The following is a 576,716-nucleotide window of genomic DNA, read 5'->3' as shown; positions in this document are numbered from 1 at the left end:
ATCTCTTCATAAAAGATATAAAGCCCGGACTGAAAAATATAAATCTCGTCTTTATTGTACTGGAGATAGGTAAGTGGGGGTCCCTTGGAACCATCGCATTCATTGTTTCCCTCCCTCGGTCTCGCCTCTCCCGCCTCCCCTTCTTCCTATCTCCTTTTTCTAGCTCAGAAACTGTGTTGTGTGAGTTTGGGACACGTGGTTACTTTTCAGGGAAAGGGTTGGCAGTCCCACTGGTGGTGTACTCCACCCTTTTTTTTGTTTAAACTATTTTTAAATAGACTCATTCCAGATTTTTAGTTGTCTTCTGATTTTTTTATTTTAGTATTTTTCTGCCATCATTTCCAAAGCTTTTAAAACTCCATAATAACTTCCTAATCATATTTACAGGAGACAGTAAATTATGGTGACAGATTGTATTTATTGGGTCACTCTTTCCGGGTATGTCTCATCTGCTTGCTTGCCTTTTCTCTCTTTTTTTGGCTGTTTCCTGACAGGGCGTGTTACCAAAACCAAAGATGGACATGAAGTCAGGGCGTGCAAAGTAGCTGACAAGACAGGAAGCATCACCATCTCTGTGTGGGATGAGCTTGGCAGCCTCATCCAGCCAGGTGATATTATTCGGTTGACCAAAGGGTACGTAATGCAAAATAAGGATGATGTCAGGCTGAACTCAGTCTGGCTTGTTTGCTCTTGAAACAGCTTGTCTGCTACTTGGAAAGGCAGGGTTCCCGAACACGGACTAGGTAAAATCAGCACTGAAGCAGCTATGACTGCCATCTCTTTTGGGGGGAAAAGGGCAACAGTAACAGGAATTCTTTTCTTGCAAGGCTGTCATTAAAGTGGGAACAGAAAAGTGGTTGTGCTTTCTCTGAACTGGGTTTGCTTCAATTAATATACTGTACATAGGAAGAATTATTGGGCTGGCTCATCCCTTCGCCACATCTAACCCACAAATGACTGCTGACTGACAATACTTCTTCAAAGTTGTTCCAATCCCCTAATGCTTGATCCCTTTAACAGGAGGAGAAGCCAAGAGTGGCAAGCGGAAAGCGGGCCCCTGTGCCACTTCATCTCTTGGGAAAACACCTCTCCCTTCTGTGCTTACTCCCATGAACTAGATCGAGAGATCGGCTCCTGAGGGTAAGCGGCAGGCATAGGAAGGGGTTCACGCTTTCCACTAGTCTGCCCTCCCTCTCTGTCACACACAGTGCTTTGTATATGATTGGAACTGGCCCAGATATAAACAAAAGTGTTGTCTCTGGCTTGCTGTATAACAGTGGAGCCTTTCTTAACCACATGTTGGCCTTGACTGACCTCTTAAAGGGGCCTTCCCCAACCTGGTGACTCCCAGTTTTCCAACTAATATGACCACGGATCGAATTGGCTGCAGGTGGTGACACTTTGATGGAAGGGGGGGGGCGACTTAAGAAAATAGGTGACCTGCCCAGTTTTCTTGATAGTTTCTGGCCCATTTTGTAAAAGTGGATTGACTTAAGGGGTTTCTATAATAGAGAAACAAAAGCTATTCACTTCCTTTCTGTCCTTCCTCTTCAAGAACCAAGTTGAACATTGCAGTGGTAGAGCTCAGACTTGCGAAATGCTCAGAACTTGTGAAATAAAGAGATATCCAGATAGCAGAGTTTAAGTGACCTGATCTAATCTGGAAAAAAAAAATCCACAGTCAGATTTGTATGGGAGGCTGCTAGGAAATCTTAGTGCCAGAAAGCAAGGAATCCTATTTATATTTATTCGTCTTATGGGAAGAAAGCAGTGGAAATAACTTTGGTATTGTTGCCAAGGAAACAACATGGCATGTCATAAAATCGGCAAGAGTCAAGCTTGATCTAAGGGAGAGTTCACTTCTTTAAAAGACTGTCATAACTCTGAGCATGAGGATGAATCAGAACTGCTCTGCGTTCATATCTTCTCTGTTGATAGAGTAGTTTAGGTGGAAGATAGTTTTTGACTTCCCTATAACTGAAGCAGTTCTCTGCAGATGCAGGGAGATAAGAAGGCATTTGGTGGTATTGCTAATGTTCTGAACACTTCCAACTTCCTGAGCTTTTTAAAAAAGATCATGATAATTCATTTTATTTGCATGACTTCCCAGTAAAGACCAACTCCTGAAAGCAGCCTTTGGACAAAACCTGCTTGATTGTACTTCTCTGACCCTAACTTGTAAATTGTGGATCACACTGCTGGTTTTAAATTTACACCTCATTTTTTAGTATGTGAGTTTGCAGTAGGGTTTATTATGGAGTTTCCTGTCTTCAGGAAAATGGACCCTGTAAGGCCGCGACCCCTTAATACAGTTCCTCGTGTTGTGGTGACCCCCAACCATAAGTCTAGCACCAATTCGCCCAACAGAACTTTGGACTGATTGGCAGGAAGGTCAGAGAGACGCCCCCACTGTAAATGCCAGATTGGTCGGATTGTAAAAATATGTTCAAAGATGCCAGAATAGAAGCTTTAGTTCCTACTACCATGAGAAATTTGTCTTTTCCCAGGGTCTCAAGTGACCCCTGTGAAATGGTCATTCGACCCCCAAAGGGGTCCCAACCCCAAGGTTGAGAACCACTGCTGTAAGGTGAAATTTTCCAGATTGTTTTTTTTTAAACAAATAAGGGCAATGCTTTGGTGTCTTTACACAAACTGTAAATGCATTGCCGGTTAGTATAAAAAAACAAGGACTTAAGCTATATTACGTCACATTGCTGTTACCTTGACCTTCAATGACTTTTTATAATTAATTGTTTGAACTTTATTTTTTAAATGTTAGAAATTGAAAACACAACATATATCCTGGTCAAATTGCATCAGCTATGAATTTTTTGAGAAGAATTTATGAACACAATAGGATGGCTCTTCTTACATAATACTTGTAATGATGACGTATTTTGAGTAGAAAAAATACTTTAAAAAAGTAGAAAATCAGTGATGTGTCAGTGAAGAAATAACAACTCTGGTTCCCGTTTGCACCACTGTTCTACTAAAGCCTTTGGTCAGTTTTGCACAGTTATTCTTATGTAATTGGAGGAAAGGGTTTTAAGGAATTGCTGATGGGTATTGTATTGGCACCCCCCCATGCTCTGGATCATTTTTTCCTTCTCTTAAATCCAATTCAGCAGTCAGCTCGTTATTAAGACTTGTCCCTGGCTGCCCATTCAATTAGAATGGTCTAATACATTTTTCCTGAGGTGTTTTCTCTTTGCATATTAGACTACAATTATCCACTAGTGAGATTCATGCAATAAGTAGTTTGGAGTTAAACTGAGATGATTTGTCTTCAGATCTTTTTGTATATCAAGTTCATAATGTCCTGCTCAAGACATAAGACTATCCCTTCCAGTATAATTGGCTTTATAATCCTGCAACTGCAATGAAATAGAATAACCCTACATCAATTTCCACATTTAGCGTTCCTTGGACAGAGGCATGTGATTTATTCCGAATGAGGCTGGAACATATTCTTTGACTTAAAAGACAGTCATGGCCGCTTACTTAAGAACAGTAATGCAAGACATGTTTCTGTATCACTGGGCAACCAGATTTAACCCTTCGGCTAACTTGTAAGCCTTTCAAAGGGCAACTTGGTGCAATACCATATTAAGAGTTGCTTTCTTACATGCATTTTAGCAGAACTCGTATATAACTCGCCCAAAGAGATGGATAACTTCTTTGAAGACTCAACACTTTGGCCACCTGTGCAAAAGTTTTAGAAGCGATATTAATTTTTATAAGCATACCATATCTTTCTCCCCTTTCTATCAGTCTCAACGAAATGAGCTATTTTGTTGACTTATGAGTCTCAAGGGCCAAACGGAGGCATAAAGTGGAATGCAAATTTCAGTTTTTAGTTCTTTAACTTGATAAAATGAAGTTACCCAATCGGTTCTTAATTACAACCAAAGTACAGAAGTCAGCCATTGATATAAGGCAAATCCAAGTTTAATGTTTCAGTACTTTAAGTGTATTTTTATTGCATTGATGATGTGATAGCATATCATGAGGGATGGCTTATATTTTATCCTGATAAAACTTGTACCGTCACCCGATTCTCTTCTAGCGTGTCTAATGGAGAATGTCTTTAATCAGAATAGAGATGAAAGAGACCTTGGGAGGTCTTCTAGTCGTATCCTCTGCTTAAGCAGGAGGTCCTATACCATTTCAGACAGGTGGCTGTCTAGTCTTTTCTTTAAAACACTCCAGTGATGAAGAACCCACAACTACTGATGGCAAGTTGTTCCACTGGTTAATTGACCTCATTGTTAGGAAGTTTCTTCTTAATTCCAGATTGTGCCTCTCCTTGTTTAATTTCTATCCATTCCATAATGCTGCTTGTGTTTGTTTGCTTAGGTATGCCTCTCTGTGGAAAGGATGCCTTACGCTTTATACCGGAAGGGGAGGTGACCTGCAAAAAATTGGGGAGTGAGTATCTCATTTTGCACATAATCTGTTCATTGGTTGAAGCCTGATAGGTAAGGCAAAATCCAGGCCTTAAGGGAAACAGTCTGCCATTTATTACTCCTCTGTGGTATTGATCCAACATTATTTGCTTTTATTCTGCCTGAAAATGGGATGGGGGAATATAGAGCTTGGGAACTTCAACTTCAATAGCTAAGAAATGGCATCTTGATCAGTTTTTTTCTATCCAGCATAATTCCTGTCTTTTGAGTATAGTTGTAAGCAGGTAAGTTTAGCCATTTGTTAGGTTAAGACATTGTCACTTTCAAGGACTTGCAGCATGAAAATCTGAAGTCCTCTATTTATCCACAGGCCAGGTACGGTAGAGGCAGCCGCAATGCGAGCTTCCACATCCTACTCTGGTATTGAGCTCCACTCTGCCTGGAGGAGCCAGCCTCTCTAGGGGTGTAAAGGTAAATTTCCCCCTCTATAGGTTCTAATTAAGGTCTCTCAGATCTACTGTGTCCTGAATCAGACTGTTGGCTTGTCTTGCATTTATCCACCTTGTGTAGGCTGTTCTTCGAGACCTGTAGTAAAACTTTAAAAGCAAAGAACTGGACCTGTTCAGTTTTTTTTCTTTTTTACTTTAGTGGCTGGTTCATCTCGACATGAATGATGATGGGAGCATTAGTTGATCATCAGAGGTTTAACCCTGTACTGAAGATGTATTGAAAATGTTCCTTTCTCCTTGCATTGTGTCAAAATGCAAGGGGAGAATTCTTGGCATTCCGCTTTCTGTGAATTGGGCTAGCTATGTATATTCAATAAAAGAGGATGAATGTGCTAGTGACCCCCATTCAAACTGCTCAATGATTGGTCCATAATTCATCTTCCAGTCATTCTGTCATAATCATGCATTGTGAACCAGGCTAGATAGGAATATTTAGGGAATCGTTCTAATAGTTGAAATATTAAGTGGCCTCTGTGTGAATATATTCATAGTCTAAATTAGGCAATGTGACCTCTGATTATTCACAGGACATTACCTTCCATTAGATCTGCTTCCATTTTTTTTTAAATTAAAGCAAAAAAAAATAAATCCAAATGCTGTTTTGGATTTAGAGAAGATTAGTATATATTTTTAAAAGAGATGGCTATCTGATTTTAGTTTGGAGAGGCTAAGTGACTTTACAGCACTCTCTTAAGAAGTTTATGGAGTCAGCATATTTCCCCCAACAATCTGGGTCTTCATTTTACCAATCTTGGAAGGATGGAAGGCTGAGCCAACTTTGAACCATTCAGAATCAAACTGCTGGCAGCTGCCAGTCAGCAGACGTAGTTTGCAATACTGCATTCTAACCACTAAGCCACCATGGATGTTGTCATAAAAGGAAAAAAAGTGGCCACAAGAAGTTTTGTTAGAAAATAAGCATTGCAATGGAAACAGCATAGGGTGGGTATTTTAGCAAAAACAGGGCTGATTGCCTGATCGTCTGGATTTAGAGAAGATTAGTACAGTATACATTTCTAAAAAAGACAGCTATCTGATTTTAGTTTGGGGAGGCTAAGTGATGCCAGAGATTGAAATACATTTGTTTTGGATTCTGCTGAGCGCATTGTCACTTAATAGATTCTACCTCGCAGTAGACTCGGACCCAAAATACAATTGTTCGGTAGAAGAGGTTTTAACGTGCAACTTAATATGCAGAATTTTGGGGTGCACTTACATATTTTTGGAATGTTAACTTGATCTTAAAACACTTCTCTTTGGAACTTGTTGCACACTAGCTTTACTGTGTCTTCTGTGTATGGCAAGTTTTGGTACAAATGAGGCATTCATGACTCAGTGGAATCTCCCTCTCAGGGAAACGTACAAAGGGTTGTAGCCTTGGTGTGTATGCTTCCGCAGAAATGATTAGAATGTTAAATACACAGGCATCTACAACAGAAGGAAGTGGGATCTTAGAATTGCAACCTTAGAAGCCAGTCCCATGGTTTGTAGAAGACTTAGTTTTTTCGGGGCCTAAACTTTGGATAAGCTAAGACATCGAATTTGAGGACTGTATTTCTCATTTGTGGTCTTGTAGCCCTTTCTGGCTGCCTCTGAGGTTTATTACCGGAAACTGGATAGAAGTTGCATAAATAGTTGCAGCAAGAAACTTCATTCTCTCATAAGTTTGTTTTTCTGTACAGGTTCTGCATGGTGTATTCAGAAGTGCCCAACTTCAGTGAACCCAATTCAGATCACCCTGGGCAGCCGAATAAAGTGGTAGGTTTGTCACATGCAGCTCCATATATATTTGCATCTCCATGGGAGATGCATGGGAAGAATGGGCTTTTAAATGACTGGGGGTGGAGCGGAATATAACTTTTTCAAAAATGTTTGTTTTCTTAATACTTCCCCCCCTTTTGCATTTCTTTTTCAAGGCACAAGGTGAGCAGGCTAATAATTCCATTCTGTCAGCTAATTCGGGTACTTGTACTTTTGGTCCAACTGGTAAGTAAATGTATGGGAAGTAGGAGAAAGCATGGAATGGCTATTTGGGAAGATGCTTTCGTTTAAATTGTGGTTGATTTTAAAAAGCAAAGCTAAGAAACTACAATTAGCTTTGGCTTGATCCTGGATTAACCATAATTATTAAAGCCAAATTTGATGATGATGATGATGATAATAATAATAATAATTTATTAGATTTGTATACCCCCCCCCCTCTGAAGACTCCGAAGATTCAAACTTAAACAGCAAGTTGACTTTACCTTCCTAGCTCTGGACTCGTCACTAATAATGACCCCAAAATCATTGACTGAGATGGGAAGCTATAGAAATGAAATAAAATAAATTAAAATAATAAATCCAAATGTTTGCTAGACAAATCTCGGAGGAGTATTCAATGCTCATTGTCCAGTCACATTTTGGTAATATCAGTGTCAGTTTACCTCTTCAATTCCACAATTTCATTTCACAAATAGGTTATGGACAGACCAGGTATCTTGATTCCTTCAGTATAGCTCCATATACACAAACCATTTTATCGGGGCAACTTGCTGGGGAGAACATATAGGGAACTGAGTTTAAAGAACCTCAAGTTCCTGATCAGAGGACGCAACCCAATTTATTTAACTGAAAGCTTGAATCAATAAAAAAAGTTTCTTACTGCATAATCTTTGTAAGGAAATTGTTCCCGGTAAGTTAACATCCAGTAAAGATTTTGCACCATCGTGTTAACAACTTTTAAAATGTGTGAACTTCAACTCCCAGAATATCCCAGCCATTGTCTTCAAGCCCCCACATTTTAAAAATTGCTGAGGTTAGAAAACAGACTTAGATGGTGATATGCTATGTTAACTTCTTTTAATTAATTTTAGTGCCTGTTTATAGATTTAGCAGGAATTACCTGCATTACACAGAATCTCTCCCAAGATCCTGCTATGTCATTAGGACCGCTTGTTTTTCTGGTGCATTGATTACCATTGCATGGCAAGTGGTCTCTTGGGGCCTTGTGGTCTCCACTGGTGATTTCTCCAGCTCTTGGCAACTTCATGCTCCCTAGTTAGGAAGTGGCTCTTTTGAGCATTGGCAGTCTCCACTGCTAAAGAAATGTGGCTTGAGAAAGTAAAAAGTTTTGATGGCAGTTTTAAAAAAAACGTTTTCTTTTTTTTTCTTTTCAGGAAATGGTTTGCCGACTGGATCAGAGTTGAGTGGATTGTCCAATGCTTATAATCATGCCCCCACCTATGCAGGTTCTGGGAGGTCTGGTGGACGGGCCCCCGCTCCTCTCGCCCCTGTGTTGTCTAACAATGCTCGTCCCTTACAAAGCACAATGAGTAATGGGAGGGACCCCCGCAGAGCCTCCAAAAGATGACGAAACCAAACTCCACCCTGCCCGTTTAGCCTCGTTAGCCTACTTGAACACTTGCTGCACTTTAATTTTGGTTTACTGTGAAAACATTCGTTCTTTCTGATTCTCGCCCTTCCATTGTCCAGACGTTCTCACTTCTCTGCCCCCCCACCCCGACTGGCCCGCGCCCCGATTCAAAATTCAGTGAAGCTACTGATCATGCGTCATCACCTCAGAAAGAAAACGTGTGGAAATATAGAAGCCTGTTTGAAAATAGATGTCCTTGTTAAATATTAGTTGACGTTTTCCAAAAGGTGGCCCAGTTTTGGCTGAAGAAGTTATTTTTACTTTGGGTTTAGTTTGTGTGATGCAGCCTTAAGATGTTTGCTATTTCCTTTCTGCTCCTGAGACTGACACACATCCCACTTGGTGGGAGCTTGTGATAATTGGGGTGGGTGGGGGTGGAGGTGCCGAGGGGTAGGAAGAAATTCCATCTAACAAGCCAGTTCTCAATTAAAAAAATTCTTAACAATAAGTGCAGATATCACTGTCCAAGCTGGTTGACTTGTTATTTGGTTGGGGTTGATCTCATAGCAAGAGTGACATGTGTCTTGTCAAAAAAACAACAACCAACATACACTGATAAGAATCCAATTTACATAAATGGAAACCCCAGACTTTTTCCAGATATACTGCCTTTGAAAAATGCCACAAATCTCTCAAACATATTTTTTTAAAAATTACCCTTCTCAGCGATTTGAAGGTTTTTTTCATATTTAAAAGTAGGTTATTTTGTGCTATAGATCTTTTCTTGGTGTCCCTATTCCCAGCTCGTATGTAATCTGGAAACAACCTTTGCCAGTTGATTCTGCAGATTGCTGCTTTAGAGGAGCCCTGCTGATCTCAAGTGGCAAGTAGTGGTTTTCAAGATGGTTTACGTGCAGGGAAGAGAAGAAAGGAAAGATTTCCTGTACACAGCCAAAAGAGTGTTGCACTGTTTCCGTCCCACTTGGCCATGAGAATATTTAATCTCAAGTCTTCCAAATTATGCAGGACTGTTCTCAAGAGGTAAATAATTAAAACAGTTGTGGCACACCATTCTTTTTATAGGTGAATTGTGAGGGATGCAGTATATAAGAAAGGGCAAGGGCTGATGTCTCAACAGCATGATGTTTTCATCCTTTTTGCAAAAGAGGATTCTTCGGATACCTTGAGCCTCCTAAGTAAGCAGCATAAATCTCGCCCTGGCAGCTGCAGTGGAATGCTACAAAGAAAAGGTGGCTGTGATCAACGGCAACATTTTCTTTTTATGATAACCATCAATTCTTAAGTGCCTGTTTAAACCAGGGGTCTCCAACCTTGGCAACTTTAAGCCTGATAGACTTCAACTCCCAGAATTCCCCAGCCAGCTTTGCTTTAAAGCTGCCAAGCTTTGGAGACTCCTATGTTAAACCAATGCTTTTGCAGTTCTTAACTTTATGTGATTTTCTGTGTGAAAAAAGAGTTGACCCTAACTCAATTGAAATTTTCAGGTTGCTGTGTTTGGGAAAGCAGAATAACACTGGCACTAATGCTAACGTTTATGGTTAAAACCATTTTGTAATTATTCCTGGTAGCGATAAAACTATCCAGTCTTAAGATTATGATTTGGAATATATCGAAATAAGATGTCTTATTTTGATATATTCCAATAATCATAAGATTATTGAATTCTATAGGATGACTGAATTTTCCACCCTTTTACCTTTTGGATGAAGTTTTCATAATTAGATTTGCACTAAGTGTATTTTAAGAAAGAAATAAACCTTCATGGGTTGTTTTTTTAAAACTTGTTTAAGAAAAACAGTTGGAAGCAATGACTTCTGTTTGTCCAGATTTACATGGACATAAACATAATTTCTAAATATAGAGGATGTAGGTATATACTAAACTTTATAACACATTTTGGAAGCATTTTTAAGCATTTCCCGCTGTCCTTTTTTAAAAATGGTAATGTCATGTTAAATAACAATAGTAGATGCTTATTGAAAGCTTCAATAGTATATGAACCGATTGGAAGGAAACATGGTAGATCTCTTTGAAATGCCCCAGCATACATACTATTTTATGTAATTTTGGATCTTGCATCTTGAAATGGAGAATGCCCATGACAATGTTTTAAGAATCTGATATGTTTCGTGAATAAAATCTAGTACTTGCAGATTTTCAATATCTTCACACCTTGTACAGTCATGTCTTAATATTTTGATAAGTGGAGGTATTGTGGAAAACAGTTCTTCCAATAGCTGCAAAAAAGAAATTGGAGGGTTGTTTTTCATAAGTTTAGGTGTGAATTGGAAAGTAGCTTCCTGCTCCTATAGAACTCTGCATTGTCTCTTTAAAAACCAAGCTTTAGGGTTTAACCAAAGCTTTAAACCAAGCTTTGCCCACTAATGTTGGCCCCTGTGAGTAGAAAAGGTAAATCTAATTCTGATAATATCTGCTGGTTCTCAAACCTTAGTGCATTGGGTTAACCAAAATTGGCTGATACAATATATGTTAAAGTAAATTGAACATTTGGCTTATGTAGTTTATGAGCCCTAATTGATAGCCTAAATACATTCCAGTATGATGAGAAGTTAAAGAACCAAGCATAATTTATTGGTTTTCATGGGCCACTTAAAACTGTTCTTAATTCTAAAGTAATAGCAATAGCACTTAGACTTATAACACTTTACAGCCCTCTCTAAGCAGTTTACAGTCAGTATATTGTCCCCAACAATCTGGGTCCTTATTTTGCCTATCTTGCGAGGATGGAAGGCTGAGTCAACCTTGAGCCTGGTGAGATTTGAACTGCCAAACTGCTGGTAGCCAGCAGTCAGCAGAAGTAGCCTGCAGTACTATAGCCTAACCATTATGCCACTGCAGCTCATATAATCCTATCTTTAAGATGTGATTAAATGAGCTGTGGTGGAACAGTTAAACCACCATCTTTATCCTGTCAAGTTATAATAAGACAAAAATAGCCTTGACTAAAGATGTTAGAAAAACATGAACGTTAAGAGATGTTTTTGTGTGATTTGAATATTGGGTGGTCATTCTATAAGTACAGTGCTGCCTCTACCTACAAACGCCTCAAGTTATGAACTTTTCTATAAGAACCGTGTGTTCAAGATTTTTTTGCCTCTTCTCAAGAACCATTTTCCACTTACATACTCGAGCCTCCGAAACTAACCGGAAAAGGCGGGGAGAACCCTCTGTGGGGCCTCTCTAGGAATCTACCCTCCATGTGTTTTCCCCAATTGCACACATTATTTGCTTTTTCATTGATTCCTATGGGAAAAATTGCTGCTTCTTACAAACTTTTCTACTTAAGAACCTGGTCAAGGAACAAATTAAGTTCATAAGTAGAGGTATCATTGTATGTACAGTGTTCCCTCGATTTCCGCGAGTTCAAACTTCGCGGAAAATCTATACCAGTTTTTCAAAAATATTAATTAAAAAATACTTTGCGGGTTTTCCCCCTATACCACGGTTTTTCCCACCTGATGACGTCATATATCATTGCCAAACTTTCGTCCGCCTTTAATAAATATTTTTTTTAATAAACTTTAATAAACATGGTGAGTAATGATCTGAATGGTTGCTAAGGGAATGGAAAATTGCAATTTAGGGGTTTAAAGTGTTAAGGGAAGGCTTGTGATACTGTTCATAGCCAAAAATAGTGTATTTACTTCAGCATCTCTACTTCGCGGAAATTCGACTTTCGTGGGCGGTCTTGGAACGCATCCCCCGCGAAAAGCGAGGGAACACTGTACATTCTTCAATATCACTGTAAGGACTTGATTGGCAGGTTTGTTTTAATCCTGCTTTGGAGTTTACTGTTTTTTCTTCTGTGTTTATTTCAAAATAGCTGAAGATCATAAGTTTTTAACAATCGAAAGGTTTCAAAGGGTATGGAGGATTACATGTTACCCACTGTACATAGGAGCCAAAGTCTTTTTCAGTCAGTCCCACTAAGTACTGCTGTGAAAAAAAAAGTGAGGTATTAGCTGTGAGCTGGTTGGTTTGTCCATCTCATGTATATTTCCCCCTACTCATCATCACTGCGATGATTATCCACTTCTGTTAACAAAATAGTAACATCAATTATTAATTTACATTTTCTTTCCTCAAACTCGTCCCACTGACTGCTGCAAAAAATTGGATGGGCAAAGCGATATATACATAAATAATGATATTCAAGCATCTTTGCAAATGCCATAAGATGACTGGATCCCTTAGCTCTTGGACATTCTCACATACCTGGAAAGTCTTGGAGCTGTGGAGTAAGTTATTCAATCCTGATTCAAAAAATCTGGTGCAAAATGTGATTAAATTATGTGCCTAAGAAAGCTTGGAAGTAAAAAAATGGATCTTGTTTTTTTGTTACTTAAGCATTAAGCTATCTTGGCATTTGCTACTTTAAGCATTTAAACTGGTTCTAGTATGAATGTGTTATAATAGCTGGCCATATGTAGCTGATCTTGGTTGATTTTAAAAGGTGAATGGCACTTCGTTCTTTGGGGCCATCAGAAATATCTAGGATGGTAGACTAGATGGAGAAGTTAAATTCTGGAAGAAGGCATTGATGCATAGCAGGTATTTGGACCAACCCCACACCATCAATTTAGTTCACTTGCTTTGAGGGTGGGTGAAACTTTGCACAGCAGTTTTCACCTTTTTCCTATGAAGATCAGATTTAATTGTGAATAGCTGGTGTGTACCCCAGTGCAACAGTGAGAACAAGATTTAATTTGCACAGCTGAAATCAACACAAGGTTATCAGGATCTCTATTAAGGGTGATGTTGCATGAGATCTTCAGAAAGCCACTGGCAGGCCCATTATGTAGGTGTTTCTCGATACTTAGAATTAAGGCAATACAATCTCAATATTACCGCCGTGGAGCAGCAGCATGTAAGTTTTGAAATGTAGATCCAAGAATATGAAATCTTATTCTGAAACCAATTTTTATTCACATGAAAATTGATTTTTGGCCTTTAAAACGAAAAAGAGCAGGGGATTCTGAATATGGGGCAAAAACAATTCTAATGCCAGGGTACGTGGACATTATTGGCGATCTTAATGCTCCCTCTAGTGGTGGTAACTTGCATGTTGCTGCTATACTTGTAGACTCATTCTACCATTGCAGGTCCAATGAATCAATTCAGCTGGTAAAAGTTTCCCATCATTCCTTGCTCTTTCTGGGAAAAAAACCATCCTAATTTTCCATGCTATATTTTTTAAAATTAATTACTATTCAACAGGAAATGAGATTGGAGCAGGAGCGAATGAACTGTTTAAAGGTTGAGTGGTAAGAGAATCAAAAGTCATAATTTTTTCTCACTTTTGGAAATTTGTCATTCCTTTTGTCCTTGATTTGCAGAATCTCGATAGAAAGCTGAGTCAACTGTCAATCAGTTAGGGTTGAACTGGCTGTGTGGGAAGAGTTAGCTTGCAATACTGCATTCTAACCACTGTGCCACCCAGTCTCCTTAGCTTTCATTTTTAATAATCTTTATTGTCCAATGTGCAGGATTGCAACAACAGGAAAGGAGGATAGCAGAATAAACCACCTGAATTTTTATTTTTATTTTCACTATCATTTTTAATTAGTTTTAAAGTATTTTTAAAATGTTTTAAAAGTAACCTTCCCTGCAATCCACTTTCCATCAAATCAGCTATTGAAAACTGACATAGAAACATAGATATTTATTTTCCAGATGCATGTTACTCTTTGGACATTTTGAATTCATGTACATTTTGTTTGAGATGAAGAAAAACAAAGCTTGAAAGATTAGGATTAGTTCTTTTGTTACCTTGCCAAATAGCCTTTTGTAATTTAGGGAGTAAATATTTGACGATTCTGGATTGCTATGTGATAATGGTTACCTTGTAAGCCTTTGGGACCCTTTGGGACCCTGGATGTTTGCAGGTGGCTACTTTTGTGAAATGATCAAAACAATGTGCTCTCATGACATAATCTCTGTCCATTTTGAAATTATATGCCATGATGTATATTTACAAAGCTGTGGAGCTTGCATTACAATGGTGGTAGTGGCTTCAAGTTAGTCATGACTCCTAGCAACTGTCTGGATAATCTCTGCAGTTTTCTAGCAATGTTTTCCAGAAGTGGTTTGCCTTTGTCTTCTTCCTAGGGCCGAGAGAGTGTGACTGGCAGGACTAGAACTCACAATCTCTTGAGCAGTGATGGTGAACCTTTTTTCCCTTGGGTGCCAAAAGTGCATGCAATTGTGCTATTGCACATGCAAGAGTACCAACACCCATAATTCAATGCCTGGGGAAGTTGAAAACAGCTCCCCCCCCCCCGAGGCCTTCTGGAGGCCAAAATTGGCCTGTTCCCCAACTTTTGGTGGGCCCAGTAGGCTCATGTTTCACCCTCCTCACGCTCCAAAGGCTTCCCTGGAGCAGGGGGAGAGTAAAAATGCCCTCCTTCATCCCCCCAAGTTTTCATCCCCCCAAAAACAATCTCCCAGAGCCTCTGTGTGAGCAAAAAATCAGCTGGCCAGCACACATATGCACGTTGGAGCTGAGCTAGGGCAATGGCTTGCATGCCAGCAGATATGGCTCCATGTGCCACCTGTGGCACCCGTGCCACAGGTTCACCATCACTGCATCTTGCATTTTTTCTTCTGGTGCCTTAACCACTAGATCAACCTGCTTTAATCAAACTGCATGATCTCACTCTCCCAACCAGTGCTACTGCTTGAGACAAGATACTCTCTTTTGCAGTATTCCATGTGCATACAAGAATTTTCAATGCCATGCCATTTTTATAGGCAAATCCTCATGTTACCACTTTTGGTTTCCTTTTTTCCATTTATAGGAAATGAAAGAAGATTTAATGGGCCATAAAATATAAACTACAAGGCAGAGATGGTGATAAATGGTTGCAAAACCTTAGTGTATTAGCTGCACCAAAGGCACAAATAAATGAAAAAGATTAAAAAGTTCATAATGTAAAAATATTAACCATAAATATAAATGCGTTTTCAGGAACTTCACAAATACATGGGAAATGTATTAACCAATTTGAAAGTTGTAAAATATTCAAAGATAACTGTTAATATGAAATTGCAAAGAAACATTGAGCTGGATTAAGATTTAGTCAGGCTTGAAGGAACCCACTGAAATCAGCTATGATTAAATTAATTTCATTTGATCTATTCTTTAAGCATCACAGAATCTCGATCTAATCTGTAATAAAGAGGGCGATGCTAGGCCAATGATTAAGATAAAAGTTCTTAAAAATGCTGAATATTTACATTATAAAATTTGGCTCATTTAATTTAGTGAAACTCTTAACCAAGTATAAAAAAATACTGGGCGGGGGGAGATAAAGATATTGAGTGATGGGACAAATCTTCCCACTGATTATTCACGCACCCATGCAGAAGACCAAGTGTAGCAGGGGTGGATTCTTCATGGTTTGGACTGGTTTGCCCAAACTGGTAGCGACCCACTAGTGACCTCATGATGATGTCACTAACCCGGTTTGGTGGGTGCCAATCCATGAGCGCTGCCATCTCTTTTTCTGATTTTTTTTTCTTCTGAGCATGTGCAGAAGCTGAGTTTCTGGTACTGTGCATGCGGTCGCCATCTTGTTTTTGGCTTTTTAAGAAAATCAGATTTTTTTGGCACAGTGCATGTCTGCCTCCATGTGGCATGGGAAGAAGCAAACCAGCAGTGAGGTAGGTTAGAACCCAGTCCAGCTGGGGGCGGGGGGAAGAGGGTGGCCTGGCTGGAAGCTTTCCAGGTGGCCCCATCCCACCGCCAGCCAGCATCTTCTAGTTTACATATGGTATGATTGTGTTGCATGGTTTTAAGGTTGGGTTTTAGATGTTTTTAATATTAGATTTGTTACACTGTTATTATTTTGTTGTGAGCTGCTCTGAGTCTACGGAGAGGGGCGGCATGCAAATCTAATAAATTGTTGTTATTATTATTATTGTTATTATTGTTATTATTATTATTATTATTATTATTATTACTGTTTTGCTTTGCTTGGCTTTGCTTTATTTTATTTTATTATTTTATTTTATTATTTTATTTTATTATTTTATTTTATTTATTTTATTTATTTTATTTATTTTATTTATTTTATTTATTTTATTTATTTTATTTATTTTATTTATTTTATTTATTTTATTTATTTTATTTATTTTATTTATTTTATTTATTTTATTTATTTTATTTATTTTATTTATTTTATTTATTTTATTTATTTTATTTATTTTATTTATTTTATTTATTTTATTTATTTTATTTTATTTATTTTATTTTATTTTATTTTATTTTATTTTATTTTATTTATTTTAATTATTATTTATTAAATTAAGAATGGGGAGAGAAGATATCCCGGATAGAAGCTTTCTGGGCCCACAGCCTCCTCCCACAGCCAGCCACCATCTTCCGAAGGCTGTGGGGATGGGGTGAGGAAGAGGGCAGCCCAGCTAGAAACTTTCCAGGTGGCCCTTCCCCGCTGCCAGCCAGTGTCTCCCAAAGGCTGTGGGGAAGAGTGGAGGACCCATGCGCCTCTTCCATGCTTTCATCCAGGGCATTTCACGGAGGGATACTTTTCCATGGCCACATAGTTGTGTGGGACATTTAAACATGCATCCAGGCAGGCAATTCAAGCACCAGAAGGGGGAAGGTCTCGGCCCTTTGCTTTGATGTTCATGCAAGGAGAGCAGGGAAAAAAGTGGTCCCCTGGTGTGTATGTGATAGGGACAGGGCATTTCTCTTCCCAGCCTTTCAGGAGGCTGCCTCCACCCCCTGCCCCTGTCATATAATGACAAGTTTAATAAGAAAGTGATCTGGCGTCATTGCATAACTTCAAAATACTACAACACCAATATTTACTTCCCAAATATTAAAGAGAAACCGCAAGGATAAACCCATGGCTGCTGATTCCAGGTTTCCTTCAAACAGCCAGGCTTTGAAGGGGAGATTCTTGCAATTACAAGGAGATGAGAGATCGGTGAGGAAAAGCAAGTATTTTTGCTTTGGGGTCAAAAAGTGAGAAAGTTGAATCTGACCTTGCCACAGGTTGGGATCAAGGGGTGAGGTAATCTGAAAACTGAAAGAACAGGAGGGAGATCCCCCCTTTCTCCTCCCCATCTCTTGCTTTTTTAACCTCTCCCCACTCTGTCCAGGTTGGAGGGAAGAAACGAGAAGGCAGAGAAAGTAGGGGAATAGGGATGAAGGGGGGGGATGGATGGATGGATGGATGGACGGACGGACAGACAGACCAACCGACCAGGCAGTCCAGATCAGCTGGTGGTGAAGGAGAACATCTATAAATGGGAATGAGAGGGGCTGAGTGCTGGAAGGTGAAAGTGGGATGTTGACATCCTCAGGGTCCCAGCACTGAAGCTCCCTTTAGGGGGGAAGCAAAGGAGACCCTCTAGAGCAGAGGTCTTCAAACTCTGCAACTTTAAGACTTGTGAACTTCAGCTCCCAGAATTCTCCAGCCAACTTAGGCAACCCTAATCCTAACCCTTGATGTGAGTGACATCAAGTTGGCCATGCCCACCCAGTCACATGACCAACCAGCCCCGTCCACTGAGTTACATGACCTCAAAGCCACTTGCACTCAGTTATCTGACTGCCAAACCACTCCCACCCAGTCACATGACAGTAGTCCCACCCTGTCATATGACTGTCAAGTACTCCCACCTGGTCACATGACCAAGCCATTCCCACAAAATTTAGTCATGGCCACAAAATTAAGCCACACCCACAGAGTGATAGTAAACATTTTTGAAACTCACCCCTGAAGTGTAGGCTTCATGAAAGTTTTCCTTGTAAGGGGAAGTTAAGATTGCAGTATCGTTTAGTTTCTTGTAGAAAAAGTTCCTGTAGAAGCAAGGGAAGGCTGTTGCACTGCTGTTTTAGACAGAGACTTATTTTTTGCCAGGGAAACTCTGGGAAAAACTAATGGCTGGCAATTAAGATGGACATAAATGGATTTGGCTGTTGCAATCCTAGAACAATATATAGACTGGCAAAATTGTGTTGGGTAGCTCAGTACTCATATCTCTGAAGGCATGCTTGTAGAGTCCAGAGAAGATTGCTGAAGAGTCTTGTTGGGTGTGATTTTTGTATTTATTATTAAAGTTCTACACTACATCTTAACAAGGCGACCTCTACATAGCTTATGATTATACAATGCAGAGGTGGATGCTGAAAATGTAAAGAGCAGACACATTGCTGGAAACATTCTCCCTAATAATTCTATTTCTGTCTTTGTTTCTAATCTAGGAAGTGACATTTCCCACCTCACTCTCACTCTCTCCAATATTATAGCTTATTGAAAATACTTGTGGTGCACAATATTAAGTAGAGAGACATGTTTAATTGCATTGTACATTCTCTTAGCAGTTGCTCTTATTTTGAAAAAGAATGAAGTTAAGTACTTGCCGTGTCTAGGCATAAATCGCCTTGATAACTCCTGCTAAAGAATATGGCTGGGAAATCTAAACTAGATGTCTTATTTAATATAGGCAGCAAAGATTGATATGGTCTTTTGCACCAAATTCCTCTCATTACAAACAATAAAAACAATAAAAACCTGGCATCTGTTTATTTGAAGACCAAAGAAAGCACAGGGAACATCAGTCAGATAGCCTCAATTCAAGCTCAATGTGGCTGATTATCTTTCTTGGGCATGTTTCAAAAATGGTTTGTCTTTGTTTTTTCTTCTTCTAAAGATGGTTTGACTTTCCTGTTCCCAGTCCTGAAATTCCTTAGAATTTTTTCATTCTTAGTACTACTCAGTAAAGACCCCCACTTATCCTCCCTGAGTCCTTTGCGATTGGGCGGCATAGAAGTCGAAGTAATGAAATAATAAATAAATAAATCCTAGTCCTGCTGAAATTAGCCAAGATCTCTGGCTGAAGTCACCTGCCAAACCAAGCTTGTTTTTAAAAATGGCTTGCTAAATGAATGATAGATAATGGGAATATTGTAGCTTCCAAAAAGGAAATCAAAAGTTCTAACAAATTTCTTCTTGCTTCCCCCTCTGATGCAATAGAATGTGGGGTTAATTTAACTGGCTGTCCAATGTTTTGAACGCAGAACATTGTTTTCATATCAAGTGGATCCCACAGCAATAGGTTGTATGGCATCTAAACTATCATGTATTGGTGAGAAAGGAAGAAATGATGAAATCAAGATCAGGAAGTTGAAATAAGGCACTGTCAACAATAGCTCCATCTCCAGGTTTTCCTGCTCAGTTCAGGCAGATGATAGACAGGAATAGAGATCCCAAATTTGCTTTCTGGAAAGAAATGATGGCTATAAAGGAACAAAATCCAGTTCTGTCTTACTCTTTAGGCAAGTTCCATATAGCTGTAGAGACATCAGCAATGCTGTTTTAAATGCCTGTCTTTCTCATTTGATGCAGTATGCTTCTATATTTTTAGCATCTATCCAGGGGTGGTATTCACTTACTTTCCCTACTGATTCGCAAATGTGAGCACCCATGTATGCATGCTTGCTTCGGTTACATGTGTGTGCCTTCTGCACATGTGTGTAGTCTTCTGTACATTCACTTTGCTTGCATGCACAACTTGCACTCAAGCTCATAGCTTCAAAATATATCTAAATAGGACAGCATAGCCCCAGGGCAGATGAACCGATCCAAACCAGCTGAATACCACCTCTGCATTTGTCTTCAGAAAGCTGCCTTTTATCATTATGAAAGCGGAGTCTGCGACAGAAATCCAGTAATTTGGATGATCTAGCTGACATCTCAGTACCAATTGGTTCAGGGTTATTTTTACAATGCAGTTGTAGCACAGATGGGCCTTTGGAAAACCTTGTGGGATTTAACTCTTGCCGTCATCAAGAACATTGGTGAGTGCCAAGATCAAGGAGTGCAAATGAATAAGTGAGAATTTTTGTTCCCGTAATTAATAGAAGCAATATCTGTATCTTGTCTAATTGCAGAAATGCTTCTCTGCATGGTTTAACAGATGCCTTGGTGAATGTAATGAAAAGCAAGAATAGGAAAATTCTAATTTGGAAATATCAAATTCTCACCACAGAGAAGTTTAGGAGTTGGGCTATTTGAGGAACCCCAAGCATATTTTTGCACCCTGTCCCTAATATATAAATAAAATTTACTTCCCAGTTTCAGAAAAGAATGTTATTTAATGCAGCAGCTTGCAACAAATTGTCCCTTTCAGGCCCTAGGGCATATAAAACAAATTCTCCTTTTACAGATGTTCAAAGTTCCCTGTGAACATCACTCTCAACTTCATGGCGCTGGATGTGAGGAATGATGGAAAGAATGCTTACAAGATATCTTGATCCATTGCTTTGAGTTAATATCCATGTGTGTGTAAATACTGTTTCAGGGAGACGTGGGATCATGATTTATTTTGAATTGTGAGTGGTGCAGTGACCTAGAGGTTGAGCTCTTACCTTACAATCCAGGAGGCTGCGAGTTTGAGCCTAGGTAGCCTAGTTCAAGCCTCTGTGTGCAAAGAAAAAATATCTGCTGTGAGCTCTGCATAGGCATCAGGAAGGGCATCTATCCAGTAAATGCTCAGCTTCATTCAGTTGCCCTGATTCCATCCCGATGCAAGGGATTACACGCAGTGGTTCTCAACCTGGGGGCTGGGACCCATTTGGGGATTGGACAACCATTTCACAGGGGTCATCTAAAACCATTGGAAAAGACAAATTTCCCACGGTGTTAGGAACTAAAGATTCTATTCTATTCTATTCTATTCTATTCTGGAACATATGTTTACAATCCGACCAATCAGGCATTTACAGTGAGTGTGTCCCTCTGACCTTCCTGCCAATCATCTTAAAGCTCTGTTGGGAGAATTGGCACTAGACTTATGGTTGGTGGTCACCATAACACGAGGGGTTGTGTCATTAGAAAGGTTGAAAACCACTGGATTATAGGGTTGTTAAAAAGAGAAGAAAAAAAAGATTTATTTTGAATTAGTTGAAGAACCTTGGATTTACCAAGCACTATTCTTTTACAATGGAGGCATGGGTGTTAGTAAGTCATTAGTGGAATTCTTTGAGAAAATTTCAATACAGTCCAGAGCATAATCTGGTATGAGCCAATCAATGATATTGTTAGCTGACTGAAGATAATGCAAAGAAATGCCTTGGCTCTGAGTCCACCCAACACTAAGTCCTGGAGTAAAAAATAAAAATGCCATGCAAAATAGAAATAGAATATAGTCAGAATGTCTACTCCATATATGTTGGCATGAAAGGAAACTTTGAATGAAAGTTGTTACAAACCATCCTGCCATTACTCTGTTGCATTTAAAAGCCTGTAGATATGAACTGCTGGCATTTTAGTATTGGGGGAAAAATCCAGCTCTCTGGAAAACTTGAGCCAGTTGTTCCCTTTATCAGGGAAAAAGATCACCCATAGACTTTACAGAGCCATAGTTTTGCAAAGAAAGCTCCAGATTTGCTTTGGTTTCAGATAAATGTATTGATTGATTGATTGATTGATTCATTCATTCATTCAATTTTTATGCCGCCCTTCTCCTTAGACTCAGGGCGGCTTACAACATGTTAGCAATAGCACTTTTTAACAGAGCCAGCATATTGCCCCCACAACCCGGGTCCTCATTTTATCCACTTCGGAAGGATGGAAGGCTGAGTCAAACTTGAGCCGGTGATGAGATTTGAACTGCTGATCTACAGATCTACAGTCAGCTTCAGTGGCCTGCAGTACAACACTCTACCTGCTGCGCCACTCCGGCTCATTATATAAATTGCATTTTCTAAGCCAGTGGTTCCCAACTTTTTTTGGTCATGCCCCCACCTAAGCATCTCTAAAATCCTGGGGCCTCCCCTCCCCCAATGTATAATTCTTATTATTCAAAAAGTGAACTACTAGTTCAGCCTAACTAGATTTAAACAAGGTTCCAATTGCCCCCATTAAAAATGAAATTGCCACCCTATGGGATGTGGGCCCCACGTTGGGAACCAGGACTCTAAGCGGTTTACAGAGCATATTGCCCCCACGAATCTGGGTCCTCATTTTACCTACCTTGGAAAGGTGGAAGGCTGAGTCAACTTTAAGCCAGTCAGGATCAAACTCACCACAGCTCATCTTAAGCCTGTCTTGGTTTTTTAGGGTGACAGCTGCCTCTTGCCTCTCCCAATAATTTGCCCTGTGTTTGAAACAAATTCCAGATCAAGCTGGAGCTCAACAGTTTGGTTTTTTAAAATGTGGGTGGGAAAAGGAAAAGTAGACTTTTCATAGTAGGCACTATGTTGGGAAGATCCCAAGGGAATAGCTGGAGCTTAGACTTACACATGATTAAAGATAGTGGCAAGCGTCCCTTCCTCTCAGAAATTCTCAATCCACCAATTTCTTTCGGAAATACCTTTAATACATTATTCCCTGGGTGCTATTACGTCTTGATATATCAGAAAACTAATGGGGTCTAGAGAACATTACATTTTTACCGTGCAGTGGAGAGGGAAAAGTTTTGACAAATTGATCCAGCTAAAATAGTTTTCAGCCTGGTGTGTAAGCTCCATTTAGGTGGCAAGTGCTTTGCCGTCTTCAAGGAGACACCGGCCTTCCAGGTGGATGGCACCTAGCATTAGTGTGCGCTGACCACCTTTCTCTCTTTTGCAATTTTTATGTGGCAAGAAAAAAAAGTAAATGCAAAGGGGGAGGTAGGTCACAAATGGAAAATGTCTTTTATCTGAATCTCTCCATCAAAATTAGATTATCAGATGATTACATGAGAAATATGGTTGTCTGGAAGTACTTACATATTACATCTTAGAGGGGCATGGATGCTGTTTCCCCTTTATTCAGAAGTCTGAAAATGCAAAACACACTTGTTCATTCATTCACACATACATATATATGCAGTAATGGGCAGCCAAAATTTATACTGCCACACTTTGGGTGTGGCTTGTTTTGTGGGTGTGGCTTAATGGTCATGTGACTGGGCAGGAGTGGCTTGGCAGCCATGTGACCAGGTGGAAGTGGCTCGAATGATCATCATCGTTCAAGTGAACTGTTAAGTCCTCGACTTACAGCCTTACCAGTGTCGCTTGCTGGGGTGACAATTTGCTTCGCGTTTCCTAACCAGGCAACCTGCTGCTTGCAAAATGATGTTTGAGACCTCTGATTTTTAACAGGTAGACTTTAATTTGTGTGCTTATATGGCATTGTGTTCATTATTAGTCTGGAGAAACAATGAAGCACGTTAAGAGAAGTATTTAGGGGTAGTGATTTCTGACAGTCTCAAAATGGGTGAGCAGTGTGGTCGGGCGGTAGGAAAAGCAAGTAGGATGCTTGGCTGCATAGCTAGAGGTATAACAAGCAGGAAGAGGGAGATTGTGATCCCCTTATATAGAGCGCTGGTGAGACCACATTTGGAATACTGTGTTCAGTTCTGGAGACCTCACCTACAAAAAGATATTGACAAAACTGAACAGGTCCAAAGACGGGCTACAAGAATGGTGGAAGGTCTTAAGCATAAAACGTATCAGGAAAGACTTAATGAACTCAATCTGTATAGTCTGGAGGACAGAAGGGAAAGGGGGGACATGATCGAAACATTTAAATATGTTAAAGGGTTAAATAAGGTTCAGGAGGGAAGTGTTTTTAATAGGAAAGTGAACATAAGAACAAGGGGACACAATCTGAAGTTAGTTGGGGGAAAGATCAAAAGCAACGTGAGAAAATATTATTTCACTGAAAGAGTAGTAGATCCTTGGAACAAACTTCCAGCAGACGTGATTGGTAAATCCACAGTAACTGAATCTAAACATGCCTGGGATAAACATATATCCATCCTAAGATAAAACACAGGAAATAGTATAAGGGCAGACTAGATGGACCATGAGGTCTTTTTCTGCCGTCAGTCTTCTATGTTTCTATGTTTCTAAGGCCAAGGAGAAATCTGAGAGACAATCTACATGATGACTTTGACAAATTTATTGATGCCAATTGTGCTCAAAAGTGGGGGGAAAGCTCTGATGCTTTTTTCCAAAGTTGATTGCCTTCCAGGGGCAACCATGATAGCTTTGGTGAATGCACCAAAATCCATAAGATCATCATAATGCCCCTTTAGATTTCCCCACACTTGGAGACTGTCAGCCCTATAGAGTAGACTACGAAACAAATGTCATATTTGTCTAAAAATGTTGTCTGATCCTTGCCTTGGTAACAGTTCATTCTCCTTCCAGGCTATTTCCTCTCCTTCTACAGGAACTGGTCAGAACGCTGATAAGATAAAGTTCATTCCACTCCAGGCTTCAAATGTTATATTTTATATGGTTTCTTAACGCCTTTCCATCTATTCTTATTAATGTATAAGTTGCACTGTATTCAGTGCACATTATTCATGGCAAAGTGTATACAAGGTTGCCTGCACACATCACATCTATGAGATTTCCTGCCAGCCCACTCAACCCCAACAATTTACCAGAGGCCTGTTTCTTAATTCTATTTTAGAAATAAGCTGTCAAATGCCTGACAACCTGATTATTTTTCTGGGATACTAAACTGTTCTCTGCACTCCAATTTATACAAGTGTAGCTGGAGAGGTCACTATTTATGTTGACAAGTTAGCATGAATGTTAGGAAAGCAAATGCCACTAATCAATGCAGGCTTTCAGAATCCACCTTGTCAATGAGTATTTTTCTGTTCTAATAATTAAGGGAACGTTTTTTTCCCTAGGCTTTGTTTCAGCAAAATAGTAACATTTTAAGAAGTCACTTGGTAGTGGTGTCCTGCAAAATTCCACCTGTTATTGTATTTAATACATTTTCGTATCATTATTCAAATAGGTGTACAAAGCTGAAAAATGGTTTAATTTAAACTCATAGATAAAAAGCATGATGTGATTAATCTGGTCAGGAAAGGCTCCAGAAGTTGCATACACATAACATTTGATTGGATTGGATTGGATTTGATTGGATTTGTATGCCGCCCCTCTCCGCAGACTCAGGGCGGCTAACAACAGTAGTAAACAGCATATGACAATCCAATATAAACAGTTAAAAACCCCTATTGTAAAACCAAACATACATACAGACATACCATGCATAAAATTGTAAAGGCCTAGGGCAGGGGTCCCCAAACTTTTTACACAGGGGGCCAGTTCACTGTCCCTCAGACTGTTGGAGGGCCGGACTATAAAAAAAACTATGAACAAATCCCTATGCACACTGCACATACCTTGTTTTAATGTAAAAAACAAAATGGGAACGTACTATTTGGGGGGGGGAAAGAAGTCTGAGATTCATATATGTTTATGTTTTGTTTTTAATTTTCTTTTGTTAACATCTGATTGGTTATACAAGGTTTTCTTGGTTTATAGAAAAATATATAAAAATATTTATAGAAAAATATATAAAGAAAGAAGAAAGCACTTTGGCATAATGGTTAAGTTAGAAATATAATTGGTGTTGTACTTTTAGAAGGAACATTAAGGAGGGAATTTAATTAAAAGAAAAGTATGTACCTGGATCACAACATTAGAAAAAAAAACTTTTGCAACTTTTTTGATGATTGATATTAGTTACTGACAAAATACTGCATTTTATTCAGGGAAAATTAGATGGTACATTGTATTGTTTGAATGTACGATGAGAGAATTTTTTAAAAAAATTTACACCGCCCCCCCCAAAAAGTCCTTCCTTCCTCCACCCCTCAATTCATTTCATTCTTCCTTCCTTCCTTGTTCCCTCCATTTCTTCTTCTTTCCCTCCCTCCCTCCTTTCCACTTCTCTCTTCCCTCTCCCTTTTTTTCCTTCTGTCTCATTTGTTTTGTTTCCCTCTCCCTCGTTCTTTCCCTCCATCATTTTCTCATTTTTCTCTTTCTCTCTCTCACATTCCCTCCCCCTCACTTGTTTTCTCTCCCTCTCTCTCATGCTTTCCTTCTCTCTCTCTCTCCTTTTCTTCTCTCTTCCTTCCTCTCTTCTTTTTTTTTCTGCCCTGCAACGCGCCGCGAGCCAGTCGGCTGCAAGCAGAAGCTCCAAGACAGTGGCACCAACGTCGGGTCGCAGTACATTGCTGGCGCTGCGCTGGGCCTGGGCACAGGGCTGGCACTGGCCCGCTGGCTGGGCCGGGACGGAGGTGCCAGCCCCATGTCCAGCGCAGCGCCAGCAATGTACGTAACACATCAAGCCGCCGGCGCCGGTGCCTTGCAGCCAACCGCCCCACCGCCGCCTTACGGCTACTGCTTAGTGCCCCCCCCGCTCGACCCACATTTGGCGGCGCCACCTTCGCGGCTTGCCCTGCTGCCCCGCGCCCGCCAGAGCTGCCCAGTGCAGCCGAAGCCCGGGGCGGAGTAGGCGGCGGTGGCTGCTTCAGGCCCGCCCCCAAGCTGAGCTTCCTTTGGCTTCCTTCGATGCAAAGCTGCAAAGCTCACCTGCCGCCTCGAAGGAAGCCAAAGGAAGCTCAGCTCAACGAGGACCGGCTGTTGGTCTCTTGAAGCTGCAGCCGCCGCCGCCCACCAAGGAGATCCCTTCGCCCGAACGGAGGCGGCGGCGGCGAGCTCAAGGAACCAAGAGCCGGTCTTTCTCCGCGCTGAATTGTTGCAGCTTCTGAGGCCACCTCCGCCTCCACCAAGGGACCAACAGCCGGTCCTTTTCGGACCGAGGCCGCCCACCGAGGAGATCCCTTCGCCTGGAGGCGGATGCGGCCTCAGAAGCTGCAACAATTCAGCGCGGAGAAAGACCGGTTCTTGGTTCCTTGAGCTCGCCGCCGCCGCCTCCGTTCGGTTTTTTTTTGCACCGGTGAGGGAGAGAGAGAGCGGGAGAGTGCTGCTTTTTTGCTTCTTCACTGCCCGCGGGGAGCCTGGAAGCCCTGCAAGAGCGTCTGGAGGGGGCAGTAAACAAGACCGGCTCTTGAGCCCGCCACCGCCGGTCTTGTTTACTGCCCCCTCCAGACGCTCTTGCAGGGCTTCCAGGCTCCCCGCGGGCAGCGAAGAAGCAAAAAAGCAGCACTCTCCCGCTCTCTCTCTCCCTCTCTTTCTTGCGTTATTTCTCTCTCACACTCCCTTTCTATGTCTCCCTCTTTCTCTCTCTCTCTCTCTCCCTCTCCGCAGCAGACCCCCCACACGCCAAAAGTGCCCAAGCGCGCGCAAACCTCACCGGTACAAAAAAAAAAAAGCAAAAAAGCGGCACTGGAGGGACAAAGACGGTCTGCAGCTGAGCGTCTGGAGGAGGAGGAGGCGGAAAGCCAGGGGGCGGGGAGGAAAGCAATTGGCCAATTTCTTTCTCAGAGGAACTGTTGCTGCTCTGCCATAGGGTGCTTTCCTCCCCGCCCTCCTGGCTTTCCTCTTCCTTGCCGCCGCCAGACGCTCGGCAGCAGAGTGGAGAGGACATTCGGAACTTAGTATATTATAGATGGTAAAATCTCGTACGCTGCCACGGGCCGGGTAAATGACCTCAGCGGGCCGCATCCGGCCCGCGGGCCGTAGTTTGGGGACCGCTGGCCTAGGGGGAAAGAGTATCTCAATTCCCCCATGCCTGGCGGCAGAGGTGGGTTTTAAGAAGCTTACGAAATACAAGGAGGGTGGGAGCAAGTCTAATCTCTGGGGGGAGTTGGTTCCAGAGGGTCGGGGCCACCACAGAGAAGGCTCTTCCCCTGGGTCCCGCCAAGCGACATGCTAAAGTGGGTTAGTTTGGGGGCGACTTCATATAAACCCAGGCTATATGATTGAATAACTGTAACCCATATAGTGGATTAATTTAGTTTCAAGCACATTTCTGTGAGTGTGGCCAAAGTATAACAAATACAACTTCAGCATAGGCTAATCACATATATTTAATGCTGGCATAAGCAAAGGTGTTTGAACGTTGGACATGCAACTCCTTTAGAAAAGGGGCTTTGCAGTCCACAAGTACACATATGAAGCTCCTTCTTAAGCTAGCCACATCTTTTTCTTGGCTCATGTGCCTGCTTCCTGGCACTTTCTGCAAGTTTAGACACACTCCCCCTCCCCCTATCAGAGCTGGTTTATTTTTCTGAAGAGAACTATTTCATGCACACTTCTATTCAGCTAAAAGAAACATTTCTAGCAAGATTTGCAGACCCCTGGAAACTCTTTTGCCTTGTACTCCCAACTGTACCTTACAGAAATGGAAAGTAGAACGCTCCATCCACTGTCTTGTACAATAAATTTTTCAAGACAAAAATTGAAGAAAAGTTGACGATACAAACTGAAGTTGAGGGATTGATATTCCTTCTGTCGTGCAAAGGAAGCTCTGGGAATATGAATTGCTCTCATACCTCGCACTTTCCTCTTCTTTCCTTTCTGTTTTGCAGTGATTGATGCATTGGGCTTTCTTTTTTCATTAAAAAAAGTTATCTTTCTTCTTTTATGCATCTTCAGTTGTTTGGCTCTTCTTGGATTGCCTTCTCTTGCATACTTTGTCTTTGTTTTTCTAACTAGGGTAGTTCTTGCCCTCTAGTTTTGCCTTAGGCACTGTACTGTTATTTGAATCTCTAACATAAAATATTTGATCCTTGTTACGAAAACAAGGATACTCTTTACAAGTAACCATTGATTTATCCTAACTAATATAACACTAGGTTATCAGTGAATTAGAATTAATTAACAATACAAAGAGGACACGGTGGTTCAGTGGCTAAGACACTGAACTTGTCAATCAGAAAGGTTGGCAGTTCGAATCCCTAGCGCCACCTAACAGAGTGACCTCTTGTTAGTTGCTCCAAATTTTTGCCAACCTAGCAGTTTGAAAGCATGTAAAATGCGAGTGGAAAAATAGGGACCACCTTGGTGGGAAGCTAACAGTGTTCCGTGCGCCTTTGGCATTTAGTCATGCTGACCGCATGACTACGAAATCATCATCCAATAGCGCTGGTTCTTTGGCTTAGAAATGGAGATGCGCATCGCCCCCTAGAGTTGGGAACGACTAGCATGTATGTGTGAGGGGAACCTTTACCTTTAACATCACAATAAGTAAATGTGGCCTTACATTAATTGGAAATTGAGGACAAAAATGAGAACTTAGCTCATTACATTATAAATAATAAACATTATTATTTTCAGAGCAAATAATTACGTGTTGTACGGACACCCATATCTGTAAAACAGATCTGTAAAACTGATTCTCAAATTCTCTTGCACTACATACCGTGTCTATTATTCTATAGTGTGTATATTGTAGAGTTGATCAACCTGCCTTAGTGTCTGCTTCCTTAGTATTGTAGCCTGTTTTACTATATTTTTGCAGGATCTTACTATGCCTTGAAGGAAATATTCAAGAGATCAAAATCTATTCCTTTAGAATAATTCTTTTTTTAAAAAATTGGCTGGTTTCAATGATGGGAAAAACTTCACCATGTAGAATGGTTTCTCATTCAAATATGTTCTTTACAAAAAGAATCTCGCTTGGGAATGCTGAAATATTACAGGAATTCTGCTGATATTTCTGGATGTCTGGGCTGTTGGCCAGCATGGTTGTCATCATACATGGTTTCATCACTGTAGGGTAATATTAACTTACATTATTCCTTTATTGACATTGCACATCGACTATTTAAAAAAATATACTGTAAAATAATAATATAAAAATAAAAACTTTGACCACTAGGTAAGTGGTCAAAACGAAGTGACTGTAACAAAAGTAGCCATGACTCACAATATATTTTTTAAGAGTAAGAAATGTATATTTCACGATACACTGCATTATTTTGAATTTTTCTTTCTTTTTTATTGACCAAAGAGTTTTACCATAACTTATGACAAGGAGTCAGTGTTATGGCCCAGAGGCTAGTGTTGTTGTTATTGAACCTTGAATGATCATGGCTTGTGACAATTTAATAATAATAATAACAGCAGAATTGGAAGGGACCTTGGAGGTCTTCTAGTCTAACCCCCTGCTTAGACAGAAAACCATACACTACTTCAGACAAATGGTTGTGAAACATCTTCTTAAAAACTTGTAGTGTTGGAGCATTCACAGTTTCTGGAGGCAAGCCATTCCACTGATCAATTGTTCTAACTGTCAGGAATTTTCTCCTTAGTTCTAAGTTGCTTCTCTCCTTGATTAGTTTCCACCCATTACTTCTTGTCCTACCCTCAGGTGTTTTGGAGAATAGCTTGACTCCCTCTGCTTTGTGGCAACCCCTGAGATATTGGAACACTGCTATCATGTCTCCCCTAGTCCTTTTTTTCATTAATCCAGATATACCCAGTTTATGCAACCATTCTTCATGTTTTAGCCTCCGGTCCCCTAATCATCTTTGTTGCTCTTTTCTGCACTTTTTCTAGATTCTCATCCCTTTTTAAGTTTGAGACTTTTGTGTGACCCCGCTGTCTCAAAAATATTTGCCTTTTTCTGTTAAGAAGACACCTCCCCCCCTCAGGAATCACGTGGATTTTTAAAGCAAGCATGAAAGAGTTACTGCAGCCCTAAAAACCCAATACAAGACATTTATCAAGAGCTATTTCTCTTTGGTACCATGAACACATCGCAGGTATGCCTCTTCCCTGCAAATCTTATTCTGATCTAGACTTATAATGGCATGGGTGGGGGGAAGAGGAAATTCAAGCCATAATTTTCATCTTTGGCTTAGTACAATAAGTGCGCTATATACACTCAGAGTAAACAGTTCAATTTGGCAGAGGAAAAAAGAGTGCCTCAAACCTGCTATTCGAATGTCTTAAAGCACTCAGAAAATGCTACTATCACTGCATCACGTAGGTTATAAACTGAAGTGGAAGATACCTACTTCTCAAATAACTTACCAACTGCCTGGCTTGTAAAAGGCTGGGCCGGGTTTTTAAAATTTTGTTTTGCTTGCTTGAGCTTTTTAAAGTATAAACACTTTTTGACTAGTATGATTCAATTGCTCCAAAACCTATTTCTAGACCAGCTTCTGTGGTTAAGGACAGAGAGCACATTTGGGGGTATACTCACAAAATGGAGACCATGGGCAATTATTAAACAGTTGGCATGGGGATCATTGGCAGTCATAGAGTATTCAGTTATCATAAGGGGACTTAGTAACTTGTAGAGAGGGAAGGGAAAGGAGGGGAGAGAGGGAGGGAGGAAAGAAGGAAGGAAGGAAGGAGGGAGAAAAAAAAAGAGAGAATAGAATAGAATAGAATTTTATTGGCCGTGTGATTGGACACACAAGGAATTTGTCTTGGTGCATACTGTATGCTCTCAGCATACATAAAAGAAAAAGATACATTTGTCACTTAATGATTATCATAGGGGTCAAATAAGAATGAAGAAACAATCAGTATTAATAAAAATCTTAGGATACAAGCAACAAGTTACAGTCATACAGTCCTAAGTGGGAGGAAAAGGATGATAGGAATGATGAAAAGAAACCTAGTGGATTGTTTGTAAATGTATACTTTTTACGGATAAGTTTAATGAAATGTGGGACTCATTTATACGAAATACACTAGGTTTAAAAAAATGATAATTTATAAGTGGTGTGAGAGATATACATACAGATATATGTGAGTGATTTGAAATATATAGCTATTATTATTATTTTTGTTGTTGTTGTTGTTGTTATTATTATTATTATTATTATTATTATTATTACTACTACTATTTATTAGACTTGTATGCCGCCCCTCTCCTCTCTGTTACACACACCATGCGCACACAAATGTATATATAAAATAATATGCAAGTTTTATGCACACATAAAAAACAGATATGAATACAAATTCAAGATGCAAGTTATACAATAAAACCAATCTTGGAGTAAGATGTAACCAGGCAGGGGACACACCAGACTATGAAGGAGGTGAAACAAAGGATTTATTTCAGCATCATTGCTTTTTAAATACACATTAACTCTGTGATTAAAAGCCTTCAGAGAATTGATATCTATGCGCCTAAATTAACTGATAGACATCTCCCAATTCTACTTTACGCTGACAGTGCAATTCTTCTCTCCTTGTCTTCGATAGGCATGAAGCCGGCACTAAGAACCCTGGCATCCTCCTGCAATGGGGAACAATTAGTTATCGAGTATGATAAATCTTAAGTTTTAGTTTTCCCCACAAAAGACAAAGGCATAAGTGGATAATTGATTCTCATGAATTAGTGCAAGTTTAATGTTTTAAATACTTGGGCATAGCGTTTCAGGTCTCTAGGAAATTAATAGCCTGGATAAATTATGCCACTTCTACTGCCCCAAAGCGAACACTAGCAGTAACTATATTTTATAGGCAACAGGAAGGCAAATTATATCCTCACAGCAATCAAACTGTTTATGACTAAAAATAATAGCCCAAGTAGTACATGGCATACAGCTTAGTCCTTATACAAATCTAAGAATGTGTCATACCATTCAACTGAATTTCCTTACAACTTCATTCGATGCCCCCAATGCAGTCTTGAGGATTTTAACCACAGGGCTCATATTTGATCCTACAGGCCGGATTCCTCTGCTGTTTTCAGACAGCTGCCAATCTTATGCCTATATAGAAAACTTGGCCTCTCTCTTGAATATTTAGATTGATTAACCCTTGAGAAGGCCAAATCAATAGTAAAAGAAAGAATCAGGGCTATCAATAGCCAAAATGATATCATCAATACTTCTATTGCCAAATGTTAGTTGGCTGCAAGACCTCTAGTGCAGGGCTTCTATACCAATCCTAAACAATTATAGATGGGCCATTTCCAGAGACTGTTTTGAAAGGAGATTTCAGTACCATTGCAGAAAAATTTCAGAGGACTCCTTATTCATGGAGAGTTTGCCCTTTTGGATCCAGGGAGATAGAAACATGCTGTCAAGAAAAACAATTATTATTATTATTATTATTATTATTATTATTATTATTATTATTATTATTATTATTATGTCAATACAACACAGCAAATGAGATCACTATGCTGGATTTTGTGTTTCATCACCAGTCGGGTGCTTCCCAAGCACCTAGGACTGCGTGATGTAGCGGTGAATTATATTTGCCAATCCCAGTAAAGCGGCCTTTTGCAATTGACAGATGGAGATTTTGTCAATTCCGATGGTTTTCAAATGTCCGCTGAGATCCTTTGGCACTGCTCCCAGAGTGTCAAGTACCACTGGGACCAGCGGCCGGTTAGGTCCCACAGAGTTGGCCTTCTCCAGGTCCTGTCGACTAAACAATGTCATCTGGCGGTACCTAGGGGAAGAGCCTTCTCTGTGGCGGCCCCGACCCTCTGGAACCAGCTCCCCCCAGGGATCAGGACTGCCCCCACTCTCCTTGCCTTTCGTAAACTTCTTAAAACCCACCTCTGTCGTCAGGCATGGGAGAACTGAGACATCCCCTCCCCTTGCCTATGTAGCTGTATGTATGATATGTTTGTGTGTATGCTTTTTTATATATTGGGGTTTTTAAGGCTTTTTAATGTAAAATTGTTATTTTAAACTTTAATATTAGATTTGTTGCTGTATATTGTTTTTATCATTGCTGTGAGCCGCCCCGAGTCTGCGGAGAGGGGCGGCATACAAGTCTAATAAATAATAATAATAATAATAATAATAATAATAATAATAATAATAATAATAATAATAGAAACATAGAAACATAGAAGACTGACGGCAGAAAAAGACCCCATGGTCCATCTAGTCTGCCCTTTTACTATTTCCTGTATTTTATCTTACAATGGATATATGTTTATCCCAGGCATGTTTAAATTCGGTTACTGTGGATTTACCAACCACGTCTGCTGGAAGTTTGTTCCAAGGATCTACTACTCTTTCAGTAAAATAATACTTTCTCATGTTGCCTTTGATCTTTCCCCCAACTAACTTCAGATTGTGTCCCCTTGTTCTTGTGTTCACTTTCCTGTTAAAAACACTTCCCTCCTGAACCCTATTTAACCCTTTAACATATTTAAATGTTTCGATCATGTCCCCCCTTTTCCTTCTGTCTTCCAGACTATACAGATTGAGTTCATTAAGTCTTTCCTGATACGTTTTATACTTCAGACCTTCCACCATTCTTGTAGCCCGTCTTTGGACCCGTTCAATTTTGTCAATATCTTTTTGTAGGTGAGGTCTCCAGAACTGAACACAGTACTCCAAATGTGGTCTCACCAGCGCTCTATATAAGGGGATCACAATCTCCCTCTTCCTGCTTGTTATACCTCTAGCTATGCAGCCAAGCATCCTACTTGCCTTTCCTACCGCCCGACCACACTGCTCACCCATTTTGAGACTGTCAGAAATCACTACCCCTAAATCCTTCTCTTCTGAAGTTTTTGCTAACACAGAATTGCCAATGCAATACTCAGATTTAGGATTCCTTTTCCCCAAGTGCATTATTTTACATTTGGAAACATTAAACTGCAGTTTCCATTGCTTTGACCATTTATCTAGTAACGCTAAATCATTTACCATATTACAGACCCCTCCAGGAATATCAACCCTATTGCACACTTTAGAGTCATCGGCAAATAGGCAAACCTTCCCTACCAAACCTTCCCCTATGTCACTCACAAACATATTAAAAAGAATAGGACCCAGAACAGACCCTTGTGGCACACCGCTTGTAACCTGTCTCTGCTCAGAATACTCGCCATTAACAATAACTCTCTGATGTCTATGCTTCAGCCAGCTTGAAATCCACTGAACTATCCAGGGATTAAGTCCAATCTTCACTAATTTATCTATCAGCTCTTTATGTGGAACCGTATCAAAGGCTTTGCTGAAGTCCAGATAGGCAATATCCACGGCACCACCTTGATCCAACACCTTTGTGACATAGTCAAAGAACTCAATGAGATTAGTCTGACACGATTTGCCTTCAGTAAAGCCATGCTGATTTGGGTCCAATAAGTTATTGTTTTTTAGATGCTGATTTATCCTCTTTTTGAGTAGAGTCTCCATCATTTTAACTACAACTGATGTCAAGCTAACTGGCCTGTAGTTCCCAGCTTCTTCTCTACTGCCCTTCTTGTGGATAGGCACAACACTGGCCATTCTCCAATCCTCAGGAACATCTCCTGTTAACAGGGATTGGTTAAACAAATCAGTCAGGGGGGTAGCAATGACAGATCTGAGTTCTTTAAGAACTCTGGGATGGATGCCATCTGGACCCATTGCCTTATTTATCTTTAATCTTTCAAGTTCTTCTAAGACATCGGCTTCTAAGATCACTGGAGCTGAATCCGTACAGCTGGAAGCAATGCTATATCCCTCTATAGTATTATTTTGTAAGGTGTCCTTTGAGAAAACTGAACAGAAGTAGCTATTGAAATGGTCAGCGATCTCCTTATTCCCGTTAATGCATGTATTATTCCCGGTACTAAGCTTTGTGATGCTGCAGTTTTTCTTCTTCCTATCACTAATATATCTGAAGAAGGTTTTATCCCCCTTCTTTACAGATTTTGCTATTTCTTCCTCTTTTGAGGCTTTAGCAGCATATATTATCTGTTTCGCCTCCTTCTGTCTCATTTTATACACCTCTCTATCAGCTATACTTCCAGACTCTTTATACCAGGGGTCTCCAACCGCCGGTCCGCGGACCGGGACCGGGCCGTTGGGGGTTTTCAGCCGGTCCGCGGCGCCAGGGCCCCCTCGGCCTTTCCGCGCTGCCCACCGCCCGCCCGATTTGCCCCCTCTGCTCCTCTGCCACCTCCTGCCTTTCACCGCAGCTCCTCCCGCACCCGGAACGCACGCCCTGCCCGCCTCACATTTGCCGAGAGGACTTTCGCCCCGGGCTCTCAGCAAGGGGGCTGCATGAGAGGCGGGGCCGGCGGAAGGTGATATTCAATGTCGGGGGCGCACGGGCGGTTTTGCGCGCGCTCCCTATCTCCCTGCTAGCCCACTCGGAATACTGTATTCAAAATAAGAAAAGCCTTCGCCGGCAAAGGCTTTTCTTATTTTGAATACGTATTCCGAGTGGGCTAGCAGGGAGATAGGGAGCGCGCGCAAAACCGCCCGTGCGCCCCCGACATTGAATATCACCTTCCGCCGGCCCCGCCTCTCATGCAAACCCCCTTGCTGAGAGCCCGGGGCGAAAGTCCTCTCGGCAAATGTGAGGCGGGCAGGGCGTGCGCGCGTCACCGCTGAGAAGAACGGAGAGAGAACGAGAGTGAGTGAAAGCAACAGACAGCAAGATAGAGAGAAAGTGAGAAAGAGAGAGTGAGAGAAAGGGGGGGAGAGAAAGAGATAGCAAGAGAGAGAGAACAAGAGAGAGAAAGAGCGTGAGAAACAAAACAAGAGAGAAAGAGTGAGAGAGAGAGAAAGCAAAAGAGACAGAAAGAAAACAAGAGAGAGAAAGTGAGAAGAAGAGAGAGAAAGAGGGGGAGAGAGAGAGAAAGAGAGAGGGGGGAGAGAGAGAAAGAGAGGGAGAAAGAGAGGGAAAGGGGGGAGAGATAGCAAGAGAGGGAGAGAGAAAGAGAGAGGGAAAGGGGGAGAGAGGGGGGAGAGAAAGAGGAGATAAAGGAAGAGGAGAGAGAGAAAGGAAGAGAAAGAAAGAAAGAGGGATAGAAAGAGAGAGAGAGTGAGAGATGCTCAGTGAGCCTTTCTTTGAAGTTGCCTTTCTTTCTTTCTTTCTTTCTTTCTTTCTTGCTCTTTTTCTTTCTCTCTTTTACCTTTCCTTCCTCTATTTCTTTTCTTTCTCCTTCCTACCTTCTTCCCTCCCTCCCTCCAGTCCTTCCTCTCTTACTCTCCCCTTTCATAAGTTTCCTTGCTTCCTTCCTCTGTTCCTGTCCCTTCCCTCTTTCCTTCTTCCTTCCTTCCTTCCTTCCTTCCTTCCTTTCCTCCCTTCCTTTCCTCCCTCCATTTCTTGCTTTCCTTTTCCTTCCTCCCTTCTTTCCTCCCTCATTCCCTTCTTTCACTCCTTCCTCTCTTACTCTCCCCTTTCACACCTTTCTTTGCTTCTTTGCACCCTTCTTCTGTTCCTGTACCTTCCCTCTTTCCTTCCTTCCTTCCCACCCTCCGTCCATTCATTCACCCATTCCTCTCTTGATCGCCCCTTTTACGGCGCCGCTGACAGCTCTCTCCCCCCCCCCACCGGGCCATGGAAAACTGGTCTAGCTGAAAGCCGGTCCCGGTCCCCTGGTTGGGGACCTCTGCTTTATACCTCCTATAGGCAGCCTTTTTTTCATTGACTATAGCCCTTACATCATTGCTAAACCATAGCGGTTTCTTCTTCCTTTTACCTTTAGTTACTTGCTTTACATAAAGTCTTGTGGCTTTTAAGATGGCCTTTTTTAATACAGTCCACTGGGTGCTCGCTCCTGCCATTTTATCCCTCCCCTTTAATTCATTATTTAAATATTCCCCCATTGCATTAAAATTTGTTTTTCTGAAATCCAATACTTTGGTTGCAGTATAGGATTGCTCACAATCAGTTTTTACATCAAACCACAAACATAGATGGTCGCTGCAACCTAAATTTTCTCCCACCCTGACCTCTGAAACCCGATTCCCATTTGTAAAAACTAAATCTAGAATATTCTCCCCTCTAGTTGGTGTCTTAACTAGCTGTGCCATAGCTGCTCCTGTAAAGGCCTCTACTATATTCTTACTTTTGCATGTAAGGGCACTGGGGATATTCCAGTCAACATCAGGCATGTTGAAATCACCCATAACCACAATATCTCCCTTTACTGCCATTAGGGTAATCTCATCCACCATCTTGTTGTCATGTTCCTCAGATTGCCCTGGAGGCCTATAGATCACCCCAATTCTAATGACAGAACCGTCTTTATTTTGCATGCAAATCCAGAGGGTCTCCAGATCTTTACATGTATTTTGAATTAGTATTGTTTTTAGACTTTCTTTAACATAAATGGCTACTCCACCTCCCCTTCTCTCTATTCTATCCTTCCTATATAGTGTATATCCTGGTATGGATATTTCCCATTCATTGGAATCCTTAAACCATGTCTCAGTTATGGCAACCAGATCCAAATTATCTCTAGATATTATGGCCATTAACTCACAGAGCTTGTTGCTCAAGCTTCGAGCATTCGTGCACATTACCCGAAGAACATTATTTTCATTATTAGTTTGCCCCTTATCATCAACAACTACATCTATTTTATTTTCAGCTCCCTTTTCATAAGCTTCCAGAAACTGATGTATCCTCATTGGTCGGGGACAGAAATCCTCCACATCTGGTACATCTCTGTCCCCTTTACCTAGTTTAAATGCCTGTCCAAAAAAGCTCTGAATTCCTCACCGAGCACCTGGGTACCTCTGTATAATAATAATAATAATAATACTTTCACTGGCTTATGCCAGAGTTGTTGCAGCTTGATTTTTAGATCTTTGTATTTCACTAATTTCTTTAGCCGCTTCTCCTCAATTCTGTTGTCCCCTGGGATTGCGATGTCGATGATCCATACTTTCTTTTTCTCCACAATCAGGATGTCTGGTGTGTTATGCTTCAGAATTCGGTCAGTCTGAAGTCAGAAGTCCCACAGTAGTTTTGCTTGCTCATTTTCGACCACTTTTCCGGGCTTATGATCCCACCAGTCCTTTGCCACTGGTAGATGGCACAAGTTCTTTGCCACTGGTAGTTCCGGCACAAGTTCCAGTGGATCATCTGTGCCACAACATCATGTCTTTTTGCAGCAGCTGAGTATGTGACCGGTTGTTTCATCTGTTTCTTTACAGATTATTATTATTATTATTATTATTGTTGTTGTTGTTGTTATTATTATTATTATTATTATTATTATTATTATTATTATTATTATTAAGATTTGTATGCCGCCCCTCTCTGTAGAATATTGTAAGTTTACCATATGGATGGCAAAGGAAACAAAGCTGTTACAGAAATTTGGTAGTCCTGCTAGAAATACTTTGAAACCTCCTCCCAGAGGGGAGCAACCAAAACAGACCACGAAGTGGGTGCGTGGGGTCTCTAGCAATGCTTTCAGCGCTAGGCACATAGCACTTATAAGCAGTATCCTGAATAACATGAAGGGAGCTTCCTATAATCTCCTCAGCTGTCCTTACCACTCTCTTTATGGACCTTCTATCTGAGGCACTGCTACCACCAAACCAAAACGTGATTCAGATTGTTAAAATGCTCTGTTTGCCTCTGTAAAAAGTGGCCAGGAGAAAGATGTGTTTTCCTCATCCAACACAAGAAATGCAGACACTGGTTTGCGTGCTTCACTAAGGATGACGTATGGAGAGACCACATTATACTTAAATATTATTGACTATTGTTATGTCCTGCCCAGAGATTTATGGAAGTACAGTACGCTTGGAGACTAGTTGTTATTGGGTGAACCCCGGTTACTGTGATTGGTTAGTTAATCGTCAGAGCAAGGGCGGCAAATGCTCTGTCACCCAATTGGTTGTTACCTCAGCCGGTGAGAGTATATAAACACTGTCATCTGTTATGGCCTCTGTTCTTCATCTCCGTACGTCTTTCCGACATACTGAATAAAGTCTGTTATTACCGATACTTGCCTCCGACCATTTCAACTATCTTTGCAGCTTTTTTTTAAAAAAAGGATAATACTTTATTGTACACAGTATACACATACGATGAAAGTCACATGATGCCCAAAGACCAGTCCAAACACACATAACAATCCCCCCCCCAAAAAACACACTATGCCCCACCCACCACAAATTCCCCACCCTGAACCATAACTACACAACAGACCAAGTAATACTGTCCAACAGTATCCTTGATACTATTTATTTATTTATTTATTCATTCATTCATTCATTCATTCATTCATTCATTCATTCATTCATTCATTTATTGGATTTGTATGCCGCCCCTCTCCGCAGACTCGGGGCGGCTAACAACAGCAATAAAACAGTATATAACAAAATCCAATACTAAAAACAGATACTGAGTGGAGTATGACCTTGCCAGCGCTTTCTAAATTCTACACCATATAGCCAAATACTTATATCTTCATCAAGTTCCACAATGGTGGAAAACCATTTAGCTGAATAGGGTATCATCTTACTGTTTTCTTTGTCCCTAGTCATGAGTTGTAGCAAAGTAGTTCTCATAATAAAGACATATGATGCAGGGATGGGTTATAACTTACCTCACTGCCAGTTCGCTTCCTCCAGCGCTATGGGTGCGCATGTGCAGTGCTGAAAATTTGCAAAAAATTCTTCCCCCCCCCCCAAAAAAATCTGAAAACAAGATGGCAGTGCACGCACAATGCTGGAAACTTGGCTTCTATGCATGCACAGAAGAAAAACATCAGCAACACCCCCCCCAAAAAAAAGATGTCTTAGTCCATGGACCAGCACCGACAGAACCTGTTCCAAGATGTCACCAGAGGTTTGTTACCAATTCTATAGAACCAGATTGAACCCATTTCTGTTGTGATGAGTGCATCCAGAGATGGGCTACTGCCTGGACAGGGGGAATGCAGTGAGGTAGTGAAAATGGAGCTCCACCCCAGAGCCCCCAATTTGCACTGAAAGATGTTGAAAGAAAATGCAGGGCGTCCTGCATAAGCCACGCCCCACAGTGTGGTAGAATTTTTGGTAGCCTTTCACTGAGTGCATCCTATATGTTTCTTCTGCTTTCTGACTTCTACCTGATTTCAGGACATGTGCTATAACCATAATAATGAGAAGGAATTAGAGTTGCTGTTAACAGACGCTTCCTGAGGGGTTGCCAAGACATTAGCTGATTCCTGCTACACTGCCAGGCCTCTTTAGAACTTAAATGAGTCTTTGAAATTGTAACATTTCTGTGTAGAGAGTAGTAATTGTGAAAGACTGAAAAACATTCTATATTGAGCAAATCAGTCAATTTTCTTTTTCTTTTTACTGATTGGAAAATTGTTTTGCATTTTCTTCTGTCACAATTATTACAGGCTCGGTGTGCATTAAGTTTAGCTCTCTGATTGCTTTGGAAAAATCAATGCAGAATTTCTCATCTGGCCCTGAAAAGGAACTACAGGTATACAGTGGGAAATGGAGATAGTATGGGTTGATTTTTAATTCTTCCTGGCTTCAGTTGCTTTTGCATTTTATTTGTTTTCTTCTTTCTATTTACAGTTTGTGTCAGTACTGCGTACTGCACCGGTTGGGCTTGTCAATATATGAACTAACCAGCAATGTATGTTTGGGGGAAATAGTATAATGTTACTTTAAGAGCTACGGCTGCAATTAGCCATATAAGGGAGACAGATACGTTGCTCTTTATTGGATTGTAATGTATTATTGGTTGTTGGTGGCTATTGTGATTAGTCTTGCTAATGCTTGCTATTGCTGTGTGCTACATTTTGCTGTGTGCTTAATACTGCTGTGTGCTAATAATATAATATATTGCTGTGTGTGTGAGATGGTCTATATACTTTCTGTGTGCTTAATATTGATCCATGTATTATATTATGGTATTATGTAGAACTGTGTGTAATATTAATGGTTAGTGCTGTATGTTTAAAGCTGTATATGACTGCTTGATTTGGATGTGAATGTAGCTGACTCTGTGTGTGTGTGTGTGTGTGTGTGTGTGTGTGTGTATATATATATATATATATATATATATATATATATATATATATATATATATTTCTTTATTCATTTATTTATTTATTTATTTATTTTATTTTATTTTATTTGATTTGTATGCCACCCCTCTCCGTAGACTCCATAGATATGCTGGTTAGTTTATTTTATACATTGTAAATAATATTTATACTGTACTATCTTGGTCTGTATTATTGGCTGAATAACCACCACTGCCACATATACTCTGTTTGAAGTTTGGTATTCTAACATTGCTTTTAATCCCAGTGTGTAATGCTAACAGTTTGTTACCTTAATAGTGGTTTAGGCAAAGGTAGAATCCAGGTGAGTGCAAGAAAAGATCGACAATGGTGGCACAATGGTTAGAATGCAGTACTGCGGCTACTTCTGCTGACTGTTGGTTGCCTGCAATTTGGCAAATTGATTCTCACTGGCTCAAGGTTGACTCAGCCTTCCATCCTTCAGAGGTGAGTAAAATGAGGATTCAGATTGTTGGGGGCAATATGCTGACTCTGTAAACCACTAAGAGGGTTGTGAAGCACTCTGAAGCAGTATACAAGTCTAAATGCTGTTGCTATTCTGGTGATCCAACTACAGTGATACCTCGTCTTACGAACTTAATTGATTCCTGGACGAGGTTTGTAAGGTGAAAAGTTTGTAAGATGAAACAATGTTTCCCATAGGAATCAATGGAAAAGCGATTAATGCGTGCAAGCCCCAAACTCACCCCTTTTGCCAGCCGAAGCACCCATTTTTGTGCTGCTGGGATTCCCCTGCGGCTCCCCTCCATGGGAAACCCAACTCCGGACTTCCATTTTTTTGTGATGCTGCAGGGGAGTCCCATGGAGGGGAGCCTCAGGAGAATCCTGGCAGCACAAAAACGGGCCCTTTGCTGGCAACAGAAGTCCAGAGGCGGGGCATCCCAGTGGCGGTGGCTTGGGTTTGTAAGGTGAAAATAGTTTGGAAGAAGAGACAAAAAATTCTTAAACCCCGGGTTTGTATCTCGAAAAGTTTGTATGATGAAGGGTTTGTAAGACGAGGTATCACTGTATATGCAATCGAATCTTGCTACATCAGTGTTCTTTCCATGATTGCCACACTTCCATTTCAAGGAGTTGTTCTTTCCAAAACTGACAAGCTATGGTTGGAAAGAAATCTTAAGTAAGTAGACACTTTGCATTTCAGCTTGTGCACTGCTCAAAAGAAGGGGAGATTTTTGACCTCTGGAAATGATCTCTGTGCAAATCAAAAATATTATTGAATGAGTGAGCTAGCTGCAACTGGACCCTTTACAGGCTGGCTCATCCCCAGCAAGGGGAGATTTCCCCCCTCCCTCTTCAGCTTCCTCAGAATTAAACAGCTCATTAACTCTCATCTATCTTATTTCTGCTTGCTTCACTTGAAGCGACTTGTTTTAAAATGGGAATAAATCCAGAAAAAGTTAGAATTCTGATGGATTGATCTCAGAAAGGTTGGAGTGATGGAAAAGCTGGTCATCTGAAAATGCCACATGCTGTTTGTCATCAAGAGTGGGGACAGAATGACATTCACATTCGTTGTGCATAGACTTCAGTAGCTCTTGTGCCTCTGCCTGCACCACTTGTTTGGAGCTGGTTTGGAAAAGGAAAAAAAACCACAGCCAAATTAAGTGGGACTCACCCCACCCAGGTCCCTCTGAATGGGTCTCCCTACATAGCCTCCGCCCTGAACTACGCTAGTGATCGCTCACCCAAAAGGAGCTCACCTTCCAATGTCTTCCAAGTGCCACTCTTTCCTGCATGAGTGAGCTGGGGGCATGAATAGCACTTTTCCCTTTACCTGCATGCTGTTACTGACTCTGCACACACACACACACCAAGACCAACAAGACACTGCTACCCTGGGCCACGACACACTACTTGTGAAGACCCGGTAACAGTATGCAGGTAGAGGGGAAGAGCTTTTTGCGCCCCCAGTTCATTTACTGCAGAAAAAGTGGGTGCTTGGAAGAGCTCCAAGGGTGGGCCCTTTTGGGTGGGTGATCACTGATGTAGTTTATCAGGGAGGCTATGTAGTGAACAAAAAAGCTCCACAGAGAATTATTAAAACTGCCCAGAACATCATTGGGCTCCAGCTACCCACCCTGGATGACATTTTCACATCTCGCTGTTCTAGGAAGGTGCATACCATTCTCAAAGACTCTTCTCATTCTGCTTACAATCTTTTTGAACTGTTGCCTTCTGGCAGAAGATACAGAACAACTAGAACTCGGACCACGCGTTTCCTGAATAGTTTTTATCCCAGAGCTATTCTCGCACTTAACAATGAACTAAAGGGTCACCATCAGTGAACTGTTGGACAATATTACTCGGTTTGTCATGTAGATGGTTGAGTGGTTTAGGGTGGGGAATTTGTAGTGGGTGGGACATTTTATTCTATTTTTTAATTCTATTTTTAATTCTATTTTTAAATTTACCTATTCTAATTTTATGTATGGTGGGACTGGTCTCTGAGTGTCACACGACTTTCGTTGCCAATGACAATTCATTGTTTTGACAATGACAATAAATGTATTATTATTATTATGTAGGGAGACCTGTTCAGAGGGACCTGAGTGGTGTGAGTCCCTCCTAATCTGGCTGTGTTTTTTTCCTTTCCAGACCAGCTTCAAGCAAGCAGCATAGGCAGCACGCAAGAGCTGTTGAAGTTTGTGCACAGCTTGCTTGGAGTTGTTCTGGAAAGGAAAAATAATAACCAAATTAGGCACGACTCACCCCATCCAGGTCCCTCCAAATGGGTCTCCCTATGTAGCCTCCCTGCTGAACTACACCAGTGATTGACCACCCAAAAGGAGCCCACCCTCCGATCTCTTTGGAACAGCTGCAAGAACAGGCAGGCTGGGGCTTCTCTTCCTCTCCACTGAAGGCTTGGGGCTGTACCAGAAGTCCTTTCATGTGGGGAGACAGGGAAGCCTGCTTCTTTTCCTTTCTGCACCCAGGTAGCAACCGGTGATGCCAGGTAGTAGTGACTTGTTGGTTTTGGTGTGTGTGTGTGTGCAGAGACGGTAGCAGCATGCAGGTAGAGGGGAAGTGTTTTTCGCGCCCCCAGCTTGTTCCCATAGAAAAGAGTGGGTGCTCAGAAGAGATTGGCTTGCTCTTGCGCTACCACCTGCTCTGCTTTTTGGAGCTGGTCTGGAAAAGTAAAAATGCAACCACGTTAGGCAGGACTCACCCCATCCAGGTCCCTCTGAATGGGTCTCCTTATGGTAGCCTCCCCGCTGAACTACGTGATCCAACAGTGATCGCCCACCCAAAAGGAACCTGCCCTCTGACCTCTTCCAAGCGGCATGCGATGACTGAGGAAATTCCAAACGTATGGCCTAGACTGGACTCCTCCCTGCTGGAGGCTGCCATTCTCCAGCCAGCGGCAACATTCTCTGTCCCACCAGCTGTGTGGGTCCCCAGCACTGTGGCAATTGCCATTGTGCTTGGGCCATAATTTCCCTCCCTCCCCATCAGAGATCTTTTTCCTTTCCAGACCAATTCCAAGCAAGCGGTGCACAAACTTCAGCAGTTCTTGCACTCCTCTCTGTACCCAGGTAGTTGCTATTGGCCCCAGGTGGCAGTGTTTTGTTGATCTTGGGGTGGCGTGAAGAGCCTGCTGGTAGAGGGGAAGGTGTTTTTGTGCCCCTAACTTGTTCGTGCGGGAAAGAGTAGGTGCCCAGAAGAGATCAGAGGGTGGGCTCCTCTTGGGTGGCTAATCACTGGCGTAGTTCAGAGGGGATGCTATGTAGGGAGATCCATTTGGACCTGGGTGGGGGCAAGTCCCACCTAATTCAGCTGTGTTTTTTTCCTTTCCAGACTAGCTCCAAGCAAGAGAAGCAGGTGATGGCACAAGAGTTGCTGAAGTTTGTGCACTGCTTGCTTGGGGCTGGTCTGGAAAGGAAAAAAGGCTCTGGTGGGGAAGGATGGAAATAATGGCCAAAGGAAGGCAGCAATGGCCACAGCCAAGGGTGGACTACTGCCCAGACGTGGAGGAACGCAGTGGGATAGCGAAAATGGAGCTCCACCCCAGAGTACCCAATTTGCACTGAGAGATGTTGAAAGAAAATGCAGGGCGTCCTGCATAAGCCACGCCCACAGTGTGGTAGTAAAAATTTTGGTAGCCCTTCATTGGCACAGCCCTGGGGACTCATGTGGCCAGTGGACCAAGTCATAAAGCTCTGCTTTAGGTGGTGGTGCTGAGAACCCTGCTGCTGGCTGCGGAACGGCAGCTCCCAGCGAGGAGGAGCCCAGCAATGGGGACATCTGCACAGGCAGTCCACCACCCCTGCCCTGCCCTCACCACTGCTGGTCCATTGGTGCTCCGAACCACCTGGGGCTGTGCAAGAAGCTCACATGGGCAGGGTGGGAAGGAAGCCTCGGCTTACCTTGCTCTGCTCTCTGAGGAAGTGACTCCAAACCAGCATGCTCTGGAAACAAGATCATTTTCCTGGAGCATGCATGTGCAATGGACAACTGCTCTTCTGGTTTTTGGCATGCTCATGCAAATGAAAACCTGCTGGCTGGGACTGCAGAACATGGAAGAGCAACAGGCAATGGCTCCACGTGCCAGGAGAAATGACTCTGCATGCCACTTCCGGCACACATGCCATAGGTTTGCCATCATGGCTATATAAGGATCCAGACTTAACACAGATTAAATAAAATGTACCAATGAGGTTATTTGATTTCTATCCCTAATAGGTGTTGTGATTCAGCCTGAGGCTCCTCAGGGAACGGCTGGAACTCTGCCGGATCCATGCTCAGAGGGGGGGGGACGATGAACAGGAGGGGGAGGACCAGGCAGAAGAGGAAGAGGAGGAGGGAGAGCAGCCTGAGACCCCCACGGGGGGGGGGGCTCTCCCCAGCGAGTAGCCTGGATTCATTAGATGAAGACGCCCAGGCTATCATAGATATGAGGCAGAGACGGGCAGCCCAAAGAAGGGGCCAATTAGCAAGGTATTTCCATCCCTGAATTGGTAACAGCTGGGTTTGGGTGTGGTTCTCCTCAGCAGGGTTGAAAAGGCAGGCCCGCCCTTACTGTATTGTGGAGAGTTATCAATTGGGAGTCCTGTGACCTTGCTTCGATCCTCGGCGTCTCTGATCTTGGCTTGTGGCCTAGAAGTCTGGAAGACTTGGGGGAGGCGTGGGTTTTATTACCTCCAGTGTTGTTTTTGCCAGCAAGAATCCTGTTTTATTGCCTGGCCATCGTGAAACCTCTGTGAACCTTCATAAAGTTCCTGTCTGTAAGAACAGTTTTTGTTACCTGTGTTTGCTTTCAAATATATAAACTGCCTTTGCTTTTTACCAGTGTGTCTGGATACTCTGTTTAAGGCGTCTGGGGGGACCCAGACAGAACAATAGGGAACAGACAATCCTGGAAAGAGCTGTTTTCTTTTTCCAACTATTAACCACAAAATCCTTTTTCCGGGAATCCCATTTTCACCAGGGGTGTATGACAGTTTTCTCCTCTTTTTTTCTTTAAAGCCACTATGAAGTAGTGGTTAAAGCATCAGACTAGAAACCAGGAGACCATGAAATCTAGTTCTGTCTTAGGCATAAAGCCAGCCAGGTGACCTTGGGCCAATCATTCTCCCTCAGCCCTAGGAAGAAGGCAAATGGCAAACCCCTTCTGAAAACTTATCAAGGAAACTTCAGGGACTTGTCCAGGCAATTGCCGCTCGAAGGCACCAAGCAACAATCTACAAAAACAAAACAAACAAACAAACCAAAGAGAAAAAAAATACTCCTCACTTCCTTATCCCGTATCTTGATGGAAGAAATATTTCTGTGCTTACATGCCCCAAAGCAGATGTTATCCACATAGATGTGTTTTTAAACTCAGAATCAGATGTCAAACTGTCTATCTCTGAATGTGAGCTGTCTGGGAGGCAAGGACAGGTAGGTTTGGGCAGAGTCAGGTTTACTCTGATTTGTTTACAAATGTTACAAAAGACCCCTATTGTAACGTCTCCTCTCAGTTGCCATCTTAGATAAAAACAATAGATACCAAAGAATTTATCCTAATGACTAGGGTGTTCCTCGCATTTATTTTTAAAAACAGAAACTAGGTAATATCTAGCAGGTCACCCCCACCATTTTCACTCCCTGCTCCTTCATAAAGCAATTTCAAACTAGCTGCAAACATTTTTGCTAATCTCAACATGCAAATAACATGCAGGAAAACCATGAAGTAATTTCTATTCCCTATCTATTTGACCAATGGTAATGTGGGGGGAAAAAATCACTGTCCTACTCTTTGGACCGGAAGAACAAAAATGTCCTAACTCGACACAGACAAAATGAAATAAACAAACCCCCTTCCTGTATATGCTGGTGCCATTTGTTTGTAACCATTGCTGCTATCGCCATTCTGTTCTTTGCACCAGCTGTCCATGCTCATCATAGAACAGGGAGGCGATGGCGCTGATGTTCATGGGACTGAAGTTCTTTTTTGGTGCGTTCAAGAAGGGGAGAGTGGTAGTTTTCACCACAAGAAGCCTGCAGCCATCACCTCTTTTTTGGCTTCTTCCAACAAGGGGGGGTGAACAAATGTGGGCTGACAGTGAGATGAGTAGTGGCTCAGCCCTGGGTTGCCTTCCCTGGCAGCCAGCCACAGGAGAAGGTAAGGTTGTGGTTAGCTCTGGCCCAGCTCCTGCCCCAAGGACTGTGGATGTGGGGGAGACATCCACATGCTGCAGGCCTGTTTTGCCCCCGGTGGAATCTGATGATGAAGGCTCCTCTGACCAAGAAGACATGAGTGACAGGGAGGAGGAGAGTGTGGCAGACAGCTCAGAAGGAGATCAATTATCTAGCTCCTCCTTGGATTTGGAACAAGAGTTAATGATACAGCCACGCATGCGGAGAGCGATGCATAGGCAACAACAACTGAGAGATTATTATCAAAGAAAATGAGGCCACCTGTGGTTGGGTGGGGCTGTGGTAATTAGTGAGGCTGCTATAAATAGCAGCCTGTGGGTTTGGCCATTGTGGAGGATTATCTTATCATTGTGTTTCGTGACTGCTTTACTGACTTTGACCTTTTGTGTTCTGATTTTTCCCCGCTTTGAAACTAAACCAGAGCAAAGTGTGTTTCACTTTGTGAAAGAAGAAGGACTGTGAATTGCCTCACAGCTGCAAGTTAAGTATCACAGAACTGATAAGGGACTTGTACAAATTACCAGTTTGTTTGGAGACAAGTGCTCTTTGCTATACCAAAAGAGGGCTTAGTTTAAGTGACTTTTCATTATAAAGAACATTGTTTTGAATTTTCAAATGTGTGTGTGTCTGAAATTTGTACCTGTGAATTTTTGGGAGAAGTCTACCACAGAGCCCGACAGAATGGGTATGGTGTGTTTCCTGACCCTGCCAAGGTGGATGGCAAGTGGGCGATGGCTCTGGGGCAAGTCTAGAGCTAGGAAATTGAACATTCCCCAACCCAGCTGAGGTGAGTGCTGAGCAGGTGGAGACCCCAGGGCCACAGGGAATGAAGGGCGAGTGAGCAGCAAGCTTATTTTTGGTGAGCTGAGCAGAGTGGGCGAGGTGCGGAATTGACTGGCGAGGTGATTAGCTGGGCTGCATGGCAAAGGCAATATAGACAGGGCAGGGATGGGCCAGGTGAGTGAGCATTGAGCGGGCGAGCAGGCAGTCAAATGAGCGGTGAGCAGACAGGCAAGGGAAGCGAGCCACAAGCGAGCAGGCAGGATGGGTGGGGTGGGGCCACCTATAGGTGGTATTTACTGCTTTGGTGACCCAGTCCAAATTGCTGCTACCGGTTCATGTGAACCGGTCCAAACCAGCTGAATACCACCTCTGTTTCTAACCCCTGCTCCATGGAAGAGACATATCCTAAACAATGCACAATGTTGTAAGAACAAGATATTAAATCTTCCTGGAGATGGTGGAGAGAATAATTGGCTGTTTGGGATCCAGTAACCAGACGCTGAGACGAGGAAAGATTTTCTGCCAATAAGAAAACAGATAACAAACATTTTATGTGGCAATTAATGGCAAAAAGCCAGCCTTACTGCCATTCCAAATACACTGCAGCAGATCCAAAAATAAATCAGTTCAGCTCTCCAAAATAATCCTCTTCATGGGTTCAGACACATCCAAATAATCCAAACAGTATTAAAACTTTACATGGAAATGTTCAATACCAGCAACTAAAAATCTGGGGTAAATGTTAAAAATAATAGAAGTTGTTTGAAAGGTTAGATTTACACCAGTGTCCCTCCACCTTAAAGTTGCTAAGGTGGAGAAGTTGAAGCCTATACATCTTAAAACTGCTGAGTTTGAGAAACACTGATTTAAACATTTATTGGAGAACCGGTATGTTGCAGTGATGAAGTTGTAGGATTAGAAGTGGGAAGGTCTAAGGTTCAAGTCTATTCTCTACTATAGAAGTCAGCTCTGCCTATCTCACATTGTTGTTATGGGGATAAAATGAAGGGAGATTCTCACATAAACTTCTTTAAGATCTTGGAAGAAAAATTATCATCTATATATGTTATACTTAAAAATAATAAATGTATTAAAGGTTGGATTTATTTAGTTTACTAAAATAATAAATGTATAAAAGGTTGGATTTATTTAGTTTACTAAAATTTCCTTTAATTAATTTAATTGTAATCTTTTTAAAATGTCAATACTACATATATGCAGCATTTCCCACCGACATTCAAATGTATTGAGCCATCTTAATGGCTTACAGAATTTATGATGTTGCAATTTGGGGCTGCGCAAATGTGTTTGGATTACCAAACTTTCACCCTTTGACTACATGGACAACCATTTAAGTATTATAAAATTCATGATTTTCCAAAGCTTGCACACTATACCATCTTAGTAGTATGGACAGCACATTCATGTTGATCCTGAACAATGTTTCTAAGGAGCTACCAGTTAACCTCACCAGTATATCTCAGGTGCATTTATCAAGTTGAGCAAACAGTATGGAATATGTTGAGAAATATGTTTAATTAAAAGCTTAACTACACTATACTTTTGACATATGCCGCTTTCGAAGAGCTTAAAGCTCAGGGAGAGGGCTGAGCATGTTTTTAGCCAATGCACATTTTATCTTCCATGGCAGCCTTGTGAGGGAGGCCAAAGAGATATGAGCTGAAATTTGTGATAGCTTTTAAAAAAAAACAGAATAAAGGTTTAAATCTGGGTTTTTCCAAACTTTGTCTGACAGTCTGGCTCCTGAATCAGAAAAGTTTCATAATGTTTCATATAACTGACCTAATATGCTTGCTTCTGTTTGGATTATTTCAATTGCATTCACAGATGATTGTCCAAGAGTATCAATCTCCCCATAAATAAAATAACTAAAACAGGACTACAAATAATGATAATGGCTGCATGCAAAATTTGGTTGATTATGATAGAGACTTTCGTGCATTGGAAATAATTTGGATTGACTCTGCACAATACCTTTAATCAGGTCAGTTACTGATCCAGTTTATACCCATTTTATGTACATAAACAGTTAAACCTATGTACATTACAAATACATACTTGACAAATAAAATGAAACAAACAAACAAATAAATAAAATGTTAAAATTTGTGGAGGGGCTGACTTGTGAGATCTGAAAACCCATGGATGGTTCAATATACTGTGCACATTCAGTAGCCAAGATAACCAAGTTATAGGAATGTGGTCATAGTGTCTTTTGTCTTAGACTTATTTAAAGGAACCCACTGATCTTCTTAATCAATTTTATTATCACAGCTATTTCGCTTTACTGGCATCTATCATTACTGTGTTTTATGTTGCACCTGCCAGTGACAAAGCATCAAAGGAAAGGAAATTTGTATCCATTCTTTCCCAAAAAAGCTCCCACAGAAGGACATCACTTGCTCAACACAGCACAGATCATAATGAGAGAAATGTATGGACTGTTGATACTGTTAGTTAGCTCTATAATAATTCTGCTGAAATAAATGGGCATCATAGGATTTTGCAAAGTGCATTGCTCTCTCCTTCTCAATAAAGAGAGCTTAAATGCATTATGTGGTACCGCACCCAGCAGATGGCAGTGTTGTCCCATGGAGTGAACATCTAGCCAATTTCCTTCTCTGCCTTGCTCCTCTCCGATGTCAAAGCCCATACTGTATGCATATGTATCCAGTGGGTTTCACACGTCTGAGAAGAATTTGATTTTTCTGAGCAGTTTTTATGACAATATCATTATTTCTTTGCAGCTACAAATTAACTGTCTGTTTCAATATGCGCTGCTTGTCCCATCCCTTCAGGGACCTGCTTGTCAGTTCTGCAGGCTTCCAGTTTTATGAGTTTGACACGGCACCAGTGAGAATTGCGAAGGATTCCTTAAATTCCTTAACGGCATGCCATTCGAGACAATGAGTCACCATCACCCTTTCAGGGCATGAATCCAGCAAGGGTGGCTGCTGCCATTGATTTCCAGCAATTACGTTCAAGCCCAGTCATGCTTGCCAACGTATTTTTAATTAAGACGACAGTGAGGTATCCTACTTACTCCATTCCTGCTTTTGTTTACCTGTGGTAGCCAGATGCAGACTAAAATAAAGCAAAAGAACTAAAAGATAAGATGGTTTCTCATATCCTTACACCAAAAATCCAGTACAGTGATACCTCGTCTCACAAACGCCTCATCATACAAACTTTTTGAGATACAAACCCGGGGTTTAAGATTTTTTTTGCCTCTTCTTACAAACTATTTTCACCTTACAAACCCACCTCCGCCGCTGGGATGCCCCACCTCCAGACTTCCATTGGCCAGCGAAGCACCCGTTTTTGCACCATGGGAAACCCTCCTTCAGACTTCCGTGTTTTTGTGATGCTGCAGGGGAATCCCAGCAGTGGAAAAACGGGTGCTTCACTGGCAATGGAAGTCTGGAGGTGGGGTTTCCCAGCGAGGGGAGCCTCAGTGTAATCGCAGCATCACAAAAACACAGAGGTCTGGAGGTGGAGTTTCGAGGACTTCCATGTTTTTATGATGCTGCGATTTCACTGATGCTCCCTTCGCTGGGAAACCCCACTTCTGGACTTCCGTTGCCAGCGAAGTGCTTGTTTTTGCAATGCTTGGATTCCCCTGCTGGGATTCCCCTGCAGCATCGCAAAAACACAGAAGTCTGGATGTGGGGTTTCCCATGGAGGGGAGCCTCAGGGGAATCCCAGCAGTGCAAAAACGGGTGATTCGGCTGGCAAAAGGGGTGAATTTTGGGCTTGCACGCATTAATTGCTTTCCCATTGATTCCTATGGGAAACATTGTTTCATCTTACAAACCTTTCACCTTAAGAACCTCGTCACGGAACCAATTAAGTTTGTAAGATAAGGTATCACTGTACTTTAAAGCTGAGCCTCCTGCCAAGGTTAAGAAAAGTCTATTTGAGCTGCCAGTATCAAGAGGAAACTTGCACATGAAATGATCTCTCTTGTGCCCTAAGTAAAATATCAGTTCTCTCACTCCATATTACCCTGTTGACTTTTTTTTAGTTGTGATGAATTGGCGTAAGATCAGAAAGCCTGAGTTCTAGTCCTGCTTTATGCATTAAAGCCAGATGGGTGACTTGGGCCAGCCACTCTCTCTTAGCCCTAGGAACAAGGAGGCAAGGGCAAACCACTTCCTAAAACCTTACAAAGAAAATTGCAGGGACTTGTCTAGGCAGTCACTAGCATTCACTACCTGGCATGAAGGCACAGACACACAAAATCTAGCCAAAGAAAGTCTGTGAGATGGTGCATTCAGGTGGACCACTTTCCAAATTCTGGATTACTTACAGCAGCAAGAAGACCCCTCTGACCAATTTGTTTAACAGCAATAGCACCAGAGGTGGGCTGCTAAGGTGGAACTGTGACGTGTGCTTGCCTCCATGGCTCTGACTGCTAGTGGAGTTCAGCACAATTATGCTACTGCACCTGTGCAGGTAGCAAAATCACACACAGAGACGCAGGTGCAAAAAACCATGCCAAAACACGGGTGCACCTGTGCCTTCACACGTGATTTTGCTACCTGCACAGGTACAGTAGCATAATTGCGCTGGACTCCGCTAGCACTCAGAGCCACGGAGGTGAGCACACATCACTGTTCCACTTTAGCAGCCCATCTCTGAATAGCACTTAGACTTACATACCACTTCACAGTGCTTCACAGCCCTCTCTAAGCAGTTTAGAGAGTCAGCCTGTTGCCCCCAACAATCTAGGTCCTTATTTGATCACTTTGGAAGGATGGAAGGCTGAGTCAGCCTTGAGGCTGGTGAGATTCCTTCTGCCAAACTGCTGGCAGATAATGATCAGCAGAAGTAGCCTGCAGTACTACATTCTTCTAACTATTGCATCACTGTGGCTCTTAATGCTAAGAATTCATCACTAAAAGGTAGAACAGACGATGTAAGGACATTTGTGTCTAGAATTATCATTGCTAAGCAAGGCAGTTGTTGAGTCACACCAGTGATGGGCTACCAATTTTTTTACTGCCACACTGTGGGCGTGGCTTATGCATTTTGTTTCAACATCTTTCAGTGCAAATTGGGTGCTCTGGGGTGGAGCTCCAAATTTTGCTACCGGAACTGTGTTCCTGACCGTTCCTGTAGGAGCCCATCACTGAATCACACCCAATTTTGTGATATTTTCCCATGGTTGTTAAGTATATAGTCTATATGGTATATGGTATTTAAACAAATCTGGCTTCCCCTATCCAACTTTGCTTGTGGGAAGCAATCTGGGAAGGTCACAAATAGTGATCACATGACTCCAGGATGCTGCAACAAATATAAGTACATGCTAGTTACCAAGAACCAGAAGTTTGATCACCTGATTGTGGAAATACCATGACAATTCTAAGTGTGACAACTGGTTTCAATCACAGTTGTAAGTCGCTCATGTAAATAAGTCATGTCTGCAGGAGAGGGTTTGGCTAGTCTACAATAAAGAAGAGGTCATGAGGGGACTAGAGGGGACATTATATTAATATTCCAGTATTTGAGAGATTTCCACAAAGACGAGGGGGTCATCTTATTTTCCAAAGCACCAGAAGGCAGGACAAGAAACAATGGATGGAAACAAATCAAGGAGAGAACGAACCCTGGAATTACAGAGAAACTTCCTAACAGTGAGGACAATTAACCAGTGGAACAGCTTGCCTCCAGAAGTTGTGGGTGCTTCATTACTGGAGCTTTTTAAGAAGAGATCGTGAACCTATGGCACGGTGCCTCATGTGGCACGTGGAGCCATATCTGCTGGCACTGGAGCCATTGCCCTAGTTCAGCTCCATTGTGCATGTATTTTCTGGCCAGCTGATTTTTGGCTCACCCAGAGGCTCTGGGAGGGCATTTTTGCCTTCCAAAGAGCCTCCAGAGGGATGGGGGAGGGCATTTTTACCCTCCTTTGGCTCCAGGGAAGCCTTTGGGGCCTGGGGAGGGCGAAACATGAGGCTACTGGGCCCACCAGAAGTTGGCAAACAGGCCATTTCCAGCCTCCAGAGGGCCTCCAGGGGGCGGAAAAGCTGTTTTTGCCCTCCCCAGGCATTGAATTATGGGTGTGGGCACTCGTGCATGCGTGATAGCAGGCACACATGCTCTTTGGGCACCTGAGGGAAAAAAAGGTTCGCCATCACTGATATAGGGTCTCCAGCTTGAGCAAGAGTTATACCAGACGGCCTCCAAAATCCGTTCTAGTTCTAATCTGATGGATGGATTGACCGACCTTTTTCAGTTCTGTTGTAACTTTAAAACAAATGCTAAATGAATGGTTGTAAGTTGAGGACTATCTACATCTGATTATGGATCTTCCCTCTGTGCATTGAGGTTGTCCTCTATACTCTTACAAAAAAGGAGAGAGAAGGGCAGAAAAACAAACCCAGAGGGCAAATTTGGCACTTTTTTTTTGCAGGGACAGTTTTGAGCAGGTGAAAGTCAAATTTTCTCTTTAAAAAGAGCACCCAAAACTTTTCACAGAGAACAGCCAAAGTGCAATCCTCCAGCAACTGGAGGGGCCCCAAAAGTCAAAGGCATTCAAAGCCCCTTCACCCTTTTCTGCGTATAGCATGTAGCAACTGTAGGCCACTTCCTGAGTTCATTCTTCCAGAATCCTGCTGTCATTTGTCTGCACCCGTGGATCAGACCATTCTAATTGGTTAACAGACAGTATTTTGTTTACAAGGCAGCTTTCTCTATACATGGATTTCCTTTTTTTGTCTCAGGGTGTTAGCCATCCAGTTGCAATTTTGCTGAGTGCTGGAGCATCTATCACCAGACAAACTGTTCAAGCTATATTAACAGTAAGTCTCCCTTGAGTTGAGCTGGACTACCAGACATTGCCTGGTGCAGCTTTCTTGGCTATAAATGGAACAACTTGGCAGTGTCTTTTTCCTATTTTCCCACTGAATCTAAAGCCCAGGAATTTCTCCCTTCTGAGTACAAACCATGCCTGATCTTGTTTAGTGTTTCTGAAATTGGATGTGTTCACTTTGAGGCTGCCACCTGCTGTGACAATTTATAGGCTGATAGATTGTCTTATTTCACGTAATAGCTTTGTGCGTGTTTCTTCTGTTTTTGTCTCTCTTCAGAGGCTGGAGCACAGGCCTAGTTCCCATCTTCCCTTGCTAGAGTATGAGAGACTGGCTGTTGTCTGGTGATGCCCTGCACAAATAATTGCCTGTAGCAATGGGAGCTCCTCCTCTTCCTCTCTCCCTCCCTTCCTTTGAATTTGGGCAATAAATAAATAAATAAATAAATATATATATATATAAATAAATAAATAAATAAATAAATAAATAAATAAATAAATAAATAATAAGCAAGCAAGCAAACAAACAAACAAACAAAAATAATAAATAAATAAATAAATAATAAATAAATAGTAAAAATAAATAAACAAACAAACAAACAAGTAAACAAACAAATGAACAAACAAATAAATAAATAAACAAAGAAAGAAAGAAAGAAAGAAAGAAAAAGAAGAGCTGTATGAACATCCTGTTCCTCAAGAGAATTAAAAATCCCACTGTCACTCCTATAGTAGCGTCATGTTGCTTGAAAAATGGTTTCTGAAATATATTTTCAGACATGTGGAAAGGACCACCTTGGAATTTGGAATGAGACTAGCTTTGGGAACAGACCACCTTCTGATCTGCAAATCTTTCAGGTGGCTTTGTAATGGAGACACTGTCAAATTATTTCAGCATCCCTGACTGTTAACTGGCCCGTTATAAATCACTGCGTTTTTGCAGGCCAATGATTTGGTCCAGAAATGAATAATCTCACAATGTGTTCCCATGGAAACTCAGGCCTTGCCCACCCTTAGACCCTTGAGATTCCTGATGGGATTTGTTCATGAAAAGAAGCCCAATTCCTCTGAAGATGAGTAAGGTTGAAAGGGTTAATGAAGTAAATATGCCAAAAAGGAGAAAAATCAGGTAGGCAGGTTAAAACTACCCAGCTCAACGCAGGGTAACAAAGCAGGTCCCCCCACCCCCCGGGAAGGTTTTTCATACTTACTAATCCAGAACCTGACTAAATCAGATCAAAATCAGGATTGTTGCCACTGGAAAAGGATGGCTGAGCTCAACAGGTACTGATTCAAACTCCTGAGTTCAAGCCCTGACATATTTTTGGCAGAGGCGACTTTCACATCTAATAGACTTGCTTATTGCTATCAAAATATCTGTCCACTGGCTGAGCCCTTAATGAGAGCTGACTTGTGTGGTTTTCCTGAACTATAGAAATGACTGCAGATTCTGTCCATGTATTGTTCCTGGCATTCATGACATTGGCAGCAAGTGACATAAGCCACGTAGGCGGGAGCTTTGCCCGGGCTTGCTGCTGTGAACAAACACAATATGATGGTTGCTTGCAAAGAAGACTTCACGGTCCCTGTGCCTCTTTTCATGGCTAGGCAATCCCATGTGGCTGGACTAATTTGTAATATGCTTCTGATGGCTATTTCTGAATTTATGCTTGCATGCACGTGTTCATCAGCTGCTATAGTACCTAATGAAGCTGGATATTTGGTTTATTTTTGGAACCTGCATAATTATTGCTAGCATCCAGTTTACTAAGTCTGAAAAACTGGAACTTCTCCAGCTTTTGGGAGTTATGCTTGAGACGGGAAAGAAGCCCAGTGCAGGAACATAACCTGGAGTCAAATAGTGGAAACCTAGAGCTAGGAATTTAAAAGACAGTAAGATGACTTGGGACCTAATTCGAAACTTTCTGTGTTTTCAAGGAATTAAGGATTGGTTGCACTAACTTATTTTATACCAGGGTGAAGACCTACAATTCTTGGTGTTGCCTCTTGATTTTTCTTTTTTTTCTTTTTATGTATGTATGTATGCATGTGTATATATATATATATATGCATGTATGTATGTGTGTGTGTGTGTGTGTGTGTATATATATGTGTGTGTGTGTGTATATATATATGTGTGTGTGTGTGTGTGTGTGTGTGTGTTTTCCTAGATTTTCACGGGTACAGGTATGACGGTCTTGGTATATTCGGGTTTCTTCCGTGTAGGATTTGGAAATTTCTGGCGACGTTTCGATGAGGTCCCACTCATCATCTTCAGGCTGGTGTTTCTGTACTTGTTCTAAGGCGAACACTGCGACACCTAAGCTGCCTTCCTTCTATAAATACTGGTGGCTGGGTGTGGTTTGATGGCTCAGCAATTGCCTGCTGTGTAGAAACTTCCTGGTGAGTCAGTGGGGTAACATCTGGGATCGTTGATGTCTGGTAGGCGGGAGGTATCATCCCGCTTGTTCATATGAATATGAACAAGCGGGATGATACCTCCCGCCTACCAGACATCTGGAAACCAGCCCTCAAACATAACCCAGCCATAAAAACAGAAACTAGACTCAGAACACATATTGCAAAACAATCAAGTAGCCTGCAAGCTCCAACTACTCAGGATATCACGCCTAATCAACAACCATTAACTAATCAGCATACTTCAGCTACATCAACGACCCCAGATGTTACCCCACTGACTCACCAGGAAGTTTCTACACAACAGGCAATTGCTGAGCCATCAAACCACACCCAGCCACCAGTATTTATAGAAGGAAGTCTGCTTAGGTCTCGCAGTGTTCGCCTTAGAACAAGGAGAGAAACACCAGCCTGAAGATGATGAGTGGGACCTCATCGAAACATCGCCAGAAATTTCAAAATCCTACACGGGAAGAAACCCGAATATACCAAGACCGTCATATATATATTTTACAACAGCACGAAGCTTGGAAACTTCAGCCTGATGATGGTGGATGTGATTTCACCGAAACGTCGCATAAACATGCAAAATATTACACAGGGCAAAACCCGAACTCAGAACAATCTACATATATATATATATATATATATATATATATATATATATATATATATATACACACACACACACACACACACACACACACACACACATATACACACACACACAAAACATTGCATAACATTCAAACATACAGTGGGAGGAATTATGATTATTTTGGTTATATAGCTCAAGATCAGTCCATGAAATTTTTGTACACTTCTAATAGAAATATTTTCAAATATAGTTATATTTTATATCTTATACCTATTTCTTCTTTATATATATCTACTTTCTGGTCTATTTTTTGTACACGTCATATATCTCTTTTATGGATATATTTTCCATTTCTATATACATTCATTTACAGATATTCCTTTTCCATGATTTCACTGATTTCAGCAGTTTACAGTTTACAATTTCATTGTCATTTGGTATATCATTATGTTTCCATTTTGATGTATATACAATCCTAGCTGCTGTTAGTAAGTGAATTATTAAATACTATAATTCTTTTACATAGCTTACAGATTTAATTCCTATTTTAAAAGTTTCTGGTTTCCAATCTATATATTATTTTGTTATTTCTTCCATCATTTTTCTAATCCTGGTCCAAACTTTTTTCGCTTTTTCACATGTCCACCATTGATGATAATATGTACCATTTGCTTTTTGGCATTTCCAACATATTGGCAATATTTTATTAGACATTTTTGAAAGCCGGGCTGGAGGGAGATGCCATCTGTAAAACATCTTGCATTGGTTTTCTCTATATGACGTGGCTACTGTTAATTTCAAATTTGTTGGCCACATTTTTTCCCCTTTTGACTTATATTATGACCCAAATTTTGTGCCAATCTGATCATGGTTTCTTTAACTGTTTCTTCTTCCATTTTGTAAAATACTAAAAATTTATTAAGTTTACTGATTAATTCATAATTCCTTGATATCATAATCTTGCCCATTTCTTGATGTTCTGTTTGAAACTTATATTGTTTCCTATCCATGTTATATCTATTTTGTATCTGAATGTATGTGTACCAATCTAAAATTATATCTTGTTCTAATTCTTGCCTAGTTTTTAATAATCCCTTTTCAGTTAAAAGATCTCTGTATCTTGTTATTTTTGCTAGATTTGTTAAAGTTGGTTTTTTTTATTGCTTCTACTGTTGATAGCCAATTTGGGATTTTGTATAGTGTTTGTTTTCAATTTTTATCTAAGTATGTAGTAGGGCTACAGTTGTTAAGTAGAGGACTTCCATAAGGATGCATGGTTTAGTAAATTTGGGGATCACCCACTTAAGTCATTTTTTAACTATTATGTCTAATCTTTGGTCCATTTCTGCATCCTTTCATGATTTCCATAGAACTTAAAAATAAACAGACTATTACACGATTTGGAACACTTGGTAAAAAACATTAGAAAATAGAAAAATCATACATAAAGGTTACTTAAAGATACTATATATCTCTATGAGTATAGATACAATTAAAAGTCAATAGGCATTGAGTATATACATGATTAATAATTACATAGTACACAGAAATAGTGATTTATATAATTAGAATGAAAAATTTGAAATAATCACTATGTAAATATGAATGATACCGATACTGGAATGCTGTAAAGAGTGGAAATGTGGTGTAAATGGTGAAACATGTTTAATAAAAATATATTTTTTTAAATTGCATGAAGGAAATTCATATGTGTTATTTGTCAAATAATTTATGTTTTTGTTCATATGTGTGTGTATGTACAGTATGTGTGTATGTGTATATACACACACATGTTATAATGTATAATATGGATTTTTGTGCACTCCTTTTTCTGTGTGTGCATTCCTCCCTAATATTCTATACCATTCTGTGTACATTTTGTGAGTTGTGAACTGCATCATGAAAGATTTGAAAGCGGTAGATTCTAACATATTGGGTTTAGCCATCCATTTTAGAAATATGAATTGAAACAATTTGCATCAAAATGTGAACTGAATGAATTTCTCATTCAGTCTTCTTTCATTTAATTCCCAATACTTTTAAAATGTAGATATTAGAGACTGAATTTAAGACACGCTCCTAGGAAAGGATGTGCCCCATTGTTGAGGATAAATTGCTAAATCTTCATATCTTGACGGTAGCATTTCTGTATTTATAGAATTTTGTCCCTGTCTCTAGAGCTTTATGCTCCAAATAACATACTTTAAAAGACTCACTTATCTGTTGCAACCCATTGATTGGTCCTCACAGTACATGATTTTGGGATGGATTGGAACAGGTAATATTCAGTCTTTAGGTTTCATTTGCAGCTTTGATTGTGTAGAGCTTTCCCACCCTCCAGATGTGTTAGACTACAATTTATGATAAATGGCTACCTTGGGAATTATAGTCTGCTTGGAGAGCAGCAGGCTGAAGAATGTTGTTCTTGTAAATAGAAACTGCTGACTGAACACATTTCCCATAACCATTTGGGGAGGGTGGCAGTGGGATAAGAAGATACTATTATAAATATGCTCTACTTTGTGGGATAGAGAAACCACACCTTCTCTAGGTAGTTAGACCACCCAGGAAACAGACATTTCAATGATATAGGTGTTCTTCAAAGCTAAGAAGCAAGCATAAATAGCACTGAATGAAAGCAAGATAGGGAAGCATGCGGATAATGACACAATTTCTTGATCCAATTATCCACTTATGCAAAACAAAGTGATCTAGGGTGCTTAATGTGTGAGATTCAGCATATCTGTGCTCCTTTTCTACACAGTCATGAACTTCTTGTGTGGCCAAATCTCACTCCTTCAGCCTCCATTTCCTATTTACAATGCAGAAGTAGTACTACACTGTGAAGAGTAACATAATAGAACTTAAGGGCTGTGTTTCAAAATCCTTTGTATGTGGGAAAATGCTCTAAAGTAGGCATGTCCAACCAATGGCCCTGGATATCTAGTAATGCGGTCCACAATATAATCAAATATATAAAAATCAAAGGAACTTTGTTGTTTATAATCATTAAATATACTGTATTATATATTGGGTATTTTGGTTTTATAATAAGGGTTTTTAGTTGTTTTATTAATTGGATTGTTACATGCTGCTTTTTTTATCATTGTTGTTAGCCGCCCCGAGTCTACGGAGAGGGGCAGCATACAAATCCAATAAATAAATAATAAATAAATAAATTATTTTATATGCGGCCCAAGTCAATTCCCCTTCACTCAATGAGACACTGGTAAGCCAAAAGTTGGACAACCATGTTTTAAATGCTTCAGTTTAAGTTTTTCCTTTGATTCAATCATGTCCAGTTCTCAGAAACTGAGTGGATAAGGCCCTGCAGTTTTTTCTTGGCAAATGTACACACACACACACACACACACACACACACACACAGAGTGACATAAACTTTGTATATAAACCTTGTATACAGTGAGGGGCTCCCACGGGTACGGTCAGATACGCAGTACCGGTAGCAAAATTTTGATTTCTTTTTTTCCTTTCTGGGCTCCGGGTATGTTTTTCCTATTGCAGTAAATGAGTTTGAATGTGTATAATTTTAGAAGAGCTCTGTGTGTGTGTGTGTGTGTGTACATACACTTTATATAGTAGATAATCAGGGATGGGCTACTGCCTGGATGGGGGAGAACGCAGTGGGATACGAAAATGGAGCTCCACCCCAGAGCACCCAATGCAAAAGCCATGCCCACAAGGTGGTAGTAAAAATTTTGGTAGTCCATCACTGCTTGTATATAAATGGCAATTGAGCAAAATAATATAGTCTCCTTCAATTCAAATGGAAGCTGATCAGCCAGTTAATAAATTCACATATCCAGTGTCTGCCCATCCTTGGATGTAGCAGGGATCAGCTATATTAAATCATTTTGAATCGCTGTATATAATAGTCAATAGGGTAAAATCTGGTCTTCTGCTTGTCTTTTCTCTATAGTTACATAGGCATGTTCATTGTGCCCTGGGGATTGTATGACATTTTTCTTACAATAACGTGGAAGGGCAATGTATTTAATCTGGCTACCAGAAAGCTCTACAATGCCCACTGAAAGAATGTTCATTAGATGGTTTGCACAGAAGGTAGCTTGTTAACCCTCTCATTCCTCAGGGGAAGGAACTGAGCTTGCTGGTCAATATGCAATACCCCAACCTCATTTCACTTCTGGTCTGGGGAGATGGTCAGTGATTGGGTTTAAACCCAAGATTGCAGGTGTCTTGCTCAATTCCTTTTTCCTGGAGTGAGGTAACTATATTTTGGAAAACTAGAATAGTGGCTAGAGACTGAGCAGAAAGGGCTGTATAAGCCAGACCTCCAAAGGCGAACTATTGCCTCAAACCAAAACATGCTAGTTTCCACATCTATTGCAGAATACATTTCACAGCAAAGAAAGCAGAAAATAGCTCTCAAGAATTTAGACTGAAAGCATTTCAGGCCTTCCATCATTTCCAGATCTGCAAACAGTGTACCTGTTGAATTACAAATGCTTCACGCTTTCGTGAATGTTGTGATATTGCCCCAGAGACTATTCATTTATTGATTGTTGATTTTAATACCTGCTGTTGATTCATATGTCAGCACAAATAAAAAGTAGCACAGCAGCGTGAAAGCAACTCAAACAACGAATTTGTGACTGAAATGTCTGAAAAATATAGAGTCTCACTGTCATTGGAAAGATTATATAGGATTGGTATCAAGTGGAGCCCTTCAGTGAGAGGCCTTAATAACTGAAGTCTACTGCTTTTTCCTGTCAGCTGCTTCCCTCAGCCTACAGCACAGAGAAGGGATCCTTAATGTCAGGGATGGCTCCACGGTTAACACTTAAACTTTCAGGAGAAACCCAGGAATCTGGGAGGACAGAGCAAAGCAGATGTATATCAAAACCAAAAATGTACCATGGAGGAAAGCAGCAGCGAGAGAAATTCGCAGGATAAAAAGGCTGAATTGTGTTTGAAATTATATGTTGCTCAGATGCAGAAGCAATCCATTACTGAAAAAAAATGCACTAAGCAGTCACCTTGTGAATGTGTATGTGGTGGTGTACTTGCCCAAGAGCCAAACAAGGCCACTTTGAGATTCAGAGGGGTGTAGTGGTGGAGTTGTTGAACATGAAGCAGACAGTGTTCCAAGTTCTTGTCCACCATCAGCCATGGAAACTTACTGGGTGACTTGGCCCAGTCATTCTCTCATCTCAGCCTACCTCACAAGAGGATCATTGTAGGGGAAGGGAGTGCCTTGCAGAAACTGACCTGAGCTCCTAGAAGAAACCAAATAAATAACAAGTGAATCACAAAACTACTGTCAACATTGCTATGGCATAAAGGCAAAGGTGGGATTCACTTAGTTTAATAACTGGTTCACACAGAATTGAAATGTGAGTGTGCACGCAGGCTTGCTTCGTATAAATGGCCTGTGCACATGAGCGCTGTGTCAAAAACATGGCGATTGTAAAGGGCAGCCATTCGTGGCTCTACTGGAATGCTCTGGTGGCGAGAGTGTGTGTGTGTGCACATGTGTGTGGATGGCATGCGTGAGGCTGAAGCGTGTGCACCATTTCTCCAATTTTTGGCATTTCCTTGCTTCTGTGCATGCACGGAGAGAAGGAAATGTCAACCAACTGAAAAGTGGTGCCTCCCCCACCAGCTTCGGCCGCACAGCTGTGCTTCAAGAACGTGGAGAAGGGCCAGCCAGTAGTGCCTCCCACGGGAGGGCAAACCAAAGATAGCAGTAACGGAGCCCAGCAGCTCAGGCCATGGCGATGGGGTGGGCGAGTGAGTCATCCCATTGCCGCGGTCTGAGATGCCTGCTGCAGCGCGGGATAGCATAGTGGAACTTGGGCAGGCTGCCATTGTTGCTTCGCTCAGCATTTCGTTGCTTCCACGGTGGAAGCAAGAAAATGCCAAGTGAAGCTCCAGCAACAGCGGGCCAGTCAGGTGGTATTTACCGGTTCTCTGAACTATTCAAAATTTCCGCTACTGGTTCTCCAGAATTGGACAGAACCTGCTGAAACCCACCTCTGCATTGGGTTGACTATTATGCCTTGTTATCGAATACATTCTTTTTTCTTAATTGTGGCTGGTTGGTGTGTTTCTAGTTTCAGGGAGTCTTTTACCTAAATAAATATGCCAACAGTCTTTTGACCAGGTTAGTCAGAAAAAAACTAAAATAAAACCCACTCAACCTCAATTTGTAAATTAGCTATAGTCACAAAGAAGGATTGATTAACATAGAATATACTACTTAGATCAGGTCATAAGGTTTGTCCTGTAGGACAGAAATCTGATTTCTAAGCTGAATTGTTGATCCCTGCATTATCGCAGTCAGACTTGTTAGGAAATACGTTCAAAATATGCACCGAGCTTTGGGGTCAATGGAAAAATTCAGTGACCTGTTCCTCTCCTCCACAGTTTGGTGTGTGATTCATAAATATGAACTTAGGAAATCAAAAATGTAAGAAGGATATGGAGCTCTTGCCTCCTAATCAGGAGGTTGTGAATTCGATCCTAGGTAGAGTCAGATGTAGGGTCTGCTACTTGTGCAGGTTGTTTGGCTAGCTAGAGGATCCGCAAGATCACTTCCAACTCTATTAATCTGTTAAATTATACAAATCTGTTGAACACTGAACAATCATCTTTAATTACCCAACTTTGGGGGCTATGGACATATTGGGTGATTTGAAAATATGCTATAAATGTTCTCTGAAAAAGATAAGTTGTGAGAAAAGGAATGTCCACTTTCACAAAATGTTTTGGGTCCATAGATACTTGTTGGGAATTCTAATGGGATTCATTTAGACAATAATTTCTTCCTACCCAAATATGCATTTTCAGATACTGTCTAGGGAGTTTTACTTATTTATTTTTTTATTGTGACTTTTAAATAAAAATAGTGTTTTTGCAATTAAAAAATAAAAAGGTAAGTAGATAAATAAAATGTGCACCATTTAGCTACCTGAGATTTTGACTCCTAAATTTATGTACATTGCTATTTTAGCTACCCCTGGTGAAAGAGGCATTAATTAAAAACTCCTGGGATTTCTAAATCTTGTAAATAAAATAGCACTTCAAGTTAGTCCAGGATTATATATTTTATGTGCTTTAGACTCACACTTGTTGCAGGCTTTTGAAGAAAAGCCATTCTTTAGATAATAGATAAAGAAGTGTTGCCAAAAATATACACAGCAGCAGCAAAATGCTCCCAGACTTTGAGATACTTGATTGAAAGATTCAGTTACTAACTGAAATGGATACGGGCAGGGTATTTTGGAATTACATTTCTCCTACTGCTCTGGAACAGATTTCAAAGACTGCTCTTTTGAGAAGCAGGTCAATTGAAATTCTAAATAGAGAAAAATGTTTGTTAGTTTCACACAGAAACACAATCATATGTCACACATGCTACAAATTGCTGAAATATTTTTTTTAAAAAATATGTTTGGCTGACCTTTCCAGTGACTTTTATCCCATTTCTACTCTCTTCTTCAATTTAATTCTCACTCACTCCCCCCACCATTCTTCTGTTTTATGACATAGCAAAAAACTATAAATAGCCAAAATAAAGTTTTCTACTGGAATCTATGACAGATTTGAATTGCTTATTTTTTCTCCAAATAAAAACAACATGCCGGTTTGGCCTAGTGGTTAAGGCATTTGTGTGGAAAGCATGCACATGTACCCACTGCTCACGTAAATGGAGTGTGCATACGTGCGTTCACCTGCTGCTTGAGCAAGTGAGGATGTACATGCGTGCTTGAGCAAGTGAGGATGTACATGCACATACTCTTGCCCGCCGTTTCTGAGGCCTGGTTGCAAACACCTCATAGCCTGCTAGTGGACTGTGGCCCAAAGGTTGGAGACTCCTGTCCTAGCTCCAGTATGCCCATCCAGCCACCCCCTCTTTGTTCTCTGCCTGCCAACAATTTACCTCCTTGCAGCAAACAGCAGCAGAGCCTGATTAGCACAAACCACTAATTATCTGCCTCCTGACACTGAGCTGATTGTTTGAAGTTGCCAAGCTCACCTGCTAAAATGAAAGTGGAACCAAAGCTGCGTGGAGGCAAATTGCTGCAGGGAGAGGCAAAGGCTGAAACTGGCTGTTTGTTTTTTTGCTACAAGGAGGTAATTCAATAACTATAAATGTCTACAGAAAGTTCAAATTAGACTTATTTTTAAAGACTGCTTTATTATTGTTCTAGACAAATAACAAAATTAAGAAGCTTTTTAAAATAAATGTTTGATCTGAAAAAGCCCAGTGCTATTGTAACTTCTTTTAAATAGCAGAGAATACTTCCAGAAAGCCAGATCAATTTTAGAGATCTATAAAAGTATAATCTAAAATGTCCTGTTTTAGTATTAAGTATTAGTATTAGGATAAGGCAGCTGAGCTAAATCCTGACTTAGTCATGTTTGAAGTAGATCTATTTAAATAATTGGGAGGAGTTAGTGTGATTACATTTAAGAAAACTTCCTGGGATTATTTTATTTTATTTATTTATTTATTGGATTTGTATGCCGCCCCTCTCTGGAGACTCAGGGCGGCTAACAGCAATAATAAGACAGCATGTAATAGTAATCCAATACTAAAAACAATTAAAAACCCATTATTATAAAAACCAAACATACATACAGACATACCACGCATAAAATTGTAAAGACCTAGGGGGAAAGAGTATCTCAATTCCCCCATGCCTGGCGGCAGAGGTGGGTTTTAAGTAGCTTACGAAAGGCAAGGAGGGTGGGGGCATTCTAATCTCTGGGGGGAGTTGGTTCCAGAGGGCTGGGGCCGCCACAGAGAAGGCTCTTCCCCTGGGTCCCATCAAGCAGCATTGTTTAGTTGACGGGACCCGGAGAAGACCCACTCTGTGGGACCTAACTGGTCGCTGGGATTCGTGCATTAATATACTGCCATAATGTACATTTCTCCAATTCTTTGCTATTTCTATGGGCCAGATACATATACACAGAAATACACAGCAAACAGTGTATATCCTCTGTGCTTTTTGCTGTTTGGCAAATTGCTAGAAGGCAGAGGCCTTTTTTCCTTGTTTTCCTCCCCCAAAACTAAGGTGCTTCTTATATTCTGAAAAATACGGTGTGTGTATGTGTGCGTATGCACACGCACACACACACACGAGAAGAAGTGATAGACATTACGATCTCCAGAACATTTAAAAATTTTGGTGCATATACACCAAAGACAAAATCCTTGTGTGCCCAATCACACTTAGCCAATAAAGAATTTTATTTTATTCTATTCTAGTGGAAGGATAAATGGATTGATTGAGATTGAGTGCAGAAAAGATGGAGATTATTCAGTTTTCATTTGATGTATGGGCACTGTACCTTTACACCAGTGTTTTTCATTGCTGGCAATATTATAATGGGTGAATGTCAACTTGCAGAATTTCTGGAATAATTCTAATTGATACTGGCTGGGAAATTATGGGAGTTCATATTTCATCTGTCTTAACATTACCAAAACAAAAATTAATTTAAAATATTTTTTGGAGTTTTTCTCAGCTAGGACAACAATGTATGTGGATAAAATGGGGTGAGACAAAAAGACACCCGAGGTTTGCCAATCCTACATCCACTTAGAACTCCAAAGCTCCAACAGAACATATTCTTCTTTGATGAAGTACTGTAAAAAGCTTAACATTAAATCAGTTTTAGATTATGTCACTTAATATATTTTCCCCCAAATAGTTATGTTTAGAAAGATTGAATTCCATTTTTTCTAAAAAAAATATTGCCTTATTTTGCTTTGAGATCAGGATCTGAGATGAGTCAGACAACAGTCCACAGGAGAAACTTTGTTACACTTGGTCAGACATTCCTATTTAGCCTGACTGTTTTAACAGTAGCTCCTGAGGATATTGGTCAAAAGTCTTTCATTTAAAGCTACATAATGCTTTAAACTGGACATGTCAGAGACTGACTGTAGGACTTTTTGAATGCAAATTGTGTACTCTGACTCCAGAGCCACACTCTCTTTTAACTTATACTCTCGAGAGAGGCAAAAAACCAAATTGTTCTTCTACCACCAACCTGTAATATACAGAATATAGATTATATTCAGGTAATTCAGGGGTGGGCAGCAGGCAGGACCGGGTGGAACGCAGTTCCACTGGCAGAAATGAAGATGTGTGCACAGTTCCAGCTGATCGGTGGCTGTCACTTCCTGGATTACTGGTCTTGGCTGGTCTCTCCTTTTTCCCCCTGCTGCTGCTACTGCGTCTGCACTCCTTGCTTTTTTCCTCTTTCCTCCTTCCTGGCCTTGGACAAGCTTCCCTCTCTCCTGCCCGGCTCCCCTCCAGCCTCACAGGGACACCTCCTGCCTGAGGTGCAAGCAGAAGGTGTGGGTGGAAGTGGTGCTGGCAGCATTTATGCTTCTGGCAGTACCCATTCGCCTAACTACCCAGCCTGAGGTGGGGGCGCAACTCAGGAAGGAGAGCGTGGGAAACACGAAGCAAATTGTCACCCCAGCGAGCAACATTGGTAAGGTTGTAAGTCGAGGACTTAACAGTTCACTTGAACGATGATGATTGTTCAAGCCACTGGTCACATGGCTGGCAAGTCACTCCTACCCAGACATGTGACCAGTGAGCCACACCCACAAAATAAGCCACACCCACAGTGTGGCAATAAAAACTTTGGCTGCCCATTACTGTTGTGGTTAGCTCTGGGCCAGGTCCTGCCCCAAGCAATGTGGAGGTGGATGTGGGGGAGACATCCACATGCCGCAGGCCTGTTTTGCTTCCAGTAGAATCTGTCTCCTTTGACCAAGGAAGCGTGAGTGACAGGGAAGAGGAGAGTTTGGCAGACAGCCCAGGAGGAGATCAATCATCTGCATCATCCCTGGATTCTGAACAAGAATTAATGACACATCCACGCATGCGTAGAGTGATGCATAGGAGACAACAACTGAAGGATTATTATAAGAGAAAATGAGGCCACTTGTGGTTGGGTGGGGCTGCTGTAATTAGTGCTACAGATAAAAGTGCAGCCTGGTGTGTAAGCCTCATGGCAGTTTATCTGATTCATTGTTTCATCAAGATCGTGGTTTTTTGCTGTTCAGGATTGTGTGTGTGGACTCTCTGGACTTTAGAATTGGACTCAATTTCCCAGTTATTGGGTGAGCAATTGGATTGCATTTAACCTGTGCCTTGTGTGTACCAGAAAATCCCTTTGACATTTAAAAAGGGAGCTGTTTCTGTTTTTCTGTTTATAAAAACTTTTGGGTTTTCCTTTTATCGTGTGGTGTGTGTCTTCCTGGACTAATTACCCTGTAATTACGGGCGGTGGAAACACGCGGGCAGAACAGTTACTAGGTAATCCCATAACCTCTCCACATTTGAGGGGTTTGAACTGGGATCCCCCTTTTAAAAAACAATATTGTACTATCATTTTGTATCAGGGTATGTGTATATTTCTTCTCCTCCTGCCTCTCTCTCTCCATGTTACATGGCCTGTTTTCTTTTAAATAAAGCTTGCTTTTATTTATTTCTTATGAGAAAAATCTATGTTCCTACAAAGGAGTCGATGGCGGGAAGGACTAAATTCACTAATTTATTTATTTATTTATTTGAACTTCTAGGCTGCCCTTCTCTGTAGATTAGTTATTATTGGTTGCATTATATAATTTGCTTCTTGTATTAATTTCCAAGAAAACAAAAGAAATTATGGAAGCCCTATCTTAAACCTTGGGATTAGTAGGACAATGCTGGGTGAGACATCCAATCCAATGCCCCAAGGCCAGAAGTAAAGCGAGGATATGTAGATTCAGAAGATTTCTGAAAAAGTAGATTGGAGACGTCTAGCCATTCACTCTTTTGGCTCAGTCATCTTGCTACAGAGGTAGGAGAGAGGGAGAAAAAATCCTTAACATCCCAAAAAGGATAACTCTTATTCTTGGGCAATGGGATAGGGTAATAATCTATTTGCTGTGTAGTTATTTATGGAAAGGCTATTTTGTACGCAGAGCATTAAATTAAGTTGGAAGAGAAAATGGAAAGATCCCTTGGGCAAAAGACAAAATGAGTTTTTGGAGCATTCTATAGATCATGGTGATATATCTGGAGATATTCTGTATGCCTAATGTTAGCTGTCCTCCAAGAGGTTGTCCTTCAGACAAGTTGTATTTACTTTTTTAAGACCAAAGAGACTTTGTATCCGGTGATAATCAGTCTGGTTCAAGACTAAAGAAATACAACTTGATTCTGGTCTTTGTCCAGTGTTCACAACAAATAAACCAGGATGTTGAGTTAATAAATCTCTATCACTAAAATACCATCTGTTCAACAGAGATGTAGAAGAATAGTTTTTCTTAAGATTGAGCCAATCTTTGGTCTTAGGGCAATGTTATTTCTTATTCACTTTTCTTTCTTAAAACTATTTTTATTATCTTTAATTCCTTTTTTCTTGGTCCCTAAATGAATAATGTTTATAATTCAGATCTTGATACCTTTCTCCTTTAGTATATTCTTCAGATTGACTTTCGAATACTTATTACAACTATCATTAAGAGACATAAAGCTGTTTATTCTTAAGTATAATTTGATCAGCTTCCAGGAACATAGACTGACCAGTACTACTGTAATGGTGCAACCAAATCTTGAATTAATTCACATCTTAAGCGCAGGCTCCATCACCCCATGAGTTTGTGATTGCTTTTATCATTCTGTTGCAGATATAACGAAATTTCCTAATAGCAAACTGTAAGATAGGCCATTATCGTATTATTTCTATATAGCAGATGAGAAACTTGGGAGTTAAAGAGATAATTTCTGGGGGTTCTAGAGAGCCTTTAGGAGGATAAATGATTAATCTATTCCATAATTTACTGGCTGAACCATTGTACTATAGCATTCTTTTCTATAGATGCAAAATAAGCAACAGAAGTGGAATTAGAGTTTGACAGCTGGATAGCAGGATCCTTGTTTGCAGAAAGACATGGGGCTGGATGGACTTTAATTCTAATGCTCTTTTTCGTTGTTTGTGTTGGAAAGGACCCTGTGGGTCTTCTAGTCCAACCACCTGTTGGTGCAGAAGAACCTACACCATCCCAGACATATGGCAGTACAATATCTTCTTGAAGGTCTCCAGTGTTGGAATATTCACAACCTCTGCAGGCAGACCATTCCACCGGTTGATTGCTCTCACCGTCAGAAAGTTCTTCCTTATTTCCAGATTGAATCTCTCCGTGGTCAGCTTCCATCCATTGCTTCTGGTCTGGCCCTCTGGTACCCTGGAAAACAGCATGACCCCCTCCTCTACGTGGCAACCTCTCAAGTACCTGTTTACTGCTATCCTGTCCCTCCTGGCCCTCTTTACTATCCATGCTCAATTCCTGCAACCTTTCCTCATATGCTTTGGTTTCCATTCCCTTTAACATTCTAGTTGCTCTCTTCTGTACTTTTTCCAGAGTTTCAACGTCTTTTTTGTAGTGTGGAGCCCAAAATTGAATTTAGTATTCCAGGTGTGGTTTGACTAGGGCATTACAGAGTGGTATTATTACCTCCTTAGTCCTAGATTGCACCTCTCTGTTGATGCAGCTCAAGATTGAGCTTTTTATTTTTATTTTCTTCTCAAAATAGTAGACCAGTTGGAGAAAATGATGTTTGGTGTACACGAGCCTTTTCATTCGGCAGTGTATCTCCTTAATCAAATTGAGAGATATGCATTTGTTTTCAAAAAGAAAAATGGAAGGAAATGGAATGCATTCAGTTCAGTTTTAATGTATTCCAAAATAAAGACATTGAGCAACTAATGGACACAGTCTCATTTCTTATCTCACTCATAGCCATTGATCACTCATTGGAGCATGGCAAACTTTCTTTGTATATTAACTTAGCTCCTAGAGCTCCAGCATTCCCTAGGAAACCAGTTATCAGGAATCTGAATCAATGCAACTTCTTAAAAAATGGTTAATTGGACTAATTTCCAATTTCGTCCCCTGTCCAATTGTCTCTCATTTATCTCATATATCTTTTCTTCCTTTCATATATCTTCTCCTCTATTTTTATATCTTTTTTCTACCCTTTTCTTTATATATATTACTACATGTCTATTTTCTTCAATATGTATTATGTATTGGACAAATAAATAAATAAAAATAAATAAAATATTGCTGTGTGCAGGCTAGCAGAGACCTCCAAACTAATAAAATGTCCTACAGGACTAGTTTGAATTAGCTCCTGGGCTAGTCTTATTAGGCAGCAGAAGGTGAAGAGTTGGCTCAGTCTGTAGTTTTCTACAGCTGCCTGGTAGGTTTGGTCTGAATTAAGCCCTCTTGCCCAGCACAACAAAACCAGTCTTCCACTGCTCAGTCAAAAGTCGCTGAAGTACCAATGAATATATTTTGAGATTCCCCAGATAATCATAATTAGGAAAAAAATCTTCTGGGAAGAAATTGTGACTCATAGTTTATGTTCCCTGGTGTGTTGCTATGGAAAAGAAAATCTGCCAACAGTCACACACATATTAATCCTTGATTTAAAAGAAAGATAAATAGCCAAACTTCACTTGAGCCAAAGCACAAACTAACTTTGTGTCAGCAGTGGAATGTAGCATCTTGTTAAACTGAAGAAATAAATAATGCTGGAAAAGCTTGGGCCAATAACAGACAAAACTTTTAAGGGGATAGTTATTATGTTACGTGAAGTGGGTGCACCAGGGGAAAGGGGGATAGAGTGAACTGGCAAGCGGTGGACAAAATAGCACAACTTTTTAAATGTGCATTCAAAGTGTTTCCACGTAGAGGTTAACTTACCTTTCAGCCTTGTTTGCATACTATTTATATTAATGATTAATCTCTGTGTCAACACAAAATAAAGCTGAGGAGGGGCAATGCTAATCCAAATGAGCATCCTGGTCAATTGTCAGTTTTCACACCAACACTGCAAACATGAACAAAAACTCCCCAAGAGGCTGAATACCTTGAAAGACATTGGAAACTGCTAAAGCATTAAGCTGAAGAGAGAGAACCTCTGACTCACAAACCAACTTATCCACCTCTCCAGTCAAACTCTTATTCACCCCCCACCCCTTTTCTCCTCTCTGCCCAGGTCCCGAGTAAAAAGCCATGTTTGCAATGACACCAAAGGCTCTGATTCCTTTGTCTGTTACTAGGACTGGTGCTAGCTGTAAAAATGGCTTCCAGAAAGTTGACGCTTGAGCCCACGTTCAATGGTGAGCACTTCAATGCCAGTTGAAGAGCAGGCCCTCAACTCTTCTTCACTTTATTTATTTTAAAAAATATATCTTTATTAGTTATTATTATTATTTATTAGATTTGTATGTCGCCCCTCTTCGAAGACTCGGGGCGGCTCAGAACAATAAAAACAATATTATAGCAAAACAAATCTAATATTAAAAGAAGCATATAAAACCCTATCATATATTTAAAACCAAACAGCACATTCATACCAAACATGAAACAAAATATAAAGAAGCCTGGGAGGAAAGGTGTCTCAACTCCCCCATGCCTGGCGGTATAAGTGAGTCTTGAGTAATTTACGAAAGACAAGGAGAGTGGGGGCAGTTCTAATCTCTGGGGGAAGTTGATTCCATAGGGCCAGGGCCGCCACAGAGAAGGCTCTTCCCCTGGGGCCCGCCAAATGACATTGTTTAGTCGACGGGACCCAGAGAAGGCCAACTCTGTGGGACCTTATCGGTCGCTGGGATTCGTGCAGTAGTAGGCAGTTCCAGGGGTACTCTGGTCCAATGCCATTTAGGGCATTAAAGGTCATAACCAACACTTTGAATTGTGACCGGAAATTGATCGGCAGCCAATGCAGACCACGGAGTGTTATAAAAACGTGGGCGAATCTGGGAAGCCCCACGATGGCTCTCGTGGCTGCATTCTGCACGATCTGAAGTTTCCAAACAATTTTCAAAGGTAGCCCCATGTAGAGAACATTGCAGTAATCAATCCTCGAGGTGATGAGGGCATGAGCGACTGTGAACAATGACTCCCTGTCCAAATAGGTGCACCAGGCGAACCTGGGCAAACGCACCCCTCGCCACAGCCGAAAGATGATGTTCCAATGTCAGCTGTGGATCGAGGGGGACATCCATGTTGCAAACCCTCTCTGAGGGGGTCAATAGTTAGCCCCCCAGAGTAATGGACAGACAGATGGAATTGTCCTTGGGAGGCAAAACCCACAGCCACTCCGTCTTGTCTGGGTTGAGTTTGAGTTTGTTGACACCCATCCAGGCCCCAACAGCCTCCAGGCACAGGCACATCACTTCCACTGCTTCATTGACTGGACATGGGGTGGAGATGTATAACTGGATATCATCGGCGTATTGATGATACCTCACCCCATGCCCTTGGATGATCTCACCCAGCGGTTTCATGTAGATATTGAAGAGCAGGGGGGAGAGGACCGACCCCTGAGGCACCCCACAAGGGAGAAACCTAGGGGTCAACCTCTGACCCCCCACTAACACCGACTGTGACCGACCGGAGAGGTAGGAGGAGAACCACTGGAGAACAGTGCCTCCCACTCCCAACCCCTCCAGACGGCGCAGAAGGATACCATGGTCAATGGTATCAAAAGCCGCTGAGAGGTCAAGAAGCACCAGGACAGAGGACAAGCCCCTGTCCCGGGCCCACCAGAGATCATCCATCAACGCGACCAAAACAGTTTCTGTGCTGTAGCTGGGCCTGAATCCAGACTGCTGAGGACCTAGATAATCGGCTTCTTCCAAGGACCGCACACACAGCAAACGAGATCACTATGCTGGATTTTGTATTTCATCACCAGTCGGGCGCTTCCCAAGCACCTAAGACTGCGTGATGTAGCGGCGAATTATGTTTGCCGATCCCAGTAAAGCAGCCTTTTGCAATTGACAGATGGAGATTTTGTCAATTCTTTTGGTTTTCAAATGTTCGCTGAGATCCTTTGGCACTGCGCCCAGCGTGCCAAGTACCACTGGGACCACTTTCACTGGCTTATGCCAAAGTCGTTGCAGCTCGATTTTTAGATCTTCGTATTTCACTAATTTCTCTAGCTACTTCTCTTCAATTATGCTGCCTCCTGGGATTGCAATGTCGATGATCCATACTTTCTTTTTCTCCACAATCAGGATGTCTGAGGTGTTATGCTTCAGAATTCGGTTAGTCTGAAGTCGGAAGTCCCACAGTAGTTTAGCTTGCTCATTTTCGACCACTTTTTCAGGCTTATGATCCCACCAGTTCTTTGCCACTGGGAAATGGTAGTTCTGGCACAAGTTCCAGTGGATCATCTGTGCCACAGCATCATGTCTATGCTTGTAGTCAGTCTGTGCGATCCTTTTGCAGCAGCTGAATATGTGATTGTTTCATCTGTTTCTTTACAGAGTCTGCACTTTGAATCGTCTGTTGATTTTTCAATTCTGGCTTTGACAGCATTTGTTCTGAAGGCCTGTTCTTGTGACACCAGTATCAGTCCTTCTGTCTCCTTTTTGAGTGTTCCACTTGTAAGCCATGACCAGGTCTTTTCTTTATCCACTTTGCCTTCAATCATCATCATATTATTATTATTATTATTATTATTATTATTATTATTATTATTATTATTATTATTATTAAAGATGCCCAACCTGCTAATGAGCAGGTTGTAGTTGGGTTGGGAGGATTGCTATTCCATTTCTTCTGCTTGTGGTGGGGGTGGTTCTCTCTGGTGGATTCCCCAAGGTTGCCAACATATCAGAAATAACTTCTTCAGTTAGAGGAAATTCTCTTCTCCAAGAAAATATCCTTCCTTGGGAGGAGATAGAGCTGAGACAACTCATCCTTTCTTAGAACAACCTTTAAACTCCAGTTTGGCTTTTAGCCTTGTAAATAGATATGGAATAAACTACTCAATGTGATCTAAAAGGCAAACTTTCAGGTTAGAATTAAGGAGATGAGGCTCCAAAGCAGAATCCCTGGTGCCAAATTTGAGGCCAGCCCCTTTACTTCTCTGCTCAAAGATCTTAAAAGACGTGTGTAATTGTTGTAGCAGCAAAAGCAACAGTGATGATATAAGAGCGTCATAGGAGAAGAACATGAAGATACAATTCAGTATGAATATCCCTGTAAAATTCTTCACACACATTCTTAGGTTTTCACCTGCTTTGGCTGGTGCCTCAGCAACACCACCTGTCTCCATTGTGCCAAGCGTCTCACTAGGTGAAGTCTTGTCTGAGGGCACCAAGTGACTTTCAGACCGCAGGCACATTCCAGTGTGTAACCCATCTGGGCTTGTGCATTAGGGCACATTTGAAGGAAGGTGAAAGTTGCCCTAGAGAACTGGTTCATTGCAGGCAACACTCTGGTCATTGTTCCATGTATTACAAATTACTTTCAGGGAGAGGAAGAGGTGTGTGCAGGATTTCCTGCTTCAAGTGCCAAAATCACTTGGCCGACTATTGTTGTTATGCACCCTGGCTTGGTGTTTGTTATGCTGCCTTAAGTGACAAAAAGTCTTCACCTGGGGGACTGGTTAGTTGGCAGTGTGAATGGTTGGCACTGCTGCTTCAAGTGCCAGGTTACGGAGAGGGCAAGGGTGTGTGTGCGTGCTAGGGTACTAAAAGGGTTTCGCAAAACCTTTAAGCCAGCTCCTGTGGAAGATCCATATTGTTGCCTGCAATGATTGAGAACTCAGATAGGAACAACTGGCTATTCAGCCCAAGGGAATTGAGCAGGGCTGCCTTCCAAATAATCTGGTTCTTGGAGACAATATGTTGGATTCCACTTCCTGGAGGACTGGGTTCACAAAGATAGCTTGAGAGAGCTTAATCTCAGACAGGATACTGTAAATGGTGCCCTTAAAGGGTCACATCCCATAATGAAAATGAGAATGAATGATTGTTTTCCTCCAATAGTTTCTTTCCTGGGGAGGGGGGAAGATATGGAAGAGATATGAACATTTTTTTTAAAAAAAACACACTTGTTTGGAACAAAACAATAGAAAGATGTCAGATGGGGATAAATTTAGCACGCAGAAAATACATGTAAAGATTTCTTCGCTGCAATTTATTCACCCACAATGTGGAAATAAAACTTCTTGGGAGTCCCTAGGAGGAACTAACGTTAGGAAAAGTTTCTGCCCATTCAAGAGTAGATGTAAACCAGCTGTGGATTTCTCCCAGTTTGGCCCAGTTCTAAGAACCTGTAGCGCCGGTGGTGAGAGGCTCCGCCCACCTGCCCAGGAGGTTTCTGCCCATTCATGCGCACACCTGTAGCAAAGGTTTTTAGAACTCACTGCTGATCTAAATTCTCTGTTCAGCACCTTCTTTTACATTAGTCTGAAATTCAGCAGTATCAAGAGTATCAGATCAGGAGCAAGCGATCCTCCCTGCCTCATGACCTAGTCAGGCAGGGGATTCCTCTACCGCTACTACTGGAGTGCTGCGTGCCTAGCAAAAGTACTCTGATGTTCTCCTCGCCGTCTCTGTTAAAATGTTTACAGGAATGGTTTGATGATCAAACAGACATTCCTTATTGGTACCGGTAGTGTTTATTCCTCTTTGTTATTCTAACACTGTCCCTAGCTAATCCATGCTGTACAAAATCTGTTAGGATTTGTCACCCATTGCCTTGAGGGTGAGAGGCAGGAAGGAACTGGCCACGAGGATTACAGATTCCATTGTAAGTTCTGGAACTCAAGGACAGATGGAAGACTGTCCATTTAAGCAACGAGGAAAAGTCCAGTCTGGTGAATTCATTCATAGTGACCCTTAGATCAATAAATTACCTTTTGTCAGGACAGATTTCAGCAACAGCAGAAGTTACAGTGATTATGTAAGAACACAGGAGGACAGAGAGATCAGTATGGATATCCCTGCAAAACTTCTCACCTGTTACTCATACTTTAAGGTGTCCATACTCTCTGGAGCTTTACACTGAGATTCTAGAGCAGAGTTTCATAACCTTTATGCCATCACACCTTCCTTTAGTGTAAACCTTAATGTACACCTTTCCTCTAAATATCCAAACACCAAAATAAACAAAAATGAACAATGAAAACAATACAATGAAACTTTTCGAAAGATAGATTTATTGTAACAACCTGCAACTAGAAGGTCCCTCACACCTCCCCTAGATTCTATCTATACCTTCCCAAGGGAGACAAGCCTCACAGTTTGGGAAATCCTGATCCAGAGGCACTTATCTGGGAGCTAGACCTAATCCTATGAGTGGTCTTGAGAGATAATGCAGAAATAAATGCATTGTCAAAAATCTTTCTTCCTAGAAAGGACTTTGTAAAAGGTTTTGTCCCTTAATCTGTATTTTGAGTGCTGTTGAATGGGAAAGGGCAGAAGAGTACTGGAAAAAAAGCATTTTTTTGGCGACTGAATTAATATCTTTTACTTTCATGGGCTAAGGAAACATTAACTTAAAAATCCACTCTCATATCATTGATATTTGTAATGAAGTGTGCTGTCTCTGATAGAACCTTTAAAATATCCCTGCTACTCCAAACCATCACTTCTTCAGTCCAGCCTTTACCTTCTTTCTCAGTGTGACCAATCGTGGGCTTTCTAGAAAGCCAAAGGCAAGGCAGGAAGGCACGAGGATAATCTGAGTATGGTCTATTCAGAGATCTTCTACCTTCTTCATACTTGAGTAAGCAATTTAAGAAGGGAGATGAAAATGTATGCAGCCTTTGTAGTGATGTTAGTGAAAAGAGCCAAGGCAATCTTCCCTGTCCTTCAAGATGCATTGTTATCAGAAAATTGGTTTAAAATATGACACTCTTCCATTTTATGCAGCCTTTTCATCCAGGTCATGGGTCTAAAATGAAGTTTCTATGTATGCTTGAAACTGGAATACACAAATGTATTTTTAAAAACTGCAATTGCTGCTCATCCTTTCTTGTAATTAAATTAGTGCTAGGATTAAATCAATTTTAAAAAAGCAAGCTCCAGGACTGAGATTTTTAGTAGTGCAGACTGGGACCTTATTTCTGTACCACAATCAACTATGTTTTGCTGACATAACTAAACATTTTATTCTGTTAGTGAAATGTACATAGGGATTAGGGAGGGGTGGATTTTAGTGATACAGAAGCCCATAAGAACCAAAGATGATTTTATAGAGTTCTAATCAAAGCTAATTTTGTGTCCTTACCAGAGGTTTCACCTCTGGCACTGGTATACATATTGATCACACACTGGAAAGGGGTAGTTGAATTGAACAAGAGTCATATATGTTTTTTCCTATTTTATCTACAGTATGTAGATATATATGTATTGTTTGATTCTCAGCTTGCCCATGCTGTTCTGCTCTCTGCAGGTATCTTCAGCTGATGCATATGTCTGCACTGTTGGGCTTTGAACTATTTTCTTTTATTCTTTTGATACCTAGCAACAAAAACAAAACAAAACAAAACAAGAAAAAGGTAATTCCAAGGAAATGAATTGTTGGATTTGCGCTTGTCCAAAGTGTCTTCTTTTTCTTCCTTATCTCTATAAAATTATTACAGAGAAGGTGCTGATAACCCAGTAAGAGTTCACACCCTACCAAACTTTAGAATAGAATAGAATAGAACAGAACAGAATAGAATTCTTTATTGGCCAAGTGTGATTGGACACACAAGGAATTTGTCTTGGTGCATATGCTCTCAGTGTACATAAAAGAAAATATAGATTTGTCAAGAATCATGTGGTACAACACTTAATGATTGTCATAGGGGTCAAATAAGCAATGAAGAAACAATAAATATTAATAAAAATCTTAGGATACAAGCAACAAGTTACAGTCATACAGTTCTAAGTGGGAGGAAATGGGTGATAGGAATGATGAGAAAAAACAAGTAGAAATAGAAGTGCAGACTTAGAAAAATTAGATAACGTTGAGGGAATTATTTGTTTAGTAGAGTGATAGCGTTTGGGGGAAAAACTGTTCTTGTGTCTAGTTGTCTTGGTGTGCAGAGCTCTGTAGCAACGTTTTGAGGGTAGGAGTTGAAACAGTTTATGTCCAGGATGTGAGGGGTCAGTAAATATTTTCACAGCCCTCTTTTTGACTCGTGCAGTGTACAGGTGCTCAATGGAAGGCAGGTTGGCAGCAATAGTTTTTTCTGTAGTTCTGATTATCCTCTGAAGTCTGTGTCGGTCTTGCTGGGTTGCAGAACCAAACCAGACAGTTATAGAGGTGCAGATGACAGACTCATTGATTCCTCTGTAGAACTGTATCAGCAGCTCCTTGGGCAGTTTGAGCTTTACTTTCCAATGCGTTGATTCCATAACTGTAATGCCAGTGCATCAGAAAACAAAAATGATACGAAATGCCTCAAGTTCTTAAGAATGAATGCAGAAAGCCTTATTTTTGCCTTCTTTCCCCAAATCTAGTGATTAGTTACCCCTTGCTCCCTAGAGAAAGCATGTTGTTCCTTTCATCTCTTTGCTACTTCATAAAAACATAGAAGTTATCTTGGTGACGTTCCCATTCTGTATGATTGAGAAGAGTTCAGTATTGATCTGTATCTACCTTATCTTGAAGTCACAAGCTATAACTCAGCCTTAGGATAAGGTGTATTGAAGTCTGGCTGAAATCAGAAGGTTTAAGAATGTGCATCTCTGTCTATATAATAATATTTGTTAAAGTGTACAGGCACTAATACAAACTAAGTGAAATATTAAAAAGGAAAAAGCAAAGAAGAAAAAAATGGAAAACAAACGAAAACAATATAGTAAAGAAAAAAGTGAAGAATTTTTAAAAATGCCTGCAGATATGGTTAAGATCAAGGGACATGAGTCTGTGTAGTCACTGAAAGAAGATTGAGCTAGGAAAGACTGTTGTTTCTTAATGTTGTTTCTCCGTTTATGAAATACTGAAAATGTTCTCTGTGAAGGAGAAAGAATTCCCCCCGTCACACGTGTAACAGAAATGTTGTTTTGGACTGCCAACCTGAGAGACCAGTTTGGCAACTTGGCTCTAGTTTGACGTTGACATTTTTAATTTTAAATGGGCAGAACACCAGGTAGCATTTTGTGGTTATTGTTGTTTCATGAAATGTAAGGAATTATTATAGGCTTGAAAGAGAGTGTTTCATTCAAGTGTCTATGAAATGCCCAATAAAATAGGTCTGTTGACTGCCATTTCTCCGATGGCGGCATTGCTTGATTTTAAGCTTGCAAGTACATAAACAATGCAGGCATAGCTGAGAGTGAAATACAAACATGATTTTCAATTCCCCAACAAGTGCTGCTGGATGTTGACAGCTATCCCATGAAGGTTAAACATATGTGCTTTGCCCTGTCAGTAAAATTAAGTCTTCTAAAGACTATGTGGTACTCTCTACGACACTAGTGCATCTGTGAGAATAAACAGAACATCCACTTCAATACATTTCTGCCCGAAGATCTCCATAAGGTACTGTATTTAGAAGTCTGGTGCAACATAATAAAAAATGCGGATTGAACAATCACATGTATCAGAACAGGCAAAGTGCTTCGGAGAGTTACCTTTGAGAAGCAGGGCTGTGATTGCTAAAGCAAGCTCATTTTTCTCTCCTTTTCTTCCTTAGTGAAGAGGCAAAGGGGAAAAAAGGCATTAAAATCTCAGCTATGCTGCATTGTAATAGGAAAATGGGTAATGGAGTCTCAATGCCTTGCTTTAGAGCTGTATTTCTCAATCTTGGCAATTCTAAGATATGTGGACTTTAACTTCCAGAGTTCCCCAGCCAGCATGCAGTTGAAGTCCACATATCTTAGAATTGCCAAGGTTGAGAAACACTGCTTTTAGAGAATGCAGGATGGTAAATGGAACCCTGTACTTTAACCACAAAACAATTCTTTGGAGTAGTTTAAGCAGAGAAAACAGTGATTGGCACACTGTCAGAATCATGATTGAGCAAAAGACTTGCACTGCACCGTGTCTCATGAGGCTTTGTTTTTCTTTCTGTGAAAAGGAGCTAGAGAAATATTTTAACAGTGATAGAACTGGGGGTGGGGAAATAGAGGAAGCTTAACTAATTTCTACTTGCTTTCTCCCCACCTCCCATTTAAATTTCATTAGAAAAACCCCACAAGGAAAGACAAAAATGACAATGTACATCCTCTATCTGCTATTTTTGGTCTAAAGGTCATTCTTCTGAATCCTTCCTTCCTTCCTCCCCCCCCCTTTCCGCCCTCTCTCCCTCCTTATACTCAAATTCCTAAGTCAATTATATAACATATAAAGTGTTTTTATCTCATTCTCTATAAGTTCCTTTAGATAACTAGTTCTGATGTTTTGAAACAAGATAAGTACTGTATTTCTTCATTAATCCATTTACTTTGTGCTACACCCCATTCAGGCTTCTATAATCCCTAATCATGTCTAACTCTCTTCTGTTTTTTCTAAGCTTAAAGGTTCCAAATATTCTAGCCTTTCTTCATAAAGAGTTTGAGACAGTCAATTGCTTTGTCTTTTTATACACATTTTCCAGTTCCATTACACTTTCTTCAAATATGACAACTAGAACTGTATGCAGCATTAAAAATGTGAATAGAGCTAAGAAATTTTGATCAGAATATTTCTCTCCTCCTCCTTCTCTCCAGACATTCAACTCATATTGGGGATTCTCAATGGCTAATATTGAATTAAAAACAAATACAAAAATACCCAAATGAAAAACCTAATACATCAGAGGACATCAGTCATTCTCTTAACTTGATGGAGCAGGTTAACATTTTGGGCCAATGCTTAGAGAAAGAGTCAAGTTTTCAAAGCCTTATGAAAGATTAGGAGTGTCAAGATCATTCTTTTGGGGTGTGTGTGTGTGCAGGGAGAATGCTGTTCCATTGGAGAACCACTGCAATAGAGAAGGCCCCTTCTCTAGATCTCTGTTTCAGAGAGGAGATTAGAAGCATGCCCACTCTGTTGGAGCAATCAATTTCCTAGTATTTTTTAGCATGAAATTAGCAAAGCATGGAATTTGTCAGCTGATTGCATTAGACATCCCTTAAGAATTAAGAAATCTGTCTGAAGTTCAACCCTATGCTCTAACTTTGGCTATAGTGATGTTCTGTCTGGACAATTTGATGGCTGCAACCTTTGAGAAATACTTGCAGCCTATACAAACACTGGGACAGGCCAGTTTTGCAAATCAGCCCTCTTAGTAAACATCTTCACTGACCTCTGTACAAAATCTATGCAATACCTTCCAATATGTTAGAAGGTAACTAAGACCCCATCAGTAGATATGTGAAAGTAGGAGGCTTTTCTCTCTCTCTCTCCACTGTGCATCTTTTCAAAAATTGCCAAATTGACCATTCCTCCAAGATATTCTTCAGGAGCTGTTCACAATAATTGTTTTTACCTACTCTTGATTCATTTGGCATTGTCCACAAACTTGGCTAGCTCACTGCTTGCTCTCAAAGCAAGATAACTTTAAAACAAGTTAAACAGGCTCCTGAGGGGCTCCACTTTTTCCTTTCTTCCATTGAGAAAATTCCTCATTTATTCTTACTCTTTGCTTTTTGCTTAACCAATCAGCTATTTATAAAAGGCTGACAATTTTGTTCCCTGATTGTTCTGTTTACTTAAAGCTTTGCACAAGACACAGATTCTGAAAAAAGTGAGTATAAGATGTCACTTCCATCCATGTGCTTTTGACACTCTCTCTTACAAACCCAGGGAAGCTTGAATAAAAATAATAAATCTCAGAAAAAATATGCATCTGGAAAACAGCAGCACACTAGACACCTCAAAACTCCGAAGAAACTGGGGTTGTCTTGACAACCAAAAGCTGATGTTATTTGCATTTTGTTGTTTTTAAAAACAGCATAGAAAAAAAAATGTATTTAATGTCTACTTCTACATTGGATGTTTTTCTTCCCTTGTTTTGCAATAACTTTGTCAGACAAATACAATGTAACTCAGTTTGCTTTTTATTTAACTGGACACATCTGTAGTTAGTAACAGGCATCAATATTAAATCAAATGAAGGCAAATGTGTGATTATATTGCAGTTATTTCTATTGATTGTAACTCTCATAATATTGAAATTATTTAAAAAAAGTTTAACTGTCAAAAAAATTTCCTCCTTGGAAATAAACTGTGATCAACATCCAGTGACACATTAAATGATTTTATGAGATACTTCATTTGGAATTGCTTACTAACATAGATATAGTCTCTTAAAAACTTTTTGAAATAAAATTGCAGCTTTAAATATATTGGGGGAAACCCACAAATTGCTAGTGCACTTTATGCAAATGTTATCAATATTAAAATGGGAATATTATTATGTAATGTATATGTATATATATATAGATAGATTGATACACAATTGTCAGGCACTTATATATTTCTGGATTATACTTCTGATTAAGAGGAATGAAAAATTCAAATAGAATGAATACATGTTGTAGGAATGCACTTTCACTTCTGAATAGTTTGGTCACAATGCCTTACATATGCAGAAATTCTAGCTTCTACATGACTGTGAAATCTACTATGTATTGCAGGATGCCCAAGGTGGTGGATGCAACATCCCCATCCTGTCCAGTGGGACATTTTCACATGCAAAACCCTCCTGAAATGAAACATCACTGCCCATAGGCAGAGTTGATATTTGTTTTACACAGAAGAAATCCATGCAGAATCACACTCATTGCCTTTTATCACTCAAATCAATATTTTTATAAAATCTCCAACAAAAATGCCAATGTGGCATCAAATCATCTGATATCACCAGCTAAAAATTGAATAATTTGTTCCATTTTTAGAACTGTTTTCATATGTCTAATCCAAGCACATATTCTACACATTACATGGAACATTCATACCACACAGAAATGACCAGGTGATGTTAATAATCCTTTGTGCTTCTGATGAATATTAAAAATAAAAGAAAGATTATTAAAATGATAGTATGATGGGCACTCCCAATATTCAATAGGATTATTTCATACTGTTGGACAATTCCTAGATGATCTATATATATTCCACATTTGGGCATTAATCTGTGTGGCTATGCACACTTAAACACCCATAGCAAACAAAGAAGGTAAGGTTCGTATTGCTGATGGGAACTGTGATCTTTTTTTGTAACATACACTTACATGGATACACTTTTCAAAACAGTATTCTCTTTAACACTGTGCAGACCCAGAATAGAAATGTATCTTCCCTGGATAATATATTTGGGCTACTTAAGTATGTATCCTACTATCCTAGCTCCTCTCTTATTTTATTATATATTCTTTGAACTTTCATTTTGACCATCTTGCGATATACCAAGCCATCTCTCACCCTACACTCTTAAATACAGTAGTTTGGTGCATAGATCACTATTTGATCATTTATTTCTATGAACTACTTAGATTACAATATATATATATCCCTCTATCTCCCTTTGGCCATTTAAAACATAATTGTTTTTATTATTAAGCAAATAATGTTTTTCTTTATTCTTTTAAATGTATTCTCTCTTAAAATAAATCTAACATAAAACATATATATCTATATACATTAATGATCAACTTAAGGCTGCATGGAACAGAAGCAAGTAAGTTATCCTAAGCACCTAGACAGACATTCCATTGTAGGTTTGCTCGGTCTGCTACCCCACCCATCACCTACGTTGCCTTCCATAATAGTTGTGAAGCAACATGGCACCTCACAGGAACAGCCCGGCTTTCCTGAAAGGGAAGCAATTTGCTATGCTTGGGGAGAACCACGAGGGGATTCTTTTGTATCAGAATATCCCTGCTGACTTAGGATATGGTACCATCTGACCTGGGACATACAGGGTGCATGTATGGAAGAAGGAATGCTCCTTGTTCCTTTGCTCATGCAGCATGCCAGTCTTGGCACATGAGCAAAACAGTACATGCAACATTCTCAACTAGGATCTCCTCCTCATTTGGAATATTATGTTGGAACTAGGTGAGGAAGTAAGAGATCCTATTGGCCTGCATGTGTGTGTGTGTTCCTCAACATATTTTGCCCTATGTCAGTTGGGGATAACATAGAAGATATTCTCCCATCAATCCCAATCACTGACTATTCTGATTGGGTCTAATGAGAGTTGTAGACCATCAGGTTCTGCAGTGAACACACACTCCCTAACCATACCATGTTATTTTCAATTTAGACACTAAGACAAGATATGCATCTTACTGATGTCACAGTTTTATGTCTAGACATGTATCTTATTGCTTCACTTATTGCTTTTTCCTCCCAATTGGGGGGGGGATGCTGTTCCATGATGGGAAGGTACACATGGGGGGGGGAATCTACAATAAATCTTAACATATATTACCTTTGATTACTACTATTACTTCATTACTACACTATGGCTGTAATCTTACATGTAGTCATCTGAAGGTAAGCCCAAGCAGACTTGGTGGGATTTACTTCAGAAGATAAGCTATAAGACTGCAATGTACAGGTAGTCCTCAACCTACGACCATTATTGAGGCCAAAATTTCTGTTGCTAAGCGAGAAAGTTGCTAAACTGAGTTTTGCCACACTTACACCTTTCTGCCCACAGTTGTTAAGTGATTCACTGCAGTTAAGTTAGTAAACACAGTTAAGTGAATCTGGCTTCCCCATTAACTTTTGCTTGTCAAGAGGTTGCAAAAAGTGGCCACATGACCCCAGGACACTGCAACCGTCATAATTAAGAATCAGTTGCCAAACATTTGAATTTTGATCCTGATCACGAGGATCCTGCAACGATTGTAAGTGTGAAAGACGGTCATAAGTCACTTTTTTCAGTGCTGTTACAACTTTGAATGGTCACTAAATGAACTCTTGTAACTCGAGGACTACATGTAGCTTCACAAGAGCTTAATTTCATTTTATTTGAAAGGACAAAACAAATCTAAAATTCATTTTGCAAGAAGCTGAGGTGAATAAAGAAATGTTCTCAACATCAGTTAAAACAAAATAGGCTGATGCAGACACTTTTAGGCAGAAAACTCAACTGCCTAATTGTTCTGTATCAACAGTTATTAATTAACTAAGGGGCCGAATAGCGATAAGGAAGCAAAAATCCCATTTTCATTTTTGTTGAGGTACAGCCACCTCACAGTAATTTGTTTCTCAAATCAATTGTATATGCTAAAAATATCTTTTCCAGTGCATCTGCACATAGTGTGTATAAAGTATATTGTCACAAGCTGTACTTTTCAGTAATTCACTGCTGCATTTTCAGTATCAGCTCTTGTCACATGAACTTCACTCTTACTTTGTGCTGGGATAGTCACAGCACATCAAGAATGGAAATTACAAACTTTGAGAATTCCATAGGTTAGGAAAAGGTGATGAATTGCATAGATGGGAAAGAGTTTAGCTTATAATTGGATTGCAACTTAAAAAGCAGTTAGTAGGAGAAAGTTAACAGGCAAAGAGGATACGGCAATGGATTTCACAGTTCTCTCCAAAAGAGACAGTTTCTCCAAGCCAAGCAGAATGCAGGAAAGTGTCTTTTCAATGCAGGCTCACAGTCTAGATTGAAGAAAACATGGAATCTGTGTTTGAAAAAATAAGATCATTCTTGCACCATTTAATAGTCATGCCTTCTCCACTGAGAGCTGATTGTAGATGGGGATGAGGGTCATGTATCTTTGCCAATCTTCAATAACTCTAACTATGAAATTACAAGGAAAATGGACAAGGAAAAGCTATTTTTCTCTTCCCAAAATACTAGAACCAAATTGAATATATCGGAAGACTCAGGACTGACCAAAGGACTGGGGTTTTTTTGTTTTTGTTTTTACACAACCCATAATTACACTTTGGAATTCAGTACCATGAGATGCAGTGCTGGTTACCAGCTTGCTTGGCTTAAAAAAAAGGAAAAAAAGGTTGGATCAATTCTTGGGGATCAAGGAATTGATGGCAGTGTGATCTCCCTGAATCTGCTGGGAGGCAAACAGACAAATGAGCTTCCTTATGCAGTAGGTTGGCCAGAGAACATTCTGCTGGTCTAGACTGGGCAAAGGGGTCTGATCAAGCAGGGCACTGCTTATATTCTTAACTACAGTTTAAATGAGACTGTGTAGTGCCTTTTATCAAATGGCCTAATTGTCTTGGGACACTTTTATAAAAACACATTTTAGGTAAAGTGAAGAAGCATTAGAAAGTAGGAAGAAGATTGAGGTGGTGATGGAAAGAGGTTAGAACTGCTCAGGAAATGCCAAGAAATCTGCTTTTGTGTTGTTTGGAGAACAGCCCTACTTTTGACTGTGGGAGTCAATTCTAACGGTGTGAACAAAACAGTTTTGTAAGGAAATCTATGCTTTAAAACCCACAATTCCACTGTGATGCACTATTAGACCCCACATTTATAGTATACCAGACATATTCTGGTCACTGATATAGTTAAAAATATCATTTGTGGAAAGGACACAGGCAATTTACGCTGTTTGGTTTACGTGGAGGACAGCTGCTTGATTGGATTCTTCAGAATATTCCATTTCTTCACTGGTTGGCTTGTTTCTTTCCTCAAAAAGTTCTTGTCGGATTTCTAATGAAGCTCTATAGTCATCATTTTCTTCAACAATTGCAAGCTCAATGTTGTTGTTGATCATCACCTCTCCTTCGCTCCCCGACTCTCTTTCCAAGGAATCAGCAAAGGCTTTTCCTTCTTCCACTGGAGAAATAGAAGAGGCTGGATCTAAAATAAAGGTGGTCTCTTCACTGGCTGCATGCTCACTGCCGGACGCTTCCGCTGGCTTATCTTCCACTTCTATAGATGTGTCTCCATCACGGACTTTCTTCACATTGAATGTCAGGGGAGAGACCTTGAAAGATGAGCTTTTTGATGAAGAAGACTTCTGATGGTTAGGGGTGAAAGACTTCTTGATCTTCTCTCTCCGTTCAGGTGAGACAATCTTGGTGCCGATCTTGTTCATCTTCTTTTCAATGTTTTGGCGGGAAAATGCTTTCTTCAGGCTGTCAACCTTTTTAAGGCTTGATCTCTTGATTTTCTCAGCTCTGGTCTCCTCTATTTTCTCATCCATGCTGTCTTCTGCAAGGTCATCATGGGGCATCTCATCCTCTGAGGATAATTCCACAGTATGCAAGGTTTCTTCCAAGGTTTTGTTCTCATCGACAGGCTCTTCCTTCCCATCAGTAATACTGGGAACAGGCTCTTTCACAAATACGCTGGCAGGGATTTCATTTTCTTCCTGTAAAGAGTTGATATGTGTTTATTCAAGCTTCACAAGACATAGACTTGATAAACAAGGCACAGCCCTGAATAACATCAATATTTTTTTCTTTGGGATAATGAGGTAAAGGAAGTTGTTTTTGTGCCACAGTATATTCAACCAGTAACAATCACTTACTTCCTATGGAATTGTTCTTTTATACTGCGTAAAAGTAATGAGTTTATGAGCTGTCATCTACTATTAGAATAAAATACATTTTAGACAACATTGCTATTAGAGAATAGTGCAGTTGTAATCGTGCCAATTTCTTAACATTATTAAAAACAGGATGCAGGATCACTTCCAATTTCCCTTTCACCCCCTTTCTTCTGAAACAGAAATCCTCTCCTGTTAGGTTGAACTTCAATCAACAATATGTCAGTATAAATGTTCAACAGTTACCCAAAATTCCTTGCTTAACGCAGGATATGAAATGAACAGATGGGGTTGGTGGACATGAGTTAAGCACTTGGGAACATTGTTTCCCATTCTCTTAGTACTAGATCCAACTTGCCATACTTTTCTGATATACATTCAGGATTACTTTTCTACCAAGGCATTATTCCCCAAAGAAATAATTCAGAATGGTACAAATTGCTCTTGATTTTTGCTTCTGCAACAGATGTAGCATTGACTTGCCAAATTGAGTGTCAGAATTTAGAACTTGCTTAAAATAAGTGCATTTTTTTGACCGGAGAAGTATAATCTTTACTTTGAGATATGTGGGCTTGTGTCAAATGAATTTCCTTATGTACTTTTTCAGATTAACTGGTTTTCCTTTCCCAGACCTGCATTGTTCAAAATAGGTTGCAAACAGAACTTCGATCTCAAAACTAATTATAAGTAGTTATGCATCTGAATTTTATAAAGACAAAACATTGATTTATCAGAACATCAATATTATACATAGAACTTTCTCCAGTTCTGGCTCTTTAGTTATTTTGGACTACAACCTTCTATCTGGCATGGGCTGCATCAACATGTGGTATTTTATTTATTTTATTTATTAGATTTGTATGCCACCCCTCTCCGTAGACTAGGTATTGATAGGTGACAGTCATCAAGGACTGAAATTGCCCTCCCAGAATAGTACTGTCTATACACATCTGGAAGGTACCATCTTCTATCATCCACATGTCCCTGTTGAAGACAACCAAAAGTAAAACTGAATACCAACATCATTTTTAAATATGTGCAGATCTCAAGGAGAGCTATCCCAACCTTTTTTGTACCAGGGATCAATTTAGGGAAAAACAATTTTTCCTCAGAGTGGCAGTGGCTGTTTCTTATGCTATCTAGATCCAGTGCAGGCACAGATAAAGGTTCACTCATTTGCATGGCCCAGTTCCTAACAGGTTCTTTGTGGCCCAGGGGTTGGAAGAAATCATAGGGGTAGGCCAATACTATTTATCTCTTCCCACCCATTTGTCAGATTATTATTGATGGTGCTTTTTTGTATTTTGCAATTCTATTTGAGGCTAATCAATGGCCATAAACAAATTTTCCTTTACTTATAATTAGAACATAAAGAGTCTATCTCCAATAATTTAAAGAGAAAAGAAGATAAACACCATATGAATTTGACCTTGAAACATTTGCATTCTCTTCTAATTTTTGCCACATTCGACACAATAAAACTGGGCATATTAATTTATTCTTTGTTTCTTGGGGTTTTTTTCTTTATAGTTTCAAGATGAAAAAAAAGGTGAGTAACACTCTGTTGTCATCAGCTCCTTGAAGATTCTAAATTAGCCAACCACTGTTGAAAATTTTTGTGGCAGAATACAATGGAATCAATTTAGGCTTAACAATAATGGAACCTTGAACAATTTAGAATATTCCTGTACATATATTGGGAGAGTTATGGATACTTGTGCCAAGATGCGAATATGAGTTGGGCATGCAGAACAATCCAGAACAGAAAAAAACATAGAAATATAAAACTTAAGTGCAATCACTGAATAATGATGGAGGATGGTTGAATTGCACGTTTTTTATTAATCAACATCCTCAAATTTCCTCAATATTTTTACAGTGTTCTTATACAAAAAGAGTTGAGTTTATGGGGATCTTTTTAAAACTACATCTTGAGTTGAGATTAGCATTATTCCAAAGGCTCAATATTTCTATGAGAATAACCTTGGTTTTGGGAATGAATGTTTATTGGGGAAAAGATAAATAAAGTTGTCCACAGGATAACATGCTCTATTTTTCTTTAAATTGAGTATTATAGAAGCAAAGCCCCTCACCAAGCAACAAAATAATTATTAAACTAGTTCTGCAGTACAGATAAAACTTCTAAAATGTTGAAAATGAAAGATGATACAGAATCAAAATGGGAGGAAGCCATTTTGAGCCTTCTTATGTTTGGAAGGAATTGTGGCAAAATAGAATATAAGAAATAAAAGGTGTATAATGGCTCTTCTTTTCCACTTAGGAATTCAAGCAGGGCAATCACATAAAAAAATAATAATAAGTGTACTGTATTTTGAAACTCTCTGCCACAAGGAAGGTTCAAAAGAAAGCTGGCTTTTACCAAGGCCAGATGTATTAAAACTGTGATACTGATTTGGAGAAAATTCTGCCACTGTTAAGGAGAAACGAAGCTATAAATGGAAAGAGATGATAAATGTGAAGAGGAAATATACTACTTTTACCAAGGCCCCTGAAGGCAGGACAAGAAGCAATGGATGGAAACCAATTAAAGAGAGAATCAACCTAGAACTAAGGAGAAATCTCCTGAAAGAACAATCAATCAGTAGAACAACTTGCCTCCAGAAGTTGTGTGAGCTCCCTCACTGGAGGCTTTTAATAAGAAGAGACTGAAATGGTACAAAGTTCCCTGCTTGAGTAGGGGATTGGACTAGAAGACCTCAAGGATCTCTTCCATCTCAGTTATTCAGCAAAAGATTTCAGAGTAGTAATGCTTCACTAGTGTGGCATGAAAAGTAACCAGAGGAAGTTTTTAACTTACGACCACAATTAAGTCCAAAATTGATGTTGCTAAGTGAGAAATTTGTTAAGTCAGTTTTGCCCCATTTTACATTTTTCTTGCCCCATTTGTTAAGTGAATCACTTTAGCTGTTAAATTAGTAATACAGATGTTAAGTGAATCTGGTTTCCTTATCTGACTTTTGCTTGTCAGAAAGTCACAAATGGGGATTGCGTGACCCTGGGACGCTGCAACTATCATAATAAATCAGTTGTCAAGCAGCTGACTGTAAATCACATAATCATAGGATTGCTGCAATGGTCATTAGTGAAAAATAGTCATGTCACTTTTTCAGTGCTGTTGTAAGTTTGAACAGTCACTAAGTGAAGACTACCTGTATAATTTCTGCAGCCCAAGGAAAGAAAAACATGCTAGAAGTATTTTCCACCAAATAAATGGACTACAAAAGAGCGAAGTTCTCATCTTGTTCATCTGCTTTTATGTAAACCTAGTTCTGCATGGCACATTACATCAACGACCTAATGTTAGGGCTTGCACAGCTTTGGAGCCTAGAATTTTCCAGCAAGTTTAAGGCTATTTTTGAAGTTGCTACCTACATTATCTGCTCATTCCTGTAGACTTCTGTCACTCTCTTGGCTTCTGTTCATTTCCAACCAGATAATGCTCAACAGATAAAACTCCCACTTCATGTTGTTAGGGAAAGAACACGGAGAGAGTATCTTTTGACCTAGAACAAGATAGGTATGCCAAGCAAAATGTTGCAATTACTTTATTCTGTTCCCTGGGAGAAACTAATCGCAAAATGCAGGAAGTTATAATGTTGCATTTGCCTGTTAGATAGTACAGTTCCCTTGCCAAAAATGGTTTCTAGGAAGAAAGGTCACTGCCTCAGCTATCTCAGGGTGAGCATCTTGAATTTATTGCATCTTGTGCTTGGTTAAGCAGTTGGGCCTTTTCAGATAAAGCTGGTGAAAATGCCAGGTCGGAATTTCAAATACGTATATGCGATACACTGTAAAAGTTTTGGAACTTCTTTCATGAAACACAGTTTTTCCCAAGCAAAGAAGAAACATCACCTATTGTTCTGAGGAGCTGCTTTTCCCATAATCTGCTGGTTTCTTAAGCAACTTGCTGGGAAACAGGAATGTGTAGTTCTGTTTTCAGAAGCAAAGAAACAGAGGACCCCCAAAACAGCCATTTGGATGGCCCTGGCACTGTATTTGTTTTTCTGTTTATATTTATATTCGTGAATTCAGAACTACTGTATATAAATACCACTCCTGAGGAATCCCTGCTCCTTCCTCCAGTCGTAGTGGATTGTAAGAAGTTTTGAGAAAATTATTCTAGGAAGCTCATTCCATTATTATAGTTAAATGTGCTTGCTTCTTGTGCCAGGTGAGTTGAGAGTATGAATAGTTTGCCCATGTGTGAAGAATGCCTCTTGACATCACTGAAGAACTAAGAGAAGTCTACTAGAGAAGATGAATAATGATTCTGCGGAGTGTTGATGGGGCTTTAGATCTAGGACATCTGAAAGGAACCATGCCTGGAAAATTTTCTTCATAGAAACTCCAGATATTTCTGGAATGTGTTGGACTGTCTGACATATTTACAATTTTTATTGGAAATTTATTGTAAAGCTGGAGCTTATGCTGCAATCTCAGGAGGAGATTACAAGGGGATGCAGCCTACTACCTCTGTAATGCCTTCAAGTAACACACATATTTTCCTGGGGCTTCATAGTATTTCTCTGGGGTGTCGCAGCCAGGTACAACGATCATGTTGATCCTGGATCCAAACCACCTTTCCCACTTGGGATCCAAATACTATGTATCTTTGGTTTGCACCTATGGTTTAATATTTGGAAGTTTATGGGCTCTGAGCATAGTTATTTCACTTGGCAGTCATTAAGAACAGCTGTTAAGGGAAATATCTTCCACAAAATTTTCAACCCTGTTTTAAAACATACTGTGGCTGTGAATTATGTTTGTTAACTATATGACTCAAAAATAAGTGCTAAAAGCATATTTTTAATTTTCCTGTCAGCTCTCCAGCCGTGAACACCTGATCTTCTTGTGAAACAGAACCCCGGGCACTCATTTATTTTATGTTTAGAGAAGGGAAAACATGGGGTTTTCTCTTTCATTTTATTTCCTTACTTAAATTACGGAACGGCAAAACGATTGCCTTTTTTTTTCTATTTGAGAAAACCTGTTTCACTTTGGGACAGATTTGGGGAAACGAGCAATTAGCAGGATTTTCTACCGCTTTTACATGCCTCATCCAAGCATCTGTACAATTTGGCATCTCTTCCATGTTCTCTCATCTGCCCTGCAATTTGGAAAAAGTAAGAAATAGTATTGGTTCTTTTTTTAAACTTCTCCCTACAATGGTATCAGTATAAATGAGAGAAAAATAGATGAAAGGAAAAGAATCAAGGATCTTCCTGATTCCTTAAGGATTTTGCCAGTTATTACACCCATCTTAGAAAGGGGACTCTAATTTATCTGCCTCCTAAAATTGCCATTGTGTTTTGCCCTGAGGTGGTTTTAATTTAAGGAAATTCAAAATGGCTGTCACTCTTAAAATGTCTCCCTTCTCTGCTTTTCTCTGAGGTTTGCCATTAAAATGAGCAAGCCATTGAATAAATTCTAATTCAAATATGAATCATATGTTGCTTATGATCCTGGAAACCCAATATTTTTGGTCAAAGTAGACAACTACTATTAGAATTAGCTGAACAAACTACAAAACATAAATTTCAAATTTTCTTGTATACTAAACTTATATGAAATAAGTTTTTAAAAACTAGTTAAGATACCGCAGTGGAATTCTCTCTGTGTTCTAGTTTTAAGATACTTCAATACTATTATTTTTTTATGGTTATTATATTATGGATATTTTACATAAAGCTGTACAATTGCAGTGATTTAAAAATGTAATTAATAAATAAATGGATAACTAAATAAAAAGAACACGACGTATCTTTTTTTAAAATATTGTTTAGCAGAAAGCCGGATTCAACAAACCATTATCCAAGCAAGTAAAATTTAGTATTGTGGCATTCTCCACTTACAAAATATTGCAATACCACAATATAGTTTGTACCTCTGAATCCCAGGAAAAATAATGCATTTGGATGGATGCAAAACCAACTATGATTTCTTCCATAAACTGCTATTATTGTCATCAATATTAGGCTAATTCCATTTAAAACATGTTGGTTGTTCATATCAGGCATCTGATATGAACAAGCGAAAAGTATAGTAAGGTATAGTATAGTATAATATAGTATAGTATAGTATAGTATAGCATAGCATAGCATAGCATAGCATAGAATTTTATTGGCCAAGTGTGATTGGACACACAAGGAATTCGTGTTGGTGAATCTCTAAGCTTGAAATTCATTCATTTCCATGATATGAATCTTCTCCTGGCGGTTCATGCAATTCCCAGAGAATTATCCACACAAGCAAATAATATATTGCAGGGTCAAAAATGACCAAGGATAAGCATTCTCAAAAAAAACCCCCTTCCTATTTATATAAAATGGCCCTGGAGAGAGAATGAGAGAGCATGATATGATGGCTGCTTTGCTCAAGCTGTAGGCATTTTACAAGAAAACATTCCAGGGGTGAAATGCTCCCTGTTTGCTTGTGCCTGTTGGTTGTAAGAGAACCGGCCGTGAAGGGAGCATGAGGCCCTGTCCACCGGCCCAAATGCCGCCATTTGAATTATTTTGTGTTTTGCGCATGCACAAAGACTTTTGCGCCTGTGCAGAGGGTAAAAGTAACCAAATGGCGGTGTCTGGACAGGAGGGCGGAGCCTTGTGCTCCCTTTGCGACTGGCTCCCCTCCAAGAGACAGGCACGAGCAAAAGGGGAGCATTTCTCCCCTGGAACATTTTGCCCCTAATCAAAAGGCTTGAGAGCAAATTCTTCAAACTAAAACCAAACTGATTTCAAATGAGGATTTTTTTAAAAAATCCCATCAACCTTTAGATTAAAAAAAAAATAGAATATCAATTGCCTATTTATTCAGACTGAAAATAAAGGTTATTCCAATTAGTTGAGTTAAATATTAGTGACTACTTAGGATACATTTACATAAATAATACATAAAGGCAGATGTGTGTGTAGGGGGTGATTCACAGCGAAGGCTTTTTTTTTAATGTTCCAAATTATTAGCCATAATTAAATCAGAAGGAAGCTACACATACTGAAAAGCACTGAAAATATTTTTTCCATTTCCAGATTTAATACGGTACGCTTCCATTTTCTAATTCAGTAGTGGAAGTACATTTGAATTAGTACTGATTTTAGAAGGGGGGGGGGAAGAGGTTTTAATGGTCCTAATGGTTCGTGCCCATAATGAATCTTCGCTCAGAAAGCATTTGTGAATTCTTCTTACTACCTCCCAGAGGAAAAAAGCCAATGTGTCAAAAAGTTCCGCAGTTGCAGCGTTGTAATAATATGTGCAAATTGGTGCACTGCGAGAAGATTTAATGGTCTTGTATGCTATATTATCAATTTCTTTCAGAGTCCATTATAATTTTCTGCATCTTTACCTTCCTAACTCACTTTGTCTTGATTTTTGAGCATGCAGGTGTTTCGTCAAACCTTGTTTCATTCCAATTCCAAGCACCAAATACTGTACAGTGAAACAATTGAATTTCTGCTATTTTCTTCCCTTCTTGCGTGTTTCATTCAAAGAGCAAACATTTTAAAACTGCCATATTTGGAATAGTCCTCATTATGGTTAGACTGTCCCTATCATTGGTTTACTGGTAAATTTCTGTTCCCCCATATTTTTCAAATATTTGCCCATTGTGGATCACCTCCTAAATTTGTTCATCTACTGAGTGATATACGATGGGCAGAATAATGTTTCTTTTGCATCACAAATGGGGAAAAATAATAATAATACCACTTACATGATCCGCTCAAAGCAGGAAGGAATGATGCCAAAGCTTAAAAAGGCTTTGCAAACAGTCAATTCTCGGCTGCTAGCATTTCCAACACCTCCCGCAGCCAGAGACGAAAGAAAAAGAGGATAAGCGGAAACAATCCAGAAAATCAAAACAAAAGAAAAGTGGGGGGCTTTTGAGGTTTTATCTATTTAAAACAGAGATTCTCTCTTTCTAGTTTATGGCCTGGGTGTCCAATTATAAAGAGGGCACTTTTCTGTTTGATGGCAATTCAAGTCAAGAACCATAAGAAGGCAAAGCAGAGACTATCATGAGACACCTGGGCAGTAGATGGGCAGTAGATGGGCAGTAGATCATCATGATGACATGTACTGTACTGATGACTGAATGATTTTGAAGCATGAGTACGTGTACACAAGCCCACATGTAATCTATCTGGGCAAACAAATACACAATTCTTTTTTTTTAGCATGGTTTTAGGGTGAATTAGGTTTTTAGGTGTTTAAGGTAAATTAGGACAATTGACCAATGCATGAAGAATATATCTTTCTCATGGTATAAACTTTGGCAGCATAACAAGAGTTTTTGCCTTTAGTAAGTTGACAACATTTCTGTCCGTGTATGTAAAGACAGCTAATCCCACCGCTAGACATGGTGAGTCATCCTATTCAATAGAGAGGGAAGAAATGCAAGGGCAAGAGCCATTCTGGAAGAAAAAATGGAAAACAGCCAGCTGTTCCCTAGCACAAAATCTGAGAATTGCAAAATAGGGTGCCCACTGCACGATAGGAAAGTTGTTAAGCTTAAACTGAAGAAGAAACAAGAAGGAAGAGAGTGGGACGGTTCCATTCTTCAGAGGACAGTTAACTGTAGGAAGGGGCTCTGGGAAGCTTCAGCCTAGGCTGAGCTAGCCCAGGGAACAGAGGTGAGTTCCTCCCGATTTGCCTGAACCAGCAGCAACCCTCTGGTGATGTCCCAATGATGTCACAGAACTGGTTCGGTCAGTGCCGATCCGTGAGCACCGCCATCTTTTTTTGGTATTTTTTTTAAATTAAAAACTGCATCTTGTTTTCAGCTTTTTTTTAGGGTGGGGGGATTTTTTTTTATTTTTGGGAATGTGGGGGAGGGGATTTTCCCCCCTGGGTTTCTTTTCTTCTGCACCTGTGCAGAAGCTGAGTTTCTGACACTGTGAATGAGGTTGCCATCTTGTTTTTGGCTTTTTTGGGGTGTGTATGTGTTGGATTTTGCATACGCATGACCACGTGGTGCCAGAGGATGTGAACTGACAGCAAGGTAAGTTAGAACCTACCCCTGCCCGGGAGGGAGCCTAAGAGCAGGTTAGGACAATGTCCCACCACTATATTCAACTCCTCCTGCCTGTCTCAAGGTTTTGATTATCTCTTCACCTCATTCTGAAAGCTTAGGCTGAAGTACTGGGAGGGGTTCTCCTTTCTCATCTTATGTTTAATATCCCACTCAGAAGAGCTAAAAAGAAGTGATTGTGACAGTCTTCTGCATCCTGTATTAAACGAGCCATAATAGCTCTCTGAAGATCTCTCCGAATGAGTTACATTAATCCAAAAGAAAAAGAGGAGGTGGGGGCTCCTAACAATCCTGACTGATCTCTGAAACTCAACAGCATTGGCTCTGTTTAAAATCTGGAGAGCTGACTACATGGGAATCCCAGCACTGCAGACAATGGGGAGATCCAGAAAACCTCTGGGAAGAAAGCAATGACAAGCTATTTAGGTAACAAGGCCAAAAAGATAATATGGATCCAGTCAACAGGAGGAAGACTCACATATTTCCTTAACATATCATAATAAGCTTCAAATATTTGTCAATAGGCCTATTTCACTAAGAGCAGAGGAAGGTTCCTCCTAGTTTGGACCGGATCACCCAAACTGGTAGTGACCTGTTGGTGACGGCAAGATGCCATCATGGAACCAGTTTGATCAGTGCTGGTCCGTGGGTGCCACCATCTTTTTAAAAAAAATTGATTTATTTTTATTTTATTTTCTTCTGAGCATGTGCAGAAGCTGAGTTTCTGGCACTCTACATGCAGTCGCCATTTTGTTTTCGGCTTTTAAATCCCCCTCCCCAGATTTTTCAACACTGGGAGGAAGCGAACTGACAATGAGTTAAATTAGAACTCACCCCTGACTAAGAGCCTTCAGTGATACCCCACAGTAAAATTTTGCACTTGGACTCAGGAACAGCCCTCGCTGTTTCAAAAATATGTGGATCATTTTCTCACTTATTCTGTGTCTCATGAAGGAATATTCCTCCTTATAAGTAGATGCGGAAAGATAACAGAAGCTTGCATATAGTCAGGAAAAGGCAGATTTGAATTCTCTTAACTTCCAGATGCCTGCGTCAAAACAGTGAGAAATAACAAGCTTAAATCCACTCCTTTGTATATCTCATAATCTCAACATTTCACCGACCACCAGCAGTAAATTCTAACCACACGAACTAACTAGAGGAGTGGCTCCTTACAAGCACGAAATGTATGCATATTTATTTCCACATCCATTTGTTGCTAAACAAGGGCCTTGGAGGAACACACAGTCTCGCATTTAATGAGCTTGCTTTTTTTTCAAAAAAATCAAGAGCTAAACTGAAACCGCACACTAAGCAGACACAGGTTCTTTGTCCTCGCCTGCAGAGTTTAGAACTGTTTAGAGAGGAGAAAAAGTGTCAGTTATTTGTCGGATATTTCAAAGGGACTCCGAAATGAAACTGCAATGTGCTAGATGTATTTGCTTTTAGCATTTCTTCTCTGCCTCCCTTTCGTTTTCTTTCTTTATAGGTATCAGACAGTGGTCTAAATAACTTAATAGACGTTTCAAACTAGATTTAGGTAACAGAGATTATTGTAAGAATTTTGGTCTGGGGATGACCTTTAGACAAAGAGAACAGGAAGGGGAAGGGATTGGAACATTATAGCAATGTTTATCATTTTTTCTGGGGTGTGGCAGGACTGTTCCTTGGACAGACTAAGAAGAGAAAACTGTAAACTCTGGGAACCAAATAGATCAGCCACTCCCGTAATTTTCGCATGTATCATGAGATGTCAAAAAATGGCTTATCTATCTATGGGTGCTAACATACTCATGCGTATGCTCAAATGCCAGAACAATTCTGACATGGTACAGGAGCGTAAAGTTTCAAAAACATGCTTAGCCACTTGAGGCCCTACTTGGCTATATGGGTCTGTCCCAGGGGCAGATTCCCATACCTGCTGCTACCGATGCACTGCACTTCTCCTATGTGTGTGTGCTTGCATTCCAGCATATATTTACCTCTGCACATGCCCAGGAAGCAAAATCTTGCAAGGGGATGCACTCAAATTTTGGCAATTTTTTTGCTTCCAAGCATGTGCAGAAGCAAAAAATCACCGAAATCTCTCTCTCATGCATGTCCCCTTGCAAGATTTTGCACAGAAGCAAAACCACACTGGGATGCACACACATGCACGTAGAAGTGAAGCTGCATGCGCACCTAACTTGTGCGCCATCCTTATTCATGCCGGTAGCAACCCAATACTGGTCTGTTCTGATCCCAATCTTACAAAATGCCCCAAGACAGTAGCAAAGCAGGGATATCGCTTATATCCAGAAGAGGCTTAGAAGAAAGGAAGAGCAGCAGGAGGTGGATCTTCTCTCTTGCATCTCCATTCCCCATGATGGAGCCATTTCACCTTCCAGAAAGGTTTCAAACCACAAGTCATGGAGTGCTGCAACAGCTGGAGCGTGATTCTGTATTTCTTATCATATAAAGCTCATCCCAAATGCTGAACTTTCATACAGTCTCAGCACACATTATGCAACCAGCCAAAGGCACTCCCAGAGTTGGCCAAATGATGAGAATTTTACTCTGCCCCTTTTATTCCAGATATACAGTGATATCTCATCTTACAAACCCCTCGTCATACAAACTTTTCAAGATACAAACCCGGGGTTTAAGATTTTTTTGCCTCTTCTTCCAAACTATTTTCACCTTACAAACCCAAGCCGCTGCCACTGAGAAACCCCGCCTCCAGACTTCTGTTGCCAGCGAAGCGCCCATTTTTGCGCTGCTGGGATTCCCCTGCAGCATCACAAAAACATGGAAGTTCAGAGGTGGGGTTTCCCATGGAGGGGAGCCTCAGGGGAATCCCAGCAGCGCAAAAATGGGCACTTCAGCTGGCAAAAGGGGTGAATTTTGGGCTTGCACGCATTAATCGCTTTTTCATTGATTCCTATGGGAAACATTGTTTCGTCTTACAAACTTTTCACCTTACAAACCTCGTCCCAGAACCAATTAAGTTCGTAATACAAGGTATCACCTACAGTACATCTGAGGTTTCATAACACACAGGAAAACCAAGGAGGTTAGGCTAGGCTACAAGTCCAGTGGTGGGATTCAGACGGTTCACATCAGTTAGAACAAACTGCTTGTTAAATTACCCACCCCCTGCTATCAAAGTGGATACTGGGAGCGGCAACGGAGAAACGGGTAATGGAGCAGCCAGTGTGAGGGAAGAAGAAGGCCGCTTTCCTTTTTTCTTCTCCCTGCTCCTCCTCCTCTCATGCCAGCTGCTATGTTACCTGTTTCTTCATTGCAGTACAACGCAGCCCCCAGGATCCACTTTGATAGCCGGGGGGTGGGGTGGGGGGAATTTAACAACCGGTTCACCCAGTGTCGGGCTGGCTGGGCGGGAGGCTTGTCCCATGTATGCGGTGGAGATGGAGATGGGGATGGGTCATGCCTCCCCCACCAGCCAGCCTTGCCCTGGTCGAACCAATTGTTACATTATTTGAATCCCACCATTGGCTACAACTTGAAGCAAAATCAAGCAACAGCAGATAATAGAATAACAGAGTTGGAAAGGACATGGAGATCTTCTAGTCCAATCCCCTGTTCAAGCAAGAAATTGTATACCATTCCAGACAGGTGGCTGTCCCTTTGTCATAATTTTTGATTCAAATAATTTTCCTTATCTCTCCTATCAATCAAAATACTGTAGATCTCTATTTTCTGGATTTAAAACAAAACAAAGCAGTAGGAAATTGTGGACATTCTGGCTGGTTCTTCCTATCCTTTTAAAAAAGTTTATATAGAATAGTGAAAATGTATAGTTTGCCCTGTTTTTGCCCAGCAAAAAAAGAAAAGAAAAGATTATCCTCTTTCTTTGGTTTTAGATGAGAAAACAGGGTGAGGAGAACAATGAAAAAGCAAGGTGGAGGCTCTTCCTTCCAGGATGAATGGAGAAGAGATTAGCATGTCAGCACACCAAACATTTTCTGCAAGGCCCTCTTGATATATTTAAAGAATTGCCATCTAATGGAACACGAGTTGTTAAACGTGAAAACAAATGTAAGCTAGGCACACATCAAATCTGCATAAAACCTTCCAAATTCCCTCCTCTTTTCAGAGCTAAGCGGAATGTCTCGTAAACTTGATTCAAATTTAGATTCTATGTAATCCAGACTACTGCTAAAAAAGGGGATGGTATGCAAACCGCTGATCCTGTTAAAAAAAGCCACCAAGTTGGGTTTTATAAGCAGATCTTTTAGCACAGCTGAGTTTCTCAAAAGACTTCTAAAAAAAGTAGAGTGCCTGGGCATACGTCCATTCATTTCCTTTGCAGCAGAAATGGGAAAAAAACTTTTCCCCCCTCTCAGAGCTGCTGATTCGGCTGCTCTTTTTCTTTTTCTCCCTCTGTTTCTCCAACACGAGATCCATGTTTCCAGAGATAGATCAAAGTTATCAAAGGTCTGAATATCAAAAGCGACGTGAGAAAATATTATTTTACTGAAAGAGTAGTAGATCCTTGGAACAAACTCCCAGCAGACGTGGTTGGTAAATCCACAGTAAATGAATTTAAACATGCCTGGGATAAACATATATCCATTCTAAGATAAAATACAGGAAATACCGTAGTATAAGGGCAGACTAGATGGACCATGAGGTCTTTTTCTGCCGTCAGTCTTCTATGTTTCTATGTACTGTAGGACTTTTCTAATTAAGTTGAAAGAAACACGACTCTGCAGGCCATATACTGTACTATATATTTCAATATAAGTACCTGAATGGGGCTGCAAAAATCCAGTCATTAAAGTAAAGACTAAAGGTTTTTGTCTACCTCTAGTCCTTCTATAGGGCTGCAGATCATCAACTTTATTCTATAAAGCATCTTTGTAAACTGAGGTCCAGTAGTCTATAGTAGGTCAGGCTCAGCCTGCTAGATCCTTCCAGTTTCCGTTGCCAACTATCAAGATATCGCCATGGCAACAGTTCTGTCTGCTGCTTTCTTTCTTTAAGAGTCTCAGGTGTTTCCATGAGCACTGGTATTTACATAAAAGAGTACATACAGGAAGGAGTTTTATTTGGATCGCAATTTTCTAAATTTATTTTAAAGCTGCAACTCAATTGTGAGATGACACAGTCTGGATCAGTATTATTAAACAATAATTATTAAATTAATTAACAATAAACACTGTTGTAGTAGTTAGTTAAATTATGAACTAAACATAGTTAGTTATTAACTAACATGAACATGTTTTTATAGTGTTTATATTGTTTTTAACATGTGGTTGGTCATTAAGACTTGATAGTATGGAATTGATCAAGCTGGCTAGAGCCACGTTTACGAGACAGGCCACCATATAAATTGATCTAATAAACAAATTTAACAATATAAAATAGTTAATTTGGGTTTATAAATAACATAAACTGTGAACTGCTTTATAACCATAAAATTAATTAGAAGACTTCATTTTTAAATTCCAACCTTCTTTTCAAACTGCTTTTAAAGTGGCTATCCCTGAAATACTTCCAGAAACCGAGGGTGGCCCTTTCAGCAACACCCAAAAAGTGCAGTAAAGCTGCACACCTGCTGGAGATCAAAAGCACTGTGCCTCTCATTTGCAATGTGTGTTTGGGAAACAGATTGCAAACTGTTTTAAAGTGAAACCAGATGGACAGTGCTTTACATTAAAGTTGCTTCCCTGCCACCCACCCGCTTGCATAATATGCCAAGACATTAAGGCCACACAACAGTTTGCATTTGAAGGAGTAAAAGTGCCTGAATGCACCTGTAGCACCCCCCTCAATGCCTTTAAGCACCTTAAGAACCTTTTCAAAATCGCTTAACCCAGTGATGACGAACCTATGGCACTGGTGCCACAGGTGGCACACGGAGCCATATCTGCTGGCATGCAAACCGTTGCCCTAGCTCAGCTCCAATGTGCATATGAGTACCGGCCATCTGATTTTTGGCTCACACAGAGGCTCTGGGAGGGCATTTTTGGCTTCAAGAGCACCCCCGGGGGATGGGGGAGGGCATTCTTACCCTCCCTTGGCTCCAGGGAAGCCTTTAGATTTGGAGCCTGGGGAGGGCAAAACATGAGCCTACTGGGCCCACAAGAAGTGGGGAAACAGGCTGTTTTGGTCCTCCAGAGGGCCTCTGGGGGGCGGGGGAAACTGTTTTCGCCCTCCCCAGGCATTGAATTATGGGTGTGGGCATTTTTGCATGTGCGATAGTGCAAGCCCACGCTCTTTTGGCACCTGAGAGAAAAAAGGTTCGCCATCACTGTCTTAACCTCTCTATCTTCTAGAGCAGTGTTTCCCAACCTTGGCAACTTGAAGATATCTAGACTCCAACTCCCAGAATTCCCCAGCCAGCATTTGCTGGCTGGGGAATTCTGGGAGTTGAAGTCCAAATATCTTCAAGATTGGGAAACACTGTTCTAGAGTTACGGAATACCTGCTTCTGGAAAGCTTTTAAGAGAAAAAGGCTCAATCTTTTAAAAAACGAAAGCAAGATATTCCCCATGTACTAAATCCTACTTCAGAATTAAATGAACTTAAAACAGCTCAAATGAATCTCCCAGCATACTCTCTCTTTTCTACCCACTGGGGCAGATAAAACAAAATGCTGTTTATCTGATGCAGTGAGACTCTGCATGTTCAATAAAGCAACTTGGCATAGGCACTTCCTCTAAAAGCTATGCATCCTAGAAGAAAATGTCATATGAGGAAACAAATACAGACACTGGCATTGCTCTGAGCTAGAAAATGTGTATCCATGTGATTACATTCTAACACAAACTGTGTTGAGTGGTTGTTGTGTGTGAGCAGCGATGTAGAAATTGAACAACATCCACTGGGTAGAGGAAGAAGCATTTTCAGCACAAACATGTCTTTCAGTGTTCATGCTGTTGGTACAATTGGACTGATCAGGAGTTGCTTGTGAAGTTTTATTTTATGGCAGCTTGGAAAATTCTGATATGGAATGGAGGTGAAAAATGATCGTTTATTAATTTCCTTGCTGACTAATCACCAGCTAGATGGCGAGAATGCTGTTTTTCAGGGGGAAAAATATGAATCTAGTGGATTTATAATTGTGGACAATGAAGTCATTCTTCCCATTTCCTGATATGTGGCCAAGAAATCACACAAAAAAACAGCCAAATCAAGTAGCGGGGTTGAAGCAATTCTCGTAGGTGGTCTTTGGTTAATGGCCATTATTCAGTGGCTGTCAAAACTTGCAGTGGGGCTAAATGATGCTGAGTATGACCGTTCCTTGAAGTTCTGGTTGTTGCAATGGCCTGAGGTCATGTTATCACTATTTGATATCTACCCTCCGAGCTTTCCACAAACAAAATCAATGGGGAAGCCAGTAGGAAGTCAGAATTTGTGGTCATATGAGGTGCTGGCTTAACAATCTGCTGTGATTTGCCTAATGAGGGTAATTTGGGACTGCTGGAACTTCTGTCATTAAGCAGCATGGTTAGGTGTCATTGTGTTTTACAGAATTTCTAGTCCCAATTATCATTGTTGAGCAAGGAGTATCTATATGAGGACACATTGCAACAATCAGGGTTGTTTAGCTTTTGGTGGGGAGATCAGATAGATCTGCATAAAATTATACCTGGCATGGAAAAAGTATACATGGGCACCTTTCTTCCTCTTTAGCGGCTTTAGTACTAGTATGAAATCTTCAATTTCAAGAACAGTTAGCTTTTTCATTTCGAATTGCTGGCAAATATGAGCAGGATGGTATTCTTGCATTAAGGAGCTGCTTCTGGAATTCTTGTGTCTATCTAATAGACTTTTTGTCAGAACAGAACATTGGGTCTGATTATCTTTTAGTTCGGTGGTTCTCAAAGTGTGATTTGGGCTCCTTGGGGGTCCCTGAGACCTTTTATTTGGGGGGGGAGGTTCCTGCAAAATTAAATTAGTGCATTTAAAAATGCATCAGTTTTAATTTCTAACAGCAAATATCAATAGGTAAACACACACACCAATCACAGCTCTCTGAAGTCCTTGATATTTTTAAGAATGTAAAGATGTCCTGAGACAAAATGTTTGAAAACCGCTGCTTTAGTTTGATCTGGAAAGCTTTTTACCATCTTATAAATTAATGGGCATTGCAGAAATAAAAATGTGTTTTCTCTGTAGCAGATCACTGATTTCATAAATGCAACATGCTATAGGTTTTTTTATACAAAGCACGAAAGTTAAAAAATGATACCTTCATTTTTTCCAGTGTTATCTTCATTTTAGATGTCAAAAGGTTTTTGCAGCCATTTGGATACAAATGGCTTTTTGAGTGTTTAAGGTTGCCAATCCCTGATTTACCTAGTTATTAAAATGATTATGATTTAACTTTATAAGTTCATTCCTATTTTGCTTTTTTCCCTTTGGCTTTTTAGAGTGGGATAAAAATACTTTGAATGAATAAATGAAGCACAGAAACTCCATAAGAAATGGGAGCTCAATACATTGTTTGGTGATTCTGTAAAATGGATATCTGACATATTCCATCGTATTGTAGTTTCTTCAGCAATAGTTTGACATTTTGAGATGCTGGATGGGCTCAACAAAGAGATAATAATAGATTATTTTGGTGACTAATGAAACAACTGGCCCCAAATGGAGACATTAAGGGACGCTGTCCTCTCTTTTGGACCTGTTACCTGATGTCCTTCAAATGCATTGAAAATACAGCTCTCCATGTTCTTGGACAAATAAAGAACTGCAAGCTATAAATTCTGGGAGCTGTAGTTTTAACACTAAGTTGTTGGAGGGTGCCAAATTGAATAAAGTCCTGTGGAATCATTTGTGCTTTCTGAGTTTGGTTGTTTGCTTTAGACCAACTAGGTAACATCTTCAGTGATAGTTGGATAAAGTTCTGTTTAAGTAATCTTATGACAAAAAGACACCCACAAATACATTTTCTGAAGTACTACTAATTGTGACTATTTCAAAGATGATAGCTGTAAACTGTGTAGCTTTTCACATTTATATACATAGAACAGATAGTGACTTGCATTATGCTTTGAGATAAAACTGTTCTTCATCCATGAAAATGAAAAAAAAAGTGGTTTATTCTATTTCTTAAAAATGTGTAATTATTATTTACTAGATTTGTATGCAGCCCTTCTTTGAAGACTGGGGGTGGTAATGCTGGATGTAATTCTAGAGAGATTCAACCAATCACCAAACCCTATGCATTCTTCTTTGGAAGTAAGCCCATTGACTTCAAGTCAAATATGTTCCAAGTATACTCTTGATTGTAGTTTCCCTCTGGTACTTCTCACTGCTAGGAGAATGTCAAGAATCCTAAGCATGCCCCTCCAACCCACTGAGAGCAAGACACCCATTGCAATCTCTCTGGCAACCTGCTTGAAGTATCAGTGCTGGATAATCGGAAAAGAAAGTGTGAATCACCCCCTTTTTTGAGTTGAAATGAGAATCGGTGCCCAATGTATAAGCTGAAGGAAAGCTGCTTTATCATTTAAGTACCATATAACTAGATTTGGAAATTACCATCCCTGCTTTTCCTGGAAAGATTACACAAAAGAACAGCTGTAAAATGGCTTGTCTTCCCATTTTAATGACTTCAATTAATTAATTGCTTTGTTTCAAGCAGTTGGCTACCTTCCAAACAATTTTAAAAAGTTCCTTGCCTTGAAAATCCATAATCAACTGTTTGGATTGATTTACAATTTCCAGCATGACTTCTGACAGAAAGAGTGAAATATATTGAACTTTCTAACATTCTAAAATAGAGCTGAGGCTGGCATATTATAGATGCTTATTAGGTCTGTCCTTACTTCCGAAGATATTAGGAAGAATTGCTCTGGACCCTGTAATTGCTCTCTTCATCCAACCAGTCCCACTTTTTCAGGCTTTCCTCTGGCTCTGAAAAAATAAGTTGCAGGTACTTGAAGGATTCAAAAGTAGCTGCAGTTTTTTCAGGCTTCTGCAGAACCTGAAAAAATATGGAGCTCACTGAATAAAGAGCAGTGGTATCGTGCTCTGCTCATTCTTCTATGAAATACTGTACTCATCTGAAACATTTTGAATGCATGCACCACCCTACAATTCATGTTCTTAAAAAAATCTTTAGTGCTGGAGCATCCACAAACTCTGGAGGCAAGTAGAGGTGTTGGACAATGGCATGATATTGGCTTTGTTCCAGCTGTTCTGCCCAAGAGCTCACCTGGCCAATCCCACCCCTGCAGCTGTTCATACCAATTTGCTTGTTGTCTCCTGACTATATTTTGTCTAACTTGCTTTATTAGACATGCCAGATGCTGGGAGACAGCGAGCCCTTGCCAGAAAAAGAGGCGTCTCTCATAGAGTTTGACTCCAGTATATACAGTAGGTGAAAAAGCATCGCTCTGTTTATGCAACACAAATCACCAAATGAATTGAAACAAGTTGTGGGCAACGATCAGGCAGATTGCTGGATGACTGGCAACAGAAGATCATGGATGCCATAAGGACAAACCACAACCCCTGTCTGCTGCCCTCAAGTGCCATCCTCTTACTTCATTGGAATTTAAACATGCAATTGTTATATCGTCTGGCTTCTTTACATGGAATGGAAAAAAGAGATTGATGTAAATGTAGAGATGCTACACAGACCTCAACATTATTCTGTCCAGAAGATTTTAATATAAACACAATGCATGTGTTCCTTAATGATGAGATAATTAATTTGTCCTTTTTTTAAATTTAAGGATGCTCTTGTTCAAGGATGAATAACAGAACAGGTAAAGGGAATGGGAACATAGCTTTTGGAGCATTTTCATTCTCAAAGTTAAATAAAAGAGGCACCATCTGTAACCCATCAGAAGTTTAGACAAGGTTCCCAAGCTTTTTAAAAAATGTTTTCCAGCCTGCTTTGCTCTCACCCACCATAATTAATAATAATAATAATAATAATAATAATAATAATAATAATAATAATAACTACACCTGTATCCTTCCTCCCTTACTTATCTTGTTTTGGTCACCCTATGAAACCCCAATCGATACTTTAGTCCAATATTAAGGGATGCTGAGCATTATAACTTATGCATACCTGAAAGCCCAGCAGTTACTCAATCCTGATTTATTTATTTACTGGATAGCTCTAAATAGTAGCAATTTTGTTTGGCAATTTTGTTTGGCTAATGGCTAAAAAAGGGAATAAGGCCCACTCTGTTCAGTAGATTATTTTTAACATGCGAAGAATCAAACACCCCTTTAAAAAATTCAAACTAAGATGAAAGATGGCATAAGGAGAAGGAAAACTTTTAGGAGGGGCACTCCTGTAGTGCTTTTATTTACTGTTCAGTTAATCAGACAATGTTGCTTAACATTATAATTAGCAACATTAAATTGCAGCCACAGGTCCAAGATGTTTTACTTCAGATATACAGTATATGATAGAAACTTTGGGTTTCATCAACAGACATAGAAGTTATAGAAGGAAGGATAATGCATAGAAATACTATTGCAAAACTTTTAAAAACAACAATTTAGAAGAACAGAAAGAGTTAGAATCATCATCACAATGAAGATGTCAAATATTTATATCCTAAGAACAACCTTCTGTGTACTTTAAAGCCCCAAATAGACAGATTAATGTCAACAGTAAAAAAGGGAGGCATGAAATTTAAACTCCAATCATGAGTTAAGGAAGAAAATATTTAATAAAGAGGAAGAAAACACTGCCAATCTTTTAAACTGGGCCTTATTTTCCATGTAAAATTACAACCTAGCACAGCTTGAAAGCTTGGATTTGATTGCTGATCTTATTTCTATGGAAGGTGGGGCAGATACTTTAGGAAGTAAGTCTATCTTTATTTTGTGTTACCCATTTGATGAAGAGATTGCATTGCCATACATGAAAAATACAAAGTGATTTAAAAAACACAAAAAACCTTTACTAGAAAACAAATGCAGGGGCAGTGATTCATTTACTTATGCAATTGAGAAGATGCTAATCAAATATCAATCCCCAGCAAAGTAATTTGGGAGTAAATTCCACTGAGTCCAGACAGACATACTTTGGCTTCAATACACCAGGCAGTTGTTGTTGCCTGTGGTTGGTGTTGCTGGATGTGGAAAAAGGAATCATTTTAGAGGAGAATCCAGCCGGAAGTATTTGCCAACAGCTAGGCTGGGTGGGGCTGCAGCAGTTACTAATAATTTTTTCCAGAGCCTATAAATGCAGCTCTTGATGGAATTTGGGAGCCTAGATTTATGTTGATTCATATACTGTATATATTTTTCAGTTTCGGCATAATGAATTTCAGCAAGGCTTCAAAATCTTCCAATTTATTAGATATTTTGAGCATGTTCCATGTATAAAGTTGTCAGCAAGGGGAAAATAATACTCAAAACATACTAAAAATGAAAGAATCAATAATATGCAATGAGGGGAAAGTGTGAGAGCTGCACTGATTGCAATAGGGGTAATCCTTGACTTGCAACATTTGTTTAGTGTCCGTTCAAAATTACAACAGCATTGGAAAAAAGTGACTTATGACCATTTTTCACACTTACAACCATTGCAAGCATCTCCGTGGTCATCTGATAAAAATTCAGACACTCGGTAACTGGCTCATATTTATGACTGTTGAGGTCCTGGGAACATGTAAATCATCTTTTGCAAGCAAAGTCAATGGGAAAGCTAGATTCACTTAACCACCATGTAGGGCAGTGTTTCCCAACCTTGGCACCTTGAAGAGATCTGGACTTCAACTCCCAGAATTCCCCAGCCAGCATTTGCTGGCTGGGGAATTCTGGGAGTTGAAGTCCAAATATCTTCAAGTTGCCAAGGTTGGGAAACACTGATGTAGGGTACTAACTTAGAAACTGCAGTGATTCACTTAACTGTGGTAAGAAAGGTTGTAAAAATCAAGCAAAATTCATTTCATCAATCTAAATATTGGGCTGAATTGTAACTTAGAGACAACTTTTGATTAAGTTGGTAGAAACATAGAAGATTGACGGCAGAAAACGACCTCAGGGTCTATCTAGTCTGCCCTTATACCATTTCCTGTATTTTATCTTAGGATGGATATATGTTTATCCCAGGCATGTTTAAATTCAGTTACTGTGGATTTACCAACCACGTCTGCTGGAAGTTTGTTCCAAGCATCTACTACTCTTTCAGCAAAATAATATTTTGTCACGTTGCTTCTGATCTTTCCCCCAACTAACCTCAGATTGTGCCCCCTTGTTCTTGTAGTCCACTTTTCCCCACAAGGAAGAAGAAGGTATCCCCCCCCCCCCACACACTTTGTGCCACGTTTAATTCGCAACAACTCTACTTTTTCAAAAACTCAACAGGAAGGATAATTTCTTTGGGCCCGTCCCAAACCCACCACTCCTCAAAACCTTCAACCCCCCTCCCTCTCCAAATCGCGCATACTGACCTGGAAGATGAGCACCTTGAAGTGGTTGCGGCGCAAGAGCTGCGCGTGGTTGTGCTCCAAGCGCTTCACCTGGGCGCACTGGCGGTCCATGCGGTCGCGCACCTCGCGCGTGTTGGCGCTGACCTTGCGCGACTTCTCCAGCAGCTTGGCCACCGTGTTGCTGGTGGACGTGTGGTTCTTGCACAGCTTGCTCAGGTCGCTCTGGATGCCCTTGACCGAGCCCTCCAGGTCGATCTGCCGCTGCTCCATCTTCTGCTGCTTCTCCTGCACCGAGTCCAGCATGTTCACCAGCTTGTCCAGGAGGGTCAGCACCGTGATGGCGTTGACTTGCGAGCTGTCCCGTATGGCCTCGCCCGGCACGGGAGGCAACAAGCTGGGGCTGCGGCTGCCCGAAGGCACCGGGCTGGGATTGCTGGCATCCAGAGGCCCGTCGGAGTTGGGGGAAACGTAGGCGCTGCTCTTCTCCGCTTGCACACCGTCCTCCCCCATCGCGGCGAGGCTAGAGTCGTTGGGCCGCTGCGATCAGCTCCCTCTTTCGGGTGTCTTCTGGAGGGCAGCAATGCAAACTGCCCCGGCGCCGAGCTCCTCTTTGCAGTAGCCGAAAACTTCAGCAAAGCTCGGCGTGGGCCCCGCCCTTTCCGATCCCCGGATTCTGAAACCTGGAAGGCTTCAAAGCCCGGAGTTCGTCGCCTGCAGGTTTAAATTTTCTCCCCTCCGTCCCTCCCTCGCTCTTTCCTCCTCGCCCTCTTTTCTTTACGGGAGGAATGTCATATTTCACTCATGAGTTCACTGGCAAAGGCGGGGGCAAAAAAAAGGGAGGGGGACACAAAACAACAAAATCACAGGCCTGGCTCGCCGCCTCAACCCGCCATTGGTTAAGGGCAGCCGAGTAAACTTTCGGGCGGGCTGCTCTGCTGAGGAGGCAGCGCGAGGGATCCCCTCCCAGTGTTCCCTTTCTGGTGTGTGTGTGGATTTTTTTTAAAAAACGACTTTATAGAAAGGATTGTTTGCGTTTGCCCTTTCTCTGGCAGAAAGCAAGGAAATGGCCGAGGGAAAGTACAACCCGAGAACATATTATTTGTGTGGAAAAACGAGAAGGACTTATTTCGAATTGGGAACTCAACTGCGGCCCTTGCCTGAGGTGTGTGTGTGTGTGTGTGTGTGTGTGTGTAGAGGATCATCATTCACCTGCTCAGGTTGATTACATTCTGAAAGTAGGCAAAGAAAAGTAAGCAAAGCAGGAAAAGAAAAACCTTGGGGGGGGGGGAATACCAATGCCAGCCTTTCAATTTGGACAAATGCACCCCGACTTGACTAAAAGCATTCATATCTTTATAGATCAAGGTCCCCAGGCCTGCTAGCAGAGCCAGGTTTTCAAGCCTTTCTGAAAGGCTAGGAGGGTCAGGGCAGTGCAGATCTCCTGGGGCATTTGGTTCCAGAGAGCAGGAGCCGCTACAGAGAAGGCCCTACCATGCGGCCTTGTCACCAATCGACATTGTCTGGCTGACAGGACCTGGAGAAGGCCAACCCTGTGGGCCCTAATTAGTTTCTGGGAGGTATAGTTAAGCAAACCACCCTAAACTGATTGAGGCCTACTCTTGCACCTGGCTAATTCAAGCATCCTATTAGAAGTCTCCATCGTACTAAATCAGGAGTATTGCCTTTGTTAGAGGCAGACGTTTAAATGTGATAGGGATTCAGCTGAAGGTTGAGAATCCTGAAGAATTCAAGGAGTCAGTGGGATTTGTCTTTAAAGTTGATCTGGATTGAAACAGTTCAGAAGACTTGTAGTAAAAGCAATACTGTATACTCTTAATCTGCCACCACAATTTTAGTGGCTATCTGGATTTTGTAGTTCACACAGTTTAGCCTAATGAAGGGCTCACAAGAGCGTACTCACTAAATAGAGTAGAATTGTGTTTGCTGTGTTGTCTATTTTATCTGGTCCAATAAATCCCTGGTACACTCAGTGTGGTACCTTTACCTGATCAGTTGAATGAAAGTGGACTGCACCTTGAATTATTCCTATTTCAAATTTCTGTATATTTCTGTTCTGGAATAAATCGGTTGGCAAATTGGAAAGGAGTAGATCTTTTGAAAAGGCTGTTGGAATTAACTGGGAGTTACTTCAGTTCTTATAAACAGACAGAATAGCTGACAAATTATTGGTGGAATTAAATTCCCAAAGGAATGTACTGCAGCATCTCCAGGATTCCTACAGAAACCTTAATTTCTTTGAAGGAAACAAACAGGAGCTATAATTTTACCAAATTGGGGATTCAGAAGTCCAAATCACCACTATATGGCACTTCAGATAGAAAATTCCTACTCTATGCTGTCACATGGCGGTCAGTTGATATATTTTGCAGGTAGATATGCTGCATTTGGTACAACTTTTATTTATTTATTACATTTGTTTATTTATTATTTGGACTTATATGCCACCCCAGTCTTTGGAGAGGGGCGGCATATAAGTCCAAATAATAAACAAACAAACAAATTTTCTAATTATCTTATTTGTTGAGGAAATTGTAGATTACAGGTGATACAGGTAGTTCTCAATTTATAACTGAAATTGAGCCTGGAATTATGGTTATAGATCATGTTGGTTACAAGTAAAGGTCAAGTAAAGTTTTTTGTGGTAAAAATCATTGTTTTCCTGTAAATGCAGGACAATTGTTAAGCGGTCAAAATATGATCATATACCTGGCCATCAGAACTTTGAATCTGGTTCATAAATACCTTTTGGGAGGTGGTGTAACATTGAAGAGCCACTAAGTAACCAGTTGTAAATCAAGGACTATAACTTTTTATAAGTTATATCTTGCTGGAAACCCGTTGAAGGGCAGATAGTACTGTAATAAATAAATATACATAGCTTGTATTTCCTCTGATAACAACTGCATACTGTATGTCTTGTGCATGGAAAATCATGCAGGTGTTTATGTTTTCCTATGCACAACTTGTACTACCACTTGAAGATAACCTAGATTCTCTCTGGGCTCTTAGGTTAATAAATTTGTGCATTTAAATTATTTTGAGCTGTTTTATAGGGTAGAAATCCCTTTAAAAATGATTTAAAAAGTAGGAATGTAGAGATTTATTTCCTTGCCCACCTTTTTGTCTTTTGGCAATTGCATATATTGAGTTTTTATTTCTTTCTTTCAGAAATGTGCATGTAGTTGAACTATATCTAGTCAGTGCACTGGTTGATAAACAGAATCAAAATGCTTGATTTTTGCATGGTGTGAATATTTTAGGAATATTTTAGGAATACCTTGACTGATAGTATTTTTCTACAGCTTTTACAAAACAATTGCTTCTTTTATGGCTACTACTATTGCTGGTAATGGAGATAAATCTGACATCTGCCTGCTTATTTTTAGAAGCACATTATTAAAAGTCTTTCTTAAAGAGTGGCTTTTAAACAATTGAAAAATCTTAATATTAGTTTTGCTGACTAATCTCCAAAATATTTGAAGATGGCAATGTATATCTTTATAACATTAAATGCTTCTTTGCATGAGGCAATAAGTTGATGGCATTCTTGATGTCAAAGCTGTTCTGCTTGTTTTTGCAGATTTCTACAAAGGAATGTAGGTCTAGTTTTGTTTGTTGTTTATTTGATGCTTGGGGCCTCTGAGTTGTCCTGGCAATTCCTCCAGGGGGACTTTTTAAAGTGGAAACTTAATGAAAAAGTGTTCTTCCTCCTGAATATTTTCTCAAGTATATATATGCAGCAGGGGGGGGGAACTTTGTTACTTCCATTAGTGAACTATGAAATTATGCTTAAACTATTTTAAGTTCTGCTTCTTATTTGCAATCATGATAGACATTTTAAATAAAATTTAGCTTCTAGCTTGGAAGGCACCGTCATGGGTTATTCATTTGTGAAGGTTCACTCCCTTGGGCCTTGCTCAGAGAACTTATATTTGAATTAGAGAACAATTAATTTGAGTCTTAAAAAGTATTAAGAAATCATGCTGAGAATGATTTTTTAAAAAATGAATCATCTGGTTGGAAGACATGATTTAAGCTGTTGAGTCCAACCCTCTTTCTTCCCAGCTAAAATTCCTTAATAGGGTGCTGTCCAGCCTTTTATTTTGCTCAGAAAAAGAAACTATCTTTGTTTCTGAGGTACTCAAAATGGAATCAGAAATCTGTTTTCCTGTAACTAAAAACCACTGTTCTGGATTCTTCTTTGAAAGGTAGAACCAGCCTTAATCTTCTGAGACGCTATTCAGTTCTTTGAAAAATGCACTTCATGCCCATTTCCCCCCAAAACACTTATCAAAAAGTGAGACATAGCTAATTCTCTCCATCTCCGCCCTACTGTATATAAAATACACACACAGGTGTGTGTATATTAAGGGAAATGCAGAAAGGGAGGAAAATTGCTTGCAAAATATATACATTAAGGAAAAGATACACTTTAGAGTGCACATTTTGGAAGCTTTTCAACATATTGCAGAAGTTTTCACATGGATTTTTGCCCCCTAATGTGGAAAGAAGCTGAAATGGATTCAAGGATGGAAAAATGTCAAACCGATTCAAAGTGACATTGATATACATAATTATTTTTGCTGAAAATATCTACGTGCAAACTGAAGTAACTTTCTCTTGAGTAAATGTACTGCAGAAAAGTTGCATTCCAGAAAACTTCTGCTTCCTAGAAAGACCTGAGATAATAAATCAGCTCCATCATCAGCACAAAAGAAATATTCTGTGAGTTTTGTTTAAGGATCATGGAGGATTTTATTTGGTTTAAAAATAGACTGACTTAGTTTGTACTTCCTTGGCTGCTATACAGATTGGGACACAGTGATTCTTTGAAGTTTCAAGTTTTGTGAAGCAGTTGCTGGTTAAAAAAACTGTGTAAAAAGTAGTATATGTTAGGACATCTGTTTTTAAATGCTTGCATTAGATACAATCTTTGTAGGGGTTCCTCCCCTAAAACAATGCATAATGCGGTATAAAGTTTATGACAAGTCATGTAAAAATTTTAAATGGGCAAGTTATAGACTGAAGTATAAATTCCTAGGTTTTAATTCATTGAATGTAGAACAAGGGAATGTTTGTATTTCTCATCAGGCAGTAAAGCCTATTCTATTTATTCCTGCACTAACTAGACTGAAGAATAAACATGCCAAAAATATGATATATTATTAACCATGTGCAGAACATTTAAAATCTTCCTAAACTTTCTGCAAAAAGAAAGAAAGAAAGAAAGAGAGAAAGAGAGAGAGAAAGAGAGAAAGAAAGAAAGAAAGAAATGTTGATTTGTTTAAAGGAAGAACATCTTGAATGGATGTCATGCATGTTTCTGATTCTATTAGGCATGAGTTCAAGCTTGGGAGTAGCTTGCTCATCTTGCAGAGTTCTCATATCTTTTTAGGCATCTTAATCCATTTTTTCTTACTTAATCAACATATCACCAGTTGGGGAGAGAAAGCCTATAAATGTACATTGCGATACTTTGTAGGCTTTATGGCTTTATTATTTTTATTTTTCTGTTTATTTGTTGAAAAAGAGCCTAGGGCAATTTATATTTACTGTATTTAAACATTTTTATTTTGCATGTATTAAAAATAATAATACCCTAGGCAAGATAGGAAATCAGTCCAAGGAACAATAAAGACAGACTGTACAGAACAATAACAATAAAAATGAGAGACTTCCATAGGTCTACTTCAACTAAAATGTTTACTCAATATTGAGTAAAGATAGTCACTTTAAGATGGCCCAAAAGTATGTCAGCATCATTTGCCATATCCATTTGTCTGTGTGGAATTTTAAAAAAGGTGGGAAGAATTTCTGCCATTGAGAGAAACATCATTGGTTGCTGTTTTATGTGGAGTGGGCTGGGAAAGAAGGTGAATGATGAACGAATAGTTGGGAGTCATAACTTTAGCCATTTATGAAAAATTAATTGACAAGGTGGGTGGTATTGTTCAGTTCCTTCTGCTTTACCCACACATTGGATTGGACTGCAGCCCCTCCCCACCTGCAGGTGATTGGTGGGCAATATTTATCCTTTTCTCTCTTTCTCTGTGTCTCTCATGTTTTGCTTTTGCTCACTTGCAATTCTCCTTCGTCTCACTGTCACTTCCTTGCTTGATCTTTCCTCCATCTGTGTCTTTCTTGATCTCGCTTGTTTGTTCACTGTTTCTCTCTTTCCAAAACCAGCTGACTGGGCTGCTGACTGATCATGTGGGTAGACTCCCTTTTTCTCTTATCCCCCTCCAGGATTTCTGGCCCAGTAATTGGTCCTCTTTGACACTCCCATCATAATCAGAATGGCAATCAAAAGCAGCACCGTCACTTATTCTGCAAAAGGGAAGAAGTATGTGCCTCTTATTCAGGTTCTTGAGTGCAGGGAAACTTTGGATGCAACCATGTATCAAATGAGGAAGAAAAATATAATTTGCACAGGGAGCCAGACCCTGAACATATTATCATCAAGTCTCCAGCAAAGTACAGGGTTTGTGCTGGGAAAAGTTAGATAATATCACTTTAAGATCAGCTGAATATAAAATTAAGTGGCCTCCCCTATAACTTGTGAAGGAGATGAAATCCTGAGATCATACCTTGAAAAAACCTAGCAAGGCGCCTTCCAGAAATACCTAGAGGCAGGGGTGGGTTCCTACCCACTGCGCTGCGAATTCACTTCCTCACACACAGTGTGAGTGCACCTTGTGAGCGCGTGCACATTTATGTGTGTGCACATGCACAGTGCCAAAATCCCCCCCCTCAAAATGCCAAAAACAAGATGGCGACCGCATGCACAGTGCTGGAAACTCAGCTCAGAAGGAATAAAAAAATTAAAAAAGATGGTGGCACCCACAGAGCAGCAACAACTGAATTGAGTCAGTGATGTCATAATGACATCACCAGTGGATTGCTACTAGTTCAGGCAAACTGGTCCGAACTGGGAGGAACCCACCCCTACCTAGGGGGATATATGAATGAGCCCTTAGTGTAGCAAAAAGTAAATTCCAGGTTTAGGATTGTTGGGAACAGAATTAGAGATAATATTTCTGAGCCCGTATCTGTACACAAGACTTTGGTATGCTGTTGCAACTCAGAAAGGAGTTTTGATTCAATTCTAGATTCATTGAGCTATCCCTTGCATCCACACAGAGGGGTATCAAAAAGATCAAAAGAACAGCAATGATCATAGATGACAAATGTAAATAAGGAGCAGGACTTTGGTTAGATGGTTGCAGGCATCATGTTGACTTTTTAACTCTTTCATATAGGCATTACTTTGTTGTGAGCCGCCCCGAGTCTTCGGAGAGGGGCGGCATACAAATCTAATAAATAATAATAATAATAATAATAATAATAATAATAATAATAATAATAATAATTACTACTACTACTACTACTACTACTACTACTACTACTACATCTGTGATCAACAGTAGAAACAACACAAGGGGAAGATGTAAGATTAGTTAACCAGGAACTTAGTGAGAGTGTGCTTTTGGTATCTGATGATGTTATCTGATAGACATGTTACTAGTATTGGGTTGCTACCGGTATGGATGAGGATGGGTAGTGAAAGTTGCACTGCGCATGCAGCTTCTGTTCTCCTGCATGCATGTGTGCACGTTCCAGCATGTTTTTGTTTCTGCGTATGTGCAGGAAGAAAAATCTCATGAGAGGACACACGTGTGAGATTTTGGTGATTTTTTTGCTTCTGTAAAAGCCAAAATCTCATGCGCATGCATGTTCCCTTGCTAGATTTTGCTTCCTGTGCATGCTCAGAAGCAAAAACACACTAGGATGTGCACAGCGCACCGGTAGCAGCAGTAATGGGAATCTGCCCCTGCATGTTACCTAGTTACATGTTGTGGCCCACCAGTAGTGCATGAAGCTAATAGTTGATTCCAACAGTAAAGAGGCTAATGTGATGCGCCAGCTGCCTGTACAAATGGCACCTGAGTCAGACAATTAGGCTGGAGAAGACTCGGTGCCAGAGGTGGAGATTCAACCAGTGCATGTGTATGATGGTGACTGTTTTTATCTTTATGGGGTTTCATTTTACAATGCTTTAGTTTAGAAATGTTTGACTTCTTTTATCTTTGTCTCTATTTTATTGTATTTTTATCACTGTTGTAACCTGCCCTGAGTCCTTTGGGGTTGAGCAGCATAGAAGACGAATAAATAAATAAACCACCAGAATCTCCCATCAGGGAATGAGGAAGAAGAGAAGGAGCCTATTCTCAATGCATGGGCACACAGCTGCCAAAAGTTTTACTACTTGAAATCAGGAAAAAACAATATCCCCCAAAATTTCAATATCCAATAACTCATATAACAACAGCTGCAAGGATAGGTTATGCGCAATTTTGGAAAAATAACGCAGTACCATCAGAAAACTTAATTATGGATAAAATTTATAGGTGTGCAGAAATGGACAGGCTGACAATGGAGATCAAAGGATTAAATAATGCAGAATACTACAAAATCTGGAACAAATGGTATAATTGGGCTGAAAATAAAAGTAATGTTCTCCAATGGGAAAGGATGTACGAAAAACGTAATTACAAAAGATAATGAATATTATAAAATAGATACAATGTAAGAGATTGGATATAGATCTGTGTAAAATTATTGTGATGTTTTAAAAATGAAAAAAAAAAGGAATAAAACTTTTTTTTTTTAAAAAAGGCAGGAATGGTTCCTCAGGAGGTGGTCTCCTCAGGAGTAAGGCTTGGGCTAAATAGCCACTCTCCTAGCCTATTTAAGGGATGACGAGGAAGGAAGCAATTTGCAGGAAACAATGTTCATGTTCTTTTGAGTCTTGAAAATGAAAGGCCAGGCGAAATATTCGCCTGGACGAAAATTGCCGATGGCGGGAACCAACTCGGCTCCCCCATCAGCTGAGGGGCGTTCCCCGCGATAGCGCGGGAACGCCCCTGAGCAATCAGCGGCCGCTCGGGCATTCTGGGAAAGCCGAGGGGCGGGGCATGTGCCCTTTATCAGGGCTTGCTTGTCCCCCCCGGCTTCCCTTGCTGACGAGCTCGCCGCAAAACGGAGCTCGCCTCCTTCGTTGGATCGCCGCTCATTCTTCATTGCCGGCAGCGCGCAGGACGGCGCCTACAGGAACTTCGAAGATTCCCCTTTTTCCCGCCCGGTTTGCTTGCTTGGGGAAAGGGGGAGGGGGTCAGATGGCTAGCGTGGGCTGACGGCCCCAACACCCCCTCCCCAACCTTGTGTTTGTAGCGGCGGGGCACGCAGGGGCTTTTACCGGCTTGCCTGTTGGGAGCGCGGCTTCAGGGACTGTGGGTCCGCCCGGGCAGGTTAGCAAGGGCTCTGACGGCCCAGCTGGCAACGCGCCAGAGCGTTTCGGTGCCGGGCAACTAAGGCGAGCGCTGAGGAGCGAGCAGCGGCAACGGGGAGGCCTTTTTTCCCCCTTCCCCCACGTGGTTTGTGTTCCGCGTGCAGGGCGGCGCTGGGGGGGGGGGCTGCCACGTTGGGAGGCTGCCGTGAAGTAAGACTTTAAATTTATAATTGTATTAGCAGCATTTTGGAAACTTTCAAAGCCATCACCTCATGTTAAGTTGCAACTTACCTAGAAGAATGATTTCCCAAGTATGCAAATGAGCTGTTGCATTCAGTAAATAAGTTGTCAGATATATTAAAGTAGGTAAATGTTATCATGATGGGGAAACTGGCACGTGCGCCATAGGTGACACTCAGAGCCATATCTGAAGGCACATGAGGCATTTAATACATGTAACTTTTTCAAGGCTTAAATAAGATTCAGGAGGGAAGCATTTTAATAGGAAAGTGAACTGAGGTTGGTTGAAGGAAAGATCGGAAGCAATGTGAGAAATATTATTTTACTGAAAGAATAGTAGATGCTTGGAACAAACTTCCAGCAGACATGGCTGGTAAATCCATAGTAACTGAATTTAAAGATGCCTGGGATAAACATATATCCATCCTAAAATGCCTTAATTTATTTAAGTTGGTTTACTTGATTTGATTGAGCATAAAATGGTGGAATTGAAATGTTTCAATCTTGTAAAGTTAAGTACATGTATACTTGAATTGCTTAAAAAAAAAAATGGACAAACTAAAACGATTTAATTTATTTAAGCAGGTAAACTTGAATTGATTGAGCATAGAAGGAATGAATCAAATGATTTAATTTATTTAAGTCAGTATACTTGAGTGATTGAGCATAAACTGAGCGTTTCAGACGATTTAATTTATTTAAACTGGTACACTTGAAGTGGTTTAGCATAAACTGATTTGTAAAACAATTTAATTTATTAAGTCAGTATAGTGAAATTGATTGAGCTTGAATCAAATTATTAAAATTTAATCGATTTAAGTCAGTAGATTTTGATTGAGCATAAAATGAATGAATCAAAATGATCTAATTTAATTTAAGCTAGTATACTTGAATTGATCCTAAGTGGAATGAATTAAAAAGAGTTAAGTTATTGAAATGATTATATTTGAATTAGTTGAACATAAAGTGATCAATATATATATAGATATATATATATATAGATATGTATATATATATAGGATTTAGGTTATTAAGTCAGTATATGGGAATGGATTGTGCTTAATGAATTATCAAAATGATTTAATTTATTAAGTTAATATATTTGAATTGAGTGCGCTTAAAATGAATTAATTTGCAATTAAACTAATTTACTGGGGGGGCACAACACATAGGTTGTGATATGACAGCGGGGCTGGTGGGCAAACCCCCCCCCTCTGCGCGCCCCACCAATTCCACAGGGCACTGTGAGCATTCCTTTAAGGCAATTTTTAGCGACAAATAAGGCCCCCTTTAGGCCAAACAAGCCACTAGGTTTTGAGCACTGGTTAGAACAAGATTTATAATTGAGCCATAATGTGGTGGACATAGAAATGGTAGGGGGAGTAAAACTTTCATATTCGGAAATGCTTTTCAGCAACCTGGTCTCACTACCATTTGTTAACAGTTCTTTCATACCCAGTGGATAATGGTGCCCTCTTATGGCATTTTTTCTCACAAAGAGGGACAATATCAATCAGGGATAGTAGCCATGAAACCAGGTTAGGGGTTTTTGAGCAACTGGGTCTATGGAAAGACTGCCTTGTCAGTGAAAAATGGCTTTTAGTGATCAAAAGACGGTAGCTTTACTATAGACCTTTGCCCCTTTTGTACATCATAGCTTCAGGGGACTTAGCTGGCTTCTGACAGCAACTTTGCAGTTAAAACCTTGGCTTCTGCTCATAAGCGGGTTTAGCAGAAACACTACAACAAATGACGATGGCTTTCTGCTACTTGGGAGACTGTTAATCTTTATTACACTTTTATCAAACATATATCGCTGCACTCCATTTGGAACAGCGCTGCTGAATATAAAAGGGTTTGTTTCTTCCTATGTAAGGATCTCCTACCGAGAGCACTGTGCAGAAATATATCGTGGCCTTTCTTTGAAGCACGGTGGAATGGGGACCTAAGAAGCTGTTTGGCAGACAGGTCTGGCATATGTTTCTTTATCACATTGAAAATAGCAATTAGGTTATTGGGCGGTAAGTAAACATAGCCTCATGCTGCTCCCTTACCCTCAATTTAAAATAAATAAATAAATAATTGCTCTCACGCTTTAAGAAGGGTGACAGTGTTAATATAAACTGTTATGGCAGGTGAAACATGTTCTACACCTTACATAGGAAAATTTGTTTATTAAAGCTTTGTTGAGAATATATACATGTTATCAGGCCAGAGGTTTACTTTTGTATGTTTTCCTCTTCACTTTCAAGTTGGCTTAATGGCAATCCTCCTGGTCAAATATGCCCTGAGGAATTATCTTTGTTAATTTTATGGCCATACTTAACTAGTGATGTACGGCACTAAAGGAGTACTTGGTAACAGGGGGTTGTTGTTGTTTTTTATGTGCTTGCTCCTGGGTATTTATTATTGTTATTATTATTATTATTATCATGATGTGCCAGATCCTGGAGCAGTTGCGCATGGAAGTCAGTATGTCTCCCTGAATGGTGCTACTAATATTCTGAATTTTGCCACATTTCCAAATGTGAAGTTATTGTACTGGAGGCTACAACAGTACGGGTGTAGTTGGTAGCAAGCCCCCCCCCCTTTTCTGGACAAGCAAAACTGAAAGATACTATTAATACCATAACTACAGCCTGCAGATCCCCATGTCATTACCATGCTGAAGGTTGGAAATCTCCCAAATTCTGGCTAATCCTCTCATGAGTAAGACAATGAGGAACCGGATTGAGGGGGCAATAGCCTGGCTCTGTTTAAAAGTGCTATTGCTAACATGTTGTAAGCCACCATGAGTCTAAGGAGAAGGGCGGCATAAAAATCGAATAAATAAATAAATAAATTAGTCGGCTTATCTCAGCCCCCTTTAGTTTTTTCATAAGAAATGGTATAGTCACTTACTGGAATGGGGGGCTTGCAAGAACACTAAGCATTGAGGTCATCTGAATCAAACTCACGTTTGAGTTGATTTTAAGCTTAATATAAGTATTAAGCATTATATTAATTGTTTTTAATGAATAATTCAGAAAATGTTATTATCATAAACAATATTGAAGTCGTGGTGCCAGGATGGTACCATTAATATTATGGTTATATTGATTAAGTCATGTTGGTAAAGCTAATCCATGCGCTAACGGTAAAGAAAGCATTGGCATGGGCCTTTGCTTATCTTCATAAATTTCTTGCAATTATTTTACTCCCTGGGTTAGCAAGCAAGGCCACGGAACATATTGGCTAATCCCCCTGGCATTTTAATGCTGGAGGAAGAGTATTATGATTTCCTGAGAGGAATACAGGAACATGGGACTGCGACTATGGTGTACAGCTGGCCCATCAGTGGAGTGAAGCGAGCCAGCAACAGGAGGCCCGGTCTGTTAACAGGGAGTATGTGTGCATGGGCAGGCGGTTGGCAGCCACATGGCATAGGCTGGGGCGCAGGGTACCTGGAATTGGGGGACGGCGCCATCGCTCAAGCAAAGGAATGCAGGTTGGACCACATGGTTACATGCCATCATGTAGGGGCAACAGGTGGGCTTAGCTCCCCTAACAAAAGACCTCAGCGTCAAACTATTTGAGGATAGGGGGAATGACCAAGAGATGGTCCAAGGAAAGGACTCAGATTGGGGAGAAATTAGTAAGCTGCTATACATTGCCCAGTTTCAGGGGCAACGGGCATTGGATGAGACCCAGATCCTCACCCAACGAGGCGAGGCTGTTTCACACGACAGCCATAAAAATGGCCTTTGGGACATGGTAGGTCTGCAAGGTGCTGTCATGATCTCATAGTAGTGGATCATGCAAGGTTCCCTGGGCCAGCAAACTGATGTTAAATAGCGGCTGCGGCAGCCGCGTTGGTTACACATGGTGGCTGACCAATAACACAGATGGTGGATTGATCACTGGCCTGGTATATCAAACAAGGATATATGCCGGGGTATGATGGACTCAGTGCAAGTAAAGCGATGAAGCCAGGGAAGGGTGCCTTTTAAAATAACAGTTAGGGGCCGTTACAGGAGGATCGGCAAGATATCGGGTGGTATTCCCTCAACAATACTGAATGCAGGTTTCAACAAGTTCTCAGCAAAGTAATGAATCCGGTGGCAGATGGAAGTCAGTGGCTTTCATAAAGTAGATTCAGAGCACCTGAGTACAAGCACTCTTGGGATCGGGTGGCTAACACTGTCTTTGTATCCTTATCGTTTCTCTAGGTCCTGGCCCTGCTCCACTTTGTTACGCGCGAAGTGCGAAGGAGCTGCCCTTCCGTTGCCCACAGTAGTGAACTGCAGCCACAGCGTGGCTTGGTGGCTGAACATTGAGCTGCAACATTATCTTCAGGAATGTGGAGGTTGCTGAGTCGCTGGGGCTTCAGCGGAAAGGCTTGAGCTCGGAGGTCTTCGTTTGAGACGGGTCTTTTCCGTTGTGAAAAGTCGGGAGCAGTGATGGGCCGGACCCAGATTGTTGGTGTTGCACACGGGTGGCAACGACCTGGTGGTGGTGAAGGACTTGGCCCAGTGGCGTCAAGTCGTGGCAGTCCCCCGGGGCTTGCAGAGCATATGGAACAGATTGTTGGTCTTGCACAGGGGTGGCAACGACCTGGTGTCGGTGAAGGACTTGGCCCAGTGGCATCAAGTCGTGGCAGTCCCCCCGGGGCTTGCAGAGCATATGGAACAGATTGTTGGTCTTGCACACGGGTGGCAACGACCTGGTGTCGGTGAAGGACTTGGCACAGTGATGTCATGTCATGGTGAACCACCGGTCGTACGGGGCCTACGGCCGTGGTGTGTGGTTCTGGTGTATGGTTCTGATACCCCCACATGGAGGGGATGCGGAGTCGCCGTCACACCAACAGCTGTTCACGGGACCAGGTTATGGGTTAACATGGCAGGGGGAGGCAAAGTGATCTGACACACGGGCATGTGTTTTTAAACCCCCCCTAGCTTTCACTGGGTCAATTTAGGAAGATGTCAGGAGTGGCAATTTTTACACAGACCTGCAGTGGTGCCTGCGTGAGCTGGGGCAGGCTTAGGCGGGGAGCAGGGGGCCAAGATAGAGATCTGACCCCCTGCTGTGGCAGAAACGGGGCGGAAAGGGTATCAGTAGCAACTGTGTGTTCTCCTTTGGGCATCTTTTGTAAGATGATTGGCACCCCCATTGCACAACTCACGCTTCCTCCACGGACGGAGAGGTGTGAAGGGGGTGCCCTTGGGGCTCACCTACGTCATTTCCGGTTCCGGGTCATGCAAGGCGAGCCCTCCCACATGCTGGGCGTGGCTTTCGGGTCGGGAGTAGGCGGGACACGCCTCACCCTGACCAGGCTTGGAGTAACGCCCATTTAAGTTGCCCAAGTATGTTGTGTTCAGGAAACTCCGCCCCATTTAGTGACCCCTGCAGGTCTTTCTGTTAATATTTAATAAAGTGACCCATTTTACCCAGCTTGGTGTCCGAGTGTTCTTTTCCCGTCCAAGGCAAATGAAAGGCCAGGCGAAATATTCGCCTGGACGAAAATTGCCGATGGCGGGAACCAACTCGGCTCCCCCATCAGCTGAGGGGCGTTCCCCGCGATAGCGCGGGAACGCCCCTGAGCAATCAGCGGCCGCTCGGGCATTCTGGGAAAGCCGAGGGGCGGGGCATGTGCCCTTTATCAGGGCTTGCTTGTCCCCCCCGGCTTCCCTTGCTGACGAGCTCGCCGCAAAACGGACACCCACCCACCCTCCGCTCAATCCAGGATGCTTTATAGGTCGCCTGTTTTGGGGCCGAGTAGGAATTTTTGCAGTCTTAGGGCATTTGCTACAGATTGTTTTTCGCCTACTCCATCCTGTACGAGGGTAAGGATTTGTGGTTACGGGGTGCATCTGTATGTAAATAGGTTCTGATTCAGCAATTGGATGTTTATATTCTTGGTCACTATATGGCAGAAACGGGGCGGAAAGGGTATCAGTAGCAACTGTGTGTTCTCCTTTGGGCATCTTTTGTAAGATGATTGGCACCCCCATTGCACAACTCACGCTTCCTCCACGGACGGAGAGGTGTGAAGGGGGTGCCCTTGGGGCTCACCTACGTCATTTCCGGTTCCGGGTCATGCAAGGCGAGCCCTCCCACATGCTGGGCGTGGCTTTCGGGTCGGGAGTAGGCGGGACACGCCTCACCCTGACCAGGCTTGGAGTAACGCCCATTTAAGTTGCCCAAGTATGTTGTGTTCAGGAAACTCCGCCCCATTTAGTGACCCCTGCAGGTCTTTCTGTTAATATTTAATAAAGTGACCCATTTTACCCAGCTTGGTGTCCGAGTGTTCTTTTCCCGTCCAAGGCAATGTCTGATCGGCTCTTATTATCTCTCTTGACATTTCCCCTGCAAATTGCATCTGGGCATTTTGCCAACTACTGTAAGATTGCTGTTATTTACGAGACTATATTCAGAATTGAGTTATTTCGTGGGCTGCTGATTGTTAATGAAGTTGAATTAAGAAACTGTGTTCAGAAAAGACTGTTGTGTTTGTGTTTGACAACTACTAAGAAAGCTCATTAGTGGTCCTTAATTAGTAAACTAAGGTTTATACAGACTTTGTGTGTGCTGCGTTCTTTGCGGTTGCTAGATGGGGTAGTACATTACACTGATTATGTTATTATTTGGGTAATAAAATGAGTTCAGAGGGCTCACCCAAGGCTCCGCTTTTAGAATCTGCTTGTTTGACTCTATCTATCAGGAAAACACATAGTTCAGCAGCTTGTTGCTACCACTCGCATGACTCAATCTCCAATCTCTATTGCTTATAGTAGAACACTCTATCTAGAATGGATTTAGCACACAATAGTTCTCATGTCTGGAAAGAAACTTCCTCTTTTACACAGCAATGAAGGCTTTTAGAACCCTACTTCCTTGCATTTAGTCCCCTTAAAGACTGATAGCCATGGGATTAGCTGACAGCCTTCATGAAAGAGTATGAGAGGTCCAGGGGTGAAGTATAAAAATTTTTCCCTACTAGTTCTGTGGGCATAACTTAATGGACATGGCTTGGTGGGCGTGGCTTGGTCATATTATCTAGTGAGCGTGACCACCTTATAAAATTTGGTGAAACTCACTTAATGCTCTTCCTTAGTAACCAAAATGAGCCTCTCTATGGCTTAAAGAGAAACAGCCTAGCGCTTTTTCATTGTTTTTTAAATAGCAGTTTTCCCCACTAAGAGCCACAAGCCAGCCTCATACCTCGTACCTTTGCAGAAAGGGGGCGGGTGCATGTGCAGTAGTCCTGGGATGTCTACTTGCCTTCCTGGAGCACTGCCACCATCCCTCCCAGCATCTGCTTTTCCACCAAGGGCTGGTCTGGCCTGATCACCGACCTCGGAAGGCGAGCGGACATGAGGGACCACCGGGAAGGCTGCATGGAAGGCCAGAAAGCATAAAGGGCTTTAGAGAAGGGTGTAGGTTGCTACCTCCCTTCCCCGTTGCCCCAACATGCTTGCCTGCCTTCTACATGGCCTTCCGCTTGCCTGCCTTCTCAAGCTGGCCACAGGGACACTGGGAAGGCTGTGTGGAAGGCAGGGAAGCATATTGGGGCTGCGGTCCAGGGGGGATAGAGTAGGAAAGGCAGGCTGGGATGGTGGTGGGAGCAGGACCAGCTAGGTACAGTAGGCCATAACTGCAGGACTATCTAGCAGGCAGATCATGGACATGGCGCTTCAGGCAGGCAAGCTGCAGAGGAGAGACTGGGTGGGGCAGGGTGAGTGAGTAGCAACAGGGGGATCAGTTTGGGGGCATGGCCAGCCAACCGTTGCTACTGGTTCAGCGAACTAGGCCACATGTCCGCTAACGGTTCTCCCAAACCAGTCCCAACTGGTAGGGATTCAACCCTGGAGAGGGCCTCGTCAACCATCTAAAAAAAAAAGTTCATGCTCCCTGCAAGAAATTTAGACCTGCAGTATTTCTACATATATACTGTATGTCCATTGTCTGCTTATATTTTCAAGAAGAGATTGCTATCAGTAATTTAGGTTACTGATTCTCTTCTGAAATCATATTTAACAAGTCTTTGTCCAACTGTTTAATGAATATACTGTACTGTATTTTTCTGTAACTTTCGGACATTACAGACTATCCTTCCCAAAAGGCAGTAACCAAAAGTCAAGTATTTTTTTTCTCCAGTCTAAAAAAATATACACTTCTTTTCTCTCTTTATCAGAGGTGTTTTCCTCCTCCTCCTCCTCCTCCTCCTCCTCCTCCTCCTCCTCCTCCTCCTCCTCCTCCTCCTCCAACTAACTCATATGCTCCTAACAATTTTCAAAGGTATAAATATCCTGTTGTGAATCTGTCCCAATTTATCTATAATAGAGCCGGGGTGGCGCAGCAGGTAGAGTGCTGTACTGCAGGCCACTGAAGCTGACTGTAGACCTGTAGATCAGCAGTTCAAATCTCATCACCAGCTCAAGGTTGACTCAGCCTTCCCTCCTTCTGAGTGGGTAAAATGAGGACCCAGATTGTGGGGGCAATAAGCTGGCTCTGTTAAAAAGGTGCTATTGCTAACATGTTGTAAGCCGCCTTGAGTCTAAGCAGAAGGGCGGCATAAAAATCAAATAAATAAATAAATAAATATATTAAGTCTTACTTTTTAAGTTGCATTACTAAATAATTGAATATTTGCACAATATTCTAATTTGCTGAGTTTTACCTCTACATAAAAAATCAATGACAAGTAAAATTAGTAAGTTTTTTATTTTTTATTTTTATTGAATCTTGGTATACATTGATTCAAACTCTAGCATGCTAAGTTAAGGGTCATACTTTATAACCCCCCAAATGTGTTATAGGTTAGATCTTTGATTATAAAAATTATGATTCTGACATGAAAGATTTGACCTGAAAGCTTATTTAATTTGAAACACTGGAAATTTGGCATTTGGCCATTCAGTTTGACTTGTTTATTGTATTGTTCTAGGAAAGGAAATGAAAATGTCCCTATTTTTCCAGTGTAACACATGAACGTTAATCAAGGATACTAGAAAACTGACCTCATATTTATTTGTATTTTTGTTATATTAAAGTCTTTATCTCTTTGAGCACACAGATCTTTCTAGAATTCTGTAACAGAGTGGCCACAGGTTGCTAATTAATGAGATGCATTTAGTTTAAGAACCTTACTATGTCATCCAGTAGGGAGATCATTTAATTTGAGTCATGATATCCTTCTGCATTTGAAATATTAAACTGGCAATCCTAGAATAATCCTTCCTGGATTATTCCCGCTGAGGTCTCTGTATAATATTCATGATTTGGAACCTGGAAAAGCTACTGGGAACCATAACAATAATGTGTCAGCAGATTGACACAAAGAGACAAACTTTTTTGTGCACCCTGAGTAATTTGGAATGAGCCACCGTTAATCATGATCTGCAGGTGCATTAATGACCTGCTGATTGAGAACTCCCAGTAGATGTCATTTATCCTATAGGCAACAGCTACATGTCTGGTTACTCCAGAACAGAAAAAGTAAGTGCAGCTTTGGTTGCTTTTTTTTTTTTTAATGTACAGCAACCTAAAGGAGAAACTACAGTGGTACCTCTCCCTAAGAACACCTCTACTTAAGAGCTTTTCTAGATAAGAATTGGGTGCTCAAGATTTTTTTGCTTCTTTTTAAGAACCATTTTCCACTTAAGAACCCAAGCCTGGAAATTTGAGAGCGACACAAAGGCCCAGCCAGTTTCCTGCCATTCCCCGTGGGTTTCTCTCTCTGGTGCAGTGTATGGGAGGCAGCCTTGTGATGGGTGTATGGAAGGCACGTGCTCCTCCTCGCCGTCTCAGAGTCCCTCTTTTTTTTTTTTAAGCCTTAAAGTTTTGGACTTTTTTGATTCCCCTCACCTCACCTTCTTCCTTCAGCAGCGACTGTCCTCCTCCTCTTCCTCCTCCTCCACCTCCCACCCAAATTCCAAGCTTTTATTTCTTTCCTAATGGGTTTGCACGCATTATTTGCTTTTCCATTCATTCCTATGGGAAAAATTGCTTCTATTTACAAACTTTTCTACTTAAGAACCTGGTCATGGAACGAATTAAGTTCTTAAGTAGAGGTACCACTGTACTTTCCTCCTCATGTCTTGAATGTAGACTTCTCTTGGTGTTCTGGTCAGGAACAGTGGGGACAGAATATTCCTTTTGGTGGGATACTTATAACTTTATTTTCTCTGAGTCTCCGGAGAGGGGCGGCATACAAATCTAATAAATAAATAAATAAATTCTTACTTACATTCCTGATAGATCAGAGAACGAGCATAGTAGTAGTTTTGGATCAGGGGTGGGCTACTGCCCAGACCGGGGGGGAACACAGTGGGGTAGCGAATATGGAGCTCCACCCCAGAGCACCCAATTTGCATTGAAAGATGTTGGAACAAAATGCATAAGCCACGCCTACAGTGCGGTAGTAAAAATTTTGGTAGTCCATTACTGTTTTGGATTCTCTCAAGATCTGGAGGCTGTTGGCCTAAGGATCCCAATAGTGATACTGTGTTGGAATCCTTACTTGGTTTTTCCTTGTTGTGTTCTCTTTTGTGGTTGTTCACAGTTTGGCCACCCCAAGACCTCTGGGGTAGACACAAGCAGTTAGTCAATGTTGCCAATGGATTGTGAAACGAAACAAACAAAACATGCACACACACACACACACACAAACAACATGGCTGTTTTAAACTCTAGCTGCATCTCCAGAAATCAGCTGGGAAAGCTCTTCTAGCATAGAGGAAACAGATTGCTAGCTGCCGTTGAAAGACAAAGCAAAGGTGAATTTAAAAGGGCAGTAGCCCTAGCTGCAACTAGATTTGAGCAGAAGCATTCTTTGGGAACAGAGATATGCTCCTTGCCACTTGTCACTTTCTTTACACATGTCTCCCAGAGCAGGTCCGTACATCTCCTGCATTCTGTGAGCTGTGCCACAAGGATCTAATTAAAAGCAAATCACTACCTTGCAGAACCAGACTACAGCACTTGCCCTTTCAGAAGGTGAGCTCTTTTAAAAATATAAAATAATAAAACAATAAAAATACTCAGAGGTTTTAAATGCGGAATCAAAGAATAGAGGCCTTCATTTTTAATCATTCTTTCTGCACAATCCCCTCTCCTTAAATTGTTCTAAGATTGTAGCCTTCTTGTTGTTTTTATGTGCTCATTAGAGAAAAGCCATTAGAGTGTGAGAACAGAATGTTTCCTGAGCTGTTGGGAAATGAAGGCCAAATATTGGATTTGTTTCAAGCCCAGAAACAATACCACCATCCGATCTGAGCGTTGTGCATGCTACTCCAGGGAGGGGGAAGAGGAGGTCAGCAAATGTTGCCTTGGAAGATTCCATAGCACAGGCCAAGTCCTGCCGTCCTTGGCAGAACTCCTGTTGGTCTTGTGCCATTTCCCTTCATGACCTGAGAAAATGGAGAGAAGCTCAGGGCTGTAGGGCCATTCATCTTGTCGGTAGAAGGTCTCAAGGCAACAGAATCGCCATCATCACCACCCTGTGAGGAAGAGGAGGATAGTTGGCTCTCCACAGTGGTTCATGTTTCTTGCCCTCTCCTCCCCCATTGCAAGGAATCCTTTCTTGCAAGTGTCTGGCAATCTCACTCGTGCCCATAAATGCAAGTGCTTTCTTTGTTGTTTATACTTATTTATTGTTTATTTATTGATTTTGTCCAATACACAATGAGGGTTTTAGTGGGTATACACATAGTAAAATACATAATGAAGGTTATAGAGGATATACTCATAGTAAAATATATCTAAGAAAGAATAGAAGAGAAGATATAGGAATAGAACATATCAATGAAACAATAGAAGAAGAGATATAGGAATAGAAGAAAGGTATAGGAGATATAGGAGAGCTATAGGACAGGGGACGGAAGGCACTTGTACTCGCCCCTTACTGACCTCTTAGGAATCTGGATAGGTCAACTGTGGATAATCTAAGGGTAAAGTGTTGGGGGTTTGGGGGTTTCACATTAAGAATTCATTGATTCACTCTGTGTCATGGCTCTTTTCTGAAGAACCTTTAAAAAATAAAACCACCCACATTTGGTTGGGTTTACTCCGAAGACATGGCAGTCTTCATTGTAAGTGAGGCAATAAAGGGAGAAGAAAAATATCCTTCAAATAAACACACTGAAGACATTTTGTAAGACTGCAGATGGATTGGTCTCCAAGCAACACCAGCTCTGTTCTTCAGATTAGTTGTATACTGGTTAAATTTACGATGGCTTCTTTCAACTCGCTCTGTGCTTAGTTTGTTATGTAGAACCAGTTTGTATTCTAGGTACATCCGATCCCAACAGTAACCCCTACCTCAACATTTGTGGATACCAAAAATGAATTGCGGATTCACCCACCTTCCACCTACTACACAACATGACTCCAGACTCCTGTTAAATTCCTAGGACCTGAACCTTCTCCTTGAACTCTCCCTCAGTTCATTGTTCCTGCATATCTCTTTGAGAGCGTTCCCCTCTCAGGGGGAATATATTTCTTTTTCCTGACCTCTCCTCAGGATGAGTGTTTTGCTTAAAAGAATGGTATCGCAAAATCAAGATCCTGCGTAATGGGAATTAATATGTTTGGGCTTCTTCCAACCCAGAAAGGGCGTTAGGCCTCCTTGAAGACCAGCCCTGGAAAGTATGCATTGTGATGGAATCTGCTGTAACTTCCTCTGCTTTCTAAACAGTAGTACGTGGAAGGAATGTTTTTGTCCTTTGCAGAAGAGATAGGTATGCTTTAGTTGCTGCCTTTTCTCCTAACATGATCCCAGCAATCAAGCCAGTATTTTAAAAGGCAACAGTATCCCTTGTTATCCAGACATATTGGTAACACGGAATATCTACATGATTTAGCTGCTGTTGTAGAGTCATTAGCAAGAATAGGTCGATAACCTTTATCAGTTCAGGTCACCTCTGTGTTTTCTCGAGCTCCCCTTCAAAATTGTGTGAAGTTTTAGGAAATTGCAAGTCTCATAGGACTTTGGTGGTCAGTTTCCAAGGTTCTGGAAAATTTCTGATACGATAGTGACAACTTCACATGAGATTCTCGCTAGAATTCAATATTTTCATTCTTTAAATTGTTACTTAAATATTACTGTTATTTATATAGTTGCAAGCGCTTTTGGGGAGCTATTACAGTGTTGTGTATTTTAGTGTAAGCTTCATTTAATACTGAGGTAAGCATGCAATGAATCCAGCTAAACAAGGCTACCTAAGTATAGGGAAGTATTAGGTCAAGCAATGAGAAAGAAGATGGGAATGAGCAGAAAAAGGACTCAGCCTGGGGACATTCCTTTTGTCTTTTAATCTTCTCCATGGGTTAATTAACATAGTAGCATCAAGGATGGCCAATCGTAAATTAATAATATTAATAATAATAATAATTATTATTATTATTATTTATTAGATTTGTATGTCGCCCCTCTCCGAAGACTCGGAGCAGATAATTCCTTCTGAAATTCCTTCTATTAACAAACAGAAGGAATTTCATCCCCCTAAAATCATAAAATGGAATTTGTTTTGCATAAAATCCATATATCTATATACAACACATTTATATTGTATAGGTTTGCACAGGTGTCAAACTCACCAAGTCACATTGCCGTCATGTGACATTTTGTGATGTTTTTCCCCATTCGCAGAGCCAGGTTGAGTGTAAGTGGTGAGTTTCTACCAGTTCGCCTATGCTTCAGTCGAACTGGTAGCAGCAGTGGTGGGAGGCTCTGCCCAGCTGCCTGTATGTCATTATGGACATTCTGCGCATGCGCAGAAGAATCACATGCCCACGCTCCCTTTCCCAAGGGTAAGTGAAACCCACCACTGTTGGGCGTGGCCTGCATGTGATGCATCTGGTCCATTGAGCGCCAGTTGATACTCCTGGATTTTGATTTGTTATAGCTTAACTAGAATTGTAGGAATCTCATCCTAGTGTAGTAATTAGTGCAAAATCCTTTGAAATGATGGGATCAGCTGAAGTGACATCATTTCATCTCAGCAGGGAAATTTATAAACAGTGAACTGCCAAATGTTGCTGGGCTAATTCAAGCCCACTCTTATCTCTTCCATGTTTTTTTAAATAAAATAAAACAAAACAGCTATCAAGGCTCCTCGTATACAGTACTTCAATCCTGCCCAACATCAAATTTTCTGGTTTGTAATGATTGCATTTTCCAGAACTCCATTTCTGCATTGTAGGTGGCAACTCCAATATGTTTGATCTTCTTTCCTTTAATAAAAAGCTGTTAGAGGGAACTTTACAAACAGGGAAGGGAAATATCTAAGTGCAAACCTCCTTTTGGGAGTGTATTGAACCAATGATAAGAGTCAAACCTGAAATTCCATCCAGTTTTTGACAATCCGCCCCACCCACTGGTGTTTATAGCTACACTCTCTGTTAGAATGTGTGTTTCCAATAAGTTTTGGTTCCACTTGTTTCTTTCTTGGCAGAAAATTAATGTTGATGTGCCAAACTGAAATAAAACAAATGCTCATGGCAGTCATAGTGCAGGCACTGTGATTCCAAAGCAGGTGAAACTTGATTTTCTCATTATACCTTTTCATTCCTTATAGAAGGAGAATGCAGCCTCCCTTCATGCTGAGGGCCACATGGCAAAAAGCAATAGCTACAATTAATTTAACTATAATGATTTTTAATAAAATAAAGTGCAGTGATAAATTCCCCATGCATTTAGTAATTTCCATCTGTTGCATTAAACATTCAAATGAAACTCTTAGAGCCTTTTGGGGCGACATTGAAAACTTTGAGGGAGGCAGGTTACAGGCTGATCGCACCTGTTTTGCAGACCTTCCTTATCCATCTTCTTTGGCCTGGTTATTTCTTTTGACATTGAAGAATGTCTCTGTATCTTACAAATGCCTTGAAGGTCACTCTGCTCTGTAACCACAAGCACTTGCAGGTCCTTACAGGTCTGAAAGAGCAATTGCTAATCCCCAAACCCATCCCTCCAGGGTAGGTGTTTATCTCTGGACCTGTCATTAGAAGCCTTGCCTGACACTTTGATCCTACCCACCTTTCCTTCACCTCCCACTTTTCTTCCTGTGTTAAGTCTATGTCTCTTAATTAGCTGCTGTGCCAAAATCATGCTCTGATGTTGCCTGTTCCTGGCTCATGGGATTGGAAATGATTGAAGGAGGAAGCCTCTGTGTATGTGTGTGTGTGTGTGTGTGTGTGTGTGTGTGTGTGTGTGAGAGAGTGTGTGTGTGTGTGTGTGTGTTTGGAATAACAATGCTACACCTGACTGCTGGGGAGAGGTTGTTTCCAAAAAGGATCAAGTGCTGAAAGGCCATTATTGTGAGAATTTTCATTAGTCAAATTCAGGATTGTACAGATTGACCTGATTAAAAACAAAACGACTGTTTTGAATTAAATTCAAACTAACCTGATCACCTAATTTAAAAAAATAGAATAAAAGAGCTGGTAATAGACCTTTTTGAAGTATTCTCTACTGCCAAGCAAGATGCAAGATCTCATAAGTCCCAGCAACAACAAGAAAAAAAGGAAATGACAACAAATGCTTTCAGCACCAACTCACCTAAAGCACAACTCAAAGGTTTGTAGAGATTCTCAGTCACCCAGGTCATGGTTGTGCCAAAGGTGCTTTTTCAGGAGGCAACTGGACTTTCTTGTTTTTTCCCCTGAAGGCGTTTTGCTTCTCATCCAAGAAGTTCTTCAACTCTGACGGGATAGTGGGGAATGGAAGGATTTATATTCCTTGCAGACAGCTGGTCATTTGCATCATTTTAGAGGGTCATCAAAGCACTTGGAGATTTCCTTGTGGTCACTTCCTGGTTCCTGTAGTCAGCATTTTATTAAAAAAAAAATCTGGATGTCTGAAAATCTCTACAGACTTTTAGTTATACAATTTGGGGTGAACACCCTTTGAATAGTGTGGGATAGGAATGGATTTCTAGAGAGAAAAATGCAGACTATGGGAACCAGGAACACTATTCAGGTGACACCGATAAACCTCCAAGTGCTTTCAAGACCCTCTAAAAGGATGCAAATGACCAGCTGTCTGCAAGGAATATAAATCATTCCATTCCCCACTATCCGGTCAGAGCTGAAGAAACTTCTTGGATGAGAAGCGAAACAGAAAAAAAACAGAAAGTCCAGTTGCCCCCTGAAAAAGCACCTTTGGGACTAAAGCACTACTACTACTACTCTCTCTCTCCCCTCCCAATTTCTATTGATCTCCAAGCTCCAGCAGCTAGTGCAGTACTGAGAAGCAGGCTGATCACGGAGCTTCGTATCCTTACCAGACATCAGAACCAAGAGGACTCAGTTATCCTGACCTCAGCTGCTTACAACTCCATACCTGGCTTTTGAACAGGATCAGTCTGCTACCCAGGATAGGACAACAAATCCATACAGTTCATCTTAGCTTTTTGCAGTCCCTGTTAAGATATTCATGAACTGGAAGAGCCATGATAACAAGGCCAGCCAATGAATAGGCATAGCAACTAAGTGAGCCAATGGGAGCTAACCACTTCTGAGTCTGTGCAGAGAATTGAAACTGAACTTGAGCTTAAAGCTGGGTGTGGCTCATTCCACTCTCTCACTCTAAACTCTGGTGAAATGAAACTAACTGTTCTCTGCTGTCTGTAACTGCTTGAAGAAGAACTCTGCTAATTGTATTGTAAATTCATCTGTTGCTATGTTTATGAAGAAGCTTACTAATCCAGCTGAATCAGTCATCTATGTGTGTGCTTCTGGTTTTGAATTTTGCAAGAAACTTTAATAGTCTCCAATGTTTGCATAAATGATTTTTGTGTAGTAAAAAGAAAGGAATTTCTGAAGTCCCCAATCCCTGCTTTTCTACAGGTAGACCCAGGCAACAGATTGCAACTAAGTACCTGCTGCAGTCTAGCATCTGCCCTATCGTCACTCCTAACATTAGTGAACATTGAGTCTCTCACATCAACAGATTCCTGAGTGGATTTCTCTATTGTGACTGCCATATACGGTACCAAGTATCCACTGTGGGACATACCGCTCATGCCCAAAGCCTTAATCTAATTTCCTGTGTGAGTTTTTACATGATTCATCTGTGGAACACCTAATATGGAAAGTAACATTCCTAAAATTCAAAATATTGGCCAGGCAAGTGTCTTTGCCAGGAAACAGTTTTATATTATCCAACTAATTTTCTACTTTGGCCAGGAGTGAATCTCCCTCCTTCTGCCCAAAATCTAAAATCAACTAGAGAAAAAATAGCATGGATTAGATGTCAACAATCATAGTCTATCTGAGTAGAACAGATGACAACAAGCTGGTTCACGTTATTTTTTTGGCAATTTAACCATGTTCACAAGACCTCCCTGATCATGATTTCCAGATGGGTTAAGGCATCTAGAAGACACAAAATAAGCCCATGTGTAAGGAACTGTAGACCACTACACTAAAAGCATAGCTACCTTGGCTGCCTTTGACAATAACTCTCTCTGACAAGACTTTTGTAGGGCTGCCACATGTCCTTGTTTGTTAGACAATTCAAGGTAAACTCTTATGACTGAGTCAAAATGTCCTTTACGGAGAGTCGGCTACAGAATGTTATTTCCAGAAGCATTAAAGTCCTCTTTTATACAAGATCATGCCTTTAGGGACTGTGTTGATATCTCCTCATTTCAGATGCCTTGCCTCTGCTGGAAGAAAATGGCACAACTTGAGTTACCGTGAAAGTCCCTTTTATACTGTGAAGACAAAAGAAACATCAGAAATGGAGAGAGTGAGCATCTTGGGACCCATCAATATCTCCAGTCATTTGCCCTTTCCTTCCCCTATACCTGCCTTTCCCCAATAGTTTCTTCTCTGAGCTCTTTTTCCAGCCTGCAATATTTTGAGCCTCTCTTCAGAGCAGGTGGGAAGGAAAGGCCCATTTTCACATATTTTTGTCTCCATTGTAAAAAATGGGCCTTTACTGTAAGTCCAAATGCTGTTCTTAGTGAAATTATAGCTGCAGCTTTTGATAAGTCACTGTTCCAACTCTCATCAAAATGTGGTGTTCATAACGCTTTCCAAAAGCCCTTTTGCCATTTATGATCTGGGATCGTAATTGGGATTCGGGAACCATCTTTTCCAGATGGAAGCAAGTAAAGGGGATAAAATTAAAATAAGCCAGTAGCAAAACCAAACCAAAAATAAATTAAAGCACCCGAACCAAACCACAAACCAAACAAAACAAGAACTAAACAATGATGAATACAGTTGTATTTAGGTTCAAGTTATCCAGAATTGTCACTCCCATTTTTCTGAACAAGAAATGTATATGAAGGTGCTTTTAGCAAAATTCAGGTAGCGTCTATCGCAAGTATATTGGTATTATTGATACCATGGTGGAGTTTTCAGTGCATACATGCATGGTGAACGAGCACAGAGACATTGCAATAATTTCCATTAAGTGAAGGATTAGGCAGTGTGTCATGTATACTATGCTTTCTCATAACATTATTTCAGCATAAAAAGGATCTTTTTAAAAATCATCTGACTTACATGTTATGATAAACATAGTAGCTGGATTAAAGGTTGAATGTGTATGATTGTATAGTTAGGGATTTTACTATGTATTAATGTTTTTTAAATTGATTTAACTTTCTACTATTGGATTTGTAATGTATTGTATCACTGTTATGTTGTGAGCCGCCCCGAGTCTTCAGAGAGGGGAGGCATACAAATCTAATAAACTAAACTAAACTAAACTAATAAACTAAAGATAAAAGATAATTCCAAAAGATAAACAGTCATGTGGCATGATTTTATCATAGCACATTGGGCGAACTTAACAGATCATTGCGATTTGTTAAATGTAGGTTTTAGTGAAACACTACTCTTTTGGCATGAAGGGGCTGTAGGTGAGGCCTGGCCAAAAATGAATTTGGCTAGATTTTATCTGAATTTTAAAAATAGCTAAAATGGAACCATGGTTAATATGGCAAATGCATGTGGCCTTCATCTTGCTCGCTAAGCATGATGTATAAACCAAGCAGATTTAATAAAGTTTTTCAACTTTATTTAAAGAACCTCGGACTGGGAACCAGAAACCCCAGAGTCATTTGCAATGTGTTGGAGCTGTTCATTTTTAACTGAACTCCTGATCTCCAATTTAGATTGGAACTTTTCATTAGTTTCTTAATGAGAGGAACAGATGCAAAGTACAAAACTGCTGGCCCTTCTTCTTCCTTTTCCTCTCCCCTTCCACTTCCAGTCCCCTTCTTCCTCCTCTTCCTCCTTTCTCCCTCCTCTTCCTCTACTTATTCCACACAAAGAGATTTTAGGAATGGCTTTTGCACAAAGTCTTCTGAATTTTAAACCACAATGTTTGCAGTTCCTAAGAATTTCTGAACTACAAGGATATGAAAATAATATCCATAGGAATCAATATAATAGGTATAATGTAAAACTAGGTTATTTATAGCAGAAAAAAATGGCTTTCTGCTTGCTTAGCCTGATTTTAAAAATGCTGTTTTTTAAAAGTAGCTTTTAAAATGCTGTTGCATTTTTCAGTAGATGGCAGGAGATACCACTGAATCCAGCTAGAAATTGCAAACCAGCTCTGGATCTGTCCTTCTGCTGCTTTAGGAAAGTAAGATTCACAGAGCATCATATCTTCTTGTTGATGCCTGGGGAAAATTATTTATGAGTATGGATCTGTGTTAAAATGTTCCACTGTGCAGTCCTCTGCCTAATCTAGAGAGGTTAAAGCAAATATTAAAACAATATTGGAATGACTCTTTGTTCTGGATAAGAATATCTCCTCTCTGGTTAGTTGCTCATGTCATGAAAATTAATAAAGTATCATAGATTGCTTTAAATGAATTGTAAGACCTTCAAAATAGGAAACTGTCCCTTATTTTTGTAGCATAATTAGAGGAGAAAAAAATAGAAACTGGAGATGAGCTAGTTTTTCCTCTAAGCTGAGTTAGCTATTTGTCTATAACTGAATAAAAAACTGTATTTTAAAGATACAGCTTGGAAACTTTTTACTTGCTGTTATCCATTATAGATACTTAGCTAATTCTGGCCCAAAGTTTGCAATTTGTAAGTTAGTGGCATAGATACAGTATTTCATTGTACTTAATCTATTCCAATATCTCAATGTCTAACACAAATTGTTCTAAAATAAGACTAAGTAAAATTCTAGCTGAAGCTGATAAGATATGCTATTATAGATCAATAGAATAAAAATATATTATATAAAATTTTAAGTGGAAGTAATTTGCCTTTTGAACAACTTAATTTTTTTTTTCAAATAACGGCCTTCATTGTTACACTACACTACACTAACGTATACACAGGCTCAGTGGTACAAACAATTATTTCTTGTGTATTATTTCAAAGACTCAACTATTTCTGTCTTAGAACATTCATGAAGTCCAATTTCCAGATATAGCAACCCAATGAAAAAAGGTTAGGAAAACATTTGTAAAGGTAGGAATTTACTGGGTCTGCCAAACTTGATAAACTTATGGAAAGTATGCTGAGATTTTCAAAACGAAACCCATGGGTATTTAAAAAAAGAAAAGAAAAGTGGAGGAAGCACAAATAATTCCAGTTCTCTTCTTGGCCCAGTTAAAGAATGTTCCCAAACTTCAAATTAATGGACCTAAACATTCATATTTTACATAGTGAACATTCCTTATCTTTCCCTTTTTGAGTACAGGACTGCATTCATAAATTCTTCTTTTGGCAGTCTACTTTTGGAATATTTTCTCTCTCACTTATCCCACTTTGCTTGTGGCAATTCCAAATCTTTAGACCTGCAAAGAATTCCACTGTGTAATGTGTTGCTCAGGTATATGTTAGAGAGGTCAAGGTGAACATGCCCTCTTGGATAGATAAAAGAGTGAGCAAAGGCTGCTGTCTGCTGTTGAGGCAAGTAGGACCATGGGGGGAGGGGGATAACTTGGCCGATCTTTTATCAGGAGTGCCCCGCCAAAAAAAAGTGGAAATAAAGGCAAAACAAGGAAGTCAGCAGCTCTGAGAAATAATTGAATCCTTCTGCGACTGTGTCCACCCAACTTTAGCAATCTGAATCTCTAGCATATCTTTAGCATATGAATCTCTAGCAAAATATTTAGTAACAATACAAAACCATATGCCAACTTGTAAAGAAGATAAAAAATAAAGTGGGCTCTGAACAAATATACTTAAAAAAATATTAAGAGCATAGTAATTGACCATACTGTGGATGATTTACAGTTGTTTGAGATGGACCAGGTTTTGAAAAGAGCTGAAGAAAAGCAGACATCTCTTCCCAATATTATATTGAATGAAATAAAGCAAACTTTGGAAAATGAATAAAGTGAACATTAATGCATAGTGATTATGGGAGCAATCATGATCTCAGCACTAATATTTTCCCCCCACTGCTGGTTCCCTCTCACAAACAAATGGTCTTTATTAATCACAAGTCCTTGTTTCAAGTTACACAAATATATATAGTGGCCAGAAAAGTGGGAAAGGGGGGAGAAAAACTGACCCCAACAAAATAAATTCAAAATTAAAGTCTCCTTATGTTGGGATTCTCACTGGTCTTATTTCCCAGAATGGGGAAGTGGCAATCAATTGTGCCTTCGAAGGCAGGGCTATCATAGTTGAAGTCATGCAGAGTTGATGATGATGTTGTCCAGTGATGGACTACCAAAATTTTTACTACCACACTGTGGGTGAGGCTTATGCATTTTGTTTCAATATCTTTCAGTGCAAATTGAGTACTCTGGGGAGGAGCTCCATTTTTGCTACCCCACTGCACCCCCCCCCCCAATCCGGACAGTAGCCCACCCCTGATGTTGTCCCTTGTGTCTGATTCTTGCACTATTTCTTTGAATTTTTCTACACTCCAACTGATGTCAGTTTTAATGGTGTCTAGCTACCATGTTCTTTAATGGCCTGGTTTCCTTTAACTCTTCCAAACATAACTGCTTTCTCAAGGGAATTCCTCCCGCACGATATGGCCAAAATAAGTGAGAAGCAGTTTTGTGATTTTTGCCTTCTAGTGACATGTCTGCTGTTTATGCGCTCCAGTCCTTGCTTGTCAGTGACCTTTGCTTTCCAAGGAATACGCAGGAGCCTTCTCCAACACCACAGCTCAAACGAGTTGCTTTTCTTCCTGTCTTGCTTTTCATGCATAGTGTATTCTACCTTTCTTGCCTTTATGTTCCTATTTGACACAAAAGGAGCAAGAATGAAGTTTATGGTCCCTGTTGACTGACTGCCTTCCAGACAGCCTGATTGGAACTCTGTCTCTTTAGGCAGCTTGACTTTCATTCTGCCATTTCATCGTGAAGTCCTTTGGTGCTCATAGTTTCCTCATTCTGTCAGCTGTTGCCTCCCAAAACTATCTCCCTTATTGTGCCATGCTGTAATCTAACTTCTTTAACCCTTAATCAGGCAGCCGAGGGCTAATGAATGAGTCTTCTTCTATCCAAGATGTCCTTGGTTCACATTTTCTTGCAAATTAGTGGGTAAAATTCTGCCAAAGTTATGCGTTCCCAAATCCAATTGATGTCAGCATGTACTCGATTTTCCTGCCAAAATCAGGAGGATTAATTAATTGTATTGCCTGAGTGTATTTTCGGGGAGGGAGGGGGAGGAAATAGGCAGGTGGATTGAAGAGCCATATATCAGTATGTCTTTTGCAGGCAGGAACCCAGGAATCTGATCTTTGGCATCTCTAGCTGGAAAGCAGCATCAAAAGCAGCTGGAGTAGATATCTCCGAGCAGTTGAAGATAAGACAAGATGGGCAGAATACACAGATCAAGTATAAAATAATCACAATTTGACTGCAAAAACCTGGTGATCCAGTAGATGACATCAAAGAATTAGAATTTTTGGTATCTATTCATTGCCATCTAGTGGTCATATAGAATTTTGCAACTTCTATATCAAAGACAGTTTCCTATGTGGGTGAAGTAGGTGGAGCTCCATTTGACCACATAAAGAAGCTGCTCCTGCTATTGTGACTTAGGAAAAAACAATGCACAAGTCATGCCAGCTGGGAGAGAAGGGAAGGCTCAAACAAAGCATTCCTGGTATCGGGTGAAATCCAGCAGGCTCTGGAAACCCAGTAGCAGAAATTTTGAGTAGTGCAGAGAATTGGGAAATACCACCTCTGGCTGGCCCTCGAGTGGGGTGGGAATGGAGGTTTTGCAGTATCCTCCTCCTGCCATGCCCGCCAAGCCACGCCACCCCAAGCCACTAAGCCACACCCACAAAACCAGTAGTAAACATTTGGATTTCACCACTGCCCGCCTGGTACCTCCTATTGTATAGTTCCCCTTCTGGCAAGCAGGTATCTTAACAGCTTTAGAAACATTTGTTTCTTGAAACAGACTAGGGGTAGGTTCCTCCCAGTTTGGACCGGTTCTATGGAATTGGTAGTGACCTGCTGGTGATGTCGTGATGACATCACCGAATCGGATCAGTTGGTGCTGATCCAGGGGTGCTGCCCTCTTTTAATTTTTAAAAATTGTTTTAATTATTTTTCGTTCTAAGCATGTGCAAAAGCCGAGTTCTGGACTGTGCATGCAGTCGTCGTCTGGCTTTTGGCTTTGTTTTTTTTGCCACACAATACAGGAGGAAGTTTACTGTCAGTGAGGTAAGTTAGAACTCACCCCTGCTTCCAGGGTCCTTCGCACCCTTATTGGCTCCCAGGGGAATGTAGGAAGTCTTGCTAGGCCCAAAAGGGGTGCCGGGGGGGGGGTTCAAGGGAGAAAGAAAGAAAGAAACCCTCACTTTTGGGGGATTGCCCACATGCATGAAGTTTGAGTTGAGAGCTTATTGTAAGTGGCTGCTATAAGCTATCCTTCTAAACTAATCAACAGTGCAGCTCTAAGAATGCCTGATGATCAGTGGGCATGTTCTGGGAGAGAGAGAGAGAAAGGGAGTGAGAGAGAGAAGAAAAAAAAGAGAAAAAGAAAAATGGGAAGGAATGGAGAGAGAGAGAGAGAGGACAAGAAAGAAAAAGAGAAAGAGAAAGAAAGGGGAAAGAAGGATGGGAGAGAAGAGAGAGAAAGGAAGAAGGAAGGAAGCTCCACAAATCCTGCTATTAGAGGTGGCTTCAGAAGACACTTTGAAACAGCACAGCAATTTAAGGCTGGAAGAATAGAGTGGAGTGGAATGGAGTGGAGTGGAGTGGAATGGAATGGAATAGAATAGAATAGAATTTTTATTGGCCATCAAGCCATGCCCACAAAATAAGTCACGGCCACAGAATGGTAGCAAAAAAATTTGGAACTTATCCCTGAAACCGACCAATAGATGATGCTACCAGAGAAGGCTTGCAATCCTGACAACAGGCCAAAAGGCTCACAGTATGAACAGAAGTAGTTAATTCTTCTCAGATATGCACAGCTGCAAAGGGAGAGTTTGGTTTTCCGCTAGGCAACTTAGTCACTGGGTGAGGAAGCCACAGTCAGGATGAACTTCTGCTGCAAAGGGCATCTGGAGCTTGACAATTGCCCTTCCTGAGCTCAAGTTAAACAGTGACATAAAGCCAAGTTAACATTGCACCAAAAAGAACCGTGTCTTTCCTCTCCCCACATAACTGTGATGGCAAATCTATGGCATGATGTCACAAGTGGAATGCAGAGCCATATGGGAGGGCACGCATATTTCAGCTCCACGTGCTGGCCAGCTGATTTTTGGCCTTGGGAAAGGTCATTTTGCCCTCCGCGTGCTTCAGGGAAGCTTGCTTGAAGCCCCAGAGGCAAAAAAGTCCCCCAATGGACAAACTGGAAGTTTGGAAAAACGCACTTCCGGTTGTGCTGTTTTTTGCACACTGGAGGATTCAGGAAAGCTTCCTGAAGCTTTGAGGGTGGGTGGTAGGGCTTCTCCCGACACAGAGACGCCAGGAAAAAAAATAGCGGAAAATTGCATCCTCAGTGATTTCATACCGATGCAGCACTCTGGACCACACTGGTAGGAACCCACTGGTGCAATTTTTGGCAATTTTTTCCCAGCGTCTCCGTGTGGAAGAAGCCCTCATCTGTGCTTCAGATGAAGAATAAAAGTCAGCATTAAGATGAGGGCAGGTGAGAGGGCTTCTTCCGATACAGAAATGCTGGGGGGGGGGGGGGGGGGATCACAAAAAATTGCATCATCAGTAGGTTCATACTGGTACAGCACTCTGGAACTTACCACTGCCTACCAGGTTTCAGAAATGCCTGTACGCATGCGCGCGAGAGTGTGTGTGCAGCAGGGGGTGCGCATGCTTGGGAGGGGAGGGAAGGGGTGTGGGCACATGAACTCATGCTAGCACACTCACACATACCCCTTTTGACACGCAAACCCAAAAAGGTTCACCAGCGTGGAACTCATTACCGGACTCCGTAGTATCATCCCCTAACCCCCAACATTTTACCCTTAGACTATCCACGGTTGACCTCTCCAGATTCCTAAGAGGTCAGTAAGGGGCGTACATAAGCGCACTAGAGTTCCTTCCGTCCCCTGTCCTATAGTCTCTCCTATATCTCGTATTTCTTCTCTGCTATATCCTCTATAACCTTCATTGTGTATTGGACAAAATAAATAAAATAAAATAATAAAATAAAATAATAAAATAAAATAAAATAAAATAATAATAAAATAAAATAAAATAATAAAATAATAAAATAAAATAAAATAAATAAAATAAATCACTGTTCTATAAGAAAGAATAGAAAAAAAGCATTAAGGCTATAATCCTCTATGTTTGTACCCAAGTGAAGTGAGTTTTACTTCTGAGGAGGCATGTCTAGGGAGTATACTTTCAGTGCATTTATCTGATCAAAATCTTGGACAAAAAGCTAGGGCTATTTCCCCGAGACATCAATTTGCTATAGATTAATATTGACCAAACTCTGCAGCAACTCGTTATCATGTGACACTTGGATTAATAAATGTTTTATGTGAGAGCATTATATTAGAAAGTCAACAGAACATTAGAACAACAAGTTTGAAGAGTTATAAATGGGAATCCAAAGAGTTGAAAATGGTATCAAAAATAAGTTCTCAAACATCCATCCATTTATTTCTGGAAAATAATTTTGAATAGCCCTTTTAATAGCCCCTACTCTCCCTGCCTTCCGTAAAGTTCTTAAAACCCACCTTTGCCGTCAGGAACTGAAACATCTCCCCCGGGCATGTACAATTTATGTATGGTATGTTTGTGTGTGTGCTTGTTAGTATATTGGGGTTCTTTTGAAACTTTTTAAATATTTAAATTTATTTGGATTTGTTACGATTTGTTTATGCCTTGTTGTGAGCCGCCCCGAGTCCGCGGAGAGGGGCGGCATACAAATCTAAATAATAAATAATAAATAAATAAATCCTCTTGATCAGGATTTTAAGGCAGTGATCAGGAGTCCTGCTAATTATAGGTGTACAGTTTTTACTTGGCCAAGGGCTGCCTCCCAAAAACTACATTTTATTTGCAGTAAATCTAAATATAATAAACATTAAATATAAATGACATATATTTGATTTGACCATCCTATGGTCATGTATTTAACAATTCCCTATTTTGCCTGTTATAAAAATTACACCTTTTGAAGTTCCTTAGCTGTAAGACTCTAGATTTTGAGGGCTATGTTCTAAACAACTAAAATTATCTAAAATCATCATATTTGAGGGCTCCAAGTCGAGGAAACTTTAATAGACATGAGGGCCACACTTCAACTCTATATTGACATGACCTGAAGCAAAAGCTTTTTCTCATTTATTGTTAAATTACAGAACATTTTTGGTAGCAGCTAGGCTTCAACTAAAATGATCTTCTATTGTGAGAGAACTTAAGCATTGCAAAAATTATTTATTTTATATTTCAAACACTTATAAGATAACATATATATGAATAAACATGATTATGAATACAGGATAAGATTATGAATAAACAAAGAAACAAACAAATAGGGACAGTAGGATGGGGACGGTTGGCCCGCTTATGCACACCCGTTACAAACCTCTGAGGAATGGGGTGAGGTCCACAGTAGACAATTTAAAGTTAACGTTATGGGGGTTTGGGGAAGTAACTAGAGTCAGGTAGTGCATTCCAGGCACTGAAGTTGTATTTTCTGCAATTGAGTTTGGAGTGGTTTACCTTAAGTTTGCATCTTTTGTGTGCTTTTGTATTATTGCAGTTGAAGCCGAATAGAATAGAACAGAATGGAATGGAACAGGACAGAACCAAATAGCAGTAGTCATTGTAGCAGATAATTTTATGTACTACACTTAAGTCAAAAAAGTTTCCTGATGGAGCGAGTGGAGTACAGTACACTACTACAACCCAGGATTTGTAATAGTGTACTCCAGAGTTCCCCAGTCCCCTGTTTATGGACCGGCACTAGTCCATGGCATGCCAAAAACTGGGTGTACAGTGTTCCCTCGATTTTCGCGGGAGATGCGTTCTGAGACCGCCCGCGAAAGTCGAATTTCTGCGAAGTAGAGATGCGGAAGTAAAAACACTATTTTTGGCTATGGACAGTATCCCAAGCCTTCCCTTAACACTTTAAACTCCTAAATTTACAATTTCCCATTCCCTTAGCAACCATTTAGATTATTACTCACCATGTTTATTTATTAAAGTTTATTTTAAAAATGTTTTTTAAAGGCAGATAAAAGTTTGGCAATGACATATGACATCATCGGGCGGGAAAAATCGTGGTATAGGGGAAAAAACCCGTAAAGTATTTTTTAATTAATATTTTTGAAAAACCATGGTATAGACGTTCCGCGAAGTTCGAACCCGCGAAAATCGAGGGGACACTGTATTCCATAAAGGCTGTTGAATGAACCATGAATACTGACAGAAATTTAGTAGACAAAAAGCAGAAAGAAGAAAATTTCTTTTGTTGGGTCAATGAATTTGACTTCAGGGACAAAGAGTAACTAAAGCTTTTGCCTGACACCATCAGTTACTAGTAGTGAGACATTTATTAATATGGGTCAGCTGCAGCTATAATGGCAGTAAAAACATGAATAGATAAAGCTACTTACGTAAACTTCATAGCACTGGTAAGGACCACTCATCATATTGGCTGGGAGGCCTCGCTTTAATAAAGCGTCTTGTATGATGTCAGCTTGCCTTGCCCTTCTACCTTAGCAGGAGGAATTAAAGAGAAGACAAAAATAAGCATCTTGGTTTGAATATTGCTTTGGGTTTCACACTTCTTTTAAATGAGCTTGAATCCATCACAGTTCCATTGTTGCTTTTTGAAGCGGGATGAACAGTAACAACATTCCTCATACAAATTAGTAACTTTGAGTTCTGCATTAGAATGGGACTGTTAGCTTGATCCCCATCAGTTCTGTCAAAACAAAACCGCTCAGATTTGGCACAAACTTTTGGCAGAGGTTCTAAGGGGATATTTGCCTTTGGGGCTTTAGAGTTAACATACTTCTAGTATTAAAACACCTAGATTTCCTCTCAAATCCTTTGCAAGGCTGAAAGCATTTTGATCTCCATTTCTTTGTAAATAGCACTCATACTACTACATAAGACTAACATTTGCAGAAGAGACGGAGTAACGACACGGACACCAGAGCTGGATTTAAACTTGGGTCATTTTTATTAAAATAAATTTGCATAACTTATTAATTAAATTAGCACGAATTAGCATAAATTTGCATAAATCAACATATTCAACTATGACCCGGAAACAGTGGACCTGCAGGGTCAAACAAACACTTCCGGGGCGGAAATGACGTAAAAGGTCAACATTCCTGGGCAACTAAGGGCGTAGCTCGATGCTGGTCCAGGTGAGGGACCTCTCCCTCACCTGAGACCCTGCCATGCACTCGCATGAGGGGGGTCCCGCCGGCTCACCCCTACCCTGGGATTTCAATAGCGGGACCCAAAGACAGGTTCCCCCCAAGTGCGCAGGTAGCACCCCACCATGAGCTTGGAGAGAACCTGTCAATCATCCCCAAAGATGCCCAAGGGAGAATGCGCAGTTGCTGAACCACCACCCAGATTTCCGCCCCTAACCTGCCTACCCAAATGACCAAAGGTAAGCCAATTAACCTATTAAATGCAAGCACCCCCTAACCGCACATCCATCTCCCCAGTGTGGAATGGGCGAAAAAACAGCCATGCCAAATGGGCGAGGCTGCAAAAAATTCCCATTCGGCCCCCGAGGGCGACCCACCAATAGCACACTGCAAAATAGGGAAGGGCAGGTGGGTGTCTGCTCCTTTGACTGGGTCCGGGCGAAAAGGCTTGGCCCAGGGCCTGCAGCCCTTAAATAGGGCCAGCAAGCCCCGCCCGGTCCCCACGTCACTCCAGGCCACGTGGGCCTGGCTTTCCCGGCCGAAATCTCGTCTTGCGAGATTTCGGCCGAAAACAAAATGGCGGCCGCCATAGAAGAGTCCGGTGTCTGCCCGGCCCTTCTGCAAAAGCGCCGTGGCCGGTAAGTCGAGCCGGCGATATTGCAGAAGAGACGGAGTAACGACACGGACACCAGAGCTGGATTTAAACTTGGGTCATTTTTATTAAAATAAATTTGCATAATTTATTAATTAAATTAGCATGAATTAGCATAAATTTGCATAAATCAACATATTCAACTATGACCCGGAAACAGTGGACCTGCAGGGTCAAACAAACACTTCCGGGGCGGAAATGACGTAAAAGGTCAACATTCCTGGGCAACTAAGGGCGTAGCTCGATGCTGGTCCAGGTGAGGGACCTCTCCCTCACCTGAGACCCTGCCATGCACTCGCATGAGGGGGGTCCCGCCGGCTCACCCCTACCCTGGGACTTCAATAGCGGGACCCAAAGACAGGTTCCCCCCAAGTGCGCAGGTAGCACCCCACCATGAGCTTGGAGAGAACCTGTCAATCATCCCCAAAGATGCCCAATGGAGAACGCGCAGTTGCTGAACCACCACCCAGATTTCCGCCCCTAACCTGCCACGGAGCGGGGGTCAGATCTCTATCTTGGCCCCCCGACTCCCCCCTCTATCTGCGCCAGCTCACGCAGAGACCGCTGCAGGTCCTGTAAGAAAATGGCGTTCCCCTGTTCTGACAGGTGAACGCCGTCGGCCCGGTAAAGCCACGGCCGATCTACGGTGATGAGGGGATGGGCCACTACAACCCCACCTAATTCCCTAACTGTTTTTCCCAGGGCCTTATTCACCCTACGCCTGACCCGGTGAATGGCCCTAAGGGAAATGGCGTCCCTCCACACGATCCTTGGGAGGATCTCTGACCACACCACTTGCGTGGTGGGCCACACCGTGCGAAGCCACCGCAGGTCTTCGCGCGCCTGGATGATCAACGGTAGACCACCAAGCAGGCACAGGTCATTGCCACCGAGGTGCAAGACCAGCCATCTGGGTGTGGCTATGGGTTGCCAACCACCCAGTCCCATCTGGGCGCGACCCTGGGTAGCCGCCCGCCCAGCAGCGCCGGGTACAGCCCTGAGATGCTGATCACCCAGCAACGTCGGTAGGAGCCCCTCCCACCGCATACCTCTCCGGCCCATCCAAACATTGACCCACCGTCCCAATGACAACTGGGTCCCAATGGCGCTTCTGGCTGCAGAGCGGCCGGCCCAAAAGACCATGCTGTGGCCACACAGCAGCGCCGTCGGTTTCTGCGTGGAATGGAAACCTGGAAGAGGACACACACACAGAGGTTACCTAGCCTAAACCCTGCCCAGAATCCTCAGTGGGCCTAACATAACCCAAATATGCCGCTGACCGCCAGCGGCCGATCTCCTGAATCCTATGGGCCGGGAAACCAGAAAGTGCCGCGCTAGTGGCGGCGCCGATACGGAACGAATGCGTTCCGTAGCCGGTGGGATCCAAGCCTACCTGAGCCATTGCCTTCGACACTAACGCCCAGAATTGATACCGGGTCAGGGGGGTACCGTCCTGGTGTTTAAAAAGGTACCCACGCCCTGACCCCCTCAAGCCACAAAAATGCTGCAAAGCAGCCACCGGGCACACAGACTGATCGGTGGCTGCGCTAAGCTCAATTCTCACCCCTCTGTGTAACTGATCAGTCTTGGAATGTCTCACTAAAAGGGAGACACCCCCTTGCCTAAAGGTCAGATCAGTGAGCTGGAAGGCACGGAGCGACAAGTCAGACTGCGAGGAGGCCATTGCCTCGCTGACCCTAAGGGCCCCAAAAAACATAACGCAAGTCGCTGCCCTAAAAAGACGGGCCTCGTACAGAGAGGCACACAGACTGTCTAATGCCTGATTAATCAAAGACAGCTGCTGGACCGTCAGGGCCTGACGAGTGTCAGAAGGGAACCCCTGTCGCTCCCTCACCCAGCCTTCCAGCATCCTCCGGATGCGAAAGTCACCCGACAAATCACTAAACCCCCCCGCCTTGGACAGAAAGGCGAGGCCGGCTAGCCTAGACCTGATAGTCCTAACTGAAAGGCCACGCCCCTTCAGTAGGACACAAAATTCAGCTAGGTGCTCAACCGGGGCAGGCCAACTATGGGGGTAACCCTTACCCTGCCTGAAATCCCCAAACTCCTTACGTAAGCCCGCAAGGTGCCAGGTGCTACGGAAAAGGCGATCGCCCTGGAGGCCTCGTCTCTCCAGCTCTCGGGAGCCCGCCCAGGCTCCACAGGTGGGCTGGAAACGCCTCCGGCGACTCTCGGGCCCACGGGGCCAGGGTCCGAAACCTGGACAACTGACCACGGGACAAGGCGTCAGCCACCCCGTTATCTAGCCCGGGGACATGCCTAGCCAAAAACAAGGCGTTTAGAGACAAGGACCTGTGCACAAAATGGCGGACAAGCCGCATTACCCTGTCACTCTTAGAGAACAGGGCATTCACAACATGGACAACCGCTAGGTTGTCACACCAAAAGTGCACAGTCTTGTCCCTAAACTGCTCTCCCCAGAGCTCTAAGGCCACTATCAAGGGGAAAAGCTCTAAAAAGGTCAAATCCTTAACCAATGAACAGGCACTCCATTCCGGAGGCCATGCCGACCAGCACCACTGGTCACCTAGCACTACCCCAAAACCACAAGTCCCCGCGGCATCGGAGCAGAGCTGCAACTCAGCTTCCAAAAGAAGCTCTTGCCGCCAGAAAGACAACCCGTTAAAATGTTCCAAAAACTCCCGCCACACGCAGAGGTCAGCCCTGACCCCAGCACATAAGCGGGTACGATGGTGGGGCAAACACAGCCCTTTCATCGCATCATACAACCGACGAGAAAAAGCCCTGCCTGGCACCACTACCCGACAGGCAAAATTAAGGATCCCGGCCAGTTCCTGGAGCTGCCGAAGAGTAACCTTCCTGCAGCCCAAGACCGCCGCGAGCTTGCTCCTGATTTTAATCAACTTATCCAGGGGCAATCTGGAAGATTGCTCCTCTGAGTCCAATTCAATACCGAGGAAGGTAATCCTGGTGGCAGGGCCTTCGGTCTTCTCAGGGGCTAAAGGCACCCCCAATTGGGCACAAAGGGCTTCGAAGTCCCGCATCAAAGCAAAGCATTGCTCCGAGTGCGCCGGCCCGGCCACCAAGAAATCATCAAGGTAATGAACGACCGAACCCAGGCCACTACGCCTCCTGAGCACCCACTCCAAGAAGGTACTAAAGCTCTCAAAAAGGGAGCAGGAAACAGAGCAGCCCATCGGCAATGCCCTGTCTACATAAAAACCACCTTCAAAATGGAAGCCCAGGAGCTCGAAGTCGCCTGGGTGTATGGGGAGGAGCCGGAATGCCGACTTAATGTCGCATTTACCCATAAGGGCTCCCACCCCACACTTCCTAACCATGGCCACGGCCGCATCAAAAGATGCGTACCGGACTGAACAAAGTTCGTCAGGAATGAAATCATTCACTGACTCCCCTTTTGGAAAAGACAAATGGTGAATCAACCGAAATTCACCACTCGCCTTTTTGGGGACCACCCCCAAGGGGGACACTCTAAGATTCGAAAAGGGGTGGCTCCGGGAAAGGCCCAAGGACCCTGCCCTCGGCCACCTCCTTTCGAATCTTAGCCCGAACAATGTCCTCATGTCCGACAACCGACCTAAGGTTGTCTGACATGAAAGCCTTCCTAACACCCACATAAGGGATCCTAAATCCCTCGGAAAAACCCCTCAAGAGCAACTCGGCTCTCGGGCGAGGGTGGTAGTCAACCAACCAACCCTCGAGCACCGAAACATCAATTGGGCTGGGCCCCTTTTCCCCCAGCTGGAGGGGGAGGTTTCCCTGGACCCCCGCCCTTCTTCTCCGCCCCTTTCTTGGGGCGGGGACATACTGAAGCTGCATGGGACCCCCCACAATTCCCGCAGGCATGTTTGTACTTGCAAAAGGGACGAAAACACGCCCCTTTTGCAGCAAACTCATGACAAGCAGGCGAGGCCCCCTTGCCAGCCACACCAGGAGTCGCCTTGGCCGGCGTAGCCACACCAGGCTCCTCCTCCATAAAGTGCCCACTATCGGTACGCTCACACCCTTCCTTACCAGACATATGCGTGGCCCAGAACCATAGGTCCGGAACCACCATATCCCAAGGCAAGTTAGGCTCTACACCCATCCTCATACGAAAGCCTTTATCATAATGGCGCCATATGGTGCCCTTATACTCGAAGTGGGCCCTGGCAATCAAATCGATATATTTCAGCATGGCAGAGGCCATAGCCGGCTGCCTCTGAATCACCACAGATGCATAAGTAAGAAAAGCATACAGCCATGAGCTGAAGCATTTTGTTACTTTTGCTTTCTTTGTTTTCTCCCCAGGGACAATCTCTTTCTCCTGCTTGGGAACCTCTCAGTTCAAAAGCGAAAAAAGATCCACATATTCACCCCGCCATATGGCCTCCTTCACTGAAGGGTGAAGGTGGCATCCGAGAGGGGTGGACGGCAACCCGCACGGAATGGCCCCTGCTTTAATACAAGCGAACGGGTCCCATACCGTGTTGGCCGCAACACCGAAAACTCCCACACCCTGGGGGTAGGGCAATACAGTGAGCGGGGGCATAACTGCAGGGGCTGGAGGGGACCACCCCCCTACCCCGGGCACCCCAGGTACCCCTGTAATCCCTGGCCCGGGTAGCGGAGCAGGGCCAGCCGCCAGCGGCCCCGAAGAAGGAACCGGCGGCGCCCAGACCTGCCCGCAGGTGCCCGTTGAAGACCCCCAAAAAACTAACCCCACTCCCAACACCCGACGGGGGGAAACCCGACGTGGGTGAAGGGAGAAAGGAAGGAGGTGTAGTGTGTGGTGCAGCCTCACCTGCCCCGTATGGGGTTGATGACATCCAAGGGGGGGCCCATCGTTGCAGGGCCCGGGAAAGCCGCCATCGGCCTCGCCTGGGCCATCCGTCCAGCAGGAGCCATCTGCCCGGCTTGGGCCGCAACCGGATCTCTTCCCAACGCCACAGAAGCTTGCTCGAGGGACCCTCCGGGGCCCGATCCACTTCTCCACTGCTCGAGCTCGTCGAGCCTCTCCAACACCCTGGCCCAAGACATGGCAGGAGAAGGATCAGGTTGAGGGGCAGGAGGCAAACCCGCCGCCCCTTGCACAGGAACCACCCCAGTAGGCCCTTCCCTACTGGCCCGAGCCCGGGCCGAAGGCCTAAGAGCCCTCCTGGGTCGCGCAGCAGGCGGGGCCATAGGGGCCGTGGCAGGCCTCTTCTTTGGAGCCATGCCCCACTTCACCAAAGTAATGCAAAGGGAGAAGCCCCTTCGACCCCCAGACCCCCCTTACCAAGGCCCAGAGAAGTAACTGAGCCTCCCCCACGTACAGGCCAACTAAAGGCCCTGAAGCCGCGCCCCCCAAAACAACGCCTCCCCAACCGGGTACCCCCTAGAGGCCGAGCACACCCCCCGCAAGCTTGGGCAGGGCCCAACCGCGCCCTCCTCCCAGCCGGGAGCGAAGTTACCAGTCCCCCTCGGGCCCGAGGGGGATCACCGCGCCACCAATGTCACAAATTGGAGCTCCAGACAAGTCATCCGACACCGCTGGGCTCCTCAAAACCTTTCCGCCAACGCTGCCAGCCACAAAATGGCGGCCACGCACGAGGCCGCCTCAAAATGGTGACCGGAGCAGCTCTCAGCCGAGTGTCTGCTCCTTTGACTGGGTCCGGGCGAAAAGGCTTGGCCCAGGGCCTGCAGCCCTTAAATAGGGCCAGCAAGCCCCGCCCGGTCCCCACGTCACTCCAGGCCACGTGGGCCTGGCTTTCCCGGCCGAAATCTCGTCTCGCGAGATTTCGGCCGAAAACAAAATGGCGGCCGCCATAGAAGAGTCCGGTGTCTGCCCGGCCCTTCTGCAAAAGCGCCGTGGCCGGTAAGTCGAGCCGGCGATAATCTCTAACTGCATCAGACCATTCTGGATTTTTTATGGAAAATGGCCAGCCAGCAGATACACTGCTATTTGGTGATAGTTATTTTTGTTGTTGCTAGCCCTCAGTTCAGGGAGGAAATGTGAAATTTTCTCCTACCGATTCTGTCACTATGGTTTATTTTGTGGGCATAGCTTGGAGGTCAGGTGGATGTGGCTTCAGGTGGGTGTAGTCATGTGGTCATATGACTGGGTGGGTGTGGCCATGTTGTCATGTGACTGGGTGGGTGTGGCCATGTTGTCATGTGACTGGGTGGGTGTGGCCATGTTGTCATGTGACTGGGTGGGTGTGGCCAATTTAGCAGTCCATTTTGCCAGGGAGTAGGAGGTTGGACTATGTGATCTCTGAGGTCCCTTCCAGCTTTTGCTGTGCTGTTTCAAAGCATCCTCTAAAGCTGTGTCTAGTGCTAGTCAGGCTTGTGGTCCTCCTTCCCTCCCTTCATTTTTTCTTTCTTTCTTTCTTTTTCCCTTTCTTCTGTGGGAAGCAATCCCTCTTCCAAATAAAATATTACTTATAAAAAAAGGCTCATAGAAAAACAAGGAAAAATCTAGCTGCTAACAAAGAACCTGACTGAAGCTCATTTCTCATTCCTGCCGGATTGTGATAATGAGATAATGATCATACAGAAAGTGGAAGCCTGATGTTTGGCTCCATTCACACAATCAGGCAAACAGATCCCTAGAAAACCCATTCAAGACAGGATATTTGAAATTTCCTCATGCCAAAATTTGGCAGCTAACAAAACACAGTACATTAGTACCTCTAGATACGAGCTGCTCCACATGCGAGTATTCCAAGTTACGAGCCACGACGGGAGCGAAATTTCTGTTCGACACCCAAGCTCAAATTCGTGATACAAACCGAGCTTCCACTAGGTGGCGCAAGAATCCTTGCTTCTGGTTATCTCGGCAGGGAAAAACAAAGTCTAAAGCCATTTGTTCCAGATACGAGTTGATCGACATACGAGCTCCGTTCTGGAACGAATTAAACTCATATCTAGAGGTACTACTGTAGTTGAATCAGAATGAGCAGCCCTACACTCAAGACCTGACACAGGACAAAAGTCATTTAGCCACAGTGGGAATCATCCAAACCCTTTTAGAAACACAAAGCCCATATTGCACAAAGCCCTAAACTTCAAAAACATAGAACCATGTAAGAATCCTTCCTTTTATCAAGTTTGTTATTCAGTTGAGCCAGAATGTCACTTTGCTTCTGCAATTAAAAACCTCCTTCCAAGCAGCTTCCGAAGGCTCTACAATTTAAAATGGGAGTCTCCAAAGTTTGCAACATTAAGACTTGTGGACTCCCAGAATTCCTCAGCCAGCCAGCTAAGTTTGGAGATTCCTGATTTAAACTGACAGCATTTGTTTTTCTTCTTTGCCAAACGATCTCCCGGCTGGAAAGTGAGTCCTGATTTTTTCCTTCTAACACCTCCCTCTTTCTTTCTCTTTCTTTCTCCCCTCCCTTCCCCCACCTCCCTCCCTCCCACCCTCTCTTTCTTTCTTTCAGGTGAGCCAGCAGGGAAAGAAGGGATTAAAAGGGGTTTTTTAAATAAAAAACCAGGAAGTGATGATGTCAGGATTGGTGGGCGGAACCTCGTGCTGCCATCACTACCGGTTCTCTGAACCAGCTATCACAACTGCTACCTACTCGCCCTCATCGGGCCGGGAGGATTTCACCCCTGCCTCAGTTTAGTTGTCCTGCACTGGAGAAAGCTTGAAAGAGGAAAGGATGCCTTTCTTCTCTGCTTCTTAAAGGCTGAACTACCTACAGTGTGGGAGATTTATGATTATCTTTCCTGAATAATAAAAAAGAGCAGCTTGTTTGGGGAATTAGATTATAGACCACTGCCAGACAGTCACGTCAAAGCACTTTCCTCCAGTCTGTGAGCTGGCAGAAAAGTTCACCAGCATAAATTGTGCTGCCCTCATTACCGATCCCTATTCTGCCGCAGCAGTGAAGCTAGCCAACTGATGCTGTCCTTCCTGTTTTAATGCAGGATAAATTATGGAAAATGATTGGATTTTCCTAGCTTCATTTCCCAAGTGTCACTTTCCAGGTGGATAAGAACCCACCAATCACTCTCCTTAATGGGTAATGGGGCGGGTCTGGGTGAATAGAAGCAGGTGCAGTAGTTGCCTAGCGGGTCATAGCCCTGGAAGTGCTCCACACCTATAATTTCTTGGGCAAATTTTGAATGATTTGGGGCTACTTCTTGCTTCCGAGTTAGCAGTAAGCCTAACTCCAGAAACAGCCTGACAGCACGGAGAAAGGCAGAGGATGAAGCAGGTGGGGATGACTAATTACAAGCGAGCTCTTTCATCAACTAATGCTGCAGGGAACATCAGTGCTGACAGCAAATGGACATGGCTAACCCCACCCAAAGGTTCACCAGAGAGTAGGCAATCCATCTGCCCCATCAAAGTAATGAGTATGTCCATCTAAAGTGTTGTTTGGTTAAAACAGTGGAAATTGCAATAGTGACAGAATTGGCAGTGTACTTTTTGGCAGTGTTCTTTTCCCAGGTCCAAGGTGACCTTTATGTGCAGCAAAGGGCTGCAATTTGCTCAAGATACAAATTGCTCAACACACAACATACATGTGGGGTTGCCACAGAGAGGAGGGGGCCACTTTATTCTCCAGAGCACCAGAGGGCCGGACGAGGAACAATGGCTGGAAGCTGACCAAGGAGAGATTCAACCTAGAAGTAAGGAAGAACTTCCTGACGGTCAGAGCGATCAACCAGTGGAACAACCTGCCTGCAGAGGTTGTGAACTCCTCAACTCTGGACACTTTCAATAGGAGATTGGACTGCCACTTGGCTGGGGTGCTTTAGGATTCCTGCTCAGGCAGGGGGTTGGACTTGATGACCTGCATGGTCCCTTTCAACTCTATCTATCAATCAATCAATCAATCAATCAATCAATCAAACAAACAAACACCGCACACACCTATAATATACAGGTAATCTTTGATATTCATTCAGCAACCATTTGAAATCTTCACAATCTTCTTCCAATTGCATCTGATAAAGTTTGCCCTCTCTGGCCTAGCTGTGCCGGGACTCTTTTTGAGGCTGTAGGAGATGATCCGTCTGAACCCAAAGGAGGGGGTCAAACACATCATCAGTCTTGAGTCCCTTCCCACACGCACGAGATTTAAGTCCAGCCCTCCTTGAATTTATTTGCTATCTTTATCAATAGCAATAACACTTAAACTTTATGTATAAGAGGGTAAAAACTTGGGTGTTTCTTATACACCAAATGTAGCCCCCCAAGCCCTCCACCCTTTGGCTTCTATCTCCCAGCAATTTACTTCCTTGCAACAAAGAGCACAGAGCCTAGTTAGCTACCAGCCTCCCAACCCACCTGATTCAGGAAGCTGCAGGCAGGCCAAGTGCTAAAACTGAAAGTGAAACTAGCTGCAAGGAGGTAAATTGTTGGGAGGCAGAGGCAGAATTTTATTTTCTTGTACTGAGACAGCTGAAACTGGATGCAAGGAAGTAAGTCAATAACCATAAATGTCTATAGAATGTTCAAATTATTAGACTTATTGTTTAAAGACTGCTTTATTTTTATTCTAGAACAAAATGAAGAAGAAATAAATACTTGATCTGAAGAGACCCAGTGCTACTTCCAGAAATTTTAAAGATCTGTAAAAGTGTAATCTGAAATGTATCTGTATCCTGTTTTAGTATTAAGGTAGCTGAGTTGAACCCTGACTTAGTCATGTTGGTGTAAATCTATTTAAATAATTGGGAGGAGTTAGTGTGACTACATTTAAGAAAACTTTCTGGCATTAATATACTGTCATAATGTACATTTCTACGATTCTTTGCTATTTCTATGGGTCAGGCACACATGCACAGAAATTCACATATCAGTGTACATTATGCTGTTCGCTGTATGCTGGGAGGCAAATTGTTGGAAGGCAGAGGCAGATCCCCCCTTTGTTTTCCTCCCCCAAAACTAAGGTGTGTCTTGTACTTTGGTGCAACTTACACTCTGGAAAATATGGTATATACTGCTTCACAGTGCTTTTACAGTCTTTTCTAAGTGGTTTACAGAGTCAGCATATTGCCCTCAACAATCTGCGCTGTAATTTTACGGACCTTAGAAGGATGGAAGACTGAATCAACCTTGAGCCTGGTGAAATTCGTACTGCCAAATTGCAGTCAGCCGGCAGTCAGCAGAAGTAACCTGCTGTACTGCACTATAACCACTGCACCACCACAGTTCTTTAGATGTACAGCGGTACCTCTACTTAAAAACGCCTCTACTTAAGAACTGGGTGTTCAAGATCTTTTTGCCTCTTCCTAAGAACCATTTTCTACTTAAGAACCTGAGCCCGGAAAGATTTCCCAGGAAATTTGAGATTGGCACTAAGGCCCGGACAGTTTCCTGCCATTCCCCCTTTAATCCCGGCCACCCCGGGCTTTTCTGGGCTGCCAGAGGAGCCTTTTGATGGCACTTAAGGAGGCTTTGGCAGTCCAGAGTGAATAAACATTTTCCTTTCTCTGGGCGCTTGGAGAGAGAATAAATCACTTCACTGTGGTGACTCCCTCACACTGCCTCCCATACAACTGGCACAAGGTTGCCTCCTGGAACATCTGGGTGCAGAAAGGCAAAAGGGGATGCTTTGCCCCAGCCGAATCAACTTGGCTTCAGCCAAACCGAGGAGTCATCACAGTAAAGGAAAGACGCTGACTACAAAGCAAGCGAGCGAGAGAAGAGGAAAGCCCTTCAGCATGGGAAGGAAGAGGAAGCAGGTAGCAGCAGTAGCAGCCGCCACCTTTCGGTCAAAGGAGTGGGAGGTTTCCCCCTCTCACCTGCCTGGGTTTCTCTCTCTCTCTGGTGCAGTGTATGGAAGGCGCATGCTCCTCCTCATCACCTCAGAGTCCCTCTTTTTTTTTAAAAAAGCCTTAAAGTTTTGGATTTTTTTCCATTCACCTCACCTTCTCCCTTCAGCAGTGACTGTCCTCCTCCTCCTCCTCTTCTTCTTCCTCTTCCTCCTACCCAAATTCTGAGCTTTTATTTCTTTCCTAATGGATTTGCGCGCATTATTTGCTTTTACATTGATTCCTATGGGAAAAATTGCTTCTACTTAAGTACCTGGTCATGGAACAAATTAAGTTCTTAAGTAGAGGTACCACTGTATATCTATATCTATATTTATATATGTATATATATCTATATAGATATAGATGTCTCAGTGGAAACAAAGTGTCTGGTCTTTCCCGTAAGCCATGCCAAAATGGCTGGGGTTGATAGCTGTTGATAATTAAGTACAATATATTTATATAAAAAAAGATGGCCAATAGGAGCGAGATAGAACCTGACCGCTGACTATATTATATGTCTCATGATCATTTAGGAAACATACTAGAACATGTCAATACCAAACATTATGCCAGGAGAAAAGTGTTTTACTGCTGCTACAACATGGGGAACTGCCATCTTTGCCGGGGTTTTGCGCAGAACATGCACTTGATTCCATGCAGATTGGGTGTCAATCTTGGCTTTGTCAGTATGCACAGATCATTATTCATTCAACTATCCATCCCCTGTGTGTGCGTGTGTGGCAAAAATGAAATGTTATAAACAAAAACCATTAGAAAAGCCAATTGAAACAGTTTAAAACTTAACTTCCAGGAGGAGACAATCTATAAATTATTTTTTAAAAATTGGCCATCTGACAGGCTGCATACCACCACTGGATGTCCAGGCCTGATGAGCCTTTTAAAGAACTTTCTGAAAGGTCAGTAGCATCAAGGCCAGCCTAACCTCGTTCCTTCTTGCATGGACTGAAAAAAAATAATTGGTTTGAAAAGTAAACTCCCAAATGGGTTGTGTTATAGAACACGAAGACCTATTTACTCATTGGATGCTTAAAGTGCAGCTTTAGACACTTGACAATTAAAGGGAAATAATTGGGTGAGGCAAATAGTTATGGCAGTTTTGAGGATTTCCCCAGTTTATTTATTTTCTCACCTTTGTCAGAGCAGCTGCAAAGGGGAAGGAAGGGGTGACTGCCCCTAGAGTGACAGAGATGGAAAGAATAATGGGGTCATATAGAAAGTCAGCATGCAGGCATCCGATCCTGGTTGCATTACGGACCTTTTGTTTACAATATTGGTAAATTTGGAAGTTTTCCTTCTGTGCTACAAATTCATTTTTGTTAAGAGCCTGGGACATTTGAGTGTTACATTTCTGAAATGTTTATAGTATACATTCATGGAAGTCATATTTTTTACAGTCCAAACTTGACTAAAAAATATGACTTCAGCAACCAAGTTGTCGAAGCGTGGAACTCATTACCTGACTCACTAGTGTCAACCCCTAACCCCCAACATTTTCCCCTTAGACTATCCATGATTGACCTTTCCAGGTTCCTTAGAGGTCAGTAAGGGGCGTGCAGCTGTGAGAGCAGTCATGGGCTTCCCAAGATATGCCCATGTTACACCAACACTCCGCAGTCTGCATTGGTTGCCGATCAATTTCCGGTCACAATTCAAAGTGTTGGTTGTGACCTATAAAGCCCTTCATGGCATCGGACCAGAATATCTCCGAGACCACCTTCTGCTGCATGAATCCCAGCGACCGATTAGGTCCCACAGAGTGGGCCTTCTCCGGGTCCCATAAACTAAACAATGTCGTTTGGCGGGCCCCAGGGGAAGAGCCTTCTCTGTGGCGGCCCCGACTCTCTGGATCCAGCTCCCCCCAGAGATTAGAACTGCCCCTACCCTCCTTGCCTTTCGTAAACTCCTCAAAACCCACCTTTGTCGTCATGCATGGGGGAACTGAGATATCTGCCCCGGGCCTATACAATTTATGCATGGTATGTTTGTATGTATGTCTGCTTAATAATGGGTTTTTTAAAAATATTTTAAATTGTAAATTATTAGATTTGTTATGAACTGTTTTATTGTGTTGTGAGCCACTCTGAGTCTACGGAGAGGGATGGCATACAAATCTAATAAATAAACAAATAAATAAACAAATGAACGAACAAACAAACAAACAAACATACCAGTGTGCCTTCCGTCCCCTGTCCAATTGTCTCTCGTTATCTCATTTATCTTTTCTTCCTTTCTAATATGTTCACTTATACTTTTATATCTTTTCTTCCATTCTTTTCTTTACTTATATTATTACATATCTTTCTCTTCAATGTGTATTATGTATTGGACAAAATAAATAAATAAATAAAAATAAAGTCATTAAATTTGATTTGTCAATCTTAGGTTGCCTGATTATTACCTTCAGGTGAATTCTTGAGATTATATAGAGCCTAAGTTAATAATAAAGTTTCCCTATTCATAGTTCCTAATGACTGTTTTTTTGAAGAAAGAATCACTCCTAAAGATGTTATTATTCTTGTAAAGATTGTTTTATTAGTTTAAGTTCTCCACAACAATGCCACATACAGAGATGGAAATGAAGAGAAACCATTAAAAGATAAATGTTACCATTGGTATCATGTTCTGTTACCTCAGCAATGCAAGTACAAGTGTAGTGACTTTGCAAAGGAAGTTTCATTGGAGAGGATGCAATGTGCAAACTCTTTGGAGAACCATAAAACATCCACTGCATTTTAAATCGTCTGCTTATTCAGACTCTTGCACTGGTTCCCAAATAGCCAGGAATGGTAGTTATGTTTGCCAGAGGCTTTTTGCTCCTGAAGGTAAAAGAGTGTAAATCTAGCAAGTAAATCAATCAGGTTGGCTGGATAAAGTGGATTTGAACTTGGATCTTTTGCTATGATAGCTCCAGATCTCTCTTTCAAAGAGGGGGGAGGGGATAGTTATTTGGATATGAGTGACAGGGGATAGAAGTATTTATTTTATTTTTATTTTATTTATTTGTTTTGTCGAGTATGTATTGATGGTATATAAAGATATAACAATATCTATATACTAGTAAAAGAGAAATATTAGGGGATGAAAAGCACACTGGTTTATTGACCTTTTAGGAATTGGGAGAGGTCAACAGTGGATAGCCTAAGGTAAAGGCTTGGGGGTTAAGTGATGATACTACAGAGTCAGATAGTGAGTTCCATGCATCAAATACAGTACTCAGTTACTAAAGTATCTCCTGCAGTTGAGTTTAGAGCAGTTTACTTTAAGTTTGTATCTGTTGTGTGCTCGTGTGTCGTTGTGGTTGAAGTTGAAGTAGCTGTTGACAGGAAGGATGTTATAGCAGACGATTTTACGGGCTATGCTTTGGTCGTGTTTAAGGCAACATAGTTCTAAGCTTTCTAAACCTAGGATTGTAAGTCTAGTTGTGTAAGGTTGTTTTGCCTGAAATCCTGGACTGGGGTTTCTTTGAAGGCTGTATGTAAAGTCTCCAATCTCTTTTACATCTATAGAACTGCAACTGTTTTTGGTTCTGATTTGGTTTAATAGCTTGTGATCCAATGTAAGACAGAGGTGGCCTCATTGAGGTACAAAGAGTGAAATGGTGCAGAAATATTAATCCAGAATTGAAGTTTGCGATCCTAGAGAAAAGCTGAAACAAAGCACCAGTGGATCTAGGAAGGGTCACTAATCTGAAACTAAAGGCTTCATGATTCTTTCTTTCTTTCTTTCTTTCTTTCTTTCTTTCTTTCTTTCTTTCTTTCTTTCTTTCTTTCTTTCTTTTTTCTTTCTTCTTTTCTTCTTTTCTTTCTTTCTCTTTCCTTCCTTCCTTCCCTCCCTCCCTCCCTCCCTTCTTCCATCCCTCCCTGTTACTGCCTTTCTTCTGGCCTGTTCTTATTCTCCATTGCATCTGGAAGGAGAGTCCAACATGGGTATTACTCCAATCCTATTGGTAGAGACTGAGTTAGAAATTTACATATTAATTGAGCACCGCCCCCTCTGCTCTCCCCATGAGCCAGTTTTAAAAACTCAGTCAATGAGTAGAGACACACTGAGTTGTAGCTTAAGGTTTTAATAATGTACAAAAATAGAAAATAAATTGTGAATAAGTTGTTGTTGTTTTTACCGTTTTAATCCCTTTGCTTTGTTTTTCAGGACATAAAGATACAAGAGGATTCAGACGGTCTGGGGTCTCTGCCCTCAGCGGGCACCACCCCCAACGAACCTCCTCAGGGGTCTTGCATTCCCCCAGAGGGAGCACCCCGCAGAGGAGCATCCAGCCTGGGGGTCCCTGGCCTCCGAGGCCATACCGAGGCTGTCAGCCGAAGGTGGGGGGGTCCGCCCCCCCCACTGGGAGGCTTGAAGCCGGCTCGGAATTGCCGACTTAGAGAGAAGGAGCCGAGCGCCTCACAGCTGATGGCAGCGAGCCGCTAAAAGGACAGCCGCCGCCGCGGCAGCCCCGAAACCGCCGATGCAGCGGAGCCGGACGGAGAGCCATGAAGGCAAGGAGCCTGCCGCCCCGGGCCGGACCGAGAGGCCCCAAGGCCGGGGGAGACCCAGGCAATAGCCCACGAAGCCGCGGAGGCTGGGCGCAGCCATGTTGGGGCTAATTTAGGCGGCAAGCGCCGTTTAGGCGCGAGATCGGCTGGCGGCTGGCCAATTAGGCGCGAAAGGGCTGGGACGCCCTAATGCGCACGCGCAAATCCCGGGCAACCGAGGGCGCCATTTTTTCTGCCGAATTGTGCTGACGAGGTGGGCCTGATAAGCTACCGGAGGTCAGAAAGCAAAGAAAACGTGATTTACATTGCCTGGCAGCCGTGAGTAATATGGAAGACACTCAAGGGAAGGAGGTCCCGAGCTCTCCCGCACCATCTAAGGAGAAGGTTAAGGGGAAGCCTAAGGAAAAGGCAAAATCCCATTCATCTGCCTCCTCCTCCTCCATTAAGGAAGCTGAGAAGCGCATTAAAGCGCTGGAAAAGAAACTTGAGGCGGCATTGCAGGCATCCCCAGCGGGGCTCCCTTTGGGCCAGAGGCATTCTTCAGAACCCCTATCACCAGCTACCTTCGGGCCTACAGGGGTGACATCAGCAGGTGATTGGTCCCCAGACCGGCAAGTCCTGCCCCTGCCCCAGAGCATGCCTTCCCCCAGCACATCATGGGCTAGACCAGGCTCAGCAGGCCATGCTGGAGGGAGTTACCAGGGGCCAGCAGCCACATTCACCCCCACTGCAGCGGGCTTGCGATCCCAGCCTGGGGCGTGGCAGAATCTGCCTCCAGATCTACAAGAGCTCATAGTAAATGCTTACTCACAAAATGTGGCACCGGAGGCCCAACAGTACGGGAGGCCCCCCCAACAAACGATGGGTTCGTGGTCGGCACCGCCCCCCTCGGGTTTGGGGTCCTTGTTAGAGGAACAGGAGCAGTTTGAGGACAGCGATCCGGAATTTGGCCTTTCAGAAGATGAAAATGTTCCTGAGCAGCCACCTTCGATTGGCCTGTTTAAACCGGCGTTGTTTAGAACCTTGCTATCCAAAGCCAAGCAGGTAATGAACTTGCCGGGCGCTGCTAAAACAGCGGAGGCCGCTGAGTCAGAACAAGCCTCGGCCTCGCTCCTGGATGAACCCCAACCCGAGTCCGACCACTTTCCCGCTTCAGGCATATTCGTAAAGGGCATAAAGAGACCGTGGCAGCAGCCAGCAGCGGCACAGGGCCCTTCCAACATCGAGAGAAAATTTTACACCTTTGATGAAGAGGTGGAAAAGCTGCTGGAATTCCCGCCAATTGACCAGCCGGTCGTGACGCTTGTCTCCAGCGCCTTGGTCCCCTCCGAGACTGGGGAAAGCCTCAAACCAGAGGAGAGGAAAGCGGAAACGCTGCTGCGCAAGGCGCACCTGATGTCCGGCTGGGGATTCAGGGCGGCAGCAGCCGCGTCATTTATCAACAGAGCATCACTAATGTGGATCAAAGAGATGCAAGCTCGACTGGGACCCGAAGACGGGCGTCTCCGCCAGGACTTAAGTAAATTATTGGCGGCGACCGAGTTTTCGGCGGATGCTACCCTCCACGCGGCTAAATTTTCCACAAGGAGCATGGCAACCACGTTGTCATCACGCCGGCTTTTGTGGCTGAGAAACTGGCAGGCCGACCTTAAGTCTAAGTGGCGCCTCGCCTCCGGCCCCTTCCAGGGCTCCACCCTTTTTGGAGAGCTACTGGAAAAGGTCCTAGTGGAGGACAAGGATAAGAGGAAGGTCCTCCCTAGAGCCAACAGACGACCGGACAGAAGGTTCACTCCGTATTCACGGCGTCAGTCCTTTCGATGGGACTCCAACACGGCCTCTAACCAGGGCCAACGCTCCTTTTCCCAAGGCCAGTACAACCAACAGGCCTATAGGAGCGACCGCGGCGCCTTTCAGGACAGACAGAGAGGATATCATCAGTCCAGGAGACCCTTTCGCGGAAATAATTCGAGAGGGTTCAAACGCACGAAGTGACTCAGCCGCACTTCAACCCCTAGGAGGGAAACTGCAGGACTTTGGCAGAGCCTGGCAGGCAACCTCCTCCGACCAATGGGCTCTGGCTACAGTCACACAAGGACTCAGGCTGGAGTTTGTACAGCCACCGCCAAGCCGCTTCTTACACTGCCCACTCATAAAGGACATTCAAAAGAAACTACAACTGCGCAAGGAGATCGCCCACTTACTAGACATTCGAGCGATAGAAGCGGTCCCGCAGCCGGAGGAGGGCAAGGGGTTCTACTCCATGATTTTCATCGTGCCCAAATCCTCAGGAGGCTGCAGGTTGATTCTCAACCTGAAGCAACTGAACCTATTTATAAAATACCGAAGGTTCAGGATGCACTCGCTGCAGACCATTCTAGCGTCCATCAGAAAGCAGGACACGTTAACATCCATAGACCTCAAGGAGGCCTACTTGCATGTCCCAATACATCCGGATCACCGCAGATTCCTGCGATTTTGCACCGAGGGACGGCACTTCCAATACAGAGCCATGCCGTTCGGCCTGTCATCGGCCCCTCGAACGTTTACCAAGCTCTTGGACGTGTTGACCGCCAGCCTACGGGCTCGATCCATCAGACTCATGGCCTACCTGGACGATATACTCATTTTGTCCAGGTCCAGAATAACAGCAGAGAGAGATCTCATCGAGACACTGCGTACGCTGGAACTCCACGGGTTCACAGTCAATGTGGAGAAAAGCCAGTTGACACCTACCACCAAGCTCCTACACTTGGGAGCGATTATAGATACTCAAGAAGGCACCGTGTCACTATCACAGGAGAGACAAGACAATATCAAACAATTGATAGCCAGTATCCAACGGGGACCAGTCCAGCTTTCCTTGCTGTCAAAGGTACTGGGAACCCTAGTATCTGCCATTGGCATCGTTCCATGGGCCAGATTCCATATCAGGACATTGCAATGGTTCCTTTTACCGGTTCAGAGGACCAAGGAGAGTCATTCTCACAAACGGGTTCATTTGCCCCGGAAGGTCAGGGACTCCCTGAAATGGTGGACATCGGCAGCAATCAGCAGAGGATCTCCATTCCAGACAAGGGACCAGATAATCCTAACCACCGATGCCAGTCTTACCGGATGGGGTGCCCACGTCGGAGCTCACATGGCTCAGGGACTGTGGACGACAGAGGACCTTACATCGGGCAACATAAACTTCCTGGAATTAAGAGCGGTATTCTTGGCTCTGCAGACATTTGCACCTCTGGTTCAACATCAGCACGTGTTAGTGCTTACGGACAACGTGGCGACCAGGGCCCACCTGAATCATCAGGGGGGCACAAAGTCGCAGCGTCTCATGGAAGAGACGGAGGCTCTCTTTCTGTGGGCCGAACAACACTTACGGTCCCTAACAGCAGAGCACATTGCGGGCGTCAGCAATACACAAGCGGACTGGCTGAGTCGGTCCACCTTGGACCAGTCAGAGTGGAAGTTGGATCCAAACCTTTTTCAACAAATAGTACAACGGTTTGGCCTTCCGCTGGTGGATCTCTTCGCCAGCTCCCGGAACACCCAGCTTCCAAGGTTTTACTCTCGATTCCCACAGCCAGGAGCGGAGGAGATCAACGCTCTCCGGACATACTGGCCGCCGGGACTGCTGTACGCGTTTCCGCCAACAAATCTGATACCACGAGTGGTGGACAAACTCCTGCGAGAGAGGGCGGAGGTGTTGTTAGTAGCCCCTCATTGGCCTCGGCGGCCGTGGTTCTCCGACCTGGTGGCACTGTCGGTGTCCCCGCCCTGGAGGATCCCGGACTGCCTGATATCGCTCAGCCAAGGGGAACTTCAACATCCCGATCCCCAGTGGCTTCAACTGACCGTTTGGCATTTGAACGGGTCAGGCTACGAGGATTGAAGCTACCAGAGAAGGTCATTGAGACAATGCAGGCTGCAAGACGTCCATCTACTTCACGGATCTATCAGTCGACATGGGCGGCCTTTTGCAGTTTCTGCGACAAAAGGAACCTCAATATTGAACAGGCTTCGGTCATTACAGTCCTGGAGTTTTTGCAGACGGGTCTTGATCGAGGACTAGCGCCCAACACCCTAAAACGACATGTGGCAGCACTCGCGACCATAATACGAGTGGAAGGAGTAAGATCATTGACTTACCATCCTTGGGTGAAGGATTTTCTGCGGGGAGCTTCGAATCAACACTCCCCACCGATTCGGCGGTTTCCCTCGTGGGACCTCCAGTTGGTCCTCAAGGCCTTGACGAAACCACCGTTTGAGCCCCTAAGATCTATTCCGCTGAGACTACTGTCACTTAAAACAGCCTTTCTAGTGGCAATTACGTCAGCTCGGAGAGTGTCAGAGTTGGCGGCCTTGTCGGTTCGCCCTGACCTTTGTATCTTTTACCCAGACCGAGTGGTGTTGAGATTAGATCCGTCCTTTATACCGAAGGTCAACTCGGAATTTCATAAGAAACAGGAATTAATTCTTCCAGACTTTTGTACACACGGCAGCCACCCGTCTGAATTGAGGTGGCATAAGATCGATGTACGCCGTGCGGTCAAGATTTATATCAGACGCACAGAAGGTTGTCGGAAGTCGGAAAAGTTGTTTGTTTCCTTTGCATCAGATAAGGAGGGACTTGGAGTTTCATCGGCGTCCATTAGTCGTTGGATCAGGGAATGTATTGCGGAGGCATACAGAGCCCGTAACCAACCGGTACCACCAGGAGTGACGGCTCACTCAACAAGGAGTGCGGCGACCTCAGCGGCCTGGGCTACTCAGGCGTCCATAGATGACATCTGCAGAGTGGCAACATGGTCGACGCCATCAACTTTCATTTGACATTACAAAGTGGACTCCTTCGCCTCAGCAGAGGCGGCTTTTGGGAGACGTGTTTTACAACGTGTTTGTTTATCTCCAACGTCCCTGACAAGACCTTCTCCCTCCCATGGGCCGTAAATCTCTGGTATATCCCATGTTGGACTCTCCTTCCAGATGCAATGGAGAAGAACCGTTGTACCTACCTGAACGGTCTTCTCAGTGCACTGGAAGGAGAGTCCAAACCCACCCGATACAGTTATGGGTGCAGGGACGCCGGAGTGGTCAGTTAGTCAGTTAATGGTTGTATAATAAAATTTGGTTATCCTCTTACTATGGTTTCTTTCGTTTTTAAAACTGGCTCATGGGGAGAGCAGAGGGGGCGGTGCTCAATTAATATGTAAATTTCTAACTCAGTCTCTACCAATAGGATTGGAGTAATACCCATGTTGGACTCTCCTTCCAGTGCACTGAGAAGACCGTTCAGGTAGGTACAACGGTTCTTCTATGATATTGTAGGACTGGGGCTGCTGTAAGCATCCTCTTGTTTCTAAGCTGCCTCATTTGTTTCTGTTTCCGCTGGCACTGAATTCACTATCAGAAGGATTGATTGCATTTTTTTTAAAGACCCTGTACAAAGATTAAAAAGCATAGTCCCTGCCTGCAGGCTTGTTCTCTGATAGGCAGAATACAAAAGAAAAAGGATTAAGGGTGGAGGAAACAACATTAATATGTGAACAGATCTTGTGTGAATGTGATGGCCTCTGGAAACAGCTCAGAACTACAAGTATAGATTCTGAAACCAGAGCACCTTCATCTTGCAATATGCAAAAGATATATCTTGAAAGCAGAACAAACAAAACTAATACTGCAAGGTTCCCCACTGAGGGGAAATTGAAAACTTTAAAACAAAAGAAAGAGGCCTTGTATGACATGAAATATATGATATTTAAAGGATGGGAAGCTATAGTTTTATTCTATGAAAAGTCTGCCATCTAGAAGTTAATATGCAGAGAAGCAATGCAATTTCACTTTATCAACCAGACTAAATCACACAGTCCGCAGGAGAGTTCCCTTTTGCTTCCTGCTTCATAGCAATAATTCAAAGTAGTATGGGAGATAAATTAAAAAGCAAAACAAAACTTTAAAAAAAGCACCCACACTTTGGTTATTATTGGGGCATCTCTCATGTCTCTGAAGGGCATTCAATGTTAAAAACCTATTGTTGTTTTTCATTTTGATGGCAAAATTAATTTTTTGCGGGAAGGGAGAGGTGCAGGCTTCTTTGTGTTGTAAAATTTGTAATGTTAATAATACGAGACGTAACCTTGCATTTTTTGGCTAAAATGTTTCACAACTGAAAGAAGTAATTGCTGGTGTTTGTTGAGCCCAAATTTTATTTATTTTATTTTATCTATTTATTTATTTATTTTGTCCAATACACAATACACATTGAAGAGGATAGACATCAAGTATTATATATAAAGAAAAGATATAAAAGTAGAGGAGAAGATATATGAAAGGAAGAAAAGATATATGATATATGAGATAAGGAGATTAGGAGAGACAATTGGACAGGGGACGAAAGGCAGGCTAGTGCACTTATGTACTCCCCTTACTGACCTCTTAGGAACCTGGAGAGATCAATCGTGGATAGTCTAAGGGAGAAATGTTGGGAGTTAGGGGTTGACACTACTGAGTCCGGTAATGAGTTCCACGCTGACATACTGACATAGCACCACATGTAACAAGCCTAGCCCTACTGCCAGAATTACGATCAGTATATGAGAACTGCTATGCAGAAGATTTGGGAGGAAACTGCAAAAGAAGAAAAGCATGTTGTCTGGCCTGATTGAAAAGAGAGCAGTAATTCCTTCTCTCCCAGATCAAGCCATGTTGTAAGGTTGGGATCATCTAGCAGACAAATCTTGTTCCAGCAGATGGCAGTAACTGCCTGGTATTGTCTAGGCTTGGAAGCTAAATGAGGTTTGTCCTCACTGGTACTTGGATGGGAGAGTGCTGGTAAATTCCAAGGCTCTTGGCTGAGAGAAGGAAAACAACTTTGGGAAAAGGGTGATAATCCAGTTCTGCCCTGTGGCCAAGAAAGTTACAAGGATACATTGAGGAGGATACCAGGAAATGAGCTTGATATGAAGGGCACTTTCTCCTTCTTCTCAAAGTCTGAATTTAGGGTTATTGTTCTTCAAATTCTGGAATAGAGATAATGATTACCAGTGATTTGCAAAGGAGAGATATCAGAATAATGACTCCACCCAGGGGTGGGTTCTGGTTTTCTTCGCTGCCGGTTTGCTCCTTGATGCTACATGCAGGCACATGGTTCACACTGTGCGCATACGCAGACACAGTGCTAAAAAAAACCAGCTTCTGCGCATGCACAGAAGCAAAGAACAGCTTCTGCACATGCGCAGAAGCAAAAAACAAGATAGAGCCAGTTCGGGGGCATGGTAGGCCTGGGTCCCTGACGTTTTTATTATCCAGAACCACCAAGTTACTACCGGTTCCATAGAACTGGTCTGAACTAAGAGGAACCCACCTCTGACTCCATCCCTAATAAACAGGGAGAGAAACATTTTGAGATATCTCACGAATGAAGGCAAATATAGGTGTCCCAGGATAGTTGATTGGATTTGAGATACCTGGCCAGTGGCCACCATAGCCAGCTGTCACAAGGCAGAAGATATTAGGCTACAGCAGGTGAATGCTGACCATTTTATCTGAAGGGAAGGGAATGAGAGCCCACAACATGCTTTTTCCGTAGCTGTTCCCACATTCTGGGGCAGAAGATATTAGGCTACAGCAGGTGAATGCTGACCATTTTATCTGAAGGGAAGGGAATGAGAGCCCACAACATGCTTTTTCCGTAGCTGTTCCCACATTCTGGAATGTTAGATTGCTAGGATCGAACAATCAGCGGCCGGATGCTTGGCTGAACAAAATAACCTTTATTGAATAGCAACAAGCACGAACGAGGCAACAGTAGAGAAGAAGAACTGGGAGATGGCTCAGGTGAGTATTCCAGGTGGTACCCAATCCCCAGGTTTGAATCTCCCGCCGGAGATTCAACCTCAGGGTCGGGGTTGATAGCCAATCTCCATGCTTGAATCTCCCACTGGAGATTCAACTAATGGGGAACATCCCGGCCAAAACCCAGGTCATAACATGGAACATTTTGCCTCCTGAAGAATGCAGTACAGTATCTCTATTATTGGCCCTAAGGAAGATCCTTGTTTATTATTCGGCAGGGCATTTGGATTTTCATGGCAATAAAGGTGCCTTTAGTTATCCTAGTTCTCGACAGATTGCTTATAAGTTATTTTTTTTGTTGGTATTATTGTAGACTGCCTTACATTTTTCAAAAGTATGTAAATTTTTATATTGTAGGTGTATATAAATGAAAATATAATCAGTCCAGATTGTCGTTGTAAAAAAAATACAGAACATTAAGACTGGTGCCTATTCCTTCCTCCACCCCTTCCCTCCTCACGCCATTTCCCTTTTGACCTGTGATGGCTCAGTGGTTAGAGTGCAGTACTGCAGGCTACTATTGCTGACTGTGGGCTGCCTGCAATTTGGTAGTATGAATCTCACCAGGCTCTAGGTTGACCCATCCTTCCATCTTTCCGAGGTCTGTAAAATGATTGTTGCGGGCAATATGCTGACTTTGTCAACTGTTTAGAGAGGGCTGTAAAAGCACTGTGAACTGGTATACAGTATAAGTCTTAAGTGCTATTGCTATTGCTATTTTTGGATCCCATCTTTTACATTGCAAGCCTCTAGGCAGGGATTCTGCCTTGCATCATTATTTCTGCGTAAGCTTGGGAATCATTTTGGTGGAATGATGAAGTTTGTTGTAAATAAATATTTAACTATAAACATCATTGCTGCATGATAAGCTGCATTCTATCACGCAATAGCTCCCGAAACGTATCAAATGTGTAGTGAAATAATCTGTATTCTTCCAAACTGTGTGTTTATTTGGCGGCCTGGGGCTTTGTAACAAACAAAGCAAAGAATCTGTCTTGGTTCAAGACATTCTTTTAAGCTGTCATTGCTATCAACAGCTATAATGACAGGCTTCTTGCAGAAATGAACAGAAAGGTAGGATTTAACCTAAACAAAAACGAAACTAAGGAATAGCCTTTAAACATAATGTGTTTCTTGATAAGCTGCTGTGAGTTCAGCATGCCTCAGCCTCTACTTTCAGCAGCAGGCTTTTTAATGTTTCCTCTTTGTTATTGCCCTTTATACTAGAAGTGATCTAGCGGGCACTGGAGAGAGGTAGCGACTTCCCTTCAGTTTCATGGCATCTGTCTTAGGGAGGGTCTGCTGTGCAATGCCAGGAAGATCTTAGAGGACATAACCCAAGGTAAAGGAAATAGAAGCATTATCAATGGGACATAGCATGCTCCTGGCACTGCCTGCTTTTAGTTGATTGGTTGTTCCTTAAAAGATGGTATTTAGGATTATCCTGGGATAATGCTTTTCTGGTAAGAACAATCCCTACCACAGCTGTTCTTTGCCATTGATGGGAGAAGATGTGACGTGAAAAGAAATGAGCAGATATCCAATTCTTTCAAGTGCCTGAGACCACTGGGTTGAGTACATTCCTGGGGTGGCTTATGGGGGCATGTAAGCCACCTAAGGCATGTACAAATCAGTTATTGAGCATTCTTAACACTGATGTCTAAGTTCACTCATGTTTCATTTGTTATTTTATTGTTATCATCTATATAGGCTGACTATGTTTTCTTAGATTGCAGCTTAAGTCATTAGCTGAATCACTCTCTTTTCTTTTCTTTCTTTTTTTCCATTTTGTTGACTATAAAGTTACAGAATAGCAGAGTTGGAAGTGTTGACTATAAAGTTACAGAATAGCAGAGTTGGAAGGGACCTTGGAGGTCTTCTAGTCCAACCCTCTGCTAAAGGAGGAGAGCCCATATTATTCCAGGAAAGTGGGTTTCCAGTCTCTTTTTAAAAGCTACCACTGATGGAGCACCTATAACTTCTGAAGGCAAGGTTAATTGTTTCTCACTGTTAGGAAATTTCACCTTAGTTCTAGTACAAATAAAACTTACTAGCTTTACTTGTCACTGGGTTTTTATGTACAGGTAAAACTCAGCGAATTAGAATATTGTGCAAACATTCATTTATTCAGTAATGCAACTTAAAAAGTAAAACTTTATTTATTTATTTATTTATTTATATTATTTATTTATTCGATTTTTATGCCACCCTTCTTCTTAGACTCAGGGCAACTTACAAGATGTTAGCAATAGCACTTTTTAACAAAGCCAGCATATTGCCCCCACAATCCGGGTCCTCATTTTACCCACCTTGGAAGGATGGAAGGCATCCTCGCTCGCTCATTTTGTAGCCGGCGCCTTTCCTTCACTATGATGACTCCTCGGTTTGGCTGAAGACAAGTTGATTCGGCCGGGGTGAAGCGTCCTCTTTTGCCTTTCCACGCCCAGATGTTCCAGGAGTCAACCTTGAGCCAGTGATGAGATTTGAACCACTGACCTACAGATCTACAGTCAGCTTCAGTGGCCTGCAGTACAGCACTCTACCTGCTGTGCCACCCCGGCTCATTATATGAGAGATACAAGGCAAGATTGTCACAATTATGACAAATTATGGCTTGAACTATCTTGCCTTGGATGTTATGAGTATCTCTTATATATTACATTTCACCTTTTAAGTTGCACTACTGATATAAATGAACATTTGCATGATATTCTAATTTTTCGAGTTTCACCTGCCTTTCAACTTTTATTGTTTGTATGTTTAAAGTTTTAAATGTTAAGATAATAAACTACGGGTCTAATAAACAGTGTAAAGGGGAATTCTGTTAAAGCTACCCTAAATTTTTGAATTCTTAATTTGATTCTTAAAATCTTTCATTCTTAAAGGTAGGCAAGCTAGGAGAACTGTTGTGTAGGTCCTCCAATAATGCTTTTGTAAAAAAAGAAAACTTTCCCCTAAAAGCAGAGGAGAAGTGAAATGCCCACTCAGGGACATGGCCATGCCATATTATATCATTGTCCTACTCACTGAACCTTATGCCATTGATTTGAAATTGGCCACAGGAGCGTGATATCGCTCTGGTTCTAAGTCAGGTGTTGGACAATGTTTCAGAGGTCATAGACTGCAATTCTCCTTTGCCTTCTGGAAATCTTTGATTTAGAGCCTTCGGGGGGAAATTTGGAGAGGAAATAAAGCAGGGAGGGGGGATGGTATTGGAGGCTTCTCTCTCTCGGTTTCAAGGTTAATTAAAAATAATAAAATCTATGAAAACAATATGGCTATTCTGCTACTGCATTTTGAAAGCAGGATCTTCGGATTCTGAGAGCGGGATGGTGGTGGATAATACATGTTATCTATCTATGGGCCCAAAGCTGACCTTTAAGCTGGCTCTTTAAGTGAAAGATTTTTGTGCGTTGATAATGAACAATTTTCTCTCTATATATATATATATCTCAAAGTAAAATGGTTCATTTTGCTGCAAAAATTAAGTGATAAATTTGATTCATTCAGATTTTAGGGGAGCCTGTTTGCTTGTTTTTGCTTTGGTCCTGCTTACTATTTGTCATGGCCCTGTCTATATGGTTGATTGCCACCTTTTCACACATCGGTCAGTGGCAATCATTAACCTGTGCTTTTCACTTTTCAAATATTTTGTATTCGTAACTGGATAATGGTACAGTGATACCTCTACTTAAGAACACCTCTACTTAAGAACTTTTCTAGATAAGAACCAGGTGTTCAAGATTTTTTTGCCTCTACATAAGAACCATTTTCTACTTAAGATCCTGACCCTGGAAAAAATTCCCAGGAAATTTGAGAGTGGAACGAAGGCCCGGTCAGTTTCCTGCCATTTCCCCTAGGTTTCTCTCTGTGGCGCATTGTATGGGAGGCAGCCTCACGTCAGGTGTATGGGAGGCGCATGCTCCTCCTCGCCACCTCAGAGTCCCTCTTTTTTTTAAGCCTTAAAGTTTTTGATTTTTTTTTATTCCCCTCACCTCACCTTCTTCCTTCGGCAGCGACTGTCCTCCTCTTCCTCTTCCTCCTCCTCCTCCCACCCAAATTCCAAGCTTTTATTTCTTTCCTAATGAGTTTGCGTGCATTATTTGCTTTTACATTGATTACTATGGGAAAAATTGCTTCTACTTATGAACGTTTCTACTTAAGAACCTGGTCATGGAACGAATTAAGTTCTTAAGTATAGGTGCCATTGTATATCTGAGTGTTAAAATTGGACTTCCCTGAGTTTTCTGAGTTCTCCTTTTCAGCATCACGGTTGGATGGGGCGTGTGAAAGAAAGAAAAGGTAACCAGAATATTTCAAAAAAAGCATCTTTATTGGGAGATCTGTCTGAAGAAGATGTGCCTGAAGAAAACCTTCATAAGTTCTAACTCTCTCCTTGAATATTGGCCTGCCACACTTTACACTATTCTATTATGCATTTTTCTAATGTGGAAAAATGGGAGGAGGATGGCGTGAGGTTACAAATTCCTTTCTAGAAAGTCAAGGTCTTTCTTTGTCTCTCCGCTTCTGCACCTGCACAGAAGGAGATGGGTGGACTCTGCCAGCATGGCAATGGAAGATTGGACAATGTGATGCAATTGTGGGCATGGGGCTAAGGGCTTGAACTTTCAACTGGGTGGTGAAACCTGGAGGACTTTAGATTTGGTGTTCACCCAGATGTACCAATGTGGCTCTAATAATAAATTGGGACTTTGAGGAATACTTTTGTTGCGGCCCGTCCGCTTCCTGCACAGCTGGTCACAGATCCCGAAGATTGAGAGATGGTTGTGGTGTGGTAGCATAGGCCCATGCACCTGGCACCTGAGTCCGATAGTGAGGAGGTTGGAGAGGATGTGGTGTCAGAGCCTGAAAACCAACCAAGGCCATCTACACCTCCTGAGGTGCATATGAGTGACTCAGGAGAAAAGGAGGAGCCTCGTCTTGATGCTAGGGCATGCAGAGCTGCTAGAAAGCAGGAATGGTTAAGCAAAAGGAGGTCTCTGTGTGAATAGATCTGTAGAACAATTGGCCACCCCCTTAGGCTATTTAAGGCTTAGTCACATCATGATTCAGTGTTGGAAATCAACTTTTGTTCAGACTTCTCTTTTGGATATTATTGTTTCAATGATGATTTACAAACTGGCAATTTGGACTAATTATATCCGGCTTCCTGTCAACTCAGAATAAATCCGTGAAGGAGATCTGTGTGATGAAATAAATGATCTGTTTGCTTTGGTTTTTGCTTGGACTCTGGCCCATTGTGGGAATGCCAATTAGCAGCTGGCACCAAAGAGCCTTATTTTCTGATTTTCTGAACTTTTAAAATCAAACCTTACTGCTCATAAAATGTTATAAGTAAATGCCTAAATCTTGTAAAGTCAGTGTGTGGGGGCATGTTTCCTAGGGGGCTTGTTGCTTTGGACAGAACAACTTTGCCTCAAGTTCCGATTTAATTTTGGATGCTATTTGGAACCCTGATGCTGTGTCACAATCAGAAGAAAGACTCACAAGTCTTTACAGAGTCTTTACCTGTAATTTAATGACCATTGAAGTTACAATGAAAAAAGTAGTTTATGACCAGTTCTCACACTTATGACAGTCACAGCAGTGCGTGATCAACATCCAGTATTTATGTATTTATGAAGGGTGCAGCATTTTGGGGTCATGAGATTGCCTTTTGTGACTTTCCCAGATTGCTTCTGATAAGCAAAGCCAATTGGGGTGCTTGTGATTCCCTTAACAACAGCAATTATTTACTTAAACTTGGCAAAAAAAGGTTGTAAAATTGGGTGTGACTCGCTTCACAACTGCTTTGCCGAGTAATGGAAATTCCAGTCCCAATTGCAGTTGTAAGCCAAAGATTACCTATAACTTCCAATTTTGGCTATCTTACCCTAGCTTTAAATGTGTATGATTGTATAGTTTAGCTTAGGGGTTTTATCAATTAGTTTAATGGGGACCGCCTGCTGTCGCATGAATCCCAGCGACCGATTAGGTCCCACAGAGTTGGCCTTCTCCGGGTCCCGTCGACGAAACAATGTCATCTGGCGGGACCCGGGGGAAGAGCCTTCTCTGTGGCGGCCCTGGCCCTCTGGAATCATCTCCCCCCGGAGATTAGGACTGTCCCCCACCCTCCTTGCCTTTCACAAACTTTTGAAAACTCATCTATGTCACCATGCATGGAGGAATTGATATACCCTTAGCTGCCTTTGATTTTTATGAATGGTGTGTTTGGGCTGTATGACTTTTTTTAATAGGGGGGTTTTAAAGACTATTTCAACATTGGATTTGTATATGATGTTTTATTGTTGTGAGCTGCTCTGACTCCTCGGAGAGGGGCGGCATACAAATCTAATAAATTATTATTATTATTATTAATTATTATTTTACCATTTTATATTTGACTTTCACTGTATCATTATATTATTTTATTGTTCTAAGCCGGTCTGAGTCCCATGGGATTGGGCGGCATATAAGTAAAAAAAGAAATTAAATTAAAGAAAAGAAAAGAAAAAAGGAAGGGAGGGAGGAAGAAAAGAAAGAAAGAAAGAAAGAGAAAAAAAAATTAAAAGTGTGTATTTGGTATATCTGATTGGAGATGGAGGATTTTGCTATCCTTGCCATTGTTCACAGTACACACATATAGAATGCATACTTGCTTCTGCCCACAGTCTCTTATGAAGTCAGTTCTTCCATAATTTTTGTGCTGTGTGGAGAAATCTAATTCATCCGACCAATAAGAGGAAGACAAAGGTTGAGTCAACCATGGTAAACAAGGCTGTTGTGGACATCTGTTTGCCAGAACCAATTACAGCCCTGGAGCCATGTTCTTCTTCCTTTCTTGGAGCTATTTTGCACTCACAGACAAAAAAAGGTGAAGAATTTAAATGGACTTGCTTGCTTCTCATTCTCACTTCATCTCGATACTTTAAGAGTTTTGAAGGGAACAAAGAGAAAAGCCTATCTCTATTTTTTCCAATTGCCTTTTTATTACTTTGCCTTTGTAATCAATTATGATCAAATCATAGAAAGTCATAAGGAAATTAAGAGATGGAAATTAAAATAGCCCATTATGGTATGGTTAATTAATCTAAAATATGTTGCACCATTTTCCTGGGCAGCCAGTCTTGGGTCAGCAGAGTGCTACCTGGTATCGTTCTGCCATTTAATTATTTCTGTGAATGGGATTTTTTGGAGGGGGGCTGATTGGGAAAAAAAATTCCAAAGAGCAGCAGGGCTGCAGGAGGTAGATTTGGCAGGGCAATAGATCATGCCATTAGTGCTGTCATGAAATATTTCAGAAATCTCTAACAATTTTCTCAGTCTTTTCATTCTTCTGATGTTTAAAACATTTTCTTAAAAATAGAATATTATTTATTTATTTTTTCTTGCAGCACGATGCTACACTTTTGATCATCAGTGCCCATAATCGTGTGAGTGAAGCAGGATACTGAATTAAGTAATTGACAGGTTGGTCCTTAAATTATTAAGACCAATCCAACATTATGTGCATCAACTTACTGTCACTTAGTTTTTCTGGAGATGTTCTGTTGTAATGATGAATTCATTTTATGGAAAAATACCAATGAGTTAATCTCTTATACAAGAATCCGCTATATGTGATATATTTTTTCACTCAAAAAAATGGCACATTGATTTTCTAAAATTTTTCTCCCTTTGCATAAAGCCACCCAACAACTCTACATGATATTTATAAGTGTTGCCCATATAGAAGCTATCACTCAGAATCGAATAGAAAGAATAGAACAGAATAGAATAGAATACTTAATTGACCAAGTGTGATTGGATACACAAGGAATTTGTCTTGGTGCATATACAGTGATCCCCCGCTCGTTGCGAGGGTTCCGTTCCAGGAACCCCCGCAACGAGCGGGTTTTCGCGAAGTAGCGCTGCGGAAGTACAAACACCATCTGCGCATGTGCAGATGGTATTTTTACTTCCGCAGTGCTAGCGAGGAGCCGAAGATTGAGGACTCAGCTCGGAAGCTGCACGGGTGTTTTAAAAGGTCTCCGCCGGCATGGGGGGCTTCTTAGCACCCCCCCAAACCCGAGTTGGGGGTTCGGGAGGTGGTAGGAAGCCCCCCATGCCGGTGGAGACCATTTAAAACACCCGTGCAGCTTCCGAGCTGAGTCCTCAAGCCAAGCGCAGAAGTTAGCCTTGAATCCCTTTGAATCCGGCCGCTTCTGCTGGATACGGGCGATGGGGGGGCGAGCTGCCACAGCCCCTGGCTTCCGCGCTGCTCGTCCCACCCACCGCCCGTATCCAGCAGAAGCTGCTGGATTCAAAGTGCTGCTGGGAGCCGCAGGCGAAAGGAGCTCGGGCATCGGAGCGCGGCGCCAGGCATTGTTCTCCGGACCCCGCCCGCTCAGCCCCGCGGCGGCCCTTTCCCTCTCCAGGCTGCGGGCGGGGTCCGGAGAACAATGCCCGAGCTCCTTTCGCCTGCGGCTCCCAGCCCACCGCCTGTCTCCTGCTGCCCGGTTTAGCCAGGACACGAGCGGCGAAATGACTTGGAGGAATGTGAAGCTGAAACCATTCCTCCAAGTCATTTCGCCGCTCGTGTCCTGGCTAAACCGGGCAGCAGGAGACAGGCTTTGAGTTTTGGCTGCGGGGGGAGAAGTAGGACTTTCCTAACTCCCTCGCCCCGCAGCCAAAACTCAAAGCCTGTCTCCAACGCGCGCTACGATCTTCCGGGCGAGCCAGGCTCAGTGACGGAAGGCAGCCGCTTGGGCCGAGAGGAGCCGGCCTTGATCCGCTGAGCCTGGCTGGCCCGGAAGATCGTAGCGCGCGTTGGCGGATCAAGGCCGGCTCCTCTCGGCCCAAGCGGCTGCCTTCCGTCACTGAGCCTGGCTCGCCCGGAAGATCGTAGCGCGCGTTGGCTGCACCGGCGGCGAAATCGCTCGCCGCTGCAGCCAACGCGCGCTACGATCTTCCGGGCGAGCCAGGCTCAGCGGATCAAGGCAGCCGCTTGGGCCGAGAGGAGCCGGCCTTGATCCGCTGAGCCTGGCTGGCCCGGAAGATCGTAGCGCGCGTTGGCTGCACCGGCGGCGAAATCGCTCGCCGCTGCAGCCAACGCGCGCTACGATCTTCCGGGCGAGCCAGGCTCAGTGACGGAAGGCAGCCGCTTGGGCCGAGAGGAGCCGGCCTTGATCCGCTGAGCCTGGCTGGCCCCGAAGATCGTAGCGCGCGTTGGCGGATCAAGGCCGGCTCCTCTCGGCCCAAGCGGCTGCCTTCCGTCACCTGATTGCTCTTCGCCGGCGGGATGCAAAGTGCTGGGGTGGGGGAGTGTCCTGACAGCCCCCCCACCCCAATGCTTCACCTCCCGCCGGGCAAGAGCGCTCGGGTGGCAGCTTCTTCTAGATACGGGCAATGGGCGGGACAGAGAAGCGGGGAGAATCAGGAGGCTCCTTTGGCAGCTGGGGGCTGCCCTGCTTTGTTGTTTTGGCTGCAGCGGGTGACAGGCAGCCTCCAGCCGCTAAAGGAACCTCCTGATTCTCCCCGCTTCTCTGTCCCGCCCATCGCCCGTATCTAGAAGAAGTTGCCACCCGAGCGCTCTTGCCCGGCGGGAGGCGAAGCATATGGGTGGGGGGACTGTCAGGACACCCTCCCACCCCAGCACTTTGCATCCCGCCGGCAAAGAGCAATAAGGCAGCAGCTTCTGCCGGACACGCGCAATGGGCGGGACAGAGAAGCGGGAAGAATCAGGAGGTTCCTTTGGCGGCTGGAGGCTGCCTGGCACCCGCTGCAGCCAAAACAACAAAGCCAGGCAGCCCCCAGCTGCCAAAGGAGCCTCCTGATTCTCCCCGCTTCTCTGTCCCGCCCATTGCCCATGTCCGGCAGAAGCTGCCTCCCGTGCCGATGTTCCCCGCCAAGCCCAGTTCGGCTTCCCTGGCTGCTTGGCCGGAGGGGGGGGGGGCTCGGCCAAAAGGGGCTGGAGACGCAGCGATTTGCCTCCCGCCCCTCGCCCCTGTGCCACCGGCACGTCATCTTCCCTCCCAGACAAAAAGGCCGGCCTTTGGGGATGAAGGGGTGTGTTCAGCTCTGCGTCTCCAGCTCCTTTCGGCCGAGCCCCCCCCCCCCGGCCAAGCAGCCAGGGAATCCGAGCCAGGTTTGGCAGGGAACATCGGCACGGGAGGCAGGAGACGATCGGGCGACCGGAGCAGCAGCCAGGGAAGCCGAGCCGCGTATGGCGGTGACGGCGGCCGTCTCCTGCCTCCCGCGCCGATGTTCTCCGCCACGCCCGGCTCGGCTTTCCTGGCTGCTTGGCCGGGAGCTGGATGCTGGTGGTGGCGGAGGAAGGCGAATGCGGCTTGGAAGCTGGGAGGGGGGCAGAATATGGGAGGAGAGAGGCTTGCAATAGAGGGTGGAGGAAGCGGCCATGGGAGGGCGAGCTGCCTCAGGGAGGAGGATCGGGCGGGACCAGGTGGGGGCTGGAATTTCTCCGCCAGGGCGAAGGGCAGGCGAGCGGGTGCTGGGGAGGGCTTCTCGCCCTCCCGACAGCAAGAGGGGGGAGCGAACGGCGTGGGCAGGCGAAGGGCGGGCGAGCGGCAGCGAGGAGTTTGCGTGGGCGGTGGGGAAACTCCTCGCTGACGCCAGCAAGAGGGGGAAGACCCAGGGAAGCCGCTGCCATCTACGCATGCGTGCCCGGCACGCATGCGTAGATGGTATTTTGACTTCCGGGTTGAAAAATAGCGAAGTACCCTGTTCGCAATGGTTGGGGACGCAATAAACGGGGGATCACTGTACTCTCAGTGTAGATAAAAGAAAAGATACATTTGTCAAGAATCATGAGGTACAACACAATAATAGTCATAGAGTACAAATAAGCAATCAAATCACATTAGGAAACAGTCAGTATAAATCGTAAGGATATAAGCAACAAAGTTACAGTCATGCAGTCATAAGTTGTAGGAGATGGGTGATAGGAACAATGAGATGATTAATTGTAGTGCAGTCTTTGTAAATAGTTTAACAGTGTTGCAGCAATTATTTGCTTAGCAGAGTGATGGCGTTCAGGAAAAAAAATATTCTTGTGTCTAATTGTTCTGGTATGCAGTGCTCTATAGCATCATTTTGAGGGTAGGAGTTGAAATGTGATCCTAAAAATGTGATCATGTTTTCCTCCAAAACAATAAAATGTATGGGCGTTCTTTGTAACCAAATTGCTTTAAAAGGAGAATAGCTAAGAGAAATTCCTTCATAGTTTTCTGTGAAATTTGACAACATTCCAGTTTTTCTGCCCAAAAAAACAAAGCTATATCTGTTTCAGTGGTGATATTCAAATTATTTTAGTACTGGTTCAATAAGCGTGACTTGGTGGGTATGGTGTGGCTTGGTGAGTATGGCAGGTGAAGGATACTGCAAAATCTCCATTCCCTCCTAGAAGAAGGATATTGCAAAATCTCCATTCCCACCCCACTTGGCGCCAGCCAGAGGTGGTATTTGCCAAACTACTCAAAATTTCCGCTACCAGTTTTCTGAACTACTCAAAATGTCCACTACCAGTTCTCCAAAACCTGTCAGAACCTGCTGGATTTCACCCCTGTCCTGTTTGTGTGTTCTTGTCATTCTGGAGTATGAAAGAATAAAGTTCCATCTTGTTCTAGCGCAAATCACACTGATTTCTGAATGTCTCACAGTAGAGTGGTCATTTTCACAACTCCTGAAATAAATTATCTTTGTAATGTTAACTGAACTATAGATATATAGGTCTATCAGATCTGGATCCACAACTATTAAATGTCAGCAGTGGTCTATTGATAAGTAACTCTATCCCCACCTAATTGTTTGCCAGAATTTGAAACCTAGCCCTGCTAGCTATGTATATAACAATCTGGTCATTTTTTATATTACTAGCTTGCTGCTGTTTCTCTCTGCTCAGAGCTTCTATTTGATTTAGCAAACGAGGCACAGTTAATGTACCACCAATTAAGTGGGAGGTGTTGATGATGTAGTATTGGACTACTGTTCAAATTCTACTGATTATCTTTTTTTTCAGATAGCATGGATTATTCCATTCACCCCGGTGTGTTTGTGTGTATGTGTGTGAGTGTGTGACAAAGAGAGACATGCAGAGGGATAGAGAAACATTGTTTCCCTTTTCCCAAATGCTAGTTTTCTCCTCAAGCAATTCACAATTTGTCTCAGCACTTGTCTTCGTGCCACAACAGTTTGCATCAGCTCTGAATTACAGATTCTCAAGGCCAGCCTTTGGCTTTTCTTTGCTGGAAGTAAACATGCAAGTCTGTTGCCACCTCATTTCACAAATGCACCTCTTATTGAACTCTCATATACTGGTTCAGTGACAAATGCCAAAATGGAGATTTCCCAGGATGTGGCATTCACCCAGTGGCTTTTTATGCAATTTTTTTTTTTAAAAGCAACAAAAACGCAGGCAATCGCTTTTTTCAAAATGGGGATGATTACCTCAGCATTTCAACTCAAAAGATTTTGCTCCCCCTCCCAAATCACAGGAAAGAGAAAAATAACTTGGATAGCATGCCAGCCGTGCATAAACCAGTAAATGTTCTCACACAGGGTGAAGACACATGAAGAAAACCAAAACTTGTTGAATGAGGGGCAATATTGAATTTAGAAAGCTGTGCAGCAATGAAAGTTCAACCGCAGGTGACAATGGTCAGGTCCAAGGGTGAATTAGAGAGAATTGGAGGAAGAAAATCATAGATACAGAAATAGGAAGTTGTGAACCAGAGATATAAACCTTGGTTGATGACAGGTATAGGTAGTCCTTGACTTGCAACAGTTTGTTTAGTGATATTTCAAAGTTGTGACGGCACCGAATAAAGTGACCTGTGACCATTTTTCATATTTATGACCGTGGCAGCACCTTCACAATCAAAATTCTGATGCTTTACAACTGATTCATATATTATAATGGTTGCGTGTCCCAGGGTTATGTGATCACCTTTTGCGATCTTCTGACAAGCAAAGTTAATGGAGAAGTCAGACTCACTTAACAACTGTGTTATTAACTTAACAGCTGCAATCATTCATTTCACAACTACGGGAAGAAAAGTTGTAAAATGGGGCCAAATTTACGTAATAAATGTCTTGCTTAACAACAAAAAGTTTGGGCTCAATTGTGATTGTAAGTCAAGGTCTGCCTATACTTGGAAAATTTAGCAGGAAAATACACTTTAGCAGAGTGATGGCGAACCTATGGCATGCGTGCCACAGGTGACATGCCGAGCCATATCTGAGGGCATGCAAGGCATTGCCCTATCTCAGTTCAAGGACACATGCACGTGCTGGCTAGCTGATTTTTGGCCTGATTTTCAACAAGACTAGTCTCTGCAATACATTAATGAGGCGATCGACCTCCATTTGTACATGGGAGTGTTTGTTTATTTGGATGACATTCTCATCTTCAGTGAGGTCCTGGAAGAGCATGTAAAGCTGGTATGATAAGTACTAAAGAGTCATCTCTGACTGAGGCATACAGTTGACAGCCAAATTTTGGAAAGAGTTCCTGAGAGCAATTGGATCCACACAAGGACTCGGCTCGACTTTTCATCAAAGTACAAATGGGGCAGTTGAACATGTAAATGCAATGGTCGAACAATACATCTGTTGTTAGGTAGATTATCAAGAAGACAATTGGGCAGAGTTGCTACCATTTGCAGAGATAGCATATAACAATGCTGTCCATAGCAATACTGGACGAACTCCTTTTCAGTTCACCAGTGGAATGGAATTTGTTCCCATGCCTGAACTACCCCAAGAAGCACCCACTTCCATTCCTTACACAATGGGTGGAGGCGCTGAAAAAGGGATGTGAAGACACCAAGAAAGTTCTGTCTGAAGCAGCAGAAGCTTATAAAAAGCAAGATGATAAGCACCGATTTCTCCAGCCCCACTTCTGAGTAGGTTTTAAAAGGTAAAGTTTTCTTGTCCACCAAATATATTAAGATTAAAAATGCCTAGCAAGATACCAGGTCCAAAATTCCTGGGTCCTTTCCTAATAGTTAAGATAATCAACCCAGTAACAGTTCAGCTTGATTTACCCAGAATATTGAGAAAGATTCACCCTGCCTTCCATTGTAGCTTATTAAAGCCTGTGATTGGGATTAGCATATGGCCACAAACTCAACCACCACTCCAGTAGTAATATAAGGGAAGACTCACTATGAAGTAAATAGAATTTTAGTCTCTAGAATGTATAGGGGTCAATTACAGTATTTATGTCACGGTTTGGGTGATTAATGTCCGTTTGAACATTAACCCACCGTGGAGGTGACGGATGAGAGCCCATTCATTTGTTTTCAAAGGAATATTTCTTTTATTATAAAAGTAGAAAAATAAACATGTCCCGGTGGACAAAATAACAAACACATCTTCACATGATGGAGGTTAGAATAGGAATGGAGAATCTTTACATGAAGAAGAAGGTTAGAAGTGGCAGGATATTACATCATAATAGGAGGATCTTAAAGAAACACACAGTTAACTATTTAATTACTGAATGTTTCTGGGGCTGTCAAGCGTGACAATTTAGTACATTGGAAGAGGTTCTCTTTGTATGAAGTTACCTTGGTTAAGAGTTGGAATGTAAAAGTTGACCGATTGATGAAGTAATTCCATCATAAATATCCGGATAAGCCAAAGAGTTCCCTGGGGGGAGGGGTGTTTAATGATGCAGTCTTTTCTTGAGGGAGGCCGCCTGCCAGGCCAAAGCTATCTTTATTGCGATCTTTGGCCTGTCACACTTTATACTATTCTACTATGCATTCGCTACTGCATTGAATATGGGAGGAGGGATTGTATGAGGTTGTCAGTATGTAGCCATAATAATTTTTTTCTAGAAAGCCAAGGTCTTCCTTTGTCTCTGCATCTGCATGGGAGGAGTTAAGTGGACTCTGCCAGCATGGCAAATGAAGATTGGACAACATGATGGGGTTGTGGGTGTAGGGACAGATGACTTGAACTTTCAACTTGGTGGTGAAACCTGGAAGACTTCAGATTCGGGTTTCACCCAGATGTACCAACATGGCTGTAATAATAAATTGGGATTTTGAGGAATACTTTGATTCAGATTCTGATTTAATTTTGGATGCTATTTGGAACCCTGATATTCCAGTTGCCCCATTGGGCCATTTTTCACTTTCTCCAGCTTCAGGAGTCTTTCCTGAATCCTGGAGAGAATGAAAAACAGCCCAATAGGCAGTGAAGGGCTACCAAAATTTTTACTACCACACTGTGGACGTGGCTTATGCAGGACGCCCTGCATTTTCTTTCAACATCTTTCAGTGCAAATTGGGTGCTCTGGGGTGGAACTACATTTTTGCTACCCCACTGCGTTCCCCCTCATCCGGGCAGTAGCCCATCCATGCCAACAGGCCTACCAGAAGTCTGGAGGTTTCAGTGATTCCAGTGTTCATGTGCAGGTGGGCAACATGGAGGGTGGGGTTGTGCGCATGTGTAGAGGCAGTGTAGCAGTTGTGTGCATGCACGGGGGAGGCAGGGCATTGCATTATGGATGTGCACCTACACCCTTTTGGCACCCGAGCCAAAAAAGGTTCACCATCCCTGCCCAAGCATTTCTTTATATGCTGTCATACATTCAGTATCTAGCAGAAGCACCTCCATGAGCCTTATGAGACTCATCGGACCTGAACTCCAAAAATCAATCTGAAAACTGACACTATTTGCTTTTATTTGTTGGTCCCTGTGATTTTTTTGCATCACAGTTAGGAAATATTTGCATATTATGTTATTTATTACTTAGATTTGTATGCCGCCCCTCTCCGAAGACTCGGGGCGGCTCACAACATGTAAAAAACAAATCATAAGCAATCAAACAGATATAAAATATTTAAATATTTAAAAAACCCCATATGCTAACAGTCACACACACAGACATACCATGCATAAAGTAAACGTGCCCAGGGGGAGATGTTTCAGTTCCCCCATGCCTGACGGCAAAGGTGGGTTTTAAGGAGTTTACGGAAGGCAGGAAGAGTAGGGGCAGTTCTAATCTCCGGGGGGAGTTGGTTCCAGAGGGCCGGGGCCGCCACAGAGAAGGCTCTTCCCCTGGGGCCCGCCAACCGACATTGTTTAGTTGACGGGACCCGGAGAAGGCCCACTCTGTGGGACCTAATCGGTCGCTGGGATTCGTGCGGCAGGAGGCGGTTATCCAAAATTATCATAATAAAATCCAAAGAGTTCTGTATATTTCTAGCAACCAGAGGGAAATATTTTAAGGTTCCTTTGGGGAAAGGTCTGGTTACAACGATAAAATATTCTTAGACCTTTACCACAGTTAAAATTTAAATATTCAAATAAAGGACTGAGAATAAACGAACAAGAGGACATAATCAAAAATATTGAGTAAATATTGTGCTGAATAAATAATTGTGTTAGATGCAAGAATCCTACCAGAAGTTTAACTGTTTCCCCTGCTCAACCACTGTCATCAGCCATCTCAAATTGAGAGACCAATGTTTACTTGGAACAATATCAGCAAGAGTACCTAAGAAGGGCTGCAGGTATGACATGGAGCATTAGAGATTGTGTGCTCCTTTTTATGGTGGAATGTGTGCACTGAATCAGTACAAGCAAAGCAATTGGCAACTAATGTTCCCACAGAGAAGACAGGACCCTGCAGCATCAGTGCATGCTGGTTGCAAATGTAACCTCTTTTGTATCTGTGCATGGGGGGATAGGAGGAGAAGGGGGAGAAGGATTGTGTTGAATGATATGGGTTGTGTTAACTTGGAGATCAGGTATTTTGGGAGCTTGGAATAAATATAAAGGGAAATAAGCATGTGTAACTACAAATTCACATCACAGACAAGGCAACAGCCAGGGGTGGGCTACTGCCTGGATGCTGGGGGGAAACAGGAAGTAGCGAAAATGGAGCTCCACCCCAGAGCACCCAATTTGCACTGAAAGATGTTGAAAGAAAATGCAGGGCATCCTGCATAAGCCATGCCCACAGTGTGGTAGTAAGAATTTTGGTAGCCCTTCACTGGCAACAGCTCAGTGGTTCATACCTTAGCATGCCAAAAGTCTCAAGTCCAATAGCATTGTAGGACTAATGTATTTCAGCTGCAAAAATTTAGACTACGAGATTGCAGCAAAATGTTAGGAGTTTCTATATCTTTTTGCTTCCATCTAACAATTGCCTAGCTTTTTGTAGCAGATATTCTAATCAATAGAGTTACCAAAAATATCATGTTTGAAACTTTATTAGTTACTACTGGCAATATTTTATTAGATAGATCAATAGTCTGACTCAGTATTAGGCATCTCTCCTGTTCCTGCAGATCTCAAATTTGATGTATATTTTAATATTAAATAGGGGAGGTTATGCCAAATGAAATAAAGTTCAGTCTTATTTCGAATTAACATTGTGTCCAAGTGGCAATGCTTTACCATCCTAATTCTTTCTTTAAAAAAGGATTCTTTGTTTGTCCTTTGTTTTCAAAGACATAGATTAAAAGCAAACTGGATGTGGTGTTACAGCCACCTTGTGTACAATTTTCTGATGTTTAAATTAAGCCATCAATTGTTGCTTTACGCCCATGATTGAAACATGAATCTAATCTTGATTGCCAAAACAGCAGAATTCAATTGCAGAGAACTTAAGGATTTGATTTATAATTGTATGCTACGTGCTCAGGATCTGCCCACTAGATGGCAGGTATCTCGGAGAGAGATGAGATTTTTAAATCCAAATATACATCAGGGATTATTTAGCAGTGTTGTATACATGGCAAGGGGAGGGCAAAGGATGATACATATGTGATCTTACTGTGTTACCCATGACACTAATTGTTTAGTACCATCCATGTACTGCAGTAAAATTGGAACAAGTGTGATTTCCTGTGGGCAAATATATTACTAATTATCAAGCCACTTTGACTTGCAATGAATATCATAAAAAACCAACAACTAGAGGTTTTCTGTTCTTTTGCTGCATGATGTACTGTATTTGTAGCTGTACAACTCCAACAAGATTAGTCTCTGCCTCCTATGACTTCAGAATTTGTGTCTGCTGCTAAACACACACCCGCTAATCCCAAAATAAGGGCTACAAAGCAATGCTGGATGAATTGAATTTGAAACACTCCTAAAGGTAAAGTGTGGGGCTATTACTAAGCCAGCAGCCATTTTCCTTTTCACCTCAGGTGATCTGAACAAAGCACCCCTTTCAAGTCACACTTCCATGCTTGGAAGCCTCTTTTGTTAGCAGGCTGTGCCTTCCAGCTCATGTCTCACAGCACAACCAAGGCTTTAAATACACTTGGCAGTATCTGAAATAAGTACAGTGTTCCCTCAATTTTCGCAGGGGATGCGTTCCGAGACTGCCCGCGAAAGTTGAATTTCCGCGAAGTAGAGATGCGGAAGTAAATACACTATTTTTGGCTATGAACAGTATCACAAGCCATCCCTTAACACTTTAAACCCCTAAATTGCAATTTTCCATTCCCTTAGCAACCATTTAGATTATTACTCACCATGTTTAGTTATTAAAGTTTATTAAAAAAAATATTTATTAAAGGCAGACGAAAGTTTGGCAATGACATATGATGTCATCAGGCGGGAAAAACCGTGGTATAGGGGAAAAACCCGCAAAGTATTTTTTAATTAATATTTTTGAAAAACCGTGGTATAGACACTTCGCGAAGTTCGAACCCGCGAAAATCGAGGGAACACTGTACAAGGCAGGGGCCATATTCAGGGACATTAAGTCTGAGTCTATGGAGAAAGGCGGCCTAGACATCCAAATAACAAAAAACAAACAAACAAACATCTGCAATGATTTGAACATTGGATGGAGTTAGAGCAAAATTTAGGAATGGCCTTGGAAACATGCTCCATATTTCCGAATATTAACTTTGAGAGTTGATTGAAGACAAACTATGGACCCCACATTATTGTAACTGTGAAGAAAGCTGTGCAATTTCTGTATAGTTTATGCAGACACCGCTAACATACGAATCCCTTCTTATCCACAAAACAATTCATTGCATATAAACAGTGAGCTATCGGTGTTATTATGCAGCCAGCACAAATAAAAACAAGATATTGAGCTGAAATTCATTTGCAGAGTTGATATTGTCTGATTGGGGCTCAGTGGTGAAACGAAGTTGCTAGCTGAGAACAAAATCCAACTTTTCCTTCTTTAGAAATTTTGTACTCCATTAATCCTCATTTATTCATCAGGGATCAGCTGCACTCACGGTGACAGAATATTTTACTCTGTCTGAATCTCAGTTTCATTATAATGCTCTGGATGCTAATATAGTATACATCTGGGGCTTAAAGGCCCACTTTGATCTAATATGTCCTATCCTGTTTGTGGTTTTTTTTTTAAATTTCAGTCTATATTATAAGCATCCATGTGGAATGTGGCAATACCTGCAAGATGGTGGATGGAACATCAAGGGCCTGGCTTGGGGTGGGATGGGGTGAGGAAAAAAGCAGCAAAAGGTGTCAGTTTATTATTCTGTCTGAGACTAAGACTCATTTGCTGTTTCTTAGCTCAGCTAAGGCGGCAATCTGCTGTACCACGTGAGTCTGTTGAGCTAATAAACAACAGAATATAGGAGATGTGAGAGGAAGGGGAGGGTGGGTGGGTGGTGCCAATTAAAATGTTCCCTACCAGTTCTCTGAACCAGTCAAACGTTTCCCTACCTGGACGCCAGAACTCATCTGAACTGGTAGCATTTAACCCTTGGATCATAAACATTGGCTTGTTTAACTGGGTTTACTGCAGCCTTGGTGGTGCTGTTCTTGGAATTCAATTCCTTAAAGACTTGTGGTAGGCTGGGAATAGTGTTAGTGAAGGACACTAGCAGGGATGGGTCTTATTAGGTGGCAAACCAAGATGGCTGCCTTGGGTATCCATTTGTGAAGGGGAGGATGTACTTAGACCCAGAATGTAGAAGATTGGTTGTCCTCTGGTATTACTGTACATACTTTACCTAAATGCACAGGGATCGTGGAGTGAAAAGCTAGTGGAAGGAAGGTGCAGGGGGACAGAACAGACAGGCAGAAGATGAAATGAGAGAGAAGAAGAGAAGGCAGCTGGAAAGGCATCACCTGTACTGTACCTCTCTAAGATCTTGGGCTGATTAACATTACCTTCTCCAGGTAATGTTATTTCCCGTTGCTTCTTTAAACCGAGTTGAAGAGCCTGCTGTGCAGAGACAGATGATATTAGTAAGAGCCATAGTCCACAAGACACAGATATCAGCTCTCACTCAAGTTCTTCAATCAATCTGCTTATTTGTTGAGAGCCACTGTAGCTGATATAGTGTGGTGATCATTAGGAGAAGATAGTCCTCTAAAGCAACATTCAGAAAAAGGAAACTCTTTACCTAAGAAGGAAGGGTATAGAGCTATAAAAAGCTATAAGATATATAGCTTAGAGAAGATGTGAGAAGGAGATACTTGATTTTCCAATTAGTTACTAGCCAGGTGACCTGATAGCTATTCAGCAGTAGCCTGAATGAGTTCATTGTCACAATACATAAAAAGCGTCATGTTCTCCAAAGATAAAGAAAATTGAAGTTCCCATAGGGGGGAGGAGATAGCTTAAATACTCCAAAATCCAGACTGTTGCATCCTTTTTTTGTCCCATACTCAAGAAATCTACAAAGACCTTGGGGAAAAAATGACTCAAAATGAGTCCATACAGCTACTAGAACCAAACTCAAACTGGGGATTGTGACATATCTGAAGTAAGCAAGATACTGTAGACATCAAGCATATGAACACATCACTTTAAAAGTTCATTTTGTAACAACCAAAGAATATTATAAAATGCCTTGTAATGTTGACTGTCAGCTTTTCCTAGAATTTATGAATACTAATAATACCACAGAAATTAGTATGACAGATGTGTTTCTTAAGAAGCTGGAAGATAGAGAAACTGCAATAGCTGTCAACAGTGACCAGGAGTGCAAATAACAGATTCAATATGAAAAGCGAGAACAGAAGAATGGAAATACAAGATACATTATCTCTCTGTCTGTCTCTCTCTGTTTCTCTCTCTCTCTCTCCCACTCCCTCCCTCCTTCCCTTCCTCCATCTCCGTCTCTTCCCCGCCCTCTCCTTTTCTCCCACCATCTCTATGTTCCATATGGTGGTTATTTACTGAAGTTGATGATCAGTGGTTCTGCCACCACTGCAACTTAGGCTTAATTGTAAAAACATGATTCAAAATATTTATGTATTTTTTCCTGTTCTGTCTGGGTTCTCCCAGACGTCAACACCAACTAAAAAGAGTAGCCAGACATGCTGGTAAAAAGCAAAGTCATTTTATATCTTTGAAAACAAACACAGATAACAAAAACTGTTCTTACAAACTGGAATGCTATGAAGCTTCACAGAAGAGTCACGACGGCCAGACAGTACAACAGGCTTCTTGCTGGCACACACACCACTGTAGATAATAAAACCCACGCCTCTCCCAAGTTTTCAGCCTTCGAGGCCACAAGCCAGAATCAGAGACGCCAAGGATCGAAGCAAGGTCACAGGACTCCCACAAGATAACTCTCCACAATACAGGAAGGGTGGGCCTGCCTTTTCAACCTTTCTGAGGAGAACCACACCCAAACCCAGCTGTTGCCTATTAGGGATGGAAATACCTGGCTAATTGTCCCCTTCTTTGTGCTGCCCTTCTCTGCCTCATATCTATGATGGCTTGTGCGTTCTCATCTAATGACTCCAGGCTACTCGCTGGGGAGAGCTCCCCCTCCCGGGGGTCTCAGGCTGTTCTCCCTCCTCCTCGTCCTGACATTCCTCTTCCCCGTCTGCCTGGTCCTCCTCCTCCTCCTGTTCCTCGTCCTCCCCCTCTGAGCATGGAGCTGGCAGAGTTCCAGCCGTTCCCTGAGGAGCCTCAGACTGAATCACAACATTTTCCTGAATCAAATCAGGGAAAATTTTGAAGCAACATCTGAGAACATACCCCAAGACACTAAAATAATGGAATTCAAGTGACAAACCTTAACAAATGCCAAATTGGAAGCATGGCTGATGCAATAGTTGCTGCCTATACTTTGACAGGAATTCTCTATAGAACAGGGGTTTCAAACTTGCGTCATTATGGCAGTATCACATGATGTATTGGGACTTTTTCTCCTTTTGCTAAACTTGGTGTGGGTGTGGCCAGCGTGTGATGCATCCAGCTCATGAGCCATGAGTTTGACAGCCCTGTTGTAGAAGGACAATAGAAGGAATAATTAAAAATGTTCACAACTTTTGTTTTCTATGTGGCTTAGTATTGTGTCATGATAAACTCTTTAAAATAGATGTCGTAAGCAAGAGATTTCAGGTGATTGAGATATTTCTTAAACAACTGAACAAAATCATATATCATACAGTCAAATGGATTTGAAATTGTTCTGAAGTATGCATTGTATTATTTCCGAACTTCTGATAGGCCCGTTGGACCCGGGGTTTTTTTTTGCCATCCACAGGATCTGGAGGCTTTTCTGAAGCCTGGAAAGGTCAGAAAATGGCCCAACGGATCTACCAGAAATCCGGAGGCTTCAGTGAGGCCTATGCACATGAGCGCAGGGGGGCATTTATTATAAGTGAGGAACAAAAAAACCCCTTCCATTATTTCATATGTATTTTGATAAGAGTGGGTAGAAAAAACTTCCAAGTTGTTACTTGCTCTTAGTTCTCTATAGGAAAGAAAAAATGTTCTTATTTTTGCTAGCTAAAAATAGGCTTGACTCCAAAGTAAAAAACAACAACATACAAATATATATTTATTTATGCAAAAGCCAGTTTGGTCTAGTGGTTAAAGTTTCAGGCTAGCAACCAGCTATGAGTCCTGGTTCTGCCTTAGGCATGAAAGCTGGCTGGGCAACTCTCTCTCACCTACAATTGTCAGACTTGGATAACAAGCTGGTTGCCAATTGCTGTCAACGACCAACCATCATTTAGTTGATTTGAAAAAGTGGACTCTCAACTTGAACAAAAATTTCTAGGAAGAAAAAAAAGGAAAAACACCTTTTCTCTTTGCTAGCTAAAAATAGCCATGTTTCCAAAGTGTTTTTTTAAAGGTCTTCATTATTACAAACATTCATTTGTTTTATGCATCCAATTTTATATACAGTAGATTTGCTTTTGAATTGCATTCCATAAATTTACAAAATATATTGCAAAAGTGCATGTGACTTTACAAAGGACTAATCAGTGTAGGTTTCAGCTTTAGATTATGAATAAACTTTTCAGGAGAAAAATTAGTCGAGTGTGCAAATCATAGCGATGGGATTTAGAACCCATGGCATCACTGATATACAATATGCCATATTTGCTCATTTCATCTGTAGAATATGTAGAAGAATCCTATTACACATTATTCTGCCATCAAGAAACAAGAGCTTAATGTTTCCAGAAATTTGGAATCTATGATCTAGAGCAGGGGTAGGCAAAGTTGGCTCTTTTATGACACGTGGACTTCAATTCCCAGAATTCCTGAGCTAGTATGGTTGGCTCAGGAATTCTGGGAGTTGAAATCCACAAGTCATAGAAGAGCCAACCTTGCCTACCCCTGACCTACAGCTAGCACATTTGGGGTGGGAGCAGGAAATGGAATCAAATTGCTTTCAATGATCAAGTCAAGGCCTCTGAGGCCTCCCAGTCCTGTTCCCAACTATTAAGCTCCTATGCTACTCACTTTAATTTATGGAACTGCCTTAATGTTGGCTGACTGCTTAGTTCCAGGGCACTTCTGAGGGCCCACATAGTACCCCAGTTAAAAAGCACTCTGACTTGGAACTCCTCAGCTGAGTCTATTAATTGTAACTCCATTGATTGAGAATGCCTCCTCCCCCCACTTTTTCTTTTTTAACTCTACCCCTTTTTACTGTGGTGCCTTTGTGGTTCATTGTTCCTTACCTCAGAAAAATTCTTAGCAATCTCCTATTCAGAAGTGTGATTTTGGTCAAATAATATAGCAAGCCACAAGTAATACATAATTAAGTCTATGGCTATTGGCACAATAAATGATGACTGTTGCAGTGAAAGGTTATGTATGTATGTATGTATGTATGTATGTATGTATGTATGTATGTATGTATGTATGTATGTATTGCATGTATATATTTACTTTCTTAATTACTTATTTCCCACATTTATTCTTACAAATAACTCAAGGTGGTGAACTGCAGACATTTCAGTAGTCCTTTTAATAGTAGCCTAGAACAATTATAGAAGTCTGGGGATTTTAAGAGGAATTTTCACCCTTCTTTATCGTAGGTTCACTAAGGTGGAGTTTCTTGGAATGATGTGAAATGCTTTTTCACAGATTGCTTGCCACCTGGGTTGCTGTTTATGAGTTGAGCTGTCAACATACCTGCCTAATACCTCTTGATTATTCATATTTGCTTTTCCTTAGTTTCCTTTCTCAACTGCCTTGCAATTTCTCACTGTCACTTACATCTTAACTTCTCTCGCCCCTCTTTCTAAGCATTTTAAAACACCTGGAATATGTTCTTGGCCAAACATTTGTTTTTTTCCCCTTCCTATAAACTGACAGCATTCCTACGCTCATAGAAGTAAGACTGGGTCCTTTCAATAGCAAACTCAAGGTTTCTACAGTTGTTCCTCTCTATCCTCTTTCAAATTTATTTTTAAAAACTGGACTCCCTGTGGTAGCTCTCATTGGTCCATTTTACCCACATTATGTGGTTGCGTTGCAAATGGTTTGCCCTTATTAGGTAACATTGCCATTTTCCTACTTCCTGGATGAAAGGTATCACTAATCGCACAGAAAACTATGATGGTAAAAGCCATAAGTGATGTGATGTTTCTGTATGTTTGTATAACCTTAAATCTTTCTGTACTTTCTTTTCTTTTCCAGAAAAATTCAGAAAGCCTTTTTTGAAAGTCAAAGAAGATGCAGAAACAGTAAGACTTTTTCCTGTGGTGACAGCCTCTGTTGTAAAATTATTTCTTCTTTTTGAAAAATAGGAACATCTCTCTGTTTTGCTCCATCCTCGGAGCAGCCATAGCTGACACTACTGAGATAAAAGCCCTCAGAACTGCTGATCTAGGCTGCTGCATAAGGCCTTGAACTGCAGCTCATAAGAGTAAAGGGTCTGATACATTGGAGGATTAAGTCTGCTTATCTATTTTCCTGGGTTTCTTTTGGAATTTTAGTCAGAATTTTCTACATCTGCATCAGCGAAAATAAAAACGCCTATTCCAGGCACTTTGAAGGAGGAACAATGGGCCATGGATGTTTTAAATATATATTGAGAGGCTCTGACAGTGTCTCAGCATGTATAGAAAGCTCAGCTTTCTCAGCTTATCAAATACCAACAAAGTCAGTAGAACAAAAATATAAGATGTATGTGCCTGCATTCTCCCTTGCACGTGTATTTCACATTGCTTCTCCGGTTTTGGCAGTATCCTTGTGCATCCTGTAGGCTCTTTATTTTCTCCTTGCAGACAATTCCATTTCAACAGTTGTCAGCTCCCTTTGAAGTCAATGGGCTGAGTTCCTATTGATTTCTTTTGGTGCAGCATCAACTCTTCAGAAGAAAGTGCTTTAAAATTCTCATCACACCAGAGGGGGGTTCCTCCTGGTTCAGGACAGGTTTGCTTGATCTGGTAGCGACCCACTGGTGACATCACGAAGATGTCACGGATCCGGATTGGTCGATATGCCATTATTATTATTTTTTTCTTCTGTGCATGTGCAAAAGCCGAGTTTCTGGCACTGTGCATGCATCACCATCTTGTTTTTGCCTTTTAATATTTTTTTATTTTTTGACCGTGCATGAAATGAACCGGCAACAAAGTAAGTTAGAACACTATGCCTCACACGTGGATGTTTCAAGGCCATTCCTATGTGGTGTGTGTGTGTGTGTGAAAGTAACAAATAGGTTGCTACATGTGCTTTATTGGTGGCTGATGCAGCCTTTTTCTTCCTTGGATGTGGGATCTGGAAAAACTCAATGACTAGCAGATGATCTATTCAGTTCTATAATTTTAAAAGGTTTGAGGAGACAAGAATCAGATTGCTTTTTGAATAGGTATTGTGACATTGAACTTTTGGTATACAGTACAAAGCATGTTGTCTACTTTTGACTGGAGCCTTTAGAGGAGTTAAGTGTAGGCTTTTAGTGAGCTATTTTTCAACTTGCATTACAGAAAGGCCGTCTCCTTATTTGTTAAAAGCAGAACTTTTAACAAATTTCTATATTAAAGTAAAGTCTATTGAAATCCTATAGGACTCCAGTTTCAGTAAGTTCTCTGCTTTGTGTTCCTTCCAGCCAATTGAAACAATACCATTTCTAAAATAAAATGAGCATTACAAAATGGAGAGGAAAATGTGAAAGAAGAAATATTAATCTGTTACCACTAACAAATGTCTTAGAAACCTCACCACTCATACAACAGAGGTGGTATTCATCCAGTTTGGACTGGTTCGGGTGAACCTATAGTAGCGGTCTGTCCACGTGCCCATCTGCCCTGGTGCTATGCCGTCCTATTTAGCCATGTTTTCAAGCCATGAGCATACGTGCAAGCCATGTGAGAAGTGCTCACATTTTTGGTGCTGTATGAACCAATAGGTAAATTATGTGAATCCTACCTCTGTCATACAATTTCTTTTTTTCCCACCCCTAGGTCACCAATCCTGTGCTGTGAAGGAAAAGCACAACTTTTGGCATTGTCAGCAGTCCTTTCTGGTGTGCCTCTTTTACAAATAAGGGCATTTATGCCCAAAGTTAGTAGGGCCTTTCAATTTTACAAATGAAATATAAGAGATGTGTTGGTTTGTGGTTTTTTTTTTTAATATACACTATTAGCAAATGAAACACGAGCTACATTCTGGATTCTGCCCACCAGAAATAATTCTGGCTTGAAATGTTATTCTTCCAGCAGAGAGAAAAGAATCTCTTCAGATTAATAGTCTTTCTGAATGCTGAAAAGAAAAATCATTTAAGACATCACATTAAAATGTCATTCTAAGTTGGAAGACACCATTAAAACTTTTTATAGACCTTTTTTCATTGCTTTTCTCCTCCTTATTGAACATTTTGTTCCAGGGGCTTCTGATGTTATCATATACCGGTATTTAAATTTGGGAAGCTGGAGGTATGCATTAGTCTAAAGGAACAAAAGTACTTTTATAAATGATTCCTTTCATTTGGTTAAAACAGTATAACTTAACTGTATTTATTTATCACCTTTCTTACCTCAAAGACTAATGGGTTGATTGAATTTATATGGCTGTCTATTTTAATGAAATAACTGTTGGTGACTGACAAAGCATAAAACAGAAATATGCATATAAAAGACACTAGCAGGGGCCATGTAAAATACTCAAGTTTTCAATCAGTGGGGGCAAAACTGGGCTCCATTAGCATCCTGACTTGAGGAAAGAGCTTCCTGAAGAGGTTTGGGACCTTGTGAAGCTGTTCCATAGCGCAGGGGTCATACATGAGAAGGCTCACGTTCTAACTCCCATGAAGTCACCCAATAGAATAGAATAGAATAGAATTACAGTATTTTATTGGCCACGTGTGATTGGACACACAAGGAATTTGTCTTGGTGCATATGCTCTCATGTACATAAAAGAAAATATAGATTTGTCAAGAATCATGATGGTCATGGGGTGAAATAAGCAATGAAGAAACAATTTATATTAATAAAAATCGTAAAGATACAAGCAACAAGTTACAGTCATTCAGGCATAAGTGGGAGGAAATGGGTGATAGGAATGGGTGAGAAAAAACTAGTAGTAATAGTAGTGCAGACTTAGTAAATAGTTTGACAGTATTGAGGGAATTATTTGTTTAGCAGAGTGATTGTGTTCTTGTGTCTGGTGTGCTAGCGACGTTTTGAGGATAGGAGTTGAAACAGTTTATGTCCAGGATGTGAGGGGGTCAGTAAATATTTTCACAGCCCTCTTTTTGACTCATGCAGTATTCATGTTCTCAATGGAAGGCAGCTTGGCAGCAATTATTTTTTCTGCAGTTCTGATTATCCTCTGAAGTCTGTGTCGGTTTTGTTGGGTTGCAGAACCAAAGGACCTGGAGCTTGACAATTGACTCATCTTTATTATGGCTACAATGTCCGGGAGTCATGCGATCACCTTTTGTGCCCTTTGACAAGCAAACTCAATGGGGAAACCAAGTTCACTTTATAATCATGTTACTAACTTAACAACTGCAATGATTCACTTAACAATTTTGGCAAGAAAGGTCATAAAATGGGATAAAACTCACTAAACAATAGTTTCACTCAGTGAAGGGCTGCAAATATTTTTAGTACCACACTGTGGGCATGTCTTATTTTGTGGATGTGGCTTGCCGGCCATGTGACCAGGTGGGAGTGACTTGATGATCATGTGACTGAGAATGGCTTAAAGGTCATGTGATTAGCTTAAAGGTGGCCAACTTGACGACACTTACATCAAGAGTTTGTGTTAGAGTTAGGGTGTCTGGCCTCTCCTCGCCTCAAAGAGATACAATTTCCCTGTCTATTTACTATTACTGAATATCCAAAATATGCTATTTAATTCTATGTATATATGCCATATACATACATATTACACACAGACACAACAAATCTATACATTATCTACTATATAAACTATATGTGTTTGTACACATGCCACACACGCAAGCACAGCTCTTCTAAAATTATACACATTCAACCTCATTTACTGCGATAGGAAAATCATACCCAGAGCCCAGAAGGGAAAAAAAGAAAAAAAATCAAAATTTTTCTACCAATTCTCCATACCTGACCGTATCTGTAGGAGCCCATCACTGGTCTCACTTAGCAACAGAATTTTTGGGCTCAGTTGTGATAAAGGACTATCTTTATGAGGAATCACCTAATTTGGCTAATAAAAAAGTCAAGAAGGTGGCTTCATTCTGGCAGTTTAAAGTTTGATCTAGACATAGAAGAAAAAGGAATCTTCTGAATTGTCCAAACTGAAATTAAGATTAATTTGCTCCTAATTATTTGTGGCTTACTCTGACCCATCTTTCATTTATCCTAAATTCTGATTCAGTTAGAGGATTTCTAAAATTGATGTGCCACTCTGCTATATCATTATCATTATCTAAAGACCAAATACATTGATTGAGTATTGCACAAAAACAGTTTTCATGACATAGTGTGAGTTTCTCCAGATTCTAAAGTTTATTAATGTGCACATGGACTCCTGCACATTGATAAACCACTGTACATTGGCAATTGAAGAATCAATAGCTCCAGCAATTTGTTCATATCTGCTTGATGACAAAAATAGAAATGGGCAAATCTATTAATGTTTCTTTCTGCTTAGTTTTTCATTTTTCCCATTCCAATTCTGTATTTGCTTCATACTGCCCGTTCCATGGCATTTCTGTGTTATTCAGCAAGAAGTTGGGTATATATATTAAAATACATTTTCATAACATATTTTGCATATACTTTCCCCTTATCTAGTATTTTTGTACATATTTTGTAATATACACATTTCTTGCATGTGATTTTCTCCAACTTATACACTCTTTCCTGCAATACATCTGGTTTTGTATGCATTTTCTGATCTGCAAACAGTGCTACAAGTTTCTAGCTTGCGAAATGCAAATTTTGAAAAGTTATATAAAAATATAAGCTGAACAACTTTCTTCTTTATGCCTACTACAAAAATAAGTTTCTCTGGTTGAAAATAAAAGCAGCACATTCCTAACATATCACTTCCATGAACTATTACAATCTAAGGAGAAATTCCAATAAGAGGAGAACTTTAGGAGAAGCCCAAAACTCCTTCATACCCTTTTATCCTTTCCAGCTCAAAGACCACTTTGAAATATAATTCAATTTTACAATGTAAAAAAGAGGAAGGAGTCAGTCTGACCACATGATAGGTAATCTGAATGGGATCATGTTTGAGATGTGCGAAAGAAAGTCTGAGTTGAAATAGGTCAGATCCAACACGGGGATTTAGAAAAAAGCAGTAGAAGAAAAAAATCTCTCAATGCATCTTATGGAAAAAGTACTAAGCCAGGACTTAGAAGGTTGCAAATTCCTCCATTCTAACTCCCCTCTCCTTCCTTCCTTCCTTCCTTCCTTCCTGATCATTTGCTCTAGAGCAGAGCTATTTTTAAGAAGTTGAAAGGAGTTCCAGAAGCTATGCTTTGCAGATGATCTTGTCTTGTCTTCTTATCAAATGATGGTGTGATGGTGTTCATGCTTATTTCCATGTAGTGATCTTTTCCCCTGTCACCTGAAAACTGGCTCTCTAAGAAAGATAAAATATTCAGAACAGGGATGTGAAGTAGGGAGAAAAAGAATCAAATGCAGTATCCAAGATTGATGTAATATCCATTCAAATGTAGGATCTGCAGACTTATGGATCAGTGATTGGGACAAAGATAGAAACATAGAAACATAGAAGTCTGGCGGCAGAAAAAGACCTCATGGTCCATCTAGTCTGCCCTTATACTATTTTCTGTATTTTATCTTAGGATGGATATATGTTTATCCCAGGCAATGTGTCTATTGAAAATGGATAATTATCAATCTGTCTGTCTGTCTGCCTGTCTGCCTGCCTGTCTGCCTGCCTGCCTACCTACCTACCTACCTACCCACCCACCCACCCACACACCCACCCACACACCCACCCACACACCCACCCACCCACACACCCACCCACCCACACAACCCACCCACCCACCCACCCACCCACCCACCCACCCACCCACCCACCCACCCATCTATCTATCTATCTATCTATCTATCTATCTATCTATCTATCTATCTATCTATCTATCTATCTATCTAATTCTACCTCTATGCTGTGCAATCTCGAAGGACTCAGGGCGGCATACAATATCCATATCCACATTCTGTCTTTCTCTCTCTCTCTCTCTCTCTCTCTCTCTCTCTCATACACACATACACACAATTTTAGCCATTATCTGTCCAGTGCAGGATGAAGGCCTCATCCACATGTTTCCAACCAATACACATCCATATCCACATTATCTCTCCCTCTCCCCACCTTTCTCTCTCACACACAATTTTACCCATTGTCTATCTAGTCTGCATGTTTCCAACCAATACATGTCCATAGCCTTTCTCTCTCCCTCTCTCTCTCTCTCACACACACACATATGGTACGTGTATAAATATAGGACTGAATATTGACAGTGTTTAATCGTGTCTAGAACTTCAAAACTTTTAGACTCCATTTTCACATGGCATTGACTATGTTGTCTCTTAATTTACTACCTTCTCCTTCCTGCTACCCCTTTTCTATAGTAGCAGCAGAGCTAAGTCCAGGGCAATGAATGCACATTGCAGGAATGTTAAACGTAGGCAAAGGCCACTTATCACATTGCGTTCCCCAAAGTCTTTTCATCTTGCTTCTTGTAGCCGTGGACAATAATTGCTTCAGAGAGCAGCCTTGCTGCCCAGTGTTCCCATTTCACACATTGCCATTGTATTTGCCAAGCCAACCATCAATGCCAGAATCTGAATCAAGATTTGCTGGCAGTCATCTTGCATGCTCAGCCTCCACTGTTGACAGAGGGTCTAATTTTTCCTGATTGCACATACTTGTCATCCTCCTTTTGTGAATTAGCGGCGCTTTCAGCTGTGGCATAATGAACCCAACTGCCTCAGGCCTCCACTCCGAGCCGTCTGTCAAAATAAGGGCTAACACATTTGGTTAGCATATTAGCCTACCATTTTTTTGTTAGAAGCAGAAAGCAGCTGGCTGGTGACAGGTGGCAAGAGTGAGGAGGTAAGAGCCAAGCTCCCAAATATCATCCTATCACACTGGGTGAGGGTTGGGTGCAAGGAGGAAGGACACCATTTTATAAGGTGCTCAGATCTGGATTAGAAATCAAGTACCAGTTGGCAGCAAACTGTTACTTCGCTGCCATGTAAGGAGGGAGAAGACTTTTGAAATCCAACATGGTTGCCTATCAGAAATGTTAATGCTTAGACAGAGGAAAATATCTGCCACTACAAAGCCATTTGTAGTGTAATCCAGTAATAGGGAATTAGATTAAAGTCAACCAGTTTTTAGCCATGGGGCCTACCTTTGGTTTAAAAGGGTAAAGCAAAATACCGCCTTCCAAAAAGCCCTAGGCTATCCCTTATGTAACACTTATGTTTTCTCTTTCCAATCAAAGATCGTCTTTGTGTAGGGTATAAATGTATACTTCCAAAAACTGAATCTTCTATGTCAACTGTGAAAACAATGGAAATCCCACTTGTCTCAATTTGTGGATTCATTCTGTGGGATGCCAGAGAATATTCAATTTGCCATCGGCATCCAAAGTGGGCATTGTTCCTTCTGTAGTTTCTGGAAATCAAATCCAAGTTTAAAGACAAAATGATTAAGCTTTCATCAAAGTATGGTAAAATATGGAGCCATTAATTAAAGGCAACTTACAGACGGAGTACATGAAATGAATATATTCATCAGCAATCAAGCTTTCCTGTTTTGGCCAAACTCACTTTAAGTGAATGGGTGTTGCTAGGAAACATGGCTGGGAGGGGGAAGAGATTGTTCTATCCAGTTCTAAGCTCTTAAAGGTACATTTATGAAGTGTAATCTTCACCTTTTGCTTGAGACTAATTTGCAAATGCATGTATTTAAATTATTTAGGGTCAATAAACTTTTAAAGGCTTCTGTAAAGCATCATTCAAGCATTGTTTATCAGGGAATACTCTTTAAACCCTCCAAATTAACTTGCATTAAAAGTTAAAATATCTGTGCAACTAAAGTAGCAGCTCTCAATAAATTAATAAATTGAACTCTACTGCTTCAATTCTCTCTCATGCGCACCCTCCCACCCTTCCTCCCCAACAGAATACAGCTATTGCACAACAAATTTAACAATCAAAATGGATTGAATTTCCTATGCGTGTGCATCTCTGTGTTGTGCAGTTTCTGCCCACTCAAGGCGATTCCTGAGCTTTTTTCACATCCGCTTAAGACATGTTGTCCCTTCAGATAAAGGAAAATTCTGCTGTCTTTTGAGTTTGCACAGGTCTTAGGCTTCCCCTCTTTATCTCTTGTTTGTCAAACCAGTGCAGAACTATTTATCTTTAGATCATAGGAATTGATCTGTCGTGGGAATTGATCTGTTTCAAATTAGACTTAACAGTATGTAGGACAGCCTAGTATTTTTAATGCAGATAGTTGCAGATGATTCAAAGCAAGTTGATCCTGCCTCCAGAGAGCTGCTGAATCAATCAGTCAATCACTCAATCAATCAATCAATCAAACATTAAAACTTGGCAGTTGGCCTGTAATGCAAGGGCAACATGCAATCCTTGATCTCACTTGGCAACAGTTTTGCAAGGTATCACATTAGACCTCCATAGGTTCCATTCCAGACAACCTGTTGCAATAGATAGATGATGTCAGGATTCAACATCATCTGTCTCCAATCTACAACACAGTCCTTTCAACAGTTCCAAGAAGGCTTCACACCCGTTTGCATCACTCAGGTGAACCTGATGACACAGGTGACCTTAATGATGCACTAAAAGAATGCAAATGACCAGCTGTCTGTAAAGAGTATAAATCCTTCCATTCACCACCCTTCAGTCAAGGATGAGGAAGGTTCTTGGGTGAGAAGCAAAATATCTTCAAAGATAAACCAGAAAGTCCATTTGCCTCTTGGAAAAAAACCCACATTTGTTTGTTTGTTTGTTTGTTTGTTTGTTTGTTCGTTCATTCATTCATTCATTCATTCATCCATCCATCCATCCATCCATCCATCCATCCATCCATCCATCCATCCATCCATTCGATTATTATACCTCCCTTCTCCTTATACTCAAGGCAGCTTACAACATGTTTGCAATAGCACTTTTTAACAGAGCCAGCATATTGCCCCACAATCCGCATCTTCATTTTACCCACCTCGGAAGGATGGAAGGCTGAGTCCACCTTGAGCCGCTGATGAGATTTGAACCGCCAACCTACAGATCTACAGTCAGCTTCAGTGGCCTACATTACAGCACTCTACTTGCTGCGCCACCCCAGCTCTCCTTTGGGACAACCATGCCTTGTATGACTGAGGATCTCCATAGACACCTGTTGGACCAGTAGATAAGAGTGCATGAATAAGAAAAAATTGGTGGCCTTGACTGCTTGTTACTTCCTTCCATATCATCATGCTTGCAACATATTTCATGTGATGGAATGCAAGTTTTGATAGAAGAAAAGGTTGTCCATTTTGATCTTGGCCAAATCTTTGTGTAAAAGAGTAAGGTGTACATGCAGAGAATCCTGTTTTAGATCCTGGTTAAATGAATCATGGAGCAACTGTATGCACATGAAGCCATATTCTGAGACACATCAAGTATACTTTATAATGGATTACTTTTCCACTCCCACCCGTACTCCCTTTTCTTCTGTATTTCAGAGACCTCTCAAATCATCACAAAATAACTTTCTGTACTAATTATATAGGCAGCAATGTTACCCTTTTCCTTCAACTCATCAGTTTTTCTCCTAGTAAACTGATTATTGCCTTTTGAAATGGAAATGCACGAATGAACAAATGAATAAATTAAAAAGGAAAGAGAAGGCCAAGAGAAAAAGAAATAGCTACAAAAAGTCATTCATTCTCCTCAATGTCTAGACTATCCACTTCATTAGATGCAGGGAATATTATTCTGATGTGTGGGCATTGGGGAAGCAGTGAGGTTGGGGAAAATTAAATACAGGAGGTATAGATAATGATGCTTTGATGGTGGCCTTTTGTAAAAGAGTCCTTAGGCACAACAATGGCATTCTTGCATCAATGAGTTGATTATTTTATGGCAAATAATACTGAACTTTTTAATGATTTAAAGTGAAGCTATCTTGCATTGCAGCTGGAAGTTGTCCTTCATTTGCTTCAAGAACAGCATCCACGTTTTGGCAGTGTCTTCTACTCCTATTGTGGTTTCAACAGGTGGCTGCTGAAACCAAATTCTACTGAAATAAAAAATAAAAAAATAGATGGCTTAGATGGTTCTGTAAAACCAAATGGGTAGTGTTATAATGCCTGGAGGTTGTATTGTATATCCTGGTTGCTATCATTAGCCATGATAAAAATAAAATGCTGCAGTCCACGATATCACTACTGCTATCTGGGCAAATTATTTAAGATAATCATACCAGAAGCAATGTGTCATTCATTTTTATCAGTGACATTGATAAAGTACAATCTTTCTTAGGCAAGATGTGTTTTCAGAACTAAATCCTATTGATGGCAGTGGCATTAATTCCCAAGCATTACTTCCTAAGTATACATAATAGCTTTTTTTCCAACCTGCAGCCCTGCAGATGTGGCCTCAAGTAACATGGATAAATAGTGTTCTATGTAACACGTTATCGAGAAAAGGGTTGCAACCTTAATATTAACTTCTGGGTGATATATGTATGCATGTATAAAGATTTTGCTCATTCAACATTAATAGGTCAAGTTAGACACATCCCATCTTATTATATATTTCTCTCTGTGTGTGTATATCTCCCTCTCTCTCTCAACATGCACACACACATTCACGTATATATATAGAGAAAACACTTTTGAACAAGAAAATAACATCATAAAAACCAATGATTCAGAAAGAAACCAGACAAGATTGCTTCTTCATTGTCTCCTTTTTTGTTTAATGTGCATGTGTGTACAAACACATACACATACATATATACATTACACACACACACACACACAATTATATATACAGTGGTACCTCTACTTAAGAACGTAATTCGTTCTGTGTCCAGGTTCTAATGTAGAAAAGTTTGTAAGTAGAAGCAATTTTTCCCATAGGAATCAATGTGAAACCAAATAATGCATGCAAACCCAATAGGAAAGAAATAAAAGCTCGGAATTTGGATGGGAGGAGGAGGAGGAAGAAAAGGAGGATAGTCACTGCCCAGAGCAAATTGAGTGTTTCTTTTCTCTGGGCGCTGGCAGAGGTTTATTCCCTCTCCAAGCGCCCAGAGAATTGAAAATGCTTTGTTCTCTCTGCTCAGCCAAAGCCTCCTTAAGCACCACCGAAAGGCTCCTCTGGCAGCCCAGAAAAGCCCAAGATGGCCGGGATTAGAGGGGGAATGGCAGGAAACTGGCCGGGCCTTTGTGCCACTCTCAAATTTCCTGGAAAGTTTTTCCGGGCTCAGGTTCTTAAGTAGAAAATGGTTCTTAAAAAGAGGCAAAAAAAAATCTTGAACACTTTCTTATCTAGAAAAGTTCTTAAGTGGAGGTGTTCTTAAATAGAGGTACCACTGTATTCTTGAAATGCTGAACTGAGATATAAGACAAGAGAGAATCAGGGATGTAAAAATTAAGAACCAGTCATATAAATTAAGATTTGATTTCAGTCTTGGTAAATCCCTTGAAGATACGTGCATTCCTAATGATGAAATTAAAATAGTTTGGGGCTTAGCAGGGTTTAAGATTTAATAAACAGAAGACAAAAATATGCAATATAGAATTGATGAATAAAACAGTTTTTTTTTGAAGGGGATTGTAAACTGAAATCAAGAGAAGATCTGATAACAGAAAGATATTCATGACAATGGTTTTCTTATGTGCAATTATATCAGAAAGGCTTGAAATGGAGAAAAACGCTATGGTTATAAACAAAGTAAGATTGACTTTGAAATAGAATTATGTACTAATGATCATATAATTGCTAAAATGTATAAACCTTTCTTGAAATATGAAACAGAAGAGGATGTGAAAGAATATATAAAATGGGCTAAAATTTTTGCTACAATATACAAATAGATCAATGGGAAAGCATCTGGTTGAAAGGATGGAAATTGATTTTATGTTCTAACTTTAAAGATATTTTTTTAAAGATTCACTTATAGAGTCATTGCATGAAATAGCAAAATACATACAGTTTGTGGTTTTGATGATTAAAAAAACTGGATAATAAAAAGTAAGTTCTTTTTTTATAATCATAGGGTTAGAGTTAATATTGTAAATATATTTTCTCTAGAAGACATTGGAAACTTTAAAAACATTTCTTACTCTTCTCTTTCTGCAGTTTTTTTCTTATATATAATTACATCCATCCATGCATCCGTCTATGCATCCGTCCATGCATCCGTCCGTCCGTCCATCCATCCATCCATCCATCCATCCACCCACCCACCCACCCACCCACGCACCCAAGCACCCAAACACACACCAATCTAATCTATCTATCTATCTATCTATCTATCTATCTATCTATCTATCTATCTATCTATCTATCTATCTATCTATCTATCTATTCAAATCTAACTACAGTACTAACTTCAGTAACTTAACTTACTAATAAGCCTAAGCTTCCTTCTTCACGGCACACAGGCAACCCCTGTGTTTTGGTCATTCGACCCCTGCTGGGGTCATGACCCACAGGTTGAGAACCGCTGAACTAACCAATCTTCACTAACCATTCCTCCATAATGGATAATGTTGAATCTTTCCACCTTTGTTCAGATAACAATCTCATTGCAATTATCATATACCAAAACAGAGTTCCATGACTTTTTTCCAACTGTTCATCAATTCCAAAAGCAAAACTTTTTATTTCAATTGTACATTAATCTTCAAAGAATCAGTGTGGAGATTTGAATCTACAATGTTCTAGATTTTTTAATATCTTCGTCAGACATGACAAAATTTCCATTCTTGTTCACATTACAGCACAAATATTAAATGCCTTTATACGTTGTGAACAATTTGTGAAATTTGTCTTGTGACATATTTCAAAAATGTTACATATTTACAAAAATAAGAAATTGAAGGAACCCCCTCCCAAATTTTCCCAATTCTTCCTTGATATGGGGAGCTGGTGTTGGTGATACACTACTTCCAGAAAAATCTGAGACAAAATAGTTATAGTCCTAGGAATGTTTTTATTTGTTTGTTTGTTTGTTTGTTTGTTTGACTTCTCAACCGACTCATCGCAGCGATGTGGATATGTGTATCCATATACCGGTATGTATTTACAAATTATATATAAATATATGTATCCATAATGATAATGTTTCTTAGCACCATCATCTGCAGTATGAAGGCCTCTATTACAACTAATACGGTCCTGAGATTTGTTTGCCTCTTCATGACATCATCATATAATTTCATTTGTTCTCTAATTCATGTGCAGGTCTCTCTATTTTGTCTTGTAATGCTGAGCATGTATCTTTCCATGGGTTTGTGCCACTCATAACTTTTTTTATCGAATGCGAGGTTATTGTCCATGTTTCACTATTATATGTTAGAACAGGTAGCACACACTAATTGAAAACTTTTCTCTTTCCCTAGTAATAAGCCCAATTGGGCTTTTGAGTGTATGGCAATAAGATCAAGTGAAGAGATATTCACCTTTATACATCATTGATTAATTTGGCCCTTCCATGCTTGATAGACCCATCCACTGAAGAAATACTCACCTTTATACATTATTGATCAATTTGCCCAGGGCCAATCACGCAAAGACGTATAAAGGCGAATATCTCTTCAATGGTAGGTTTTACATTCTGACAATGTTAGCAGAAGCTAATGAAAGATAAAGAGATAATATATATTAAGTTCTGGAGATTGCGATGTCTGTCTCTTCTTTTATAGCTACGCCTGGAACTCGTATTTTTAGGAGATATATATGTGTGTGTAATTGTATATGTGTGTGGTGTACATACACACATATACATACATACACAGGTACCTACGTACACAATTTTTGTCGGCACAGTTTTGGTGTGTATGTGTGCACTTATGTGTGTATGTATGCATGTACATACAAGACAGACAACTAGTCCTATTCTTTTTGATTTAATGCAGATATGTTATGGAAAATGACTGGATTCTCTGACTTTGTTTCCCTTCAATCCAAGCATTGCTTGCATCTGAGGATAAACGACCACGATTTACTCTTCTAAATGTGGAATTGGGCAGATTGGACAAGTATATGTAGAACTGCGTACAATATTTAACTACCTATCAATTATATGACTAACTGGGTGCAGATTCAGAGATGCTTCATACCTATGGCCCATCAGGCTATTCTTAAGCAGGTTCTAGCATGCTTCTGAAAGACTACTAAACCTGCATCCCAAAATGATAGCAACAAGAAGTGAAGTGAGAGATTATATTCAATAACAAGCATACTCTGTCCTTGAGCAATGATCCAAGGGAATGGTGGTCTCACAAGTGAGTGATCAAGGAACACATTTCTTCTCTTGTGATGGCTGATCCCAATTGTGATTGGCCTATGCACAATAGTACTCAGTACACATAATACCTACACATATACCTCAGTGGCTGCCGATCAGTTTCCGGTCACAATTCAAAGTGTTGGTCATGACCTTTAAAGCCCTACATGACAATGGACCAGAGTACCTCCGGAACCGCCTGCTACTGCACAAATCCCAGCGACCGATAAGGTCCCACAGAGTTGACCTTCTCCGGGTCCCGTCGACTAAACAATGTCGGTTGGCGGGCCCCAGGGGAAGAGCCTTCTCTGTGGTGGCCCCGGCCCTCTGGAACCAACTTTCCCCGGAGATTAGAACTGCCCTCACCCTCCCTGTCTTTCGTAAACTACTCAAGACTCATTTATACCACCAGGCATGGGGGAGTTGAGATAGCTCTTCCCCCTAGGCCATTACAAGTTATGCATGGTATGTTTGTGTGTATGTTTGGTTTTATAATAGGGGTTTTTAGTTGTTTTTTATTATTGGATTGTACATGTTGTGTTTATTATTGTTGTTAGCCGCCCCGAGTCTGCGGAGAGGGGTGGCATACAAATCCAATAAATTATTATTATTATTATTATTATTATTATTATTATTATTATTATTATTATTACTGCTAGCAAAGCCAGAAAAGCGTAGGCAAATTTGAATCAGTGTACAATACATTGAATCATTCTTCCTGCTTCACCCCATGGGAAATTCCTACTACTCTTTCTTTAGTTTTTAACAAGATTAGAGACTTTGATTTATTGTGTGAATTTTAAATTCACAAAATTCCAGATCTGGCATAAGTATATACTTAAAAATGCATTGATATGAGTTTGAGCGGGGATCTGTTATAGTCATAAGGAAGAAAATTGCCATGACACATAGATGGCATTTCCTAAGTATTTGTTTCTCTATCTTTTGCTACTAACATAAACATAAGCTCAGTAACTTTGCTGTTAAATTTGACAAACGGAAGCCACCTCTTTCCTTGTACTATAATATCAGTAACAAAGAGAAAATCTGTCATCAAATCTTTTTCAATTATCTGTATATTTTGAAGCTGTCAAATTTGACAGTGCTAATGTAACATAAGGAGAATTTGAAATAGGAAAAAGTAATCTTTATTAAACAGCACAGCAAAATAAAGAAGGGTAGCTGATTTTTACAAAAATGACAAACCAAGATAATTTAGTAATAGTAATATAGTGTTTAGTGGCATTTAAAAATAGCACACGAGACCCAAATTCCATTATAAAATCACTATATTGTCTTGATAATGTCAGACAAGTTCTGTTATGATTATTATGGGTCATAAATAGGCACTGAAGTAATGAATAGCAGAACAGTTAAGATGATATCACCACAAACCTCTCTTACTTGTGGGGTTTTGAATATCAAGATGTAACAGTTTCTTTATAATCTTAAATTTAAAATTTTAGTTGTGAGGCAGGCCAAACTGGCTACATTCCAATGCTAGAAGGAAGGTCTTAACAATAGGGTCAGCCTAACCTGCTGTGCCACCTCCATATAAATTGGATAGGTGAGTGAAAATTATAAACCCACATTTTTCTTTCATGCCCTGGGGTGCACTCTTTTACTGGAATTTGAGGAAACATCTCTGTATACTGTGTGCTCTTTCTCAAGTGCAGTGTACAATCATATCCTGTTAGCACTGTTGATTTAAAACATCTCACAGTCTCAGCCTTTGCCATAGTTGAAAAATGACTTGGATTGGCTTTGCCATTGAAGTCATTGAAATATATCTTCTACCTGTAATATACTGCATCTTTTATTTATCTATCTATCTATCTATCTATCTATCTATCTATCTATCTATCTATCTATCTATCTATTTATTAGATTTGTATGCCGCCCCTTTCCCTAGACTCGGGGCGGCTCACAACATAATAAAACAATTCATAACAAATCTAATAATTTACAATTTAAAATTTAAAGTAGTTAAGAAATCCCATTTTTAAGCAGACATACCATACATAAATTATATAGTCCCGGGGGAGATATCTCAATTCCCCCATGCATGATGACAAAGGTGGGTTTTGAGGAGTTTACAAAAGGCAAGGAGGGTAGGGGCAGTTCTAATCTCTGGGGGGAGCTGGTTCCAGAGAGTCGGGGCCGCCACAGAGAAGGCTCTTCCCCTGGGGCCCGCCAACCAACATTGTTTAGTTGACGGGACCCGGAGAAGGCCGACTCTGTGGGACCTTTTACATGTAAGAAGGGAGCCTTTGCTACATAAACATCTCAGGTTGTCTTTTCACTCCAGGAATCAACTCCCCCCGGAGATTAGAACGGCCCCCATCCTCCTTGTCTTTTGCAAGTTACTCAAGACCCACCTATATCGCCAGGCATGGAGGAATTAAGACATCTCCCCCAGGCTTTCTTATATTTATGTTTGGTATGTATGTGTTGTATGGTTTTTAAATTGTTGGGGTTTTTTAATGTAATTTTATTATTAGATTTGTTCCATTGTTATACTGTTTTTATTGTTGTTGTGAGCCGCCTCGAGTCTTTGGAGAGGGGCGGCATACAAATCTAATAAATTGAATTGAATTGAATTGAATCCCACTTGACAACTAGGAACTCCCCTGGTATCACAATAAGATAAACTGCCTTATTTCAATGTCTTTTGCTGAATCAGGCCACTCCTAATAAACCCAACCTCTTGCTAACTTTTAAGACATGTTCTAAGAATGTGATCCAGAGCCAAGAATGTCAAAATTCAGATTGTTTGGGGGTAGGGCTTTATAAGTCATGACCAATTGATAGCCAATGCAACTCGTGGAGTGATGTTGAGATATGGGTATACTTTGGAAGGCCCATAATGGCTCCCACAGATACTTTTTGTACTAACTGCAGTCTCTGAACGTTCTTTAAAGGTAGCCCCATGTAGAGGGCATTGCAGTAATCAAACCTCAGGGTGATGAGGGCATAAGTGTCTGTGAGAAGAGATTCCCTGTCCAAATAGGACAAACTTGTGCAAACACCCCCCTTGCCACAGCTGAGAGGTGGTGTTCTATGTTCAGCTGTGGATCAAGGAGGACCCCCAAGTTGCGGACCCTCTCTGAGGGGGTCAAAGTTTCCCCCCAGGGTGATGGGAGGACAGATGGCATTGTCCTTGGGAGGCAGAATCCACAGCCTGTTAACATCCATTCAAACCCTAACATGCTGATTCCATAAACTGCTTAGAGAGGGCTGTAAAAGCTGTATGAAGTGGTGTATAAGTCTAAATGCTATTGCTATAAATGTAGTAACAAGAACTTGAGTTTTTTAAGAGGAAAAAAAAGTAGGAGAAAGGAAACCTGACAGATTCATTGCAGTATCATTATGCCGGGGACAGCCGTCTTACAGAAATACATCTGTTGTAGTGGACTCCAGATGCTGCAACGAGATGTATTGAACTGTCATGGTATGCATGGATGCTCATAGCTTGTTGAATGGAGTTTATCACAGGTGAGCATACAGAACACACTTCTATATCAATCACGTTTTCCAAGGAACTGACTGTATTTGTTGCCTCCTTTTAAAATGAAATATATCTTACTGGCATTGCCTAAATATTTCTCAGCCTGGTAGTGTCCTCCATGTGGAGTCCCCTAGATGTGATAAAACTGGATTTTCACTGGCATAACCATGTCACCAAGAAACATTTTGAACTGTACCAAAGGTGCTTTTTCAAGATGCAACTGGACTTCCTTGTTTTTTTTTTGAAGATGTTTTGCTTCTCATCCAAGAAGCACCTCTGACTGGATGGTGGTGAATGGAAAGATTTATACTCCTTGCAGACAGCTGGTCATTTGCATTCTTTTAGCAAATCATTAAGGTCACTTGGAGGTTTATCAGGTTCATCAGGGTCACACATGAGTGGTGCAAATGAATATGGAGTATTCTTGGAACTGCTCAAAGGACTGTATGGAGACAGATGATGTCATATCCTCATACTGTGTATAGATGATGTCATATAGATGATGTCATATCCTTTCCTCTCTGTTTGTTCAAGTCAGAGATTTGTTCCTCCTGGTTCAGACCAGTTCACCCGAACTGGTAGCGACCCACTGGTGATGTCATGATGATATCATTGAACCGGTTCGGTCAGTGCCGGTCTGTGGGTGCTGCCTTGTTAAAAAAAAATTTCATTTTTTTTCCTTTTGAGAATCACAGAAGCTGAATTTCCAGCACTGAGCATGCATCACCATCTTGTTTTGAGCTTTTGGGGAGTGGATTTTTTTGTGATTTTTCAGTACTACGCATCTCACAAGGAGCATCCAATGCAGAATGGGAGAAAGCAAACCGGCAGCGAGGTAGGTTAGAACAACCTCCCCCACCACCTGGTTTAATTACATCTAGAGGACACCAATTTGGGAAAAACGTGTGCTAACGAAGAATTACTTTATTCTGAAATAGACTACTGTAAAATGTTTATTTCAATTTTTCTCCATCATGAAAATGATAATCTAGTAGATGTGTGTCAAACTCATAACCCACAGGCCAGATGTGTCACATGCTGGCCATCCCCACCCCCATTTTAGCAAAGGGGAAAAAGTCACAATACATCACGTGACGACAACGTGACACTACAAGTTTGACACCCCTGATCTAGAACATGAATGGGCAAACAGTGGGCTTTGGACTTTGAATTTATTTATTTATTTATTTATTTACTTACTTACTTACTTACTTACTTACTTACTTACTTACTTACTTACTTACTTATTTGATTTGTATGCCGCCCCTCTCCGTAGACTCGGGGCGGCTAACAACAGTAATAAAAACAGCAAATAACAATCCAATATTAAAACAGTTAAAAACCCTTATTATAAAACCAAACATTCATACAGACGTACCATGCATAAAATTGTAAAGGCCTAGGGGGAAAGGGTATCTCAATTCCCCCATGCCTGGCGGCAGAGGTGGGTTTTAAGAAGCTTACGAAAGGCAAGGAGGGTGGGGACAATTATAATCTTTGGGGGGAGCTGGTTCCAGAGGGCCAGAGCTGCCACAGAGAAGGCTCTTCCCCTGGGTCCCGCCAAGCGACATTGTTTAGTTGACAGGACCCGGAGAAGACCCAGTCTGTGGGACATAACTGGTCGCTGGGATTCGTGCAGCAGAAGGCGGTCCCTGAGATAATCTGGTCCGGTGCCATGAAGGGCTTTATAAGTCATAACCAACATTTTGAATTGTGACCAGGAGCTGATCGGCAACCAATGCAGACTGCGGAGTGTTGGTGTAACATGGGCATATTTAGGGAAGCCCAAATACATCACTTTATCTCCCCTATTTCATGCCAAGCTACCAAACTGTACTGCAGAAATCCAAATTAGCTCTAGATAGCAGCAAAGATTTTTCAGTGTATATTTGCTACCATCTAGTGACCATCCAATGTTTTGAAGCCCAGATCTGGTATCCCTATGGTTTTGTTGAATTCTGGTATCAATACTTATCATTGCATCAGCACCAAGTCACAAACCAGGGCTCAGTTGCAAAGGCTAAGCAGCCTTTATGTTCTGAGGGGAAACTATGAGTCAAAAATGGCAGAAGGGAGGGGAAGGAAGCAAACCAAATAAATTAGCCTGGTTCAAATGATCCAGTTCAAGTATTAGGGATGCAAGAAGGAGCCACAGAACAAGCTGTTAATGTAAGGAGCATTACAGAAGTACTTGAGATCTTCCAAGGCAGCAGAGATTGAAGCATCCAAACTGACAGAGGACAGAATCTGCAAAGACATATCTTCAGTCAGATCCTTCTGTCATTTTTCCACCTTGCAATCTTTCCACCTTCTACCAGAGTCAGCAGCATTTCTGAGGACTGAATGGCCTTGACTTCACTTCTATTCTGAATGAAAACAGAAAGATTTAAGGTATATTTTCACTCAGACATGAGATAAGCTTCTTGGCTTATGAACGGATAGGTTCTATCTGCTCATCTAGATTAAAATGTCACCAGTTGGGCCTGACTAGGATCACAACAATTTGAAAGGTGCAGGCATCCTACCTGAAGAAAGAAAGGCTCTGTCCCTGTTTAGAACCCACTTTCAATGTCAGGTGTTGGTACAGGTTGAAAGAAGAACTCAGCTTGAATCAGTTGTAGAATCTTGCTTCTGTTTACTTACATTGATTTAGCCTTTTATGTGAATATAATATGCAATATAAATGTTCTTCACTGTAATTTTCATGTAAGAACAGAATTTTTATTATTGTGCTAATCTGCATTTACTAATTGAATCCAGAGTTCTTGCCTGGAAAGGAGGCCATAAATTCAAGCCATTTCTTTATCTTACTCCCTTCTACAGTAAAGGACAGAGATTGCTCATTAGAATAATAATTAGAGCTTAAGTCTATAGCAAAGCTGCTATGTTTCCTTTTAAAGAATTTGCCTGTAATGTTTTTACACTATGGAAGATACTAGGCCTCTGTTGTGGTTATCTTGTTTCCTTATCAGACTTTCTGTCTTTGGGATTTTCTCCCAGTGTATACACAAGATCCATTGTCACATTATCTATAAAAAGCTATATAATCTGGTGCTGTTGCTTTTTCTTGCCTGAGTTAAGACTAGACTAGAGTAGACTAAACTAGTCTAAACTAGACTAGCTGAAGAGAAAATGGAACAGAACAAAATAGAATAGAATAGAACAGAAACAGAATAGAAACAGAGCAGAACAGAATATAATTCTTTATTGGCCAAGTGATTGGACACTCAAGAAATAAGCTTCAAGTGCACATACAAACAACAGAGTGATAAGTCATAGATAGAAACATAGAAACATAGAAAAAGACCTCATGGTCCATCTAGTCTGCCCTTATACTATTTTCTGTATTTTATCTTAGGATGGATATATGTTTATCCCAGGCATGTTTACATTCAGTTACTGTGGATTTATCTACCACATCTGCTGGAAGTTTGTTCCAAGGATCTACTACTCTTTCAGTAAAATAATATTTTCTCATGTTGCTTTTGATCTTTCCCCCAACTAACTTCAGATTGTGTCCCCTTGTTCTTGTGTTCACTTTCCTATTAAAAACACTTCCCTCCTGGACCTTATTTAATCATTTAACATATTTAAATGTTTTGATCATGTCCCCCCTTTTCCTTCTGTCCTCCAGACTATACAGATTGAGTTCATTAAGTCTTTCGTGATAAGTTTTATGCTTAAGACCTTCCACCATTCTTGTAGCCGGTCTTTGGACCCGTTCAATTTTGTCAATATCTTTTTGAAGGTGAGGTCTCCAGAAGTGAACAAATGTGGTCTCACCAGCACTCTATGTAGCAGGATCATAATCTCCCTCTTCCTGCTTGTTATACCTCTAGCTATGCAGCCAAGCATTCTACTTGCTTTCCCTACCGCCTCACTACCCCTAAATCATAAATCATAAGATGCAAAAAACAATTGAGAAATCATACCAACAGGAAGAAGGTACTGGTAGTGGGAAAATGAGAGATGAGAAAGATGACAAGATGACAAGGATAATAGCAATACAACCAATTACATAGGCAAATATCTTTAGACATAAAACAGTACATTTGGGAGTTAGCTGTTTAGCAGAGTGATGGCATGGGGGGGAAAAACTATATTTGTGTATAATTATTTTGGCATGCATGTACCATAACCTGTTAACTTTAGATCAATAATGAATGTTCGACCCTCTCTAGCTGTTTGGCACTTTGTGGTGAGTTCTTTTCTGCCACAATGGCACAGAATCTTAAATGGGAGTTTAGAGGCAGGAGGTATACGCCTCTGTGTTTCTGCTGTCTATGCAATTATTTCTAATAGTGGTGTTATGATTCATTCTGATTTGCATCTACATTGTCTAACAACTGTGATGGTTGGGGTACATTCCAAAGGTGAAATAACTGTATTTCCAAATGATAAATTATTATGCACGTCGAACTGTTTCATATAATAAAAGCCTTTGGCTCCGCTGAAAGCATCTTTGCAAATTACTACTTGCATGTGGGTACAGATTGGTATGAATATTCCCTTGTTGCTATGGCATGACTTTCCCCTCTAGTCACTAACCAAATCTTTTTTCCATACCATCATGTTAAGTGAGGTTTCCTCATTAGGTTGTATGGTGCCATAACAACTGGTTATTTAGAGGTAGGGAATTCTTGATATCCCATAAATATTCGCACCAGGAATTACTAGCAAAGATCCATCATATCTTGCCTCTTGGTCTCTGGGAAAGAAAAAAGGAGAAGGGGGAAATAGGGGGAAGAGGAAAAGGAAGAAAGATACCATCCGGAAATGGCAATATTCTACACCCAGATATCAGTCTTCAACCTTCACTCGTTTTTTCCCTTTCAGTATTTCCCATCAACCTGCTACTCATCCTACCCTGCCCCATTTGGTATCCCAGTACTTCTTTCCCAATATTCTCAGACTCAGATTCTCCAAGATAATTGGTTGCCTAATTGGTGGTGAGCATGGTTCCTAGACACCATATAGGTAGTCTGTCCCTCTGATGATCCCGAAGGTAACATAGGAAGATTTATTTATTTATTAGATTTGTATGCCGCCCCTCTCTGGAGACTCAGAGTGGCTCACAACAAAAACAACAATGTGACAAATCCAATATATTAAAAGACATCTAAAAACCCATTATTAAAACCATGCGACACAATCATACCATACATAAACAATATAATCCCAGGGGTATTTTAATTTCCCCATACCTGATGACATAGGTAGGTCTTCAATAGCTTACGAAAGGCAAGGAGGGTGGGGGCAGTTCTGATCTCTGGGGGGAGTTGATTCCAGAGGGTTGGGGCCGCCACAGAAAAGGCTCTTCCCCTGGGACCCGCCAGATGACATTGTTTAGTCGATGGGACCCAGAGAAGGCCAACTCTGTGGGACTTTATCGGTTGCTGGGATTCGTGCGGCAGAAGACAGTTTCGAAGGTATTCTTGTCCGATGCCATGTAGGGCTTTATAGGCTATTACCAACACTTTAAATTGTGACCAGAAACTAATCGGCAGCCAGTGCAGACCGCATAGTGTTGACGAGACGTGGGCAAATCTAGGAAGCCCCACGATAGCTCTCGCGCCCGCATTCTGCACGATCTGAAGTTTCCGATTCCGAACACTCTTCAAAGGTAGCCCCATGTAAAGAGCATTGCAGTAGTCGAACTTCGAGGTGATGAGGGCATGAGCGACTGTGAGCAATGACTCCCTGTACAAATAGAGTCACAACTGGTGCACCAGGCGAACCTGGGCAAACACCCTCCTCGCCACAGCTGAAAGGTGGTGCTCTAATGTTAGCTCTGGATCGAGGAGGACGCCCAAGTTGCTGTGGGCATTAGTAGAGACTAACTCCTCCCCACATGCTCATGTTGTTGTGTTACAGGGACCTCTATTCTTCTGGCCATTCTTTTCTCATTTGCTGTGGATTCCAAGTTGGACCGATCATCATGGATTGCTGCCTCTTAGGGCTTCAGGCTAGATCCTACTGGGATCTCTTTTTTAATCCTCCTACTACATCAGGATTCTTTGTTTCCTGTTTATATTTACCCTCAAGTTGCTCAGCCTGTTTTGCATTTCATTTAAGATGCTTTAAGGATATCAGTTTCATAGAAACGAATGGATTATTCTGTTTATGTTTAGATAAATGAGTGGTGTGATATTCTGTGTCTTCATCCTGTCACCTTCTAGAACTTTATAAATTTGGATATCAATTGTTCATTGTCCTTAGAGAGTTGTCCAGAGAGTTATTGTAGATGAGTTATAGAACTCTAAAGATGGTAAAGTCTAAACAACTTCTCTCCTTGCCAGTCAGAATAAAAACCTAGGGATGTTGGCATAGCCACTCACTGAACTTGTCCAATGAAGAAAAATACATCACTTCTCTAGTTGGTTCTATTGTCAAATTGCTTTTGCATTGAGAAGTTATTAAAACATTTAATCAGAAGCTGCTTTCCTATAGCTTAAATCCATTATTCTAGGTCCTAAACTCTGAAATAAAAATGTATCTGTACAACATCTTTTCAGGGATTTGAAGACTGCTATTGAAAACCTCTATTGAAAAATTGTTTTAGCCAAAGCTAAACATACACAGTTTCTTTATTCTCTTTTTATAATTTCTAGTCCCCCAATAATCATATTTCCCTTCTTTATTACAATTTTTCTGAATCCTTCTTAAAATGTGCAAGCAGCACTAGTCACAATTCTTGATCTAAGGACTGATCAAGGCAGAATAAATAGGAATTATGTGATTTAGAGATTGTACATCTGTTCCTACAGGCTAAATTTACATTTTCTTTTAATCACATTACTGGTTCATATTTAGTTTAAAATTCAACACTAATCCAAGACACCTCCTCCATGATTCTCATTACCAAACTAGACATTTCCTCATCCTAGATGTGTGCATTTAATTTTCAATTTTCAAATAAAAAATTGTACCTCTGGCATTATATACCAATGAAACATCATTTTATAAAAGTTCTCTCTTAAATTGTAAGATGTCAGACATTTCAAAGCTTTTCAAATTTTGCCCGACTGATCTTTTTAAATATTAAAACCAAAGTTTTTGACCTATTTTACTATACATTCTTTATCTTTCTTCTGTTTCAGATCTCAGTAAAAGTCTATACATTTTAGCAATTACATGTTCATCATTTGTACTTAATTTGCTTTCAAATTCCATTTTATGATATGCTATTTTTGGTACTTTTAATCCATATTAAATCTTTCCTTTACTTGTGCATATAGAAACTATCTACATTCTACTAAAACTCTCGTGTCTATTATTTTAACTGGATGAAATGTACATCACAGGGCAAAACTTTTTCAACTAAGGTTCTTCATATGGACTAGCTTACAGAATGGCTCCAAAATCCAAGACCCATGACTGCTGTGGAGCTGAAATTTGCCATATATAAAAATATTTTAATGTAGCTTTTTATGATATAATAAAAAGTGTCAAAATATTTTCTATGATCAACTCCTGATGTTCAATAGTGCTATACAGAATATAGGCTACTTTCAAAGTATTTTTGAATGTTTCTCCAATTTTTTAAAATAAACTCTTCAGTAGATTAGAAACTTGGTTCTTTTTGAAGGCATTAAAGAATCATAATTAAAAAAAGATGATCCAAGAGATCATGAGTTGTTGAAAACTAAATTGCTCTTCAGTCAATTATTATTATTATTATTTTATTTGTCAAGTACGTATTTGTAATATACATAGATATAACATTGTTTATATAAATAAGATGGGTACTGATAAGAGGGAACAATCGGACAGGGATAGTAGACACGCTGTGCACTTATGCACGCCCTTTAATTGTTCTGTTGATTTCATTATAAGTTCTTCTTTTCTGAAAGTCTCTTGTTTCTTAAGAATAATAATTTATTGGATTTGTATGCCGCCCCTCTCCGCAGACTCGGGGCGGATAACAACAATAATAAACACAACATGTACAATCCAATAATAAAAAACAACTAAAAACCCCTATTATAAAACCAAACATACACACAAACATACCATGCATAACTTGTAATGGCCTAGAGGGAAGAGCTATCTCAACTCCCCCATGCCTGGCGGTATAAATGAGTCTTGAGTAGTTTACGAAATGCCATTCCTGCATTCAAATAAAACAGAGGGGTGAAAAATACAATTTAAAATCAGGAAATCCCAATCTTCCTCTTTCCTTTGCTTATTAGAGAATGTTATATTTAATCCTTTGTTTCTTCCTCTGCCATATAAATGTCTTTTGCCACTGTTTAAATGGTACATCAGTTTTTAAAAATAGGTAGTTTGAAATAAGAACAGCACACTAGTTAACACATATTTTTCACACAAATTCTTCCCATCACTGACAATCGTAACTTTTTCCATTTTAATAAATTGGGAATTAATGTTAGAATAATAACCAAATATTTTACTTCTTTCTCAATCTGAAATATCTTTTTTGCAGTTCCTTTTGGTCTTCCATCTTCATATTTTTGCCAATCTTATTAATTTTAACTCCGGCCAATGCACCAAATTCTCTTAGTTTTTCCATTAATGCATCTTGTCCAAAATTGGTTGAGTGTAATGTTCATTGAAAATTAAAAGTCAGCAAATGTTCTTAGTTTATACACTTCATTTTTTTCATCTCATCTTACATCTCTATTCAAAACTTCAAGACCCAAAATGAATAACGGTGATGAAAGTGATCATCCATGTTCCAGCACTGGGGAGATTTTCAGAATTGTACCCAAAACTGCTTTGATCATTTTTTTTCTTTCCAAATGGGTTAGATTAGAAACCTGAGTAAAATGGCTGAGTTTAAGTGTTCCATGACACTACTGACTATATGAAGTTAAAATCTTGAGTTTGTTTTGGTTTATCACCTGTTAAAGAACATTACTTCATTTTTTGTCCAAATTGAAATCCATTGGGGGAAGGAACTGAAAGGAAATAAAACCAAACCCTATACTATTAACTCCTTTGTTATTTCCATCACATTTTCAACCCCTTGTTGAGCAAATTAAATGTATCATGGGAATAGATTTTATCCAGCCACTCACCTGGAGTGGCTGGATAAAATACCTGGCACAGAAGGCTTTGATTTTGCTGTTAGAAGTGGGAGAAGGAGGAAATAGAGGTTCTGCAGTTTGGGTTTTACACTTATTTCTATTCTTAGATATGTACTGCATTCATTTCCAAGTGAGTGAACATTGGATTGCCTCTTGGATTGAAATGGAATCTATTTCCCTAGAGTTCAGTAGAGGCTTCTCTGTGCTTCAAGAGCTATCTTGACATTTATTTTTCACATCTTTGATCACAGGCAAGAGATCATATATACCAGTAGTGGGTTTCACTTACCTTTGTTACCGGTTAGGGAATGGAAATGCGTGGGTGCAGGCTTGTGCTTTGTGCATGCGTAATGCTTCTGTGCATGCACAGAGTGTTTTGACATCCGAGTAGGTGGGCGGAGCCTCCTTCAGCCAACACTACTGGATCAGTGAAATGGTAGCAACCCACCACTGTAATATACCTTTATGAGCTTCCTGAATGCCATCTGATTACCCGTTATAGAATACAGAAATTTGGCTTAAATGTATTATTAGCCATATCCTGCAGGACTGCTCTTGTTTTTAAGGATTAAAGCATTCTTTGGGAGGGATGGCAATTTGCTTTGCAAAGAACCAGGAAGTAAATCACTTCCTTGGAATTTCTCTGGATAAAAAGAGGAAGGAAGATTGCAAATGTGTCCTTTGGATTTCTGCTCCTTATGATATCTGATTCTGTGGATAAATTATGTCCAAAAGATGTCAGTGAGGGGATGATAGATGTGGAGCAAATTTTGTCTGACAAGACAGATAAAGTACTGAGCATGGAACTATAAATGACATGCCACAATAATGATTGGGTAAAGGATGCTTCGTTGGATATACAAAAGAAACTGGCTGAAGTTTTAGAAAACCAAAGACAAATGACAAATGAAGGAAATGATCTATAATTTTTTTTCCTTACTGGATCTTGTTAAAGGCTTGCTAATCCCTTGAAGAATCTCTGAGATGGGATAAAGAAGTGAGAAAAATAAAATCCTATGACAATACTTGAATGAACTAAAGATTAAGACTGTTAGAAGTGAAAGGAAGGAATATAAAACTGGTTAATATGATAAAAGTTAAAATAAAATATTTATTAGCAAAAGTGTGGCAATCTTTCAAACTGTTGTTCATACTAGAGTTGAAATGTTGTTTTTTGATAGATTTAATTATACATAAGGAATGGGATATTAGAAGAATATGTGTGTGTGTGTGTGTGTAAAACATATTTTTGCTGATAATGAAAAGGGAGACTACTATAGATCTATTTTGGGCTTCATCAGGGAACCACACCCTTACTGGGATTTGAACCTGGGGCCTCTGCCTTGTAAGGCAGGAAACTTAGCCATTAACCATAGGCTCATCTCCTGTATCAGCTTTTTACCAGGGAAGGGCTGTGTGATTTTTTGTCGAGTCACCCTGGTATCTTGAAGGAGCATCACAGCTTCCTTTTTGCTTCTTGGCCCCACCAAGGCAGATAAGCTTTTTATAGCTGACATTATAATCTATAAGTGTAACATATTTTTGCCGATAATGAAAAGGAAGGGAGACTACTATAGATCTATTTCAGGCTTATTTGCCTTCATCAGATAGTCACACCCTTACTGGGATTTGAACCTGGGGCCTCTGCCTTAACCATTAGACTACAGACTCATTTCCTGTATCAACTTGTATTAGGGAAGGGTTATGTGTGATTTTTTAAATAAAAATGTATGTACTAAAAAAGGAATAAAACATTCCTTAATATAGCCTTATAATTTTGAATAACCTATTCTTGTCTCTAATATATTAGAAGTAATTTTAAAGATTAATATTTTAGTGAGCTGCACTGTTCCAGACAATGATTCATTACCCTTGTCTTAATTAAATCTTTACTATATAATTGTGAAATATTATATATATTTCACCGAATTTTCCTTCCTTCCTTCCTTCCTTCCTTCCTTCCTTCCTTCCTTCCTTCCTCCCTCCCTCCCTCCCTCCCTCCCTCCCTCCCTCCCTTCCTCTGCCTGCCTGCCTGCGTTACAGCAAAATCTGCCTGCCTGCCTGCGCAACAGCAAAATCTTATATCATAATAACTTGATTTCATAATGGGTGAGCAAAGAACAACAGTCACCTAGATATTGAATAACATGGAGAAGTGCAATAGTTATCACTAATATTTGATAATACTGCATGTCAAAGGACCTCAAGCACCACAAATAGCATTTAATAAACTAAATGAAGAAATTAAAAATAAGGTAATCATTCTTTTTTCCATTTACACCACGACTTTTGGTTTCAACTTGAAGATTAATCCAATCCAGTGGTGGCTCAGGAGATACATGATAGATTTCAGGCATCATAAGATTATCTTTCCCTCCCTCCACTTCCTATATTGCAACTGTTAACTTGGGAGAACATGAATATATGCCTTTGTTGTTAGGATACATTCAGCTTTGCAGGAACATAAAATACTGTAGGGGTGTGTGTGCCCTTGTATATGTATGACATGTCTATTGGATGTTGGCTTTGACTTCTTAGCCACATTGGTAAATTACATTCACTTTCTCACAATGCCTTAGAGCCTTAGGGGCATATAGGAAATGGAAACATTGGTTAGTTGCGTCAGGGCATGTATGTAGTGTTTGGAGCTGAGATATAACATGAAGGTGACCGGAAGGGCTCTCATTAAAGGTGGTGTCTCTGAGTCACTGGGTAGCTTCCAAATGATTCCATTCTCTTTCTTCTTAAACTAGAGATTTGGCTGGAGAGAAATTAGAACTTGTAGTACATTTGATTGTACTCAAGTTTGCTAAGCAAATCCCTTTCATTCTAGTTAAATATATTGTGACAAATATTTGACTGTGAATCTTATTCTTTTAAAAAAGCAATTTTTTAGCATTTTGGATTGAGAAGTTATGTAAGAAGAAGCTATGGAAACTAGGAATCAAAACAGTGTTTGGAAAAAAAACAACTTTCCAACAATGGATTTCAGTACTAATCTTGGTACTTTCTTGTTTTTCTCCCTGCAACTAGGAAATCATGAATCATCCATATCACACGATTGCACAGTTATTTAAAAAAAAAAACATTTGCCTTGAACAATTAATTCTCAGAATACACATTTTCATGTACAATTTGGATTAGGTTTCCCCACTTCACAAATTTATATATATTGAAACCGTGTGCATTAAACTATTTGCTATGATAAACTCATCTGTCTTACTTTATGTGTGTCTATTTCTAATTTGAGTCAACAACAGCACATTAAACCACAAGTCAAAAATTTTGAAAAAAAGATCTATCTACTAGAGTTGGATATTTACCTAAGGTAACTTGTTAAAAACAAGAAGCTTCCTTATAGTTTTGTACAACTACTGAATTAGATACATGCTTGAATATAGCTGGTTAGTTTGTGTTTTGTTTCATGTAAACAAGAATGAGCAGGTCAATATAAGTGAGCTGATCTAACAAGCTCTTGTGATTTACGATGCTCCGAGTGAGTCAGGGTCCCTATATTGAATGTAATCCAATTTGCCTAGGAGAACCCCTCAGTGAATTATATGTTCTAAATATATTATGTATTATATTTTAATATTTAGAGGGATTCTCTAAATCAATGAAAAAAATCAATAAGCTTAAATCAGGGATGGGCAATTAATTTTCGCATGAGAAATTGGGATGGTTTTAGAGGGCCAGATTAATATAATTAACTCACTTCTACCCAATACTGTATATTATTGGGTAGAACTGAGTTAATTATATTATAATTATAAATTATAATTATACATATTATATTATATATATAATTATATATTATAATTATAAATTAATTGCCCACCCCTTCCTTCCTTCCTTCCTTCCTTCCTTCCTTCCTTCCTTCCTTCCTTCCTTCCTTCCTTCCTTCCTTCCTTCCTTCCTTTTCCAAATGGAGAGAAGCTTCTGTCTCTCTGATTTTCTCTGCCTTTTATTTCTGCTTTTGGGCAGTTCTTTACTTCTCTTTCAAAATATTCCTTTCAGGTGCCTCTCTTCAACTGACCTACATTGTCAGTTGAGAAAACACAGTGGAGGCTTTGCCTGAAAGTAGTTTTGGATTCCTTTTCTTCTTCCTCCCCACTTTTCTTCCCTGAGAGGTGGGGTGGTGGGATTTGCTTTAAATTTCTTGGAAAGGCCAATGAAACCAATGAACAATTTTAAAAATGAGCATTTATTGGACATTTGCAAAAGGGCATGGAAAGAGAATTTCTCCTTCCTTCCTCCCTCCATTTCTCCTTCCTTCCCTCCATTTCTCCTTCCTTCTTTCCTCCCTCCCTCCATTTCTTTCTTTCTTTCCTTCCTCCCTCCCTTCCTTCCTTCCAACCTCCGTGGGCCGGTCACAGACAGCGGACAGGCCACATCTGGCCCCCAGGCCGCACTTTGCCCAGGTCTGGCTTAAATGGTCCTTATTTGGGTTATGCCTATTAACATCTGCTGATTCTGGAGGCACTCATTAAGCTTGTAAGATTTTCACAGCCTTTTCTTCAGAATTCATTTAACTTGCTACCTTTCATTTTATAATATATTCATCCAGTCTAGAAATAGTCAAAATACAGTAAGTCAATAGATTTCATTTTAGCCTATTGGCATCTTCCATTTGCATTGTGAAAACCAACTGCTGGTTATGGAATAAAAGAAAGAAAATAGACAAAAGCACAATACAGAGTCAACAATATTGACTCTGTAGACCCATCCATCTTATTTACTGTGTGGCTATCCTAACCTTTTGAACAACATCATTTTTATAAATCAATGAATGCCATAATCTTATAATTCAAAAAATGTAAAAAATGCAGGATCAGGAACTTCTAGTTGTGGACACATCAAGCATCCTCAACTCACCATCTCCATTTGCTGCAAAAAGATACTGTCCTGACCACCCTGACCACCTACTTCCTATTAGGTTTATTTGCATTTCGAACATGAGGGACTGATACAGCTCAATTAAACATTTTTCATGATGAATCAGACATAAACAGAGGAGCCATTCAAAACACATTGCAAGGACCAGAGCTTCAATGCTGAACAATGGTTTGTTTGTTTCATAGCTGCCTGGAAAATAAATGAAGTTGAGATGCCTAAACTGACAGAATTAATCATGGGAGAATCTGGTGCTTTCTGCACTTGATGGATTTCTTTTATTTGTTTTAGAGGACTATTGGAAATGCTGTTTGCTCAGACTCCTTCTGCCACTGTTTCTCTTTATGTATTTGCATAAGCTCTTAATGACTTCACCTACTACTAGTAAAGGTCACAGATAAGCTATGCTGGGAGAAAAATTATAGCAAGCAAAGGTCAGCACTAAGGTCTTATCCAGGATTTGATCATCTGAACAGAGGCTTCCTCATTCAAACTCTACAGCACATTTTTATGAGCCCAGATAATGCCATCTACTAAGTATTATAAAATTAAACGTCCTTCCTTCCTTCCTTCCTTCCTTCCTTCCTTCCTTCCTTCCCTCCCTCCTTCCTTCCTTCCTTCCACCCTCATTTCCTCCCTCCCTTCCTTCTTCCTACAATTGTACAACACTACACCATTTTTAAGCTTCTTTATAGCTCAATAATACAGTACTAAACTCACTAACAAACAATGAGCTACATGTAGTTACACATGTGTCTGTTTTAGCACATCACAGACATCCTTTAGTAGGAATAATCCTTTCTGAGAGTTTTCAGGTGATTACAAAAGTTTTGGATTGCAATGTTTTAAGAAATCCACATGTTCTGGACAACAATGTAATTTTTCTGAGCAGGGCCCAGGTTGAAGCCCATGGTTCCGAAGACATTGGTGGAAATAAAGAAAGGTGAATTTAGAAAGAAGTATTTTCTTCTTCCCTCTAATTTTTAGCCTTTTTCTCCAATGGGGAGAGTCTGTATGAGGATGGTCTTATTCCTGACAGTCCACAAGGATTCTGGCAAGCATCAGGTGGTGACACTTGCTGTTATTATAGCACACAGAAAAGGGCAGAAGGCCTTGTGATTTTGGCAGGTTGCTGCAGCATGTATAAGACAGATAAGGTGAGGCAAAATATGTGCATGACCTAATGATAAAGAGTTGCGAACCAAATATATTTATTTAGTAAAAGGCCTCTTTGCATTTTTAATTTCATTGGGTTAGGGCTGTTGGAAATGACTCTCTTTTCCCATATTTCTCTCCCCTCCACCACCTTCCTGGCTTCAAAATGAGCATTTGTGTTTTGAACTTTTCCCACTTTACCGAGATCATGTTAAAGGGACATGGAATGAATATGATAAAATATATTTTAAAATATTTTAATATCTAATAAAATATATTTTGAGTGCTGATTACTTCACAAATGATTAAGACTGGCAATAGCCCACTAATAGTTATATACAAACTATAGCTACAAGCAAACTGATGAAAGAAAAATAATGAACTTAATTTCCTTGGTTTTTTTTCCTGAAGTAAGTTTATATTAGATAACAGTTCCATGCTTTTATTTATTTATTTATTTATTAGATTTCTTTGCCGCCCCTCTCCGTAGACTCGGGGCGGCTCACAACACAATAAAACAGTTCATAACAAATCTAATAATTTAATTTTAAATTTAAAATATTTAAAAAACCCCATTATTAAGCAAATATATGTACAAACATATCATACATAAATTGTATAGGCCCGGGGGAGATATTTCAATTCCCCCATGCCTGACGACAAAGGTGGGTTTTGAGGAGTTTACGAAAGGCAAGGAGGGTGGGGGCAGTTCTAATCTCCGGGGGGAGCTGGTTCCAGAGATCAGGGCCACCATGGAGAAGGCTCTTCCCCTGGGGCCCGCCAAACGACATTGTTTAGTTGACGGGACCCAGTGAAGGCCCACTCTGTGGGACCTAATCGGTTGCTGGGATTCGTGCGGCAGAAGGTGGTCTTGGAGATATTCTGGTCCGATGCCATGAAGGGCATTCTAGGTGATAACCAACACTTTGAATTGTGACCGGAAATTAATCGGCAACCAATGCAGACTGCGGAGTGTTGGTGTAACATGGGCATACCTAGGGAAGCCCATGACTGCTCTCGCAGCTGCATTCTGCACGATCTGAAGTTTCCTAACACTTTTCAAAGGTAGCCCCATGTAGAGAGCATTACAGTAGTCGAATCTCGAGGTGATGAGGGCATGAGTGACTGTGAGCAGTGAGTCCTGGTCCAGATAGGGCCGCAACTGGTGCACCAGGCGAACCTGGGCAAATGTCCCCCTCGCCACAGCTGAAAGATGGTTCTCTAATGTGAGCTGTGGATCGAGGAGGACGCCCAAGTTGTGGACCCACTCTGAGGGGGTCAACAATTCCCCCCCCAGGGTGATGGACGGACAGATGAAATTGTCTCTGGGAGGCAGAACCCACAACCACTCCGTCTTATCCGGGTTGAGTTTTAGTCTGTTGACACCCATCCAGACCCCAACAGCTTCCAGGCACTGGCACATCACTTCCACTGCTTCGTTGACTGGGCATGGGGTGGAGATGTACAACTGGGTATCATCCGTGCACTGATGATACCTCACCCCATGCCTCTGGATGATCTCACCCAGTGGTTTCATGTAGATATTGAATAGTAGGGGGGAGAGGACCAACCCCTGAGGCACCCCACAAGGGAGTAACCTTGAGGTCGACCTCTGACCCCCCACCAACACTGACTGCGACCGACCGGAGAGGTAGGAGGAGAACCACTGTAGAACAGTGCCTCCCACTCCCAACCCCTCAAGTCGGTGCAGAAGGATACCATGGTCGATGGTATCGAAAGCAGCTAAGAGGTCGAGAAGCACCAGGACAGAGGATAAACCCCTGTCCGGGGCCCGCCAGAGATCATCCATCAACGTGACCAAAGCAGTTTCCGTGCTGTAGCCAGGCCTGAATCCTGACTGCTGAGGGCCTAGATAATCGGCTTCTTCCAAGGACCGTTGGACTTGGAGCGCCACCACCTTCTCAACAACCTTCCCCATAAATGGTTTAGGGTAGACTGATTGGTGTAGCTCACAAATCTGATTTCTTAGCTTTCTTAAGATGTGAACCTATGTTTTCCTTTGTTATCATCATCTTATGAGTATGTATGTATGCATGTACATATGTATGTCATACATTTCACTTATCAGGAAAAATATGTGTATGTACACACACACACACACAGACAAATCCCAGCGGCCAATCAGGTCCCACAAAGCTGGCCTTCCCTAGGTCCTGTCAACCAGACAATGTTGTCTGGCGGGGTCTAGGGGAAGAGCCTTCTCTGTGGCAGCCCCAACCCTCTGGAATCAGCTCCCTCCAGAGATTCAAACTGTCCCCATCCTCCTCGCCTTTTGCAAGATCCTTAAGACACATCTATGTCACCAGGCATGGGGCAGCTAGTACATGCCCCTCCCTTCTGACCATTAAATGCTATGTGTGGATATGATTGTAAAATGTTGATTGAAATATTGATTGTTGACAGGTGGTATGTCTGGATAACAAAAAATAAATAATAATAAATAATAATAATAATAATAATGCAAATTATACAAATAACTAAAACTGTTATCGCAAATACATATTTAAATTAAAATGGGGGAGGAAAAAAGGGAGAGAGAAAAACCAAACTTGTTAAAAGTAAATATTGTTGTTTTAAGGCACCATTATACCATGGAAAAAATATAGGGGAAATGAAAGTAATCGCATAGAAATGGATATTAGTAAACTAAGGAGATCTATATGTATTAATAAACAAGGAAAAATTGTTATAAATGAATAAGCTGCAAAAACCAATTATCCTGCAATCCAGCAGGTGCAATTTCTAAGTTCTGATACCAAAAACACCCTATGTATAAAGCATAATGCTTTATTTTGTCTTGAGTAGTGTATGTAAGTATGTTTCTTTTCTTTTGTAATTTCCTTTTTCTTCTGTAAATGTTGTGTTGTTTCTTTTTAAAAAAATGTAAATAATTAATAAAGATGTATATATTTTTTAAAAAGAAATATTGATTGTTTTTAAGATAATGGGATTTTAGTCATAGTTTTAATTATTAGATTTGTACATATATTGTTTTCTATTGTGTGTTGTGAGCCGCCCCGGGCCTCCGGAGAGGGGTGGCATACAAGTTTAATAAATAATAATAATAATAATAATAATAGCAATAATAATAATAGCAATAACAGCAATAATAGCAATAATAATAATAATAGCAATAATAATAATAATAATAATAATAATAATAATAATAATAATAATAATAATAATAATAATATCCTTTTTATACAAGAACCAGTTTAGTTTGATGGTTACAGGCATTGGATTAGAAGTAGAGAGACCAAAGTTCTAGCCCTGACTTTGGCAGGAACCTACTCATGTTCCCTCCGTCCTAGGAAGAAAGCAAGGAAAAGCCATGACTGGCAATACTACCATCCAGAAAACAGAACTTTCTAATCTAATTAATTCTCAACTGTGCATGTTTGGCTAAATTGTTGTTCTGGCTGTTGCTGTTGAGGTAGTTATTGTCTCCCAATTTTTAATAACTGCCCTGCAGCTATCCTCTCTTCTTTCCCTTAGGCTCACTCTTGCTCCTCCAGGCAGCCAATGCTGCAATCTTCAACTGACTGTATTCAGTCTTTTCACAGTAAGAGAAGGATGAAAAGAAAGAAAGAATGAAAGAAAGAAAGAAACCCAAAATTGCTTATTTTGAAAGGAAAGCAATATGGCTACTTTGTTTGGCAGGAAAGGCCAAGAGGGTTGGATGGCTAGGAGCTTGACAACATTTAGAGAAATCCCAGTAAGGAGAAAAAAATGAAATTGGAGTTCCTTGCCCTGTAGCTCCCCAAATATTGCTGCAAAACATTTCTTTTAGAGTTATAATTGAGTGATTAACTTACCAAATTCATTGGCTCGGGTCTTGCAAGATGCCCAAAAAGTCCCAAGTGTCATAAGCTCACCTTTCCTCACTAAGATATCATATCATATATAGAAGGATATGAGAGTTAGGGTTGAGTATTTATCTTTTGCTGGAGAGACGGAGTAACGACACGGACACCAGAGCTGGATTTAAAATTGGGTCATTTTTATTAACATAAATTTGCATAATTTATTCAAATATTTTGCATAAATTAGCATAAACAACTATGACCCGGAAATGGACCTGCAGGGTCAAACAAATACTTCCGGGGCGGAAATGACGTTATGCCAGTAAACATTCCTGGGCAACTCATGGGCGTATCTCGATGCAAGGTCCAGGTGAGGGCCAGGCCGTCACCTGTGACCTTTTCTGCCATGCTGTGCATGAGGGGGGTCCCACCGGCTAACCCGAATCGGGGAATTAAAGGTGCAGGACCCAAAGACAGGTTCCCCCCAGCTGCTCAGGCAGAAACTCCCTCCATGAGCTTGCGGAGAACCTGTCAATCATCCCCAAAGATGCCCAAGGGAGAACGCGCGGTTGCTAAACCACCCAATTTTCCGCCCCTAACCTGCCTACCCAAATGACCAAAGGTAAGCCAATTAACCTAATTAATGCAAGCACCCCCTAACCGCACATCCGTCACCCCAGTGTGGAATGGGCGAAAAAACAGCTCAGCTAAGAGGCAGAACTGCAAAAAATTCCCATTCGGCCCCCTAAGGGCGACCCCGAAGCACACTGCAAAATAGTGGAGGGCGGGCGGGTGTCTGCTTGGTAGCTCGGTCCGGGCGAAAAGGGAGAGCCCCGGGCCTGCTCGCCCTTATATAGGGCAAGCAGGCCCCGCCCGGACCAATCAGGGCCTGGCCAATCAGGCCCTGATCTCCCGAGCGAAGTCTCGCATCGCGAGACTTCGCCCGGGATCCAAAATGGCGGCCGCCATGAGGGACCGTGTCTCCCGGTCCCTCCAGCAAAGCCTGCCTGCCGGGTAAGTCCGGCGCTGCCCTTGCTGGAGAGACGGAGTAACGACACGGACACCAGAGCTGGATTTAAAATTGGGTCATTTTTATTAACATAAATTTGCATAATTTATTCAAATATTTTGCATAAATTAGCATAAACAACTATGACCCGGAAATGGACCTGCAGGGTCAAACAAATACTTCCGGGGCGGAAATGACGTTATGCCAGTAAACATTCCTGGGCAACTCATGGGCGTATCTCGATGCAAGGTCCAGGTGAGGGCCAGGCCGTCACCTGTGACCTTTTCTGCCATGCTGTGCATGAGGGGGGTCCCACCGGCTAACCCGAATCGGGGAATTAAAGGTGCAGGACCCAAAGACAGGTTCCCCCCAGCTGCTCAGGCAGAAACTCCCTCCATGAGCTTGCGGAGAACCTGTCAATCATCCCCAAAGATGCCCAAGGGAGAACGCGCGGTTGCTAAACCACCCAATTTTCCACCCCTAACCTGCCACAGGAGCGGGGGTCAGATCTCTATCTTGGCCCCCCGACTCCCCCCTCTAGCTGCGCCAGCTCACGCAGAGACCGCTGCAGGTCCTGTAAGAAGATGGCGTTCCCCTGCTCAGACAGGTGAACGCCATCATCACGGTAGAGCCATGGCTGGTCTATTGATATAAGGGGATGAGGTACTACCACTCCACCCAATTCTCTAACCGTTTTACCCATAGCCCTATTCACCCGTCGCCTAGCCCGGTGAATGGCCCTAAGGGAAGAAGCGTCCCTCCACACAAGCCTAGGTAATATTTCTGACCACACCACTTGCGTGGTGGGCCAGACCTCGCGAAGCCTTCGCAGGTCTTCGCGTGCCTGGATGAGCAGCGCCAGGCCTCCCAGTATGCACAGGTCATTGCCACCTAAGTGCAATACCAGCCACCTGGGTGCGGCCACAGGACGCTGCCCATCCAGACCCCTTTGGGCGCGACTCCAGGAGCCGCCCCCCATATTGCCGGGCGCAGCCACAGAATGCTGACCGCCCAGCAACGCCGGTAGGAGACCCTCCCACCGCATACCTCCCCGGCCCATCCAGGTAACGTTGACCCACTGCCCCAGGGACAGGTGGGTCCCGATGGCGCTCCTGGCTGCTGCGCGGCCGGCCCAGAAAATCATGCTGTGGCCACACAGCAGCGCCGTCGGTTTCGTGTTAGCCTGGGGACCTGCAAGAGGACACAGACACAGAGAGGTTACCTAGCCTAAGCCCTGCCTGGGATCCTCAGCGGGCCTAACATAACCCAAATATGCCGCTGACCGCCAGCGGCCGATCTCCCGAATCCGATGGGCCGGGAAACCAGAAAGTGCCGCGCTAGTGGCGGCGCCGATACGGAACGAATGCGTTCCATAACCGGCGGGATCCATGCCCACCTGGGCCATCGCCCTAGATACTAAAGCCCAAAATTGGAAACGGGTCAGAGGGGTACCGTCACAATGCCTAAACAGGTACCCCTGACCTGACCCCCTCATACCACAATAAAGCCGTAGAGCGGCCACCGGACACACCGACTGGTCGGTGGCCGCACTAAGTTGGATGGTAACCCCTCTGCGCAGCTGATCCGTTTTAGACCTTCTCACTACAAGGGACACCCCCCCTTGTCTAAAGGCCAGATCAGCGAACTGGAAGGCCCGGAGCGAAGTGTCAGCCTGAGACGAAGCCATGGCCTCGCTGACCCGAAGGGCCCCAAAGAACATGACACAAGCCGCTGCCCTGAAAAGACGGGCCTCGTACAATGAGGAACACAGACTGCCAAAAACCACGTTGATTGATGACAGCTGCTCCACCGTCAGGGGCTGACGAGTGTCACCTGGGGCCCCTGCTTGCTCCCTAAGCCAGCCCTCCAGCATCTTCCGGATGCGAAAGTCACCCGAAAGATCTGCAAACCCCCCCGCCTTGGACAGAAAGGCGAGGCCGGCTAACCGGGACCGGATTGTCCTAACTGACAGGCCACGCTGCCGAAGTTGGACGCAAAACTCGGCCAAATGCTCTACAGGGACAGGCCAACTAAGCTGGTAACCCCTGCCCTGCCTAAACTCCCCAAACTCCTTACCTGCACGCTGGTATGCCCTGAGGGTGCCGGGCGCTACAGACAAGGAGATTGCCCGGGATGCCTCGCCTCTCCACCACTCTGGATCCCTCCCAGACTCCAGAGGTGGCTGGGGAACGCTTCTGGCAATTCTCGGGCCCATGGGGCCAGGGTCCGAAACCTGGACAACTGACCACGGGACAAGGCATCAGCAACCCCGTTATCTAACCCGGGGACATGCTTAGCCAAAAACAATGCGTTTAGAGACAAGGACCTGTGCACAAAATGGCGGACAAGCCGCATGACCCTGTCGCTCTTTGAGGACAGGGCGTTCACCACATGGACAACCGCTAGGTTGTCACACCAAAAGTGCACGGTCTTGTCCCTAAACTGCTCCCCCCAAAGCTCTAAGGCCACTATTAAGGGGAAGAGCTCCAAGAATGTAAGGTCCTTAACCAACGAAGAGGCACTCCATTCCGGAGGCCATGCCGACCAGCACCACTGGTCACCTAACACTACCCCGAAACCACAAGTCCCCGCGGCGTCAGAGCAGAGCTGCAACTCAGCTTCCAACAGAAGCTCGTGCCTCCAGAAAGACAACCCATTAAATCTATCCAAAAAATCCCGCCACACGCCGAGGTCAGCCCTGACCCCAGCGCAAAGGCGGGTACGATGATGGGGCAAACGGAGCCCCTTCATCGCATCATACAACCTCCTGGAAAAAGCCCTTCCAGGAACAACTACCCGACAGGCAAAATTAAGAATGCCTGCCAATTCCTGAAGCTGCCGTAGGGTCACCTTCCGGCAGCTCAGGACCTCGTCAAGCTTCCGCTTAATCTTCACCAACTTCTCCAGGGGCAATCTAGAAGATTGCTCCTCTGAGTCCAATTCAATACCCAGAAAGGTAATCCTGGTGGCGGGGCCTTCGGTCTTCTCAGAGGCTAAAGGCACCCCTAATTGAGCACAAAGGGCTTCGAAGTCCCGCATCAAAGCAAAACATTGCTCTGAATGCGCAGGCCCCGCCAACAGGAAATCATCAAGGTAGTGAACGACTGTACCCAGACCACTTTGCCTCCTGAGCACCCACTCCAAGAAGGTGCTAAAACTCTCGAAAAGAGAGCACGAGACAGAGCACCCCATGGGCAAAGCTCTGTCCACGTAATAACCCCCCTCGAAATGGAAGCCCAACAGCTCAAAGTCGTCTGGGTGTATGGGGAGGAGCCGGAATGCCGACTTAATGTCGCATTTACCCATAAGGGCTCCCACCCCACACTTCCTAACCATAGTCACGGCTGCATCAAAGGATGCATACCGGACTGAACACAACTCGTCAGGAATGAAATCATTCACTGACTCCCCTTTTGGAAAAGACAAATGGTGAATCAACCTAAATTCACCACTCGCCTTTTTGGGGACCACACCTAAGGGAGACACCCGAAGATTCGGGAAGGGCGGCTCCGAGAAGGGCCCGAGGACCCTGCCTTCGGCAACCTCCTTCCCAATCTTCTCCCTAACAATGTCTTAATGACCAACAACCGACCTAAGGTTGTCAGACATGAAGGCCTTCCTAACACCCTGGTAAGGGATCCTAAATCCCTCTGAAAAACCTAGCAAGAGAGCAGCCGCTCTCGAGCGAGGGTGGTAGTCGCCCAACCAACCCTCAAGCACCACTAAATTAATTGGGCTGGGCCCCTTTTCCCCCAGCAGGTGGGGGAGGCTTTGGGAGACCCGAGCCTTTCTTTTCAATCCCCTTCTTGGGGCGGGGGCACACGGCTGCGGAATGGTTTCCCCCACAACTTCCGCAGGCGTGACGAAACCTGCAAATGGGGCGGAAACACGCCCCCTTTGCAGCGAACTCGTGACATACTAAAGAGGCCCCTTTACCAACGGCACCCGCCACGGCCTTGGCCGGCGCGGGCGTCGCAGGCTCCTCTTCCATAAAGTGACCACTATCGGTCCTATCACAGCCCTCCTTCCCTGACATATGCGTGGCCTGGAACCACAGGTCCGGTACCACCATATCCCAAGGCAAGTAGGGGTCATGGGCAATACGCATCCTGAACCCCTTGTCGTAATGCCTCCATATGGTGCCCCCATATTCAAAATGGGCCCTCGCTATAAGGTCGATGTACTTCAGCAAGGCAGCGGCCCTACCCGGCTGCCTCTGAATGACCACCGACGCAAAGGTCAGAAAGGCATACAGCCACGAGCTGAAGCATTTCGTGACCTTTGTCTTTTTAACCTTCTCCCCAGGGACCACCTCCTTGTCCTGTTTAGGGACCTCCCTGTTCAAAATGGAGAAAAGGTCAAAATACTCACCCCGCCAGATTGCCTCCTTAACTGACGGGTGAAGATGGTACCCTAAAGGTGTCGCGGGCAACCAACAAGGGATGGCCCCAGGCTTGATGCTGGCGAACGGGTCCCACACCGTGGTGGCCCCCGAGCCCAGCACCCCAAGCCCCGGTGGATACATGAATGGGACCGGTGGCATAATGGCCGGTGGAGGAGGGATCCAACCCCCCACCCCCGCCCCCGGTGGGACAGGCACCCCCGTCGCCCCCACTGGCGGAGCCGGCGGGGACCAGACCTGACCACAGGTGCCTGCAGCAGCCCCCATGAAGCTGTTGCCACCCCCCAAAGCTGGCGGGATGAACCCGGGACCCTGGATGGGCAGGAGCGGTGATGTGCCTACATGTGGTGCAACCTCACCTGCCCCGTAAGGGGTAGAAGCCATCCACGGTGGGCCCATCCTGGTTGGGCCCTGGAACGATGACCACTGCCCAGGCTGGGCCATCTGCCCAGCGTTGCCCGTCTGCCCGGTGCTGCCCTGTCCGGTGCCAGCCATCTGCACGTCGTGGGCCACTTGCCCTGCTGGGGCCGACTCCTCTTCGGGGTCTGCGCCCCATGCTGCGGTGGCAGCCGAGGAAAGCCCCTCCGGGCCTGCCCCCGACCGCCACCTCTCCAACTCGTCGAGCCGCTCCAGTACCCTGGCCCAGGAGAGAGAAGGGGACACCTCGGGTTGAGGGACTGTGGGCATAAACCCAACCCCCCCCCCACCGGGATCCCCCCCAGGGGCCCCTCTGCCGCCGCCCGAGCCCGGGCAGACGGTCTGGCAGCCCTCCTAGGCCGCACCACAGGTTGGGCCGGGAGGGCCTTAGCTGGCCGCTTCTTAGGGGCCATACCAATAAAATCTAAGTGTACACAATAAAGAATAGGGCGGGACCAAGCCCTCCCCCAACGGGCCCTGCCCCACTTGCACAAGGCCTGCCCGAAACAGCAGGCCTCAGTAGCGCAAACCCACCCAGGAAGCTAATCCTCCCTTTCAATGGGCGACAAGGCCCAACACAAGGCCTTTATCCCAGGCCTCAAGCCACCCGACGACCCCCGCGGGCCCGCGAGGCCGCCAGAAGCCAGCACCTCCCTCCCCCTAAAGGAACAATGAGGCTCCAAACCGGAGCGGAGCCAGCCGATGCTGGCTCCGCTGAAGCTGTAAAAAGGCTTTTCGCCACACCACAGGCCACAAAATGGCGCCTCGCACGAGGTCGCCAAACAAAATGGCCGCCGGAGCAGAGCGATCGAACGTCTGCTTGGTAGCTTGGTCCGGGCGAAAAGGGAGAGCCCCGGGCCTGCTCGCCCTTATATAGGGCAAGCAGGCCCCGCCCGGACCAATCAGGGCCTGGCCAATCAGGCCCTGATCTCCCGAGCGAAGTCTCGCATCACGAGACTTCGCCCGGGATCCAAAATGGCGGCCGCCATGAGGGACCGTGTCTCCCGGTCCCTCCAGCAAAGCCTGCCTGCCGGGTAAGTCTGGCGCTGCCCTTATATTATCTAGCTTGTATTGTGTATAGGTTTTGTGATATTTTTGTAAACCGCCCGTTATCTTATAAGATAGGCAGTAAATTTAATAAACACACAAATGAGCCTCCAGAAATTATTCTCCCTCCTTTCCTCCCTATCTCCGTCCCTATACATACACACCAGGGATTTGGGCATGCCAGCACGAGACTTCACCACCCACCTGGATGCCTCCATTTGGGTACTTTTACCCTCTGCGCATGCACAGAGTATAAAAGAACCCAAATGGCTGTGTCTGGGTGGGCAAAACCGCATGCTTCCACCGCTACCGGCTCTCCGACCACTGGCAAGCACCCGTGAACCAGGAGCATTTCACTGAATACACACATACATACTAGATGGAGACCATCAGTAATAGATTCAACTATTATGAAGAATGTTACTTTTGTCACTATGCTGCTATAATGCACCCATTTTCTCTCATGGACAAGATATTTCTAAAGAAGTAGCTTACCTTCCAAATAGGTGCCATTACCTTATAATTTATCCAATATACATTCATATATAGTCTACCTGCACATATTGCAATCAATATGTGCAGGTAGACTATAGAGCTAATTGTGTCACTTTACATATTCGTGTATCAATAGGTACCTGAAATATTAATATTGATTTTTTTTTTAAATTGCAACATTCCATTAGTGATGAAAACCTGAAACTAGAATAGATAAAACTTGACAATTTAAGGGTTTGGATTTTTTTTTTTTTGGTCATAGACACTTTTATTAAACATGACTATTAAATAAGACACACAAACACAAAAAGCAAATTTCAACTGATTTTTGTCACTTTAGAGAAAAATGTGTACTCCCCCACCCAAATGGAGCAAATCAAATTGTTACTGATTTAAATTGACCATGTTCAATAACTACAATTTAGTTTCACTTTCTTTTAATTTTTTAGAATTGCCATGAACCAAGTGAAGGAAACCTCTCTGAAATCAGCTCCTAATGTTCTTATCCAATCCCAAATAAATTAAATTAGTTTGAATTGTCTGTTGTTTGGGTCAAAATCTTACCATGTGTCTCTTGCAATGATGGGGACTATTTTCATTTCTGTATTATAGACACCATACAAAGGTGACTCTTGACATCAAATTAGCTCAGTGAAAGCTAGGGGCCACTGTTGCACTGCCTGCCAAACATAGCCCAAGATACTGTGAATAGAATAGACAATCCATATCTTCTCTGGACTGCAATAGGAACATCTTATCTGAATGCCACAAAAGTGATGTGCTATTTTGACGGTGTGCCAAATCAACAGTTCTGATTGTTTTCAATCCAGCAACAGCCTCCATGCAGTTCAGTTTTTAGCTGTAGGTTTCGGCTTAGTTTATCAAAGAGACGTAGGACTAGATTAAAGGAGACTTGGAGAAATCTTCTTACCTGTGTTAGTTTTTTTGTTAAATTCAAATAGATCTCAGGAAAAAGATTTATCTTCAAAAGACCTCAAAAGCTCCTTTGAAAAAAAAGATTAAAGGTTGTTTCTTCTCTTATCTACATCAGCAAGGCTACTAAATACCTTGCTTTGACTCTTGACAGTAAATGCATCTTTTGTTGGCCGCAGCTGTAACTATGAACATTAAGATACAGAAGCTCAGTATAGTAGATCAAATAAGTTCTATTATTTTAGTTCTCTCTATGTGTAGAGTTTAATGAGAAGAATCCAGAAAGCAGCAACAATCATTCAATGTTGCCAAGAGAACCTCAAGGAAGCATCCACGAAGTCACTAATCTCATCATCTATCCCTGCCTTGTTCTTCCCAACATTCCACCCCATCTTCTTACAATACAGTCAAACTTGGTAGTGCTGCCTTCTCTCCCATCACCATGCCCACCCCCTCAGCCAAAAAGAAGGGAGCCCAAGTCAAAATAAAGTTGCCTTTCTTTTTAAAGTCCTGGGTAAGTAGGATATCTGGAACAACCCCCAGCAACCATTGTTCAATTCAAAATCAATTGAAATATAATTCAGAACACACGAGAACTTGGCATGCATACCTACTTTTTAAACAAAAGATACAGTCCTCATGTTGGTTTATTTGCAAACAAAGTGGTAGATGGCATCTGTTTGGAAGTATGAGCACTTTCCCAGAAAGAAAAGGTAACATTCTTTACCAAGAAGCATCCTAGGTACTTGATGTGATGGTAGGGAGATATTTCACCTGTTTGTCTTTGGAGAAATAGGTATTTGACAGCAGCGATTTCGTGAACAGGCAAATCCTACCACTTGCTATACATTCTATGTATCTTTCTTTACTTCTGAAGGTCAGTTACATGCTCCACAATGGGATCTTCCTGGGTGGCTTTGAGCCATTTATTATGTTTCTGCAACCTTTCCCCTTTAAGTGTTATTGGGCTGGTGGGAATGGAGAGCACCATGTATTTTGACTCCAGCATTGAAGAAAGGCAGGATATGTATCTAATGAATAAATAAAGAATAGGTAGTATCTAAACAGCAGCAGCCCAGCAAAGAAATGGGCAGCAAGAACTTTGAATCAAAACATTAAAAACCAGGGTGTGAGGGGTGGAGAAGCGAAGGCAAACATTATTTGTGCCTAAAACTTAAGCAGAGTAATTTTGACACAGACTAATTAGATAATGTTGAATTAAGACTATTGCAGGGGGCACCTGCATCAAAGTACTCAAGTTGAACGGGGAATTCCTATGAGTGACTAAATTGCTGTCCTCTTCCCTCTGGTTCTGATTGAGAAACAGAGGATTTCTATTTGGGGAAAATCATAAGAGTTTGAAAAGTTCGCATGACCAAGAAGGAAGGGATTGTGGGTGGTTAGAATGGAGGAGACACCAATATTCTGAGCCATGCCCCATCTATTACTCTCAAAAAATGCATGGGTGGGGGAACATATTTCTAGCACATTTTATCTACAGCCTGTGGCCAAATCCAAGCTATTTTCAGGCTTGATTTTTCTTTTGCTGGCTTCTCCCACGTTCTGTTTCATTTTGGAATGATGCCCTCTTGATGGACACAAAGTTGGAAGTCCCGAGCTCCTGCACGTAAATTACTTCCAATATTCCATCGGGTTGGAAAGGATTATAAAAAAAGCCTTAATGTTTTTAAGTAGGGGCCATGAGGGAAATTCAATGTGTGTATGTGTGTGTGAGAGGGAAGATGCTAAAAGGATGACTGCTATAAAACCCCCCACATAATTTTCAAATGAAAATCTGATGAACTGGGAAGGTTGAAGGAGTGGGCATGCTGATGGGAGGGGAAGGAAGCATTGCAAAGTTTGACAGTGTGCTATAGGAGGAGTTGGGGGTGGGTGGGTGGGTGGCAAGAACAGGGCAAGGCTGGACGAGGGGAAGATTACTGTCAGATTGTTGGAGATCTGGGGGATGGGGACCAGATGGATGCCTTTTCACAAACATAAAATGGGAGGCAGATTTAATGGACATTTGGCTGGGGAGGAGTGAGACTTCCTAAAAAAATCAGAGAAGGAGCTCTATGCCAAAAACCGTTGAAATTATTAACAAGAGGAGCCTACCAACAAGCCCATCAAGTGTTGAGCATATGTGTGTATATGATTTACGAGCTAGATGTGTAACTGTGAAATAGAAGCACCTTGAAAAGAGAACACAGTTAGGATGCAGCAAATTTAAGAAAGCCAAAAAAAAGTAGGTTTTTTTTCTCATCACTGAGTATTTATTATATATAACAAATACATGAAAAAGAAAAAACTATATTGTGTGATATAAATAGTTTATTTACATTACAGAAAAAACATCAAGACAATGTATACTATTTCAAATATATCCATACATAATCAAATATAGCTGTAGTACATGTTTCATTCTGTTTTCATTGGTGTCGATTACCACAAATGCAAGGCAACATGTGTAGAACTTTTGTCTATAATACTGTATTTTGTAAGTCCAAGCTCTCTGCAGTTTACTTTTGCCATTGTGGAAACATGCGCTCTTTTTTTTTTTTTAAATTAACCTGGTCGATGCTCTCGTTGTGTTGTCTGAACTGTAGTGCCCTGTGTTTTGCTTTTGCCTGTGAATTCTGTTGCTCCTGGGACATTTCCTGAAAGCAGCCAGAGGAAGAAAAGGGAGGAGAAAAAAGAGGGGAAAGGGGGAAAGGCATGAAATTTGCTTTGCTAAATGACAGCTGAGAATTGCAGCTATTTAAGGGCAACTGGAGATTCTACCTGTCACTCTAGCTCATCTTCTCTTGACTGAACAGCAATAGAGCTAGTAAAGAAAGACAACCTCCTGCTTACCCTGGGGACCCAGCTTTAATTTTGGAGCTTGGAAATGCCAAACCATTCCTCCTAGGACCTGGCTTGCATGTAGGAAAGGTCTGGTTCCTCAGCCCTAGTTTATATCTCCTCCTTAAAGCAATAGGGGCTTTCTAACCACTGAAAAAGGGATGTGCAGAAAACCACAGAGAACACACAGTCTTCATTTTTAGCCAGTTTGGGGAATATGAAAGAGGAATAAAGATCATCCTCACATTAGCTTTAATATGTCAAAGCCAATAATAAACCAGCATGTTGCTCTTCTACCCGCAATTGATAAAAACCGTAACAATGTCCAAGCAGTGCAATGTAAACTACACACATTTTTAATCATCAGATGCTCTGCTGGAGGAGTAAAACAACAACTTTAGAGGCTAAGAATTATAGCTGTCAAAAGAACGTCTTGTATCCCATGTTTACAGCGCAATATTGTATGCCATTCGTTATGTTTGGCTTCTGAATAGCGCTCGATATTATCAGTGCATCGCAGACTAGTCTTTTGAAATGCCATCAGGACCAACCATCAAATCCCACCATCCAAGAAACGTAATTACAGTCGTCTTCTGTGAAGGATTGAAATGGCATAAGTCATGGCATTGTTTTCCATTATCATGGATTGGGAGAATAGCTGCATTCAAAATTACTGTTCTTCCCTAAAATCTATTTTTGTTTCAAACGTTGACAGTATCTTCCTTTGCTTCTTCATTTCCTATATTCCAGAGAATTTTACCTTCATATGTGCCCTGAGTCATTATAAATTGTTATCATAAAATAAAAAAAAATAAAAAAAAATGTTAATTATTATTATTTTTTTAAAAAAAACTAGGATTGGTCAAATAATTAAATATAAGTAAAAATGTGATGGAGGCTGAAGCAAACTGAACTTAAAATGTTATTCAATTATAAATTATGAATTCAATTAATGTAAGTATGAATTTTCAAACAACTCATATAATAAGAAATTCAAGCAATAGTGGGTTTAAATCAAGATAACACTGGATTCTTAGGTACAGTAATACAATGGTTCCTTAATGTTAAGAAATTAGCATTTATTATCTCAGGTCTATAAATTACTTCAGAAATCTGAAAAAGGACAGAAACAAATGCTGGCCCTGATCTTTCTCTCCTTCTGCTATTCCTTGCCTACCTTCAGTTCAATTCCTCTCTAAAACATCTACTTATAACCTTTAGCAACAGTTTAAATAGGACCTAGGTGAGATTATGCAGTGATTGGGACTTAAAGGGGAAAACACAAAGGTGCTTTTCAAAAGCAATTGGACTTTCTTAGCTCCTCCCCCCTCCAAAAAAAACATTTCACTTCTCAAAAAAATAAAAATGTTGAATTGCCTTTTGAAAAGCATCTTTGGGACGACCATGATATGGATGATCAGGAATCTCCATAGATATTAATGGAGAAAAGACACAGTTCAGTATGCAAAAGTGCTCAGAGAATACCTGTGGGCATGTTCTTCAAGAAATAGTGCCCTTTCTAAGGTTCAGATGGCCGTGCTATGCAATCCCAAACGAAGATGAATATAGTTCAAGAAGGTCCCAACAAGGTAGTGCATGCTCACATAGATGTATTGTGGCCCATCTGTTTCTCTTCAAATCTAGATTGTGCCTTGGTTCCTGGCATATACGGTATCTACTTCCTCTAAACTCAGTGACTCTCTCTTACAAAAACATTTGGTTATATTAAGCCTCATAGTTTCTCAAATAGACAGTCTTCTTGAATTATTTTGAGTTTGGACTTAACAAATGCCATTAAAAATATGTATACTTTGTAAGCCCTTTTAAATTGATTGTAGGAAGTCATCAGGAACTGATCCTGAAAAGAATTCATATGCAGCACCCTGTTAAAATTACACTACATAAATTGTAACCTTTGTAGGTTATATTAAGGGTTAGCATATATTATCACCTTTGGTGGTAATGTATACTTTAGAGTCAAAAGGTTTGAAGTTACTGAGAAAAATCACCTATTCACAACAAACCCTGTTATGCCTTGGTTTATTGTCTATATTTGTTAAGGCAGATATCAATGCATCATAAAAATTGGATTCAATTCCCGATGTTAGTAGCTACATGGATGATCATGTACATCTTTAAGCAGATCAATGATAGTTGGATTGATAGCTAGCACAAGAGCAAAAAGGTTTGAAAAAACATTTGTTTCATGTCTTTTTTTCCTAGCAATATTTTAAACAATGCTTTTCCTACCAGATTATACTGTTTCCAAACAATTGCTAATTTAATAGAAATATTGAATATGGATATTTTTCTTTAATGCCATGCACATTTTGCGACACCTAACAAAGGTTTGTGCTATCCAGATAGGATTGTGATATGACTTTATGATGTTTGGAGAAGTGGATTTGAAGGGATATTTTGCTTGTGCAACATGGATATATTGCAAAGTTGGATTATTTGAATAGCCCTTTATATTCATCTCTCTCTCTCCCCCCCTCTCCCTCCTTTTTTTAGTTTGAATAAGTTTTTGTTTGTCAACTGAAAAATGAACTTTATGTTCTTTAATTATCTGAACCTCTACAATAACTTCAGTACTCAGTTTATTAATATTTATATTATAGTCTAAATGGGTTGCTGATGCTTATAGTTGAATTTATGGAGCTCCAGAGATGTTACATCTTGACCAATGGAACTTAAGTCTAAATAAACAGAGTTAGATTTGTAACCATTGGCATGTTTATCTGGAAATACTGCTGAACTTGATTTAGCCTACTTTGGAGTAGGGCAAAACTTGTTGTGGCAAAAATCTTTGTTCTCATGATTTTCTGCTTTGGCTGCCATAGGAATCACCCATGGACAATTATAAGATCTATATGGGTTTCAGAGGTAGCTTGTGCTTTGTCCTGTAAGTCTGGTAGATAGTTTAATGGAGTCCTTAAATATCTGCTGGGAAGACTGGAACATGCCTGCATGAGTATTCCCCATTCTTTAATCCTATTGGATTCCTTGGTTTGCTGAGGAGCTTCAGGAGATGAAATAAGAAAAGAGATGCATAAGGCATGATTGGAGAAAGACAAGGACCACATCTGAGAATGTATAAAAGGGATTGCACTGTGGTGATGAGAGTGGACATAGCAGTTGTTTTCCATTCATTACATCTGCATCTCATTACATCTGGCATTGGGCCTGTTTGTCTCTTACATTGGCTCTTTCTCATCACTTGTGCCTTGGCCTATAACATCTGCCAGAGAAGTGGGTACTTTGTGTACCATCCACTAAGTAGTATAATCTGGTGGTTTATGATGGTACCTACGAAGTCTAGGTCCTTTTTTTGTTCACAATATCTGAAAACAATTGAAACTTTTCAGAGATGTAGTTAGTTGAATGCCCAAGGCCATGTTTGGGAGCTACAAGTGGTCCCAACTTAGACTATTATATGATAACACAACATTATATCTTAATATTTATTTATTTATTTTGTTTTATATCCTGATTCTTTCTCCTGCCTCCCTTTTCCCCAGGAGAAGAGTAAAATACATGTCATTGCCATGATGATATAATATACATTATGTAAGATTTCCAGGGTAATTCTGTAGGAATTTCCTCATGATCTTCCAAATGGCCAAGTCAGACAAACATTATTTGTGAGCATAATGTTTCTGAAAGTTGTGGCTCAAAGAGCTCTAATTCCTTGAAAAAGAAATATCTTGTTCCTATATCCTGTTGGCATCTTAAGTAAGCACACAATGTATTGAATACCAATAGTCTGCATTTTCACATTTTTGTGACTTGGGGACTGATGCATTAATGTTTAAATGGCTATCAACAATATGTTTGGGTAGATGTGATTTTGAAAAGCAATATGAAAGTTTTTAATGAAAATGTAATCTACAAATACAAAAAAAATGTGCTTATCTAGTGTGTGTGTGTGTGTGTGTGTGTTTGTGTGTACGTATACTGTGTATGTATGTCTGTCTGTCTCTGTCTGTCTGTCTGTCTGTCTGTCTGTCTGTCTGTCTATAAAAATCTTTTAAGCAAATTGTTAGCTTGCTTTATGGCCTACAGCTGGCAGAATTTGTAAGCTGGAAGGAAGATTACTTGAAGAACATGAGGCAGTGCCATTTTTCAGTTTAGCAGTTCCTTTCCCATTGCCATCCTTTTATGTACGCTGTATTTTTGGCTGTTATTTTTGTGTTTCCTGAAGCCCACTTTAATATAATACATTGCTCTTATTCAGTAGGGGAGGGTCTACTCTTGAGGGAAGAATTGATGAACATAGCTTGGTCGACAACTCTCCAAGATTCAGCAGACGTTTTTCTATTATGCCTTTAGGTTGGGAAAGGATTTATGAATTGTTTTGTATCTTTACTTGATCTGAATGTGAGATATAGCGGAGCTTCTTTTTACTTTCTATGGGAAATTGTTATGTATTTTCCTCCCGTTTTTCATTTGTTACAAAAGTTTTTTAAAAAAATATATTTTCAAGGCATATGATTTATAGGAGTAGTTGCAGGAAATTTGAATCACTTTCTGATGTTTGGAAAAAAGCCTGAAGAAATTGTGAAGCTGGAAGAAACTGAAACTTTTCTTCCCTAAGTGGTCGTACACATTTTTTGAGAAGTGTGTGTGTGTTTCAAAGGCAGTTTTTGAATTCTGGAGACTGCCTGGAAAAATCCCTGCAGTTTTCTTGGCAAGTTTGTTTGGAAGTGGTTTGCCATTGTCTGCTTCCCAGGGCTGGGAGGAGCTGGTCTAGAGGGCTTCATGCCTAAAATGGGACTAGAACTCACCATCTCCTAGCTTCTAGACTGATATTTTAATCGACTGACATTTTTTATGACATTTGTTACTGAAAATGAACTATTGATCAATAGAGCAACAGTGTTTCGAAGATTTTGAATTTAGAAAAATGCATTTGGAGGAACCGTTTCAGTGATAGCAAATTCCATTCTAGTACAGTGGTACCTCTACTTAAGAACGCCTCTACTTAAGAACTTTTCTAGATAAGAACCAGGTGTTCAAGATTTTTTTTGCCTCTTCTTAAGAACCATTTTCTATTTAAGAACCCGAGCCCGGAAAATTTCCCAGGAAATTTGAGAGCGGCACGAAGGCCAGGCCAGTTTCCTTCCATTCCCCCTTTAATCCTGACCATCTCGGGCTTTTCTTGGGCTGCCAGAGGAGCCTTTCAGCATATGGGAGGCGCGTGCTCTTCCTTGCCGCCTCAGAGTCCCTCTTTTTTTTTTAAGCCTTAAAGTTGTGGATTTTTTTGATTCCCCTCATCTCACCTTCTTCCTTCAGCAGCGACTCTCCTCCTCCTCTTCTTCCTCCTCCTCCTCCCATCCAAATTCCGAGCTTTTATGTCTTTCCTAATGGGTTTGCACGCATTATTTGCTTTTACATTGATTCCTATGGGAAAAATTGCTTCTACTTACAAACTTTTCTACTTAAGAACCTGGTCACGGAATGAATTAAGTTCTTAAGTAGAGGTACCACTGTATTTGAAAATTATCCTTATGCATTATAATCCTCGTCGTCTCCACACAGAATGTTTCTGAACTGTCTAAAGAAGCTGCATTTTCCCAGTCTCTATAGATTGTATGTGATTGTTAGAAGCCCCCTGACAGAATGTGTCCCCTTTCATTTTTTTGTAGCCTCTATAACTAATTGACTGGCTGACTTGACTACCTACCTACCAACTACCTACCTACCAACCAAACCTGGCTAGCTAGCTAGGGCAGCACACAGATAATTAAGAACACCTGAATAGAAGATAAATCTATAATAATGATAGTAAATAAAGATACCATATCCTGGAGTCTAAAACATTCCATTTTCAATTTATGTCCAGATCCAAATCAGAACAAACTAATCCACTAGTAGGGTTATGTCAGCTTCTCAACCCAAATGTGAGGGAACAACCAAGTCTTCAAAATGTTGTAAAGGCCAGAAAGATCAAGGACAGCATGATTTATGGGGAGGTGTTGTCCATATGGCAAGTTCTAAAATAGAGTAGGCATGACTCCTAGGTCTCAAGGTGACATTTTTTGATGGATGAGGCCTGGACTATCTTAGCCATGTCAGTTGTGGCAAGGCATGAACAAATGGAGCCCTCTGGATCACATTAAAATTCATGATCAGACCACAGTTGGTGGAGAAGATTCCACTATAGAATCTCAGTCTTTACTGGGCAGAAAACAATGTCCCTTATTGTTTACCAAAAAGCATGTTTCTAAAGGGCTTTTGTTTAAAGATAAAAACATAGAGGGAGATGCTTCATTGGGCCCTCTCGCATTTTCTGGGTGGTCCATAGTTGCAAAAAGTGAGAAAGATTGCCTAGAGGTAGCCAGGATGCCTATGGCAAATGAACAGTGTATTGAAAGACTGGTATATTTGTAGACTAGGAGCCTTTTAGTGAAGATTGTTACAGCCATTAACATTTCCAAAGAAATCAAGGATTCCCTAGAACGATGATGGTGACACAGGTGGCATGCGAGCCATCACCCCAGATCAGGTCCACCGTGCATGCACACATGCCTCCTGCTGGCAGCTGGTTTTCAGGTGTCTGTCATGCATGCGCGGGGAGGCAGGGCACATATTGAAGATTCAAATGATGGTTGCACATGCATTCACAGGGTGCATGCAGGCATATGTCGGGTGCGCCTTCTGCTGCATGAATCCCAGCGACCAGTTAGGTCCCACAGAGTGGCCCTTCTCCGGGTCCCGTCAACCCAACAATGTTGCTTGGTGGGACCTAGGGGAAGAGCCTTCTCTGTGGCGGCCCCGGCCCTCTGGAACCAACTCCCCCCAGAGATTAGAATTGCCCCCACCCTCCTTGCCTTTCGTAAGCTGCTTAAAACCCACCTCTGCCGCCAGGCATGGGGGCAATGAGATACACTTCCCCCTAGGCCTTTAAAATGTTATGTATGGTATGTCTGTATGTATGATTGGTTTTTATATAATGGGTTTTTAACGGTTTTTAATATTGGATTATTGTTATATACTGTTTTATTACTGTTGTTAGCCGCCCCGAGTCTGCGGAGAGGGGCGGCATACAAATCCAATAAAATAAATAAATAAATAAATAAATAAATAAATGCAACGACAAAAAGGTTAGCCATCACTGCCCTAGAGCATGACTGATAATAATAATAATAATAATAATAATAATAATAATAATAATAATAATAATAATAATAAAAAATTAGATTTGTATGCCGCCCCTCTCCGAGAACTCGGAGCGGCTCACAACAGCAACAAAATACAATATGATACAAATTCAATATTAAAACTAATTTTGAAATGCATTATTACTAAAAAAAACCATTCAATTCTACACAAACATACCATTCTCAAATGCTAGAGTCAGAAAGGTGGGGGAGGGAGGGTTAGTCTCCCCATGCCTGGCGGCATAAATGGGTCTTTAGCCTCTTGCGGAAGGCAAGGAAGGTGATGGCAATTTGAATCTCTGCAGGGGGAGTTGATTCCAGAGGGCCAGGGCCAGCACAGAGAAAGCTCTACCCCTAGGTCCCGCCAGATGGCATTGTTTAGTCGAAGGGACCCGGAGAAGGCCAACTCTGTGGGACCTAATTGGTCCCTAATCGATCAAAATGAATATGAACCAAGTTTTCAATTTGGGCTCTGAGAAGGTTGGTTTATAATTCAGAGACTAAATTATATGGAAATTGAATTTTTGCAGTTTTATATGATGGCCTCTTGTGCCTTGTGCTAAGCTGAATGTCTGAGGAAAAAAACCTTCTTGATGTTCTTAGTTTGTTCTAAGTAATTCAGGAGAAATACATGAGCCAATCCAAAACATTGAAAACAGGAAAAGATTATCTGTAATTAGTATTGCTTCTCAGTGTCTCCAGGCAGCTTCTATTTAGTTATTGATTAGATCGCTGTTTCTCAACCTTGGCAAATTTAAGATGGATGGACTTCAATTCCCAGAATTCCTGCCAGCATGTCTGGTTGCGTAATTGTGGGTGTGCATTAAAGAAAGTGAAAAAGAGAGGGGAATGCTGGCTTTTAATATAGAAGATCTGTGAACTCACTTTCCTTATTGGGGATAGCCGCCCCAAGTGTACGGAGAGGGGCGGCATACAAATCTAATAAATGAATGAATGAATGAATGAAGAAAGAAAGAAAGAAAGAAACAAAGAAAAAATGAATGAATAAAGAATGAATGAATGAATGAATGAATGAATTAATGAATGTCTGTGGGGAATTTTGAGAGTTGAAGTCTACCCTTCTTAAATTTGCCAAGGTTGAGAAATACTGGATTAGACCAAAGGAGAGAATACATGATACCTGCATGCTGGGCTTTCTGTGTCTTTACACTGAGACGTCATATTCTGGAAGAATTTCATAAAAAGACGATACTGTGACTAACCTTGTAATGCAGAGAACAACAACGCAGATGATTGCAATCTGGATTGTTCCAATTACTGCTGCTATTAAGACATACTGAAATCGAACTGGGCCTGGAACCACATACAAAACGCTGTAGTCTTTCTTTTCACAGTGTTGTCCAGTATAGCCAGCATCACATCTGCAATGAGAAAGTACAGATTCCTTCATTCCTTTTTCTGCAGTGGTAAATTCAGCTTCAAACAGAAGAGAAGGTGAAAGAGAGAAGTTTGATTGGCTCAAGAGACAGTTGTTGTCCATGCTTAGTATAATGACTGTCTGAGGCCTTTCTGACAACTTTTAAGCCCGCCTCCTCCCTAAATCACATTGTAGGAAAGATGGATGGCATTAAAAAATGAATAAATAAATAAAACCTGCTTCAATGACCGTGGGATTACTGTCCTTGATTGGCCAGCAAACTCGTCTGACCTGATCCCCATAGAGAATCTATGGGGCATTGCCAAGAGAAATATGAGAAATATGACATGGAACAATGCAGAAGAATTGAAGGCCGCTATTGAAACATCCTGGTCTTCCATAACACTTCAGCTACAGGCTAATAGCGTCCACGCCACATCAAATTGAGGCAGTAATTGCTACAAAAGGGGCCCAAATGAAGTATTGAGTACATATGCATGCTTAGATTTTTCAGACGTCTAATATTGTTCTATGTACAATCCTTTTTTTATTGATCGCCTGTAATATTCTAATTTTCTGAGATGGGGGATTTGGGGTTTTCATGAGCTGTAGCCCATAATCATCACAATTATGACAAATCACGGCTTGAACTATCTTGCCTTGCATGTTATGAATCTCTCTCATATATTAAGTTTCACCTTTTAAGTTACCTTACTGAAATAAATGAATGTTTGCACGATATTCTAATTTTTCGAGTTTCATCTGTATATGTACACAAAGTATAACTAATACCATCATAGTACATCCATTGTGATTCTTAATCTAGCTTTCTAATGCTTTTTTAAGAGGATGGTGTTGCCTCCATCGCTTCATATGCTAGATGAGAGTGAAAAAGGCAACTTGGAATTATGTTGAATCAGTCATAGAATCAAAGTAATCAAAGTCTGCAAAGGATTCTGTTCTACAAGTGGCCTAGGAGAAGCCCACAAACTGGGCATGGAAGCATTAATTTATTTGAGCCCACAGCCTTTATATGCCATCATTTAAGATGGAGAAAGCTGGAGAGACCTGAGGTGGCATGCTAGAAGGAGGAACTAATACACAACTGATATCTTTCTGAATACTCCAGTGAAGGAAAGAAGAAGCAGAGAGTAGCTGCTACCCATGATATACACAACCATCAGAGAGGCATCATAGAGAGCAATAGCAGTTACTTCTTATCTATAGCAAACTTTCAACATTTCTATGTCTATGATGACTAACAGGAACATTTGCCAAGCAGGGCCTCCATCCAACCTGTCTGTTGGAGTTGTCTGAAGTTGTCCACGTGCTGTGTTTCCCCAGCACCACCAATTCAAGCAGTTAATCTAGATTTCTTTGGATATTCCATGCCCAAAGGCACTTCCTATATTTTTCATTGATTAATTTTTTTCTATACCTTGGAGTTCCTCTGAGGGGCTCCAAAGTCCTATATCTGGCAGAGCTTAGGGGGCTAGAAATTCAACTATCTACCTTCCTGCTTGCCCTCAAACCTTGCTGTTAAATGAGAGAAGACAAGACTGACTTAAACTCCATTACATGCAATGCAATGCTCCTTTCTGAAACTAACCTTATTTCTACCCTCATCAGTGCAAATCTTCTGTCTTCAGCCATTTTTCCACATGGAGAAATTGCTGTTGACATAGTTCTTGACTTTTGCTCACTGTGGGATTTCCTGGGACAAGAGCTGTTGGCCATGTGCTAAAAATCAACAAGAAATGCCCACTGGGCCAGCCTATGCTCTGTTATACCATTTCAGTTAGGAATGTATTGACAGGCATTGCAGGGATGCTTTTATAAACAGATTAATGCTGCTGCATAATTCAGTGCAGCTTGGCTACATACATTAGGTATATCTCTGTACATAATTTAGATCTAGAGTAGATGAGGGTTCAGCAATTTTTGTTTCTACTGCATGTGGGAAAAAAACAATTTCTTTTTACCAGGTGTTCCTATTCGGGTGATCAGTTTGAAGAAAAAGTTACCTGCAAGATGGCTCCAGCATATTAGCAGAATGCTCACATTTTCCATGCATGCAGAAACCATTATAGTGTTCTGGACACGGAATGTAGATTCCCCTGGCACTTTCTTCCAGCTTGTTGGCATTTTCTGTGAACAAAAAGATCTGTCTGTAAATGCATTGCTAAGAGAAGAGGAGAGGAGGAGGAAGGGTAAAAAATAAAAACAGCAATGCTACACTTTTGCCCTTCACCTTGAGGTTCGACTACTGCAACCCTCTCTACATGGGGCTTCTTTTGAAAAGTGTTCGGAAACGTCAGATCATGCAGAATGCGGCCGCGAGAGCTATTGTGGGGATTCTAAGATCTGCCCACATTTCGCCAACACTCTGTGCAGCCTGCACTGGTTGCCGATCAGTTTCCGGTCATAATTCAAAGTGCTGGTAATGACCTATAAAGCCCTACATGGCATCGGACCAGAACACCTCCGGGACTGCCTTCTGCCACACGAATCCCAACAGCCAATCAGGTCCCACAGAGTTGGCCTTCTCCGGGTCCTGTCGACTAAACAATGCCAGAGAAGAGCCTTCTCTGTGGTGGCCCCTGCCCTCTGCAATCAACTCCCCCCAGAGATTTGAAGGACCGTTGAACTTACCTGAACGGTCTTCTCACTGCACTGTGAGGAGAGTCCAATGTGGGTTGTTCTTCAGCCTCATTGGCAGGAACTGAGTTAAAAATTAACATAATTATGTCCCGCCCCCCTCTACCTCCTCAGGTTCAGTCAAGAAAAACGAAGGAATAGTGTAAACAAACCAATTTTATTAACTAAGAAGTTAAACTGGTAACGAACTGAACCCCTGGGCCAAGAAGCCGGGAGGGTTTGGACTCTCCTCACAGTGCAGCGAGAAGACCGTTCAGGTAAGTTCAACGGTCCTTCTCCCCTGCACTGTTCGGAGAGTCCAATGTGGGATATACCCAAGCAAACCAACTAGGGCGGGATAGGCTGGACCAGGGGTGTCTGAACACAAACCCGTTGCAGCACTCTGCGACCGAATGCCGCTTCCGATGAAGCGAATGAGTCTATACGGTAGTGTCTGATGAAAGTCGTGGGGGCCGCCCAGGTTGCGGCCCGACAGATGTCATCGATTGACGCCTGTGTGTTCCAGGCGGCAGTGGTGGCTGCACTTCTGGTAGAGTGAGCCGTGATTGTCCTTGGCAAAGGTGTCCCACGTGTCCTGTATGCCTCCATAATGCAGGACCGGATCCATCGGCTGATAGTTTTAGAGGACACCTTGTTGCCCATGGATCCTGGGAAGAAGGAAACGAATAATGCTTCTGATTTCCTGAAAGAGCTGGTCCGTCGAATGTAAATCTTTAGAGCTCTACGGACGTCCACTTTGTGCCAGCGTAAGACTGACGGGTGTGAACCGTGGGTACAGAAGTCCGGTAATATTATGTCCTGGGATCTATGAAATCTTGTGTTGACCTTCGGCAGAAAGCTGGGATCTAACCGAAGAGTAACCCGATCTGGGTGGAACACGCAAAGGTCCGGCCGGACTGACAATGCCGCGAGTTCCGACACCCTGCGAGCAGATGTGATGGCCACTAAGAACGCTACTTTGATTGATAGAAGGCGAAGCGTGATTTCTCTCAGTGGTTCAAAAGGAGGTCCTGTAAGGGCCTGTAAGACCAAAGTCAAATCCCAGGATGGGAAGTGATGGATAACTGGAGGAGAAAGATTCGAGGCTCCTCGGAGAAAGTCTTTAACCCATGGATGATGGGAAATCGGTCGAAGGGGGTCTGGTCTTAAGACCGTGGCGATAGCTGCCACCTGCCTGCGAAGGGTGTTTGGGGTCAGCCCTTCGTCCAGCCCCTTCTGTAGGAAGTCTAATAGATGTAAGATGGAGGCTGAGCGAGGGGGGATCTCTCGAGCTCTGCAGAATCTACAAAACGCTGCCCATGTCGCTTGGTAAATGCGAGTCGTTGACGGGCGTCGAGCCGATTGGATGGTATGGATGACCTTTTCCGACAGGGATTCCGCCCTCAAGCGGTCCCCCTCAATCTCCACACGGCAAGCCTCCACCACTGAGGCTCTGGGTGCACCAACGACCCCTGGGTGAGGGAGAGTCTGTGGTATGGGATCCTCCATGGCGGGGAGGTTGAGAGGTCCATCAAGTCCGCGAACCATGGTCGTCTGGGCCAAAAGGGGGCGACGAGAATCACCTCCGCCTGCTCCGAGAGTATCTTGGAGACTACCCTGGGTAGAAGGCAAGTCGGAGGGAAGGCGTAGAGTAGACCCCTTGGCCATGGGGAGAGGAGCGCATTGATACGGTCGGCTCCCGGGCACGGGAACCGGGAGTAGAATCGGACCACTTGGTTGTTGAGGTGGGTCGCGAACAGGTCCACTACCGGTTCCCCATAACGGTGTATAATGTCCTGGAAAACCTCCGGGTTCAATGACCATTCCCCCGGGTCGATGGTTGTGCGGCTCAACCAATCCGCCTGGGTGTTGTCTGATCCTGAGATGTGTTCTGCTTGGATCGAGACCAGGTGTGTTTCCGCCCAAGACATCAGGGAGTGAGCCTCCTCCATCAAACGGCCTGACCTCGTACCTCCCTGATGATTTATATGGGCCCTTGTTGCTACGTTGTCCGTCATGACGAGGACATGCTGTCCCTCTACCCGGTCTTTGAAGGAGTGGAGTGCCTTGAAGACTGCCCTTAGTTCTAGTAAGTTGATATTGGGGTCCCTCAGGTCGTCTGCTGTCCAGAGACCCTGGGCCACTCTGGAGCCGCAATGTGCTCCCCAGCCGGAGAGGCTCGCATCTGTAGTGATCGTCACCTCCCGATGGTGTAGGAAGGGAGAGCCTCTGGTCAGCGCTTGGGACGTCCACCAGGGCAGAGAGTGACGGACGGGTAACGTGAGACGTACCTGGTGTTTGGAGTGGCTCATGCGTGCTCTTTGGAAGGGGAGGAGGAGCCATTGAAGCGGGCGGGCATGCAGCCGCGCCCATGGGACGATGCTGATGCAGGAGATGAAGACTCCTAGCAGCTGGGATAGAAGGGCCAAGGGGACCCTGGTGCGGTGCTGAATAGAAGCTATCAGCGTCCTCACCCTCTGCTGCCTCTCTGATGACAGGTAAACGATTCCGGCTGCAGAGTCTATCAGAGTTCCCAAATGTAAGAGCTGTTTGGTTGGATTCAGGTGGCTTTTCACATAGTTGATCGTGAAACCACAGGTCTCTAGAGAACGTATTGTCCGTTGTAGATCTAGTCTGGCCTGTTGAGGGCTGCTGGACAAGATGATTACGTCGTCCAGATAGGCCATGAGACGAATGGATCTGGTTCTCAGGTCGGCTGTCAGTACATCCAGAAGCTTGGTGAAAGCTCTGGGGGCCGATGAAAGTCCGAAGGGCATTGCCCTGTACTGGAAATGATGGTCCTGTATACAAAAGCGGAGGAAACGTCGATGATGTGGATGAACTGGTACGTGCAGGTACGCCTCTTTGAGGTCGATGGAGGTCATCCAGTCGTGGTGTTGGATGGATGCCAGGATTGACTGTAAGGAATGCATCTTGAAACGTTGGTAGCGAACATAGATGTTCAGCTGCTTGAGGTTGAGAATCAGGCGGTAGCCGCCGGACGTCTTGGGGACCAAGAACACGATAGAGTAGAACCCCTGTCCTTGTTGATGTACTGGCACCGGTTCTATTGCCCCAATGTCCAACAGGTGTTGTACTTCCCTGGCAATCAGGGAACATCTTGGTTGAGATAGCGACGGGCATTGTAGGAATCTGTCCGGAGGAGTCTGTAGGAAGTTGATGCGCAGACCATTCTTCACGGTATCTAGCGCCCAAATGTCGGTGGAAATAGCCGCCCAAGAGCCTGAGAAGGACTGCAGGCGTCCACCGATGGGTACCTGGATGGGTAAGTCATTTTTGTTTTCGGTACCCTCCTCTGTTCCCGCCCCAAAAGGATCTGCGGGGCTGTTGGAACTGTCGGTTCCTGTCTCCATAACCTGTTCTGTCGGACCTGAAGGATGGCTGCGTGTAGGAGCTCTGTCCATATGGCCTGGTGTTTGAGGCCGCAGGCGCGGCCGTGTCCGCTCGAAAGGGCTGCCTTCTGTAGTATGGGGCCGCCCGCCTGTCTTGCCTCCTCGCCGACCTTGGCAGCACCTTTTTCTTGTCTTTATCCTCGATCAAGACTTTATCTAGTGATTCTCCAAAAAGTGTGGTCCCTTGGTAGGGCGCGGTTGCAAGACGCCATTTCGATTTGGCGTCCGCTTGCCAAGAGCGGAGCCATATTAGGCGTCGAGTGGAAAGGTTGGTAGCCATCGCCCTGGATGAAAACCTAGAAGCAGCCAAGGTGGCATCGGCGGAGAACTCCGTGGAGGCGATCAATTTATTAATGTCTTGGCGAAGGCGAGCGTCCTCCGGGCCCAACCTGGGGAGGATGTCTCGAAGCCAAAGGATTGAGGCCCGGTTGAAGAAGGAGGCTGCCATAGCAGCTCTCAAGGACCAGGCACATAGCTGGTGCATTCTCTGGATCAGGTTCTCGGCCTTCCTATCATCGGGCCGCAAACCATCCGCCATCTCCGATGGAACCAGGGCATTGGAAATTAGCGAGGTAACCGGGGTATCCACAGCCGGGTATTGGAGCAAATCCTCTATTTCTGGATCGAAGGAGTAAAGCTTCTTGTCCAGAGCTGAGGGACCCAGAGCTGCTGCTGGTTGCTGCCAGGGCCTCTTTATGTTTTCTGCAAATATGGGCACTGCAGGGATAGTTTCTGAGTCCCTTTGAGGCTCATTAATGAGTCTGGAAGCGGGTAATGTGCCCACATCCTGGTCAGCCGTCTTTTGGGCACTGGTCAAAGTTAGTGTGGTTCTGGCCTTGTTTAGGAGAACCCTGAAAAGGGGTGCCTTGAATAAGCCTGCTAATACAGGCTGTTCTGGTAAGGTGGCTTCATCCCCCGACAGCTCATTCTCTGGGTCTGAAAAGGCCTCTCTGAACTCTTGCTCCTCCTGAAAAGAGTCATGCAGGGAAGGTGCAGGTGCAGGAGCTGACCAGATATCCTGCCTGCTGGGGCGAGGTGGCAGTGGGGATTGATGTTGTTGTTGGGCCCCAATTGCTATGCCCTGTGCATAAGCTGAAGCAATCATGTCTTGTACCGAGGGAGACATGGCTTGCCAGTTATCTGTAGAGCCCCTGAGCCCTGCTGCTGTGGGCGTGAATGTGGCTGTAGCTGCTGGAGGTTGAGAGGCAGGCCTGCTCCATTCTGATCTCTGAAATCCCTCAGATGGTGGGGGGGCACTTAATGGGCGGTCTGGTGAAAGACCCCCAGCGCTTTGAAAGGGAGGCCCCTCGAAGGTGGCCGATGACAGGGGAGGAGGACCCAGCGGGCTTTGATAAACGGGTGGAATAACCATGGCTGAGGGGCTAGGCCCTTGTCTTGGTTTTGCTTTGTCCAGCTGGGCCTCGAGGGCCTTTATTTTCTGCTCAGCCTCCTTTAGTGCATTGGAGGACTGAGAGCTTTTCCCCTTAGATTTTGAGCTGGGCCCCTTGTCCTTACTTTTATTCTTGGAGGAGGAGGGCACAGGAGCGCTGGGACTGGATTGAGACATGTTTGTAACAACACCGAGCCAAAAACACGAAGTTACTGCTTAAAAGCAAGTAAAATGGTGGACTAGGGAAGCTGGTGTCCCCTAAATAACATGTCATCTGTTTTTCCTGCTCGTGATTGGCTGGATACTAGGTAGAAGCCCATAATAGCTTCGTTGTCCTGGCAACGCCCTGAAGCAAGATGGCGGCCCTGGGATAGGCTGAAAAGAGCCTAGTCACTCTGACCCCTTAGCAAACAAGATGGCGGCCGTGACATCAGGCGGGAAAAGCTCTGCTTCTCAAACGGCCGGAGGGGGACTCAGAGGCTTTGGCCCTGCGCCAAAATGGCGGGCGCAACTTCGGGCAGCTCGGCAATCACCTTCTGCACCCCCCCCCTTCAATTCCTTCGATCTCTGCTCCTCTGAGCAATCGGGAACAAGGTGGCTGCAAAGGGCCTCCGAACAGCTGATCTTTTTTTCTTTTTCCATTGCCGATCGGCAGGAACGCTGTCTGGGAGCTGCTGGGATCGCCTTACAGCTGATTTCCCCCCATGGGGAAATTCTGTGTACTGATTGCTCCTCTGATCGGTAAGAACCGATACTCGGAGACTCGTTGCGCTGGAAGAGTGGTTGGGGGGGGGGGTCTGATCGCGGGCGTCAGGGACCCCAATCCAGCGATCCCTTTCAGCAAGGCAATACTCCGGAGAGCAGTGGCCTCTCAGGGATTGAAGAGACGGAGAACAATACCCCGGAGGGCAGTGGTTCTCGAGATCCAGGTCTTCCTCCTATAGAGAAAGGGAAAAAAAGGAGAAAAAATTATTGTTAGTAAACATCCTATAAATCTCACATACTGTGAGAAGAAAACTCATAGTCCCTACACTATGACTGAGTTTTTAAGACTGAACCTGAGGAGGTAGAGGGGGGCGGGACATAATTATGTTAATTTTTAACTCAGTCCCTGCCAATGAGGCTGAAGAACAACCCACATTGGACTCTCCGAACAGTGCAGGGGAGAATTGCCCCTACTCTTCCCATCTTCCGCAAGATGTTGAAGACCTATCTATGTCGCCAGGCACGGAGGGAATAACTATCTTGTCCCCCCCAGCACCACCTTTTTCTGACTGTAATATATGAGAATGGTGTGATCGTGTAGTAACAATCGGTTTTTTAATATTTATGGGTTTTAAATTGTTTTAAATTTATATTGGATTTGTACTTTGTATATTGTATTGCTGTTGTTGTGAGCCGCCCCGAGTCTTCGGAGAGGGGCGACATACAAATCTAATACAACTTAAACTTAAACTTCATGCATAGTTTTTAAATGGGGAAGCTATGATTTATAAATGAAAAAAAATATGCATGATAAGAAGCTTATTTGCAATTCTTTAATTTACTGCAATAGTCATATTATTTCATATGGTAAAAAAATGGCTGATTCCTCTGCCTCCTAACTGATTGCTTGGGAACACCTTCTGCATCCAAAACTCATAGTGATTTATCCACGTTGCAAAGTAGTAATAGCAAAAATTATAACAGTTAAAATAACCTCAATCTAGGTGTGTGAGTCTTTGACACTAACCAAATAATTAACAAGTCATTCCTCTAAATGCTGGGCTGTGTACTATTAATTAAAGATTAGTTTAACCACTTTGCAGAACTGTGGCCCACAGAGGCTTCTGAAAAAACTGCTCTTCGTTAGCACTAAAAGAAGCCTCTGTCTTTACTCCAAATTAGATAATGCAAGCAGGAAAAGTCATTAATAACACAAGAACATGACAAGCGGGCTTATCACACAAAATAATTAGTTCTTTCAGTTTTGTTCATTTTATTTATATTTTAGTGTAAGCTAATGCCATTGTTCAAACGAATATATGAACTCATACAATTATCTTTTGATTTGTATAGTTCTTTAGTTTTGCAGGGCAGGTCTACAATGTAGAAAGTGATTACAAATTTATAAACATTGCACAAAATTCTATATAGAAACATAGAAAAAAGCATATGTTAAGGGAAAGTAAAGACCAAAATATGATTTTGATTTAGGTTGACTGAGACTGACTCAGTCTTTTATCCTTCGGAGGACATAAAATGAGGACTCAGATTGTTGGGGACATTGTGCTGACTCTGTAAACAGCTTAGAAAGGGCTGTAAAAGACAGTGAAGCGGTATGTAAGTCTAAGTGCTATTGATATTTTAGAAAAACCAGCGTGTGCTACATGAAGCTTCATGTTCAATCCATGCACATGGGAATGTGGATGAATTGTATATGAATTTCATGTGCAACCAATTCAAAAATGGAAAAGAACAAACTGATGCTTCAAAAATATTATATATGATAGAACTAGAAATAGACACTTGATTAATGCATACATAAGATTGGGTTTGTTTAAATTTTGAAGGAATGTTTGGAACAATTATCCTAATTTCAAAAAAAGCAAACAGTTGATAATTGTTTCTTAAATATCATCAAAAAGCATTCCTCTTGGTTAAAAGTGATTACAGGTTTATTTTACAGTGTAGAATTGTCTAGTAGACACACACATATACACACAGAGAGAGAGAGAGAGAGACAGACAGACAGACAGAAATGGAGGGAGGGAGGTACGAGTAGGGCTAAGTATTTCAATTCTCATTTAACTACATTTATTATGGAAGTGTAGAACTAGTTTACATAAATGTTTAGCTGCATTTATTTATATTTTTGATTGTACTGTATATTTAGTAAGTTACAAGTTATCTGACTCACTATGGAGTCGACTCTGGGTAGTTTAGCATATAAGCTGGAGCGTATGGAAGTTTTGAAGGGGTTCAAAATTCTTTACATAAAATTGAGAAAGCAGAATGGCAGCATATAGTTTGTAAGTTAATTTTGCGGATTGCCAGCAGTTTGAGTCTCACCGGCTTAAGGTTGACTCAGCCTTCCATCCTTCCAAGGTCGGAAAAATGAGGACCCAGGTTGTTAGGAGTAATATGCTGACTCTGTAAATTGCTTAGAAATGGATGTAAAACTCTATAAAGTGTTATAAAAGTCTCAATGTTATTGCTATTTACCAGGTTCTACTTCATGGGCCATCAGAATGAAATCTATCTCAGTCTTTTGAACTGAATGGTTAGGGTGCTAACTGTTTGACATGACCAACTGGTTGACTTACAGAGCAGCCTTCTATCTTTAAACTGCTTATTATAGAATAGGGCCACGTGGTTTGGCAAGCTCCAATGAATTCTGCCTCTCCAATTTGATCAAAGAGGATGGAGTTTTCCCAACCAAGGAATGCCATCTTATCCAGACCTGGCAAGTACCATATTTTTCGGTGTATAAGACGCACCTTTTTACCTCAAAAAAGTGTGTCAAAAACCGGGTGCATCTTTTACACCGGATGTGGGGTAGGGGTTAGCAGCCACGGCAGCCATTCCCAAGGTCACCCGGCAGTCGTTGACTGGAGGCCGGTGCCTTGGCCCCGGGGATGAGTGGGGCGCATGGCAGCACCTTTGGAGAAGCGGTCGGATGTCACTTCAATGTATTCAGCCAGCAGAAGAGCCCGTGGGGTGGCTTCGATCATCTGACAGAATGGGCCTCAACTCTATCAGCCCCCACCCCGATCTCCCGCCTTCGGGGGCTGATGGAGCCAAGCCTGGTCCCGCTCATCTGCTGGCTGGATACGTTGAGGGGACACCTGCCCGCTTTTTGGAAGCTGCTGCCAAGTGCCCTGCCTGAACTGCCCAGTGGTGGGAATTCTGGGTATTCCTCCCAGGCTCCCTGCCGGCACTGCCCCAGCAGTGTTGGCGGCTGTCCCCAAGGCCGCCTGACAGTTGTTGGATGGAGGCCGTCGGCTCGGCCCCAGGGATGAGTGGGGCGCGTGGCATCCAGCCGGCGGAGGAGTCCGTGGAGCAGCTTCGATCATCTGGCAGGACAGGACTTGGCTCCATCAGCCCCCACCCCAATCTCCCATCTTCAGGGACACCTTTGGGAGGGCGCAGCAGTTGGAGAAGGCGTTCCGAGCAGAGGGTGCCAGCTGCATAATTCCTGAGCTGAGGCAGCTTTGCTTGGAGTGCCTTCGCCAACCGCTGCACCCTCCCAAAGGTGCCCTCAAAATCAGGAGATTGGGGTGGGGGCTGATAGAGCCGAGCCCCATCCCGTCGGATGATTGAAGCTGCCCCACGGGCTTCTCCGCTGGCTGGATGCATTGAGGTGATGGCAAAGGCGCTACAAGCAAAGCTGCCTCAGCTCAGGAATTATGCAGCTGACGCCCTCTGCTTGGAGCGCCTTCGCCAACTGCTGTGCCCTCCCAAAGGCATCTCTGAAGGCGGGAGATTGGGGTGGGAGCTGATGGAGCGAGTCCCGTCCTGCCCGATGATTGAAGCTGCCCCACGGGCTCCTCTGCCGGCTGGATGCCACACACCTCACTCATCCCCAGGGCCAAGCCGCTGGCCTCCAGCCAATGACTGCCAGGCAGCCTTGGGAACAGCTGCCACTGCTGCTGGGGCAGTGCCGGTGGGGACCCTGAGAGGAATGCCCAGAACGCCCACCACCGGGCAGTTGAGGCAGGGTGCATGGCAGCAGCTTCCGAGAAGCGGGTGGGTGTCTCCTCAATGGGAAATTAGAGTGGGGGCTGATGGTGCTGAGCCCCGTCCGCCGGATTATCCAAGCTGTCCCGCGGCTGGATGCCACATGCCTCACTCATGGCCAGAGGACAAGCTAAGAAGAAGTGGGATAGGCTGCTGGCTCGTCCCCGGAGAGCCAGAGATGGATGGAAAGAGAGGGGGGAGGGAATGTGAGAGAAAAGGAGAAAGAGAAAAATGAGAAACTGGGGAGAGGAAGAACAAACAAATGAGAGAGAGAAGGCATGAGAAGGAAAAAGAGGGAGAGGGAAGAGAAAAACAGAAATGAAAGGGAGAGAGTAAGAGAGAAATGAGGAAAAGATTGAGAGAGAGAGAGAGAGAGAGAATGAGAGAGGGAGAAGAGGGAAACATGAGAGAAAGAAGTGGAGAGAAAGAAAGAAAAGGGAAATAGAGAGGGAGGGAAAGAGTGGAAGGAAGGAGGAATGGAGGGAAGGAAGGAAGGAAAGAAAGAAAGAAAGACAGAAAGAAAGAAAGAATAAAGGGAGATATTTCCCACAGAAAACACCAGGAGCCACAAACCCACCCCCTCATGGCTGGAGAGGTTACTGTACACCAAAACAACTAGACACAAGAACAGTTTCCCCCCGAATGCCATCACTCTACTAAACAAATAATTCCCTCAACACTGTCAAACTTTTTACTAAGTCTGCACTACTATTACTACTAGTTTTTTTCTCATCATTCCTATCACCCATTTCCTCCCACTTAGGATGGTATGACTGTAACTTGTTGCTTTTATCCTAAGATTTTTATTGATATTGTTTCTTCATTGCTTACTTGACCCCTATGACAATCATTAAGTGTTGTACCACATGATTCTTGACAAATCTATATTTTCTTTTATGTACACTGAGAGCATATGCACCCAAGACAAACTCCATGTGTGTCCAATCACACTTGGCCAATAAAGAATTCTATTCTATTCTATTCTATTCTATTCTATTACTATTTAATACCACACCATTTGGTTCAGAATACAGTACTTTTTTCCTTGTTTTCCTCCTCTAAAATCTAGGTGCGTCCTATACACTGGTGCGTCTTATACACCAAAATACGGTATGCCTTACCTGCTGTAATGCCTGCTCTGTGTGCTGTGGAGTTATATCTCTCTAGAGGTTCATTTAGGCTTGGAGTCAGAGACCGGCTGCTATTTAATCTGTCCACACAAATACCCAGGGAACACTGGATAATTTTACACTTTCCTGCTGCTTTCAGATATCAACCATGCTACAACATAAAATGTTGCTGAGGTCCTGCAGCAGCAGTGCTCAAAATTTGTTGGAAGATGATGACCTTTGCCATAAACCAGACTTAACGAGCCTTTTGTTTGCTACATTAGAGTGCTCTGTAATTTGCTATAGTCTTCCACATACTAACCTTTATAACCACCTAATGCTCTTACTCCTTCTTTAACAGTCTTTCACCCTTTTGGTTTGGAATGTATGCTTTCTATTTTAATACATACACATCTTTCAGCTTTTCAAAAGATTTTAGGCTCTCATGTATCTTCTTTGTTTTTCAACAAAGTGACAGTGAACCTTTTAAACACCAAATGCCCAAACTGAAATGTGTGTGTGAACATGCAAACATGCGTGGACATATGCATGTGCAGACATGCATGTGTGCATAAACAGGCATGCATGTATGCACAGCAGATTCCTGAAGACCAGCTGGCCGGTGGGAGGTGGGGCATCCCAACACCAGCAGGTAGTAAGATATTTTTCTTTCATGAACTTCTGTTTTGTCGTTTGCAGGAAAAGCGCACACAAGAAATGCCACAGAGGTCTGACCTGGGACAACAGCGTGCATGCCAGCCGAGAAGGCTGTGTGGCACCTCTGGCATACTTGCCATAGGTTAGCTGCCATGGGTCTATACCCACCATCATTATAATGTTCTAGGACTATTTATTATTATTTATTAATTAGATTTGTATGCAGCCCCTCTCCGTAGACTCGGGGCAGCTAACAACAGTAAAAAGATAATATGAACAAACCTAATATTAAAAGTAATGTAAAAAACCCCAATTTAAGAAACCAATCATACATACAGACAGACATACCATGCATAAATTTTATAAGTCTAGGGGGAAGAGACTATCTCAGTTCCCCCATGCCAGATGACAGAGGTGGGTTTTAAGGAGCTTACGAAAGGCACGGAGGGTGGGGGCAACTCTGATATCTGGGGGGAGTTGGTTCCAGAGGGTCGGGGCCGCCACAGAGAAGGCTCTTCCCCTGGGTCCCGCCAAACAACATTGTTTAGTTGACGGGGCCTGGAGAAGGCCAACTCTGTGGGACCTAACTGGTCGCTGGGATTCGTGCGGCAGAAGACGGTCCCAGAGATATTCTGGTCCGATGCCATGGAGGGCTTTATAGATCATAACCAACACTTTGAATTGTGACCGGAAACCGATCGGCAACCAATGCAAACTGCGGAGTGTTGGTGTGACATGGGCATATTTAGGAAGGCCCATGAGAGCTCTCGCAGCTGCATTCTGCATGATCTGAAGTTTACGAACAGTTTTCAACGGTAGCCCCATGTATAAAGGAAGGATTCACTGGTGAAGAACCTAATGCTGGGAATGATTGAGAGCAAAAGAAGAAAGGAGTGACAGAGAATGAGATGGTTGGATGGAGTCACTGAAGCAATTGTGGCATGAGCTTCAATGGACTCCAGGAGATGGTAGAGGACAGGAAGCCTGGAAGAAGATTGTCATGGGATTGCAATGGGTTGAACGCGACTTTGCGACTAACAACTCAGGAATATAATAAAGATTTATTATATACTTATTCATCTCTGAAGCTCTTTTCTTCAGAATTAACATCTACCCAAAAGCAAAAATGCTTTATAATATTGAAAAGAACATTTCATGATGTGCTCCTAATTTAGCATTGGAAGATCATAATTAGTTACTCCCAAAACAAATCCAGTATAAACCCTCAAAGTAACAAGACAGGAATTAGTACAGCAACTACATTTCCGAATTTTATGTCGTATGGAGCTGTTATACCAGCTGGTTTCTTTCTATCTCTTCACTCTATCCCCTCCTTTTATTTTACCTCTCTTCAATACCTTTTCCACTCTCCCTGGTGTCTCTTTTCCCTTCCCTCCCCTTCCTTATTTCTTTTCCTAATATTCTTAATATCTCCAATATTAGGTTATGTCTATGGTATATGCTCTAAGTGTATTGATTTATAACCTAATTACTGTAGACCTATTTTATGCTATCTTTTCTATTTCTATTTTTGTAAAACTCAATAAAGATTAAAAAAATAGAATGAAAAAAGGGCTCAATTGACGTAACCCAAGATTAATTTCCCTTATCATAATTTTAGCACAAATTTCTTAAATGTACTCTGAACCTGTAATATATTCAATAGGGATTGGATGCTACACAGAATCATATTCTCTACTTCTCTATCAACTTCCTTTAATCTGTGGATCTTCAGATCCATGGTTATTGCCAACTCTTGGATTTCAAAGATACCTGTCAGATCATGTTGAAATTAAGGGATTTTGTTTCCTCACAGATGTATGAAATTGCAATTTTAATGATTCAGCCTTTTTATTTCAGCCCAAAACCTTGACAAATTGCTCCTTCACATAATCTTATAATTTCAAAAGTCAGATTCTACAGGCAATATATTCTAATTATTAGACCAAGGCCTTGGTTTCCCATATGACAATCACATTAGGAAAGACCATGGCTATTTCTTTATGGCACAGTTTTGTAATTATTCATGGAGTAATGCTTCAGATTATGATTATTTCAACATTAATCACTTTGCAGTTATATTATGTTTGACAGCTCATCTTCAAATACCAAACTCTCACTGTACTTATTAGATAGGAAGGAATTATTTTTGCCTTATTGAAGTCAGTGTTTTTTTCTTTTTTTCATCCTTTGCTCTGTATAGCCAAATTTATATGGAACACAGAAATCTCAAAGCCTAGTGACAAAATGTCTCTTCCTGTAAAAAACAGGTTTATCTAAGTTGTGTCATTTTTGACACATAAGCAATTACCTTATGTTTGGATTTTGAAGGAAAAAGCGTTACTTCTTTTTATCACCCTCCACTTATTAATCTTATGCAATGAACAGGTGCAAGAGAATGTTATAGCAGGGGTGGTGGTGGTCGGCTATGTCGAGGTGCTTTTCAAAGAGATAACAAAATGACAGTTTAACAGTTGGGATGTGACTTTACAAATAGGACTCTTTACTGAAGACTAAAAATATCTAGTAATAACACAGCTGTATGCAGAGGTTGACGTACTTACAATCATAATATTTGTTTCAACAAATTCTAAGTGAGCAGAAATAGATACCACTTCTACATGGTATAAATTTAACACTTTTCCACAATTTTGAGAGTATGGTTAATATATATGTGCGCTTGTTTACAGAAGACAATCCATAGGTGAAGAAAAACTCTAACCCTTGCAAGATATGACAGTGGTTCTGTCTATTTTCAATAACAGCAATCTAAGCAACAGCCTCAGCATCTGGAAATGAAGATAATTTACAAAGCAGCGCAACTTTATAAAAAATATCTTAATCCTTTCAACTAGCAATTTCAACTCCGAAAAAGACTATTAAGAAATGGAAATTACACGGAACCACTGCATCAAGCAAAAATCTCTATTAGAACTGCCCGCAAACTGGACAAACGACTACCAATGTTCTGGAAAGTTTAACTGACATGTCTCTAGAAGTTGTCCACAATATAACAATGTTAATACTACAAATGCCTGCATCGGATAGCTGACAGAAAGAAACCTGTTCTCCAACCTAGCTACAGACATTATAATCTAAAGCAGTAGTCTCCAACCTTGGCAACTTTAAGCCTGGCTGGGGAATTCTGGGAGTTGGAGTGATGATACTACAGAGTCTAGTAGTGAGTTCCATGCATCAACTACTCGGTTACTAAAATCATATTTCCTGCAGTCGAGTTTAGAGGGGTTTACTTTAAGTTTGTATCTGTTGTGTGCTTGTGTGTTGCAGTTGAAGCTGAAGTAGTCGTTGAGAGGAAGGACATAGCAGATGATTTTATGGGCTATGCTTAGGTCGTGTTTAAGATGACATAGATCTAAGCTTTCTAAACTTAGGATTGTAAGTCTAGTTGCGTAGGGTATTCTGTTGCAAGTGGAGGAGTGGCGGGAGTATCTCTGGACATTTGCTAGAGATCTACAATCCAAAACATACCCCCAAATTAATCTTTGAAGTACTTATTGGAAAGAAAGATGAAGGGTTTAGAGTGAATCATTATTGAAAATTTGTGGTATGGTCTCAATCATGCAGTCAAGGAAGCTATAGATTATTTCTGAATGAGAGTAGTGGGAAAAATTCCAAAAACAAGAACATAAGTTCTTAGCTGGCCACAGGAAAGGTATGAAAGTTGCCATTTAGTCCAAAGTAAGTGTTACAAAGTAAGTGATTGGTAGGACACCCAAAATTGTGTACATCTATCACATTCACAATTTTATTTCAAATCTATAAAGAACTGCATGTAAAGAATAAGTATGCGTTCAGATTAGGAGACAAGTATCATGTTTATCTTTATATCATGAAGAGGCTGCATCAGCGTTTGCTCAGTTAGGAACAGTCTGAAAAATATAATTTAGCCAGAATTACATAAACTTTTCCGCATCCATGGAAAATAAGTACAGCTTTTGATTTATGACAGCACTGCAGGATGGAGTAGGCTATCTGCACAATAACAAGTGGAAGATTTGACAAAATTTTCTGTAGAGGCTGGGAAACCACATCCCCCCCCCCAATAGGTATATTCTTTTCTGTGCTGTGTGGAAAAAAGAAAATATGGTGCCACCATCCTTCATTTTGCCTCCAAAAGCTGACTGGAGATTACCAGACATTCAGCATACCTAATAATGCTGGCTCTGCCGCTTTGCCACCGAATAAGCTAAGAACATCACCATAAGCCTTGCATAAACTGAATATACTCTTTCCATAGTAAAGAAGAATTTAAAATTTAAATCTAACATGCAAGTATGAACATAGCCTGCCAACATATTTAGGATTAAATCAATCTGCCTCCCGTGGAGCAATCTGGTTCACTCCCACAAACCTCTTCCCTCTTCGGGCTTGCAGAAAGAGTCTTCAGACTCAGAGGGAATAGATAAACATTTAATTTTCCTTATGATGGGTAGAGAAACTATCCCAATTCTCATTCAATTTCATTAGGTCCAGATTTAATATGAATAGATTCTTTCCTCCCTTCACTTTAAAATTAACTAAAGGCATCAGTTGCATTATACTGTACTCTTGTTCAGTCTGGGTGCTCAGAAGTGGGAAGAGATGAAAAAGTTGCCTTCTATAAGCCTACTCAGATGCAAGTCTCACTCGATTTGGTGTGGTTTATTCCCAGGAAAAAATAGCTGAGTTTGTAGCCTTCAATAATCTCACCAGACCAATAATACAGTAAGCAGGTTCTTCCGCCTTATTGTTTTAAGGCCAGTAGGAAAGGAAGCAGCTTGTTTTCTATAGTAATACTGGATTTGTTATTTGAACAGTGCAATCCTCTATTTGCCTATTCAGATGCAAATGCAACAGCAGCCACTGAGGATTCTTCCCACAGAAGCAGGTATTAGCTTGCAGTCTCTTTGGAGAAACTTGAACAATAAATTCATCTTGTAAACAACAGCATGTCCTTCTAACCAAGTCCTCCCCACTGCTATTTTTTTCCTTCCCACCTTATTTTATATGCATACAACATCAAACTTCCTCTTTGATAAGTTGCTTGAACTTAGAAATTTGAATTATAAATAATACAGGCACCATATTCTTGGAGTATAAGACGTATCGGAGTATAAGACGCACATAGATATTAGAGGTGGAAAACAAGGAAAAAAGTATTTTGAAGCAAATGGTGTTGTAATATACTATTTAATAAAATACCAGTGTAGCAGAACACTTTTTACAAATAAGTATACTTTTTACAAGCATGTACACTTTTTACAAACTTCAAACTTGACAGCTTTAAGACTTGTGGACTTCAACTCCCAGAATTCCTCCTTCAGTCATGCTAGATGGGATGATTAGAAGACAAAAATAGGTTATTTAAAAATAATAATGGGGACATTTTTGCCTTCTGCCAGTCCCCAGGAACTCTCTGCAGGCTCCCCAGACCCTTTGCCCACCCCATTTTTGCAAAATAATGGGCAATAATTGGGCATTTTTTGCCATTTCCCAACACCCAGGAGGCTCTCTGCAAGCGGGGGATGGCTGCATTGTGTATAATATGCACTGAGATTTCACCCTCTTTTTCTTTGGGGAGGGGAGGTGTGTCTTATACTCCGAAAAATAAGGTAGTTCTTGGTGACAATATTCATTTGGTGACTGTTTGAACTTATAATAACAATAGCACTTAGACTGATATACCACTTCATAGAGTTTCACGGCCTCCTGTAAGCGGTTTACAGACTCAGCATATTGCCCTCAATAACCTGTGTCCACATTTTACTGACCTTGGAAGGGTGGAAGGCTGAGTCAACCTGAGTCAAAATCTATTCTTCGGCTGGTGAGAACTGAACTGCTGGCATTCGGCAGAATTAGCCTGCAATACTGCATTCTAACCACTGTGCTACCGTGGCTCTTTCCAGATGTTACTGAATGAACGGTAAATATGACTGGTCCTCATATTTATAGCCACTGCAGCATCTCTGCATCCACATTATCACAAGTTGCAACTTTTCCTGCCAGCTTTTATAAGCAAAGTCGATGGGGAAGTTGGCAGGAAGTTTCAAGTTGCAGTCGTGAAGTTTCAAGTTGTGAAGTTCGCACTTTAGTCACTGTGCAGTCTTCACATAATGATAGTTTAGTTATAGTTTTAGATTTGCATGCCGCCCCTCTCCGAAGACTCTGAAGGTATCGCCAGAACATCTATCATTGTAGCATTGTAGCATTGTCATGTGGTTTTTCAACTCACAACTTTGTCACTTATTTATGCTTCCCATGAATTGTAAATTGACTTGACACATTTTATAAAATTATCTTCCAAAAATCATATCTTCCAAAACTCTGAACAAGAAAACCCAGCTCAAATTGTCAAAGGCCTTCTCTGCAGCTAAAATGATCAATGCAGTTTTTTTCTCCACTATGCTGCTCCAAATATTAATAGACACTATGGCCATGCAAAAATATGTCATTATTATTCCAATTTGTTAAAGGAAGTGACATCTCTCTAGAGAAACTAGATGAATATTTAAAGAAACAAAATTTACCAAGGATTAAAGAGGAACAGAGAGGGATTAATGAATGGATCTATAACAATAAAGTAAGTTTCTGATGCTATAAAGAAGATTAAACTAGGAATGTTGACTGCACCAGATGGATTATCAGGTTCTTATTATAAATGTTTTGAGGATGAACTTCTGCAATCTTTACAAAACACAATGAACTCAATTCTACAGGGAAGAAAGATGCTAAATAGTTGGAAAGAGGCCAACACAACCAAAGAGGAACAGGTTTGACTTTAACAAGGAATTATATAGTCTGATATTGAATGACTTACAGGTTGTTCACAACAATTTTAGTTGATAGACTTGAAATAATTTAGCAAGATTTTATTTATGAGGATCAATGAAGGTTTTTTTTACCTAAAAATAGTTAAGACTATTTTGTGTTACCTGTAAATAGTTTTTTTCAGGGGACATTAGCAAAGATGTAATCAAAACTGCTTGATCCAGGGTTATAAGAAAAGTACAGTTTCATGAATTTAATATGTAAATAATGTTTAAAGAAGCTGAAATAAGATAAAGCTGATTATTGTTAATTAAATAGCACACATTACCCAATGGATTTATTTTAAGGCTTGCTAGCATTTATAAAATTAAACCAATTCAATCCTTTTTTATAAAAGAGCAGCAAGTATTTGAAAGTACTTGGAGCTGTGGGTACTTGGCAGGGGGAAATATCTTTCAGGGATATTGTTGAAAATTTCCTAAATTATGTCTAAGGTCTCTTTTACCTCAATGATTCTATGGGGAAAAGACAGCTCCTACTGTACCGTGCTATATGAATATGTGTCACCTTTGATAACTTAGAGTTATATCTATACTATCAAATGGTTCTTACCTCTATGAGGCATATTAAGAAAATGTCTCCTGTCCCTTTTCTCGCCATATGAATAATGATTATATATATCCATGCTGCATACTTCTATTTTAGAGTTTTTTAAAAAATCTTTTAAATTTTCTTGTTCCGCTGTAGGTCCATTTTTGAATGGTGAGAGTTAACAATAATTCCACCATTATTATTATTATTATTATTATTATTATTATTATTATTATTATTATTATTATTATTAACCTTTTTACCAGTTTCAAATATGTAAATAGGCATTTTATAATGTAAAGAGACTTCTACGTGCTTGGCAGCAGGAGGCCATTCTAATTTTTAACCATGTTTTCATGAGGAAAGGCTTCTCCATATCAGCAAGGAGGGCAAATTATTTGTTCCTATTATTCAGAATTCAAAATGCAGAAAACAGGACTATGTAATGCACTTAACAGCCTTACGCCAGAGCAACATCAGACAGCAGATAAGCATATTTTGTTCTGTTTCAAGCCACACAATTCGTTAAAATTGATGTTGGTTTTAAAAATGGCATTCTTGTGAACTACTGTGACAAGCTAAGAGAAGAACACGATTTCTGTTTTCTTTTTTCTTTTTGTCACAGATCTACCCTGAGTACACTCTACAGTTTTTGACTTATGACTATTGGTTCAAAATTTATGATGGCCTTAAAAAAAGTGACTTATGACCCATCTTTGAAATTATTACTGTTTTACCACTCCACAATCACGTGATCACAATTTGGCTCTTGGCCATCAAATAATTGCAGTGTTCGGTGGTCATGGACTTGCCATTTGTGACCTTCCCAGCGTATCAGTTGGAAAAGCCAGATTTGCTTAATGACTGCATGATTCACAAAGACTTTTTGATTTGCTTAATAATCACAGTAAAAATAATTGTAAAAATTGGTCTGGCTGTGTAATGACTTACTTTACAACTGTACCAATGTACGACAAAAATTCCGGTCCCAGTTGTAATAAATGACAGACTAATTGTGTAGTACAAGTTATTAAGCATTATTGTTTTGGAGCTCCATTTAATGGAAGCTCCATATAATAAAGTTTAGGTCCTCCATTTAAAGGGTACTTTAATGTCTTGCAGCAATAACCTTATGAAGACTAGAAGGTAGGCAATTATAGACCATCTGGTGCTTTGAAGAGAAGGTGGATGACTATCACCTTTGTCACTATCTCACTATTTTCCCAAAATGTCTTTGAGTCTTCTTTTGACACTATTTTTCCACATATTGTGAACAATAGAGAATGTCTAGAGATATTTCACGAGAAGAATTATCCACTCCACTCCTCTGTTTCCTTATACCACCAGACTTGAAATTTTGGGCCTAGACAATTTAGAACTATGCCATCTTCGATCTGATCTAAGTGTAATACAGAAAATTATATGCTATAATGTCCTAGCTGTCAATTACTACTTCAGCTTCAACTGCAACTATACATGAGCACACAATAGATACAAACTTAAAAGTGAACTGCTCCAAACTCGATTGCAAAAAATACAATTTCAGCAGCAGAGTGGTCAATGCCTGGAATGCACTACCTGACTCTGTGGTTTCATCCCCAAATGCTTAGACTGTTGACCTCACCCCATTTCTAAGAGGTCTGTAAGGGCTGTGCATAAGTGCACCAGCATGCCTACTGTACCTGTCCTAATGTTCCCCTTTATTTGTATTCATTTCATGTATTCAAAACATGTTTATACTTACTGGTATATACACTGCTCAAAAAATAAAGAGAACACTTCAACAACAGAATATAACTCCGAGTAAATCAAACTTCTGTGATAATCAAACTGTCCACTTAGGAAGCAACACTGATTGACAAAATTTCACATGCTGTTGCGCACATTCAACTTTGTACAGAACAAAGTATTCAATTGGAATATTTCATTCATTCAGATCTCGGATGTGTTCTTTGAGTGTTCCCTTTATTTTTTTGAGCAGTATATATTATCTAATATGTGTTTGACAAAAACAAACAAACAAACAAACAAAATCTTGTCTCTCATCACTCTATATTCAGTAATAATGCTCCATCACTTCATTATTTGAACAATTTCTTCTATAACTTTTAAAAAAAAATATTAATTCATTAATTCATGAATTCATTGATTCATTCACTGATTCATTCGATTTTTTTATGCCACCCTTCTCCTTAGACTCAGGGTGGTTTACAACATGTTAGCAATAGCATTTTTGAACAGATCCAGCATAATATTGCCCCCACAATCCGGGTCCTCATGTTTTTATCCCTGCCTTGGAATACAAAGCTGCCATTCAAAGGAAGAATTTTCTGTCGCATCCACATTGTGATTGTCAGGCAGGTCAAAGGAAAATATTTTAAGTGGCTCAAGTAAACTCTGGAATTTCCTTTTTCCTAGTCCTTCACCTAACCCTTACACAACTATGAGGATGATTTGATGTATCGCTAAAGATGCAGGAATTTTGTATTTTGCAGGATTTCTGCAGGCTGATACTATAACATCAGATGGACAATGCAGTACTTCAGAACATTCCTTTCTTCCCTGGCATCCAGAAAAACCCAGAGGCCACCCCCAATCTCAGAGTTCATTGTTTGATCCCTATCCAACGTAGGGAGGGACCAGAGGTGGGTTCCTCCCAGTTCAGAACAGTTCTAAAGAATTGATAGTAACTCAGTGGCCTGGATCGCTAGAACCGGCAGTGACCTAGGCCTGCCACACACCCAAGCCAGTTCCCCTGGTGGCGCCATAGGTGACACCATCTTGTTTTTTAAGTGGGCAGGGCATGCAATGCATGCACCCACGTGGCATGCTCTAAAGTGAATTGGCAGTGTGAGAAACCAGAACCCACCCCTGGGAGAGACTAACTTCAGCTTTGCAATTTTCATAGAGATAAAATAGGAAGCCAGAAGGATATTGTCAGATAAGGACTGTAAAATCTGTGCTTCAAATCTCCAGTGAAGCTCACTAGAAAACCATCATTTTTCTTACATGGCCTAGAAAGGGTCAAATATATGGTGGAAACTTTCCCCGAGTTCCGCTGAAGATACAAATGTAATGCATAAAAAGTAAACAGTGTGGGTCACATTTGCAAGAGTTAGCTAGAAACTGTTAATGTGAGAACTGATCCATGCATCATGTTTGCAATTTCTGATTGCTTTAGCGCGAACATAATGAAGGATAATTTTCAAAGATTACATTCTATCAGCACCACAACATGTGTAAAGACATAAATGAAACACTCTATAGGCAATAAGGTCCATGTCCCCTATCTACATAATCAAACAGGAGTCACAGTTAACTCAATTAGATGATGCTCATTTAAGGAAATCAGCAACTATAGTTCTGCTCAACAATATCCCACAGGTTTTACCCCTCATGCTGCATTATCTAATATCTGTATCAAAAGAGACTGGCTGCTGCAGAATTTTGAAAAAAAACCTTGTTTATATGGAGATGCAGTTATATGACATTTTCAAATGCCATACATTTGCATATGATATCCCCCCCGTCTTCTTCCTCCACCCCCTTTTAAGTAAACATCTCCTATTTTGCTAGTTTCCAAGAAAACATCTATGAAAGAATCTTTCATAGAATTCAGTCTACATCCTGAAAAGATCCTGATCCTGATAAGATAGCAATCTTGCTAGTACTGATGATGATGGTGGTAATTAATATTAATTCACTGAAGCTATAGCTATCAATGATGGCTTCAAGCCTGTCATTCTGATTGATGATCATAGCTTTAATGTCAAGTAGTTCAGAGTGAGTTTGACCTGAAGATGTCACAAAAAATGGATAAAGGTCATTTGTAAAATAAATCAATATTTACAAAACAGCTTTGGAGCACATTATAAAATTTTTCAGGATGACCTAGAAGGCTACGAGTGAAAGCCATTTAAATAAGATGCAGACTTTTTCTTTCTTTCTGGGTTGTGGGAGTAGACATACTCTTAATTAAAGTCTCGGTATTTGTCCTCAACAAGATCAATTTGAGTGGAAAGCCACTTTTCATTTTGTGTTTCCTTTCCTACAGAATGCATATTATATTCTGACAATGCTGCTGTTTCCACATGTTCTTGCACAATGTTGGAGCAATTTGTTAGAAATATCTGAAACACAGTAAGTGGAAAAGACAAATGCAGCTTGGTTGTGACAAATATTTATGTCTTTCAAGATACTGTGATATGATTCCTTTCATTTTTTTTTACTATCTACACTGAGTTTGTCATGCTGGTATTTGGAAACGATAGTACTGAAGGTCTAATACCATTTCATCTTGGTTTGTTAACCAGGAACTTAATACTATATCATAATTCCCACCCTGGATATAACACTGGGATTAGGGTATATCAAAAGAGGAGAAAAGAAGTGGTTATTTCAGCAACATCTATTTAACCTGCAGCTGCGAGAGCTATCATGGGCTTTCCTAAATATGCCCATGTCACACCAACACTCTGCAGTCTGCATTGGTTGCCGATCAGTTTCTGGTCACAATTCAAAGTGTTGGTTATGACCTATAAAGCCCTTCATGGCACCGGACCAGAATATCTCCGGGACCGCCTTCTGCCGCACGAATCCCAGCGACCAGGTAGGTCCCACAGAGTTGGCCTTCTCCGGGTCCCGTCAACTAAACAATGTCGTTTGGCGGGACCCAGGGGAAGAGCCCGACCCTTTGGAACCAACTCCCCCCAGATATCAGAGTTGCCTTTTGTAAACTCCTTAAAACCCACCTCTGTCGTCAGGCATAGGGGAATTGAGACTCTCCCTCCCCCTAGGCTTATAAAATTTATGCATGGTATGTTAGTATGTATGATTGGTTTCTAAATTGGGGTTTTAAATTAACTTAAACTTAAATATTAGATTTGTTTATATTGTATTATTATTGCTGTGAGCCGCCCCGAGTCTGCGGAGAGGGGCGGCATACAAATCTGATTAATAAACAAACAAACAAACAAACAAACAAACAAACAAACAAACAAATAACCTTCTTAGGAGGACTGAAGGAACATCTTCAGACATGCAGACTGGCTCTTATAGAATATACATGAACTCTTGAGGAGCAGTGATCATCATTGTTGGAAGGACGAACTCTAGCTATAAAATCAAGAATATCAGAGCATTTATACCACAAGACCATTTAGTTTAGAGCCTGAAGTGATGTTAATAAGGGTACCACCCAATTTAATGTCTACAACAGTAATGGCAACTTTATGAGACAGATTGGGCTGAGACAGTATGGCTGGCCTAAAATCAGCTAATGACTTCCACTGACGCACAGGGATTTGAACCTTCCCTGCCCAAATCTAACATCTTACCAATTATATTACATTACTAAGAAAATCCCTCCATTATTTCCAATTCTTAAAAGATAGCGAATAAATAAAGACGGAATGCCCCATCTTTGAAATCAGAGAATGAAGCACAATCTTATCAGTCAAAATGCTCACTCAACATTTATGTGCATAGCAGTTCTGGACATCAAAGTACACACAGAACTGCAGATTAAGTTACAGGTCTAAACCTGCTGTGAGGAAACAAGAATCAATGAAATGCACTGAAACTACCACAGGTACTTTTATTTAAACAGCTGTTTCTATATATTCAGATTAAGACAAAACTAAGAAATCAGAGAAATGAAATGAGCAACTTGTAAAGAAGCTATTATAAACATCCCAGTTTCACTCATTCTCAAATGCCTTTTATTTTATTTCCAAACTGAAGTTTAGTTTACAAATTAAGGATAGGAAAGACAAAAAGAATAGGCTGGCCCATAAGAGTGCTGCTAGGTAATATCATTTGTGACAAATTGGTTGAGCAGAGAGAAAGTTGATGAACTCTTTAGATATGACCCTAAAAATAGCAGGGGGATGCTTGCTTGCTGACCTTTAATGGCAGATGGATATGCATGACCTAACTTTAAGACAAGTGTCAAGAATATTGATGTGTGGAGTATGGAAGATCATTTGGCTGGCACTACTGCAGGAGATGGTTTGCATGATTAATGATGTTTCTTGGCTTCATTTTTCCCAGGGCGAAGAAAAAGGATGAACTTTTGTCACCCCGAAGATACAAAGTAGTTTTGGATGAGGGGGGCAAATGGCCCTTTTTCAAAAGAAAAATGCTCCTTTTTTTTTTTTTTTTTACACTGGGGGAAAAGAACAGGAGTTACAAAGATACCCGTGACTCAAAGGACCAAAAGGATTCTGTTTGCGTATGATATAGTTCTACTGAGAATTTGAAAGCCAAGTTGGTGAACTTCAAAAAACGTTATTTAACAGTTCAAAGACTCTGTGGTAGCCTGCCTGAGACTAATGCCCTCCCAATGTTTTGGGAGTACTTCTCTCTGTTCAGCTTGGCCAACTGGCTAGGAATTTTTGGATTTAAAATCCTAACACATCTGGGACTACAGAACCGAGGTGAAGGGGAAAGCAATTTTACATGAAGCTTTTACTATTCAGAGGATACAGTTACTATTTGTCATGGGGAAAAAGGGAGCACTACATGGAATGATGATGTAAAATGGGCCCAGTCACATTGTATACAGAGCTAGGATTTTATATTTTATAAAGTACATTTTATATTTCTTTCCCCAGCTTCTTCTGGGGGGTGTTTTGCTTCTTTTTCATTTCCTGAATAGTATGGATCTGCTGTATTTCAGGGATCGTATAATGCTACAATTTTTTATGTATTTCTCATCTGATAATGGTGGAAAATCACCCAATTGGTGTCAAAAACCACACTGCTAAATTCTGGCGAGGAATCTTATAGCTCTAAAAATACAGCACGGAAGTTGTGTATAGTCCTAGGGATGCAGATTCCTGAGTCAACGTCTGAAGTGAATATAGGTTTTGTCCTTAAGGTGGTACATCTGGAGAATTATGAACAAGCCAATGTAGACTTTATTAAAAAAATATTATTCAGTTTTGGCCAAAGGGAAGCTTGTATCTAAGTAGTACCCTCTCTTCAACTCTGAAAACACTAGAAACGTCAACACTGTATTTATAAAAGGCATCCGGATTATTATTGCAGCAGATAAGGAGTAAAGTTTACAGAATTAGGGGGAACTAATTTTAACCTGAAGAAATGTGGGGATATGTTTTGCACATCATAAAATGGAAATGTGGTGTTGTTGATATCATCATCCTCATCATCGAAATTTCATTTTAATGTATGGTGATTAGTGTACATTCAAAGTGACAATACAGTTATTCTGTTCTGTTCTGTTCCATTCTATTCCTAATTCTATTCCTAATTCTAATTCTGCATTTTGACAGTGAGGTTCATTCATTGTGGCTTGACACGGTGGACAGATTGAAGTACCTAGATATCTGTGTGGTACTTTATTGTCTCAATAAATTATAACTTGCTTCCATGAGTTACCCTACTATTCCTACTTGCCAAGTTATGATTACCTATCATATTGGGCTGTGGAAGGCTACATCAATCCTCTGCATCTGGGACCCATAAGCAAAGAGTCAATGTATTAGTAAATGAATAAAATCCTGAAAGAAGCTGAAAAGGAATTCAATAAGACTAATGAAATACAGTAAATGTTTACATCCCAATAGGCATTCAATCAGAACAGCTGTGTTGGATTGGCAACATCAGAAATGAATGTATTCCCACATGAATCGGTTGACTGAAGATGCTTCAGCTCACCAAGGCAGACTGACAAAATGTCAGTGTGGCGAAGTAATCATTGGCGGAGACCATCATGTCTTTTGAGAGGGATGGAGAGTTTTCGGAGAAGGGTGGCATACAAATCTAATAAGTTATTATTAAATTATTATTATTATTATTATTATTATTATTATTATTATTATTATTATTATTATTATGTGACTGACCCCTGAAATTAAGTGAAAGTTCAGAAAGTGACTGAGAGGAAAGAATAGCTAACAGTGGAGATTCGATGAATACGTAGATTGGAGAGCAATTTCTGTGGATGGGGTTGCATGAGTGTATCTTGGCTCAGCAGTTAAACATCTGTATAAAGTCAGATGAGGATGATAAAAAAGAATAGTCCTTGTAAAACAGAGAAAATGATATTTGCTCAAATGCTGGCAGTAAAGCTGAGAGTATTGCTTGGTTTTTATACAACTTTCAATGTTAGACTGTGCGGGAATGAAGAGACGTAGGAAAAGTTCAGCATCTTTATTAGTCTTAGCTGGATTGCAATACAAACTGCTGGCTGGTTCCAGAGAAGCCATTTTTAAGGCCTTGCCTGTAACTAAGCTCTGTGTTTATTTCTCCCACTGGTAGATTAGCCAATCAGCGGCAGCTATGCAAATCCGTGCTACATATGGCCATACATAACACCCCTCCCCTTTTATTTTGCGGATAGTCATAATGCATGTTAATATATGATATGTAATCACGCAGGTAGGTGTTCTGCCTGACTGGGCTCAGGCAATGCGTAACAGTCCAAGGAAAAGAAATCAAACACACACGTGCTCTGCTAATCAGCAAACTTGTATTAAATAAATAAAAAAGGGTTACTCAAAACAGTCCTTACTGTCAAGAAACAATGATATTGCAAGGCTTACTTCAGCTGCATACAAAAACACAGGAACAAACAAACAAAGACAACCTGGAATGAGTAAAGACGTTTCAGGAGTCCTTTTGAATGTTTGGAGCAAACAGCAAGTCCCAGAGGTTTCACCTCCCACGTGTCTGAAAAAGCTGGGTTGAAAACTCTAAAGGCACGGAACAGAAACTTCAGAGCAGGAACCACAAAATAACACAGATAAACAGCCACAGTTTGCCTTGTGCCTTTGTTCCCTTTTATACCTTTAGCCCTCATTAAGGGAACCACACCCAGCCCTCAGTATAAGAACCACACCCAGCCCAGGTGCTAATCGATCCCTCCTTTGCATAACTCTAAGGACGAAAGACTGTCTGAGGGACTGCATGCCAAATCCCCTGGGCTGTCTGCCACGTCTTCCTGGCTGTCTGTCACATCTTCCTGGCTGTCAGCCAGGCTTTCGCACTCACTTTGTGCCGCGTCTCTCCTATCTGTGGGAGCAACGGCTGGCCCAGGCCCAAACACAACAGTAGGTGGGTGCCATACAGTCTTACTGGGCCTGCACAATTCATTATGCCTCAGGAACTTGCCTACAGCAGACATGCCATCTGCTGCTCCATTTTTCCCCCGTGGAAATATCTGGAACCTGACATTATTTTAAACATAGACTCAGTGTCCAGTTACATTTTACAAGATCTGCCCTCGATGGGGATCGTGACATGGAACTTGTCCACTTCTCCAGCATTCGACTGTTCTATGGTCATGTGGTATAATCCTTGGGAGTCCTAGAATGGCTCGTCTCTGCATCTGCCTTTTTGACCCCTTGTTCTGTCCTGTCCTTGTCTCCCTGCCTGCAGTGGTGGTTTAGGAGGGCACTGGGCTGGTTGGTTGGGTATCTCTGCAAGCCTCTTGGATGTGCCCCCTTTTCTGGCACTGGTAGCAAATTGCTTCTTTAAAGCGGCAAAATATTCTGGCACAGGCGGGGGTTCCAACTTACTGTTGCTACTGGTGCAGGAAGCAAATCTCGTAAGAAGGCATGTGGGTACGTGAGATTTTGGCAATTCTTTTGCTTCTGAGCATGTGTCCTCTCACTAGAGTTTGCTTCTTGTGCATGCCACCAAAAGCCAAATCTTGCTTCAACGCATGTGCCCACCCGCGTCACTGGAACTGTGCACGCAGCTCCATTTCTGCTACCAGTGCGCTATCCCCGTCCAGGTAGGAACCCAATACTGTGTGGTCCCCTAAACAACCTGAGCAACCCAAGATACACTGCCTAGTAATAAAGTCTCTGGGCTTACCCTCTTTTCTAGATGGATGCAGTGTACTGGTTCATCCTCCTCCGATTCCTCATTGTACTCCGTACCTCAGCCATCCAGTCAGGCTCCCTGTGGATCTGGTAGACTCCGCTGGTCTTCTGGATGTTGGCGGAAGAGTTACCCAACAATTCAGCATCTCTGATGTCTTCTATGACATCTTTGAATGTAGCTCTCCTCTGGATCATCAACTTCTTTTGGAGGCTGAGATCTCTCATTCCTGGAATGATGCAATCATTCATAATTTCCTTTGGATTGATGAATTCGCACTTCAATGCAATCTCCTGGAACTTAGCTACAAAGTCATTAATTGTTTCACCTTCTCATTGATGGCGATGATAGAATTTGTTGTGGCTGACCATTGGGGTTGCTGAGGGAGTGTAGTGTTCTTTGAGTGCTGTTTGTAAGGTCATTCATGAGCTGGACTCGGTGTCTGTGGGAGTCACCAAAGTCTGACCCACTTTATAGAATTTTGGCCCACAGTAGGTTAGGAAGAGGGTCCTCTTCCTAGTGTTGGTAAGATTCTGGAAATTATTTGCTTCCAGGAACAAACGGAAATGTCTTATGTAGGTCTGCCATTGTTCGGTCTTCGGATCGAAGAATGCAGGAGCAGGAGAGGTTTGAGTAGTCATCCTAAAGCCAGAACAGGTCAGTCCTTGCTACTAAGATTGCTATGGATGCCACCAGATGCTTTTGTCCTTCGTCAACCACCCTCCTTGCCGGTGTTAGATTGCACGGGAATGAAGAGATGAGACTTAGCACCTTTATTATCCCTAGCTGGATTGCAATACAAACTGCTGGTTGGCTGCAGGGAAGACACTTTTTAAGGGCTTGCCTGTAACCAAGCCGGCCACTGATAGCAGTTTATTTCTCCTGCCACTAGATTAGCCAATCAGTGGTGGTTATGCAGAGCTGTGCTATGCACGGCCATATGTAACACTCAAGTTTTAGAAACAAATTCTATGACATATTTTATTGGTTTATGATTGCATTTTTCTTTAGCATCTTTTGAGTTTACATTAGGTTTTTTTAAAAAACTAGGTTCTGTTTTTTTCCTCTCAAGTGTCTTCAGACCCAGTGTAGTATAGTGGTTGTGCTGGTTTAGAATTGGGAAGACCCATGTTCAAGTCCAACTTTTGTCATGGAAATTCATTAGATGGCTTTGCTTCAGAACTCTCCTTCAGCCCTCCTTACCTCACAGATGGCTGTTGTGGAGATAAAACTGAAAGCATATAAGCCATCTCAAGGGAAACATAAGGCTAACAGATACAAATAAAAATGAAAAACAACAACGAAACAATGAAAAGTGGGTGACTGACAACATATGCCTTCAATATGGATGATTAGAAAACTTTAATTGCAAAATTTGTGGGTGAAAATCATGACACTTAAATTATGCCATTCATTCTATATCCATCAGCATAAGTTCATAATTGATTTAGCTCAAGAATTGTGTTTTTAGGTAAGCAATTGTTCACTGTTCTGTCTTAAATGGATAAGGCAGTATCCATACCCACCAATGGATGCTGCATATATAATTGTAATGAAAGAGCTGGGTCTTCTATAACGTAGGCACTGGATGGTCAGATAATACAGTTTATGGCATTTCTATAACATAATGCATTTATTAGTTGTTTTGGAAGAAATAGAATGGGAAAGATGAAATTACTATTACCCCAAACAGTTGTGCAGTGCAAATAATAGCTTCCTAAAAAGAAAAAAAGAAAAAACCACAGGCTATGGGCACATCTGCTATATATACACCATATTTTCCGGTGTATAAGATGCACTTTTTTCATCCTTAAAAGAGACTGATAATTAGGGTGCGTCTTATACTCTAAATGTAGCTTCCCCCCCCCCCCAGCCCTAAGTAGCTTCTAATGATCTTCCCAGCTCTTATCTTTCAGGCTCTTTCATTATTTCTCTCTGTGAAGAATGTTTTCCAAGCCCTAAGTCTTTGCAGGGTTTGTTTCTTTACTCTAACTTGCTCTGAGTAAGTTTCTTTCCAGCCCTAACCAGGTGGTAACGATGTTCTCAGCTCTTACAGGCTTGCAAGCTCTTTCATTGTTACTCTCTGCCAAGAATGTATTCCAACCCCTGTCTTTGATTTTTGATTTGATTTTGACCAATAAAATTCTTTTCTTTTCTATTCTATTCTATTCTATTCTTTAACTGCTGCTACAGTAGAAGGAAGAGATTCGTCTGAAATGAGGAAGAAAACAAGGGTGGGTGGGAATCTGCTCTGCCTACCAGCATTCATCAGTATTCATCTGGCTAGCATCTTGTTAGTATGTGAGAGAGTTGAGGGGTGTTTGGAAACTCAATATTTGCTGTGTGAGCAAGAAGGAGACAGGACATGGCTTAGCTCAACTGTTCTGTAATAAGCTGCTTGCTGCCGTGAAAGCAAAAGCAAAAGTGAAACTAAAACTCCTCTGAAGCTCCTCTGCAAAATGTGTTTTGCATTTGGAACCAATTTCTTTTCAGGTGGGGAGGGGAAGTACAACTCCTTAGCATCAGAGCTTGTTAATAATAATATAAAAAATACACATGCTCTGATGGTCATTTCAAAAAATCCTTTCTTAGTGAGCATCTAAAAGCCAAGAGGCAAATTTCAGCTTTGTAAGCTTTAAGGGTCTGAAGATTTTGTGATTAATGTGTGAGTGGTTTTCGCTTTTATATATATATAAATGTACTCCCCAGAATACTTCTCTGAAAGTATGGTTTTTGGGAAGAAAGAGTAACAGCTCCACTTTGGTACTTATTTCATTTTCTTTGTAAACATAGAGATCAACTAGGTTTTGTAGCAGATATGTTTTCTTTTCACTGCTGATCGATACTGGCAATGTCACCTAAGAAAATGTGAGCTACTACTTCTAATGAGATGACACAATCAATCAAACAAATGCAGTTTTCCAAAGCTAACAAAGGAAGGTTACAGGAATTCGCCTTAATGTTCTCATTAAGACCTATGAACCAAACCTGAATTGTTCCTAACTGTAGACATCCTAATAGGTAGAATATTATATTAGATGAAGGCCATGGGGATTTCAGAAATTTACCACTTTTTAAGCAGCACATCGATCAGTTTTCTACTTGAAGTGAAAACTTTGGGGAAAATACAACATTTTGACTGACATGCATGCAGAAATGCTAGAGGGATAATCTTGTTCCTGAGCAAGAGCAATTCATTCAACAGCCGGTTCTGCACAATTGAAAGCAGTACAATTCCAAAATTGTACCGAAAACTATAAGCTATTGACAAAAACCCATATCTAACGACTGGTAAAATTACATTATCTCAAATGTCAAAAAAAAAATAAAAATTGGGGCAAAACTGTGGAACTGAGAATGAATGACATGTTGTACATTTCTGGGAAAATATTATAAGCAAAGAATATGAAAAGAGGTCCTTCGGAAAAAAAACGTGAAGATGAGTGAGTGAAGCTTTCCTTTTCCATTAAAACAACTTCATCCTCTGAATGCTTGCACTGCTGCTTCAAAAAATGTTTGAATGGACATGTGGTCTGCAGCAGGTCTGCATATAAAAATCAAAGTGTTAATCTACGCAGGGGTTTCTGTCAGGTCCCATAAATTCCTATCAGGATGCTGCCATTCTGATGGGGAGGCGGTCCAGGTGTATTCTTTAGTTTATAGCCTTTTCCCTGGTGCCTATCTATTCTGTACTTTGATTCAACTTCTTGGGAATGTAAGGGGGAGGGTAATCTGTTTTGTCTCAGCTCTGGAACCTCCAGCAAACAATGCCTGACAACAACTTCTTATCACCTTCTCAGTCTACGATTTTCAAAACAACTTTAAACCTGCAGACTGACTTCTTCAACACCAAACTGAGGGGAGGGGGTTTCTAACTGTTTTAACCTGACAAAATTGTATGGGAATCTTCAGATCCTGCTTTATTTGTCTTGCCATCAGTTTCTATCAATAAAAGCTTCGTTTTGAAATTCCAATTGTTTCAAGAGTTCTACTTTCTTGAGTGGAGAGGAGGCTAGTCCTTATAGTGTCAATCTGGTGGCCCTCAGGCCGGATGTATCACATGCAGACCACATCCACTCTGACTCCACAGAGGCAAAAATGACGTGATACGTCAAGTGACGCAATTGAGTTTGACATCCATGATCTATGTTAGCGCCTTCCTCAACCTCAACTCTTCGCCCTTCAAGTTACTTTTGAATTAAATTTGATCACAACTCTAGATCTCTAATCCAAATTTATTTATTTGAAATATTAGTGCCTTTGGTTAAGGGGATATAATCTTCAAAATTGTTTTAGAGTCTCCTCCAAAGACCTTTCTCAGCATCCTGTTTTATTACAAAATGTGATCAGCTCACAATATTATTCAGAATATTCCTTTTTTATTGTCCTATTTGTTCGGTGTGCTTTTTCAAGAGGTTAAATTCTTAGCAATGTGAGCACTGCTTGGAAACAGCAGTAATTAGGATGGAAACAATATGTTTTAATGTGTATGCCTGGAGCTGAGAAAATAATCTTCTGGAGTTCTGATTTCTTACTTCAGTTATGCCATATTTAAAATTTATAAAACAATCCACAGGAGCAAGAAATGAATAGAGTGGATGGGGGGGAATCATATTTTAAATACTACCCCCTCCTGAAATCACGGTCTTATCTGAAGTGAGGATGGCAAAGAAAGAAAAGCAGTGAGGTGGGATGGGAGACATTTTCATAACCTCTGTCATATTCTTGGAAATTGGAAAATCACCGATGTGTCACTTTTGTAATAACAATTCAAGACATTCATGATTAAATTAGCCTTTTTTAAAAAAATAAATAAATCACATTTAAGGCCAAAGATATAACAAAGATGGGACAAGTTAATCAGATCATGTGAGGCAAATCTTTTTATATACAGTCTATTTACTAATGAAGAGAGCACTGAATATCTTAATGGAGTATCTTAGGTGGCATTGTCATTTAATGTATGGACTCTAGGTTTACTTTTAAAATCGTTGTTGATGACTTCCTACGTAGATTTATAAGCTTATAGCCAAATAATTGGTTAGCTGTTCAAATATTGGAAATTCAGTCCTCACTATTGTCATCCACTACTTCTTGGCCTTTATTGTACCTGTAGGGTTGTCATTTCATCATGCTGCAGTGATTTCTGACTGTCATGTAGTTGTTCAAGCCACAAAACCTCTATCAAGAATCGTATCCAGAATTGTATTTGCCAGCAGACATTATTACTTTTATTGCCAGGCTCTGTGTTTCCCCATCTACAGAAAATAGTTTTAGAATAATGCACAAAACATAACAATGGGAATGACAACACCAACCCACGGGCAGAGATGTTGGAAAATACAACAGGAAAAAACACACTGGGAATTGTAAAAACAATTCTGAGCAGAATCTGAATATTTGACCAATACAAATATGTAGTTATTATTTCAGTTGTTTGGCACAGAAACAAAGATGAGGGTACAAAATTTGGAGATACGAAAGAAACAATGGTGTATCTTCTTTATCCATATTTGTGTTACATGTAATCCTCAATTTAGGATTATTGGGTCCAGAAGTTAGTGCTTGTAAGCTGAATCTCCACATGATGAAATCCAATTTTACATCCATTTTACCATGGTCATACAACAAATTACTGGAGTCCTTAAGTGAATACCCTGGCCATTAATAAGCAAATCTAGCCTTACCAATGGATTTTGTTTTTTTGGCTGGAAACTGCACCCCCCCCAAAAAAAAGGTACTGAAGGTAATACAGTACAATGGTTGTTAATGGTTGTTCAGAGTGAAGGTGATTAAAAAAAACTTTTGCCAGCAGCTGCCACAGCCATCGGCTTCCGCGCCGCTCGTCCCGCTTATTGCCCGTGTCCGGCAGAAGCTGCCACCCGAGCGCTCTTGCCCAGCGGGAGGCGAAGCACTGGGGTGGGTGTGGGCTGTCGGGACACCCCCCACCCCAGCACTTTGAATCCCGCCGGCCAAGAGCACTCGGGCAGAAGCTTCCCCCTCATCGCCCGTGTCTGGCAGAAGCTTCTGCCCGCTCATTGCCCGTGTCTGGTGCCGCTCTTGCCCAGCGGGAGGCGAAGCACTGGGGTGGGGGGTGGGGCTGTCGGGACACTCCCACCCCAGCACTTTGGCCGGTGGGATTCAAAGTGCTGGGGTGGGAGGTGTCCCGACAGCCCCACCCCCACCCCAGTGCTTCGCCTCCCGCTGGGCAAGAGCGCTTGGGTGGCAGCCCCCGCTCCCCCGGCACAAAGCTAACCCCGCCCCCTGGGCAGCCAGAAGGCTCCTTTGGGAAGGCGGCCACAGGTGGAGGAGGTGGAGAGACAGGATAACTTTGCGCCGCTTCGGAGCCCGTTTCTTTCCTGCTGCCACTATCTCCTTGAAGGTTTTCCCAACAAAGCGCTGCGCTGGGCTCCGAAGTGGCGCAAAGTTCTCCCTGCCTCCTCTGTGGCCACCTTCCCCAAGGAGCCTCCCAACCGCAGAGGAGGCAGGGAGAACTTTGTGCCACTTCGGAGCCCAGCGCAGCGCTTCGTTGGGAAAACCTTCAAGGAGATAGTGGCAGCAGGAAAGAAACGGGCTCCGAAGCAGTGCAAAGTTATCCTGTCTCTCCACCTCCTCCCCCTGCGGCCGCCTTCCCCAAAGATCTTCCCGTCTGCAGAGGCTGGCTGAGCCGGAAGATCGCAGCGCGCGTTGCCTGCGCTGGCGAGGGAAGCTAAGCCGGGAGCGATCTTCCAGCTCAGCCAGCCTCAGCGGATCAAGCCCGGCCCGGCAGCTGCCTTCCGTCTTTGAGCCTCGCTGGCCGGGAAAATCACAGCGCGCGTTGCCTGCGGCGGCGAGGGAAACCAAGCCGGGAGCGGCGGCGACGCTGCTCCGGTTGCCTGGTCCTCTCCTGCCTCCCACGCTGATGTTCCCCGCTGCGTCGGGCGCCGCCAGCCCCGAGTCGGACGCACCCTCCCCGCAGCACCCAGCCGCTGCCCGCCGCATCCTAGCCGGAGCCTGAGCCGGGTCCGCTCGGTCGCGCCTCCTCGCCCGCCGCCCGCCCAGGATGCAGACCTGCTGCCTCTCCCCGCGCCCGCCGCCGGCCCGATCCTGCGCCTCCTGCTTCCCCCCCCCAGCCAAAAATACAAAGGCGGTCTGCCGCCGCCCGCGGAGCAATGGGAAGCTGAAGCTGCTGGCGGTTTCAGACTCCCGCTGCTCCACGCTGCTCCGCCCTGCCTGTCATGCGGCGGCAGACCCTCTTTGTGTTTTTCGCTGAGGGGGGGAGCAGGAGGACCTTCCTGACTCCCTCCCCCAGCGCCGGACCTCCAGCCAAAAACCCAAAGCGGCCTCCCAACCTGCCGCCACCGCCGCCCGGCTGTCACCTTTTAAAACAGCTGGGTAGCTTCCCAGCAGCCCCCCAGCTGTTTTAAAAGGTGACAGCCGGGCTGCAGGGCTTCCCAGTAGCCTCCGGAATGCTGAACCCGGAAGTTCGGGTTTGGCGTTCGTAAGACGAAAAAAGTTCGTAAGAAGAGGCAAAATTTTTCTCAACCCCGGGTTCGTATCTCGGGTTGTTCGTAAGAGGAGGGGTTCGTATCTTGAGGTACCACTGTACTATACAATATACAGTATCTCTAACAGAGATACAAACAGAGAGACCAATTGTGAAACTTTAGCACTCAAAGTAGTAAAGGTAGTTAGGACATTAGAATAGAATAACAGAGTTGGAAGGGACCTTGGAGGACTTCTAGTCTAGCCCCCTGCTGAGGCAGAAAACCCTATTCCATTTCAGACAAATGGTTGCCCAATCTCTTTTAAAAATTTCCAGTGCTGGAGCATTCACAACTTCTGGAGGCAAGTTGTTAATGAACAGTGTTTCTCCCATGCCTCCTGGAAGGAGAGTCCAGCATGGGTTTAGCTCAAGTCTTATTGGTAGGACTGAGTTTTAAATTAACATAAATACATAATAATTAGGTACCGCCCCCTTGCTGCCCCAAGTATCCAGTTTTAAAAAACTCAGCCGAGGTTAAGGACATGAGTTTTTTCTCTCCCTTTTAGGTTGAGTATGAAATGTGATTTAATGTATAATAAATGTATGTGAACCTTGTAATTTTTTCCCTTTCTCATTTTAATAGGTTCCTGGTTTCTGATGGGGTCTCTGCCCTCCGCGGGCACCACCCCCACCTTTTCTCCTTTTGGGGCCTCTTCTCTCAGCGGGTACTGCCCACCGAGGAGCAACGGGGCTATACTTACCTTATTAGTTTGACCTGGTGGTCTAATAAAGCCCATATCACCCCAGATGGGGGGGGGTCCGCCCCTCCCCATTGTCGGGGCGGCGAGAGAAAGGACGTCGGTAAAAAAAGTGGGAAAAAAGCCACGGCGGCCATTAAAGCCGCCGAACAGCTTTTCGAGCAAGCGGAGGCTTCGGGGATCGCCGAGCTGCTTGCAAAGGGCCGTTTGGTGGCGGCAGCGATGTTTCCCGGCCTCGCCAAGGGTGCGCTCGCCCTATGAGGCCCTTCCTCACGCCGCCATGTTTGCTGACTTGGCAAAAAGCCAGAAGCGCGACCGGCATTGCTTGCCGGTTTAATTAGGCGCGAACTGGGCAGCGGGCCAGGTTATCAGTTTCCCAATGTCTGCCCAGAGACAGCCGATGGAGTCACGTGGTCGGCTGACAGCCTATCAGAGTGCAGTTTCTTCACTGTCAGTCCTGCCTGCTTGCCATCACTTGTGAGTGAGAGTATTCTATGTCTGGCAAACGACTGTGGCTGTGCATTGTTTTCTGGATTGTGAGTACGCTGCCCCATATATATAAAGATAAATATGGCAGATCAGCTTGTCACTGGGGAGGAGCAGGCCCAGGCGGTCAAGACTCCTGTCAAAGGGAAGGATAAGCCCAGCAAGCCTAGAAATAAGTCTTCTCAATCCAGCTCCTCTCTGCGTGAGGCTGAACGCAAGATCAAGGCCCTAGAGCAGCGTTTAGAGGCGGCCTTGTCCCCCCCCATCATAGGAGGACTGACTATAGGCCCTTTCCAGCCTCTTCCTCCATCTGCTCTTTCACCTGCTGCTTCCATGGGGCTCCAGGACACTGCAACCGAGAGAGACTGGTCCCCTGACAGGCAAATTCCTCCATTGCCATTAACTGCAGCAAGGCCCGAGAGGCCTTCTTCTTCTCATAGCCAGGCACTGCCTCAGGTGGGGTTACAGGCACCGAACTATGTTCCCTCATCTACTTTCACTCCAACGGCAGCGGGTCTTAGAGACCATACAGATGCTTGGCCAATGCATATACGCAGGGCATAGCTGCAGCAACTCAACGGGCCAATACCTTTCCATCTCAGCCTACCCAACCCAGGGATATCTGGTCAGCACCACCGCCCCCTACTGGGTTGGGTTCTATGTCCATTGACCCCTCCAATTTTGAGGACGACAGTGACCACAGAAATGGCCTGTCGGATGACGAATTCACTGTTCCGGAGCAGCCAGCAGTGGCCGGCCTTTTTAAACCCTCATTGTTTAGGGTTTTATTACACAAGGCAAAGCAAGCCTTAGATGTGCCAGGAGCAACACCGCTAGTGGAACCTTCAGACGGGCCACGCACCTCGGCGGCTTTATGTAAGGAGCCCGCCAAGGAATCGGACAAGGTTCCTGCATTGGAGATTTTCCTCGTGAATGTTAAGCGCCCGTGGCAGCATCCGGCGGCAGCGCAAGGGCCTTCCAACCTGGAACGCAGGTTTTATACCTTTGATGACAGCATGGAGAACCTGCTCCAGTTTCCCCCTGTGGACAAACCAGTGGCCACATTGGTCTCCCGCGCTGTCGTACCTTCAGAGACGGCTGACAATTTAAAACCGGATGAAAGGAGGGTGGAGACACTTCTTAAGAAGACCCACCAGATGGCCGCTTGGGCTCTTCGAGCAGCATCCACCGCCTCGTTCTTCAGTCGGGCATCCATCATGTGGATCCAGGAGGTTCAGGTGAGGCTGGGTCCTGACGAGACTCGACTGCGACAGGACTTGAATAAGCTCCTTGCGACAGCGGAATTTTCCACCGATGCCACCCTGCATGCCGCAAAATTTGCCTCCAGGGCTATGGCTTCCACCATTTCGTCAAGGCGTCTACTTTGGCTAAGAAACTGGCAGGTGGATGCCAAGTCGAAGTGGACATTGTCTTCGGCCCCCTTCGAGGGCACAAAATTGTTTGGGGAGGCCCTTGATCCTGTCCTGGTGGAGGATAAGGATAAGAGAAAGGTCCTCCCACGATCTTTCCGTCGCCAGGACCGAAGGACTGGCCCGTACTCCCGTAGGCAGTCCTTTCGGTGGGACTCGTGGTCCGCCACTTCACAGCAGGCCAGACCTTACTCACAGGGGGCCTTCTCCACATCCTATAGGAATGACAGACCATATTCCCAGGAACGGGGCAGAGGCTTTTCCCAAACCAGACGACCATTCCGGGGATACCAACAACGGAATGCCAGACGTTCCAAGTGACTGCCTGGACGGCATTCCTTTGGGAGGCAAGCTACAAAAGTTCAGCGAGAGATGGCGGGCTACTACTTCAGATCCCTGGGTCTTGGCCACTATCTCACGAGGGCTAAAGATCAAATTTATGCACAACCCTCCGCAGCATTTTACCACATGCCCCGTCACCAGAGATCCCGAAAGGAGGTCTCTCTTGGATCAGGAAATTCTCCACCTTTTACAGATCCAAGCGATCGAACCCGTTCAGGACAGTTCCAAAGGTACGGGATTCTATTCGAAGGTGTTCCTTGTACCCAAGGCCTCCGGGGGTTGCAGGCTCATCTTGAACCTCAAACGTCTGAACCAGTATATTCTTTATCGACGGTTCAAGATGGCCTCCCTCCGCTCCATCTTGACTGCTGTTCGAGCGGGGGACCTTCTTACTTCAGTGGATTTAAAGGAGGCCTACCTGCATGTTCCCATACACCCGGCCCATCGACAATTTCTCCGATTCTGTCTACACAACGTCCATTACCAGTACAGGGCAATGCCCTTTGGCCTGTCATCGGCCCCACGTACCTTTACAAAGATACTGGATGCACTGCTGGCCGATCTGCGGTCACGGCCGATCCGAATTCTAGCATATTTGGACGACATCTTACTTCTGTCTCCAACCCGCCAGAGGGCGCACGAGGACTTGCAAACCACAATGCTTTGTCTACGACATCACGGCTTTACCATCAATATGCCAAAGAGCCATTTGATTCCTGCCACCAGACTCATTCATCTGGGTGCGGTGATAGATACGGCCTCTCAGAGGATATATCTATCTCCAGAGCGACAACACCGCATCTGCTCTCTGGTAGGTGGCCTTCAACAGGAACGGAAGGTCCCACTGTCCTTTCTGTCAAAGGTGCTGGGGACCCTGGTCTCCTGCGTGGACATTGTCCCTTGGGCCCGTTACCATTATCGACTGGTTCAGTGGACCTTGCTCCCATTTCAGCGTCGAAGATTAAGCCATACACACCGTCTAACCTTCGTGGGACGCGAGCTACAACTTTCCCTGCGCTGGTGGAGATCTCCAGCGCTGCGGCAGGGCACTCCCTTCGGACCATGCCGTTATACCATCCTCACCACGGACGCCAGTCTGTTGGGGGGGGGGGGCGCCCACGTCCATGCCTAGGTGGCTCAAGGATTCTGGAGCCCCCAGGAACTATGCCCAATCAATATCAATTTCTTGGAACTGAGAGCGGTCCGCTTGGCCTTGCTGGCCTTTGCCACCTTGCTGGAAGGTCAGCACGTCCTCGTACGCACGGACAATGTAGCGACCAGGGCACATTTAAATCACCAAGGTGGAACGCGCTCTCTCAGGCTGATGGAAGAGACGGTCCTTCTCTTCGACTGGGCGGAGACTCATCTCTCCTCTCTGCATGCGGAACACATTGCGGGGGAGGACAACAAACAGGCGGATTGGCTCAGCCACCAGGAACTGGACCCGACGGAGTGGCGGCTCGATCCGGGTCTATTTCAAGAAGTCTCGCGTCGGTTCGGAACACCGATGGTGGACCTATTCGCTACCCCCCAGAACACCCAGCTCCCGAGGTTTTACTCCCGGTTTCCATCTCCGGGTGCCGAAGGAACCAATGCACTACATCTACCGTGGCCAAAGGCTCTGCTCTACGCCTTTCCTCCGATTCCGCTTATTCCATCGGTGATAAGGAAGATCCTGATGGAGAAGGCGGAGGTGCTCTTGCTAGCGCCTCATTGGCCTCGGAGACCTTGGTTTGCGGATCTCAGGGAACTGTCCATCTCCCCACCGTGGAGGATACCGGACGGCCAGATATCCCTCAGCCAGGGGTTTGTGTACCACCCGGAACCCCAATGGTTCCACCTAACCGCATGGCATTTGAAGGGGACAGGTTGAGGAGTTGTCTCCTTCCCGAGAATGTCATCGCAACTATTCAAGCGGCTCGACGCCCTTCCACAGTCCGAATTTATCAGGCAACATGGGCAGCCTTCCATTCTTTTTGCAATGACAGGAACCTTCGACCAGAGGATTCCTCAGTCATTCCTGTCTTGGAATTCTTACAGAAAGGTTTGGAGAAAGGTCTGGCACCAAACACACTAAGACGCCAGGTCGCAGCGCTTGCCACCATTATAAAGCGGGACGATGGGGGACCCTTAACTTGTCACCCTTGGATTAAGGATTTTCTCAGAGGGGCTACCAACACGCACCCCCCTCCTGTTCATCGTTTCCCCACATGGGACTTAACTTTGGTTCTTCAGGCCCTCACGGGGCCACCCTTTGAACCGTTAAGGACTGTTCCATTGCGTTACCTCTCATTCAAGACGGCCTTCTTGGTGGCAGTCACCTCAGCAAGGCGGGTGTCCGAACTGTCCGCACTGTCGGTAAGATCAGACTTGTGTCATTTTTATCCGGACAGAGTTTGTTTGCGATTGGACCCCACCTTTCTTCCAAAAATCAACACACACTTTCACAGAGCTCTAGAGTTGGTGTTACCGGATTTCTGTGCTCGTGGTAATCACCCCTTAGAACTGAAGTGGCACAAGATAGACGTTCGCAGAGCATTGAAACTTTACATCCGGCGTACCGGCAGTTTACGCAAAACGGAGGCTTTGTTTGTGTCATTTAGTTCTAGCAAACTGGGCCTCAAGGTATCTTCCAATATCATTAGCCAATGGGTGAGACTATGTATAGTTGAGGCATACAAGGCGAGTGCAAGGACTCCACTGAGTGGTATACAGGCTCATTCGACAAGGAGTGCGGCTTCCTCGGCAGCTTGGGCGTCGCAAGCCCCCCTTGAGGATATCTGCAGAGCCGCGGCGTGGAGTTCACCCACAACCTTTATTCGTCATTACAAGTTGGATACCTTCACTTCGGCTGAAGCTGCCTTTGGCAGACGTGTACTCCAGAAGGTGTGCGGGGAGGTACCACCCATGGTTCACAATCTCCCTCCCTGAAACTTTGGACCTTGGGTATATCCCATGCTGGACTCTCCTTCCAGGAGGCATGGGAGAAGAACCGTTGTACCTACCTGAACGGTCTTCTCGATGCCCTGGAAGGAGAGTCCATACCCTCCCGAAGAACCATGGGAGATCTTGTTTGGTTGATATTAATGTTTTTTCTTATGGTTGTTAATAAAGTTGATTATTCTTACATCTTTTCGTTTTTTAAAACTGGATACTTGGGGCAGCAAGGGGGCGGTACCTAATTATTATGTATTTATGTTAATTTAAAACTCAGTCCTACCAATAAGACTTGAGCTAAACCCATGCTGGACTCTCCTTCCAGGGCATCGAGAAGACCGTTCAGGTAGGTACAACGGTTCTTCCAGATAACTTCCTGGAGCATTGTGAACATAGACTCCCATAATCTCCAGCTAGTGTAATAATTCTGAAAACTGTAGTTCCAATGTTGTGCCTGGAGAAACTTGTGGTTGACAGTAAATTGAGGGAGGTGATATTTTGCTTTGTGACCAAGGCTATGAAAAGAGAGGAAGTGAGGAGAGAAAATGTAAAGTGGGAACAGTTACTATAATAATTTGTCTAATGGAAGAGGTTTATTTTAGGGAATATATGGCTTTGGGAAACCTTCCCATAGCCCTCAGTAAAAGTGCAACAAAAATGATAACTTTATATATTGCTAAGGAACACTGTGGTTTCCTCAAACAACTTCATCTCTAGTCTTCAGCTGCACATTTGGCTTATTTTCCTTGATTCTTATTTAATCTAGTCTCATCTTAACTCAAGCGAGCCACATTTCTATTACTAAATGGAATTGTAAATGGAAATATTTTTGGGAAGTGGCGTTTTTGATGAATAACAGACGTAGCTTTACATTTCTGATAACGTAAAAGAGAAAGATTAAAAGACCCGTGGGATTTATTTTTCTTCTTCTTCTCTCTTTCTTTTTTATCAAGTCAGAAATATACTTTCCTTTTGTGCAATACTGACAGGAGCTGATAAAACTCGTCACAATAGGTCTACCTTCTAATTCAATCAGCTGATAACTTTTGGAAATAAACTGTCGCTGATCATGGAACGTTTAGGCTACAGCCTGTTTTAGTCAGAGAATCTGTTAACAGTGTTTTCGACCTGCCCTTTTGCAGAGTGGCTTCCCTGCTCTAAGTATTTATTTATTTATTCATTTGTCCAATACACAATACATATGGAAGAGAATAGACATGAAGTAATATATATAAAGATAATATGTAAAAATAGAGGAGAAGCTATATGAAAGGAAGAAAATATATATGATATATGATATATGAGATAAGGGAAAGACAATTGGACAGGGGACGAAAGGCACACTGGTGCACTTATGCACTTACTGACCTCTTAGGAACCTGGAGAGGTCAATCTAAGGGAGAAATGTTGGGGGTTAGGGGTTGACACTATTGAGTCCGGTAATGAGTTTCACGCTTCGACAACTTGATTGTTAAAGTCATATTTTTTACAGTCAAGTTTGGAGCGGTTAATATTAAGTTTGGATCTGTTGCGTGCTCTTGTGTTGTTGCAGTTGAAGCTGAAGTAGTCATTGACTGGTAGGACGTTGCAGCATATGATCTTGTGGGCAATACTTAAATCGTGTTTTAGGCACTGTAGTTCTAAGCTTTCTATACCCAGGATTGTTAGTCTATTTTCGTAGGGTATTCTGTTTCGAGTGGAGGAGTGAAGGGCTCTTCTGGTGAAATATCTTTGGACGTTTTCAAGGGTGTTGATGTCCAAGATGTGGTATGGGTTCCAGACAGCTGTATTCAAGAATGGGTCTGGCAAAAGTTTTGTAGGCTCTTGTGAGTAGTGTGAGATTGCCGGAGCAGAAGCAGAAGCTAAAATACTTGGACATAGACCCAAAGCCAGTCAACAAAGGGTTTGAATGATCTGAGATGTACGTTTTCTTACATCAGAGATGGAAGCTCTTAAGCTTTCATTAACCAAGGAGGTCAACATGTTATCATGTACTGTGGTGCTCAAAGCGTCTAAGGTTATTAAGCTTGCATAGGTCAAAGGAGGTATTTTTGTTTTAGGGGACTAAAATATGGTGACCAATTCAGTGTCTTTTATGCAGAAATCATGACTGTAGTGTAATTATAGCACATCATGCCATAGTACAGCTGAGCCCAGCTGGGACTGTAGGACTGCTGCCCAGATATTCACTGTTACTAAGCAACATCAGATCCTTCCTTAGCTCGATTAGGGTTTAAAAAAAAAAATCTTAGAATGGACATCCCTTTATTCAAGTAGCACCTTTAAATGGATGATTCTCCTACACATCCCTAACCTGACAGGTTACAAGTCTGGTAGATTTTAGAGGCTTAAGAGTCAACAAGTGTATAGAGAGCCATGGGTCAAAAAAAATATTACCCTGTAATGAAACGGGTAGAAAGAAATACTTTCTAACCCCAAGTAGCTATTAATGACTCACACAATTCATGCACAAGCTGGATAGTCAGGCACAATAATGGAGCTTGCCCATTATAGCTGTAAATCATGACAATTGGAAAATAGGTCACCCACACAACGCAATTTTACAGCACTCTTGTGCCGCAGTCATTAAGTGAACCATAGTTGTAAACCCAAGGTGGCAATCATTAAGCAAACCAATTATTTGCTATGAGCTGGCTTTGATGAAAACCACAAGCAAATGCAAAGTTTTCAGCAAAAATGCCATAAGATGTAGTCATATGACTGATGGATGCTACAAAGGGCCATAAAGGCTCTCTACATGGGGCTACCTTTGAAAAGTGTTCAGAAACTTCAGGTCGTGCAGAATGCAGCTGCGAGAGCAATCATGGGCTTTCCCAAATATGCCCATGTTACACCAACACTCCGCAGTCTGCACTGGTTGCCGATCAGTTTCCGGTCACAATTCAAAGTGTTGGTTATGACCTATAAAGCCCTTCATGGCACCAGACCAGATTACCTCAGAGACCGCCTTCTGCTGCATGAATCCCAGTGACCAGTTAGGTCCCACAGAGTGGGTCTTCTCCGGGTCCCGTCAACTAAACAATGTCGCTTGGTGGGACCCAGGGGAAGAGCCTTCTCTGTGGTGGCCCCAGCCCTCTGGAACCAACTCCCCCCAGAGATTAGAATTGCCCCCACCCTCCTTGCCTTTCGTAAGCTTCTTAAAACCCACCTCTGCCGCCAGGCATGGGGGAACTGAGATACTCTTTCCCCCTAGACCTTTACAATTTTATGCATGGTATGTCTGTATGTATGTTTGGTTTTATAATAAGGGTTTTAACTGTTTTAATATTGGATTTTTATATGCTGTTTTTATTACTGTTGTTAGCCGCCCCGAGTCTAGGGAGAGGGGCGGCATACAAATCCAATAAATAAATAGATAGATAGATAGATAGATAGATAGATAGATAGATAGATAGATAGATAGATAGATAAATGTGGGCCTGCTGACATGTGCCCTATGGTGTTGATGGCCCTAGTCCAATTGGCTATGGTGTCAGTACTTTGGAACTGGATTACGAACATCCTCAGGGGGGTCCATTATAACTTTGACTGGTCATTAACTGACTGGTCATAAGTCAAGGACCTCCTGTACATTTCATGCAAACTAAAAATGTGAAAAATTTACAGCCGCGATGTCTTTAGAATAAACATTATATCCCAAGCAAATGTTGTGATTAAAAAAAAAGACCAGAAAAATATAGGACAAGCCATGGTAACCTTCCATTTATTTATTTATTTATTTTATTTATTTATTGGATTTGTATGCCGCCCCTTTCCAGAGACTCGGGGCGGCTAACAGCGACAATAAAACAGTGTACAATAGTAATTTGGTATTGATGATTAAAAATCAATTAATATAAAAACCAAACATACATACATACATACCATGCATAGAATTGTAAAGGCCTAGGGGGAAAGAGGATCTCAATTCCCCCATGCCTGGCGGCAGAGGTGGGTTTTAAGTTGTTTATGCCCTGACTTCAAAAACATGGTGTAATTTACTAATAATAATAATCACAAGGGAATAGTGACATAATTTCAGAGATCTGATCTACATGCATTCTTAAAATCGTAAATGTAACTGTACTATTCTGTGTCATGAGAATCTGACCCAAATCATAACTTCTATATAAAGATAATAGCTAGCATAAAAAGCCACTGTGATATTTATTAGACCTAAGCACAGAGACAAGACAGCAAGATGCAATAGAGTTTGATCCTTTATTAGCTTAAATCTAATGTAGAGAATCTGGCCAAACTCAAACTATAACCTTCTAACCAGGGGTGGGCTGCTGCCCGGACTGGGGGGGGGGGGGACACACAGTGGGGTAGTGAAAATGAAGCTCCACCCCAGAGCACCCAATTTGCACTGAAAGATGTTGAAAGAAAATACAGGGCATCCTGCATAAGCCATGCCCACAGTGTGGTAGTAAAATTTTTGATAGCCCTTCACTGGTTCTAACTTATGAAATGAGGTGGGGTGGAGTGGGGTGATAACCACATGAGAAACTGAGGCTGTTGTGGAGGATCAAATTAATAGGCTGAACTCAATTGTGTGCATGCTGTACACTTATTTAAATTTGATTTCTAATTTCCAGTTGACTTCATGCAGGCCAAACAGGGACTGTGAAATAGCTGGATGTGGGCTACGAATCGTAAAATCCCTAGGTCCCCACTCCATCTAGTTCAGGCCTGTGCAGTTTATAAATCCTGGTCTCTCTCTCTCTGTTTCTAAATCCTGGTCTCTCTCTCTCTCTGTTTCTAAATCCTAGCCTCTCTCTTTCTGTTTCTAAATCCTGGTCTCTCTCTCTCTGTTTCTAAATCCTGGTCTCTCTCTCTGTGTTTCTAAATCCTGGTCTCTCTCTCTCTGTTTCTAAATCCTGGTCTCTCTCTCTCCATTTCTAAATCCTGGTCTCTCTCTCTCTCTGTTTCTAAATCCTGGTCTCTCTCTCTGTGTTGCCAAAAGTGTCCCCTGCTGTTTCTGCAGGGTGCACAATCCATCACATATTTATTACGTAACTGATAAAATTTATATAACCATCTTTGGGGTGTGTACAACAATGCAATAAGAACTATTTTTTTTCATTGCCATTTTTTTCCATTGGCAACAAAAAAATGAGGAGGGACAACACTGTGGTGTTGAAGAAGACTGTGAAACTGAAATATCTCTTCCCTCACAACCATCTGTTTTGTTTCCCAGCCCTTCAATATTGTGTTTTTCCACACTGTGATAAGTTCTCAAAGGTATTGTAATGCTATCATTACATGCATTTCAGCACTGCTGAACCCATGTAGTAGTTGTGTCATATGGACAGGGAGGACAGTAGATAGCCAGGTTTGGGAATGTGGACTCTCCGGTGGGGCCTGTATTCTTCATTACTGATTTGCTGGCTGCAGCTTCTGGGAACAATATTTCAGCATCATTTGGAAGACCCCAAGCTGCCCAATCCTTATGTACAGCAAGCTGAACAAATATTAAATGGGGAAATATGACTTTCTTTCTCTGTTTCCTAGCACTCTCTCCAATTCTTATATAAATGAAATCAATGCCCAGTTATTTGACAACTAAAAATACATGATGCCATTCTGTGTAGCAACTCATTAAAAGAAGAAGAAGAAAAAGCCAGCATCAGGACCAGTTGTGTTTCTTAAATGAAGGGTGAAGATTAGAAAGGGATTTCATATACGGAAGGAATATGGGAGAACATACTTGTGCTTTGTCCAAAATAAATAAATAAAGAATTATCTGTGTAAAATCAAAAAGCAGGCGAAAGGCATGATAAAAACAAATGATGGGGGGAAATGAAATGGAAAGTGAAACCCTCCCCAACTATCTACTTCTAATTAGAATTCATTTCTTTTTACAGTATTTCTTTTTAGCTACAGCAATCCCATGACACAAAGATTATTTATTTTGAAAAGCTTGTTTTAAAATGTAGGAAAAACACCAGTGCACATAATTAAACCCTATGGGATTAAGTGGCCTGTGAAAGATGGAAACTCTCTTTCTTTTCTCCCCCTCCAAATTTATTTTATAATGAAGATGGCATCTTATTTAAGCTAATTTATCCTATTGAGTCTGGCAGAGACACTATTCTGAGCATTGGTAAAGGGACTAAGAAAGGGATTACTGAGCATTAAAAAGCCTCTAATTTACTTTGGGACAGGGATATCTGAATTTCAAATAAGCAGAAAGAAATATAAATGATGCATGATATATTTATGAACTGGGGCATAAATGTGCCGAATTGGTTCATGCCAGCTCAGGATTTTTCTCTACAAAACCTTTATTCACACTACAAATATAATTTCTGTGTTTCTTCACAGCAGTCTGCTGCTAGCATAACATAATGTCACAGATGACTGGCTATGTGATATTATAGGAAAACAAGTAAAGCATGTTAGTACTTGAGGGATATATGTGTTTATAAGCGCATGTGTATATATAGAGTGTGTGTGTGTGTGTATGTGTATATTTTGATAGAAAACACACACACACATACACACAGAGAGAGTGTGTATATGTATGTATGAAACTCTGAGCCACAGTTTGTCATGAGTTGTTTTAATGAACCTTCCCTAATGTAAATCCTCAAAGGGAAACACATGTATTGCTAAATTTCTCCATGCCTCCAACTCATTGCCCCAAACCATGAATAGGTTTGACATTTTAATTTATTTCTAAGACTTGCATTTTTTTCTGGGAGGCTGGTGACAATATAATAGCTCAAGCCAGCAATTTATTTATTACGCTACTCATACCAATAACAGGGCTACAAGCTGGAACTTGCATTTCCCCTTGTTTATTTTTCATTGAGATCAATGTATTTGCAGAAATAGTATTTCCAGCAATGTCATGGTGAACAAATCAAGCACTTTCATTTCATTGCTCATTCCTACATAATCATGTTTCTACATAAATGAAATGAGTTAGATGGATGTAAAGCATAGGGGTAAATTAATGAATGGAGGAATTATAATTGAACTTAAAAGAAACCATAAGCTTTTCCTACATGTTAAAAGAATTGATGGCAATTCTATAAACAGAATTGCAATTTTTGAACACTTCCTTGCAATTTTCTAAGAACTATCTAACATAGTTTTCGGAGAAAGGTGGCATACAAATCTAATAAATAATAATAATAATATAAAAGTTTTGCATTTTTCAACTAAAGCTTGAATGGAAACCACATGCTTCCTCGGCAGTAAAGCTACTCTCTTTCAATGGCATTTACTCCTAATAGACGTGCATGATTACAGGCAGACAGCTAGCTCCTTTGTTTAATAGTCTGTAAGTAAAATTTCTACATTAACAAAATTTATACCCAAACAACAGTATATATTGTAGGAGCAAATAATCATAGCAACAGTCTGGGGCTATGCTTTATTCTTTAAATAGAAGTACAGTGGTACCTCTACTTAAGAACTTAATTCGTTCTGTGACCAGGTTCTTAAGTAGAAACGTTCTTAAGTAGAAGCAATTTTTCCCATAGGAATTAATGTAAAAGCAAATAATGCATGCAAACCCATTAGGAAAGAAATTAAAGCTCGGAATTTGGGTGGGAGGAGGTGGAGGCAGAAGAGGAGGAGGATAGTCACTGCCGAAAGAAGAAGGTGAGGTGAGGGGAATCAAAAAAATCCAAAACTTTAAGGCTTAAAAAAAAAAGAGGGATTCTGAGGCAGCGAGGAGGAGCATACACCCGGTGCGAGGCTGCCTCCCATATACTGGCTGCTGCTGCAACCTGCTGCCTCTCCCTTCCCATGCTGAAGGGCTCCCCTCTCCTCTTGCTCATTCGCTTTGTAGCCGGCGCCTTTCCTTTGCTGTGGTGACTCCTCAGCGAAGGGAGCGTTTCTTTTCTCTGGGCGCCGGCAGAGATTTATTCCCTCTCCAAGCGCCCAGAGAAAGGAAAATGCTTTGTTCGCTCTGGACTGCCAAAGCCTCCTTAAGCATCACTGAAAGGCTGCTCTGGCAGCCCAGAAAAGCCTGAGATGGCAGGGATTAAAGGGAGAATGGCAGGAAACTGGCCAGGCCTTCGTGCCACTCTCAAATTTCCTGGGAAATTTTTCCGGGCTCGGGTTCTTAAGTAGAAAATGGTTCTTAAGAAGAGGCAAAAAAATCTTGAACACACGGTTCTCATCTAGAAAAGTTCTAAGTAGAGATGTTCTTAAATAGAGACATTCTTAAATAGAGGTACCACTGTACTACAATTTTAAGCAAACATTAAGACTCATTAGTTTGGAATACTAGTATGGCTTGCACTGAACCTTGACAGTATTTGTTTTCTTTACAAACTAGCTCAACTTTGTTTCCTTTAAATTTTGCTTTTGTTTCATGCTGAGGCCATGGTGAATGGGCAACCAAGGGGCTTCCCAAGTGTGCCATTGGCTCTGTCACAGGAGAGCGCAGCAGGACTTCTTGCCTTACGAGCCGTGAAAAAACTCACAGCCCTCTCTTTTCCTTCAGCTATTACTGGCCCGGCTCTGGGGCGAGAGGGGTTCAACTGCCTGCTTTGGACCAAGAGCTCTGTTTTTAGGGTGAGTGGAGTTGTGGGAGGGTTGGAAATAAAAAAGCCGTAAGAAATTCAAACTTAATATTAACCGCTCCAAACTTGACTGTAAAAAATATTACTTCAGCAACTGAGTTGTCGAAGCGTGGAACTCATTACCTGACTTAGTAGTGTCAACCCCTAACCCCCAACATTTTCCCCTTAGACTATCCACGATTGACCTCTCCAGCTTCCTTAGAGGTCAATAAGGGGCGTACATAAGTGCACTAGTGTGCCTTCCGTCCCCTGTCCAATTGTCTCTCCTTATCTCATTTATCTTTTCTTCCTTTCAAATATGTTCACCTATACTTTTATATCTTTTCTTCTATTCTGTTCTTTATTTATATTATTACATATCTATTCTCTTCAATGTGTATTACCGTGTTTCCCCGATAGTAAGACCCCCCCGATTGTAAGACATATGGGGGGTTTCAGGGGGGTTGGCTAATATAAGCCATACCCCGAAAGTAAGACATATGTCTTACTTTCGGGGAAACACGGTACTAAAAGCGAGGGAGGCGTCCGCTACTCCCGCCGCCGCCTTTGCTCTCCCCGCCGTGCCTGGGGCTGCCTGCCTGCCTACTGCCGTAGCCGGGCTGGGCGCGAGGCATCCTCGGTGTTGGGCAGCAGCGGGAGGAGCCGCAGCCTCCGGAGCCGGCCAGCCGGGTGCCCCCAGGACGCGCATCGCAGACCGGCCCCGCCACGGCGCATGAGGGATGGAGGGCAGGCCCGACGGGCAGCCGCGCCTGCCGCGCAACGCCGCCCGCCCGGAGGAGAAGAGGCCTCGCCCGGGCCGAAACTGCCTTTGGTCTCCCCGCTGCGCCTGGGGCTGCCTGCCTGCCTGCTGCCGTAGCCGGGCTGGGCGCGGGGCATCCTCGGCGTTGGGCAGCAGGCAGGCAGGCAGCCCCAGGCACGGCGGGGAGAGCAAAGGCGGCTTCGGCCTGGGCGAGGCCTCTTCTCCTCCGGGCAGCTGCGCCTGCCGCGCAACGCCGCCTAACGCCGCCCGCCCAGAGGAGAAGAGGCCTCGCCTGGGCCGAAGCCGCCTTTGGTCTCCCCGCCGCGCCTGGGGCTGCCTGCCTGCCTGCTGCCCAACGCCGAGGATGCCCCGCGCCCAGCCCGGCTACGGCAGCAGGCAGGCAGGCAGCCCCAGGCGCGGCGGGGAGACCAAAGGCGGCTTCTGCCCGGGCGAGGCCTCTTCTCCTCTGGGCAGCCGCGCCTGCCGCGCAACGCTGCCTAACGCCGCTCGCCCGGAGGAGAAGAGGCCTCGCCCGGGCCGAAGTCGCCTTTGTTCTCCCCGCCACGCCTGGGGCTGCCTGCTGCCGTAGCCGGGCTGGGTGCGGGGCATCCTCGGCGTTGGGCAGCAGCGGGAGGAGCCGCAGCCTCCGGAGCCGGCCAGCCGGGCGCCCCCAGGATGCGCATTGCGGACCGGCCCCGCCGCGGTGCAGGAGGGATGGAGGCCGGGGCCGACGGGCAGCCGCGCCTGCCGCGCAACGCCGCCTAACGCCGCCCGCCCGGAGGAGAAGAGGCCTCACCCGGGCCGAAGCCCGAAGACGAGCCGGCCCCGGTGCCCGGGACAATATAACACATACCCCCAAAGTAAGACACAGTGGGGCTTTTGGGGGTAAAGGACCGTTGAACTTACCTGAACGGTCTTCTCGCTGCACTGTGAGGAGAGTCCAATGTGGGTTGTTCTTCAGCCTCATTGGCAGGGACTGAGTTAAAAATTAACATAATTATGTCCCGCCCCCCTCTACCTCCTCAGGTTCAGTCAAGAAAAACGAAGGAATAGTGTAAACAAACCAATTTTATTAACTAAGAAGTTAAACTGGTAACGAACTGAACCCCTGGGCCAAGAAGCCGGGAGGGTTTGGACTCTCCTCACAGTGCAGCGAGAAGACCGTTCAGGTAAGTTCAACGGTCCTTCTCCCCTGCACTGTTCGGAGAGTCCAATGTGGGATATACCCAAGCAAACCAACTAGGGCGGGATAGGCTGGACCAGGGGTGTCTGAACACAAACCCGTTGCAGCACTCTGCGACCGAATGCCGCTTCCGATGAAGCGAATGAGTCTATACGGTAGTGTCTGATGAAAGTCGTGGGGGCCGCCCAGGTTGCGGCCCGACAGATGTCATCGATTGACGCCTGTGTGTTCCAGGCGGCAGTGGTGGCTGCACTTCTGGTAGAGTGAGCCGTGATTGTCCTTGGCAAAGGTGTCCCACGTGTCCTGTATGCCTCCATAATGCAGGACCGGATCCATCGGCTGATAGTTTTAGAGGACACCTTGTTGCCCATGGATCCTGGGAAGAAGGAAACGAATAATGCTTCTGATTTCCTGAAAGAGCTGGTCCGTCGAATGTAAATCTTTAGAGCTCTACGGACGTCCACTTTGTGCCAGCGTAAGACTGACGGGTGTGAACCGTGGGTACAGAAGTCCGGTAATATTATGTCCTGGGATCTATGAAATCTTGTGTTGACCTTCGGCAGAGAGCTGGGATCTAACCGAAGAGTAACCCGATCTGGGTGGAACACGCAAAGGTCCGGCCGGACTGACAATGCCGCGAGTTCCGACACCCTGCGAGCAGATGTGATGGCCACTAAGAACGCTACTTTGATTGATAGAAGGCGAAGCGTGATTTCTCTCAGTGGTTCAAAAGGAGGTCCTGTAAGGGCCTGTAAGACCAAAGTCAAATCCCAGGATGGGAAGTGATGGATAACTGGAGGAGAAAGATTCGAGGCTCCTCGGAGAAAGTCTTTAACCCATGGATGATGGGAAATCGGTCGAAGGGGGTCTGGTCTTAAGACCGTGGCGATAGCTGCCACCTGCCTGCGAAGGGTGTTTGGGGTCAGCCCTTCGTCCAGCCCCTTCTGTAGGAAGTCTAATAGATGTAAGATGGAGGCTGAGCGAGGGGGGATCTCTCGAGCTCTGCAGAATCTACAAAACGCTGCCCATGTCGCTTGGTAAATGTGAGTCGTTGACAGGCGTCGAGCCGATTGGATGGTATGGATGACCTTTTCCGACAGGGATTCCACCCTCAAGCGGTCCCCCTCAATCTCCACACGGCAAGCCTCCACCACTGAGGCTCTGGGTGCACCAACGACCCCTGGGTGAGGGAGAGTCTGTGGTATGGGATCCTCCATGGCGGGGAGGTTGAGAGGTCCATCAAGTCCGCGAACCATGGTCGTCTGGGCCAAAAGGGGGCGACGAGAATCACCTCCGCCTGCTCCGAGAGTATCTTGGAGACTACCCTGGGAAGAAGGCAAGTCGGAGGGAAGGCGTAGAGTAGACCCCTTGGCCATGGGGAGAGGAGCGCATTGATACGGTCGGCTCCCGGGCACGGGAACCGGGAGTAGAATCGGACCACTTGGTTGTTGAGGTGGGTCGTGAACAGGTCCACTACCGGTTCCCCATAACGGTGTATAATGTCCTGGAAAACCTCCGGGTTCAATGACCATTCCCCCGGGTCGATGGTTGTGCGGCTCAACCAATCCGCCTGGGTGTTGTCTGATCCTGAGATGTGTTCTGCTTGGATCGAGACCAGGTGTGTTTCCGCCCAAGACATCAGGGAGTGAGCCTCCTCCATCAAACGGCCCGACCTCGTACCTCCCTGATGATTTATATGGGCCCTTGTTGCTACGTTGTCCGTCATGACGAGGACATGCTGTCCCTCTACCCGGTCTTTGAAGGAGTGGAGTGCCTTGAAGACTGCCCTTAGTTCTAGTAAGTTGATATTGGGGTCCCTCAGGTCGTCTGCTGTCCAGAGACCCTGGGCCACTCTGGAGCCGCAATGTGCTCCCCAGCCGGAGAGGCTCGCATCTGTAGTGATCGTCACCTCCCGATGGTGTAGGAAGGGAGAGCCTCTGGTCAGCGCTTGGGACGTCCACCAGGGCAGAGAGTGACGGACGGGTAACGTGAGACGTACCTGGTGTTTGGAGTGGCTCATGCGTGCTCTTTGGAAGGGGAGGAGGAGCCATTGAAGCGGGCGGGCATGCAGCCGCGCCCATGGGACGATGCTGATGCAGGAGATGAAGACTCCTAGCAGCTGGGATAGAAGGGCCAAGGGGACCCTGGTGCGGTGCTGAATAGAAGCTATCAGCGTCCTCACCCTCTGCTGCCTCTCTGATGACAGGTAAACGATTCCGGCTGCAGAGTCTATCAGAGTTCCCAAATGTAAGAGCTGTTTGGTTGGATTCAGGTGGCTTTTCACATAGTTGATCGTGAAACCACAGGTCTCTAGAGAACGTATTGTCCGTTGTAGATCTAGTCTGGCCTGTTGAGGGCTGCTGGACAAGATGATTACGTCGTCCAGATAGGCCATGAGACGAATGGATCTGGTTCTCAGGTCGGCTGTCAGTACATCCAGAAGCTTGGTGAAAGCTCTGGGGGCCGATGAAAGTCCGAAGGGCATTGCCCTGTACTGGAAATGATGGTCCTGTATACAAAAGCGGAGGAAACGTCGATGATGTGGATGAACTGGTACGTGCAGGTACGCCTCTTTGAGGTCGATGGAGGTCATCCAGTCGTGGTGTTGGATGGATGCCAGGATTGACTGTAAGGAATGCATCTTGAAACGTTGGTAGCGAACATAGATGTTCAGCTGCTTGAGGTTGAGAATCAGGCGGTAGCCGCCGGACGTCTTGGGGACCAAGAACACGATAGAGTAGAACCCCTGTCCTTGTTGATGTACTGGCACCGGTTCTATTGCCCCAATGTCCAACAGGTGTTGTACTTCCCTGGCAATCAGGGAACATCTTGGTTGAGATAGCGACGGGCATTGTAGGAATCTGTCCGGAGGAGTCTGTAGGAAGTTGATGCGCAGACCATTCTTCACGGTATCTAGCGCCCAAATGTCGGTGGAAATAGCCGCCCAAGAGCCTGAGAAGGACTGCAGGCGTCCACCGATGGGTACCTGGATGGGTAAGTCATTTTTGTTTTCGGTACCCTCCTCTGTTCCCGCCCCAAAAGGATCTGCGGGGCTGTTGGAACTGTCGGTTCCTGTCTCCATAACCTGTTCTGTCGGACCTGAAGGATGGCTGCGTGTAGGAGCTCTGTCCATATGGCCTGGTGTTTGAGGCCGCAGGCGCGGCCGTGTCCGCTCGAAAGGACTGCCTTCTGTAGTATGGGGCCGCCCGCCTGTCTTGCCTCCTCGCCGACCTTGGCAGCACCTTTTTCTTGTCTTTATCCTCGATCAAGACTTTATCTAGTGATTCTCCAAAAAGTGTGGTCCCTTGGTAGGGCGCGGTTGCAAGACGCCATTTCGATTTGGCGTCCGCTTGCCAAGAGCGGAGCCATATTAGGCGTCGAGTGGAAAGGTTGGTAGCCATCGCCCTGGATGAAAACCTAGAAGCAGCCAAGGTGGCATCAGCGGAGAACTCCGTGGAGGCGATCAATTTATTAATGTCTTGGCGAAGGCGAGCGTCCTCCGGGCCCAACCTGGGGAGGATGTCTCGAAGCCAAAGGATTGAGGCCCGGTTGAAGAAGGAGGCTGCCATAGCAGCTCTCAAGGACCAGGCACATAGCTGGTGCATTCTCCGGATCAGGTTCTCGGCCTTCCTATCATCGGGCCGCAAACCATCCGCCATCTCCGATGGAACCAGGGCATTGGAAATTAGCGAGGTAACCGGGGTATCCACAGCCGGGTATTGGAGCAAATCCTCTATTTCTGGATCGAAGGAGTAAAGCTTCTTGTCCAGAGCTGAGGGACCCAGAGCTGCTGCTGGTTGCTGCCAGGGCCTCTTTATGTTTTCTGCAAATATGGGCACTGCAGGGATAGTTTCTGAGTCCCTTTGAGGCTCATTAATGAGTCTGGAAGCGGGTAATGTGCCCACATCCTGGTCAGCCGTCTTTTGGGCACTGGTCAAAGTTAGTGTGGTTCTGGCCTTGTTTAGGAGAACCCTGAAAAGGGGTGCCTTGAATAAGCCTGCTAATACAGGCTGTTCTGGTAAGGTGGCTTCATCCCCCGACAGCTCATTCTCTGGGTCTGAAAAGGCCTCTCTGAACTCTTGCTCCTCCTGAAAAGAGTCATGCAGGGAAGGTGCAGGTGCAGGAGCTGACCAGATATCCTGCCTGCTGGGGCGAGGTGGCAGTGGGGATTGATGTTGTTGTTGGGCCCCAATTGCTATGCCCTGTGCATAAGCTGAAGCAATCATGTCTTGTACCGAGGGAGACATGGCTTGCCAGTTATCTGTAGAGCCCCTGAGCCCTGCTGCTGTGGGCGTGAATGTGGCTGTAGCTGCTGGAGGTTGAGAGGCAGGCCTGCTCCATTCTGATCTCTGAAATCCCTCAGATGGTGGGGGGGCACTTAATGGGCGGTCTGGTGAAAGACCCCCAGCGCTTTGAAAGGGAGGCCCCTCGAAGGTGGCCGATGACAGGGGAGGAGGACCCAGCGGGCTTTGATAAACGGGTGGAATAACCATGGCTGAGGGGCTAGGCCCTTGTCTTGGTTTTGCTTTGTCCAGCTGGGCCTCGAGGGCCTTTATTTTCTTCTCAGCCTCCTTTAGTGCATTGGAGGACTGAGAGCTTTTCCCCTTAGATTTTGAGCTGGGCCCCTTGTCCTTACTTTTATTCTTGGAGGAGGAGGGCACAGGAGCGCTGGGACTGGATTGAGACATGTTTGTAACAACACCGAGCCAAAAACACGAGGTTACTGCTTAAAAGCAAGTAAAATGGTGGACTAGGGAAGCTGGTGTCCCCTAAATAACATGTCATCTGTTTTTCCTGCTCGTGATTGGCTGGATACTAGGTAGAAGCCCATAATAGCTTCGTTGTCCTGGCAACGCCCTGAAGCAAGATGGCGGCCCTGGGATAGGCTGAAAAGAGCCTAGTCACTCTGACCCCTTAGCAAACAAGATGGCGGCCGTGACATCAGGCGGGAAAAGTTCTGCTTCTCAAACGGCCGGAGGGGGACTCAGAGGCTTTGGCCCTGCGCCAAAATGGCGGGCGCAACTTCGGGCAGCTCGGCAATCACCTTCTGCACCCCCCCCCTTCAATTCCTTCGATCTCTGCTCCTCTGAGCGATCGGGAACAAGGTGGCTGCAAAGGGCCTCCGAACAGCTGATCTTTTTTTCTTTTTCCATTGCCGATCGGCAGGAACGCTGTCTGGGAGCTGCTGGGATCGCCTTACAGCTGATTTCCCCCCATGGGGAAATTCTGTGTACTGATTGCTCCTCTGATCGGTAAGAACCGATACTCGGAGACTCGTTGCGCTGGAAGAGTGGTTGGGGGGGGGTCTGATCGCGGGCGTCAGGGACCCCAATCCAGCGATCCCTTTCAGCAAGGCAATACTCCGGAGAGCAGTGGCCTCTCAGGGATTGAAGAGACGGAGAACAATACCCCGGAGGGCAGTGGTTCTCGAGATCCAGGTCTTCCTCCTATAGAGAAAGGGAAAAAAAGGAGAAAAAATTATTGTTAGTAAACATCCTATAAATCTCACATACTGTGAGAAGAAAACTCATAGTCCCTACACTATGACTGAGTTTTTAAGACTGAACCTGAGGAGGTAGAGGGGGGCGGGACATAATTATGTTAATTTTTAACTCAGTCCCTGCCAATGAGGCTGAAGAACAACCCACATTGGACTCTCCGAACAGTGCAGGGGAGAAAAGATAGTAAGACACTGCCTTACTATCGGGGAAACACGGTATGTATTGGACTAGATAAATAAATAAAAATAAGTAAGTAAGTAAGTAAGTAAGTAAGTAAGTAAGTAAGTAAGTAAGTAAGTAAGTAAGTAAGTAAGTAAATAAAAAAATAAAATAAAATAAAATTTTAAAAAAGGGGAAAGATGCACTGTGGATTCCAGACTCTGAGCCTTCTCTGAGCTGGAAAGCCTTCCTCATTCTCATTCTTCTCTTCCCTTCCCACTTTGCTTGAAGCTCTTTTCAGGGCGGGAGGGAAAACCAAATAAAAACAGGAAAGAAGCAGAAAATCATGCATGGCTATAAAACAGGTGGAGGGCATTTTTCAGCCACTTTCTGGGACTGAAAAGATGAGGGGACCCAAGGAAGCAAAAACTGGCCAGGACTAAGACGAACCCTGCTCCCACCCCCCACCACCTTCTTTTTTTCTCCCCATCCCCACTCTTCTCCCACCCTAGAAGAAGAGGACTAACCTTTAAAAAAAAAAAGCACTGCTGCTGAGCAGAAAAAGGAATAGCTGGGAAGGATGTTGCTACAGAGTTAAAATGACAGGAAAATTGCCCTTCTCCCATTCCTACCCCCCGTCTTTTCTCCCCACCAGTTTCTTTGAGCTTTGGTTCTGGTGACAAGCGAGAATTCTCTTTTGTTTGTGAAGTCCCCCTCCTTTCTGGGGTGGAAGGCTAGTGCGAATGCTTACCTGTGTGTAGGCAGTTCTGTGGATGCATATGGTGAAGGCAAGGCAGGGTGTGGCCAGCCAGTGGTCACTACTGGCTCATTGACCTGGCCAAATCACCGCTAGTGGTTCTTCTGAACCGGTCCAAACTGGTAGCAACCCAACACTGGTCCAATGCCATGTAGAGCTTTAAAGATCAACATTAGCCCCTTTAACTGAACCCTGAAACAAGCTGGTAACCAATGCAAGTTGCGTAACATAGGTGTAATATGCACTCAACCAGAAACACACATAACTGCATTTTGCACCAACTGAAGTTTCCAGGTACTGCAGGTTCTAATCTGGGTTGGTCATCGGAACCAGAAATTTAGTTTTCTGAGCTTTCAGGCTTGTGCTGGAGCCCATCCTCAGGGAACTTCTCTCCAGCAGAGTGTTTGGGCTCCAGCACTAGTCCAAAAGCTCAAAAGGCAAAATCTTTGGTCCCAGTGACTGACCCAGATTAGTTACTGCAACATTATCCTAGGACATTAGATTTGCCTTCGTTTCCAAGTACTCCTCAGGAGCAGCCGCATGTAAAACACATTGCAATACTCCAACTGGCAGGTAACCAGGGCATGAATGACCACAAGTAGGGCCCCGTTAAAACCCACTGAGCCAAAGACTGCAGAAAGAATCTGTAAAATAATCTCTACATATTGTCAAGACAGCACTTCAGGTAAGCAGAACAGCATGCAATGTTTTATATATATTTCCAAAATCCAGGGATGAACTTATAATGAACTTGAATTTTATTGCTACCTGACTGATAGTTTGGAAAAAGTGTTCTAGATGCTTTCAAAATAAATGCCTCCAACTTTCAGGAGACAACTCAGTAAAGGAGAATTGAGGGGGAAAAAACAACAACTGACCCTCCAGATGTTGCTTATCTACAGCTCCTAGCAGCTCCAGCCAACAGAACTAATTGTGAGAAACAGTGGAGCTGAAGCTAAAGTCAGAATCATCCAGAGAGTCACAGATTCCACAGCTTTGTAATTAGAAGCACAGCAGAGGTTAGAATTGGAGATTAGAATTCCTAAATAATGGCAAGTCCTTGAGTGGGCGATTTTTCAGGTTTATTGGTGAGTTGTGCATACAATTGTACTAATGTGCTTCAAGGACGTCTTTCACTATTTTTTTTTAACTTGTTTGCCAGAATCATGGCTAATGGGTGCTTTGGAAAAGGCTGGAGATGTTACTACTTTTTGGAAAGTGTTATGCAATGACAGAATATCTCAAATATATCAATGCTTTAATGCATAAAAATTTCTGGATTAGAACCAGGTGGCAGCTGTTGGTTAGTTGGCTATTTTACTGAATCATTACTGTACTTTGAAGGTAAAAGCTTAGGCGTGGGGAACAAGGAAGTTCTTGTATTGCATACTAATACAATTGAAATCTTATTGTCTTCCAACTGATTTTGGCTCTTCCCAAACATCTATCCAAACTTCAATTTCAGGAAGATTATTGCTTCTCCCTAGCGATCAATGAAGCTGCAGCCAGACTCTAAGATGAGATGATTACATTTTTTTCATAATCTTAGAATATGGAAAAATAAACAAAGAAGGAATATTCAATATTTATACCAGACTTTATATCCCCTACTTATTTGGGTATTTCAAACCTTTTTAAGTATTGAGAAAAGAATGCATCAAAATACAGAAAACAGGTGATCCTCTAGGCCCATTTGAATACATAAATAGAATTCTGATATATAATTCTGATGATTTCTCCTGGACTCCTTTGACCATAGCATAGAAATGTGTATTCTTACCTCCTTTATGGGAGATGTTTATAAAATATGAAATATCTTTCTATTGTAATGATCATGTTATTCTTATGTAAAATTTAAACAAAGTTAACAGTAACCACTATAATCACTGAATAAACTAGAGCAGTGATGGCGATCCTTGGCACACAGAGCCATATCGAAGGGCGTACGAGTTCAGCACCAGTATGCATGCATGCACCTGCCTACTGATTTTCGGGCCTTCTGGGCCCACTGGGAGTTGGGACAAAGGTTGTTTCCAGTCTCTGGAGGGGATGGGGAAGGACTGTTTTTTTGCTATTTCCAAGCTCCAGAGCCTTTCAAGGAGCCTGGGGAGAGCAAAAATGGCCATCTCCCCACCCAGAGGTCCTTTAGAGGCTGGAAACATCCTGTTTGGACAGAAAGTACAGGGTTTTTTTTTTTTGCTCTTCCCAAGCTTCAGAGCCTTTCTAGGCGCTTGAGAAGAGTGAAAACAGCCCCCCCCCGGAGGCCGGAAATGGTCCGTTTGCCAACTTCTGGAAGTTGGGAAATGGCTCATTTCTGGCCTCCGGAGAGTCTTGGGGGCTGGGGAGGCTGTTTTTGCCATCCCTGGCTCCTGGTAAGGCCCTGGAGCCTGGTAAGAGCAAAAAATGAGTGCATCATCACATGCCGGGAGTGGGGGAGATCATGTACACATGCGTGGGACACCATGCATAGAATTATGGATGTGGGCATGCATCTCCTTGATCCCCCTCCCCTTTTGGCACATGAACCAAAAAAGGTTCGCCACCACTGAACTAGAGGCTGAATAATCTGAAGCCCAAGAGTTGCATACAATCTACCAAAACTTTTCTTATGGTTCATTAAGAGTCCTTCAACAAGCATTACTTGTTGGAATTTAATATAGTTTTTCATTTTTGTGTGTTTTGAAGGAAGGAAACATGCATTTTTGAAAGGCTTAAACTTTTTTTTTGTTTTTAAACTTTTTTTTAAAGTTAATTTTAAAAAAGAATGCTCTCCTTTTCCCCTTAAACCTGGAAGAATTGGAAAAACATATCCTATTAATTAATACTTAGGTGTAACTTGGAATCAGCATGCTGGCTGTCCAATTTATTACAAAATGTTAAAAATTGAACCTCACTGTAAACTGTAACTGTAAACTTACAATAGTTCATTTACTGACTGCTCAAAGTTATGACAACACTGAAAAAAGTGGCTTATGGCCATTTTTCATACTTATGACCTTCTCAACATCCCCATGGGTCAAGTGATTTACATTTGGATGCTTGACAACTGATTCATATTTATGATGGTTGCAGTTTTCCTGGGACATGTAAGCACCTTTTGCGACCTGAAAAGCAAAGTCAATGGGGAAGCCAGATTCATTTAAAAACTATGTTACAAATTGTAAAACTGCAGTGATTCATTTAAGAAATGTGGCAAGAAAATAAATGAGACAAAACTCACCTAACAAATTTTTCATCTGGCAACATAGTTTCTGGGTTCAATTGTGGTTGTACGTTATATTCTCATTTAATTCGTTTTTTGGGAACTAACACATGTTATACTTTGTTGATTCACAAACAAATAGAAACATCATGCTCCCAGAAGACTATACAAATTTGGTTTTGTTTCTAAGCTAGCCAAAGTTTAATGCATTTTCTGTACTGAGATTTGTTGAAACATATGGAGTTTAAAAAAAAACATACATGGAGGAACCAGTGGTCTATTAGTTTGTACAGTTTAAAAACCAAAGTTATGAATCTGGATGGTTTAAAGCAATAGCATTTAAACTAATCATTTTCTTACTTATATTTTCCATTTAGGTAGTGTGAGTGGTTGAGTCTCTTTTGATTCATATAGTGCCGACGTTAGCTTCAGCATAATATCCAAAATGACCCAAGGCCTCCCCTCTTAAAAATAGAGGATGGATTTCTGCAATATCCTAATCTTTGTGAACCTAACCTAAGCTTTCTTACTGGTTCAGAAGTGTGCATTTCCACTCTCATGCACTTTTTCAACCTCTCTCTGATCATGCACAGACTTTTCACCCTCTGCGCATGCACATAATGCTTTGTGCATGCACAAAGGTTAAAAAAAGGAAAATGCCAATGTCTGGGCGGGTGGGTGCCACTGGTTTTCTAAACCACCGCCCCACTGCTGCTGCCGCTACTAGTACAACTGAATCGGGCCGAACCAGTAGCATTTCACCCCTGAACCTAACACATTTGACAACTCAACAATAAAACGTTTTTTTAAAAAATCATTCCCACGCAATCTTTACACATTAATTATCCTGAAAGGTTTTACAACTTCAATGATAGCTGTATTTCTAAAACTTGGTCATCTTATCTGACCAATTTCCCTATTGCTAAAGGTTGGGGAAATTCAATTTTCTAACTACAGCACAAGAGTATTTGTGTGTGCCTACAGAATTGTTGAACAAAATAAGTTCTTTCAGTTCTGCTTTACCCAGTCTTATATAGGGCACTGCTGGTGGAAGAGTCTTCTGCTGATGCCAGCAAAAGCACAGCGAAGGGATCTGTTGACAAGTTATCCCCTTGACTTATATTTCCCCTTGCTATTTCAAGTCTACCAGGACGGTAATTCATTTTCTCTTTCCTTTGAAAAAAAAAACTAGGCTGCTTTAAAACTTTGCCTTTCCTTTCCCAACCTCTCTCCTGCTGCCAACCTGTCATTTTAGGGCTGCTTGTTCTCAGAAGTTGAAGTTCACTTCACAGCCACATTGGTTCCTTTTCCAGATGTGAGCTTGATCTGGATCATTCTTCTCCCCCCCCCCCCCTATGGCTATAAAGGAAGATCAGGCAGTGAAGTGGAAGAGAGGTGGTGAAAATGTGCTTGAGTTGAAGCCATAACATGTTTTTCCTTCACCTGGAGAAGCTGATGCAGCTGAAACTATATAAAGATTATAAAGCCATTCCCATCTTCCCCATCCATAACTCAGTTCCAAACGAATGAGCAAAGGACCAGAAGTCTGCAAAGGCCTAAGCGTTTCAGAAATCCTGGATCCTGACAAAAAATAGCAACAGTACTTATATACAGCTTCTCAATACTTTACAGCCCTCTCTAAGTGGTTTACTCTAAGTCAGCCTATTGCCCCTAACAATCTGGGTTCTCATTTTACCGATTTTGGAAGGATGGAAGGCTGAGTTGACCTTGAGCCAGTGAGATTCGAACCAATGGTTTATTAGAGCAAGGCTGCTATAATTGCTCTCAGTGAATTTGGTTCCTTAACATATAGAGCATCAGGTGTTCATAAGGCAAAGATATTTCAAAATGAGAAAATAGTTTTTAAAAAGTTCCACTATGAGCGCACCGATGTATCTTATTCTTAACTCACATTATGCAATACAAGGAAGCAAGGAACATTTTGCTGACAAGTAAGGAGAGTAAAGTCTTAATAAATAAAAGATGCTTCACCATTCCTTATTTAGTGCAACAAGACCATAAGCCAAGCACTCAAAAGACTGTTCCTTCATTAAGTTTTTTTTACTTATCTTAAAGAAAATTGCAAGTGGAAAGAAAAATACCTTTTTTGACTTATTTTTAAAATGATTACATTCCTGCCACTCTGATTCTCAATCCTTAAATCAAGCTGTTAAAATTTACACAAAACATTTACAGACTCCTTAGAACTTAATCTTCCTAGTAAAGCAGATCTGAAAAATAAAAATAAGCTGAACATACCACCTCACTAAACAATGTTTGATAAAACATTAAATAATATTTACATATATATTATATTTCAAACTGCTATAAGCAAGAGCTGAGGTTATATTTTTGTTTGGTGTTTTCAAATAAATTAGAGCCATTTATCATTTTTTGGGGGAAAAACCTTATTCTAAAATAGCTAATTAACTTTGCATCCAAGTGTAAGTATGGTGCACTGTTTATCCCTGTTAGAACCAGAGAATAGCTAGAAAATGACCTGTAAAAAATATTGGTTCCAGCTTTTTGATATATTGATTTTTTTTAAATTTAAATTTAAACACAGTGGATGCCACCATGATTAATGTGAAGGCTGGCAGAAATAAAAATGGTGTGTGTGTGAAATTTCACTCATTTAGATGAAAAGAAGTGTCAAAGTTAAAAGCAGTAACATCAACTGATTTGCTTATTTCAACCGTTTGTTAAAATGCTATATTTATCTGGCAGGGGAGCTACCTTGATTGTGAAGTATTTGAACTGCATTATTATTGATTTCAATATCATAAACTTAAGAAATCTGGAGGAATTCTGAAGGAAGGGTACAATTATCATGAAGACCAATGTATTTTAGCCCAAGGAACATATTACATGTACTTTCATTACATCCTCTTTCATATGAAAGGGAAGGTAGTCCATTGATAGCATACAAGAACCCTAATGGTTCATAATAAATCAAAGCCCATGAAAGATCCAGGTTTAAAAGCAAGTGAGTCTCTTTCAACCAAACTCTATCAGCATCACCCCTCTACAGATTTAATGTTAGAAGAAGAGAACTAGGTAGTCTGTATAGGAAAGCAAAATAAAATAAAATAAAATAAAATACATGTCAATTCAAAGCTAATGAATTCCATCTTCTAAATGAAACTCTCAGTCATTCTTGGTGCTGAATATAGAATATAAACTCCCAGATTGGTTTGCAAGATTTAAATACAGACTAGAGCAAAAAGCAGTTTTACATTTCTTCTCCATCCATTTTACCCATTCATTTTAATAACATTTGGTGCTGAGTAGATGAAATTTGGAAATCTGTATATTATGCACCTAAGTAAAGTCTTCAGGCTTTCTGAGGAGTATCTGCTTTCTCAATCTCACCAATTAATTTTAGAGGGAGGGAATGGAAAAATGAGAACAAGGATTTTTTTCCTGCAGTTACAGTAATTGCTCCAATTCATTGGCTTAAGCTTGAATTCCTATTGAGGATAATACTATTTTTCCCTCATGGGAAATGAAAGATGACTCCATTTAAGACTTCATTTAAAAAAAACACCATATTTTCCACATGCTTTTTAAAACTCATATTTACCTTCGGTGGGACTACTTACCCGCATAATCAGTTCTTGCGTAATGTCCATCTTCTGATTTTGTAGTGGCAGTTGTGTTATCTGAAAGACATTGCATTTGTTTACTTTGGTTGCAAACTGAAGTCAAATTCAGTGATTCAGTGTTTAGTTTTACACCAGCGATGAAATGTAAGAAGGCTTTGGTTGCTTTGCTTCTGAAGCCAATATGATCATTTTAGCAAAGCTTGTAGAAAAGTACACAAGAATTGACAGGACTGTACATAAAATCATTTTAAAAAATCCCTCCTGTATTAGAACAACATTCTTCCTAGTTCACCTTTCTGTTTCTCATGATAGCCACCCAGTAAAGTCCTCACATACAAGAGAAGGAGATAGAATTTTGTTGCACCAGTAAATAATACAAGTCAAATGTCATACTAAGCTTTGAAGACCAATAATCCTTGATAGATGACTCCTTCATTAATTTATCTAATCCTTTTCAAAGTCATCAATTTAGTGGCCATTGTCACATCTTGCACCACCCCAGATAAACTCTAGAGGAATTAAATTTGAAGTGCTTCAGGGTTAGATTTCTCTTGGTTGGAAGAGCAACATTTTTAACCTTATGATTTATTTCATTCTCAATCTATATATTTGAACAGTTTTGTGGAAACTGTGGAGATGTACTGAATATATGAGGGAGCTCGACAGAATGACTACAGAGAGTTTCCCAATTGGATAGTTTCCCAATTGCCGGGAGGAATGTGGCTTTTACTTGCGTTTGAATGGAAGTGTGGAGAGCCATAACTGACTGAATGTTTCTTAGAAGAAAAAACAAAGGTTAAGATGATAGGTTTAATAATGACAATTTGCATTATATGTATGTATGTGGTTTTAATAAAAACAATATCTGCTTTTTGTAAATCATAATGGCTACATAAGAATAGCTCAAAAGAATTATATGAAATATTTAATAACACACACACCTCTTTCAAAAACTCTGAAAGTAAAGCATTGTTAATTATTGTAATAATTAATATAGCCAGTCAGGCTATATTTGTGGATTTCCCCCAGTCATTCAGCAAATATTTAAAAATATAAATAAATAAATAAACAATGTGTAAATTATGAACATCTTTCATTTTTTTAAAACTAGTTAAACAAATCAGGAGTTCTTGGGAATAAATGAACTTTCTAACTAAACAAAATCTCACAGAAATCCCAAATGAACTTTTTTATTTAATTAAGAGAGTTTCTGAGACCTTGTTATATTTAAGATAGTGAGATTTTCCCTCTAGTAATTAAAAAAATCCAAAATAGATTATGTAAGGTCATGTATGAAATGATAAAAAATACATCTGCTAGTCTGTACTGTCAGGCTTATTTCTGAACAGATATGTATGGGCTATATTGAAACCCTGGAAAGTAAATCTTTTTGCTGTTGGAGGCTTACTACACATATCATTCTATTGCATACTGGGAAAAATGAAATTCAGTAGTCAAAACAAACTGTTTTCTTATAGGGTCTCTGTTCTGTTGGAGAGTAGGAAATCAAGTTGATGAACCATCTCTGCCTGACCAAGACATAGAAATGCCTGACCTTGCCTGATCTCTGAAGCCCAGCACAGTTGCATAGTTGGCTTAGAAAGAAGATCTTAAGTCTGTAGGTTATCAAAAACACTTCTCTGAAGGCAGCAATGGCAAACAAACTCATTCTGTTAATAGCAAAACTGTAGCATTGTATTCGTGAAGTCACAAAGAATCCAGCTGGATTCCAAAGAGATATAACTATACATACTGCTGGATTCCAAAGAGATATAACTATACATACTGCTGGATTCCACAGAGATACAACTATACATACTGCTATATATATAAAACTATAAAAACAAAACTTTCCAGCTTCTGGTCTTTTTTAGGTAAAACAGTGGAGTTTGTCAGTGGTGATTATATTCACACTGGAATATCAAAAGTCTTTTCACATCTCTCAGTTCATTCTGGAGAGGTCAGGAATTGCTACGTAAGAAATATTGCTCATAGTCCAATGTTAATTTTCTTGGCTGGTTCTAGTCCCTGAACAGAGCTGTGATAATAAAGGCAATCTGTGTGTCTTTGAGGGTATTTTTTGGGCCAGCTGAATGTTTCCTTGCAAAATAAACACACTATTCACAGATTATGGCTGGATCACAGCTGTACCCAGAACATATGTGTAGCTAATATCTGGTTGCCAGAATCCACTTTGTACTTGAAAACATCTTATATAGAGATATGCAAGAATAGAAAACTTTATGTTCTCCATATGTTAATAGTACAATTCCAAATTAAGGTAGAGAACCCGAATCCTGGTCTCACCCTGCTCTGTTTGGAACTGGGCTCTGTTACAATCAGCTGCTGCCAACTTTTAATGGAAGCTTTGTATACGTACAGATATTACCTGACAGAACCTTGGACTAAGGCCTTGATCCAGATGTTCCTTTCAGATTTTTCTTTAACAATGACAAACAACCTAAATGGAGCTTTTCTGAGACAACAGAAGGGGGAATGAGGAAAAGCGGAGCTGTATGGACATTTTCAGAGGTACAAATTTGTCAGAAAAATTGTTTTTTTTTTAAGAATCTTACAGAAATAAGGTTGGATCCCTACATTATCACTTGGAATCAAAATATTCCATCTATCACAATTTATAGCCATCTTCCATAACTTGGTGCTCTCCAGATTCTTATTCTTTCCAGTCACCAAGGCCAATGATAGGGGTTATAGCGCAAAACATCTGAAAGGCAGATTGAAACCCCGCGGTGGTGATACAGGGTACTTTCAAGGAAGGCAGTGGGAAGGGGAAGAGAACTGCAACCACCACAATTACTAATAGAGTACATTTCCTATCTCATTAGAACAGGATTCCCCAACCCCTGGGCCATGCCCTAGTACTGGTCCCTGGCCTGTTAGGAACCAGGCTGCGAAAGTGGTGGGCGAGCGAATGGGGCTGAATCTGCATATGCATGGGATATAGATGAATGAAACCATCTCATTTTGTAAATGAATTGCATACCTGAAATTTTGTGCCCATTCTATCATTGTCCACTTGACCACTTCTTCCTCTAATTTGTATTGTAATTGAAAGTTGTATAATTTCAAAATCATTTTTTCTTCTGGGCCAAATAAAATTTTATCTAATCCTTTATTATTTTGGAATCCAAACTGTGTTGCATCTTTCTTGTACCATGATTGTATTTGTAGGTAATGCCACCTATCTAGGTCTATTGCTGTTGATTTAAGTTCTTGTCATCCAGGAGTTATTTATACATTATTATTTTTTCCTCTTTCAATAAATTTGGGTAAATAATTGCCTCTATCATTGATAACCATTTGGGATTTTTTTTGATAATGCTCATTTTTAATTTTATACCATTAGCAATAGCAATAGCATTTAGACTTATATACCGCTTCATAGTGCTTTTACAGTGATTTCTAAGGGGTTGCCCCCAACATTTTATCCACCTCAGATGGATGGAAGGCTGAGTCAACCTTGAGCCAGTGGTGAGATTTGAACTGTTGAACTATAGCTAGCAGTTAGCTGAAATAGCCTGCGGTGCTGCATTCTAACCACTGCACCACCCTGGCTCTTGAATTTTGAGCCAACTTTGTAGCGGGGAGCCTCTTAGGTAGTGTCCTTGGAAGTAGGCGTGATTTTTGTGTCCCCTCCCCAATATACCACACACACACACGGCATATAAAGGCATGCCAGCCAGTTTGGAGGTTGAATCCTTCTAACTGCTGGCTTAGAATTTATCACCTTTCAGTATTGTCAAAGAGAGCTTTCTTTCTGCAATGCTTGGAAAACCACAGTGTGCATGTTTCTGTGTTCATGGAATATTTTTAAGTCAGCTCAAGATATGCAGAACCTGTTGACCCAGCATGTAGATTTCAACTTATTTTTAGAACCCTGGTAAATCATCTTCCTTTACTTCTTACACTTCTTGGGTATATCATAAGTACAGTGATACCTCATCTTACAAACGCCTTGTCATACAAACTTTTCGAGATACAAACCCGGGTTTTAAGATTTTTTTGCCTCTTCTTACAAACTATTTTCACCTTACAAACCCACTGCCGCCGCTGGGATGCCTCCAGACTTCCATTGCCAGCAAAGGACCTGTTTTTGCGCTGCTGGGATTCCCCTGAGGCTCCCCTCCATAGGAAATCCCACCTCTGGACTTCAAAAACGAGCACTTCGCTGGCAACGGAAGTCCGGAGGTGGGGTTTCCCATGGAGGGGAGTCTCAGGGAAATCCCAGCAGCGCAAAAACGGGCGCTTTGGCTGGCAAAAGGGGTGAATTTTGGGCTTGCACGCATTAATCACTTTTCCATTGATTCCTATGGGAAACATTGTTTCATCTTACAAACTTTTCACCTTAAGAACCTCGTCCCGGAACCAATAAAGTTTGTAAAACAAGTATCACTGTACTGCCAAAAATCTAGGTCAGTGTACAAAGACGTAGCAGCAATACAATTGTTTATCTTCTGTTTCAATTGAATGTAAGGAGGCTGAATAACTGTACCCTTGCACTGTGAGCCATAATAAAAAGAACATTATAGTCACACCTGTTCATAGCTTGAAAATCTATAGAAAACATTAAGAAGTGTCTAATACTGTAATAATTCATGCCAGCTCTCTCTGTCCCAGTTCTCCTTCTCTTAAACATAACAGAGTAAAAATGGAGAGCTATCTTCCAATTGAATTTTGCTAGGAGCATTACCTTGACATCGGCCCAAAGACATGACTTCAATTTTCTCCTGTTTCTGACATGATGCCTCTTTGATCTGACATGCATTATCATAAGATCTTCCATCGGAAGCACAGAGAGGATTGAAGTTGGTTTGTGAACAGTCAATGTTGCACACGCACCTGCAAAAAAAACCACCCTTGTGTAAAAAATAAAATAAAATGCATTACTTTACAATAAAAGGAAGTGCTTTCACTTAAAAATAAGTGACACCAATAATATATTAAGAGACTTTTCAAGGACTTTGCAATTGTAATGTGAATAACACAAAAGAGAGGGCTGGCAGAGGACAAGCGTCTAGAAAAGAATCCAAAGAAAGCTAAAATGAAAGTATTTTAATAGGTAGTCCTTGTTTCATAACAGTTTGTTTAGTGACCATTTGAAGTTATATTGGAAAAATTGATTTATGACTGTTTTTTCACACTTACAACTCTGGCAGCATCCCTGTTGTTAAGTGATCAAAATTTGGACATTTGACAACTGGCAATGCATTTATGACAGTTGTAGTGTCCTGGGGTCATCTGCTCATCTTTTATGATCTTTTGACCAGCAAGCAAAGTCAATAGAGAAGCCAGGTTCACTTAACAACCATGTTACTAACTTAACAATTGCAGTGAGTCACTTAACAACTGTGGCAAGAAAGGTCATAAAATGGGGCAAAATTCACTTTAACAAATGTCTCACTTAGCAACATAACTGTTGGGCTCAATTGCGGTCGTACATTGAGGACTACCTGCACTGCCATGTAAAGGCCTTTCTTGACTCCATAACATCCAGATATTCATCTGAGGCAGTACTGTACTGTTGTGGTTCGTCAGTGGCCAGTGGAGGTGGCAGCAGATTTGGACAGTGAGGAGGTTTGGGAGGAATATGGGCCAGTCCTCGAGTCTGGGGAAGGCTCTGATGAGTGCTCTGCAGGTAGAGCCTGGGCCAGGGCAGTCTGACAGTTATTAGCTGCCTTTGGAGTCAGACATCAGTGAGGCAGATGAACACCTGGAGCCTGTTCCAAGTATGCACATGCAAAGAGCTGCCAGACAAAGGGAACAGCTAAAGAACAAGGGTCAGCCAAGCCAGATAGGGTCTGTGACTGTAAATTTACCCTTGTAAGACTTTGCCAGATGTGAATGAGAAGAATTCACAGTAATTTAATAAAAAGAAGGTTTTGTCGCTTCAAGGGTTTGTGGATTCTTAGGTCAGAACTTGTACAGAGAAGGAGATGGTAACTCAATATTGGCTATGATCAGGGCCTTTTTTGGTGGTAGCGCTTTACTCAGGAAAACCTTTCATCAGAGAGACTTATTTCAGCGAACCTTTATTTATTAGTTACCCTGGGCTTGGAAAACTTCCATCTCAAGTAGCACTTATTACTAATTCCATATGACTGTTCTACCCTATTCTATTGTACTAAGTATATTGCTTTACTGTTTGGAAACGGTGATGGGTTGGTTTTATTTTTTATTTTTTGCAAATGTCTAAAAATATAAGTCTGGAGTATTATTTGACTGGATGGCCTGGAAAAGCCATATTTCAGAAAGTCTTTACAAACATACCCCTCTACCGTATAATGAAATAATAATCTCACATGTTTCAGTAATGTGTTTGTTGGAGGGGACATAGCAAAATATTCAGAGCCTGCAAGCATTGCTGAGGCCTGATTTATATCATTGTAAGGATTAACCTGATGATGTCCTTTGACTAACCTGCCAAAATTATGTTTCATAGTGCCTGTCTTTTTCATATGTAAGTCAGAGGGAGGGAAGTGTGTACAAAGGAGATCTTCCAAATTCCCAATTACGTTTTCTGCATCACAATTCCTGCAGCCATTTTCCTCCCTTTGTGGCTTAGGTATTGAAAGAAATATGAATCAAGGTTTGGAATACTGTGGCAGTGGAAAAATGTGTATGCTCCCTATTTTGAAATACAAATAATACTGGGTCGATTAACAAATGCAATGGTTCCCTCTTTTGTTGGAAACAATAGGAAGATTTCATGGTTATCTCTAAACCTCAAAACTATCAGGGCTAAAATAGAATTGCTAAATCTATTCTATTCTGTTCTATTCTGCTCTGTTCTCTATCCCCGTCCCCATCTTCACCGGCATCCCCATCTCTATCTCTATACTTACTCTACTCACTCTACATATTTTTTTTTAAAAAACCCACATGTCTGTCAATATTGGTTTCTCTATTTCCCCCCATTTATATTCTTCCAGTTGATTTATTATGTTTCCCTCCTCAGTCTGAAATATTTTTTTTATAAACATAGGAATGACATTTCATATACTACTCTGTGTTTCTCAATTGCCATTTTGGTATGCACATGTCTATCCTAGGGTTTCATATTTCCCCAAAATATGCATTTTAGCCTAAATTTTAGAGACAAAACAGCATAGTAAAATTTGTCAAGGTGCAAATTGTAAAGGGTAGCTAAATTCTGATAACTGTACCACTTGTGGGTTGCTCCTGGTTCAGACTGGTTTGGCAAACTGGTAGAGGTGGTGACGGGAGCCTCCACCCACCGCCTGGGACACTCCACCCACCTGCCCCAGACACTTCTGCACATGTGCAGAGGCGTTGCACACATGTGAACCAGTAGCAATGGGATTTAGAACTGTACTGATTTGAAAGAATAAAATTATGCAGTTTTGGATTAAAATTATGAACTCAAATGGATTTCTTTCTCTATCTCTCTATCTCTCTCTCTATCTCTCTATATCTATCTATCTATCTATCTATCTATCTATCTATCTATCTATCTATCTATCTATCTATCTATCTCTTCAGAGAGGGGCGGCATACAAATCTAATAAATTAAATTAAATTAAATTTGTTTGTTTGTTTGTTTGTTTATTAGATTTTCATGCTACCCTTCTCCTGAGACTACAAAACATATAAGAAATCTAATATTAAAATACTTCAATACTAAAAACATATAAATATCTAACTTAATTTATATTCTAAAACCCCAATATATTTAAAAACCAATCATCCACATTCCTCCTATCATATTCAGTCCTAGGCCAGGGTAGACATTAAAATTTCAGTGGCCCCAGGCCTGTCGGCAGAGGTGCGTTTTTAAGGCCTTACAAAAGGCCTTTTCATTATGTTCATAGAATTTTTCACACTGACTAACATCCTTGGGAATGGTTGGTGTTCTGTGACCAAAGCACAACTAGTTGGCATATTCCTATGGCTGTGCCAAGATTCTGGATCTCCCTTCTTCTGAAGGTCCCCATTTCCATTCCCTTCTTGTACTTCAATCCAATGAATTTGTTATTGCTGGTGGGGTTGCTAGTTAATTTCGGTTTGGATTTTTGAAAGCTGTGAAGGGCTCTTTGGAAAGCTACAAATTTGGATGAGAGGTAGAAGTATTTGAAATAATACCGGTAATACTTCTCATAACACATCTTCCTATCCAGGGTACCAAGAAATGACTTTATAGGTAGACAAATATACCAAACCGAGTCTGAATATCTGACCAACTGTGTGACAAACCATAATATACAGGAAGACACACTTAGTTTAGATTTTGTATCTCACATTTCTTGTATCACGTTTGCAACACTTAATATCTTATTTATGCAAAACATATTTAGGAATCATTGTCTGGATTACACACACATACAATTTTAGAGGTTAATATCCTGCCTTGCATGCAGAAGCCTACAAGTTCAAATCCCGGGAAGGGTATGTCTAGCTGACGACACTGTCAAACTATTTACTAAGTCTGCACTACTATTAACCTTCTTGTCATTTCTATCACCCATCTCCTCCCACAAATGACAGTATGACTATAACTTTGTTGCTTGTATCCTTACAATTTATATTGCCTGGTTCCTAATATGATCTGATTACTTATTTGTACTTAGACTATCCTATCCTATCCCACACAGACATATAAAATACACTATTATACATATCATAATTACATGATCATTGAGAGGACCTATCTGTATTTAGATATTTAATTTGGTTGCAATGCCAGATTTTATGAATGGTAGATGGTTTTTATAATTTTGTTGCAATGGAGAGCACCTACTCAAACTGTATACATGATTAACCTCAGCAAAAATATGCACCAATTATAGCATGATATTCCTGTGTTCTGGTTTAAAAGCAAAGTTTCTGCCATCACTATTCTTTTGGTGAAGTATAAAGAAATACGTCCACGGGGGGGGGGGGGGAGGGATTTGTTGCAACCTAAAATTGCTATAAAAGAAGCAAAGATATAATAAAATTAAAGGATGGTCATCTCTGGTTTTTAAAAATAATTATTATGATGTATTCTTTTAATGATGATGTATTTTGAGAAAATTCAGACTAATTACTCTGGGTGTTTGTGTGTATGTATTATTTAAATCTCTGCAAGGCTGCAGATTTTTTTAAAAAGGCAAGAAATGCTAAATCAGCAGCAGTATTAACTTCACTGCATTGTTTCCTATATAATTTATGGAACTCATTTCCAGGTGTAACAAATTAAAGAACAGAAAGAGGCAGGGATAATAATATGAGGGTTATCCAGAAAGTAAGGTTACAAGGCACAAAGCTCTTGCAGGGAATGTTCATGGGGGAAATTGGTATTACTATTGAGTAGTGGGAAACAAGCAGTGCCAGTGGTCAGTAGATCATTGACTGGCATTGTGGTGAAGGTTAGAGATGAGTGTCCTCATTCTGTTTCCCTGCAAGTGCAAAGTACGCACTGTAATATGCTAACTGAATGCTAAGGGCATGAATGCTGCTGCAATGGGTGCGCAACAATAATGGGTATGGCTTGATGGCCATGTGACTGGGTAGGAATGGCTTGACAACCATGTGACCAAGTGGGAGTGGCTTGAACAATCATCATCGTTCAAGTGAACTGTTAAGTCCTCGACTTACAACCTCACCAGTGTCTCTCTCTGGGGTTACAATTTGCTTCGCGTTTCCCACGCTCTCCTTCCTGGGTCGTCCCCTGCCTCAGGCTTGGTAGCTAGGCAAATGGGTACTGATCAGCTGTTGAGAAAAGAGGGGGGAGGAAATGGCCCCCCTGCGACTCCTGCCAGTGCTGGTCCCCCTGATGCTTTCCGAGGAGGAGGAAGAGGATGAGAGGGAGGGGATAGTCAGCTGGAGCTTGGCACACAGCTTCATTTCCCCCGATAGAACTGCAGTCCACCACGTCCTGCCTGCTGCCCATCCCTGGTGCCCAAGATGCTCACTGAAACACACAAAATTGAGTCAGTGCCGCCTGAGAATTTCTTAACCATTTCAAGATTGAAGGCGAGGCTTTTCTCAACTGTATAGTGACAGGAGATGAAACTTGGGCTTATCACCATACTCCAGAGAGCAAACATTAATCAATGCAGTGGCGCTGCACCCATTCTCCTTCAGCCAAAAAATTCAAAACTCAGCAATCGGCGAGAAAAATCTTGGGCACCCATCCCGCACAAATCTTGGGCACGTATCACAGCAGTGTCCATGCCCTTAGCATTCAGGTATCGTATTACAGGGAGCACTTTGCACTTGGAGACAGAATGAATCCTCTCTAACCTTCACCACAATGCCAGTCGATGATCTACTGGCTAATGGCACTACTCATTCACTTCCGCTGGCTCCCCGCTACATGATAATAATACCAACTTCCCCTGCGAACATTCCTCATGAGAGCTACGTGCCTTGTAACCTTACTTTCTGGATAATTCTCGTATCTATTTGCACATTTAGGAGAGAAATAATGAAATGAGGCCTGTGAAAGGGCAGCTAAAGAATGATATTTCAGAAGGCAAAATGACCCTTGTGTACTGAGTTCCCATTTCCATTTCAAATTAGATAACCATGGGGCTTTAAGTTCTCTAGAGAGTCACAGAAAAATGGGCAGGATCTACTATGCATAGCATTTCAAAGCAATCTCCCAGCACCTGGTAAATGCCCAGCTGAATTAATTTTAAAATTCCACTTATTAAAGCCAACAGATTTAGATCCTAGTGAAACTGATGAGAACCTATTTATGATTTTCAGAAGGGCATCTCCATGTTCCTATACTTTAAAAGTTTTTGTTGCATATACTCTTATCCATTATGAATATTGTTGGGCGAACTGAACTTGCATAGTTCGGGTCCGTGCCGAATATTGCAGTGTTCAGCATACTGAACTGGAACCCAAACTTTTTTTAAAGTCCATGTTCAGGTTCAGCGTTCGCTCGAACACTGGGGTGGGTGAGAGGGGGAGGCGGGGAGGGCTCTGGTTGAGGAATTCTGGGAGTTGAAGTCCACAAGTCTTAAAAGTTGCCACGGTTGGACTAAATAAATAAGGAAGTTAAGGCTCCTTCTCCTCCTCTTCTCAGAAGATGACAGCCGGGCGGTGGCGCAGAGGCTGGAGGGGAGGTGTCAGGCTCCATCAAATGGGCGATGGCTGGGAGCTGGGGCTTCCACCCTCCTTGAAAGTTTTCGGGGGCGGCGGCAGGCAGAGGGGAATCCCCCCCCACTCCCCTAGCCTCAGCGCCGCTGCCCGGCTGTCATCTGCTGAGAAGAGGAGGAGAAGGAGCTGGGCGCCAGTGGCGGCAGAGGAAGACGAATGCCAGGGAGCTGTCAGCCGGTCGTGAGGCGGGAAACCGCAGGAGAAGGAGGAGGAGGAGGAGGGGGGAGGGGATTCATAATTTATGAATCCTGGAAGCTGGCGTATATAGTGATCTTAGAGGCATGTCATCTAGAGCTATATATTTATGCTTGAGACACTGCTGTCACAACAGGTACAGTATGCAACATTTCCATAGAAATGGTGTATTGTCCTGGGGTTATTAGAATTGGTATTCAATATGACTTTGTTTTGGCATTTTCAAGTCAAAGTTGGCTCAGGGCGATTGCCTGTGCAAGCCCCTGATGTTTTTCTGGAAGTATTTTTCAGAAGCGGCTTGCCATCACCTCCTTCCTTGGACTGAGAGAAAGTGAGTGGCTCAAAGTCCTCCAGATGGTTTTGGTGCCTGAGGCAGGATTAGGACTAATGGCTCCAGATTCTAGCCTGACTTTAATCATGACACCAAACTGCTTTCCTCTCAAAATATTGTATAGCAAAAAATATTGCATAAGTCCTATTGGTACATAGCTATACTTTAGAATGTAGCCCAGCACACACCATTGACAACTGAAACTATGTCAAAGTATTTCATATTTTCAAGGAACCTGATTAGCTCTATGTGATTCAATTTATTTCCAATTTATATTGATGCTTGAGTTATAGAGCAAAATAAGTCTCATTCATTTTGGTATATAATTTGCATGGTTGATAGTGCATTTGACTTATGTGATGTTTTTATGAACCCACTGATCTTCAGACATGAGCAGAGATTATTAATCGTAAAATTAAACTAAAACTCATATCTTGCTTGAAGTGGGCTTTAGTGTGTTTTACATCGATGCAAATATAATACCATTGAAAATGAAAAACAAGAAATCCAAGAAGAAATCAGCATGGTTGCAGAAAAAAATTGTCTGATAAACTGAAAGACAAAAAATGGAAACAGGGACACATAACTACGGCACAATATCAGCAGATAGCCCAAATCTGCAAAGATGAAGTCAGGAAAGCAAAGGCTCAAAATAAACAAAGACTTGCAACAAAAGTCAAAGATAATTAAAGAAAAATATTTCAGCATATAACTAACAAGGAAAGTCAAGGAAACCGTTGGTCCACTAAAGAAAGAACAAGGCAAGGAAGCAACAGGCAGTTATTTGCATCAGTGTTCACACATAAACTATAGCCCAATGTACCAAAAATATATGGTAAGTTAAAAGACAGAGTAGAAATATAAATTAAAATAAGCAAAGACCTTGATGAATATAAATCACAAGGACCTGATGTATTACATCCCAAAGTTCTTAAGGAGCTGGTAGATGTTATCTCAGAACCTTTGCACCTTATCTTTAAAAAATCCCAGGGCACCAAGCAATTACCAGAGGATTGGAGAAAGCTGATGTAGTTCCCATCTTCAAAAAATGAAGGGGGGAAAAACACCCCAGGAAACTACTGTCAATCCTGATACTAACATCAATACCTGGGAAGATACTGGAAAAATAATAATTAAAAAACAGATCTGTGAACATCTAGAAACAAATAAATGTATAACTACTGGTAGTAGCCTGCACAAGTTTGTTAAAAACAGATCATGCCAAGCCAATCTTATTTAATTATTTGACAAAGTGACTAAATTAGTAGATCAGTGAAATGCTGTGGACATAGTATAGTTAGACTTTAGCAAGGTATTTGACAAAGTAGACTACAATCTATTTCTTAGTAAACTAGAAAAATGTGGGAGAGCATCAGCAACAGATGGATTTGTAACTGGCTGACAAGCCATACCCAATGAGTAATTCTTAATGGTACTATATTTACATGGATGGAATGTAAGCAGTAGGGTACCAGAAGGTTCTATCTTAGGGCTAGTATTCTTCAATATCTTCATAAATGATTTAGATGTGTGAATTGAAGGGGAATTCATCAAATTTGCAGATGGTACTAAAGTGGCAGGAATAGCCAACACCCCAGAAGACAAGGTCAGGATCCAAAAAGGTCTTGACAGAATTGAACAACGGGCAATGCATTGTTTTTATTCCTGGACTACTATAAATCAACAAGAGAATAACAGTGTAACAGAATTGTTAAAAAACTGAACTTAGGAGAAAAGCCCAGGTTCAAGTCTGTTCTGGGTATCTCTGAACCAGTTATTTGTAGCCACTTTACTTACAAAGGGTGCTGTGTTGGCTCAGGGTTAAAATGCCAGGCTTATCAGCTGAAAAGCAACAGTCCAGGTTTGAGACCCGAGCTCCATGCAATAGGGTGAGTTCCCATCTTCGCCCCAGTTCCTGCTATCCTAGCAGTTCAAAAACATGCAAATGTGAATAGATGAATGGTACCATTTCAGTGGGAAGGTAACAGTGCTCTGTGATGTCCTACTAGCCACATGGCTATCTCTTTGGACAGCAAATAGAAACCTTGAAATAGAGATGAGCACTGCCCCCTATAGTCAGCAACGAGTAGTGGTATAAAATCTGAAGGGACACCTTTATCTTTTACCTTGCAGACAGTGAGGAAAAATGGGAGGAAGTACATACAGTATGCCACCTTGACTTATCACTGCTTTCCTGATGGTAAAAACAAAACAAAACAAAACCCCTCACAAGATGCTCAAAGAGAAGTTTCCGACATTTATTCAGGTTGTCATGTGTTTCTTTAAAATTTTACTTTTCCTGCTGCCTCTCCAAGCTTTTTGAAAAATATTAAATGGCTTAGTTTGTCTAATTTCTGCAGTGGAGCCCTCAATTACCGTATCTTACTTCTTCCCCATGTTCAAATCTTCGTCTTTGCTAACAGCCAGAGGAGAAAAGCTTTATTCTCAGAGGGTGCAACTGTGTGTCTATGTGGCATTTCAATCACACACTTTTATTCAAACAATTAGAAATCACACAGACCATGCAAGGAATTAGCTGTGTGATGCTTAGAGCATTTTATTATTACATAGTGCATAATGAAAATAATTTGAAAGGCTCCAAAGCTTCATAATATAATGAATCTTTGAATAATTAGTTGATATATTTAATCATCGTTGTGATTTTAAAAAGACACAATAGAAGGAAATGCTGTTTACTGGACACAAATGTTAAGCCCAAATGCACTAAAGAGGTAAATGTATTTCCTGCGGTCCTGACTGGAATATTAAATATGCCTTAAGAGAGGGTGAGCCTATGGTCAGGATCCAATTGTGCAGCTGCCCTGCTATAGCCTTTTACTGTCAATGTGTGAAAATACACAGTATTACCCAGAAGATCCTCTTGAACTCACTGGACTTGACATCCTAAGAGAAGTGCTAAGAGGCTTTGGCTCTTTGTATATATTCTAGCAATGCAAGTATACCTTTTGTAAATATGTCTTGATGATAACCTATCAGTGGAAACCTATTCAAAGAAGATATGGGTATCTGCTTAACAAATAGTGCCAGGTTTCAACTACTATACCCATCTAATCCACCCCTATAGGCAGGTCACTTCCATTTAATGCCCTTTGTCCCAGTTTCATGCCTGCAATGGTGCTCTGGGCACCCCCACCCCCCAACCTTCTTTGCATCTGGACATACAGTTTCAGACTATCCCAGTTAAGCCATCTCCACTTCACGTAAGTGCATCCTCACCCTTCCGGTCTTCCAAAATTGTGCCGTTATTAACTCTCATTGCAAAGGAAGTTGTCCTGAGAACACAAGCAGAAAACCAGAGAGAAGAAACATTGATTTCCTGCAATCTCTTTTTAGCTGTTAATAGCTGGCTGGCCGGCTAGCAGGAATTTTGGATATGATGGAAGCCACCATTCTTGTTAGCTGGCAAGCCAGTTGTTAATGTTTTGCTGCCATGTTCAAAATTAATTGAGACTAGGGTTGGTAAATGAGCCTGGGACAATGTATGACTTGCTATTTTGTATTCCTAGGAAAGGCTTGACCTAAAGCTGTCTTTGATGATATTATTCTTCTGTTCAAAAGGCAGGGAATGATAACTTTTGGACTTTTGTAGATTGGAGGAAAGAAAAGGAAAAGGATAGGAACAAGATGTGAGGAATGGAGGATTTTACTAGAGAAAATATTTTGCATCTGGGAAACTTTATTACCAAATTCAGGGCTAAATATGAATAAGGCCTTCTTCCTGTCACAGTTAATTAATATATATTCTAGAACTTTATGAGGTTAATTCTGGATGACAGGCAGTTCAACTATTTCCATTTGTCAGGACCACACCTGTTCCTATTTTGGTTTTGACTTGATTTTTTTTTTGTTAAAAGGTTAATGCTGCAGTGTCCACCAAGGACAAGAGCTTCTTGAACTGGATCACTGTTAACAGGTCTCCACTTAACCACTTTTCTTCTAAATAAATGTGCTCTACCCTTGAATGTCCGGATACTACAGTTAGTCCAGAATGCAGCTGCGCGAGCTGTGGTGGGTGTGCCCAGAAACACCCACACTACACCAATTCTTCACGAGCTGCACTGGCTTCCTATCAGTCTCCTGTCACAATTCAAGATGTTGGTGGTTATTACCTTTAAAGCCCTACATGGCTCAGAGCCAGAGTATCTTTGAGATCACCTTCTCTACCACATATCTCCCAGTGGCTGTCAATGTGTGAAAATACACACATTGGTGGTAAAGAACGCACAGTATTACCCAGAAGATCCTCTTGAGCTCACTGGACTTGATATCCTAAGAGAAGTGCTAAGAGGCTTTGGCTCTTTGCATATATTCTAGCAATGCAAGTACATACCTTTTGTAAATATGTCTTGATGATAACCTATCAGTGGAAACCTATTCAAAGAAGATATGGGTATCTGCTTAACAAATAGTGCCAGGTTTCTACTATTATTCCCATCTAATCCACCCCTATAGGCAGGTCACTTCCATTTAATGTCCTTTGTCCCAGTTTCATGCCTGCAATGGTGCTCTGGGCACCCCCACCCCCCAACCTTCTTTGCATCTGGACATACAGTTTCACACCATCCCAATTAAGCCATCTCCACTTCACATAAGTGCATCCTCACCCTTCCTGTCTTGCAAAATTCTGCCGTTATTAACTCTCATTGCAAAGGAAGTTGTCCTGAGAATACAAGCAGAAAACCAGTGTCAATCTTCTATGTTTCTATGTTTCTATATACGTTACAAGCAGTGTGTCGTCATTGAATTTCTCACTGTAGAGAAAGAAACTGTTGGAAACATTCACAAATGTTTGTGTACAGTTTATGGAAAACCTGCAGTCGGCAGAAGTACGTTTAGTCGCAGAAGACATTTTGAGGATGACGAAGAGGTGATTTGCACAGTGCAGAAATGGCTTCATGACCAGAACAAGGAGTGGTACCAACAGGGCATACACACCCTTGTGTCTTGCTGGAGAAAGGCCATAGAATGGGACAGAGATTACATGGAAAAATAGGGAGTGTAGAACAAACATCATTCTTTCTTATGTGTAAGTTTCATTGCGTTCAATAAATAATCGTTGAAGAAAAAAATGTGGTGCGTTACTTTCTGGGCGACCTTCATATTAAACTGAAAATAGAATGTTACAGGATTTTGCAGAATTACATTTACTTCTTCTGAAAAATGGGTAGATCTGGCTCATTCTTTTTAAGATTGTTTCAAAAGTGGAATCAACTATTCATTAGATTATTTCAACAAATTTATCACTGAAGCTTCTTGTTTAGAAAAAATGAAGCACATATAAAATTCTTCATATTTCAGGAGATAGTATATATGTATGCTCCCAACTTGCATCCATGTGCACATCTGTGGAACATGCCAGATGTAGATTGGAATTAGAATGGCCCATCCATGACTATCAGAGGTCATACAGACTAGGAACAGCAGTAGTTTCAAAGCCTTTCACTGAAGAGTAGCAATTTTCACAGACCATAGAACAGACTTTTAAACAACTGCAGAGTTAGGATAAACAAAGCCACCAACCAAGCTGGCAATAGTAGATTCCACACTGTCACCTTTTTTCCTTCATTGCTTATTAAAATTCCTTGCCATCCTTTAACCCTCTCCTACTTTCAGTTCAATTATTATAAAACCTTCATTGAGCTCACACACCTGTCTCTGGAGACTTCAACACTGTATTAGCTGCATGCTACAGCACCGTGACGCAAAATAAACGCCACAGTTTTTCCTGTCTTAAAAATCACCGCAATCTAGAGAGAGCCGAAAAGGGAATTAACCATGAGTAGGACTAAGTAGATGCAGCACAGTATGCTTTGAGAAACTAGAAACATCAAAGGTTTGTGCTATTGCTCGTCAAGACATGCTCTCTCTATCACACACAGAGTTCTTAACCATCAACTTCCATCCAGGTGTCTTCAACTCGACATTTAAATGTGACTGTCTCTTCCCCTGATATATGAGTGTTGAATTACATTTAAATGTATGGTAGAAATCCTGTGTGTAATGCTTTGCAGTGCTGCTATTCCAGACACCCTTTAAAGTTGCTCCTATATAAAGCCAAAGCTTTTGATTTTCTCTGTTATCTGTGGGGCTTCCTAGATTCGCCCACGTTTCTACAACACTCCATCGCCTGCACTGGCTGCTTATCAGTTTCGGGTCACAATTCAAAGTGTTGGTTATGACCTTTAAAGCCCTACATGGCCTGCTACCGCACGAATCCCAGTGACCGATAAGGTTCCACAGAGTTGGCCTTCTTTGGGTCCCGTCGACTAAACAATGTCGTTTGGCGGGCCCCAGGGGAAGAGCCTTCTCTGTGGCGACCCTGGCCCTCTGGAATCAACTCCCCCCAGAGATTAGAACAGCCCCCACCCTCCTTGTCTTTCGCAAATTACTCAAGACCCACCTATATCACCAGGCATGGGGGAACTGAGACATCTCCCCCAGGCTTTTATATTTTATGTTTGGTATGTATGTGTTGTATGGTTTTAATTGTTGGGGTTTTATATATTTTTCTTATATATTTAATATTAGTTTTTATTATTGTTGTGAACCGCCCCGAGTCTTCAGAGAGGGGCGGCATACAAATCTAATAAATTGAATTGAATTGAATTGAATCTTCCTGGACCATTTGTAACCTCCTGCCTTTTCTGCTTATTTCATCTGCTTTAGAAAGGCAGTGGATACTTCAGTAAGACATACTGAGCATTAAATGTGCTTTCTGAATTGTCCAGTCAAACTGCAGGCAATACCAAGGGGAGGGAAGAAATACTATTTGCTGAATATTCCCCAGAGGGAGGAGACTTTCCTCCAACAATTCCTTTGGTGTAGGCAGCTGATCAGTAACAACAGCTGGGATTGGCCTATGACAATGTGCTGCTTGAGGCAATTAATCCTATTGTCTATATAAAATAGACTGGCAGCAAACATTTGAACAGATGGTCAGAGGAAACATATTTCAACACTGGGAAGAGGCAGTCTTCTCTTTTGCAACTGACAACAAATCTAAGCAGCTTGCATGATTTCCAACAACTTGTCACCATGCTCCATCTATGGTCTATGTCGAAGTGATGGTGCACCTTCCTTTATTCCCTTTCCCTTGCTGAAATAGAAATACCTTTGCTGGCTTGTTAGCTACTCCAAATGGCTCTGGATCTACCAATGTTTTATAGGAATGAACAATAGTTGTTCCATTCAACCAAATACTTAGGCACCAGTATGTACTTTGATCTAGTATTTTTCAAGCACAAATAATGGGGAAAGCATATATTGCGATTTCTAGGCTGCCTTTCTCCTGAGACTCAGGACGGCTTACAACATTACTCCTTAACTTAAAACATATCATGGACAACCCATCTCATACAACTCTGTCATATCTCCAGTGGTGGGCTATGAGCCGGAACGCTAAATTGCACTCAACGCTGTGGCTCGTAAGTGCTTGTGGGGCCAGCACGATTTTGCTTCTGCACCTGTGGAGGTAGCAAAATTGCACCCAGAGCCGCAGGTGTGCCCATGTTTTGGCATGCGCGGAAGCAAAAAACCCTTGCTGAAACATGGGCGCACCTGTGGCTTTGTGCGTGATTTTGCTACCTCCACAGGTGCAAAAGCAAAATTGCCATGGCCCCGCAAGCACTTACGACGAGCCATGGCGGCGAGCACAATTTAGCGTTCCGGCTCGTAGCCCACCGCTACAATCAAACGATAATAAGGACTGGAGCAAAACGACCAAGTTCAACAGTACCAAGTCCGCTGGCATAGATGTGTTTTTAAGCGCTTCCAGAAGGCCGGGAGAGTGGGAATAGCACGGATCTCTGGGGGAAGTTGATTCCAGAGGGCAGGGGCAACCTCAGAGAAGGCTCTTTCGCTAGGGCCCGCCAGCCGGCATTGTCTGGCTGACAGGACCTGGAGAAGGCCGACCCTGTGGGCCCTAACCAGTTGATAGGTATTTTGAAAAAAGGATATTAAAAATGTGTTTATATACCTTTTTGCTATTGTACATTTTAAGAATGAAAACAATATAAAGATCTTGAATACTCGGGAAGCAGCATGGATTAGAAATTCTTCCTGCACCACAGACATTCACCTAGACAGATATTCATTGATTCTGATGATGATTTTTTCCCCCACAGCCACAGTCAATTATTGAATGCTACCTGAAGGAATGATATTCCTTGTCTGCATCAGGGCACACCTTGGTCAACCTATGGTTCCAGCAGCAAATCTGTCCTTGTCTACTGTAATCTTCAGAATATTTACATACTCCAACCATACACTACCATTGCTTAGAAAATAAATACAATTCAGGAATGTTGCTGTTACTAACAGCTTTGGGGCCAATGTACAAGACCAATTTATAACTCATTCATTTAATATTAATCCCATTAGAAGCAAGTTTTCTTTCCACCGAAGTGTTTTGCTATCGCTAGTAATACTATTAATTTCTGTTTGACAGATCATCAAAGATCATCAAAGAGAAAAATCTATGTATGTGGTCATAATCAACAGCAACTTAATGACATTTAACATCAATCACAGTATAAATACTGTTTTATAACTAAAGCTTCAATGTTTAGTTTAATTTAGTGAAAGGGGACCTTGTGAACAACGTAATTCACATATATTCTTGTATCTGGCTGAATAAAAGTTCATTGAAGCTTGTACAAAGACACACATCCTTCTACTAGCCAATGTATATTCATTCATTCGTTAATTTAGAAACATAGAAGATTGACAGCAGAAAAAGACCTCATGGTCCATCTAGTCTGCCCTTATACTATTTCCTGTGTTTTATGTTAGGATGGATAGTATGTTTATCCCAGGCATGTTTAAATTCAGTTACTTGGATTTACCAACCATGTCTGCTAGAAGTTTGTTCCAAGCATCTACTACTCTTTCAGTAAAATAATACTTTCTCATGTTGCTTCTGATCTTTCCTCCAACTAACCTCAGATTGTGCTCCCTTGTTCTTGTGTTCACTTTCCTATTAAAAACACTTCCCTCCTGAACCTTATTTAACCCTTTAACATATTTAAATATTTTGATCGTGTCCCCCTTTTCCCTTCTGTCTTCCAGACTATACAGATTGAGTTCATTAAGTCTTTCCTGATACGTTTTATGCTGAAGACCTTCCACCATTTTTGTAGCCCCTCTTTGGACCCGTTCAATTTTGTCAATATCTTTTTGTAGGTGAGGTTTCCAGAACTGAACACAGTATTCCAAATGTGGTCTCACCAGTGCTCTATAAAGCGGGATCACAATCTCCCTCTTCCTGCTTTTTATACATCTAGCCATGCAGCCAAGCATTCTACTTGCTTTCCCTACTGCCTGACCGCAATTTTCACCCATTTTGAAATCACTACCCCTAAATCTTTCTCTTCTGAAGTTTTTGCTAACACAGAACTGCCAATACAATACTCAGTTTGAGGATTCCTTTTCCCCAAGTGCATTATTTTACATTTGGAAACATTAAACTGCAATTTACATTGCTTTGACTATTTATCTAGTAAAGCTAAATCATTTGCCATATTAGGAATATCAACCCTATTGCACACTATAGAGTCATCGGCAAATAGGCAGACCTTCCCTACCAAACCTTTCCCTATGTCACTCACAAACATATTAAAAAGAATAGGACCCAGAACAGACCCTTGTGGCACACCGCTTGTAACCTGTCTCTGCTCAGAATACTCGCCATTAAAAACAACCCTCTAATGTCTACGCTTCAGTCAGCTGCAAATCCACTGCACTATCTAGGGATTAAGTCCAATCTTCACTAATTTATCTATCAGCTCTTTATGTGGAAGAGCTGAAGTCCAGATAGGCAATATCCACAGCACCACTTGTGGTGTTACATGTTACATATACTTGTTATATACCATTTGTGTATGTAACAACAACATTAATTGGTTTCAATAGGAATAACCTTTCTTTGGTTATAGGCAATGCAGCAAAGTAGGTAGGTATGTCAGGATGGAGTCTGAGAGGTGGATTTTCCCTAGTATTTTATCAGAATATGTGAGTGAGAGGATCTTTTTTCTTTTTAGAAATATCTTTATTCCATTTTACTTACATTACCTCAAAATGGAAAAAACCAAGCTAACAGTTTTCAATTGTATTTTTCATAGGATAGCTGTGGTTGCTCTAAACTGTGTTTAAAACAGAATGGAATATAATTCTTTATTGGCCAAGTGTGATTGGACCCACAAGGAATTTGTCTTGGTGCATATGCTGTCAGTGTACATAAAAGAAAAGATACATTTGTTAAGAATCATGAGGTGCAACACTTAAAGATTGTCACAGGGTACAAGTATGGACTTTAAAAAAAGCCAGTGAAGTACAAAATTGATACCATCAGACAAAAAAGGCAGTTATTGACAATGAACCCATAGATAAAATGATTAAAATAAACTGTGTGATAAAAACAAAAAAAAATAATTAAAAAAAGATGGACGTTGTAACTATAGATATTGCTGAAGATTCTCGGTTATCAGATACAATTGGGTGAAGCTGAGCCATGTCAACTGGTCTTCTTTTTCTTTTTAGTTTTAAATGTTTCGCTGCTTATCCAAGTAGCTTTTTTCAGTCTAAAGAAGCTACTTGGATAAGCAGTGAAACTTTTCAAACCAAAAGGAAAAAAGAAGTCCAGTTGTTATGTTTCAACTTCCATGCATTCAACTTACATTATTCATGCAGACAATGATTTAAAATTAAATAAATCTGTAAGCTTATCATTAAACAAGTCATGTAGAAATGTATTGTTCATTGGATACATCATCAAATTATTTCTTTATGGTGAAGAACAAAGAAAGGATTTGACAAGTTCTGTGTTTTTAGGCAGACAGACAAAGAGACAGACAGACAGACAGACAGACAATGTAAATTTTGTCTGGTGATCACACCTCTCTCTCTTTCCCACTCCTCTGTTTTAGTCTACCTTCCATCCCCTTTTGCTAATTAGCTGTTTTGTTCTTTGCTGATGTTTTAAAAATAAATATCAAGCTGAACTGAATTGCATATATGTTCTGATACAGATATAGGGATTGAATGAGTATGTGTTGTGTGAAAAGTAATGAAACTACTCACATACATACTGTACACACATACATACTCTATCTATCTATCTATCTATCTATCTATCTATCTATCTATCTATCTATCTATCTATCTATCTATCTATCTATCTGATTTATATGTTGCCCCTCTCCGAGGTCTTAGGGCGATACAAATTAATATGCACCCACTAATCTAAACTAAAATTCCCATTATTAAAAATCAATTATGCCCACTCAACAACAACATACATGTTTTTTGTCGGCCAGGGGACAATGCCTCACATCTCATGAGAAGTCATATTTCTTCAAAATACTGTAGTTAACGACTCATATCATGCATCCATTCCTTAAACCATGTTATGTTTCTTTCCAGTTGCATAAAATTATCCTTTTTGCTGTATTCCAGGCTTGATAGAATCAAAACTATTCATGGGAAAGCTTGTTTTATGTTTAATGTAGAAAGGACGGCAAATAACTGTAGATGGTATCCATTGGGGAAACTGGAGAAATTGGGATCACCACCATGAGGGAAACAGGTTAATAGAGAACTCAGACAGCAAGAAGTTCAATAGGGGTCATAAACAAGCACTCTCACTATGAAGGATATTAGTAGAAAAATGCTACAGCCCAATTATTACCCTGTCTGAGTGAATGTGTACTAATGATCATACTGATGGGATCCTATTGATTCCATCTGGTCCCTCAAGAGTGACAATTTGTTGACTTTTGTGAGATACTTCTTTGTCCTTTTCATCCTTTAGAGCAATTCTTTATTTTATGGCTAAAGAACAGGTATATTATTTTCAACATCCAGGACAGCTGAACCGTTCTGTTTCACATAAGGAAATCCAGGTTGTATTTACTATTTAACTTGAGGCCCAGGAATAACTAAGCTCTCCTCTCAAGTTATTTTTCAGATTCATAAAAGACTGGTAGCAGGGGACCGTCCTAAGCTCTTCAAAGTATCCTTTCTCAACGGAGGCTCTGCGAGAGCTTGTGAGGAGGGTGGGGGGGAATACACTTCACATCATTTTTGGAACTTTGAATGCTGCATAAAGGTAGTACTCAAAATGCCGAAAATCGTATCCTGCCATGACTTAGATATCACACTGGTGCTTTGCTTCTTATTCTATAAATGCTGTAAAACTATATGTTAGAAGTTAACATAGAAACATAGAAGACTGACGGCAGAAAAAGACCTCATGGTCCATCTAGTCTGCCCTTATACTATTTCCTGTATTTTATCTTACAATGGATATATGTTTATCCCAGGCATGTTTAAATTCAGTTACTGTGGATTTACCAACCACGTCTGCTGGAAGTTTGTTCCAAGGATCTACTACTCTTTCAGTGAAATAATATTTTCTCACGTTGCTTTTGATCTTTCCCCCAACTAACTTCAGATTGTGTCCCCTTGTTCTTGTGTTCACTTTCCTATTAAAAACACTTCCCTCATGAACCTTATTTAACCCTTTAACATATTTAAATGTTTCGATCATGTCCCCCCTTTTCCTTCTGTCCTCCAGAGCAGAGGTCCCCAACCTTTTTTGCACCAGGGACCGGCTTTAAGCTAGACCAGTTTTCCATGGCCCGGTGGGGGGGGGGGGCTTTGGTCATATGGGGGTGGGGTTATGGAGGGGTGGAGCCAGGGCCGCCATCAGGAATTTTGGGGCCCCATACAGCCTAAGTGTCTGGGGGCCCCCTCCCCGCCATTTTAAAACTACTTTATTTTGCGACATACCAATTATGTATGAAATTTACCTTCTTTGGGGAGGGGTGAAAGGGGAGAGTAAGAGAAGAAGGAGTGAAAGAAGGGAATGAGGGAGGAAAGAAGGGAGGAAGGAAAAGGAAAGCAAGAAATGGATGGAGGAAAGGAAGGAAAGAAAGAAAGAAAGAAAGAAAGGGGGAAGGGACAGGAACAGAGGAAGGAAGCAAGGAAACTTATGAAAGGGGAGAGTAAGAGAGGAAAGACTGAAGGAAGGGAGGGAGGGAAGAAGGTAGGAAGGAGAAAGAAAAGAAGAAATAGAGGAAGGGAAGGTAAAAGAGAGAAAGAAAAAGAGCAAGAAAGAAAGCAAGAAAGAAAGAAAGAAAGAGAATGAAAGAGAAATAAAAATAGAGAGGGGGAATGAAAGAAATGGAAGGAGGGAAGGAAGGAGAGAAAGCAAGAGAAAGAAAGAAAGCAAGAGAGAGAAAAAAGAATGAAAGAGCAAGAGAGCAAGAGAGCAAAAGAAAGAGAGAAAGAAAGAAAGAAAGAAAGAAAGAAAGAAAGGCAACTTCAAAGAAAGGCTCACTGAGCATCTCTCACTCTCTTTCTATCCCTCTTTCTTTCTCTCTCTTCCTTTCTATCTCTCCTCTTCCTTTATCTCCTCTCTTTCTCTCCCTCTCTCTTTCTCTCCCCCCTCTCCTCCCCCCTCTTTCCCTCTCTCCCTCTCTTGCTATCTCTCCCCCCTCTCCCTCTCTCTTTCTCTCTCTCCCTCTCTTGCTATCTCTTTCTCTCCCCCCTCTCTCCCTCTCTCTTTCTCTCTCTCCCTCTCTTGCTATCTCTTTCTCTCTCTTTCTCCCCCCTCTCTCCCTCTCTCCTTCTCCCTCTCCCTCTCTTTCTCTCTCTCTCTCCCCTCTCTCTCTTTCTCTCTCTCCCTCTCTTGCTATCTCTTTCTCTCTCTTTCTCCCCCCTCTCTCCCTCTCTCTTTCTCCCTCTCCCTCTCTTTCTCTTTCTCTCCCCCCTCTCTCCCTCTCTCTTTCTCTCTCTCCCTCTCTTGCTATCTCTTTCTCTCTCTTTCTCCCCCTCTCTCCCTCTCTCTTTCTCCCTCTCCCTCCACTCACCCATCCCGGGGGTCTTTTTCGGACTTGCCAATCCAAGTCACGCAGCCTTGCGGAGCTCCTGGTGGTCTCTCATCCCCGAATCAGCCAGGTAAACACGGCCCCCTCTTCCCTGGCCCGAAACCAGCGAAGGTTGGGGGAATTTCTGCGCAACCCCGGCCACTTTCGGGGTTAAATTCCTCTCCCCGCCCTCTCCGCACCTCCGAAGGGAGCAGGGCAGCGTTGCTGGGCTGGCCAATTCTGGGCAGGGGGCGAATTCCTCCCGGGGGGGTGGAGGTGTGGATGTGTGCGTGCGCCCAGAAGGCGTCCGAACTTTGCCCGGCGGAGCTCTGCAAACACGAGGCAGGGAGGGAGGGAGGCCGTTGCCCGGCCAGCGGGCACCAAACAGGGCAGGGCTCCATGGGAGGGGAGGGGGGCGCCCTGCGTGGGACCCCCCTTCCCCGGCGGGCTCCGTCCGGTCGGGAAAAAGGAGGGCAGGGGTCTCTCGGCTGGGGCGGCGCTGGGGGCGCTCTGCACACGCTCAGGGGGCCCGAAGCTGCGTGGGGAAGGGGAGGGGGCACCTCGCGGCTGGGGGCTGCCTGGCTTTGTGATTTTGGCTGGGGGGGGAGTTAGGAAGGTCCTACTTCTCCCCCCCCCAGCCAAAAATTCAAAGCCTATCTGCTGGATACGGGCGATGAGTGGGACAGAGCGGCGCGGAAGCCTCTTGCAGCAGCTGCCACAGCCACCGGCTTCGGCGCCGCTCGTCCCGCTCATCGCCCGTATCCAGCAGATAGGCTTTGAGTTTTTGGCTGGGGGGGGGGAGAAGTAGGACCTTCCTAAGTCCCCCCCCAGCCAAAAACTCAAAGCCTATCTGCTGGATACGGGCGATGAGTGGGACAGAGCGGCGCGGAAGCCTCTTGCAGCAGCTGCCACAGCCACCGGCTTCGGCGCCGCTCGTCCCACTCATTGCCCGTATCCAGCAGATAGGCTTTGAGTTTTTGGCTGGGGGGGGGAGAAGTAGGACCTTCCTAAGTCCCCCCCCAGCCAAAAACTCAAAGCCTATCTGCTGGATACGGGCGATGAGTGGGACAGAGCGGCGCGGAAGCCTCTTGCAGCAGCTGCCACAGCCACCGGCTTCGGCGCCGCTCGTCCCACTCATTGCCCGTATCCAGCAGATAGGCTTTGAGTTTTTGGCTGGGGGGGGAGAAGTAGGACCTTCCTAAGTCCCCCCCCCAGCCAAAAACTCAAAGCCAGGCAGCCCCCAGCCGCCAAAGGAGCCTCCTGATTCTCCCCGCCCTGCCCGACGCCCCACCCTGTCCTGCATAATGTCCTCTGCCGGGAGGGCAGCGCCGCCGCGGACCGGCTGGAAAACCCCAACGGCCCGGTCCCGGTCCGCGGACCGGCGGTTGGGGACCTCTGCTCCAGAGTATACAGATTGAGTTCATTAAGTCTTTCCTGATACGTTTTATGCTTAAGACCTTCCACCATTCTTGTAGCCCGTCTTTGGATTTCAATTCGTTCAATTTTGTCAATATCTTTTTGTAGGTGATGTTAGAAGTTAATTGTAATGTGAAGTTTTCACATGCTTTTGCTATTTTATGCAGGGCTTCCTGAACATTATTTCAAGTGTTCCTCCAGTGTAAAGACTGCTGTAAGGAATGGCAAGCTGGACATGAAAAGAGTAATATACCCTGTTTTCCCAAAAATAAGACAGCGTCTTATATTAAGTTTTGCTCCATCTTATTTTCAGGGGATGTCTTATTTTTTTTTCAATGAAGAATTCATATTTATTGTTGAACAGAAAAAAAAGAACAATTATTATATATTGTACAGTAGTTGTCATCACAAAGCAGCATAACCAGACAAACTATCACATCAACTATCCTATCAAGAATTTCTTACTACTACCGTTTCTACTACCGTATTACTTCCATGTACAACAATTATACTTTATATATGTTCTGTTCAGAAATGCTGCGAAACAAAACGTCTCCTATGTCTTACTTTCGGGGGATGCCTTATATTAGGCAATTCTACGAAACCTCTCCTATGTCTTATTTTCGGGAGATGCCTTATGTTAGGCAATTCTACTAAACCTCTCCTATATTTTATTTTCGGGGGTGACTTATTTTCGGGGAACCAGGGTAGATAAATCTAGACCCATATCCATGTTCTTAAACATGAATTTGGGGGAAATTTGGTCAAACAACTAAATGAAAATCAAACAAGACACTCCACACCAGAAGGCTTATTTCTATAGGCATTCATACAAACTAGGGATATTCTTTTATGATTCCTATTAAGTGTGGATTGGATAAATTGTACTGTAAACAATTCCTACAGGCACCTCTTATAGCATGGATGTTCACATTTTGGGTATGTAGCAGCTACTTAAAACAAAAACAAAACAGAGTGTCACACAATCAGAGCCAGAACCCAAAAACATCTGCTTAGAATTAAAGCATTCAGCTCCCAGACTGAGCACCGCTTGGCCAGATTCAGTCGTTCGACACAGATGTCCATACCTACATTCCTTTCTTCACTGCAATGTGAGAAGGAGGAGGAAGTAGGAGAATAATTTTACCTCTACTTTAAGCAATATGTCAGACAGAAATTATTGAGATTCCACTAAAAATCATGTCATGATTCTCTAGTACAGTGTTTCCCAACTTTGGCAACTTGAAGATATCTGGACTTCAACTCCCAGAATTCCCCAGCCAGCAAATGCTGGCTGGGGAATTCTGGGAGTTGAAGTCCAGATATCTTCAAGTTGCCAAGGTTGGGAAACACTGCTATAGTAGACCTTAGCCAGCTCTCTACTGACAGTTCTGTTATAGCTTGGTGAAGATAGCTATGCAAAAAATAGCAGTCAAGATTTCTAAGCAATGTATGCGTGTATACATACAGTACAGTATACATACAAAAGTTCTACTTTAACAGAGCCTACTATCCTTAATGAGGTAAAAATGTATGCAAGTAAAGTTGTTTCTTATCTGAATGGAACTGGAGTTTTATCCATCATACTACCAATCTATTTTTGAACCACATAGCAAAAAATATCCAATTGATCTTTTTGGGGTTTCAGGAGCATTTTTTAAAAATCTGCCAGTTTTCAATAAAGATACAGTGACATCCAGCTTTTCCTGCTCATGGCCCCTCCTTCCTCCACTGCTTCTCCTGTTTGTCTCTAATGCCCTCACTCTGCCCCAAACCCCATCCCGCCCTCCATTTATTTTTTGCCATTTTTTTCTATCACAAATCGTTATTGCTGCCAAATTTTCTGGCTGTTATAAGGTGTAGCTTTTTTTGATGAAGAAAACTATATTGGAACAACAAAAAAAAGAAGAAAAAAAAGAAGAGTTATTTGGATTTATAGATGTCGAGTTTCGACCCTAACTTCCTTAGATATGGGAGGGGCGCTGTCCCTGGGTTTTTCCCTTATTACCACCACATGTTAGTTAGGAAAGAGGCCTATTTTATAGCAGGTTGCCTTCTGGTTTCTTTTCACAGCGCACACAAATTCCATGCAACATATATTTAATGCATAGGTTAAAATATGGTGCTGTGACTGAGCCAAAGTCTTTTTCTGCTCTAGGATGTTGTTGTTGTTGTTGTTGTTATTATTATTATTATTATTATTATTATTATTATTATTATTATTTATCAGATTTGTATGCTGCCCCTCTCCGCAGACTCGGGACAGAACACAACAACAACAAAACAATATACAGAAAACAAATCTAATCTTTAAAAATCTAAAAAACCCTTATTAAAAGGAACATACAACACAAGCATACCATGCATAAGACTATATAGGCCTGGGGAAGATGTCTCAATTCCCCCATGCCTGGCGGCAGAGGTGGGTTTTAAGGAGTTTGCGAAAGACAAGGAGGGTGGGGGCAATTCTAATCTCTGGGGGGAGCTGGTTCCAGAGGGTCAGGGCCGCCACAGAGAAGGCTCTTCCCCCTGGGTCCCACCAGACGACATTGTTTAGTTGACGGGACCCGGAGAAGGCCAACTCTGTGGGACCTAACCGGCTGCTGGGATTCGTGCGGCAGAAGGCGGTCCCGGAGATATTCTGGCCCGATGCCATGAAGGGCTTTATAGGTCATAACCAACACTTTGAATTGTGACTGGAAACTGATCGGCAACCAATGCAAACTGCGGAGTGTTGGTGTGACATGGGGATACCTAGGGAAGCCCATGATTGCTCTCACAGCTGCATTCTGCACGATCTGAAGTTTCCGAACACTCTTCAAAGGTAGCCCCATGTAGAGAGCATTATAGTAGTTGAACCTCGAGCTGATGAGGGGTGATGTTATGCTTTTATGAAACCTGAAGCCTCTAATGGTGGCTAATTTATCAAACAAAATGTACTTCTGGGCCTTGGGTCACAGTACAGTGAAAATAAAGTCCTCAAAGAATACATCAGTTGTCCATTTTTCACACATAAAGGCTCATATCCTATAGCCATGATGGAGAACCTATGGCATGCAGGCTACCTATGGACCTGGAGCCATACTGGAGAGCATGTAGGATTTTGTCCTGTGTAAGCTCCAGTGTGTATGCGCATGCTGGCCAGCTAATTTTGGGGCTTTGAAAAGGCAGTTTCCTCCTCCGGATGATTCAGGGAAGCTTCCCTGAAGCCCTGGAAGGAAAAAAAATTCCCAAAGGAAATTCGGGAAAATGCACTTCTGGTTTGTCCATTTGGACATTTTTTTTTCACCTACCAGCATTGGTGAGTTCATACCAGTGTCATCCAGAGAGCCTCACCAGTATGAACCTACTGATTTTCTGTGATTCCCCCCCCTGTCATCTTCATTTGGAAAAAGCCCTCAGCTGTGCTTCTGATGAAGAATAAAAGTCAGCACTAAGACAACGGAGGGTGGGAGGGCTTCTTCCACACGGACATGCCATAAATTGGCAAAAATCAGTGGATTCTTACCGGTGTGGCTGTCTGGACCACATTGGTGGGAACCCACCACTGCCTACCAGGCTTCAGAAAGGCATGTGTGTATGTGTGGGAGGCAGCACAGGTGTGTTTATGTGCACATGCGGGGGGAGGGAAGGGGTGTAGCCATGTGCACACATGTTAGCACACCCACACACACCCTTTTGGCACGTGAACCAAAAAAAGATTTGCCAACCCTGCCCTAGAGTTATCAAGAGAATAGACCAAGCAGAACAACCATGTGTTAAGGGAAACAATTTAGTTGAACGATTACCATCCTTGCCTTTTGGTTATTTACAGTAGCAGCCCATAACATTGTTAATGCTCACACCAGATATAGAGTCACAATTTATTGTAACTTAGTATGCTTTATAAACCTAGACTTTCGGTTAAGTAACTTTGAGTTAATAATGGGTAAGCATTTCTCACACATCCATTCTGTTGCCTTGTTGTGACGGGTCTAACAGACTGAAAATTGGATCTCACTTTAACAGTGGGATTGTATTAGTGAATTTAAGGGTTAGATCACATACCGTGTGGCACACACAGATAGAACTGTTGGGGTTTCAGTTCTTCTGTCAGAAGAAATGGTGTAATTCTGCTTAATGCAAGAATTAACTACTATTGCCTCCAAGATTATGTATATATATCCTGTTTTCTAAAAAAGATACCTTCACAGCCTAAAACCAAAAGAAAACACTTTAGCTTCACTCTATTCAGATTCATTAATTGACATTATGACCCTTTAATTCCCCCCCCCAAGTATTAAGCAAAACTTTGCCTTTGTGGTCGTGGAAGGGGGGCTGTCCCTGGTTTCTTCCCTTATTACCACCCCAAGTGAATAAGGAGAAAAAACCATAATACAGCAGGTTTTCTTCCGATTTCTAAGTACAGAGTATACAGTATTTTGAAACAAAACTGCGGCTTCCATCTGTGCATAGTACTAAATCAAACATAGCAAAAGGCAAAAACAGACAAAGGGACATGTAGGTGGATTGGCTTTTTGTGGAAATCTGAATCTGAAGGGAAGTCTTTTCCTGGTGATCTATGTAGTAAATATGCAAATTTCAGATTTAGAACGTTACAATCTTGCTGCTTTGAACATGCTTCCATTAAACTCAATCTGAACACTATTTACTGCAAAACTGCTGGCAGGAAAAGAGAAAAGATATCAATAAGAAACTCTGCTGGTGATCTTCTTTCCTCTGAAGGCATTGAAAGGCTCAGAAGCTCACTCGGTTCATGGTATCATAAAACTGAAGCCATAAATGTTACTCCTTTCTCAATTGCACATTAAGCCAGTTGGCATTTTATTGCAACTAAATAGACCATCATCAAGGCACCAGTCACGTTACTACAAGGGAGTGACTCCAGCTCAATAAGTAAACTGATGGGATGTGTGGGAAGAGAAAGAATTTACATTTGTGTGCCCTTGTACCCTAATGTTTATCCATTGCGTTCAAAGAAGACCTTGGTTGTGGGCTGTCCACGATGTGTCCACAAGTGGCTGGTAAGGCTTACAGAGGCCCAAAATGTTCTGCCACATGTTGGGCAAAGATGTGTGGGCACCATTGTAGCAGCATTTGAAGCTCTGGCTTTTAAATATGGTGTTAAATAATGGGATATGGGATTTGTAAATAATAAACAAACAAATAAATAAATTTGGAAGTTCAGGTTATTCTGTTCTCTTTTACAAGTGAAACAAAACAAAAAAAATCAATAACCCACAGAGATTTTCAAAATTTAGACCTGATGGAATACACTAAGTAGATTTTGAAAAATAAACTACTGTAACATTTCATAAAACAGTTGGAAAAAAAAAATCAAGAGTACTGCTCTCTTCTCCTTGGTAGTGATGTTCAGTAGACATTGTTTTCTTTCTGGGAAAAGAGGGCATCTTTGCCAGAAATGTTCATATACTGAGAATGATTCAGGTATACTAGGCTATGCCTACATATTTGTCAGAATTTATCTACTATTTTGAATATGCAGCAATCAGCAAATCCAAATCTATACCATACCTAATTTGTTAAAAGTATTATCTATACAATTTTTTTTAAAAAAAATCAATGCGTGTATATTTCATCCCCAAAGAGAATACTATAGAAATAATTTCAATCCTGAAAGACAGTCCCTCTATTTCCCTTTGATTGCCAGGAATGGTTATAGTTCTTCCACTATCTCCCACCAATATAGCATTTTCCTCTTGTGAATTGAAGAGCAATTTGGTGAACAGACAGTGCTGTGCTATCATTGTTATCTACATTATTGTGCCAGTTTTGAGATAATAATGATAAATGGGAATGAAATATCCTATCGGGACGTAATCAAGATGTATCATGCTTTTCTGTTTCTGTTTTTATTATGAAATCAACAAAGCTATTAGAGTATCCGTATAAAACAAAAAATAGTTTCTATCCTTCAAAAAGGTGTTACCTTTAAGGGGGCTTAGGTTAGCTGAGACTATAATAATGAAGACTGATAGGTTTTAAAATGTTATTTAATCTTGCTTTGGGAGGAGATATTGGTTTGTTTTCTTTTCTGTGTAAATATGGAATTTCTACACCAATGGGGAAAAATATGGAAAAGCTGGCAAATGTTTGGTAGAAATATGTTCAGACAACCCTATGACCTCATAAAATGGAATGCTTTAAATAATCCCTTGGGGTAGAAATTTTTTAAAAATTATCCCTGTATCAGGGTTTGATTCAGGGAGGAAAAGTCTGCACATGTAGGCATGCACCTAAATGTACTTCTTCCCTTTTCTCATTCACACAAAACTGTTTCCCCACAAGGCAATGCCAATGAGAACAGGAAATCAATGAAGGAGTTCCATTCTTTTATTGTTGCAACTCAAAAGGATCTTTGTTTTCTGGTCAGGATTGTATGATAGGTAATAACTTGTGCTTTTATGGTATACACACAATTACAATTCCATGCCCTCTTACTTACTGATAAGTTCTTATTTATCAACTGCAAACCCTTTTATTCTCCTTGAGAATTTATTTCATTTCCACTAATTGCTGTGTATATTCATCCAGAAGCCTGTGTGAACAAGGCATTAAGAACTTTAGCTGATCAGATGATGGAGGCTGAAGCCAAATACCCCGATTCACTGGCCATTATTTTGGGAGATTTAAACAAGGCAAACTAAAGGAAAGAGCTACCAAAATACTTTCAGCATGTCAATTGTCCCACTAGAGGCAAGAATACTTTAGACCTGTGATGGTGAACCTATGGCACATGTGCCACAGGTGGCATGCAGAACCATATGGGCATGGGAGACTTTGTCCTGTGTCAGTTCCAGCACGCATGTGTGTGCTGGCCAGCTGATTTTCGGCCTTTGGAAAGGCAGCTTCATCCTCTGGATGCTTCAGGGAAGCTTCCCTGAAGCCCCAGAGGCAAAAAAAATCCACAATGTACACTGAGAGCATATGTATCAAGACAAATTTCTGGTGTGTCCAATCACACGTGGCCAATTAAATTCTTTTTAAAAATTCTATTTTATTCCTCTATTGAGAAAGATTCCTTCTTTTGAGTCTTTGGCTGAAAGTCACCTTAGCTAAAAACAAATCTTCTTTCTCCACCCTCCTCATTCTCTATTTTATCAGTAGCTAGCAAGTCCTTTGTTAATACACAAATAACTCTGAGTGATTTGCCATTAACCTTTCCTATCCAGCGCATCCACATCAATAGATGCAATTTCAGATATGGGTTCTGTTACATTAGGTTTTCCTTATAATACCTGCTTCTTTTCATCTTGGATAAATCATTTAATTTTTTTTGTTTTGTTATCCAATTGCCCTGCATTAGTACACAAACATCTAAATTACAGTATTTCTTTTTGACTGTGCCCAATTTAGCAGATCATTTATAACAATTAGATACAATGTATCAGGAAGTTTGCATGTGTTCATGTGTGAGGTATTCAGAAAGATTCAAATCTTGTTCTTAAACGGAAAATAAATGATTTTTAAAAGATTTTAAATTTTAGGAGACTTTATTCCTTTTTTAAAAAAAAATGCCAAAAACAATACTATTGCTATTAATGTACTTCCATTAAAAAGAAAAAAAATGAGTAGATCATTTGTCATCTGTATGCTTTTTTTCAAAAAAAATCTAAATTTTCACAGTAGACTGTAGAAAGGTACAAACAAGAGTTTCAATGGTGTCACATAATCTGATACCAATTTGAAGCGAGGCTTCAGTTTTGTGTAAAGTGAGAAGTTGTACATTTCACCTCAGAGACTGGATCAATAAGGGTAACTATAAATACCACACAACTATTGCATAGACACACACGCAGAAATACAAAGACACACACAGAAAAAGTGGGGAATAACCAGTGATGGGCTACCAAAATTTTTACTACCACACTGTGGCCGTGGCTTATGCATTTTATTTCAACATCTTTCAGTGCAAATTGGGTGCTCTGGGGAGGAGCTCCAAATCTTGCTACCGGAACTGCATTCCTGACCACTCTTAAAGGGATTTTTTACACTCATACAATAGGGAGTATCGAGGGAAAAGAAAAGGAACTGTTTACTGAATTGTGCTCAGAAGGGAAGATCAAACTGACTGAAATAAATTCAGGAGTGGATTGGATTATTTCTGGAATTATAGACCCTTGAAGGAGAACTGGTGAAATCCTAATGCATACTGATTCATATCTTTGCATTCTTATAGATCTTGAGCCATCTTCCATGAAGAATAATAATGCCAGACGTCCCAGAGTGATGCTGAAGGTTGTACACCTGAACCTATGTCCCAAAAAGCAGAGTGGGAATGAGATGTATTTGCAGCATTAGGGACTACATTTTGCCTTTCTAAAATGTTACTGTTGAATCAATTAATCTGGACCAAATTAAACTACCGTAACGCATATTTCTAATGTGTCATTCTTCCAACCTCACACATTTTTAGATGGCATAATCGCTTAGTTAAGTTATGTGAACAAATATATCCTGAATTGCCTCTGGCACTGTATGACAGAACTTCCACTGTGGCCTTTTTCTGCCACTCTAGATATGATCTTCTTCTCAACAATTAAATTTGGGATTCCATCTCAAGAACTCATGGGGACCCACATGCAATCGCTTTTGTTGCTGATGTTTAAATTCATAAACTCATTTGTATTCTTTTCAGTGTCTTACTTCACTTTGGAATTCAGCTGAATTGACTTGCATTCTGAATCCCATCAAAAGAAGTCAATCAAGTTCTAAGTCAGGGGTAGGGAACGTTGGCTCTTCTGTGACTTGTGGACTTCAACTCCCAGAATTCCTGAGCTAGCATGATTGGCTCAGGAATTCTGGGAGTTGAAGTCCATAAGTCATAGAAGAGCCAACGTTCCCTACCCCTGTTCTAAGTCAATCTCTTAGAATCTGGAATCCATATAAAGCTCCAACCAACCAACCAACCAACCAACCAACCAACCAACCAACCAACCAACCAACCAACCATTTAGATTTTGTTGTATTCAAGAAGATTGGGGAAAGAGTAGGGGTGACAAGTATCATAGCTATCCATTTTTTGTACAAAGTAAAGATAATAAATTAGCACTTAGATCTATGCCAGTTGGAGAGCACTATGAGGTTTGCTGCATAGCTAAAATGTTCTGACCACAGTGCAAGTAGATAATGTAATGACTGCAACCGCTGTTCAACATCCAATAGCCTGTACTTCTATTGTATAGGAGAGCCTTCAAACTATCTCACAATATTATTCCAAATTATGGCACTGCATCATTATGTTTAGATGCTCTAGCAAAGAAGAACATATATATGACCCTTTACTGATCTAACTGCTACAAGATAAAGGGAAGCTGAAAAAAAGCATATCAGATTATTTTTGGTAATATTCCCATTGCTCAATTTTTGATATTTCTAGCCATAATAAAGATAAATATTGATTACTTGAGCAACATTGATTTTAGAGGTAGTTGGTGCTGACAGCTATATGATTTGTACACATTTCTGTACTCAGAAAATGGAGTATATTTGCATGAGAATTCAGTTTGAGTGTATTGATGTGAGGTTTTGTTTGCTGAATCGGCATACCACAAAATTTGCATATAATGTATACCTGCAATTAGAATAGAAATATGAAGCTGAAATAAATCCTGTTGGTAACTTTCTTTGACAAACAATTCCCCCAAAACAGCCTGGGTAGTGCCTGGGTTTTATTCCTTTTAGATGGAATTTCTTGCATTCTCCTATATATGTTTACTTAGGAGTAACCTCACTGAATTTGGAAGACCTTTCTAGATGAGTAAACTATTCCTACAGACTGAGTGAACTAACCTCAGCAGACTTAGCAGCTCCATACATAACTAAGGACATGAAGTTCCTTCAATGAGAACTGAATGTGGCCAGCATGTTATTTACAAAGTTGTAGAAGAGCGGTTGGATTTTGTGCACAAAATGTTTTCCTTTTGTTTCTTGTGATAATTGGAGCATTCCATCTTTATTTGGTGGCATATATTTTTGTAATGGTTTTTGAAGTTAGCTACATAGCCTGCTTTGTTTTTTCACCAGATATATTTTTTTTTTGGATTGTAGCTTCCTTATTGATATGGGTAGTTTGTTTTTCTTGGTTATGGTGATTATTAGTGGTACATTTGGTCTGATAGTTCTTTTGAAGGAGATGTTATAGAGGTTATTACAAGTTATGCATGGTATGTTTGTGTGTATGTTTGGTTTTATAATAAGGGTTTTAGTTGTTTTTTATTATTGGATTGTACATGTTGTTTTTATTATTGTTGTTAGCCGTCCCGAGTCTACAGAGAGGGGTGGCATACAAATACAATAAATTATTAAATTGTTGTTGTTGTTGTTGTTGTTGTTGTTGTTATTATTATTATTATTATTATTATTATTATTATTATTATTATTATTATTAACAGTGTTACAGGCAGAGAATAGAGTTTGCCAGTCAAGCGTTAAGAAGTTGGTGTCTATGAGTGTTGTGGTTGGCTCTGGGCTGGTGGGGGTTGGTGTGGGAGAAGCCTCACATTATCAGAGGCCAGTTTTACTGCCAACAGTTTCAGACAGTGAAGCTTCTGTGTCAGGGGAAGATTCTGGGAGTGAAGCAGGATCAGATGAGGAGGTAATTAAAGGCAGCCCATTAGCTAATTAACCCATTAGTGAGTCATCATCATCATCATCGTTAGATTCAGAAGCGGAGGGATTCATAGATGTGCGCAGATGTAGGTTTATGGCAAGGAAGGAACAGCTGACCAAGTATTATAGAAAATAAGGGAGAACACCTGTGGCTGGGGCAATTAGCCTAATGGGGCTGCTGACAAATTGCCAGCCTTGTTGCCTCTCGGCGTGGGAGATTATCTGTTTTTTGTGAGAGGGAGACTTGTGGTTTGCTTCAGAATTTACAAAGACTTTTGTGAACTGCTTCAGGATTTTCAAGGACTTTGTGGAACAATTCACAGTTAAATACAGTGTGAGGACTCTTGAAGGGGGGTGGCTGTGATGTCTTCACAGCTGCCTTTATCTGCTTTGCTTTTGTTTTGGCTTATCACAGCATTCAAAGTTTGTGGTTTGTGAGAGAGCACTTTGGCTGATAAAAGTGTGTTTGGACAGTATTTTTTCTTTATGATAAACTGCCTTTGTTTACTTTACTGTGTTTGAATTTACTCTTCAGACTTAATTGGGGTTTGTAACATAACGCCCGGCATAACAATGAGTTAATATTTGGTTTTTTAAAAGTTGTACTTGGGTGTCCCATTATTAAGGTGATTCTTGCAATGGTGTAGATTGAGGCTGAAGTCTATCATGCTGTGGTCGCTGTTATAATTGTACTTTTGCTGTTGTAGAATATGAATCAAGGCAGTTGTTGAGTCTAGTATTGTTTGTTACTAGTTAGTCAAGTCCCAGATTGGTAACAGCATTGTATAGGGTTGTATAGATGGGTTCAGTTGTGCATTCATTTAGGGTCCAGTTAATGAGAGGTAGATTGAGGTCTTCAAGAAAGATAAGGGGGTATGGGCAGGAGGCTGCCCATGTTAGCAGTGAGGTTAATTTGTTCGTATGTGTGATGTCATAGTCTGGGGCTCTGTAACAAAGTAGGAAGCAAAGTGTGGTATTTAAAGACAGATCACAGACGATGGTTCAGGAACTGTGAGATCACGTGTAACTTGTATATTTTTAGGTTTAGAGACTTTTTGTAGAATATAACTACTCCATCTCCTCTGCGGGTCTTGCTGTAATGATGGAGTCAGGGAGGGATGTGTTTAGCCATGTTTTGCAGACAAAAACAATGCTGAAGGTGTCAGTGTTTAGTAGGAGGATGAATTCAGGCATTTTGTTAACTACGCTTCTTGCATTGATTAGTCTGCATTTGATTAGTCTGCATTTGAGATTAGTATTGGATTGGATTAAGGAGTCTTCGGAGAGGGGTGGCATACAAATCAAATAAATAAGTAAGTAAGTAAGTAAGTAAGTAAGTAAGTAAGTAAGTAAGTAAATAAATAAATAAATAAAGTAAGGGGCACGCTTACCTATTCTTGGTTGGTGGTGTGTGGGATGTTGTTTTGTTGTTTGGGGATGTTGGATGTTTTGGGATGGATTGTGGTTCTTGTTTTTGATGCACTGAGCACGGTAATCTATGTATATAAGTTTGTTTCACCTAGATCTAGTCGTCTTTTGAGTTCCGCACGGAGTTCACAGGAGCGGAGGAGTTGTAATAGAGATACATCCGATCTGGATCTAAATTTGCTGTGATTGGTATTGTTTCTGGTAAGGGAGTTCATAGTGTAGATTAATTTCCATTTGCTGGACTCATTTTTGCAAACCACTCTGCACAATCAGGGGGCCATCGAGCCGTCATTATTTTTGTGCTCAGGGCCATCTGATTTTGTCCGGGGTAATGATTTGTGTATGATGGCTGATGCTGCTGTTGCGTACTTTGGTGATGTCAGACTCGCCATTTTCTTTTAGTCCAAATAAGATTGCGTTATAACATTTTTGCTCACACTCTATGGTGTCTTTGACTATAATGGAGATGTTGATGGTTAGATCAGCCCACAATGTTTTACAAAGGTCCAGTTTGATAATTTCTTGGAGAAGCATGTAACATCAACATTCTATATCAGACTTCTATGAGTTCTCTTACTTCCAATGTATAAACAATATGGTTCCCAGAGTTCTCAATGCTGGTTAATGATCACCGGGGGAAAGAAATCACATAATTATTTTCCACCTGTATGCGCTTTCTACTACTCCCTCTGGATTGCAAGCAGAATGCAGGAGGGCGATGTAATAAATAGTACGTATTAGTGTTTTGGCTCATCTATTCATTTTCTGGTTTTTGAATATATTTGCTTTCATTGGTACTCTTTGCAAGATTATCTAGTTTTCTGATCCTTCACTCAAACAATTTTTTTAAAAAAGATATATGTTCATAGTCTATCAGTCATTAGAAAAATTACGTATTGAGGTTTTTGGTGATCCTATAAAATAGATGTGTGTCCATCTAAGCCAACATATTCGTCCACTTCCTTTAAAGGAAAAATATGTTTATATTATTTAATTACTACTATAATAATAGCCAAAGAGCATTTTATTATAAAATATAATTAATCAGAAAGATTATTGATTGATAGGACAATCCTTAAGCTTCCAAATGTAATTTTCTGAGGGAGCCATGCATTGACATGCATTGAAACGAATGGCTTACCTTTATTTGGGTGGGTGTTAGATCACTGAAGGCTTTTAAGAAGAGACTGGACAGTCACTTGTCTGTTGCTTGAGCAGCCAATTGGACTAGAAGACCTTCAAGGTCTTTCCCGAATTTATTCTGTTATTCTGACATTAAGAAATTTTGTAAGATGAAAGGGCACTTTCTTTAATACAGTTCTACTTAGTAGGAGCTCTGAGATTATTTTTTAAAATACATATTTTTTGGTTTGGAAGAGTAGTGAGGACTACCTCTGGAACACTTTCCTTTGATCAGAACATTAGTGCTTCTTTTTCCCTTTGGTTTTTTTCAGGGGGTGTTACAATGAATCACGACCATCATTCCAAGTCAATTGTTTTCTTAGCTCAGAAATCAGCCCCAACGTACCAGTAACAGTGAATGTCTGATTTACCAGTAGATTGCAGTCTAGTGCTGAATAAATGGGCACAGCCACTGGCCTGCTTTCAAATATTCATGAAGCCTATACTGGTTGAAAATGCATTAAATGTGGGAATAATGCCAATCTACGATCCCCTTACAGACAAGAAGCTTTCACAAATTAAAACAAGTGAGACATTAAAGATTTTAAATGAAGGAGCCTTCGTTTTCAAGAAAGTGAAGGATGTTCACTAATGGATGCCAAGCTATGTGAGGTATGCACGCATTTCCCAAAACAAAACGTGCCAACAAGAAGGGGTAGAGATGAAAGGGGATGGGCTTCCACAAAGCCTGGGTCTAATGCACAACATCTTGGAGGATGATGGGAGGATGACTGATGGAGTTATGATATTTCCCCTTAGTGAATGGATCATCCAGGGCCAAGTTGATCAACCCACACCGCGATCATAATGCTTTTCTCTTCACTCTTACATCTACTTAATCATAATGGTATGTGGGGATGATCTTAGGAGATGGAGGGAAGAGATGTGCCTAAGGAATGAACATGTTAGAAGGCAGCTGCACGACATAGCCTACATAACAGACACAGAAAGAAACACAGAAAGGATCGTCCCCTAACTTATCAGGCTGCGTAATTGTACCTTCAGACTTGCAACATTTACCATTAAGTAGAATTAGCTCATCTGATTGTATTTCCTGTCTGGTGTATGTGGGAAAGCGGAGATCAATCTTCTATCCGGCCTAAAGTTCTTGCTTCTGAATGTATGCTTTTGCGTTTTGTATCAAATTAAAATTATGAAGATTATTTACAAAAGTGGAAGAGAGAATGACTGTGTGGGTAACATAGCCTCTCTTGGGCTCCTAAACTATTGCTAGCACTGATGATGTTACTTAGTTTAGGTAATGAAACATCTGCAATATATATATATATATATCTTTATCTTTCTTGTGAAGTGTTTTCTTTAGTAATTTGCAGTGGAATTGCAGGCAGGAGCCTACCATATCCAACCTGCCAAAGATGGCAACTGAACCTGGGGTTTCTACATTCACTGTGTAAGACTCACCTAAAGTTGTTTACAGCTTGATGGATGCTTTGCAACCATCCCATTAGAATTTCTTTTAAGACCCAAGGCTAGAAAGCAAACAATCCATATAGATTTATTCTTAGGGAGTTGATAGACTGATTGATTCCTAGGAAGTTTTTAACACTCCAAACTAAGTATGCCAAATACAGTGGTTTGAAATAGGACTAGGGAAAGTTGATTTAAACTCCATCTTTAGCCCAAGAAGTTCATTGAGTAATTTGGGGCAAATCCTTCTTCCTCAAGCTACTATACTTTAAAGGGTTGGGGTTTTTTTTGATGTGGGGAAAAATTAGAGGAGGAAGCTATGAAGTTCCTCCTCCTGGAGGAATTGCTGGATTTACATCCAGCAAATTTCTTTAAAAAAGACATATTCATCACACTATTTTTTGAGTGAACATCGTCTGTGGATAAACAAAATACGAAACTGTAAGCTAAGGAAAGACACGAGATAATGAATTATTTCTCCTGCTTCATCTCTACTACACTTCCTACATTGCCTTTTATTTTTTGAAATAAAGACATCTCTTTTTGTCCTGAACTTATCAATTTCATTCAATCATGACTTTCTCTGTCTTTGCTTTTCTCTTAACCTGTTCATTCTTTCTTCATGTATTTGGCTATTCAGCACTCATTCATTTCCTCCCACTCTCTCATAATATATTTCTTTCATAGTAGTCATTCATTTTGTATTCAACCCACACACCACACACTTCTTCCCACTGCATTCAACTTACTTTTATGTTTCTCCAGGGATACCCAACATTTCCTTCCATGTAACAAAGTACGCAAAAGCACACTCTGATACACAGTCATTTTTGCTTCTTTTAACAAACATTCAGTTTCTTACAACTTCCCATGTCCCATATATTTCAATCAATCTCACCTCTGAAAATTTCCCCACTCATTTGTCCCTACTTTGTAAACATTCTATCAAAGTAGAGAAATTCATCCATTAGGGGTTTTTTTTGGGGGGGGGGGCATGTATGTAATTTGAAATTGTTCACTCTGTTTTCCATGTCAAACACAAGTACCTAAGTTTATTGGTAAATTCATTTTCAGTTCTATTCTTCTCATTGCATCATGAAATATAATTAACCACCCAACATAATCTGCATATAAAACTATATTCAAACAGCAGTCCTTTATTGTCATCACAAGCATTCTTTCTGTATTTAATCATAAATATAATAAATTACCAAAAGGACATTACACACTCTTATCTCACTCCCTGCTTATTCCTGAGCCATTCAGTAAACACTCTATTTATTTTCACACCTGCTCCATTTCTATCATATATCACTCTTATCACATTTAGCAACCAAAGTCCAATTCCAGGTTTGGGCAAAAATGTGTATTTCAACCCAATTCCATTTATCATGTGTTCTTTTTAATAAAGCAAGAAATATACAACATACTTTCTCACATTCAAATATTTCTCACTAATCCACACACCACACACTTCTTCCCGCTGCATTCAACTTACTTTTACATTTAGCAACCAAAGTCCAATTCCAGGTTTGGGTAAATCCTCTGTGCTGCACTTTCCAATTTTTACTGAGGATTTTGCATAATAACTTAATCATGAAAATAATGTAACTTAACTCAAAGGAAGCAAAAAACACTCCAATCTTACTATAGGATTGGTGTTCACAATTGCTTGCTTCCTTTTAGCCCTGGGTGCAGAGAAATAGTTCTGTAGCCAGCAGTTGGAACCAATTTTCCAACTGTTGGCTATAGAAGCTTCATACACATATTAAACAAGACACACAGTCATTCTGTAGGCAAATCTCATTCACAGTTTCACTTTTCTTTGGTTAGACCAGCGTTTTCCAAACCTGGCAGCTTTAGGATGAGTGGACTTCAACTCCCAGAATTCCCTGGCCAGCAAAGCAACTACCCATCTTAAAGCTGTCATGACTAAGAAACATTGGGTTAGAGACTACCCATAACTGCAGCCTTACTATTTTGCAACATTCTCAAAACGTCTATGATTTCCTCTTCATAAAAGTTTTTCTTGGACTGTAATGTTTATAACATTCATTTCTAACAACATAACTCTATCCTCCTCATCACAATTTTAAAAACATTATCTGAGCATTCTTTCACTACAGTTTCATACTAAAAAACTTTATCTTATTTTTAACACTATTCACTTTGCTGGAGGCTTCTTCACACATTTCCAAAACATTTTTTCTAATCCCCATCAAAATTATTCTGTACTGTGTTTGCCTCTTCTAATCTTCTCCTCTCATCTAGGGTCTCTTTCATTTCAATATTCCAGAAAAAAATTACCTTTCTTACCTCCCATTAGCATACTTGTGTGGCACTCCAATGTAATTATTTTCATTCTGTTCGAAGCAGTTTTTACATTTTTTAATGTCCACTCTCTCAATTAATTCTGTTCAGCCATTAATCTATCTTGTAATACTGTTAAGTAAAAGAAATGTGCTTTTACCTCCTTGAGTTCTTCTTTTATTCTAATTTCTTTCACTTCTTTCCTTCGCTTCCAAACCTATTTTTTAACTTACTTACTTACTTACTTACTTACTTACTTACTTACTTACTTACTTACTTACTCACTCACTCGCTCACTTATTTACTTACTTGGATTTCGAGGCCACCCTTCTCCAAGGGAGTCAGGGCGGTTTACATAGTAAAATCACTACAAAATACAACGTTTAAAAACCCCAAATATAAGCCAAGATTAAAATCCAAAACAATTTAAAAACTCTTCAACCTGATTCATTTAAGCACAATCATACCATCAACCGGAGCAGAGGATGCACACTCAACGGCCCCAGGCCTTTTGGCAAAGGTGCATTTTTAAAACCTTTTGAAAAGCCAGGGGAGTGGGGGCAGTGTGAATGTCCAGGGGGAATTGGTTCCAAAGGACTGGGGCCGCCACAGAGAAGGCCTTTATCCTAGGCTCCTCTTGGCTGGCGGGACCTGGAGAAGGCTGACTCTGTGGGATCTGACTGGCTGCTGGGATACATGAGACAGGAGATGGTCCCGTAAGTAATCTGGTCCTAAGCCATGTGGGGCTTTATAGGTAATAACCAACACTTTAAATTGTATCCAGAGACCAATTGGTAGCCAATGCAGTTCACAGAGTGATGGTGATACATGGGCATACCTTGGTAGACCTATGACAGCTTTCGTGGCTGTGTTTTGGACCAGCTGCAGTCTCCAAATGTTCTTTAAAGGTAGCCTCATGTAGAGCGCATTGCAGTAGTTAAGGCTAGAGGTGATGGGAGCATGAGTGACTGTGAGAAGAGTCTCCCTATCCAAATTGGGCCGCAACTGGTGTACCAGGCAGACCTGTGCAAACATCCTCCTTCCCAACTTATGGAGACAAGCCATTCCACTGATCAATTGTTTTAACTGTCAGGAATTTTCTCCTTAGTTCTAACTTGTTTCTCTCCTTGTTTAGTTTCCACTCTTGCTTTTTCTCCTACTCTCAGGTGCTTTGGAGAATAGCCCGACTCCCTCTTCTTTGTGGCAACCCCTGAGATATTGGAACACCGCTATCATGTCTCCCCTAGTCCTTCTTTTCATTAAGCTAGACATACCCAGTTCCTGCAATTGTTCTTCATATGTTTTAGCCTTAAGTTCCATGTATGCATACATATGTGTATGTTTGTGTGTGTGTGTGTATGCATGTATGTTTTTCTGTCGAATCACCTTGGTATTCCCAAATATGGGAGGAAGCAAATCCTGGCAAAGGTATGTTTAGCTGAAGAGAGCAAAAGAGCTCGAAATAGATCTATACTAGTCTCCCTTCCTTTTCAATTATCTGGAACTGAACACACTCAAATACGTAGAAATGGTGATAGACTTTAGGAGAAACCCTCCCATACTTCCCTCTCTTAATACACTATACAACACAGTATCTCCTTGTTATACACTATACAACACAGTACCAACAGTAGAGACCTTCAAATTTCTAGGTTTTACCATATTGCAGGCTCTAAAATGTTAAGACACCTAGCATCAAAAACATCGTAAAAAAAGTACAACAAATAATGTTCTTTCTGCACCAAATCAGGAAGCTCAAACTGTCCAAGGAGCTGCTGATACAGTTCTACAGAGGAATTATTGAGTCTGTCATCTGCATCTCTATAACTGTCTGGTTTGGTTATGCAACCCAACAAAACAGAAACTGACTTCAGAGGATAATCAGACCTGCAGAAAAAACAATTGTTACCAATCTGCCTTCCACTGAGGACCTGTATACTGCATAAGTCAAAAAGAGGGCTGTGAAAATATCTACAGACTCCTCACATCCTGGACACAAACTGTTTTAACTCATACCTTCAAAATGATGCTACAGAGCACTGCACACCAGAACAACTAGTCACAAGAATGGTTTTTTCCCAAACACAATCACTCTGATAAACAAATAATTCCCTCAACACTGTCAAATTGTCTACTAAGTCTCCACTACTATTAATCTTCTCCTTGTTCCCTTCACCTATCACTCGATGGGTGATGGGAATTAGGAGATACTGTGTTGTATAGTGTATAACAAGGAGATACTGTGTTGTATAGTGTATTAAGAGAGGAAAGTATGGGAGGTTTCTCCTAAAGTCTATCACCATTTCTACACATTTGTGTGCGTTCAGTTCCAGATTGTTCCAGTCGCACCACAAGGTTAGTTGTTCACCCTCCCATCTGTACGCGGACTCATCATTGTCTCGAATGAGACCGATTACTGTTATGTTATGCATACAATAAGTCAATTTAATCATAAATCGTGGCAGAAGAATTACTGTATTTCAATGATGAAAGAATATTTAGAAAATTGGTAAAGTTTACTCCTCTCCCTAATGACTGTACGACTGTAACTTTGTTGCTTGTATCCTTACGATTTATATTGGCTGGTTTCAAATATGATTTGATTGCTTATTTGTACCCAGACTATCATTAAGTGTGGTACCTTATGATTCTTGACGAATATATCTTTTCTTCTATGCACATTGAGAGCTTATGCACTAAGACAAATTCTTTGTGTGTCCAATCACACTTGGCTAATTAAAAGAAAATTTCTTTAAGCCACATATTTAAAGCAGGCTTTTGAAAACCATACCAATCACATTCTTTTTCATTTGTGGGTTTCCAAACAATCCAGTCGCTTTTCCTATACTTCCTTGTCATCCATTCAAGTCAGCTGAATAAATTTTCCCTTAAACTGTTCATTCAAAACTCATTTTGGGTTGAAAGTAGGATCAATAGTTCACTTGTACACAACACAGTTATCTATATGATAGCGATTAATAATTTCTGGCACATATTTTAACCTTTTGACTCATAATTTATAATTAAACTATATATTTTTATTCCTGCATGTATTTATCAGTTTTGCTCCATAACATCAGGAAACTTTCATCTGGAACTATTGCATCCTATTCTTTGTCTTAATTTTACAAATAACATATTTACTTTTTTCCCTTTAATTAATTCATACTATATGCTATTTATTAGTGGTATCTACAGTCGAAGAGTCAAAGAAGACAAAACAGTGGGGTCAAGGCATTATGACTGACATTCTACCCCTGTATGTACAACATTGATATATGTACAAAAGGAACAAGGCTTCAATTGTATTACTACAAACTACTGTATGACTGTGTTTATTCTTCCCATTTATTCTGTTTATATTCCAAGTCACAATTTTCCTAATGTCATAGATTTTAGATGCTGCTACTGATGCTCCCATAGGTGTTAACCTCTGCTGCCCCTTAATGGCTTTGATCAATCACACTTTTCACAGAATCCCTTTGAGGAAAAAAGAAAAACAAATCCAAATTCCAATTTTGCTCCAGTCACACTTATGCTCTCTTATATAAGGTAGGATTTTTAATCCAGAGATTATTCTCCAAACTAACATATTTTTATTTACATCTCACTAACCATACATATGTTAGTAAATGTTCCTAGTTGCTGAGATGTAGGCAATGGTATGCTACCTTGCCAGATAATCTCTAGATTAGAGACCCTACTTTGAATGCACAGGATGTAACCCATACACTGAATAAAATAGAATACATTTTTTAATTGGCTAAATGGGATTGGACACACAAGGATTTTGTCTTGGTGCATATGCTCTCAGGATGCAGATAAATGAAGAATTGAGTGAGTGAGTGAGTGAGTGAATGAATGAAACTATTTTATTTTAATATGGTGGAGCTTCTTAGATATATATTTATATTCATGGGAATCTCAATTTTTTTTATTTGTGAGGTCATTTGGCAATGTTGTTATTCCATATGCCTCAGTACAAAAATAATATCTCTTGTTTTAGTTGTCATGCTGGGTTGATTCAATGTGAACTTAATGAAAGCCTGCTACATTTTAGACCAAGTGTAGTTGTTGCTAAAGACTATCTATATAATAGGTTATATCATCAAGCTTCAACCATGGACACCCACCCATCCTTTTTTTAGAGTTACAGCACAGGAATGATAATAATTCAGATTTTAAGATAAAATACATTAAAGCTGATAGTTTGTGAAATATTTATAGTCTACTCCTGGCCATATATAACAATTTCTTTCAATCTAACCACCCCTGAGCCTTCTACTTCCAGAGCAACATTGTCACTGACAGTAAAAGCTGTCCATGACATAATGCATACAAATTAGATTGAAGGACCCCCCTCCTCCCAATACTTAACAGATTTAAGAAAGACAAAGAATCATTTAACCCCCTCCAAACCCTGAAAAAAATGCAAGATCCAGCTCCATCTATAGCACAGCCCTCGCTCTTCTGCATCACTACTTCCACCACTGAGTTCTCCCTTTGCTCCCTTAATACTTAGTATTAAGTATCTCCCTATTTAACAGATTGCATTACAAGAAGGGAAGGAAGTCTTGTGGAACTCCAAGCTGTGAAATACATTTAAAGCACAGCTGACATATAGATTGGATTAGAGATATTTTCTCCTTGCTTCCATAGGTGGAGTGGTTCCAATTGTTGCTATCCAGGAGCTTAAGGAACTAGGCTGGGCTGGGAATGAGTTATTAGCCACAACCGGCTGGTGAAATTCCATCAGATATTTTTTCAGTTGAACATGTTCTTCAGCGGAAATACCGGGACATTTTTCTTCTTTCCGATATACTGAATATCAACTTTATTATATTTAATTCTCATCTATCCCCTAGTGCATAAGGAAACTGATTTCCGAGTATCTGGTGTTTTTCATTGTTTTATTTAACTTAGGTAAATATTTCCTTTAATTAAATATTTTTCATTTTGGAATATGCTGGAGATATAATATATTGATTCAAAAATGGTACATTTCTTTGAGAGAATTTTAATTAGTCTTAGAAGAAGAGTAATTAATAACAGTTAAAGCTTTCTGAGTTTGTCTGGCACAGACTGACTGTATGGTGGAAAAATATTCAGTTGAAGAGCCTGAACATGTCTTGTACAGTATTACCTATGACTCATTTGGGGCTGGATAATTCTATTGTTTTTGCTGTCTGACCATGACTGAGAAAACAGGATTGTCATTAAGCACCAGACATTTTTAAAAACTTTTGTGCCTCCACAGTGGAAAGAAATCCAAACAATGAGTGCAATATGATTTGATAAAGAGATTTGATAGACTTGACAACCAGACATTGTTGAAAAGCAACCCAATGGCTCCCTAACATAGAAGTGTTGTACAACATGGTAAAGCATATGCTTGGCATGAAGAAGACCCCAGATTCAATTCCTTGTACCCTCAAGTAAGGATGAATTTCTATGGTTTCTTTGGACAGTTCATATAGAAATGATTAGCTGCAGTTGCATCCACAAGGAATGATAATATCAACATTGCCAAGAGGAAGGAAAGAACATTACGAAGCAAGCTCTGCTCTATTTGTATACAAGTCATTGCACAAATATTCCAAAGGATGGAGCTTGCCTTATGATGCTCCAACTGCCATCTTGTTGATTTTGAACTCTAGCAGTGCAGCTGTTGATTGGTTTTGTGGAAACCTGTTAGGCATTTAACCCATTTCTTAGCTATATTCCATATACAGAGTCCTACATTTATCATAAGGACAGATTTCACACAACACTCAGATGTCCCCAAACTCTAGCTTATCCATTCCTGCATGAAATGACAGGTTGTTCATCAATCCCAGACATTTATTGTATGAAAATAATTTAATAAATACTACTTTAACTAAAAGTACTACAAGCTATGACTATAACAACAATAATAGAGACAACTCAGAGCTACCCTTGCTGACAATCCAATCCTTGTTCACATATTTGTTTGTTAGATGTATCCTGCTTTTCTTCTAATAATTCAAGATGACAATTCACCAATTTCTCCCTAGAATAGCAATGCAGGGGTTAAAACAAATTCACCCAGCATGTTTCATGGGGAGGATGGATTCTCCTCATTTCTTCTCTAACATTTTTACAACGATGCTACATGAATGTTCGATTTGGTGGTTCTTCCCCCCATGCCTTTTGTCAATATTCATGGAAAAGAAATCAATCTATGTGGTTGCTAGGGGTAAAAGAAATTGTTGGCAAACAATCAATCAATGATTTGAAATTGGAATTAATATTCTAATACTAACTTACTAAATAACTAACCAACCAACCAACCAACTAACTAGTAGCTAACCAACTATATTGTATTTCTCATTATGGAAGAGGCTAGTGTCAAATCCTAGGGCATTCCCTCTCATTAATATAATTTTTCTGATAAATTTCTATAACAGCATTTCTTCTATTTGTAAATATTGTCTGTCTGTCTATCTTTCTATCTATATTTAGAGTCTGCTCAATTTCAAGCAATGTTGAATGGCCAATCATCTTATAAATGATACACACAAAAATAATGCATACTTGTAAGACCAATACCTCATTGGTCTTAATATAGCAGAAAAACCCACCACATTTTGTTCCCTAAATAGTCTTTTGAGGGTGATCTACTCAAAGTCATATTCAAAGAAATCATATTTTCCCCAGTCAAATAAATACATAAACATAAGTATGTTTCTGTACCAAACATCCTCTGCATCTTCATCGCACTCTGCCCCAAATTGACAAATGTCACAGGTGGATGTTTCCTTTTGAATGGTTTCTCCCGAACCTTCACTACCTATGAGAGAAAGACAGAAGTCAAGGAAAAAAATGCTCACGCCTTTCAAAAGGGCACAAAATCATCATTCATATTCATCTTTGAGGGTACAGAAAGTTTTGTAAACACAAATGACAACAGCCATTTCCATGTTCAGCTGCAACCTCTGACTGTGGAATGAAGTAGACTGGGCAAAGAGATCCAGATTTGAAAGACAAAACAGATTTGAAATTAATGTTGGTTTTCCAGAAGAACTTATAAACAGCCATAGGAAAAGAGTGATAGGTACTATGTATGTGGCCATGCAAGGTGTGTATCACATTTTTGACCTTTAATTTCAGATCTCTGCATAATCCTAATTTTCAGTGTTTGGGTTATACTAATTCAGGCACCTCTGCATGCAGCTGGTGGCTCTGGCTTTCAAAGTTACCAAGGTAGGGGAGATAACCTTGAAGAACAGAACACCAGCTAAGTCTTGAAAAGAAGAGGGAGAGGAGGAATGATGAAGGAATTCAGAATACTCTGCCTTTATTCTCTTGAGTATAAAAAGAGAGGAAGAGAAGCTTTCGAGATTGGTTATTATACCCAGCAACAAAAGAGTTCCAGTAGATTCCTGGACCTGGCATATCCCATAGGGCTAATCCAACCGATAGAGAAATGCTTACATGTAGAAGCAGAGAAGACTAAACATTTGGTGGATGATGATAGAATCCCCTGGTCTCCATTCAGTACATTCCATCAAGATGCTGGTAGCTTTTTGTTTTACACTTAATGAAAGCTGATCCCGATCTCCTAATGATGCATAAGGATGGAGATGCTGGTGAGCCACTTGGAGCCATTCGGACTAAACCAGTACAGAGATATCAATGATGCATAAAAATAAAATAAAGCACGCACCATTGGTGCTGCATGTGGTTTTTGCCTGGCTCATACACATATTCCCACTTATATCTCTAGATACTGGTCGCTGATGTAGTGTCAATTTTGAATCTTAAGGTGATGCTCCCCCTTTTTCTCTTTGGTGGCTATTTTCTCTTTGAAGATGCCCTCAGCAATTTTTAGATAAAAGAAAAAAGGAGAAATGGCTTGTAAGTCAGATGCTGTATTTGTTTCTAAAATTAGGGGAAACCCATGGGATGCTTGGAAGATGTTCATGCATTGTTTATGATAAATTTATATTGTACAGTATTGTTTAATTTTTGAGGTATATTTCTTTTTTTGTTTGCTCACAAATGCTGCCCAGAATTGGCCAGATGGAGATGGTTTATAAATGATATGATGTAAAAGTAACAAATAAGCTAAGAGGTCCTTTGAGTTTTAGCTAAACGGTGACATTATTTATCAGCAGGAGAACAGTTCCAATAGAGCTGAACCAGATCCCTAAAGGAGGGCCCATCAACAATGGTAATATCTGCAGATACCTCCTTAGTGTATTTGATACTCTCACGTCTGATTTTAACATTTATTTTTTCCAAGAACATAATGTTTAAAATATTTTAATAATATACTTCATTTTAAATATTTTTTTTTTATTTTTTTTAACCTGCCCACACTTTTGCTTCCAAAAATATATCTGGAATTCAGTGTTCTTTTCTGATTAACATCTACATTTGATCTGGCTCAACTTTAATAACCAGTTTGCCTTCTCTGAAATTGGTATGTTGTTGTGTACTGTGAGAACAAGGATGCAGTGTGGCATTTTGGTCTCTGATCTCATTCCGTGTTCTACTGTCTCCTGTCCTTCTACACTGAATTTTGGGCTCAAAAGAGGTTTTTGTAGTTTGGAGCCCAATAGCCTCCTCTGGCTTCTTGGAAAAGCCACTTTTTTTTGGTCTCACTAGTTCAAATTGAGAAATAGGCACAGTCACCATGGGAGTCATTTGGTCAAAGCAGCCACAACTTTATCTCCCAAGTCCAAATGTTTCAGCAGTTGCCCAAAGCTAGATATTCTTGGAACACTACCAAATACTATTGAGCTTCACTTGCTAATAGTTGTTATGAGAGCTCAGTAGGGACTGCAGCCAATCTTGGACCATTTGCAAAATAACTTTGCAACTGGTCCAAAATTGGACCAATGATTTGCATTGTTTCTGTCTCTTTTATCAAAAGAAATATCTGTATCCATATATGAATTTAGCTATACAAAAAAAGAAGGAAGAAAATAAACACAGTTTTCTTTATGGTGATATTCTTAGATCAGATGCATTTTGTGATTTATTCACTTATGAAAACAGAAATGGATTATAACCTGGTTCATTTTCATACAGTTACCAAACTTGACCATGGGGCACAAACACTGTAACAGTAAAACTTCTTAATTCCAAACAAAATTCTAAAAGGGGGGGGGGCACAAAATGCAATTACTTTGGTGAATTTGCGGCATTAAAAGCCATTCCCCCTTTCATCCAGAAGAAGAATCCCTTGTTTTTAGGGAAATCTCAGATCCATATTCAGAGTCCAGATCTGGTTCTGGGGCTTCTGGTTGAAAACATCATGGCATAAGCACGGTGGCATCTTTTGCTACACAACAGGACTATGATGCTACTATGTCAGTGTGATGATGCCTGTTCACCTGGGCTGTGAACCTGTTTACCTACATTTGATTTACAGTACGCTGCCTTCCTCTGTACGTATAGTCATCAGAATTTGAATGAAAACAGTAGAAATGGTTTTTTAAAATGTTATTTTGGACTTCATTTCCTAAACAAAGTCCATTGTTTCTGAAGTCATATAGACAACTGAGGCAGTTTATATCATCTGTGCCAATTATATCATTTGAGCAATTATGCAAATGACAATTTTACTCCATTTATACCCATTTACATAATTTGTGTCATTATGCCATCTGCAAATGGCAGAAATTGACTCACAAATGATCTAAAAACTTTAATTATATATTTATGCAAATGACAGAAATTATTTGGGCTTTAACAGGTATTCAGATTTAAGAAATGCCCCTTTCCCCAAACAATCTGTTACACCACAGTTTTATTGCATTATTTAAAGGACCATTTTACAGTGCTCTTCATTTTATTCAAAATTCTACAGCAAGTGTCTAATCCATTATATTAATATTATGACCATGATAACAATCACATGAAATAGAAGGTATCTGAGGTGACATATAAGCCAGGGCCTTTCCTGTACTAGCATCCTGATTATGAAATACTGATCCAAAGAAAGAGGGACTTGCCTATTAGATGGGCAAAAGCTATTTTTTATTCTATGTTATTTGGAGTTTGCTTTGATTCTTTTGCCTGTAAAATCCTCACTGCAATATTGCTCCACAATTGATTATTTGGGCAATATATGTTATACAGACGCATAGACTGTATAACATGTAAATACCTACAAGTTGGAGGTTCTTATACAGACGCATAGACACAAATGTAAATACCTACAAGTTGGAGGTCCTACAAATAATGAAAATACAATATGCGAACAAAACATTGGTGAAACCTTGAATTCTTGGGAAGTATGTATAGGTACAATGTACAACTTAATATGCCTGGGCAAAGAGAAATGTTTTAGTCTTGGCAAGAATATTTGCCGAGGCAGATTGTAAAGGAAGGACATTCCACTGTCAGAGGATTTCCCCAAAACCCATCAGCCTCCAAGGAAGCCCTTAAAGAAGGGGCTCTTTTTAAGAAGAGGGGAGAGAAAGAGCAAGAAATTAGGAAATAGAGGTGGAATAGCCACCCGAGATGGAAAGAGGGGAGTGGGGAGAGAAAAACTTGGGACAGATTGAGCATTATAGGTTAAAATTGTTTTGTAAATTTAGGTTATTGCTTGTCAAGAGATAATATATGATTATTATTATATAATGAAGGTATATGTGATATATTGTATGGCTATCATGCTGGAGACAAATAAAAATCTTTGGGAAGAAAAGATATTTTAATGCAGAGATTCAGTATAGCAAGAACTGTTCTTCCCTATCAAATTACGCGATAAAATGATATGTCACCATCTCGAGATTTCTGTATCAAAACTGTGAGGTATTCTCCCCACACCCAAGATTAAATGCAGTCCTTGGTCATCAAAATGTTATCAACTTTTGCCTTTGCATACATGTCAGAAAGTGTATAAAGAAAGAAACTGCTCAAAAAAGGAAACAAGCCTTTACACATTTATCTTTTATTTATTTATTTATGTGTCAAAATGTGTACAAGATACTAGGTATGGCATAAACATAAACAAAACCAAATTGGTATAGATAAATTTGGACAATAGGATAGTAGGATAGGTACAGTAGGCACGATGGTGTGCTTATGCACGCCCCTTACAGACTTCTTAGGAATGGGGTGAAGTTGATTCTAGAAAGTCTAAGGTTAAAGTTTTTTGGGTTTGGGGAAGAAACTACAGAGTTGGGTAGTGCATTCTATGCATTGACCACTCTGTTGCTGAAGTTGTATTTTCTGCAGTCCAGTTTCGAGCAGTTTACATTGAGTTTTAATATATTGTGTGTGTTGTTGCAGTTGAACCTGAACTATTCATTGACTGGTAGGACATTGTGATAGATGATTTCATGAACTACATTTAGATCAGACTGAAGGTGATGTAGCTCTAAGGTTTTCTAAGCCCCAAATTTCAAGTCTGGTGGAATAAGGTATTCTGTTGTGAGCAGAGGAGTATTCTATTCTATCTCAATTGTATTAATGTCCAATGTGCAGTACAGGTTCCAGATGGATGAGCTGTATTTGAGGATTGGTCTCACAATTGTTTTGTATGCTCTGGTTAGCAGTTTAATATTGCCAGAGAAGAAGCTATGCAAGATTAGGTTAACAACTCTTAGTGCCTTTTTGGCAATGTTGTTACAATGGGTTCTAGCACTTAGGTTATTAGATATCAGTACTCCAAGGTCCTTAACAGAGTGAGGGTCATCTACAAGGTTGTGCCCTCCAAGTTTGTATTTTGTGTTCTGATTCTTTTTGCCAATGTGTAAGACAGAGCATTTACTGTTTGAGATTTGAAGTTGGCAGTTATCAGACCATTGTGATGCATGGTCTAGATCTTTTTGAAGGGTAGAAATATTGTTGGTGTCTTGAATAGTTTATCATCGTCAGCAAAGGTATCTTGCAAGGTATTTTCATCTAACTTTCTTCTGCTTCTCTTAATATATCCACTAATAATGTTAGCAAGTAGGTTTTCATCACCAATTTTAAGCACATTCTCAAGAATGGTAGAATTCAGATTTGCATTCAAAGCACTTGGGATCCCTGATGTATAGTTTGAATACTAAATAGACACTGTGGAAACAAACATTTTAAATATATAAGTGAAGCATTTCTCCTTGGTTTTTTTAAAATCAGAAATGAGCAGATAGTTTGTTTCATTTTAAGTTACCATTAGTGATTGAAGATACAAGCCTGCCCGAAGAGAACCCATCTATTCAGCTGACTCTGTGACATTTAATAAAAATAAGACCCTTTATATTGTTATTTATTTATTTATTCATTTATTCATTCATTTATCCAGCCGTCCGTCCGTTTGTTTGTTTGTTTGTTTATTTATTTATTTATTTTCCCCCTGTCATTGGTCTGTACAATACTGCCTGGTGATAAAATCTGTTTAAAGTGAATTCTTCCTGTCTCCCCCACTTTCTTTTTTCTCCTACTGCGTAGATGAGTACCTTGATAAAAGCTGACAACCCAGAAAGAGTTATTTTCTCCTGATTTCCTGCTGCTATTTAAGCTTCAGGAGGATAAGATGTTCATTTTCTAAGGTGACTAAGGGTGGCTGGTTTTCCTCCCCTCCCACTTTTCCCCCCACAGCTTTCTAAATTGCCCTTGCCTGTCAGAAGAAAGTCTGATGGAAGAAAAGGGGATTAGTCCTCACAGAGAAAGAAACAGACATGCCAATGTCCCTAATACGTTCAGAAAATCCTACCAAATTTCTACAAACGGGAGAGAGGGGAGGAAGAGAGGGAGACAGGGTGGAAGAGGGGAGGAGAGAGAGAGAGAGAGAAGGGTCAGTCAGGCCATGTGGTCATCTGTGGTCAAGAATCAATGAGGTTGAGCTACAAATCAATATATACCAAAGACAATGAACTTTGACTCCTTTTCACAGTAGCTCCACTGCACATAAACAACTGATGGTTCCCTCCTGACTGATACATGTTCCTCTCTGACTGTGTTGGGTCAGCAATCAGTTATGACCTCCTTAATATCACATGCTCAATGCTTTGGTCCCAGGTATTCTTGACTCTAAAGAGGCTTCTGCTTATCAATGGCACAGCATTATGACTTCCACCAAGTAAATGGTTTTCTTGGCCCCCATTCACCTGTAAAAGTGGAGGCAAAGGAAGCAGCAAGCATATCCAGATGACCTCTCTGATGACAGTTCTTACCATTCTTACAATGATAGCAAAATTAAAATAACTCCTAAAAGTTTTTAAAGAAGGGCAGCATACAAATCTAATAAATAAATGAATGAACGAACAAACAAACAAACAAACAAACAAACTCATTCTAGGTGAATGTATAACTGAGGTTCTACCCTGACCCCTGTGTTATTAGCAAAAGTTATGAGAGAGAGTATGTACAGAGTGTTTTCTAGACTGTTTGGAAGGATCTAACCCGGAGGTGGGTTTCAGTAGGTCCAGTAGGTTCTGGAGAACTGGTAGCAGAAAATTTTAGTAGTCTGGAGAAGCGGTAAATACCACCTCTGTCTGGCTCTGCCCCCATCTATTTTTGCCTCCCGAATCCCAGCTGATTGGGAGGAAATGGGGATTCTGCAGTAACCTTCCCCTGAAGTGGGGAGGGAATGGAGATTTAACAGTATTCTTCTTCTGCCACGTCCACCAAGCCATGTCCACCAAGCCACACCATGTCCACCAAGCCATGTCCACAGAACTGGTAGTAAAACATTTGAAACCCACCACAGATCTAACCCATATGCAAGAATACCATTTTCATTGTTTGTTTCATGTTGGGCAGGGTTAACACATATAACTAAACTTTCTAATCCTGTGGTTATTGAATATATGGAAGCAAAGTGAAAACACATCTGATTAATGATTAACATGCAAGTGTTTATTCATTGAAAAAGCTGAATTTATACAGCCATCCCAGGAAATTTCAAATTTCAATGAATCCCACACAGATTTATTTATGACTATCCTAAGAAAGATATTAGAGAAAATGTAAAATAACTGATAATCAAGCTTTGTATAGCTTCATATATTATGACAGCTAATAATTCATTGTCCTTTCCTAATTCATTATCCTTTCCTAAATTAATATTTCTATTAAATCAATGTTTCTTGTCTCAAACATTTGTCTCGGATAGCAATGGTTACTTTTAAAAGACTCAGGCAAGAGGTCTTTTTACATTTCTTAAATATTTAGATTAAGGGTTGGATTTATTTGTTTCCATATGCAAGGCAAGGACTATCAATACAGCATGTGAGAAGTCCACATTATGGAGTATGAAATAAATACCTCTTAATACATTCCTACACATGTGGCTCCTTTGATATTTAGAATTGCACCATTTCATGGTTTTGACTTGGGATATTGCAAGGTCTATTGTTCTGGTCTAGATTTTATTTACATTACATTTATTACATTTACATATTTATCCTTCACTGGAAACATCATTCAGAAAGAGATGGAAAATGCGCCAAACAAGGAAGCAAATCTATTCTTTGCTCAGGATCAACATGACAAACCATGGATATTCAATTCAATTTTATGTTCAGTTCAATTTCATGTTCATTGGCACAGTGGTTAGACTGCACCACTGCAGACTATTTCTGCTGATTGCCAGCAATTCAGTTGTAAGAAACTCACTGGCTCTAGATTGACTCAACCTTCCATCCTTCCAAGGTCAGTAAAATGAGGATCCAGATTATTGGGGGCAATATGCTGACTCTGTAAACCTCTTAGAGAGGTCTGTAAAGCACTGTGAAGCTATTGTAATTCTACCATGAGAGCTTTGGAAATCTACTCCCCTAGTAGAATACCATAATTCAGTTTCATTATTGGTCAAATAAAGTAAAGGACAACAAGAACGATGAGTAAAAAATATGGAAATAGGTGGATGCTTTTTATAAAAAAGTAAAATGGTGTGATGTTTTGAACATCACACATAGCGATCACACCATGTGTTTTCATGTCATTTTAGCAAAAGGAAGTGGGTCTAAAGGACAGAGGAGAAAGTGAGAAGCCACTCTGGAATACATGAAGTCAATGGTGTTTGCAAAAAGTGTGAGACTAAGTTTTGCAAACAGTATATATTTTATTCTATAATAAAAATCTCCCCTGGCACAAACTGGCCAGACAGATTCAAATGCTGAAAGTAACTTTCCTCTGTAATCAATAAGTCTCTCCCACCCCCCACCCCCCGAATAGCATTTGGTCAGGTGAAAGCTGCAAAGTGAGAAAAATGAATGGGTGTGAAATAACAGACCAGCACAGAAGTAGCTATCCTCTCAGATCTCTGGGAACGACTCAAAATAACATTACAGGAAAGATGAAAAGAAAACTCACAACTCTCATCTGCCATAAATATCAAGTATGTAACACTGCTCGGCTCCTTGGGCTGCACACAGCCTCCTTGTTCTGTGAAGAAGTGACCCGTCCCACGTGCGCTTACACAAAGGGAAATTAGCTGCAATTTCCATTGCCAACTTGACCCTGATCAAAAGCCATTTGACGTGGGCTGAAACATTATCCTTGATCTCAATGAGCACTCAAGACTGAGACTGCTGGGTCTCAGCAGGGCAGAAATGCTGTGAAGCATTACTGAGATGCAAGAGCTCCAATTTTATGCACCAAGCGTCCCTTTCATGTGGTTAAATTGAGAAGGGTTGACTCACCTGCTGTGGGAGAGGCCTCCTTGCCATTTCCCTCTGATTACACTGTTCTGGACCTCCTTTCCCACTGACCCCAGATCAAATGCTAAGCGAACAGCAAGCAGACAGGTGAGCCATACAGAGCAGGTTGCTCTTCAGGCAGTCCAGTCTCAGGCTGCAGTACAATTTCAAACTCTTCAGCAGAGACAACAAATTCTTCTCCTTGCAATCCTGTCCCCCTCTTTCAATGCACTTCATTTGTTGCTCTTTCTCCTTCCTCTCCATACCCTGACAGTTCAGTTCAGGTAATTGTAGATTGGGGGGGGGGAGGGAATCCCAGGATAGGAAGGTGGTTAACTTCAATTGTGAGATGGGTAGTGTATAAAATCAACCAACCAAACAACCTCCTTGCCAGACATTGGCTTTGAGGTGATATAATGGGGAGATGGAGTGGGAGGAACTGATCGCATTATGGAAGAAAAGGCCAAGGGAAGTTTACAGCCACAACTTTAACAGTCCTGAAACATGTACGGATAGATGCCTCGCTTTACCTCAGGAAAGAATTCCTTTGGACATAAGTAACATTTGTCTGCACATGGATGTGGAATGTTTATGGCAATTTTCTGATTTTTGTTGGACAAACCTAAATTCCTTTTCTGCCCATTACAGAATTCCCACAGCTGCTTTTAAATTTATATGCCTAAAAGGTTCCCCTCACACCTATCTGCTAGTCATTCCCAACTCTAGAAGGAGGTGCTCATCTCCATTTCAAAGCCAAAGAGCCAGCACTGTCTGAAGACGTCTACATGGTCACGTGGCTGGCACAGTTAAATGGCAAAGGCACATGGAATGCTGTTACCTTCCCACCAAAGGTGGTCGCTATTTTTCTACTTGCATTTTTAAATACTTTTGAACTGCTATGTTGGCAGAAGCTGGGACAAGTAACGGGAGCTCACCCCCTTACATGGCACTAGGGATTCGAACCGCTGAACTGCTGGCCTTTCAATTGACAAGCTCAGCATTTTAGCCACTTAGCCTATTTATATGCGTAAGGGTGTGTAAAGGAGAGCTGTACACATCACTTATTTCTTTTTTAGATTTGTGTTCTAATTTTTCCAGGAGGCATAAAGCAATCTTCTATCCTCCACCTCCTCCTACAACGATTCTGTGAGGCAGTGGTCCTTGGTGCTCTCTGAGCTTTGTTGTTTTCTTGCAGATGTTTCATTATCCAAACTAGGTAACAATATCAGTGCTGGTTTGTGAGGTAGGTTGGGCCAGGGAGCAACTGGTCCTAATTCACCCAATGAATTTCCTTGGAAAGGAAGGACCTCTTTTTGGATTGATAAAGGACATTCCTTTTTTCCCCAGGAATTTGCCTGGCTTCTTTTAAAGCTTTTCTCAGTTGCATATGAAACATTAGTGGTGCAAGTCTTCCAGTGAAGGTAACTTATACTAGGTCAAAGGGAACACTTCTTTGCACAGGACATAGTTTATTTGTGGACTTCATTAGTAGACATGGGCATGGCAGCAACCTGCACTAGATACATTTATAGAAGCCATTTATACCCAGGGCTAGAAGATTGAAGATTCTGTATAAATTATGACCTGTATAAATCTGAACTTGTTAGTATTTTAGTAATGGATTTATTTTAAAAACATCACTCAAATATTCCACATTTGGTTTTATTTACCTAGCATCCTAAGGTATGCAATTCCTCTATTCCTTTCCTGATATCCCTGAGCCAGGGATTTCAAAAAAGAGTTGGTGAAGGCTGATGGGTATGGCATTTGCAAAACTGTTCCCATTTTCTTGTATCTACCTAAGGCATCCATCTCATTTATAAGAGCTTCCCTGTCTACAAACTCATTTCTAGTGATTTTAAAAACTCTCGGTGGTGTAATCCAGAATACCTGAGGGAGTAGTTGCAAATACCAGCCTTCGTAATCTGTAGTATAGCTCTGCTGGGCTTTCCGCTAACCCGCCTCCCTCCAGGCTTTCTTTCTTTCTTTCTTTCTTTCTTTCTTTCTTTCTTTCTTTCCTTTCTCTCTCTCTTTCCTTCCTTCCTTCTTTCTTTCCCCTTTCCCCTCCCGCCTGTTGTCTTTTCTGGCCCCACACTTAACAAAATTCTTCATTCATTTGAGATTTGCCAACTCTAAGCCAGTTCAGACAGGTTGTTAAAAGAATTTTATTTTCTTTAAAGCTATATGCTTCATCTCAAAATATTTGGGAACTGGTTAGGCTTCTTATATTCTTCTTGCTGCTAAAACAATGTTGCTATCCCAATTTATATTAAAATTGGGTGACAGGAAAAATAAGGGGTTTTCTGTTTTGTAATAACAAATTAAGAGATAACTTTGTAATCGTACTTGTATTTGCTGCAAAGGAAACTGGAAGCTTCTTTCTGCTTTTTGTCCCCTCCCCCTTTTCTCTCTTTCTGTCTAATTATTCTTTTATTCCCAAGTAGTTTGTTAGTTTCTATGATCTGTTTACATTGTTATAAAATGTATATATTAAACAAAGAATTTATAATGTAACATAACATAATGTAACACTTAATTTTGCTAAGTGTGATTAGACACACAAGGAATTGTTCTCCAGTGCAAAAGCTCTCAGTGTGCATGCAAAGCAACAGACTCATCATCATTGCAATAGTAATAAGAGCAGGGAGTAGAGAAGATTATCCATAAATGCTAATACTACAGCCATACTACATGGGTAAATGTACATGGACATTAGACAGAAAAAAATATCTATTTGTTTGGCTACATAAAATGTAATTTATATTACTTCTTCCAATATTTTTATTCATACATGTATTCTTTCATTGAGGTGACCCATGATAGTATATAAAGATTGAACCTCCACTCCCACAAATTACCTTAAATCATAAATCATTTCTTTTAAAAAACCATCACATGCCCGGATCACCAGATTATTACTGAAATTATAATAAAATACTGATTCAATGGAGCTCGCTGAAGCTCATGGCTCAAATAGCCTTTGGAACAGCCAAGCCTTATGAAAGAGCAACAGATTGGGACAATTCAGGTATTAACCTCTGCTCTGAAAAAAATAAATAAATTGAAAAATCAGTGATACCCATTCTCCTTATTAAAGAAGCATATCTTTTAGCAATGTAATGTTCCACCTAGAAATGGCTAATTATGTAAAAAGTTGTACAATATGTATAATGTACATTATACATGTCTACACATACAGATACCTTTCCCAAGTTAATTGGTATCCTTTGAATATATAAGATTATAACTCTCAATCAACCACATCTAGCAAATATAGGTCTTACTAGCTAGGCATAATGGGAGTTGAAGAGCAAGAAGCAAGCAGCTTTGGAAAAACTGACACTAGCACCAGTCCATTTTCCTATCTTCGTGTAGAAAAGAGATGTTTTCCCCTAGTCTATAAAGTTCACTACATCTAAAGATTTCAGGACCAAAAAAGGTGTAGCTATGTTTATAGCTTCTTTTTTAATCCTGCCTTTCTTTCAAATTGCACTGTCATCCTACTATGGGCTATTTCACAACACAATTTCCTACCCTGTGATGAATTTTATCCATATTCTTCCTTCAAAACTGTTATGAAATTTTGGATTTGAAGTGGTTCTGACTGACATCAACTTTTCACATTTCTAGCAATAGCACTTAAAGTTATATACCACTTCATAGTGCTTTACAGCCCCCTCTAAGTGGCATACAGAGACAACATATGGCTCCCAACAATCTGGATTCTCATTTACTGACCTCAAAAGGATGGGAAGCTGCGTCAAAAACTTAAGCCAGAGAGAATCGAACTGCTGGCAGTCATCAGAATTAGCTTGCAATATTGCTTCCTATCCATTGCGCCATCACAACTCTTATGTACTGTATGAACAATATACCAATATTTGAAACCATTTTGCAGCTGCCAGTCTTTAACCAAAAAAAAGGGTTTATTTTAAATTTGCCAAGAGCTAAATCTCATAAAATGCAGAAGGGAAAATGCTCAAGTAGTATGCTGGGAACTCTTACATCTTCACTGTTGCTTTAATTTTATTTTAAAAGGAAATGGCTTCATTACATAGGAACTTCCAAAGACCATATGGAGCTGTTGTACACTTTAATATGAATTTCATTATGCTCCAAATTAGGAAAGACTGTTTATTTGTGAATGTGACATTTGCATCAGGCTTTTAAAAACACTTCCCATGTCAGTCATTTGAACAAAAAAGGTGAAATTGGCAAATGTGCCTTTGATTCAAGTACTGGCTCTTTGCTTTGTTGTCATTGCTGTTCTGCTACCATATTAGACAGCATTTGCACATTACCTTAGTAAAAAGCATTCTGGGAACATGAGCTGTAATTCAATCTACATTACATTTCCTTGGACATTACTCTCAATGGTGTCAATAGAGTTTTTTCTGTTGTTGTTCCTTCATAAACATGCATCAAGATCTCCACAAAGCTCTGACCTTCAGAGGACTAATATATACTTTCCTTATTTCTATTAAGAAATAGGCCCAGATGCATTTATTTCCAAGGAAGTAGACATAAGATTACAGAGACATTTTTCAAGTTTAAGATGAGATTTTGCTATTCATGCCAAACCCTTGAACAAATTACTCACATTTATTGAGAATGGATGCACAAATCTCAATATTCAGGACAGCTCAATTGCCTGGAGTGAACTATTTACTCTCAATGGCAGTTTTCTATGGGGTATTTGAAGAGCCACTTTGGTGCGGTGGTTAGAATGTAGAACTGCAGGCTAATTCTTCTGCTGACTGCCAGCAATTTGGCAATTCGATTCTCATCCGCTCATTTGATTGAAGCCGCCTATTCTTCAGAGGTCAGTAAAATGAGGAAGGGTGGGGACAATAGGCTGACTTGCTAAACCCATAGGCCTATAAAGCACTGTGAAGCAGCACATAAATCTAAAATGTTGCTGCTAGTGCTCCTTGTTTTCGTCTGTGGTCCAGAACATTAAGCTGTGAGTAGATATTGGCTTTGACTCAGAACCTATGTATGATGATGCCACCCTTGTTCAAGTATGTCCCTTTTCACACTTGCATCTCTACCTCATCTGGCTCACTTTTGATATCTTCTTTTTCACTTGATTTTTTTTCTTTTTTCTTTTTCTTTTAGGCAGTGCTATTCAGTACAACATGGATTTTCTTCTTCTTCAGCGAGCTGTCATCTACATTAGTAGTTTGGAGCCTTAGCATTCTCTCTTCATTTCACTGGCATCAGAAGAAGAGCTGGATGATTGACTGAAGGCAGTGATGGGTTGTGTGAGATCAGTAAACTGAAGCTAGACACAAACCTGTGTGGCCCTGATTAGATTCCTTCTGAGAACGGTCTAATATCTGTGATTCAGGACAGAGCATTCTAAACCTTGTTGTCCCACTTATAGAATCCTTTTTTGAGACAAATGAGGTTGGTTTCTGTGTTGTCAAAAGTTAGGCAACAATTTATCTATTTACTGGGTGCTGGTGAGCATACTGCTTTAGATTAACTCTTCTCAGAATTGAAGCCTACTGCAAGTTATCAATACAATGTGTTTTACTTTTAGTATCATCTAATGCATGTTTTTAATAGTATATTAAAATTATATTATATTATAGTTATATAATATAGATATATTATTGTCATGCATTGCTTTGGGCACTGTTCTGGGATTTTTAAAGAGAAAATAATATAAAATAAATGGATGATTAAACATTACAATAATAAAAAAATAAACATATTGGCTGATTACACACACACACACACACACATACACAGAGAAAGAGAGAGAGAAACACACACACACACCAACCTGGTAGCAGATGCTGTGCAGCAACATCATTAAAAAGGGACTTGTCCGCTGCTTACAAACACACTCCTTGCCAGAACTGCAATCATAATGCTATAAAGTGAACTTTCCCTTAGAGCATATTATTTTATTGAACAATGAAACATTTTATTGTGTAATAAATAAAACACAAGAATGCAGAGTGTGAGTGCGCCTCTGGGAGTTTTGCATGAGTCACTCCCAAACTCTAGGCCCACATATGAGAATGGACCCCTCTCGGCACAAGATGCCTGACGCCTGAGAAAACACCTAGATTTTACTGTAAAGATCACACCAGCATGAAGTGTATGTGTGTAGGCAAATGGGTAGAGCAAAACAATGTAAACAAGGATGTGTTCGCACAATTTGCTTCTAAATACCCAGCCCTCTCTTGTTTCTGAACACCAGAGTTGTACCCAGCAAACAAAGACTTCATCAAGTTGATGAAAATGTATTGTGACACCATAATGCAAACTCTGCCCCTTGTATAAATTCTAATGCAAATACAAAAGGGTAGAATTTGCATTTGCAATGTCACAATGCACAATATGTCATTTGTCTCCCTTTCTCCCCATAAGAAACTCACACTTGTTATTTAGAATAAGAGATGGGGAACATGCTTTTCAGACTGCTATCTAATCAAAGGATTAAAGAGCCTGATCCTCAATTATTCTAACACTGCAGCATCATTCAATTGTTGGAAAACTTAGTAAGAGAAAACACGCTTTTTAAAAAAAGGAACAAAGAGCAATTGGACCAGGGCTTGGTATATATGCTGGTTTTAAGGTTTTTGTCAGAGTATCATTGATTTATACATGTTTATCTTTCAAAATATTATTCAGGCTTTGCAAGATAGCAACAGTACACATTAGGAAACTCCTAATGATTTAAAAAAAAATCTAAGAAAGAAGAACAGCAAGGAAAGAAGGAACATTTAGGTATCTCAGAAGATTTCTTATCAGCACACAACATAGCTCTCTGATGGTTCAGTGCCTCTGAGGGTCATCAGAGATCACTTATCATATAAATCAAATAAGTAGCAGACTGTAAGAGTGCAGGCCTATAAGCAATTTTATGTCTTTACTCACAGGCATCAAATCTATCTTTTGGACAGACTATAGTGAAAAGATAATGCGCTAAACCCATTTAAGCTATCCACAAAACTCAAATCAAGAGATCACCTAATCTGAAGATGCCACAATGACCCTTGATTAAATGCCAATTTGTGGAAGAAGTAGCTGTCTTTAAACTTTTACAGGGCTGGCTGACCTAAACTCTTGTTTACCCAGAAAGTGTTCCTGCTTTGAAGAAAGGTCTCTCTCACACATTTCCTGAAATACACTGAATAAAATTGATGTACCTTAAGCCATATCGGTCAGAGTCGGGTTGAATGTTTATGATCTGGTTACTGCAGAAGAAAGCATTTTTAACAAAATGCTGAAACTATAGCAATGGTTTATTGGTGTGAGGCAGTGATGGGTTCCTACCGGTGCAATAGGCGATTCTGTAGTGGTAGTGGATTGCCAGATTGTGTAATTTGCGTGTGACCGCTCCGGTGCTGGTCCCTTGGGTGGCACCATCTTTTTTATTGAATTTTTCAGGGGGTTTTTTTTGCTTCCTGCGCAGGCACAGAAGCAAAATCTCGCAAGGGATGCTGATACGCGTGAAATTGTGGCAATTATTGGCTTCTGCACATGCATGGAAGCAAAAAATTGCTAAAAAGTACACACGTGCAAGTGTCCCCTCATGAGATTTCAGCATGTTTTTGCTTCCTGCGCATGCACAGAAGTAAAATCGTGCAAGGGACACACAGGTGGGTGCCCACACCTGAATGAAGTGGATGTGCGCGCAGCACACTGGTTTGCAGGTAAGTGCAATCTGCCACTGGTGTGAGGGCATGAACCCTCCCATTCCCAGCATGCAAAGAGACTTGGGGATGCCCATCTCACTGCAGCAAGTAAGCTTAGGAAAGCAATCTTACAGGTCTTTCTTATCTAATAACTGCCTTAACTCAGGAGGATGACCCCTCTCGTGTGACTTTTTTTAATTTATACAAACAGTGTTTGACTGACAACCACAATTGGGCCTGGGAGTGTTAAGTGAGTCACACCCAATTTTATAACCTTTTTTCCGTGTGGTTCACCACAGTCATTGGGTGAATCCCATGGTCATTCAGCGTCAACTTTGCTTTGTTGGAAGCTGGCTGCAAAGGTTTCAAATGACAACCATGTGACCCAGACTTGCTGCAAATATATGCCAGTTGCCACATGCCTGAGTTTTGACACGACTCTGCAGTCAGGCACTGTAATCATCGTAAGTGCGAAGACCAGTTGCAAGTCACTTCTTTTGAGTATTGTTGGAACTTCAAACAGCCGCTAAATAAATGTTTAAAAGTTGAGAACTACCTCCATGCTTAACATTGAAACAATAATTATGCAATTATTCTGGCAATGACTCCTCTTGTTGACAACTTTCATGGCTGAGGAGAAAATGGGATCAGTGTTGAAATATAATTACAGACAAATTGTTTGTCTTCCCTTCCTTCCTTCCTTCCTTCCTTCCTTCCTTCCTTCTCCTCCCTTCCTCCCTCTCTCCCTCCCACCCACCCACACCTGGGGAAAAATAATAGAGGGGAAAATTGCCACACTGGAAAGCCATCTCTCTGTGTAAATGTGGGGTTTTTAATTAGAAAAATGAACTGTGGCTAATGGATTTGCACCCTTCCTCTCTCCACTGTCTCCAATGTAATTTCCAGTGCCTGTCCCCACCTAATCATTTCAATTAAAACAGCATTCCTTGGGAGACGGATTCCATCATAGGAAACATATTATTGCTTTGTGCAAATGGAAATAGTTGATGCTCAAAGCAGGATATTTAATGTTCACCATCTCCATGACTGAGAATTTCATTATGCTCAATACAGTGCATGGAGGTCTTCTAATCTTTCAGCAAACTTTTCAGATTTCTGTCTAGATATTCTGTAGACATATTTTTCTACTAGAAAGTGCTAGGTTCCTAATGAGTTGCGTGAAGGCTCTTTAAAATTGGGTTACTTAACTGGTTTCAACTGATTGTATCCCACACATGCCCACTAGTTTAATAACTATAATAAACAAAGCAAAAGCTCAGCTGGGGGCAAATGGGAATGGCTTTTCAGGGAGAAAATGGGGTTGACACAAATCAGATGTCCATTTTACACAGTTTTCACTAGTGCAAAGCTATCATTAGAGACGATGCTTGAATAGACTTCTTTGTCGAAACTAGTCCCTAGCTTTATGGGCAAAGCGATCATTTCCAAATGGACTCAGAGATGTATTAATTAACAGTGGATGCATGGAAAGACATGTTATCTTTGATTGGATACACTAGAGCAGTGGTTCCCAATGTGGGACCCAAGCTCCACATGGGGGCAATTTGATTTTTAATGGGGGCAATTGGAACCTTGTTTAAACCAAGTTAATGGCCTTTTAGGCTTCCTCTGCATCAGTAGGAGTTCATTTTTTTGAACAGTAAGAATTATATGTCATGGGGTGGGGGGAGAGGAATTATGATTTTAGAGATGCTTAGGTGGGGCATGGCCAACCACTGCACTAAAGCATTTTGTATCCACAGATCTTCCCCCATTTTAAAGTGTCACTCCAGACTCCCTGGTTCAAAATAAGACACTGCTGGATTGAATGGAGCTCCCTCCCAGATAGTGTCTGCTGTCTGTAGTATCAGAAGGACTGTGCCTCTCACTATTAAGCATTGGGAACTTCAAGAAAGCTTATTCTCCTGCCCTGCTTATAACTTTCCTTTGGACCTATCTAGAAATGATGAAATCTAGATATCTGAGCACGTAGACAGCTTTATTGTTATAAGTCACTTTACTGTTGCAACTGCTGCTTGCCCTTTGGCTGAAATTTTCGTAATAAAGGTGAGTAAATAAGTACATAAATATCTTTTTAAAAACATTGATAGCAAAAAGCTTCAGAGCAAGAAGCTATCTGCTTGTTTACAAATGCAAAATATATTACATTTGATTCCACACAGCAGTGGTTCTAGGTTAGTCACAACAAAAATTTGTTTAGAGTGTGTCTTTGGTTCCTGAGTTCAATAGGTATGTGCATGTTTAATTTCTTAACAAATGTGTGCTTTCTTAACAAATCCAGTGGGTTTCTGGAACCAGGTCACTGGGAAGAAGTTACACAAGAGAGTTTTTGCTGCCTTCCAGAAGGTGGAGGTGCCAAATTTGACCTATAAAACTCAAAATGATTGAGACCAAGGTGTTCGACACTTTCTTTCTGATTTTTACAGTCTGCCCAGGGCAATCGTTTGGCATTGTCCTCTGTGACTCAGAAATGGATCGTGAGACTTTGCACTTAATTAGTTGTTCAGTAGCTGGAAAATGCCCTTTTCTGATAATCTCCAAAAGGAAAACTTTGGAAGAAGGGAAGTGGGAAACGGAGTTGGATGGAATGGAATAACTTTGCAGGGGGAAGGAATGGTTTTTAGCTTTTGGGTTCACTTTCTGATTAACAGCATTTCGAATTGCATCATTTTATTGTTTGGCACAAGAAACACAGGATGCTCAAAATGAAGATGCATACTGCACTAGAGAAGAATAGTAAGTCAAACAGAAGTCATACTAGGAATTATTTTAAGGACTAAGTGATTTGCAAGAAAGTTGAGGTTTCCCCCCCTTTACATGCAAGCAAATATAAACAAATAAATGACAGCATTAAAATAAGTGTATTTCAAGTTGCACTATTTGCAGGGGGATGATGGTGGAGCATAGCTCACTTCTTGGCACAATGGAGCCTACTGGTCATGCTTGATTGCTGAAAATCATTTTCTCTTCTCACTCCTGATTATTTGCTTTTAAAAATAAACTTGACTTCCCCTAACAAGCTTGTGTTTGGAGGAATTGCCTAGCACCTCTTACACTAATTAATGCATATCTTATGTCTATGATGCTGATTCATATGACATGGCATTGGGTCTTTGTCTAATTCCCACTTATTAACTGCAAATGTTGACATTTTGTTTAATTTATGGATTGTTAAGGAAAGCAGATTTGAAGTTAGCTGTGGAATCACCTTTCCCCTGGGTTTTCTGGGCCTGGCAGACTGGGCAAGCTCTAGGTATCATCAATAAAGCATGGTCATATACCAGATCCCCATGGCATTGCCCATTCCAGGCAGGATATTAATTTGGGAGCTCTGCTATTGGTACATGTGTCCAATTGTGTTTTTTAATTGATCCTTGATGCAGTTTTAGGTTGTTTTTTGTTTGATATAATCCTCTGTTTTTGTTGTTCTCTGCCCAGAGTTTCTTGGATAGCTGTATAAATTAGATTAATAAAATAAATAATAGAAATAAATAAAATTATTGGATCCCTTCTCCAAAAATGGGTGTGTACACTCCCTCCTATTTAAAATGCCAGAATATATACTGCAAATTCTACATCATTTCTAAATATTAACCAGCTAGCTATTTTGTGGATCTTATTTGAGTATGCAAACCTTATAGATGGGTTTGATATGGGTTTGATTCAAGATTATGGGATCTCCTTGAATTTTTTAAAATAAATATTGAAACCAGGTGCAAAACTGTGACTGCAATGTGAAAGATAGAGTCAGGTGCAAAAGAGATGAATGAGAGAGAACTGGTCAGATGCAAAATGGCAGCAGGATGGGGGAGTCACTAAGTGTGTTGGGAAGTATAGAAATGTCAATGAATGAATGAATGAAAAAAAGAATGAATAAGGATATAGTCAGGGCAAAAGTCTCCCCATGCCCACTGTGAGCTTTTGTGAACTACATATATAATACAAATAATTTTCTGTATATAAATTATTCTAATTCTAAAGTTATAGAATTTCCTTCCGTTTATTAAATGGAAGGAAATCTTGGTGCACGTCTTTTTTAAAATAACTGCGTGCCAAAAACATGCTTACCAAAACTGCCTCACCTTTTCATAGTGATTGATTCATATATGTACCCACCTCTGCTACCATTCTGTGTGTCCCTAAATCCCACTGTTAGTAAACATTTCAGATAGCTGCAATATCTCAAATCGAGCAAGCGAATGTGCATATATTTCCCTAGCCATAGAGGTTGTGTGGCTATATTCAGACATACACAAATCTAGCTCCATCTCAGGAGAGATGTCCTCCAACCGAATTATGATTCCAGACAAGTAATTAACTAATTCATATTGCAGAGTTGTGATCTGGCAAACCACAGGGCAAATGCTGCCAACCCAAATAAACAGTACTTAGGCTCCTGTTCTTTCACGATGCCACTCATCCAATTTGTTACTGACATATACACGTTGGAAGCCAACTGCTATAATCAAAATCAACATGTTCTGCTAGCAATGCAGCCTCCGAATATAAGGGCACATAGCAGACCAAAAGTGACAGACGCTGAAATGGAAAATAGATTGCAACAGGAGGTATATCCTGTCTGGATGACAAAACAGGGAACATGCCAGTTGGCGCCGTGAGCCAATCTGCTTAAGAATCTAAATGAACCTTTTAGCCATTTAAATCATACTATTCACATCTTCTTGCCTGTGAATAGCTAACCCTGAGATAGCATCTTGCTACTGACCAGCAGGCATTCACCAGAAAACAAACACCAGCATCTCACCAATGGAATAACACATAATCCATTGGATGTCAGTACTCTATCCGAACACAAATTAATCAAACGACAACCTACGATTCAGCACATCTTGTGGGACACATTTCAAATATTTGTTGGTACACTGGGATTTTCATTTATTTATACTTTTGCCAAGCTTTTTCAGCTGTATAAAAAGGGATTAATGTACTATGTTTTATGAACAGATATTTATTTGTGAGAAGTGCCTCTCTCCTCAGTACTGGATGCAATAGCTTAGTCAATGAAATTTATGTAAAACTAATTTTTCCTAATAAGATCCATTTACATTCTCTTCCACAGAAATCCTTTCTCTGGTAATCTAATATTATGCAAAATCGCAATTCAGAATTGTTCATAGTATTTTTAGTTTCTAAGCGGTTTACTAAACTTCTTAAGCCATGTTTTTCTCTATTTCTCTTCATTAGCTTCAAATAATTAAGTCAGGCCAGAACAATAAAATTGATCATACGATCAGGCCTAAGGGAATGAAAAATGCATTAAAGGACATTTTGAATTATGCTTTCAAAATGCTAACTGCTTAAGTTATATTAAGTAACTACTGTATCCCACCTTTGATTAAATGATATTCAAAAGTTTCATTTTGAAGTGTTCAAAATTTTCTTTCTTAATATTACTGTTAAGCAAAAAAAAAAAAAATCAAATGAAGACACAGAACAATTTTTAAAGTCAAGTTCCAATGGAAGAAAAATTTCTTTTTTTTATGTGCTGCCTGCAGTATTTTTTGACGGAAGTCACATTTATAAAAAGGAACCCAAAGAGGGAGAAATTGTTGTTATTCTACATCTAGCAATATGAGCTCAGTTCTCAGGAGAGCTGTTTGCTACGTTGAAATAAAGAACTAACACGTGTAATCAATTAGCCAGGCATCTGGGTAAAATTTTAAGCAGCTACTTTTTCAGCTCTCTCAGAAGAAAATAACTGATTACGGTATATTTGCGGAGAAATATATTCACATGTTGTGTGGCAGAATAAAAATGGAAAAACAATAATAAAAAAAAATACTTTCACTCTAGCCTCATGAAGTATCTGCCAAGATACCAATGCAATTTTCCTCCACCTTCATGCCTACAAGCCTGGAATGTGCCTGGAATTGTCATCCATTCAGTACAAAAATCTGAAACTGCTTCTATATGCATATTTGGCTAAATATACTTTCAGTGTGATTAGAGTGAGTCTTATCAGCCTCTCCATTATTAGGAGCTTATAGGTGTAACAGCTCTGTTCTCCCTATTCTTTTCTTCAAATAGGAGGAGAGATTACATTAAGAGGGTGTCATGAATGTCTTTGCCTGAAACGCCAACATCACGTGTTCTTTTAAACTCACACCAAAGTGCTCTCTGTCGCATGAGAGAATTGCCTTCATTTCTTCACGGGGATACAAGCATTCAGTGTTTATATTATTGTTATTTATTAATACTTGTCATCCTCAGGTTATTAATGTGAGAATTCTCATTTCCCCTGTCCCCTGTAATATATTCCTGATCATAAATGGCTAACAAATAAATGAAATGACAAAATAAACCAGGAAGTAAATTGTCTGCTTTAGTGGTTAAGCACAAGGATAGAAATCAGGTGACTGAGCGGTTAAACACAAAGCCAGCTTAAGCACAAAGCCAATTTGATGACCTTGACCACTCCTTCCCTCTCAGTCCTAGCAAGCTGGTAAAAGCAAATAATTTCCAAAATCTTGCCAATAAAACTGCAGGGACTTGTCAAGGCAGTTGACAAGGAAGAAAAGAAGAAAGATGAGCTATAAAACTCCAGAGAATAAATTTTGGCTATGTTATCTAATATTTGTACCTCTTCAAATCATCATAATAATAACCCATTCTAGCCATCTGTTCTGGTTAGGTGAATGGACTCTGCAGTAGAAACAAGAATTTATATTTATCTTGATTGAATGCCAACCCTAATTAGATGTAAAGATCCATGCCTCACACAATTATAAATGGTGACTATAAACAGAACCTGAAAATAACCTGGAATTTGATTATCCTAAGCAACTTTTGGCAGAATTCTGATGTGAAATATTAATAAGGAAATGTTGATATCCTCACATGGTTGAACTTTCTGGGGAGATTTCCCCCCCTTCTATTTAATTGTGTTTGATTCTCTGATACTGTCTGGACAATGTCTATACTTCTTTTGGCAATTTTTTTTTCAGAAGTGTTTTGCCACTGCCCCCAAGCTAACCTAGAGTTCAGAGGTATGACTGGATCAAGGTCACCCAGCTGGCTTTGTGTACAAGTGGGTCTAAAACTCAACAGTCTCTTGATTTCTAGCTTGATGCCTTAGCCATTACACCAAACAAGCTGAAGAGTAAGAGTATCTCTATTCTCAGAAATGAGATACTCCTATTGGGACCAGCAGCTGCAATGAAGTTTGGTTCCCCTTGGTCAGCTACCTACAATGTGCACTATGGGGCAATGTTAAATGGAAGTTGGTAGTCATCCAATGGCATTGGATTTCCATTTCATAGCTGAATGTATTCAACCCCCACATTTATTGACTCACTTGAATCTTTGAGAAATATGCCTCTGCTTTTATAACTGTCTGTGTTGAAGAAGCTAGTTAAAAAGCACTACCTGTGGCAGGTCTTGATAGTTTTCAATAGAAATAAGCTAAGGTCATGAACTTAAAGCAGAAACATTTATGTCATATTCATGGGACCAAAACTGAACCTCTCACTTGATGAGATTACAACTCCATATTACTCCAGGCAAGCAACACAAGGCCTCTTGAATTTCTCTTGCTTCTTCAGTTCTAACAAAGTAATCACATCCTTGCAGGACTGAAGCAGGAATTTCCTGTCACCTCATTACCCTATTAAAACAAGCTTGCAACTTAGTCTCTTAGATGAGAAATGCTATTGTTACTAGTGTTTCTCACTGTAACAATAAACCATAGTGGAATCCTTGGTGCTCTCAGCTTGGTTGTTTACTTGCAGATATTGTATCACTCAAATACGTAACACCAACAGTGCTGCTGAGTGTGGGGTCTGTTTATGTACAATAGCTTGTCCTGTATTGATGTGTGTGGTTCCCCCCCTCCCCCGGGAACTACCAAGAAGAAAACCACACACATACCCTTGCTTTACTGACATGACAAGTTACCCTATATCAGGGGTCAGCAACATGCAGCTCTGGAGCCGCATGTGGCTCTTTCATCCCTCTGTTGCAGCTCACTGTCATTGAAAATATGCATCACAACTGCCAATGTGTGACACACACTGACGTACAATTTATTAAATCTTTGACCCCCAGGTAGGCCAATCATAGATAAATTAAAAAAAAGTTTCAGAAGAAAGTAGAATCATTCATTCATTCATTCATTCATTCATTCATTCATTCATTCATTCATTCATTCATTGGATTTGTATGTCGCCCCTCTCCGTAGACTCCAGCTATATATGCTAGTTTTGTGACCACTCAGGAAATAGTCAGGCATGGGAAGTGTTTTGTGGCTCCTGGTGTTTTCTTTTCTGTGGGAAATGGGTCCAAATGGCTCCTGTCCAAACATGGGAATGTGTTTAAGGTTGCTACCCCCTGCCCTATATGAACAGTGCAAACTCCACAGTCACTAGCATGACGCTCAAGAGAGCATCAAGGATTCCACTGTTGAACCCTAAGCTACAGATACTCTCTTCTATTGGATAAATCATAGTCTTCCCCAAAACAAGGGAGATCAGAAGACTGACAAAAAACTGATAGTAATAACTTGAGAAGGAGGAAAATCTTAGGTTGATTTTGTCTGAGTTCTCTTCCAATTTAACTAACAAGCAACTTCCTGCAGATGAAAGCATTAGAAAGCTGGAGAGAGTTTACATTACAATCATGGTGCAACCATGCATCAAGTTGCACAAAGAAGAGGAAGGAAGGCTTTGCCAAAACGGAAGCCAATGATAATAGAGGAAAGATAAAAGTAACAGTTCTTACTGAATGTGTCAGAAGCCCAGCATTAAGATTTTGTTAAGTGGAAACATCAGACACTTTACATTCACCATGTATCCTTAAAATATTCTGTTTCCTTTATCCAGAAAAAATTACCAGATTGAAACTAATGATTTATATTAGCCACTATGCAATATATTTGGCTATGTTGTTCCTCCCCCCCTCCCTTCATGATACTTATTTGCATTTCATCATTGGGGATGACAGGTTTTGCAACCTGACATTTAAAAATTAAAAGACATATTATGAACTGCATAGTTAAATACTTTTTTTTAAAAAAAGAGAAGGGTCTCTCAACTTAAGCTTGATTTCTTGGCAACAGTACAGGAATAGTATGCCATCACTTACTTTTAGGATTTTTTTAAAAAAACAAACTCCTAAACGTAGCCTACATTTTATGATATACTGGTAATCTTCCATACATATATTGACCATATATAGCTTTTTTTGAGATCAACCAAGATTGCTTAAGTACTGTCACTTTCTTTCCTCCGTCTTTTATAAAACTGATATTTCATCCACACATTGTTTAACTTCTCCTAGCTCCTAGATCAAGCTATTAAGGTAAATGGAAAAGTGAAAATAACTTTGGTGTTCATGGCAACAGTAGAGATACAACAAAGACAGCTATGAAATGATTTTCTGAATTCTGTGGCTTAGGAAAGATTGAAGAAGAACATACAAGGATGTGTAAAAATGTCTGAGAGATGAAATGGAAAAAAGGTGACTTATTTTAAACTCTAAGTATGGAATACTTTAATTTCAAACCCGGATAAACAGTTTTTAATTTTAGCTAAGCTCTATTTAATTACAGTTCCAAGATCATTGATACATTTAAAAATATTCTGATATATATTATACATATACACTAGGTTGAGAATTTTAGTTGCCAAAATATACCTCCCAAATTGGATTTATTTTATCTGTGAGTGGGCATATTTGAAAAATATAGTGTGCATATAGAGCATGGCAGGTGCCGCCTCTCCCCGGGTGAAGCAATGGCAGGTGCTCCCGAAGTGGTAGGCCTGCCCCTCCCCTCCCGCAGCCGCTTCGCTGAGAGTGCTTTCGCTGAGCGCTTCGGGAACACCTGCCTTTACTTCAGCAATGCTTGCCTTTGTTTCAGCCGAGGAGAGGTGGCCCCTGCCCCGCCCCTTCCGCAGCCGCTTCGCTGAGAGCGCTTTTGCTGAGCGCTTTGGGAGCGCCTACCTTTGCTTCAGCCGGGGAAAGGTGGCCCGTGCCCGGCCCCTGCACAGCTCGCTCACCCGAGTCGCCAATGCCTGCCGGTCTCCCGTGGGCGCCCTCTGCTCCGAACTGGAGTCCTGCTGGCGCTTGGGCCATTGCAGCGCCCGAGCACCATCAGTGACTCGAGTATAAGTTGAAGTTGGATTTTCCAGCACATTTTTGGTGCTGAAAAACTCGACTTATACTCGAGCATATATGGTACATTGGTTAAAAATTTGAAGGCTGGCTTTTCTGTGGATGGGCTTCTTTGCAAGTATATACAGTAGTATTCAGTCTGGGCAGAGTGCAGTTTTCTCAGGGAATAGAAGATGACTACTGAGTCAGTCAGATGGAGGACAGAGGTATAAAATTTGCAACAATCTGACCTCTGCATCCTGAAGTAGTGGGCTATTCCTCTCTCTCTAGGTGCAATGGAAGAATCAGTCCTATTGTTAGCGTTTTGCCATTTTTTTTTAATTCCAAGTGTAGTCCAAATGGATTGGACACCTATCTTGTTCATCATTAGAGACAACAAAATGCACTGCCTATAATCTGAAAACAAGGCACCGGTCTCTCAACCAAATCAGTTCAATGCATGTTTAAAAAGCATGATTTTGCTTTACCAGCTTTTCAAAGAGCCTTCATCTCCAACTGATCAATAAATTAAGATAAGCAAGGTTTGTTTCTCTGTAAATTGGAGTGGGAGAGTTTCTATCACCGTGATGACATATTAAGAAATATGTTTCTGGGCTCTTTCTTGACAAGGCATGATATTACCACATATTATAATCAAGGAAATTTATATGAGGTCAACGTAAAGCTTAAAAATTCACACAATGCCAATCTGCATTCTGCAGGAGGGCAAGACACAGGCCATCCATAGAAAATAGGCGTTGATTGCTTACCTGAACGCCTCTTCTCGTACGGTGAGCGGGTACAGCAGTCACATGGGTTGCTCATGTCCAATCCGGTGGAACTGAGCCTAGTGTTAAAAAAGCTTGCCGGATCCGCCCCTTCCCCAGAATTCGCGAATCCATAGACTAGGCTCAGCTGTGAAGCTCTGTAGTGTTCAACTCTTATTGTTAGAGGAAAAAGGATTATAGAAAGGTAAGGAAGACACATACAAGGGCGGGAAGTGACTGCTGTACCCGCTCACCGTACGAGAAGAGGCGTTCAGGTAAGCAATCAACGCCTATTCTCCGTACTGAAGGAGCGGGTCCAGCAGTCACATGGGACATACCCAATAGATGGTCCCTAGGGTGGGATTAGATTGCTATCGTGTGAGATAACGGATTGGAGTACCCTTCTGCCGAAGGCAGCGTCCGCTGAAGCGTAAGCATCAATCTTGTAGTGCCTGATGAAGGAATTTGGCGAGGCCCAAGTGGCTGCTTTGCAGACCTCCTCCAACGGGGCTTGAGTCGCCCAAGCGGCCGAGGTGGCTGCGCTCCTGGTGGAATGCGCAGTGATGTTCCTTGGAACTGAGAGGGAGGCCGATTCATAGGCCTTAGATATAGTCCCTCTGATCCAACGGCCTATTACTGTTGAAGACACCTTGGACCCCATGACTCTGGGGTGATAGGCTATAAACAGTGCTTCTGACCTCCGAAAGGGTCCTGTGCGTTGGATATAGATTCTCAGCGCTCTAATAAGATCCAGAGTGTGCCATCTAATTGCCAAGGGATGGTCTCGTTGGAGGCAGAAGGAAGGTAGGACAATATCCTGAGTTCTGTGGAACATGGAACTGACCTTGGGTAAGAAGGTAGGGTCCAGTCGCAAGACTACCTTGTCCTGATGAAATTGACAAAGGTCCTGTCTGATTGAGAGGGCAGCCAGCTCCGAAATGCGTCGTGCAGAGGTAATAGCCACCAGGAATGCTACCTTAAAGGATAAGTACCTGAGGGACGCTGATTTTAGGGGTTCGTATGGTGCCTGCGTGAGGGAATGGAGAACCCGTGGCAAATCCCAAGAGGGATACCTGTGGACCTTGGAAGGTCTGAGATTGGCTATGCCCTTGAGGAATTCCTGAACCTCTGGAAAGGATCGGAGAGGCTGTCTGCGGGGGCCCCCTAGGACAGATGAAATGGCTGCCAGATGACGCCGGAGGGTGCTGGTAGAAAGTCCTTTATGGAAGCCTTGCATAAGGAAGGAAATGATTCTGTGTATGGGGATGCACAGAGGAGAGAGGCCTTCCTGTAGACACCACTGGTGAAACTTGGACCACGTGTGGTCGTAGATTCGATTGGTCGAACTCCTTCTGGCCTTTAAAATGACCTCCGCTGTATCGGGATCATGACCACGCAGTTCTAAGTCTCTCCTGATAACAGCCAGGCGGTGAGGTGGAACCACTCCGGGTCTGGATGGAATGAGGCCCCCTGCCGCAGCATATCCCCCGAAACGGGGAGTCGCCAGGGGTCCTGGACGGACAACTGTTGGAGATCCGCGAACCAGGGCCGGCGGGGCCAATGAGGGGCGATTAAGATTACTCGGGCCCTCTCGGTGAGGACCTTGTGAATCACGTCCGGGAGAATTGGAATTGGAGGAAATGCGTAAAGTAGGCCTGGAGGCCATGGGCTCCGGAGGGCATTGATTGCTTCCGCTCCCGGGGATGGAAATCTGGAAAAGAAGCGAGGGAGTTGGGCGTTCGCATTGGTCGCGAAGAGATCCAGAATAGGTAGGCCGAATCTGAGGCAGATTTGATGGAACAGGTCCTGATGGAGGTTCCACTCTCCTGGATCTATCGTTGCTCGAGAAAGCCAATCCGCCTGGACGTTGAGGCTCCCCGAGATGTGGTCGGCTAGGAGCGACCGAAGATGTTTTTCCGCCCAAAGGCCTAACTTGAGAGCCTCCCTCATGAGTGCCTTGGATCTCGTGCCCCCCTGTCTGCAGATATGGCTTTTTGTGGCAATGTTGTCGGTGAGAATGAGAACGTGCCGGTTGGGAATGCGAGGAGAGAAATGTTTCAGAGCCAGGGAAACGGCTCTTAATTCTAGCCAATTGATTGGCCTGGAGGCTTCCTCCGGGGACCACGTGCCCTGGGCTATCATCCCCTGGGCGTGGGCGCCCCATCCCGATAGGCTGGCATCTGTGGTGATGACAAATTGATCCGGGCACCTGAACGGGGATCCTTTGTCCATGGCCGGAGACTTCCACCACTTGAAGGATCTGCGAACACTTAGTGGGATGACAATGCGACGATTTGAGTTGCTGTGCCCCGATCTCTGAAAGGGTAATAGGAGCCACTGAAGTTCCCTAGCATGAAGGCGAGCCCAGGGAATGATGCCTATGCATGACACCATCTTCCCCAAAAGGGAAGAGAGAGTTACTATGGATACTGAAGGTTTGGATAAAATGTTGGAAATTAACTCCCCTATACTGAGTTTTCTCTCGGGAGAGAGAAAAACCTGGGAGGATTCTGAATTAATAATGGAACCCAGGTGTAAGATGGATGTGGAAGGTTGGAGATGACTTTTATCAAAGTTGATGGAAAATCCATGGTCCTGAAGGACTGACATGGTGACAGACAGGTCTGTTTTCACTTTCTCTAGGGAGTTCCCATGAATCAAAATATCATCAAGATAACATAAAATATGGATGGGAGACGCCCGGATATAGGCCGCCAGGGACCCCAAGAGCTTTGTAAAGACCCGAGGGGCCGAGGAAAGGCCAAATGGCATTGCCCTATACTGGAAATGCCTGCCTTGAAAGGAAAAACGTAAAAATTTTCTGTGGCATTTGGCTATAGGAATGTGGAGATAGGCCTCAGTGAGGTCTAAGGAGACCATGAAATCTCCCGTGTGGATGGCGGCCAAAATAGAAGATAAGGAGTGCATCTTAAACTTCCTATATTTGATGAATAGGTTTAGCTTCTTTAAATCCAAAATAGCTCTCCAACCTCCGGAGGACTTTGGCACCATAAATAGGATGGAGTAAAATCCTAGGCCCTTCTGCCCGGAAGGAACCGGTTGAATGGCTCTGATGGACAATAAATGAGAAATGGCCTCCTCCATACGGTTACAATCTGAGGAGGACCTGGGAGAAGGGCAGGAAATAAAACGTTTCGGGGGAGGAGAAACAAATTCTAACAGAAGGCCTGTTTGAACAGTGTCAATGACCCAGGGGTCCTTGGAGGTGAGACGCCAATTAGAGGCGAAATGGGCTAGGCGACCCCCTATGGGAATAGAGGAAAAATTACCATCTAGGTTTTTTTGAAGCCCTGTTAGAGGACGCTCCCCTTTGGAAGCGAAAACCTCTGCCCCTGGAGTTCCTACTTTGGGAACGAAAGCGGGGGGAATACTGACCTGGAGATCTCTGATAGGAAGCCGCTTGATCTGGCTGACGCCCTGGGCGACGAAAGGACTGCGTTTTGGTAGCCTTTTTGGTGGTTGGACCCAAGACTTTCTTCTTGTCCGTGGTTTCCGTGAGGAGTGGATCCAGAAGATCACTGAAAAGAAGGTCGCGCTTTAAGGGACCCTGGGATAACTGCCACTTCTGGCGTACTCCCGCTTGCCAAGGGCGAATCCATAGGAGTCTTCTTGCCGTTGTAGAAGCTGCAATAGACTTGGCAGAAAATCTAGTAGATTGCAAGGTGGCATCAGCCACGTACTGGGCAGCTGCAAAGACTTTGTTGAAGTCTTGTTGACCTCTCAAGTCATCGGGAGGAATATGTTGTTGTAGTTGGCGAAGCCACAGAAGCATGGCTCTGGAGAAAAAGGAAGCTGCTGCAGAACTTTTAATGGCCCAGGAATCTGCGGTGAATCCTCTTTTGAGCATTTGTTCAATCCGCTTGTCCTCTGGGCGGAGGACTTCCTCCGCTTCGCCTGGCACAGCCGCTGCCGAGTGAAGGATCTTGACAGGTTCATCCGGTTTAGGAAAAGATAGGAGCTCTTCATAGGAAGAGGAAAGTTTGTACAATTTTCTGTCCTTGGTGGAGGGATTAAGGCCAGAGGCTGGGAAATCCCACTGTTTAAGTAAGGCATCTTTAAACAATTTAGGCATAGGGATTACCTCGTTATCCTCCTGTTCCTCTGTGAAGTAAGGTAAATTCTCCTCCGGGGGATCAGTGGAAGTGGAGGCTTGTTTCTCCTGGGCCGCTAATCCCGTAGAAATTCTAGCTTTGAGGAGAAGAGATTTGAATAATTGAGAAGGAAAAATAGTAATTGGAGAAGGAACCTTTATTTGGGATTCCTCATCATCTGAAAGGCCTTGAAAGGGATCCTCATCATCCTCCAAATCCTCATATTCATCCTGAGAGGAATCTGAATCCTCCTGAATAGGAGCTCTAACCGCTGGGGAGGAACCCAAGGGGCGGGAGGGACGAGGAGGAGGAGGAGGTAAGGAAAGCTCATTGATGGTAGAGAGTTTGGCATCAATGGCCTTGGACAACACAGAAAAAATAGATTGGAACTCAGGAGGTAAACTAGAAATATCAGCAGGAATGGCAGAAGAATCCCTAAAGGCCTGGGAGGATCCTGGCTGGGGGGAATCTTCCATAATATCTGGTTCCTCTGGACCTATGCCCCATAGGTTAGGTTGGGGTCTGTCTAGGTTAGGCTCATCCAGAGATAACACAGGGACCCCAGAAGGAGGTAGACTAGAAGCCTCTGGGGGGTCTTGACTACTGAGCACTTGGGCCTGTACTTTCAAACGTTTTGCTGATTTATCATGGATTCTTTGTAGGGCTAGGTCCCTTCTCTTCTCGGCCCTGGTGACCTTGGTCGAGGGGCGGGCCCCTGGAGAAGAGGAGGAAGAGGCCTGGGGGATACTAGTAATTTCATCGCCTGTAGGCCTGGCCTCTCTGGGACCTTTAGTTGTGCCTCTCTTGGGAAAAGTAGCCATAGTCTGACAATTAACAGAAGACAAGGCTGAGCCAATAACTGAATAATTAAGGAGAAGAATTTCAAGTACTTCCCAAGAGGAATGGATCCTGCTTCGAGGCCTCGAAGCTGCTGAGACTTGAGGGCAATCTGGGCAAACCCAGAGTTCGTGTCCCCAGATCCAGCGGGGCCCAGCCTCCCTAAACTTTTCAATTAAGTAAACCAAGGCACTCTGGTTGGAGGCTTAGCCGGTGGAGAATTAAGCCTGGGCGTCCCAAGGCCCGCTCCGGGATCCACGCGGTGGACTGAGGCCTACGCGGCTGGCAGAAGGCCAACACGAGAGGCCTAAATTTAAAAAGGGCGCGAAGGCCTTCGCGCCAAAAAATCGCTCCGAAATAGGATTTTTAAAGGGGAAAGCGATCGACTAAGTCCAGGAGACTAGAAGGCGTCTCACTCCGCAGGAGGTATATTAAAGCCCTTTAATCATATACAATAATAAATCAATAAATCAATACTTGCACCGAGTCCTCCAGGCCAAGGGATTAAAGGAATCCACAAGCGGCGGCGGGAATCGTACACGGCAAAACCGCCGGGGGAAAACGAAACCGCAACTTCTCCAAAAGAAAAAAGCCGAGCCTCAAACGGCTGGCGCTATTCGTGCAAGTAAATAATAATGGTAAAACAATTCTTACTACTTTTGAAGGAAAGGATCGAAGGGAAGGTGTTAGAATGTTGAACGAGCTATCACAATACAACCGCAGGATATGCGAACTGAGCGAATTCTGGGGAAGGGGCGGATCCGGCAAGCTTTTTTAACACTAGGCTCAGTTCCACCGGATTGGACATGAGCAACCCATGTGACTGCTGGACCCGCTCCTTCAGTACGGAGAACACTAGATCTGGTTTGATATAGCAGATATACCTTTGAGCTGAGGAAACCCCTCCTTGTTCTATAATCTGGGACCAATGGAAATTCTCTGTACCCTTGCAATCGATGGAATGGAATGGAATATAATTTTATTGACCAAGTGTGATTGGACACACAAGGAATTTATCTTCATGCATATGGTAGCAGTCCAATCCCCAGGAGAGATCTCACAGCTGTGGGAAGCTGCTGAAATCAGAAACTCAAGAGATGGGCATAGTTTCCCTTTTATATCTGCCCACTCTACCAAATTCAGCAGAATTCCCATCAACTAGGGAGCTATACTAGGCACGTCCTAGGGAGCAGGCACTTTCTTTTGTGGTGCCTGCTTTATGGAACATTATCTGCCTTGAACTAAGGCTGGCTTTATGCATTTTACTTTCCCCAAGCCCCCCAAGACCTGGGGCACCATGAGGCCTGCAATCAGATCCCAGAAGAGTGGTAAAAAGTTGGAGTGGTTCCACAGTTCTACCCCAAAGGTAGCTCCCCTGCTAGCAAGTTTAAACCTTGGAAAGAAGGGCTGCAGGTAATGTGTGGTAAGGAAAAGTGGTGAGATAAAGTCATGGAGTAATTCTGAGGTGCTATAGATGGAAGAAAGAAAGAAACCTCATGGTCATGCAGAAAAGACAAGAAGATCAACATATTGATACATAAAAACAAAAGCTGGCTACATCAGGCCCTCCTCTTTCACGCCCTGATCTACCACTATCAGCTAGAAGTAATTTAATCATGCTTTGAAGCAGTGGTGGGATTCATTTTTTTTTACTACCGATTCTATGGGCGTGGCTTGGTGGGCATGGGTTGGGAGTGGCAGGGGGAAATACACTGCAACATCTCAATTCCCTCCCCACTCCAGGGGAAGGTTATTGCAAAATCCCCATTTCCTTCCAATCAGCTGGGACTCAGGAGGCAGAGAATAGATAGGGGCAGAGCTGGTATTTTCTGGTTCTCTGAACTACTCAAAATTTCCGCTACCGGTTCTCCAGAACTGGTCAGAACCTGCTGAAACCCATCTCTGCCTTGAAGACCTCCCAGAAGCTACAACTGGTCCAGATTGCGGTGGTATATGCAGCGATGGGTGCCCTTAGGTTTACTCACATAACACCTCAATTGTAGCTGCACTAACTCCCAGTTTCCTTCCAGATACAATTCAAGGTTCTAGTTATTACCTTTAAAACCCTGTGTAGCATAGGGCAGGACATCTGCTGGATCACCTCTCCTGAAGGACATCGACCTGTCCTACCAGATCACACTCCTAGTCCCTTCTCTTAAATATTGCTATATTATGGGATCTAGGAGGCATACCTTTTCCGAGGCAGCCCTTCCACTGTGGAATCTCCACAGAGTTTGGCAGGGTTCTACCTTCCTGGCTTTCCTCCCAAGCCCTGGAATAGGGTGAGATGGGTGAGCAGATTGAACAAGGAGGCTGGAAGTTCAATTCTGGTGCCAGAGTAATTTTTTTTTTGAATGTTTATGGTTTTAATGGATTTATGTAGTGTGCTGTTTCTATTTATGTTATTTTAATTGTCAATCAGGAGCTTTAGAGTTCAGCATGAAGAAGGGAGGCTATACACGTGCTTTAAATAATTAAATAAATCAGCTTTGGCTAAGTGATGCACATTCAAGACGACCTTCAGGTAAAGGCAGGAACGTCCTTTTCTTGTTTCCTGCAGTTGCAATGTTCTGAGTATGGACATATCATTTAGCCAATTTCCAATTAGGAAAAAGAAATATAACTAAAACCCTGTATCAACGTTATAAATCAATTGCCCTTTGATAAAACAATCACCTACCAATGGCCTGCAACGGGACTTCCCTTGTGGTAATCTAGGTGATTTTAACTTAAAAACAACAACAGCCACAAGAAGAAGAAACCTCAAATAGACTTTATGATGAGGGCAAATGCCAAGATAACAGTCCTGTGGAAGGCAAACGGCATCGGCAAGGAGATATAGAAGCATAGGCACCAACACATACTATTTCCTGTATTTTCATCCTAAGATAAAAATACAGGAAATAGTATAAGGGAAGACTAGATGGATCATGAGGTCTTTTTCTGCCGTCAGTCTTCTATGTTTCTATGTAACACAAACAGGCTGAAGAACGGTTTTTATCTGTGGACTGTCAAGACTTCTGAGTGGAAAATTACTTTACAACAATATAATACGATTACGGGGCCAGTATGATGTGCAATAAGTTCACATGGAGTAGTAGGATTGTGTGTAGGATTCACTTGGTCAGGAATTGTTTGTCTTTCACTGTGAGTTGTATTGCGGGGTACACGAAGGAAAGCTCACCCAATCTCATTGTACATATGTTGTACTACTATTAATCTTCTCATCTTTCCCATCACCCATCTCCTCCCACAAATGACTGTATGACTATAACTTTGTTGCTTGTATCCTTACAATTTATATTGTGCTGGTTCCTAATGTGATTTGATTGCTTATTTGTACTCTATGACTATCATTAAATGTTGTACCTTGTGATTCTTAACAAGCTTATCTTTTCTTTTATGTACACTGAGAGCATATGAACCAAGACAAATTCCTTGTGTGTCCAGTCACACTTGGCCAATAAAGAATTATATTCTTTTCTATTCTGACAATAAAGATTTTAACTGAATTGAGGAACAGAAATCCTTCCCCCCCCCTCTTTGGTCATTACATGCAAGTGAACAACATCATCCTTACTGAGAAAACCATCAGTAATGGAGTTGCTTTTCACAAAATATTGACTTTGCCTATGAATTGTCGAGCTGGGCAGGAGGGACCCATGTCAACAGATTGAAGACTTACACTTAAAAGGAATAATGATAAGTAATGGCCTTATACAGAACCTCATTCCACTCATTGGGAAAGTTCATTTTGCCATTAATGGCACTGAGCAAGTAGATGAAGGGAGATGTGGATGAAATTTAAAGCACCTACTCTCAGTTTGATCACTAATAATTGGTCCACTACTTGCTAGAGTGTGGATATTTTAACCCAATTATATGCTTTATGATGTCACATGTGTGAGTACTTTAAGGTAATGATGGCGTTTTTAATCAGAAAGCAATCTGGTATAATTTTTGTAATGTATGAGAAAACTGGAATCAACTAAATTTGCTTTTAAAGTGCAATTAATAAAAACAGGCTATTATACCCTCAGGGTAATCTACCAGTTTCACAAAGGATACTCTGCGGCATAAATAATGAGCAGATTTTCAGGTTAATCTGTTTTGTTTTTTTGCTTTGCAGAAGCAAAAGATTGCAGAGAATTACTAAACATACCCCAAGAGAATAAAAATTAAAGGACAAGACGGGCCAGGTTGCGCATTCATGTATATTGCTAGATTTCTTGCTACATGACACCTCAGGGTTGCATTCACATATTATCTCAGGCTTGAACTGCATCTGAAGCCATATGAAGTTTCAGCCTCTGTACATTCCTTGGCATCAGAAAAAAGTGAAACAGCAACTTGTTTGACGGCAAAATCTGAGAGAAGGGCAAGGTGGGTTGGTGAGGCACCGGTTGACAGAATAAATTAGAATCACACGAGTTGCGCTGCGCAACTCAGAAGACCATTTCATTGCTAGTATTAGACAGTATTAAAGTATTTGCAATTTATTATATTAAAAAGTATTAATTTTAATATAAAATTAATAATTAATTAACCAATTATTAATCGGTTTTCACACACAAAATCACTTTCTGCTCAAGAAGCCAAAAACCTGAGTCCTGACTGTATGTGGGAAAACAGTGCCTCACTTCTCCAGTTAATTAAGAAAATACACATGTATACAAACACACACGTGTGTGCATGTATGTGAATGAACTAATAATTGTAATTCAATCCTCCAATTAGAGGGCAGAGCCATCACTTGTCGAGGGAATCACTCTGTCCCTCTTCTTCCTTTTGGAAAGGCTCTTGCCTCACAACCATTCATGTTACAAATGTCTCATCTTCAGTGCTGTATTATCCGCTAGACCATTCCACCCTACCTTTTGTAAGCTGTTAAACCCAGAGTACAATTTCAGTTTATTTGCCAAACGATTACACAGCCCCACCAGAAAGGAAATCTGAGATGATGAATCAGGAATCCAGACACAGCCATCTGTCACATCTAATAAATGTAAGTGAGGCATGTGAACGTTTGGTCATTGTTGTAATGAGCAATTAAAATAGGAATGAGGGATTTTAAAGCAAGAGGTAAGTGATTTATGGAGGCTTCTATGATACACTGGGTTGGTTTAATATAGGGTTGGGTCTGTGGTGGTGTGTGTGTGTGTGCTGTGAAGACTTTATTTGTTTAGCTGCAAATTGATCCTTTAAGGATGACTCAACATCTTTAACTTGGTTACAGCAATGAATTTCAGCTGTGCTTTGAAAATGCCCAGTTTAATTAATCTCAGAAATTCAATCTGATTCAAGATGCTACTTTTGCCCAGAAAAAGGAAAAGACTCTATGAATTTAAATAGACAAAAATGATGGGATGGAAAAAAGAGTACAATTGTATAAGATGATGGGATTTTGCCCTTTTTATCTTAATTAGATATAATTAGGTCCTCCTACTCTTAACAATTTCTTCTTTTCTATATGGAGGGGAGTATTGCCAAAAAAAAAAAAAGCTTTTTGCTGATGAAATACTTTCCATTGATTTCCTAGCCCAATGATGAGGATAAACCAAATTGATTCAAAGGTCTGCATGATGTTGGGATTTTTATTGAACAACTCAATCAACAATACTGCCCAAAAAGAGTGCCTTTCTATCTATCTAAGTGTCATGTACATATCATTCATAAGACAAAACAAAATACAATGTGACTTCCCTAAGGCCTTGTCATGGCTGGGGTGATCCAATTAAAAAAGAGATGCAAACAAGGATTTAGGGATCATGAACATGGTGTTTAGAAGATGCTTCAATGATGAATAGAATTCAGGGAAGTCCTTATTGATTTTCTTACATTATTCCCAAAGCATACGGATGGATGCCTTTGAAGTACAGCTGGTGCTCGGTGGAGGCTGTTTAGTTAATGAACATGAACACCTTTTACAACGTCTAAATAGGGCTTCATTTATCCGGGTACACTTAACTCTTCTACTACTTTCATTGCCTCTCAGTTTTCTGGTCTTTCCTTTCCTTTTGGTACAGATGTCTCTTACACTTATCTTATATCCACCTTCTTTTATTTTTATTTTTCATTTTTGCTGTTCCAGCTAAATGCAGCATGGGGAATATATGAGCAACCTTGGCAGTGCAGTGGTTAGAATGCAGTACTGCAAGCTACTTCTGCTGATCACCGGCTGCCAGACATTTGGCAGATCGAATCTCAGTAGACTCAAGATTGACTCAGCCTTCCATCCTTACAAGATTGGTAAAATGAGGACCCAGATTGTTGGAGGCAATATGCTTACTCTCTGTGAACCACTTAGAGAGGGCCGTAAAGCAGTGTGAAGCGATATATAAATGCTATATCTGTATGAATAAAATACAGATATGGAGAATAGTTTTTGCCAGATATCTAAATTCATAACTTACAGGTTTTAAAATTAGCCTCAGGGATGTCAGTTACCCATCCCGGGATTGACAAATGAAATTAGAAGACAATTGAGCAATTGGATTTATAGGTAGTATACAATGATTTAAAAAATGTCTGATGGTATTCAGAAGATGGAGACAGAAGAGAGAGAAAAGGTTTATTTCTACTACTTCTTGAATCCTTATTTTATTAATCTACTAGTTCTTGTTTATTTGATTTATAGCATAGCATTTACTCAAAGCACTCAAAGAAACTGGTGCTTATACTCACACCAAATATCTGTTTACTCTGTTTTTACTATTTTGTAAATAAGCATTCTACTGCCATCAAATCTGGGTAATTATCTGTGAAACTCATTTGCATGGATGGTTTGAGCACTTAGCTCGATACTTCTGCTGTTAGCACAGTAAGATCTTGACAGATTATTTGAAAAAAAAACCCCATGAACTGTCCCCAAAGATCTCCTTAGGCAGACACTGCTATATAACTGCAAGATGAATTGCAGACCTCTGTCATATTAGCTAACCATTCCTTTCACAACACACTAATGCAAGTTATTCTGACCTTAATTTTCTTGAAATCCCCTCATGGCGGTTTCAGTTAAAATTAGAGCCAACCATAATTACATCCAAATGTACAGCTGCATGGATTTTGGAGACATCTTTGTGTGAGTTCTTACAGAAGATAGAATAAAGCTACGGTGAAATACAGATATATCACCTTTGTGGCAAAGTTGTGGATTTCTGTGTAATCTTCTATTACCTACTTTGAAGTATTTTAAAAAGTTTTATTTTTGAAAAAATTACATCTGAAACTTCCAAAACAATGTTTATCTATATGTATGCATAAATGTATATGTATGTGTGTGTTCATGCATGTGTGTATGTCTATATGTGTGTATATAAAACTTATATAATATATATAAAACTTATATATTGTTTATTTGTTTATTAGATTTCTATGCTGCCCTTCTCCCGAGACTCAGGTGGTTTACAACAAAACAAATACAAATGTGCAAGAAATCCAACATTTAAATTCTGAAAAGAAAAACAAAATATCAATCCTAAGAAACATATAAAATCTAAATAATTCCTATTCTAAACCCCAATTCATGTAAAAATCAATCATCAGCACTCATCCTAACATACATAATAAATTCAGTCATTGGCCGGGGTAGATGTTAAAATTCAGTGGCCCCAAGCCTGTCGGCAAAGGTGCATTTTCAGGGCCTTATGGAAGACAAGGAGGGTGGGGGCAGTACAAATCTCCATGGGGAATTGATTCAAGAGGGCCAGGGCCACCACAGAGAAGTCTCTTCCCCTAGGCCCTGCCAGATGACATTACCTAGGTGGATTCGCCGCCCCCACCAGCCCTTCCTGCTCTGGGTCAGAGCCGCGGAAACCTTCGGCTCGCCGAGGCTGCGTCTGACCCCTTCGTTTTTATTGCAGCGAAGGAGGCGAAGCAAGGCTCCAAGCTCGCCTGCCGCCGCCGCCGCTACGCCTCCGCCGCCTCAGCCACCTCCTCTGCTCTGCAGGGACCTCGCATGCCACGATCTCCCTCTCTCACCCTCCCCGCGCTTCTCCTCGGCGGCGGCCAAGCAGCAGACCCGAACTCTCCCGGGTCCCTCTCTAACCTATCCCCACCACCACACACACACACGCCGCCGCCGCCATCCACCCCGCCGGGTTCCCCGCTTGCTCTTCACCTTCTCCCGCCTCCGAGGCCGACCAGCCCAAGCCACAACCTTTAGCCGGAGGCAGACCTCGCAACTGATTCCGCACAAGGCACCAGAAACCCTTCCACTCGCGACTCCCCACCCCAATAAATTCACCCAAAAAAAGAGAGACCCCCTTCAGAGAAACCCGTCCGTACACGCACACAAATGCACAATCCGAAGAAAGGGGAGGGGAAAGAGAGGTTCCTTTTTTTCTTCTCGTGGGCAAGTGGAGGGGGGAGAGAGAAGGAAAGAGAGAGAAGGAAAGAAAGAGATGAGAGAGGGAGGAAGAGAGTGTGAGAGAGGAAGAAAGAGAGAGAAATGATAGAAAAAAGGGGAGAAAAAAAGAGAAATGAGAAAATGATTGAAGCAGAGAATGACAGGAAAGAAAGAGAAAGAGACAGAGAAATGACTCTTGGTGATGACGTATGACGTCATCGGGTGGGAAAAACCGTGGTATAGCAAAAAAAACCGTGGAGTATTTTTTAATTTATATTTTTTGAAAAAACGTGGTATAGCGTTTCGCGAAAATCGAGACCGCGAAAATCGAGGGATCACTGTATGTGTATATATGATATGATGTATGTACAGTATATCATATAACATATTATTTGTATATTAAGATAAAGAAAGATTGATCAACTGTAGGCAGAAACAGCAAAAAACAATGGAAAGTTAAACTTTATAGAACAATATAGAAACATCTTACAGCTGTGGCGAGGGGGGCGTTTGCCCAGGTTCGCCTGGTGCACCAGTTGCGGCCCTATTTGGACCGGGAGTCACTGCTCACAGTCACTCATGCCCTCATCACCTCGAGGCTTGACTACTGTAATGCTCTCTACATGGGACTACCTTTGAAAAGTGTTCGGAAACTTCAGATCGTGCAGAATGCAGCTGCGAGAGCTATCATGGGCTTTCCTAAATACGACCATGTCACACCAACACTCCGCAGTCTGCATTGGTTGCCGATCAGTTTCTGGTCACAATTCAAAGTGTTGGTTATGACCTATAAAGTCCTTCATGGCACCGGACCAGAATATCTCCGGGACCGCCCTCTGCCGCACGAATCCCAGCGACCAGTTAGGTCCCAGAGAGTTGGCCTTCTCTGGGTCCCATCAACTAAACAATGTCGTTTGGTGGGACCCAGGGGAAGAGCCTTCTCTGTGGCGGCCTCGACCCTTTGGAACCAACTCCCCCCAGATATCAGAGTTGCCCCCACCCTCCTAGCCTTTCGTAAGCTCCTTAAAACCCACCTCTGTTGTCAGGCATGGGGGAATTGATACTTTCCCTCCCCCTAGGCTCACAAAATTTATGCATGGTATGCTAGTATGTATGATTGGTTTTTAAATTGGAGTTTTACATTAACTTAAATATTAGATTTGTTTACATTGTATTATTATTGCTGTGAGCCGCCCCGAGTCTGCGGAGAGGGGCGGCATACAAATCTGATTAATAAATAAATAAAATAAATAAATATACTGTACAGTGTTCCCTCGATTTCCGCGGTGGATGTGTTCCGAGACCGCCTGCGAAAGTCGAATTTCCGCGAAGTAGAGATGCAGAAGTAAATACACCATTTTTGGCTATGGACAGTATCACAAGCCTTCCCTTAACACTTTAAACCCCTAAATTACCATTTCCCATTCCCTTAACAACAATTTACTCACCATTATTACTGGTATTCACCATTGAAAAAGACAGTAATCCTGATATTTATAAACATAATTATTTATTAACAATAATTTTTTTTTTGGTTATTTATTTGCAAAAATTATTAGTTTGGCGATGACATATGACATCATTGGGTGGGAAAAACCGTGGTATAGAAAAAAAACCGTGAAGTATTTTTTAATTAATATTTTTTGAAAAACCGTGGTATAGGCTATTCGCGAAGTTCGAATCCGTGAAAATCGAGGGAACACTGTATACATATAAGTAACCTGGGTGATAGTAAAGGTAGGAAAAACCTTGACAAATGGAACCCCAGCATAGACCTACAGATAATCCTCACTTAAAACAAATCAAACAGCCAACATACTGCTGGATTCATCATTGACTTTGCTGGTCAGAAGCCAGCCATGAAGCTTGCAAACGGTGACCAGATGACAGCAGGACACTACAATCCTCATGAATGCACACTAGTTGCAAAGCATCTGAATGGCCATGTGACTTCAGGGATACTGTGATGGTCCTTAAGTTTGAGCACCAGTCGTAGCACTTTTTCAGTGTTGTCGCCAATTCAAACAGTTGCTAAACAGTTGCTAAACAGTTATTAACCAAGGACTATTTGTATATTTATCTCAATTGCACAAGGTAATTCTGTTTTATGTCCGCACGGTTTCCTTTACCCCGAAGAGTTTTATCTCTTCCTAACAATTTATGTTTCTTTTAAATCTTCAACACAGTGAGACTGTCCCATGGGAGTCAATGTTACATTCTATATGTCAAGATGCACGAATTAAGACAGAAACTTCATAATAACTGGATCCCTTCCTTTGTATTATATTATTCTCCTGTCGTTTTGCTTGTATTTTTAATCACCAGGCTTTGTTTTCCATAGCTGAAGTGGTCTGGGAAGAGTCCTTGGGACTGTTTATTAAATCCATTTCTGTCCTGGTTGCTTAAGGCTTCTCATGAGACTGCACATGATTGGGTCCCTGAAATGGTGAACGCATGCTTGCAGGAAAGAGGCAAGAGAGGTCTCCTCCGGCTCTTAAGAGGCAATGGCCCAAAAACTATTCCTAAATCCAAGATGAGAAAGTGACGCCCATTCTAGACTCCTAGAGGAAACAGATTAATTGATGGCAGTTGTGACCAAGAGAGCTTTTGCACAATGGTTGTACCATTCCAGAATCAGCAGGAGTCACTCATACCCCCTCACGCCTTGGCCACTTCCCATCTGGGCTACTGCAACAGGTTTTTGAAGATCATTTAGAGGCTGCAGGTAATTTCAGGTATACTGTAGCGCCCTTAGGTGAGCAGTGTTTGCTCTCTCTGCCCTTTCAAGTAGTCTAAAGTTATGTATGCTAATAATATTTTTATTATAAGGTTGCAATAGCAGAATGTTGCATGTACAAATGTTCTTCTTCCCTCTCAGCCTTTATGTACAAGAGAACCAGGGAGAGGCAAGTTTGAGATGCTTTCTCAAATTGCATTCCTGATTTGGACTCAGATTTCTATTATCTGACTATAATTCTGACTGTAGCTCTTTTTCCTGTTCCTCAAGGTTATTCTCATAGCCCTTTACAGACTTCTGTAAGGTTCTGGGTGCAATTCAAAGGGCTGGTCATTACCTGCAAAGCCTTTCATGGCACTAGGCTGGGGTTATTGTTGTAAACAGAATTGCCTCTGTTCATCTCAGGAGATCTGACAAGTGGATATGCTTCCATTATTCCTCCCAAGATTCAGATAGCCCCAATGCTGTTGACCTTTCCTAAGACCTTGAAAACCATTTCCCCCTCTCTCTTTCTCTTTCCTTTAGGCATTGGGCAGCAGTATCAGATGAGCCCAGAATGAAAAGGTTTGGGATTAGAATGTATTATGATTTGGCTTCAATTATCCTACACAGGTAATCTTTGACTCACAGCCACAACAGACTCTCAAATTTCTGTTGTTAAGACAGAACATTTGTTAAGCGAGTTTTATCCCATTTTACGACCTTCCTTGTTCAGTTGCTAAGTGAATCTAGAAAGAATTAAAAGTGAGATAAAAAAGGAAGGTATGACGAAAGTGATATGGATTTATCTCTTTTTAACAATTAAAAGTACTTTTAACCCCCCCCCCAAAAAAAACCTTACAGCAATAATGAATAAGGTTAAATGCATCCTCAGCTACTTAATACAGAGATGTCTCAATATTTATATCTTTCTTGGCACTGATTAGAAGCTTCCTATTATCTAGCAAAATTGGGAAGAGAATCCTTTGTTTTTTCTACTAAAGTCCATATCACAGTGACTCTTTAGTGATTCAACTCAGAAAGCTCAAACTACACAAGGAGCTGCTGATAGAGTTCTACAGAGGAATTATTGAGTCTGTCATCTGCACCTCTATAATTGTCTGGTTTGGTTCTGCAACCCAATAACACAAACACAGACTTTAGGGGGTAATTAGAACTGCAGAAAAAACAATTGCTATCAACCTGCCTTCCATTCAGGACCTGTGTACTGCACGAGTAAAAGAGGACTGTGAAAATATTTACAGACACCTCACATTCTAGACACAAACTGCTTCAACTCCTACCCTCAAAACAATGCTATAGTGCACTGCACACAAGAACAACTAGACACAAGAACAGTTTTTTCCTGAATGCCATCATTCTGCTAAACAAATAATTCCCTCAACATTGTCAAACTATTTACTAAATATGCACTACTATTAATCTTCTCATCATTCCCATCATTCATCTCCTCCCACAAATGACTGTATGACTCTAACCTTATGATTGACAAACTTATCTTTCATTCTATGTATACTAAGAGCATATGCACCAAGACAAATTCCTCATGTGTCCAATCACACGCCCAATAAAATTCTATTCTATTCTATTCTACTCTATTCTGGCTGCAGAAGACATGATTGTTATCCTTTCTACTCTTTGTTATAGTAGATGTATAATGTGCTCCTCTGAAAGTTCTTAATTAAATGAAGTCTTTTGTCTTAGCATTTTGGATAAATTATTCAACCAGCAATGGTTCTAAGTTTACTATACTATCTTATTGCAGCCTATTTATAGTAGACTTAGGTCTCTACATTGTGTAAATGAGATGTTAGAAGCAAAGTAAGAAAAAAAATACACAAATTTAAAACAATTTATGTGGTGTGCCCTGAAAAACGAATTCATCTTATAGAATAGAATAGAATAGAATAACAGAGTTGGAAGGGACCTTGGAGGTCTTCTAGTCCAATTTCCTTCTTAGGCAGGAAATCTTACACTGCTTCAGACAAATGGTTATCCAACATCTTCTTCAAAACTTTCAGTGTTGGAACATTCACAACTTCTGGAGGCAACTTGTTCCACTGATTAATTATTCTGTCAGGAAATTTCTCCTTAATTCTAAGTAGCTTCTCTCTTTGATTAGTTTCCACCCATTGCTTCTTGTCCTACCCGCAGCAGGTGCTTTGGAGAATAGCCTGACTCCCTCTTCTTTGTGGCAACCCCTGAGATATTGGAACACTGCTATCATGTCTCCCCTAGTCCTTCTTTTCATTAAACTGGACATATCCAGTTCCTGTAATCGTTCTTCACATGTTTTAGCCTTCAGTTCCCTAATCATTTTTCTTGCTCTTCTCTGCACTCTTTCTAGAGTCTCAACATCCTTTTTACATTGTGGCGACCAAAACTGAACACAGTATTCCAAGTGTGGCTTTACCAAAGCATTATAAAGTGGTATTAACACTTCATATGATCTTGATTCTATCCCTCTGTTTATGCAGCCTAGAACTGTGTTGGTTTTTTTGGCAGCTGCCGCACAGTGTTAGTTCATATTTAAATAGTTGTCCACTACGGTTGTCCTAGATCCCACTCATAGTTACTAATATTGAGCTAGGTACCACATATACTGTGCCTGTGCATTTTGTTTTTCTTGCCTAAATGTATAGCCTTACTGTTTTTCACCATTGGATTTCATTTTTTTAGACAGCGCCCAATGTTCAAGTCTGTCAAGATCCCTTTGTATCTTGAGCCGGGAGAGTTGGCTATTCCTGCCAGTTTGGTGTCTTCTGCAAATCTGATGAGTTCACCATCTATCCCCTCATCCAAGTTATTGATGAAGATGTTGAAGAGTACTGGGCCTAAAACAGAGCCTTGGGATACTTTGCTGCTCTTGTGTGACTGGTGTGTAATACCCGATTCACACTTTCCCTTTCCAAAGTAAGTTCTTTATCTCAGACCACAATCCCCTGCTTATTTCAGTTATCATTATCACAACTACCTTGACCTATCACTTTAGTTTTCATATTAAGGTCAGCAAGGGCATCATATCTGTTATGCTGGGACACAGCAAAAACTTTGTGTTTATAGTTCACAACTCTCATCCTGCTAGATCCTATGGTTATCCATACTGCCCTTCTCCTGCAGGATCTTTGTAGCAGAGGAGGCTAATAGCGCAGCAGCTCAACAGAGTGGAATGGCTGAATGGGACACCTAATTTCTGCTTGGAGAGCACAGATTGGAGATTCTAGATAGGTAATTTGTTCATGTAGACTTCAAATTTGTTTACAAAGAGGATAGTATCCAAATTTGAAAAGAGTACTTCAAAACACAGCTGCAAAATAAGTATTACACTGAACTAAACCGGTCATTTTGAAATAAAATAAAATCACAATCTAAGGCACACTAACCCTGAATGTATTATTATTTTTGGTTTATAGGTATATGATTTGCACACTGTTGTGTGCATGGGCCACTACATTTTTCCTTTGTACTCTCTCAGACTCTCAAATCTCAGCCAGCAGCTCCCTCCCACAGCTTTGGTGAAATTAAAAGATAATGGAGGAAGTTTTTTTCCTACCTTTCTCCTTTGTACTCTCTCAGACTCCCAATTCCCAGCCAGCAGCTCCCCTCACCAACTTCTATGAAGTTAAAAGGTAATGGAGCTTTTATAATTCATTAGGAAGTCTCTCTCAAAATTGGTCAAAGGGAAATCTTTCCAGTGTAAATCTCTGCTACATATACTCTTGAATATTTCCTTTGGAGTAATTTATGAATCTATCAATTAGCTATAGTCACTCTGGCAGTGTAACTAAAAGCAGTTTTAAATGCCTTCACAGGGTTGGCATAATTATCCAGTATAGAATCATTGTTCCCTATGATTGGAATTGCCCATTTGGATGCCTCCTTCTTTCAAAAGGCTTAAAAAGAAAATAATGGTAGTTGTCTATCAGGAATTCCGTGTGTAACACACACTATTTACATGCTGTAGTAAACAATTGGAACTGGTCTTGAGCTCTCTCCCAGAATTTCTCCAATATCTACAACTACGTCACCTCCGAACAGATTTAACTGTTGTTCATAAGATCATACACCATAATGTCCTTCCCGTTAGTGACTACTTCACCTTCAACAACAACACAAGAGCACATAATAGATACAAACTAAATGTAAATCGCTCCAAACTTGATTGCAGAAAATATGACTTCAGCAACAGAGTGATCAATGCCTGGAACTCACTACCTGACTCTGTTGTTTCTTCCCCTAGCCCCAAAATCTTCAAACTTAAATTATCTACTGTTGACCTCTCCCCTTTTCTAAGAGGTCTGTAAGGGGCATGCATAAGCACACTATTGTGCCTACTGTCCCCGTCCTTCTGTCCTATTATCCTTTTTATCACCTTTTTATACTTTGTTATGTTAATACAAACTATAATTCTATACACTACTTGTATGACAAATATATACCGGTAAATAAAATAAAATAAATAAATAAATAAATAAATAAATCTTGGTGGGCAGAGTAGCAACCACGGAACAGCAACCCATGGTGAAATTCCTGAGACTGAGGTAAAATCTGAGCTTAAATCCATCTGGCTGTTCATCTTACAGATTCAACTCTGAATAGCTCACAACAATAATTTGCACTACTATGCACATCACTAGATCAGGTAAGCTGGTGATTGATGTTCTGAGATCAACAGAGTCCCTTGTGGGTCAATGGATGCCTTCTTTGTGGCGGCCCCGACCCTCTGGAACCAACTCCCCCCGGAGATTAGAACTGCCCCTACTCTCCTTGCCTTTCGTAAGCTCCTTAAGACCCACCTTTGTCGTCAGGCATGGGGGAACTGAGACATCTCCCCCGGGCATATACAATTTATGAATGGTATGTCTGTATGTATGTTTGTTTAGAAAATGGGGTTTTTAAATATTTTTAAACTGTAATTTGGATTTGTTGTAAATTGTTTCACTTTGTTGTGAGCCGCCCCGAGTCTGCGGAGAGGGGCAGCATACAAATCTAAATAATAAATAAGTAAATAAATAAATAAATATCCAGAACATAGGAATCTCTTTTGTAAGAGAGCAAGGGGTTTTCAAGGTTGTTGACGAGCCCCATATCGCTGGTAAAACCAAGGAATCAGCAAAAGTCTTGTAAGAATAAAATCCTAGCTTTAGTTATAGTGACCTTTGAAATGCTTTTTTCCATGTCTCTTTCATCAGGATTGTGTTGCCTCTTCTCAGATAAACTACTACTTTCTTACACATTCACTGCTAGATACCAATATTCTGATACCAATCTCCCTCCCATTTTTCTTGCTCAGTTTATATAACAATACCAGAGAAAGAAGACAAAAGAATATGCAAACTATTGTATACTATCCTTATTTTTACATGCTAGCAAAATAATGATTAGGTTCACCTAATGCAGATTATGTAAAGGGAGAGGTCAGATATTTATGCTTGCTTCACAAAAGGTCAAGGAACAAGGAACATTATTGCATTATTGATGCATGCTGGATAACTGAAAAAGCTAAAGAATTTCACCAAGTGTTCTGGTTTCTGGTAGAAAGTTAGCAATTACAAATAACTCTTATTAAATGCATCATTTCATGAATAAAGAAACTCCATTTATTTCTCTGCTCTCCTGTAATTCAAACACATTCCATAGAGGCACTCGGTCCGTTATCTCTCTTAGCTGCATTCCTAACATTCCTTCTCCTGCTCCACTTAACAAGATTTATTTTCCTAACAGCATAACTTTGAAAAACAGGAGAACTGACTGTTAACAACACAGAATACTTTTGCTTACTTTAGCGTGGCAAAAAACACATCCATTTTCCCTTCGGCAACGTTGAAACTCCACCCTTCTTCTCCACTGACCCCCTGACGTGCCAAATACATCACTACAGTATTTAACGCATTCCTCTCCTTAATATCTTCTTCTAGACCTCTGTTCTCTTCGTTTTTGGGCCCTTCGGAATTTAGGGTTAACTCAGCGAGCGTCTGATTCTCCCTTGCTAGATCCTGAACTCAGAGCCCCATCCTGTGGCTGGCCTCCCACCTGTTCTACTACCTGTAACCCCGGGCCCCCCACTAATTCATAAACACTATCTGAATCCGAGTCCTCAATATCTTCATCATCCTCCAACTGATCAGGATTATGTACAACACCAAGAAGTCAATATGTGTGTCCTTGTTAATTACAGAAAGTCTTCAGTTGGGTTAACCACATCCATCTATGGAGTTGAAAAATGTACATTCTGAACATCTCCCGGAATTTCTGAAAAATTCTGGAGAAAGTCACTAAGAGTTGACGCTGATTTGATGGCACATAATCAAATCATAGTAATGTAAGATTTAGGAACAGACATGACTATACAATATTGTGGGGAAAAGGGAGGCCTGAACTATTATTCCAATGTTGACCTTAGCCATGTTGAATGTATGAATGATGTACAGGGCACATGCAATTATTTTTGAACAAATTTTTCATGCAGATGAGTGAAGGAATGTATTTAAAGGGAAATATATATGCAAAAAACTGTATCCTCACATTTAGCAAGTAGTAAAGATGACTATGTTTGTAGTACTGGTAGAAAGGGCAGAATCTTTGATTGGGTAGAATTTTTACTATCACCATCTTTTGCATCTGAAGGTCATCAGATTGCATAAAAGATCTACAGTATTAGATAATTTCACTATAAAAGTTAATCCCACTGGGTTACAATGGTTTCATTTTATAAAAGTGTATTGCAGTGTGTTTGTGTCTTTGTGTGTGTGTCTGTGCCCACATGAATAAACAATATTATCTTTGTTTCCTTAGAACAAAAATAATCAGGAAGAAAAAAAATTGTAATGTTGAAAAAAAGCTATTTATATTTCTGATGTTTACATACAGTTTAAACGAATTAATCAATTAACAAATAAAGAAATCATGTTAGCATTTAACAAATACAGAAACTTTTTTTCTTAATTTCCCCCCCTCTAAAACACTGGAGTTATAGCATATTAAATAAACTTTGAGTAAATCTGTCCTAGAGTGCATAATACATGTGTTTGAACTACAAGAGCATCATATAAGAAAATGATTGCTGAAAAGGATAGCGATGCTTACGTTTATTATTTTCCTAGGTCTTAATCTTGTGATTAAATCAAAATTCAAGAGGAGGAGTGGATGCATGGCAGAGAAGCAATAATGGTGATCAGGACTTTGGGTCAAGTCTAAAGTAGTGATTACCAAGGACCCCTGTAAAAGCATTATTTTTTGTTGGACTGTAATGAAGCACCAACCCAGAGAAAATCTGCACCAACAGAAGTCATAGTATTGTGGGAAATAATGGGGAAATACTTTGAACCTTAGCCAGAGATTTATAGAGCTTTTAAAAAGTTGTCCAAAAGATAACTGTTACACAAATCTTTCATCATTATCTTCTATCATTTTTATTTTTCTTCTTTTAATTAGAATTTTAAAGACTGTTTTTAATGTATTAATTGGATTGTTATTATTCTTGTTTTTCCGTATATGCTGTGAGCCGCCCCGAGTCCTCAGAGAGGGGCGGCATACAAATCCAATTAAATAAATAAAAATAAAATAAATCTTAATGCGAAGACTTTGCAAACAGAAAAAGCAAATCAAGACTGTCAGACAAGCAGTTGCAAATAATGAAATAAACCAACTGCTTTTGAAGACTACCAGTCATTAAGTAATATTGCTGCATAACCTATAATAGGTTAACTAAAGGGAATTGGGCTCCACATTTTGAAGGGGTTTCATCTCACAAATAGTTCAGGCGGTGATACTATTCATTCAAAATATAGGTTCAGGAGCTCTTTCAGTATTTGTGGATTTTCTCATATACTTTTGCTTGTTGGGTCACTGATTTCAATGGATAAAACCATTAGAGAGAAAATTCTTATATCAATATATAGGAACAGTATAACAAAAAAATACTAATGGTGGTTAGCACTGCAGCTGGGTTAAGATCAAGGAAACAAATGATGTGTGTAAGTATGAATGTATGACAAGTCCTTCCAATTTTCTTGGCAAGATTTTAGAAATGGTTTTCCCTTGCCTTCTTTTTAAGACTGAGAGTGACTGGCCCATGGTTCCCTATCTGGCTTCGTGCCCAAGATAGAACTCATGATCTCCTTTATTTTATCAGGCTGTCTTAACCACTACATCAAACTGGCTTTCTACCTTACTATAAATCTGGGGTAATCTTGGAAACTAAGAACAAGATCCTGTCCTCATTTGTAGTGGGTTTATTAAGGTTGCCTCTTTGAATTGCTTCTTCCCTTCACCATTTGAGCTGAGTTGCTGTTTATGACACAAGCTATCAATTGACTTGGATGCTTCAGAATATCTATCTATCTATCTATCTATCTATCTATCTATCTATCTATCTATCTATCTATCTATCTATCTATCTATCTATCTATCTATCTGTATGCCGCCCCTCTCCGCAGACTCGGGACGGCTAACAACAGTAACAAAACAGCATATAACAATAATCCAATACTAAAAACAGTTAAAAAACCATTATTATAAAAACCAATCGTACATACAGACATACCATGCATAAAATTGTAAAGGCCTAGAGGGAAAGTGTATCTCAATTCCCCCATGCCTGGCGGCAGAGGTGGGTTTTAAGCAGCTTACGAAAGGCAAGGAGGGTGGGAGCAATTCTAATCTCTGGGGGGAGTTGGTTCCAGAGGGCCGGGGCCGCCAGAGAAGGCTGTTCCTCTGGGCCCCGCCATGCGACATTGTTTGGTTGACGGGACCCGGAGAAGACCCACTCTGTGGGACCTAACTGGTCGCTGGGATTCATGCAGCAGAAGGCGGTCCATGAGGTAATCTGGTCCGGTGCCATGAAGGGCTTTATAGGTCATAACCAACACTTTGAATTGTGATTGGAAACTGATTGGCAACCAATGCAGACTGCGGAGTGTTGCTTATTGCTTATTGTCTGCATTCTCCTCAATCCCTTTTCTTGGCCACCCCTTAGTTTTCCACAAGCCAGGATGCTAAATTGAGTATTCTGTCCCCAGAGTCTTAAACCAGTTTTATTTACCTCAGAAGTGGTATAATATGAGAACTTTGAAGACATCAAGTGACTTTTCTGCAAGGTCTAGAATTGTACAGAACACACAGAAACAAGGCACACCATAAACAGCAAGAAAGCCTAGGCAGAAGAAATGGGAAGTGGGAATATCAGTGTTTGGAGCTCTAAATAGCTGTAGCAAATAGAAATAGGAGAGCTTACATTGGTTCTGAACTTCATAATTGCAACAGGAACATTTCATCCACTGAAAATGAATAAGCTGAGGTGGAAGGTGGGCGTTTTTAACTAACTTTCTGCTGTTTCACTGTTTTCTATTTATGTGGTGTGTACTGCTATCTGCTCTTCAAACCGTGATTTTAACACATTGCAAACTGCCCTTGGAACATGAGCAGCTTTTAATTTTAAAAAATAAATAGTTAATGAAATAGATATATCCTGCTTTAAAATAATAATAATAATAATAATAATAATAATAATAATAATAATAATTTATTGGATTTGTATGCCGCCCCTCTCCGCAGACTCAGGGCGGCTATGTGATCCACTTGAATTATTTCACACAGGATCTATTTAAAAATTAAAATTTAAATGAAAATATCTTGCTAACTTATGGACTACAATCTAAATGTCCAATGACCATACAGATCAGGATATCTCTATGTGACTTTCAGTGTTAGTTGATTGTGACTCCCTATTTGTTGAGTCTTTTGGATTGACTCTATAGATTTTTTTGTGCAAAAACATGTGAATATGAACATAATCCAAACCTTCATGCCAGCGGTTATTGAATAGTTCATTCCTGGAATTTTCTAAAGCTTCAATAACAGGCTGGCAATGATACTTGGTGCTTCTAAAAATCTGTTTTCAGACATTTTTGAAGGAAGGATGAATAGATTTCCACCATTCTGTTTCTGGCCCTAAAGAACATTCTGGAATGATAACAACATAGTGTGCAATTGGCCATATTCCTTCCCAGCAGTTACGAAGCGCAGAGGCCAACTGGCAAACATAAAGGAGGAAAAACAGAGAGGGAGGACACAATCATTTGCAGAGCTGGTTCTACTATGCGGATATTAATAAAGGAATAAGGATATGCAGGTATTAATACCTGAAACAGAAAAGGAGCTTTCGAAGAAACAAGGACGCATTTACTAGAATTTTCACTGCTCCATTAAAGAAGCCAATGCTCTTCCTAATCTCATCCAGGACGTAAGAGGTCTCAAAAAATACACTTATGAATAAAACAGACACTGACAGAGTGCAATGAAGTTTGTCACACTCTATTGCACCCTCTTTAACTTGAATGTATATTTTGTGGAACCAAACTGGAAATGACTGAGTTCAGACACTGGTGATCTACAATGGTCATGATGATATCCATTCAGTCACGTCCAATTTTGGGCGATTCTATGGGCCAGGTCTCTTCAAATCTTCCAATACTGAACTACTTGAGTTTTTCTGTGCTCTTAGCTCAAGGGTGTCAAATTCATGGTGTCATGTGATGTATTGGTACTTTTTTCTCCTTCGCTAAACTGGATATGGGCATGACCAGTGTGTGACGCATCTGGCCCATGGGTTGTAAGTTTGACACACATACTGCTCTAGCTGTATCAGCTTTGATGGTGGCCAACCAATATGTTCTTTGATGGCCTGTTTTCCTTCCACTGCTATCTTTTCCAAACATAATTGCTTTCTTCAATAAATCCCCCCCGCATAACAGGGCCAAGTTAAGTGAGACCATCTTTAGTATCCTCTAAAGAAATTTACAATTTTGATAGAAGGGAGGGAATGTGGAGAGAATGTAGAAGACATGAAAATTTTTTGCTACAGTGTGGCATTTATGAGTTGTCTTTTTCATTATCCATCTACCAAACTAGGGGTGGGCTACTGCCCAGACCGGGGGGGGGGGGGGGATGGGACGGGATGCAGTGAGGTAGCAAAAATGGAGCTCCACCCCAGAGCACCCAATTTGCACTGAAAGATGTTGAAAGAAAATGCAGGATATCCTGTATAAGCCATGCCCACAGTATGGTAATAAAAATTTTGGTAACCCTTCACTGTACCAAACTGTTAATGATCCTACTGGAATATTCAAAGCAAAGTTGTGAACTGTAATCCGAGGAACATTTGAGGAAAATGCAGAGAGTTTAGAATAAAATAGGCAGAAATGCAGTGTGAATTTGACAAAATGCAATAAAGTCAAATAGATGTTGCTGGGATTTATTTCCAACTGCCCCCATTTTTCTCTCAATATTTTATTTCAAGCACAGAGACTTTGACTTGAAAAGAACTGCAGGTTGAGGCATCTCACAACAGAATAATACTGTGGATTTAGTACTAATTCCAGCTTTATTCCATCCTTAATTCCTATATCACATAGTCTCATCTATGCTGATAAACCCCCTTGAAGTATGCCTTCTTTGATGTCTGGCTTGAGCTGGTCTGGGTTTTTTTGGGTTTTTGTTTTAAGGATTTGCTTAGAAAACAATCACTATTGTATTAGAGGCTGTACTTCACTCAAATCACCCCCAGTAGATTTTAATTAAAAAAAGGAAAACAAAGGCTTCCTTGATTGAATGCAATGATTTTTCTCGAAGAAAATGCATTCTCATTTTAAACTTCATACTGTGAGTTATGTAGGGTCAAGATATCTTATTGTAAGGAAGGGTCTGCCATTGCCACTAGAAATCTGCTGTAGAATTTTTTATGTGATCTGAAGTCCCAAAGTCTCTGAAAGTCTTTATTATTGATCCATGCTTAAATTAAGTGCATAGGTTTGCTTCCTAAATAGAGATTCGTTGACAACTTTCTGCTTTAGCTGTCAAATGAGCATTCAGGGACCAAGATACTTCCTCTGGGTAGCAGAATTAAAAGAGATCATTCACTCCTTCTATAGCCCCACCACTAGCCACTTGAACTAGAGTACAGGACAGTATGTACAGCATTTATCCCTTGCAATATACTCCCTACAGAGTTTGGTTCAACCAGAGATTATTGACAAGAGGTAATGCAGTAATCATGGGCTGGATTGTCCCCCAGTTTCTGAAAATTTTCTTCCCTTGCAAAAAAGACTGTTACTTTCTTAACATTATTTTACTTTTCTGATTCTTTTCATGTTGTTTTTATTTCATAGTTGTGTTGAGTAAATAACTGTAATTTCCTTCTCTTTTATGTGTTGCCCTGAATCCTTTAGAGAGACCCACAAAGATTATGCCCAAAATGGGTAGGACCCCAATTTTGGGCCTTTTAAAAATGTAATTGTTAGGGGGTTTGACAATTAAAAAAACCCTGAATGGATGCCTTATACTTCACAGATATTTAAGGCATTTAAACATTAAACAAGAATCTTCCACTTCAAAAACAAGGGGTTGGCTCATCCCACTGTGGAATGTCAGCCTTGATATGTGTAGCAGTAATGGGTTATTATTATTATTATTATTATTATTATTATTATTATTATTATTAATAATTAGATTTGTATGCCGCACCTCTCCGAAGACTCAGGGCGGCTCACAACATAACAGCAATACAATCTAAAGTTAAAAACTTTAAAAATCTAATTTAAAATATGTTGTTATAACAACTTATCTGTTACACAATCATACACACTCAGTCCGACTGAACATAAACATAATAGAGGTCAGCGAAAAAAGGATGGGGGGGAGATTAATTCACCCACACCTGGTGGCAAAGGTGAGTCTTCAACATTTTACGGAAGGTGAGGAGGGTAGGCGTAGTTCGAATCTCCGTGGGGAGTTGATTCCAGAGGGCCGGGGCCGCCACAGAGAAGGCTCTTTCCCTGGGTCCCGCCAGACAGCATTGTTTTGTCGATGGGACCCCGAGAATGCCAACTCTGTGGGACTTATTCAGCCGCTGGGATTCACGTGGCAGAAGGCGGTCTCGTAGGTTGCTACTGATTCATGCATGCACTTGCAATGCTTCTGTGCACTCAAGATGCTTCTGTGCATGCACAGAAACATCCGGGCATCTGGGCAGAGCCTTCTACCACTGCCACTACTGGTTCGTAAATCTGGGCCATACTGGTAGCAACCCACTGCCAGTGTGTAGGAGAAGAGCAAACTAAGTTAAAGGCAGAATTAAATGTGTCATAAGTTTGGAGTCTCTGTGTTGCCACAAGAGACTCAAGTCCATCTCTGTGAATTCTGTGGACCCTTGCCTAGTGCCAATCTAGCTTTGACCACTAATTAACTAGATTCTTCTGTACAGGTAGCAATAATACACTTTTTTGTATTTTTAAATCAATGAATGCTTTGCCTGCAGGCCTGGGAGCCGTGAACATTTACATCTGTCATGGCTGAACTGTGTTGAATTGTATGCATGTGTGTTTTGATTGGACTACTTGTTTTGTGGTTTTTATTGTTTTGTAATTAATAATTGATTTCTTTTTATTTCTGCATTCTATTTTTATATTGTTGTAAAGATGCTGTGAGTCCCATTGGGATTGGGTGGCATAAAAGTCAAAACAAACAAACAAACAAACAAACAAACAAACAAACAAACAAACAAACAAACAAACAAACAAGCGAACGCACACTCCTGGTTATTTGTGCCTGACGTGTGTTGTGTACAGCCTAGTTCAGGCCCTGAGTTGATAGAAGTTTTGAAACCTAGCTCTAAAGCTTCATTGGCTACCCATGATCCTTTATTCTAAAAAAGCAAATGGGATTTATTATTATCTATTTTCTTTCCTTAGGACTTAGGTGAGACATGGGAAACCAAGAAAGATGCAGAGAATTGAAGGGATAATTACCCAGTGAAAGAGAGGAAACTCATATGCTCCTTGGCTATTACCTAACACATTGAATTTCTCTTTCCCTTAAAGCAGGATCTAAGTCTAAATCTAAATAAGTCTAAATGCTATTGGTAAATGCTATTGCTAGTTAAATCCTTTGAAAAATCTGAATGACAAAGAAGCTAGTTTTGGTAGTGTATTATTGCGGTGGATTCTGGATTAGTATTTAGAAATCCAGAATTTGGCTTTCAAATTGTCTACAATGCTATTTAGTGACAGCACGGCTGACTTACAGACTCTTGCCAAATTTTTCAACCAGAGTCTTCTCAAATAAAATTTCTATTCTCTATGCAAGCTCTGCATTCATTTTCAGCTTGACCCGAATATAATGGGGATGCCTCAACCTGCTGGAACATTATGTAGAAGAACATTTTATAAAACAAATTACTTTGCAAAGTCTTTTGTTACCATCTTTACCCAGCTGGCCGTGTTTCTCTAGGTGTCATGATAAAAGAATTGCTGGCAGGCCTGTTGGAAAAATAACTTCATTGCAATGAGCGGGTGCTCTCTACATCTACAATGTGCTTTAGCTGTGAGCTAAAATTTTTCAGAAGAGATTTTCCTAAGAACATTTTTTAAAGAGGTTTTCTTGTTCTCACTCCTCCTGAAAACGGAAGCTTTTTTACCCAATGTTGCCTAAATATTCATCTCAGCCTCATCTTGGCAAGAAGTACCTCAATGTTCCTATGCCTGTCTTCACCCCGTCCATGAAAAAGGGCAGTTTAAGTGTGTGATCCTTAATAACCATCATTCCGCAAGTTGAATAAAACTGATAAAGTCATTTAAACGTTGCTTGTTATCCCTTGTTGTGTCATGGAGCTCTTATAAAGCAGGAACAGACTTTAGCCAGAACAGATCTCTTTAGGAAAATCCTTAAAATCCTGCAAGAGGCACGGAAGGAACAGATTAGCGAAAGAGTGCTTGCATCAGTAAGCAATCCTTATGCGTACATGTTGCTTATGCCTCTTATAAAATGGGAAGGGGGGAGGAATTATTTGCTCTGCAAGGAAAGAGAAGAGCAGAGAGTTGGGGTAACTGGTGGCTCTCCTGACGTCATGGTGATCTAAGGTCATTTTCTTCCCAGAATGTTTCAGAAGGAGGCTTTAGCTGTTAAGTTGCTGCTGGCCAGCTTGCCATTTTTACTGTTGTCAGGAATAAGCCTCCAGGGAAGGAAATATGTATCTTCATGTCATAATTATTGCTGAACCCCTTTCCCATGAAACCACTGGAGAATTCTTATTCTGCTGAGAGTAGAAGAGAGATATTCCAGAAAATGGTCTTTCCAAATTCTTTAATTAAGTATGACATGGCAAGGAACTGTACTCACCTTTCCCTAGTTGAAAATCCTGTGCACATGTAAAACAATGTTCCACATTATTAAGGCAACAAAGTAGTTACTTCAGCAGAACTCACACAGATATCAGCTCCACTGGCATATCTAGCAGGCACATTTATTTGACTCTACCAAAGTCAACATTATCACTAGGGTGAGTGTTTGTGGGGGGGCAGTGCTTCTCGATTATTTTCTGGTATGTCCCCCCTAGGAAGAAGTAAATATTTTGCCCCCTCCCCCTAACTCTCTGATCTGGGCCCCGATGGAATTTTAGTGTTAGTATTTATTATTTTACTTATTATAGGCTACAAGCAAACTATTGGCTAGGGAAGGCTGTTCTATCCACTTACCTGGGAGTAAGTCACATTGAACTCAATGGAGCCAGTTTTCGGTTAGGTAGGCGTAGGCTACCATGGTTAGAGCCCTCTTTTGACATGGGGCCAGGCGAGTTTAATCAAGCTAATATTTTGGAGTCACCGGCTTGGCCCATAAGGGCTGCTTCTGCTGGGCACTCACAGAGAATGGTGTGGAAGGAGGCTTTAGAGTGCTGTTCGAAGCTTTTGCCCAGCTGCAGAGGATGTTCCTCCTTGTCCAGCATCAGGTTCGCCACGCTGTTCATGGCTACTGAGTCACCCGCTGAGAACAATAAGAACCCACGCAGCCACCCCACCCAGCCTGGTTGCCTTCTCTTCCGGACTCGAAGCAGCGTGCAACTGGGAAAACACTCCCCATCAAGGAGAATCGATCGAGAGGGACCACACATGTTCCCCATGGTCACACATGCCCCTTGGCATCGCTCCAGGATGGCATGCCCCAATATTTGAGAAGAACTAGTGTAGGCCAAAGTGGTTCCAGCAGGAGTAAGAGCACTTGGGGCTGGGACTCTGAAGTGGGCAGAGAGGCTCCAACTGACCCCAGGAACAAGATTAGTGTTCTCTGTCCGGAAGAAGTACAGCTAAGAATTTGCACAAAACAAAACCCTCAAATTCCTAGGTCTGTGGTAGAGAATGTGAGATTGAGGAGGATGCCATCCATATGCGAGAAGAGAATACCTATTTTTAAAATATATTTTCAGATATTTATAGAGAGTGACATTGAGGACAGAATAATGGAAGCTACATAATTGCACTGCATTCCCAAGAAAGGAATGCAGACATGATCAAAGCCACCAAATCTGAGACTGTAGCCAGTCTGGTGGCTTCTTGCACATGGACCTGGGGTAAGAGTAGTAGTAAGTTCTAAAACCCATTGCTACCGGCTTGCGTGTGATGCTTTTGCGCATGTGCAGAGTATCCCGGGCAGGTGGGGAAGCCTGCCATCGCCACTACCAGTTCGCAGAACTGGGCCAAACTAAGAGCAACCCACTGCTGGATAAGAGGCTGCAGCATAATATTCTATCTCAGGCATTCAGTGCCTTCTTTGGTCCCACAAATACATGGGCCTACAATGAACTGTTTAAGGATTTTTTTTCTAGTATCATACACAGAAAAGAATAGAGGGATTGTAAATCATATTTTGTAGCTTAGGTATTAACAACACACCTTTTTATGAATAGCAGTATCTGTCAAATGCTTAGACTCCCCCCCCTACAATAATTAAAAAAAGAAATCTCATGAAAGAATGCTGGAATTGAATGAGACCCTAAAATAGAATAGAATAGAATTTTATTGGCCAAGTGTGATTGGACACACAAAGAATTTGTCTTGAAATGAAATGAGATTATCAAAATATTGCAAGGCCTAGCCATTTCATGAGACTGAATGTGTACTCCGTTTACATGGGGGAGCCTCTTTTTCAAAATTGCAAGTCCCTGCTTTAACTGTACTGATGTTCTTTGATCTCTGACCATAAATCAAGAAATTCAAAGAAGGATTTTCAGCAGCTTTACTTATGAACATCAAAAATACCAGTATCTCAGTAACACACCTAAAGATTTTAAGAGGCTACTTTTGATCATCTCTGCTCTATAGATTGGGGTGCATAACTTCTGTCGAATTTAAACAACCCATGACATTGCATGGTAAGCTGAGAATCACACTTCAAAAGAAGCAAGAGCAGGGGGACACAAAGGAGATGGGAATATTATTGCAAGAATGATTGTTTTAAATAAATTTTTAGATACCTCTAAAAAAAATTTTTTGACGTTCAGAACATTGGGAACAGTTGAATGAATGACACTAGGAATTTAATAAGACTAAGTGCCATTATCCAGACAACAACCTGGCCAAATAATCACACTTCACTACCTTGCTTTGTTTTGTTTTTTTTACAAATAACTGAATATGGAGAACATATACACACACCTTCCTCTCCCTATTTTCCCTACAATTACCACCCTGTGAGGTCGGTTGGGATGAGAGAGAGTGACCAGTCTGAAGTCATACAGCTGGCTTTCATGGCTCAGGTGGGACCTGAACTCATGGTTTCCCACTTCCTAGTTTAACCACTAGACCAGTGATGGCAAACCTTTTTTCCTCGATTGCCAAAAGGGTGCATGCCCATACTGATAACGCAATATTTATTTGTTTGTTTGTTTGTTTGATTTTTTAATGCCACACTTTTCCTTGGACTCAGGATGGCTTACAACATGTTAGCAATAGTATTTTTTTAACAGCCAGCAGAGCCCCCACAATCTGGGTCCATATTGCCCCCACAATCTGGGTTCTCATTTTACCCACCTCGGAAGGATGGAAGGCTGAGTCAACCTTGAGCTGGTGATGAGATTTGAACCACTGACCTGCAGATCTAGCAGTCAGCTTTAGTGGCCTGCAGTACTGCACTCTACCCACTGCGCCACCTCGGCTTTAATATCCTCCTCCCATGCATGTGTGCACAAACTACCCCATGCTCCCCCCTACCGCTCAGCCCTCACTGAGGGCTCTGGACTTCCGGTAGGCCCGTTGAGCTGTTTTTCACCCTTCTCAGGCTTCAGGAAAGCCTTTGGAGCCTGTGAATGGTGAAAAAACAGGCCCAACAGGCCTACTGGAAGTTCAGAAATGAACTTCCAGTAGGCCGCTGGGTCTGTTTTTTGCCATTCACAGGCTCCGAAGGCTTTCTGAAGTATGAGGAGATGCAAAAACAGCCTTCGCCTGCCCTCCGGAATGCCAATCATCAGCTGGATTGCACGCACATGTGACCTGGGGTTGACACAGGGAAACGTCTTATGTGCCCTCAGATCTGGCTTCATGTGCCATCTTTGACACGCATGCCATAGGTTCACCATCAAAGCGCTAGACCAAACAGGCTCTCATACTGACTTAGTATTCCAATTATCTAAAATCAAAAGGATCCACTGAGTTACTTCTCACAATATCCTCCATTCCATACAATCTCAGAAGTCACTTTCTTAGCTCTTTGTTGTTGTGGTTTAAAGCTTATTTCCTCTCCTCCCTCTGATGACTGATCAGCTTGCAGTTCTGGAATAGGTAATACTTAAGTATGTGGACAATGTGTGAAAATACATGTGAAGGTCTCTCTTGAAATCTGAACGGAGAATTTAAAACATGCTATCAATATTAATCAAAAGTACTTCAAGTAATTAAGCTGTCCATTTTTAATGATGAGGAAAAGAAAGGAAAAAGAATACATTTTAAATCCCACAGTGCAACACATATTCAGATGTGGCCCTGTGAATAAAGATAAGTAGGGGGAAAATAAAAGGAAAAGACAGCTTATATGTGATAATTGTAAATTCACTGCCCTTTGCAAAGGAGACATTCTTCCCTGCCCAAAGTAAGGGAAGGGGGGAGAAAGGTACCAAGATTTTATTTCAAGTAAGTGAGGGCTAATAAATTGATGGATCCTTGAGGCTGATCCTTAAGGTGCCTTTGCTGCAAAGACTAATAGACATTGCTCTGGAAATTAGACAGAAAGAACACAGTAGCAGGTTCTTACCAATAAGGTTGATGCCATTGTACCTGTAGTGAAAATTGGGCTGCGCATGGGCAGCTGAAAATTCTGTGCATGCGCAGGAAACAAAATCTCAGGAGGGGATGCACACACGAGATAGATTTTGCCAATTCTTTGCCTCTGTGCATGCGCAGGAGCAAAGAAATCTCTGAAATCTCTCTTATGTGCATCCCCTTATGAGATTTTGCTTCCTGTGGATGAGGAGAAGCAAAATCTTTCTCGGACGTGCATGCGCACCGGGTACATGGAGCTCCATGTGCAATGCACTGATAGCAGTGAGAGCAGCAACCGCCACCTGACTATAATGCTGTTACAAAAGAAGTCCCACAGCAACCAACTCTCTCAAATCATGGTAGCAACCTGCAAGCCTTTATGTGCTGAGCAAAAATGCCTACAGGAGAAGGATTCTGATGTACAACAGTTGGGTTCCAAGGAAGCCTGGACCTTTAATGATAGCGGTTCACTTGAGTCTCAAGTGTCAGTATTAAGGACAATGGTACCTCTACTTAAGAACTTAATTCATTCCGTGACCAAGTTCTTAAGTAGAAAAGTTGTAAGTAGAAGCAATTTTTCCCATAGGAATTAATGTAAAAGCAAATAATGCATGCAAACCCATTAGGAAAGAAATAAAAGCTTGGAATTTGGATGGGAGGAGAAGGAGGAAGAAGAGGAGGATAGTCGCTGCCCAGAGTAAAGGGAGCATTTCTTTTCTCTGGGCGCTGGCCGAGGTTTATTCCTTCTCCAAACACCCAGAGAAAGGAAAATGCTTTGTTTGCTCTGAACTGCCAAAGCCTCCTTAAGCGCCACTGAAAGGCTCCTCTGGCAGCCCAGAAAAGCCCGAGATGGCCGGGATTAAAGGGGGAATGGCAGGAAACTGGCCGGGCCTTCGTGCTTTTCTCAAATTTCCTGGGAAATTTTTCCGGGCTTGGGTTCTTAAGTAGAAAAAGGTTCTTAAAAAGAGACAAAAAATCTTCAACACCCGGTTCTTATCTAGAAAAGTTCTTAAGTAGAGGCGTTCTTAAGTAGAGGTACCACTGTATTAGAAAATGTACAGCCTAATATGACTACATAAATTTATCCCACATTCCTAGTATTTTCAATTTAAAGGTAGGGTAGTTTTGCTTTGACTACTTAGGTGGCAAAAGGGTCAAGCGGGTTAGAGATGCTTTTACACTTAGATCAAAAATCTCCAAGAAATACCAACACTGTAGCTTAGAGATTTTTTTAAAAGAAAAAAGCTCCACAAGAATTCAATAGTAAACCCATTTCATATTGTGATTGCCAGTTGAGTTTGACATGAATGAAACTTTTATCTAGCTCATTACCTGCTTTTGTATTCAATCTTACTTTATATACATTAAAATCTGCTATTTGAAAACCCAAATTTAATTTTCCTTGGTGTGAACTAGTAATTCCTGGAAAGCTATAAATATTTTAAGGTTATAAATGCACAACTTCAATTTACTATAGCAAAAATATTTTGGGATAATTGAGGCAGCAGGAATGAAATAATGGTAGTGAAATGCCTTCTAAACCCCAGAAGTAGCAATACTATATATAAGTGTATTGCACGTAGACAAATTCTAGCCACTTCTTTCTTCTCTGAAAAAAAAAATGTTTTGTTTCTAGTTTTGGAAAGTAATCCTTTCAAGGAATCCTAGACTGTCTACTTTGCAATCACTTCTCAGCACATGACAATTTTATGTTGTGTTTATTTTTGGTGCAGTGGCAATCAATCTATACTCAGTAGTAATTCTGGCAGTTACAGTTTAAACCTATATCATACCAGAGAATCTTCATCAGAGGTGGGTTTCATCGGGAAGAAATGGGGATTTTGCAGTAACCTTCCCTTGGAGTGGGGAGGGAATGGAGATTTTGCAGCATTCTTCCCTTGCCACACCCACCAAGCCACGTCACATCCACAGACCCGGTAGTATATATTTTTGAATCCCACCACCAATCTTCATCAATCAGCATGTGCTACAGATAGGGTTCTCACTGTAAGTTATTTGAAAATGCCATTCTAGTAATATGAATACAGCAAAAAGTAAGATGACAGATTCTTGGTAATTTGAGACAAGTTTGAGACTTTCACACATGACTTGCGACATAGGTCTCCGTTTTAACCATATTGTATGTTTCTTCTTGATATGAGTGGGAAGTCATCTCCAGATTTTCAGGCCTCAAACTGGATAGTGAGTAGGATATGCATGACGATCCCCAACATTAATATATATGAAGCTTTGTGTGTGTGTGTTACTTAAATAGAAATACATGCCTCAGTGTGTTTTGTTACCAATTCAGATCATGTAAAGAGACACAACACATTCAAATAAGCGCCTTCAAATGGTTTCATACATCCTTGAATTGTGTTTTTCTAAGAATTAAAAACAATAGATGAGAACATCCTACTATCCTTTCTAGAAACATAAAATGTAAGTGGAGGTGGCAGAAAACATACTGGGAAGTTACAGGAGGGCAGCCTCGGGGTATTTGCCTTCCATACATGCTTCATCGTGCATGGTTATTGCAGCAGCCATTGTGTGAATGAGCAAGCTACTTCACACTTCTTGCTTTCCAAATTTAAGAAAACCATAGTACTTTAATCATTTCTGATCTAGATTAGTGGTCTCCAACCTTGGCAACTTTAAGACTTGTGGACTTCAACTCCCAGAGCTTAAAGTTGCCAAGGTTGGAGACCACTGATCTAGATGACCAGTGATGTGATATAGAGTCAGACATTTCCTATTTTCCCACATATGTAATAAAGTTTCTTGCTTCTTTCTCTCCAGAAGAAAAAGCTATGCCTCCTTTTCTTAGCCAGCCAGTCATACTGGTTCCATTACTGGCATAATCCAGGACTAAGCTTTAGTGATGGGCAAGATGGCTGCTTCTCCTAGGCACTAACCTGAAGATATTTAACATGGTTGTTCAAGTGGGTTCTGGAGGGTAAGCTGCTATCAAGGCACCAAGATGAAACAAAGCAATAATCTTTCATGCTGTGTCCTAAGATTTCTAAAGTGCATTTTGAGAGTAAGTGCAAAATGGAACCTTCACTTGATAGTTTTAAAGCAAGCTTCACTTTCATGTTATCATTTGATGTCTTTAAGAGTCAGAGAAGCAAGCCTTTATTCTGAAAGAGCATAAACAAGTTAACCCTGATCCCTACAACTGGGATAACTGTATAATTTGGAATTATTTTGGAAGGGGTGAGAAAATGAATTCTTTCACTCGAGTCCTTTTGCTAACTCAGCCAATATTATTCCCCCATCTTACTTCATTCCTTGCAAGTATTTTTTAAATTTATTCCTAAAAAGCAAAATATTTTGACTTTCTATTCCAAGACATGCTGGTTCTTACTCTATAAGGGAAGGTACTTCAGAGTGGAAAGCAGGCCATTGCTTTCATGGCATGATTTATTTTATCTATTTTATCTATCTATCTATCTATCTATCTATCTATCTATCTATCTATCTATCTATCTATCTATCTATTTATTTTATCTATCTATTTATTTATTTGTTTTATCTATTTATTTATTTTATCTATCTATTTATTTATTCTATCTATCTATCTATCTATCTATCTATCTATCTATCTATCTATCTATCTATCTATCTATCTATTTATAACACTTATCAAACTTGTGTGACCCAGGGCAGTGATATTGGTACAGGGCTAGTGACAACTAAAACAATTAAATTATTGCTCTGCCAATGTGAAGCACACACATTATAACTTGGAGTTCATAATGATTTAGGTTTTCTCACGATAACCAACAAGAAGTCACAAGTCAAAAGTAACAGATGCTTCACAAGCCATGGAAAATGGATTTCTGTTTATTCTATGTCTTTCACATCCTTTCTGAGAAAAATAAGCTGCAGAATTTAAGGTAACTCTTCAATAAAATAATAACATCAGAAATAATTGTCATTTAGTTAAGTCAGGTTTTCAGAAGCAATTATACAGTATATAAATCCCTCACAGTTATTTGTTCACAAACTCAGACTTCCTCTTCCATTCTGCCCTTTCATTTTTTGTTTCATGAGTCCCATGGGATTGGGTGACATAGAAGTCAATTAAATTAAATTAAATTAAACTAAGAGAAAGACTACACATCGATCAGCAGTGTGTAGATATTTCTGAAAACTTTTTGTTCTTTCCATGATTTTTGTTACTTTTTTCTTTAAAAAGAAACACAAACATACCAATTGCAATGTACCTATGGAAGAGGAAGGAGATACTTTATAACAGTTTTGTCTCAAGGAGAATTTAGTCTGCTACAAATCACATTTCAATATTGAATTTTTCCAACTCTGGCACTGAGGGAAATGTCTCTGATTTAACTAAATGAGAATCATCTGTGAAGAGACAGATAATTTGAGCAGCTCTTATTAAGTTATGAACAACATTTGCCACCAAATTCTATGGGAGTTGTCTGCCAAAACCCCTTTTAGTCTGTGCTGCAACTCTGCATGGTTATATCAGTGCCTTTCCCCCCCATGACTAGCTAGCACTGATATAACCAAGCAGAGTTAGCTAGTTAGCTAGCCAGGAAAAAATGGTACTGATATAACCAAGCAGAGTTAGCTAGTTAGCTAGCCAGGAAAAAATGGTACTGATATAACCAAGCAGAGTTAGCTAGTTAGCTAGCCAGGGAAAAATGGCACTGATATAACCATGCAGAGTTAGCTAGTTAGCTAGCCAGGGAAAAAAAGGCACTGATATAACCATGCAGAGTTAGCTAGTTAGCTAGCCAGGGAAAAATGGTACTGATATAACCAAGCAGAGTTAGCTAGTTAGCTAGCCAGGGAAAAAAAGGCACTGATATAACCAAGCAGAGTTAGCTAGTTAGCTAGCCAGGAAAAAATGGCACTGATATAACCATGCAGAGTTAGCTAGTTAGCTAGCCAGGGGGGAAAAAGGCACTGATATAACCAAGCAGAGTTAGCTAGTTAGCTAGCCAGGGAAAAAATGGCACTGATATAACCATGCAGAGTTAGTTAGCTAGTTAGCTAGCCAGGAAAAAAAAGGCACTGATATAACCAAGCAGAGTTAGCTAGTTAGCTAGCCAGGAAAAAATGGCACTGATATAACCATGCAGAGTTAGCTAGATAGCTAGCCAGGGAAAAAATGGCATTGATATAACCATGCAGAGTTAGCTAGTTAGCTAGCCAGGGGGAAAAAAGGCACTGATATAACCAAGCAGAGTTAGCTAGATAGCTAGCCAGGGAAAAAATGGCATTGATATAACCATGCAGAGTTAGCTAGATAGCTAGCCAGGGAAAAAATGGCACTGATATAACCATGCAGAGTTAGCTAGATAGCTAGCCAGGGAAAAAATGGCATTGATATAACCATGCAGAGTTAGCTAGTTAGCTAGCCAGGGGGAAAAAAGGCACTGATATAACCAAGCAGAGTTAGCTAGTTAGCTAACCAGGGGAAAAATGGCAGTGATATAACCAAGCAGAGTTAGATGAATGAATGAATGAATGAATGAATGAATGAACGAACGAACGAATGAAATTATAAATTTCACGTCTTTGTATTAGATGTACCTTTAAAAAAACCCATTTTTTGACAAAAAATATTGAAAATTAGATAGCTGTGTAATCTTTAAAAGAAAAATTTACACGGGGAATATGCATAAAGATGTGTTGGGTATGTCTGTCACCTTGAGTTGTTTGTAAAATAATTAATAAAAGTGGATACAGAATAATTAAATAAAAGCTGTTTCCACCAGAGAAATGTATTTGGCTAAAAATTACAGGAAATTGAATAATATAGGTTTCTTAGGGGATTTACATCAAACCTATTTATTGTATATATATATATAGTGGGGATTACAAACCATCCAGATATTAAGAAACAAGGTTCTCGATAAAATAGTGGCAGATTTCAATAATAATAATAATAATAATAATAATAATAATAATAATAATAATAATACTTGCAAAGACAAACATGCAGCCTATGTTTCTACTGTTACATATCCCTGATTTGTGCAACGTGGTCCTATTGGTTTAGCTAATTTGTTCCCTTATTTAAAATATTTGGGGATTTTTTTAACAAAAATCTTTATTAAATATATACATTAAAAAGAGAACATTGTCAAATACTGTATAAAGTATCTCAATAATGCAAGTTAAACAAAAAAGAGAAAATAAAGATAAAGATAGAGTCGAAGAATAAAATAAAGATTAAGGAGGATTTCAATCACAAACAACAATGTTGATTATTCATATAGTGTTGTTATTCAAGTTGAGTGTAGAAGTATAATCTTTAATGGTTATTGTAGGTTTAACTAAGTAAACAGTCCTTTGGGGATTAGTTTATACAGTTTAAAAAAAATCTTCAGAATAATGTGATTCAAAATGAAGGTTATTTTCATTTAATCTCTTGGGTTGATGGTGGGAAGTATTGTTTAGTTGTCTTCTTTTTTAATAATATTCAGGTATTTTCTTTGACTTAGCCAATGATACCATTTTCCCCAGGCTTTGTAGAATATTTAAAATATTTGTTACATGCCAGCAGAACATTTCCTTTGTCCCTTGGAAACCTCAGCACTAAATTTAACTCCATTACTTCTTTCTTGTCTCTCGAATGTGACATGCTTTTGCTATAGAGACAGAATTTACTTTATAGATGGATAAAGTTTAGGCATCAAAAAGAGCACTTCTGAATCCTGTTCCCATGCTCGTGTCATTCATGGTCATTTGGAAATGACTGTCTTTGTTTTTCCACTGCTGAAATGCTGCTGCTTCAACTTACTCCACTCAAATGGCACTTATTAAATACTTTAAGCATAAAAAGTACTGTCAGAAGTAAAAGCATGTTTAATTCATTAGCCTAGTACATGAACTTCTGTTAACAAGGTCTTGGCAATTTCCCTTCGCCTCCAATCCAACAGAAATACATTAACTGAAGACATGGCATTCTTGGTTTGTAAGAGGAAGAGTGTTTTCTTTTAAATTAATTTTAAAGCATTCAATAAATTTGACAGATGGGAATTAGTAGATTAAAATGAGAGCAGCAACAGCAAAAACTTTGTTCAATTCTCTCTGTGTATTTCTGTATGTTTGATGATGAAGAGCAGTGGGGAAACGTTGATGTTTTAAAAAAGTAAAATGACATGGTATAAAGCCATCTTTTCCTCAAATATAATAATAATCTAGTGCTTGCTGGAGATAATGGGATCTATATTCTCGCACACCCAAAGGGTATCCAAATGGGGATATTTTAGTTCCGTACATTTTTGGAACCATTACAAACCAAACAAACTGCACAGAAGTCCCATTTGATCTGATGATCACAGTTCTCCATGTTTTAAATCCGAAGCTGTAGAAATCTCCGCCTTCCTTCCCCTCTCAGAATCTTCATCAACATCCCTCTATTGTTGCTGACTAGCTACAATAGAGAGCCCAAAGAGCTATGGCTTGCCAGCATGCTTTTTTCCTATCCTTTTATGCTCTGTGACTTAAGCTGCTATTTAGGGTATACCCTCACCACTGCCAAACGCAGGTATGAAGTGGACGCTTACAAGAATTTGAAGTACCACTTGGAATAGAGTATAATGTTTAAATCATGAGGAAGCATAATGGACCACTGAAAGAAAAGCTTGTATACAAAGAATCATTGCTTCCACACAAAGAATCATTGCTTCCACTATGGTAAATGAACGACTAAAGAGATTTTGTCAGAAGGTAGGAGAACTGACCTTGATTTTTTTTTTTTTGCACCAATCTTAGCAGCTAGACTGATTTGTATTCACAGGAAGAACTCTCTGGTTACACCAAAATGTATCAATGGCCACTTTCTTTTAGAATATGTAGAAAGAAAAATCTTTCCCTGGCATTAATCAGAAGGCTTGATCAGGACTAGAATTAAAGAAACAGTTGGGGTGCTTATATTAACATATTTTATGGACTTATATTTTTTAAAATATTGATCCCAACCCTCCTGTTATTTACATTTCTTTTCTCAACAGAGCAATGTAACTGCCTACATTTCTCTCCCTCACTTTTACCCTGTTAACTACTGTACAGTCAGGTATTCTTTAGTGAAATCTATTGACTACCAGCCAAAATTGCTGGATTAGGATCCTACTGAATATTTAAGAGTAAATCCAAAAATCAATTCACTTTCAGAGGTATGTTTTCTCTAAAACATGAACATATCTACCAACAAAAGAAAACACAAGCTACAGCCTGCAGTTTACAAACACATTAACTCATCGTAGCTTCTTCTTTTAAAAGGTGCCAATCTACAGTACTATAACAAAACTATGCACACGATGAACATTTGTGGCAAAAAAAGTATTTCCAACTTTATGTAAACAGAACATCTTTTTTGACACATGAAGAAACCCGGGGGCGGGGTCTATCTGGTTTAATAAATATCAGAGCTACTGTACTTGCATGGGCTCCAAATGATGCTTATAAATCAATTCTGGAGCATGCACAGTACTGATTTATAAGAAGTATTTTCAGAAAAACAATACATGTCTGAATGAAACAATGTGGATATGAAGGTCTCTGTAAATAGATGCAGTTTACAAAAGAAAAAAACATTTCAGGTTCTTGTTCCCTTTCCACAAGACATAGAAAGCTATATATACTAGTTACAGACATAGATTAGAGCAGAAAACAATGCAGGTGATTGAGAGCCATGGATTCTGACAATAAGGAAACAACACATGATGAGCATAATGCGTGTAAACATATTTGTGTGTGTTTAGGTAAGTAGGTAGATATGACTCCTAGAATGTCCTTGGAAGAGTTATGAATTGTTGCAGGGGACAGGTTGAGATGTGGAATGTTTAAGTACATATCAGAAGCCTGATGGCTTATAATGTTAATAATGGATAATAACAATAAAAATAAAAAATGATGAAAATAAATTTCTTATGGTAATAATTATTATCTATGCCTATGTTCATCCCCATCCATTCTTTCATCCTAATTTTAGGAATGTAGTCCCTATCTGCTATGTTTCCTCTGACAAAGTGGATAAATTGTAAGAAGAGAAGAAGAATATTCAACTACTGTTGAATATTCAATAGAATCTTTTTCCATCGCTTACTAATGAAACGAGGAAAGATTAAGAGATAGCTTTTATATTGTACTTGTGGGCAGCTTAAATTTTTTGCTGCTTGAGCATTAGTAGATACCTACACATGCACCGTGTCCATGAGGAGAAGGGCGGCCTATATATAAAATAAAATAAATATATGGTTGGACTTCCTCTGAATATTTTGATATTTAGTCATGAATTTATAGCACGTTCCTTACTTTGAGCTGTTTACCACAAAAATATGCAAAGGCTCTCTTACTAGCTATTAAAGATAAATGCACCCTCAGGTCCTGGAATTGGCCTCCATGGAGTTTTCCTTGGCTATTATATGGTTTGTCACTGTGTTTTTCTGAGATTTTTTTCTTTGAACTTCCCAACTTTTTTGTTATTTTTTATAAAGCTATAACATAAACCAATTATGCATGACAGATCTCTCATAATTACTGTCATTCTCCAGCAGCATAGGGTGACATGTTTGAACTCAGAAACTAAGCAGAATCTTGATTAAGATTTGGGTGGGGACTGGGGAGACCTCTGAATTTGTTGGCCAGACTGGGACATTCCCCCCTCCAAGAGCAAGAAAATAGTAGGAAACAATTCCTGTATGCTGCTAAGGAAGTTTCATAAATTTATCCACAAAGTCATCACGAATCAAATCCTTATCTGTCATAGCTAAGTAATCAATCAGGTATGGAGGCATGGAGAATTTGCAATTTAGTTGCCAACTTGGTAGATAATGTGAGGAGTTACAATGTGCATTTCCAAATTGTGCATTTTCTTATTTCAGGTACCCTCTGTCCATTTAATAGCAATAGCACTTAGACTTATATACCGCTTCATAGTGCTTTACAGCATTCTCTGAGCAGCTTATAAATGTCAGCATATTGCCCCTAATAATCTGGGTCTTAATTTTAGCGATCTTGAAAAGATGGGAGGCTGTATCAATCTTGAGCTTTATATCCCTGCCGGGATTTAACATAGTAGAAGCAGTTTTAGACAAGTGGGGAGTCAGTATAATCAGATATACTCTTCATGGGGCTTAATACAAGTGCTTTATTTGGCTCCAGCAGGCAGCAAAGTCGTCTCCTAAGAGATGACAGGAATTAATAGCTGAGCCAAGCAGGAGGAAGTCACTTCTTTCCCTATAACTGTTTATCCAGAGGATGCATGATGGATAGTCCCTTTGAAGGGCAACTTCTATGACATGGTGTAACCTAGGTGTCAGGTCTGGAGTCCAGCCAGGAAGACTGATCAGCCTTCTGCTGAGGAAAGCAAGATCTGACTTGATCCACAATATAAATCAAGATGAGACATTTGCAGCCCCTAAGGGGGATCATGAGCTGAAGGATCCCAATGAGTGCCATTTATTACTGCAGGATAGCAGCGGCTTCCAAGCTGCCTCTCATCTGGACGTTAACCTGAACAAATGATCCATCCCAGCCAAATAAATCCATCTTTAATCCACCCGAAGTAGTTGTGCAAGATACATGGATCTTTAAAAATACATTTTGTTAAGATGTACGGATTACAGAAGTAGTTAGGTAGCATCAGATTTATTGCATTTCATTATTAAATGACAAGGGATTGTGCCAAATGGGACTGTGCCACAAGAATACTAACAGAATTTGTGTTGCTTTTTTTCTCTTGCTCTACAATTCCAATCAACATAAGCTTGGATTTGTATGGTTATGCTTTCCAAATTAATTGTGCATTGAAGGTCTGGGAAAAGTGGTGTGTACAGATAAGAAGGGCGTTTAGCCTTCAAGTGAAGAATGGCAGAGACTGAATGTACAATTTACTTTAGCAGTGCATGGCTGAGCGCCAATCACCATTGTAGAGTGACATCTACTGGTGCAGTTTCTGTAAGCAAATTCAGTAGAACATTGCTGCAGGCCAAAGAAGTCAGTCATCATGGGATGAGAGTATCCCTGATCAAGGGAAGTACAGAAGGTAGAGATTTATATTCCTTATTTCTCAAATATGCAGTTCTTCTTCACGGCGAATGGTAAACACTACCGTTTCCCCTCCAGCTTCCAGTACAAGTTCACATACCTCATTACCCATCATTCATACATCATCACATTTCTTTCTGTCTGCTGCCCATAAAATATTATACACTATTTCCAACATTTACAATGTTTGTAGATGCTAGGCAGCCCCATGTGACCTAACCAACACAAATCTTTCTCTCCCTTTTCAAGAAATCATTTATTTGCTATCATGCTTTATTATATGGATTTTTCTGTACTACTTTTCTTTAGTTCCCAAACAGGAAAAAGTATAGCAAATCAATATTAAATAAGTAAACGGTCACAAGAACTTGGGTATTTGTTGGTGATTAGACATTGATGATCAGAATAGACAAAAATACAAGAAAGCAAGAATCTGCTGAAATTGACAGGGCTACTGAAAATCAAATCCTCACTCCTCTTGTGTAGTACAACTGAAAGGAAGTTTGATATGAGTACAGAGCTGGTTTTCGAGTTTTGGCAGGGATGTCTTAGCTATGCTTGCTGGAGAATTATGGGAGTTGAAATCCACAAGTCTTAAAGTTGTCAAGTTCGAAGACTTCAGTTTTAGGATTTCATATGATCCAGATTTTGAAATGAAGTGACTTGTTCTACTGGACTGAGGAGTGGATAAAAATACAGTCCCTTCAGGAATTTTTCAACATTCATCATTCTGTTAATTTGCAGTATAATTCTTGGTTTTAAAAAACCCAGTTGAAATTAAGTATTAAAGATCTACTTAAGGGCACAATGCCCCTAATTTATTCATATGAATTCTTTCCATGCTGCTTTTCATTATAGAAAATCCTGGAGTTGTTATAAAAAAATGTAATTTAGAAATGTGTACCTTGAAAGATAAGATTATTAGACTTTTTATTTTATGTTAAAATATATTAAAATGTCAAAAATTCCAACTTTCATGCAGATTTAAAAAAATCCCCACTGATTAGTGCAGAGGTGGAGTGGACTAATGACTATTTTGCATGGAATCAAATTTAATCTGGTCTACTCTCCATACTGAAAATTTGGATCTGGTTCAAGATTCTGTGTAATTCTGCACATTTCATTAGAATTCCTCTCCCACTGTCAGAGAACTAAATATGGTAAGTGGAAAAAGAAAGGACTTTAGCGAATCAGAGAACCCAGCTTTCAATTTTGCAAAAACCCAGCCTTTCGTAGACTATACAGGGTAGTTAGGGATTTGAAATTACTGAACAGTATTGTGCTGAGGAAAGCTTCACACAATACAGGTAGTCTAAATTTAAGCTTCTTTAGGAAATAATAACAGATAATGGAAAATTAACTCTCTTGAAACAAGATAGGAAAATTGTGCAGAACATGGTTTGTAGAATTCTTTACCTCCCTTTAACTAGCAGTTTCCTTCTGGATCACCAGAGAAGAGTGGAGATTAAGAAGGGAGCTAATGGCAGACTTCCAAGCCACTTGTTTCCTATGTCATCTAGAGCAGTGTTTCCCAACCTTGGCAACTTGAAGATATTTGGACTTCAATTCCCAGAATTCCTCAGCCAGCGAATGCTGGCTGGGGAATTCTGGGAGTTGAAGTCCAGATATCTTCAAGTTGCCAAGGTTGGGAAACACTGATCTAGAGGATTTTTTTTTTTCATGATTTCCCCCCCTCCACAAATATGCAAGCTTGTTTGTTGTTTTGGTGATGTATCTTCACTTACCATGAACCCAGACATTTCTGTTTGCAGAGTTATGTTAATGGCCGAGAGAGACAGACAGATGGACGGAGCCCTGAGTCCCTTCCCATCCTTTCTTCCCAACATTCTGCTAGGTTGGGCAGAGTGTCTAATGTCAATAAATAGCACCAGTGGCACAGAATTAAGTTTTCCCTAAGTTAAGATTTAGAACCAATTGAAAAATAGATTTACAACCAATTAAAAGTATTTTTGAGTTTAATGAGATTCATTAAGCAGAACACTAGAAGCCGGTAGCACATTTATTTATTTATTTACTTTGGAGCCCTCCGGCCGGTGGATGTCTGTTCCCTTCTATCTCTCTCAGTGAATGTTGTGGACTCCTCTTTTTTAAGAAGTTAAAGCTTAAATTAATTCAAAGAAATTCAAGGTAGGAGGAATCAAGGGAAGCCTGAAGTTGCCTTAGAGTACTGGCAAACAACCAGCTTATATTGAAAGCAGAGACAAAAATAGTATTTCTTTGCAAGAATAGGATAGGAGAAGTCTCAACTCCTCACTTTGTCATTTGCTTTGAGCGAGAAATTTTCTACTGTTTTAGTGGGTCAATCTTTTTTGTGTCTTGTAGAGCCTTCCATTCTTATCTCCTCCTCTTTTAACTCAGATGGTAATTTTGTTGATCAAGGAAGCAATGAGTAGCCTTCAGAATTAGCTGGCTGATGGAGGACTGGCATCAGCCACAAGTTTATTACTTCAGCAAGACATTAGAACAGTGTTTCCCAATCTTGGCAACTTGGAGATATCTGGACTTCAACTCCCAGAATTCCCCAGCCAGCTTTTGCTGGCTGGGGAATTCTGGGAGTTGAAGTCCAAATATCTTCAAGTTGCCAAGGTTGAAAAACACTGCATTAGAAGTAGCAGGGGTACAATCAGCCGTTGATTGCCTAGAAGTATTTAAAATAATTCTCCTTCTGATTTCTGATGGGAAAGAAAAGCAACAAACCTCCTCCTAAAGTTCAGAGTTATTCAAAAAGAATGAACTGATTTCATGACGCATTGCTTCAGTTTTCAAGCATTGTCATGTAATGAGTCAATAACGATTTGAAAGAGGAGTTATCTAAGTTTAGAAATGGGTGCCATTGGGGCGATGCAGTCACATCATTCTTCCAGCAACATTTGCTCACCCTTGGAATCAGTGGTGGGCAGCAGCCGGTGCGATCAGGTGCTCTGTCTGGTAGAAAATTCCGGGATGCGCACGCAGAGAATATTTCATTGTTTGCTTCTGCGCATGTATATCGCGACAGCCGGTAGGGCGCATCAGTAACTCCGAAGATGAGCGGCCCTTCACTGCTTGGAATGCTTCAGTAATGGATTGGTCAGAAGGGAGCCCAAGACCTTACTCGTTGTGCAAGATCCCCAGACCTAACTGTGTGATTTTTTTCTTGTGTAGATAAGTAACGTAAGTGTTTATATTCCATTGCTACCCACTAAACTCGATGACCTTAAACATTGAATAACAACAGTGATCAACTCAGTGGATTGTGATGTGATGATACGCGCCTGGGAACAATTCTTATTGCATTGATGTTGCCCGTGCTGCAGGTGGTGGCCACATTGAACACTTGTAAGACAGGAAATAAAAGTTGGTTGTCAGTAGAATACTTGTGGCTTGGCTGGGGTTTTGTATTACTTTTCTTAATAAAATATTGCATCAGGTAATCGGTTCATTCTTTTTGAATAACCCTGTAGAATAACAATCCAATCCAAGCTGTGTGAGCACTGCAGTCAAAAACAGTAGCTGCATTACAGAAAGTATTACATCTCTTACACAAGGACAGCTTTGGTAGAACTGAAGAGGGTTTCCTTGCTGTTTTTAAAGTACCATGCCACAGAATCACTCATGCACTCAGCCACTGTGTTAGTGGCTTTAGCTTTGAAATCTGTGCATCACCACTACTGTGAATAATTAAAAAAGATGCCCTTTCCTCTTTGTAGCATCTATTGTGGTTTTGGTAAAAAGGTTAAAAAAAACAATTTTAAGAAATCACATATATACATATCATAAAAGGCGGATCTCATAAAATTGTAAGATCAATGGCCCCAAGCCTGCCAGAAAAGCCAGTCTTCAATGCTTTCCGGAAGGTCAATAGAGTGGGGACAGTCCAGATCTCAGGGGGTAGTTGGTTCCAGAGAGCTGGGGCAGCCGCAGAGAAGGCCCTTCCCTGTGAGCCTACCAGCCGACACTGTTTAGCTGACAGGACCTGGAGAAGACCAGCTCTGTGGGATCTTACTGGTCGCTGAGAACGATGAGGTACAAGGCGGTCTTGGAGATAACCTGGCCCTGAGACATGTAGGGCTTTAAAAATAATAACCAACACCTTGAACTGAGCCCCGAGACTAATAGGGAGCCAGTGCAGTTCGCAGAGAATTGATGTAATGTGAGTGTACCTAGGTGCAAACACAAGCACTCATGTGGCTGCATTCTGGACCAACTATAGTCTCCGAACGTTCTTCAGGGGTAGCCCCATGTAGAGCGCGTTGCAATAATTCAACTATGAGATGATAAGGCCATGAGTGATTGTGCGGAGAACTTCCTGGTCCAAGTAGTGTCACAATTGGTGCACCAGACGAATCCGTGCAAAGGTCCCCTTAGCCACAGCTGTTACATGTTGGTCCAACCTTAGCTGTGGGTCTAAGAGGACACCCAATTGTGAACCCATTCTGAGAGGAACTATTTCTCTCCTCCTCCCAGAGCCAAGGATGGACAGGCAATACAGTTTTTAGGAGGCATTACCCACAGCCACTTGGTCTTGTATGGATGGGTGTTAACAAGACTGAGCTTGTTAACATCCATCCAGACCCTCACAACGTCCAGGCACCAGCACATGACTGACGTGGGGTGGAGATATACAACTGGGTATCATCAGCATATTGCCAATACCTTACCCCAAAACCTCACCCAGTGGTTTCATTTAGATATTAAATAGGAGGGGAGAGAGAACTGAGCCCTGAGGCACCCCACAAACAAGGGGTCTTGGGGTTGACCTCTGTCCTCCTGCCAACACTGACTGTGAATGACCGAGAGGTAGGAGGAAAACCACTGCAGCACGATGCCTCCCAACCGTAGCTCCCTTAGTCGTCCCAGAAGGATACCATGGTCAATGGTACTGAAAGCTGCTGAGAGCCCAAGTAGCATCCAGATAGAGGAATGAACCCCATCTTGGGCTTGCCAGAGATCATCCATCAGAGTGAGTTTTCCGTGCTATAGCCAGGTCTGAAGCCAGATTGACAGGGATTCAGAGAATCGATTTCATCCAATGACTGTAGGAGTCATTGGGTTACCACACACACATACTTGCTAGGATGAAAAATAACTATGCTCTAGGAATTTTCAGAAGTGGACCAGCTGTTTCTCTGACCTCCCCTCATTGGGAAACCCCACCTCCGGACCTTCCATTACCAGCGAAGCACCTGTTTTTGCGATGCTGGGATTCCTCTGCTGGGATTCCCCTGCAGCATTGCAAAAATGTGGAAGTCCGGAGGTGGGGTTTCCCATGGAGGGGAGCCTCAGGAGTATCCCAGCAGTGCAAAAACAGGTGCTTCGGCTGGCAAAAGGGGTGAATTTTGGGCTTGCACACATTAATCGCTTTTCCATTGATTCCTATGGGAAACATTGTTTTGTCTTACAAACTATTCATTTTATGAACCTCATCCTGGAACCAATTAAGTTTGTAAGACAAGGTATCACTGTATTCAATAAGAATACTTCATTCATTCAGATCTAGGATGTGTTATTTGAGTGTTCCCTTTATTTTTTTGAGCAGTATATATTGCCTGCAAAGCAACTTGGTACAATTTAGCTGGGGAAAAAAGAAGAATTGCAAAAGATCTGTTTTCCAGCTGAAGACAGCCAAGCCCTGTGGGACTTGAAGGTGGTCTGTTTTCAGGGAGGCTTCTTGTCCTTTTCTATGACTGAGCTCGGAGTTTATTAAGACCGTTTTCCAATTCAAGTAAAAGGGGTTGGCTGTCTCCAAGAAGTCTTTCTTAAGAAGCCCATCTTTATCAAGCCATTTAAACAAGCCCCAGTTTAATTTGAATTTCAGCAGCTGAAAAAATATGTGGCTGTGAAACATCAGTATCATGCCACCCTTACTGTTTCAGTGGGAATGGCATGCTTCTCTTAGATTTTTGGAGAAATAATCAAATGGCATTGGCATATGTTTGAAAGGCAAGGAGAGGGATAGCAATGAACTCCTCTTCCTCTTTGTGTGTTGGAGCTTTGTACTCCATAAGCTGCCAAAGCTTTAGGGACAGCATCTTAATGAGAATGCCTTGGGCAATAGCTCTGCGTGCTCATATGGACCTGAAGATTGTCAGTTTTCCAAATTTGAATGCCAAGATTTAAGTTGCCTTTATGCTTGCAAAGTATATTAGAGTGTTCATCAAGTATGATTCGGAAAGCAAAAAGATTCTAGGCCATCAGGGACAGCAATATTTGATACATGAGTGAATAAATCTCCTTCTCTGCTCTTGATCCTACATTCTTTCTATCTTTTCCCTCTTGGTTTATACTACTCCAATCCCTGCCCAAAATGCAAGCTTATTTATTGCTGAGTGCTATTTTCATCAACTGAAATAGGATAAAAACAACCCCTATTGTCATCTTTATGAAGCAGAAGAGACACAGCTTTGAAAGATAATTTGCTCTAGTATGATGAAACAAGAACAATGAAAAAGCCATGCAGAAACTAGAACAATGAAAGGTGTGGCATATGTCAAAGTATTGGACATTTTATTAGAAGGTCTATCCCAGGTGGCTCAGGAAAATGAATTAAGCTTAATGAGAAACAGAGAAGAGAAAGGATGATTTGTGCTCCCAGCATGTACGCATGCTCTTTTAAAATTTACTTCCTCAGCTTCAGCAATGTATTAGCTCACCCCCCACATACCTTCCTAACTCAGCATTTCTGAATGTGCCTCCTGACCTTAACCTGAGAATGCAGTCAAGCTTCTCTTGACAGAAATTATATTAATGCTGCTTTGTAGATCAGTTGACTTTAGGTGTTTCTGCAAAATGGAAACAGGACACAGATATTTTCTACAAAGAAGAGGTGATCCAAAGGCTTCTTGTCAAACTTTCTTCCAGGGCCCATGGCTATAGCTATAGGAGGAGTTGACATTGAGGTAAAGCAATGCATATCCAGTCCAATGGGCTGCAAATGGCCTAGATTGGCAGGAAGAGTGTACTACTCATCAGATGATTAATAATAAAATATTTAGAGTGCAGGTAACAGCAGCCTTCATGTGTCCTCTAGAGCTCCTGTCCTCCAGAGGCTTGGGAAAAACAGTTAAATTCGTGTGCTTCTATTACCTTGCCCGCTTTCCCCCAGAGTACAGATAAAATACAGTACTAGCAAAAACAAGTGATTTGCTTCCTATTTTCAAGTTGCCTTTCTGAGAGCTGTTTCGGTTGGAGGGCAGTATGTGTACATGCATTGTCTAGGATTCAAAATGCTGCTTAGTCTTACTATTGTGGATTGGATATCAGAATAAAATGAGAGCTTGAGTGCTTATGCGCCCCTCCCTCCTCCAATTCTTCATTAGCTCATGAAATGGCCTTAAGCAAGCCCCAGTCTCTCAGTCTCAATCCTCTCCTGTGAGTAGATGGAGAGGAGGCATCTCTGACATCTTGTCCCCAGGCAAAGGAACTGGTACCGTAGTTGTTATTTTGCAATGCAGTCTTTTGCTAAGCTGCCTGGAGAATCATTTTGAGTGAAAAGTGGGATCTGGACATCCAAACAAAATGTATAATTTGCCGAGATGAAAACTGTCCCTGCAAGTATATTAAACATCGAACCCTGGAAAATTATAAAGTACCACCTTTGCCCTAACACCACAATTGGGATCTAAAGAGCCACTCTCTTTCGGCGGGGCAAATCTTTTAGCCACTCTCATATGTGGTGCATTTTACAGTCTCTGGTGTGTGTCTCATTCTCTGCTATGATTTACACAACCAGAGAAACTGATCTGTGTTGTAGGAGAAGATGCAACCTTTATCAAAAGCCTGCATATGAAAATAAGCCAAACTTATTTGATTTTTTAAAAATCCCACATTTTTTTATATAAATAACTCAAAGCAGCAAACAAAGATAATACCCTTTCTTCCTGTTTGCTCTTATGAAAATTCTGGAGAGCTGTAGTAAATACATTTCAAATTTCACAATGGAGCATTTCAAAACATGGCAGCAGAATATTGCAATGAGGGAGAAAAATAACAGCTAAATGTCTGGCATTTACTTCAGTTCAGAAGTCAGGATAAGCACCCACTCTCTCATTCTTTTTTGAACATGATGGAACTTTCTAAAGCTCTACCACACGGATATAAAGACTTTCTTGTGCCATCAAGAAACAAGGCCAGAATGGGGACAGCTGAAACCTCAATTTCAAGCCAGCATAAAAAAGGGCAGCTTTACGTCCTTTTGTACTGTCACAATCCACTGTAAGCTGCTTTTTTCTCTCCTTGTCAAATCTTCACATGAAAGAGCAGGCACATCAGAAGAGCTGGCCACCAGAGGCAACAGATGAATCCACGTGGGCATTCAATTTCTAGTGACCTATCCCTTGTGTATGCAGCTTCACAATGCATAAATAGCTTGCTCACTTTATTCTTGGAGTTGCAAGGGAAACTGGAATTTTAACTGGTGTGTTCTGCAATAGGAAGATTCCTATACATTAATCCCAAATTTTAGAGTTATCGTTTTCCATCAAACTCAGAAATTGGGCACTAAAATAAACCTGCAGCTTTAAATTCTATTTTTTCCTTTAGAGACATATCAATAGTGCAGCTGTATCTGAGGGCCATCTTCTAACCAAAACATATGTTGTAAAGCTCAGTAGAGTACATGTACTAGAAACAAAAATGTTTGGTTAAACTGAAGCAATTCTTATACTGAGCTGAAGAGAGACCCCAAGTCCTCATTATTAGCAGGATCAGGGATTTAGTCCCACACTTGCTTTTACACAAAAGTTGAACAGTTCCCATTGGACCCTTTAAAACAGACAATACCAACTTGTTTTTCCTACATCTAGAATTGGGGTAGGGTCATAACTCAGAAGCAGGGCTGCCCACTTTACAAGAAGAAAAGTCCCAAATTAATCCCAGAGTCTTTAGGTCAGAGTTTCTCACTTCAACAACTTTCTATCTTTCAGGTAGATGGACTTCAACTCTCAGAATTCCATAGCCAGCATTCCATTTATGGTAGTAAGATGGACGGCCAATAAATTGAATAAATAAGTAAAAAATATGAGGCAATCTATAAGTTCTGGTAAATTCAAACTTTAGAAGGAAACAAACAAAAACATGTAATTGTAAATGTATCATTTATTGACAACATAATGGGGCATTGGAAGATTGACAAAGCAGGCCTTCCTACATAGATTTGGTCATCTCTTGTCTCTTATGCATACATTGGTTCTACCTTTGCCTGCTGGAAACCTAATCTGAACAGATGGTTAACATGGAAGAAACAGCAAGAAATGGCGATGTGGAGGAAAGTCAGCTGGAAATGGAAGCCAAGATAAGTCCACAATGGAACAATATATACTAGGTCGTGCATAATCAAAACTTCTCATCTTTCTACCCCACCCTGGAAAATGGATTTGATGATGAAGTCAGGCTGTATATGCCCACCTTGCAAGAGATTTGGCTCCATTCAGTGGGACTTATTTTTCGGTAAGCAAGCAGATGCAGGCTTGAGCTACAGATAGGGTATTTTTATTTTACCCCAAAGTGGGGGGGAAAAACCATTCTAAGGCAGTGTTTGTTGTTAATGTATGAGGAGAGTAATCTTTGTTTACCAAGGTTGTGCACACAGTGAAACGTTTAGATTGAGATTAGTTGTGAATAACTACTCAGCCACACACAGATATACTAACTTGAATTAAAGTTTATTTTGAGAAATAACATATTCAGATAAACAGTCTAAAGTCACACACATAAATCAGAATAACAACCCAAACATTACCAAGTACATAGTCTTTTTTACCAGTTGTCTTTGCCATAATCAGCAAAGAAAGATATCAAGCCTCAACACATTTTAGCTATAATACAAGACTACAACACAGAGCATGCAGAGAGTTGCAGAGCAAACCTATAAGTGAGTAGCCATTAATTATGAGTACAGTATTTTAAACAAAGAGAAAGAGAGATGGTGACTGAGAGAAATAAGCTATGAATTCTAGTCTCCTTTTGTGGCAGTTTGCAACGCCTGAAGCCAACCCAACAGTTATGGACAGAGTCATAACACCTGTTTTTAAGCAAAAGGGAAGAAGAAAAGGGATCAGGGTTCACTATGAAATGCTTCTGTCCTCTGTAAGGAAGTTATGCCCAAAGTATGTCTAGAATTAAGTATTGTATAGGCATTTGGGGGGGAGGGGGGAGCGAGGAGAGAAGAGGGAGGGAAGGGAGGGAGAGAGAGAGGGAGAGAGAGAGAATGAGAATGTTTAAAGTATTCCTTAGCTTGATAGAGTTATGTGTATAAAATAATCTAAGAGAAGGAACTTTTGACTCAAAGTCAGGATGATAATTCTAGAAATAATTACTACTTCTAGCAGTGGAAAGATGAATACAGGACAAATGACCTTTTCCCTTCCTGTAATACTAGTTACCTTGTTCTATAAATTTGCTTCACTTTTCAGGCATACAAGAGCTTTTCAAATGTGGGTGAACAGCCAGGTGTGCTAACTTCTTTATCCTAATAGCCTTTGAGGCAGTTCATGGAGTTGCTGCTTACAGGTTGCAAAAAATACAAATGACCGATAGGTGGCAGCAAAGAGCTAAAGAACTCTAATGATTTCCTGTCTTCATATTGAGAGAATCCACCTCATTTGGATGCAATTTAAACAGTACAGCAGTGTTTCCCAACCTTGGCATCTTGAAGATATCTGGACTTCAACTCCCAGAATTCCCCAGCCAGCATTCGCTGGCTGGGGAATTCTGGGAGTTGAAGTCCAAATATCTTCAAGTTGCCAAGGTTGGGAAACACTGCAGTACAGAACTAAGGGAGATCAAATCTGAGCTCCTGCAGCCTTCTCTTACATCTTAAACTCTACCAATGCATACTTCACATTTTTTTCCTCTTTCATGTTCTCTCCCCAATCCCCAACCTTCCTTTTAAACATCTTTCTTAATAAAGAAATTGAAGATCATCAAGGGGTTTGCCGTTACCTAATCTTTATAACATTCAGAGGTGGAGTTCAGAGTGTTTTTCTTTCAATCAACATATTTTTGGCAGGGGTCCCCACTATGGGTTAATTTCTGCAAAATACCAAGTCTTTGTTATCAGAAGAGAAAGATGGGTTCAAAGTTACTCATTATATACAACCATGGAAATTGTGTACCAACTCAACTGAGAATATGCTTCATTAAATGAAGCCTGACCGATTCTAAGAAAATCCGCCCAGGATATCCTAATTCTAATAAAAAGCCTTCTTTGTCCACAAAGACTTAAAACTGATGTTAATTAAGGTTGATTCCTTGATTTCTTTCCTGTTTATTGCATTATAGCTATGCTTGGGCTTGGCATTCCTAGATTGTGCCTTTCTTTCAAGCAAATGTACTTGCATCTGCAGATCTTGTGATATTTAACATTGCATTATGTTTCAGTGTACTCTGCACTACAAGATACTTGTCTCCTGAGAGTGGATGCTTTTCTGGCCAAAAGGCATATAAACTGTGTATATAAACAAAATAGCAGCAATGAAGAAAAAAGTTAAACAGTTACATGCAAACTATTGGCAAAAAGAAAATGAACCAGTTTAATAGAAATGAAAGTGTGCAAGATCAGGGGTGTCAGACTTATAGCATTTTAGACATATACTGCTTCACAGTGCTTTACAGCCCTCTGAAAGTGATTTGCAGAAAGTAAACATATTGCCCCCAACAGTCTGGGTCATCATTTTACCGACTTTGGAAGCATGGAAGGATGGGTCAACCTTGAGCCTACTGAGATTTGATCTGCCAAATTGCTGGCAGCCGGTGATCAGCAGAAGTATCTTGCAGTACTGCACTCTGACCACTGCACCACCGAGACTTGCATCCTCATGATCTTGCCATGTGATGTATCATGACTTCACCTCTTTGCTAAACTGGGTATGGCCGTGGCTAGCGCATGCTGCATGCGGCCCATGGGATGTGAGTTTAACACCATGTGCTACATGAAATGTCAAAGGATGCTTTGATTCAACAAAGCTAGGATCAAATCAGCATATAGAGGCAGTTTCCATTCATTCATTTATTAGATTTGTATGCTGCCCCTCTCCGTAGACTCGGGGCGGCTCACAACAACAATAAAACAATATACAACAAATCTAATAATTTAAAAGTCACTAAAAACTCCTTATTAAAAAGCAAAAACATATACACAAACATACCATGCATAAATTGTACAGGCCCGGGGGAGATGTCTCAATTCCCCCATGCCTGATGGCAGAGGTGGGTTTTAAGGAGTTTACGAAAGGCAAGGAGAGTGGGGGCAATTCTAATCTCCGGGGGGATCTGATTCCAGAGGGTCGGGGCTGCCACAGAGAAGGCTCTTCCCCTGGGTCCCGCCAAACGACATTGTTTAGTCGACAGGACCCAGAGAAGGCGAACTCTGTGGGACCTAACCGGTTGCTGGGATTCATGCGACAGAAAGCGGTCCCGGAGATATTGAAATGGAAAGACACATTAATGTCTTGAAGAAGTAAGGTGAAAGGGGTGATTCTGAACTATACTGCACTTTTTCCAAACTCTTTGGGACTGTAACAGGGGATTTCCAATGCTGTAACTTCATTGAAAATACTCAGGGAGATGGTGTGATGAGCTAGCCCATGTAATGCATTTCTCATCTTATTCAAATCTCTGCACAACAGGAATATTTGGTGCAGCAAAGTAACATCTCTTTAGGTGTTCTTCCCTTTTCCCAGTTCTCAGCTACTTTACTTTATTTAACCCCACAGTTTAACTTCCTTGCTCTCTTCTTCCAAAGAAATGTTACACCTCTGGACAAGTTCCTCCAATGTGCCTGGTGGAGCAATTCACCTCTCAGCCTTCTGAACATGAGCTCCAGACTGATGCTCCTGAAACAGACTCACGGGTCAACCCAGGCAAATACATTCTGCATGACTATGACAGTTCATGTCTCTTGATGGTCGGTGACTAAATGCCAGGCTAACACAGTCTTAACATTTGGTATTTGTAAGAAAGGGATGCAGAAAGATCACTTGTTCTTCTCCAGTCCCTTCAATTGTGACTGCTTATTTCAGAAGCATTGCCTCTCATTGTGGCTTTCTGCTGCCACCGCCTCTGCTAACAAAGCGAGAATGGGGCCATGATGCCACAACAGTGATAATTCAACTGCAAATAATTCATTTTGCATATTTGAAGACCTCTGGGAAAATTCAATTATTGAAAATTGCTACAGCTCATGTGACTCTTCACACAGCTGCTGTAAAGCAAGCTTGTCTACTACTATCCTTCTTAGTGTAATTCTAAGAGGCTGAGTATCTAAGAGGTTGCCTTTCCCAAACAGCTTCAGCTTGCTCAATCTGGGTAGCCTCACAACTCCTGCTGAAGTTCCTATCCTAAGGTGAGATGGGAGGGGTCCTCATAACAAACATTCCCCACGAAGGTGCCTTCTTTAGAAAAGGTTGTGTTACCAACACACAGGTAGTTTTCCAGGCCTTCTAGAAACATGTAAACCTGGGTTTTTTCTGGGTTGGAATCAGAGGTGGGTTCCTCCCAGTTTAGACTAGTTTGCCTGAACCTGTAGCAACCTGCTGACATTACAGAACTGGTTCAGTCAATACTGGTCCATGGGTGCCACCACCATTTTTTTAAAAAAATGTTTCTTAAAAAATTATTTGAGCATGCGCAGAAGCTGAGTTTTCAGGACTGTGCATGCGGTTGCCATCTTGTTTTTTTTTTAAAAAAAAGGGATTTTTTTTTTGACACTGAGCATGTGCACGCACCTATGAGGCACAGCCACACAGTGCAGGAGGAAGTGAAGCGGCAGTGAGGCAAGTTAGAACCTACCTTTGATTGGAGTGTATTTGGGGAATAGCTTTATGTAGAGCCTTTGGTACCAGGAATTACTTCATATTATTTATATTCATTATATTAATCATTATTAATTGAATTGTCTAGATTTTCCTCTCTAATTGGATTCTGTACATCATGTAGAGTTCTTGGGATTGAGGCAGTAAATAAATCCCATAAATAAATAAACAAACATCTCAGGCACAGAAGAATCCTGTGATTAACAATGAGATTCTTTTCCGGAGATGACAAAATGGTTAACCAGTTCTGCCATTCTGTCCCTCAGTCCATCCAAATCCAATGATCAAAGACTGGAATAAGACTCAATGCTCATTCTTTTAATTCCAATATAAAAATTGCAAAGCTCGCTACCCCACTGATGTTGGTGATGAGAAGTCTTTCTTAGGCAGATCAATATTGCCAATTAACTTTGTGAAACCTCCTGGTACCCCCCAAAAATGCACAGTTGCAGGCGCTAAGCTTTATATCCCATAAAGACAACTTATGCTTTTCTTTAACATCTTGCCTAGTCTTGATCACAGAAAAGCAAATGGAAAACTTTTGAAACCTATTTTTTTTAAAAGAGGGAAAATTCTTGCTGTCTTGGTTCAGAATAACTTAAGTCTCTTTGTTTGACAATTTTGAAGCTGACATTTCTGTCCTTCCTCAGTGTCTACTATTCCTTCATTTTAAAAGTGCAGGGTGAATAATTCAGCAATTTATTGTGGTGAAGATATCCAGCTGAAATTGAGTGGAATTAATGTGCTCTAAATAGTTTATCATCCCAGCTATTTTCAGCCCATATTTTTCAAAAAAAGAAGAAGCAGCTACTGGTGTTTTAATGCTTCCTCATTACACCTATAAATGAACCTTTTTCTTTTTTTAAAATCCATTTTTACTACACTTTGTCCCCCTCCCCCCAAAGCACACATATTTTATGAACGAAGTGTTGTCTGGATCATTCTTGTGCACCTATTCATATGCATAATCCACTTTACATCATATCTCTGTTTCCAATTTCAGCCATAATATTCTCTTTCTATGCTTGTTTTTCTTCGCTTATTTTCTTCTTAATACATATACATAATTACTAATCACCCTAAATTCCTAATTAGGAATTCCAAATTAATAAATTCCTCTTATAATAACATGAATTAATTATCTTATTTCTCCATTAATAAATGTATTTCTCAAATTTCCCATCCCATTTTTTAACATTTCAACTTTGCCTCTTAATTTAAATTATCTTCAAAATTACACTAAATTGCCATTTCACATTTCATCTGCTATTCTGTTTTACTATGAGCAACATACTTCATTATATTCAAATTCTTCACAAAAACCCTTTAACTTGGTTGACTATCCACAATTAATACAATCCCCTTAAATACTATGAACCTTATTTTCGTTCTTTCCACTATCAACCCCCTTCTTTAACCATTTTCTCTTGGTCTCTCAAAAATTCCACTTCTTGTTGATTTTTCTCCTTTTCTCCCCTTCCCTTAATTTCTTTTTCTTTTCTTTTTATATGTATTGTATGTTTGCTTCTGAATCCTTTTTCTCACATTTAAATATATTATTCGAATAGTTCTCCCCAAAATTTCTCCCAATCTCTTCTCACTATTTCCCTCTTTACCCTTTGATTGATTCTTTTTTGGGAGACATTTTCCCCCACCTATTCTTTTAACACCACTGTAAATCCCAGTGAAATCATATAACTGCTTTTTATTTCAGTTCCTTTTTCTTCAATATTAGTTTCTTGTTCCTCATTTATTTTCTTTTTTACCACCTTCTCTCCTATTTCCTGCTCTGTGTATTCCAACAAAATTTTGAGATTTTTATATATATTTAATTAAAACTTAAAGTTCATATAGTTTTTTAATTTTATTTTCAAATTCTAATGTCCAAGTCAAATATTAGTTCAATCCACTCCAAGTTGAAGGTTTATTGTCTTCCACAGTCATAGAAGATTGAAACCAAACAATGTAGATAAATAAATACTTCTTAGAAGTTCTCTCAGTTTCCAGATTATCTTTTCTAGTAGTCAAGGTCAGGTTTACAGCTGCACTTTCTAGTCTGTCTTCTGCAAAGTATTGCAGTGCTCTCCTTCCACCAGCAGATGGCTCTCTCAAATCCATAATATTCTCAAGCCAGCTGCTTGTTGAAACTCTAAAATACTTTAAATCCAGATAGAAAATGATTTTCCCCAAGTTCTCTTCTTTTATTTTATTATTTAATTTCTTCAAATTCAATTATAAAAAACAAGAATCTTCTTGGGCTCTGATGTTTTAGCCTCTGCCTTTTCCTTCTCCCTCCATTGAATTTCCCAAATGCCAATTAGTTGCTAATTACAACTCTAGGAAACCTTTTAATATCTGAATTTAAAATTTTCATTTTTCTGCAAGTTGATCAATCACTCACCCAGTTCTAGCACTCTGTTCAAACACAAAATGTGTCAAATCTGAAATCATTATAATTGATGGTCTAGAATTCATAGCTACAGTTTTAATTGGGTGGCTAATATTTGAAAATAGGTGGCATGATCCATTCTGCAATGTCAAAGATGAAATAGAACATAGATCTTATTTATTTTATCAAATTTATAAGCCGCCCCTCTCCTGACGGACTCAGGGTGTCTTCAGTTGTTCCTATGTCCCACTATACATATTTTAGGGAAAAATTCTGGATAGGGCTGCACTGCATGTTCTACTTATGTCACCAAACCCTCATGTGTAGAGAAAATTACAGCAATGAGACCCAGATTTCCAGTGACTATAATGGTGGAAGGTACAATGCAAAAAAATATTTGTGTCCTAATTTCACTTGAAAGTTCTTTCTGCAGAATTATGTCTATGATTACTCATTCAAACAGTCAAGACATCACTTGCTTCTGCTATGATCAAATAATAAGCAGGTATGCAAGTGAGGATCAAATTAAATTATCTTTTCACCTATTAAATTACAGAGAATTCAAGACACATGCTCCACTGAACACAAGAGTTTGCAAATTTTTGTACGCACACCAAGAATCAGATCCAAAATATATTTAATTTGGTGCCAGTTGCATTTAAATCAATAGGTTCTGACTATATTTAATATTGTTGAAGAACAGCCTCTTTCCTTCCCAACTCATCGTATACACATTCTTTTACAAAGAGGAAAAATAATCCTCTTGTTCCACTAAATATACTTTACAGGCCTTCTATGAATCAAATGTAATAGCGGTTGGAATTTTCTTTCTTTCTTTCTTTCTTTCTTTATTGCAATTGAGTTTTGCAAGCCTCTCAGATGACAGCATGCCTTCAAATTGACTGCCCTCTTCTTCTCAATGGTGTCCTTGTAAGGACACGCTAGAAAGAAATTGTGTGTATCAGCAGATTAGTGCTAAAGTGATCGCTGAAACATGCTAGATTTCTGAATCACGGATTGATAAATGGAAGCATGATAATCAGCCTGCCCAATACACTTGGATACCACCTGAAAGGCACTGTTGTTTTGTCAAGAGAATGTAACCCTGCTCAGTAGGTTCCTAAATATACTTTTTCTGATAATGCAGGGAACTGAGCTTTAGTGAGATAATACCAAGAATTCTACCCCATTTTCTTTGGGGAGAAAAAGATGGATATTTTCTCCATCCCTTGTTCTAACATAATGTGTTGTGAGTATTATACATATATGGCTGTGTTTTTATTCCTAACCCTCCATTTCTTTTTTTTTAACTTATTTTTTATTGTTTTTTTCTTTAAACATCATAACATTTTTTCACAAATCCACCTCTAAATTTTATACTTTACAATTCACATATCTTTTTACAATATATGGTATCTTTCCATTGCTATCACACTATTTTTCTCTTATTTTTCCCATCCAATTACAGTATACCATATTTGTCCAAACCTGATAATAGTCCAATTCACTTTGTCCTTTCAATTCTATTCTAACCCTCCATTTCTATTCCTGTCTTCTATCTCCTGAAATGGCAAAATACACATCTGCAAGCTCTTGGCATACAGAACTAATTTATGTTCCTGTTGCTTTCTTTATTTTGTATAAGCCCAGGTATATTTATGACGTATCATTAAGACAGCAACTGGATGGCCTGTTAGTCACATATTTCTGACATTTAGGAGAAGACCTTCTTCGACATTGTCCAAAGCTATGGAAAGCAATCACTCTGGAGCTTGGGCACCACTCTCTCAATGTTCAGGAATTGTTAGATTACTGAATTGTTATATTACTTTAATACAGTGAGGGTGAACCTTTTTTTCCTCGGGTGCTGAAAGAGTGTCTCCACACAGTATCGCACATGCGTGAGTGCTCACACCCATAATTCAATGCCTGGGGAGGGCAAAAACAGCTTCCGTCACCCCCCAGAGACCCTCTATAGGCCAGAAATAGCCTGTTTCCCAACTTCTGATAGGCCAGTAAGCTCGTGTTTCAACCTCCTCAGGCTCCAAAGGCTTCCCTGGAGCCATGGGTAGATAAAAATGCCCTCCCCCATCCTCCTGGAGGCTCCCTGGAAGCCAAAAACACCATCCAGAGCCTCTGTGTGAGCCAAAAATCAGCTGGCTGGCACACACATGCACACTGGAGCTGAACTAAGGCAACGGCTTGTGTGCCAGCAGATATGGCTGTGTGCCACCTGTGGTACCCGTGCCATAGGTTCACCACCACTGCTTTAGTACTTAATGTTATTGATTGTATTCATGTCGCTAACTTTTGGTGCTTTGGTTTTGTTTTAAATTCTTTTAGTTTTCTTCGGGGGAGTCCAATCATCTGAGAGACACTATACACTATGACTTGGACCCATGGAAATTAAAGAGTGCAGGGCAAAAAATTAGTTTTCATTATTCAATATGGATCACATATCTTACATGTGCTAGCCCTGGATCAAAATTCTTTATTTGTTCTGTTTGCAAGATGCTATCTAAATTTATTCATCTGATGTAGCATGGATTATCCATACTGAAAATGGCCATGAATATTAGTAACTTTTTAAATCTTAATCTTCCGTATATAATGTCACACACATCATTTTGTTATTCATTAACAATCAGTTGTATTATAAAAATGTATCCACCCAAGGGCCTACAAAATGTAACTGTCCAGGTTTTCCCTTAATCCAGTGTGCACAAGAGTAAAAAGTTGGGATATACAGTAAAGCAAACTGAGTCCACCCATCAGTCAATGTGCTGAAGCTGACCAGACTAAGGGCTGGTAGGCAGATTTCCTCCCCACTACTTTCCTCCCCAAAATTAAGCTGCATCTTATACTCCAAAATTATACTCCAAAATTAAGCTGCATCTTATACTCCAAAAAATACGGTATGCCTGATAGATAAATAACCAATATCATATTATTTTGAGAATACTTCTATAATTCCACATTACAATAGCACTTACTATGTCCTCCTAAGCGAAATCATTCCTTTTGCAAAAGTTCCCTAAATGTTCTTTCTCTATTCGTTAATATTTCAAAAACTGTAACTTTTAAAGATGTCTCTGATGCTGTTAATTTCAAACTTGAAATCTGTCTGGAGAGCTAGCATGCACTGTTTTTTTTTTTTAAAAAAAAATTAAAACTAAATCCTGTCTGTTGTTGATAATCAAATGAGAAGCTTTAAATTCAGCATCTTGGTTTGACAGTCTTAATAATTTTGTTTCCTTTGAAATAACTTTCTGTGGACAGACTAATAAGCATCCTTGGTTAATAAATGATGCACTAAATTCTGTCTGCAACATTTGAGCTAATTCTAAAAATGATGGATGAGGAAGTTTGGTGTCTCCTTTGTCTCCTTAGGATTGCTGTGCCTGTATAACATAGGTAACAAATCAAAAATAATCTAGCAATCAAAATTAAGCCTTTCCATCCCCAAATGTAACTAATTAAAACAACAGCAAAGCACATGCTTTATATCCATGTTCCTTGAATGCTACAGATTTGAAACGGAATGCTTGACAACCTGAGAAACTATTGTGCTTAAAAAAATATCTGGATTAGAGTTCACATACATGGCTTGATATGCATTTAGGCATCCAATTCAATTCTGGTTTGATCTGCAGCAGATGCTACAGTGCTGTGAAATGTCTTCTGCAATCTGCTTGTATAGACCACTGTTCCAAAATCACCATGTTTTAATTAAAAATAGGACCCAGCCAAAGACAGAGAGAGAGAGAGAGAGAGAGAGAGAGAGAGAGAGAGAGAGAGAGAAGAGAGAGAGAGAGAGAGAGAGAGAGAGAGAGAGAGAGAGAGAGAGAGAGAGAGAGAGACTCTTCTTTTTAAAACTTCCAGTCAGAACAAAGCCATCAAACAACCTAAGCATAGCATCTATTTGACAGTTTCGGAAGACAATTTAGATCTATGAACAACCTTAGAAACAGATAGATATAGATTAACAGGGACCACGTAGGTCATCAATCCAACACCCTGCCCAAGCAGATCCTACACCATTTTTGACAGTCTCTTTTTGAAAGCTTCCAGTGATGAAGATCCCACAACTTCTGAAGGCAAGCTGTTCCATTGGTTTGATTGTTCTCACTATCAGAAAATTTCTCCTTATTTCTAGGTTGAATAGTTCCTTCTTCAGTTTCCATCCATTATTCCTTGTTCTGGCCTTCAAATGCTTTGGAAAATAGCTTGACCAACTCCTGTCTATGGCAGCCTTTCAAATATTGGAATACTGTTATCATGTCTCCCCTGGTCCTTCTCTTCACTAGACTACCTATGCCCAGTTCCTGCAATCATGATCCCTCTATCATTATCACTTCCACTCCTTGATTGGCCAGGACCGGCCATGTAGCTAGTCCCCTTCCCCAAAAAACAGGATATTAAGGAAGAGATGCCACAGTATATAATAAAAAATAAGCAATACACATTGTAAACGGGGAAAAGATGAAAATATATTGTACCAAGTAATGTTACCGGCATCTGGAAATGAATCCAAACAAACATTCATTTAGTTAGTGGAACATAACAACGCATTCCTGAATATTTGAGTAAGAAATCAGTAGTATCCACAGAAGTTTTTATCAAGCATAAAACTATGCAGCTTAAAGCTTTATTTTGGCCATGGCCATCCTTTTGATTCCAGAGACACAAGCATCAGAACAGATAACAAATGATCTATGAAAGCTCTCCCTGCACACAAAGGGGATCGATGTGAAGTGCCAGCTTATCTGCTCTATCTCCCTGAAAACCAACAACCACTGTCTGCGGACTCTTTCATTTCTGTGGTGGCATCCAGAAACTACCAGTCAATCTGAGTTACTAAAATTACAGGCAAAGTGATGTGGTTTATCTTGTGTTTGTACAGCAACAGGAGTAAAACATTGAAATTGCCTAGAAAAGGCATTCAGTACCATTTCATTTCCTCATAACTTCCATGAAATTTATACGCAGCATTAACAATGTTTATGACTTTTTATTTCATAGGACCTGTGAAAAGGCTCAGGAATTTTAGTCAACTGCAACATTGCTAACCAATCAGAAATCAAAAGCCATCCACCCCCAGGAAAAAACCAAACAATCTATTTTGTTTTAACATCAATTTCCATAAGATAAAAGCAGTAGACAAAAGCAACCTTTTCCCAAAATGTGACTTTAAATAAACGTACATCTTGAAGGAATTGTGATGTTTTGCACTCTCCACACGTCAGGCCAAATTAAGAAGCTGAGTTTCATTACCAACCTATTCTGAATTTCATATCTACTGTAGATCCCAGTTAATATTCCAGAGAATTAGCATTCTGCAAATCAGGAAAAACCACAGAAACTATGAATAATCCATGGCTTCCATGGAGAAGGGTCTCAGAGAGCTTGAGTCCCAGATACCTTTCCTATCTCAAATGTTCTTCTGGGAAGAATTCCCATTGCAAGTGAAGTCAAACAACATACCTTCTCTGCTGCTGCTCCATCCTACGCAACTCCTGACCTCTTGAAATATAGACTATTCCAACTCTCCTTGCTTTTCATGAATTACTTAATAAGATCTCTCAATCAGGGCCTAATGGTATGGGAGCTGTATGGTATGGTAGATGTATATAATTAGATATTGTTGTTGTTCATTTTATTTGAATAATAAACTGCCTTAAATCCCATGAAAATGAGCAGTGCATAAAACCATATCATAAAGATAAACAAATAAACAAATCAAGACACATTGTCATGTTTAGATTTAAAACAATAAATAATGCCAGAAAGCCTCATTATTCTAGGAATGCACAACTCAAGGCCTTAAACCACTTGAGGTTCCAAAGCTCTACCAAAGGTCTGCTACTCCCACAAAATTTTTGACTATGCTACAATTTTTAGGGTAGCAAATTCAAAACTAATGGGTATCTCTACGGAATTTCAATTCAATTAAAATATAAAATACATTAAACAAAGTTACCTTTGTTGTACCTAGAATTAAACTCAATAGCTAAGTTCAGCAGTTTCGAGAATATGTACTGTACATTTCAGTCCTACATCTAATGAGGGACTGTCTAACAAAATTCTCAGGACCTTCACCAAATTTCAAATGTGTGTGTTCGTTCTGTGGATAAGACAATCTAAATTTTAGCTTGTGAACTGCCTATTTCTCTTTCTGTCTTGCCCACAGTGAAGGAGCAATCTATGGTAAGTGGATCTATTGGAAGAAACCCAGTTGAACTTTCTTTTGTGTCATCATTATAAGTGAGTCACTACAATAAATAAGTTAGAATTTCACAGCCTTTCTAAATAACAGTAATATAGTGTAACTGTGGTTTACTGACCCTAAATATATATAAATCAATCCTGGTGAACCTTTTGTGCCGAAACGGAAGTGTGTGTATAGGCGTGGAGAAGCGCCGGAACCCAGAAGAGCAACAGGCGATGGCCGATGTGCCTGGAGAGATGGCTCTGCATGCCACTTCCGACAAGCATGCCATAGGTTTGCCATCACAGATATAGATGGCTAGACAGATGTCTTTTTATTTTATTTTAACTTACCCCAGTTATAGATAAATAACATTTCTAAGATCTAAATATACAGATTACATTAGTAATAATAGTGATAATATTCCACATAATTTCTTTAGCTTGTGGTTTGTATTTGGTTCTCACTGTTTACTTTTAAATAGTTCATTAATTGTTTTCTTCTATACTGGTGTTTGGCAGGAATAAACTCTGACTGACAAAATAAGAACTGGCAGCTGTGATTTCACTTTGTTGTAAACAGTTAATAATAGCAAAAATAATAAACCCCCTTCACATTTCCTGATAACAATCTGGATGTCATAATGCTGATAATGTATATTTAATGTCAAATTTGAAACTAGTTAATGTGATACTTTTATTATGGCTTTTCTTTTTATATATTTTGTTTGTGGTGGAAGTCACCTTTAATGAGACGGCTTAGAGAGAGTTTAACATTATTTCTGTCTCTCCCCCCCCTCATGAAACTCCTGCCAGAAGCATCTCAGCTGAAATATGTTAATTTTTTTTTCTAATCGAATAATGATGTCTAAAGGCTTTCAAGAAGACATTAATATGGTAATGGGTTTCTTTAAAATGGTGCCCAAAAACAGAGCTTATGGGCTTCACTAGTCAAAACTTCTGGCTTCCAAATTTTTATCCATACATAATTTATAATAAAGATTCATCTTTTCTACACACTAAATTACCTCAAGTCATAAAAACAAAAAAACCCATTTCTAATTGTAGAAATCCATTCATCAACTGGTATACATTGGGATTTAATGGGAGATATAGATTTTACAGAACAATCTTCCAACTGAGAATATCAGTCTATGACCTAGGGAAGAGTGAGGCAGATCTTGTGCCTACAACATTTATTTTACTTCTGTTGTTTCCTTAGGGAAAAGCAAGCATCTTTACAAGATCCTGAAGTGTCAAGCACTGATCACTGGGAATATGTCATGAAAATGGCTGGCCTCATCATTAGGCCTCAAGGCAACAAATTCAGTGTAATGGAAGAGGAGCATACTATGAATTATTGAATTAACTTGCTGGATTTTAATGCCAGGAAACGGAAGAGGGTCTGCACAGTTTTGTTGTTTAATTGTTATGTGTGACAAAATAATTTGGCTATCCTTAAAATTCATATTTACTGGATAGATAAGAGATGGGGAAAGTATTTTGTGGACATTTTGTGTTTCAGGCAGCTTTTGGAAAATTGTCCTCAACCTATTCCTTGCTATTCAGATTTTACCAAAATTATCCAACGTCAGCCCTAGGGTTGCATATCAATTGTAGGCAAACATCCACTCAGAAATGGCTCCCTTGCAGTTATATTCTCTAAGCAGTGGTTCTCAACCTTTCTAATGCCACAACTCCTTAATACAGTTCCTCATGTTGTGGTGACCCCCCAACCAAAAGTCTAGTGCCAATTCTTCCAACAGAGCTTTAAACTGATTGGCAGAAAGGTCAGATGGACATCTCCACTGTAAAAACCCAAAATGTTCAGGACAGCATTGAGAAAACCCTCCATTGAAGTTACTGCAAATTCATTTCCAGTACAATTGAGGCTGGCTATTTTTTAAAAATCTAATTGATGGGAAGAGGAATCAAGCAGGAAAGCCTATGATTTATGACCATTTTTCATAGTTGCGACCTTTGTAGCATTCCCATAATTATGTGGTCAAAATTCATATGCATAGGAACGGGGTTCACATTTGTGACCATTACTGTCTCCCAAGGTCATGTGATAATCTTTTGTGACTTTCTGACAAGCAAAGTCAATGTGGACCCAGATTCACTTAATAACCATGTTGCCAACTTATCAACTGCAGTGTTTCACTTAACAATTGTGGCAAGAAAGATGGTAAAATGGAATAAAACTCACTTAACAAATGTCTCAATTAACAACAGAAATTTTGGTCATAAGTCAAGGACTATCTATACTAGTGATGGCGAACCTTTTTTTCCTCAGGTGCCGAAAGAGCATGGGCGCATGCTAACGTGCATGCGTGAGTGCCCTCACCCATAATTCAATGCCTGGGAAGGGTGAAAACAGTTTTCCCTGCGTCCTGGAGGCCCTCTGGAAGCCAGAAACATCCTGTTTCCCAACTTCTGTTGGGCCCAGCAGGCTCGTGTATTGCTCTCCTCCAAATGCTTCCTTGGAGCTGGGGGATGGTAAAAGTACCCCCCACCCCACCAGATGTTCTCTGGTTCGGAATACAACTTTTACCCGCCCTCTGTGTTAGAGTCTACCTTTGAAAAGCGTTTGGAAACTTCAGATCGTGCAGAATGCAGCTGCGAGAGCAATCATGGGCTTCCCCAAATATGTCCATGTTACACCAACACTCCGCAGTCTGCATTGATTGCCGATCAGTTTCCGGTCACAATTCAAAGTGTTGGTTATGACCTATAAAGCCCTTCATGGCACCGGACCAGATTATCTCCGGGACTGCCTTCTGCTGCACGAATCCCAGCGACCAGTTAGGTCCTACAGGGTGGGCCTTCTCCGGGTCCCGTCAACTAAACAATGTCGTTTGGCGGGATCCAGGGGAAGAGCCTTCTCTGGGGTGACCCCGGCCCTCTGGAACCAACTGCCTCCAGAGATTAGAATTGCCCCCACCTTCCTCATCTTTTGTAACCTTCTTAAAACTCACCTTTGCTGTCAGGCATGGGGGAACTGAGATACTCTTTCCCCCTAGGCCTTTACAATTTATGCATGGTATGTTTGTATGTATGTTTGGTTTTATAATAAGGGTTTTTTTAGTTGTTTTAATATTGGATTGTTACATGCTGTTTTTATCATTGTTATTAGCCGCCCCGGAGAAGGGCGGCATACAAATCCAATTAATAATAATAATAATAATAATAATAATAATAATAATAATTCTACACTGTGCTAGGAGACCCTTTAAGGTGCAAAAATTTGATGCAGAAGAAACTGTCGAGGTAGCATTACCAAATCAATTCCAAAGAAGTATTTTTGTGAATATGCAGAAATGGCCAAATTGACTTAAGGGTTTCTTACTGTATTCCATTTGATGGCTTACACTGTATCACATTCTTGATTCAGTTCGGAGTCTAACATTTGTAGAACTGTATATGGTACAAAGGTGAGTGAGAATTCCGATTCTGTGCAAGCCGGTGTGTTTTTTTAATGAGCGCCTTGGCTGCTGAAAGACTCTTTCATACATTTGCAGCAAAGAAAAGTTGCTTGGTATACTTGCATTGCATTGTACAAAACCAGTCCTTGGATCCAGGGATCTCAGTAGAAAAGGAAGCCAAATGAATGTGTTAATTCTTCTCAGCCAAAACGCAGCCTAATGCCATCAAAAACAAGATCTACGAGGCTTCAGATGTTCCATTATAGCTTTCGATGGAAACAGATGCTGTTGAGGGAACAAATGGAAAGTGGGGGAAGAAGGGAGGGAGGGAGGTGGTGGAGAGAAGAGAATTGGCAATCTTTCCTGCAGAAGCTTAAGTGTTTCTACTCACAGGGGGATTGTTTTGATCCATGTCAGTAAGTTTAAAATCTGTAAAACAGCAAATGTATTGTTGGCATGAAAAAGATAATATAGGGAAGCCTAGCTGAATGGATCAAGTGGATTTGAAGTGATGATAGGAGAAAAATGTGTCCACCAAAGGAAGATTAGGGTGGAAATGGGGTGGAAATGACAGCAAGAGGATCGGACAGGAGCTGCAGGGAAAAGACCCAGGAGTTGCTTCTGTACTGATAAAGTATTGGGAATAACAGTAAACTAAGTTTTTTCTAAAGAAAAAAATGGCTAAGAAAAATCCAAGATCCCTGTTAAGACAATGCCTGCAACCTTATTAGGCTAAGTGCTATGACAGCTCTGTTGGATTGTGTTCTAATTATGTACAATTTTATTAACAGCCTTTCAAATTACAAAGATTATTTCATCAAAGACATAGGAAAAATAATGAGTTCTCATGGAAACAAAATGGGAGGGGGGAAAGAGAGAAAGATGTACAGTGGTACCTCATGATACGAACCCCTCATCATACGAACTTTTCGAGATACAAACCCAGGGTTGGGAATTTTTTTGCCTCTTCTTACGAACTTTTTTCACCTTACGAAACTGCCTCCGGCCGGCCGCTAAGATGCCCCACCTCCAGACTTGAGTCCCTCCCGTTTTTTCCCACCCTGTCCTGCACCTTTCTCCCCTCTTGATGAAGGTGCAGGACAGGGTGGGAAAAAACGGGAGGAACCCATGGAGATCAAGAGGGGAGAAAGGTGCAGGACAGGGTGGGAAAAAACGGGAGGGTCCCATGGAGATCAAGAGGGGAGAAAGTTGCAGGACAGGGTGGAAAAAAACGGGAGGAACCCATGGAGATCAAGAGGGGAGAAAGGTGCAGGACAGGCTGGGAAAAAACAGGAGGGTCCCATTGAGATCAAGAGGGGAGAAAGGTGCAGGACAGGGTGGGGAAAAACGGGAGGGACTCATGGAGATCAAGAGAGGCTCTTTTCACCTTGCTTCATTGGGACTGCCACCTCTTGCCACCTCTCGCTGTCCCTCCCCCCACTCCATTCGCCTCAGCTTCGTCTGCCGGCAGCTTTTTTTTAAAAAACCCTTAATGTTTTGGATTTTCCTAATCGGCTTGCACGCATTATTGGCTTTTCCATTGATTCCTATTGGAAACATTGTTTCATCTTTTCACCTTACGAACCTCGTCCTGGAACCAATTAAGTTCGTAAGACGAGGTATTACTGTAATTCCTAACTTTTCAGCTAGTGAGTTAAGCACTGAATGCAGCTGAACATGTGGCAGAAAAACCATCAAAGTTAAGAATTAAAATATTATGATCAAGTGTTTGGCACTTTGCACTCAACTAAAACCGCTTATTGTAACTTCTGGACACACCTCCTCTCTCAAATCATGACAGAGGTTGGAGAGTCGAAGGAGGACTACATACATAAAAAGTCAAGCTATTAATGATCTCTGAAATTCTCTTTGTGGTCAGAAGACTGCAATCTTAGGTACACTTGCATGAGAGAAAGACACATAGGAAAGATTTCGGCCCCTCTCCCCTAAAAAGACAATTTTCAGCAGCTGGAGAAAATGCAAAAAGCAGAGAGTGAGCTTGCCAGAAATTCCCAAATGCTTAGGGTGTGGGAATAGATGTGAGGAATGAGTAATTTAACAAAAGGTCAAGCATCTCAAAGGAGTGACACATACATCTTGGTTGTCTTTCAGGCGAGCCCTCTATTTTGGACCGCACCCAAAAAAGAATTAAGCAAACCCTTCCATCCTTAATATCTTTTCAACCTTTCATGGATCATCACTGCTTGCCGCAGACCTTGCTCCATTGCAGCCCAGTCCTATTTACAGAGTGAATATTGGCTATTCCAGCTATTAATCAGCTCTTGTGAGGGCCAAAAAGGTTCCTCCTGGTTAATGGACAGACATCAGATCTGCTGTGCTAGTCATCAATGAATTATAGATTTATTTTTAACTGGGAGAATGGTAACAATGCTGAGTGCATTACTCTTCTTGAAACTCAAAGGAGAGATAATACGGCTAAGAAGCTTTCTGCTTTAATATAATAGCAGCACTACAATTTTTCTTCCAGGTTTACAATACATGCTGTGATACAATTACATAAAAAAAGAGTCATGTATAATGATCATATCCCCTGTTCCAGAACCAGAATTAGAATTTCCCATGAAGATGGAGAAGACGGTCCAAATATATAATTATTCTTCTTTTGTCCCTCTGTTAAAGTAAAAGAATGGAAGAGTTGGTATGTTCACCATTTCAGTGAACATGGATAACAGCTCTCTTTCAGAATACAGTATATGCTTTTTCCAAATTTTGTAGGACAATTCTCAGCTCAAAAAACATGCAGGCAGATAGGTAAATTTCAATGGTCCAGATGTGGAACTGAAATATCAATCTTCCTTTTTGTTAAATTGCAACAACAAGGGACAAAGTGAATTAATACTGAAATCCTGAGCATTTGGCTTTTTTTCATAAATATACTTGCCTGTCTAGCCTTTCACAATCCACCTTTAAGCTCAACCAATCTGCTATTCCATTACAAAGACATGAGCCATGGCGGCGCAATGGTTAGAATGCAGTATTGAAGTCTAATTCTGATGACTGCCACCAGTTCGATTCTTATCAGCTCAGGGTCCTCCATCCTATCAAAATTGGTAAAATGAGGACTCAGATTGTTGGGGACAATATGCTGAGTCTTTAAAGTGGTTAGAGAGGACTGTAGAACATTAGGATATACGGTAAGTCTAAGTACTATAGTTAAATGCAGACAAAATGGGGAAAAAGCAAAATACTTCTTCCTATTTTTTATAAACAAGATATCAGATCATTCTTTCTTCCCTTCTTCTACTTCCCATCAGATCAAGCAGAATGGAGTTCTCAGTTACAAAAGGATTTTTGTCCTTGCTTATCTATTGAAGCCTGAATAGTTGCTTCAATTTCTTAAGACTAAACTACATTTCTCACAGTCTAGGAAACAAATGGCAGTTATATTTAGCTTGGCAGAGACATCATAAGTAAATCTTAAATTTTCATTTAATTCCAGGGACTTGGAATTTAGCAGTGAACTATTAACCCAGTAATCATTAAAATATACCTTTAAACTAAGTTAGGGCCAATATATCATGACAGATTCCTGAATTATAAATTCTAAGTAGCTTTTGTTGAATAGGGCAATAATGAAGATTATTAAGAGGGCAAATATTGCATAGATTAATTTGATACCTCTCCTCCTTTTTCCTCTTCAGTCATGCTATTAGTAGTTGTTACATTATTATTTTATAAAAATAAAATCATTCCTAGTGTTAGAGTTCTTTCAGGCATAATTAACTGGAATAAAAAAGTTACACCAGAAGTGGAGAGCGGCTGGATTAATTAACTTAAGATGCTCATTTTTTTTAAAAAAAGCAGTGAGCTTCACTAAAGCTTTGTGATAATGTAATTCTTAATTTTGTGGCACTGAGCTTTTTATAGAATAATACATTAAAACGCGTCAAGCTCCACATAATTCCTATTGAAATGTCATTGCGGTTGCCTTTTTTTCCCAGTGTTAGGGCAAAATCTCAAGAAAACAGTACCATATAACTGCACGAGAATATACTTTTTTATACAAATATCTATCCATGACAAACATGATGCATTACTTCAGTTCATCCTCACATCTCTAATCTCATCACACTTGTAATCTCGGTTTCTTCAGTCACTGATATCATGAGACTTTTTTGAAATATGAACTGGTGATGTCATGACGTTTGCCACACTTTTCTTAGCATGTCTGTTGAGGGAGGAAAAGATGTGTGTTTGTAGGATAATACATCAATCTCTTTCTGCTGCCTGATCTCTTATGCAGGCTCTTCAGTGTACTTGGATGGGGGATGGAGAGACAATGCAAACAGTGCTCCTGCTTGTAGTCACAGACAGAAAGGCCTAAAATGAGTGACAATAAGGACAGGGAAGAGGAAATCATATTTGGATTGGCAGCTATATATAAAGTATGATAGTTAGCTCCTTACAATTACAATGATACCTTGTCTTACAAACTTAATTGGTTCCGGGATGAGGTTCTTAAGGTGAAAAGTTTGTAAGATGAAACAATGTTTCCCATAGGAATCAATGGAAAAGCAATTAATGTGTGCAAGCCCAAAATTCACCCCTTTTGCCAGCTGAAATGCCCATTTTTGTGCTGTTTCCATAGGAAACCCCACCTCTGGACTTCCGTGTTTTTTGTGATGCTGCAGGGAAATCCCAGCAGGGGAATCCCAGCAGCGCAAAAACGGGCGCTTCGCTGGCAACGGAAGTCCGGAGGTGGGATTTCCCAGTGAAGGGAGCATCAGTGAAATCGCAGCATCGCAAAAACACCAAAGTCCTCGAAACCCCACTTCTGGACCTCTGTATTTTTGTGATGCTGCGATTTCACTGAGGCTCCCTGTTATGTCCGGGAGTACCAACGACAGGAGATGCCTAGAAAGGCTCCATGCAGGAAGTGTTATGAGAACAGGAAAGGGCACCGGGAGAGGGGCGGTAACCTTACCGACCGGGGAAAATAAGGGACAATCAGTGGTTCGTTCCTCAGCCAGCTGGTAGTTAAATAGGGAAACCCCGAGGAGGTTTGACAGTTGAATACTGACTGTTGTATTAATGTTATGTTTATGTTGGAATAAAGCAGTTCAAGCAAAGCCGCAATTACGTGTCCGAATCTGTACAAAGCCACTTCACTCCCCTCGCTGGGAAACCCCACCTTTGGACTTCCGTTGCCAGCAAAGTGCCCGTTTTTGCACTGCTGGGATTCCCCTGCTGGGATTCCCCTGCAGCATCACAAAAACATGGAAGTCCAGAGGTGGGGTTTCCCATGGAGGGGATCCTCAGGGAAATCCCAGCAGCGCAAAAACAGGTGCTTTGCTGGCAACGGGAGTTCGGAGGTGGTGCATCCCAGCGGCGGCGGTGGGTTTGTAAGGTGAAAATAGTTTGTAAGAAGAGGCAAAAAAATCTTAAACCCCAGGTTTGTATCTCGAAAAGTTTGTATGATGAGGCGTTTGTAAGATGAGGTATCACTGTACTGCTTCTGGGCAAAAAGGGAAATATAGATACACTACTTCACAAAAATGTCTACAGAGAGGGGTGGCATACAAATTTAATAAGTAAGTAAGTAAGTAAGTAAGTAAGTAAGTAAGTAAGTAAGTAAGTAAGTAAATAAATAAATAAATAAATAAATAAATAAAAATTGGCCAGTCCAGTGATACCACGGCATGTTTGTCCTAGCAAGGTCTGGTTGGCTGAGAATTGGATGGTCAATTTTTTTTGCTTCTCTCTGCTCCTACTCAAAAACAGCTCTGAAGCTGTTTCTTATTTCATTATGTCTGATCATAAATCTGTCTATCATCCACAGTTATCACTCTATCTTTATTAGACAAGAATGTAAAATGGAAAATATTTTTTTGCTCATGTCAGCTTAATTTCCCTAGCTGTCATTGTAGCAACAGAAATGGAGGTCAACCTCTTTCTTCCTTCTGCTTTGCTTCATGTTGGCGCAGAACAGTACAAGTGCACTAGAGTGCCTTCCGTCACCTGTCTTATTGCTCTCCTATATCTCCTATACCTTTCTTCTATTCCTATATCTCTTCTTCTATTCTTTCATTGATATGTTCTATTACTATATCATATTTTCTATTCTTTCTTAGATATATTTTATTATGAGTATCTCCTCTATAACCTTCATCATGTCTTTTACTATGTGTATATAGATATATACCCACTAAAACCCTCATTGTGTATTGGACAAAATAAATGAATGAATGAATGAATGAATGAATGAATGAATGAATGAATGAATGAATAAATAAATAAATAAATAGAACACCATATTCAAAGGTGGGAGGCAAGAAGGAACTGTAGAAGAGCTGCTAATGTGACCAACTACATGGCAAGGAAAACTCTCAGTGTCAGATATCTTTACATTTGGATGTTATGTAAACCATGATGGGGTACAGGAAAAGTCCAGTTCTCTTTTGATCGAATCATCTAGTTTTGAAAAGCCCAGTTTCAATTCAAACTGAGAGCAATTTATGCTCTCGTAAACCTCTATCAATCTATAGCGCACTCTACAATCAAAAGATTGCCAACCCCTGATATAAAGGTTTGGAAATGTTAACTGAGTAATTTCACATGAAAATATGAGCACAATTTTCTTTCATCTTTTTTTGGTAATTTAACAAATATTGTGCTGTACTGAGGAATGGAAAAATACACATATATTTTGGGAAGGAATTGGAATTTAGAACATTTTAGTTTAATAAATTCAAGGAAAGGAAACCTGGATATGTCCTGAGGGCAGATGTCCTTTTTTGTAGATGTAAATGCACACAGAGAAAATAAAAGTTCTGCAACCCATTTTTTTAAAATTGCTTCTAATAATTAAATTTAAGTAGAAATGTTTGTGATAATGTAATTCACACCAACACTCCGCAGTCTGCATTGGTTGCTGATCAGTTTCCGGTCACAATTCAAAGTGTTGGTTATGACCTATAAAGCCCTTCATGGCACCGGACCAGATTATCTCCGGGACCGCCTTCTGCTGCACGAATCCCAGTGACCGATTAGATCCCACAGAGTGGGCCTTCTCCGGGTCCCATCAACTAAACAATGTTGTTTGGCGGGACCCAGGTGAAGAGCCTTCTCTGTGGTGGCCACGGCCCTCTGGAACCAACTCCCCCCAGAGATCAGAATTGCCCCCACCCTCCTCGCCTTTCGTAAGCTCCTTAAAACCCACCTCTGCCATCAGGCATGGGGGAACTGAGATATTCTTTCCCCCTGGGCCTCTACAGTTTATGCCAGTATGTCAGTATGTATGTCTGGTTTTTATAATAAGGGTTTTTTAGTTGTTTTATTATTGGATTGCTACATGTTGTTTTTATCTCTGTTGTTAGCCGCCCCAAGTCCACGGAGAGAGGCGGCATACAAATCCAATAAATAAATAAATAAAATAAATATAAGACAATCAGCTTCATTCTAATCAAATTAGAGATGCGTTAAAAGGCTAAAATATTTCAAGTACATTTAGTAACAAGATAATGTGAGTTTTCACTTATTAAAATCCTGATCTTACCACATTCTCTGCAATGGTCTTTGAAAGGTAAAAAATCAGGTATTTTTATTTTATCTACTGACTGTTGCATGATTTTAATCTTCATCAGATTCTCTCATTGTACATTACAGACTTTGTCAAACTATTTTAGAACAATATTGTAAGAGTTCAGAGGACTTTTATCAAGTTCAAAGTATTTCATTTATTCAAATAATCAAAGTGTCTGCAATATGTATAGTGTGAAGCAGAGTGTGATTTCATCTCTATAAGAAGATTGCAAGCATATTTATGAAGCATAGCTTTGTTCCTCTTGTCAGAAATAACAAGTAATTTACTGCTAAGAGTTGGACAGATCCCATAAAGCAACAGTCACAAATTATTGTTGCTTGTACTACTGGAAATCCTTTATCTACCTTTATCATATTTTGTAATGCCTTGCAATACCTTCAAAATACCTGTAATTCATGTTTATTTTTAGCCATATTAATCAATGAAAGAGGATATTACCCCCAGGAATTTGGGTCTTTTATTGCTCCTTAGAGGATAGAGCAAGAGATATGAAGATTGTCCAAGATGATGTCAAAAATAAAAAATAATATTTTTCCAAAGTTAATGAGATTTATCCTTCCTTTTACCTGATGATACTGTACAAGGAAGAATAATCCACTACACTCCAAAGATGTTTGCATGCTTTATTTTCAAATAATTGAAAATTAGTGATAACATTAATGGCATAAATATCAGCTTCTTTGGAGTGCATTGAGAATATGTTGGAAATATATTTCTACAGATATCCTTTTAAAAAAATTAGTATTGCGCTACTGGGTACTATTATAAACAAACAAAGCAAAGCAAAATAACAGCCATATTAACAAATAAAACATTGATAGAAATTAATTTCTTTTCAACATATTTCTAAAAACAAACAACTTCATTCTAATCAAAATATTAGAGATGTGTTAGAAGGCTAAAATGTTTCAAGGACATCTGAGCAGAAGTGAATTCAAAAGAAATAATTCAGAAGTAACATGTTATGTTGTGAGTCAGTGATAAAAGATTGCTACAAATTTTAACAAGGACAAAATACATGCTTTTCTGACTTTTAAGGATTTGTAGGAAAATTGCATACCTTGCTTCAGAGTATAGGGTGGAATCTTTCCCAAACTGTATTTTTAAATGTATGCATTATTTGATCCTTCCTCATAGTGTATTATCTATCCTAATGTAATTCTTTAGTTTGCTGAAATATTGTTCAAGCTGTTCTCAGAGAAAAAAAGCCTTTCTGTCCTGCACACATGGGATATTAGACGTATTTACTACTGCATTAATAAAACAGATATCCCTCTGTATGAGATTACCATTTCTAATATTCTGATGGCTTCTTTTCAGGCACATTTGTTAATGTGTTGCACGGAGATGGATTATTTTTAATTGCTTTCCTTTATATCTCAGCATGGACCTTTCATTTTATGTGTTCATCTGGGGGTCAAAATCTTGAGAGAGAATGAACATTAAAAGAATACATTAGAAGTTATGTTACTTAATAGTATGGAACTAAGACCTTATTCTACTCTGTGCTGATTCCCAGCTTCCATGAAATTAGATGTCAAAACACAAATTCCAGATCTGTCTGGTCACTTGAAAAAAATGACATATGCAGCTTATCTTTTGTTTTCTGTGCCAAAGCACTTAACTGGCAAAAAATAATGACAAGACTGATGAAAAGGATACCTTGCCCCAAGCATTTTGGAACTTGACAGAACACAGGAAGGTTGCTTTTAAGTGATATTTGATTACAGCTTGTGAAGGTTATGCTTACAAATGTCTTATCAAACAAATCAGAAGTTGAAAAAAGAGAAACTCAGTGGGAAAAAAGAGAAATGTAAGGTAGCATAATCATATATATCACTTAAAGAGGTAAGAGTGGGATAGAATATGTGTCTGTATCCCTAACAGTGTGCTATTAAATTTCTAATTTCAGCGAAATTTACATTAAAATACGGTTAAATTATGAACACTTTTCAATATTTTATCTGAAAAATGTGTGTTTTTTTTTTTTCAAATGTGGCAAAAAAAAATGTTTTTACCATATTTGGAAGTTTCTATTTTGCCTTTCTTTTGACAGATTAGCTATCATCACATAAAATATGGGGCAATCCCAGGCCTCTCCAAATCTTGGTAAATGACAGTTGACCATAATGACCACTGAGAATACTAGAGCAACTAGTCAGTAGTAATTCAGTTCCTTAATGGAGGGCTTCTTCGGCACTGGGATGATAGTAGAGTGTTTGAAGCAGAAAGAAACATAGCATATCTCTAGTGATTTGTTGAAGATTTGGGTGAAGATGGGGGCCAATTGGCCAGCACAGACTTTTAAGCAAGAAGGAGTTAGCTTGTCTGGGCCTGGTGCTTTTCCAGGCTTCTGTCTGTGAAATAGATCTTTCACTTCATTTTCTGTGATCACCAGGGGTTGTAAACCTAATGGGATGGGTTCAGTTGTAGGAGATTTGGCTGTTGTTGGTGTGTCTGGGATGGAGGTTGTGAGGATAGGTGGCTGTAGTTTCTTTTCAAACCTGCAGTAAAACACATTCAGGTCATCTGCCAGTTGCCGATCTCCTTCAGCTTGGGAAGGTGGTTTGCTGTAACCGGCAGTGTTGTCTCTAATTTTTTTTGGGGGGTGGGCGGAAAAGTATAGTGTCTGAGCGGCAGTCCCTTCGGGACTGGGCGGCACAGAAATAATAATAAAATTTCCCTCTCAGCTTCTGGGCAGGTTTGGAAAACTCTGAGTTGATGATGATTTTTAAGTGAGCGATTGCTCACTGCTCAGCTTAGAGGGAACTATGGTAACCGGTGATGTTTTTGAGAGTTTTCCACATGTTTGCTGGTCCATTTGTTGAGAATTGATTCTTTAGCTTTTCAGAGTTGTTTCTGTTTGCTGCTCTGATCTCCCTTGTTAATACATTTCTGGCCTGTTTGTATAACACTCTATCACCTTTTATGTAGGCTTCCTCTTTGGAATGACGTAACCGCTTAAGTTTAGTTGTGAACCAAGGTTTATTGTTAGTGTATATTCGCAAGTTCCTGTTGGTACACATAGGTCTTCACAGAAGCTGACATATGATGTTACAATATCTGTCTGCAAGGGTGTCTTTAAAAATATTCCAGTCTGTGCAGTCAAAGCAAGCATGTAGCTTTAACTTTGCCTCTTTAGTCCAAGTCCTCATTGATTGAATTGTTAGTTTTGTGGCTTTAAATCTTTCTTTGTAAGCAGGTAAAAGGTGAATCATGCAATGATCAGAGTGGCCCACAGCTGCTCTTGGTAAGGAATGATAAGCATCTTTTAGTGTTGTGTAGCAGTGGTCAAATATATTCTTGCCTCTGGTGGGACAATTGACATGCAGAAAGTATTTTGGTAGTTCTTCCCTTAAGTTTGCCTTGTTTAAATCTCCCATAATAATGACCAGAAAAGCTACGTTTTAGAACAAAGAAGAATCCAGACTTGTTAAGAGTCAGTCGGCGTGCAAGTTTAATAAATTATTAAATTATTATGATTATTATGAAGTTGCACTGTGGATAAGGACACTAATATAAAATAGAAATTATTTAGATTTGCACTGAGAAAAAAGTTTCCTTTTGCAAAAAAAGACAAAAAATGTCAGAACAAAAGAAAACAGACAGATATCATTAATACAAAGAGACTGGTGAATTTCCATAACCACACTTATCATGGAATCTGCACTCATTAAAAAGAGTAATATAACCACAGATCAAAGACTCCAGAGTGAAACTCAGAAGCAGAAAATTATTTCCCTCCCAGACACTAAGAAAAAAAAACATAACTAGGCAATCACAAAGCCACAAAACCATTTCCCTCTGATCCTTATCTACCTTGACCTACCCACTCCTTTTGTCATGACAGATGTTGCCTGAAAAGTCTGTCCTATTATTTTTGGGATTGAAAAGCTGTTCTATCCTGCAAAAGGATTTATAGCTTCAAGAGTCACTCTGTGCTCATATTCTGTGATTAAATCAAATGTCATGTGAGTGTTAAAAAAATCAATCAAAAGGTACAGTGATACAGGGACATCTCAGCATTACACAAAGGAAAAACATTTGCTGGAAATAGAGGGATCACATCTAGAAGCTTGGCTTACTGAAATAAAGTTACATGTCACATATGCAAGATTTCTGGCTCTCTTCTTGCTAAGACTGCCAGTACTCCACATTTAACTTGCTTTGTTCAATAAAATTACGCATCTTACAGTTCCAAATGATCAGCTTCTGGTCATAGAATTATGCCAATGTAGTAGTTGTCCCTCAGGTTTTAAGGTGTGTTTTCAGGTTAAAGGCATTAACCCTTTTCTTTTCTCTCTCTCTCATTGGTTTCTATGCTTCCGGAGTCCCCCCCCCTTTTTATATCAATGGTTTTTGGGCACCAGCTACCAGTTTCAGGGCTACCAAGATGTGTAACAACCAGGAATAGGTTGAGCCGGGGTGGCGCAGCAGGTAGATTGCTGTACTGCAGGCCACTGAAGCTGACTTGTAGATCTGAAGGTCAGCGGTTCAAATATCATCATCGGCTCAAGGTTGACTCAGCCTTCCATCCTTCCGAGGTGGGTAAAATGAGGACCTGGATTGTGGGGGCAATAGCCTAGCTCTGTTAAAAAAGTGCTATTGCTAACATATTGTAAGCCGCCCTGAATCTAAGGAGAAGGGCGGCATAAAAATCGAATGAATGAATGAATGAATGAATGAAGAATGAATGAAGAATGAATGAATGAATGAATGAATGAACGAACGAACAAACACACAAACAAATAAATAGGTAATGGGAGGATAGTTTTGCATCACCGTCCTGACGAAGTGACTGAGTGAAAAAGTGGTCAAGCATAGCAACAAGGGTGGGACCTGAACAGCTTTTGACAGACTCAGTCGAATCACAGAGCAGATGGATTTAACCTATTCCACCTTGAAAGAGAAAGGTTTTTCTGCATATTGGAAGGGTTTTGGTTTAATGTGCTGCCTGCAATCCCCTGCACGGAGTTTTGTGAGGCCCACTTTCTGGTAAACCATGGCCCACTACCAGTCCATGGACCAAGAGTTGGGGAACCCCGCAAGAATTACATAAAGTGTGTATTTGTTAAAACCTATTGATATTTTGGAGGAGATGCATGTAACTCTGCCTCATGGTATTCCCTTCATTAAAATGTATGTCCAAAGTGATCAAGGTTAAAATTTTGACCATAACATTTTGAATGTGAATAATATCGAAATGCATACCTGTTGCCATAAAAGGAAGTTAAGTCTCTCACTAAGTACACCTGAACTAAAATTAGAGAGCCTAGCTCTTTAAACTTCATCCCACTGGTTTTGATATGTTCCTGTTCCAATTACTGTACTAATTTGTTTTTAAAAAGAAGCACCGAATTTGATTTCTTTTTCTTAACTATGATCCTGAATAAGTACAGGTAGTTCTCGGGTTATGACCACAATTGAACCCAAAATTTATGTTGTTAAATGAAACTCCTGTTAAGTGAATTTGCCCCATTTTATGACTTTTCTTGCCACAGTTGTTAAGTGAATAATTACATTTGTTAAATTGTTAATTTGGAGTCCCCATTGACTTCATTTGTCAAAAGATCACAAAAGCTGATCATGTGACCTCAGGACATTGCAATGTTCATAAATATGAATCAGTTGCCAAGCATCTGAATTTTGATCATGTAACCATGGGGATTCTGTCATGGTCATAAGAGTGAAAAATGATCATAATTCACTTTTTTCTGTGCCACTAACTTTGAATGATCATTAAATGAACTGTTGTAAATTGCGGACTACCTGTATCTCCATATGGATTGTGATGTTTTGCTTGCATGTTTGCAATACAGTGGTACCTCAAGATACGAACCCCTCGTCTTACGAACAACTCGTGATACGAACCCGGGGTTCAGAAAAAATTTGCCTCTTCTTACGAACGTTTTTTGAGTTACGAACCGGCGTTCGGGAGGCTGCTGGGAAGCCCCCCGGCTGTTTTAAAAGGTGACAGCCGGGTTGGGGGACTTCCCAGCAGCCTCCCAAACCCTGAACCCGGAAGTTTGGCAAAAGTTCGGGGTTCGGGAGGCTGCTGAAAAGCTCCTCAGCTCGGCTGTCACCTTTTAAAACAGCCGCGCGGCTTTCCAGGAGCCTCCGAACGCCGAACGCGGAAGTTCGGGTTTGGCGTTCGGCTTCGGAAGGCTCCTGGAAAGCCTCCCGGCTGTTTTAAAAGGTGACAGCCGGGCTGGGGAGCTTCTCAGCAGCCTCCCGAACCCCGAACTTTTGCTGAACTTCCGGGTTTGGGGTTCGGGAGGCTGCTGGGAAGTCCCCCAGCCTGGCTGTCACCTTTTAAAACAGCCGGGCGGCTTCCCAGCAGCCTGGGAAGGCCGGCGGTCTCCATTGCGGAGCCCAGCCATGTGGGCTCCGTTCCCCCTCTTACCAGCCCAGCAGGCAGCCGCCGTGGAGCCCTGCCATGTGGGCTCCGCCCCTTTCCTCACCGGCCCGACCAGCTGGCCGACGGTCTGTTGCGGAGCCCAGCCCTGTGAGCTCCGCTCTCCTCCCCGCCAGGTCTCTGTTGCGGAGCCCAGCCACGTGGGCTTAACCCCACCCCTCTGTCCCACCCATCGCCCGTATCTAGAAGAAGCTGCCACCCGAGCACTCTTGCCTGGCGGGAGGCGAAGCATTGGGGTGGGGGGGCTGTCAGGACACCCCCCCACCCCAGCACTTTGCATCCCGCCGGCGAAGAGCAATCAGGCAGCAGCTTCTGCCGGACACGGGCAATGGGCGGGACAGAGAAGCGGGGAGAATCAGGAGGCTCCTTTGGCAGCTGGGGGCTGCCTGGCTTTGTTGTTTTGGCTGCAGCGGATGCCAGGCAGCCTCCAGCCGCCAAAGGAACCTCCTGATTCTTCCCGCTTCTCTGTCCCGCTCATTGCCCGTGTCCGTAAGAAGCTGCTGCCTGATTGCTCTTTGCCGGCGGGATGCAAAGTGCTGGGGTTGGGGGTGTCCTGACAGCCCCCCCACCCCAATGCTTCGCCTCCCGCCGGGCAAGAGCGCTCGGGTGGCAGCTTCTTCTAGATACGGGGGATTAGTGGGACAGAGAAGCGGGAAGAATCAGGAGGTTCCTTTGGCGGCTGGAGGCTGCCTGGCACCCGCTGCAGCCAAAACAACAAAGCCAGGCAGCCCCCAGCTGCCAAAGGAGCCTCCTGATTCTCCCCGCTTCTCTGCCTCCCGTGCCGATGTTCCCTGCCACGCCCGGCTCGGCTTCCCTGGCTGCTTGGCCGGGAGCTGGATGCTGGTGGTGGCGGAGGAAGGCGAATGCGGCTTGGAAGCTGGGAGGGGGGCAGAATATGGGAGGAGAGAGGCAGCCTCCATGCTTTTCTTTCGGCAGAGCGAGAAGCAAAGGAGGAGCTGGATGCTGGTGGTGGTGGAGGAAGGCGAATGCGGCTTGGAGGCTGGGAGGGGGGCGGAACGTCTTTGGCCACTTAGCTCCTCCGCCGAAAGAAAAGCACGGAGGCTGCCTCTCTCCTCCCATATTCCGCCCCCCCCTCCCAGCTTCCAAGCCGCATTCGCCTTCCTCCGCCACCACCAGCATCCAGCTCCTCCTCTGCTTCTCGCTCCGCCGAAAGAAAATCATGGAGGCTGCCTCTCTCCTCCCATATTCCGCCCCCTTCCCAGCTTCCAGGCCGCCGCCCAGCTTTCATTTTGTAGAGAAGCGAGAAGCGGAGGAAGAGCTGGATGCTGGTGGTGGCGGAGGAAGGCGAATGCGGCCCGGAGCCTCCCGAACCCCGAACTTTTGCCGAACTTCTGGGTTCGGGAGGCTGCTGGGAAGCCCCCCCCCCCCGCCCAGCTATCACCTTTTAAAACAGCCCCTGGGCTGTTTTAAAAGGTGACAGCCGGGCGGCAGCGTTTTTTTGTGGTTTTTTTTTTGTTGCATGGATTAATTGACTTTACATTGTTTCCTATGGGAAACAATGTTTCGTCTTACGAACCTTTCGTGTTACGAACCTCCCCCTGGAACCAATTAGGTTCGTATCTTGAGGTTCCACTGTACTGTATAAGCACGCTTTCTGCTACATTGTTTCTCTAATATTGTTCCTATGATGTAGTATACGGTGCCTTTTGTTATTTCTAGCAATAGCAGTAGCATTTAGACTTCATAGTGCTTTATAGCCCTCTCTAAGCAGTTAAGAGTCACCATATTGCCCCTAATAATCTGGACCTCATTTTACCAACCTCGGAAGGATGGAAGGCTGAATTAACTTTGAGCCAGTCAGATTTGAACTCCTGGCAGTGAATTAGCCTGCAATACTGCATTGTAACCACTGTGCCACTGCAGCTCCTAATGCTTCTTTAGCATTAAGCATTTATTTTCTTTTGAATGGAGTTCTTGGTCGTTCAGGTTTTGTGGCAGCTTAGAAAGATCAGATTGTAAGTGATAGTAGTGATACTAAGATGTTTTTTTAACTAATAGCACCTCTTTGCGCTTTACAGTACACCCTGAATAGTTTACAATATAGTAGCATTGTTTGCATATTACCCCCACAATCTGCCTCCTCATTTTACCGGTCTCAGAAGGGTGGAAGGCTGAGTCAACCTTGAGCCTCCTCAGGATCGAACTCCAAGTTATGGGCAGCTTGCCTGCAATATACCGTGCTTTCACCACTGCACCACAAGGGCTTTGCTTTAATCATCCTGTATGTCTATCAAATTAATTGACCCATTATAGTTCATCCCTTTTTTCAGCAATTCAATCCTAAGGTGACATACTGTACAAAGAATTGGACAAATTGAACAAATGAATAGAAAGATATGGAAGCAAAAGTAAGGGATTTGCTATTTACAAATGTGAACGTTAGCTTCTAGATGTTTTACAAGGATTGGAGAAGGGATATAGCATAAAAACCAGGCATGAAATGCTACTGGTTCAGATCAGTTCAGGCATACTGGTAGTGGTGGCTGCCAGTGGTTGTGGAACCGGTAGTGATGGCTGGCTGGCCACGCCCCCTTACTGGTCTCCGGGTTGTTGCTTATTCATTCTCGTCCTTGGCTCTTGGCTGCCTGCTGCTGCTCCTGAATGCCACCTGCCACCCGCTTGTCTCCCTCCCCAGTCCACGGCACCGGTGCTCTGGACCTAGATGATGTTCATGCTGGAGTGCCAGCAGTTCAATGAAGTGTGCTTATGCAGCAGCCCTCGGACATCCGCTTGCAGTCCTGAAAAGGTGGCGGAGGAAGCAGCAGCATTGGCAGCAGAAGGTAAGGCCAATGTTGTTGGCGATGGAGAAGACCTGCTGCACTCATCTGAGAAGCCGCTTTTGGGGGACATGTTGAGGCTCGCTCACCTTTTGGGCGAGTCCTGTCTGAGGCACCATCCCAAAAACGAAGCTTGCTTTCCCCTTCCTCGGATGCAGTGAAAGGGTCTGGGCTCAGCGACATAATTTGAGCCGCCCACACATGTGCGGGAGGCTTGGAGGAAGGCAGCAGCCAATGGCACCTCATCCTGAGACACTGTGACCATGTCCTAGTGTTTGAGAGGCACTGGAACTTTTTTCTTAGTTAAAAATGCTATTTAAAAAAAAAAATTGGCCACACACTCCCAGTCACATGACCCCCTCCACCAAGCCATGCCCACAGGACCAGTGGCAAAAAAATTACATTTCACCACTGCTAAAAACATACCAAATAGAAATCCGTTAAGAAAGCAACCGTCGGTATAGGAAACAGGATACATCCAAGATAGGGTAGGACATGAGAAAAATCACTATATAAGAGGATGTCTCTTTCCGTCTGGAGGAAAGGAAAACCTGGAGTCCCCCTCCCTCCAATCCTGACGTCAGTTGTGTTATTTTGATGTGAACCTTCATTTCCCCAACCAAAACTATTATTTTTATGATTGGGCTTTTAACACATAATAAGTGTTATTATACTATTATAGCCATAATGAGTCACCGATTAAAGATGTTGAGCTTGTCAGCTGGAAAACTGGCAGCCTGGGTTTGAGACCTATTCCCATTCCTTGCCCCAGCTCTTGCCCACCTAGCAGTTCGAAAGTATGCAAATGCAAGTATATAAATAAATACTACTTCAATGGGAAAGTAACTGTAGTCCATGCATATCGGCATATTAGTCATGCTAGCCATATGAAAATATTTTTGGACATTATTGTCTCTCTTGGCTAAGAAACTGACATGAACACCACACTCTAGAGTCATACACAATCAGAAAGGGAAAACCTTAACCTTTACCTTAGTTAATATCAGGGGTAAAATTCAAAAAGTTCTGTGGGCATGGCAGGAGATGGATACTGCAGAATCCCTGTTCCTCCTCACTCCTGGGGGAAAGATATTGCAAAATCTCCATTCCCAATCCACTCTGGAGCCAGCCAGAAGTGATATTTGCCAATTCTCCAAACTACTCAAAATCTCCGCTACTGGTTCTCCAGAACCTTTCAGAACTTGCTGACTTTCACCCCTGGTTCATATATCTTTATTATATGGTAGAAAATATGAACCGAAGGAGTTAAATATTGCAATGGAGTAGGAAAAATCAGAACTCCACTAGAATTAAAATTTTAATTTCATTCCCAGATCTCCTTGAAAATAGACAGGAAAGAATGCAAGGCAAAACTATTCCTGAAGAATCATAAAGCTATTGGTAAAACACAAATCATCTCTACATTCAACCTCCACTGAAAAGTAGGGCCAGGGGGAAGAGAGGAAATTCATCAGGTGTTTACGTCATGCTTACTTTGATGATCAGTGGACTAAATGATAGCATTTCTCAATATTACAGCAGAGGTTATCAAGATAAATGAACTGAAAATTGTTCCTGAAATAAAGTGGAAGTCATTAATCACAAAAAAAGCTTAAAAGAGTTTATCTGGAATAAACAAATGTTAATGGCTTTTTATCTGAATTGAAGACATTAATATTTTCATGCTGTGTTGTCTACTACTTATTTTACTAATTTTAGTAGAGAGATTTAAGAGAGATCCTGCTTCTCTTGCTCAAAATTATGTTAGAAATCTAGACATCTAACAGCTAGTCCACTAAATGATATAATACCTGGGTGTGTTAATTGAGTAAGCCTTGTATGACATAAGATGAAGAAGTTTACAATGCTTTAATTACCCACTCACAGAATGGCAATGGGGAGAAAATTATATTTTCCTTAATTCAGCAGTGTTTTTGTGACATGTAATAGAATTACACAGGTCTCTTATAGCTTCAGTGTGAAAGAGTGGAAAAATAACTATAGAACGAAACAATTTCCTTACATTTTAAATTTGTTTTAAGAAGGGATCTGAGATGTTTTTGAGCAAAGCTATAAATATCTGATACTGGTACCATTATTCAGATACGTATATTGTCTCTGCAAAAGAGTTTGACAATTTTCGTTGTAGGTCAAAATCTTGGATACAATTGCTTCCCTTATACAATTTCCGCTCTCTCTGTGTCCATGGACTTATGTTCATGTCACAAAGTACTGTCATGGAAAAATTTTGAAAACCCATCAAGCAATTCTCAAACCCTCTACTCTTTTATTCAACTTGGTTCATTTCAATCACTTAAAAAATAAATGGGAAATAAATATATGGCATTAAAGATTTACAAACTATAACTCATTGGGAACATTTCTTAAAATCCTATTGCTTGGCCATATGATCAGTAACTGTGCCCACCAGATCAGAGATGGGTAGATGTAAATTTAGAAATAAATATAGAAAGAAAAACACAATATACTATACTGCACTGCCAAACATCATATCCTATGGTCAATACATCTTGGCAGTATATACCATATTAAAAAGCCACTCTAAAGCCCATACATTTTCTTATGACTCTTGGATCATGCTGCCTTGAAACAGATGATATTTCAAACAGATATGAAACTACAATCCTCAGAAAGGCATTACCTTAGGTAAACCACATATTTGGCCATCCCATATCCTATGGGAATGTGCTGTACAGGATATTGAATTAGCACCAGTATTACCATCATCCATTTATATTGTATTCACTGAAGAAGGGGGGGGGGAGAATTTAAGCCTGCCTATTCTAATTCATCTGTATTTTATTATATTCGCCAACTTTACTCCAGGTGGTTTACAGTATTATTTGATCAGCTAAAGGACCATTGCTTTCGAGGTCTGGTAATTCTTGCACCCGAGGAACTAAATATTTTAATGATGATACATATGTATAATATTCCTTCCTGCCCATGCATAACCTCTCTATATCAGAAAAATAATTAAATGTCATGTATTACTTTGTAGTGTGCTTCCTCTTCACTCTAAGCTGGATTTAATTTTTGAATTTTTGCCTTACTATAACTACAGATAATTTACTCCTTTGAGTCACCAGAATTTCTTTTCTGACAATTTAAGAATACTCTCAGATTTACCTAATTTTAATAATTTATACTTTCAGAACCTTGTAAAACCATGGTAGGAAAAAAACAACTCCTGCAGCATTCTAATTTTAATTCAGTATAACTACGAACAACCAAAACTTTCCAACACCCCCCCCTTCCAGAAAACACCAATCCTTCATGGTTTCCCCCCCCCCCCCCAAAAAAAAAACCCCACCAATCTTTCAGACCAGATATACTGTATATCCCTCTGGTAATATCTGCAACATGGCTAGGCATAATGGATCCCTCCAAAAAACCCCAAGCCTGACAACCTTTAGAATTTGAATTTTTTTTTATTATCAGGGAAAAAAAAAAGAGAGAACAAGGATATTTTCTGAGATTGTGATGGTCCACATAATAATAACAGCCTCTGCTGATTATCTGAGAGGTGGTTCAGCTTATACAGGGAAGGAAATTACTCTATACTGCTTTAGAAAGAAAGGCAGCAGTGCCCTATGACACATTGTCTTTCATGCAAACTGAAGATTTAAATGATGGGGAAAAAAGTCAGGGGAAAGATTCAAGAATGCAATGAACATGGATTAACTATGAAAGCAAGCAGTAAAGTCTAATGTTAGGCCCCTAAGTGCCCAGACACATTAATATACGTTTCATGATACTTCTTCTTAAGGCCAAAGTGCTATTTCTCATTTATCTATCTATTTATCAAATTTATATAGCCTCTCCATTTTACACACAGAGATTTTTCTTCCCTGTCCCCCAACAACCAGTATCAATTGGCAGAATGCATGTGTTACGTATCTGTTCCAGAGAGTCTATTGCTATATATAGCTTTCTGTATTTGCTCTGATTTGGGTTTTTTTTAAAGCAGCACACATTTTGCTCATTTGTATTTTTATGTAGCTTCAGCCCAGGATCCAATCCTTACTCAGCAGATAAAACTGTGATGCTCCTGTTGCTAAGTGTTTTCCCTGACAAAGGAGTCCATTTGTTTTTAAAACAAGGGAAAAAAAAGAAAGGAATGTTCTTCCATTTATTTCTGATTCTTTTGTACAAGAGAAGGAGGGGGGGATAAAAATAAAAAAAGGGTGCTGATTGGAAGGGGAAAATGTGATTTCTGCTTTGCAAGACAGATCATGTTGCACTTAATGCTTTTAAAAAGTTTTGATCTTTCTAAGCTTGTGTTTGCTTTAAAGAGGAACAGACTAGGCCTGTGATGGCGAACCTATGGCACGCGTGATGCAGGTGGCACGCAGAGCCATATCGGAGGGCAGGCAAGGCGTTGCCCTATGTCAGCTCCAGCACGCATGCGTGTGCTGGCCAGCTGATTTTTGGCTCTTGGGAAAAGCCTTTTCTCCCTCCTGTTATGCCGGTCTTCACGTTACAAGCCCCGATTAAGTCAGAAATGTAAATTCAAACACACACGCTGTTATAAAGTAAATCAGGGAGTCGGTTGATCAAAACAAAAGAATTGCACACACACACTTTAAAACAGCCAAAGTGCTCTTCCACAAACCACAAGCCTTGAATGCTGTGAAAAACAAAAACAACACAGAGCAGATAAAGGCAACTGTGAAGGCGTCAGAGCCACCCCCCTTCAAGAGTCCACAAAATGTACTTAACTGTGAAATATCCAAAAAGTCTTTGTAAATCCTGAAACAGCCCAAATCAAACAACACTTGTCCTTCTCCAAACGGATAATCTCCCACGCATGCTCTCAGCGATGCTGGCAATTTATCAGCAGCCTCATTAGCCTAATTGGCCCAGCCACAAGTGTTCTCCCTTATTGTCTATAATACTTGCGCAGTTGTTCCCTTCTCGTCATAAACCTGCACCTGCGAGCATCTATTAATCCATCTTCCTCTGATTCTGATGATGACTCCCTAATGGGGTCATTAGCAAATGGGCTGCCTGCACCATCCGATTCTGCTTCACTCTCAGAGTCTGCCCTTGACACAGAATCTTCACTGTCCGAAGCTGTTGGCAGTAAAACCGGTCTCTGAGAACGTGAGAATTCTCCCAAACCAACATCCACAGTCCTCAGAGCAGGAGCTGGCCCAGAGCCAACCACAACACTTCCGGACGCTTCAGGAAGCTTCCCTGAAGCCCTGGTAGCAAAACGATCTTTGGCTCTTGTCGCCTTCACTTGACTCCCCCCCCCCTCCTCGCTTTAAAACACATTCCTGCCTGCACTGAGGCAGGGAGCCACTCTTTCTGCACCTTCCTGGCTCAGCTCCGGGACCTTTGTGGGCTGGGAAGCGTCAGGGAGAGAATCTGTGGAGCTGCACTAGCCTCTGCGATTTTCCTACTTGTTTCTAGCATTATCATTTTCTCTCTTACAGGGGTAGAATGAAAATGAGAATAAACAAGTGCAGCAAAACAAACTAATAGAGAATATAGCCCACAAAATTCTTAGAGGAGATCCAGAACATATGCTTAAAATGAAAGGAAGTTTGAGGATGCCTTTAAAAAAATATAAAATAGGAAAGTCTGACTAAAGTCTAATTAGTCTTCAGGTTCAAGACAAAACATCTGGAAAGATCATAATGCCAGAAGGCAAAGTAGCAGCAATGCTTTGGGCATTGTAAAAAGTCAGCACCCAGCATCCTCCTAGAGAATGAAATATTTTGGGGAATATTAAAAAGGCAGAATAGAATATTTCCCCTAAAGAAGAAATGAAAAATAATCTTAACGTAGGTGGAAACCAGCACCAATCTCCCTGCCAAAACAGAAACTGAGTTGGCCAGCTTTTAAAAATACAGTTTTGATAATCCATTCAGAAAGACTAGGCCAGACAGAAACTCTAGATAAGCAATTTGGTTGACAAGATTAAATTAAACACCTAGAATTTACATTTCCCCTTCTCCCTATAGAGCCAGCCATGGCCCCATAGGAATCTGAACCACTGGATGTTAAAGGACATGTTCTTGCACAGGAACAGGAAGCTCAAATATAAAGCCCAAAGAAAGAGGGTATAAAACCCCATCCACTCTCAACTCCATTTGGTCAGCTGTCCCAAAACTGCATGCTGTGTTGGTTCTGTTCACCAATAAACAGAATCTTTTTTCCCCCAATCAGCCTCTATTTTATTCCCAATTTGGAACTGGAACTGGATATTTCTTCCAACAGCATTAAAATAAATTTTAACCAATACCATTGGCCTTTATGCCAGGGAATGATCATGTTGCAGCTTAAGAAGTTACCAGTGGTCTTTCCACATCTTTGGGATGGTTAGTGTTAAGGTCAAGGGCCTCTTAGGAATCCATGTATGTCTACGTCCCTGCCTCTCACAGCTAACATTTTTACTTCTGTACTGAATAGATGTGAGGTTGCTGGACCTTGCAACCTTTGCAGAAATCATTATATTTTTGAGAATTCTGTGGTCTTTAAAAAATCAGCTGCTGCTGCAATACTAGTGAATGGTGGGAAGAAAACAGATTTTCGCCCTCTTCAATCTTGTGTTTGTACAAGACTGTACCAATAGGCAGAACAAATAGGTTGTTCACTCTTGATTTAAATTTTCTAAAAAGTTATACTTCCCAAGCTTATTAACTTTTTTCCATAATGCGGCAGTGTTACTAAGTAAAAAAATAATAATATTATTTTCTATGATTTATGGGAGCATTTGATTAAAAGGTCCTTCAGGAGATAATTAAGAAAATCTAAGCTGGAGACCATTTAAGGTGGAATTAGAATTTTGGAGATTATACAGAAGAAATGTAGATAAGTTTGCAGAAATTTGGACAGGGCTGTTTAGTTGAAAACATGGAGTTAAATGTGCATGAGGACAAGGCCTTGTTCGTGGATGGTTGCAAGCATCTTTACCTTAATACCAACATAGTTGTTCTTTTTATATTTGGTTTCTTTAGTACCTGAAAGGAGCATTGATATTCAGTGGCAGAGTTTGTTCATTTTTGCAACCTGCTTGACACAAGAGTTCAAATCAGAGGATCAGAAGCTTCTACTGGAACTTGTCACTCCAGCATGAAAATATACTGTTGTTAATGAAAACAACAGATGTCCTGGACTCTGAACTGCTAGCCTCAATTCAAATATAATGTTCTATAGGCCAAGCAAGGATCAAACGATCTGTGCAGTCACTTCATAAAGATTTACCTAATGATGAATATTGATCCATTTTTCCTAGGGCTGAAGAGAGATCTCAGAGGCATACAATCTACTTGAGAGGTTTACAAAACAGAGGACATTTTTTGCATACTTTTCCGGAATTTCTGACGTTTATATACTACTAAGACTGTCATTATGTTTATCTTTTTGCTTTTTGTTTATCATTTGTACCCTCAAGTTATCCAGATGATGCATTATACTTACATTTTAACCAAGATATCTAAAAATCTGATAACTTAGACAGTGTAAAAATCCAGGACCTGTTACTATAGTGGAATTGCGCATGTGCAGGGACAAATCTCATGCGAGGACACTGGCGCATGTGAAACTTCACTGATGTTTGGTGATTTTTGCTTCTGCACAGAACATCAGAGAAATCTGACGTGCGTGAGCATCCTCATATGAGATTTGGCTTCTGCGCATGCGCAGGAAGCTGAATCTTGCGCCGATGCTCACACCCGCGTGTGCCACCGGGAGCACACGGGTAGTGCCGGTGACAGGCATCCCTTCCCAGGGTAGACAGTAACAATTTTGAATTTGCATTTTAATTAAAAATTGCCAAATCCTCACTTCCTGAATTACTATGTAAATCTGGAAAAAAGGTATCCTTCATGATTCTCATTTTTTTTTCAAAATAAAGAAATGAGTAAAAAAAAAAACCACAAGGGGACCTCCAACCCGACCCTATATTAGGAGAAAGTACCCATGGGAATCTTTGCATTTCTGAAAAAAAAATTGCATATGTCATAAATTTGGAATTGCTTGAAATAACAAATGACTCAAAAAGGTACACAAATGTATGTTAGTTGCAATGCGCATGAAAATTTAGCTATATGAAGAATAATGATGTGGAAATTGAATTGCGCAAACAACGAAGTGGTAAATGTTTTAATTTGGAACTCTACCTTATGATTATTTAAAAAATAAATAAATATGCATTACCTTGTCTTAATACTGTATATACATTTTGATTCCCTTCTCCCTAATACAATATATTAGTGACTGCTTGAATTTTTGTCACAATAAATGCAATCTTTGCAGCATTTGCGGTAAGACATGCCTTTTGGTCCACTTTTCTGATGCACGTGCTTTCATATACATTATTCTGACTCACAAATTGCTTTGCAATTTTTTTTAAGGATTTTCAAGTGTAACTGTTCTGAATCAGGAACTAAGATATACCCATCAGTATCTAAAGCAAATACATTTCTTTTCCACCTGAACCTCGAAGAGGAAAAATGAGAGCAATCAAAGTGACAGATTAATCTTTTCTACAATTTAAACTGAATTCTTTCTGGTCCACATTCTGTATACTATCCTATACATCATACCAGCTCTCAATTTAGATGGCTCACAGAAAAAGATAGTCTGTCAAAAAATTGTCCCTCCTCTTTCAGGTGCTGCAGAATCATTAAATGAAATTGCTAAAAAGAATTGAAAACTCTTCGCAGGATGAGTGAATATATAGTTAAAAAGAAATAAATGAGCCCCTAGCATGGATGGTTGGCGGTCCAATTGTATTCCTACTTTGGATTAAAGACTATTTTGGTGTTCAATCTGTGGTGCGCAGTGGTAATAATGCAGTATTGCAGGCCAATTCTGCCTACAGCCAGCAATTCGATTCTCACTGGCTCAAGGTTGATTCTGCCTTCCATCCTTCCCAGGTCAATAAAATGAGGGCCTAGATTGTTGGGAGCAATAGGCTGATTATGTAAACTTCTTAGAGATGACTGTGAAGTAGTATATAAGTCTAAGTCCATGGTGGCAAGCCTGTGGCACTCGTGCCACAGGTGGCACACAGAGCCATATCTGCAGGCACACGAACTGTTGTCCTAGCTCAGATCCAGCACACATGGGTGTGCCAGCCAGCTGATTTTTGGCTGGCTCTGCCTATTCTGGCCTTCCCCTCCCAGGAGTCTCCATGAGTCCCATTTTCGATGCCAGGTAAGTGCAGGTCTCATGTGGGGGCTCTAGGAGGCCTCGGGGGGGGGGGCATCATTTTTGCCCAAGAAAGCATTTGGAGCCTGAGGAGGGAGAAAAATGGCCCTACAAGGCCCTCCGGAAGTCAGAAAACGGCCCATCTCCGGCCTCCAGAGGCTTCAGGGAAGACTACTAGGCCCAAAATGGGGCATGGTGGTGTCTTGTGTGCATGCATGGGAAGCACGGGGAGTTGCGTGCACATGTTTAGCAGTGGGGCAGTGAAGGGCAGCGGGGTTGTGCGCACATGTGCATGGGGTGTTGCACCTGTGGGGTACATGGAATTATGGGTGTGAGCACACACATGTGTACTTTTAGCACCCGAGGGAAAAAAAGTTTGCCATCACTGGTCTAAGTGCTGTTGCTATTGTTACTATCACCTATCTTCCGAACATTACTCTCCCTAAAGAAGCTGCTTTATAGTGATTAAAATATAAACAGAAAGCAATTTTTATAATAGGTATGGCTAAAGGATTCAGCTGTTCTTGGGGACAGGACAATCTGATAGGGCATATAAAAACCTAAAGCTTTACTGTACAAAGGTGGGGGGAAAGGTCCATTTGATTTTTAATATCCAATGTAAATATTCTAGAATTTGCAATAAATGCATCTTAGTAAAACAGCAAAATTTAAATGACTGAGTCATATTCTGAGTAAACAAAAACAATGGTACTGGGATTACTAAAATGCTGGTTTGGTTTGGGGTCCAATTAAATATCACCTTTAAAGCTGTGCATAATTTGATCTCAGAATAATTTATTCCACTCTGGCCCATTCTGCCCATCTTTGCAGATGATTCCATACAAGTCAAGAGCCTCATAGCTAATGACATATCCTTCTCTCTAGCTGCTTCTGTAACTGCCTTCTATATTTCTGGAGTAGCTGACCTTTTCAAATATGGAACTCTTCTTTCTTTAAAAAAAAGCAATCATTCAAAGCATATGCTCTAATGGTGTGTGGGTTGGTTTTTTTAGATAGGTTATTATTGTTGCTGTTGCTGTTTTGTTTTGTACAGCAAACTGCCTCGAGGCTGTTTGGAAATAGTTGGTATATAAAATTGTGTAGTAAATAAAGACTAAATAGGATTTCTCTATTCCAAAGTCCTAGAACAAGACCTTATCATTCATCATCATCATCATCCCCCAGATATTACAAACCCAGTTTCCTCACTTATATAAATAATCAACATCTTAATGTCAATTCCTTTGTTAAACTTTGTACCTATTTATACAAAAAGAAAAGAGATATTCTGTGCTTTTCAATTTGCCAGGACTCTCCCAAAGGAATTTCCTTTGGAAATTCTAGCCAGGTATCTGGTTGTTTGGGAAAATGGTGCACCCCATTCGTTTCCAGCATTCCTTTAGGAACTTCTCCCTTGGTTTTTCTGGAGTGGGGTAGACAAAACAAAAGTCTTTTCTATTCCCTGGGAGGGGAAAGATTAGGGAATTTCTCTATCTCTAAATCAGGGATGTCAAACTGGATTTCTTTGAGGGCTGGATCAGCATTGTTTTCCTCCGTGAGCCAGGGGGGTGGGAGACGGGACGGATGCCCCCTGCAACATCCTGCTGGCCAAAACAGAGTGCAGGGACTTTTCAAGGCCTCCACTGGGCCCGTTTTGGCCAGCAGAGGCACTGCTGGCTGGTTCAGATTTAAGTACCCCGTGGGCCAGATCCGGCCCATGGGCCTTGAGTTTGACATCCCTGCTCTAAATCATGAAGGTTATTTCTTCTGTATGATGCTGTTCTATAGTCTGCCTGATGGGGTGCACTTTACATTTAGCAGAACTCATGCATACTTTAAATAGAAAATAAATAAACAGAAAAGGTAATATGTGGTTATAAAAGAACCATCCATCTACATTTGAATAATACATCTGCTTCCTGAAAGATACCCCTCGCCCATCACCAATAATCTTGACAACATTTTGATTCTCTTTTATCAAGAGTATCAATTATGTACTTTTTGTATATATTATTTCCACTAGAGGCCTGGAAGCATGGGAAACTGGCAAATCCTTCAAATACTCTATCCTTGCAATATGGTTAAAGCAGTGCCACTCCTTGCAATATGGTTAAAGCAGTGCCACATTGAGAGGATGCTTTTAAGTAAGAATTGCGGTTAATGTTCAAAGTACAAATTCTTAAGTAGCCATTCATGGGGAATATCTGAGTATTGTCTATTTATTTAGCATATGGCATATTATACATGGACTAGCAATACATATTAACATTTCATCTAGATTAGTACAGCCCAATAAAATATGAATGTTCAAAGGATCTATGTTACGTCTGGGCCATCTAATCATTTAGGCACAGCATCATTTATATTAAAAAAAAAGTCAGGTATTGGATCGGTTTATGTCCTCAGTTTACAGCCGGTCACCATGTGATCTACAGTTTGATGTGGGATGCCACAGTTACAGTGAGGGGAGGATACCATGCCCTGTCTGAGTGCCAGCACATGCTGTGCAAGGTGCCAATCCTATTGAGGATTCTCCATTACTGTTGTGATATTTCAAAGCCTGGCACTTTTTAATGGGGTTAATATCAATTAAACAGTACAATAAGGTATGTATACCTCTGGCATCCCTTGTCTCCCCTTCACCTTCCATGAGCAACATTTTATGGTACACTACGTGTAAAGCATGTGCTGGACCAGCTTTTCTTCAATGGGTGGCATTTCTATAAAGAATTCAAAAGGCCTAGAAACACACTACAACTTAAGCAAGCATTATAATAAGAGCAGATGATAATGTGTTCCCGTTTCCTCTCTTCCAGCCAGCATTAAGGAGAATTACTACCCCGCTTTTAATACATCTTGATTCAGCTGCATGTACCCTTATTGTTTTCTAATTACCAGCACAACAATTTGATCCACATCCAGACTCTAGCACTTCTGTGACTTCTAACATCACAGCATTATTGTGCAGCGCTAGGCCAATTTCTCACACAGTAAGCAGTTTGCCTCTCTCTTGATCCCCCAGGCGCCTATAAGCAGATGTTGCATTAAAACCAGTTTTGCAAAAAAATGCTTCTGTTTGTGATATAAGTTGTTTTAATGAAATCAACTGTGTGAATTAAATACGGAAGGCGATGAAGGGGGAAAGCAGAGTAAATGAATGAATGCAAATTCACTAGCAAGAGCTGTCCTTGAATTAAGGCAAGGGCCCCTTGGCTATCTGCCTAAGGCCACACACTGACAAGTGCAGAGGCCAATCTGATAGTGATCGGAGGTATTTTGGGGTATCCACTTAGAAGACAGGACTTTTCAAAGAAGAGTGACTACCCAAAATAAGCTACTTTCAGAGTTGCCCTACCATCTCCCTTGCCCAAGATAATAGCTCCTGATTTTTTTTAAAGAATAGAATAGAATTCTTTATTGGCCAAGTGTGATTGGACACACAAGGAATTTGTCATTGGTGCATATGCTCTTAGTATACATAAAAGAAAATATATATTTGTCAAGAATCATGAGGTACAACACTTAATGATTGTCACAGGGGTCAAATAAGCAATCAGGAAACAATCAATATTAATATAAATTGTAAGGATACAAGGAACAAGTTACACAGTCATACATTCATAAGTGGTAGGAGATAAGTGATAGGAACGATGAGAAGACTAATAGTATGTGTAAAGTAATGCAGCCTTAATGAATAGTTTGACAGTGTTGAGGGTTGTTGAACTATTTGTTCAACAGTGTTGAATTTTTTTTAAAACAGAGTGATGGCATTCAGGAAAAAACTTTTTTGTCTAATTATCTTCATGTGCAGTGGTCTTCAGTGTTGTTTTGAGGGTGGGGGTTGAAACAATTTATGTACATGATGTGAGAGATCAGTAAATATTTTTACTGCTCTCTTTTTGACTCATGCAGTATACAGGTCCTCAATGGAAGGCAGGTTGGCAGCAATTGTTTTTTTCTGCAGTTCTGATTATCGTCTGAAGTCCGTGTTGGTCTTGTTGGGTTGCAGAACCAAACGAGACAGTTATAGAGTTGAAGATGACAAATTCAATGATTCGTCTGTAGAACTGAATCATTTGAAGGCATACTCCAGGAAATAGACAACTCTTTATTTAAATCCCAGTGGTGAATATAGTGTCGAACACGGGATTTTCAGAACACAAAAGATCCCAGCTACAAAGTATTGGTAGCTGTCGACTTATTGACCACAATTGAGGCCAACATTTGGGTTTCAAAGTGAGATATTTATTAAGTCAGTTGTAAAGATAGTTCTGCAACCCAACAAGACAGACACAGACTTCAAAGGATAATCAGAACTGCAGAAAAAACTATTGCTGCCAACCTGCCTTCCATTGAGGACCTGTATACTGCAGAAGTAAAAAAGAGGGCAGTGAAAATATTTACTGACTCCTCGCATCCTGGACATAAACTATTTCAACTCCTACCCTCAAACCGTCACTACAGTGCACTGCAGACCAAGACAACTAAACACAAGAACAGTTTTTCCCCCTGAACGCCATCACTCTGCTAAACAAATAATTCCCTCGGTACTGTCAAACTATTTACTATTTACTAAGTCTGCACTACTATTACTATTAGTTTTTCCCCATCATTCCTATCACCCAAGTGCGTGCAATCACACTTGGCCTATAAAGAATTCTATTTATTTATTAACATGGTTGTTAAGTGAATCTGCCTTCCCCATTGACCTTGCTTGTCGGAAGGTCACAACCATCATAAATACAAGTCAGTTGCCAAGCGGCTGGATTTTGATCACGTGATCATGGGGATGCCACAATTGCCGTGTGTGCACAGAAGGTCACAAGTCACGTGTTTAATTGTTGTTGTAAACTTCGAACCATCACTGAATTAACTGTGGTAAGTCGAGGACAACCTGTACTATGCCTCTTCCCTTGTGGTAATGCCAGGGGACAATATGTAATCTGAGGCACTTAAGTGTACATTTTAGATCACAGCCAATATCCTTTGGGTATGTTTCCCCAAGGGTTGGATTCATCTGCTGATCCCCTCATTCTCAAAGATTTTCCTCATCCAAGATGAAAATGTTCATTCTGTGAAAGGAAAGCACTTCGGACAGCTGGATACAATGCTGCTGGAATCCTAATCAGAAGGGTTCTTTGATCCAAATGTTTTTAGGATAGCCACTACTACTTTCAACAACGTGAACTTATCTCCTAGCTCCCCTCTGTAAGAAATCCACAATAATACAATCTTAACAGAATTCATCCTTTCCTAAATTCTTTCAAGTTGGTATCTTATTTTCTACTCCTTCCTTGACACCATTTTTTAATCAGTGTCTTGGAACACACTGTTTTGGTTCCTGATCTAAATGGCACTAGGAAAGGTTCTGTAACACAAAGTGACACAAGGAACCAGGAAACCAGAATCAGGCGTAGAAATGTAAATAATAATAATAATAATAATAATAATAATAATAATAATAATAATAATAATAATAAACACTTCTCCCTGCTTAAGAAACTTCTCTAATACATGTAGTCCTTGACTTATGATTATGGGAGCCCAACATTTCTGTTGCTAAGTGAGACAGTTGAGTTTTGCCCCATTTTATGTATTTTCTTACCACAGTTTTGTTAAGTGAATAACTGCAGTTCTTAAATTAGTAACATGGTTGTTAAGTGAATCTGCCATCGCCATTGACTTTGCCTCTCAAAGGGTCTCAAAGGTCATACATGCAGGCTTTCTGAATGTCCAAATTTTGATCACGTGACTATTGGGAATGCTGTAATGTTCGTAAATGTGAAAAAATTGTCATAAATCAGTTTTTTTCCCAGTGTCTTTGTAAATTCAAACGGTCATTAAATGAATGGTCATAGGCAGAGGAGTTCCTGCACACGATCAGACCTCTATGCTTTGGAGTACAAGGCACATTTTCTAAAGTTTATTCTTGACTTTCATAATAGGAAAGGAAGGCTAGATTTCCTGACTTACTACTTAAAGATAAAGATATAAATGTATAGATCATATGACTTCTTCTCTCTTTAGGCTCAAATTCTTAATTCTGAATTAAAGGTATTGTGTACCATATATTGTGTACCGAGTCTGCGGAGAGGGGCAGCATACAAATCTAATAAATAGATAGATAGATAGATAGATAGATAGATAGATAGATAGATAGATAGATAGATAAATGAATGAATGACAGGATTTTGTTTTAAACGTGGTTTAGACTGACAGAGAGGGAAGGAAGAAGTGAATGCTTTTAGCATTTAGCTCTGTTCCCTTCTTAATACTGTGTCATCAGTACAAGAATAAGTAGATGTAAGGCTGGAGGTCTCCTACATGTTTTTAGTGTTGCAGCTGCAGAGGGAGGTAATCGGATTAAGGCTACAGGGCTTGGAGGAAAAGGTTAAGCCTCCTCTCCTCTCTCTCCATAAAATGCCACTTCCTGATTAACAATGCCCCCATTCTCGAATTATTATTTCTTTTGGGAGGATTAAAAACAGAGAGATACAATAGAGCAGGAGCTGGCCAAAGGGCTACCGCACGTATTGAGATATCTGTGAGCCCACTAGATGGCACCCTCTCACTTTCAACGTTTTTTTAAAAAATTAACAATTCACCACAAAAAAGACAAATCTTAGAGCCAAGATTTGCAAAATTGCATTATTTTTTTTTAACAAGAGTTGATCCCCGCTTTTTATACTATTGGTACCCATGACATTTGTGAAATGTCATCTCAGCGTCCACTGACACTTTCCTTTGGGTTTTCCTCTGCGGAAGAAATATCGGTGCTGGGCATGAAGTCTCCTCAGGGAAATTATCACAAGGTAGTGAGTTAGATTCCCTCTTTCAGCTTCATTGTTCCAGTGCAAAATCACACTGTTAAAATGTGACAAAACCTGAAAGCACAAGATACTGAAATCATTTTTATTGTCAAAAAGTGGTCTTTAGGCAGTATACCTCCTCCCTTGTTCGGAATACAGCCTCCCCTTAAAGTGGACTGTATGTGTCAACAGGCAACTTATTTGTGATTTCTTGCATCAACAGTATAAGATGAATTACTCTGAAGGAGAACTAGGTTCTCTGGCATCTCTCAGGATAGCAATGGGATGCCCTTTCCAAATGAACCAGGGACAGAAGACTGAGACCAAACACAAGGCAGATGCTTTCTGTACTTGAAGAGCTAACAGTTTGCTACTAATTGGATCTCTTGGATATAAAACAATGGAGCTGTGTCCTCTAGCAACAGGAAGAGTGGTAATTTAATAATGTAATTAGGAATCACTGGCCTAGACCACATGCTGCTAAAGCTTCCTCTTTGCTTTTAATATTGGTTGCCATTTTCTTCTAAACACTTTCTTACCTACTTGACACATGACCTTTGAACATTCTTAAGTACAGTAACCTTTCCTTGGACGTTTGCAAATTCTGGTAAGATGGTCTCCTTTAGTTCATCCATTGGCACATGGGGTCTGTTTTTTGGTACACCCTGTATATTACATGCATACACACACACATGGGGGGGATGAAGGGAAAGAAAGAGAGGGGGGAAAGAGAGGGGGTGGGAGCTAGCTATTTATTTTATTTCATCAACTTCAGTCAGTTTCACTGCTCAAATTTTTCCTGTTCCACTGTAGAGATAGAGACCATGTAGAGATTGTGTGTAGCAAACTGCCTACCTCAAATAGGCCTGTTATACCTACATGATCTTACCCAATTCACATAGCCAGGATGATAAAGGACACTATCCCTGGCAGGTACATGATCTCATCTAGGTTGTATCAACAGGACGTTTTTAAGGACTGGCTAAGAGAATTCACTAATAAAGATGCTTTACTTTCTTCTACCTTTTGCTGCTTGGAAAACTGTATAAAAAGCAATAAACAATGCAAAGGCAACCAGACATCTTAGCATCCTGCAATGACTTCTCTGTAACTCCATCATTCCACCAAGACCTTGAAGGCAGAGTGAGGCCTCCATCTGACCCAACTCATTGTGTCCACAGTGTAATATATGACACCAAGGAAATCAATAGCATAGTCAATAATTAACTGCCACAGAGTGGTTGTACTTTATAGAAAAAATTGGGAAATGGTAAGATAAGAAATCAGAGGACAAATGTGCCAAACATCACAAGAGAGGTATTTAATGATCAATGCCCAGATCCATCAAATAGCTGTTCAATAGTATTTCATGCCACCCAAGACATGGATCCCCTATATGCAATTAGCTCTTCCTTGAGCCAATGTTCTGGGGCTTAAATCTTACGCAGCAATTATAAAAGAAAGATGATATATGCATTCTTATCTCTGTCTCTAACCAGCTTCCAGGGAATTTTATTCACTTTTTGGCAATCCTGGCTTGTTAATTGGAGACAAAGCAGTATGAAAGTGAATGGCTCATGCTAGATCACTCATTTTTCAGTTAAGGAGGAATCTGACCTGCTCCAGACAAAAAATGTGACACAAGTTAGACTTCTTTCCCATTTACTTAAATCGATTATATACCAGGCTCCAAGCACAAAGACATGCTGAGTTTTTTCTAAGCAGTTTCCTTTAATGGTCCTCACCTGTAAATAGAAACCTTGTTAAATTAGGGCAAATGACTTGCATCTTATTATGAGAACTTCTAGGGAGGAGCTGCCTTAACCCTCTTCTTCCCAACCAAGCTTCTCTATTCCTCTGGAAAGCCGCCCCTCCCTCCTAGGAATCTAGGTTACATTCTATAATCTATATATCACAGCATTAGATATGGCTCTTGTGCGGCTTCCAAATAAAGAAGGTGGAAATAAGTCATAAGTCTTTGTGATCATAAGGCAAAGCACACATACATAATCAGAAGTAAATTTCTGGGCTTTTTTGTGGCAGTTAAGCAAACTAATACATTTGAATGGGCCCTTTTTTGCTAGAAACCAAAAACATTTCAAATCAGAGTCACATGATTACAGAACCCAGCTGTAACGCTGATCCACTGTGACTATGATGTATTTGCATCAGAAGTGGGTCCCTACTGGCTTAGTAACTTGGCGGCCTGGGTCGCTGGAACTGGCAGTGACCAAGGCCTGCCATGCCCCCAAGCCAGTTCTCTCGGTCGCACCATAGACACTGCCATCTTGTTTTTTGCTTCTGCGCATGCTCAGATTTAAGAGCCGGAGTGGCGCAGTAGTTAGAGTGCAGCACTGCAGGCTACTTCAGCTAACTGCTAGCTGTGATTCAGCAGTTCAAATCTCACCACTGCCTTCCAGTCTTCTGAGTTCGGTAAAATGAGGACCCAGATTGTTGGGGGCAATATGCTGATTCTGTAAACCGCTTAGAGAGGACTGCAAAAGCACTATGAAGTGGTATATAAGTCTAAAGGCTATTGCTATATTTTTTGGTACTGCGCATGCACACACATGAAGTGTCCACATGGTGCGTCCCTGAGCGAACCAGCAGTAACAGAATCTTGAACCCACCTCTGATTTACATGTGTGTATGCATGCAATCATTTGTGACAGCCATGAGTGCAGGCTGTAAGACACGCATTTCCTGGCCAAGGTAAGTTGAAACAGTTGTAAAATGACTGATTGTTAAACAAGGACTACTTGCAATTTTGGGTGGATAGGATACATCTGCCAGGCATGGGAAAATCAAGAAGTCCAGACAGTTCAAATGAATATAAAGGTTTATTGCAATCTTAGGCTCTCTACAAGAATCTGAATTACTAATGCAAACAGGCAGTAAATAAGTCAATGGAATTCAAGGTGAGCTGGACTTAAATCTTTTGTGGGTACAAGGGGATTCAACACTGATGACATACTTGACCTCTCCCTCCGGCTCAGCATGGTCATCTCCTGCAACATCTTGTTATAGGAGGCAGATAATGATTTGTTAATTAAGCCGTCAGGGCTTAATTAAAAAGGAAAGTGTTGCTTCTTTCAGGTTCAGACAGCCTGGTGACCCCTGACCACTCAAAAACTAACCAGGTTTCCCAAAGCCTCTTATTCCAATTGTTTGTTTGTTCTTTAACTGGAAAAGTATAGAGCAGACATGTTGCAAAGTAAACAACCTTTTTTCTGACACAATCATGCTAATGAATTGTTGTTTTAAAATATATCTGATACAGTTGGCTTGAGTCCTGAAGTCAACTGATATGCAATTATGTCAATAAACTGCTCTCTTCCCTAATGTGGATAGCTCCTTTTAGATATTTACAGGAAAAGGCCAACTCTGTTGGATCTATATTTCCCATGAACAACCTTTAAGAGTTTGCTGAAATCCAACAGAAGTCTGGAGAATATGTTAAATCTGAAACAGCATGTGAGCATTTTAAAAGACTTTTTGACTATGGCGGTATTATATATTGGTACGTTTAGAACTCAGGGAAGCTTCTTGGCAAAATATATATTTTAAAAAGAGTTTAAGAAAAGGGAAAAAAGAACGAGGAAAGTATTGACTTGGATCTTTAACTCTGAAGTCTGAAAGAGAGCAATATAGACTTCCCCATTTCTAGAAAAGTAGGCTACCCTGGGCATCACAAGGATCTGTAGTAAGAGACTATATATAATGAAATCTTAACAGGATAAGGAAAAGTCCTTTAATGTCCAGATCATACTATTTTCCCATGCCTTCACCATTCCATGCTGTTTCTATGTTATTTTCCTCTCAACAAAACTCAACAGAACTATGTAAAACCATTTATATTTAAAACACTTAATGTAATATGCACCATGAATTCAGTAACTGTAACAGTATGACAGAGTTGGAAGGGACATTGGAGGTTTTCTATTCCAATGAGGAACTTCTGCTCAAGGAGAACCTATGCCAAATGGCTGTCTAAACTCTTCTTAAAAACCTCCAGTGGTGGTGCATCCACAACTTCTGGAGGCAAGACATTCCACTGATTAATTGTTCTCATTATCAAGAAATTTCTCCTTGGTTCTAGATATATTTTCTCTTTGATAAGTTTCTAACTGTTAGTTTTTTTGCTGCTGTCAGGTCCTTTGGTGAAGAGGTTGACCCCTTCTTCTCTATGACATCCCCTCAAATATTGGAAGAGGACTGATGTGTCACACCTGGTTCTTCACTTCGTTAGGTTAGCCTTATCCAGTTCCTGCAACAGTTCATCAAACTTTTTATCCTCCAGTCCCTTAATTATCTTTGTTGCTCTTTTCTGAACTTTTTCTAGAATCTCAACATATTTTTTGTATTGTGGTGACCAAAACTGGATGCAGTATTACATGTGGTCTTACTAGTGCAATATAAAGCAGTACTAATAAATTTCCTATTATGTCTGTGGTGGTATTGCCACAAAACGAAAGGATTTTGGAACATAATACATAGGTGGCTATCAGAAATTACAAAGGAGGAGATTGAATTTACCCCTGAAGGCATGCTATTAGGTATATGGAAGAAAAAATACTCTTTACCTACCTATTAAGCTTATTTATCGATACCTCGAGTTTGACATTCCTGTTCTAAAGTGTTGGCTATTCCAACAAGTTTGGCATTAGTTTGCAAATTTGATGAGTTCCTTTTTCTATCCCCTCATCTAAATAATTTATAAAGATGTTAAAGAAGGGCTACCAAAATTTTAACTACCGCACTGTTGGTGTGGCTTATGCAGGATGCCCTGCATTTTCTTTCAACATCTTTCAGTGCAAATTGGGTGCTCTGGGGTGGAGCTCCTTTTTTGCCGCTCCACTGCATTCCCCACCCCCCAATCTGGGTAGTAGCCCACCCCTGCTCTGTACATTCATCAGTGTATTTACATTCTATCTACCCATCTTACTTACTTCACCTATCTTATTTTTTTGAATAATATACATTGCATATAGATATGAAAATAAGCAATACTATGATCTGTAAAAGACTATTCTGATGTATATTTATTTTTAATCTATACAAATTAATAAACCAACCTTTAAAAACATAAGACAGTACTAATATTTCATGTGATCTTGATACTGCCTTCTGTTGATGAAACCTAGGACCATTTTGGCTTTTTGGCAGCTGCAACCCAGCTGACTCATACTTAAGTGGTTGTCCACTATACTGCTAGATCACTGCTGAGTTAGATACCACCTATTCCACATCTGTGCAGTTGGCTTTTCTCACCCAATTGTAAAAACCTTCTTTTCTTATCACTTAATTGTATTTTGTTCAATAGAGACCAGTGTTTAAGTCTGTCAAGATCGTTCTGGATCTTGAGCCTATCTTCTAAAGCAGGGGTGTCTCACAGCCGATGGCCCAGATGTGTGACACGCTGGCCACACCCACCTTTGGTTTAGCGAAGGGGGGAAATGTTGTGATACCTCACGTGACGTCAATGTGACAATGCGAGTTTGACATTCCTGTTCTAAAGTGTTGGCTATTCCAACAAGTTTGGCATTAGTTTGTAAATTTGATGAGTTCCTTTTCTATCCCCTCATCTAAATAATTTATAAAGATGTAAAAGATTACTGGGACTAAGACAGAACCCTGCATGCTTCCCTTTTGCCTATATATAGATATACAGTAGTTACATTAAGGACTTACATTAAGGAGTTGGTCAGCCTGTTAGGAATCCATCTGTGGTGATGCTGTCTATCCCAAATTTTTCTATCTTACCTAGAAGTACTCTGTAGCCTACTCTGTCCAAATATACAATGTCCACAGCATTTTGCCAGTCCACTAATTTAGTCACTTGTGAAATAACACAATAAAGTTTGTCTAGCATGATCTGTTTTTGACAAACCCATACTGCCTTCTAGTAAAAGCTTTGCTGGTTTCGAGGTAGAGTGGTACCTCTACTTAACAACTTAATTTGTTCTGTGACCAGATTCTTAAGTAGAAAAGTTTGTAAGTAGAAGCAATTTTTTCCCATAGGAATCAATGTAAAAGCAAATAATCTTTGTAAAAGCAAATAATGTAAAAAGCATGTAAAAAAATGTAAAAGCAAATAATCTCCGAGTCTTCAGAGAGGGGCAACATACAAGTCTAAATAATAATAATAATAATAATAATAATAATAATAATAATAATAATAATAATAATAATAATAGTAATAATAATAATGATGCATGCAAACCCATTAGGAAAGAAATAAAAGCTTGGAATTTGGGTGGGAGGAGGAAGAAGAGGAGGAAGACAGTCACTGCAGAAGGAAGAAGGTGATGTGAGGGGAATAAAAAAAATCCAAAACGTTAAGGCTTTTTTTTAAAAAAAGGGGGACTCTGAGGCGGCAAGGAGGAGCACGTGCCTCCCATATACCCAGCACGAGACTGCCTCTCATACACTGTGCTACAGAGAGAAACCCAGGTGGACGAGAGGGGGGAACCTCCTGCTCCTTTGACCGAATGACGGCTGCTGCTGCTACCTGCCTCCTATTCCTTCCCATACTGAATGGCTCCCCTCTTCTCTCACTCGCTCGCTTTGTAGCCGGCGCCTTTCCTTCACTGCGGTGACTCCTCGGTTTAGCTGAAGCCAAGTTGATTTGGCTGGGGCGAAGTGCTCCCTTTCGCCTTTCCACACCCAGACGCTCCAGGAAGCAACCTCGTGCTGGGTGTCTGGGAGGCAGTGCGAGGGAGTCACCACAGTGGTTTATTCCCTCTCCAAGCGCCCAGAGAAAGGAAAATGCTCCCTTCACTGTGGGTTGCCCAGAGCAAAGGGAGCGTTTCTTTTCTCTGGGCGTTGGCAGAGGTTTATTCCTTCTCCAAGCGCCCAGAGAAAAGAAAATGCTTTGTTCTCTCTGGACTGCCTAAGGCTCCTTAAGCACCACTGAAAGGCTCCTCTGACAGCCCAGAAAAGCCCGAGATGGATGAGATTAAAGAGGGAATGGCAGGAAACTGGTCAGGCCTTCGTGCCACTCTCAAATTTCATGGGAAATTTTTTCGGGCTTGGGTTGTTAAGTTAAGGCAAAAAAATCTTGAACACCCGGTTCTTATCTAGAAAAGATCTTAAGTAGAACCATTCTTAGGTAGAAGTGCCGCTGTATTTGCACAGGCATTGCTTGTTTATCTTTTTCCAGGATCTTCCCAGGTATTGATGTGAGACAGCTTAGTCTACGGTTTCCTGGATCCACACCCCTCCCTTTTGAAGATGAGAACCATGTCAGCTCTTTTCCAGCCCTCTAGTAGTTCCACAGTGGACCAGAATCTTTGAAAGGAATTTTTAATAGTTCCCAGATCACATCTGATGGCTCCTTCAGAACTGTGGGATATAATCTATCTGGTCTGAAGATTTCAACTCATCTAGAGTGGATAGGTCTTGTCTTACCATTTTCTTGCCCATTTTGACTTATATTCCTTATTCTGTCAACCTACAGTTTTGCTTTTGATACATTGTACTATTTTTTCCCTTTCATGTAAAGACAGATGCAAAGAATGAATTAAGCACTTCTGCTTTCTCTCTGCAGCCTATCAACTTCTTGCCATATTCTCCTATTGCTGCACTGTTTGTTTCCTTGACTTTTTTTCTTACTTTTTACATTGAAAGAAACTTTTAAAAATTATTGTTGAAATTATAATTATTATAATTATTTATATTTATTGCAAGTCTTAGTTCATTCTGAGGCTTAGCTTTCTTAACTTCATTCTTGCAGATTTGAGCTACATGCTGGTATTCTCCTTTAGTTATGTGTCCCTCTTTCCATTTTTTACCCTTGTCCTTTTTGTCTTTCAGTTTAGCAGAGAGCTTTTTATGCAACCATGCTGACTTTATCTGGGGTCTCTAGTTCTTTTTCAGTAGCATTGTGCTAGACTGAGTTTTTATAACCTCATTTTTCAGTCCCCCAAGCTTTTTCAGTTATTTTCCCTTTTAGATTTCCATTCATGGAATGCTACCCAAGTTCTAAATTTGTTCTACCCAGAAGCATACTGAGAGCCAGTGTAGTTCATTGGGGAGAGATGTAATAGAGGTGTATTGAAATGTGCCAAAATTTGTCTGTCTTATTGCATTCTGAAACAGTCACAGTTTTTGGACAGTCTTCCAGGGCTACTCCATGTAGAGTACATTGCAATAATCCACCTGGGAGGTGTTCAAAGTGTGAGTTGCTATCAGCAGTGCCTTCCAGCTCAGGAAGGAATGCAACTGGCACATACAATGTACAAGTGCCTGCCTGGATATAGCTGCTATCTGCTCTTCGAAGAGGAATTATAATTGTTTTGTTGTAAAGGTACAAAAATCAGCACTGAATCAGAGATAACTGGAATCCTGGTTCTAATTAACCTTTTTCCTTAGATTCTGAAGAAGGATGGTTTCACACAGTGTCTTGGCCACACCTCTGTTGCTAGTTCCCACCCAAATGAGGAGCTTCCCAAGCCTTCAACAACTGCTGACATGTGGAAATCCTGTGAATGGTTCCCTTGGTGGGATTTGTAGCTGAGAAGATGGGAAAGGTGCCAAAAGCATGCTGACACTTCCTTCTAAAAAAGTAAACTTGCTATGAGATAGGGATGCTGAGGTGGAATTTCATTTGCAGTGTGGTTTTGGGCATCTGGATACCAAATGACAGCCACAGAGTTTACCTTTCATCCTGTTTGTAACTTCCCAGCCAGGTAGAAAATGCTTTTGCAGCTGTTCTAGATCAGCCAATTCAATTAAAGTTAAAGCTCAGCTGCACACACACATTGTTTGGAGAAGCCTTGGAGACTGAAGGACCTGACATTCAATATATGGTGGTATGTGTGTGAGAGAGAGATAGAGAGAACATTAAAAATGATCCGTTAGCTAGCCTTGATGTAAGGAAGAGTTGTTAGATATACCCGAGGGTATTTTCATATGTCAAACTTTGGATATGAACCTACACAGCTCAAAGATTAGCCTTCTGAGGCCTCGCGCCATAGATTATTTCCCTTGAAATGGACAGGAAGGGAAAGACTGAGCCAGAATCAAACAGTGTTTTCCCGCTGCCTTAGTCTGCTTTTGTTATTTTCAAGTCTGCCGTGAAATTATTGTCCTGTAACATATTTGGGTATCATCTGATTCATTCAAATCAATGTGCGCTTGTTCTTTTATTGAATATTTTGGCTGAAATACTGTTGCTCAGGTGTTGTTTACAGTAACACTCATTTTGCCCTCCATAGCCCTGCTTATCAATCAAGCACCCAGTAAGGTGAAGATTAAAAAAGCAGTGGTGAGAAGAAACAAGAATTGCTGGATTTAACAGTTATTCACACCAAAATAGCATTGAGGCAGGTACACATGTTATGTGGGCCACGGAAGTGGTTTATATGCTTTGTGTGAGAGAGGCACCTGAAGCCATTTGTGTGTTGTTTTTAAGAAGGGAGAAAAAAGCCAAGAAGAATTTACTGTATGTGATAGTAATAGGAGCAATGGCCACATATTACTGCCACAGCATCCAAATACTCAGCAGCAGACCTGAATTAGACTTTCTTCTAAAGGGGAACTAGAATAATAATAGAGAAGAGCTCTGCTTTAATTAACAGCAAGTTTGCCCATGTACAGTGTATCTAAACTGATCCCTATTCACAGAGCACTATGTTACTGTCCAGAAAATAAGTCACTCTTTAAAGCTATACACATAGTAGCATTTCTTTTCTTCAGGGGGCTAGACAAAAATGGATTGGCTGTGCTATGAACAAATGAACCATCCTCTCTTCCCTACATTCCACTGCCAATATATTCCCCGCCTTGGAAACTAGGCCATCCCTATGAGGAGAGTTGGGTGAGAGAAGTTAAAAAAAAAAAGGAAAGAAAAATATTTTCTGCTGGCAAATGCTATTCTGTCCCGGAGGGACATATTTTTTGGACTCTCACCAATGTTTGCATAATTTAAGCATCTATACTGAAAGCAAAAGATGCATATTCCATTTTTGTGAGAAAAGTGTGTTGCGCAGTAGAAACCCCCCTCCTTCCGCCCACCAAAATGTCATTAAAAAATTCATACCGAGACTCAGTGGAAATACCTAAAAGAACCTATCAGGGGCACCAAAAAATTAAAACAAGGTTTTTAACTTCATTGACTTCAGTATAATATGACAGGTTGTCTATATCTTTCTTGGACAAGATGCTTTTAGAAAAAAGTTTCCTTGCACTATTGTTGCCCAAATTCTAGGAAATGGTAGAAAGGGGGAAAAAACTGCTTAAAAGTTGAAAATAATTTACACAGCACAACTCACATTAAAATGAACCTGCATGTGGTTTCCCAGGGGTCTCTTTTCATGGGCCCTTCTCAGACCCAGGAAAAGTTTCAATAAACAGACTTCAAAGTGAAGACATATGAATAATATGAAATAAAAAGTAACCAGAACAGTGGTAGCAATCATCAACAGTTTCAGCAGTGAAGTGAACTCAAACATACTACATGCAGAAATTCAAACAATGCACTCAAGAATAAGGTAGAAAACCAATCAAACTAAATAAATGAAGAAGAGTTCTGAAAAATTGCAAGGTAGTTTTCAGGGCAGAATAATACTGTGTTTCAAGGTTATTTTTCCTCAGAATTTCTTCAACATGTTTTGTTCATGTTATTTTTTTTCCTTCTAGAGTCCCTGCCATTTATGGATTTATGACCCTTGCAACCCAGCTTTCTTCACAACAATAATGGTTTAATTTACACAGCGTCCAAGGAAGCTGCAAATTCAGAACTAAAAAGCAATCAAGGCCACCAATGAGTCTGAATAAAAGCCTATCTTTCCATCAAATTAACACAACACAATAGACATTGATCTCCTCCTTCACACTTTTATAGAGAAAAACAGCAAGCCATGTAAACTCAACCTTCCCGTTGTGGACCTTATATCTTCGAAGCCTAGTTCAGCCGATCTGATCACTTGGGCAAACCCACAGGGTGACAGCCTCTCCCAATTTCTGTTTTTATATTACTGAGCTACTGTTGCGACTTGATCTTAATTCCAATGAGACACATAACTGAAAATGCAAAAGAAAGTATCCAGCATCTTCCATCAGCCAGTAATCTCCTCTTCCTCTAACACTTTCATTAATGACAACCAAAATTATGGTTTTTATTACATACATAATACCAGTTAAAGGAGGATGCTGTGCGAGTGTTTAAATGACAGGGATTATTTCCCTCCTTCTGATACATTAGGAGGCTTCTGCACCTGGAACTGTATTGGTTGCCTATTCAATCATGAATTTTCTACACATGCCAGGCAGCTACAGATTTTAAAAAGCAAAACAATGATCTGATCCTGCCAACTGCATAGTTCTATTTTCTTACAAGTTGCCGAGTCAATCCCTGAGGTCCTGTTCTACTTGTTTTTGTCAGCCTGTGCTTTTTTTATTTGAAATTGCTTCAAAATTATTTCTTTAGTTGCTGTGGTCTGGCATTCATTATCTAGTAGAATGACTGATTCTTTTCCATCTCTATATTTAGGAACAGCATTAATCTGTTCCCCATTTTTGTCTGGTGTCTACTGCAAAAATATAGCTGCCACTTTAATGTAGCACTCCTGTAAGAAGCTAACATAAATAATCCCCTCTCCTTTCTGAAGGTATACTTTGGCAACATTCCAGAGCTACAAAAAGGTGAAGATATTGATGCAGACCAACGGTACCTATATGAAGAGTTTGATAATTTGCCCAGATCTTTTCTCCAATTCCAGTTATCAAACATGGAGTTATCAACCACATGGAGTGCTTCGGTTAGGAAAGATTAGATTCTGGATTTACAATTCTTATTTACAAATCACTGCAGATTATTCTACTTCATATGGTCTTTGTGACTCTTCTAATTACATGACAATAGATTTCACTTCAAATGTAGTAAAATGCTTTTCTACTCTGTGGTCCTGTCCAACTCATTTTTAGGTTGAGCTCTCCAGTTTGCCCCGTAGTCCTACCCTAATGGCTGCACTTTGCTCACTTACTTGAAAGGGTTCACCTCACAGGTTTCCAAGCTGACACATGGACCACTGCTGAGAGGTGAAGAAAATGCAGTGACCAACACAGCTGAGAAATGGTTTTACACAACATTCATCTTTGTTTCCTTTGCATCTATTTTTCCAGAGGCAAATCAAAAGCCAGGTGTATAATGCAAAATCACAACAAACAGAACATTTTCAAGCAGATAAATAAGGCACTATATTGGATGATAAGTAAGGGGACCGTTTTATCTTCAGGTTCTTCTCAGAATGTCAGAATGCAAAAGGAAGAAACTAGAATGGCAGGCTTGTTCTACCAAGTCATCTCAGGTACAAATAAAAATGAGTGGACTGCTCTTTTCCTAACAAGGGTAAACAAAATGCAGTCAAATGGAGGAAATAAATATGAATATAGCATTCTTCTCCAACCCACATACTCTTGTGTATTTATTATTATGTCATCTCCCTTTTTATTAATGATTTGTTTAAATCACTGTAAGAAATAAATAAAAAGAGAAGATGCAAATTAAGGACACATTTATTCATTGAATAAATAATGTATAGAACCAGGTTCATTATATAATTTTAACAACCGAAAGTCTCTACAAAAGTCAAAGCATTAATATTGATAATACCACTACTTGTCATTGTTCTAAAACTAAATGCCCATAATCATAGAAAAAGAAAGAGAGAGAGAGAGAGAGAGAGAGAGAGAGAGAGAGAGAGACAGAGAGAGAGAGAGAGACAGAGAGAGAGAGAGACAGAGACAGAGAGACAGAGAGAGACAGAGAGCAGGAAAAGAATAATTCCATTTTTTAAAGGAAAAATAAACAAAAACAATATTCCCATTGTATCTGGCTGGTGATTGTATCAAAACACAGAAATTGAAATTACAGTGGTACCCCTACTTAAGAACGCCTCTGCTTAAGAACTTTTCTACATAAGAATTGGGTGTTCAAGATTTTTTTGCCTCTACTTAAGAACCATTTTCTACTTAAGAGCCCAATGCTCTCAAATTTCCCAGGAAATGTAAGAGCAGCACAAAGGCCCAGCCAGTTTCCTACCATTTCCCCTTTAATCCCGGCCATCTTCGGCTTTTCTGGGCTGCCAGAGGAGCCTTTCAATGGTGCTTAAGGAGGCTTTGGCAGCCCAGAGCAAACGGAGCGTTTTCCTTTCTCTGGCTGCTTGGAGAGGGAATAAACCACTTCGCTGTGGTGACTTCCTCGCACTGCCTCCCATACACTCGGCGTAAAGTTGCCTTCTGGAGCATCTGGGCGCAGAAAGGCCAAAGGGGGTGCTTTGCCCCGGCCAGATCAACTCGGCTTCAGCTAAACCGAGGAGTCACCATAGTGAAGGAAAGGCGCCAGCTACAAAGTGAATGAGCGAGAAGAGAGGGGAGCCCTTCAGCAGGGGAAGGAAGAGGAAGCAGGTAGCAGCAGCAGCCGCCTTTTGGTCAAAGGAGCGGGAGGTTCCCCCCTCTCACCCACCTGGATTTCTCTCTCTGGCGCAGTGTATGGGAGGCAGCCTTGTGCCAGGTGTATGGAAGGTGCATGTTCCTCCTCACCGCCTCAGAGTCCCTCTTTTTTTTTTAAGCCTTAAAGTTTGGGATTTTTTTTATTCCCCTCACCTCACCTTTTTCCTTCGGCAGTGACTCTTCTTCCTCCTCCTCCTCCCACCCAAATTCTGAGATTTTATTTCTTTCTTAATGGGTTTGCATACATTGATTCCTATGGGAAAAATTGCTTCTACTTAAGAACGTTTCTACTTAAGAACCTGGTCACAGAACGAATTAAGATCTTAAGTAGAGGTACCACTGTACTTCTATTTTATTCTAGGCCAACTTTCCCCAACCTGAGGCCTCCAAGAGCATCATCCCATGCATCTAGAGGACAATACATTGTAAAGGCTGCTTCAGAAACTGTAAGAAAATTTGGAAGATGTTTTATCTGTAATGTTGTAGTGTGATGACACGATCCCCTTCTTAGTCAAATTTAGCTATATGCATCTGCCCAATTATTTGTTTCCCAGGCATCTGAGTTCTAAGTAACCCTATTCTTAATAACAGTCCCTTTTATCTAGCAATTGTTTTTGATATCTGCCAGCCGGGTTGGATGAATAAAACTATTTAGGTAATGAGATTCTTTTGAGTCCCAATAAAAATGGAAATAGCTGAAAACCATTTATTTGCTTTGGAAACATGAGAATAGACCCATTTAAAAAGCATAAATATAAACAAAGGAAAACATTGATAACAGACAATAAAAGATCACAAATGATAATGGTTTTGAGAAATGCTAATATTAACTCTGAAATCTAAGACTATGAACAATGAGGACAAAATGAACAGAAAGCTATACAGTAGTGGAATTCTGAAAAAGAGAAAAGCCATTTTCAGTAAAAAATAAAAACAAAACCCAAAACCCACTATATTATGAGCACTTGTGTTAGAATGATGTTATCATCCAGGTCAGAATGGTTTTTATACAGAGCTGTCAAAGTAGTGGCCTATGGGCTTGCCACGCCCAGTTTAGTGAAGGGGGAAAAAGCCCCGATACATCACTTGATGCTGCTATGACAACACAACTTTGACGCCCCTGCTGAAGAGAAACAAATGACAACTATGACTGAGAAAACAAACTGGAGAATCAGCATAGCTTCTGCATGGAAATGATGCCAAAAATGATACAAATCCTTCTCAAAGACTGCAATATGTACTAAAATGTCTAAAGTTCAAACATCAAGTTAAACTCCGAAGGTTCGGTTACCTTGAAAACTCCTCTTGAGCAATCAAATGACAGCTTTTTAGACAATGTTGGAATCAACACACAAGCAACATATATTTTTAACAGAATGATAGAATACAAGAGTTGAACCTTGGACCTTTGACTCAACGTCCTGCTCAAGCAGGAGATCCTATACCATTTCAGAAAAAGGCTGCCCAATCTCTTAAAAAAATAAACCCTCTGGTAGTGGAGCACCCACAACTTCTGAGGGCAACCCATTTCATTGATTTACTGTTCTCACTGTCATGAAATTTCTCCCTTAGTTCTAGCTTGCTTCTCTCTTTGCTTAGTCTCCAACCGGAGGTGGGTTCCTGATGGTTTGGACTGATTCTATAGACACATTCCCGAACTGGCTCTCTTGGCAACACCATAGGAGGCATCATCTTGGTTTTTTGCTTCTCCTTACACGCAGAAGCTGTTTTTTGTTTTTGCACATGTGCAGAAACTGCATTTTTAGCTCTGCACATGCATCCCCGCACATGCAGGGTGAGTGAGGAAGCGAACTGGCAGCAAGGTAAGTCAGAACCCATCCCTGTCTTCAATCAATGCTTCTTAAGAGAATCTACTATCAGTATAGACCAATTCGTTTCCTTTTGGTAATCTTGCAAGATTAGGTAGACCAGATGTACTCCTTTTATCAAATACCATTTGATAATGTGTATTGACTCTATAATAAAACAAGTAAAACTCAATGGAATTCCTTCCTTCCATGTATCTCCTCTTTAAGTCCTATGGATCTAAATTTTTAAAAAGAGCAAATATATCAAAACTCTTCATTAGGAATGAGATACCAAAATCCCATTGGCAAATATGAAACATCACAATAAGCTTATTTGGATGTCAAAAACAAAGCAAAACAAAACTACTACTACTACTACTACTACTACTACTAATAATAATAGTAATAATAATAATAATAATAATAGTAATAATAATAGTAATAAATCAATATTACATCAAACTGTAGGAATACATTTATGTACACATATGTGATGGGGAAGGGAGAGATGTGATCATACTTGTATATATGCATTTTGTGCAATCTGTTAATTTCAGCACCTACAATATGATGATCAAATAATTGGAGATTCTACCTACTCGAATGAGAAATTGTAGAGTGGAAACTTAAATGTGAACCCTAATATTAAAAAAGAGAGCTATTCTCAATTTTTAGCCCCCTCCTCCAAAAGTGACTTCAGCAATACAGATTTCTCTGAGTACAGTCAATCCCAAGAAAACATGATTAAATTGAAAATTAATTTAAATCTCATGAATTTTAGTTCTGTTGGAATACATGGGGTTGTATAGCCAGTTTCTATGCATGTTCATTCAAAGATAAAGTCCATATATACAGAAAATGTAGTTGTTGCTTTAATAGCTATTTATAGGATTTATTTGTAACCTAATCTGGAAAATTTGCACTTACTATTTACAAAAAGGCCAGAGCTAAATGATAAGGAAATCAAGATGGCATTATATTGAAATAAACATGCTCAGTTGTCACTTTTAAAGTCTTCATTTGTCTATTTAATTTGGTATAAATTTTCTTTCCAATGCTTTGATTCTAAAATTCATATTCAGAATGGATAGGGATCTCTGGAGGAGAGATCCAAAACAACAGTGACATTTTGGAGAATGCAATGCTAACATAAATAATCAGGTACATGTAACAATAGTAGTACAGCAGATGGAGATAGAGTGCCAGTTAAATAGTGAATAAAACAAAATTCTACCAGAAGTAAAACGTCTTTCTAAATTTCTATTTTAGAACAGCGAAGAGTTTTTGTTTGAATAAAATGCAAAATGTCACTTCCCAGAGGAAAACATAATCTTAGCAATTGCAATACAAGATGGAATAACAAATCTAGAAAAACCACAGTAACAAGTCTGCAAGGGAATGGGGGGAGAGTTTTAAGAAAACATGCCTACCTCCATCACCTGATCCAGAGCCTGCATCTGTAAGAGGGAAAAAAGAGGAAATAAAATACATCTACAGAAGAACAGCTCCTATGTTTGCAAAGCCAGATTCCACTTCATTAAAAGTCTGCTAGCAAATTATGCTTCTGATATCATTCCTCTACAAATGTATATACACTGTACTCTGTGTATTTTGATTTATCCAGGGTCTTTTTGATGCTGATATGTGCTTGTCATGTGCCTTAAAGATGCTACTACTATTGCTGCTCTTAATTATGTTGCAAAACGCAGTGATTACCAAGTTAGATTAAGCATGAGCATTTTCTTCTTGGTGATACAGTATTTGATAAATACATTGTATTTTTAAACATCAGTTTTTCTAAATGACCAAAATGAAGGACTCATGAGTTATAAGGCCATCTATCCATGATCTTTGATGCACTGATCAGAGTTCTTCATCGCCATAATACCAGCTCAGGTCTGTGAAAGGCAGTGGTGAATAGAAAAGATGATCAGGTAAAATCCTAGTTTTGTCCGCATCATCAAGATGCAAATTGAGTATTATACCCCAAACCTGTATGAGACAGAATATTGCAACCTGTTCTGCTCTATGGCTTGGGCTGAAGATGGAGATAATTCCAGAACTCCATGAAACATTGAACTAGCCTGCTGGAAAGGCTTCTCCTAACAGCAAAAGAGCAGTGCAGGCAAGGAACCACTACTCCAGAATTGATGGAAAGTTTTCAATGCAGAAGATTGGAGGGGGACTATAATTCTCCAGAGGACCACATGAGATCCAAGGCCACTGTTTGCCCACACCTAATCTAGACCAGTGTTTTTCAAACTTGGCAACTTTAACGTGTGTGGAGCACACAGGTTGGAAATTCTGAGAGTTGAAGTCCACATATATTAAGATTGCTAACTTTTAAAAACACAGTCCTCCTACAACAGTTCCAAGAAGGCTCCACACCCATTTGTACTACTCTGGTGGCCCCAATGACATCAATAAACCTCCAGGTGGTCACAAGGATTCTCTAAAAGAATGCAAATGGACCAGCCAGCTGCCTGCAAGGAGTATAAATCCTTTCATTCCCCTCCATCCAGCCAGAGCTGAAAAAGCTTCTTGGATAAGAAGCGAAACATCTTCAAAGAAAAACCAGAAAGTCTAGTTGCCTCTTGAAAAAGCATCTTTGGGACAACTATGACCTGGATGACTGAGAATCTCCATAGTCATTGATCCATACACACTAATAGATGAGCTAAACTGGGAAGGATGACAGCTTTAGCAAGCAGACCTTAAATGCAACAATAAAGACATTGATTTACTAGGACAGTATCAGAAAGCCAGGAGCGATCCCAACAAATTGGAACTGTTACAACATATAAAAACAGACTTCAAGCATATGACAATTACAGGTAGCCCTTGGTGAATAGCAGTAATTGGACCAGCACCTGCATCACCAAGTGACAAGAGTAACATCGCACGACTGCACTGACTTGGTACGGCAGTTCCAGCTGTGGTCATTAGGTGAAACCCACATGGTTGTTAGATACTATGTCATATAGTTCACAACCTCCTGCTAGCTTCCCCATTGACTTTGCTTGTCAGAACCTGGCAGTGAAAGTTTAAAACAGTGATCACATGACCTTGGGGCACTGTGACCTTCAAAATTGTGCCCCAGTAGTCAAGTGTCTGACCATGGGATGCTGCAATAGCCACAACTTTGAGGATTGACAAAAAGCTCCCTGTTCAGCGACATTGTAACTTCACACAGTCGCTAAACAAATGGTCGTTAATGTAGGACTACTTGCATATGCCTTACTAAGCTTACAAAAAGGTTAGTTAAAAAGTACCACAATTAAATTTCAAATGCACATACAACATCTGAGAAGCATTAAAAATACAGTTTTAAAAGAAATTTTGAAATGTAATCAGGGTTTTGGGGTGGTTTTTTTGTTTTTGTTTTGTAATTTCCTTTTCTAAAAATAAGGCAAACAACAAAGACCAGTGCCTTGCTTTAGGCAAAATTCTTGTCAGAAAAGCTTTTCAGTGTTGCAGATGGTTAGGAAGATAAAGGAACAACTTGCAAGATACAACATTGGAATTCAGTCCTAATGCTGGGAATCAAAATCCCAAATTATTTATAGTCAGATCCAGTTAATCCAGAGCAGGCTGCCATCTCCCTCTATCATTCTAACTGTTGTTTTTTTAAAGGTCAATTTTAAAACGAAACTGCAACACTTCTCAAATCATGGCTATGTTTTGGCAAACACAATAGAGTATCCATCATGTATCTAGAAAAGAAAAAAACCCAGAACGAGCAGCAAATGGTTTTATACATTTTTCTTTAACGTGCTGTGCTTATTTTCCAGAGTAAGGTTTAGAAATAGAACTATTTTATCACATTACTGCCAATTGCAATGAACATTGCCTTGCAGCTGTAGCTTGCCCTCTGTGATTCCAAATGACATTATCATCCTTTTTATGTGTGGATCTTTCTGAATGGAAAGTCTATGAAATACCTGCTTAATCATTAATCGTATCTCGCAAGGGAAGCAAGATTTCATATTTTTTAGCCCCTCTCTCCTACTTGTTTCCTGAGCTAGCCTTTATATCCCACAATCTCAGCTGGAAGAAACATAGATTACGGTTTCTGCAACTTGATCCGGAAGAGAAGGTCTTTGTCTCATTCCCCGCTGACCACAGAGGCAGTTTACATTCATCTAGAGCTGTTCTGATGTTAAAACAGCATTTTCTCTTTTCTCCCAATACAAACTCTTCCATACCTCATTTACATTGACTTAGTCAAGATCTGGGTTTGATCCAACTCTAATTCACCCCTTGAAGCTGCTGAGTTATCCCCCCTTCCCCCTCTTTTTACTCTTCCTGGGCACTTCTGCTCTGGCAATCTCACGCTACTTACCAGAGCTTACAAAACTTTTGCCAGACCCATCCTCGAATACAGCTCATCTGTTTGGAACCCATATCGCATCTCAGACATTAACACCCTTGAAAATGTCCAAATATACCAGAAGAGCCCTTCACTCCTCCACTCGAAACAGAATATCCTACGAGACTAGACTTTCAATCCTGGGCCTAGAAAGTTTAGAACTAAGGCGCCTTAAACAAGATCTAAGTATTGCCCACAAGATCATATGCTGCAACGTCCTGCCTGTCGGCGACTACTTCAGCTTCAACCACAACAACACAAGAGCACCCAACAGATTTAAACTTAATATTAACCGCTCCAAACTTGACTGTAAAAAATATGACTTCAGTAACCGAGTTGTCGAAGCGTGGAACTCATTACCGGACTCCATAGTGTCATCCCCAAACCCCCAACACTTTACCCTTAGATTATCTACGGTTGACCTATCCAGATTCCTAAGAGGTCAGTAAAGGGCGAGTACAAGTGCACTAGAGTGCCTTCTGTCCCCTGTCCTATTGCTCTCCTATATCTCCTATACCTTTCTTCTATTCCTATATCTCTTCTTCTACTCTTTCATTGATATGTTCTATTACTATATCTTCTCTTCTATTATTTCTTAGATATATTTTACTATGAGTATCTCCTCTATAACCTTCATCATGTATTTTACTATGTGTATATAGATATATACCCACTAAAACCCTCATTGTGTATTGGACAAAATAAATAAATAAAATAATAAACTGTATTCCAGGGCCATTCTTCTTCTAACAGTGGGAGAATCCAGTTTTTTGAAACGGAGTGTTCCCCTCAGTACCAAAAGATCATCAAGTTCCTCTGCCAGATCCAGCAAAAAAAACCCAATCTGCTTAGAGGGTTGGCAAGATAAGGGAGAGAATGGTTCCTAAGCTGCCAGTTCTCGCCACAGGTCTGGAGAACTGCAGTAAAATAATCTGTGTTTGCTCCCATCTTCTCCCCTTGCAAGCTTTCCAAGCAATAATTGGAAGCACTTGGTTGTGCAGCTTTTTTTTTAAAGTGGGTCTTCAGCATCCCTGCTACTTCCCACCCCATGGACCAGCTCTCTCAGCAAAAGGTTTTTACAGATAACTAGACCCAGGGGACGTTAAAAACCTACCTCTTCCATTGGGGGAATAATAGGTAATAATTGTACATTTGAATGGACTGAAAGAAGATTCCAGTGCTTCTCACCTCATTGTAACATAATATAGTGGTACGTCTACCTAAGAATGCCTCTACTTAAGGAACTTTTCTAGATAAGAACTGGGTGTTAAAGATCTTTTTGCCTCTTCTAAGAACCATTTTCTACTTAAGAACCCAAGCCTGGAAAAATTTACCAGGAAATTTGAGAGCAGCACAAAGACCCAGCCAGTTTCCTGCCATTCCCCCTTTAATCCCAGCCATCTCGGGCTTTTCTGGGCTGCCAGAGGAGCCTTTCGGTGGTACTTAGGGAAGCTTTGTCAGCCCAGAGCAAACGAAGCATTTTCCTTTCTCTGGGCACTTGGAGAGGGAATAAACCTCTGCCAACGCCTAGAGAAAAGAAATGCTTCTTTCGCTCTGGGCAGTCCAGAGCAAATGAAGCGTTTTCCTTTCTCTGGGTGCTTGGAGAGGGAATAAACTGCTTCGCTGTGGTGACTCCCTCGGGCTGCCTCCCCTGTACCCGGTGCAAGGTTTGCCTCTCAGAGTGTCTGGGCATGGAAAGGCAAAAGGGGGCGCTTCGCCCCGGCCAGATCAACTCAGGCTCAGCTAAACCAAGGAGTCACTATAGTGAAGGAAAGGTGCCAGCTACAAAGCGAATGAGTGAGAGGAGAGGGGAGCCCTTTAGCATGGGAAGGAAGAGGAAGCAGGTAGCAGCAACAGCAGCAACAGCCTTTTGGTTAAAGGAATGGAAGGTTCCCCCCAACCGCCTGCCTGGGTTTCTCTCTCTGGTGCAGTGTATGGGAGGCAGCTTCGCACCGGGTGTATGGGAGGCGCATGCTCCTCTTTGCCGCCTCAGAGTCCCTCTTTTTTTTTAAAGCCTTACAAGTTTTGGATGTTTTTTATATTCCCCTTGCCTTCTTCCTTCAGCAGCAAATGTCCTCCTCCTCTTCTTCCTCCTCCCACCCAGATTCCAAACTTTTCTACTTAAGAACCTGGTCACAGAACAAATAAAGTTCTTAAGTAGAGGTACCACTGTACATTGTAATGTATAATGGCATTCTAGTGGCCATGAGGCCCACATTTTGAGGCAAAATAAGCTATTTCTATAATAAATGCCACGCTATTGCTTAAGACATAAGACTCCTTTTAACTCCGTCAAGCATACAATTTACTTTACTCACATACTGGTTGGCAACTCCCTCCACTTTTCAATGAGATCTTCCCTCTGTTGAGAATATGAGAGAGAATAGGCGTTGATTGCTTACCTGAACGCCTCTTCTCGTACGGTGAGCGGGTACAGCAGTCACATGGGTTGCTCATGTCCAATCCGGTGGAACTGAGCCTAGTATTAAAAAAGCTTGCCGGATCCGCCCCTTCCCCAGAATTCGCGAATCCATAGACTAGGCTCAGTTGTGAAGCTCTGTAGTGTTCAACTCTCATTGTTAGAGGAAGAAAGATATAGAAAGGTAAAGAAGACACATACAAGGGCGGGAAGTGACTGCTGTACCCGCTCACCGTACGAGAAGAGGCGTTCAGGTAAGCAATCAACGCCTATTCTCCGTACTGAAGGAGCGGGTCCAGCAGTCACATGGGACATACCCAATAGATGGTCCCTAGGGTGGGATTAGATTGCTATCGTGTGAGATAACGGATTGGAGTACCCTTCTGCCGAAGGCAGCGTCCGCTGAAGCGTAAGAATCAATCTTGTAGTGCCTGATGAAGGAATTTGGCGAGGCCCAAGTGGCTGCTTTGCAGACCTCCTCCAACGGGGCTTGAGTCGCCCAAGCGGCCGAGGTGGCTGCGCTCCTGGTGGAATGTGCTGTGATGTTCCTTGGAACTGAGAGGGAGGCCGACTCATAGGCCTTAGATATAGTCCCTCTGATCCAACGGCCTATTACTGTTGAAGACACTTTGGCCCCCATGACTCTGGGATGATAGGCTACAAAAAGTGCTTCTGACCTCCGAAAGGGTCCTGTGCGTTGGATATAGATTCTCAGCGCTCTGGTGAGATCCAGGGTGTGCCATCTAATTGCCAAGGGATGGTCTCGTTGGAGGCAGAAGGAAGGTAGGACAATATCCTGAGATCTGTGGAACATGGAACTGACCTTGGGTAAGAAGGTGGGGTCCAGTCGCAAGACTACCTTGTCCTGATGGAATTGGCAAAGGTCCTGCCTGATTGAGAGGGCAGCCAGCTCCGAAATGCGTCGAGCAGAGGTAATAGCCACCAGGAATGCTACCTTAAAGGATAGGTACCTGAGGGACGCCGATTTTAGGGGTTCGTATGGTGCCTGCGTGAGGGAATGGAGAACCCGTGGCAAATCCCATGATGGGTACCTGTGGACCTTGGAAGGTCTGAGGTTGGCTATGCCCTTGAGGAATTCCTGAACTTCAGGGAAGGATCGGAGAGGCTGTCTGCGGGGACCTCCTAGGACAGATGAAATGGCTGCCAGATGACGCCGGAGGGTGCTGGTGGAAAGTCCTTTATGGAAGCCTTGCATAAGGAAGGAAATTATTCTGTGTATGGGGATGCACAGAGGGGAGAGACCTTCCTGTAGACACCACTGGTGAAACTTGGACCACGTGTGGTCGTAGATTCGATTGGTCGAACCCCTTCTGGCCTTTAAGATGACCTCCACTGAATCGGGGTCATGACCACGCAGCTCTAAATCTCTCCTGATAACAGCCAGGCGGTGAGGTGGAACCACTCCGGGTCTGGATGGAAGGAGGCCCCCTGCCGCAGCATATCCCCCGAAACGGGGAGTCGCCAAGGGTCCTGGACGGACAGCTGTTGGAGATCCGCGAACCAGGGCCGGCGGGGCCAGTGAGGGGCGATTAGGATTACTCGGGCCCTCTCGGTGAGGACCTTGTGAATCACGTCCGGGAGGATTGGAATTGGAGGAAATGCGTAGAGTAGGCCTGGAGGCCATGGACTCCGGAGGGCATTGATTGCTTCCGCTCCCGGGGATGGAAATCTGGAATAGAAGCGAGGGAGTTGGGCGTTCGCATTGGTCGCGAAGAGATCCAGAATTGGTAGGCCGAATCTGAGGGTGATTTGATGGAACAGGTCTTGATGGAGGTTCCACTCTCCTGGGTCTATCGTTGCCCGGGATAGCCAATCCGCCTGGACGTTGAGACTCCCCGAGATGTGATCGGCTAGGAGCGACTGGAGATGTTTTTCCGCCCAAAGGCCCAGCTTGAGGGCCTCCCTCATGAGAGCCTTGGATCTCGTGCCCCCCTGTCTGCAAATGTGGCTTTTCGTGGCAATGTTGTCGGTGAGAATGAGAACGTGCCGGTTGGGAATGCGAGGAGAGAAATGCTTCAGAGCCAGGGAAACGGCTCTTAACTCTAGCCAATTGATTGGCCTGGAAGCTTCCTCCGGGGACCACGTGCCCTGGGCTATCATCCCCTGGGCGTGGGCGCCCCATCCCGATAGACTGGCATCTGTGGTGATGACAAATTGATCCGGGCACCTGAACGGGGATCCTCTGTCCATGGCCGGAGACTTCCACCACTTGAAGGATCTGCGAACACTCAGTGGGATGACAATGCGTCGATTTGAGTTGCTGTGCCCTGATCTCTGAAAAGGTAACAGGAGCCACTGGAGTTCCCTAGCATGAAGGCGAGCCCAGGGAATGATGCCTATGCATGACACCATCTTCCCCAAAAGGGAAGATAGAGTGACTATGGAAACTGAAGAATTAGATAAAATGTTAGAAATTAACTCCACTATACTGAGTTTTCTCTCGGGAGAGAGAAAAACCTGGGAGGATTCTGAATCAATAATGGATCCCAGGTGAGAAATGGATGTGGAGGGTTGGAGGTGGCTCTTATCAAAGTTGATGGAAAATCCATGGTCCTGAAGGACTGACATGGTGACAGAAAGGTCTGTTTTCACTTTCTCTAGGGAGTTCCCATGAATTAAAATATCATCAAGATAACATAAAATGTGGATGGGAAACGCCCTGATATAGGCCGCCAGGGACCCCAAGAGCTTTGTAAAGACCCGAGGGGCCGAGGAAAGGCCAAATGGCATCGCCCTATACTGGAAATGCCTGCCTTGAAAAGAAAAACGTAAAAATTTTCTGTGGCATTTGGCTATAGGAATGTGAAGGTAGGCCTCAGTGAGGTCTAAGGAGACCATGAAATCTCCCGAGTGAATGGCGGCCAAAATAGAAGACAAGGAGTGCATCTTAAACTTCCTATATTTGATGAATAAATTTAGTTTCTTTAAATCCAAAATAGCTCTCCAACCTCCGGAGGACTTTGGAACCATAAATAGGATGGAGTAAAAACCTAGGCCCTTCTGACCGGAAGGGACCGGTTGAATGGCTCTGATGGACAATAGATGAGAAATGGCCTCCTCCATACGGTTACAATCTGAGGATGACCTGGGAGAAGGACAGGAAATAAAACGTTTAGGGGGAGGAGAAATAAATTCTAAAAGAAGGCCTGTTTGAACAGTGTCAATGACCCAAGGGTCCTTGGAGGTGAGACGCCAATTAGAGGCGAAATGAGCTAGGCGCCCCCCTATGGGAATAGAGGTAGGATTACCATCTAGGTTTTTTTGAAGCCCTGTTAGAGGAAGCTCCCCTTTGGAAGCGAAACCCTCTGCCCCTGGAGTTCCTACCTTGGGAACGAAAGCGGGGGGAATACTGACCTGGAGATCTCTGGTAGGAAGCCGCTTGATCTTGCTGGCGCCCTGGGCGACGAAAGGACTGCATTTTGGTAGCCTTTTTTGTGGTTGGACCCAAAACTTTCTTCTTGTCCGTGGTTTCCGTGAGGAGTGGATCCAGAAGATCACCGAAGAGAAGGTCGCGCTTTAAGGGACCCTGGGATAACTGCCACTTTTGGCGAACTCCCGCTTGCCAAGGGCGAATCCATAGGAGTCTTCTTGCCGTAGTAGAAGCTGCAATAGACTTAGCAGAAAATCTAGTAGATTGCAAGGTGGCATCAGCCACGTACTGGGCAGCTGCAAAAACCTTGTTGAAGTCTTGTTGACCTCTCAAGTCATCGGGAGGAATATGCTGTTGAAGTTGGCGAAGCCACAGCAGCATGGCTCTGGAGAAAAAGGAAGCCGCTGCAGAGCTTTTAGTGGCCCAGGAATCAGCGGTGAATCCTCTTTTGAGCATTTGCTCAATGCGCTTGTCCTCTGGGCGGAGGACTTCCTCCGCCTCGCCTGGCACAGCCGCTGCCGAGTGAAGAATCTTGACAGGTTCATCCGGTTTGGGAAAGGATAGAAGCTCTTCATAGGAAGAGGAAAGTTTGTACAACTTTCTGTCCTTGGTGGAGGGATTAAGGCCAGAGGCTGGAAATTCCCACTGTTTGAGTAAAGCATCTTTAAACAACTTAGGCATAGGAATTACCTCGTTATCCTCCTGTTCCTCTGTGAAGTAAGGTAAATTCTCCTCCGGGGGATCAGTGGAAGTGGAGGCTTGTTTCTCCTGGGCCGCTAATCCCGTAGAAATTCTAGCTTTGAGGAGGAGAGATTTGAATAATTGAGAAGGAAAAATAGTAATAGGAGGAGGAACCTTTATTTGGGATTCCTCATCATCTGATAGGCCTTGAAAGGCATCCTCATCATCCTCTATATCCTCATATTCATCCTGGGAGGAATCTGAATCATCCTGAATAGGAGCTCTGACCGCTGGGGGAGAACCCAAGGGGCGGGAGGAGCGAGAAGGAGGAAGAGGTAAGGGAAGCTCATTGATGGTGGAGAGTTTGGCATCAATGGCTTTGGACAACACAGCAAAAATAGACTCAGGAGGTAAACTGGAAATGTCAGCAGAAATGGCAGAAGAATCCCTAAAGGCCTGGGAGGATCCTGGCTGGGGGGAATCTTCAATAATATCTGGTTCCTCTGGACCTATGCCCCATAGGTTAGGTTGGGGTCTGTCTAGGTTTGGCTCATCCAGAGATAACACAGGGACCCCAGAAGGAGGCAGACTAGAAGCCTCTGGGGGGTCTTGACTACTGATTACTTGGGCCTGCACTTTCAAACGTTTTGCTGATTTGTCATGGATTTTTTGTAGGGCTAGGTCCCTTCTCTTCTCGGCCCTGGTGACCTTGGTCGAGGGGCGGGCCCCTGGAGAAGAGGAGGAAGAGGCCTGGGGGATACTAGTAATCTCATCGCCTGTAGGCCTGGCCTCTCTGGGACCTTTAGTTGTGCCTCTCTTGGGAAAAGTAGCCATAGTCTGACAATTAACAGAAGACAAGGCTGAGCCAATAACTGAATAATAAGGAGAAGAATTTCAAGGACTTCCCAAGAGGAATGGATCCTGCTTCGAGGCCTCGAAGCTGCTGAAACTTGAGGACAATCTGGGCAAACCCAGAGTTCGTGCCCCCAAACCCAGCGGGGCCAGCCTCCCTAAACTTTATAATTAAGTAAACCAAGGCACTCTGGTTGGAGGCTTAGCCGGTGGAGAATTTAGCCTGGGACCCCCAAGGCCCGCTCCGGGATCCACGCGGTGGACTGAGGCCTACACGGCTGGCAGGGGGCCAACACGAGAGGCCTAGCTTTAAAAAGGGCGCGAAGGCCTTCGCGCTGAAAAAGATCGCTGCGTAAAATTTCTTAAAGGGGAAGCGATCGACTAAGTCCAGGAGACTAGAAGGCGTCTCACTCCGCAGGAGGTATTTCTTAAGCCCTTAAATATTTTTGTATACAATAAATAATCAATAATTCAATAGGTAAATACTTGCACCAGGACCTCCAGGCCAAAGGATTAGAAGAATCCACAAGCGGCCGCAGGAATCGTAACCGGCAAAACCGCCGGGGGAAAACGAAACCGCAACTTCTCCCAAGGAAAAAAGCCTAGCCGCTTTTTTTCTTTTTTTGTTTTAAAACGGCTGGCGCAATTAGTGCAAGTAAATAATTAAAGACAATAAATCTTACTACTTTTTGAAGGAAAGATCGAAGGGAAGGTGTTAGAATGTTGAACGAGCTATCACAATACAACCGCAGGATATGCGAACTGAGCGAATTCTGGGGAAGGGGCGGATCCGGCAAGCTTTTTTAATACTAGGCTCAGTTCCACCGGATTGGACATGAGCAACCCATGTGACTGCTGGACCCGCTCCTTCAGTACGGAGAATAATCTAGTCCAAAGGCCAAAAGCATTCTGGCCATTTGGGAGATTTCTAAGACAAATCTTTCGTTTTTAGCTTAGCAGGGTCAAACATTTGGATGAGGAACTGGTAAGAAATCCCAGAGTTGTGGAAAAGACAAATGGAGGGGCAAAAAAACCTAAAATACGACTTGGCACGTCATTTCCACCCGGGGACATTCATCTTTCTGTTATTGTGATTTGCAATAAAATGGTTTAAAAGATTAGGCCCACTTACAGATTTTACTTTTTATAAAGTGAGCACAATGCCTTAACGAAACAGAATACACTGCTCAAAAAAATAAAGGGAACACTCAAATAACACATCTTAGATCTGAATGAATGAAATATTCTCATTGAATACTTTGTTCTGTATAAAATTCAACGTGCACAATAGCATGTGAAATTGATTGTCAATCAGTGTTGCTTCCTAAGTGGACAGATTTCACAGAAGTTTGATTTACTTAGAGTTATATTGTGTTGTTTAAGTATTCCCTTTATTTTTTTTTGAGCAGTGTATATGGGTGAGATCATCCGAAAACATGGGGTGAGTTACCAACAATACACTGACGATGCTTAACTGTATATCTCCATCCCATGTCAGTTCAGTGAAGCGGTGGAAGTGATGTCCTGGTGTCTTGAAGCAGTAATGGTCTGGATGGGGGTTAACAGGCTAAAACTCAACCCTGACAAGACTGAATGGCTGGGGGTCCTTCCTCCTAAAGACGATCTCATCTGTCTGTCTTTGGTCCTGGGGGGGATAAGCAATTTCCCCCTCGGATAGGGTTCACAACTTGGGTGCCCCCCTAGATCCACAGCTGAGGCTAGAACAATATTCAGGCCATGGCGGAGGATGTGGCAAAGGAGGAAGCAGAGCAGCAGGAGGAAGAGGAGGAGGAGGAGAAGGAACAACTGTGCCTAGGGGGGCTTTTGCAGAAGTTTGTCTTGTCTACTAGTTGCAGCCCTACCTCGACCAGGAGGCGCTCTGCACAGTCACTCACACCCTCATCACTTCTCGTCTTGACTATTGCAATGTGCTCTAGATGGGGCTACCCTTGAAGAGCGTTTAGAGACTTTAGCTGGTGCAAAATGCAGCAGCACCTGCAATAACGGGTGTACCAAGGTATGTCTGTATTACTCCATCTTTATGTGAGCTGCATTGGTTGCCAGTCAGTCTCCGAATGCAATTCAAGATGTTAGTTATTACCTTTAAAGCCCTGAATGGCTCAGGGTCAGACTATTTACGGGACCACCTCCCATATAAAGAGAGAGACAGATAGATAGATAGATAGATAGATAGATAGATAGATAGATAGATAGATAGATAGATAGATAAATAAATAAATGATTATAGACATCATAGTAGTGATGTCAATTAATTCAATTGCATGAAAAGGAGAACATTGGGTCTCCGATTAACCCAGTGGTTCTCAACCTTGGGGTTGGGACCCCTTTGGGGGTCGAACGACCATTTCACAGGGGTCGCCTAAGACCATGGAAAAAGACAAATTTCCAATGGTGTTAGCAACTAAAGCTTCTATTCTGGCATCTCGGAACATATTTTTACAATCCAACCAATCAGGCATTTACAAGGGGGTGTCCCTCTGACCTCTTGCCAATCAACTTAAAGATCTGTTGGAAGAATTGGCGCTAAACTTATAGTTGGGGGTCACCACAAGATGAGGAACTGTATTAAGGGGTCGCGGCATTAGAAAGGTTGAGAACCACTGCATTAACCCCAAACAGACACCTCTAACTTAGGAAAAGAATCTGAAATTCATAGCCAGTCTTCCTTCTTCTCAACCTTCCAATGCTAGACATTTAACTGCAAACCATCAAAGGCCCACGTTTTTATTCTATTTGATACTTCCAAATTATCAGGTAGGAGAAACTCAACTATTTAATCTAAATCTATCTGCCTGTTCACTTGTGACACTGTCTCTATAATTCTCAGAGTCTAAACCATATCCTCAAACAACGACTACTGGCTCCAAAGCACTCCCCTATCCTTCCTCTAATTGGACAAACACATTCTGCCCCAATCATTCCTTCTTACAAAGTTATAGAGCCATGTCAGGCTATCAGCCTCAGTTCTAGAATGCCATGACAAGAAATTAGAATGCATTTTCCATATCATAGTGCAGTGATGGAAAACCTTTGAGGGCATGGAAGGCATTGCCCTATGTCAGCTCCAAGACGCATGATTTTTGGCCTTCTTTTCGGCCATTTTTCACCATCCCTAGGGTTCAGGAAAGCCTCCTAAAGCCTTAAGGCAATGAAAAGTGGCCCAACAGCCCAACCAGAAATTTGTTTCCAAACTTCTGGTTGGCCCGTTGGACCATTTTTCGCCCTCCCCAAGGTTCAGGAGACTTTCCTGAACAGCCCAACAGGCCTACTGAACAGCCCAATGGACCAACTGGAGGTCCAGAGGCTTCAGTGAGACCTGCGCACAGGGGGATTGTCCTCATGCTGGGGGGAGAACACTGCATTACGGGTGTGGGCACACGTGCACATGCTACCTCACATGCACACACCCTTTTGGCACCCAAACAAAAAAAGGTTCGCCATCACTGCAATAGTGACATTAACTCACCAACTTTGGCTTTAAAATATTTTAGTTTGATTATCTATGCTTATCTTACTCAAATTTACCACCTCAGAGCTAAATTTAACACCTAAAAACTACCACAAACTGAATAGTCCTGCCTTTCTTGAACCTATTCCTCCACTAGGAAGGGCAGCTGCTGCATTAATAAATATTGTTTAGATGGATTTATACATTACACTAAAACATAATATAGTTTCTTTGATATTGTAAACTGTAAGGGTGTTGCACCATGATTAATGTATGATTGTGTTGCATGAATCTAGACAGTTGTGGCTTACTCAATAAATAAATCACTGCTTAATGTAGATCTTTAAGAGGCAAAATATATTACACAAATTTGTCCACAATCCCCCACACAAACAAAGCATTCTGGGAAACCTGGTTTGTCATACACTCCACCATCTTTAACTGTGCACATTGAGCAAAACACTGCAGAATAAATAAAATGAATACTTGAAGAAACGGCAGCAGTTTCCCAGGTAAGGAAAGATGATGCCAAAGCAAGCAGAACTGATTGGGCTGCAGTATGAGAAGCACGCTTTCAATTATTGATCTAGGATGAAACTGACAGGAGCACAAAGGAGTGCTCATGAAAATACACAGTACTGGTGGGGCTTGCTTGTCAACGGATTCCTGGATAACAATATATAGCACAAAGCCTGCTGTACCTACCGGTGGCACACGATCCTTCTGACGCCACAAGTATTTCACTTTGCTGCTTGCAGGCAGCTTGTCTTAGATAGCATTCGTTCTGAAAGGTATCGCCATTGGAACCACACACAGGCACATAGTCGTTGTTACACTAATGAGCAAAAGAGAAAACAAGAGACAGTGCAGTTAGTAAAGATGCACACAGATGTGAAACCCATTCTCCTTTAGATTTCAGGCCCCTTTCTGCAGACAGTTGCTCAAGAACAAAATTATAATTAATGTATAAGTAAATTAAAGTATAAGTAAATTAAAAGTAAATTAAAATTATGAGTAATTAACATCCACTTTCCTAAAATTTTCCAGATAGGCAGGTTGTCAAATGGAAGGGACACAGTCCTCTATAATATTTCAGGGGTTCTGCTAGGATTAAGGGGTTCAGGGTGAGTTACAACCCACCCACCTGGATTTACTGGATTTATCCTCCTCTGTTCTTTCTTATTGTCTCCCTTCCCTCAGTGTCTCTGTACTGTTTTAATCTCATTCCGTCCTTTTTCAATTTCTTTTTCCTTTGGGCAAATAGACTCATTTAAAAATTAAAGGAAACCGAGCAAGGGTGCTTATGATATTGCTTGATAAAGGTATAAGAAAAAGAGAGAGCAAGTATTGTAGGTAGAGCAGGCAAAAGACTTGCGGAAGCCACTCTTCGGATTTTTTTTTTAAAAAAATACATGTAAATCAATGGGACTGAATGGGAAGATTTTCAAACTGTGCTGGTGGGTTCCTGATCTGGCCTTCTAAGTAACAAAGATGTAGAAAGATGCTCTTTCTAAGAATCAATTATTGGTGAGACAGGAAAATTAAAATAAAGTACAGTGTTCCCTCAATTTTCGCAGAGGATGTGCCCACAAAGGTCGAATTTCCGCGAAGTAGAGACGCGGAAGTAAATACACTGTTTTTGGCTATGAACAGTATCACAAGCCTTCCCTTAACACTTGAAAACCCTAAATTACAATTTCCCATTCCCTTAGCAACCATTTAGATGATTACTTACCATGTTTATTTATTAAAGTTTATTAAAAAAATATTTATTAAAGGCAGACAAATGTTTGGCGATGACATATGATATCATCGGGTGGGAAAAACTGTGGTATAGGGAAAAAACCGCAACATATTTTTTAATTAATATTTTTGAAAAACCGTGGTATTCTTTTTGCAAAGTTCGAACCCGCGAAAACCCAGGGGACACTGTATATCAAAATATCGAAACAGAATACCCTATGAGACTAGACTTTCAATCCTGGGCCTAGAAAGACTAGAACTAAGACGCCTTAAACAAGACCTAAGTATTGCCCACAGAATCATATGCTGCAACGTTCTGCCTGTCGGCGACTACTTCAGCTTCAACCACAACAACACAAGAGCACCCAACAGATTTAAACTTAATATTAACCGCTCCAAACTTGACTGTAAAAAATATGACTTCATTAACTGAGTTGTCGAAGCGTGGAACTCATTACCAGACTCCATAGTGTCATCCCCAAACCCCCAACAATTTACCCTTAGATTATCCACGGTTGACCTAGCCAGATTCCTAAGAGGTCAGTAAGGGCGAGTACAAGTGCACTAGAGTGCCTTCCGTCCCCTGTCCTATTGCTCTCCTATATATCCTATACCTTTTTTCTATTCCTATATCTCTTCTTCTATTCTTTCATCGATATGTTCTATTCCTATATCTTCTCTTCTATTCTTTCATAGATATATTTTACTATGAGTACAGTGATCCCTCGATTATCGCGAGGGTTCCGTTCCAAGACCCCTCGCGATAATCGATTTTTCGCGATGTAGGGTTGCGGAAGTAAAAACACTATCTGCGCATGCGCACCCTTTTTTCATGGTCGCGCATGCGCAGATGGTGGAGTTTGCCTGGGCGGCGGGGAAGACCCAGGGAAGGTTCCTTCGGCCGCCCAGCAGCTGATCTGCTCGGCAGCGCAGCAGCAGCGAGCAGACGAAGATCGGGGTTTCCCCTTTGCGTGGGCAGCGGGGAAACCCCGATCTTCGTCTGCTCGCTGCTGCTGTGGCCGCCCAGCAGCTGATCTGCTCAGCAGCGCAGCAGCAGTGAGCAGACGAAGATCGGGGTTTCCCCGCCGCCCACGCAAAGGGAAACCCCGATTCGGCTCCTTGCTGCTGCTGCGCTGCCGAGCAGATCAGCTGCTGGGCGGCCGAAGGAACCTTCCCTGGGTCTTCCTCGCTGATGCCCCCGCTCGCCCGCCCGCCGCCCGCCGCCCACCCGCCGCCCGCCGCCCGCCAGCAAGAGGGGGAGAGATAGAGAAAGAGAGAGAAGGAAAGAAAGAGATGAGAGAGGGAGGAAGAGAGTGTGAGAGAGGAAGAAGCAAGATAGAGAAAGAGAGAGAGAAAGAAAGATGAGAAAGGAAGGAAGAGAGTGACGTCATCGGGTGGGAAAAATCGCGATATAGTGTTTCGCGAAGAACGAGATCGCGAAAATCGAGGGATCACTGTATATTCTCTGTAACCTTCATCATGTCCTCTGTCCTGGTGCTTCTTGACCTCTCAGTGGCTTTTGATACCATCGACCATGGTATCCTTCTGCACCAGCTGGAGGGGTTGGGAGTGGGAGGCACTGTTCTCCAGTGGTTCTCCTCCTACCTCTCTGGTCAGTCGCAGTCGGTGTTAGTGGGGGGTCAGAGGTCGACTTCGAGGTTACTCCCTTGTGGGGTTCCTCAGGGGTCGGTCCTCTCCCCCCTGCTATTCAATATCTACATGAAACTGCTGGGTGAGATCATCCAAGGGCATGGGGTGAGGTATCATCAGTATGCAGATGATACCCAGTTGTTCATCTCCACCCCATGTCCAGTCAACAAAGCAGTGGAAGTGATGTGCCGGTGCCTGGAGGCTGTTGGGGTCTGGATGGGTGTCAACAGACTCAAACTCAACCCGGATAAGACGGAGTGGCTGTGGGTCCTGCCTCCCAGGGACAATTTTATCTGTCGGTCCATAACCCTGGGTGGGGAATTATTGACCCCCTCAGAGAGGGACCGCAACTTGGGCATCCTCCTCGATCCACAGCTCACATTAGAGAAACATCTTTCAGCTGTGGTGAGGGGGGCGTTTGCCCAGGTTTGCCTGGTGCACCAGTTGCAGCCCTATCTGGACCGGGACTCACTGCTCACAGTCACTCATGCCCTCATCACCTCGAGGTTCGACTACTGTAATGCTCTCTACATGGGGCTACCTTTGAAAAGTGTTCGGAAACTTCAGATCGTGCAGAATGCAGCTGCGAGAGCAATCATGGGCTTCCCAAGGTATGCCCATGTTACACCAACACTCCGCAGTCTGCATTGGTTGCCGATCAATTTCCGGTCACAATTCAAAGTGTTGGTTATGACCTATAAAGCCCTTCATGGCATCGGACCAGAATACCTCCGGGACCGCCTTCTGCTGCACGAATCCCAGTGACCGGTTAGGTCCCACAGAGTTGGCCTTCTCCGGGTCCCGTCGACTAAACAATGTTGTCTGGCGGGACCCAGGAGAAGAGCCTTCTCTGTGGTGGCCCCGACCCTATGGAACCAGCTCCCCCCAGAGATTAGAACTGCCCCCACCCTCCTTGCCTTTCGTAAAGTTCTTAAGACCCATCTCTGCCATCAGGCATGGGGGAACTGAGACATCTCCCCCGGGCCTATACAGTTTATACATGGTATGTTTGTGTGTATGTTTGCTTTTAATAATGGGGTTTTTAGTGTTTTTTAAATTATTAGATTTGTTCTTACATTGTTCTTGTTATTGTTGTGAGCCGCCCCGAGTCTACGGAGAAGGGCGGCATACAAATCTAATAAATAATAATAATAATAATAATAATAATAATAATAATAATAATAATAATAATAATAATCATGTATTTTACTATGTGTATACCCACTAAAACCCTCATTGTGTATTGGACAAAATCAATCAATCAATAAAATAAAATAAATGTCGGGGCGCCTGAGGTGGTTCAAGTGCCCTGCAGGCAAAAACAAAGCTTGGGAGGACCATACGTGACCCAGCTATCTTTTCCCTGCAAAGAGCTGCAGGAGGCTGTTACAGCCGAAAATGGAGGGCCCTCCATTTTTGCTGGCAAGAGTCACCATGGGCCGGTCCTTCGCTGTTTCCAGGGCAGTCCCGCGGGCCAGATCTAAGCACCCTGTGGACTGGATTCAGCACGCAGGCTTTGAGTTTGACACCCCTGTACTAGCTAATCAGGATGTTCACTCTTAATTTGCCATAACATTAGGCATTGTGGATGAACAATAGAGCTAAATGTTTTTTCTCCTTGTGCATATTAAGAAGAAAACTGTTTGCCTCTAGTTACAATTAACTATTCCTTCTAAAATGGAGAATTGTGGTTTCCTGTTAGGTTATTAAATAGGAACACCAATCTGCTTAGGTAAATTGACATCAAACTGCGGTACCTCATTAATATAATAGCTAACTGACCTAACCAGGCTGTAAGATGTCAGGCAAGGCAGAGAAACCAATGCTTCCATTGTTTGTTTTTTGGTAAATTAAAGAGACAGCATCTAAACGAGCTGAAGAATATTACTGGCCCTGGCAAAATGAAATAAAACAAAGGTAAACCAAAGTTTCAAAGATGAAACCGACAGCTCTAATGACAGAATGCTGTGCAAGTTCATATGTGATAGATATATCATTGGGAAGGGCGCTATTGATTGGAAACTACTGCAATGACAACAGGAGTAACACCAACTCAAAGTTCATAATAAAAGAGATTTTGTCTCAGCTATTCTTGTATGCAGCACTACTCCTCAGTGCAGTTGATCTGACCCTCTTTTTTCCACTTCATGCAGAGCCAGACGTATTAAGTCCAGAGTTATTCATATCATGGCAAAGTCACGTGGGTGAGAACAAGAGAGCACCTGCAGTTAATGATTAATCCACACTCTATCAGCCCACCTGAAATTCCTGCCAGGCATGGGAGGCCACCAGCTTTCTCATCTTCCATCAGAAGAAAAGGGCAGCTCCCCCCACTACCACCCTTGTTCATATTAATAAAAATAATTTGATTTTATGATGAAAATTAGGCAACCTGCCGGGTGCAGTTATCACAAGAAAATCATACTCAGTGGCATTAGATATACTTGGCTGTGCCCTGTACCAGATAATTATGCTAGGGATATGATTATCTCATGATTACTGTACTCTTGATATGTCTCATTGTTTAATTAGAACAAATGTAATGATCAAAGATTATTATTATTTACAAATGATAAGCTCTGTTTAAAACTAGTTAAAAATAGGAAGAAGTCACACTGCCAATTAGTTGTTCTACAGTTAAATATCTCATGACATGCTAATATACATGATGCAATTGAATGAGGAAAAATGACAGACCACAGACTGCCTCCCAAAAGGAATGATTATATAGGCAAATAGAAAAGTTATCCTAGTTGACACTTCCACAAAGAAGCAAATTCCAGAAAATTATTACTACTTGGGCAATGTGGCATTTCAGTTAGTTATGAAATGAAACATCTTTCCATTTCCCTTATGCCATAATGTTTCTGATCTTATTCAACCATACAGGCTTGAAGTCTAAATTTTACTAATCACCTGTTTAATATTATCTTCTACAAACCAATGACATCTCTGTGAAGCTAAACTGGTAATTTTCTGATAACACTTTCATAGAAACATAGAAGACTGACGGCAGAAAAAGACCATTTTCCATTTTGATTTATCTGCTGAAATAGTCTGAGAGACTCGTGGAGAGGCAGTATGATATAACGATTACCTCTAGTCCAAAACTAACAAGTACTAGCCAGAGCTGGGGTCAGATGCCCCAAATGGAAACACATGGACTGACCTTTGGCCATTTGCTGGCTGAATTAAGATATAATATGAAATCATAATTGTATCTCATTCGTGTGTATGTTTCGTGGATACACACACGCATGTTCACACCTTTGAGTTAACCTTGATTCCTAGCTATTGCTTGGACAATTCCATGCAATTTTGTCTGTAATATGTTAGGAAGTTGTTTGTCATTGCAGGCTTCATGCTTAAGGCAGAAGTAGAACTCAGGGTCTTCTGTCATCCAGCATATGCATTATCCAAATTAGCTGCCTTGCTTCCTTTTGGCTTAGCACGAGGGATTGGTTAAAGTTTTTACCATGTAACAAGCAATAGTTAAATAAATTACACTTTAGTGATAGGCAACCAGCAAGCTCTTTATGTCTGTTCAGCATCCATTTATCAGTGACCCCTGATAAAAAAACCTAGTTAATGTTTCTCAAATCTGGTGACAAAATGTTCCATTTCTTTTGTTTCAAAAATATTCCAAAAAATCTCAGTGAGACCTAGTGCATTTATTTTATTTTTAAACTTATCTCTCTCAACTTAACAGTAACGCTGGATGTTCAAAGCAGATGGTTCAAGGAAAGAAAGTAGTGGAAACAGCAGAACAGAACACAGCTAAAGCTAATAAAGAACTGACAAGGAACTTGAAATTTTATTTTTAATTTTTTCAAAAAATTAAAGCTCATAAATATGCCTGAGTTGTAGTAGTGCTATGCACCCGGGGTGGATTCTACGTATCTTGCCTGCCAGATCGCATTGCAACAGAAGTGCATGTTTTGCGCACGTCCCTTCCTGGAAATCACCCTCTGCGCATGTGTAGAAGCTTTTGTGCAAGCGCAGATGATTTTTGGGCAATCTGTGGCGACTGAAGGACTGGTTTGGCAGCATGGACCACCAGACATTGCTGCTGGTTCAGCAAGTGGCAGGAAATTTCCACTACTGGTTCTGGCAGCAATGCACCACTGATATGTGGGAAAGACCTTGGGAAATGGGGCAAACAGCTGGCCCTAGAGAACAGTCAGATAAGAAATACTGTATCTTGAAGCTAGATAGTGGGCAGGCCAAGAGGTTAAAAAGAAACCCTCCCTAGTTTCCTGGGATATAAAGGAGATGGTGGGAGAACCATACTTTCACACTTGCAAGATCCTGTTAATATAGCTTTACAATAAGGTACAATTACCTCATCTGACTGTCTGGTCTACTTAGAAAGTCTAACATCAATTTTGCAAGTCTTTCCCACATGTCATTACTGATAGAAATGAATTACAATCCCAAACCTGGAGTACAGAAGTATGAAAGAAGATTGAGAATAGTGCTTAATAGTATGATTCCAAGGGTACAAAATGAGAGCTTATAAAACCTCTTGGTTATTGGAGTAAACAATATGAGAACAAACAAATTGGTATATGCATTTAACATTTCTATTCTAATTTTCCATTACTAATAATGGAACAAATGTAAATTCCCAAAAGTAACTCAAATTTGTTGGATGGTACTACAGGTAGTTTTGGAGTTATGACAATAATTGAGCCCAAAATTTATGTTGCTAAGTGAAACATTTGTTAAGTGAGTTTTGCCTCATTTTACAAATTTTCTTACCACAGTTGTTAACTGAATCATTGCATTTGTTAAGTTAGTAACATGGTTGTTAAGTGTATCCGGATTCCACATTGACTTTACTTGTCAGAAGTTTGCAAGAGCTGATCACATGACCCTGCAACCATCATAAATATGAACCAGTTTCCAAACATCTGAATTTTGATCATGTGATCACAAGGATGCTACATTGGTCATAAATATGAAAAACTGCCGTAAGTCACTTTTTTCTCCATTGTAACTTTGAATGGTCACTAAATGAACCATTTTTTCCACTGTAACTTTGAACAGGCACTAAATGAACAGTTGTAAGTCAAGCACTATCTGTGCAACTAATCTGCCAACTAAATTTAGGATGAAATGGAGCTACCATATCTGTGCTACAAAAATGACAACTGGATGGGAGCCAACTAATTGTCCTGGTTTTTGCTACCCACCGATAATTCAAGATCAGTCATTTTTCCATCACAGTTTTGACCAATTTGAAAATCCTTTGGTGGGTAGAGGATTGACAGTCAAAAAGGTATTTGCATATTGGCTGTTTTCTAAGAATAGTTCATTTTAGTTTAACCAGTGGGGAAAACATGTATCTTTTTAATTTAAAAAGTGAGGGAAATACATAAACCATCAAGTTTAAACCCATTTACATGATCCAGGGTATTATTTTTGTTCCAAATACACTCCCAAATCTCTTGCCCTGCTGCTGTGAAACAAAATGGTTTCTTCAGCCAAAACAACACTATAAAATTAACAAGAACAAGCAAGACACAACTATATACAAACCAATTGATCTGAATTCCTCTGTTAATATGTGATAAGCTTCCAATGATCTCTCCCGAGCAATCTTAGAACTTAGAATGAAAAAAAGAAAGAAATGAAATAAACCAAACATCCTAAAAAAACCTGCCATTTTACAAAATAAAAAATAAAAAATGAAAATGCCTGCATACATTGCAAAGTGGAATTTTATTTGAAAGCTGCAGTGCCAGGCTTCATCCAGCATCTAAGCAAAGCTTCCAACAGAGCTCGAGGGTAAATTGGCAAAATTTACTAACACAATTAACACAGACTCTAGGAATCTGATATATTCCGGCAGTGATCAAATCTTAATCAGAAATATGTCTTAACAGCCTTGCCTGTGATTGTTTATATGAATACGTAGAAGTGGTGCAATCCATCAAACAGGCTACTTGTTCAGAGCTTGCTGCTGCCTTCCTCTAGCAAACATGGGTTTTTCAGGAATTTCAATTAGGACAGGCTGCTTAAAATGACAGGGAACGTACTCTGCTTCTTCCTTATTTGTAATGTTTCCCATTTATGTATGTGATACAAGTGCTTATAGTTTCACTACCAGCTATAATTTTAAAAATCGGGAGGAAGGGAAAGATTCCAATGAATCGCAAGCTCACATTCGAATCTTGCGGCTCTCTGAGATGAGCAGTTTCCTGCAAAGGATCTCAAACTGAACCAGAAGCTGGGTAGAAAGTAGGAGCCAGATATTTGTGAGTGACAGGGTGATGTCCATGAACCTTCCTTTTATTCCTAATCTTGGCTTTAGATGAGGAAGACGCAACTGTAGGGGTTGAAGTCAGATTATTCACCTGACGCAAAGAGGAATCAGTGTCCCAACCCTTATGGTTTTCATATTAATTTGGGATAAAAACAGAAAAGCTTCTTATCAAGTAAATAATCCCCAATGATTATTTATTTATTTATTTATTTATTTATTTATTTGATTTGATTTGATTTGATTTGATTTGATTTGATTTGAATGCCGCCCCTCTCCGAAGACTCGGGGCGGCTAACAACAATAAAGAAAACAATGTAACAAATCCAATATTAAAAAGCAATCTAAAAAACCCCAATTTAAGAGACCAATCATACAAACAAGCATACCATGTATACATTCTATAAGCCTAGGGGAAGGGAAAAAATTTCAATTCCCCCATGTCTGACGACAGAGGTAGGTTTTAAAGAGCTTACAAAAGGCAAGGAGGGTGGGGGCAACTCTGATATCTGGGGGGAGCTGGTTCCAGAGGGTCGGGGCCGCCACAGAGAAGGCTCTTCTCCTGGGTCCCGCCAAATGACATTGTTAAGTCAACGGGACCCAGAGAAGGCCAACTCTGTGGGACCTTTACCTAATCAAAGGTAAAAGCTTGAACAATACAGGTAGTTTCAATGACCGCTTAATGATTGGTCATTTAACAACTGCTTGAAATTACCCTTCAAAAGGCACTTGCAACCTGATTTTCAAGATCTGACTCACGCGTATACCCATACACACTGCAGTCACATGATGACATTTTGGCCTCTTGGCAACTGGCTCACACTTATAGCCATTTGCAGCATTCAGCAATCTTATGACCATAATTTTTGACATTTTTGTTGTTGCTAGTTTCGGTATTCATTTCTGGTTCACAGGAAAAAATTGCACATTGTGTATAACTGATTTGTTTAATAGCTGTGGAATTTGCTTAACGACTGCTGTGCATTATTAACAAACTGCTGCAAAAACTTTTTATAAAACCGGGCATGGTCATGTGGTGTCTCATTTAATGGCCAACATGACTTACAACTGTAAGTCGAATAAGTTGATGACTACCTGTATACTTCTCATAGATGCATTTGCTTACAAAGTAGCTGGTTTAGACTATTCACCATGGGCTGCTTTTTGTGCAGACAAGGGAAGACTCTGCACAGTACAGTGACACCCCCCCCCCCAGTTTATCGTGGGTGTTATGTTCCGGGACCACCCACGATAAAGGAAAATCTGCAACGTAGGGACGCTATATTTATTTAAATATTTATACACCATTTTAAGGCTTTATAAAACCTCCCCCACACTTTTACGCTACACAAACCTTTCCCATTCCCTTAATAACCATTCCCACACTGTTCTGTGCATGTATTGTACCTTTACACTTACTGTAAAATGTTTTGAATTCCTAAACCTACACGATGAAATGATGCTCCACGTGAAATGGCTGAGTGTAGGAGCAGACTCAGAGATGGGGAAGCTGCACACAGAGAAAAAGTAAACAATGCGCTACTGTACTGAGCCAATCAGGCTCTGGGATACAAAGCAGCACTCTCTGGTTGGTCACTTCTCCATCAATCAACCAATCGTGTGTTGTTTACAATCTCATGTAGGAAAGTAGCGTCTCAGATCGAGTTCCGCAGAAAACCCGTGAAGTAGCGAAAATCCGAGGTATATTTTTTCCATTAATATTTTATAAAAACCTGCGATGCACCGACTCCACGAAAGGTGAACCGCGAAGTGGCGAGGGATCACTGTACCGAGTATCAGGCAATAAGGGCTCATATTTCAGAACAAATCATTACAAATATCACTAAGATTGATTCATCATGTCATTTAAAAAGAAGATGGTTTAGGGACAGGCATGAATTTGTGACCAAGGACCACAGTGGGTAGAGACCAATGATACAAAGGAGATGGTGCCATGCCAGATATGGATTTGTTTCCAGCCTGAAATTAATTGGGAAATTCTCTGGAACAAGAATAAGCTACCAAGAACTACATTATGTTATGCTCATCATAATTAAATCAATTAAATTAAATTTATTAGACTTGCATGCCAGGTTCTCATCTATTTTACTAATTTAATTAATCAATGTGTTCTATTTTCTTTCTTCCTATGCAGGTCTAATAACATTCTCTCTAGGTATGGATGGATGTATAAACATATGTATTCAGATTGACATATATTAAATAATAGAGTAATTAATTGCCATGAAATATCCTTATTTTCAGGTTTGTATTTGTATTTTATTCTGACTCTGTAAAATGCTTCCTCTTTGGCATGTGTTGGAGCTCCAGGCCAGCCTAAGTCAAACAAACTTTATGACGTTGAATCTTTCACAGATCTGTATGCTCCATAAAAAAAAAGTATCATATATCTGGCTCTTACTAGAGCCATTGTTTCTCTCAGTCATGTGCATCTCATATGATATTCACTCACTGGCAAATTACAAGGTTTATTATGTCCCTCTGACCCTCATGCAGTAAGAGTTCATGTGCTCCCTACCCCACATGGAGAAACTTAAAATATAAATTTCACTCTTGAGAGAATTTAAGTAGCATCCATTATTTCCCTTTAGTCTTATGCATCTCACATGACAGCTTTTTTAAACTAGATTTATATTTTTGACTCTGCAGGATAATGAGTAGCAATAATAAAAAAATGATGTAAAGGTAGCAGAAAACCTAAAATGTCTAATGTACATTTAACACCAGCAAGATGGACCTAGGAGACATCAGTGTCTATAGAGTTCTCCCTTTGGTGCTTGCAATATTTCTTCCCTTATCTGTCAATGTTTGAATATGAGAAAAATAGATGAGGACCTAGTATCTTTTTTATTTCCAATAATGTTTTGGAGATCAGATACATACTCTCAGGTGGGTAAGAAGGGATGGTTTCAGGACTACAAACTAGTAGTACAGTGATCCCCCGGTTATTGCGTCCCCGACCATTGCGAACAGGGTAATTTGCGATTTTTCAACCCGGAAGTCAAAATACCATCTACGCATGCGTGCCCTTTTTTTTCTATGGGCACGCATGCGTAGATGGCAACCGGGAGATCAGCTGCTGGGCGGCTTCCCTGGATCTTCCCCCTCTTGCTGGCATCAGCGAGGAGTTTCCCCACCGCCCACGCAAACTCCTCGCTGCCGCTCGCCCGCCCTTCGCCTGCCCACACCGGTCGCTCCCCCTCTTGCTGGCGGGAGGGCGAGAAGCCCTCCCCAGCACCCCGCTCGCCCGCCCTTCGCCGCTCGCCCGCCCTTCGCCCTGGCGGAGAAATTCCAGGCCCCACCTGGTCCCGCCCGATCCTCCTCCCTGAGGCAGCTCGCCCTCCCATGGCCGCTTCCTCCACCCTCCATCGCAAGCCCTCGCCACCGCAGCCAACGCGCGCTGCGATCTTCAAGCCTGGCTCCTTTCGGCCCAGCATCCCGGGCCAAGCAGCTGCCTTCCGTGACTGAGCCTGGCTGGCCCGGAAGATCGTAGCGTGCGTTGGCTGCAGCGGCGAGCGAAGCCAAGCCGGCAGCAATGTCGCCGCCGCTGCAGCCAACGCGCGCTACGATCTTCCGGGCCAGCCAGGCTCAGTCACGGAAGGCAGCCGCTTGGCCCGGGATGCTGGGCCGAGAGGAGCCGGGCTTGATCCGCTGAGCCTGGCTGGCCCGGAAGATCGTAGCGCGCGTTGGCTGCAGCGGCGGCGACATTGCTGCCGGCTTGGCTTCGCTCGCTCGCCGCGCCGCCCCCCCAATCTTCGGCTCCTCAGCGGCGAGCGAGCGAAGCCAAGCCGGCAGCAATGTCGCCGCCGCTGCAGCCAACGCGCGCTACGATCTTCTGGGCCAGCCAGGCTCAGCGGATCAAGCCCGGCTCCTCTCGGCCCAGCATCCCGGGCCAAGCGGCTGCCTTCCGTGACTGAGCCTGGCTGGCCCGGAAGATCGTAGCGCGCGTTGGCTGCAGCGGCGGCGACATTGCTGCCGGTTTGGCTTTGCTTGCTCGCCGCTGAGGAGCCGAAGATTGGGGGCGGCGCGGCTCTTTTAAAACATCGCCGCCGACATGGGGGGCTTGCTAGCACCCCCCCAAACCCGGGTTCGGGGTTCGGGGGGGTGCTAGCGAGCCCCCCATGTCGGCGGCGATGTTTTAAAAGAGCCACGCCGCCCCCCAATCTTCGGCTCCTCGCTAGCGCTGCGGAAGTTTAAAACACCATCTGCACATGCGCAGATGGTGTTTTTACTTCCGCAGCGCTACTTCGCGAAAACCCGCTCGTTGCGGGGGGTCCTGGAACGGAACCCTCGCAACGAGCGGGGGATCACTGTACTTTGTTTGAAAAGATGCTAATCTGTGCAGCAACAAGGAAACAAGATAAAGTGGGGACAATTGACAATTTCCTGGTAGCTTTGGGAGGTAAGGGCTGCTGGCTGGATACAATGTCACCATCCATTTTTTGGTAAATGGATACTTGATTTCACCCAACAATCAACTTGACGGTATTTAAAAAGGGCTCTGTCTTTAGTCACAACAGAGGCAATAGGACAATGGTAGCAACTTCTCTGGCACTGATCTTATAAAATTATTGGCTTGGCTCCAACTCTGATATTGTTCTGCTTTACAATCACTTTAATTTCTGGGCACGTGGTCAGAATGGCAATTCACTTAAGACCACTTTTGACCTTTGTTCTGTGCTTAATTCTATCTTTATTCTCATCCAGCAGATATATTTCTCTCCCTGCTGGCTTCTACAAATGTCTCCAGCTAGAGAAATAAGAGGTAAGGACTAAAGCATCCTCTCCCCCATCTTATCTTCCTGCCTGCAGTAATTGGCCCCTCCAAGTATGACCTATGCTTTAAAACCAGGATTCTGCAGCCTTTAACTAGCTATGCTCATCTTGGCTACCATTTTCTTTGGGTTATCCAAATAATTTGGCTTCCTCTTGGAATGACAAAACCAAACTATAGATGGTGTAAAGGTCTAGAAGGAATGGAAAAGTAGTAAGAATGAATCCCCTAATGAGCACAGAGGACTGATCTCTGCAAGAAGAAATAGTGTCTGCTCTTTTTGAAACAGATGTATAATAACCATACTCAGTAGAGAAATAGAAGTCCCTCACTGTGAGTATCTGATGGGTGCCTGCAGAGTTTGCAGAGTTCTCAAATAGTATGGATGAGTTTCCAGAGACAAAGTGTCTTCCTGAAATAAATCAGAATGCATTCACACAACTCCAAATAATCTGTTCTAAACTTGCCCTTTTAGAAAATGGATGTTATTTTATTTTTACACTCTTCTACTTAATGCTACCAATACATTTTGTATAACTATAAAAAGAAGATCTGGAACTTCAGGCAGTATCTGTTTCTGCTAAGGCAAAGGTTTGTGACATTGTCTTTGGGGAAATGATAACTTTTCATTCAGTGCATGAACAAAATACACTGTGCAAAGGAGGTTTGCTCCAAGGGTTAAGGTTGGGGTTAACGTAGGATGGGCCTACTGTTAAGTTGAGTAGGATGACTACATTAGGCAGTGGGTCCTGGAAGGCCCACAGGCCAAGTGGCTTTTACTCTACCTTGTTTTATCCACCATCCCATCAGTAGTGGTGAAACAAGGTTCAATTGCTACTCTTGTCCAATTCGGAAATGAAGGAAATTTTGAGTTACTTGCAACATTGTAAGATACCGTATTTTTCAGAGTATAAGATGCATCTTTTTCCTCCCTAAAAGAGGATGGTAATTTGGGTGTGTTTTATAATCTGAATGTAGCTTCCCCCCTCCCCCCAGCCCTAACTAGGTGTTAATGATCTTCCCAGCTCTTTTCAGCTTGCAAGCTCTTTCATTGTTACTCACTGCAAAGAATGTTTTCCAAGTCCTAAGTCTTTGCAGGTTTCCCCCCCCATTGGTCTAACTTGCTCCAAATGTTTCTTTCCAGCTCTAATCAGGTGCTAACAATGTTCCCAGCTCTTACCCACTTGCAGGCTCTTTCATTGTTACTCTGCGAAGAATGTTTTCTAAGCCCTAAGCCTAAGGGTTTTTTCTACTGCTCTACTTGCTCCGAATGTTTCTTTCCAGGTGCTAATGATGTTCCCAGCTCTTACTGGCTTGCAAGGTCTTTCATTATTACTCTCTCCAAATAAAGTTATTTTAAAGCCCTAACCAAGGGATAAAATAATGTGCTGAAGCTTACCAGACTAAGTTAGCCATATGAATACCTGGTAAGGAGATTCTTTTCCCTATTTTCCTCCCCCAAAATTAAGATGCATCTTATACTCTGGTGCGTCTTATACTCTGAAAAATACGGTATGCAATTTACCTCTAAAATGGAATAAAATATCTACAATTTATGATTTCCTAGATGGTGTAGAATATCAAAAGATTTTATTTCCTTGACCACATTTTGGGAAGTCAAATCAGTGCTATTCTCAAAACTAAGCAAATACAAAGCTGGGACTTTCTTCTTTTGATAGATGGATGCTTGAATCGATTTCACAAATCTTTGCCTTGAATAAATTCTCCACTGATATCATTTTCTTAACTGCCAAATTACCTATCCTGAGCATAAATGAAGTTACACGCTCCATGTGGTGGGTGTCTACAGAGGTCCACTGATGCACCTGTGCTACCTTGCCAGTATGACAGTTCTCAGAAACGCTCCTGATTTTGCAGGTCCTGCACAAATCTTAGATTGATTGCCTCAATAGTATATAGAGGTTTATGAGATTGACATCAGAAGCTTGATGCTAGAATTGGGGGCCATGGTGGGGGTTTCCTACAGATACAGTTGAAAGAAAAAGGAAAAAGAGGAGCCAGAAGTGAGATATATTGTTCCAAGCAATGTGACTAACAATTGATATTGGGGAAGAGGGGGACTACGGTGGTCCTCAACTTACAATTATACAGTGGTACCTCTACTTACGAACTTAATTCGTTCTGTGACCAGGTTCTTAAGTAGAAACGTTTGTAAGAAGAAGCAATTTTTCCCATAGGAATCAATGTAAAAGCAAATAATGTGTGCGATTGGGGAAAACACAGGGAGGGTGGAGGCCCTGTTTCCTCCCAGGAGATTCCTAGAGAGGCCCCACGGAGGCTTCCAACTGCCTTTTCCGGCCCTGTTTCCTCCCAGGAGATTCCTAGAGAGGCCCCACAAAGGCTTCTCCCTGCCTTTCCAGTTACAGTTTTGTAGGCTTGGGTTTGTAAGTGGAAAATGGTTCTTGAAAAGAGGCAAAAAAATCCTGAACACCCAGTTCTTATCTAGAAAAGTTCGTAAGTAGAAGAGGTGTTCTTAGGTAGAGGCACCACTGTAATTGGCACCAGAATTTCTGTTGCTGAGCAAGGAGCTTGTTAAGTGAGTTGCACCTGATTTTGCAACCTTTTTCTTGGAAGGCTTCTTAAGTGAATTGCTGCAACTGTTAAATGAATCATGTCGTTAAGCAAACCCAGCTTCCTCCATTGACTTTAATGGTCAGAAGCTGGCTGAGAAAGTTGCATATGGCAACCACATGACCCCAGGACTTTTATAACCATTGTAAATACATGCTGGTTACCAAGCTTTTGAATTTTAATCATTTGAGGATGCTGCAATAAGTGTGAGGACTGGTCATAAGTCACTTTTTTCAGTGCTGCTGTAACTCTGAATGGTGGCTCGGTTGGTAAGTCAAGGACTATCTACATTCAAATTGGCAAACAAAGCCCCCTATCACCACAATCTGATCTGTTCTCTTCTCCTTCTCTTTGTCATCTTCTCATTTTCCTGATCCTAGCTGCACTTAGGGAAGGGAAAGAGGGTTGCTGGGACTGGTGCAACCACCCCACATAATGTCAGACATGAGATTCTTCAAATTTCCAATTGACTGTCTAGGCATTGTGAGCCAATTTTCAGGTAGAGCTTCCTGTTTCACTCTTAAACAAGGAAGGGTTGGAGGAGAAGAGCACATTTACATCATGTTTTTTGGACTTGATACTTAACTAAGACGGAATTGGAAAACGTGTCATTTCTCTCCCCAACTTCATCACTACAAAATAAAATTTTTAAAAGACACCAAAGTCTAGACCCAATGTAAATCCTCAGAGCCACCACAATCTTGGATGCTAATATTATTCTCATTCCAAAAGCTGTTACCAGAATAAAATGTCTAATATATCATTAGAGGCCAATTAATAAATGTGTAAGAGGTAAACATAAGTATGCTTACCAATTCTGTTCACACTGAACTAAATCAAATGTAATTTTCCTCATGGGTTTTCTTGGTTCTAATCCTGTTTCCATTTTGAAGCACAGCCATAGTCACCTATTCAAAGTTCAAGTAGGGCCTTTGCCCCTGTCTGAACAACTTGCACTTCCTTCTCATTCTTGACTTTGTGGGATTTATGATACTTATTGCAACCTATCTATTAAAATTAATTGAAGAAGGTCAGTTTACTGTACATATCTACATTGATTGCAACCGGCTCATTTTAGGGTTCCTAACAACAATTATTGATCCTTGCTTCTGGATCTTCCCCAGCAGCTTAATTTGCAGGCATACATAACCAAATTAAAGAAAAAAAACCTGTATCCTGTTATGTAGTTTCAAACCCCTATTTCTCCAGATCATGTTACTGCTAATGTAGCAATAGCAATAGCATTTAGACTTATATACCACTTCACAGTGCTTTACAGCCCTCTCTAAGCGGTTTACAGAGAGTAAGCATATTGCCCCCAACAATCTGGGACCTCATTTTACCGAACTTGGAAGGATGGAAGGCTGAGTCAATGCACTACCTGATTCTGTGGTTTCTACACCTAATCCCAAAACCTTTAGCCTTAGACTATCTACAATTGACCTCTCCCCCTTTCTAAGAGGTCTGGAAGGGGCGTGCATAAGCGCACCACTGTGCATACCGTCCCTGTCCTATTGTCTTCTTTTGTTACTTTTTATCATTACTTATCTAATGTTTTATTTGTACAAATTACCACTCTATAATTGTTTGATAAAATAAATAAGTAAAATAAAAATAAATAAACCTTGAGCCTATAAGATTCGATCTGCCAAACTGCTGGCAGCTGGTGATCAGTAGAAGTAGCTTGCAGCACTGCACTCTAACCACTGCACTGCAAGAACCAATATGTATTCATTTCAGTTCTTGCTCTTTTTCCATAGATTACCATTCACAATTACCATTCAAAGGCAGGTTAGGTTAAAAAATTTCAACTTGTACAAGATTGTTCACAGAGCTCTAAAGATGAGTGATGATTTCAGCCTAGATCTTCTAACTTGCAAACAAAATATCTAGTTGTCAAGGAAGGCAAACCTGTCTTAATCCCATGCCTTTGAGAAAGTTTTTTTTTAAACCAGAAATCTTCTGATGAAACTTTTAATACATGTCATAAATACTATCCTTTATAGATTGTTGGAGAGCCAAACACTAACATACGCACACAAGCAATCCACCAACTCTCATTTGTACCCCCTCATTTATGATACTCAAATTTAATGGGGAAATGGTTGGTTCTTAATGGCACTGTCATGCCCCTTTCAAAGTCCGAATCTGTGGGGAAAGATGAGCTGGAACAAGAGCCGACAGAGATCGAGAGGGCAACTCCATTGGCCTTAGAGAAAACTGGGGAAGGACAGAGCCAGTCTGGGCAAGGCTTTTCGGGATTAGAAAGACTTTCAGACAGGGAGGAGCAGGAGGGACAGAGTTCAGGCGAAGAGCAGGGACCATCCCCTCCTGATCCTAGAGTACAGAGAGAAGAGACCAACGCAGACTGAGCATGATCCAGAAGCAATGATCAATAATTGTTGTTAGAAACCCTAAAATGAGCCGGCTGGAATCAATGTAGATATGTAGATATCAATGTAGGCTATGAGGAAGAAGAGTGCCTTACCCTTCACAAGGCACACCTGGGGACTGAGATGTAAGGGAGTGCTGGTAGAAGGAGCGTTTGTTGGGAACAAGCATTGAATCTGTGGAATCTCATGTGCACTTGTCGACATTTGGAGATTACTGTGCTCTGTCTTATGGGGCTTGTCTGGTTTTCCTGCTTCACTGAACTACTTGCTCTGATTAATAGTTGGCTCACCTGGCTTACTGAACTACTCACAGCGAGAGGCTGCTGAAGGTGCATGTGAGAACTTTGCTCCAGGACATATAGTAAATGTGGGGAAGTTTGGGGAAAACGTGGAGCAATAAAGGGGATTTAGACCTGTTCCCTGGCTGTATTGTTTTTGTGCCACACCTTGGGTCATCACAGGCAGTGTAGCAGCTTTTTTCCCAAATGCCTCCAATTCTACTTTTAAATTCAACTGCTAGAAAATAAACCACCTCAGAACCAATGGAGCCTACTGCTAATAACAGTGCAGTTCCGCAAAACACTGTATCCCAAAGAAGTCCAGTTCCAAAATTAAGAGACCCAAGTAAACACCATCCTCCATCAGTTATTCCATTGTGTAAATGAACAACAACAACAACGCCTTTCTTGTAAAAAAAAAAACCCCTAAAAAGGTATGCTACTGAAATATCTCTACGGAAAATACTCCTTAACTGAATGACAGAAATTACAAAAGAACTTCCATTTAAACTGTCTATGTCGGAAAAATATACATGTCAAAGAACCCTCTGAGTTTTGGTAAAATGACTCACAGAATACTTCCATTTCATATGAAAAACTAGAAGTACACTTTTTTTTCCTTACATTTTTAAAATAAGCCTAAAGAAAAATCAGCAGTCCTACTGATTCAAGACGGTATAATTGACAAGATTATTAGCAATCTGCCTATCATTACCTCTAGTAGAGGTAGCAGCATAGGGTGATTGTGTTTTGTAACTTTTTAACTTTCCCATTTACCCATGAGCCTAGAGTGACATTGTAAGAAATTAAATAAGTAGACGTAGCCGGTAGATGTGACTCGTAATATTGACCAGGATTTTTATTTTAAAAGAGCGAGCCAAGGCAAACAAAAGTAGCCTGATTTAAGCTAATTTAACTTGTGTGACCATTCTTGAAACATGCCTTGCATTGTCAACACAGATGATATAGCTTGGACACCAAAATGGGCCCATGGTCTTAAAAGGACTGCATAATAAGTTTACTAGGACAACTAGCCCTAATAAACTAGTTGTATAATCTTATTAGCACAAGTTTATTAGAACATAGCATAATCTCATATAAGCATAACTTGGGTAGCATTTATTTGTTAGCATTTCAAGGCCATTTTTAATTAAACCTTCAAGACAAATGTGTGGGACAAAATATTTAAGACCATACAACATTAAGCTCAATGGGGACACAAAAACTAATGTCAGAAGAAACCTACATTAAAAAAAAAATGATAGGGAAAAATTGCATTCAAAAAGTGTGTATTCTATTTGGGGTAGTCCAGGAGAAGAGCCCTCTTTGGTGTGGTCCCAGCCCTTTGGAACATCTTCCCTGAGTGAAAATGTTCTGCAAGAACCTGAAGACATGATTCTGGCAGTTGGCTTAGGGCCCCAATGGGAGACTATTACACTGTACAGTGGTACCTCGAGATACGAGTTTAATTCGTTCCGGACCTGGGCTCTTAAGTCGAGCAGCTCTTATCTCGAACGACTTTTCCCCATAGGAATTAATGTAAATAATTTTAATTGGTTCCAGCCCTCAAAAAACTCACAAAGTTAGTCTAAATTATGCAGAAAGACATGTTTTTAATGAAGAAATGTACATGTACATATAAATGAATAATGAAGTTTCTTTCACTTAACTTGTAAACTTTCTTAAACTTTTAAATATACATATGTTCAACTTCTCTGCCACCCAATCCTGTAGGACAGAGGTCCCCAACCCTTTTTGCACCAGGGACCGGCTTTAAGCGATCAAGAGAGGAATGGGTGAATGAATGGACGGAGGGTGGGAAGGAAGGAAGGAAAGAGGGAAGGGACAGGAACAGAGGAAGGAAGGAAGGAAACTTATGAAAGGGGAGAGTAAGAGAGGAATGAGTGAAGGGAGGGAGGGAGGGAAGAAGGTGGGAAGGAGAAAGAAAAGAAGAAATAGAGGAAGGGAAGGTAAAAGAGAGAAAGAAAAAGAGCAAGAAAGAAAGCTGCAAGCACCCCCCCCGAGCCCCCCAGGCCGGCTGCAACCTTTTAAAACACGCGCGCCGCTTCGCAGCTGTCTCCTGAAGCCGAACGTGGAAGTTAGCGTTTGGCTTCAGGAGACAGCTCCTTGGCGCTTGTATCTCGAATTTGGGCTTGTAAGTAGAACAAAAATATCTCTCCCCTCCCAGCTCTTATCTCGAGTTGCTCTTAAGTAGAGCAGCTCTTATGTCGGGGTTCCACTGTAGTTGGTTGATCAAATAATAGCAGTATATTCTACTCCTTTCTCCCCATCTTTAGTTACTTAAAACTTGTATTTTACTGCATGTTCAATGTGATTTAATACATATACATACATATGCATATGGAGAGAGAGACCGACAGACACTGGATTTTACTTTAGTCATTGCCAACTATAGGGGACAATGCTCTTTTCAATTTCAAAGCAATTTAAGCCAACGCTGCTCAAAGCCATTTTCACAGTCAAGTGGCCAGCATGACATCATTGTTACCTTCCCACCGAAGTGGTATCTATTTATCTACTTGCATTTTCATGTTTTCAAACTGCTAGGTTGGCAGGAGCTGGCATGAGAACAAGAACTCACTTTGTCATATGGCATTAAGGTATCGAACCTGGGCTGCTGACTTTCCACCTGATAAACCCAGCATCTTAACCACTAAGCCACCGCATCACCCAGACAAATAGACAGAGAGACAGATAGATTGATCAATTGAGAGACAAACCGACAAATAGATACGGATAAATAGGTAGGTAGGTAGGTAGGTAGGTAGGTAGGTAGATAGATAGATAGATAGATAGATAGATAGATAGATAGATAGATAGATAGATAGATAGATAGATAGATAGATGTTGTAAACTGCCCAGAGTCACCTAACAGAGAGATGGGCATCAAGCAAATCTAATAAATACAAATAAATATATAAATATTGCAGAAAACGTGTATTTTTGCCACAGATATCCTGGCGTGTCTGTTTACAGTCACACAGTAGATGTCTAATACAAAATCTAAGTGAACTGAATCTGACAATATATAAATTCAATAAATAACAATTGCATAATTCATATGCATAAAAGGAATATCAGGTTGATGGGGAAACTGAGCTGAAAACCCTTTAAGATTGAATCCATGAATAAGATGATACAAATCCAAGAGTTTGATTGCCCATTTATAGATATAGTATGTCAGCTATATTTCTTCAAACGGGCTACCTGGCATTTGCTCAGGCTAAGGCATTTTGAAAATTTTATTTCCTTGGATGGAAATAAAACAATGAAAACAAGGTAGGGTGGTGTCATGGCCTTTGCACTTATTTGGGGAAGAAATGTTTGACACAGCCTTTCAGGAGTCTAGCTTACTGGTTACCTTCGATCAGGAGACTGGCTTTTATCTTTCTTAAGATAGGTTGCAAATAAGCAAGAATAGTAGAAGTACTGTAAAGACAAACTTCAGCCAAATATTATCCAAAAGTCAGATCCCAGCAGTACCATTTCCTTCCTATTTACCAGCATTAACTTGCCATTCAGTCTTGGGGCTTACTGGCATAGCAGTAATGGACTACAGTTAGTCTCATATGTATGTGTGTGAAAGAATATAAAGGATGTATATACAGTATATCCATCCCTCCATCCCCCCCATCCCCCCATCCATTGGAGGTGAATCCAGAAACTAGATGGTCAATCTTTAAAGTGGTCCCAGGTGCTGCGTCTGAATATGCAGAATGGGCAAACAGACCTGTTCTTCCACAGAAAAGCATGGTCAGAGAACAATAACAAGCTTTTTCTGTTGGCAACCCCACCTGGAACCTATTTTTTACCCCTGCTGGGTGTCATGATAGCTAGTGCATCTCTGGGTTAGGAGAAACAGTTTCCAAGCCAAATGGTGCAGTGTTTTTAGGAGGGCTTGAATTTCTAGGGATTCTGGGTTTTGAAAATAATCTTACATTCAGTTCTTGCAGGAGTCCTGCCTTAATTGGATTCTGCATAACTGAACCCAGGTAGTGTCATATTGATTCAATTTACAATCATTTATGATTTATTATTTAGCAGGGTTTGTTCTTTTGAGTTAGTAGAATTTGGAATGAGTTGTTTTAGTATGAGAACTAAAGATTCAATAGACTCCATAAACTCCAGGCAACCCTTTCTGTCCCTTGGGAAATAGCTTCTGTTGCCTCTGCTATTATGAAAGCCCATGTTTCAGTCCACTATGTTCCCTAAATTTAAACCAATTGTGAAGCCCAACTGGAGCCAGGCAGGAGGAAGTCAGTGTGCTCTGAGCTTGCTGCCTTTGGTGCTGAATTTGCTTCCACCCCCCATCAGGCAGTGATACAAGGACAAAGCATTAAATCAATGCCTTGGAAGAAGAAGCAACTTCTAACTTCCAAGGAACTCAAGGAAGAGTTCCGTTTGAGACTTACAGAGAATACCTTTGTTCAAACACATAATCTTTTGGCAAGAGTTTGGGTCTGGAAATCTGACACCCGAATGTAGTGTTATTTATAGTCTTAGGGATAACATAAATATGCAACATGCACATCATGGCTTTAGCAAGCATTGTGTAATCCTAATACCTAATTTAAAGATTGATTAGGCACTGGCTATGAAATGCCATGCATGCTTAGAGAATCCTTATTCAATTAAAGGCTTATCACATATGGCTGCTACTACTACACTGTTAGATGCTAAACTAGTGATTTTTGCGACTGTGATTATTGTCATGAAATCTAGGAGGAAGTAAGGCTATAAAAGGACAATCTCCCATTCCCCCACCCCTTTATTAGGATGTCTTCACTTATGCTTCTCATACAGTTTCGATGCGCAATGAAATATGCAAAGGAAAGCAATTTGAAAATATCACAAAATGTTTCCTATTCTCTTTTTGTCCACTTGTAAATATCTACTTCATTAAACATTTTAAAGAAAATATATTCAATGAGAAATAGAAAGAACAAAAATGGGCTAAAAAAAGGTAAGATACAGAGAAGTAAACAAGAAATTGACAAATGTCATAAAGATTGTATTTCTCTAGTATAACTCAATACATTGTATAGTTTTATAAAGGACTGAAAATGGCTATTAAGCTCTATGGAAACCCAAAAATATTCTAAATATGGCCAGCACAATACAAATCATAAAATGAAATAAATGAAAAGTGAATAATTTTTTCCATGCTAAAAAGTCTATTCTAATTTACAAGTTCTATAAAATTAAAATAAAGACTATGCAATCAAAGAAAACAAAATGTGGCATAAATTCATGTATTGAGCTATAGTCTAGGAATGGCACTCAATTTGAATGAAATTCTGTGTTGGGGGTTTACTTTTGAGATACGGACTTCAAATGTTTGCAGAAGAAAATGTAAGAATTTATCTGTGCAGAAATATATTATTATTTATCCTTCTTGATGTTCCATTAAAATCTGAATTTAAACCACTCCTCTGATGGAAGCTATGCTGATTTCAGTCATGCATTTAAGGCAGAGAAACTGATTATAATAAGCCATTTTAGCAGAATTCTGTGAAAGAAATGCAGTCTGCTGAAACCAATGGGACTTATTTTCAAGTAATGTTTGCTTCTAACAGCTAGTTTAACGCAGCAGTTCCTACATTTCATTTAACTAAGAATAGCATTGCCTTCACCGTTCCAGAGAGACACCTTCAGATTTATTAATACATAAGAAGTTTTGTTTCAGACAATATGGGCCCCACCCTTAAAATCGGTAGAAACTGATTCAAGTGATATTTATACTTTCTCTGATTTGGAATTGAGAACTGAGCCCAGCCAACCAAGATACACTTCTCTCTTGGAGGAATCAAACAATCTCCTTTCCAATCTCAATTATACCCATATTTCAGCCCATACTGGTACAGACCTTCTTTACCTATCACATGGGCATATGGCCTGCTGAATCTTTAACTGAAGATCTGCCTGATTAGGAGAATGGAAAATGAGCAGAGCAACTGATTTTATAAAGACCACCACAGTTCAAGCTTACATCCCCTGCAAGCATCTAACTCTGAGGAAGCATTGGAAGAACATCTTCATTTTCCCAGAGACTCTATCTTCTTTGACACCAGTTGGCTATCTTGCCGGCTCTTTAAACTTGCAGCCAGCCTTTCTCCCCAACTTCTCTCTGTGCAGAGAGATATAAATTGCCAAGTGATGGCTTGTAAAGCAAGATTCCTGATTTGTATTCTCATTAGTGAATTACCGAATGAGAGATCAATCTTCTTACCTTGAACTGACAGACGCAAGTCACGGTATCACCGATCCTTAAGCACTCCCCATCAAATTTGCAAGTATTGGTGTCACAGAGAAAGAGATCATTTTCTCTGTCATCATAACCTCAAACAGAAGAGAAAAATGCTGTCAGCTTCGGTCTGACAAAGGGATGGGAAAAGAGCAACTGCTTTTTTTTAGGCACCTAAGCACAACAATCTTTGTGGAAGAAGCATATGCTATTTTCTCAATATCCACTTTGGCTAGCAACCTTTCTCCAAAGGAGTTTGCTATTCCAGCATACTCACCTTGCCGTTGCCACCTTTTTCTCTGTGAAGAGATTCTAGTTTCTCAAAAAAAAAAACCAAACATTTTCTTGTAAAGCAACACATTTCCTGCCCCTCCTAACAGCTTTTCTGTTCCTAAGTCTAAAATGGGAATTTTTTTCAACGCTTCTCTAGTAATAAAGATAAACCAGCTGCATGGTTTTTGTGATAGGCTGCCTGGTTCCAATGAAGACTGATCACCTCCAGGTTAATAGGAGGGAGAGGGCAGGTTTTGCAAAGAGCTGCTGCCGAAAGAGCTTTTCCTCCAGTTCTGATAGGCAGGTTAACAGATCTGGCTAGAGAGTCAGCTCACAAATGCCTAGTCAATTGTCAGATCACAGCTAGTTGCCAACCTATTTGAGGGTGTGTAGCAAGGGATTAAACAAACAGCCATTTTTCAGGCTCCAAATCTAGGGTTCATATGATGATCCTTATGTTCTAAGGTTGTAGAGCTCGGCTGTATTTTAAAAATGAAAACATTACCCTAGGACACAAGCAACATTGCTCTCAATGACCATGCCCTTCCTGTAATGTATCTGAAGTAGTTTGGGGAATACTTTTAACATTACAGAACAATAGTACCAGGCTAACTCCTACAGATACTGTAAAGGTGACTGAATTATGAAGCTTTGGGTTTCTTTGACTTAATCCAACGAAGCCAATAAAAATGAGTAAACTGCAGTGCTGACCAAAGGGATGTATTCAGCAAGTATTGTCCCCACCTTCTCTACACAGAGAGAAAAGATCTGCTTTTGCTTCAGAGTTTCACACTTTTTATGTGAAAATGGGTGGAGGGGGTGGGAGAGAAGCTGCATTTTCTAGTGGCTTGCCATTTTTCTCACTGGGCATTTATAGATGCACAGTTGTAAATGGGTCCTTACATAAGAAATATAGAGAGATTTTCACTGGAAGGGAAAGTACTTCCAGAAACATTTGGGAATCAAGCTCATGTGGGAAGCAGGCTAGCACAGCCGGTAAGCACATTCCAGACAGAAGAGCAATTAACCTTTTGAGGATGAGCCCGATCATCTGAAAAGACAACTGATAGGGAGAGATAGTAATAACTCTCTGGTGCTGCCTTTTCCTTATTCAATTAGAGTGTTTTAGTTGGAGGGTGCCTGGAAAACCACTTTGAGCAGGAATGAGATGACCAAAGAAATCAGGCTGCTTTCAGAAACAGTGGACCTGATTTTTAACACTTCACTTTTCTTCTTGAGAATAAAATCTTTCCTCCAATTTAATTCCTTTTCAGAAAGCACCTCATATTTTAAAGTTAGAGAGGGGGGAAGAAAGAAAGAAAGAGAAAGAGGGTGTGGAGGAAAGAATTCACAGTCACTCCAAAGAACTAAAAATCCCTGGAGAATGAAATGGCACAAGGCAGGTGGAAACCAGCTTTTTGGACTTGCTGGTTCCTGGTAAGCAGTGCAGACTTCCCTGCTCAAGGGACCATCCCTTTCAAAAAGTGCTGCTTTCTCTCTCTCTCTCTCTTGCTTGCTTGCTCTAACTTTGAATAACCGGCAAGCATCCTAAGAATCATTTTGCAAGATCCACCCTTTGCCTTGGCACCTCAGTTTGCGTTCAGACAGCACAAGCCTAGCGAGCTTCACCATCCAAAGCCAGTCTCGAACAGAGGCAATTCAAAGGATGGAAGTAGGGTGGGAAAAGCTTGTGAGGCTGTCTCCCGGGTTCCCCGAGCATTTCCAAACAGCCCCGCCGAGGGCCGCTTTTCAAGAAGCGCATCAATCCCACCCACCTTCCTCTTTCGCCCGTCCGCGGAAAACCCCCCCACAGATGCCTCCGCTTGCAAAGGGAGAGACTCCATTTCGGCCCCCACGTTCTCGCCCAAGCTTACCGGAGCAATTCCAGCCGGTCGGCGTTTGGCAGTCACTTAAGGAGGTAGGGAAGGCTGCAAGTTTGTCCGGCCGGGCGATGATGAGCAGTGTCACCGGCAGAAGCAACCAGCAAAAGCAATCGCAAAGTGTCCAGCTGCTGCACTGGCGAGCTGCGGAAGATTCCCCCAACACCATGACTTCTGGAGTCAACTCTAGGGCGGCCGTGAGAGGGAAGCTCCCCAAAGCAGGTCGGTCTCGGAGAGGCGGGCGGCGAGAGGCGTCGGGGGCGACTCAGCATCCCGGGGGGCCCAGCCAACAGCAAGCAAGGAAGCAGCAGCACCCAAGTACTAGCATGGTGAAGAGGAAGAGGATCCTGAGAGTTTCGGCAGAGATATCCGGGGGCCGAGCCCAGCCCGGGGAGTGGCAGGAGCAACGGCGGCCAAGGAGGAGGAGGAGAGCCAGGAGGCTGGAGCAGCCGCTGCCATAAGGGGTCGGGCTGGGCTGAGCTGGAGAAAAGAGCGTCAAGGCGCTTCGCAGCCAAGCCGCCGCTGCCTCCTCTCCTGCTCTGCCGCCCGCATCCCTCTGGCGTTGGGAAAGCAGCAGGTCCTCTCAGCCCGCCGGGGTCACGTGGCGCAGGCAGAGACGGCCCTGATTGGACGAGCGGGATGCAGGTCCTGGGAAGGAGGGGGAGGCAGGGAGGGTGGCGGCGGCGGCAGCAGCAGAAGCGAGAGATGCTGATGCTAATGTTGCCTGGGCTGAGTCCTCTCTCGGCGAGGCGCACCGGGGAAGCTCGGGGGCGGCAACACCCTACCCCGCCCCGTGAGCTGGGGGGGAGGGGGAAGGGGGCCAGCCGGAAAGTGGCGGATGAGAGAGAGAGAGAAGCCGCTTCCTCCCCAGACGGACGAATCGATTCGTAGCACAGACGCGGGTGTCGGGTATCTCGGACCGGGCGACGTTTTCTGCGCGAAGAAACCCCCCCCCCCCGCTCTTCTCGTCCCCTGGCCGGTAAGAAGAGCCGCTGGCTTGTATCTACAGCGCGATGCTTCGTCGGCGCCCCCTCGAGAACCTCGCATCCTTCCAGAACGGAAGCGCTTTGGTGGCGCCGCGTCCGCACCGCCGCCCGTTTTCCCAAACCCTCCCGTTGTAGATACACGCGCTCGCTGAGCCGAGGTCCCAGCCAGGCGCACCACCACAGGCGTGTGAAAGTTGAATGGCGGTCAACTACGCATGTGCGAGCGCTGGAGGTCCGGGAGCGCGCGCGCGCGAGTCTAAATGAGTGAAGCGTGTGTTGTGCGTTGTGCACGAAGAAGCGGCGACGACTGTATTTACACCGGGCGGCGGAGGTAACGATCCGTCGATGGGACCCGTAAGGCGCGGAAGGAGGGAGGGGCGGGGGAACAGGCTTAAGGCCCCGTTTGCAGAATTATTGGACGCGTGACTGAGTTTTCCTCTCGCCTGAAAGGAGAAGAGTCTTCGTGCGTTATGTTTCTTTCGTAAGTGACCAGGCAAAAAACGGCTGCAAGCGCGTTTCGCGGCTGAAAACACCCAACTGAAGCGCCGGGGCCTGTTCAGCCCGAGGTTTGAAACTTCAACCCAAGGAACGCCGTTTACTGGTGGAGCTTATGAAAAAGGGAAGGGAAGAAGAAGAACAAAATGGAGTGAGAACAGAAACCGGAGAGAGAGTAAAACGGCCAACAATTCAATCTCTAGCTCTCCTGAAGAACGGACTATCCGCCGCTGGGGGCGTGGAGCACTGCCGCAGGCGCCGTCCGCCTCGGTTCACCAGGAGTGTCGTCCTCCCCGGTTCCAGCTCCAGTGCTCGGAACCACACCCTGGCCAGGTCTCCCTCAAGTCGTCACCGCGCGGGATTGGGAGGCAAATGCGCGCGGGGGGGGGGTTGCTTCCCACCCATCCGGGCTGCGAGGCAGCACTCGGTGTTTAAGACTGTCAAAAACGCGTGTAGGAAATTGTACGTATTTCTTGAGGAAAAATCCGGGGAGAAGGAAGGACGGAGAATTTTAAGTTTGGGCGGCTTTTTTTTTTTTGCTCTGGTCAAAAGCGAGAGGAGAAACCCCACCAGAGAAAAGGAGGCGTCGGCAAGAATGGAGAGAAGGGGAGTCCTTATTTGCCTCTCGCGGGCCGCTTCCTTGGAATCGAAGGCGACGCGGGAGGGGAACGAAACGTGCCAATCGCCGCCGCTCACCCCTCACGACTTCATTTGTTTCTGCCTTCATCTCGACAGCACTTTGGCTGAGGGCCAATTGTTCCCCGTGGGCGTTTCTGCGACCCCTTCCGCTGCTCCGCTTCCCACGGAAGCCGCGCTTACCTTCTCCCCGTGGCGCCCACCCACCCCTCTCTTTCGCGCGTTCGCCCGCCCGCCCCGTGGCCCTTCAAATCTGCGCTATGCAGCGGCTCTCGCTCCTTTGACTGCATTAGCGCGAGCGGGCGCGCGTGCTCACGGCAAGCAAGCGGCGATCAATTAGCCCTGAAAGCGTTCGGCAGACGCAGCTGCACAAGAGCTTCGAAGGAAAAAATAATGCCCATCAGTGTGAGAGGGAGGGGGTCGGGGGCGACCCTCAAGCAAGAAAAAAAACCGAAATTACATTTATCTATTTTCCCCTCATACACAAACACCCTCGCGCCTTTAGATTGGGTGGCCGCTTCCGCCGAAAGCGACGGCATCGATTTGCTCCTTTGCACTAACGGCGATTTAACTAACAGCTCGGAACTTGCAGGCGATCCAGGCGAGGGTTCCTTCTTTCCAACCAGCCAAATTGGCGGTTTAATCAGGCTCGTGAGGAGAGAGAAAAACCGCACTTTAAAGGAAATGAAAGCAAAAGGCCCATTAGCGAGTGTTTAGGCAGCAATTGCGGCGATCGAATAAAAAAAAGCTGAACCTCGCGGGAGTTCAGGGCTCGGGTAATATTTGCGGGGCGGGAAAAGGGGCGAGGCATGGAAAGGCAGAAATTAGCCTGCCCTTGGGTCCGTATTGGCAGCTTTAAAAGCCGTGCCAGTAAAATTCGCGGTCCTGCTTAACATAATCGCTGCGATGTTTTCTGTTTTTTTAATGCGGGCGTTTGCAATCAATTCAGATACAGTATTTTTTATTTTTTTTAAACTTCCTCCGTTTTGGACAGAAACAATTGCTATGTTCTTTTCTCACACTTTCTGTGGTTTCTCATACAGGAGACTGAGTTAATCCACCAAGGGAGCACACTTACACGCAAAGCTCCACCATGTGGCAAGAGCGCATCAGTCACTGAATACTGGAAAGAGTTCTGGAAATAACAGTTGAATAAAAGAAATTGCTTCTCTCTGTAATTTTTTGACAAGTCAAAGGCTGCCAGCAAGTGGAAAGAAACTGGCTGGAAGATAATCACTTAGAGGTGCTTTGAGAAGCAGCCTCTGTCAAATATCCATCTCCAACAGTATTGGATGTATTACTATTGCCCATCCATACTCACATGGGTGAAAACATTAAAGGCTCAAGAGCTGGTACAGAAGTGAAGTTAGACACCCTTCCCCCAAGATTTGGCTGATCCTTCAAGATTAACCAAGATCAATGCCATTGCATTAAAATATTGATTCCATTAAAGCATGTTATGTGGAAGTTCTGATTTGCTGTATACATATTTATTTGCAACCATTGGTTTTAGCAAAATTAGTTGTCATTTGGAGATAGGCAAACACTTTGGCATTGCTAAACTGGAGCACAGCTCCTTAATCACACCAAATTAGTGCCATATCAATAAGTGGTTATACATGGGAGTAATAATCTCCAAGAAAGGAAGGAGAAAAAGAAAGAAACCCTATCAAGCAGGACATCATTCTGCAGGAAATAATAGAGAAATCTAAGAGAAAATGGTTTGTATAGTTGCATATATAAGTGGCAGAATTCAGCTAATTTTGGCTGATCAGAAAAACTTGTTGGTAACCAACGAAATATGTTGGTTAGTACTTTGATAAGAGACCACTAAATATCCCATGGCATATAAACTAAATTGGAAATAAAAATAAGTCCTTGAAGAAAGCAACAGCCAATTGTTTATGCCCTGAAGCTAAAGTAAAATCTTCATGGGGTAGGATTGTCTTGCAAGAAATTTGAATAGCATGTGGAAGATGCTATTTCACAAAATCTGAATTCTAGCTTGGTAGTTGACCCTAAGGTTGTATGCCAAGACAAACAGCCTGATGCCCTTAGGAGCTGTCATCTGGCCCACTCAGTAGAGCCAATATTTGTATTTCTGCTTCAGTTTTTGAGCAAACTGCCTGAACCCAGGCCTTTGATGTGAGCTGTGACTTTTAAGGATAAAATACGCAAAAATTACCTAAATGGTTCCAGTCCTCTTTGATGTGTTAATAGAATAAGTCCACTTTCTTTTTCTCTTACCATCTGTTTAAGATGATGGTACTGCTACTACTATTACACCTTTTGAATATTCTCAAAGCCATCTGACATCTTAGCATCTGGGTGCCCAACTGGCAACTGGAGTTATATCCATAGTCACAACTTCTCCTTGTCAACCAGGTCTGATTGAACAGATTTTCTTGCCCATATGAAATAAAAGGAACCTCCAGGGCCATTACATTCTCCCCTAGACTCTTCATGTTGCCTTTTGATTTTACCCTGGGAGTGATAATTGCTAGGCTCTAGGCAACCTGTGCCAAAAGTCTGAATTCCACTGATATTCCCTGCATTTAAATAGATTTCAGTTTTCATTGTTCTGAGGAGAAAATCACTATGAATGTTTCTGGTTAGACTACCTATGAGTTTCCTCCATACATAGCATGATATTTCATTATCAAAATGCTTTCCCACCATATTTCTGAATAATCCATTAATAAAAGCCACCCAGAAAAGTAACATTTCAAGGCCAAATTCATTTTTGTCAATTTATTTCAGCATTTTTTCTCATTGCTTGATCTAGATTTTGGAGAGTGAACAATTTCAATGTGGATAATTGAAAATAATGGTTCTTTAATTTTTATTTTTTTAGTTTATAGTATAAAAAGCAAACCTACAAAAATTAATAGGAAAAATAGAGGGCAAGGGAAATGTGCAGAGAAGAAGGAAAAAAGAGAAGGCATTGACCTTCGGTGCAGTAAAATAAGATAGTAACATCAAACTTCAACTTTTTACTTTTACATAGTAGTATAAAGTAGACATTTCTATATCAACAAATTATCTAATCAGTAAAGCTGAAAATCAAAGTTAATTTTTCCCACCTCATTAACAAAGTCCAGAAGTGATTTCCAAGTAGAAACCTTTTATTTTCTCACAAGTCAATTTAGCCATATTTGCTAGCTCCATCAACTTTTGCAGTCATTCGTCCATTGTGGGAATCGAAGCATCCTTTATTCATTTATGAATAAATTAATTTTTTGTCACCAGCAACATATATAACATCAAAATTCCATTTTTCCAAGTATTTTTTCATTAAAACAAAAGGGAAATTTCTGGTTTTATCTTAATATTCACTTTAGGAATCTTCTGTATTAGAATATGAATATCTAATATTTCTTTATCACATGTCCGCAACAAATGATAAAAAAGTTCCTTTATATTTTCTTTCCAACATTCATTTGAAGTACCTTTATAGATTCTTGATAATTTATCTGCTGTTAAATGCCAACAATATATCATCTTACAAAATTTTTATTTTAAACTGTAATCTAGTGTAAATTTTAAATATCTCATCCACATATTCTCCCATTGTCCAAGCTTTACATTAGATCCAATGTTCCTTGTCTGCTGAATCATACAATGTTTTACATATTCTCCTTCTAAATTCAAATTGAGTAATGTTTTATAAAGCTTAGCAATAATATGTTCATCCACTACCACACAATAGGATTTCCAATTCATTTTTACCAATGTCAAACCTATAAATTTTTCTGTCTAATTTAAACATTTCTTTCAATTGTAAATATGTAAACTAATGGCAGCTATGTCTCCTGATTCTAGTTCTTCCTTGGGCTTGAGGATAGTGTCACAAAGATATTAGTTTAAAATAGGTCCACCAGTCTGGCTTCACTATAATTTCTTTTCTGAAAAAAGCTTGGGCAAACACCCAAATAGGCATCTTCATAAAAAACCTTGTTTTATAGTTATTTCAGACTCTTAGAATGGCACATCTAACAAAGTGGTTGTTAAAAATTAATACTTACTTTAACCTTATATCATTATGGATTAACAACTGGCTAACCGTACCCAACGAGTAGTCTAAGTCAGTGTTTTTCAACCAGTGTGCCATGGCACACTAGTGTGCCGCGAGACATGGTCAGGTGTGCCGCGAAACTCAGAGAGAAAGAAAGCAAGAGAGAGAGAAAGAAAGAAAGCAAGAGAGAGAGAAAGAAAGCAAGAGAGAGAAAACGAGAAAGAGAGAGAAAGAAAGAGAGAGAGAAAGAGGGAGGGAAGGAGAGAGAGAAAGACATAGAGGGAGGTAGGGAGGGGGAGAGAAAGAGAGCAAAAAAGAGAGGGAGGAAGGAAGAGAAAGAAAGAGGGATGGAGAGAGAGAGAGAAAGAGGAAGGAAGGGAGAGAAAGAGGGAGGGAGAAAGAAATAGAGTGAAAGGGAGGAAGAGAGAGAGAGAGAATTTTTTTGTCCAAACTTTTTTAGCGCCCCCCCCCCCCCGCTCAATGTGCCCCAGGGTTTCGTAAATGTAAAAAATGTGCCGCGGCTCAAAAAAGGTTGAAAATCACTGGTCTAAGTAGTCTAAGAATCGTAAGTAGAGGGTTACCACAAGGTTACTCCTAGGCCCAGTACTCTTCATAAATTACCTAGATGAGGGAATAGATGGGGAACTAACTAAATTTGCATATGACACCAAGCTGACGCGAGTAGCTAATACCCCAGAGGACAGACTCGGGATCCAGATGGATCTTGACAGACTTGAACACTGGGCCCAATCTAATAAAATGAAATTCAATGCAGAGAAAAATAAAATCCTAGATAAGAAAACCCAAAGATATACATATAAACTAGATGAAACCACATTCAATAGCAGTGACTGTAGAGGGATCTTGGAGTCTTGGACAACCAACTAAATATGAGCCAGCAATATGCAGCAGCAGCCAAAAAAGCCTATGTACTGTAATCCTAAATTGCATTAATAAAGGGATACAATTTAGGACTAGAGAGGTACCAATACCACTCTAAAGCCTTAGTTAGGCTACTACATCCAGTTTTGGTCACCACACTACAAAAAAGACATTAAACTCTAGAGAAAGTGCAGAGGACAGCAACTAGGATGATTAAGGGACTGAAAACTATAACAGGAAGAGAGGTTGCAGGAACTGGGCATGGCCAGTCTGGCAAAGAGAAAGACCAGGAAAGACATATAGCAGTGTGCTAATACTTTTCTATTTATTTGTTTGTTTGTTTGTTTGTTTGTTTATTTATATTTTGTCCAATACACAATGAGGGTTTTAGTGGGTATATATCTATATACACATAGTAAAATACATGATGAAGTTTATAGAGGAGATACTCATAGTAAAATATATCTAAGAAAATAGAAAAGAAGGTATAGTAATAGAACATATCAATGAAAGAATAGAAGAAGAGATATAGGAATAGAAGAAAGATATAGGAGAGCAATAGGACAGGGGACGGAAGGCACTCTAGTGCACTTGTACTTGCCCCTTACTGACCTCTTAGGTATCTGGATAGGTCAACCGTAGATAATCTAAGGGTAAAGTGTTGGGGGTTTGGGGATGACACTATGGAGTCCGGTAATGAGTTCCACGCTTCGACAACTTGGTTACTGAAGTCATATTTTTTATAGTCAGGTTTGGAGCAGTTAATATTAAGTTTAAATCTGTTGTGTGCTCTTGTGTTGTGGTTGAATACTTGACAGACTGCCACAGGGAAAGGCGGGTCAGGCTGTTTTACAAGGTAGCGGAAGGCTGGACAAGGAATAATGGATGGAAGCTGATCAAGGAAAGATCCAACCTGGAAAAAGAAACTTTCTGACCGTGAGAGCAATCAACCAGTAGAGCAGCTTGCCTGCAGAGGTTGTGAGAGCTCTAACACTTGAAACTTTCAAAGGGAGATTTGTCTGAAATGGTGTAGGGACTCCTGCTTGAGCGGGGTGGTGGTGGACTAGATGACCTACAAGATCCCTTCCAACTCTAATGATCTGTATCTGTATAAATAACTGCCATCCAAATCTTGACATAATTCTGGAGGTTCACCCACTCTTTTAGCCAGAAGTATCAAAATATAATTTCAAGCCTGGTAAACCCAAACTCTTTCCTTAGCATCTTGCAGATATACTAGGGCTTCTGTTTCCAGAATTTCTAATCTTCATAGAAGGAAAATTTGAAAGAAGACCTAGAACATTTGGAGACAATGGACTGGAGAGTGCTGATCTAAAGCTCTTTACTAGTTGAAATTATATTTGGTATTCAGGTTGATTTATCAATGACTTGTTTGGTACCTATTAAAATGATCCATTGTTAGAGTTCTTCTTAATGCTTAGTTATTTATTGACATTCATCTAGAACATTTCTAGACAATTTGGCAGGCTTTAAAGTGGTTCTCAACCTTTCTAATGCTGCGACCCCTTAATAGAGTTCCTCATGTTGTGGTGACCCCCAACCATAAGTCTAGTGCCAATTCTCCCAACAGAGCTTTAAGCTGATTGGCAGGAATGTCAGAGGGACTCCCCCCCCCTGTAAACGCCTGATTGGTCAGATTGTAAAAATATGTTCTCCATTGCATCTGGAAGGAGAGTTTAACATGGGTATTACTCCAATCCTATTGGTAGAGACTGAGTTAGAAATTTACATATTAATTGAGCACCGCCCCCTCTGCTCTCCCCATGAGCCAGTTTTAAAAACTCAGTCACTGAGTAGAGACATACTGAGTTGTGGCTTAAGATTTTAATAATATAAAATAAATTGTGAATGAGTTGTTTCTGCTTTACCGTTTTAATCCCTTTGCTTTGTTTTTCAGGCGTGAAGACACAAGAGGATTCAGACGGTCCGGGGTCTCTGCCCTCAGCGGGCACCACCCCCAATGAACCTCCTCAGGGGTATTGCATTCCCCCAGAGGGAACACCCCGTAGAGGAGCATCCAGCCTGGGGGTCCCTGGTCTCTGAGACGTTACCGAGGCTGTCAGCCGAAGGTGGGGGGGTCCGCCCCCCCACTGGGAGGCTTGAAGCCAGCTCGTAAATCGATGGCTTAGAGAGACGGAGCCGAGTGCCTCACAGCTGATGAGGAATAGCGCGGCGAGCCGCTAGAGGGACAGCCGCCGCAGCCGCCGAAACCGCCGATGCCAGCGGGACCAGAACTTAAGGGCACGGAACCAGTCCCCCGGGAAGCCAGACCCAGACTGGAAGGCCTCAAGGTCGGGGAGCCCCAGGCAACAGCCCACGGAGCCGCGGAGGCTGGGCGCTGCCATGTTTGGGGCTGATTAAGGCGGCAAGCGTCTTTTGGGCGCGAAATTGGCTGGCGGCAGGCCAATTAGGCGCGAACAGGCTGGGATGCCCTAGTGCGCAAGCGCAAATCCCGGGCAACCGAGGGCGCCATTTTTTCTCTGTATTGTGCTGACGAGGTGGGCCTGATAATCTACCGGAGGTCAGAAGGCAAGAAAGCGTGAATTACATTGCCTGGCAGTCGTGAGTACTATGGAGAAGACTCAAGGAAAAGATGCCCCGAGCTCTCCTGCCCCATCTAAGGAGAAAGTTAAGGGGAAGCCTAAGGAAAAGGCAAAATCCCACTCATCTGCCTCCTCTTCCTCCATCAAAGAGGCTGAGAAGCGCATTAAAGCGCTGGAGAAAAAGCTTGAGGCAGCATTGCATGCATCCCCAGCGGGGCTCCCTCTGGGCCAGAGACATTCTTCAGACCCCTTATCACCAACTACCTTCGGGCCTACAGGGGTGACAACAGCAGGAGATTGGTCTCCAGACCGGCAAGTCCTGCCCCTGCCTCAGAGCATGCCTTCCCCCAGCACATCATGGGCTAGACCAGGTTCAGCGGGCCCTACTGGAGGGAGCTACCAGGGGCCAGCAGCCACTTTCACCCCTACTGCAGCGGGCTTGCGATCCCAGCCTGGGGCGTGGCAAAATTTGCCTCCAGATCTGCAGGACCTCATCGTGAATGCATACTCACAGAATGTGACACCGGGGGCTCAACAGTACGGGAGACCCCCCCAGCAAACGATGGGTTCTTGGTCGGCACCGCCCCCTTCGGGTTTGGGGTCCTTGTTAGAAGAACAGGATCAGTTTGAGGACAGTGATCCGGAATTTGGCCTTTCAGAGGATGAAAATGCACCAGAGCAGCCACCCTTGGTTGGCCTGTTTAAACCGGCGTTGTTCAGAACCTTACTATCTAAGGCCAAGCAGGTAATGAACCTTCCGGGCGCTGCCAAAGCAGCAGAGGCCGCTGAGTCGGAACAAACCTCGGCCTCGCTACTGGACGAACCCCAACCCGAGTCCGACCATTTTCCTGCTTCAGGCATATTCGTAAAGGGCATAAAGAGGCCGTGGCAGCAACCAGCGGCGGCACAGGGCCCTTCCAACATCGAGAGAAAATTTTACACCTTCGACGAGGAGGTGGAAAAGCTGCTTGAATTCCCACCAATCGACCAGCCGGTCGTGACGCTGGTCTCCAGCGCCTTGGTTCCCTCGGAGACCGGGGAAAGCCTCAGACCGGAGGAGAGAAAAGCGGAAACGTTGCTGCGCAAGGCGCACCTGATGTCCGGCTGGGGATTCAGGGCGGCGGCAGCCGCATCGTTTATCAATCGAGCGTCACTAATGTGGATCAAAGAGATGCAATCTCGACTGGGGCCTGAAGACGGGCGTCTCCGCCAGGACTTAAGTAAATTATTGGCGGCGACGCCACCCTTGACGCGGCCAAATTTTCCACGAGGAGCATGGCAACCACGTTGTCATCACGCCGCCTTTTGTGGCTGAGAAACTGGCAGGCCGATCTTAAGTCTAAATGGCGCCTGGCCTCCGGCCCCTTCCAGGGTTCCACCCTCTTTGGAGATCTGTTGGAGAAGGTCCTA

General features: G+C 41.4%; 3 protein-coding genes across 3 annotated transcripts in view; 1 reads left to right on the top strand and 2 right to left on the bottom strand.

Annotated features, from left to right (window-relative positions):
* Positions 1-8,778, top strand: part of NABP1 (nucleic acid binding protein 1) — a 9,443-nt gene extending 665 nt beyond the window's left edge. Inside the window, exons 1-6 of the mRNA XM_070732135.1 lie at positions 1-69; positions 495-633; positions 4,357-4,428; positions 6,598-6,673; positions 6,832-6,901; positions 8,074-8,778. The exon at positions 1-69 is cut by the window's left edge and continues 665 nt beyond it. Coding sequence (XP_070588236.1) covers positions 1-69; positions 495-633; positions 4,357-4,428; positions 6,598-6,673; positions 6,832-6,901; positions 8,074-8,267 — 620 coding nt within the window. The 3' untranslated portion in view covers positions 8,268-8,778. The remainder of the gene's footprint in view (positions 70-494; positions 634-4,356; positions 4,429-6,597; positions 6,674-6,831; positions 6,902-8,073) is intronic.
* Positions 8,779-84,852: 76,074 nt separating this feature from the next.
* CAVIN2 (caveolae associated protein 2) lies at positions 84,853-113,545 on the bottom strand. The gene is made up of 2 exons (XM_070732148.1): positions 112,732-113,545; positions 84,853-90,123 (listed from the first exon to the last, which is right to left on the bottom strand). Exons 1-2 carry the CDS (start codon positions 113,218-113,220, stop codon positions 89,350-89,352), a joined length of 1,263 nt encoding a protein of 420 aa, XP_070588249.1. The 5' UTR covers positions 113,221-113,545; the 3' UTR covers positions 84,853-89,349.
* Positions 113,546-246,932: 133,387 nt separating this feature from the next.
* On the bottom strand, positions 246,933-566,285 carry TMEFF2 (transmembrane protein with EGF like and two follistatin like domains 2). Its single transcript, XM_070732152.1, has 10 exons — positions 565,723-566,285; positions 563,561-563,670; positions 538,300-538,429; positions 523,844-523,870; positions 374,957-375,053; positions 329,016-329,164; positions 324,302-324,361; positions 258,089-258,212; positions 255,910-256,068; positions 246,933-247,339 (listed from the first exon to the last, which is right to left on the bottom strand). Exons 1-10 carry the CDS (start codon positions 565,895-565,897, stop codon positions 247,243-247,245), a joined length of 1,128 nt encoding a protein of 375 aa, XP_070588253.1. The 5' UTR covers positions 565,898-566,285; the 3' UTR covers positions 246,933-247,242.
* Between the last annotated feature and the right edge of the window lie 10,431 nt (positions 566,286-576,716).

Source organism: Erythrolamprus reginae, chromosome 1 (assembly GCF_031021105.1).
Source record: "Erythrolamprus reginae isolate rEryReg1 chromosome 1, rEryReg1.hap1, whole genome shotgun sequence".
Classification (NCBI taxonomy): domain Eukaryota; kingdom Metazoa; phylum Chordata; class Lepidosauria; order Squamata; family Dipsadidae; genus Erythrolamprus; species Erythrolamprus reginae.
This window is presented reverse-complemented; position numbering and strand designations above follow the sequence as displayed.

Bases quoted from the DNA above. Each gene is read 5' to 3' on its own strand.
- CAVIN2 (XM_070732148.1), bottom strand. From the start codon at position 113,220: ATGGGGGAGGACGGTGTGCAAGCGGAGAAGAGCAGCGCCTACGTTTCC. The intron at 90,124-112,731 runs GTCAGTATGCGC...AACTCTTTACAG, and splicing joins TCAAGGTGCTCATCTTCCAG to GAAGAAAATGAAATCCCTGC.
- TMEFF2 (XM_070732152.1), bottom strand. From the start codon at position 565,897: ATGGTGTTGGGGGAATCTTCCGCAGCTCGCCAGTGCAGCAGCTGGACA. The intron at 375,054-523,843 runs GTAGGCATGTTT...TTTCTCTCATAG, and splicing joins CTCTGGATCAGGTGATGGAG to GTAGTGAAGGTTCGGGAGAA. The intron at 329,165-374,956 runs GTACAGAAACAT...TTTTTTTTGCAG, and splicing joins GAAGATGCAGAGGATGTTTG to GTGCGTGTGCAACATTGACT.